The 446,277-nt window shown below is 40.3% G+C and overlaps 1 protein-coding gene and 4 pseudogenes across 14 annotated transcripts; 3 read left to right on the top strand and 2 right to left on the bottom strand.

Moving 5' to 3' along the window:
* Positions 1 to 143,375: 143,375 nt before the first annotated feature.
* Positions 143,376 to 146,555, bottom strand: LOC138844828 (forkhead box protein N3 pseudogene; annotated as a pseudogene).
* A 16,654-nt stretch (positions 146,556 to 163,209) lies between these two features.
* Positions 163,210 to 445,067, bottom strand: TTC6 (tetratricopeptide repeat domain 6). 14 transcript variants are annotated; one of them, XM_051822782.2, is made up of 32 exons: positions 444,922 to 445,067; positions 432,950 to 433,927; positions 380,646 to 380,756; positions 376,701 to 376,886; positions 368,961 to 369,091; positions 363,658 to 363,852; positions 346,186 to 346,327; positions 330,144 to 330,248; positions 321,265 to 321,354; positions 317,119 to 317,193; positions 314,528 to 314,901; positions 302,039 to 302,495; positions 301,613 to 301,742; positions 294,117 to 294,289; positions 291,672 to 291,808; positions 284,912 to 285,081; positions 283,891 to 284,011; positions 281,764 to 281,914; positions 278,357 to 278,439; positions 277,457 to 277,533; positions 276,891 to 277,051; positions 257,028 to 257,162; positions 255,695 to 255,844; positions 253,711 to 253,851; positions 247,531 to 247,644; positions 244,012 to 244,131; positions 239,483 to 239,556; positions 229,021 to 229,231; positions 226,449 to 226,601; positions 225,066 to 225,236; positions 210,564 to 210,789; positions 206,729 to 209,763 (listed from the first exon to the last, which is right to left on the bottom strand). In XM_051822782.2, exons 2-32 carry the CDS (start codon positions 433,910 to 433,912, stop codon positions 209,627 to 209,629), a joined length of 5,664 nt encoding a protein of 1,887 aa, XP_051678742.2. In that variant the 5' UTR covers positions 433,913 to 433,927; positions 444,922 to 445,067; the 3' UTR covers positions 206,729 to 209,626. The 14 variants fall into 14 exon arrangements, with proteins under 14 accessions (XP_051678746.2, XP_051678753.2, XP_051678754.2 ...); XM_051822781.2 differs by having other exon boundaries at positions 206,730 to 209,763; positions 376,677 to 376,886; XM_008269509.4 differs by having other exon boundaries at positions 206,731 to 209,763; positions 376,677 to 376,886; positions 432,968 to 433,927.
* Positions 348,354 to 350,039, top strand: LOC127483743 (aspartate--tRNA ligase, mitochondrial pseudogene; annotated as a pseudogene).
* On the top strand, positions 361,088 to 361,204 carry LOC127484072 (U2 spliceosomal RNA; annotated as a pseudogene).
* LOC127484069 (U2 spliceosomal RNA) lies at positions 415,871 to 415,998 on the top strand (annotated as a pseudogene).
* Positions 445,068 to 446,277: the final 1,210 nt, after the last annotated feature.

Raw genomic sequence — 446,277 nt, forward strand, 5'->3', positions numbered from 1 at the left:
ATATCAGACAAAATAGGCTTTTAACATAAAAACTGTTAAAAGAGATGAGGGTGCTATGTAATGATTAAGGGGATCAATTCACAGTAAGATGTGATAATAATAAAGACAAAATAATAACAGTGCACCTGGCTTTTTAAAAGAAATGTTAATGGACTTAAAGGGAAACATTCTCCAATACAATAGTAATAGGAGACTTCAACACCCCACTTTCATCAATGGACAGAACAACTAGACAGAAAATCAACAAAGAAACAACAGAGCTAATTGAAACTATGGACCAAATGGACCTAACATTTCTACAGAACTTTTCACCCCACAGTTGCAGAATACATATTCTTCTCATCAGTGCATGGAACTTTCTCTAGGATAGACCATATGCTAGGCCATAAAGCAATTCTCAGCAAATTCAAAAAATCGAAGTCATACTGTGTATCTTTCTGACAACAATGGACAGAAGCTGGAAATCAACAACTCAAGAATCTCTAGATCATATGCAAATACATGGAGACTGAAAAACATGCTCCTAAATAAACACTGGGTCATAGAAGAAATCTCAAGAAAAATCAAAAATTTTCTGGAAACAAATGAATTTGATAATACATCATATCAAAACTTATGGGACAGCAAAAGTATCATTAAGAGAGAAGTTTATAGCAATCAGTGCCTACATGAAGGAAATGGAAAGGTACCAAATAAATGAGTTATCAATGCATCTCAATGATCTAGAAAAACAACAACAAACCAAATCCCAAATTAGTAGGAAATAAATAATTAAAATAAGTTAGAGAAGAAATAAACAAAATTAAAGTCAAAAAATATAAAATTCAGTGAAATGGAGTTGTTTTTATGAAAAAATAAAATTGATACACTATTGGCCCAACTAACCAAAAAAAAAAAAAAGAAGAAAAGAGGGAGAAGACCCACATCAATAAAATCAGAGAAGAAAAAACAAATGTAACAGCTGATACCACAGAAATAAAAAGAGTCATCAGGATTTACTACAAAGCGCTGTATGCCAACAAGTTGGGAAAACTAGAAGAAATTGGATAGATGCCTAGACACATAAAAATCTACCAAAATTGAGCCATGAAGACATAGAAAACATAAAAAGAAAAAATAACCAAGAAGGAAATTGAATCACTAATAATAACCCTCTCAAAAGCCCAGATCCGGATGTCTTCATTGCTGAATTCTACCAGACTTTTTTTTTTTTTTTAACTTTTATTTAATGAATATACGTTTCCAAAGTACGAATAATGGATTACTATGGCTTCCCCCCCATACCGTCCCTCCCACCCACAACCCTCCCCTTTCCCACTCCCTCTCCCCTTCCATTCACATCAAGATTCATTTTCGATTATCTTAATATACAGAAGATCAGCTTAGTATACATTAAGTAAGGATTTCAACAGTTTGCTCCCACACAGAAACATAAAGTGAAAAATAATTTTAAAGAAAAACTAATTCCAATTCTTCTTAAGCTATTCAGAACAATTGAAAGGGAGAGAAGCCTCCCAAACTCCTTCTATAAAGCCTGCATAACCTTAACTCCTAAGCCAGAAAAAGAAACAACAGGGAGGGCCGGCGCCGCAGCTCACTAGGCTAATCCTCCGCCTTGCGGCGCTGGCACACCGGGTTCTAGGCCCGGTCGGGGCGCCAGATTCTGTCCCGGTTGCCCCTCTTCCAGGCCAGCTCTCTGCCTGTGGCCAGGGAGTGCAGTGGAGGATGGCCCAAGTCCTTGGGCCCTGCACCCCATGGGAGACCAGGATAAGTACCTGTCTCCTGCCATCGGATCAGCGCGGTGCGCCGGCCACAGTGGCCATTGGCAATGGCAAAGGAAGACCTTTCTCTCTGTCTCTCTCTCACTGTCCACTCCGCCTGTCAAAAATAATTAAAAATAAAAAGATACAACAGGGAAAGTAAACTATAGACCAATATCTCTGGTCAATATAGATGCAAAAATCCTCAACAAAATGTTAGCCAATCAAATCCAATAACATATCCAAATCATTTACCCAGACAAAGCAGGATTTATCCCTGGTATGCAAGGATGATTCAAAATTTGTAAATCAATAAATGAGATACATCACATTAAAAAAAAACCTGAAGGACAAAAACCAGATGGTTATCTCAATAGATGCAGAGAAAGTGTTTGATAAAATACAACTTTCATGATGAAAACTTTAGGTGTATTTTGTATAGAAAGAACATTTCTCAATACAATCAAGGCAATTTATGACAAACCCATGGCCAGCATCCTATTGAATGGGGAAAAACTGAAAGCATTTTCCCTAAGATACAGAACCAGACAAGTATGCCCCCTCTCACCATTGCTTTTTAATATAGTCCTGGAAGTTTTAGCTAAAGCCATTAGGCAAGAAAAAGAAATCAAAGGGAAACAAATTCAAAAGGAGGAAGTCAAACTACCCTTATTTGCAGATGACATGATTCTATATATAGGGAGGCCAAAGGATTCACCTGACAAACTATTGGAACTTACAAAAGACTTTATTATAGTGACAGGATATAAAATTAACACAGAAAAATCAACAGCCTTTGTATACACAGATAATGTGAAGGCTAAGAAAGAACTTTCAAGAACACTCCCATTCACAATAGCTCCATAAAAAATTAATACCTTGGAATGTTTTAACCAAGGATGTCAAAGATCTCTATGATGAAGATTAAAAAAACAAAAACAAAGAAAGAATTAGAAGAGATTAAAAATGTAAAAATCTTCCATGTTTATGGAGTGGAAGAATAAACATCATGAAAATGTCCGTACTACCAAAAGCAATGTACAGATTCAGTGTGATCCAAATCAAAATACCAATGACATTCTCCTCATATTTAGAGAAAATGATGAAAAAATTCATATGGAAACACAAGAGACCCCCCTAATAGCTAAAGCCATCTTATACAACAAACACAAACCCAGAGCCATAACAATACCTGATTTGAAAACATATTACAGGGCAGTTATAATCAAAACAGCCTGGTATTGGCAGAGAAACATATTTGTAGAACAATGGAACAGAATAGAAACTCTAGAAATCAATCCATGCATCTACAACCAACTTATTTTTGACAAAGGAGCTAAAATCAATCCCTGGATCTAGGACAGTCTCTTTAACAAATGTTACTGGAGAAATTGGATCTCCACGTGCAGAAGTATAAAACTAGACCCCTACCTTACACTCTACACAAAAACCCACTCAAAATGGATCAAAGACCTAAATCTATATCCTGGTACCTTCAGATTACTAGAGAACATTGGGGAAATTCTGTAAGACATTGGCATAGGCAAAGACTTCTTACAAAAGAATCCAGGAAGACAGACAAGGACAGCCAAAATTGACAAGTGAGGTTGCACTGCAAAAGAAATACTCAGCAAAGTGAAGAGGCAACCAACAGATTGGGAGAAATTATTTGCAAAGTACACAACTGATAAATGGTTAACATTCAGGATCTGTAAAGAGCTCAAAAACTTAAACAACAACAACAAAACCAACAATCCAGTTAAGAAATAGTCAAAGAACTTGAACAGGCACTGTTTAAAAAAGGAAATTCAAATGGCCAACAGACATTTGAGAAAATGCTCAGGATCACTAGCTATCATGGACACTCAAATCAAAGCCACAGTGAGGTTTCTCCTCACTCCGGTTATAATGACTAACATACAGAAATCAACGAATGACAAATGCTGGTGAGGATGTAGGGACAAATGTACCCTGGTATACTGTTGGTGGGAATGCAAACTGGTGCAACCACTGAGGAAGATAGTATGAAAATACCTCGGATATCTGAATATAGACCTATCACATGATCCAGCCATCCCACTCCTGGGAATTTACCCAACTAAAGAAATCAGCATATGAAAGAGTTATCTGTACCCCATGTTTATCGAAGAACAATTCACAATAGCTAAATTATGGAATCAACCTAGATATACATCAGCTGTTGACTAGACAAAGAAATTATGGTATATATACACTGTGGAGTACTATACTCAGTTGTAAAAAAAAAAAACGAAACCCTGTCTTGCAAGAAGATGGACGCAACTGGAAACCATCATAATTAGTGAAATAAGCCAGTCCCAAAAAGACAGATATCATATGTTTTCCCTGATATGAGGTAACTAATAGAGTACCTGAAACATAACATATTGGAGTGAAGTGGAAATTTTGAGATTCAATGATTATTTACAGCTCTTGTCTCTTGTGTTGAGGAAAGTGTTTTTTTGTTTGTTTGTTTTTTCACAATATTTATTGAACTCTTTTACCAGGTGTAGAGTTAACTATATGATCATCCAGTAAACTGAGAATAGATATTTGTAAAAACTAAGAGTAGGAATGTGAGAGGGAGGAGGAGCATGGGCAGGAGGGTGGGGGGAGTGTCACTATGTTCCTAAATCTGTATATATGAAATACATGAAACTTGTATAACAAATAAAATTTTAAAAATATGAATGGAGCCACTATATTTTCAGATGCTCAAGTAAAAATTGGAGCCATCATCAACTTTTCTGCAACCATTCAGTCATCAGAATCTAATGTTTTCAACCTCTAAAATATATCTTCACTTCACATCTACTTCTCTACACCTACTTATCTTCAGCTATTATTTTAGTTAGGGCTACAGTAACTCTGACTTTATTAACTTGGATCTAAATTGCTGTTCTTTATAAACTGCACTATTATATTTTGGATAATTGAGAAAGAAAATAAAAGCTTGCAGTTGATCCATGATATACCTCTAATGGGAAGATGATTCTAGACTTCAGAGATAATAAAATGTTGGGAAAATGTATGTCTTATAATTAAATAAATGCAATAGTTTTCAGCCTCCTAATTGCCATTGTTATATCTATTCCTGCCTTCCTCTAGCACATTTATATTTCATCAAAACTCGTCTTTCCTTAATAGTATCATCTTGCTGTCTTTCATGCTAAAGACATTTGCAGCTATTCTCCATTTGTTCTAGATAAATCCAACAGTATCTCAATATATGAGGCCTTACTTGCTTCTCTAGGTCTTGAAACTTTTCATCTCTTATTCTAATTGCAGACATGCATAGTTACTCACAAACTCTGAAAAGGAAAACTTCAGAAGTTTGGGCATCCTTTTTCCTACTTCAATGATCTCAACTCATCTAACCCCTACTCAATCTAAAGATTTGCTCCAGCAACCTCTGGGCCAACTCTAGCTGCTTCTCTGTGTTCCCATAGCACCCTATGCTGAAAATCATATCCTGCAAAAATTCTTTCTTTGTCTCTCCCTCAAGACCAAAGAATCCTTGTCATCATGTGCCTTTTACATTAGCAAGTGCCTCATGTTGTGCCTGATATCTTGATACGTGATTAAATTGACAATAATCAATGATAAAGCTTATCAGTCAAACAATTACATAAATCATAATTTTTTTTGGACAGGCAGAGTGGACAGTGAGAGAGACAGAGAGAAAGGTCTTCCTTTTGCTGTTGGTTCACCCTCCAGTGGCCGCCACAGCCGGCGCACCGCGCTGATCCGATGGCAGGAGCCAGGTACTTCTCCCATGGGATGCAGGGCCCAAGCACTTGGGCCATCCTCCACTGCACTCCTGGGCCACAGCAGAGAGCTGGCCTGGAAGAGGGGCAACCAGGACAGAATCCGGCACCCCGGGACTAGAACCCGGTGTGCCGGCACCGCAAGGCGGAGGATTAGCCTAGTGAGCCGCGGCGCCGGCCTAAGTCATAATATTTTTAAAAAATACTTCACAATTGCCTATTTACTGCCTACTTCAAATGCCAAATCTCTATCATTAGATTTTGGTAATAGATTAAATACATTTTAAATTATAATTTTGAGTTACAATTGTATGTACAGCTAAAGTTAGATACTGCTGTGTCCTTAAGGATGTCAGCTTGAAGTTAGAGAAATAAACTAGTATAATAGGGAGCAAATTGAAAACCAAATAATTAGATAAAAAGAAATACATATGAAGTCTAAAACTACCTATGTGTGGCAGACTATGTTCATAATTAGTGCTCATGGAAAACTTTCAGAAGAATTCATTGAGCATATTAAATTTGGGAAATCTCTTAAAGGAAGGGCAGAATTTAGATTTAGACTGGCCACATTTACTTATTTTTATTCATTTGAAAGGCACAGAGACAGAGATGGAGAGAGAGAGAGATTTCCCACCTGCGAGTACACATGTCACATGCTCACAACAGCTGGAGTTGGGCTAGGCTGAAACCAGGATCTGGGAACTGAATCCAGGTTTTCCACATGTGTGACAGGTACTCAAGTATTTGAGCCATCACCTGCTGCCTCCTATGTTGCATACTAACAGGAATGTATAGCAGAGATGGGACCCAAACCCAGGCACTCCATACAGGATATGGAAACCCCAAGTGGTGCCTGAACTGCTGTGCCAGACACTTACCTCTGGTCACCTTTATAAGGAACTGTGGGAACTGAAAAGAAGCTCCTCAGTCATTTTATTCAGTTTATACCATCTTGATGGATAAAAAATATTTTCTAGAGGCATTAAAATTCTTATCTTCGGTAAATTTTTTAAGAATAAATTTGGAATCCGTTCCTAACTTCTCAAGGAGATCATTCTGTTCCTTTATCCCATCATTGACTTCCTTATTTCTTCTGCTTCATTGTTATTTGGCTTAGGAAAAATTATACGCAAAACTTGGGTACATCTAAGCATACTTATTCTGAAAGTGGAAAATGTCTACAACACTCCACAGAGATGTACATGATGCCAGCATTTGCCAGCCAAAGTTAGCAACCCAGCGATTTCTCAGACAAAAAGTCACAGTGACCAGCAATTAAAGAGGAGTCATGGTGCACCACTTAGCCAAAATGACAAGCATATCCCTGGAGACAGAATGTTTGAATGGTTGGTCATGAGTTTGCTAGAGTGACAACCTATGGGTCTAAGTGGGACTGCAGTTGTCCCCACAGAGCTTTTAAAACTGCTTCTGTCTCTCTTCCCCATTTCTGGAAATATTTTTTATTTTAACAACTTCGTTTAAACTAATAATATAGAATTCTAATCGTATTATTTATCAAGTCCATCACTCAATGGAAGATAGTTAAAAGAACATCAAAATTAGAATGTAGTCCACCATTGATCTTAACCTAGAGACAGGAAATAGAAATCAGTTAAGAAAACATTGCCAGAAAGAAGTACTTGCAGAACTAATCAAGATGAAAAAGAATGTGGGGAACCTCTTTTCTGTTTTGATAGCTGACTTTGAATCTTTGTCATCATATTTTTCTCGGTTATATACTGTTACTACAAGCACACATTCAGGATTTCGCTCCAAGGTCCATGTCATGAATCTAATCATTATCAATAATTATAAATCCTTTAATATGCTTAATTTCATGCATTCTATTTCCTGACAACCCTATTTTTCCAAATCATTCCCACTAACACCTCAATTTCAACAATTCCATAATACCAACAAGACAACTAAGAAATTGATCCTTCCACCTATATCCTGCTCTTTTGACATCTTGTCTTCTTCCCTCACTCAACTTAAATTCCAAGATCAGTCATCACCATCTCGTCTTAGCACACACTGACTGAGAAATATTTTTACTCTTCTTTTCAAACAGGTCTGAAGTTGCCTTTAATTTTGCTTTCTCCACAAAAAAAGATCTCTTTGCTGGACAGAATTCTAGATTTTAATTTATGACTTTAAAGAAGCCATTTCAATGCCCTATGGCTTGTACTGATTTTGATGGTACATGTACAGTAATTGTCTGTAGTTAATGCACATCTTTTCTTAATCTTTATCATTTGATTTTGATATGCCTTAGTGTGGTTCTCTGTTTATTCTCCTTGTAGCTCATTGATGGTACTGGATCTTTCAGCTTTTAATTTTCACCAGATTGGGAAATTCTAAGCCTTTGCTTATTCAAATATCTTAAGTTCCTTCTCTTTCCCTTCCTCTGGGTCTCCATCGATGTATTTTAGCCTTTTTGAAATTGTCCCAAGGGTTAAGGAAGCTCTGTTCACTCTTTCCCTAGATTATCTGCCCTCTGTTCTTTGCTTTGAATAATATATGAAGATATTTCAAAAATTTAAAAGTAAGCTTATTTGGACTCAGAATGAGCTAACATCTATGCATAGTTCTTTTTCCCCAAAATATACATTTCCATGAATTTTTTGAAGGCCTCTCAAATGCATAAGTTTTGGGTTTTTTGCACTAAAATAAATTTATCTTTTTATATTTGAGAAGAATAGAGAAAGAGAAAGAGAAAGAGAGAGAGAGAGAGAGAGAGAGAGAGAGAGAGAGAGAGAAAGGGAGGGAAGGAGAGAAAGAGAGGAGAGAGACAGAGCATGCACCAGCACATTCCTGTCCACTAAATACACTCCTCAAATGCTCATAATGACCAATAATAAGCTGGACAGAAGCTAAAATTGTAAATGCAATCCAGGTCTCCCACATAGGTGACAGGGCTATCACCTAAGTGATCTCTGCTACATTCCAGGGTTTGCTTCAGCATGAAGCTTCAGTCAGGAACCAGAGTCAGTAACCCAGGTACTCTGATATGAGATCTGGCCACTTTAACTGGTGATTCAACCACTGATCTAAACACCTACCCCAATTAATGTTTAATTTTTAAAGATTTATTGATTTGTTTATTTGAAAGGCAAAAATGACAGAGAGAAAAGGGGCAGGGTGAGATCTTCCATCTGTTAGTTTACTTCCCGAATACCCACAGCAATTAAAGCAGGGCCAGACGGAGGCCAGGAGCCAGGAACTCCATTGCAGTCTCCCACATGGGCAGCAGGAACCCAAGTATATCACCTACAGCCATAGTCTCCCAGGTGCATTAAAAGGAAGGTGAATCGGAAGTGGAGGAGCTGGGTCTCAATCTCAGGCACTCTAATAGAGGATGTAGATGTCTCAAATGGCAGCCTAACCTGCTTAGCCAACATGCCCACCCCAATCAATTTATCTTTTAATTTCACTTTCCATGAACTTTTTGAAGTTCCCCATGTATTAATTGCTATGTCATCAACTTTCCTAATCTTTTTTTCTCCTAATTGTGTCCACCTACTTTCATCTTATCTGATGAAATTTTATGTCTCTTTGGGTCTTTTTCACTTTTATTACATTTATGTCTTCTTTCAGAATCTTGAGGCTATTTATCTTTAAAAGTCTTGGCATTCTAACTTCATATACCTGTTACTTCTGTGTCTGGTTGTAGTCACTGAGTTTTCTCCCATAATGGACCACATTTTCTTGTTCTGTGTACTTTATGATTATTTTTAATTATATGGTAGACATTTTTAGTTTTATGTTGTTGACTCCTAGGTTCTGTTTTCTCTCTTAAAATATTTTGAACATTCCAGTTGCTCCTCTTCCAGTCTAGCTCTCTGCTGTGGCCAGGGAGTGCAGTGGAGGATGGCCCAGGTCCTTGGGTAGTGCACCCGCATGGGAGCCCAGGAGAAGCACCTGGCTCCTGGCTTTGGATTGGCACAGCGTGCTGGCTGCAACGCACCTGCCGTGGCGGCCACTTCGGGGGTGAACCAACAGAAAAAGGAAGACTTTCTCTCTGAATCTCTCTGTCACTGTCTAATTCTGCCTGTCAAAAAAAATTTTTTAAATATTTTTAATATTTTTTTCTATCAGGTAGCTAAGTGACTGGCCGGTGACCTTGATAATTTTGAGATTGTCTTTCTGTTCTAGGGTGGGTCTAGTGGAGACCTACTCCTGTGACATGACCCTCCTTGGGTTTCTACTGAATGCCCCCAAATGTTCTCTGAGCACTCTGGCTAATTGGAACTCAAATGCCTCTGAGTCTGGCACAAGGTATGGGAATTGCTTCAGCTTAAAATTCCATTTTCTCCTTTTTAGGTCTCATTTATGGCTTAGTATTCAGCATCAGATTCAAAAAGAGCTCCTATGCGAATTTCTGGAGTTATTTCTCTACTGTTTGCCCTGCAAATTCCAGCCACCTCAGCCTTCCTCAACTCTAATCATTTTCTTTTCAACTTAAAGAGACCGTTGTATTCTAGTTGGGTTCCTCTCTGTTCTGTGATCCAGAAACAGCTCTGGACAGAAAGCTAAGGTCTCACCTCATTTTTTCCCCTTTTCTCAGGGATCACATTATCACACTGTCTGATGTTCAGATATTTCATATATTTGCTCCAATTTTCTAGTTGTTTAGGAAGGAAGTGGTTACTACATTAATATTGTCTTCCTTTGGTAAGTGTTAGTAGTGTGCTGTCAGGTTCCAAAATCCACACCTTACTCAAGTGTCAATTTTACTCTTTGGAAAGCCACTTTTTATATATCATTAACTTAATACAGCAAATATTGATTTTTTTATTCTGGAATGTGATTAAATGAATATATTTTTACAATGTTCCGTTCTAGGAAAGTTGCTGTATCTTCAAACGCTTCCCTGTCTGCTATTAAGGGAAATGTTTCAAAACACAGCCTTGAGGGATATTTAACTTTCAAATAGATGGAATTTTCTAAGAAAACAGCCCCCAGAACTTGATACAACCAGGCTGTGATGTGTGGTAATTATTCCCACATTACTGAGAAATATTATGCAAGGAACAGAAAGAACTTAGCTTGGCATAGAGCATCAATGCTATGACCCAGTAGTGCCATTCAATTGAATTATGGTTAAGTCGTCCATACAAAAACAAATATATTTAAAAACCAGTACACCAGTCCCACATGCATTTCAGTTATTATAGAAGCATCATTTGCTGCTGTATGAACCTGTGTCCTCTAAGAACCTCCACTACTGATTCCCATATGCACATACTCAACTATTAATTACCTGAGAGGAGATACTTAGGGATGAAGAAGGCTTAGTTCAGTTTACAGTTTTAGTAGTTCACAGTTCAAGATTGGGCACCCAGCTGTGCTTTTCAGGCATCTGGTGGGGAGGAGGGTAGTGAAGGACATGACCCCATGGTGGGCCAGGAGGCAGAGAGAGAAGATGATGGAGCTCAGCTTAAATAACTAGACATCGTGTAAGAACTACCTTCTGAGGGCACAACTGCAATGACGTAGAGCCCTCCCACTACATCTGCCTCTTACATACCATGATTAGATCAAGTCTCTACCCTTACTCCACCAACCATTAACATTGATCTGTTAACTGTTAGCATAACACTTTGGAGGTTGAATGTCTGCATGTGCTTAAGAAGCCAAATCCTGTTTAAACTGTAACACTGGACTTCTCTGTTCCCTATATTATTTCTACCATGGTAACGCTAGAATCCATCTTGATCAGTAATGGAGGTAACCAGCAGCCCTGGCAATAGCAGAAAAGCATTAAGGAATTCTGACATCTAGTGGAATAATCCAGTAACGGTTTTTTTTCAAAGTTCTGGGTCCAAATCCCAGATGGGATACTGATCCTGTTCAGGGAGATGCACTCAAAATATTATGTATTTCTTGTTCAAAATCATACTGTAAATTATCAAAATCATACTGTAGTAAACTATCTATTTCTTCTTGACTATTTCTCTCAGCTAAAAAAACTTACACCTGACTTGGGAGCAATCCACTCTAATTAATCTCTTCTTTATATATGCCCCCCCATCAAACTCCAATCTTTGACTTAGCAAACTGAACATTCAAATGTAGTTGAAGTAGCCTCAGAAACCAATACAAAACACTCATCTCCAGGACTCTGATACTCCTGGTTTTCTTCTTATACCCCTGTTTTACTATTTCTTTTTTCTTTTGTTCGGGTTTCTCTTGACTTCTTAATATTGAAGTATTCCATAGCTTATTGCTCTATCCTTTTTATACTATGCTTACTCTTTTGCTGATTCTATCTTCTTTCCTAAAAATAATTTATATGCTAACAGCTCATAAATGTATATCTCCACCACAGACATTCTCCTGAATGCCAAAACTGTATGTCCATCAGCCTATTTAACATACACATTTGGATGTCTAATTGATATCTGAAATTCAATATGCCCCAAAGTAAACTAACTATCCTTTTCGCACCTGCTACTCTTCCAAAGTTTGCTTATCTGTGTGAATAGAAATTATATTCTTCCATCTACTCAGGGCAAGAAAATTGGGGTATTCTTTGATTCTTCACATCGCACATCCATGATCAGTGCAGCCTATTGGTTCTGTCTTCAAAACGAAAGTGGAATCATGCTACCCCTGCATAATTGTTACCACCCTGAGATACACTGTCCTCTTCTTTACCCTAGATTGGTATCATAGCCTCCACAATGCACTCTGCTCCCACCCTGGCTCCTCTAGTGTATACACAGCACAGTTGCCAAACAAATCCTTTGTCAGTGTTCACCAAATCATGCAATGCTTCCGCTCAAATCCTATTGATTCTCATTTCACTTTTAATAAAAGCCAAAGTCCTTCCAATATGCTATATAATATGATCTTATCTCTTATTGCACTACCTCTCACTCATTCCATTCCAGCAAATCTGATATTTCAATTCCCATTTTAGGACTTCTTAACTATATCCATGTAGTTAATTTTCTTATCTTCAAACTTATGCTCAAAAGTAACTTTCTTTTAAAAAAAACGATTTATGTATTTATTTGAAAGTCAGATTACAGAGATGGTGAGACAGAGACAAAGGGAAAGAGAGAGATCTTCCATCTGCTGGTTCACTCTCCAGATTTGGGGCCAGGCTGAAGCCAGGAGCCAGCAGCTTCCTCCATGTCTCCCTCATAGGTGTATGGGCCCAAGGATGTGGGCTAGCTTCTGCTGCTTTCCCAGGCACATTAGCATGGAGTTGGATAGGAAGTGGAGTAGCTGGGACTTGAACTGTCTGCCCACATGGGATACCGGCATTGCAGGTGGCAGATTTACCCACTACGCCACAGTGTTGGCCCCTCAAGTGTCACTTTCTTAACAAAAGCTCTTCTGAGCATGCGTTTTTATTCTAACTCTCAGCTCTAGACATTGATAACCACTCCTTACCATGACCCCATTTTCATTTTGTTCCTGGCTCTTATACCCCTTCAATATACTCTCATTTACATATTGATTATGCTCTTTGTCATCTACTGTGTTCCCCTGCCAAGAATGTAGTTTGGCAAGATCAGGCATCCTTGTCCTGATGTATTTCAGGTATCTAGAAGAGTGTCAGGCAAAAAACTTTGCTCAAAATTTGTCTGTTGAATGTATGAATGAATGTATCTCTACAGCTATAAAAACCATGGAGTTTTCCAATATCATTTCAAACACAAAGGTGATTTTAAGCTTCCTGGCATGTCACTCCAATTAATTTACAAATTTCATGTTATTTCATATTAACAATTCTCCTTCAATCTTCATGGAGTTTTCAACTTATTTGCCACCATTGCAATTGGGTTCACATTTGACCTGTTTAAGCATTTTCTTAACTGCTTTGGCTAATAAAAAGTACAATCAACTTGCATATTTGTGAGTTTCATATCTGTGGCTTAACTAATTGTAGATAAAAATACAGTATTCAGGGGGAAAATCATCTATATTGAATATGTTCAGTATAGTTTTTTCTGGTCATGATTTGCTAAACAATATAATACATCTATTTATACAAAATCTATATTTTAGTAGGTATTATATGTAACCTGGTTTAAACTATATAAGGTGGTATACATCGTTTATGTGCAAATAGTATACTATTTTAAATAAGGAACTTGAGTAGATGTTGGTATCCCCAAGGGATCCTGAAACCAGCCAAGGGTATCAAGAAATGATTGTACTCCTTCTGTTTAGGAAAAGTAGAAATTAAATGACTAATTTATAATATTAGACATAATTTTATTGTTAGTTAAAAGAATACATGGATTATTTAAAAATTCCCAGTGCAATTGTTTTCATAGGCACTAGAGAGCCTCTTGTAAACTGCCCAGTGTGAAACCGAAATAAAAGTCCCATGACAGAGCTCCTTAATCTGAGTTCTCCACGATAGAATAGCAGACTTTTAGTGTAGCTCAGATAGCTCAGTACCCTGCTTTGACCATATATTCTTTTTTATCATGTTCCACTTTAGAATGCACATTGCTCAATATAGAGTGTGGTTTCCTTGTGGGCAGGGGGTGTTTGTTCATCCTTATGTCTTCAATCGCTAATACAGAATATAGCAAATGCAGTGGATATTCAGTGCTTGTTTGTAGGATGAAAGCTGAACCCAGTAAAAAGTGATTTGCTGAAGATCCTCTGAAATGATAGTCTCATTCAGAATACAGGAGGCTTGCAAAAAGGAAACCAAAAAACTAATGTGAAGTAATAAATCCTGTCTCCGGAGCATTAAAATTGTCCTACTCGGTCGTGCCCTACAGAACCCCAGGCGAGGGTCACACTTTTTAGACAGAAACATAAAATATCAGAGATAGGTTTTCTACTATGTAACCTCCTTGAATATGCTAAGAAAAAAAACCCACATTTGATATGTATAAGGAAGGAGGGGCAGAACAGAGAGGAGAGAGGATACGAACTCACAGCCAAAACGAATCTATTCAAGGGAAATAAATTCTCAGAGGTGGCTAACTCCCGGCATGCAAGCAGAGCCAGCACATTGTAGACAGCAAGAATTTACTAACTGACTGGATTTATACAGCACAAGCTGGGTAAGGGCCACAGGGGAATGTGTGTGTGTGTGTGTGTGTGTGTGTGTAGCTAGCTTTTCCCATGCTTTTCAGACTCAGTGTGCCTTCCTTTCTGCTGGCAGTTAATTGCAAAAGAGTGCAGAGGGTGGTGGGGAGAAAAATACAGGGCATGGGACCAAGCTGACCTAAGAATGCAGGGCCTATGTCCTTGCTCTATCAATATGTAAAATTAAGGAAAAGAGGGAAAAGATAAAATATCTAAGAGTGTATTTTACTTTTCCCTTTTTTCTCATCTAAAAGCATTCTCCCTAAACTTGTTAATCTGAACATTGTAAGTGCAAAAAAATCTAAACAAAATTGACAAACCCTTAGCTAGATAAGAAAAAAAAGGAAAAGATTAAATATGTAAAAATCAGACATGAAAGAGGAGGCATTACTATTGATAACTAAGAAATACCAAAGCTCATAGAGACTACTATGGATAAGACGAAAGATTGGACAACATGGAAAAATTGGATAAATCCTTAAAAGAATATAACCTGCCAAGGTTGAATTATGAAGAAACTGCAAACATGAATAGGCCAATAATGAGTAATAAAATTGAATCAATAATTAAATTCTAGTACCAAAGAAAAGCTCTATCCCAGATGGTTTCATGTCTGAATTCTACCCAACATTTAAAAAACTAATGTTAATCCTTTTTACACTCTTCCAAAAAATTGTAGAGAAAAGAAGCCTTTCAAAGTCATTTACAAAGCCACATAACCCTGACACCAAAGCTAGATAAAAACACTACCAGAAAACTACAAACCAATATTACTGATAAACATACATGCAAAAATCCAGTGAAATACTAGCAAACTGTATAAAAAAGTACATTTAAAAAAAAAGGATCATTCACCATGATCAAATGGGATTTGATTTTTATGGGAGGCAAGGTTATTTAACATATGCAAATTAATTCACCACATTCATAGCATGAAAGATAAAACCATATGATCATCTCAATGGATACAGAAAAAATATTTGACAAAATTCAATATCTTTTCATAACAAAAACTCTCAGCAAATTAGATATAGAAAGAATGTACCTCAATTCAATAAAGACCATGTATGATAAGCTTGCAACTAACATCAGACTCAACTACGAAAATTTGAGAGTTTTCCTCTAAGAACAGGAATTAGACAAGAATGCCCACTCTCACCACTTTTGTTTAGTATAGCACCAGAAGTCATAGTCATAGTGATTAGCAAGAGAAAGGAATAAAAGGCATACAAATAGGATACAGGGAAATGAAATTGTTTCTGTTTGCAGATGACATGATCTTACATACATAAAATCCTAAGGACTCCACCAAAAATCTGTTAAAAAGTGCTAACTGAACTAGTAAAGTTTCAAGATACAAAATCAATTTACAAAAACCAGTAGCACTTAAAAAATGATTCAGTTATTTGTTTGAAAGGCAGAGGCACAGAGAGAGAAGGAGAGAGAGAGAGAGGAAGAGAGAGAGAGAGAGAGATGGATCTTCCATCTGCTGGTTCACTCCCCAAATGGCTGCAATGGCCAGGGCTGGGTTAGGCCAAAGCTAGAAACCAGAAGTTCATTTGGGTCTACTACATTAATGTAGGGGTCCAAGTGCTTGGGCCATCTTCTTCTACTTTCCCAGGGGCATTAGGAGGGAGCTGGATTGAAACTGAGATGCCAGCACTGCAGGTGGTGGCTTAACCCACTGAGCCACAGCACCTGTCCCACCTGTAGCATTTTTATACACTAACTATGAACTGTAGGGAAATAAAATCAAGGAAATAATCTCATTTATAATATCATCAACAACATAAAAAACTTAGGAGTAATTTAAGAAAAAAGATAAAAAACAAGTCGATCCGGCGCCGCGGCTCAACTAGGCTAATCCTCCGCCTTGCGGCACTGGCACACCGGGTTCTAGTCCTGGTCAGGGCGCCAGATTCTGTCCCGGTTGCCCCTCTTCCAGGCCAGCTCTCTGCTGTGGCCCGGGAGTGCAGTGGAGGATGGCCCAAGTACTTGGGCCCTGCACCCCATGGGAGACCAGGAGAAGCACCTGGCTCCTGCCTTCAGATCAGCGTGGTGCACCACAGCGCACCAGCCGCAGCGGCCATTGGAGGGTGAACCAACGGCAAAGGAAGACCTTTCTCTCTGTCTCTCTCTCACTGTCCACTCTGCCTGTCCAAAAAAAAAAAAAAAAAAAAAAAAAAAAAAAAAAAAAACATGTTTAGTGAAAACTATATATATTTATTAAAGACTGAAGATTATGCAAATAAATGGAAAGTTAACTGATTAGAAGGGTTAATATTACTAAAATATCCATGATACCTACAGTGATTTACAGATTCAATGTAATCCTCTCAAAATCACAATGAAATGCTTCACAGAATAGAAAAAAAGTCCTAATATTTATACCAAATAAGACTTGAATGGCCAAAGCAACATTGATCAAAAAATCTGGAAGCGTATACACTATTGGAGTTTATAATATATTACAAAGCTATAGTAATTAACCACATAATACCAGAAAAAAAAAATTGGCAAATGGGATAGAACTGAGACCCTGAAATCTATATTCAGTTGATTTTTAACAAAGGTGCAAAGAACATACAATGGGAAAAAGAATAGTATCTTTAATAAATGGTTTTGGAGAAAACTGGATATTCACATACAGAAGAATTAAACCAGACACCTCACTCCTTACCAACTCCTTATCAACTCAAAATGGATTAAAGACTTAAATGTCAAACCTGAAACCATAGAACTACTAAAAGAAAACAAAGAGTATTATCTCCATGACATTGGTCTAAACAGAGAGATTTTGGTTATGACACCAAAAGAAAAGGTGAGGAAAGCAAAAATACACAAATAGGATTGTATCCAACAACAAGGCTTCTGAATGGCAAAGAAAACAATTAACAGAAAGAGGAGACAGTCGTGACCTGGGAGAAAATATTTGCGAACTCTACATCAGGTAAAGGGTTACTGTCCAGAACATACAAAGAACTCAGGCTACTGAATAACAACAAAACAAATAACTCTATCAGAAAATGTGCCAAAGAACTGATTGGACATTTCTCAAAAGAAGACTAAAAATAGCCAAGATACATATGATAGAAAATGGTCAACATTGCTAATCATCAGAGAAATAGAAATTAAAACCACAAAGAGATTATCACCTCACACCTGGCTTGATTGGCTATTATCAGAAAGATGAAAGATAACAGGGGTTGAAAGGATATGGGGAAAAGAAAGCCCTGACACCTCATTGCTGGTATTATAAATTAGTACAGCCATTTTTGAAACAGTGCGGAGGTTCTTTAAAAACAAAATATGGAATTCTCATATGAGCCAACAATGCCACTACTTAGTGTATATCCAAAGAAATGGAAATCAGTATGAAAAATAGAGGTCCTGATTACCACATTCATTGCAACATTATTCACAAAAGTCAAGGTATGGAAATAACCTGGGCATCCACTAATGGATGAATGCATTCTTAAAATATTCTATGTACTCATACATATGATGAAATACTATTCGGCCTTTACAGATAGGAAATTTTGTCATATGCAACAAATATATGAAACTAAAGGGCATTATGTTAAGTGAAATAAGCAGGGGCCAGCATTGTGGTGTAGAGGGTTAAGCACCTCCTGTGATGCCTGAATCCTATATGGATTCAGATTCAAGTCCCATCTGCTCCACTTCCAATCCAGCACCCTGCTAATCGGCCTGGGAAATCAGGGGAAGATGGCCCAAATACTTTGGCCCCTGCACCCATGTGGAAGACCCGGAAGAAGCTCCTGGCTCCAGGATTTTGATTGGCCAAGCTCCAGCCACTGTGGCCATTTGGGGAGTGAACCAGCAGATGCAAGATCTCTCTCTCTCTCTCTCTCTCTCTCTCTCTCTCTCTCTCCTTACTCTTCTTACTCTCTCTCACTGTAACTCTGACTTTCAAATGATAAATAAGTAAATCTTAAGAAAGAAAGAAAGAAAGAAAGAAAGAAAGAAAGAAAGAAAGAAAGAAAGAAAGAAGGAAGGAAGCCAAACACAGAAAAACAAATGTGCTTGAGGTCATTTATATGCTGAATCTGAAAATGTTGAGCTCATGGAGGCAGAGAACAGAATGGTGGGTACCAGAGGCTAGAGCAAGGGGATGGACTAGGGAAGTGGAGTCGTTGACAGTGGATACAAAGATATAGTTAGACAGGAGGATGAAATCTGGTGTTCTGTTGTCTAACAAGTTGACTACAGTTGATGAAATGTATTGTGTTTTTCAAAATAGCAAAAGAGGCTTTTAAATGCTCTTACCCCAAAATAATGATAAATATTTTAGTTATAGATATGCTAACTAGTCTGATTCAATCATTCTAAGTGAATACATTTATCAAAACATCATACTGCATCCCATATATATATATATATATGTATACGAATGATTTGTGGGTTAAAAATAAAACTAAAAACAGCAACAACACAGGTTGGTGGCAAGTGAGGTGCATACTGAGTGAGATACTATTTAATCACAGGCTAGGAAGTATTATTATGCCTTTATTCTGTTCTTTTCAAAGCAAATTGGCTTTTTAATATTTCATCTTTGTTTTTGTTCTTAATGGAAACTTGGAAGTGCAGAGTATAGAGGAAGAACTTTGGACCAGGATTCAGAAGTTTTGAATTTTAAGGCCAGATCTGCCTTTAAATAGCTATCTGATTTGAAGTAAGTCTTTCAACTACTATCTTTGGTTTCTTAGCTACAAAATGTGGATTACCAAATAATAACTGAATTTCTTTCAGGTACTATATTCAATGGCAGTCATTCTATAGGTCCACAATTTGCCACTTTAAGTTAAGTAACAAATAGAATTTTTAAAAAGAGTAAAATTTCAGGTGAAAATACCTTGATTCATTATGTCTTCAGGACTTCTGTTCCTTCTCCACATAATCGAACGTGAAAGCAGCCTGAGGGATATGGAAGGACAATGCATCATCATTATCACGATTAACGGAGCAAAACCCGGAGTTGGATTGTTGCTGTAGAAATCACAAATCAAAACTTTGTTGTGGCCATTCATATTCCATAGTCCTTTCCCATAGGATGTTCCTAGTGATTAATCATCTCACATCAAAAGAGACATGTCTACTTTAGTCAGTATTTGTTGTATCAGTCAGATCTTGGCTATAAGCAGGCAAGAAAGAAGTATACCAAGTTATGCAAAGCTGCTATAAATTATATTCAACTAGTTCCATGGTAGATATTGATATTAATTTCAAATTCTTAATTCAAATATGAACAAAGCACAAAACAATTATTTTAAAGCACATGACAGTGTGCGTGCGTGTATGTGTGCGTGTGTGAGAGAGAGATAGAGTGTGTGTGTATGTGTGTAATGAAGCATTATTTGATAATGAAGCATTATTTGGAGGTGTGGTAGTATTAACATTATATTTATTTAAGTAATGGTTACCATTTTTCTGCAGTAAAATTTATTTAGAAATCTGATTATAAGTTGAACCAGTTGTGGTGATTTTAACCCTAAGTAACAAAAATCTGACCAAAACGTGTATAAATCAGTTATGGAGTTTTTAGCCTCATAACGAGGAAGTCAGAGGCAGAAAGTTGTAAGTGGAGCAGTGTCAGCAAGGGTCCATCATTTTTCCATCCTTCCTAGCACATTGACATCCCATATGGGCACAGGTTCGAGTCCCAGTTGCTCCTCTTCCAGTTCAACTCTCTGCTGTGGCCCGGGAGTGCAGTGGAGGATGGCCCAATCCTTGGGCCCTGCCCCCGAATGGCAGACCAGGAAGAAGCACCTGGCTCCTGGCTTCAGATCGGCGCAGCGCCAGCCGTTGAGGCCATTCGGGGAGTGAACCACTGGAAGGAAGACCTTTCTCTCTGTCTCTCTCTCACTGTCTGTAACTCTACCTGTCAAATAAATAAATAAAAGTCTAAAAAAAAGTCACTATTTGATATCCATTTTTCTAAAATTAAGAAAAACCTCAAACGGTAGAGTTAGAAACATACCAGGGGATTCCAATTCAATCCCATCAAGGTGGCATGTACGAATGCCATCTCACTAGTCCCAGTGATCAATTTCTGTTCACAATTGATCATAATGATAGGACTAAAAACAAAAGGGATCACATAAACAAGAATAGTGTCTGCAAATACTAGCTGATAGAATCAAAAAGGGAGAGAATGATCCAACATGGGAAGTGAGATACACTGCAGACCCATAGAATGGCAGATGTCCTAAACAGCACTCTGGCCTCAGAATCAGCCCTTAAGGCATGCGGATCCAGCTGAAATGCCCATGAGAGTATTTTAGGCATGGAAAGCCAAGACACTGGGGAAAAAAAAAACCTAAATGAAAGATCTCCGTGAGTGAGATCCCAGTGGAAAGAACGAGTCATCAAAGAAGGAGGTACCTTTCTCTGAAGGGAGGAGAGAACTTCCACTTTGACCATGGCCTTGTCTAAAAATGATCAGAGTTGGTGAACTCAGGGGGCTTCCATAGCCTTGGCAGCTCATGACAAGAGTCTAGGGTGATTACTGATGCCATAAACAAGAGTGTCAATTTGTTAAGTCAACAACAGGAGTCACTGTGCACTTACTCCTCATGTAGGATCTTTGTCCTTAGTGTGCTGTACATTGAGATTTAATGCTGTAACTAGTACTGAAACAGTATTTTTCACTTTATGTTTCTGTGTGGGAGCAAACTTTTGAAATCTTTACTTAATGTATGCTAAACTGATCTTCTGTATATAAAGAGAATCGAAAATGAATCATGATGTGAATGGAAGGGGAGAGGGAACCATCACTTCTATCAAATGGCCATCTTTGTGTCACCTCCCTGTGCTTACACCAATCACCAGCAAGAGGAATAAAATGACCACAGCTGACATGGATAGAAAACCTGCACTCTGCCCGCTCCTTGAGCTGAGGGCAGAGCTCACGAAACGTACGGCCACCTAATAGCTGAGTGAACATGGGTAAGGAAAGGCTTGAAGCGGAGGCTCTAAAGGCAAACAATGGGAACACCAACAAACCTCAAGCTCCCTGAAGGAAAATTCATAACGCACACAAGGAAAAGCCCTTCATTGCTGGCTCTGGGCAAGTCATCAGGATGCCAAGGAATTAACTTCTCTCACTCTGCATTTCACAGTTGCAAAGTTATGTGAACATGACACTCCTGTAACCAAGCCACATGTGACTCAAGAGGAATAAGGGGAGCTTCCCAACAGCTATGGATTCAAGGGAGAGATGAAGTTGCTTGCTTTTCTCTAATCCACCCTTTCTCACTCTTCTTTTTCCCCACCTCATAAACACACAGTATAAGATGGACTCTAAAAGAGTGAAAATATCGTATTCCTTTGAAATAACAGCACTGCTTATGGGAAATATCTCGCTGAATATATATGCGTGTGTACATTTGCTCATGTGTACACATACATGCATGTGCATGTATGTATATACTTTCTTTACAAGTAAAGCAATTAGAAAACAGATACAGAGCAAAAGGAAGAATCTTAAAACCTCAAACCCTACAGTCAGAAATAATCACTGTTGGGGCCGGCACTGCGGTATGGGTTAACGGTCTGAAGCGCCGGCATCCCGTATGGGCTCTGGTTCTAGTCCCAGCTGCTCCTTTTCCGATCCCACTCTTTGCTATGGCCTGGGAAAGCAGTAGAAGATGGCCCAAGTCCTTTGGCCCCTGCACTCTTGTGGGAGACCCAGAAGAAGCTCCTAGCTCCTGGCTTTGGATCAGCGCAGCTCCAGCCATTGTGGCCTTCTGGGGGAGTGAACCAGCAGCTGGAAGACCTCTCTCTCTCTACCTTTCTCTGTAACTCTGTCTTTCAAGTAAAAAAATAAATCTTTTAAAAAAAAAGAAATAATCACTGTTGATGTAAGATTATATAATTTTATAGTTAAAAATTCTTTTCACAATAGCATTTGTTGATTCCACCAAACAAAATTGAGCACAAGAGAGGTTTTACATTGTCACAGACTCAATTTTCAATATCATTCTCAAAGTTCACACTATTAAAATGTTAAAAATGTCTTCTTTATGTAAACTTCTGGGCAAGAAAATCTCACCACACTGAAATGGAAGAAGTGAAGCCAATAAAATGCAACATGAATGAATCAGCTGTAAACAGCAGTCCTGGCACCGCTATCCTTGCACTGTGCTAGAGTTATTAAGAAAAACATGAAAAATAAGTTCTGACTCACCGACCTTTATCACCCAGTCTCCAAGGATAGGAACCTTCCCAAGAGCAGCTGCATCTCTAACCCACGTGTTCTGTTGGCATTCTTTCTCCTTTGGCCACTCTGGTATTGACTGGCACCTTTCCTGTATTCCATTTTAGTGCCAACCCACCATCAACCAAGCAACAAAGTAACATTAAACAGAAATGATACCCAACAGCATTCTTCAAAAATGGAAATGAGAGTCTTCATTAATTTAGAAAGTCCAGGACAGCATATTAACATTTTCTCTCCATGATTAAGTCAATGACTAAACAAGTACTCATAGCCACGTTACCCAGGCCATTTGCTCTGCTCATTTCCTCTGGTTAAAAGCAAGCATTTGATCCTTCAGTCTGAGGCTCTACAAGTTAAAGAGATGAGCTTATCTCAAGACAAATATCAGTTCACACTGAAATCTAGAAAAAGATAATTCCCTGTGGTTCTATTGTGGGGTCCTAAGTAGCACATGTGTGCTAACAGGGCTGTAGAGAGAAAAATAGAAAATGTTGCTGATGGCACAGTTACAAAATGAGAGCTTGTTCCATTGTATATGCTCTGTCACCTGTCCTCCTGCTCATGGACCACATCCTTGCCATGGCTATACTGCGAGGATATTTAAAGCAAGGACATGTAAACATGGCACCCTGAAGTCACTATATTTTGCCTTCATTTAAACACAACCTCTTGGGTCATTCTTTAACAAAAGATTGGGGGCAGATATAGAAGAGCCTTCTTCATTATGTGGCAAAAAGAGAAGTACCTTTAAAAATCCTCTCTGCTATAATCTACTGCCATAGTATTAAAATTAATAAGTGATGATAAAATCTCGTGTTGTTGGCTATAGAAGGAAGTTTTCAAAATAAAGAATTTGAATAATAATTATACACATATGTTTATACTGTTGGAAGCTGCTCTTAGTGTCAGGTTTGATTGGTGATGTTACAGGATTGTCTGTAATTCATGCTTCATGGAGAGACAGATCTTTTTATGTCAGAAGGTAAATGCAAGATTGCCTGTTCTTAAACATAAATGTGCCACTTAGCACTTGAATGTAAATTATGTATTACTGCTGCTGTGATTTGACAACCTGATTATTAGGGGGCATAAATTTAAGGTACAATGGCACCTGGGTATATTTAGAATGGCCTGTAGCTGAAGTGTAGCTGTCACAGAGAGAATTCTGGCATTTGCTTGGAGAAGACACAGCTTTCAAAGGGCATGGTATTAGCAATAGCAGGTCACTAAGAACTGCCTCAGGAAGTTACTGATTCCTGGAAACTATGACTGGTGCCTTGAAATCCTGGGAGGTTTCCAAGACTACGTGGCTAAAGCAGAGGTTAGCACAATTTATGCTTTGGTTCCTATGTATCTCCCTGCTGGTAGAGAAAGATGCAAGCAAGCAAGCATGGTAGGTTTGATTTGATTTTGTAGGGGATGCATTAACATTTTATTCATTTATTCAGTCATACAACAAATATTCATTGGAGATTTTCAGCATAGCCAGCATTGTAATGCTGGGCACCATCTGGGTTCCATCTCGGCTATCTCTTGAGGAAAGAGACAGGAACATCATGCCTGAATTCCTTGGAAGGCCAAGGATGCAGGAAACAGTCCTCTTGTGCCCCAGGTCATGGTAAGGCTCACCTTGGCCTTGGACATTATGTTCCAAGACACAGACAAGGGTCTGTTTATCACACAGGATGTTCCTCCTTCTCCTCCTCGTGAGAGATAGCTCGATGCATACTGACACATGGGCAAAATTGTTTGTACTGATGTGGACAAATATATACTTGGTGTTATCTGGAGGAAATAAAAGCTGCCAGGAGAGGCAAAGAAAGTTTCCTTCTCCACTAGCAGAGCGGTTCCCTCTGGCCTCTGCTTTTGCCTAATCTCTTGTGTTTGTTTTTATTCATTGAGAGCCATCCCCTCTTCACCCTGGAGAAGTTGCTGCCCAGGTCATGGCATTGTGTTAGATGCTAAACATATCATGGTGAGGGAGAACAAATAATCTCATTTCCTCAGGAAGTTTGAAGCTTAATGGGTAAGAATGACATTACTCAGATGATTATATAAATAAACGTAATAGTGCTACTGTGATCAATGTTGCCGATGAAAAGCCTACGGTACTGTCAGGGCATACCAGAGGGAAATGTGGTATAGTCAAGAGACAATTGAAATCAAGACTTAAAAATGAGTAAATATTATTATGTGAAGGGAAAAGGGAGACTAGTCCATTCACTTGAATATGCGCAAAGGCTCTGCTATGAGAATGTGCACATTTAGGAGATGGGTATGTCAGTATGGCTAAAGCAGAGAGGAAGTTCAGGCCATCATAAGATGAACCTGCAGAGGTAGAAGCGATCCACCAATAGGGCTTATATAACTTATTAAAAATAATAGTCTCAACAATGTAGACAAAATTGTAGCAAATGATTTTGAAGGGAAAATGGACGCTTATGCAAGAAATTAAAGTCAATGTGTGTTGATTTGCTAGTATTATATACAGTAAATCATACTAGGTTCTGAAGAAGATGCAAAAGAAGTATAACATCTATGTCCAAAATGCATAAGAAGGCCAACTAATAGACAGTGAAATATATCTCATGCTGTATAGAACATTTTTCTGTAATTTACTGGAGGAAAGTATGTAAGATGACAAGAAGGAATGGAATCTGGGGAAAACAAAGGAGAAAGATTAGATGAACAGTCACTAGAATTTCTACCAATAGAAATGGAAAGGGCGGCCTAGCTTCTATTGACAGGGGTATCAATGTGGGCAACTACCAAACACAGACCAAGTCCATTTGAGGAAAATGTTGGAAACTCCAGTCAGAGCTGTGACGGGGTAAAGGCTTAAAGATGGTATAGCACAGCAATATCTTACACTTATATAATGTTTATAATGCTTGTGTCTCCTTTTATTGAACTCTTTAACTTATAATATCAATAAATGTCCCAAATAATACCATGAGAGGTGAAGCAGTTTTAGTATTTATCCTCATTTAACTAAAACCCAAAGAGGATAAATAATTTGTCCAAAAACAGGCAGTTAGCAAATGATTGAGCTAGGATTAAAACACAGATTGAGGCAAGAGCTGTGGCAGAGCAGGTAAAGCCGCCGCCTGCAATGCTGACATCCTATATGTACACCAGTTTGAGTCCTGGTCACTCCTCTTCCAATCCAACTCCCTGATAATGCACCTGGGAAAGCAGAAGAAGATGGCCCAAGTCCCTGTGCCCCTGCACCCATGTGGGAGACCTGGAAGAAGCTCCTGGCTTCTGTCTGACCCAGCCCCTGTCATTGTGACCATTTGGGGAATGAACCAGCGGATAGAAGATCTCTGTGTCTCCTTCCTTCTCTGTAACTCTGCCTTTCAAATAGATAAATAAATCTTTTTTTAAAAAAAAAGACTTTTAAAATGAAGCAAAGCAATTCTAAATACTATTGCCTTTAACAGACTGAGACATGATTATTACATTAGCATTTCGACTTGCCCTTCATGCTGATTGAGTGTGCACTAAGTGTACTAGAACAGAAACCCCCCAGCACAGGGCCACAAGTTCTACAGGACACAGCCTCCAGCCTGGAGAAATGAGTGCCAGGGGTATAAGGGCAAAAACAACAGCATCTGCTAGATACAAACATTTGTAAACATGAACCTGAAAATGGATAAATTGTCATTCACTCAAAAGAATATTATGCAAAAACTCAAATGCCTGCTGTAAATATGTATTCACAAACATGAATAAATTTTTAGATAATGAGAAAAAATGGAATTTGTATAATAATAATTACCAGATGCAACATTTACATACAGTTTAAAAGAATACAAAACCCATAGCAAATGCAGGAATAGAAGGCACATTTAGAGAACAAAGAAAGAAAAAGGAGATCAAACAGAGGATCTCAGCTTTATTTCTAATGTTTTGTTTTCAAAAAAGAAAAGAAAACATGGAGCAGCCCATTTAGCCTAGCAATGAGGATACCTGTGTCCCACATCAGAGTACCTGGGTTCATTCCCAGACCAGCTCCTGATTCCAGATTCCTACCAATGCAGAAACTGGGAAGCAGCAGTGATGGCTCAAGAAATTGTGTTCTTTTAACCCAAATTTGAGGTCTGAGTTGTTTTCCCTGCTCCTGGCTTCCTTTCAAGTCCAGTATTGGCCATTGCAGTCATTTGGGGAGTGAACCAGAAGACGGAAATTCTACTTCTGCCTGTCTGTCTCTGTCTCTCTCTTTCTCTCTCCCTGCTTCTCAAACGAATAAATAATAAAAAGGAAAAAATGCAAAGTATGAAAAACTTGAGTATAGATAAATATGTATGCCTTATAATATTTTCCTATTTGCTTGAAATTTCATAACAAAAAGTCTTAAAGAAGTAAGCTAGTCCATCAGTCCGGGTTGTTCTTGTGAAAGAGTGAAGTGAAGGAGGTATACAGAAAAAATCAACAAATAAAACCTGGAGAACATTTCACGTGAAAGTTTTTGCTATCCAGTGCTGGTAGAAATATCATTGACTTTGGTGCAGAAGAATTACATGGATATAAAACATGTAAGTAATGTTTATAATAAGCAAACTGATGAAATCTTTACTTAATACATACTAAATCGATCTTCTGTATATAGATAACTGAAAATGAATCTTGATGTGAATGGCACGGGAGAGGGAGCGGGAGATGGGAGGGTTGCAGGTGAGAGGGAAGTTGGGGGGGGAGCCATTGTAATCCATAAACTGTACTTTGGAAATTTATATTTACTAAATAGAAGTTTTAAAAAAATAAGATAAGTAGAAGGATTAAAGAAAATAATTGGTAAAGAAACTTGAAAAGAGTAATGGTTACACAATGTAAACTAATACAGCTGTTACCAATGTGCAGTGGCATTTTGAAATGTTCAAACACTTGGTGTTAATTGTTGCATACTTATGGAAATTATTGCTGGTCTTTTGTCAAAACAAAACAGAATTATCTCTTTCTCCTTCTTCCTGCTCTGTCATGGTAGTAGGATTACAGCTTTGGATAAAATTTCATGCATGTTTTAATCATTTGGAATTATGGAAAGCTGAAACTTCAAAAAATATTGAATGTTTTGCTTTACACATAATTACAGCAAGTGTGACAATACAAATATACCTCACAAACACCAAATGGTTATGATATGTATGATATGCCAGCAGCAGAGTAAGTGCATTAGTTATAAAACCTTGTACAATATAACCCTTTCATACAAACCTGTTATATCATTTTAGTATTATTACTATTTCTCAACTAGGGCAAGTGAAACACAATTTAAGTGACTTGCCCAAGAATATAAATATAGGATATGGGTGGCCAAGCCTTGAGAGAGATTTAATTAATTACCTCATAAAAAGCCTTCATTTTAGTTACTCTGTAGTACAAAAAGAAAAAAAAATAAGTCAGATTCCATTGTACAAATTTGCTGATACTTCTCAAAGTAAGTTTGTCATTACTGGATTTTGTAAATATTTTGGGTCAAGCAAATCCATTATAGCATTTTATTGTGATAAAAATTTAACCTATTTGCCATAATTACTTTTACAGATCCAATTGTTCACTTGAAATGTTCACATTAAATTATAACATGCAAGTGAGATAAGGCGATCTAGGACGCTCCTGACAGGCATGCACTTGCTAGAACTTCAAACACAGAGATTCGCCGTAAGAAAACACTTCAGAATATATCAAGATGGAAGTCCAGCATCCCCTCCCTGAACAGAGAGTGCTGCCTTGGGCAGGGCATGTAATGCTTCAGCACCTGGCAGGTGTCTGACCTTGGCCTTTCCTTTGCAAACTCAGAAAGTGCTGGTCTCAGTGGGAGAACCTGTCTGTCACAGTATGTTCAGAGCAGGTGAATAGTTGTCAGGATGATTCAACACAATTCCTCAGGTTTTGTACACACTAGTCCTGAGCTGTGACTGCTTCCCTTGCCTCTCACGTGAGAAAATGACTCTGCAAGCTGTCTAGTTAATCTGCATAAGAACAAATGGCCAACTACATTGTGATACTAACAATCATAAACTTGTGCTTGTTTATAGTTTTTATTTCTTTTCCTGAGCACTACAGGTCAGTTGCAGTGATACATGTGAGTTGATCACCTAGGGTGATCAAGAACAGGTACGGTCTTACTTATGTTGTGCTAGGCCCACTGGGGTACCTCCATGTGTCTACTTATCCTGGGATCCAGACTGACAGAAGAGTCACTGCATGTGGCATACTTCAAATGCAGATAGAGACAAATCACGCATGCTCATTTAAAGCTTCCGCTCAGACACAACACACCTTCTAGTTACAATCTTTCCATTGACAACTGCACGTTGCACTACTGTGGATAAAGTTAATGGGACAGAAAATGTTGTCAGAACTCCATATCCACAGGTCTGCATCCATGAATTCAACTAACAGGAAGTCCAAAATATTTGAAGCAGATAAGGATTTGCCAGAGAAGCGCATGTCATGCCCAGCCATCCTGTTAATGAGCATGGCAGTAGCTCTCGACCCGGGCCTAAGCCTCTCCTGCAGCTGAATAGTAGCCAAGAAGAGGAGTTGAGGTGGTTTCCATCTGTGTTCTCCCTAGCTAAAGGGCATTGGGATGAACAGGAAAGGAAGGACATGGAATTTAGGGACTCAAAATGGGAACTAGAGATGAGGGAGCCTGTGGAGATAGCCAAGTCTGGGCAGTGCAGTGGGATTGAAATAATTGTTCTCAATAAAGCTATCACAGAACTTCCAGACCACGCTTGCCCACTGGAGGGCTTTTTGGACTTGAGATATGTGTAGGATTTTCCAGCCAAAATGTGCTTCAATCCCCTGATGACTTCTGGTCAAAACAAGATCCAGCAAACGAATTTTAATGCACCTCCCCATCTTTTCAGGAAAATTATGGCTTCCCCTCTTTTCAAACAGCTGAGGCAGAAGGGCAATGTCCAATCCATGCCCATCTGAAAGAATGATGAAATACAGGTTGTGTAAGGATGTTATAAAAACCAGCAAATTTTGGCAAAGTTGTCCAGGTTAACAGGAAGAAATGGCATCCACACTGAACAGGTGCATCCAGAAAAGGCAAATGGCACAACTGTCCCCATCGGCATTGGCATTCTCTCCAGCAAGGTGGTAATCATCAGGCTAAAGCCAAGGCAAAGATGGCAACCACAGAAAGACTGTGATAGGAAAGCTCTCTGAACGGAAAGCCACACCTAACCAAACAGGAAAGGAAATAGGATGAATACAAAGAAAAAACAGTTGAGAAGGCTCAGAAACAAAATAATCGTATATATTTATATAACAGATGTGTAATCTTATATACAACTGTCACATAAAACTGCTAAAATGAAAAGAAGAAAATATTTGCAAAATATTATCTATACTAAAAATGCACAGATTTTTTTCTTGTCATTATTCCCTAAGCAATACTCTATGACAACTATTTAAAAAAACGTTTACATAGTTTGGAATATTGCAAATGACTTAGAGCTGATTTAAAGTATATGGAGGGTATGTGCAAAGGTTGTGTGCAAATGCTACACCAAAATTTTATATGAGAATCTTGAGCTTCTGCAGAGTTTGATATCCTGTGGAATAAGGGAGTGGGGGAAGAGTGGGGGTCCTAGAACCAATCCCCAGCAGATCTCAAAAGACATCTGTAGACTCCACTTAAAGAGAAGAACTGTGATTTTTGTGTTAAACAAAGAACATGTAGAATCTTTTCATGAAAAAGAAATAATGCCTGGGAACAAAACAGTCCCATTTACTACAGGTAACAAACTATATCAAAGAAGGAATGGGAAATATATCCACATAATCCAAACATAAATGTGTGTGACAGCAATAAAGATTTAAGCTAGTTACAAAAATCACCTCATTTTAAAAATATAGGTGGGGCTGGCTCTGTGGCACAGAGGGTTAATGCCCTGGCCTGCAGTGCCAACATCCCATGTGGGCGCCGGTTCAAGTCCTGGCTGCTCCACTTCCCATCCAGCTCTCTGCTATGGCCTGGGAAAGCAGTGGAAGATGGCCCAAATCCTTAGGCCCCTGCACCCACATGGGAGACCTGGAGGAGACTCCTGGCTCCTGGCTCCTGGCTCCTGGCTCCTGGCACAGCTCCGACTGTTGCGGCCAATTGAGGAGTGATCCATCGGATGAAAGATCTCTCGGACAGCGCCATGGCTTACTTGGCTAATCCTCCGCCTGCGGTGCCGGCACCCCGGGTTCTAGTCCCTATTGGGGCACCAGATACTAGTCCTATCTAGCTCTCTGCTGTGGCCCAGGAGGGCAGTGGAGGATGGCCCAAGTGCTTCAGTTCCTGCACACACATGGGAGACATGGAAAAAGCACCTGGCTCCTGGCTTCAGATTGGCGCAGCACTGGCCATAGCAGCCATTAGGGGATTGAACCAATGGAAGGAAGACCTTTCTCTCTGTCTCTCTCTCTCAGTCTATAACCCTCTTTCTGTCTTTCTCTCTCTCACTGTTTAACTCTGCCTGTCAAAAAATTAAAAATAAAAAAAGATCTCTCTCTCTCTCTCTCTCTCTTCTCTCTGTAAATCTGACTTTCAAATAAATATATAAATCTTTAAAAACTATATAGGCAACAATGCTATAATAAACATAGGGAGACACTACTCCCTATGCTCCCAGTGGAGGGATTTCAACTTCTCTCGCTCACCTGCTTCACTCCTCTGAGGAAAGAAGAAGTGGTGAGTTTAGAAGCCTCTGGAGGCATGACTCGAGTCTCTGGTCTCTCTTTTGAAGCAGTCCTGTCTGGCAAGAGCGTGTTCTGGTATACCCTCTCTCATGAGATGTAAGTCCTGTCCCTCTCCAAGTGTGCAAGTGACTGTATTTTATGCAGGAGGAATCTTTAGAAATAAACATAGAAGCCTATTCCCAGATGGTTCCTCCTTAGATGTAGAAGAGGAGTGTTCTTTACCCGTTCCCCTTCAAACCCTACATAACAATTACAGCAACAACAGCAATTAATGTGTATTAAATACCTATAGCTTAAATATATGATCTCATTTAATTATCATAAGACTGAAAAATGCTGTTTGTTTTTCAATTGAAGACACTGAGCCCCAGAAGGGCTTTGTCATCCTCCCAAGATCACCCAGTGAATAGACTGGTGGGCCGAGGTTCAATGTCAGGTTCACTGGAAGTCAGAACATACAGTTCTATCTTGGCTCATACTGCCTCTGGGTGCAGTGGTGATGCTGAGGGTGGGAGTGTGCAGAGAAAGAAAGATAAGGCAGAGCGTCTGGGAGGCAAGTGTTTTTATTGTTTGGTTTCTGTATCTCTCAGCAAGTTGTATTGTTAATGATTTATGGTTTCACTATAGATATTTCTATATTTATGTTAATCACAATAGATATTAGTATATCTTTGATTTATCTCTGAATTACAATCTATCAGATTAGTAAAATATACTAACTTATTAGGAGATATATATATATATAGTTAGAGGGAAGTGATAAGACAGGGCTTATTCAAAGAAATTTTATTAGTGTAAATCTTACAAACATATCTCTAGTCTAATATAAATGTCTCCTGTGACCGAGTAGAATAATGACCTCTTCGGGGACTTACATCAAGGACAACCACCTGGGCCTTGTAGACTTTTGCACAATGCTTAAACCTTTCAGCCATTCATTATTTTTAAATAGTGACAATTGGAGGTGTGACCTCTATCTATATAATTATAAGGCTCTTGGATTTAGCTGGGGTTAAGATAAGAAAATTTTCATCAGTGACAGATGATGGGATTTTGGTTCTCTAGCTGATATTTCTGTATCTTTTTAGGCTTCCTTGTCTTAATTTTGATGCTTATATGATAACATGTCTCTCTTTCTTTGGACCCTAAGATTAATGAAATGTATTCCTGTAGACTTCTAATTCACATAGAGCTATTATCTCAAAATCTTGATATAAGGAAACACCACAAACCTCAATTCCTTCCTGCCCTTTTCTTCATGTTACTTGTCAAACTGTTATTGGAAATGAGCCTCTGACCTTTTTTCTACCACACAATTTCTAATAAAGATGCTGCCACACGGCCGTATCCTAGTAACTAGATTTTATGCTGAGAAAGACGATTAAGAGAGAGTCCAAGATAGGGCTGGTTTCGACCATTGGCAGAGGTAATTTGCTAGTCTTGCCCTCTTTCTCTATTTCCTTAATTTAGATGAATAACTGATCTAAGCTCAATGTTCTTTCAGATGAAAATACTGTCCTATAGGCCCTAATTAGCATATTTGCTTTTGATTACCTTGCAGAACTCTATTTGCTCTCTTTTCTTAAAAGCTTAATAATTCATATAGGCTCCAGAGGAATAAAATCACTGTGTGTGGCTGAAAAATCCCAGCTCCCCTGCTGAGGTTAAATGGCAGGCTTCAAAGAATTTTTAAAATAAATAATTGAGAGAGACATTCCATCTTGCCTCTTTGAACTGCTACATAAGCAGTTCCTTAGTCACCTCAATTTGCCAATGAAAAGTCAGTAGACACACGGGTAGGAACTAGAGACGTGGAAGTCCCCACATGCTAAATGCAGGGCACAGATTGGAACCGCTCTGCAGCAGGGCTCCTTGAGACTTTGGGGATCCTCCACGTTCAAGGCTGTGGGTCATCTTTGCCATCCAGAATCAAGGAAAACAATCTGGAAGAGGGACTAAAATGCATTTCTCTCACTGAGAACCCAACTTTGAGGAGCATAGAAGAGAAAATGTACAGGCACCCTGTAGAGGTACCCTCCACTCATAGAAAACTCTGTTGAGCAGGATAGGATAGACATGATAGACAGGTGAGATGGCCACCTGTGTTATGACATAGCAGTTTTGCCTTCCAATTTAGAATACCGGCACCAGTATCCCAACTCCTACTTTCCCTATGTGTCCTATATGGTCTTGAAAGCTACAGACAGGCAGACTTCCCGTAGCTTTAGCTTATTAACACAGTAGTGGGTACCCTGAAGCCACCTCTGTCTCCCATTTGCTGCCTTTACCTTCTTCCAACAGCTTTAATGATGGTGACTCGCTGGGCTGGCAGGTCTGTGGGAAGCAGATCAGACATGCAATTGGATTCACCCATCATTCTTTGATGTACCTAAAGTTAACTTCTCAGAAATACTACAAGTCTTTTCTAGAGGTGTACAGTGGCTGTCTATAGCTGCAGGATCTGCCTTGGCAGATTTAACCTACCTCAGATTAAAAATACATTTTACAGAATTTTGTCTATATTGAAAATGTACAGACTTCTTCTTTATTCCCTAAATAATATAATACAACAACTATTTACATAGCACTTGAACTGTAAGAGTGTGTGTTTTTTTTTTTTTTTTTTTTTTTTTAACAGGCAGAGTGGACAGTGAGAGAGAGAGAGAAAGAGAGAAAGGTCTTCCTTCTGTCGTTGGTTCACCCTCCAATGGCCGCCGCCGCCGGTGCACCGCGCTGATCCGAAGGCAGGAGCCAGGTGCTTATCCTGGTCTCCCATGCGGGTACAGGGCCCAAGCACTTGGGCCATCCTCCACTGCGCTCCCTGGCCACAGCAGAGAGCTGGCCTGGAAGAGGGGCAACCGGGACAGAATCTGGCACCCCAACCGGGACTAGAACCCCGTGTGCCGGCGCTACAAGGTGGAGGATTAGCCTAGTGAGCCACGGCGCCGGCAAGAGTGTTTTTGGTGATCTACAAATTACTTCAAGTATATTGGAGGTTATGTGCGGGTCCTATGCAATTACTACATCATTTTATACAATGAACTGAGAATCCACAAAGTTCAGTATCCAAGGAAAGGCAAAGAGGGGTGCCTGGAATCAATCCTCTAAGGAACTGAGGGACAGGTGCAGCTTTTGATCCCTTGGCAGCTGCTTTTCTTTTCCATTCAGTGAAGTCAGATGAATGTACTCTAACTTGGGGCTAGGCACCCTGCACTGGTCACTACTTCTGCAATACTGGGACTCCTTCCCTAAATGCTTCTTCAGGCATCTGCTACTTTTCTTTCATTCTCTGCTGCAAAAGGGCCCCATATGTCTTGTTTCATCACATTATGTTTGTAACCACAGCCGATTAAACAACATCAGTTAAGGACCATATGGTAAACTATGAAAACCCAAATCAAATTTATGTCTCCACATGTAATGTTTTGTGGACTTTTGACACTCACACAGCATCATCATGGGATTTGTCATATTTGCAGTCCGGCTGTAATGTTAGTTTTTTAATATTTTAAGCTGATTTACATTTTACTTCCATTAATTAATTTCAAAAGGAACTCCCATACATGTAGCATATCACTTGTCATAAACAAATAGTTAATAACGATAAATATGTCTTTTTTTTTTTTTTTTGGTCAGGCAGAGTTAGACAGTGAGAGAGAGAGACAGAGAGAAAGGTCTTCCTGTTCCGTTGGTTCACCCCCAAATTGCTGCTATAGCTGGTGCACTGCACCGATCCAAAGCCAGGAGCCAGGTGCTTCCTCCTGGTCTCCCATGCAGGTGCACTACCCAAGGACCTGGGCCATCCTCCACTGCCTTCCCGGGCCACAGCAGAGAGCTGGACTGGAAGAGGAGCAACCAGGACAGAATCTGGCGCCCAAACCAGGACTAGAACCTGGAGTGCCGCGCCGCAGGTGGAGGATTAGCCTAGTGAGCTGCGGCGCTGGCCAATAACAATAAATATACAATCATTAATATACAAAAATTTTCACCCCCTGTCATCTTTCAAAGTGGCACATACTATGATTTGAAAAAGAATCTTATGTAGATATTTTTAAATATTTCTTTAATATACATTATTTAATTTTCAAAAAAATTCTATGAAATTAGAAAAGCAAGTACAACCACTCAAATTTTAAAGAAAACAAACACTGAACCAAAAAAGATTTTTGGGGCTGCAGGATATGATTTCAGATGAGGCCCATTCTTTCTAATATTTTACAATTTTTATAGGATCAATTGTGGTCTAAGAGTATAAAATTCAGGACTTTAGATTTTCCAGAATAGTGCCTCTATTAATTAATTCTATACTTACTTACTAGCAAAAATGTTCCTTGTGACTATCCACATTTTGAATACATTAGGATTTGCTAATATAAATATATTTGAAAAACTGATAATGTATGAAACCTTGAAAAACTAAATACATCGAAATTTGGAGCCAGATGGCATTTTTCGTTCTAATTTTCAGATTATAAAAGCGAGAAATGGAGTGGGTGTAGTTGAAATGCCACTTGGATGCCTGCATCCCATAACACAGTGCGTGGGTTTGAGTCTGGTTCTGCACCTGATTCCAGCTTACTGCTAGAGCACATTGTGAGACGCAGCAGGTGATGGCTCAAAGACTGGGTCCCTACCACCCCTGAGGGAGACCTAGCTTGAATTCCTGCATCCTTACTTCAGGCTGACCCACGCCACCGCCAGCACCTTTGGACATTTGAGGAGTGAACCAGGGCGTGAATGGGAGTCTCTCTCTCTCGCTCTCTCGCTCTCTCTCTCTCTCTCTCTCTCCCTCTCAAAGAAAGAAAGAAAAAAAACAATAAAATATTTTTAAAGCCGGCGCCGTGGCTCAATAGGCTAATCCTCCACCTTGCGGCGCCGGCACACTGGGTTCTAGTCCCGGTTGGGGCGCCGGATTCTGTCCCGGTTGCCCCTCTTCCAGGCCAGCTCTCTGCTATGGCCAGGGAGTGCAGTGGAGGATGGCCCAGGTGCTTGGGCCCTGCACCCCATGGGAGACCAGGAAAAGCACCTGGATCCTGGCTCCTGCCATCGGATCAGCGCGGTGCGCCGGCTGCAGCGGCGGCCATTGGAGGGTGAACCAACGGCAAAGGAAGACCTTTCTCTCTGTCTCTCTCTCACTGTCCACTCTGCCTGTCAAAAATAAAAAAATAAAATAAAATAAAAAAAATAAATAAAATATTTTTAAAAATTATTCATTTGAAAGGCAGAGTTACAGAGAAAAAGAGGGAGAGAGAGAGGGAGGTCTTCCATCTGTTGGTTCACTCCACCAAGTGGCTGCAATGGCAGAAGCTACGCCGATCTGAACCCAGGAGCCAGGAGCTTCTTACAGGTCTCTCACGTGGGTGCCATGGCCCAAGCATGTGGGCCATCTGCTGCTGCTTTTCCAGGCCAGCAGCAGGGAGCTGAATCAGAAGTGGAGTAGCCAGGACTCGAACCAGTGCCCGTATGGAATGCTGGTGTCACAGATGATGGCTTTACCTGCTACGCCACAGTACTGGCCCCAAAATCAAGAAATATTCTTAAATATTTTTGATTTGTCCCAAATCAAACATGTTTCTATGAAATAAGAAGTAGCAAAAAAGTACAATTTAAATTGTAAAAGATGCCAGAGGTATTTACTGTAGTGTTTTATAAATATACAATAAATATATTTATATTGTATATTTATATACTATATAATTATATATTTATATATTATATAATATATCATATAACATACTGTATTGTATATAAATATACAATAAAAATAACATTATTATATGAAATTCCTCAATTTTTCAAATGCATAAACTGATTTATTGTGGTAACATGCTCTAATGATCTTGTTAGCTAAATTAATTAAGAGGTGAATTATAATTATCTAAAGCAAATACTGAAACTAAAGTTGCAAGCAGATATTTAAACATGAGAAAATGTCAATTTATTAGCCAAATAAATGAGATATTACATAAACATTCAATACAAAGGCAAGATAACTGCTATTATTATTATAATAGCATTGAACATTACATTAATTCCTGCTAATAAAAATGTTCTTAAATTTACATTTATCTATAGATATGTTGATATTCATTTGCCAATTTAATAAATGGTCATTTTTGAATTTTAAATGACTTAGAAAGATATCAAACAAATAGCCCTCCTTCCCTCCATTCATCTTTTTCCCATCTGATCTCTAAATCCTCTCCCCAGGAATAATCATTTGTAACACTTTCTTGTAGGTAGACTCTCCCAGATAAGTGTGATGTGCATGTATGTAGCTTGTTTTTAGGCCAATGGGATCCAAACATACTAATTTACATGTCACTTTGAATCACTTTTTCTTCATATTAGAAATATTTTAGTATAATCTTATATTGACCTATCACATTCTTTTAATGACAGGAGAGGGTTCATTTGAATGTATTGTTACCACTCGTATCACAGGCTAGCAAAATACTTCAGGTTTGTGACTCATGGGGTCTCTGTCACAACTACTCAGCTCTGCCATTGACGATACATAATTGATGGGAGTAAATACAACGCAGCACAGCCTGACAGAAACAGACTGTGGATTGGATTGTGCCCTCATGTTACAGTTTACTGACCCCTGAACTGTGTAGTCAGTCACCTGCTGGAGGAAAACTAGCATTTCCTGCATGTTGGCAATAACAATAACCAGCGCTGCTATGGAACATTGCTGTGTGTGTGTGTATGTGTGTGTGTGTGTGCATTGTGTATACACACGCACCTTTCTTTCCCCCTTTTACTACTGCTAAAAAAAAAAAAAAAAAAAAAAAAAACCTTGTATCCTTGATTCACCATCATCCCAGAAGATGTTCAGACTGAGGTTTTGAACAAATATCTTTATGCTTGAAATTTATTGAGTTTCTGAATGAATGCCTCACCTCGGGAGAGGAACACTCATCACCCAAATAGGAGTCCCAAACTAACAAAGGAGCTCTAAACCCATGACGAGTGACAGATATGGCAGTTAACAGTAACCTGGGTCGGCATTTGTCTTCACTGACATCCAGCCAGGCTCACTGGATTCTGGCTGTGTCACAGTGTACAGGGTGTGACTCTATCAGTGACTAGCTTATCCTGGCCAAAGGTAGCTGGCATATCCCACCTCAGAAAATAAGTTTTTTTTTTCTCTCACCATTCAAATTGTTCCATTTCTAGCCCCTCCCATTAACCCACAATTATCTTTCTTTTCTTGCTTGTGTCTCACTTGCTTCCCATCATAAATCTATGAAGCCCAAGATTGTTTATTCAGACTAAGAAGTTCAGTCCTTCCGGAGAAAGGTATCAGAAAATCCCACTTTGCTTCCAAAATTGCATCCTTCTTAATTATAATTGTTGCTCTTCCTGCCAAACACCAGAATCCAGCAATACTGTGATATCGCAGGCATGACCTACCACAGAAACCAGGGTTTGGGACAGCGCTTTCCCGTGAGGCAACAGAAAAAGGAGCTTCTCTTCCCAGGACTTCAACTACCTTTGGACTCCCTACCCACCCAAACTACAGGAATATAGGAAGCAAAGGCAACGTAGGAAACTCTCCTGAGGAAATTGACCCCTTTAAGCTACAACCTTGCAATGATTACCCAAGAGAAATCAAACAGATGTAGGGAAAAAATGAAATGTGTGAATCAAGTGAATTTACACAAGGAAAGGGAGTGGGCCCATGTGGATAGGCTGACACAGGATGCCCCACTGAGTTTGTACTCAAGACACTACTGGCAGGAGGGGCAGCTGAAAACGGGTACATTCTTCTTCAGAAAACCACAAAAGGGCTTTCTGATAAGTCACCTCACACCAACTCAGGACATCAGTTTGGGATATGAATTGGAAACGTCTGTTTTGACAAGGAGTCCCCCACTCTCTGCACATAACCTGTCATCTACTGTGTGTAACTTGGCTCTGCCCAGCTACCACTAAAGTTCGCTGAGCCTCACATCAACTGGAACTGGTTGCAGATGATGACACCCTCCCATCCAGTGCTGCCCACTCCACTGAGGAGAAGCCCGGCATCACCAGCATGCCAACCACCGCACGTCAGCATCAGGGCTAAGGGACACAGGAGCAACACCAGGGCTTGAAGGGACATAAAATGTGTGGCTGAGGTAACTCAATGTAAAAGCATGTCATTTTTGCCTTCCCCTAACACATATTTCCCCCTCCCTCCCTCCCTTCCTCCCCCCTTCTCTCTCTCTCTCTCTCTCTCTCTCTGTCTCTCTCTCTCTCTCTCACACACACACACACACACACAAACATATCCCAGACTTCTTTACAATAGCAGGAATGAATGCTGTGTTGGCCAATCCCTGTACCAAGAGCTAGTTCTCTGGACCTCTCTGTCAGCCTGGGTTAACAGTTTGGGAGTTCAGAACGTGACTTTCCTTCCAGTGAGTTCCACCTCAGGGCTGGTACAGGCATGGTGACCCCGGGCTGTCTAATCAAGTTTAATGGAAATTACCATACCCTCAGGGAGACTATTCAACTTCTTGACAAATTTGCCATCTATTTGCTTTTAAAATTCAGGAAAGGAAAAAAAATAAGATAAAATTCAAGAGAGGAACTAAAAGGTCTAGAACAGTCAAAGGCGGGATTCTCATATTTTACCTTGTTGCCAACAAGGGCTGCACAGTGGTCTTCACAGACAGAAGGACCCTCTCCAGAGTGTCCTGAATCCCTACCCTCCAGGAACCTTTAAGACGGCATTTTCCACTAATGCACGTACATGATTTTTAAGTTCAGAACACCCAGACATCTCATACTGTAGATTGCTTTTGTCTGTTTGAGCAAATATTTTATAACAGATAAAATAGTAGCCCAGAAGTCAGCATTTTTGCCACTCAGTTGGTTCATGGCTCATCTTAGTTCAACAACATTCAGCGAACAACTCTGATGTTTTTGTTTCAGGAATATTTAGAAGGTAAATTTGAGCTGTTTCAACAGAAACTTGAACTATGGATTTCTTAATTTTCTTTCAGTCAGTAACCTCAGAGGTCGCCTGATCGATAAGCCTCCCAGGCAGCTTCATCAAAATGGTGGTACCCACGATGGCTTCACTGACAAGGGATTGTTCAGTGAAAGCCAGCATCATGTTAAGCAGCCATGTTCAAACATGCTCCTAATTTTGAGCCCTCTTTGATTTCTATATTTATCCTTGTCCTCATTTCTAGGTTTATTCATAATTAGTCTAATCTCATTTTTATTTATTTATTTATTTATTTTTATTTATTTGACAGGCAGAGTTATAGACAGTGAGAAAGAGAGAGAGAAAGGTCTTCCTTCCATTGGTTCATTCCCCAAAGGGCAACCCGGCCTGGACTACGTTGATCCGAAGCCAGGAGCCAGGTGCTTCTCCCTGGTCTCCCATGCAGGTGCAAGGGCCCAAGCACTTGGGCCATCCTCCACTGCACTCCCGGGCCACAGCAGAGAGCTGGACTGGAAGAGGAGCAACCGGGACTAGAACCTGGCACCCATATGGGATGCCGGCACCACAGGTGGAGGATTAACCAAGTGAGCCATGGCACCGGCGTAATCTCATTTTTAGATCGTAGCTGTGGGGAGCAACTGGGAGCAACTCAGACTAGACTAAGTTACTGGAATTAAGACTTATTCTATGCATCTGCTCTCCCACAATATGGCACTGGGAGAGGAGCAAACAGCTTCTACGCAGCTGCCTCCAGTTCAACCAATAAGCAGCAGGACCTGCTCCTGATTGGAGGAGAGCAGCGTACTCGGCGTGTGGGTAGCAGAGTTGGGATTGGTGGAAGAGGACTATAAAGGAGGAGAGAGACAACATGCACCAGGAACATCTAAGAGGAACATCTATCTGAAGGAACACCTGTGCAGCCCCCGAGAGAGCCGGCCGGCGGTGTGCCGCTCCCCTGCGGAAGTGGGGAAAGTGGCCAGGGGGAACTGCCCTTCCACGGAGATGGAAGGGATGGCAGCCAACCCGGGAAGAACCAGCAGCAAACCCGGGGAGGGCCGAGCAGACGAAAGAACAGCGCAGGGTCCTGTGTCGTTCCTCCACGAAGAGGGGGAGCGACAGTAGCCATGTGAGTAGTGACAGAGAACTAACAGGTCTTCTTACTCCAGACTGAATATCCTTCATTATTTCAAGTGATCACCTATGGTATTGAGACAGGATAGAAGCAGGATTCACTAAATCAATAACCTGCCAAACAGACCACATATCCATTTCACAGTCCAAACATATATCCATCTCTAGCCACTGGTCTTTCCACTCAGCTCCAAGCAAATCAGGACAGGGAGCACCCGAATTCTAACTGCAAAAGACCCCATACTGCCCTGCTAGAGATGTCATAACCCACAATCATGCCCATAATAGCTCAATACCCTCAAGAGGTAACTTTCCTTGGGTGTTGGTAGTCAGTGTCACCACCATTTTCAATGTGCTGTGTGAAAAAGAAGCAACCACGTCTGTATAGAGCACCAGAATGGATGCAAACCAAAGTGCCGTTTGCTGAAATAGATGAGCCAGAAACCAAACGTAGGTGTTCATGCCTCTCCAACACAATAAAAACCCCTGCCAGTTTCTGTTGAGGAACCAGCCAGTGGAATCTCATCCCACTGCTGTCTCCTTTGTATTTAAGCATAAGCCTCCAGTACACCTTGTTTGCATTGAACCTTGACCACTTGTCAATGTCCATTACAAGTGATTCAGGAACCTCAAGTCTGTATCAGTAGAGTTTTAGTAACTGTACCATTCTTTTTTTTTTTTTTAACCAAGCATACTTCAAAGAGCACACACACTCTGAGTTTCAGGGACTATGCTTCTAAGGTGTCCATATAGTTGATCATAGTAATGTCAATGATAACTATAACAAACTAGTATTTAATGCCAACTGTATTCAAGGACTATTATGAGTTACTGACATACCATTATCTTTCTTTCTAAATAACCCTGATGTTGGATTCCCCAGAAGCAGATACTGGAACAGAGTTTGGAGGATGGGGGAGATAAGCTTTTTGGGGGAATGGGGAGAATCAAAACTGTAAAAAGAAGGAGATCTGTGAAAGGCAGTCCAGGTGCATAGAGGAAGAAACCAAATTGCTACATAGGCCTGATAAAGTCTCAGTTAATACGGAAAGGGTGTCAGAAGAAAATATTGCCTAACAAAGGCAGCCCCAATATGGGTTCAAAATGCTTGGTCCTTTATGCAGCTCAGGCACACATTGCTCAATCACTTATCAGACTGCCCTATCTCAGGTGATTTGACTCTTCACAGAGACAGACCCTGAAGCCTGACTGATGGGAGCTGTCTAAAGACTGTAGTCTTTGTGACTAGGCCACAAATCCTTCTTAGAACAGGACAGGCAGTACTTCTCCATGTATACCACAAACCTATAAGGCAGATGCTTTTATTCTTCCCATTTTAGACACATGGAAACTGAGGTATAGAGAATAAGAAACATGTGAGATAATACAGCTAGTAACTTAAAAAATTGATGAAAACCTTCATATTGTAACAAATATAAAATCAAATTGCAATTAATTTAAATGTACTGAAAATCAAAACTCTAGTTATTTCTCCTATACTGTGTCAGACAACATGCTAGATATTGGAGAAACTGTCAAGAATTGTAAGGTCTGAGATTCTCATGCTACTTGAAAGCCAACAAATTAGTCTTTCCCATTTCAAGGATGTTGGCAGAAGACATGAGACCCTGGTGTCAGACAGAAGGATTTGAATATTCACAGCACAGCAGGCAGTAGGAGTTTCATGTTCATAACAGTCTCTCTTCCCCATCACTTTCCCCCATCAAACTGAGTGCAACATAGAGACCTGCCAGATGGATACTGCACACACAGTGGGGCTGTGTCACAGCTGAGAAACATGGAGTTTAGGAAATCCTGTCTTTTGAAGATTACTTAGAAAACCTCCTCCACTTACATCCCAGGGGAGATATTTTTGTTATCCTAATCTGAAACAACAAATGAAAACGTATTTCCTTTTGCCCTATGATGAGACACTACATGTTCCAAGGCTCTTTGCCGTGCAAACATCCTTGGAAAGATAGTTCATTAAAAAAAGTTGAAACAAAAATGCATAAATGCCATGAAAAATCACCTCCCATATTATACAATGAAGTAAATGGTATAAACTCTGCCTTTTATCAATCTTAGAAAAACAAAGCCAAAACATGATCACGAAACAACAGAATTTCTATAAGATGGGTAAGGCCAGAAATCCATAGAAAGAGAGGAAGAAATCAACAATTTGTAAAGGTTTGGAAAGTCTTTGCTAACCAGGTGATATTTGTGTTGGGTATTGTTTACAAGTCTGTGGATTCACTGAGTGTGACGAACATAGGTCCTCATGATAAATCGCCAATGTTTAATAAGTTGTCTAGAACTTAACATGTTCCTATTAGGAAGCCAGGAAATTCACCAGCAGGCACAGGATATAAACTATTTTTACCATAAAATTTGAGTCCTAAAAATTTTAAACTTTGGGAGAATAAAGGCAATGGACATGTGCAAAACAGCCCTAAGAAGTCTAATGACCTTTCTTTCACGTTTTTTTCTTACTAGAAAATCACATTCTTCAGTAACTGGAACATGTATATATTATAGTTGATATTCAAATTAGCATATTTGAAAGGTTACTGTATTTCAGAATGATTTTAGATGAATAATTACAAATATATAGGATAAAGCATGATTTTTACCCAATCTGCTACTTTATGTAGCAGAAGGTCATTAAAAATCACATATAATTTTAGAAGCAAATGAAATACATTTGCTTCACACAACCATATTTCAAAGGATTCAAGTTAAATCTATGTTTTATCTTATTTTCTCTTATATTCTATTCTTCAGAACAAAGATGATACTGAGCGTAGTATCTCTGACTCACTGAGTTTCAGTCTTAGAAATCTTTTAAAAGTTTGGATAAAAGTACCGCTGTTAGACTAGGGAAGGACAAGATGTATTGATTTGTAGTGAAATATAAAAGCAATGGAAGAGACAGGAAAATTAAAGAAGAAAATCAGAGTTGGAATCCAAAAATCTCCTCTGCAAACTTTAAGAATCTCAGTAGACCTTGAAGAGTATGCCTGTAACCGAACTCCAAAGAATTCAGGTGCAGAGAATATAGCCTGCAAAGGCCTGTCTGCTACATCAGTAGTAATTCTTTTCCTTTAAACACTGAGTAATAAGCCATTCTCTCTCAATATTTCATATACTTTACTAGGTGTGAAAAAAAAAAAAACCTTAGTGCCTGTGCCTTGTCTTTTCTATGCTACTCAACACAAGTCCATAGCTTCACCCTATCCTCTATCCTGTGCTCTCCATTCTTTTCAATAGCCAAACCTTAGTTTCACCAAGAAAACAGGGAATTTGAGCATGAACTCACTTCAGTTGAACAAACATTTATTATATGCACACTACTTGCAGTGCTGTGATGCTTGTTAGCAATTCAAAGACAAATAGGAAAAAGAATTCAGAAAATTAATCATCAAATTACTTAGAAGCAACCAAAAGCAAATTAACAAACTAAGTAAAAAATTTTCCTATGAAATTGAAATATTAAAGAGAAATAAGGGGGCTGGTGCTGTGGCACAGCGGGTAAAACCACTGCCTGCAGTGCCAGCATCCCATATGGGCGCCGGTTCGAGCCTAGGCTGCTCTTCTTCGATCCAGCTCTCTGCTATGGCCTGGGAAAGCAGTAGAAGATGGCCCATGTGCTTGGGCCCCTGCATCCACTTGGGAGACCCAGAAGAAGCTCCTGGATCCTGGCTTCGGATCAGTACAACTCAGGCCATTGCAGCCATCTGGGGAGTGAACCAGTGGATAGAAGATCTCTCTCTCCTCTCTCTGTGTAAATCTGACTTTCAAGTAAATAAATAAATCTTCTTTAAAAAAGAGAAAGAGAAATAATAATTAAATACTAGAAATGAAGAACTCTATAAATCAAAGAAAAAAATGCAGTGCAAAGTCTTAGCAACAGAATACATGAGATGGAAGAAAGAATATCAGAACTAGAAGACAAATTTCTGGAAATTTTACAGCCAGACCACAAAAAATAAGAAATTAGAAAACTAAAAAAAACAGTGTTGGAGATCTACAAGGTACTATCAAACAGCACAACATATGGATGCTAGGAGTTCCTGAAGGTATGGAACAGAAAGGATTCTTTTTAATGAAATAATAACAAAAAATTTCCCCAGTTGGAAAAAGAAAGGGACATACAAGTACATGAAGCACACAGAACTCCCAAAAGACATGACCAAAAAAGATCTTCACAACACATTGTAGTAAAACCCTCCACAGTAAAGATTCTAAAACGTGCATGAGAGAAACGCCAGATCACATTCAGAGGAACCCCAATTAGACTCACAGCAGACCTTTCACCAGAAATCCTATAGGCTAGGAGAGAATGGCGAGATATATTCCATTTCCTTAGAGAAAAAAACTATCAACCCAGAATACTATACCCTGCAAAGCTCTCATTTTTGAATGAAGGTGAAATAAAGATCTTCCATAATAAACAGAAATTGAAAGAGTTTGTCACCACCCTCCCAGCCCTACAAAAGATACTCAAGAATGGGCTACACACAGAAACTGGAACATTGCTATGAAAGAAGGTGGAGGCAGAAAATTGCCCAGTAAAAGTACAAAGGAAACCCAAAGTAAAAAATAGAACTATTAATGAAAATATGGCATGGCAACGTCACTACTTAAGAATAGTTGCCCTGAATGTAAGTGGTCTCAGCTCGCCAGTTAAAAGACACAGACTGTCTGAATGGATTAAAAAAGAAAACCCATATATTTCCTGCCTACAAGAAACACATCTCACCAACAAAGATGCACACCAACTGAAAGTGAGAGGTTGGAAAAAGGAAAATGTATTCAAAAACATGTATCTAACAAATATTCACATATATGAAGAATTTTTGTAACTCAATAATAAAAATATTAAAAACCCAATAAATAATTGAGTCAAAGACTTGAACAGACATTTCACAAAGGGACATTTACAAATGACCATTTTTGAGTTTGAGAAACTACTCAACATCATAGTGATCTTGGAGTAAAATAAAACCTCAATAAGAGAGTATTGTACACCTGTTAGAATGACTAAAACAAAAGACTGACAGTACCAAATGCAAGGTGTGAAATACCCAGAGTTCATAGCTATTTCATTGGAAGTGTAAAGTAGTATAATTACTTCATAAAATTATTTGGAAGCATCTTTAAAAGTTAAACACATCTACCCTTTGACCCAGGAATTCACTTCTAGATATTTGCCCAAGAGAAATAAAAACATATTTTCCATATAAGACCTTTACATACAAATTTTCATAGCAGTTTTATTCATGGTGTGTCCAAACTGGAAACAACCCAAAATATCCATCAACAAGAGAAAAGATAATCAAATTGTGGTATATCCTTCTAATAGAATACTATCCAGCAAGAGAAATGAGTGAAGTAAGTATTGTTACAACAAAATGGATTAATGCCATGAATATTATTCTCAAAAAGCAACAGTGGGTTCAAAAGAGGGCATATTAAATAGCTCTATCTATTACAAAGTTTTGCTACATTCAAACTTAATCTTAAGTGAGAACTGGAAAGAGACTGTTTTGTCTGGAGGGAAGGGACACGAGGAACCTTCTGGGGAGATCGAAGTGACTTAGATCTTGCTGTGGCAGTGCTTCACAGCTATATATGAATTTGTCAATATTTATTGAATTGTTCACTTAGAGTGGGTATACTTTTTGTATCTAAGTCAGCCTTCAATAAAATCGATTTAGAGAAAGGGGCATATAGCTTAGCAAGAAATAGCACTCCTTGATATGAATTCATTCCATCCTTCCTGTACGACTTTTGGTTGCCATAAGAGGACCCAAGGCCTGGACATTTCAGTGGGCGTGAGAGCCAAAGGAAAGCATAGGGATATACATAGTTTGCTTACAACACCCTCCAACACTTGTAGTCTCTCTTTATTCTACCCTACCTCCCTGCTTTCTCTTTCAGATGATCATCGAGTGTCCCATTATTGCTCTCTGATAGCTGCAAATAAACACTGTGACCAGAAACATGGATGTGAGTCAGACCTCTACAGCTAGGATTCATGCACTTTCAAGATATACAAATTCTGTATTTTAAAAACTATTGAAAATATAATAGTGTAATAGAGGTAGGCTCACAGTTATAAGAGGGTAGAGACGCAGATGATATGGAATGATGGAACATGGACAATTGTTGAAGCTGGCTGATGGGGTCACACAGGTTAATTATGCTACTTGCTTATTTTGAATATATTTGAAATTTGCCATTTAAAATGTTTTTAAAAATAGATGTTCCAACCAGAGAACTACTGGGATACTATAGATCCCATTTATCTTACAGTGATTATGGTCCTATTTATTGTAAATAAAATTTTTCCACAGTTATACTACTTATGTATTGTGGTTGATGCTAATTCAGTCTAAAAAAACATTGTTGAGGCAGTAGGGTAGGCAAATACACACATATCTAATTACATTTACCTTTGTTTAAAATCCTCTGATGGTTCTGAAGAAAAAATTCAACCTGTTTAAAATAGCATTCTTTACATCTCATTACCTCTCACCTTATCTCACTTGTCTTCAGCTTTATTTCACTCAGTATTTGCTAATGTCATCCAAGATAAGTCTTTTTTTTTTTTTAAGATAGACACGTTTTGAACTGCTTGCACATCAAAGAATTTGCACTGAACTCTTAAACTCTCTTGACCTTATATATACTAATCTTTGCCTGGTCTTATCCCCCAGGCCTCTTGGGTAATTCCCATTCATCTTTATCACCACAGGGAAATACTACAGAATATGAGTTTTCTCACCAACCCTCACACTCTGTTGCATTTGTCTGCACTTGGACTCATTTATCTCCTCCACTAAACAGAGCCACCTGATGGCTGTGACTGTGTTTTGTTTACCTTTCTAGTCTCAGCCCAATGACTGCAACTCAGTAGGTTTTAATATTTTTTATTGCATTAATCAGTGAATTAATGTAGACATGATGCTAAAGATATAAATATATCATATAGGAATATAAAGATAAGATTTGATAAGGTCGAGAAACTCTAGACAAAGCTCTTGCAATAATTTACTTGATTTTTTTTAAAAAAGATCTATATAGCCTAATAAGACACAGATTAGGTAATTTAATGGTTATTGAAACAGAAAATGCAGCTGAGATCATACAGCTTACATTTTATGTAGGGTTGACAAACAACTAACAAATACAGAATTGTAGTGTCAAATAATAATGAATGTTCTTCAAAATTGGGGTTGGGGTTGCACATTTGTGGTTAAGAGGGCACTGGGAACACCCACATCCCATACTAGAGTGCTTGGTACTAGTCCTGGCTCTGCCTTTCAAATATAATGATTATATACATATATATGTGTGTGTGTGTGTGTGTGTGTGTATTTTTTAAATAAAAAAGGCAAGATGTGGGTTGATAGGACGTGATAAACTACATAAGGAGGTCAATAAAATCTTCACTTGGGAGGTGAGGTGTGAACAGAGATCTGACTGAGAAGAGAAGAGACAACTGATGATCAGGAAGAACAGCATCCCGAGCAGCAGGTGCCCAAAGGAAGAAATTTCAAGAGGGAAATTTGAGGGACTAGGATTCCTTTGGCAAAATATAAAAGGAAGATGTATTCACTGAGTTCTTAAATGCTTTTTCATTATCATTTTTCTATTAAAAAAAAAAAACTTCCTTTGGGGGCCAGCTCTGTAGCATAGTGGGTGAAGCTGCTGCCTGCAGTGCTGGCATCCCATATGGGCACCGGTTAGAGTCCCGGCTGCTCCACTTCTGATCCAGCTCTCTGCTATGGCCTGGGAGGGCAGTGGATGATGGCCCACGTCCTGGGGCCCCTGCACCCGTGTAGGAGACTCGGAGGAGGCTCCTGGCTCCTGGCTTTGGATTGGTGGAGCTCCAATCATTGCAGTCATCTGGGGAGTGAACCAGCGAATGGAAGACCTCTCTCTCTCTCTCTCTCTCTCTCTCTCTGCCTCTCCTTCTCTCTGTGTGTAACTCTGACTTTCAAGTAAATAAATAAATCTGTAAAAAAAAAAAAAACCAACCCTTTGGATCAGTGACATTTCATGTAAAGATTAATTAACCTGCAGAGAATGAAATAAGAATAGCAGGGAAAGTGAATTGCAGAACAGGGTCCTGAAAGGGATGACTAGAGGACACTAAGAAGGCTCAGGTCCCTGCTGCACCTATAGGGGTCCCAGATGGAGACAATGACAATTGAGATATCCTAAGATACCCTATGTAAAGGTGAAGTGGCAAAAAAGGTGGCATTACTGTGTGAACCCTTTATCTTCTACTCATTTTATCCAACAGTACCAGGGACAATAAAAAACAGAGATTGGTTAACTCTGAGATGCTATCAGTCACTGGAAAGAAAATAGAAGAATCAATTCTGTTTGACTTTGAGCGAATGACCCTGCTATGGTAAAATTGAAAAAATGTGGTCCTTGAGACTCCAAGTGGCTGTTGAGTTCATAGCAGTGACACCTCTTAACAATGGCAGTAACTAACAGGTTGGTCAATAATACGGGATCAGAAGGCCAAGATCACTGATCCTGTGAGAGGGAGAAAATGTGCTGCTCTTTCATGCTCTTGGAAAGTCAACAGAGCTGCAACAACCAGATAAAGAAGATGACCGTTCTACCCAAAAATAGGAATGCAAGGATGTAACCAGGAAAAAGCATCACAGAAGCGAAGTGGTTTACTGTGCTGCTGCAGGTGCAATGGTCAAATTTAGCTTCCTACTCAGTCTGTTATCAGACACTGAGGCTCAACATTTAAAATCTCTCTGATGCATCTGATAATGCCAAAAATGTGCACGGCCTTATTTCATTGCATCCTCCTGAGTGCTCACCTGTTTATCACTCAGTTTATAGATAAGGAAATTGAGATTCCAAGTCATTTTAACAAGTGGTACCAAAAAAAAAAAAAAAAAGCAGAAGCCTATGTCCTCTGGTTTCAAGTCTCAGGTAGCCTTCATCTGGGATATGATTCAACAGTGCAGGGAGCTGTTCACTCTCCTTCTTGGTTTTTCATGGTTTGCCTCTCTTCAAACCATCTCAGCCTCAGCCTGATTCCTTTCCTTCCCTTCTATTTTATAACCACACTAGTTTGGAGCTTTCATAATCTTAAGCAATTGAATCAGACTTCCTGGGTTTAAATCCTAGCTCCACAAATTACTAATTGTTTGACACGAGGCAAATTTTCCTTGCTGTGTTTCTGCCTCTTCTTTTGTAAAACCAGAATAATAAGTGTACCTTTTTTTCTTTTTTTAACTTTTATTTAATAAATATAAATTTCCAAAGTACAATTTATGAATTACAATGGCTTCCCCCCCATAAGCTCTTTTTTTTATTTAATAAATGTGAATTTACAAAGTGCAACTTTTGTATTGTTGTGGCTCCCCCCCCAACCTCCCTCCCTCCCACGGCCCTCCCCTCTCCCACTCCCTCTCCCATCCCGCCCTTCATCGAGTTTCATTTTCAATCACCTTCATATACAGAAGGTCAACTTAGTATACACTAAGCAAGGATTTCAACAGGCTGCATTCATAAGTGTACCTTGAAGCACTGAATAGCAGTGCCAGTCTCATAATGAGATCTCCCTGAAGTTTGCTGTTGTAATTGTAACCCTTTGCCAGCATGCCTCCCAAGACCTGGTTGACTAGCTCTTCTGCTTTGAAATCCTTCTTTTTTTCTAGTTAAATTCTGCCTCAACCACTTCCCCCAAATCTCCTCTCCCACTTTGCAACCTCTCAGCAACGACCTGCTATATTCTGTCTTTGCCTTCCTTCTTCATTCTGCCTGCCAAATGCACCTCTTTCCGCTGCCTCAGCTACTAGTGACAAGAACATGCTGAGCACTCCTTCCCTGCCCCTGCTACCTATAAGGCTAAGGGGGCCATTGCAGACCCTGACACTTCCTGAGGCTAGATAGATTTAAAAATCTTCCCTGTGAAACTGGCTCTGAGTAGAGCGTGGGAGGGCTTTGCTGTGTGATTGCAGAAGCCTGGAAACACAGAGATTTATAGCAGGTGCCATTTCCTTAGAGGCTGAGGACCATGGGATGCCTAAGGAATAATAATGAGCTCTCCCCCAAGTTTACATCCTCTCATTGTTACTTGATTGCTCGGATGCAGATGAAATCTAAGCCAGCTAGTGTTTCAGGCTGATTAAAAGTACATTCACCTGCCTTACTCATACACACTGCCGGTCCCTGGTCACCCTGGGAAGAAAAAACATAGTTTGCCTTTAAGTCAGGACCATCTCATCAGAATGGTTCTTCCTGCACACATTCACATCTGAGTGTCCACACTCAACACCTGCCTGTCCCAAGTCTGCAGCATTCTCAATAGAAGAATCAAGTTTTTGAATGACCCAAATTGTAGAAGGCTAAGTGCCAGTCCTGCCCAAATTGAATTTAAGAACGCTTATACTCAAATTACTCTAAGAAAAAAACTCAATAATTCTCTAAAAACACAAGCAACCTCACATATCTCATTCTGTGTGTGTGTAGATGTTGAGAGAAAGAAGAGGGATATATATATCCCATATATATATATATATATATATATATATATATATGAGAGAGAGATGAGGGCTTTTAAAGCACAAATCCTTGAAATTCAGTTGGTATCTTCTGCATCCTCTTGCATGGATTAGTGCAAAAATGAAGATGCAGACAAAATGATAGATCTAAGAAGAAGAAAAAGAGAAGCATGAGTGGCACACTGGTTCAGTATTCGTGTTACAGCAGCAAGTTCTTCCATTGACCAAGAGTGTTCTTTAACCCTATCCCTTGATGGGACAGGTTAGTACATATTACACTTTGAAAATGGAAAATATGTCTGCTTGTGACAGCAGCAGAAATGAATCTTGAGGGCTGGGATATTTGTAACTCACCACTTTTATTGTCCTTTCTTTGACAGCTCTAAAATACTAGCCATGGGTTTTGAATCCTAGTCATATAGATAAAAGAGCCTGGATGATGAGAGTCTGCACAGGGCTTTCAAACTCTAACGGTGAAGGAGACAGGATATAAAAAACACAAGCAAAATGGCCAGGTGAGAACTGTGGGTGGCAAGCTGGGATGCTCACACCCCTTCTCAAAGCATAGGGACTATTCTGTACTAGCTGATGGTTGCTGTATGAAAATACAAGCTTAAAGCATCAAGTACTCTGGTTTTTAAAAAAAAAAAAATTTTGGAGATACCTATAATTGTTGATAAGTGAGTCCACTTTTTGAACCCTTTCAGGCAGCTCAAACAAAACGTATCTGCAGGCTCCAAATTGCAACCTCAGCATAAAAGATGCCTGAGCTTAGTTTGATGCAGGATGAAATGACTTATTTCAGTACATCTATTTCTGCTTCTCTAAAATTGGGACAACAACAATGATTTTCTCCCAAGATTGTTTGGGATATTAAATATAACACTCCATGGTCAGCATTTGAGCTCATCATAAGCACTATCAGTATCATTCAAAATTATACCTTTTTTGTTTGTTTTGTTTTTTAAAGATTTTATTTATTTATTTGAGAGGTAGAGTTACAGAAAGTGAGAAGGAGAGAGAGAAAGGTCTTCCATCTGCTGGTTCACTCCCCAAATGGCTGCAATGGCCAGAGCTGAGCCGATCCAAAGCCAGGAGCCAGGAGCCAGGAGCTTCCTCTGGGTCTCCCACATGGGTGCATGGGCCCAAGCACTTGGGCCATCTTCCACTGCCCTCCCAGGCCACAGCAGAGAGCTGGACTGGAAGAGGAGCAGCCAGGACTAGAACTGGCACCCATATGGGAGACCGGCACTGCAGGTAGAAGATTAACCTGCACCATAGCACCAGGCTCAAAATTATAATTTTTACAAATTTTCCTAGATCCACCTGAATGTAATGTAACTATAATGAAATGTGCAGTGTGTAAGTCATAATTCCCATGATTGACTGTATAATCTCAATAGAGAACCTTACCATTGTCTCAAGCTATGTGGAAAAAAAGAGCTACCATCCTATATTCCCAGCATGTGATTGCAGAAACTGTGGCTGAAAGAAGTCAATTTGTTGTTTAGGTTCATAGTGTCATGGGCAGATACTGGAAGTGTCTCCTGGTTTCAGCCTCAGATGTACCACTAATTGGCATGGCCTCTGCCATTGACTTTCAAGGTCACTAAGTTTTCCTTGTGGTTCTCCATGCTTTCATCATGTCAGAGAGACATGTTTTGCAAAGGCAGTCAGCAGTTTAACCTGTAAGAAAGCTTTAGTTGTGGGTGGCCTCTGCATTTGTATTCAGTTTATTTTTGCAAGCTAATTTGCAGGGATTCAATAGACATCCTGCTCAGCATCACTTAAGGACACATTTTCAGATTGGATCTGGCAAAAGCAACCTTCCTTGAAAAATAGAAATCCACACTTCAGAGTCCTTTCTGAAGCATAGGCATGCAAGCAGAGTAGTCCTCATTTCTCGAAATGTGGTCCTTAGCCCACAGCACCAGCGCTACCTGGGAGCTTGTTAGAAATGCAGAATCTTGGGCCTCACACCACAACTACCAAATTAGAATCATCTCTCCCAGGTGATTTGTGTGTGCAGTAAAGTGTTAGAAACACCACTAGCCAATATATCCCTAAAATCTCCTGGAGTTAATGATCAGGGAAAGGAATAAGAAGAGGGTTTCTCTTTAGATATTCTATGGAAGACTTTTGCTATTGAAAACTCACTCAAGGGAAGAAAATATCCAAAGTCAGCCCTTGGCAACTTTCTATTATATACATCTATAGATCCCAAAAATTTCAAAGAAACATAGAAGTTTATCGTGGACTCAGGGCAGCTTGCTGACGGTGGCTCTAGAGTGAAGCTCTGTCCAGTATTGGGCCAGTCATCCTGGCTGCTGGGACCTCAGCCCGTTCTGCCAAAGAGAGTGAGAACATCACTGTAGCCGCAAAACCAGCACAAGGGACTAGGCTTAATCTTCCAGGAAATATCTTAACATTCAAGGCCATGTTGGTTCCTAAGTGCTGGCAGAAGTAGGTAGGTAAAACAAACTTTTGCAAAAATGAGGCAAGGAAAAAAAAGGAAGAGAGAAAGAAAATGGAGAGGAATTAAGGCAAGAAAGAAAGGAAAAATCATTATCAGGCTGTTTACTTGCACCTCCCATTTCTGTCTTCTCTTTTCCTGGCTACTGAAATCCAATGCTGTGAGCCACCCTGGGCTAGTTGCGAGGCAAGGGCAAGGCATCCTGTCAGTGAACCTCTTAGAAACCCATGAGGACAGACGTGGGCTTTATGATCTGGAGAGCCATTTCACATGCGGAAAAGTCCTGCCAGGCTTATTCCTCCACCTTCATTACACTGCAGGAAGCTCAACTGTTTCAGTTAGGGAGGCTGCCCTCTTCCAGCCCAGAGTTCAGCTGAGGAAAGCCCTGGAAAGAGTCTGTAGTGTGTCCCCCATTCCCTTACTCAGCCTGCGCTGTCCTATAGGCACAGCTGCCTGCTGCTGGACACACAGCATGCAGGACAGCCTGTGACCAGCCATCAGGGCAGGCCAGTGGCTCTCACTGTAAACAAAATGCTAAAACCCACCTTCTGGAAGACAGAGATCTATAAAACCAGCTCATCTGTTTTTCAAGTGGTCTTAAGTTTTTCACTCTAAATTCTCTGCTTTTAGAGATCTTCTCAAAACACAGTACGTGCGTGCACACGCTGCCTTTTACTGGAGCTCTTTCAGCCATGGTGTGTGCCTGGGCTACAGCCCATTGGTTTTGTTCTTCAAGTTTCTCAGGTGTCACAGCACTCAACAAGCGAATACTTGAAAATATTTTCTATGTGTCTAGCACCATGCTGGTTATCTTAAGTCTCATAACCTTCAAAAAAAAAAAAAAGAATAAGTCACTTCAATTCAATTTTATTATTATGTGGTTGGTACAGGAGTATTTGTATAATGCTACTTCAGAGTGGAACACATACAAACAACATTAAAAACTAAAAATATGCTCAAGCTGAGAGTAATTTTTCTTTTAATAATTGAACCTTCAGGAGCATTTCCACAGAAGGCATTGTCTCTGTACCATCAGTCATTTAAATTGAAGAAAAGCTTTTTGTCAGCTCAACAGGATCCCAAAATGCATTACTCCCTTGCAGGGAAACCAAGGCTCTCTCTGGGAGTGAGAGAGCGGAATGGCATGGTCTCTAGAGAACCTCACTGTGCACGAACCAGTGCTGGATCTATCACTTATAAGACAACCCCTTTAGATGGTGTCGTATCTGAGCGCTTGGGGGTGGCCTCATTCACAGACCCAGGAGAAGGAAGCACCAGGAACAAGGATGCATCTCTCACATCTCCCCTGCCAGCTGCTCCCTGTCTCAGCCCTCTTGGTTTCCCTTTTACAGATCACAAGGTGTAACCATTTCATTTATGTGCCATTGTGTTCACTCAGCGATAGCCACCTGCCTCTCCTTCCTACCAAACCCCCTCAGTGAACGCTGCAGGAAATCAGAAATCACACCCTTTGTTCTCTGTTTTATTTCCAATGCCTAGCACAGTGACCAGCCTGATATAGGAGGTCAATAGTTTTTGTTTGTTAAAAAAAACTAGGAATGAGGCTGGCGCTGTGGCTCACTAGGCTAATCCTCCACCTAGCAGCGCCAGCACACCAGGTTCTAGTCCCGGTCGGGGCGCCGGATTCTGTCCCAGTTGCCCCTCTTCCAGGCCAGCTCTCTGCTGTGGCCCGGGAGTGCAGTGGAGGATGGCCAAAGTACTTGGGCCCTGCACCCCATGGGAGACCAGGATAAGCACCTGGCTCCTGCCTTCGGATCAGCCCGGTGTGCCGGCCGCAGCACGCCAGCCGTGGCGGCCATTGGAGGGTGAACCAACAGCAAAGGAAGACCTTTCTCTCTGTCTCTCTCTCTCACTGTCCACTCTGCCTTTTGAAAAAAAAAAAAAAAAAAAAAAAAACTAGGAATGTTCTGCCAAAGCAAGAGAGTGTAGAGGGGAAGAAGGCGAGACTGTGCCAGCCTCATTCAGTCTAGTCTTGCCTCCTCTGCTGCCCAGTTAAATGAGTGTAAGGGTCATTGGTGAATGAGACAGATACCATCTCCACCATCTCATGAAAAGTCAACTTGAAATTTAGTTAATATCATCAGAGTTAAAACTGAGAAACCAATAAATTTCAGAGCGTAACAACCATGAAAAGGATAGTATTATCAAATGCATTAATAAACATTTCTAGTGAGTGGCACATCACTTACAATTTTGGAAGAGAGAGCCTAAAACAAGCAAGCTTTAGTTGTTATTCCAAAATATCACAGCATTTATTTTAAGATTTATTTGTTTATTTGGAAGGCAAAGTGACAGGGAGGGTGAGAGAGAGAGACAGAGATTTTCTATGTGCTGGCTCACTCCTCCAATGGCTGCAGCAGCCAGGTCTGGGCCATGCTGAATCCAAGAGCCAAGAATTCCATCTGGGTCTTAATGGCAAGGACCCAAATACTCAGGGCATCTTCTGTGCCTTCCCAGGCACTTTGCAGGGAGCTAGATTGGAAGCAGAGAAGCAGAGACTCTGACTTGCACTCAAATATGAATGCTGGCATTTCATTGCACTGCCACATAAGCCCCAGCTTTCTTTTTAAGTGGTTAGAGCTTCAATGTCAGACCATCAAGGTGAGCTCTAAAATGCTGAACTGGAAACAAGGAGCCCTGGGCCCTATTAACTCAGTAGCTTTAGAAGCCAGTTCAACACCAGCTGATAGTGTATGCTGGACAATGTGCCTGTTATTGAACACATCAGGAAGTGTTTTCCTAACTCCAAAATGTGTAAATAATTCTTAAGTGCCTAGAAATGAAAATAATGTGAGGGAAAAGTGTACTTCAATATATGCAACAAAAAACTTTTAAAATGTGAGATTTGTGGGAAGAAAAAATGGGTCAAAAATTTTGAAGACCACATCTAAAAAATAAATCCAAGGAATTAAAGACCTATAAGAATCAATTATATAAAGATGCTTCCCAAATCACAATAAGGCTATGTTCCCAATAAACTCATTATTAGTTGGAAACATCCTAGGTTAAAATGCATTATTTTACTGAACACCAAAGGTTAGCAACACAGTTTACTGCAGAGCATTGGTTGTTTACCCTTATAATCATGAAGCTGACTGGCAGCCCAGAAGTGCATGAGAATATTGTACTACATTTCACTAGCCTGGAAACAAATCAAACTTCAAACAGTGAAGCATGGTCTGTGTATTGCTGCTGAATACATAGCTCTCTTGCACCTTCATGAAGTTGAAAATTAACCAGCCTGTCTATATTGCAAAAATAAATGTGAATGTATGTGGTGTTATCACATACTTCCATGTAGTCCTGATTTTTCTTTTATTAACTGCCAAGAATTTCGATGTTGGACCAGAATTAGTGCATACCAACATGTAGTAAGCATTCAATAAGTATCTGCTGAAAAAAACTATTGAACGAATCTGGCAATAACTTATATTTGTATCCTATCTGGAAAAAATTTTTCTAAGTGTTTTGTATATTATATTATTTACTCATTTTACTGCCATAATCAATATTATGTTTGATTTTAACTGTTCTATTTTTATTTTTTAATCTACTATGAATAGAGGAGAAATTGACAGATATCTTAGGATCTTGACAAAGATATGCTCAACAGCAAGTAAGCATCTAAAAACTAGGAATTATGTTTTCCTATGGTGACTTCTTCTGAATATATCAAATTTCTGTCTATATCAAACTCAGGTGTAAGTGTATTGAATATTGAGAGAAACATGCTTTACCCTGTCTGAAATTAGGTCAAACAATATGCCAGTCTTTTGTATGACCAAAATGTGGAAAGAATCGAAACATTAATTTTCTCTCATACAATATATTTCTGCACTGTGGCTATCATCAAAATCGAGATTCTGTGATTATGCTAGACAGCTCAGAAAGTATATATAATTTCATATTTCTGTTGCTGAAAATAGGGTTTTACATCTGAAAGTAGGGCTATCACCTTATTATATAGATCAAATTTATGTCTAAAAAATGTACCATTTTTCAAAACCACTTGTGCTATGCTTTCATTGTATTGCTTCCTCATTCAAGTACATATCTGTGTATTTACCAGATCTCAGCATTTGCATTAGTTTAAATGGATAGTCTCAGGCTGAAATGTGTTGTTTACAAACATAGGCTGACTCTTCCATTTTTAGTTACCATAAAGGGGTTTACTGTTGTCAAAAGAGCAACTGTTATCATAATGCCTTCTCTCAGTGAGTATAAAGTGCATCCATTTTAGTAACCATGGTTATTTCCAAAATTGTTTCAATTTGAATTAGATGCATTTCTCTTTTGTAAAGGAAATGAATTGAGCAGCATTCATTCCCATATGCACATTTCATTTTTAGCTCAACAATGGCATTGATGTACTTTTCATCTTATAATCTGCCACTTGCTTTTCTCCCTAGAAGCCTAACAAAAAACAAATCAGTTCAAAACTCTATATTTTACCAAGGCAGAGTTAATGATGACACATACACACATACATGCATGTTCATATTACTTATGATGATCAACAGTAAAATTCAGGCCAGTTTTCTAAGTCAAAGATTATCTGGCTCATCTTTATCTAAGCTCAACTACTTCCTGAGAAGTAGAAAAGAGTAGCAGAAGACATTAATTTGTTCCTTTCCTTTGCACCCTGTCCCTCACTGCAAAAATCAATTTTTTACCAAATTGACTATAACATGTCAACAGCCCCATAAACTACTACAATAGAATACATGGTTAGGAGCCAACATATCAGTTTTGTTAGCCCATGCTACAGCCAACAATCACAACAAAGCAAAAACATAGGTGATGAACAAATTGTTTCCAATGAAACAATTAATAGACATTTTTTAATTTCTTGCTATACCAATTTCTACCTGACTCAAGTGGTATAATCCTTAGGATCTAAGTGAAATGTCCTAAATAGATATAATCCTGTACTGATTTTTTTAACATTTTGACAAACTTGGTCTTATTCGACCCTTGCAACAACCTTCAGTGGAAGTTTATGTGGGTGGTTGGTGCACTTTACAAATAAAGAAGCTAAAGGGCCAATATCAATTATTTTCCAAGATCAACTTTCTAATTCTCAAAAAAGTGCTTTTTCTGCTCTGCCAGCATTTTTCAATCTGAGTTCGGTGTTCAGTGATATTGTCCGTGAAAAGAGTGTTGTTAGGTCCCTAATATCCAATGTGAGACTATTAAGATGTAAGGTCTTCGGGGAAGTGATTAAGTCATGAATTCTCCATAGGACCCTTTTAAAAGGGGGTGAAGGAAATTGCCTTATGCCTTTCCCTGAATAAAGATGGGGTAGGTGAGAAGGCACCAGCCTGGAATCAGAGAGCAAGGTCTCACCAGAGATTGAGTCTGATGGTGACTTGCTTTTGGAATTTCAGCCTCAAGAACTTTGAGCTACACATTTATGTTCATAAATTACTCAATCTAAGGTATTTTCTTACAGCAGCCTGAAAAGACAAAGACAATGACTATATACAACCTATATTCACCTTCTAAAGCCTTGGCAAGCCCTGAAATAAAAGAAGCTCTTCAAATTGTTTAATTCCAATTCTCTAAAGTGACAAGCCACAAACTGGGAGAAAATATTGGCAAAAGACTCATTTGATTAAGAATTACTAACCAAAATAAACATAGAACTCGTAGAACTTAGCAATAGGAAAAAGAAACCATCCAATTTTAAATATGTAACCAAAACTTAAACACCTTGCCCGAGAAGATACACAGATAGCAAATAAACATTTGAATATGTTCGACATCATTTTTCATCAAGGAAATTCAAATGACAACATCGATGAGATCATTACATCCCTATTAGAACAGCCAAAATGCAGAACACTGACAACACCAAAGCTGGCAAGAATCTGGAGCCACAAGAACTTCCACTCACTGCAGGTGGAAGTGCAAAATGGAACAGACACTTTGGAAGGCAGTTTAGTGGGTTTTTATAAAACTAAACCTACTCTTACTATATGATCCAGTAATCCGGCTTTGTTGCTTACCTAAGGAGTTGAAAACTTATTTCCTCCCCAAAAGCTGCACAAGGAGGTGTAAGTGTATGGCAGTTTCATTCCTAATTCCAAAACTTGTAAGAAACTAAGATGTCCTAGAGTAGCTGAACGGATAAACTATGGTACATAAAGACAATGGACTGTTCAACACTAAAAAGAAATGAGCCATCAAGTCATGAAAAAAATGGTGGAAAATGAAATGCATTTCACTATGTGAAAGAAATCAAACTGGAAAGGCTACATACTGTGTGATTCCAACTACATGATATTCTGGAAAATTCAAAACTATAGTCATAGTAAAAAAGAAATATATCAGTAGTTTCCTGGGACTAGTGGAGAAGGAGGGATGAACAGGTATAAAACAGAGGATTTTGGGGGCAAATAAACTGTTTTGTATGATTGCATAATGGTGGTTACATGTTATTTTACAGTAGTCCAAACTTATGAAAGGTAAAACACCAATAATGAACCCTAATGTAAACTAGGTTCTTTGTAGGATAATGATATATCAATGTAGGTTCATGCCTTATAACAAACGTATAACTATGGCAGTGGATATTAATAATGGAGGAGACTACATATGCATGGGGGTAGTGGGTATATAAGAAATCTTTCTACCTTCCTGTTAGTTTCACTGTGATCCAAATATGCTCTAACAACAAAATCAGCATTTTTTTAAAAAGTTCCCTTACTGTATAAAATATATTTACTGCTTAAAACCTAAGGAATGCTTCTCGGGTCATATTTTAGAAATTTATGAATGCCTCAAGGGCAAGAAGTATATTTTAATCAGTTCTGCATTTATATGAATATTAAGAATTGCATTGTGCCCCCCAAAATACATACACTAGGGTCCTGACCCCTAGTATCTCAGAATATGATGTTACTTAGAATAGAAGTAATTGGTTACAGTGAAATTACACTAGACGGCTCCTATTCGAACATGACTGGTATCCTTATAACTGGGTTAATTTGGACACACACATACACACACACTTGTGGGGAAAATGTCATGTGAAGATGAAGGCAGAGACCAAGGTGATGCCCCAGAAGCCAGAGAATGCCAAACATCACCTACATCAGAAGCTAGAGGGAGGTGTGTATCAGGTTTCCCATTCACAGTTCTCAGAAAGAACCAACCCTTCCAACAACTTGATCTTGGACTTTCAGCCTTCAGAATTGTAAAGAAATATTTCCTGTTTCATAAATCACTTTGTTACAGCAGCCCTAGGAAACTAACACAGGTAACAAGTACTAAGCAAAGGCATTCAGTTCATACACTCAGCAAATATTTACCGAATGCCTCTATTCTGTGCAATGAGAGGGAGCAGGGTAAAGTTCCTGCAGACAGAAAATAAATAAGTGAAGACTTGGAGAGACCGTCCAAACTATAAATACGAGATATTGGCATACTAGAAGCACTGGACTTGAAATCAAGGAACTGAGGCTGAGAAACTATTTTGCTTCTAGGGCAGCCCTGGATATTAATTCATATGTGTATATCTGAGTCTCAATTTTCTTTTCCATAAAAGTATGATCATAAATAAATACGATTAGGATTGACTGATTTATTACACACCTTTTGTTGACTCAGTGAAAAGGTTCTAGACTTCTCTCACATGTATTTTAGGAGTCTTTTGTTTTGGGAGTCATTTTGTTTCTTTTATGGATGCCTAATATATCAATCAGGGACTCTGAGCTTAAAATCACATTTTGGGGGGGGGCAGTATTATAGAATAGTGGGTTAAGCAGCTGCCAACAGCACCAATGTCCTGTGTGGACCCAAATCCATTGGATTCCAGCTGCTTTGCTTCCAATCCAGCTCCGTGTTAGTGCACCTGGGAAAGCAGCAGAGCATGGCCCAAGTTCTTGAGCCTCTGTACCCATGTGGGAGACCCAGCGGAAGCTCCTGGCTCCTGGTTTTGGTCTGGTTCAAACCCATCTGTTGCGGGCATTTGAGGAGCAGCCAGGTGGAGGGTAAATCTCTCACTCTCTACATCTCCCTCTCTCTCTGTGTGACTCAGCCTTTCAAATAGATAAGATAGACCTTTAAAAAAATCACATTTTAATCAGGAAGTTGCAATTTTTTAAGTTCAGTAAAAAGTATACAAAATGTAGCAACTCTCTCTATGTTCCCCCTTCTTCCCCCACCACCCACTCTTGTAGATAACTAAGACTAACACCACTCTTCCCTGGATGATTACTCATGATGGAAATGACAGTGGGTTGGGGTTGTCTGAGCAATAAGGTTCTCCCACACACACATATACACCCAATACCATCTGCTTTTCCCAGCTGCTTCTGTTCCCAAATATAGCACGCATTAGCCACTCTTCTTCTCTCCCAGCAACCTCCCATGATACTCTCCACTTGGTAGCTCCTCCTGCTAACAGTAAGTCCTTCTGTGGGTCACAGAGATATTCCCATCAATGTATGCTGGTCCCAGTAACTGCTACCATACTGGTGGCAACTCTTGTATGTTGAGTCCATTAGGATCTCTTCTGAACCTGCCCACTTGAAAATTTGGTTGTATGTCTTATTTTTTCAACTTGTAAGAGTTCCTATTTAGTCTGAATAAAAGCCCTTTAATATAAAATTGGAAAATACCTTTTCTCATCATGTGACTTATCTTTTGAATTTCTTAATGATATCTTTTAAAGTACAAGAGGTTTTAATTTTAATGTAATCAAATCGATCAGTTTCTTTTATATCTCTTCCTTTTAATAAGAATTTGTTTTATCTGAGATCACAAAGTATCTTTATGTTTCCTTCTTGAAATCATTTGGTTTAACTTTTCATCTTGAGCTATGATATATTTTGAGTTACTTCTTGTGTAACATTTAGTTAATGTAAAGTATAGGTAAAATATTCTTGTTTGTTTTTGTTTTATTTGGTTTAGTTTTGTTGGGGTTTTTTCATATGAATATTCACTTGTTACAACACTATTTATTGAAATAGCTTCATGGTTTTTTTTCTAAATTCAATTGACTATAAGTGTAAGAATTTATGAACTTTAATTCTATTTCATTGATCACTATGTCTATATTTGTGGTAATACCCAGCTGTCTTGTTATCTGTCACTTTTCAATAAGCTTTATAATCAAGTTAAATACATTCTCCAGCTTAACTCTTCTTTTACAGGGTTATTTTGCTAGGTCTTTGCATTTGCATTTCCAAATAAATTTTCTTTTTCTTTTTCTTTTTTTTTTTTTTTTTGTTTGACAAGCAGAGTTAGACAGTGAGAGAGAGAGACAGAGAGAAAGGTCTTCCTTTCCCATTGGTTCATCCCCTAAGTGGTCGCTACCGCCGGCGCACTGTGCCAATCCGAAGTCAGGAGCCAGGTGCTTCCTCCTGGTCTCCCATGCGGGTGCAGGGCCCAAGCACTTGGGCCATCGTCCACTGCCTTCCCAGGACACAGCAGAGAGCTGGACTGGAAGAGGAGCAACCGGGACAGAATCCGGCGCTCCAACTGGGACTAGAACCCGGGGTACCAGTGCCACAGGTGGAGGATTAGCCTAGTGAACTGTGGCGCCAGCCATTCAAATAAATTTTATAAACATTGTTAATTTAGGTAAAAATCCTCTATTGGGATTTTGATAAGGAATGCATTAAGTGTATAGAACAAGTTAAGAAGTATTTTCATCTTAATTATAACTCTTCTAACAGAAATATGGAATATATCTTCTTTTATTTGGATATTTAATTTGTTCTAGCAATGGTTTGTATTTTTCAGTATATAAAACTTGTACTTCTTTTGTTAAACTTATTCCTAAGTATTTTATTCTATTGTATGTTATCATGAATCAAATTTTATTCTTAATTTTATTTCCAGAATATTTTTGGTTAGAGAGGTAAATACAATTGATTTTGTTAGTTCTAGTAGTATTCTTTGGCTTTATGAGGATTTTTTGTACATATAAGACTCCTTTATTTTCTCTTTTCCAATCTTAATGCTTTCAGTATTTCACTATTAACTGTGACAGAAGCTGTAGACTTCTGGTTAAGTGCCCTTTATCCTATAGTAAACGTCCTCTATTGCTAATTTGTTAAGAATTTTTATAATGAATAGGGGTTGGATTTTGTCAAATGCTTTTTCTGTGTCAGCTGAGATTATCATGTGCTTTCTCCTCTTTATTCCTGTAATACAGTACATTAAATTAAGTGATATTTTCATATCTTAAACCAACCTTGAATTCCTGGAATAAGTATCATTTGCTCTCTCTATATATTGTTAAATCCAGTTTTCCAATAATTTATTAAGAATATTTGTGTCGGCGCTGGCACTGTGGCATAATGGGTTAAGCAGCTGCCTGCAGTGCCAGCACCCCATATGGACTCTGGCTCAAGGCCCAGCTGCTCCACTTCCCCTCCAGCTTCCTGCTAATGCGCTTGGGAAAGCAGTGAAAGATGGCCCAACTGTTTGGGCCCCTGCACCCACATGGAGACCTGCATGAAGATCCTGGCTCCTGCTTCAGTCTGGCCTACCCATGGCCATTGTGGCCATCTGGGTAGTGAACCAGAAGATGGAAGTCTTCCTTCTGCCCCTTACTCTCCCTCTCTATACCTCTACCTTTCAAATAAATCAATAAGTCTTCCAAATTTTTTTTAAACAAGAATATTGTGTCTGCACTTATGAGGGATTCTGGTCTGTAATTTTCATTTATGATTTCTTTGTCTGGATTTGGTAATATGATTATACAGATGTTCATTAACTTACAATAGGATGGTGTCCCAATAAATTCATCATAAGCTTAAAATATTTTTAAGTCAAAAATGCATTCAGGATTTCCGGCAAGATGGCGGAATAGGAAGGGAGCACACTGATAGTCTGGGGAGAGATAGTTTAATAAAAGTGGAGATACTGCAGGTTCAAGGAAGAGTAGGGGAGGAAACAGCAGAAGAAACTCTTCCGGAACGCGTGACTCACAGCGGACCTGCGTGGAGAGCGTGGGAGCCCACAGTTCGGGACATCAGCGGCAGACTCAACACACCAGCGCTGGAACGCGAGGTGAGCCAAACCTCAATAGCCCGAGACACCGGCAGGCAAGCGGAGAGAGGAGACTAGAGGGAACGACCCCCGGGGGGGGGGGAGTTCACAAGGCTAACTGGAAGAGAGAGAGAGAGAGAAAAAAGGGTGACTAGTACGGACACGGGTTTCTCTCTCTCCGCTCACCTCTCAAGGGCGAGCAAGACAAAGAGCAGGCGCCATCTTGGACATACGTCATAAGCAGAGCGACCTCAGGTCTGCACCGGCCCTGAGCCTAGCAGAAAAACCTGACTCTGGGCGGGGAAAATTAACAGGAGATTAGGAGCTAGTAAATTTGTGGTGCTACTGAACTGAGACTGTGAAAAAAGAGACGGTGGGGGAGAGAACTCACGGAATTCACGTGAGCACTCTCCAGAGACGCTACAATTCCGTAACTTTGGCAACCCAGTGGGAGGCTGAAGGAGAATTTGAGCCCACTCTGAGGGCCGAACAGATTCCCTGTGGGGATCTTGGGAAAGAGCTTCCGATCTCTGGCTCCTGTGGGTATATCATTTGCCTGCTAACTACCTCCAACTTCATTCAGCTGTGCGGAATTACTTCCCTTTTGAATCAAAAAAAAAAGAGAGAGAGAGAGAGAGATTTACCATGCCTAACCTGGGAGTGTCACCTTTGGCACACCAAACAGAGCTCTCAGGCCACACCCATCTCAAGCCCTAAGGCTCCATCAAAAACAGATAGTCCACTTAATCTAGAGTCATAGTATAACAAGAAAAAGCACCACAGTGAAGAAACCAAATATCTCCAATATGCCAAATAACAAACGCAAAAACCGAGGTAATAAAAACAAGGAAGTCACCATGACGCCCTCCAATGAAAAAGACACCCCAATTCAAGATTATGAAGATGATGACATAGAAGAAATGCAAGAAGCAGATCTCAAAAAATTGATAAGAACATTAAGAAGTTCTCAAAAACAAATTCTGGAACTACAGAAATCCTTAATGGACAAGATAGAAAATCTCTCTCGTGAAAATGAAATATTAAGGAGGAATCAAAATGAAACGAAACAACTAGTACAACAGGAAACTGTGATAGTGACTGAAGTGAAGAATTCAATAGATCAAATGAAAAACACAATAGAGAGCCTTACAAACAGAATGGGTGAAGCAGAAGAGAGAATATCGGACTTAGAAGACAGAGAACAGGAAAGGATACAGTCAGACCAAAGAAAAGAAGAGGAAATTAGAAATCTGAAACATATTGTCGGGAATCTGCAGGATACTATTAAAAAACCCAACATTCGGGTTCTAGGAGTTCCTGAAGGCATGGAGAGGGAGAAAGGATTAGAAGGCCTTTTTAGTGAGATATTAGCAGAAAATTTCCCAGGTTTGGAGAAGGACAGAGAAATCCTAGTACAGGAAGCCCACAGAACCCCTAATAAACACGACCAAAAGAGATCCTCACCACGACACGTTGTAATTAAACTCTCCACAGTGAAACATAAAGAAAAGATCCTAAAATGTGCAAGAGAGAAACGTCAGATTACTCTCAGAGGATCTCCAATCAGACTCACAGCTGACTTCTCATCAGAAACTCTAAAAGCTAGGAGGGAATGGCGAGATATAGCCCAGGTACTAAGAGAGAACAACTGCCAGCCCAGAATATTATATCCTGCAAAGCTATCATTTGTGAATGAAGGTGAAATAAAGACTTTTCATTGCAAACAGAAATTGAAAGAATTTGTTGCCACTCGTCCAGCCCTGCAAAAGATGCTTAAAGATGTGTTACACACAGAAACACAGAAACACGGTCATCAATATGAAAGAAGGTAAAGGAAGGAAACCAAGGAAGGAAACCTCACAGCAAAAGATCACAGGGAATTCAAAGCATGTATTAGAACTTATCTTTGGCAAATGGCAGGGCAAAGTTACCACTTATCATTAGTCACTTTGAACGTGAATGGCCTGAACTGTCCAGTTAAAAGACACCGATTGGCTGATTGGGTTAAGGAACAAAACCCATCTATTTGCTGCTTACAAGAAACACATCTTTCCAACAAAGATCCATACAGACTGAAAGTGAAAGGCTGGAAAAAGATATACCATGCCAACAGAAATGAAAAAAGAGCGGGCGTAGCCATCTTAATATCGGACAACATAAACTTTACCACAAAAACTGTTAAGAGAGACAAAGAGGGACACTATATCATGATTAAGGGATCAATTCAACAGGAAGATATAACAATTATCAATGTATATGCACCTAACTACAGGGCACCAGTTTATCTAAAAGATTTATTAACGGACTTAAAGGGAGACTTAGACCCCAATACAGTAGTACTGGGCGACTTCAATACTCCACTCTCAGAAATAGACAGATCATCCGGTCAGAAGATCAACAAGGATACAGTAGATTTAAACGACACTATAGCCCAAATGGATCTAACAGATATATACAGAACTTTCAATCCTACAGCTAAAGATTTTACATTCTTCTCAGCAGTACATGGAAGCTTCTCTAGGATTGACCACATACTAGGCCATAAAGCGAGTCTCAGCAAATTCAAAAGAATTAGAATCATACCATGCAGCTTCTCAGACCATAAAGGAATGAAGTTGGAAATTACCAACTCAGGAATCCCTAGAGCATACGCAAACACATGGAGATTGAACAACATGCTCCTGAATCAACAATGGGTCATAGAAGAAATCAAAAGAGAAATCAAAAACTTTCTGGAAGTAAATGAGGATAACAGCACAACATACCAAAACTTATGGGACACAGCAAAAGCAGTGTTAAGAGGAAAGTTTATATCAATAGGTGCCTACATCAAGAAATTGGAAAGACACCAAATAGATGAGCTTTCAATTCACCTCAAGGATCTAGAAAACCTACAGCAAATCAGACCCAAATCTAGTAGGAGAAGAGAAATAATTAAAATCAGAGAAGAAATCAACATGATTGAATCAAGAAAAACATTACAAAAAATCAGCCAAACGAAGAGCTGGTTTTTTGAAAAAATAAACAAAATTGACACCCCATTGGCCCAACTAACTAAAAAAAGAAGAGAAAAGACCCAAATCAATAAAATCAGAGATGAAAAAGGAAATGTAACAACAGACACCACAGAAATAAAAAGAATCATCAGAAATTACTACAAGGACTTGTATGCCAGCAAACAGGGAAACCTATCAGAAATGGATAGATTCCTGGACACATGCAACCTGCCTAAATTGAACCAGGAAGACATCGAAAACCTAAACAGACCCATAACTGAGACAGAAATTGAAACAGTAGTAAAGGCCCTCCCAACAAAGAAAAGCCCAGGACCAGATGGATTCACTGCTGAATTCTACCAGACATTTAAAGAAGAACTAACTCCAATTCTTCTCAAACTATTCAGAACAATCGAAGAAGAGGGAGTCCTCCCAAATTCTTTCTATGAAGCCAGCATCACCTTAATTCCTAAGCCGGAAAAAGATGCAGCACTGAAAGAGAATTACAGACCAATATCCCTGATGAACATAGATGCAAAAATCCTCAATAAAATTCTCGCCAATAGAATGCAACAACACATCAGAAAGATCATCCACCCAGACCAAGTGGGATTCATCCCTGGTATGCAGGGATGGTTTAATGTGCGCAAGACAATCAGTGTGATACACCACATTAATAGACTGCAGAAGAAAAACCATATGATTATCTCAATAGATGCCGAGAAAGCATTTGATAAAATACAACACCCGTTCATGATGAAAACTCTAAGCAAACTGGGTTTGGAAGGAACATTCCTCAATACAATCAAAGCAATCTATGAAAAACCCACAGCCAACATCCTATTGAATGGGGAAAAGTTGGAAGCATTTCCACTGAGATCTGGAACCAGACAGGGATGCCCACTCTCACCACTGCTATTCAATATAGTTCTGGAGGTTCTAGCCAGAGCTATTAGGCAAGAAAAAGAAATTAAAGGGATACAAATTGGGAAGGAAGAACTCAAACTATCCCTCTTTGCAGATGACATGATTCTTTATTTAGAGGACCCAAAGAACTCTACTAAGAGACTATTGGAACTCATAGAAGAGTTTGGCAAAGTAGCAGGGTATAAAATCAATGCACAAAAATCAACAGCCTTTGTATACACAGACAATGCCATGGCTGAGGAAGAACTTCTAAGATCAATCCCATTCACAATAGCTACAAAAACAATCAAATACCTTGGAATAAACTTAACCAAAGATGTTAAAGATCTCTACGATGAAAATTACAAAACCTTAAAGAAAGAAATAGAAGAGGATACCAAGAAATGGAAAAATCTTCCATGCTCATGGATTGGAAGAATCAACATCATCAAAATGTCCATTCTCCCAAAAGCAATTTATAGATTCAATGCAATACCAATCAAGATACCGAAGACCTTCTTCTCAGATCTGGAAAAAATGGTGCTGAAATTTATATGGAGGCACAAGAGACCTCGAATAGCTAAAGCAATCTTGTACAACAAAAACAAAGCCGGAGGCATCACAATACCAGATTTCAGGACATACTACAGGGCAGTTGTAATTAAAACAGCATGGTACTGGTACAGAAACAGATGGATAGACCAATGGAACAGAATTGAAACACCAGAAATCAACCCAAACATCTACAGCCAACTTATATTTGATCAAGGATCTAAAACTAATTCCTGGAGCAAGGACAGTCTATTCAATAAATGGTGCTGGGAAAATTGGATTTCCACGTGCAGAATCATGAAGCAAGACCCCTACCTTACACCTTACACAAAAATCCACTCCACATGGATTAAAGACCTAAATCTACGACCTGACACCATCAAGTTACTAGAGAACATTGGAGAAACCCTTCAAGATATTGGCACAGGCAAAGAATTTCTGGAAAAGACCCGGGAGGCACAGGCAGTCAAAGCTAAAATCAACTATTGGGATTGCATCAAATTGAGAAGTTTCTGTACTGCAAAAGAAACAGTGAGGAGAGTGAAAAGACAACCGACAGAATGGGAAAAAATATTTGCAAACTATGCAACAGACAAAGGGTTGATAACCAGAATCTACAAAGAGATCAAGAAACTCCACAAAAACAAAACCAACAACCCACTTAAGAGATGGGCCAAGGACCTCAATAGACATTTTTCAAAAGAGGAAATCCAAATGGCCAACAGGCACATGAAAAAATGTTCAAGGTCATTAGCAATCAGGGAAATGCAAATCAAAACCACAATGAGGTTTCACCTCACCCCGGTTAGAATGGCTCACATGCAGAAATCTACCAACAACAGATGCTGGCGAGGATGTGGGGAAAAAGGGACACTAACCCACTGTTGGTGGGAATGCAAACTGGTCAAGCCACTATGGAAGTCAGTCTGGAGATTCCTCAGAAACCTGAAGATAACCCTACCGTTCGACCCAGCCATCCCACTCCTTGGAATTTACCCAAAGGAATTTAAATTGGCAAACAAAAAAGAGGTCTGCACCCTAATGTTTATTGCAGCTCAATTCACAATAGCTAAGACCTGGAACCAACCTAAATGCCCATCAACGATAGACTGGATAAAGAAATTATGGGATATGTACTCTTTAGAATACTATACCGCAGTAAGAAACAACGAAATCCAGTCATTTGCAACAAAATGGAGGAATCTGGAACACATCATGCTGAGTGAAATAAGCCAGTCCCAAAGGGACAAATACCATATGTTCTCCCTGATCGGTGACGACTGACTGAACACCAAGAGGGAAACCTGTTGGAGTGAGGTGGACACTATGGGAAATGGTGGCTTGATCAGCATAGCCCTGACTGTTAATGAACAACTAAATACATTATCCCTCTTAGTAGTTTTTTTTATCTGTTCTACTTAATATGACTGGTTTAGATCTGTAATTGATGCACAGTTATTCTTAAGTGTTGAAAATTAACTGAAATGTGATCCCTGTTGAACATGGTGGTGGGAATGGGAGAGGGAAGAGATGTATAATTTGGGACATGCTCAGGCTGACTTGCCCCAAGTGGTGGAGTTGGAAGCATACCAGGGGATTCCAATTCAATCCCATCGAGGTGGCATGTACCAATGCCATCTCACTGTTCCAGGTGATCAGTTTCAGTTCACAGTTGGTCATGGTGAAGGGACTGGGAGTCAAAGGGAGCACATAGACAAGTCTAGTACCTGCTAACGCTAACTGATGGAGTAAATAAAGGGGAGAGTGATCCAACATGGGAAGTGAGAATCTCAGCAGACTCATAGAATGGCAGATGTCCTAAATAGCACTCTGGCCTCAGAATCAGCCCTAAAGGCATTCGGAGCTGGCTGAAAAGCTCATGAGAGTATTTCAGGCATGGAAAGCCTAGACACTCTGGCAAAAGATCTCTGCGAGTGAGATCCCAGTGGAAAGAACAGGCCATCAAAGAAGGAGGTACCTTTCTCTGAAGGGAGGAGAGAACCTCCACTTTGACTATGACCTTGTCTAAACAAGATAAGAATCGGAGAACTCAGAGGGCTTCCATAGCCTTGGAAACTCATGACTGGAGCATAGGGAGATTACTGATGCCATAGACAGGAGTGTCAATTGGTAAAGTCAACAACAGGAGTCACTGTGCACTTACTCCTCATGTAGGATCTCTATCCTTAATGTGCTGTACATTGAGATTTAATGCTATAACGAGTACTCAAACAATATATTTCACTTTGTGTTTCTATGGGGGTGCAAACTGTTGAAATCCTTACTTAATGCATACTAAACTGATCCTCTGTAAAAAAAAAAAAAAAAAAGAAATTATCAATTCCCAACTTGACTCTCACTGGGGTTAAACATGACAATAGGTCTGCTCTGATTTCATCATCATTTTAAAAAATCATCTATTATTTTTCACTTTATGTTTCTGTGTGGGAGCAAACTGTTGAAATCCATACTTAATGTATACTAAGCTGATCTTCTGTATATTAAGATAATTGAAAATGAATCTTGATGTGAATGGAAGGGGAGGGGGAGTGGGAAAGGGGAGGGTTGTGGGTGGGAGGGACGGTATGGGGGGAAAGCCATTGTAATCCATAAGTCGTACTTTGGAAATTTATATGCATTAAATAAAAGTTTAAAAAAAAATGCATTCAGTACACTCAAGTTACCAAATCCCAGCTTAGCAACACAGTAAACTATACAGTATCAATTGTTTACTGTCATGTTCACATGGCTGGCTGGGAGTTATGTGACTCAGTGCCACTACCCAGCATCTGAGAGAGGAATGTACCACATATCACTAACCTGACAAAAAATAAGTAAAAATTCAAATAAAACTAAAAAAAATTCAATAAAACTGCAGTTCTTTTGAATACCTATCACTTTTGTACCATTGTAAAGTCAAATAATCATTAGTCAAGCTATTGTAAACCAATCTATTATAAGTTGGGGAGTATTTATCCTAATTTCATAGAGTGTTTTTGGAACTATTCCCTTTTCTCTATTTTATGAAAATGGGAGTAATGGTATTATTTTGTCAGAAATATTTTATTAAATTTAACAGGGAAGCCAATTGACCCTGAACTTTTTTTTGTGGAAAGATGTTTCATTACTAAATCAATTTCTTTACTTACTGTAGGACTATTTAGATTTCTTTCTTCTTCTTGAGTCAATATTCTTACATTTCAAGCCGGCGCCATGGCTCAATAGGCTAATCCTCCGCCTTGCGGCGCTGGCACACAGGGTTCTAGTCCCAGTCGGGGCGCCAGATTCTGTCCCGGTTGCCCCTCTTCCAGTCCAGCTCTCTGCTGTGGCCAGGAAGTGCAGTGGAGGATGGCCCAAGTGCTTGGGCCCTGCACCCCATGGGAGACCAGGATAAGTACCTGGCTCCTGCCATCGGATCAGCGTGGTGCGCCGGCCACAGCGCGCTGGCCGCGGCGGCCTTTGGAGGGTGAACCAACGGCAAAGGAAGACCTTTCTCTCTGTCTCTCTCTCTCACTGTCCACTCTGCCTGTCAAAAATAAATAAATAAATAAATAATTCTTACATTTCCTCTATTAATGACACTAAGTGCTTGTAGAGTGTAGGCTACTGTTTGAGATTACACAAGTGTAATACACTCCCATCAGTTAGAATATATGACCACCTGGAGTTAGTTGCAATGTTGACTCATAAGTATTTTTTTTCATTAAGTGTTATATATGCTTCTTGAATAGAAGTATAAAAAGAAAAATGTTTTTCATAGAAAAGCCTATGAAATACCTTGCAAAGTGTTGATAAAGGCAACTAGCTTTTAAAATAATTTAAAATTCAAAACACTGGGAGAGGAAATTGCAACAGTCCAGGGGAATCGTGAACTCAAATTGTCTCAAAAGCATTTTTGAATCCATATTCCAAAAGACTATCACAAAGAATGCATCATTGTTACAGTTAATGTATGGCAAAAAAAATACAGATAGATTTTCAGTTAAAATAATAAACTATATTTCCTTAGCATCGATTGATAGTTTGACAAAAGCCTGGAGAGATATTCAGAATCTGTGACTATCACTTAAAGACATTGTAGGGGTTGTGGTATTCATATATAGGAAAAATCTGATGAAAATTACAAATAGTTTCAAGCAGTAAATAAATCAGTTGGTCCAATCAGATGATGAGGAGACTTGAGTGGAGTTTGTGGACATGAACCAACTTTGAGAATGAGGCAACAGACACTAGCTCCCAACAGCAGTGGGGCCACAAGAGATATCTGCCTGTGTGTCCATGGTGGTGACTGGACATTCAGGGACATCTACCTGCACAGCCATACATTCACATACAGCCATATATGCATGTCTACCAATAGCCACATAAATGTGTCCATATCCATCCACAAACAGCCACATCTAACCACACCCTATCCCTCCCCCCAACCATTGCTTATGTGGTCTTATAGATAATTGTGGCCTGAAGCAAAAACCTTATATAACAGACTTGTGGGCAGCTAGCCAAGCAAGTGGACAAGTCAGTTACCGTGATACTGGCTACGATAGAAAAACAGAGATTTGGGAGCATAGGAATAAAGGGGTCAGGGCAAAAGGCATAGGAACTTGATAAACACCATCTTCTCAAGTTCATCTTCTCAACAAAGCCTCAAACAGCTGAGAAGATATCACAAATCTATTTGGAAGAAAATTCTAAATTCCTGAAGTGCTAAAATTATCTGTGGGAAATGTATCTTTAAATCTGAGGAAATTAGGAAATTTAGTATTAAGACTAGAGGTGCTGAAGTTAGTTATACCCACAGTTTGAGAATAATCTGTAAATAGCTCATGTATTGTATTTTATGATTAAGAATATTTGATATATTTTCTCTATATTGTAGATTCTAGTTTTGTAAAAACATTTTTAAGGTAAACAAATTTAATGCATTTCATATATACAAATGTAGGGATATAGTGATACTTCCCATCCCACCCACCCACAATCCCACCCTTTCTCCTCTTTCCCCTCTTATTCCCTCTCTGAATTTTTACAATGATCTACTTTCAGTTTATTTATTCTCAAGATTAACCCCACACTAAGTAAAGAGTTCAACAAATGTAAGAAGAGAAAAACTCTGCTCCTCAACAGTAGAGAAAAGGGCTGTAAACAATCATTGACTCTTATAATGTCAATTTCACTCCTACATATTACATTTTTTGGTACTCTATTAGTTACCACAGATCAGATAAAATATATGGTATTTGTCTTTTGGAGACTAGCTTATTTCACTAAATGTAATGGTTTCCAGTTACATCCATTTTGTTGCAAAAGACAGGATTTCATTCTTTTTGTGGCTGAGTAGCATCCATACTATATATATATACAACTATTTCTTTATTCAGTCATCAGTTGATGGACATCTGTGTTGATTCCATATCCTACCAATTGTGGCTGAGCTGTAATAGACACAAGGGTACGGATAATACTTTCATATGCTGATTTCATTTCCTTTGGGTAAATTCCCAGAAGTGTGGTGGCTGAGTCATATGGTAGGTCTATATTCAGATTTATGAGGTATCTGTATACTGTTTACCACAATGGCTATACTAGTTTAAATTCCTACCAACAGTGGATTAAGTTACCTTACTCCCAACATCCTCACCACCATTTACTGCTTGTTGATGTCTGGGGTGAGATGAAACCCCATTGTGGTTTTGATTTGCATTTCCCCGATGGCTAGTGAGCCTGAAAATTTTTCCATGTGTCTGTTGGCCATTTGAATTTCCTATTTTGAAAAAAATGCATATTAATTGGTCCATTTCTTTCTTTCTTTTTTTTTTTTTTTTTTTTTTTTGACAGCTAGAGTTAAGACAGTGAGAGAGACAGAGAGAAAAGTCTTCCTTCCGTTGATTCACTCCCCAAATGGCCGCAATGACCAGAGCTATGCCGATCTGAAGCCAGGAGCCAGGTGCTTCTTCCTGGTCTCCCATGTGGGTGCAGGGGCCCAAGCACTTGGGCCATCCTCCACTCCCCTCACGGGCCACAGCACAGTGGTCCATTTCTTAACTGGCTTTTTTTGTTGTTGAGTTTCTTGAGCTCTTTATAGATTCGGGTTATTAATCCATTATCAATTGCATAGTGTGCAATTATTTTCTCCCACCTTGTCCATTGCTGCTTTGTTTTGTTGAGTATTCCCTTTGCAGCACATAAGCTTCTCAGCTTTGATGTAATACCATTTGTTTATTTTGGCATTGATTGCCTGTGTTTCTGTAGTCAAGAAGTCTTTGACTACTCCAATGTCTTACAGTGTTTCCTCAATGTTCTCCCTATTAGTTGATGGTATAAGGTCATAGATTGAGACCCTTGTTAAATTTTGAGTTGATTTTTCTGAGCTGTAAGGTAAGAGTCTTGTTTCAAGCTTCTGCATGAGAAGATCCAATTTTCCCAGCACCATTTGTGGAAGAGACTGTCCTTTCTCTAGGGATTGTTTTTAGCTCCTTTGTCAAAGGTTAGTTGGTTGTAGATGCATGGATTGATTTCTGGAGTTTCTATTCTGTTCCATTTGTCTACATGTCTTTTTTTGTGCCAGTACCAGGCTGTTTTGATTATAACTGACATGTGGTATATTTTGAAATCTATTATTGTGATGCCTCTGGTTTTGTTTTTGTTGTAGAAGATTGCTGTAGCTATTTGGGGTCTCCTGTGTTTCCATATGAATTTTAGCATAGTTTTTTCTAGATCTGAGAAGAATGTCATTGGTATTTTGATTGGGATCACATTTAATCTGTAAACTGTTTTCAGTGGTATGGACATTTTGATGATATTAATTCTTCCAATCCATGTACATGGAACATTTTTCTATTTTTGGTTTCTTCTCCTATTTCTTTAATGTTGCCTAATTTTCGTCATAGAGATCTTTGACATTCTTGGTTAAATTTATTTCAAGGTATTTAATTTTTTTGTAGCTTTGTGAATGGGATTGATCTTAGAAGTTCTTTCTCAAGCATGACATTGTCTTTGTGTACAAAAGCTATTGATTTTTGTATGTTAATATTGTATCCTGCAACTTTATCAAACTGTTTAAGAGCCCAATAGCCTCTTATGGAGTTTTTGGTGCTGAAGTCAATTATGCTCATTGTTTGAGAATAATCTACATATAGTTCATATACTGTATTTTGTGATTAAGACAATATTTTCTACATATTGCAGATTCTACTTTTTAAAAGATATAAATTATGAATGTATGAAAAATTGTGTTTATAAGTACTACTAGAATATTGAGAGCACTTGAAATTTGCTATATTTGTACTTTACTAAACTATGGGAGTTATTTAAGTTCCTAAAGTGTTTTGTCAAAATTCTTAAAAGTGAACTTATTCATGATATTTTAAAATGTTTTGGAAATTTTTAATATACAAGTTGTAAAATAGGCTGTAAAGCCTCCTTTGAATTATTGGAATTTCCTAGATTTATATGTAGTCATAATATTTTAAATGAAATTGAAACATTTAAGGAAAAACAATATTACTGATAGTTATTAATTTAATAAGTCAAATATTAAATTTAAAATCCAATGTAACTGTAAATAATATTTATTATGCATAAAATCTACCCTCAATGACATGAAAAGAATCTGATTGAATGTATTTGTCATTTGTCATGATCCCTCAACATCCATGGATTTCTAAAATTGAGCTCCCAAGCAGCAAGTCTGATTACAGGAAGTGGGTTTTCTCCATGATGCAATTATTATGAGACATTGAGTCAGCCAAGACCAAAGTGGGAAACTGCTTGATTCATGTTCAGCTGCATGGATGTAGGAAATCAAAATGGACAGAAATTACAAGAAGTCTAGAATCAGATGGCCAGGGATTGAAATCTGTTCCATTTATACCTTCTGAGACTTCTAGCAAGTTTCTTAACCTCCCTGTGTTTAGTTTTGTCTTCTGTAAAACTGGTACCTACCTCTTAAGGTTGTTGTTAGGTCTGCATAATAAAACAGATTTAAAATGCTTAGCATAGCACCTAACACAAAATTAAGTATTCAATAAATATTGACTGTTGCTGTTATTATCATTATTATCAAAAAGAGATTTGTGAACATAAATTTCACTCAAAATGTTCTAAAGAAGGCTTAGGTAATTATTTGGCAAAATATGCCATCAAGTCCTATACTTGAGAGACTAAAACACTTGCCTCCATTTTGATGGCTATCACTTTCTACTAGCCCTAAGGCTGATGATTTAGCCTGAGGAAAAATACTGGTTTCTTAAAGTATTTGACATTAATCTCTGGCTTCACACTCAAACCCTAAGGCTGTGCTGAGTCTCTTGTTTCAACTATTTGGGAGATTAGCAGTTAACAGACTGAAGTAGTGATGTTTTTTGACATTTCTTTCAAGAGCAAAAACAGCTTTAAAGATTTTTCTGGAATTGAAGGTGATCCTTCATTTAACCATTGAACGTGAGGACTAATATGAAGAATGGGACATATTTCTGATAGTTTTGAACAGCAGAGTAGCAATTGCTTTTTTTAGCACTTAACTGTATGCCAGCCATGGTACTTCATATGTTAACTCTTCAAGCTGTTGTTCAGAGCTACCAATTTAAAGGTGATAACGTTAGGCCACGAAGGCTTGATTCACTCATTAGAATTTCTCCTCCTCAATAATTATTTCAAGTAGTTAAATATAGATGCTAAACACAACTCCACAAGGCATTTCTGTATATAGTATGATAAGACAGAGTGTAGGAAGCATTCAGCTGAATGATCACTTGAGATCCTTTATAGGCAGTTACAAGGCTAAAGCTAAAAAACAGACCTTGCTCTTATCACTGAATTGCATGATGTATAGGTGGTCACTGTGACTCAGGTCCAAGTTGTCTTAAGGAAGCTAAGATCAAACATTCTCTCTGTGTTCAGTGGAGCAGTTTCTCATTTATCCTTTCCTCTGCCCTCCACAAAGGGAAAGGACCTAAGGGAAATTTTGTGTCAGAAAATGAAAAATGCTCTGAATTTTCCCAAAGATTGAAGGCATTTGTTTAACTAACGCATAGTAAACTCATAGATCAAGCTGCTTTATGGAAAATGTGAGTGATCTCGACAAGTGCTGCAAAAAGAGCATAACTGTCCCAAGTTCAGTGCCCCCTGGTGGATTATAATAGGAAGCACTACCTTTCCTTTCTCCCCAAAAAAGCCTCTGAAGACCCAAGGATACACAGGTTGTATCTCCATTCTTCTGCCAGCTTCATCTTATCTTTTCCACTTTCTTCTTCAGGCAGTTTGTTTTGATCTTTTTATGTTTTCATTTATTTTATCATTTTGCATTTTTTTAGATAAACGAAATTCTTTCTGGACAAGCAATAAATTGTTAGTAAACAAGGCAGATGGTCACCCAGTGCAATGCAAGCTCAGATATCTAGCATGTTTTTATGTCCAGCATCCATTCTCCTTGTTCCAATCAGTCAGTCCCTGGTTCATTCCAGTGGATAAATATTTCTCCTGTTTTCCCTAAATCTAAGTACACATAGGTTTTTGTGTTTGCACATGGAGCTACCAGGCTTTTAAACTTCACTACTCCTTGGGGTTCTCAAAGACAGAAGAATGCAAAGGCAGTCACTCCAAAATTTCAACTACATATCATAGCTATATTTTAAAAAATATATCACATTCAGTACTCATTCTTAATGGCTCATAAGTAACCACTGTGACTTTAGGTGTTCAGTAATGGAAAAAACACCATTAAAAATTCATTGTCACCTCCAAAATCTCTATGGTCACTCAAAATCAGAGTTGCTCCAAAGAGGAAGGTTTTGTACCTGTGAGAATGACTGTAACTCCTAGTTACCTCAGACCCTGTCTCGTCCTGGATTTGTAGATATGACTTGCACATGTCTCTTTTATTTAAGTTTATTTGAAGTATAATTGATAAATTAAATTTGAAGTATAATTGATAAATTAAAATTATGCATACTGAAGGGATACAACTTGATGCGTTTATATACATACATTGTGAAATCATTTCCATGATCAAGCTATCTATCACCTCACATAATTACCTTAGTGTGTGTGTTTATGTGTGGTGAGAATACCTCTTAGTGTATTTTTAGTATACAATATATTGTTATTAATTATGGTTACCATACCATACACTAGGTCTATATAAATTCATTTTAAAACTTCAATTGTATGCTTCTTTTTTTAAACTTTTATTTAATAAATATAAATTTCCAAAGTGCAGCTGTTGGATTACAGTGGTTCCCCCCCCCATAACTTCCCTCCCACCGGCAACCCTCCCATCTCCCGCTCCCTCTCCCCTTCCATTCACATTGATTCATTTTCAATTATCTTTATATACAGAAGATCAATTTAGTATATATTAAGTAAAGATTTCAACAGTTTGCACCCACACAGAAACACAAAGTGTAAAGCACTGTTTGAGTACTAGTTATAGCATTAATTCACATTGTACAAGTGTATACTTCTTAATCAACATCTCCCCATTTCTCCAATACTCCAACCACTGGCAACCACATTTCTATTCTGTGTACATGAGTTTAATTTTTTTTAGATTCCACATATTGGTGAGATCATGCAGTATGTTTTTATTTTGTGTCTTTTTTCACTTAGCATAATGTCTTCCGTGTCCATCCACGGGATCACAAATGAAAGGATTTCCTTGTTGTTTAAGGATAAATAGTGCTCCATTCTGTATATTTACCACATTTTCTTTGAACATTCATCCAGTGCTGAGCACTTAGGTTGAATTCTTATCTGGCTTGTGTAAAAATGCTGCAGTGAACATGGAAGTGCTGATACCTCCTTAATATACTGAGTTCATTTGTTTGGATATATACCCATAAGTGGGATTGCTAGATTTTCTGGTAGTTCTATTTTTAATATTTTGAGGAGCCTCCAAACTGGTGCTCTTTGATGGCTATGCCCATTTACATTCCCATCAATAATGTATAGTGGTCCCCTTTTTAAATTCCTCACCAATACTTGCTATATTTTGGCTTTGGGATGATAGTCATCATCACAGGTGTGACAAAGGTATCTCAGTGTGGTTTTGATTTGCTGTTCCCTGGTATTTAGTGGTGTGGAGTCATCTTTTCATACACTTGTTGGCCTTTTCTATAAGGGTATGTCAAAAAGTTCATGGAAAATTGAAATAAAATATGTTTATTTTAGCACAAAAAAAACCACAAAATTCACACATAATTTTTTTTACTATATGCATTTTCCATAACTTTTTGAATATGTCTTCTATGCCTTCCTTAGGAAAATTCTATCCAGGTAATTTGCCTCATTTTAAAATCAGACTGTTTTACATTTAAGTTGTATGAACTCTTTATGTATTTTGGATTAACTCTCTTTAAATATGCTTTGCAAATATTTTCTACCTTCTCTTTTTGTTTATTATTTTCTTTGATGCTTTCACTTTATTATAGTTATATCACAATAAAATATTGTGGTATAAAATAAATATCCCCATAAATTGTCCAGTCAGCATTGATTTGCAGAAGGCAGAAGCTAATTGCAAAAGAAAAGAATTTTGAACAAGAGATTTGGGTGCTTCCAACATCTCTGGGAGAGATAAAGGGACAATCTTGTGTTTGGTTTTGAGGAACAACTCCCAGAAAACCTCCTCAGAACTGTCCTTCTAGGGGAGCTGCTTCCCTGGCCACAGTCAGGAAACAGAGCAATTAGGAAGCTGCCACTGGAAATGTAACTCCAGGAATAACACCCTAGTGATGCTCTAAGCCCTACCTCTTGATGGCTACAAAGCTAAGCAGAATTCCACTCAAGAGAAAATTTTGTGCCTCTCCAACTATGTTTGCCAGAAATAACAATAGAAAAAAAAGTATTGAAATGTGGCCTTTAATATCACACCAGTGCATTTGTTTGACCAAATCAAATCACAACTGGACCCTTAGATCAAGAGAAAGTCCAGAAAACAAAAACTTCAGCATTATGGTGCAGTCTACCAGGTAGGAAGGCCTCATAGAAATAAATTTTTTAAATTCTACATTGCAAGTTACTTGTGGATCATGAAATCAATTTATTTAATGGGCTATGAAATCAACTGATTTTTAATGGAACAGAATAGAATAAATCATTTTACTCTATGTGATAAAGGAAGATTGCTTTCAAAGCCTTTTCATTTTAGGGGTCTGTGTATGCATATGACTGGGTTATGATATAAAGTGATCATGTGAATATATCTCACTCTAGTATATCATTTGTCATAAACTCCATCATTTGATGCTATATCAAACTAGTGTCAAAAACTTTTGCTATTCACTGCACTAGATGGACTGTATAATGGATTTTGAACACAACTTCACCGATATCCAACATGAACTCTCAAAGGTGAATTCGTTTCTAAATGCAACTGTATCTATTTTCTATGGATGCTGTAACCAATTCACTACGCTGTGTCTGAAAACAATCTAGGTTTATTATGTTACAGTTCTGTACTTAAATACAGAGTATGCATCACTGAACTACAATTAAGATGTTCTGAGGGCTGCATTCCTTTCTGGAGGTTCTATGGAAGGATCTAGTCCCTTACCTCTTAATGGTTTTCTATAGACTGGCCCTCTTCCTTGACTGAAGACCCTCTTCCATCTTCAAGGCCTGCAACATTGGGCAAGTCTTTCTCAGGTTGCCTGTCTTCCCCTCTTAAGGAGGCTTGTGATCACATTGGCCCAATCTGGATGAGCCAGGATAGTCTCCCTATTTTAAATTCACCTGATTAGCAAACTTAAGTCCTGCTTTGTCATAAAATAGAATATATTCACAGGTCCCAGGGAATAGCAGGCATTTTTCCATGTACTACACCAAGCAAACCAAATGGCAGGAGAACATCTACGAGTCATGTAAGACAAGGGGGAAAGGAAATGCTGATCTTCCGTTGCAGATGTCTCTAGTCTCTATTGCTTCTAAAGCCAGGTTAGACAAGAAAAATGCATGATTTACCACAAAGAACTGCACTAAAGGGCATATAGATATATGCTATATTTTTGTCCATCTTACATAGCTATTACTGTCTCTGAAGTCTCATTATTTTGTTTTCAAATGTTTAATCTTCATATTATTCTCCTTTCAATCATCTGTTTTTTTCATATTATTATTCAGGGTTTATCTGCAATCCCTTTAGTCCTGAAACAGTCTTTTTTTATTCTTCTATGTCTGATTTCTTTTTCACTTTGATCTGTCCTCTTTTCAAATCTTCCTTTTGTCCAATCATTTTATCTCTGAGTTTTTCTAATTCTAATTAATACTATTCTTCCATTGTTCCTAAATATATTTTAATTTCATTCTGATCATTTTCAAAGGATTGGCTATTATTTATTCCAAAACAGGAAGAAATCACTTTTCTGAGTAATGAATCTGTTCAGGATGTGACTGAAGTCCTTTGTGGCTGCTCACTTTTAATGAGGCGAGTTTGCTAGGTCAGTGAGGGACTAGGATGATTTTCATATCTTTACAACTTTAGGGCTTCATTTTGTGCTACTAGTAAGAAATAGTAATGTGGTCCTATGCTTACCCATTCTCTGTCTCCTTCACTCACTTTTCCAGATTTCCTCTTTCCTCTGCTCTTCCTCAGTCCTGAGTCAACTCCCAGGAGTTGCTCTTCAGCAAAGATCTCTGTCCAGAAAAGATCTACTATTTCAAGAGTATTTAGGACTCACTCTGTAAGCCCTCACTTCTCGTTCTGACCCCGCCATTGCACAGGCCTTAGACTACACCTGGCCTCAGGTGAATCTAGACCTCATGGTTTTGAGAGGCATTCATATAATTCAAGGCCATCACTCTTCTACCCTCTTGCACAAGTTAGGTCCAATCTTCATCAAATGGTTCTTGATTTGTGCTGCAAAGTCCCCGGTCAAGATTCACCAGACCTACCAAGTACATTAACATCAAAAAAGAAGCAATAATGGGCTTTTAACAATATGATTTCCCAGAAAAGCAGAACATATTTCAGGCTGAAATGCTCATCTTTTTAAAATGCAGTAATGAAAATAATTTGATTTCCCAGAGATTTCATAATCTACTCTCTTGTGTTTAATACTGGTCTTTCTCTCTCTTCGTATTATTAATTAAAAAATAATAAAAATCCCATCCCCTGTGCTCAACTCCACATTACTTTGATTCAAAAAGCTTCTTTCCTAATTTTGCTTTATTTTCTTTAATTGTTTTTTTTTTCCTTTTCCATCATCTTTCCTTTAATCTCCACGCCATCTCCTGAGTACTAATGCTTCAATGTTATTGCACCCCACAGAGGACACCAGGGAATTATGCTTCTTGGCCTTTCCTTCCTGTTCTTGGCCTACTTGAGAAGATATACTTTGCTTTTTGACATGAGAAATGAAGAAACAGCATATGTCAAATAAATCAGGGAATTGTTCAAAATCACTGAGCAAGCAGAAGTTTCTAAACTCACTCGTAAATGCTCAATTTCTATTTAGTTTCCTTTCATCAGACAGCATTCTTGTGGGAGCTGACAATTCATGCTCAAATGTTCCACTCATCTTCCCATAATTCCCCATTATCAGAGATGTCTAATTACAAAACTTCACCCTCAATCACAACTCATTATCATCAGGCCTGATATTACTCATGATCCAATATTCACAATGATGGTTAAGACATTTCCATAAACATAGACTGATGGAACAAAGACATAACCCTCAGCCATTCTCACTCATTGCCCAAAAGATAGATAAAGACTGGAATGTATTCCTTGCCCTTGAATCTCAATTGGGTCTCACACCCTATTGCCTTCATTCCCCCACCCCCAAAATCTTTTCCAGGCTCCGGAGGCCCTGCTTGGCCACCTGAAAGACTAGTCCAGGAATTCACTGCCACCTGCTGCTCCTTCTCCTCACCCCCATCTCTAGCCCTCCTAATATATAAAAAGGCCTGGCTCCTGGGGTCAGGGCCTCCTGCCATGTATATGCTAGCAGTTGGTCACCCACCTCTAAGAATTTATTTTCTCTGAATAAATCTGTTTTGGCTATATATTTGTATACTGCCTCCTCTTTGTTCCATGCCTCTTCCTAACATAGACTTTATAAATTTTATTCTTTCCCCCTTGTAAAGACTGTAATTTTTGTTTATAATATTAACATTCTCCCAAATATCAATTCAAATTATCCTGAGAATTTGACGTGTGCATGTAGAATATGTACTGGAAACAGAAATGGAATGAAATCCTCACCTCCAGTAGGTTGCCAGCCCAACCAGGCAGAATGTCACAAACCAGAGGGTGAGCACCACGGTCCGGAAAGGGCCACATTGTGGTTACATTTCCTTCTCTGCGTCATTCAGCCTTTCACCCAGTGCTGCTACATTTTAACCCAATGTCAAAATATTCATCACTGACATCAGTCTCCTCCCCTACTTGAAGTCTTGAAATTGTTTCCCACGTTCTGCTGCATCAAATCAGTCCTGCATACAAACCATACTTCTGTGCTTTGTCTCACAGATTCATTCCTTCTCTTCAGAGAGCTGCCAGGTTATCACATCCATCCTGGGTGCTAGAGCATCCTTCTCTCATTGCCTCCACTTGCTCTAGTCCATCCAGGATGTCAGACTGAATTTCCTACAGCACTAAATTCACAAAGTCACCCCCATGTACAGGAATCTTCATTGGTATTGATCCCATTCATACTTGGGAACATTCTAAGAAGTTCCTAATCAAGGTCTACTCTAGCTCACCAAGCTCATCTGCCACTAATCACCAAAACTATGCTCAATAGTGAGATCCAGGGTTCATTTCCAAATATGTGCCTATAATTAACATCCTCACCCTGCCAGCTTTTCTTACTCTACTCAAATTCTGCATGGCCTTTAAGGACAAGCTCCAGGTCACCTTCAGTTGCTGATGACTGTGGCTAAATTTAACTGCTTTTTCTCTGAGTTGACTTGGAGCTATTCTATAGTCTCTATGTCATCCCAGATACAAGGAATTTGGTTGGATAGAATTCAGTGTTCATGGAACCCAAACTAAACAATATCCTTTTATCTTTTTTGTCATGTAAAATTTTCTAGAAAATTTTGGCTAAACAATTGAGTAAAATAAAAGAAGAAGAGAATAAGGAGGAGGAGGAGAAGAGGGAGGAGGAGGAGGAAGGGAGCAGAAGGAGGAGGATGTGGGCGAGGAAAAATAATTTCATCTTAAAGTGACAACCATATTGTTTAAGGTATTTGAGACAGTATCAGGTATCTCCAAGGTTAAAATAGAATCAAGAACATTCTAGCCCACCACTCCATCCCCCAGTAAAATATTATAAGAATAAGATCAACCTTCTATTCCCCAGACTTCTTTGTTTAGTCAGGTTGGTCTTTCTTTACTAGAACCTTTAAGATGTTATCTTTTCTTCCAGAGTTGGCTCTCATGAAAGGACCTCATGGGAAGACCGCAAGAGGAAAAGAACTCAGTAAGATTCCTAAGATCTGTGTTCTGGGGCCAGTTGTATAGAAGTCAACACTTGGAGAAGTCACTTCACCTTTATGCCTCATATTGTCTGAAAACTCAAGAAAATTGAACAAGGTCATTCTCTGAAAATACCTTCACTTCTACAATTTTTATATAGATGGCACTATGCACATAATGATTAACAATGTAGTGATTAATAAATGAGTCCTACTTTGTTACTTACTCTTGGAGTACTGTTATTTTAACAGACTTAGAATTTAAAGAAATCTAAGCTATTTTATTTAACTCTTCCAAAGGAAAAATCTAGGAGGGAAAAATCAATGCTTAACACTACAGATCGCTTCTTTCTTACAAGGGAATCTGACTGCCTGTGTTTATCAGGGGACAGTGATGACACGATCATCGAGTAAAAAAAGCCAAAGGTTAAGAGTTCAATCATATAAGGACAAGAATTCTAGCAAAATCTTCATTTCAAACCATCTCTTGGCCCACCTATACCTCAAAGAGTAATTTCTGAATACAATAGATTGCACGCTTCTTTGAACAGAGATATTTCTGTGATTCTTTTTCTTTCAGAACTATTTGAGAGCTTCCTGACATGTCATAGTGGTTGTAGGAGCTCACTAATTACTGGCCCAAGGACCAAGAGGTCAGGAAATTGAAAAGAACCCTGAATAGAAATGTCACAGCCACTTTGCTTTCCCCAAATATCAGCAAATGCCAATGGAAGCAGGTGTTCGGCTTCTGAACAACAGTGTCCAGAGAGATCATAAGGGTTGAGTAATCTCCCATGGAAAATTAAAGACTCAGTGACCTACACAGGAGAACTGAGATCCAACATCCTGGTCAGAAGGTAAAGAGCAAGGACACATCATATTTCATTGGAGTGACAGGTACAGCAACAGCTTAGAGAAGCCATATTCTTGAATCAGATCTCTCTGTCATTCCTTATGTTAGAGGGGTGTGATCACAAGAATAAAACAAAAGAAATTACGAGAAAATATTTTCAATCAAGAAGCACCCAGTGAAGCATGTAATTAAGTGGAAAACTGTCAGTGATTGCTCACTGTATCTGCACAGGACAGGACATTGGTTTAATGGCTTTATATAAATGAGAAAAGACAACTTGGTAATTGACTTAGTACAACAGTAGACAATGTAGAAAAGATTCTTCTGGAGGCAGCAGGGTATTGAGTACCATCTCAGGGTTGCTGAACATGGAAAGAAAATGTATAGAGTCCACCAGAAATTGTTCTTTAAAGAAATACATTTTAAAACAACGACAAGGATCTTTCAGAATTTATAAAATTGTCTGACCTGATTGCAAAACAACTAAGCTTATCTCTTCTGTTTCGAACAAGAACATACTTACTCTTCATTCTAGAAATAGTGTAGCAAGTTTCTCTGATCAACCTTGCAGAACCAGAACAGTGTATCAGAGACACAAATCAAGAAAGGTCTTAAAGCGAAAATAGGTATCCTCACTCCTTCTCTCTCTCTCTCTCTCTCTCTCTCTCTCTCTCTCATAAATGGCACTTGGCCAGACAAACCAAAGCTCATTACAACTCTAAAACACAGTGTCAATTTTTCAAGAAGTTCAGGAATTGTATTGCATCTGAGTCTACCTATAATAAATGTCATTGACAGCAGATGTTATGATGTAAAACATCCTGATATTATGATGATATTGGTCTACAACTTCTCATTCCAACCCAGGAAGCCACAAAAAAAAATTTATGAAGGAGGATTCTGGAAAATTAGTCATGGCAGAAAAAAATGAGCAAGGAGTGAAACTGTAGCATGGGGCTCCCTATCCTTTTTCCCTTTGTGTCCTTCAAGACTCTACCCTTTTTCTTTTACTGTATGCCAACATTAGCTAGTGTTAGTTATATTGGGAGTGGGTTTATATGGAATACTCACAAAGGGAACATTTTAGGACCCAATTCCTCACAACAGGAATCAATTTTTGTAGCACACATAGGCAGAGAACTAACCAATTCAAGAACAGAAAAGATCATGTAAAAGGGAATAATTGCTAAATCACTCTTTACCCTTTCGTTTAACCAACCCAGCCTTTCCAATATCTTCATACTACCAGGAAACAAGAGATACCCAATCAGCTCATATTTATTTATTGTTTGTGAGATGCCTTGGCCATTACAGAGATGAAATATAGTCTCCTCCAAGAGGATTTACACTTTAACAAAATTTAGACTCTGCATTCGGAAAGATTTTATTTTCTGGCTTCCATAACAGCCCTTCTAATTCTGTTTTCCTATTAAGCACAGCATTTGAGTGCCTTTCATTAACTTGTTCAAACTTCTGACATTGCCAGCTATTCTTGAGGGTACATCTTCTGATAGTTCAACCACCACTTTTTTTTTTTTTTGCAATTTACTCCCCAATTTAGAATACCAGACCCCAGATATTTATTAAATTCTAGGTTAATGTCCTAGTGTTTTCCCCTTAACACATTCCAAACAATTTTCAGTTGAATGTCTCAAAGGCATCCTATCCCCCAAAGTGTCTAAAACAGAAATTATTTTTCTACTCCTTCTGTTCTTTTTCTCTTCCCTGGTCTATAAGTTTCTTTTCTTGTAGGGGAAAGCGTGAGACAAGTATTCCAGTGCAAACAGTTTGTTTGGAAGGTCATCTAAGAGAGACTCCTAGGACATTGGAGCAGTGGGAACAAGAAGGTGGGACAGCCAAAAAGGCACAGTCTTTAAACAGTTTGCAACTTGGGAACCTAGAATTGAATACCAACCTGAGAGTAATATCATTGGGATGCAAAAGTGCTAATGTGTTTACTCACTAACTCCTTCCAAACAACGGTTGAGGGCTGTTGCCAGGGCACTAATTCCCAACATGTTCCATCTTCTTTGCCTCCGTGACCAGAGCCAGCCCTTAGGCTTTGGAGGTGCTCGTCACATGGAAGGCTGTGCGCTGTGCTAATAGATGGGACGCCGCCAGTAAGGCCTGCTCAACTCTGTGCCACGCTTCACAAATTCCTGGTGACCATAGCTACAAAACTTAGAATCATCCATAATTTTCCCTCTTTTTCACTACACACATTTGCCCAGACATCTAATCCTATTTTCTTTATGCGCATCATGGTGTTCACTCCGCTCCTCTCCATCCTTTTGCTGTTGCCATAGTTCAGAGCATCAGTGCTTCCCCCGCGATACTGCCATCGACAGATTGCTTACTTGCCTTTGGCTTTTCTCCCAGATCTCCCTTCAAGTTTCATGGAGAGTCTCCCATCTTTTCTTTTATACTACCCCAGAGGGAAAAGAGTAATAACAGCCCATGTATATGGAATACTCTCTCCTTCTGGGTCAGGCACTGGACCAAGGACACCCTCACAACAGATTTATTATACTGGTAATAGTTGTAGCCCCACTCTACTGATGCGATCACTGAGACTTAGGAAAATTAGTAAGGTCAGAGCTGATAAGATTAGAGAAATAATCCAAACCCAGAGGCTGTGGCCCCAGAGCTCTGGTACCTAAAAAGTCATAAGATATTGCCATTGCACTCAGTCATGTGTTTCAAATGCAAATCCAATTATGTCATTTTCCTGATTAAAAGTCCAATTTTATCAAAGTTTTCCCAACACCTTAACAATTCAAGTCTTAACGTCTAAGCATATGAGAACAATGTGTCATCTACTGACCTCAGATTCCCTTTTTAGCTTATCTGGCTCCACCTGGACTCACATACACATGTTAGTTCATAAGCTTGAGCCACAAGGAAAAGGAAGCAGTGTGATTGATTAAAATACGGGGTACTTTGAGGAGAGCCAAAGCAGATAAGCCTGTGTTCATGTCAGAGAGGCCTTTGAAAACTCACGACATCAAAGCAGCCGTACATCCCTCCAAGTGGCATCCACCTGCCTCGGTCGTCAACGTTTCTGGAAAAGCAGTCAGACTTTTAACCTCACACCAGCTCAGAGTGGCCTGAACCAGCTGGGAGGTGTACTGACCTACAAACCTGCTGACGGAATCTTTACGCTCCCCAGCAGGTGCTGTCTGGCTTCCTGTTGTTCCGTGGCTGTACAGCCCTCTGCTGACCCAAGCCCTACCCTTCCTCCCACATTCTTCCTCTGCCTTGTCTTTACTTGCTGACCATATTGCTCTTCTTCTGCTCTGAACTTGGAAAGAATTCAATGTCCATCAACTGACACTGCCTCATACTCTCATGAAGTCATTTCATTCTTTTCCTTGAAAGTACGGACTGAGTACAAATGGGGTTAAAAGGCATCTTATATTTCATGGGGTGCCCTTCAGCACAGGTGAAGGAATAAGATGACATATCAGGATTCTTTCCAGCCTATGAAATTTTAAATCCTAATGTTCTCACATCTTGAATATATATTACCATGTAGTAAATTACACATATCGTTGTTGAAAGAATATTAAATCCTGAAGGTCAACTCAAATGTAATTAATAATAAGCAATCGGCTATATTTCATATATGAAAGTGACCCACTATCAGCAAAGCAAACACAATAAAAGTTAAATATTCACAAGGCTGGCCTTTATCAGACTAAATGGTGTTATGCGTGGTTAATATTGCACAGGACAATTCTGTCATCCCTTTAACAGGACACTCATCACCTGCCACACCCCACTAGTTTCTCGACTCCACCCCTCTTTATTATTTTCAGGTTAGCACTGTGGATAGAGAGGTAGTGAGTGAGACCTATTTTCAGCAACAGTAAAATTTGTCAGTTGGTAAATTTAAAAAATTACCTTTCACAAAAAAATTCATTTCCCAAAGCATACTCAAATTGTTGCAGATTTATTACCTATTCTCACTGTTAGCACCTTCATTTCAGGCACTTAAAACCGTCTCCTTCCCAGAGGAAGACAAATGTATATGAAATTATAATTTCAATATGTAATCAATATTTTGTCATTGATGTGGCTGGGAGAATTATGTTATACTAGAAAGTATATGTTTCTGTTGTGAAATTTTATGCAGCACATATGGTAGAGCTGGGAGACAAGAGCAATAACCATTGTTAAAGTAATGATGCTGGGGCCAGTGCTGTGGTGTAGTAGGCTAAGCCACCGCCTGAGGCACCAGTATCCCATATATGCAGCCGTGTCCCAGCTGCTGCTCTTCCAGTCCAGCTCTCTGATGGTCTGGGAACACAGCAGAGAAGGGCCTGAGTGTTTGGGTCCCTGCACCCACGTGGGGGACTGGGAAGAATCTCCTGGCTCCTGGCTTCGGATTGGCACAGCCCCAGCTGTAAGAGACCATTTGGGGAGTGAACCTGTGGATAGAAGTCCGGCCTCTCTCTCTCTCTCTCTCTCTCTCTCTCTCTCTAACTTTGCCTCTCAAATAAATAAAATAAAAAATTTTTAAAACAACAACCATGATGCCAACCTAGGGCTGAAGGTGGAAGGTGACCTTTCTACCCAGTAGCGAGTTTATGGTGAATGAAATGAAAGAATCTCCTGGCGGACAACTTGCAGTGGAACACTGCAACATGATTCAGTCAGCTCCAAGCTTCTATGGCTCGACACCAGTTTTGGAGAAAATTCTCCTGGCATGTTGCTGCTACCACAAAATCAAACATCTAAGATACACTTAGTGAATGGTAACAGATGATTTTCTTTTAAATTATGTATCTATAAGGAGGCCACTTTATATTTTTGTATGCTATAAAGTAATACCCACATTGCATACTTTTGATCATAAAAATTCTGTGCCACAGTGGAACAGATCTGTTACATTTCACATAATAGGTAACTAAAGTAGAGGTTAATGTGGCTTGTCTAATGTGTATTGCCATACCATGATCTTTAATTTAGATAATCTAACTCCAAGTAGGAAATAAAAGAGAATTCCCTGGATTCTTCAATAAGCAGTGTGGAAGGGCTGTGGGAAACGCTTGTGTTTCTGTTCTCTTCCTCTCCCGCCACACTGTTCATCATCTCCCTCAGTGGTCTCTCCCTGGAATGCCGGTCTGTACACAGCTGACACAATCTGAAAGCATGGAAAGGGATGGTAAAATTTCCCTACCATAGACACAGAATCTGATTGGTTCTTAGAGAAAGGGTTATTTTTGTTTATTTATAGTAGTAATACCTTTTATTATTTCTGATTTATTCTAGCTACTGATTTAAAAACTCTTGATGGATTAACTACAAAGTTTCAAAAAACCTTCTAACAACAACAATCTTGGCCTTGAGCTCCGTATGATATTCATGAAGATGAAAAACTGAAGAGGTAGAGGGTGTGTGAAAAGGAATGTGTTAATTATTTTATAAATTTCTGTCAAATACAGACTGAAAAATTCTTCCAAAAATCATGATGATGCCAATTGTAAAATAATATTTACCTGTCAAATGACAAGATTGAAGAGTTGATAGCTTTCATAGAAATTCTTTTGGAAAAAATATTTTAAAATACTAAATATTAATATACTAAATAGTACATTAAGAAATAAAATATATGATCCAGAAGTTTTTATAGGAGCCTAAGATGAAAAATTTAAAAGAATTAAGAAAATAATTATCTTTTATAACACTTTTGTAAAGACACTCTAAGCTGATCATTATAGTTTGACAATTTCCTTTTTTTAAAAAAGATTTATTTATTTACTTGAAAGTCAGAGTTACACACAGAGAGAAGGAGAGGCAGAGAGAGAGAGAGAGAGAGAGAGAGAGAGGTCTTCCATCCGCTGGTTCATTCCCCAATTAGCCACAATGGCTGGCACTGTGCTGGGCCAAAGCAAGGAGACAGGAGGCTTCTTCGGGTCTCTCACACAGGTGCAGGGGCCCAGGGACTTGGACCATCTTCTACTGCTTTCCCAGGCTATAGCAGGGAGCTGGACTGGAAGTGGAGCAGCCAGGACCTGAACCAGCGCCCATATGGGATGCCGGCACTGCAAGTGGAAGCTTTACCTGCTATGCCACAGCGCTGGCCCCACAGTTTGGCAATTTCAAATGAAGCTGCACTGTGGCAACCCTTGTAATTGCAAGTTTATACATGTTTCTAAGATAGTATTAGTTATAAAATATATAAGAAAAGCAGAAAGAAGGGTACGAAATCTTTAGCAAATTTTGTGCTCTGACACTAACACTGAAAATTAAAAAAAAAATCACTGTTGCACAATAGTTGTTGGGAAAGATTTATCCACATGGCTATCATAGTCTTCATATTGGCACCATGGCAATGTACCTAGCAAAACTCCAACTATAGGAAATATAATTGGACCAAGTACCCATTGGTCGCTGCATTTTAAAAATTGTTATTGCATTTCCAGCAAGGCCACACATCTCAAGGCCTGCTCCCAGCTAATGACCCAGAAGACAAGACCCTAAGGCAGACCTGTTCCTGCTCAGATGTCCACAATGCTGTGATGGCCACTCCCACCTTCTAATAAAATCCATGTAGGTTTAAACCTGTCTTGGCATCTGTTCCTCAGGAGACCCATAAAATGTGTTTTGAAATCATAATTCGATTTTATTCTCTAATTTTAAATTAAATGCTTATAAAATATTACATTTTACCAGCCAGGATATGAGGCACTGGGCAGTTGGTGCAGTAGCTAAGTGTAGCTGCGTGGGATACCTGCAACCCGTATCAGAGTGCCTGGTTGGATCCCAGCTATTCTGCTTTTTTTTTGACCCAGGTTTCTGCTGATGTATACCGAGGGAGGCAGACGGTTCAAGGACTTGGACACTGGCCACTCTTATTGGAGACCTGATGGAGTTCTGGGCTCCTGGCTACAGCCTGATCCTAACTGTTGGGAAGTGTAACAGTGGATAGAAGACATCTCTTTATCTCTGTCTCTCTCTCTCTCTCTCTCTCTAGTGTTCTCTCTATCTCTGTGTGTGTGTGTGTGCCTTTCATATAAAATTTTAAAAAAATTTAAATAAAAAGCAAAATGCAGATTGTATCCCCCAAATGAGCTATATACTGTGGGCAAGCTACTGACACATTCATATGAAGCTATATAGGTAATAGAATGAATGAAAACATAGCAAAGTATTAAAAGTAGTTATCTGTGGGTAGTGATTTTAATAAGTGGTTTTAATTTTATTTTATATATTATCTTGAGTGTCCTAAGTTTCACAAAGTTAGAATATGCTATTTCATAATTTAAAATGATGTAAGCATCCTAAGAAAATACAATTTTTATAGAAAAATAGAGTAACTATAACTTGGGCATAAAAACATGGTGAAATTGAGATGCACGATGCATCCGAGAGATACTTCAGGATGTTTCAGTGATTGCTTTCTTTTAAATTAGAGCTTCAAAGAGAAATGCAGGCTTCTGATGAGTTTGAAGCCGTGGGTTGACATCACTGTCTTCTTCACAATGGCTATCTATGACTCTCATTTGGACAGCAAAGGTGAATTTTCCTTTGATCTCGAAAAAGCTGTTCTCGTTTTCTACCATAAAGCATGACCCCAGCCAGAAAGCCTTAATTCCATTTCTGGGATTCATCTTGAGGCCCAGCCCCTACTGTTCACAGATGACCCTGAGGCTTAGGCCCCCATATCGTGGATGAGTGAACACAATTGCTCGGAGATGCTGCAAACAACCCTGTTGGCCGGCTTGCCCTGCCTGTGGTAAAAGGTGTTCCTCGGGCTCCTTACCGCCTGCACTGGCACCCACACCCTGCTCTTCAGGAAGCCTTGCAAGCACAGAATGGTGCTCTTCAGAGCTTCTGACCACCAGAAAGAAGGCTGAGACCTCTCCTTTCCCTGGCAGACACGCAGCGCTCTGGGGAGAGGGTCTGTAGAAAATGGTCACTGAGAGAGAAGTGGGAACCCAGGGACTGGCCACTCTAAGGAAATGGACTCATCAAGGGGTTGGGGAAGATCGAGGACAAGTCCATGTAGGAATGCAAAGCAGATACTGGGATGCGCTGTCACGAGAGGCTGTGAAACACACCAAGGACTCCAGGAAATGGGGCAGGGGAGTCAGGGACTCACATTTGGCCCCATCTGGTCCTCACCACTCCTGCCTGTCTTGGATGCAGCGGCAGGTTGCTCACTGCTCACAGACCGGTTTCTTTCATAAGAAGGCTTGACTTCCTAAGACACTTCAGAAGGTGGCACACAAGTTCTGCCCCAGGGTCCATGCCACTGACTGGGTGCTGGGGGAGCCACGGGGGCAAGGAGACTGCAGCTGTGCACAGAGAAATGGTCCTGGGTACCCAACCCACACTCAGGCTGTATCCTCAGGTCAGGACTCTGTCCAGTTGAGAGCAGAGGTCAATCTGCACATGCCCGATAGATACTAGGATGAGGATTTGGGGAAAATGCTAACAAGGCTTGAATTTGTGACCAGGACTGGAGTCCATGGGTCATTCCAGGAGGATCAGAAATGCTCACCCTCTCCCCTGGCTTTCCATGCCACCTTCAACAAGGCCTCTGAAGTGGATCCCAGTTTATATGGCTCAGTTCTATTCTTCCTCTTTCTGAGGCAGCTTATGTAACATTTTGTTAAATAGTTCCTAGGCTACAGGAAATGAACCATTAGAGTTATTGAACTCTCCCCAGCCTTGCCTGTGCTTAAAGGCTCTGGTCAGGATTTTCTGGTGGTCATGCCTTCTCTACAATAGACTCCTGACTGAGTTCAGGATTTAGTGGGGGTTGAGCGAAGGGCAGTTATCATGATCCCACTGGGATGGACACAGGATACAGGGCGGGAAGGGGAGTATGGGGAGTGACCAGTGAGCCACGTCCACAGAACAGTGAAGCTGTGAGGGCTGAGGAATCAGGAGACCAGAGGGCTGCAAGATGGGGAAGGGAGAAGCAGAGGCAACATTTGAGTTGCAAGGACATGGGAGACTTGATTCAGGGGGCTATAGTCGTGCCAGGGGTATTGGGGAAGTGGTCCCACCTTGTCAGTTCCAAGATCCCTGTATGGAATGATTTGGGACAAAAGATTCCAGTAGTAATGCTCATTTGCATACAGCACTATTCTATCCTAAACAGCTGCCAGCAGAACTAACTTCACCACCTCTAGGGTACAGCTGAAGGCCACTGAGTTTGTGAAAAGAAAGGGACAAGAAGATGGACAGGAGTTCGTTCAGCGTGCTGCCGGACACTTGCCAGCGAGAGTCCAGCGTAGTAAAGACACGATCGCTGCTTACTCAGTTCTCATGGAACTTTATTCATCCAAATGCAAGGCGAAAGAAAAGCAGCCAAGTCCCCTCATCCCCCTACATAATACTATCCCCATTATATACCCTAGGTTCCCCTAGCAGGACGCTCCCAGCCAATGGCAAGTCTGTTCACATGCAGTCCATGCAGGCACAGTCCAATCAAGTTGAAGGGCACATAGTGCCTCAGGACGAAAGTTCATCTTGCTCCATCGGGGTTGTTTGTGTCTTCAGGACATCCTGTGGTTAGCACTTCCTTGACTTGTTTTTTCAGCAGCCAGCACTTCCTTAACTTGTTTTGCACAAGTTGTTAAAACAGGCCATGCAAACAGCAAAGTGAAGAAGTTCCCACAGGTGGCCAGCCTGCGGTTCCCGACACGTGGGCTCTCTGCTGGCAAGCCAGGGGAGCGTTATTGGCTCTGGCAGTTATGCTCTGCTGTCCTACTAACACTTCATGGCTCTATGGCAGCCATCTACCATTGTCCATCCACTCACTCCTTCAACCCTGGACCTCATCCAACCAGAGTCCTACAGAAGAGACTTTTTCTTCCTTGCAATCAAACAGAATCAGCCTCAACCTGTGCAATATTCTCAGCAAATGACTACATTCATTTCTCCATCACTTAGAGGTTGGACTTATCAAGTGGGGTCAAGGTCTTATTCCTACTACCTGGGGTCCCTTCCTTGCTGTGAAACTTTTGGCTCAGTCACCCCATAGAGATGATCAAGAAAAAACCTTGGTAGAGCTCCTGGACAGCCTATGACACAGGGCCTCAGACAGTGAATCACACAGTGTACATGTTACCTGGAAGATGGGGGAGCTGAAGTGACCAGGCTGTGGTCATGAGCATTCACCCCAAAAACCTCAGTTGTAATCCTAGCCTGTCCCTCCTGACTCTTGCTTTTTGGGTATAGCTCACTCTGACTCAGGCTTATAAGAAGAAACCAAAGACTGAAGACCCACACCTTAGTCCTAGAGAAAGGAGGGCCACAGACAGGCACTCCGCTTTCTCTTCTGTTTATTTGACATTGAAAATAAAAAGGAGAGTGGATTTTTGGCATAGTTATTGGCACATATATATCCTGTATCAGTGGGCCTGAGTTCAAGTGCCAACTCTGTTTCCAATTCCAACTTCCATCTACTGTGCACCTTGGGAGACAGCAGGTGGTGGCTCAAGTGGTTGAGTCCCTGGCACTCATATGGAAGACCAAGATTGTGTCCTGGATTCCTGGCTTTGGCATGGCTCAACCCTGTTCACTGTAGGCATTTGCAAAGTGAACCAGCAGATGCAGTTTCTCTCTCTCTTTCTCTCTCTCTCTCCCTCCCTCCCTCATCCCTCCCTTCCTCCCCGTCCATCTCTGTATTTAAAATAAAATGAAAATAATTTTTTCAAATGGTAGGTATACTAGTAGTAGTAGATAACAATTGATTATATGGAATGCTTTCCCTATATCAAGCTCTGTGGATTATGCGTTCAAACATCCCTAGATGAGCATTGTATACCTAGATTGATAGTTACACAGGGTTCCTCAAAAGTTCATAGAAATACCTACTATGAAAACACTTTGAATAGGTGAATAGGTTTCAAAAGGTTGTTTGTGGTGTTTTGTGGTTTTTTTTTTTGTTTTTGTTTTTGTTTGTTTGTTTTTACAGGCAAAGTTAGACAGTGAGAAAGAGAGAGAGACAGAGATAAAGGTCTTCCTTTTTCCATTGGTTCACCCCTCAAGTGGCCACTACAGCCAGTGCGTTGCGGCCCACGCGCGCTGTGCTAATCTGAAGCCAGGAGCCAGGTGCTTCCTCCTGGTCTCCCATGCAGGTGCAGGGCCCGAGGATCTGGGCCATCCTCCACTGCACTCCCGGGCCACAGCAGAGAGCTGGACTGGAAGAGAAACAACTGGGACAGAATCCGGCTCCCCGACTCGGACTAGAACCTGGAGTGCCGGCGCTGCAGGCGGAGGATTAGCCTAGTGAGCCACGGCACTGGCTGGTTTCAAAAGTTTTTACACCTATATTTTTCAATTCTACTTTCCACAAAAATTTTTTTAAATAGCCTCATTTTCAGACTTTACTGAAGCTTAAACCACTTGTTATGCATAGTTACTGTGGTTTACCCCAAGTATTGTTCCTTTATATCATGCCCCTCACTCTTATTCTAAAATATAGCAAAATATGGATTGAAGAAAGCCTTTCCAGTTACAAAGTCTCATTTTTAATAGAAAGAATTTCAAATGACACCATGTCAGCAAAGTCAAAGAAATATCCCTAAAAAGAATATGTCAATGAAGATGATTGATGGCCTTGATCATTCCTGGCTGAGGTAGGAAAATGCCTCTAACAAGAACCACCCACCTGGTTCACTGGTGCACCAGGCTTCAGCACTGCACCAGGACACGCCCTTCCACTGTGAACCACTGAATTTACTCCTGGCCATTACACTGGGTCAAGTTTAAGGTGTTGACACAAAGAATTTTTACGTAAGGTTTTGAGCACACATTAGCTCTGGCAAAAGACAGATGGCTCCATATAAAATATTCAATAAAATCAGTCTCCAGGGTCTGTTGAAGTTAAAAAAAAAAAATGTGAGAACTCATTATGGTGCCATTTGGCCCTAGAGGTTGTGAGTGTGTGAGCACTTCAGTTCCTAACTTCTGCATTTTTAGATTCTATTTAGGCAACACCAGTGTCCTACATCTTGGAAAGGAAAGCTCTATGAAGAAATTGTCTTTTCAAAAAAATAAAGTATTCATCTGGGCAGTCATGAAAAAGGTTTTGCTTTATATCTTCAATACAATTTAATGAACATCTTTTGAATTTCATTTTCTTCCTTTAAATTTGTGAATGTGTGATGGGGGTGCATATATTTTATACATTCATTTTAGTCAGAAAAATACATCATTAACTCTCTATTTGTCTCTAACAATCTGGTAAACACATTTTGAGACTCCTTCAGAAAGTGTCCATCACACCTGTGCTGAGTTGCTAGGATCTGAAATGAGATCTAAGCCAATGGTAAATGTACAAAACTGAGAATCAGGGATTCGATGTTCTGACCCTGCTAGTAACTGGCCCTGTGGTTTGAGGCAAGACTTGGATCAGTCTGACCATAAGGTATCCCAGCTAACTGTGGTCAGAACGATGCTATAGAAGCACACGTAGCCTACTGGCAATACTAAAAAATTCTTGGTTTCCATCCTCTACTAATCCTTTACCACTATTCAGTAATATTTTTGAAATAAAGAGGGAAACACTTAAGAGTTCAAATTATAAGAGAAAGGCAGGTTGATGTCATAGGAAAGCTTGATCAGAGAGATGGCATTCACTATTCTGATGCATGGAGCTCATAGCCTTCTGCCTTCAATTCTGAAGCCTATTGCATTTCTGGCAGGATAACTCAATCTGGGAGACCCCACAGGCATGTGTCAGGAGGCTGTGAATCATTGTATACAATTAGGCTCATCTAAGCTTTCCAGAGAAGGGGGCCCGTTGCTTCTTACTGCTTTCATAGAAGTTCACGATCATTACTTTTAGGTTCTGTGTAAAGGAAAATTAGATATATTATCCACACCAGCCTGGAGAATGGTTTGCCCATCTGTGGATTACAGTCTCATGCATGTTCTACACTTACCATATTTCAAACACTCAAGAAAGGTTTGCATGAACGAAAGAGTACATGAATGAATGAAAGAACGAATGCACACACCCCATTTGGTAGGAAGTTGCTGGGTACTGAGATGGCTTCAAATAGCACTGCTAACCAGAAGCCTCACTGCCTCAAGTGAGCCACCATGTCTGCTTTGCCCTCATCAATTTGAGAACATTCTCCTGCCTTTCTACTAGATATAGTGCTTATTACTATTGCCCATGGCCAATTAACTTCAATGGGAAAAGGAAATCCATCATAATATTCATTTTTCTAATGGAAAAGTTAGAAGCAATCTCCTCTGAAATAAAGATGCATGATAAAAGACTTACCGGAATCGAGTTGAAAAGGAGAACACTATTCCTGAAGCACCAGATCTGGGTTACAGAAGCTAATACCAAGCCAAAGACACTTGTCCCTCAGGCCACAAGCCAAGGCCTGTGGGTCTTGGGTCTGCCCAAGGTTTTGAGAGCCCATTAAATTATGACTACTTTGGCCCCCACTCAGAGTCGAGACTATAGCATCTTTGGTTTATTTATTGCAGGGACTATTCTCACTTTGGTCCCATTCCAACCAGCAGCTGTCTTTCAAGCTGCCCCATGCTGATGCTCTGCTATCCTGCCCCTGTTCCCAGCAAGCCTCACTGGTGGAGCTCCCAGAACTGTCTTTGACATGTAACTGCCTCTCTACCGTCTTCAAAGAGCCCTTGTGGGGCACAGGAAAGCCAGGCTGCTACGTCCATCTTCCTGCAAGGCTCCTGCTGCTCCTGGGAGGATGTCCTGAGACCTGTGCTGCAGGATGGCTGTGTGGAATCCAAAAGGCACTTCAACTTTTCTTCTCTTGCTTCTCCTATGTATACACTGTCTTAAAATATTAAAGTTCTATTTCCAGTGAAGGTGGCCTGAGAAATGGGCCTTGAACAGTAATGTTCCCTTATTGCAACTGACCTAAGACAGGCCTTTAGGATATAGGTCTCTGAGGACCTGGTACTGGTCAAGAATCCTAAGTCCTGCCCATGGGACTCACTGAAGAGACTGCTTCCTGGGAGAATCCCCATCCCTGTGATATGCAAGGACACTCACTGCCAACGTCACTTCACCCACATAAAGCACCTCTCTGCTGACCTCCACCTCACCCTGGTCTACCTTACCCCTGCCTGAGTCACTCAAAAAACCTAATAATGTTAGGTATTAGGAATAAAGGTCCTTGCTCCAATGTCTTTATATTGTTACAAGACAATGAGATAATTATGGCTTTAAAAAAAAAAGAGTTCTTTATGATAAAATATGTTCTATTTAGTTAATATGGTTCTAAAAAAATTTAACAGTGTTATTAAGTAAAGAAATAAATGAGGCAAAAAGGGAAAGGGAAAGGACAAAGCCAAGTTATCATTTGAAAATTACATGGTTTAGAACCATAAACCCAAGAAGAACACTGAAAACGTATTAGACACAGTGAAATGATCCTGTTTATATGTGATTACAAAGTTAATCTTCTAAAAGTGATTGTTTTCCTATTTGCAAATAACTACTGGTAAGAAAACAATCAAAAGATAAGAGTTAAACAAAATGTTTTTTGTCTATGTGTAGAAAACTTTAAAAATTCCACAAGCAATACAACATAAAATGAATACAAAGATATATCAGTTCCAGGAGAGGCAAATGAATATAATACAGATGTTAATTATCCTGAAAATATTCTACAAAATTAATATATTACTATAAAAATACACTTTTAGTAGTTTCTGAGCAGTGAAACCTGTCTGAAAAAATTGCTGTGGACATAGGACTAAAAACTGATTGATAAATGGAACAAATTTGAGAATTCAGAAGTAGATTAAATAAATTTTTGTTTAGTATAAAGAACATCACTTTTATCTATAGGGGAAAATATTGTTCAAAAACTGTCCCAATGGGGCCAGCACTATGGCACAGCTGGTTAAGTTGCTGCTTTTGACACTGGTGTCCCATATCAGAAGCCAGGTTCAAGTCAAGGCTGCTCCACTTCAGATCCACCTTCCTGCTCATGCACCTGGGGAGGCAGTAAGAAGAGAGTCCAAGTACCCAGGACCCTGCCCAGACCTGGCTGTTGTGGCCATTTAGAAGAGTGAACCAAAGAATGGAAGTCTCTCTCTTATTCTCTCTCTCTCTCTCTCTCTCTCTCTCTCTCATAAGCCAAAATTCTTTTAAAAGTGGACTTCTGGCTTTAGCTATAATATGTAAAGACCTTAAAATTCTCACCCCATTCTTACTATAACAAAAAGCTAAGCAAATTTAAAAGCAATGACTTCTCTGGGACCCACAAAGGAATTGAATTTGCAGGGCACTCATTAACCCAAATTTAAAGACTCAATCAAAATCTGCTTATCTGTAGCAGAAATCATTGGAATCATAAATTTGTAGTTTCTAAAAAAAACTGGTAATTTCTTTTTTTGTAAAGATTTTATTTATTCGAAAGGTAGAGTTACAGAGAGAGAGGCGGGGGGTCTTCCATCTGCTGGTTCACTCCCCATTTGGCCGAAATGGCTGGAGCTGAGCCAATCCGGAGCCAGGAGCTTCTGCCAGGTGCCCCATGCAGGTGCTTGGGCTCAAGCCCTTGGGCTGTACGCCACTGCTTTCCCAGGCCATAAGCAGAGAGCTGGATCTAAAGAGGAGCATCCAATACATGAACTGGTGCTCATATGGCAGGCGGAGGCTTTGTCTACTACGCCACAGCACTGTCCTGAAAATGGTAATTTCACAGAATTCAAAAGATCCACTGTGAATCTGCTAGAAGAGTAGGAAGATTAATCCTCCCTAGCTAAATGCCCGGAGCCTCCTTCTGTATAACAAATCCTGCTCTCCAGAGGAGAAGACTAACAGAGCTTGTTTCACGGTCCTGGGACTCCAGCTCCCACTGCTCCTGCCTCACCTAAGAAGTGTAGAAAAAGCTGTAGAGAGGAAACAGTTTGGAACATCTCAGGCCATAGAAGGTGCCCACTAAAAGACTAATAAAGTAGCAGATTATAGGCCGGCGCCGCGGCTCACTAGGCTAATCCTCCGCCTAGCGGTGCCGGCACACCGGGTTCTAGTCCCGGTTGGGGCGCCGGATTCTGTCCCAGTTGCCCCTCTTCCAGGCCAGCTCTCTGCTGTGGCCAGGGAGTGCAGTGGAGGATGGCCCAGGTGCTTGGGCCCTGCACCCCATGGGAGACCAGGAAAAGCACCTGGCTCCTGGCTCCTGCCATCGGATCAGCGCGGTGCGCCAGCTGCAGCGCGCCGGCCGCGGCGGCCATTGGAGGGTGAACCAACAGCAAAGGAAGACCTTTCTCTCTGTCTCTCTCTCTCTCACTGTCCACTCTGCCTGTCAAAAAAAATAAAATAAAATAAATAAATAAATAAAATAAAAAAAGTAGCAGATTATAGAATTCCTCCCTTTCCCCACTCATAATTACCACATCAGTAGGTCTAAAAGAACTGCAATTCACATACTCGTTCTGAGAAGTAATACTTTGAGAAGTCCCCAATCAAGGAGAAGACAAAAATAAGGGAACCAGAGAACTGGAAGGGACTGGCACAGCAAATGGAACCCAACTCCTGGCCACGTTATCAATCCTCACAATATTTATTATTTATCTCAGTTCCTATCACCCAATGCATGTATAGTTTGCAACAAGTAATTACAAGTCATACCAGAAGGGGAAAAAAGATTTAAAAAGCGCTCTGTACATATGAAATACATGAATTTTTTTTTAACCTTATATTAAAAAAAGAACCCAGAATAGACTCACAGGAATATAATCAAATGAACTTTGGTTAAACAGAGAAAGGATAGTCTTTTCAATAAAAGGTGCTAGAACAGTGGGGTGTCTCAAAGAGGAAAGAGGAGGAGAAGTATACAAAACTGCTGAAAGTAATTTATAATAGGAGAACCTAGGTTTGGAGTATAAGAGAAACCCTGCATAACTCTCTTGAGAATTCCGCTGTAAATCAAAAACTGCTCTAAAATAAAAATCCATTTAAAAGCAGCCATGAAAGGATACCTCTAAACACCCATTTGAACAGCTAAAATTAGAAAGATAAACCATAGCAAGTATTGTTAAGGAAATGGAGCAATTGGAACTCCATATCATCCTGATGAGAATGTAAAATGGTACAATCACTTTGAAAAACATTTGACCTTGGGGCCAGTGCTGTGGCGCAATGGGTGAACGCCCTGGCCCGAAGCATCGGCATCCTATATGGGCGCCAGTTCAAGACCAGGCTGCTCCACTTCCGATCCTGCTGTCTGCTATGGCCTGGGATAGCAGTAGAAGATGGCCCAAGTGCTTGGGCTCCTGCATCCGCAGAGGAGACCTGATAGAAGCTCCTGGCTCCTGGCTTCAGATCGGCACAGCTCTGCCCGTTGCGGCCAATTGGGGAGTGAACCAGCAGATGGAAGACCTCTCTCTCTCTCTCTCTCTCTCTCTCTGCCTCTCCTCTCTCTGTGTAACTCTGACTTTTGAATAAATAAATCTTAAAAAAAAAAAAAGAAAAACATTTGACCTAGCCATTCCACTTCTAGGTATTTATCCAAGATATTAAAAATCATGTGCCCACACAGGGCCTTATACACAAATTTTCATAAAGCTTTATGTATAACAGCTGAAAACTGGAAGCAACTCAAATGTCCATGAAAATGTGAGTAAGCTGTAGTAATGTCTGGGCAGTAGAAAAACCATTCAACTTTAGTAGGAAATGAGTTATTAATGAAAAGAACAATATAGATAAAGATGAACCTCAAAATTCTTATTGCTGAATGAAATAATAAGAATATATACTTGTTATTATAATTACATAAAACATTAAAAAATGAAAAGTAAGGGGCAATGACATTTGCCTGGGGCATGGTAGGGAGACAAGGAGGATTAGGAGGAAGGTTGGCAAAGGGTCATGGGTAAATTTGGATGTGGTCATGTAAATACATCCACTGTCTTGATGATTTTGTGGGTAATAAATATGTTACCCTTTATCAAATTGTACACTTTAAATATTTTCTGGTTATAGTAAATATATAGCATAGTATGATAATATACAGCTGCAAACTGGAAGGAGGTAAACATTCAGTTGAAACGAATAGAGTTTTTTAAGTTTGCTGAACGAGAGACATGGTCATCCACAACATAATGCTTCTCAGGATCTACTAGAATGATTAAAATTCATTTTTAAAGGCAACAGCTGGTTATGTTTTTCTCCAACATTATTTTTCTGCATGTCTTTGAAAAATACAAAATATCTGCACATTTGTAAATTTTTTTCAAATAAAGAAATAAAAAACACATAACATCTCCCCTTGCCCCTATATCTACTTACTACCTAATCACACCCACAGAACAGTTGCAAACACTAAAAGAAATCATCAACACCATGTGTCTGTTGATTTACTATTGAGTAGTGAGTTAAGAAGTCTTAAAAAAACTAATTTTGTCAAGCAAGAAGTATAATAAGTATAAATGTCTCCCTCTCTTAAAAAGAAAGCATTCATATTTTAATACTTCCTCTAATCATTCTTTTAATAAAAATAAACATTAGATTTCATGAGTTTCTCTGTATAAAAAATACATAATTTATAAGTATTTTATAAATTGAAAATCTTAATGGGATAAAATATTTATCATTATATATTTACCTTAGGAAAAGTAAAACTCCAAAAAGTTAGGAAACATGTATCATTGCTGTGCCTTTCCCTTTGTTAAGATGATTTTTTCTGGGGGTCTGCATGGTGTAGCAGGTAAAGCCTGCTACATTAGCATCCTGTATAGACACAAGTTCATGTCCTGGCTTCACCATTTCAAATATAGCTCCTGCTGCTGGCCCCAGAAAAGCAGCAGAAGATGACCTAAATGTCTGGCCTCTGTCACCCACGTGGGAGGCCCAGCTAAAGTTCCTTGATCCTCTTGTTCCTGGTTTCCACCTGGCATAGCCACCCTGACCACTGAGGCCATCTAGGGAGTAAATCAGATGAAATGGAAGACTCTCCCCCTCCCTCCCTCCCCTCTACCCCCTTCCCCCTCTCCCCCCCCTTTCTCCCCCCTCCCCCTCTCCCTCCTCTCTCAAATAAACAAATATATTTTTTAAAAAACAAAAAAAGATGAAATTTCCCCTGAGTTTTCTGGCTTCCTATGGACTGGCATACTATTTAGTGTTGAAACTATTACCCAGGTAGAATTTTCAGTGTATTCTGCCCCCTTTGTAGGGTGTGGATCTAACTGAGCCAGAGTGAAATCAAAACATAATGAAAAGAAAGATATTAAAAGACACTAAGGGCAATCTAACAAATTCATCTTTGCTATCCTGCAGCTTCTATCTTCAGAGAACTAGCCACTCCCATTTATATAGCCCACTACCCTCATAATAAAATGCAAAGCGTTCTCTTAGTTAAAAGTATAATAGGAACAACAATAATAATAATGGTTGGTGTAGCTGACATTTATTGAACATTTAGTACTTATACCAAGCAATACTGTAAACTTACAAGCTGATAAAAGTCCTGGAAAGTAGACCTTATCACTCTAATTCATAGCTTGGACATGAAGACACTGAGGATTAAGGTGACTGAGCTTCGGTCACACACCTACTGAGTGACAGCGCCACGATTTGAGCTCCGAAAGTCTGGCTCCAGAGCCCACTCCTTGACTCACCACAAACATAGGCTTACTAGACAGACATATCTGAACCTGGCTTCTCATTCTGTTCCTATTTATCTACACAGAGCTACAGTGGACTACCACCATCACCCCCCTCCAATTCTTATGGGAATTCAATGAGATCAGGTAAGTCTCTTGCCACAGATCCAACCACCAGAAGGCATTTCACTATGGTTAGGCATTGGAGAGGTGGAGTCAGGCCAGATAGGGCCCCCTCCTTGAGGGACTCACCTTTGGGAGGAGAAGGCCTGCTGTTTTCTTCCTACAACTGCAATTGCTTCAATGATGGCACACAACATTGTCCCTCCATCTCTTCCACAACTGTGTGCCTATTGGACACACCACTCCTAGAGACCACTGCTTTGTTTAGTTAGTATCTTATGAGGTTAGGATAAGTCTGGATCATTGACTTGCAGGCTTGTTCTGCCTCTTGCCAAATGCACAGGCAGGAATAGCTTCCTAATCTGGTAGAAATACATTTTTATTATGCAGGGCTTTAGAAAGCCAGATGATATTGAACATAAAGTACTTGGACACTAGAGCTCATCAGCTCCAGCTCTCAGGTTTAATATTCTTACACAGGAAACCTCAGGATGCCACACAACAGGCAATCCATTCCCAACAAGGACTCCCAGAAAAAAATTTATAATGTTCTGCTCAGAACTAGAAATCCCAACTCTCAAGTGTGATTGAGACAATGGACCCCTATAAAGGAACACAAATACAGAGTAGCCCAGATACAAAAGGGCGGAACACCATGAAAACAAGGATCAGTCTTTCCCAGAACATAGTGAAGCAGATAAAATGTTACATAAATTGCTTTTACAAAAGGCAGTAATTTACATTTTATATCCTACAGATTCTGTTTTCAGAGTGCTGCCCCTCCTTTTAGAGAAAGGCAGTACAGCAGTAGCAATAAGAATGCCTATTTTATCTATATTTATTGAGCACTTAGTATGTGCCAGGCAATATTGTGTACTTGATCATACTGATAACAGCCCTATGAAGTATTATTATCAACCTCATTTTAGGTTTTAGGAATGGAGACAGAGTGATCTAGTCTATAAGCTATATAAATTAAAACAGAGCCTTTAAGTGAAGTTTAAATAATTTGGTACAATTTTATAAGGAACTGCAAAGAGACTTTCAAAACAAAACACTCAGGGTAGGAGTTTTGGCATGGCAGGTTAAGCAGCCACTTGGGACTCATTGGAGTGCCTGGGATGGACTCCCGTCTATGCCTCTGATCCAGCTTCCTGCTGATACACCTTAGAGGAAGCAAATGATGGCCCAAGAACTTGGGTTCCTGACACCCATGTGGGAGACCCAGATGAAATTCCTGAATCCTAGATTTGGCCTGGCCCAGCTACGGCTGTGCAGGCATTTGGGAACTATAACAGTAAATGGAAGATATCTGTGTGTGTGTGTGTGTGTGTGTGTCTTCCTCTCTGTCAATCTGTCTTGAAGGAGGAAAGAGGGAAGGAAGGCAGGAAAGAAAAAGAAAGGAAAGAAGAAAAGAAAGAAGGAAGGGAGGGAGGGAAAGAGGAGAAGAGAGGGAAAGGAAAAGAAACAAAAAAGGAAGATGGAAAGAAAGGAGGGAAATGGAGGAGAGGAGAGGAGAGGAGAGGAGAGGAGAGGAGAGGAGGGGAGGGGAGGGGAGGGGAGGGGAGGGGAGGGGAGGGGAGAGGGGAGGAGAGGGGAGGGGAGAGGGGAGGAGAGGGGAGGGGAGGGGAGAAGGGGGAAATAAAGAAGGAAGGAAAGAAAGAGAGAAAGCGATTTAAAAGTCAAATTACTAATTTTTTTTGATTGAGCAGCACTCATCAAAAGAGAAAGGTATAATATTAAAGGACAGATCTCAGAGTAAGTAAAAATGCAGTGGTTTGCACAGTTGTGGAAAATGATGCAACAAAAATGAGATGACTGTAACCAATAGAATGCTATAGAGCCACTAAAATCATATTGCAGGAATATACTTAATCACATGGGTCTTGATAGGATCTTAAACGGAAACTAATTTTAAAATTTATGGCACCACACTGAGTCAACCAAGCAGTCAAAAATGGGAACTTTCATTCTATTACCACAATAAAATGTGTATGTCACAGTAGGCATTTGAGAATTGTCTTCCCAGTATCATTTTAGAAATCAAACATTCTTTACTCTAATTCTAAGCATTTTCTTCAATCCTTTAATACTTACTAATGAGCCTGATGTTGACCTCTACCCCTCTTCAGACTTCGGGGGATGAAGACAACACAGCTGTAATACTGTGTCCAACAGAGCTACTGCCAGAGCAATGCGTCTGCTAACTAGAGTAATTGCTAAAAGCAAGCACATGGCCCAAACCAGGATAGTCGGAATCTTCACTGACACTTGTGAGAGGCAATAGAAAAGAAAGTGCCTCTCTTCTTATCAAAAATGTCTCCCTGTTGAGCCAGTAGAAGTCTGTTTACAAAGGTTATATGCACAAATAACGCCTACTGCGCTCGGAGAGGCAGACAAAAAGGGGAAGAAACGAATAGTGTTTCCCAGTCCTCCTGCACTACTTTGAATCCTAACAAGCGAAGCGATGCTGAAGAAGCGCACTCTATCATAAATGGGGGCCAATCACCTCTGCCTGGGACCTGGGGTGGGGCGTGGAACACAGTGTCTGCCACAGTGAGAATTGTGGGGCATGCGATTCATTTTGGCAGCTCAAAGTGTCGCAGTTCTCAGAGAACCTGAAGTCAATCCTTTGGCATAGGGGTGGTGTCCTCAAGGAAGATGAACACAAAGTGGCTGAAGGACTGTCATCGGAGTTGTTTTGCAGCGTGAACTCGGGGTGCAATTCTTTGTCTACATGCCCAAAATAACATGGTGTGTGGTATTGAGGGAAGGTTTAGGCCCTCAGATTGGGCTAGAGGGAATACAAATCAAGTAGGTCTAAGATCGGCATTATCGCATTAATCGCACTATACCATTAGAATTGTGATGTCTAAAAATTTTTAGATATATATTTGGAAGTTAATGTAACAAAATGTTGATAATGGCTGCTTTGAGATGACAGAATTATATATGACTTGCTTTCTTACTTGACCTTTTCAAAAATTCTTTCAAATGTTCTATAATTAGGTTACATATTATAATGTGATCAGCAAACATACATTATATTAAAAAATATTCCTGGGTCTCCAAACATTGCCATTGAAATCGAAATGCATACAAGAGCTAGTAAAACTCAAGATGCAACTTCACAGCATCAACTTCAGAATAAAATGAAGAAAACCTAAGAATTTTGATACCAGAAATTGGACGACTCCTATTTCCAGGGAAATCTACCAAGTAATCTACTACAATCAGGTCAGGCCAAGAATAAAAACAAGGCAACCATGTTCCACAACTCTAGGGCACCATTCTCAACAACCCTGGGCAATGTCCTGTGGAAAATTTTACAAAGATGGGAGGGATGGAGGAAAGGAAAATCATCTATTCTTAGAATTGTATCTGCAAACCATACTGAATCTGTTAAAAATGAATTAAAAGTAAAATACAAAATAATAGGGGAAACTGGGGATGGGGTAAACGGGAATTCTTTGTACTTCTTTACAATTTTTATCTTGTAAATTTAAAATTGTTCTGAAATAAAAAGTTTATTAAGAAATAAATAAAGGATAGAACAAGATAAGAAACATCTTGTAATTTAACCCCTGGAGATACTATTTTCCACTTTTCCTATAGCTGACTGCTTGTTTTGCTTCTCATTATCCAATTCACCATTTTCTCTGCTCTTTAATAAGATTTCAGTCTGTTTCTGGCAAATCATTTGTGCTAATAATTTCCAGCTCAAGATCTCTCCTGTGAATGATGACTTGTTGCTTTGCTAAGAGCTCATTTGCTGGACTGTAATTTCAGTTCAAGAAGAATTAACATTTTGTAAAACAGATGGTGGATAATAATTCATCACACCTTGAAAGTTTCAATGCTGCTGCTGCTGCTGCTGGAATGAAAACCAGGTTCACTTGACAGGTGTTCCATTGCCACTTGCTATTGTTCGAGGTGATATAAACCTTCCTTTCCTGCATGCTTTGAATATTCTTTTGTTTACAAAATCAGCAGTGCTCAGCCTTCAGTGTGCTATACCATGTTCTTTTAGGAAAAGCCTATGTGAATAGAAAACAATTTAATTTCTGTACCTGTCCATCACATCTTTTGTTATATAGACAATTAAAATAATTTTTGCTAACTCTATCATACATTCCCTTTGCCAAATCAAATCCAAAGTTTAAAAGTAAATTTCTTTTTTTTTTTTTTTTTTTTTGACAGGCAGAGTGGACAGTGAGAGAGAGAGACAGAGAGAGAAAGGTCTTCCTTTGCCGCTGGTTCACCCTCCAATGGCCGCCGCTGCAGCCGGCGCACCGCGCTGATCCTGGCAGGAGCCAGGAGCCAGGTGCTTTTCCTGGTCTCCCATGGGGTGCAGGGCCCAAGCACCTGGGCCATCCTCCACTGCACTCCCTGGCCATAGCAGAGAGCTGGCCTGGAAGAGGGGCAACCGGGACAGAATCCGGCGCCCCAACCGGGACTAGAACCCGGTGTGCCGGCGCCGCAAGGTGGAGGATTAGCCTATTGAGCCACGGCGCCGGCTAAAAGTAAATTTCTAAGGCAGACATTCTGACCCAGCAATGAAGAATAAAACTGAAAATTTTGTTTCAAAAATCAGCTAAACAGGTTTGCATGCCTAAAAACCTTGTTTGCTAGTGCAAATCCTCTAAGAAGATACACTTTATTGCTTTAAGGAGATTCACAGGATGTGGAAAATGACCTTTGAAAATCTATTCTCCCAACTTTCTCCAGGAACCAGGCACAGGTATGGTGAGGACAAGAGCAGAACTGGGGCCTCTAACAGGGATGTGTATGAAGACAGATTCAGGTGGAAGGCTTGATAATGCACAGCGAGAAGCTAGAAGTCTACATTGTCATGGAAAGAAGCAAGAAAATTCAATCTGCTTTTATTCATGAAAAGTCTTTCCCATTATGAACTTGGAAATCAACTATGAAGATTGGGAGATAAACTTTGACAAAGGTTAAAAAAAATAAGCTCTAAAAATGCAAGTGATACATAGACAAGGACAGAATTTTTGGAGGAAAAACAGAGGAAACTACAATAAAAGGACTCTTACCCACTTCTTCTAGAGAGGCAAAGCTTCATGTTCATTTTCATTTAGAATTTCCCAGTGGGATTGAGTGCCCGTTGCCCACTGTGGTAAATGTATCAATATTGGGGCCTTTCTTAGCTCCATTTCCTTCTCTATCTAATGTCCTTACTCCCTTATCGGAACTTCCTTGGATCCTCTCCAAAGAAACTACTTGCCTTCAAATCCTTATCTCAGTCTCTGCACCTGAGGAATTCCAACCTGAGACAACCTGTGTACCCATGGGTTCCTCTCTGCTATAAGAATACGTTATTTCTGCATTTTCTTCAGTGAGAGTGATGAGTAAGGATCAGTATAAAACTCTGAGAACAGAAGAGAGCTGTAGACTTCCCAAGAAAGGGCTCCTACTACAGGTGGAGGCCAAGTCATACACGCTATGTGATGGATTCCCAGGGTTGCCATGACAAATAACCACAACTTTGGTGCCTTAAAGCAAGAGGAACTCACTCTCATACAGTTCAGGAGTCTAGATGTCCACAAGGAAGGTGTCAGCGGGTCCCGGCTTCCCCTTAGCCTCCTGGGGAAGCAAATCTCCTTGCTTCTTCCTAGCTGCTGGTGGTTACCTTTAATTCTTGGTGTTCCTTGGTTTGCAACTGCATCACTCCAGTCTGTCTTGGTCTCCTAGTATGCGCCTCTGTATCTTCACATGACCTTCTTATATGAATACCATTATTGGATTAGGGACACACACCACCATCCCCCCAATACACTTAGGTCCTCATCTTAAGTTGATTACATTTGCAAAAGCTTTATTCCTAAGTGTCACGTTCACAGGTACCAGGAGTGTGGACTTTAAATGTATTTTGGGGGGAACACAAGTCAAACCACAATATGCTGCATCCACCAGCTAGACAGAAAAATCAAGTCAAGTTGCTCACCCATGCACAACAAATACAATAACAATAATAATGATAGTGATGATGATAATTTTTAAAAACTACTCTAATCAGGAATAAGCTCTTAGCACAGTTAAGATACACGTAAAACTCATGGCCAGGGCTTTCTAGCTCCTACACACGACTGTTCTTTATTTGTCTTCCTAGACTATGGTCAGTAATATCTGCTCTGAGAATTCTGGGGCTGCCTGGGTTTGTTATTGCCCTCTCTCCTGAGCAGTGAGAGTAATTTGAACAAGACAAGCCCCTCCCCAAATGAAGTGAGGACCAAAAGCACCAGTTCATCGACCCCTCGCAGTCCCTGACCTTAGCAGAGTCCTGTTTCAGCTTGCTCTGAGACACACAAGCAGCCCAGAAGAAAACAGCCGCGTGACATTTTTCACCACTGGCCTCTTGTACCTGAGTGTGTCAGTTGCGAAAGGCAATCCCACTCTCATTTTTACAAGTACATTTGGTTTACAGATTAAATGCTCCCAGATTCTTTAGTAATTTAAAAACAAGTCATGATATTTGAGTCAAATAAATGTATATACATCTTCTTTGATGCAATTTCTCTTTTGATTTCTAAGGAGAAGGCATTGACAAAGAAAATGAAAGGTTATTGAACAACCAGAGCAAACCGTCCATCACTAATTATCTGAAAGCCCAAAGAGCCAGCATCCTGATTAGCACAAGCCTGGAAAAAGCACAGAGTAAAACTGGACATTTATTCTTCAATTAGACTGCAGAGTGATTACTGCCTTCCAGATGTACTGGGGAGCAACCCTTCAACTTCTTCACTCCTTGAGCACAAAACTAATTTAAAAGACAAAAGTGCGCCCACTCAGGGTCTGCAAACACGGCCTCAAAACACTCTAGCAGGGAAGGCACTCCTAAGCTTCTTCAGCTTTTAGCTCCTAATCAAATTAGTCTTTTGGTGATATAAAAACAAAAAGAGCAGCTTGCAAAATTATACAAGGGATTGTCAAAATGTTCATAAAAGTGCATATTATGAAAACATGATGCATGGATTCCATTTTTCATGTCAAAAGAAAAAAACCTCAACTTTAAATTCCATTTTTTTTTTCGACAGGCAGAGTGGACAGTGAGAGAGAGACAGAAAGAAAGGTCTTCCTTTTGCCGTTGGTTCACCTTCCAATGGCCGCCGCGGCTCGCACACTGCTGCTGGCACATTGCGCTGATCCGAAGGCAGGAGCCAGGTATTTATCCTGGTCTCCCATGTGGGTGCAGGACCCAAGCACTTGGGCCATCCTCCACTGCACTCTCAGGCCATAGCAGAGGGCTGGCCTGGAAGAGGGGCAACCAGGACAGAATCCAGCGCCCCAGCCAGGACTAGAACCCGGTGTGCCAGTGCCACAGGCAGAGAATTAGCCTAGTGAGCCGCAGCACCGGCCTAAATTCCATTTTCTACAAACTCTTTGAAGCCCCCTCTTATAGGTGGCCCTATCTCAACTACTTAAAAATGTACACAACAGCAATAAAGATAGAAGAAAATTCAATAAATTACTTTGAGAATGGGATTGTGTTTTAGTACCTTCTTTTCAATACTTGTATATTTTCTAAGATTTCTACAATGGGTATATGTTGATAATAATTTATCATTAATCGTTTGACAAGTGTTGGATGCTCATAATGCATCTGACACTCTGTCAAGAGAACTGCATATGTTGTGTCATTGAATTCTGAGCAAAAGAGACAAGAAAAGAATCCATGTAGCAGGGGCATTCATTTGGCACAGCAGTTAAGATGCTGCTTGGGGTTCTCATCCTATATTGGAATGCTTGAAGGTTGCTCCACTCTGCATTCTAGGTTCCTGATGTTGTCTATCCTTGGATGCAACAGATGATGGCTCAAATACTTGGGTCCCTGTGCCACACTGGAGAACTGCATTAATTCCCACCTCCTGACTTCCTGGCTGTTACAGGCATCCGGGGATTGAACCTTTGGATGGCAGATCTTTCTGTCTCTCTGCCTTTCCAATAAAATAAAAATAGCTATATATTTTAATGGTGGAAGTATTATCCCCTTTATGTAACTTACTTAAGAGTGATATATGGTATTCAGAATTTATGCCTAAATCCACATAATTTCATCATCTCTTATATACTGTTTTTTTTTTTAGAATTTGAGGGGAGAAAAGACCATTATAAAAATATTTTGATAGAAAAGTAATGGAATCAACTTTTGATAGAAAAACAATGGAATCAATAGTGAAACTCACTTCCTAAAATATGACGAAAAATAACTGATACATTTGGAGAAGATAAAAATTGGTCAGTATAGAAACTCACATTACCAGCCACAGTACCTTATCCAGTGCCTGAAAACCAGGGGTCATAAGAGGTAGATTCCACAGCTCTTGGAGGAGAGCCAGTAAAATGATCTGCATCTGAGTCAGCCTCACTACTCACAAAGTTTTATGACTTCAGTCCATTACTTGCTCTTTCTGAAATTCCATGTTTTCATTTGCTCATTCATCTGTGCATTATTTCAACAAACATTTCTTTTGTGCCTAATATATTGGGCATTATCCAGGCTTGGGGGGAGGTGTGTGAGTGTGAGTGTGGATCTCCAGGAAGCTCACTACCTCACCTATGAATAAAGACAGCAATTTCAGTTGAGGTCATTGCAAGAACTTCACGAAAGAATGCAAAGCACCTCACACAGCACTTGACAATCAGGCATTCAATACATTTTACCGCTAGTATCATTGCAGTTTTTACAGCTATACACTGGAATTTATATCCAGTTGACTGAATATGAAAATATTGGACTCTATAATCTTGTAATTACTCATCAGCACCAGCCCCGAAAACACCTTGGCTTTTACAAGAGAGCCATGAGGCTCCACTCAACATTGGATTTCACCGCAGCAGGCCTGGTACTGGGCCTGTCACAGAGGTCTGCACAAATTTCCCCTATCCCCTATGTGAGAAATACTTCTCTTCACCGGCTACTACTTGAAGCTGTCTGGAGAGGTGATGTGGGCAACTCCTGGTTCCTGTCTTCTTCAAAGCTCTCTTTTATGCAAAAATCAAGCACTGTGGTCTCTCACCTGGCTTCCCCGCCTCTTGTAAAGGTGGATTGATGCATGTATAGCTGTTTAAATTGGTGTCACTGTGGGGAGACGACTGGTGGAGGATCTTACTCAGCCGTCATCAACTTAGTCTTGTTTATAACACCCTCTCCATCTGCAGCAATGAGGGATTAATCATTTCCCAAAGCACTCATTCCTTCATATAAAACTCTAACAATTCAGAGCTCCTCCTAACACTGAGCTGAAATCTACTCTCTTCAAGCAGTACCCATTGGCTCTAACTTCATGCTTCAGTGGAATTTTGTACGCTCATTCTTCTTCCCCATGACCATTTTTTTTTTTTGACAGGCAGAGTGGACAGTGAGAGAGAGAGACAGAGAGAAAGGTCTTTCTTTGCTGTTGTTTCACCCTCCAATGGCTGCCGCGCCCGGCGCGCTGCGGCCAGCACACCGTGCTGATCCGATGGTAGGAGCCAGGTACTTATCCTGGTCTCCCATGGGGAGAAGGACCCAAGTTCTTGGGCCATCCTCCACTGCCTTCCCGGGCCACAGCAGAGAGCTGGTCTGGAAGAGGGGCAACCGGGACAGAACCCGGTGTGCCGGCGCCGCAGGGCGGAGGATTAGCCTAGTGAGCCGCGGCGCCGGCCCCCCATGACCATTCTTCAGATATTCAGAAACACCTTCCATTTTTCCTCTTCTCCCTCTTCACCAAGATTTCATTCTGGTAATACAAAGTAATCTCATTTTTCTAATTTGAATAACATTGTCTTGAATCCCTATTCTTTTCCTACTTGGTTCCAGTAATCAGTCTAGTTTGTTTACAACACTTTTAAAAGAACTACATACAATGCCACAGGTGTATTCTGAAGAGTCAGTGTTGAATTTCATCATTGCCATCCTTGTCCTAGATCTTATACTTCTGTTTATGTGGTTCAATAGCAAATTGGCTATTATATTCCAACTACTTCACGCTGCTGACTCACATGGTATTAGCTGTAATTGTGATTAAGGCCTTTACATCTTTTTTACAGGTGCCACTATGAATCCACATGTTCAACATCCTATTTCTGTGCCTCGTTTACGTAAGTTTTTTCCTTGTTAGACTAAGAGACAAGGCTTTTTAAATTCATTCTGTCATTTCAGTGTATTCTATTCTTGCACAGTCCCATTGTATCATCAAATGTCCTCTCAAGTTAATGAGTAAAAATAGATAACAAGCAGCGAAGAGAAAAGATCTGAAATTCTGCTCACCACACCTAGACTTGTTTCTTGGTTGCCATCAGTTCACACATTAGTGGTTTGTGGGCAGGGTCGATTCAACCTCTTGGGAATTCAATGAATGGAAATACTTTCCAGTCCAGGTGCTCCCCCCAGGATTCCTCCTCCCATATTCTCAGAGAGATCACAGCAGGTGCTTTGCAGACATCCAAATATTCCTTGACTGTTGTGCAGTCCAGATCACTAGCATGGGAACCTGGTGCCCCAGGCATCTTCTGTGAAAGGTAAGCAAAGCCCCTGGTTTCCTTATTGCTTTCTTTCCTTACCCTGAGAAAAATTTCTCTCACTAATGCTCCTCTTTGTGCTGCTAAAGTCAAGATTTACCGCTATCCATTCAGTGCCAGCTTCCTAGGCATATGGCTTATGTGCAGTCTACACTCACATGGGCCCACACTCAGCCGAATGCTCTGCTGTCACCATTTTGAAATTCTTCACACTTCTATTTATTCATACAATTTTTGATTTTTCTAAGTGTGGACTTATATCAAATAGTAAACATAAAACGCCATGACAGATTTAGATAAACACTATAGAAGAAAGGAAAAACTTTATATATTAATGTCTGTTTGGGGAAGCAAGAGAGAGACAGTAAACATGAGAGCAAACTCCAATATGCTTATAAACTCCCAAATGCTCACAACTTCAAGGAGGCTGGAAACTCAATCCAAGCCCCCCAGGTGAAAGGAATCCACCTCACTGAGACATCACCACTGTTTCTGAGTCCGCACTAGCAGGAATCTGGAGTCAGGAGACAGATCTGGAGTTGAACCAAGTACTCCAATGTGGGACACAGACATCCCAATCAGCATCTTAACCACTAGACTGAGCATCCACCCTGATTATTTTTAAATTTTTAATGGAAATTTTGCCCTGCTTTCTGAACAAGGAGAACTGTGTTGTCATTCTGCACTGGGACCACAAGTAGTACAGCTTCTCCTATTCCCACAGTGAATATTCAAGATGATTAACAAGTACAGCAAGGGCTCCTCTGGTGGAATAGATGTCTAACCACTCACTTGTGGCACCACCACAGGTGGGTGCCAAGTGGTATGCAGAACTGTGGCACACAGGCTGAATATTTTCTTTGCTGCTTTCTGCTCTGTTGTCATTGTTTCCTGTGAAAACTGCAATATTGCAAAGTCCTGTGACAGCACTGCACAACTTTAGACCTGTGCCACTCCAGTCATACTTGCCATGCTCCAAACTGCCACACTACATCAAACCATCTTTGCTCTTTCCTAGTTCTAGACTTGGAAAACAAAAATATGATATTTTCAAAGAAAATCTAAAGTGAAGATTCTATTTGAGACTTGTAAATGTTAAAGACATAATTAACGGATTTACCATTTTCCACAGAGACCATGCTAATAACAGAACAATTACATCTCCATTTTTTTTTTCATTTCATGCTTAGAAGAGTTTCTGGTTGAAGAAATGTGGTGTGCCATATCCTTTTCGAAAAGCAAGGGGAGGGTGATAAATTTGTGCATATGCCGATCCTCTAACGTAGTTCACAGAGCTTCCTTTCCAAAGACATTGGTTGCTATTGATGTTCTTGCTTTTGGGGACTTTTAACTGAAATGCAATCAAAACAAGAAAACTCTGATTCTTTTTCCTTCTGAAGTAAATGCAGACCATCACTGTCAGAGCTGCAGCCTGCAGAAGGTTAAGTGTAATCTCAGTCTCCATGTTGTTTCCTAATTTCCCGATTGGCTCAAACCTGCTGCTTAGTCCTAACTTTTCATCCTGGGCCTACCCAGATTTTAAACTACAATCACTAGAAAATCAGATTCTCTTCACTCTTTATGAATATCTTTATCTGTGACATTTCCTCCAACTATAATCCTCTTTAATATTTTAATTCAATGTCCATTGCTATGAAATTGTCATCCTTTTCACTAGAAAGTCTTCCACATTGTTGTTTTCAAACTTTCCTTTGTAAGAGATATATCTGTGGTAATCATATTGAATCTCTGCTTTATATGTATAGAAAATCCATAGTTTAAATACAGCAATGGCCAATTAGAAAAGTTCTATCCTTGTACCTCTAGAAAGGATTGAGATTGATTCAGCATGACGATAGTCAAAACAACAGTCAGAACGATAGTCCTGAGTTCAAATTCTGTTTTTTTCCTCTTCAAATACATGATTTTGAGAAATCCTGTTACCTTTGCAAACAAGCATGCTTACTTGTGAAATGACACTATTCACCCACTAGGTGTATTGTCAGTGTGAAATTCTTTATTATATGACAGTGAATGCTTGGCACAGAGTAAGCAGTCACTCGGTAATATTGGAAAGCCCTCCACCACTACTTGCTCGATTATTCACTGTATTAATTCAAGTCAGTGCTACCAATAGGAGGCACCATCTACTCCAAATAAAACTTGCAGAAGCATATAGAGATTTTTATGTCTAGGAAGGCTGTTGAATCTTAGTGAAACAGAGGATGTTAGTGAGAAGTGAAGTGAAAACAGCTGCTTAGTGTGTTAACCAGAGCCCAGGGTGTGCCAAGAATGACCTCATGGTTTCTCAGTCTATAGCACGAAAGAGAAAATTGTACATTTATTCTGAGTATCCCTTAAGGAATATCCTGACTTCCTCACTCCTGTTGGTTGGTCTTTCTAAATCCCTAGTGACCTGGAGCAGATTAAAAGTTACAGGACACAGATAAAATTTATATGACAGTCTCATGCATCGTTTCTCACCTCAATGACCTCAGTACCTAGAATGCTATTTTTTCTAACGTGAATCAACACCAGAGAATTTAACAGGTTGTCTTTATTTTGCTTATTTCTCCAAAAATCCTGCTGTTCAAACTTTTTGGCCTTTCAGCCAAAGAAATTATTTCTCAGGGATATATAAAAGTGTCAATGTTACCAGGCGGTCTGATGATGCATGGCATACTCTTGCTAGAGCAAAGGCAATGGAGAAGGTATTGCTTTGAATCAAACACTGACACAAAGCCAAAAATCACAGCATGTAATACATTCTCTAGTGGAATAGGTTACAGACGCATGAGGAATTGTGATAATGCATGTATGAGATACATTCCACACATCAGGAGAGCCAAACCAAGTTTTAAGATGAGAACTTGAAGGATCTCCTAGAATTGTCCTCATGTTCGCTAAGTTGCAATTTTGAACTCAAATATACCGCATGTATGTTTGAGGTGCTAAGTGGGAAAGACTAAAGAAACATGCTCATCCTTAGTTTGGCTAATTGCCATTTAATTTTTGGAGTTCAGCTCAGCAATTATTTTCTTCAAGAAGCCTTTGTGATCCTCATTGCAACCATCAACACCACCCTCCACCACCCACCACCTCACAACTGCCAACACCACCTTGGCCTCCTTCACCATCACCCTACCACCATCATTGCCTCTTGCACCACCACTGCCACCACACCACTACCATCACTGCAGATCACTGTAGTTAAGCAGTTTTCGCATGCCTCTTTCAAGGCAATAGTACTCTGTAGTTGTCACTTGCTAATCTCTCTCTAGATTTAGTTCTTGCAGTAAAGGACTTATTTATCTTGCTTCCCCAGTGCCTAATAAAGAGCCTACTGTATAAAAGGTACTCAACAGATGTTTGCTAGATGAATGAAAAAAGCTAAAAACAGAATTACTTTTCAGATATATTTGCAATATGAAGATGCCTTCTTTTTAACAAATGACAGCCATTCTCAATTTCATGCTTAGAGCACTACTAAAGGAGCAATTTTCTCAATAGCACCCTAGTGACCAGAAAGAGGTAAGGTAGCTAATTCCAAAAGTAATTTCCAGGCAGAGTTTACTCACAGGAAAGGTATGTCTAAATACTTCCTAGTATAGGATAGGGAGAAGCAAATTAACTCAGTAGGCCGTGTCTCTCCAGACTCTGCAAAACTGATATATTGTGGTTGTTATTTGTTGGAAGCCAGTTATGAAAATCTGTTGTAAAGAAATCTCATTCCCCCATTGCCTTACTTATGACTCAGATGGATTTCTATACATAGAAGTTCTATACATGGAAAATTTTGTTTGATTCTAACATAGATTATCAAACTGTTCACAAATGATCCTCGAACAATACAGAGGGAAAAATGGAGTTGTTTTGTTTTTTCCTAAAAGTTGTTTCTTTTCTTTGTGAGACTTGCATATATTTTGTTTATTTGTATCTACTTAGAAGGCAGAGAAAGATAGCTGAGCAGCTGGCAACCAGGAACTCAATCCAGGCCTCCCATGAGTGACAGGAACCTGAATCCTTGAGCCATACCTGTTGCCTCTCAGGCTCTACAATTGGCAGGAAGCTGGAGACAGGATCTAGAACTGGGAATCAAACCAAGGGGCTCCAAAGTGTGATGCAGGTGTCTTAACGACAAGGATAAATGCACTCTCTCACTTGCATTTTTTTTTTTATCTGACAGATAGAATTGACAGTGAGAGAGAGACAGAAAGAAAGGTCTTCCTTCCGTTGGTTCACCCCCAAAATGGCCGCCACGGCCAGCACGCACCGCGCCGATCCAAAGCCAGGAGCCAGGTGCTTCCTCCTGGTCTCCCATGCGGGTGCAGGGCCCAAGCACTTGGGCCATCCTCCACTGCTCTCCCGGGCCACAGCAGAGAGCTGGACTGGAAGAGGAGCAACTGGGACTAGAACCCGGTGCCCATATGGGATGCCGTCGCTGCATGCGGAGGATTAACCAAGTGAGCCACGGTGCCAGCCCCCTCACTTGCATACTTTTTAAAGACATTATAAAGAACAAGAAAAAGGGAAGAGGAAAATAGAAAGATATGAAGAGAGAAAATGACAAAAACTTTTAAAATACACATATATTCATATACCAAATACCACATCTATCTTATTTTCAAAAAGAAGTAATTTCTGAGTTTGTAACTTCCAGTAACTTGAAACTCACATGTTCTTTCTGGTACTAATTTTGCTACTAAAAATATGACATTAAAAATGTGACCTTGACTTTCTATTCTCTTTTCCATTAGCTTGGGGAGGTGATTTTTTTTACCCCAATATCCCTTTATATTCTGTAATTTTCTTAAAATTCTGCCAATCACTACCAAGTGTTACCTGTTTTCTCATCTGTCTCTCTCTCTCTCCCTCTGAAGACCAAAGTCCTTGGCAAGGAGAATGGATCTACAAATGAGCGTCTACCCAGGGATCTCAAGAATATTTTTTAAACTCACACAGTAAGAGAGAAGAAGCTTTCCTCTGCTGCCACACTCAGGGAGAGTTATAGGCACAATAACTACGTTTGAATTTTAAAACCTTTATCAGTCTCATTCCCCCAGGGTTTAATGTTAATCTCATTCCCATAATTCAACATCTTCCAACAAAAAGAAAGTAAGACAGACAGGCAGAGTTACACAGCTCTCCTGGCTATTGTTGTCACCTATTCCTTTAGCTTCTGTATTCCCAGAGGAAGGATAAGTCCTGCTAAAAATAACCCATGCGTTTACTTCCCATCCAGCAGCACTAAGCAGGGAGAATCTTATCAATTCCCACTGCAGCCCTTTCCTCACCTTGGAGCAATGAGAATGCAAGAAGAAGGTGAGGAGAGGGGAAATACAGGGAAAAAGGAAATAAAAGGTTGATTTGGCTTTTCAAATGTAGAATAACACACACTGGAGCACCAGGATTTTGCATTTTATTTACCATATTTCGCTTCCCTAGTTAATATTAATAAAAGGCTTCTTTTTTTTTTTAGTTTCTAACCAATTTCAACTGACAAAGCATCTCCCCACCCACTCTCTATCCCAAGAAAAATCAAAATCAGCAGAGAAAGTGGCCCAGGAAGCTGAGATAAAGACCTGTAGATCTGGGCAGAGAGGAAACTCAGACTCTTACCATGTGACGGAATGACGCATGTATTATTTCCTTCCCTCCTTAGTGCTCCTTTTATATTTGCTCCCTCAAAGCCAATGTTCTGCAATATATTGAGTAATGTGAAGCTCCTAAACACAGAACTTTGTATGTGAGCAGCTCACCGCATGTAAAAGTTTATCAACAGTACACAAAGTAATGGAATTGGGAAAATATTTATCAGAGATGTGATATTTAGCAAATTTTCTCTTTGGTAAGTGTATCATTCTGTAGAACTGTATTTTTTGCAATGGAAATATATAAATGCAACTCTGATAATTATGGCCTTTTAAAGTTTTCATTCATCTCAAAGGAAGAAATAGTTTCCATCTTTATGTAACAATATGAACAAAGGATCCCTTGAAGATCCCACATGGAATTAACCCAGCAAAATATAGTGGTATATATTCTCCAAATAAGAATCCCCCATTGTCCACTTCTATGCTGTAAGTATTCCTATTATGGCCAATCTCATGAAACCAATGGCTTAACCAGTGGCTTTAAAAATTGCTGATAGCAATTGCCTCTGCAAGACAGTATGAACAAATGCAAGCCAACTCCAGCACACCAGAATTATATAATTGAACAGCTGAAGAATTATTTTCAGGAAGTAAATACAGTTCATCATTTCTTCCTTCTAGGTTGTTAACCACTGGTTCCCTGAAAATGCCATCAGAATAACCTCTTGAAAAATCTGAGTGGAGATTATTGTTGATTGCAGTAAGAGAAAGCAATGCCTTGAATAATTAGTATTATCTTAGAGAAGGGAGACAAAAGATAGGCCATTTATAAGATTGAGGAGGTCTGAGTTAAGCAGTTTTTTATAAGGAAAGGAGTTTGGGGAAAGATAAGTTTCTGACACAATAGATTAGGAATGGTAAATACAGCAAACTAAGGGTTTCAACATGAATCTTGAGGAATTGTCATGTGATGCTATTTACTATCCTGAAAAAGACCTCTTTATTCTAATGAGGGTAAATTGAGGAGCCTAGAGTTCAGCTCAGAAGACTGTGGAAAAGTTCATGAAACAAACAATGAAGTTATTTACAACCTTATTCTCCTGGGCAAGTTCCCTGGAATATTAAAAATCATAAGTTCAAATAGGAAAATTATTTGAATGAACACAACCAAATTAATAATGTTCTCTGTTGTTGTGCCTGGTTTTGGTTCCCAGAAACAAAGGCTCATGAACCTACAGTCTTTTCTGCATGTGATGGATAATTTTCCTACAGGATTAGGAAAGGGCTATACACTGTTTTTCCCAATGCTTTGGGGATATTCATAGGTAATGAATATTTGAAGACATGTACAAGGCCTGAGAAGTATTCTGGAGTTCCAAAGTAGAGAAAAAAAATCATAAGGTACAGGTCAGTTGATACTTGTTTTAATCAGAGGATTTACAGATGGTCTATCCACAGAAATGATGCAAAATATGTGTGCCTCTGACTTTTCTCATCTTTGTGGCATATACTTGTCCCCATTAAAAGATTTTTCAGCACAGATTCCCACTAACATATAGTGCTGAAAATTTTGTGTGAAATAATTGTTATTTCATTTGTTGGTTCAGCCTACCAGTCATTCACCAACCAAATAAGTATAGAGTGCTTATTAATTTTCAGACTGATATGCATGCAGCCACCAAGATGGATTTTTCAGGAATATTCAAGATGTTGACTAAAAAAAGAGAAAACAAAGATGCAGAACATTCTAGCCATTGGTTACAGAATCTCCATTACTCATGAACTTTTTGTTTTAAAAGGTTTTTATTTATTTATATGGAAAAAGCAATATCTCAAGCTTCCCTGCTCTGAAATAGTGGTCATATGCTTTCATTTTAGTATAGAACAATGCATTTTTCATTTGCCTAAGGGTATTATTAGGTATTGTTAATTACAATAGAAATGAAAAGATGCACATATACAAATATCTGTGTGCACAGTATTTTTAACTGGAAAAGATGAGAAAACAGGCATTATATGCTAGAACTTTTACTCACTTCAACAAAAGCAAGGTTTCTGATTGAAAAGGAGAAACCATGCAACCTGTGAAAGAGTCCTATGATACAACAGTAAGTATAAAGAGAAAGGAAAAATTATTAACAGAATGTTGTGTCCATGGCAAGGTTGCAGGGTGGGGCATTATATAGTTAAGGGTGGGGCAATATATAGTGTCAATTCCAGGTGCCCTTAAATGTTTATTCATGGTTAGAGAAACAGATGTCAGTTTGAGAAAATTAGGTTGAACGCAGCAAAATTATTTGAATAAATTCTGCCCCACCAAAGTTTCTTAGATTCAAGGTCTCTTTAAATCTGAACAACACCAAGTGGATGACAAGGTTTCTGAGTGCAAACTGTGTAGTTAAAAGGAGTTTCCAAATATACTTTGTAGATGTGGTGGAGGTGAGGTGATTGGAGTGAGATGAGTGGATCTAGATGATTATAGTAGAATTAGGCTGTAATTAAAACTGATCACTCTAGAGTAAAAGACTCAAGAGGGAGATAAGTCTTGCTGACACTAAATGTTCTCTCTCATAGCTCTGTGGTCAATTGAAATCCCTCTGAATCACTCCACCTCCACTTAGAAATATACAGCCATAAGAATAAATTGCAGGGCCATACACATTCTTACCATGTGTTTCATTACTTACCAAGCTTGCCAAAGGCTGGCCCTAAGAATAAGCAAGTTGCTTATGGAATAGCTTGGAGAAGGAAGTATTATTTAAGTTTCATGCCTTCATATTTTTTACTTTAAAAATGAATTTTAATGATAGGTTATTAATTTGAAATGTCTTTGGAATACTAAAGAAGACTTTTGAAAGTTTCTGGGCAGGATTTCTGAATCCTGGTGTTAGCTTTGGAACCTGGTGTTAGCTTTTTAGTATCTCGGGAATAAATTACTGAATAAATTTAAAATTAAACTTTGACTATCTGACATATCATTAATAAAACATACCACATCCAGCCATACAATTTTAAAATTTTATTCACAAAACACACACACACATTCTTTCTATTTCAGGAGTCCTAATTTGCCTCCCATATTGTCTATTTCCAGACAGAACCATTTAATCTGATTTATCCTCCTTTCTGCCTTCATATTCCCTTATTTTAGTTTCTGATATGCTTGATTTCTTGTTTGGCTAGAGATTTTTGACAAGTGATTTTCTGAGAAGGAATACATAGTGGCTAATACAGGTGCCTTATTAAAAGCCAAATCTTGCTTCTTAATGGGGGAATTGTCATTCTCTATTCAATGAGATTTATTCTTAGATGTGACAATCCAGGTATGGGCTCTGTTGCACAATTATATTCTGATAGAAAAGAGATAGATTCTTTCTAAACCTATGCAAAATGGTTTTACTGCTGTTGAAGGCTGAATATTCACTAGAAGTATTTCTGAATTCTGAAGGGTCAATGAATGTCTGGGACCAACAAAATTTTATTACCATTTTAAAAAGCAAAGTCTACTAAATTGAGAGCTGGTGATAGATTACAAAAGAGAGAACAAGTTTTCACATACACACATTAAAAGTAACACCAATAATATTTCAAATTAATGACCCTAAAGTAATTTCGCTTAGTTCATGTATCCTACATATAGTCATGCACCACATAATGACATTTTGGTTGATGATGGGCCACACATACACAATGGTGGTCTCAGATCAGATCACCTAGTGCGGTGGTGGAGGTTCTAGTTTGAGTCTGCTGTTCGCACAATGATGAAATTGCCTACACAGGACGTGCATTACTCAGACTCTACCCCTATGAGTAAAAACGCATGATTGTAATTCATTCTTATTCTACTGGATCTTGGGCCAAACAGTCTGCCTTCTACCTTCCTCAAGTAAATCTGTCTCAGACTGAGAAGAGTCCTGTAATTCCTAACTCAGTCCGCCGACGAGATCTAGAAGTTTTCCAAACATGAGAACTCAGAAGTGTATGTCCAAATGCCTCTTCTTTGAAATATCAGCAGCCTCAAGTACCTAGGACAGTCCCAACCAAGAGGCTCTGAGACTGTCCTCCTCTGTTACAAATACACTACATGGGACTGGCACTGTGGCATAGTGGATAAAGCTGCCACCTGCAGTGCTGGCATCCCATAGGGGCACTGGTCCGAATCCGGCTGCTCCACTTCTGATCCAGCTCTCTGCTGTGGCCTGGGAAAGCAGTAGAAGATGGTCAAGTACTTGGGCCCCTGCACCCACATGGGAGACCTGGAAGAAGTTTCTGGCTCCTAGCTTTGGATTAGTACAGCTCTGGCTGTTGTGGCCATCTGGGAAGTGAACCAGCAGATGGAAGCCCTCTCTCTTTCTGTCTCTCTGCCTCTGCCTCTCTGTAACTCTGCCTTTCAAATAAACAAATAAATCTCTTAAAAAATACATTACATTGGCCTGCAGTTTATAGAAGAGCCTTCAGGCAAACCTCTAAGGGAAGGGAACCTTTTTTAATGATGAAAGTGATGGTAGTCAATTTATTAAGTGACCCAATAGTAACAGAATGAAAGAATATTCTCCATTGGGATACAGTACATAACTATTTTATAAGTGTTTAATCAGTGTTTTCTCTGGGGATAAAACTAATGAGAACATGGATAAATCTCAAAGGCCATCCCATAAAATGCACAGTTTTTGAAATATTTATTTTAATAACCTTTTACCTTTTAGCGAAACTTAACAAGGAAAGGCTAAGCATATCTTTTGATTTGATAATTCCTCTCATATAGCCCTTACCATAGCATCGAGCTAATTGCAAAATATGAAGCATACCAAACATTTATTTCCAACATTCCTCTCTATAAGGTAAAATAATAAATCCTTGTGACTTTTAGGGGAACTCACAAAGGTAGTTTTAGGTGTAAAGACAAACTTATTTTTTAAATAATTTTAGGGTTTGAATTTTGGTAACTAAAACTGAAAGTTATTATTGGAGGATATTTGGTTACTCGATTAAGGCAACAACATCAATGCTGAGAAATAACACTTGTTTATCTATTTAATCAAGTTACAGTAAGGTATTTTAAAATGTCAAATAACATAAAATGACTGTAAAGGATGGTAGCTCTTTCACAAGTAAGGAATCTTCTTTTTGTTTTATTGAAAAATAATCGAGGGGGGGGCCAGTGCTGTGGCCTAGCAGGTAAAGCTGCCACCTGCAGTGCCAACATCCCATATGGACACTGGGTAGAGACCTGGCTGCTCCACTTCCAATCCAGCTCTCTGTTATGGCCTAAGAAAGCAGTGGAAGATGGCCCAAATTCTTGGGCCCTTGCACCCACGTGGGAGACCTGGAAGAAGCACCTGGCTCCTGGCTTTGGATCAGCACAGCTCCGGCCATTGCAGCCAATTGGAAAGTGGACCAGCGGCTGGAAGATATTCTCATTCCCTCTCCTCCCCTCTCCTCCCCTCTCCTCCCCTCTCCCCCTCTCCCCCCTCTCCTCCCTCTCCCCCCTCCTCCCTCGCCCCCCTCTCCCTTCTCCCCCCTCCCCCCTCTCCTCTCTCCTCTCTCCTCTCTGTCCCTTCCTCCCTCCATTGCTCTGCTCTCTCTATGTGTAACTCTTTCAAATAAATAAATAAATCTTTAAAAAATAATTGAGGACATTATAAAAATCAACACAAAACAGAAAATTATTCTAATGAGATATGGAGTCTGCTTATCTGAATGGATTTCACAAAAGAATAACATTTCACATAACTTGTTAGAAGTTCCATGGTTAATTTATGATGTTAACAGAGAAAAAGCTAACTTCTAGTTTTTTACTAATGTATTTTGCAATAAAAGATTCAGAAGGTATTTTTTGTTCCTTAAATTATCTGGTGAGTAAACCCATCAAAGCCAAACAATCTTTGCCAAACATTTTTTTTTTATTTTATCTACTTGAAATGTAGAGTGATGGATGGATGGATGGATGGATGGGGAGAGAGAGAGAATCTGCCACTCATTGGTACACTACCCAAATGCCCACAAGCCCACAGCAACCAGGGCTGGGTCAGTAGTCAGCCAGGAGCAATGAAGTCCATTCCAGTGCCCCACATGAGTGGCGGGGGCACAAGCACTTGAGCCGTCATCTGTTGCCTCCCAGGATGCATCAGTAGGAAGCTCAATTGGCAGTAGCGTTGCTGGAACTTGAACCAGGACTCCCATATGAGATATCAGTGTTTCAAGCAGCACTTAATCCACTGGGCCACAATATCCACCCCTAATACACTCAGTGTCACAGCTTCTTTTCAGATTCAATTATAATTCAAAGGAAATAAAATATGCTTTCCTCAACCCACCTATAGCTTGCTATAGATACCCAAATTTCATCCTTCATTATGCTCCTTCATGTTCTGAAACAAATGGACACTTTAATATATAGCTAACCATTTTTTCTTGCGAATAAAAGCACATAGACACAGTTGTATTCCTTTCACAGAAACAGGGCATCAAAAAAGTTTAGCTAGTGTTGCTGCTTGGGATTGACTCTAGGGTGTGTTCACGGGGCTCCCTTCTCCACCCAAGCAACTTCTCCAGGGCAGTGCACCTGGGTCTCCAGTGGGTTATCTCCAAAAGTACCAGAAGAACCATTCTCCAAAAAGTAAACAAAAATTATGATTCTCATGCAAGGCAAAAATGAGCACTTAAAGATTTTCGATAATTCATTCAATAATGAGAGAATCAGTACACATTTTTTAAAAGGCTTAAAGGGGACTTGGGTAATTTAATAAGGGAATTTTTTCAGGATAAAATTGCATAGCTAGACACATAACTCTTTAATGTCTTAAGGGAGATGAGGTATATCCTTTGGGGTTATCTGTTTCACCAAAAAGAAATTATTTTCAACTTTACCAAACATAAGTCTACACAGTAACCTCAGCCACTACAGACTTGTAAAACAGCTTAGTCAGTAGAAAACTCAAGCCCAGCCCTGCACAGAGAAAGCACCTAACAATCTCCTCAACCTATTACCAACTTCTGGATTGTTTTTTGCTGAAAGAGCTTAAGAATGTTTACCATGCTCCAGTGTGTCTTTTTTGAAGGCACTCTGTTTAAAACCTATGAGCCCTTTCAGTGGGCGATGTGGATCTTTGGGGCTGCCTTCAAATCAGGGACACTCCCTGCTACTGTGCAGTGATTGCCTCTCCTTCCTTCTTCCGAAATTATTACAACAAATGTAGTGATGCCTATGGAGCCAAATTTATCTTTTCCTTAATGCTTTTTACCTCTTAGTATTTTTCCACAAATTTCTATCTCAAAAGTAACCTTTCTTCCCTCCTCATCAGCCACTTGAAAAAATAGTGATTTTTAAATACAGAAAAAATTATATCTACTATATGTAAAAGTTCTTAAATTTTGATTATTATTACTATTATTACTTTGCTTAAGCTATCTTCTTTCTCCTCTGGCAACTCAATTTTTACCAAGCTTGCGTTCTATTGGCACCGACTACTCATGTTTCTGCTTCTGGGACCTTCTGATAAATCATCGTTTTGTTGTTATGGAGCTCGTATCTGTCTCTCTCCAAAACTCCTGACTAGAAGGACTCAGTTCACCGTATGTAGCTGGTTCTTGGCCTGCCAGGGACTGGAAAGTTGAGGATGATACCTGTCTTTCCACTCTGCACAGTGTGATGGGCATCAATCTCACAGGCCAACCTCCTCCCCTGCATCTCTCCCTCCTGAGCTTCATCCAGGTACTGTAATATTGTTTCTCAAGTTCTTACACAGCCCACAAAGAGGAAAATCCCCACTGACTCTCCTCCCCAGAATTCCAAACTAGCCCAAGACCACATTTAGAAGCAGACACCTATAAGTTCCATGAACCAAATGCCTCGTGCTATAAATAGAGCTGGGAGTGGAGGCAGAGGAAGTTGCCATCTTGCAGAATTCTCTACCAGGTGTTATTTTAAATTCTTCTCCCTTCATCCATGTTACCTGAATTCCGTTAGTCCATCCATAACACTGTGTGCCTTAGAAGGGTAGAAGGGAGTGGGTCTGAGGTTAGAAGTTGTTCCTTAAGCAAGTGGGGGGTATGTGAAAGCTAAATTGTTTTGATGAGGATGCCTAAACTATGCATCATTTAGCTGGAAACATGCAAAGTGGTGATGTCAAGACATCCTGCACAGCCACAGGTCAGGGGCATTCACCCGGAGGTAGCCATGCCACCTGGTGTTTAGCATTCAATTAACAGTTGTTTGAGTTTTTAGATTTGTTGAATTCCTATCCTCCAGAAGACATATTTTTAAAAATGAATAATATCTAAAGTCATATTGAGCAGAATGGAGTCCTTGGTGAAGAGGGAAAAATTACAACTCTGGCTTCCACAGAATGCAGACATTGTTTTGGATTTACTCTCTTGGAAGCCTTTTGGGTTCTATTTGTCTTTCTTCTTACATTACAACTTTTGCTATAGAATGGACCTCAGGCTGCCTCCCAGGGGGTGGGTCCTGGGAAGGCCGGGGCATGGGTGCCTCAGACAGACCAGCACTTGTCCAGGCCTTAAGCAAACATTCTCCTGTGTGCCCTCAGTACAGTGTAACTGGCTGCCCTTCCCTTCCTGTTCACATCCACTGCATGGTGAAAAGGAATAACCCCAGACAAGTGTGCGGGCTTTGGGACAGGCATCAGAGTCTTCCTGGCTGTTTTGTAATGGTTGTTGTGGTTGTCGGTGTGCTGTTACTTAGTCTCAACCACCTAGGCCTGACTGCTCTAGATTAAAATCATTTTGGCTCACAAAGAGACTAAAATTAAGTGTGGAGCAAAATCTCTTGGCTTTTATAATCTATCTTTGCCTGCATCTCATACAGCTCAGCCTTGCAATCCAGTGCAGAGTTAGGAGAGCACTTACTAATGGCACTCAAGGTAATGGGCCCGACTTCTCTGACGTGGGGAATGATACAGGCTTTAGGGTTACTTGAGGCAACACTAATGGGCCTAAAAAGATTTTATGGCTTCATAAAGAAGAGAGAAACTTGAAGCATTGTCAATATTATTAGAAACACCAAATGCACCCATAGATCTTTCTGCTTTGTTCCTATTTAGTGTCTGATTATTCATAGATGCAATAAGAAAACAAGCCTAGCTGAGTGTTTGAACAGAAGCCTGATCCTGCATTTTTCCCTTTATGAACAGAAAGCATTACTTGCTTTTACTGTCATGGATTTGCATCTTTAATATCTTTTTCCTGTTTATAAAGTGCAAAACATGAAGGAGAAAACAAAAATCAAACGTGGTCTCAGGAACTAGAGATAACCTCTATTAGCATTTTGCTCAAGTGACTTCTCAGTCTTCCATACAAATATAAGTCCTGAATGCAGTGAATTCAGTTACATCTCTATATGTGTTTTATTCAGTGATTTGGACAGGGTGGATGTAGTTTGTAATTTAAAGAAACTAATTTTTTTCAAAATCATATTTGCATTAATATTTTTCTAACTATAAAGTCCAACAGGAGTATAAACATTAACATCCTTTTTAGTTCCCAGTCCTTGTAAGTACAACCTGATAAAAATCTTAAAATATAATTGGCCTATTTTTAATTGTTTTCTTTTTTCTCTTTTTATGCTGGAAATTAGATTTTTACTAGAATATTTCTAAGGCTCTTCATTTTAATCATTTTGTCTACAACATTTTTCTCAAGCTATAGCCTTGGGTAGTTTTTTTTCCAAATCTAACAACTCTATGTCTTTGATTATACACTTAATTATAGTTTCTACTCTATTCACTTAGTCTTATTCTCAAAGATGCCAATTATCCACAGCTTCCACTTCTGTCCCCCAAGTCTATCATTTTCTTTTCATATAATTTTTTCCTGCATAAAATAATCTGTACTAACAATCCCCAGTATGGATTTTAATTCTGCAATGGATTTTTAAATTCATGATATCTTTTCTTATCCTTTTTGATCTTTATCTACTGCCTTAAGTACTCTAAAGTTATCCTTTTTGTCTCTTAATCACTCAAGGTAGACACATTCTAAATTTTCTTATTTTGCAATGATGAACTTTCACACAGTACTTTGTGAAGAACTTCTAATAGTACTTGGTAGTTGACAGATTGGGAGAAATTATTTGCAAATGATGCAACTGATAAAGGATTAATAACTAGAATATATAAAGTGATCAAAAAACTTAACAACAACAAAACAAATAACCCAGTCAAGAAATGGGCAAAGGACTTAGACATTTCTCAAAAGAGAAAATCCAAATGGCCATCAGACACATGAAAAAATGTTCAGGATCATTAGCAGTCAGGGAAATGCAAATCAAAACCACAATGAGGTTTCACTTCACCCCAGTTAGAATGGCTTTCATACAGAAATCAACAAACAAATGACGGCAACCTAAATGTCTAATCCACTGTTGGTGAGAATGTAAACTGGTAAAGCCACTGTAGAAGACAGTTTGGAGATACCTCAGAAATCTAAATATAGTCCTACCATAACAACCCAGCCATCCCACTCCTGGGAATTTACCCAAGGGAAATGGAATCAGCAAATAAAAGAGTTATCTGAACCCCCATATTTATTGCAGCTCAATTCACAACAGCTAAGAACTGGATTCAACCTAAATGCCTATCAGTACTGGATAAAGAAATTATGGGATATGTACTCTGTGGGATGCTACACAGCAGTAAAATAATAATGAAATCTGGTCATTCGCAACAAAATGGATGAATCTGGAAAACAACATACTTAGTGAAATAAGCCAGTCCCAAAGGGACAAATATCATATGTTCTCCTTGATCTGTGATAACTAACAGAGCACCTAAAAGGAAACCTGTGAAATTGACACTTCGAGAAGCAATGACTTGCACAGCCCTTGTCTTGACTCTTGAGGGACAGTTTATTATTCTATTTCAACCTTTTTATTTTTTTCCTACTGAATACCATTGGTTGAACTCTTTACTTAACATAAAATTAATCATAGGTGTATAAAGTCAATTGAAAATAGATCCCAGTAAAAAATAAGAGTGGTAATAAGAGAGGGAGGAGCTGTACAGCTGTGCATACATTTCCACGGAATTATCCCTAAGGGTAAAGCTAAAAACTTGCCGTGCAACTCCAAATCACGTTAAGCTGGGTAACAGTAATGCCATCTTACAAGTTAAAGTGATCACATTAAGTGTTTAATTGATCATATAGATAGGATTATGTGTCAAAGGGGTCACATAAATAAGACCAAGTGTCTGGTAATGACATTAGATAGATTTAAAAAGGAGAGAATGTTCCAACATGAGAAGCAGTCCACACAGCAGACTCATAGAATGACAAACACCCTAAACAGCACTCGGACCTCAGAATCAGCCCTTATGGCATTCTGGATTGGCTGATAAGCATTTCAGGCATGAAAAGCCAAGACACAGTGGCAAAAAAAAGTCCTACATGAAGGATCTCTGTGAGACTCCAGTGGAAAGAAGGGCCATCAAAGAAGGATGTACTTTTCTCTGAAGGGAAGAGAGAACTTGGACTTTGCTTATGGCCCTGTCTAAATACTGACTGAATTTGTGGACTCAAAAGGCTTCCATAGCCTTGGCAGCTCATGGTAAGAGTGTCAGGTGATCACCGACATCATAAATAAGAATGTTAATTGTTAAATTAACAACAGGAGTCACTGTGCACTTACTCCCCATGTAGGACCTCTGTCCTTAATGAGTTGTACTATGAGAATTAACTGCAAAACTTCTGTGTGGATGGATGCAAATTATTGAAATCTTTAGTTAGTGTAGAGTTGGTCTTCTGTATATAAAGTTAATTAAAAATGAATCCTAGGGGCCGGTGCCGTGGTGCAGTAGGTTAATCATCCACCTACAGCACCGACATCCCATATGAACACCGGTTCTAGCCCCAGCTGCTCCTCTTCCCATCCAGTTCTCTGCTATGCCCTGGGAAAGCAGTAGAAGATGGCCCAAGTCCTTGGGCCCCTGCACCCATGTGGGAAACCTGGAAGCAGCTCCGGTCGTTGTGGCCATTTGGGGAGTGAATCAGTGGACGGAAGACCTTTCTCTGTCTCTCCCTCTCACTGTCGGTAACTCTACCTCTCAAATAAACAAATAAAATCTTAAAAAAAAAAATGAATCCTAATGAAGAATGAGATGGGAGAGGGAGTAGCAGGTGGGTGGAAGTAGGGTGCGAGGGCAGGTCTGGGGTGGAAGAGTCACTATATTACTAAAGTTGTACCCATGAAATTTGCATTCATTAAATAAAAGTTTTCTAAAAAATAGTACTTGGTAGCATTGGATTCCTTCTTCTATGTTATAGAAGGCTTTTAAAAAGATTCTGTTTGGTCTTTTTTAGAACAAGGGGAAAATTCAAACAGATTTCATGATTGACATATAGCATAGGCAATCTTCCCTTTGTTCCTAATTGATAGTCTCCAGCTCTGTAAGCATCCACCCTTAGAACTTAGAATGAATATTGGAGAGCACAGTTCCTCTAGGTGTTTATCTGGAAGACTCTACAGCACCCATTCCTAATGCCAAATCCTCTATCATAAACTGCATAAAATCCTGGAAAATCTGATTCTATACAGGCATTTTTCCCTTTATTTGAGAGGCAGAGAGATACACAGACAGAGAGACAGACACAGAGTGTGCACTCATCTGCTGGCTCATTCCCAAATGCCTGCCACAGCCATGGGATCAAAGCCAACAGCCAAGAACTCAGCATAGATCTCCCACATGGGTGTCAGGGACCCAATTACTTGAGCAATGACCACTGCATCCCAGGGTCTACATTAGCAGGAAGCTGGAGTTAGGAGCCGGAGCTGGGCGACAAACCCAAATACTCTGATATGTATTACAAAGGCGTCTTAATCAGTATCTTAACCACCAGGCTAAATGCCACCTTCACACATGTTTTTTTTTTTTTTTTTATGTGCACTTCATTTGCTTTCTTGATTTACATATTCTCTCTCTCTCTCTCTCTCTCTCTCTCTCTCACAAATCTTTAAGAGAAATCAATGGTTCCAGGTCTAGGGCAGGAAAAATATAAAAAAGATCCTGGAATATCTTGTGGCACCAAACGACCAAACGTAAATGAAGTGCTCAAGGAAAGACAAAGATACATCAAAGATCTAGACATGGAACCAGTTATTTCTCTGAAAGGCGCTAGCTATTTCCTTTTGTAATGGATAATGATATTTAGAAACCAAGATATGGGTTCTAGCTATGCTCACTACTACTGAGGTGTCATTGGTTCTAGGCCCTCTCTGCAGATGGAGTTGGAAAACAAAGTGTGTGTGTGTGTGTGTGTGTGTGTGTATATATATACACACACACACACATATATATATATACATACATCTATATATATTTCTACATCTATTTGACTGTGCATACATGTGCATGTTAAAATCAAATTCAAATGAATAACTCTGATATCTGGGTCCACAATTCCTGTAGCTTTCTCAAATAGGCATGTGATACGGTCCTCTCTGTCTTTCATCTGCAGGAAACACATTTCAAACTCCTGAGTGATCCCCTTAGAGTGCCCCATCTAGGTGAGGGGTCAGAAAGCAGCAACCTGATGCCTCCCTAGGCTTGAAGAAGAACGTATATCATCTCACCATGCAGCTCAGAAAAACATCTTTACCAGTCCCCTTGGAAAATACTTTGAGAAGTCTAGGAGGTGGGTGACAACTTAGGTCCATTTCCCCTGCACATCTGCTTCTGAGCAGGCTCCATTTCACACTCACAGCCACTGTCTGGCAAACTGGTTTTCAGACACAAACTGAGGCACGAGAAGCCCAGGCTGATGGCTTGCATACATCATATAGATTTCCTCAAGCATCTGACTGAGAACAAAGGACCAGTTTTAGCAACTGTTGTGGGGAGAGGGGGCTATTTGGTAAAGCAGTTAAAACAACTCTTGGGAAGCCCACATACCATGTCAGAGTGCTTGGATTCAAGTCTCAGCTCCACTCCCAGCTGCCTGCTAATGTGCAACTTGAGAAAGCAGGTACTTGGGCACTTGCCACTCATAAGGGAGACCAGAATTGAATTCCCAGCTCCTGGCTTTGCCTTAGACCAGCCCAGGCTGTTAAAGGGAGATCAACCAGTGGATGGAAAATCTCTTAACTTCTCTGTCTCTCTCTCTCTCTCTTTTCAAATAATTAAACTGAATAAATAAAAAATAAATAAAATTTTTTTTTCAAAGAAAGCAATTGTGCTACAATATGGGAAGGACTTGCCTGACTTCTGGTAGTTGGTTAAGGGCAAGGGGGCCATAAAGGAAATGGGTGGTTGCCTTTTCCTACTACTTTCTTTTTGCGGACACAGAGATCAAGGTTCATCCATGTGACAGTGAGAGGCCATTCCCCCAGATGCTACCAATCAGAAAATTATTTCCATGGCCTTTTCCATGTTCTGCTTCTGCCCGAATTCATGCATTCATGAACATCTCACCTGGGAAGGGAAAAGGTGATCCAGGTGTCACCTGTTGGTCATCATCACACATTAGAAATCTCTGCAGGTGATTTAGGCTTTTAAAGGTCATTTTAGGGGTTTTTGGAGGAATGTCTTTAAGATTAAGGAGTTTAAAGAATATGAAAATAATATTAAAAGGATGAGTAATTAGTTGTTTTATTTTACCCTGATGTATTAGACAGTTTTCATTACTTTAACTAAATACCCAGGAAGGGTTTCTTGGGAAAGAAAAAGTTCATTTTGACCCACAGTTTGGGATCCACAGTTCAGGCTCAGGCAGCCCAAGTAGCCCGGCATCTAGTGGAGCCTGGCGATGGCAAAGCAGGTGCAGAGGAATGATCACAGGGTGAGCCAGGAAGCAGAGAGAGAAGCCAGGCTGCACTTGCCTTAAATAACCAGCCCTCTTCTGAGGACGACCTTCCGAGGGCAAGCCCCCAATCACCTAAAGATCTCCCACCTGGCCCATATCGCCGACGCCTTAATTAGATCAAGTCTCCACTCTTAACCCATCAACTGTTAATGTAAAACCTCAGAGTTTAACCGTCTGATGGGAACTGAAGCCCTGTTCAATCCACAATATCTCAATATTTCATCAAACTAAATGTACAACTGCTCCAACTTATTTATATGGTTTCTTATAGCTTCATTTTTGAAAGGCAGAACAAGAAACAGAAAGAAGGAGAGACATCTCCCATCAGCTGTTTTAACCCTGAATGCTTTCTTCTTTTTTTTTTCTTTTTTTTTTTCTCTTCAGTTGATACAACCAGTAATTGTTATTACAACTGGAAGGCAATACATCACAGAAACTTTGTGTTAGGTCTGGAGGAAAGTATTATTTACAATAAGTAAGGAAATAGTTTGGCAATATGATTCCACATGAAGAATGCAAGGTGCAAGTATGGATGCCTCCAAAGCACCACCACCAAATCCCTAGGGTTCAGCTGATGATGTCTGTCTCCACATTGCTGCTTTAGGTTAACACAAATACAAATGAGCTTCATGTTCTTTCTCCTTTATGATTCTCCCTTTCTATTAATAGAAACTGGCAGTTTCATACAGGAAAAAATGGCCTTTGAAAAATTATTACTCCTGTAATTAATTTGGCCATATAGATCTATTGGCCAGAAAAGGTCAGATGACCCCAAGCATCAGCAGTAAACCTCTTGGTCTTCTGATTGCTTTACCATTGTGTTTTTTTTTTTTTCTGTAAAACAAAAACAAAACTCAAGAAATGTTGCAGAATCAGAGTATAAAAAATGTACAAGCATATTTGTTTCCCAGACACACAGATACTGTTATTCCTCCACATGTTCACCACGGCAGTGTAAATAGTGAGTGTTGTCGCTCCCCGTCTTCGTGGAGGAATGACACAGGACCCTGAGCTGTTCTTTTGTCTGCTCGGCCCTCCCCGGGTTTGCTGCTGGTTTTTCCCGGGTTGGCTACCGTCCCTTCCACCTCCGTGGAAGGGCGGTTCCCCCTACCACATTCCCCACTTCCGCGGGGGGAGCGGCACACCGCCGGCCGGCTCTCTCGGGGGCTGCACAGGTGTTCCCCTTAGATGTTCCTGGTGCATGCCGTCGCTCTCCTCCTTTATAGTCCTCTTCCACCAATCCCAACTCTGCTACCAACACGCCGAGTACGCTGCTCTCCTCCAATCAGGAGCAGGTCCCACAGTTTATTGGTTGAACTGGAGGCAGCTGTGTAGAAGCTGTTTCCCTTCTCAGTGCCATATTGTGGGAAAGCAGATGCATAGAATAAGTCTTAATTCCAGTAACTTAGTCTAGTCCGAGTTGCTCCCAGTTGCTCCCCACAAGTGTGATGACACAACATGAAACTGGTTACTGAACCGGCTATGAGCTTAGATGGTCTCAACAATACATACTCAAGAAACGGTGAATGCTCAAATAACTGAAAGGGTGCTAAGGTTCATCTACCAAGGGGGGAAGAGGCTGGGGAGCTCAGGTCACAGTCATCAGAGGATGGAACAGGGCTTCTAGGTTTGATACGTTCACCATATTGAAGTCTTTGAGAACCCATTATGGAATATCAATTATCTGCAAAAGGTGGAGTTGGCTGTTTCCTACTTTCACAAATGAAATACAGTAGAACAACACTGTTGTATAGATTCCAAACAAATAGAGTTCAATACTAACAGAAACACAGGAATGGTACTTGTGGGCATCTCACTGTAAGTCAGAAATGGGTCTGATTTCAGAGATCCCACAGCAAAAAGCAGCACCATAGACACATTGATTTCAGCCATTAAAATATGAACTGTTAAAAAAATGAAATTTTCCTTCCATAATTTTTTTTCCTTCCATAATTTTTGGTCAGTGAAGCTAGCACTTGTTTGCTGAACTGTGGAAGAATTTCAAGGTCACACACATTATTCATGATAAAGCAACTGAGCTGATGAGTCCATGCTTAATTCAAGAATAACCAGTGAGCAAGCAAGAGAGAGAGAGACTCAACTGTCAACACTGAGTTAAGTCACAATCAAGAGGGGACACAAAGTTCCGATGTTTTCTTTTGGTGGCAAAAATCCTGAAGAGGAAGGAAAAATACTCCTCTACAGAAATATAAAAATCAGTCACAACATCTGGGCAGCCATAATCTATCAGGAAAAAACAAGTCCCAAACTGAATAAAGTTGACAGGGAAAGAGAAGTCACATTGAATTTAATCCAGTCCCATACGGAAAACCCTCTCATCCAGATCACGTGTACATAACTATGGTTGCTGCAGAACGAGCCCTTCAGTGAGAGGCCAGAGACCTGCTCAGGTGGAGCAGAGTAATTCAACCTGGAGTCGGCAGCACGCGGCACTGAGAAATCCCGATCTTTTGTAGGACTCTGGGCTGGGCACAGGAGCCATCTGCACAGAGTTCACTCTACAGGGCCCACTTTCCAGAGCTGTCCCTCAGGCAGGGGCACTAGTCAATGCCATGGCCTCTTCCCAGAATGTCTCATGGCAGTAACTGCTGTGGCCAGCAGCACTGGACATAAGGAAAGTCCATTCTTGGGAAAGGCCTTCAAGCACATCCCTTCTTAAAAACTCACCCCCCCCCCCAAGGTGGAAGACTGCCACAATTGTCTTGGCCATGGCTTTCTCAAAACGCCATCCACGTGGGGGCTTGGTTCATTTTCCTTTCAAACACGCAGCTTTATCAATGACCTCTTGAGAGCATACTGATTGAGAAAGGGTAGGGAAATAGGAGCTTATGATATAAGGCTGGGAAAAACCTATGATGCCAATGCTTGCCACACAGTACTAGATAAAGAGAAAAGACAATCATAATAGGATAAAAATAAAATATCTATGTGTATGTCATTCAAGAAGAAAGAGTGCCAGAGTCTCTTTTTCTTACATGTGTCTGAGAGCCCAATAACAAGTAACTGTAGATGCCATGGTGCTGATGTGTTCATGGTTGTTTTTCCAAAGCATCTTTAAATATTGCTATAGTTCCCCACTGCCCCTCTGCCCACCCAGGTGAGTACGAGAGAAACAGGAATGACACAGGAACCACTACTTCTCCCAGCAGGAGAAATGCAGCCAGAACGGCCCACCCCTTAATGGTACTCGGGCGATCTGCTAGACTAATGGATACAATATGCTAGCCTGGAAGCTAAAAGAACACCGGACTCTTGGGAACAAATTCCAAGACTAAAGTGAATGACACTTAAACAAAATATTTGTTCATAAATATGCTTGTGCTTAAATTGTCTGCTGCTCTTGGAGGAGAGGATAAGAGAGGGTATCTCCTGCCCCTTGGCTTGTTAGGGACATGGACAACTTGTTCCACCATAAATTCACTAAAAACAGCCATATACACATGGATACTGCTTGTTTCTTCTCAACAATCAAAATACAAAGTTCAACACAACTGAGCCATTGTTTTGGTTATGCATAATGTGTATGCCTCCAAAAATAGAAGAAAAATAGAAAAAGTACCCTTCCTAAAGTTTCCCCAACACGTCTTCCAAGCACATCCCATGATGTCTCCCACGGGAGACTCAGGAAAATACTTAGAAAGCTGTTAATGAAGTATTTATGCAAAGGAAGTAGTTCTGGAGTTAGAAACACATTTTTATAAGATAATCATCTATTACTCAAAGACATCAGAAAACTAAATGACACACATTGCATTTTATTATTTTCTAAAAGAGGCCTTTGCCCCTTTAGAAAAATGAAACGTGGGGAGACAGCTCACTGTGGGGGTTTTCACTGGAAGAAGTCCCCTGCCAGAAACAGCCCTGAAAGTTTGCCTCTGCCTTCCAGGAGAGAGAAGCCTGCATTTCCTCATCATGGCGGGGATGGTGAAGGTGGGGGGTTGAGGCGGTGGTCTTTGGGCTTGGTCAGGTGGCGACAAGTGCTGCTCAGGTGCCATGGCTGTGGAACTGGATGGACTTCAGGGTGTCAGATGTTTGGCTAAAGGGAGAGAACAGAGCACTACCAAAGTGCATCTGGACTCCCTCCCACACCCTCAACAAAGATGCTGGAAGTCGTCAGGCTTAGGGAAACACCCTGACCTGCTGTACAGGTGCAGACTTTCCCACGGTCTCTCATCAGCAACCCAAAGGAAGATGAAGGTAGGCAATGCGCCAATGGATTCCCACTGTCCTGGCTGCTGGCTCGGCTTTGGCCCACATCTGCCCCACTGCGAGGATCGGGGATCTCCACAGCCTCCTTCCTCTCCCCCACTATCAGACCCCACCCTACTGGGTGTTTTTTCTTCAAAGTTGCCATCCATTTGGATGCAAGATCATATTATTTTACATGTTTCTCCTTGGATCTCTCTGCTCAATGCTTGATTTTTCAGGTAAAGATGACAGAGTTTCTGGCCTATGTGACACCATGTGGTTGTCTACATTCAGCTCTCAAAATCTCCATGGTCTTCATTCCTGGCTGGTTGATGTGCTTGGGCGGTAGACAGGCCAGCCATTCTTTCTTCCTGAGAAACAGCACCGTCACAACTCAGCCACCTTCCTCATACCCGGGTCTCATTTCCTCCACACACATACCCTATCTCCTACCCTCACTGCCTCCACACACGTACCCTATCTCTTACCCTCACTTCCTGCACACACGTACCCTATCTCCTACCCTCACTGCCTCCACACTAGTACCCTATCTCCTACCCTCACCCAGTAAGACCCATTAGCATGTTTCCCCTTCTCCTGAATATGCATACTGATTCACTGCCTTTTTTCCTAGAACAGAATCACAGCAATTATTTTCTCAAGTCAGCGTCCCATAATTCTCTTGATTCTATCATGCACACTCACAACTAAGTTTGCCCTCAAATTAATGTGTCATGTGAAACACATACAGACACAGAGAAAGGACACACTTTTCAACAGAGAACTGGAGGGGTTGGGGGCTGAGTGCAGACAAGGCCATAAAGAGTTCAACCATCCAAGCCCCTACCAGAGCACGAAGATATTTTACATTGCAGAGTAAGTTCCCCAACAGTCGGAATTTGTCCCTGAAGAAGGTTAAACCTTAAACACCTGCTTCAAAAAGCATAACAAAATAACCCAGAACAAAAGGAAAAAACAACAACAACAAAAAGTGAAAGAGAAAAAAGAAGAAAACCAAAGGAACCTCTGAGCCAAAGGGCTTAAAAATGAGAGGCACAGACTTTTCTCCATTTTCTATATGTTTATGAAAATGATTCATGTGTCATGCTAAATACATTATTTACAAGAACTTTGCAATTTTTTAATTACAGGTTTTTTTTGTGATTTTTTTCTTTTTTTTTTTTTTCTTCAAGGGAATCCATGCATTGTGGATCAGAAGTTTCTGCCAGCTACACTGGCTGAATGTGGAAACCACTGATTTTCACAAAGATGAACCTGACATTAATTTGCAAACTCCATTTTGAGGGCAGTATGGGACTTGCTTTATTTTTGCCACATTTTTTTTGTTTGTTTTCTCTGTCAATGTGCCTTCACTCTTTAAAAAAAAATACACCAGAGTATGGCAGGTTCTGGAGCTTTTTGTTTTGTTTCGCCCACTTGGATCAAATAATTTTGACAGGAAAAGAGCTCTACCATTATTTCCTTTCTTAGCAGCTACTGTGATTTTGTGACAGCGACTGCTCTTCCCTTGGGCACTTAAGGAGACACAGCTTGCTTTCTCCATCAGTTTTCTTCTCTCATTCTGATGCGTGTTGCATGTTGTGTGTTGTGTGTTGCGTGTTGTGTGCTGTGTGTGTGCACACAGGGCCAACCTTCAGGCCCATGGCTTTTGGAACATTTTCTTAATTGAGTGACTGTCGAGTAAAATTCAAGGATTAGCAACATCATCAGTACGGTTTCTTCTCTTAGTCAGTAACATCTGACATATCTGAACGGTTCTGTCAGTGTGCACCAAGCAAGCTGCCACCAGGCTTCAGGGTCACGACGGGCAGAGGACCAGAGGTCAAGGCCTGGCAATGCCAAGGCCCTCCTGGCACGATGGCATGTGCAGTGCCACGGATATGGGTCTGCTCCTAGGGAGAACAGTAGGCTCTTCCATCTTCCTAATGGCTTTCCTTCCCGCTACTCAGTGAGCCCAGCTGGGTGGGCGACCTCTTTAAACCTGAGGGTTGGGTCTGCACGTGGGTCACTTTGCACACACGTGCCTTCTGCATGCCACGTGTGTAAATCCTGCGGCATCACTGTTGACATCCCTGGGAATTGAGCCACATGTTTCTGACAAGCTGGAGAAAGCAATGGCAATTTGAGTTTTTCGCTTCTGTCTTCATATAATGAAAAGCTTTTGTAAAATGGCTGTCAACATGAGTTCTACGGCTTCAATCTCCTTTTAAAGATTTTTATTTATTTATTTGATAGAGTTACAGACAGTGAGAGAAAGAGACAGAAAGGTCTTCCTTTCATTGGTTCACCCTCCCACACCATGGCCGCTACAGCCGGTGCGCTGCGCAGATCAGAAGCCAGGAGCCAGGTGCTTCCTCCTGGTCTCCCAGGTGGGTGCAGGGCCCCAAGAACTTGAGCCATTCTCCACTGCCTTCCCAGGCCACAGCAGAGAGCTGGACTGGAAAAGGAGCAACCGGGACTGTAACCCGGCGACCATATGGGATGCCAGCGCCGCAGGCGGAGGATTAACCTAGTGAGCCTTGGCTCCAGCCCCTCAATCTCCTTTAAAAATAAAATTCTTAAGGGTCCAAAATAAAGGAGAGGAGGGCAAATAAAAAAAAAAAAACGAAATAAAAAGTTACTGATATTGCCACATATTATTATAAATCTCCTGACATGCTGAAACCAAATGGCCCTAAGTTCAAAACAAATCGGTGACTTGTTTTCAATTTTCGGTGGCTTCCTTTTGCTCTTTCTGCCCCTTTGCCGTTCGATTGGTGACGTTATTCAAACAGGACCTCATCCCCGGCAGGCGCAGGAGCGCCCGGCTGCCTCTTTCATTCCCTCGTCCATGTGTCGCGGGGACCTTCCTGGTGTTGACGACGTGCTGGCGCTTCTTGTGCTGGGATGCGCACCCGCTGACCCCAAGAGCATCCTTGACCTCCTGGCTGGGCTTCCCGCCGTCCCCTTCCGTGTCGCTGTGGCTTTCGTGGCTCTGGACGCCCCCCTGGCTGCATTCGCTGCCCTCCTGGTTCCCCTTAGTGGCAAACTCGTAGTGGTCGTGGTCGCCGGCCAAGGAGGAGGAGGAAGAAGAGGAAGGGGAGAAGGAGATGGGGTCACTGGCAGGCGAGGTGCTCCGGGCGTTGGAGGACTTGGCACTGCTGTAGTTGTGACCTTCCTTGGCGTCCCCGCTGCCCGCCGGGGAGCCGCACGAAGGCTGGCTCTCAGTCCACACCCAGCAGCTGACGCCATTCCTCTTGGCGGCTGACATTCCAATGGGAGTGACTGGCAGAGGCCGGACGCCAGGAAGCAGCCCTGGGCTGAGAACCGCGCTCCATTCTGTATCACTCCTGGGGGAACTTGTGGAAGGGCTCCGTTTCTCTTGGCCAGATAGGTGGACCTGATGTGCTTTGATATGCCTGGGAGGATCTGGGGCCTGCTGAGCCCCTGTGGGCGTGGGTGCTAAGACGTCTTTGTCAAAGGCTGAATTAGATTTTGTCTATACTCTGTGTCTAGGCACCACAACGATCCTTTCCCAATACTCTGACTTCGCTCCTCGTCCACTTTCTTAAAACACTTATTCAACAACAAATTACGTCTCACTGAGTTCTTCCACCCGGTAGGAGCACTTGAAAAATACGGGAAATGTTCCCCAAGATCCAGTTGTAGATATCCTTCATGGGCAGGCGCTTGGTCCGAGGGTCCGGAATGGCCATGAATACGAGGCAGCTGAAGGAGGAGGGCAGTTTGCAGCTGGGGTTCTGCCTGGCACCGTAGGGAAGGTCGGAGCGGGCAGGGGACAGGGGCGTGGCGTCGTCAGGGCCCTGGTCGGGGCTGACACTCCTCAGCAGCGGCTTCCCGAAGCTCCGCAGGCAACTCTTGGTCCCGTGCAGCCAACTCAGGTTGGTCAGCTCCTCATCTTCCATGGCCCCCTCCTCTTGTTTGATGTCGGGCAGGGAGAAGTTGAGGTCATTGTCTTTCTGAAGGGCCTTGGAGAAACCGCTGCCCTGGTAACATTGACTTAGCCCGCCGGGGTTACTAATTCCTGAGCTTTCTGGCTTCTTACTGGGAGGCATGACTGGACCCATTTACGTGAAGGCTCCTGACCAGAGCGGGCGCGGGGGCACAGCTGCCCTTCAGCGCCGCGGACAAACTTTCGCGAGAGCCCAGCTGACATCACCCGGGGTCCTGCGAGGGGCCGCGTGGGCGCTGTGTGTCGAGGCCATGGCATCCCTGAGTGCTTTCAACAGCTGGGGCTGGGCCAGACCAAAGCCAGGAGCCACAAACTCCCATCTGGGTCTCTCACACGGGTGACTGGTAGTCAAGTACTTGAACCATCATGGGGCTTCCCAAGCACATTAACAACAAATTGGATTGGAAAGCAGAGACAGGACTCATATTACAATATGGGATGTATGCATCCTGAGTGACAGCTTACACTACTGAGCCACAATACTCACCCCAATTGTAACTTTTTAAATTAAAACAATAGCCAGTTCATTCAATACAGGACAGTGACTTAGGGGACAAGTTTCAATGAGTATGGGCAGTTAGTTCCATAGTGTTTGGTGCTGACAGGATTCCTAGAATCTGTTTTTTGGGACAGCTTATCAACCTTTGGGCTGGACTTTTCTGTGTTATATAACTTAAATAGCCCCTTCTAAACAAGCAATGAGTAGGGTGACTAAAAAAAGGTACCATTGACAATCAGGCAGCCCATAGTAATAAGATAAATGAGTTTATCTTCATCTTTCTTTGATAGAATGAGTTGCTAAAGGAATAAGTTCAAACTTCTACCTCATTTATTTTTACCCTGGTAAATCCTTTCTAAGCATTGTCTGTCTTTTACTGGTTTCATCACCGATACACTGGACAAAGGGAAAACTTTTCCTGCATTGAATACAGACAGGATATACTGTATTTCTATCTATGTTCTTACGTATGCACAAGTGCATGACTAAAAAGCAAGAAGCTCTAAATAGAGATGCTAAGGCATCGATGATCTGTTTGCTGCCTCATGTCATCAATTATCATAGCCAAAAAATCAATTGTACTGATTGGCTCCCTACTGCACTATGTAGGATGCATTTCTTCAAACATCGATACACTGTCATTTATCATTACTCTTTAATTATCACTGTATGGCCAGTTTCTAGTGCCCAGTAAATTAGCAAAGCTTATGAAGTCAGCTAGAATCAAATCTTTCTATGTCAGTTTGTTCATATTGTTAATGAGTTCACTTAACTAACGTCACTAATATTTCCTAACCTTGATCCTAAGCACTGTTCTAGGATTTGTAGAGATGATAATACAGTCCTTGATTTCATGATCAAACCAGAATAAATGTTATTTGAGCTAGTGTGTACCAAATGCTGCACGAGAAGCCAAGTAAAACAGATTCAGAAGCAGGGATAGGAGGAAGGCTTCATAGAGGACTTAACGTTTGAGCTTGCTTCTGGGAGAATGTAGGTTCATAACAGATTAAATTGTGGGGTGAAAGAGGGACATTCCTAAGAATAGCATGGACTATGATATGAATAGCATGGGAATATTTATGAATACCCCAAAGCTTATAAGTAACACAACTTGACTGAGGTGAGGGGTACTTGAGTACAAATGGCAGAAGATATCACTTCTATAAATATAAATTTAAAAAAAGTCAGAAGCTCTGACTACTAGCCCAAAATTTTTTATTTCCCTTTTGCAATCTCCCCAACAAATGAAGTAAATTTGGAATTTTATTTATTAAAAAGAAATCTGTAGATTTCCTAGTTAATCTACCTGAATTTCTTATCTACAGGGGAAAAATGTTTTTCAAATCTACAGCTTAAAGCCCTACAACATCAGTTGAGTGACTTACATTTAAACTTTTTCATTTTCTTTGAGAACATTATGTGTTAGCGACACCTAATGGTAATGTGTTATCTTACAGCCAATTCTACAGGAGGAATACAGCCAAAAACAATGCTTGGTGTTAGGAGAGACACCCCAGCAGGGAGCCTGTCCCTGACTACAGAGGAGGGTGTGATAGATTTAATTAAGGGCTGGAAGGAAGAGATGGCAGGGAATTGGGAAAGCCACAATTCAATTCCCTGAAAGGGTTATTAAGTTCCAACACAGCACCAGTGTCAGTCAGTGTCTGGAAATCTCCAAGTTCGTGTTTTTTGCGTCTGTCAGATGACAAGTCTGAAATATTTCTAACAAAGGGCCAAATGAAAGTGAAAAATGTCCCCCTAAGATATGGCTCCTCCAGGGCTTGGATACTAATACATGTACACCGAAGGTTCAAATGTTTGTGTTAAACCATTTACGAAGTTAGGAAACTGGCAAGGATTGTCTTACACTCTATTACAGGTGTCTTTCTGAAAAAATGGCAGCATGGCAAAGTGTCATAAAAATGCCTTCAATCCCCTGCTGTCACTGTTCTGCCACATCCAGTTCAAAGGCTACAGCAGCATCCACTACAGGTGATGTGACCTTATACTGGGATATTTCTCTTCTGACTAGCTGAGAACAGAGTAGCTGATGATCAAAGCTGGGATAAACTCCCCAAAACACATTGGAAGGGCAAACTCATTCTATTAAAAAGAACAGAATCTCTCTCACTCTTGCACAAAACTACAGTAACATACTAAGCATATATTTTCTTACCCAAAATCTCATGTTGGAAGGTTCACATAGAAAATGTTAAGTTGTTTCAATGAACAAGAGCTTAGTTCTCACTTGCTGCTTGCCTGTATTTAGTATTAAGATGTGTCATCACTCTGACTGGGACTCCAGTGTGTTACCCAGTGTATTATGGCCTTGCAGAGAAAAAGAAAATGAATGAATAAACCAGATCATTTTAGATCCTCCATTCATCAACAATGCAGCCTTGCACTCACATTCTCAAGTATTACAAAAAAAGAAAAAACCTCATCTGTTTATATGGATGTAATTGGATCCACTTCATTGTTCTTTTCTTTTTCTTACACTGTAAACCTTGTAATTTTAGCTTGTATTTATAGATCAATCCACCCAACAACTTAGAATTATAGTTCTATCATGCATCACCTTTGCTGTGATGCCCTTTCCCAAATGACATGACTTTCATGTCGTGGACTGCGGATCTGAGGAGCACCTGTCACAGCACTGTGAAAAGGCTGACAGAAGTCATGTTTTTCTTTCAACATCAAGGCTGTGCCTCTCCTGTACATCTTCATCTCCAAAAAAAAAAAAAAAAAATGCTTCCATGCACATCAGACTTACTACAATCTCTTAGCCTGGCTTACATTAGATTTATATTATGAGTCTAATGGATAAAATATGCTTCTTTTCAATTTCTATTCTTGTCTATGTTGGAATCTACCAAGAACATGCGGAAGCTGCTCAAACACATACAGGTAGTATCCACAGACCTGCCTCCTAAACACTGACTAGCAATGCAAATTTGTTTACTGTTGGATCCAGAGGGACTGTAGACAGAGAGTAATCAGGGTATATGGGCCTCAACTGCCTTTTTCTGCTCTCAGAGGAAAGAAATGAGTCAGGGTGGAAAATCCTGATGCTCCCCAAGGCAACCTTGCTTGCTAATGGGCCAGTTCCTCTATGGGTCATAAAGACAAAAGCAGGCAGGAGCAGGGCTCCTGGGAAGCTGCCCACCAGCCAGCACCACCATAGCATCCCTTCCAGCTGTTGGGAAGCCGATCTCTTTGGCAAGACATGGCCTTAATGGAACTGATTCTACTTCCATCTCTCCTGTTCCTCCCCCTTCTACCAGAGTAGTATTTCCAATGAGAATCACACACAAAGGACAATGATGCCTTTTGTCCACAGGTTTCTTACTTTCCTTTAGCATGAACCCCAATTTACAGTCTCCTCGAAAACCACAACCAACCAACATCCCTCACAAAATTAGACAATAAATAGCAACACAAAGTCCATGAAACCTACATGAAGCTTTTCAACCTTTCTAGGCCACTTGGTAGTGTGGGAATTGCCTATAAACAACTTATAGTCAATGTTACACTCAATCTGCAGTACTCTGCCTATTGGTTAATTAATTTAGCCATTCACATCTTGTATCTTATTCCTTTCAGCTCATTTGGGGTTTTCCTTTCATTATCCTTTATTGTTGTTCCCTCTTCTCTATTTTCTTAGGTTTGCTGACTTGGTCACATTTTTTTTTCATTCCCTTGTTCTTGCTTTCGTCACCCCACTCCCTCAATCTCCACCTCCATTATTTGGGAAATTAAGCTACATTTGCTAATTTTGCTGACAATTGAATCTGTACTACTCTATTAATATGTCTAAATTAAAATGTAATTATGCTCTGCCACTCAAGTATTTTGCTTCATCAACCCCTCCTGGCAGGGCTCCCCACTTAGCCCAATGTACTGAGAATTTTCTTTCATGATGATTCAAGCTCAGCAAACCTCCACATCCCTAATCCTGGGGACACAAACCTGCCTCGGGCAGGATGCTCCCAGTAGACAACAGAAAAGTATCCTAGGACAGTACTGTTGGAGCTACCTTTTAAAATTTCCAATAATTTGCAGATAATTTTTAAAATACCGCATAAATAAATTACAGGAAAAACTGAGATAAAAAAGCCAAGACATACAAAACACAAGCCCAAATCTTTTGTTATTAGATTTAATAGAAGTAAAAGTAAATTCCAATACATACCATCAGAACAAACATAACATAGGAAAAATTTAGCAAAGCACAAAACCTCATACACTATTTATTTAAAGTGTGTGCACAGATTAACGCAGAATCCATGTTACTCTTGCTGCTTTTACTCATTCTACAATCAAAGCACAATGTATGAAATAGTGATCTCCATATTAAATGTTCCACATATACTTTGAACAAACATCACATATATCAATATTTAAAGTGTTTAATGTTTAAAAAGTAACTGATTTCTTCCTTACTAACTTATCTAAATCGTATTGAATTGGCCACAATGCTACTCACATAAACAGTTCTACTGACAGAAGCAAGTCCCATGGAAGTACACTGGCAGAAATGGAATCAGATCGTAAAGCTATTTTAGCCTATTCAGAATGTTTATTCTCAATTGTTATACAAAATTAAGCAAGTGATGCTACTTTTTCAGAATTCAACTTCTATTCTTATTCATCTTACACCCTATCTAGTAGAAGAATGTGTATCTTTCTATCCTTGTCAGTAGCAACTAGCAACAATTTACTCTGTAAAATTACAGTTAGATTTGAATTATTGTAGTGAAAACAGTGGATTTCAAATTTTACACATTTTTGAATGTGAAATAACCAAGTAATTTAAAATATTGCCCTACTGAACTTACTTCTACTGTACATGTTCTGTCTCATGTGTGGAATCTACCACATCAGTTCTGGCCCTTGAGTTAGTCTGGACACTACAATGAGACAAGTCCCTGGTATATGCTTAGATGTCATGGCAATATCAAATTTCTTCAAGTATCTAAATACCTGATCTCAATTTCTGTATATGGACTGGTCCATAAACCAGATTTTGAATAGCAATGGCTGAAGACATTCTGGAGGCTAGGGACTGAAGTGAGGCTGGAATGTTTGCCATCTGGGGAACTTTGGAGAAGATAACTTCCAAGATCCTTGCTTGTGTTTTCCCAGCTCGAAGCTGTTCACTCGTAGGTCTATTGATCCATGGCTGCTTCCATATACACATTCTAAAGCAGCACCATCCACTAGGACATTCTGTGATGATGCAAATATTCTATATCTGAGCAATCCAATTCTGTGGACGCTAGCCACAAATGGTGGTTGAGCATGTGAAATATGGCTAGTGCAACCAAGGAAAAAAAATTGTTTTATTTAAATCTAAATGACCACATGCGGCCAGTGGCTACCATATCGGACAATGAAGTCTAGAAGATTTTGTTGGCCTGGAAAGGAAGGTCTCCATTTGGGAAGCAGACCAGGACTCCAGAGTTGGCAGGACTGAGTCCAATCTGCTTTGTCAACAGCTCTAGAGCACAGGCAGTCACAGGTGGCTGAGAAGAGATGGGAGCTGCCTCCTCAAGTAGGCTCTGCATCCACTCTCCATGTGCCTTTCACTTCTCTGCAGACTCTTCAGCAAGAAGAGTCTTCTCTCCATGACTCCAAATGTTCCCAAGCTCTAAAGAGCCTTCTCGGATTTTAGAGGACCTATACCTGACACCCTGCTCAGATCATGAGAATCCAGTCGCATTTCAAGAGCAAATGTGAGTTCTTGCACTGGCTTTTGGCCTTAGACTAGCAACATGATTTTCAAATGCCAGAATTAAGCAGTTCATCAGGAAGTTAAAAGGACAGCTTCTTTTAAGGAGGATTCATAGACTTCCATGGGTTGTGCTCTGACAAGTCACCAAACTCTCATTTCACCCTGGGCTTTGAATAGAGCCAAACCCTCTGTATTTCTATCAGTTGGTTAGCTCTTTGCCAGCACTGCAGGGGTCTGGCAGCCTTGGAGGCTCTTCTAGGTTTCTTCTAGCAAGTTCCCTTAAGTAGACACAATGTTCAAGAAAAGAATGTACGAATGGATGTTGCAAAGCCTGTCACATTCCAAAAATCTCTAGTGAATTTTTGCCAGTGAATTTTCTGAGAAAGTATTGGATTGTTGCATCTACCCTCAACTCAATGCCAGAGGAACACTGGACGCTGGACCATTCTTAACATTCCAGCCTGGGTCAAGGTGTGCATTCATTTAAAGTTGGATGCAACTTGTCTAAAACTTAAGTCATTTTTTGTTTCTTTTTAATTTTTGCTAATTTTCATTTATTTGGGGGAGAGAGAGTGATTGATCTACCATCTTCAGTTCACTATTCAAATGCCTACAGAAACCAGGACTGGACCAAGATGAAGTCAGGAATACAGAATTACATCTGGGTCTCTCACTGGGATGGCAGGGACCTGAGTATTTGAGCCTTAACCTACTGACTCCAGGGCTATGCATTAACAGGATGCTGGAAGCAGAAACAGAACTGGGATGTAAACTCGAATAGTCTTATATGGGATGGAGGCATCTTAACCATTGCTTGCTCAGATCACCTGTCCTTTAATTCGTTTAACATCTGACTTAACCCAATCCTCCAACCTCTAATTATAGAACTACAGGGACCATACTGTGCCCTCTGTGACAGCTCCCTTGCTGCCCACCTATCTCATTCTACCTGTTTGGAATGTGCTCTGTTTATCAGTAACATTTTAGAACTGTAGGGAGCCTAACAGAGCATCTAGTCTAAGTCCCCTAATTTTGCTTGCAGGTAATGAAAAAAATCACAAAAAGATAAATTAAAGGTATCAACACTATCACTCTCCCATCCTATATCCATGCCAGAGAGTGCTACTCAACTGAAGAAATATTCTTTTACTGCACCTGGATGCGGTCTTCAAATCTTTCTTGACAGAATGACCCAGACAGCCTTTTCATGTTTAATGGTAAACCTGAATGGCATCACACATGAAGTCCACTTGTCAATCCAATGTTAAATCATGTCAAAGCAGTCTGTGGCACCCCAGGACCTGAACTCATGTCCTCCGTGTCTCAGGCCACTGACCTCTCCACATCTACTTCACAATATTCCGCTGTGTCTAAATGTCAACTTCATATTCTACGCAAATATTCCATTTCCTTCTCAGCTTTCTAGAAAAATCTAATTGTGCTTTTGTAGTTTAACTGTTTTACTGAATAAGTAATGCATTTACACAGTTCAAAATGAAAGCAATGTACAGGTATCCTCTGAAAAGTCGTGCTCCTGCCCTGGCCCATCCACTCCATTTCTTCACTTTTATTAGTTTCTTGTTTATCCTCCCAGGATTTCTTTGCGCAAATACAAGCAAATCAAATAAATATCTCACTTTCTGCCCTGATCATACACAAAAGGCAGCACTCTATATACAATTTTAGCACTTTCTAAAAAATGAATTTTCCTCATTTTTAGCAAGTACATAATTGTGTCTCTTTAGCCCATGCAAATAATTCTCAGTTTGCAAAATATATCCCAAATTTTGTTCTTTGAGGATTTGATGTCACTATTTGGGCAGTGAACACCTCAGTGGCATTGTTCACATAACTTTAAAGATCATCCATACTCTTCCCCAGAACACTGATATCATTGTCCTTTTTGTGCCACAAACACAGAGCACCACAGGGTAGGTAGTTGATAAACAATAGAAGTCGTGGTTCTGGGAAGTCCACGGTGGAAGGCCTTCGCCTGGTGAGGGCTTTCTTGCTGCATCATTCCATAGCAGAAGGCAAAAGAAGAGAATCAGGGAGAGGAGGAGGGGATACAATTCACCTGCATAACAAAGCTACTCTGTCAAAATTAACCCACTCCCTCAATAACAACGTTAATCCAATCATAAATTGAGTTCACATGACCTCAGACCACTTCAAGGTCTCAGCTCTCAACATGATTGCATTGGGGATTATGTTTCCTACATGTGAACTTTGGGGAACAGACTCAACTTACAGCAATACATGAAGATTTTAATCATCTAGCACATGCTATGGCACAACTTTTATTTTAAATAAACTTGATTAAAACTGCTACATAAGGTGTTAAGGCACACATAAAAAATATAATGGCATTGATAAGGTCGGTGTTTTGGAGTTGTCAGGTATAAATCTGGTGGCTTGATGATTAGCTTTAATGACCAGGCCTCCGTTATTAGCAGATAGGCGTTTGCTCCTGATTCTGCCGCCAACTTCATTGTCAGAAAGTCAGAGCCTGCTCTGGCTCTTGCAGCCTTGGTGGAGCTCCTTCAGCTCTGCAACTGCACCAGAAATGACTCACTGGACTGGGCAGTGATTAAATGGACCCCAACATGTTGGTCTGTGCTATTCTGTCAATTGCCTTGAGTGAGCTTTTCTGGGTTATCAAAGGAAATTCAGGGTCTTTGACCTGAGCGTGCGATTCTGACCTCTATTACTATAATGTAAACAAAAACCCCCTTTGCATTTTTCAGTTCCTTTCAATTCCATTGATTATTAAGTGATAACTTAGGCACATTAAAATGTTAAAGTTTTTATTTCATTTGAAGATGCAAAGAAATAAAGACACAGAGAGAGAAAGCTCACATTCTGCTTCATTCTCCAAATGCTTGGAATGGCCAGGATTGGTCCAGGCCAAAGCCCAGAGCCAAGAACTCAATCTAAGTCTTCTTTGTGGGAGGCAGGAACCCATTTACCGGAGCCATCACTGCTGCCTCCAAGGATCTGCATTAGCAGGAAGCTGAAGTCAGGAGCTGAAGCTGAGGATCCAACCTATGTATTCCAATATGGGACACGGGCATTTAATCAGGGTCTTAACTGCTAGGCTAAATGCCTGCCCCACACATTGAACTTTAGTGAACTTACCTGAGCATTCATACTTCATGAATTGGGCAGCACCAGATCACCAGTGGCTCATCACTCCACTGAGGGGATGAGAAGAAAAAAGTGTCTATAACATGTTTGCAGAAGCAAGACAAAGAACATATTTGGCCAGCCGCAGCGCGCCAGCCGCAGCGGCCATTGGGGGATGAACCAACGGAAAAGGAAGACTTTTCTCTCCGTATCTCTCTCTCACTGTCCACTCTGCCTGTCAAAAAAAAAAAAAAAAAAAGAGAGAGAGAGAAAATATTTGTCCGGTTAAAGTGGAAAGCTTTGGCTAACAGACAGTTGGCAATTTATGACTAAACTTAAGTTTTGTTTTATTATTTACACTGAGTCGAGTTTCAGTTTGCTTACAAAGAAACTCAAGCTGGAACTATCGCAGCCTAATGACCACTCAGTTAGGTAACAGTCTCTCTCCCTAAGTAAACCAGCATCCCTGTGAGAAAATAAATACTGGGGACATTATACAAAGCAAAAAGACAGGTTAAGGTTATAGATATCATTTTTCTCACAATGCTTTTTTGGATGACTAATTTCACTGAAATTGTTCAGCAAACCAATTTAGGAACTGTATGGATGGAGATAAAGAATAGTGAAAATTTGTAGCTTGGATTATTGGTGCCAGAGAGGTAGTAACACCATGTGGAGATTGTTTTTGCTTCTTTCCAACCACTGCTCCCTGGAGAGAGACAATCTGGGATCCCTGTGAAGATAGCACACCAGGCAATGCGGACATATTTGCATCTTGCCTGCATCCTAGAGAGTAAGAACTTAAAGATCAGTATAAATGATAGAAAAGAACATTAGCCTTTATGGCACAGATTAGCAATTTTTATTTATTTCTCATGTAGCTGAGCACTTAATGATGCAAATCTTGAAGGAATAGTTCACTGCTGGATGACCCAACTTGATTTTCGAAGTTGCTATTGTTTTTGCATTACCCTCAAATATCATCATTAGCTTTTAAGAAAAACCAATTTTCTGAATCTTCCCAACCTTTCTTTGTTGAACAATACCATCAACAGGCTGCACAAATTAGGCATCTGAGATTTCATTGAATTAGTAACACCTCAAAGATCATTTATGGCTTTAGCAATAAGCCTCCAATTTCATCTAATTAGAGAGCAAGATTATTTCCCTATATCCTCACTAATATTTCAGTTGACAAATATGGAACAATCCTGATAAGGAAAACAAATGCATTTCATAATGCCATTGTTTTTCCTCCCTCTTCAGCAAGCTGACCAAAGTGACCCATGTGCGAGATTCAGTGTCAAGAATAGAATATATAAATATCTATCACTAACAATGAACTCTCCTGAATCTTCAGAAGCAATTCAACTCTGGGGCCACCACCTGCAAGGAACATTGCCACTGTTTGTATGCTTAAACTCTTTTTTTTTTTTAAGATTTATTTATTTATTTGAAAGTCAGAGTTACAGAGAGAGAGGAGAGGCAGAGACAGAGAGAGAGAGAGAGAGAGAGAGAGAGAGAGAGAGAGGGAGAGAGAGGGAGGTCTTCCATCTGATGGTTCACTCCCCAGATGGTCCCAACAGCCGGAGCTGCACTGATCCGAAGCCAGGAGCCAGGAGCCAGGAGCCAGGAGCTTCCTCCGGGTATCCCACATGGGTGCAGGGGCCCAAGGACTTGGGCCATCCTCCACTGTTTTCCCAGGCCATAGCAGAGAGCTGGATTGGAAGAGGAGCAACCGGGACTAGAACCCAGCACCCAGGCCAGGGCGTTAACCCACTGCGCCACAGCGCCGGCCCCTGTATGCTTAAACTCTTAAACACTCAGAGACAGAGACAAATGCTGCCTGGTCCCTTTATCATGAGACTACTAAGTATTTGCTAAAGCTAATTTCTCCCAATAAATCCATTCCCCAAGGATGTTATTTCTCACAGATGCTAGGAAGCATTTTTTTCGATGTCAATAAGATTTCACAGGAAAAGGGCTGACTTAAGCCTGCTCTTTCTTGGTCTACAACACCTTTTTTCATCTGAGACAAAACATGTAGATATGTCTATTTTGAATGTACAAAATGATCTTAAAATAAATGTAAGATTGTGGTCACAGCGTTGGAGAATGTGTCATACAGGAACCTAGATGGGGAAAGCGTATGGGAAACGTATGTGCTAGGAGCTGGAGAATGTGAACAATAACTGAAGAGGAAAGAGGGGAAGTGCACAGAAAGACAGAGCTTAAAAGGGTGGGGGAAACCCTGAGTCCAGCTTGGACCATGGTGTGTGACCACTTACTACTCCATGGAAGTTTGAGGGGCCAGGACTTGGGGTGGTTGGCTAAGTGTCCTTTGAATATACCTGGCTTGTCCCCAAGGTTTTACTGTCACCTGCCCTGCTGCAGTTCATTCTGTACTTTAGCTTACTTGGCAACGTCATTCAGGAAGAAGATACTATATTGAGGAAGCAATAAGGAAAGTGATACCCAGAGGAATATTGGGAAATCGTGTGGTTCTCTCCTCTCAATAGAAGAACTTCAAGCAAAGTCCCTTAGCGTTTGTCCTCATCAAAATGCAATGCATGACCCACACCTGCCATGTACCAAGAGAGAGGAACAATGGACAGAGTTTGAAAGTTGTTTTATGGAACCTTAAAAATGTCTAGTCATTTACTTTAAAGTTATTACTCAGTTGAGATGTAAGAACATACATTTCTTAGAAATGTAGAGAACCCATAAATTCAATTTTCTGAGAACCAATAGCACAGTTTATTAAGGCAAATGTCAGCATATCAAACATGGCCTATCTATTGTGTTTCTTATTTTTACTTATGAATGCAAATAGCACCCTCGTGGGAGTCTGCAGACCTGTTTATTTTTTCAGCTAACAAAGGTAACAGCTCTTAAGTAGTGGAGCTGGCTCTAAACTACATTGTATCTGATTCCATTGAGTCTCTCACTTGCTCCCTGCCTTCTACACCACACATTGGTCAGCCATCTCCACTCTGATTAATGGCTGAACGGTTATTTTCCAACCTTCATAGATATTTGAGAAACATCAAGATGCTTCCACCGTGGTGTGAAACCGAAGACCTTTTTAATAGCTAACTCTTATTAAGCACTTAACTCTGAGCCCATAGTCTGAACTCTGCCTATAAATCAGCACATGTGTTACTCACAAGTGCTCTAAGCAGGGGTCATCCCTATTTCAAAGACAAGGAAACAAACGCATGGTTTCCAGTGGCTTTAGCCTCACCACAAGTATGTAGTGGGTGCCCAAATGCAAACTGGGCCTCCAAACCGTGCTGGCCTCCCTGGTCCCAAGCCACCATCCTCCGAATTCTCCCTCTTCATTCTGAAGCCTATGAATATTTTTCTTTAAGAACATATCTGTCAAATGCCGGGCTCAAAAAAACAATATTTTAAAATGTTTTATCATTGTCAACCACCATTCTTGTAATTTTTTTTCAAATGTTATTATGTCTTTCCAGTGTTTTATTGTACTTTTTTTTTGTAAAAAAATAATAATAATAATACCCCGGGTTGGTCATTTGGCACAGGGACTGACACACTTTGGGACACCCACATCCACTATCAGAGTGTTTGGGTTCCACTCTCAGCTCTGCTCCAAATTCCAGCTTCCTGCTGATGTGCATCCTGTGACGCAGCACAGCAGGTGATGGCTCATGTGGTTGGGTCCCTGCTACCTGTGTGGAAGAGCTGTTTTGACTTTGGTTTTGGCCTGGCCCAACCCCAGCTATGCGCTGTTATGGGCATTTGGAGAGTGAACCAGGGGATGGAAAATGTGTCTTCTGTCTCTTTCTCTCCACCCCTCTCCAACTTCTAAATAAATAAAAATAAATAATAATTTTAAATTACCTACATATTACTGCATTATTTCCCTCTTCCCAACCACTGCCTGTGCAGGCTTAACTTCCAAGACAACCAGAGTTAAGATTTGATGTGGGGGGAGGGAGTGAATGTGGGTATCTGTGCCTCCCTATACATTTATTATATCACATTGATGTATTACATGACAATACTTTAAGAAATTTGTTGAAAAATGGAATAAAAATGTAACTTTTGTTTTAGTGCAAAAAATTGAAATCCTTGCATAGTTTTTTATAATATTCATTTACATGAACTTTTTGAAAACCCAATGTATGCATGAATTTCAAAATGTACATATTTAAATACCCATGTGTGTACCTACTTTTTAAGCACAAAGGGCTCAAACTCAAGATATTTCTGCAACTTGCTATTGTCAATAAACAATGGATCTTGAAGTTCTTTCAATGCCTGTGCGTCTAGATATAAATCTTCCCCTATCAGATGCAAGTAGTTAAATATCACCTTATCCAAGACTGTCCCTGTCCATCCCACAGAAAATAACTACCTACCACCTCTGCCATTCTCATCCCTTATCTTGCTTTATTTGATTCTCAGCTTTTATCAATCCAGGAAATATTTGCATATTGTCCCCTTGCACCAAAAAGTAAAGCTTTTGAGAAGAGGATTTGGAGTTTGCTGTTATATCCCTAGGTAACAGTGCTGTTATCTAGGAGGCACTCAAAATGTGGTTTTGTCAGATTGCCCTTCAAAAAGGCTGTGAATTTGCACAATCACTAGAGTGTATGTGTGTCCACTGACCCGTACCTTTGCTGACTCTACACAGTATATTCCTTCACACTTTTCTGTTCATCTAATAGTTCATTGTCAGTTGTGAAAAACACTTGAATAAATCTCTTGTTCAGATACTTTAGTCCTTTGGCATTTGCCTTTGTTTTCTTCTTAGGGACATGTAGGAACCCTTTATGCATTCCTGGCATTGTCCTTTGTGTGTTGGTGCTGAGAATACTTCATCCTATTCTATCACAGTGTGTCACTGGTTAGGCATGGAACCTAGGCTGATCCTCAATGAGCCTTGCCCAAAGTCCAGAAGTTTTATGAAGTTAACATCCCCAGGGACTGTCATGTTTCCAATGAACTGGGTCTTCTAGAGCAGTTCACTGAAACCCACTCTGAAGAAGGAAGACTCAAAATTCTTGGATTGTGCTTCCTCCAAGGTCTTGCTAGAGAACTCACTGTGGAGTTAGATGCTATCTAGCCCTCGTCTGAGGTCCAGGTAAGACATTCAGGGAATATTGTTGGATGACACACTGCCCACCCAGTCCTTATGTATTCTACACAGCCTAACCCTCTGGTAGCTGAATTGTCAGCCTCTGCTCTCATGGAGTCAAACTAGCTGACCTCCACTTACCCAACTTGCTGTGGAACAGATGCTCTCTCTCTGAAAATAAACCAAAAATAGCCCATGGCTAGCTGAATGCTAGTGGTTAGCAAATGTGGGCATTTCTTCCTCACTAAGTATTTGTTTGCCAAGAATCAATTATACTTTTCCTCAAATAAATTTATGTTGGTTAATTTTGTTATTATAATTTTATAATTTAGTTAAGTATTACATAACACTAAAATTTGGGTAAAAAGATATGAGTTGTTTTGTGAAAATTTAGTTGATTGTTTTGGGTATACTCAGCCAATCAGGTAATAAAAATTGCTGTCACATTAGATATATGCTAGACAACTGAAAAAAAAACTGAGAAATTTTTAAAAATGTAGAAATTAAGAAGCATATTTCATGTATATTTCATGATAAAAAAAGACTCTAGTTCTACATCAAAAGATTTTTAAATTGCTGTGCCCTTAGTTACAATAAATATCATATGCATATCATATGCATCAATTTTTAATTATAGTGTTTTTAGTAAGTGACCCTTGCCACTCCAAGTGTGCTGTGCAAACCATCAGCAGTCTCATGGGAGCATCTTCATCCATTTGTGTTGCTGTAACAAAGTCCCCAAGATGGGGTCATTTATAAAGAAAAGAAAGGTATTGGCTCACAGTTCTGTGGCCTGGGGAATGTAAGGCCAAGGCACCAGCAGGTTGGTGCCTGGTGAGGCCATCCTCTGCTTCCAAGATGCAGGCTTGCACACTGCATCTTCCAGAGGGCAGGGAGGCTGCATCTTCACATGGCACAAGGCAGGAAGGACAAGAGGGGAAAGGGAGTCAAACGCATCTTTCTAGGGCATCCTCCTAGTCCTCTTTGCCTCCTCACCTCTTAGAGGACCCATGTCTCATTACAATTAGAATGGCAATTAAATTTCAACAGTTGTTTTAGAGGGGTCCAACATTCCAATGACAGCAGGGAGCTTGTCAGAAAGGCAGGATACGAGGCCCACCCCAGACGTACTGATTCAAGATCCCAGGTGCACACACTGCACCCAGAAAACACAAATCTACAGAGTATTCTCTCTGGTTTTATAAGAGGTCATTAAAATAAACCTGTGCAGTTAAGGTATCTTCTACACACTATTCCACCCTATGTCAGCGATTTTTTTTTTAAATTCATGTTAGGAAAAGCTTTGCTTCTCAGAATTGAACTTTCCTCCATATGAACAGTATAATTACAGCATCCATCTGACAGTATTAGTCTGTTTTCTGTTGCTATAACAAAACACCTAAAACTCATAACATACAAAGGAAAGAGGTTTATTTAGCTCACTGTTTTGGAGGCTGAAAGTCTGTGATCCAGAGGCCCTCATTGCTTGGCCTGTGGTGAAGGCCTCATAGCAGAGGGCATCGCGGGGGGAGCACAGGGAAGAGAGATCTCAATGGAGATGGAACTCCAGAGAGCCGCTCAGGGGCCAGGAGCACTCTTGTGTAACGCCTCACTCCTGTGGGGATGACTGAGGCCACCCATGATCTACTGCAATCGCTTCCTAGTGCAGCCCCCAGTGACCCAACCACTTCCACAAGGCCCTTCCTCTTATAGGTTCTATCACCCTGAGGACCAACCAGCCCTCCAGCACATGAACCCTGGGGACAAGCCACGCCCAAATCATTGCACTTCCTTCCCTCTGCGCCCTGGCACACAGAACATAATAGAGTTCTTCAGCCATGTCATCCCTTCTTTTCTTATCTGAATTTGTATTGTCCTTAGTGTGGTTTCTTTTCAAACTTTATTAATCTATTGTGTGATTCCTGAAATAGATGTACTTCCCCCGACCCAAAACCATTTAAGAAAAAAAGTAGGGAGGGAAGCAGACTTCTCAGTCAAGCATTGAAGATTTATCCTTAATTTGATCTCCTCCTACCTCAGTCAGCTCTCTCCTCCCATGTGTATATCTTTGTCCAACTGCGGACCCCTTGCTATTACAAAAACATTCTCTCTTTATTTAAAAACTAAAGCCCTCCCTTGATTCTTCAAAGCTCAGTCCAAATTATATCTCCTTTCTGAAGATTTTCCATGATCTTCCTGGAACAAAGATTCTGCCCCTTCTAAATTCCAAAAAAAATAATTCTGTTGCTACCTCCCAAACACAAGTTCACATTTAGCCTTATTGTGTCCCTCAGCATGTGTGACATGCAGAGCAGAGCAGAGCACTTTAAGAGAAGAGAGAATGTATTATTGGGCCACCTACAGTGTCTCTTATCTGGCTGATGTCATATTAAAAATGAATAAATAAAAATTATTACAATGAACTATACCTCTGAGGAGACTTGCATTTGGTTTAATTTAAGAAAAAAATAGATTACACAGTCAATCTGTTAAGTAAAATAACCTTTTATTTTTACCTGTTCTGCTTCACTCATCATTCCAAAGTACCCATAAGCCAAAATTTGGTTCCATGCCTGAGCAGCTTACTGACAACATGTAAGAAAACAAGAAGATATCATGTGACCTTTAAGTAAAGTGAAAGAGGTGTTAGGATGGGGAGGGGACAGGGTGGGCGAGATGTCTGTGTGTAGAAGATGTTCCTGTTTCCATCAGAACCACACTGATCACCACAGGACCTCTGGCACCATTTCTACAGACATACAGGCATTTAGCCAAGCCTTGTAGGGCCAGAAACTCCCCATGGACTGTCTTGCAAGAATCTGCAGGGGAACAATGTAACGTTGACTTTAAGTGGCTGAAAGACAGAGCCACACAGCAGTAGGCAGACAGCCTGGCACACAGCCAGCCAAGAAAGTGGGACATCTGTGTGAAAGCCAAACATCCCACTGACCCTGAGCTGACGGGATCAGCCATGGGCAGACCCCATTAAAAGTACCAGACTTCCTAAGCAGAGAACAAACTGTACCTACAAGTTTAGGGAGCGGCCCATAATACTTTCATCAGCTTGGGACGTGGCACTAATTAACAAAGTCAAGGACAATAAAATTCAATATGTCTCTTACCTTCTATTCAGACCAGTGCTGTCACAGAAATACAGTGCAGGCTACAAATGTAATTTTAAATTCCTGGGAAGGGCATTTGGCGCAGTGGTTAAGACACCACTGGAGATGCCCACATGCCATAGTCAAGGGTCTGGCTCAAGTCCAGGCTCCTTTGCTGCTCATCCATGTTACTACTTACGTGTACCCTGTGGAGGCAACAGATGATGGCACAAGTATTTGGGTCCCTGCCACTCACATGGGAGACCCAGATTGAGTTTTGCAATCCAACCTTCAGACTGGCCCAGCCTTGACTGTTGTGTTCATTTAGGGAACTAATCAGTAGATAAACGATCTCTCTGTGTGGGGCTGGAGTCATGGCATAGTGGGTTAAGCCACTGCCTGCGATGCCAGCATCCCATATGGGTGCTAATTCAAGTCCCAGATATTCCACTTCCATTCTAGCTCCCTGCTAATGGGCCTGGGATAGCAGCAAAAGATGGACCAAGTGTTTGAGACCCTAGCACCCATGTGGGAGACTGGAAAGATGCTCCTGGCTTTGGCCTGGCCCAGTCCTGGCCATTGCAGCCATCTAGGGAGTGAACCAGTGGAAAGAAGATTTCTCTCTCTCTCTCCCTCCCTCCCTCCCTCCATAACTCTGACTTTCAAATAAATAAGTAAATCTTAAAAAATAATCAAGTGACCTTAAATATAAGGGTTCATTTACAAAAAAAGATATCTGTCTGTTTGCCTCTTTGTTTCTCTCTCTGTTGCTCCACCTTTAAAATTTAAAAAAATGAAAATAAAATTTTTAAATAATAAATGTTCTAGCAGACATACACACAAAAAGTAAAAAGAAGTAGGTGAAGTCAGTTTTAAGAATATAGTTTGTTTAACCCAGAATACCTAAAATATTATCATTTCAACATTTAATAATATTTTAATATTATTATAAGGTATATTTCATCCATCTGACATACCAAGTCCTTAAAAATCTGCATCCCAATTTGATCACCAACCACCTGTCATGGGTGGCTACAATACTGAATAATGTAGGATTTAAATATAGAAACTACAAAAAATGGTAAATTATCTTTCAATAATGGGAAAGGCCCTGGCTTTCAATCAAGGCATCCAGTTTCTATTTCTAGTTTTTGGCTTTACCAGAATTGACACTAGAAACTCCACTTAAGTTCTCTGAGCCTTTTGTCATAAAGATGATGGTGACAAGAATCTCTGCCTTTGAATTTCATTGGATGAGTGCACGCAGAGCACTAGCACACAACCAGGCCTCTGGAGGACCTGCAAAAATGCCGGATCCTGATAACACACGCAGGTGGAAGGGCTCCGGCTCTAGCTGAAGGCGTGAGAAACTGCTCTGAAGAGAATTAGACCCTCTCAATTTTCCTGATTTAAAAATAAGAATCATAGAAGAGGGAAAGCACAGTTTCATTATAGCTTTTATAAATCTATCACATATTGTTGCATGAGGTTATAATCCTTGCATGAAAATGTATATACTAGAGAAATCTAAATGTTGTTTTATTTTATTAAATCAATGAACCCAAGCATTTTGAATGACTTGCTTTAGTTCTAGTATATAAAGAGCTTAGAAGTCTTCACTCTGTTTTCATCAGGAAAAACTAAAAAAATCAACTTTTTTTAAAAAAGAAATAAGGTCACAGGTAAACTGCATTTCACCAAATTAGGGAAACAGACGCAAGGATATAGAGAACCACAACTTACCAGAGGCAAAATCTCAACAGGAACCAGGATCAGAGTAGGAGAACCTGAACTATAATTGATGAATTGCTAGAGGCTCATTTTGGACAAGCCTGAGAGAGAAAATCTCCAGGGGGATCCAGTCCCTAGGGGCTCCCTTGTTTTTGTGAGTTTTATTTCCAGGAGCTTTGCCTGATCCTTACAATTAATCTCAGAGAAAAATCCCCTTACACTTCCAGCAGGGTGAGGGGGAAATGAGTTATTTGCAGTCTATCACAGCATTTTCCATTCTTCTTATCAAGGTCTGCCCTAAGGAGAAACTTCTTCACCAAAGCCTAATCTGCTGGGTTCTATCAGAGGCTAACCTACTAGGGAGAAAAGAAACACACAACTCCATCCCACTGTAGTCATCCTATCCCACCTAAGTAGGGAGCTGGAAGTAGGCTTTGAACTGAGAAACACTGGTTAACTTCAAAGTCCAGAAGCACAGACCCATCAAAAGACTAAGATCTAACCATAGGATAACAAAATGCTTCCCTCCTCACACACATCATCGCCCCATTACTAAAAGCCTTTATACTGCAGTTCCCTTTAAAAAGTACATCGTGTCTATCTTTGAATAAGAAACTACAAAGTATAGTGAGAGGTTTTTTAAATATTTATTTACTTATTTATTTGAGAGACAGAGTTATAGACAGAGAGAGGGAGAATCAGAGAGAAAGGTCTTCCATCCTCTGGCTCACTCCTCAAATGGCCATGACGGCCAGAAGTTGGCTGATCTGAAGCCAGGAGCCAGGAACTTCTTCAGTGTCTCCCATGTAGGTGCAGGGGCCCAAGCACTTGAGCCCTTTTCCACTGCCTTCCTAGGCCACCAGCAGGGAGCTGAATTAGACATGGAGCAACTAGGACTCAAACTGGCACCCATATGGGATGCCAGCACTGTAACCTACTATGCCACAGCACCAGCCCCTATTTAAAGGTTTTTGAACAACCCAGTTTGAAAAGACTGAACAAGCATCATTACCAGAATGAGATATGGCAAGGATGTTGGAGTATTCCAACCAAGATTTTTTTAAAACTATGGTTAATATGCTAAGGAATTTAATAGAAAAATAGACAACATGAAAGAATGTAGTAGAGACAGAAATTCTAAGAAAGAACAAAAAATACTAGAGGTCAAATATACTGTAACAGAAATGAAGAATGCATTGATAAGTTCATCAGTAGATTTAATATGGCTGAAGAAGGAATTTGAGATTGAAGATATTAACATTGAAACTTCCCAAAGTGAAAAGCAAAACCAAAAACAAAGGCTAAAAATAAAAAATAGAATATCAAAGAACTGTAGATACAACAGAGTGACATATACATAATGAGAATTCCAGAAACAGAAGGAAAAAATAGCTGAGAATTTCCCTCGAATTATTGTCAGACTCCAAACCACAGATCTAAGAAGCTCAGAGAACACCAAAAATGATAAAGACCCAAAAAACTACAGTTAGGCATATCACATTTAAACTTTAGAAACTCAAAGACAAATTAAGAATCTTGAAAGAAACAGAGGTGGATGAGTATAAAGGTATGAATTCCTCTGACTACTCCTCAGAAACAATGCAAGTGGAGTGAAATATTTAAAGTGTTGTGGAGAGAAAGAGACCACTAAGCTACAATTGTGAACCTGGCACAATTATCCTACAAAACTGAAAGAAAAACAAAGACCTTGTCAGATATACAAGAATTAATGGAATCTGTTGCCCATAAACCTAACTTGCAAGAAGTGTTAACAGAAGTGTTAAAGAGAAGGAAAATGATATATTTAAGAAACTCTTCCTTAGCATCATTGCCTATGGAAGTGACAGCCTTCCATTCAGCATCATGGCCACCATCAGACTCCTCATGAAGCCCAAAACTGTCACAAATAGGACCAAAAAGTTCATCCAGCACATGTCAAGACGGACATGTCAAGATGAAGCATAACTGGTGGAAGCCCAGAGGTGTTGATAACGGGGTATGGAAAAGATTCAGAGGCCAGGTCTTGATGCCCAACAGTGGTTATGGGAGCAAACAAAGAACACAAAGCACCTGTGGCCCAGTGGCTTCCAGAAGCTCCCAACCCACAAAGCACAGGAGCTGCAGGCGCTGCTTCAGTGCAGCCAGTCTTACCGTGCTGAGATTGCTCGAAATGCTTCCTCCAAGAACCACGAAGCCCTCTCGCAAACAGAATCCCCAAGCCGGGCTCACGGGCAAGAAAATGGAAAGACAGCTCCCGTGCACATTTTCTTTGTGTTTAAATGAAACCAGGAAAACTGCAATCTGGGGGTAAAAAGGAGACTCCCTTATACAGAAATGAAGGGCATTGGAGAATAAGAAGTGGTGGTAAAACAAAAGCTTTGATTTTCTTGATTTTACTTCATATAGCAGATAGCAGTTTAGTCAAGCTGCATTTGATTAGGTATGATTATATATATATATATATATAATACACACACACACACATATATGTTTGTGTACAAGTGAATGTCAGTGATGATACAAGAGACAGGAGTGAAGAAGAAGGTACTCACAATACACATGAAATGGTGTAGTGTTATCTGGAATTGAACTTGGTTAGTTGTAAATATATATTGAAATTTCTAGCAGGTCCACAATAAAAAACTAAGAGAAGGGGTAGTTGTTTGGCCTGGCAGTTAATCACATCCCATATCAAAATGCCTGAGTTCAATTCCTGGCTCTGGTTTCTAATTCTTTTTTTTTTTTTTTTTTTTTTTATAAAAAAAGTGACTTGTTTATAAGTCAGAGTTACAGAGAGAGGGACAGACAGTGAGAGAGAGACTCTTCCATCCACTGGTTCATTCCCCGGATTGTCACAAGGGCCAAAGGTGGACCAAGTCAAAACCAGGAACCTCATCTGGGACCCATCTTCCACTGCTTTTCCCAGGCCATTAGCAGGGAGCTGAATCAGAAGTGGAGCACCCAGGACATGAATTGGTGCCCACGGGGGATGGTGGCAATTTTACCTGCTATGCCACAACAGCAGCTCTGGCTTCTGATTCTAGCTTCCCATCAGTGCAGACCCTAGGAGGTGCAGATGATGGCTCAAGTAGTTGTCTCTCTGTCACTCACTTGAGAGACCTGGACTAAGTTCCCAGCACTCACCTCCATCTCCCGAGCCAATGCCCAAGCTGTTACAGGCATCTGAGAAATGAACCAGTAGATGGGAGCTCTCTCTGCATCTCTCTGTCTTCCTCTCAGTCTCTCTCTCTCTCTGCCTCTCAAATAAAAATAAAATGTAAGTAAGAGAAATATAATTGATATGCTAAAAAGAGAAAATAGAATAATATAAAATGCTCAATTAAAACCATAAAATGCAGAAAAAGCTTAGAAGACAAAAATGGAAACAAAGAATAAAAGAAACATTAGAAAAACATATGAAACATGACAGGTATTAATCTTACTATACTCATATCAATGATCTCCATAATATGTCATTGAAGAATTGCAAATAAAGATAAAAATGAGGAACCACTATGGTCCTATTAGAGTGGCCAAAAGACACAACACTGACAATTCCAAATACTGGTGAGGATACAGAGCTTTAGAATCTCTCTCATTCGTAGTGGGAACGCAAATATGTGTATTTATTTGAACGACAATTTTGAAGGGTCTTTCAAAACTAAGCATATTATAATCATGATTCAGCAATTGCCCTGCTTAGCAATTAACCAGATGAATTCAAATTTATAACCATACAAGTATGTGCATATGGATGCTTATAGCCACTTTATTCATAATTGCCAAAACTCAGAAGCAATCAAGACATCCTTCTGTAGGTGAATGTACAAATAAACTTTGATAGAGCCAGATAATGGGCTATTATTCAGAACTAAAAAGAAAGGCGCTATCAAGCCATGAAAAGACAAAGAGAAAACTTACATGCAGCTCACTAAGTAAAACAAAAAATCTAATCTAAAAAAGCTACATATTATGTGAATCTAATCATACGATATTCCAGAAAAGACGAAACTATGGAGACAGTAAAAAGATCCATGATTGCTAAGGGGTAGTGAAGAGGGAGAGAAGAGTAGGCAGGGCACAGATATTTAGGGCAGTAAATATATTCTCTACAGTGCTAAAGAGACAGATACAAGCCATTATACATCTATTCAAAACCCTTACAATGTCCCGCACCAGGGGTGGACCCTAATGTCAACTATGGTTTTTGGGTGATTATGATATGCCAATGTATGTTCAGTTGTAACAAATGTCCACACTCTTGAACAGGATGCTTATAATGGGGGCAGTTGTGAGTGTGTGGAGATAGGATGTTTATGGGAACACTCTCTGTTCAATCATGCTGTAGACCTAAAATGTTAATGATACTGAAAATACAGTTCATTGGTAAAAACTGCTTTGAATGTGCAAAAAAAAAATCTATGTGTTTTGAGAAATTGGAATATAAATACCTTTCACTAAGGATGTTTCATCTACTACTATCATTCACACAAAATGGTTTTATTGTCAAGAAATTTACATGGCTAATGTCAAGTAGTGAAACAAAAGAGTTAAAAATGTTCAGACTTTTGAGGGCCCAGATCATGAAAGACTTTAACACCTTGTGCCTTTCGTGTCCTCCACTCTTCCTTTGTTGGTATAGCTGGAGCATTGGGAATGTAGTATACATTTTTTTAGATAAAATAATGAATGCAGAGAGACAGAGAGAGAGAGAGAGCTTCTATCCACTAGTTCACTTGATTTAGATACTGGCATCTCAAGCAGCAGCTCAACACACTGACCTACAATGCCAGCCTCTCTAGTCCATATTTTTGCTGTATCAAATGTGATATGGGACCGGAGCCAATCTGGGAGATAGGATTAGATTGATTAGATTTATGAAGTGGAGACCACGCCCCCCACAGCCCTACCAGATCTCACCTGTATCCACCCACCTGCCAATCAGACTACATAAGCATTCCCCTTTTGGAAGTGGATAAGAGGTTGGAGAGTGTGCTGGGCCCGTCCTGCTCTCCCGCGTGCCTGTTAGGTGGTGAGCCATTTTGCCACTTCTCGGGCCTGCTTTCCTGCACAACTGCTAGCTGCCCTCCTGCCTGTGTGTGCTCTCGCTTGCAGTCTCTGGGCTGCTCCCTGGAAAAGCCTGGTATGGAACTCCTGGCTTACTCTCTCTGACTCCCCTCTCCCTTAATAAAGCTCTCACATTTCCTGTGCATTTCTCTCATTGCCTAAATAAATCATAAACCTTACCATGTTGCCTGTCTTATTTGTGCCTGATCTTAGAATGCTTCTCTAAGCTTCAGGCAAGAACCGGAAATGTTAAAAATTTGGCTAATGCTCCCGGATAACAAATGTAGTTATGGAAAATACCTCAGAATAAGGGGAAACAGGGGATGAAGTTGACATTCAGGAAGCAGAAATTTTTCTAGAGGCAGAGTTGCTCCACATAGATATTAATGGAAAAAAACAACAAACTGTTAAGACGATTTCCTGGTCTAGAGCAAAAGGAAAACAACATCAATTCTGCAGGTAGAAATGGGGCTTGGGGGATAGAGAAATTAACTGTCCTCCAGAAATGTTCAAGGTCAAAACAATTACTCAAGAACCAGGGAAAGAACATGTCATGGAACAACAACAAGTACATGAGTACAATTTCTCAAATCACTTTGCTGGAGGAAAGATGGGGTGATTTTCAGTGGACAAGCAGAGCAGAAAGATAAGAGTATGTCCCTGGAGGGAAGACATCACAATATCTTCCTGTAGGGCAGATTCAGTGGAAGATAACCTGTAGGAATCGAGTTCTAACTGGAGGGGTGCACCAGTAAAAAGCCGAGTCAAAGTCACTGCCGTCCTCTGAGAGGTTAGGTATGGTTCGCGCTGGACTGCTTCCAAATGGAGTGAGACAGAGGAACTTGAAAGGTACTGGGGGCTGAGGGGACAGAATGTTACCCTGCCTGGTGAAAAACAGGAAGGAATCTCATGCACGGAACATTTAGGGCAGGATTATTTTTGGATTGACATTGTTAATTAGTAATTATTAAATGTCTTTGACAGTCCCTCCAATTTCCCACCCTTCATCTTTGGTTTTTCCTTTTATGGATGCCATTGGCAACAAATCAAGAAGAATCAACTCTTGCTGCCTGAGAATGAGGAAATTCTACAGATCCAACATATCAAATGTTAGACTAGAAGATACTGCTGATGGGAGGAAAAGACGGTTTGGGGAAAATCACTTTCATTTAGCAAAATTCAAAATATTATTTCTATAATGATGAGCATTTCCCACATATTTGTTTATTTTCTTTAGGAAGTGGAACTAACACAAATTTTCCTAAAGATTTATAAAATCATTAGTCAGTTCTAGAACAAGTTTTCCTATATGGCTAAGGTCAAAAGCAATAAACAATGGCTCTTCCAAAGGAACACCTCTTCCCTCATACTGTTTAGCATACAGCAGCATTTTATGACTGTGCAGTCCCACGGGATAAAGACAAGATAAAACTCCTCTGGCAGTCTCAGTCCGCCATGGTTTAAAATCTGTAGTTATTAGGGTTGGCACTTGGCCTAGCAGTTGAGATGCTAACTGGAACATCTGTATCCCACATCAGAGTCCCTGGACTCAAGTTTAAGCTCCACTTTCAATTCCAACTTCCTGTTATGCACACCCTGGGAGGTGGCAGGCAATGGTTCAAGTATACTTGGGTCACTGACACTCCCTTGGGAGACCTGGATTTAGTTCCTACCTCCTGGCCACTGTGCATATGTATAAATCAAAATAAATAATAAAATCTACACTTACTGCAATGTCATGCATTTCCTGGTTTTGTTTAAAATTGTCCTGGTTTTGTTTAAAAGCTGTTATTTATAGATGTGGGATGCCCACAGCCCATATTGGAAGGCCTGGGTTCAAGGCCCTGCTCTGCTCCCTGTTCTAGCTTCCACCTATTGCATATCCTGAGAGGCAGCTGTGGTGCCTCAAGCAGTTGGATCCGTGCCACTCACATGGGCTGGGTTCCTGGCTCCTAACTTGTGCTCTGAACAATAGTGAGTGTTTGGGAAGTGAGCCAGCATATGGGAGTGCATCCATCTCTCTCGTCTTTCTCTCTCTTTCACTCTCTTCCTATCGCTCTCCTTCTTCCTCTCCCTGTCTGCCTTTCAAATACATAAAACAAATAGAAAAATATTTTGTAAAAGATGGATATAACTCCAAACCCTCTCCTTCCACTGGAACATGCTGGACTTCAAGCTGGTGCATGCTTAGTGTTCCTCCATTCATCCTGCTGGAGCCTCCTAGGCCCACACTGGCCCCCTCCCTGGAAGTGCTTTCCAGTCTCCACTTCCACCAACTCGCACCTGCCCTCTCCTGTTTCTGATCCCATTCAGACCCTGCTTCCTCCAAGAAACCATCCAGGTGACTCTGGCCCTTGCCCCACTCTCTTCCTTTAACTCTGGGAGGAAGTATACTTGGTGATTGGCGCTGTACCGGCAGAACCAGGCTGCCAGGATGGGATGCAAGTTCAATCACTTAAAGTCTGAAGGTGGTCCTAACCTTTGATGTTTCATTTCCACCTCTGAAAAACATAGATTGGAATTGCCCTACCTAATAGGATTACTGTCAGGTCAATGAGTTAAACACGTGGAGTGACAGGTACAGAAGTTAGTGCATAGTAGATGCTTAGTGAGTGTTTTTCAGCTGTACTCCATCAATTCATTATACCCTGTGCTGATCCGTCATTATTTTTTTTATTTGACAGATAGAGTTATAGACAGAGAGAGACAGAGACAAAGGTCTTCCCTCTGTTGGTTCACCCCCCAAATGGCCTCTACGGCTGGCGAGCTGCGCTGATCCGAAGCCAGGAGCCAGGTGCTTCTTCCTGGTCTCTCATGCGGGTACAGGGACCCAAGCACTTGGGCCATCCTCCACTGCCCTCCTGGGCCACAGCAGAGAGCTGGACTGGAAGAGGAGCAACTAGGACTAGAATCTGGTGCCCATATGGGATGCCGGCGCCGCAGGCAGAGGATAAACCTAGTGAGCCACGGTGCCAGCCCCTCTCCTTCATTATTTACTTGTTTCTCTGACTAGGATTTCAGCTCTTCATGGGCAAGGCTGAACCATATTTATAGCCATAGTTCAGAATTACACAATACCAGGCACGTCATACACATTTAACAAGCACCAGATATTGACATAACAAAACTGGTCATTGCCAGATGAAGACCAGGCAGCAAGGACCTGCTAGGCTTTATTTTTCTGATTTTGGGAAACTCATCAGCATGTTTTTTTTTAAGATTTATTTATTTATTTGAAAGGTCAAGTTATAACGAGCCAGAGCCAGAGGCAGAGGCAGAGGTAGAAAGAGAGGTCTTCTTGGGGCCAACACAGTGGTGTGGTGTCTTAAAGCCCCAGCCTGAAGTACCGGCATCCCATCTGGGCACCAGTTCTAGTCCCGGCTGCTCTTCTTCCCATCCAGCTCCCTGCTATGGCCTGGGAAAGCAGTGAAGATGGCTTAAGTCCTTGGGCCCCTGCAAGTCCTTGGACTCTGTGGGAGACCCAGAAAAAGCTCCTGGTTCCTGGCTTCAGATCAGCTCATCTTCGGTCATTGCAGACATCTGGGGAGTGAACCAATGGATGGAAGACCTCTCTCTCTCTCTCTCTCTCTCTCAAGATTTATTTTTATTTATTTAAAAGAGTTACACAGAGAGAGAGAAACATACAGAGAGAGAAGTCCTTCATCTTCTACTGCTTTCCCAGGCCATAGCAGAGAGTCGGATCAGAAGAAGAGCAGCAAGGACTCAAACTGGCACCGCAGGCCAGGGCTTTACCCACTATACCACAGCGCCGGCCCCAGCATGGTTTTTAAGTTCCACACACAGAAGAGCCCTTGGGGAGAAAGATGGTGCAGATGCTGCTCTGTGTTCTGCTTAGTGACTAAGCAGAGACAAATCTCATGGATTAGGTACTGAGACGGAATGTGCGAAAATTTACATTTCTTTATCTTTTCCTACACTGATATTCTTTTGACTCCCGTGCCTTTGCTTTCATACAAGTATACCCACTCTCTCACATGTGGAGATTTTATTTAAATGATTCTCGCCCTCACACTTCCCTTCTTGTCTTCTTCAAGGTAGTCCAAGTTCCTAAGTCCAAGGAGGGTGAGGCTGGAGTGAGAAATAGGTCATACACTCCAGAGGTTTTGTCAGCTCTGTGCTTTCAATGAGCCTGTAACCGCATTTCAGGGGTGATTTTGTCGAATGCACCTCTCAGAAAATAGGACACTTTAAACACACTCAGTGTGGCCTCTTTCTCTGTCCCTGGTTTTCTTTCTAACCTCAAGTAATTTTATTCATCTTACACAATACCTCCTCCAACAACAAGCATCCTCTCATAAGGAAGTTATAGTTCACAGCGAAGGCAAAGACCTCCAGGCTGACTTGCTTTGGCTACTGGTCATAATAGAAATGCCTTTCTGTCTTGCACACAACAATACAAAACAGCAGACACACCAAAAAGGCACAAAGAGAAATCTTGAGGAAAAAGCACTCAGAACATCTAAACAAAATCACTTATTTTACTGTACTTATTATCTTTCCTGAGTGAAAGTGTGAGAACCCTTAGACATCTGCTTTCAGGGAAAACATCTCTATTCCAGGAGATCTGTCCCACTGAGTCTGACGAATCCCAAACCTTGTCTACCCTCTGCAAGGTCCCTGCTAAATTCTGTTCATCTTTAGCATGTGCCCTCTGACCACCACATTCAATATTAGAAGGGGGTCTGGTTCAAGGAAGATTTGTAGGTAAAAAGGAAATGTGAAAAGATACGACAGCTTCCTGGGAAGCATCACTTTTTTTTTTTTTCTAGAAAATAACTTGCATAGGTTTTAGCTGAGAGATGAATCACCCTGAAACTGCATCTGCTGTATTGATGGCTCACAGAAAGTTCTAGAAGTGCGTAGACACTCACAGGTTGCCAGAATTCTGGAGTTATGATGTGACATTGTATGATTTCCCTCCTGAAATTCCAGCAAGTTATATGGCATTGCTTTTGTGGGCACAAATAGAAATATATAAATCAGTATATAATGATTCAGGTCTTACAGCATCTTTGAAATATTGGTAAAAGAGTAAAACTTCAAAATCAATGTTGGCTTCAACCCAAAATAATAGGTAGTGCTGTGGTCAGCATGGTGCCAAATGTGAGTTTGGAGAAACTTCGTTTAGGACCCACACTCATTTTGGTTTGCATTCTGACAGTGGTTCTTCTGGGAAATCATGGGACACCTCTGGGAACTGCATCTGCTACCCAGGTGCAAGGTCAGGTAGTCTGTTTGGCCCATTGCAGCCCAGGCACAGTGCCCATGGGGCTTATGAGAAAGACAGAAATTACCTGTTCTGTGTCAATAGCAACTATGTAACAGAAATAGTTACTATGTTAAGACAACTTAAATAATGCACTTCACTAAAAAAAATTCAGTAATAACAGAATATAGAAACAAAGAAAACAAAACTAGCTACAGAATAAAATCTTTGTGACTTAAACCAAATTTGTTTTGATTTATCTTTCTCACAGTCTCTTCATAATTGTTTTAAAGGTAAATTTCATTTCTAATGACAGGTTAATGTTACCTCTCTTCTACTCTGATGAAACCTATCGAAGCAGACATGCCTAACTCATTTTCAGAGTTTCTAAACAACTCACTGATTCCTGGGCTACTGCAAGTTCTTCCTTCTTTTTCTTTTTCTCTCCCTATTTGTCCTAATTTTTGAATTTTTTGACATTTTTTATTTTAATTTTAATTAGTTTTTAAGAGATTCAATGTGATTTTAAGATATGTTATCTCAAACTAAAAAAAGAAAGGGTGAAGGAGAGAAGGTGGGAAGAAAGGAGAGGAAGGGAGGGAGAGGGGAAGGAATTATCATTGTGTTCTTAGAATTGTATCTACAAGTTTTTCCTTCTGAAGCAAAACTTTATTGAGCAAAATCACATCTCGGAGATCCTTTTGTCAAACAAAACTCTTTGAGCTTCCTTATCAAGTAATTCTAGCCAGACATGATCTGACCCAGTCTCTGCTTTATGCCAAGAGAAACCCATCCTTAACCTTTTTACCCCAGAAGCTCATTTTTGAAAAAAGAACCTCATTTGACATGGAGTCCAAATATACTATTCATAAAAACTTCAGGCTATACGGAATCCATTCACTGACATTTTGGAGGAGGGGGCTTGCTGGGGGGATGGGATTAGGACATCTTTAAAGGAGGAAAGGGAATACAGGTAACATTGCCTGCCGTCCTGTGCTGTGCAGAAGGGGGAGGAGGAGAACAGGGACGTCTTTTCTGATATCACCAGGAGCAGAGGGGCACGGCTGTCCTAGAACCTGGGCACGAGTGATTTAGCTCCCTGGGAGAGGTTACTGCAATGAAGGGAAGGCAATAAGGAAAGAGAAATGAAGCATTCCCAGCGCCTGGAGCTTACATTCAACCCAGAGATTGGTTCTCCTCTTAAGGGTACCCTGGCCAAGGACTGAGGGTCAACTCAACCTACCGGAATAACAGCTTGCTGGATGAGAATTAAGAGATACAGCATGACATTCCCCTGCACTGGACTCTCCGTTGGATCTTGTTCTTGAAATAAATCTCTAACTAAGCTCTGGGTGCCACCAACTCCTGTACTGTTTGGCCATGACCCGCTCAAAGGCCCTCTTAATCTCTGTGCCCAGCCACACTCCTCCTGGCAGCTCCACTCAGCTGCTGCTCTCTCAGGGCCTTCTCTACCCAACGTCACTTTTTCATAGAACCTAAACAAAATTCCATCACTTTTCCTTTCAGTACTTTGTGCAACTGTCACTTGATCATGGTGTGTTTAATGGCTGTCCTCCACATAAGACTAGGGGAGCAGTGAAAGTTGGAGCCACATTAGCCTTGAATCCTTAGCACCTGACATTATGCTGGGCTGATGGTGATTGCCCAGGATACCTTTGCAGGATAAGTGCCTTAGAATGACTTAGGTTGTGCAGGAGAACATGGGACACTTTAGTGAGCTGTGGATTATGTTTCTAGAATTCTGAACCCCACTCTCGGACTGATGCTTCCAAATATTCAATGTAACTATCTATAAAGATTTTTATAAATTATAAGCAAAATAGATTTGTCGGAATTTTGTAGGATAATTTTGGTCTATCTTCAAAACAAAGACGAATTTCTCTTAACTGTGGAAGGGAAAGGGGGAAAGATCCAGAAGGAATGCCAAACAGCACAATGCATTTGCTTTTCCTCAATCTTTTAATCTGGAGGACTTTTAAAGTTTAGAAATCAGGGCTGGCATTCTGTTGTAGCAGGTAAAGCCTCTGCCTGAGAAATGGCACATCCTATATGGGCACTGGTTTGAGTCCTGGCTGCTCCAATTCTGATCCAGCTCCCTGCTAATGTGTTTGAGAAAGCAGTGGAAGATGGCCCAAGTGCTTGGGCCTCTACACCCTTGTGTGAGACTTGGAATAAGTTCTGAGCTTCTGGCTTCAGCCTGGCCCAGCCCTGGCCATTGGGGCCATCTGGGTAGTAAATCTGCAGATGGAGGATTTTTCTCTCTCTCTCTTCTCTCTCTCTCTCTCTCTCTCTCTCTCTCTCTCTAACTCTGTGTTTCAAATAAATAAATAAATCTTTTAAAAGAAATTTTAGAATTCCATGTATTCTATTTCTTGCTCCCTGTTAACAGAGAAAAGCATATGGGCCAGAATTTATCATTACCAGGTGACAAGAATGGGAACAGATGTTAGAATTACCAGAGGGTCTGGCGCTGCGGCATAGAAGTTAAAGCCACTGCCTGCAATCTCGGCATCCCATATGGGCACTGATTCGAGTCCCAGCTGCTCCACTTCCCGTCCAGCTCTCTGCTGTGGCCTGGGAAAGCAGTAGAAGATGGCCCAAGTTCCTGGGACCCTGCACCCATGTGGGAGACCCAGGAGAAGCTCCTGGCTCCTGGCTTCAGATTTGCCCAGCTCTGAGCATTGTGACCCTTGGGGAGTGAACCAGTGATGGAATCTCTCTTTCTCTCTCTCTCTCTCTGCCTCTCCATCTCTGTAATTCTGCCTCTCAAATAAATAAATAAATCTTAAAAAAAACAAAAAAAGAATGACCAGAGAAAATCACTGAGCAGGAAAGGTTGATCTCAGTTCCTTCCTGGAGCATAGTTGAGCTGGACCTAGAGCAGGCCTTCCCAAACGTTAATGTGCATGACTCACCCGGAATCCAGTTAGAATGCAGATTCGGATTCAAGAAATATACAACGGGGCCCACGGTCCTTCATTTCTAACAAGCTGTCATGTAATAGGCAGGACTTGGCAATGTGGATTGGCACAGGTTCTAGGCACAATCCTGATCTGCAGCAAAGGAAATTTTTTCACTGAGAGGTAGTGACAACAGTATGTCAGTCATTGGGCAGGAAAGGTGAACAACAGAGACCAGCCATGGCCAGCAGAGAGCAGCAGAGGTAAGGGTAAATTGCACTGGGCACTCAGCCTAGATACACTAACGGCAGCGCCCAGATAAGAGAATACTTAAAAAAGCATAATCTTTTTTTTTTTTTTTTTGACAGGCAGAGTGGACAGTGAGAGAGAGAGACAGAGAGAAAGGTTTTCCTTTACCGTTGGTTCACCCCCCAATGGCCACTGTGGCTGGCGCGCTGTGGCCGGCGCACCGCGCTGATCCGAAGCCAGGAGCCAGGTGCTCCTCCTGGTCTCCCATGTGGGCGCAGGGCCCAAGCACTTGGGCCATCCTCCACTGCACTCCCGGGCCACAGCAGAGAGCTGGACTGGAAGAGGAGCAGCTGGGACAGAACCCAGCGCCCCAACCAGGACTAGAACCTTGAACAAATCGGCTGCATGGGGGCTGGGAGCCAGTGTGTGCACGGACCAAATAAACTCACCAGAGGAAGCACTGTGTGGCAGTAGGAAACGCACCAGTCATAAGCGGGAGACCCACAGTCCAATTCAGACACTCAAAGAGCAGTGAACTTTGGGCCACTCACTCACCACCAGCCATGACGTCCTCCTCAATACAAGAGGAAGTGGGAAGGGTGAACTCCGCTGGGTGTTTTCCACTTTCACTGTGAGTCAGTTATTCTCGTCCAGGCTCTGAGAAAGCTAAAGAGTCCATCTCCTTTAGGCAAAGGGCAGGGAGTCCAAGGAAAGACAGAACCTACAGAGGGATGACTGGGTCACCAGCAAGGATAAGGCCCACCACGCTGTATGGATGGGGAGTAAATCCAGTTAGTCTGAAAGATCAGTGAAAGCCTTGGCTTTTTGTTTGTTTCAGATTTATTACCAAAGATTACATGCAAATTGGTTTATAAGTCAAATTAAGACTAAAAGGCTTCTCAGCAAAACATCCTTGTCCCCTTTCTCTTCCTCATCCTTTTTCTCCAGAAGCAACATCTTTGAATTCTTCTACTGTTGCTTCGCCGTGCATGTCTCCATATCATGAATAATCAGTGCAATACAATCCTATTGCTTGATTCATTAGCTGTTGACTTTTTACCATAGTGAACTTTGATAATAGTTCAATCACGTCATTTCTCCCCCTTCACTATTCTCCAGAAGTCATCCACCTTATTTTTTGGATCCTATCCACAATCACAGCTGTCATGTCATGACTATGTAAATATTACTCATTAATAAGTCAAGTTATATACTATGATTATATTTACTCATACAACTTTTTGTTTATCTTAGATTAATGTCCTTTTTCATTTGCATAGTTTGCATTGAACATCTCATTAAGTTTCCCACACCCTGCAACATCTCCATAAAATGCTTCTTTCAAAGACAGTTTTCTATGTAGAGGAATCTGTCAGACTGACAAGGTTTCACGCTTTGTTGCGGCGAATGTCGTGTTTCCTGGACCTCATGTGCCCGCCTCCTTGGTTTGTTTCCGCTTTTTAGTGGAAGACAGGCTCACCAACCCTTATGGCAATGCCTCTGCAGTCCCTGTGGCTGTCTGAGGCACCTTCCCTCATAGTTTGCTCAGAAGGAACTCACAGGAGCAGGACCTCTGAGGTTTTGACATGGTCCTGACAGCATGTCAACTCCTTCTTTTACTTTTTCTTTCCTTAAGCAGGTTAATTATGCTAATCCACTGTTTCTGGTGAACATGGCTTTTGAATGGTCTGGTGAAAATGTTGTTTTATTCCCCTAACACATGAACTATCATTTAGCCTGGATTCCCAAAGGAATTCTCTTCTCTCACTCTTTCAAGTCTAGTATGTTAAATAAAATATCTCAATGTAGAGCTTTTTTGGGTCAGTTTTTCCAAGTTGTTTCACTTTTAATATGAGGCTTGAAATAAACCTTTATTTCAGGAGAATTCCCTTGAGTTATGGATTTTAATACATATTGTGCTCTGGGCCCAGCATTGTGGTGCAGAAAGTAAAGCCACTGCCTGCGATGTTGGCATCTCAATGGGCACCAGTTCTCATCCCGGCTGCTCCACTTCCCGTCCAGCTCCCTCATGATGGCCTGGAAAAAGCCACGGAAAATGGCCTAAATACTTGGGTCCCTGACACCCATGTGGGAGATCTGGATGAAAATTCCTGGTACTTGGTTTTGGCCTGGCTCAGCCCTGGCCATTGCAGCCACTCAGGAAGTGACATAGTGGATGGATGATGTCTCTCTCTCTCTCTCTCTCCCTCTCTCTTTCTCTCTCTCTCTCTAACTCTGTATTTCAATAAATAAATTTACTTATTATGAAAATTATGTGTTGTTCTCCGTGCCTTTAGTTTTCTTCTTTGAGGACACACAAACATTGAATCTTCTTCGCTTATCCTTGAATCCACCACCTTCACTTATTTTTTCTCTCCTTAATTTCTTGTTGACTTCTAATTTTTTTTCATTTTCCTTCTTCTATTTGCCCTAAGCCATTATCTATTGTTATTTTTGCTTTTGTTTTCTTCCTAATTTTATCACTGCTATCATTTTTGGTTTAATAAGTCCTCTTGTCACTTACATGTTCCTTTTCCCCAATTACCCCATTTCTGAGTTTTGTGAATTCTGGTGTCTTGTTCTTTCACAGTTCCCATCAACTTCATTTCTTTCAGCTTTAGTATTGGGTTACAATTGTCAGGTGTTTCATGAGCCTGTTTTTCTGAAATCTTTCACTACTCGGTAGGGATACTATTCTTCTCCTTATTTTCTGAATGGCTTTGCATGTGACTCATCCACCATCCTTTCCTGTTACTCATGGTCTCAGGCAGATGAGTTTTACTCACTTTGGAATGAAGGGTGAGTCTGAAGGGCTTGTGTAGGTCCACAATGCTGGAACTCCCTTTTTGCTGTTTTTAAAGACATAAATACATGACCTGGGCTTTCTGAAATGTTCCTCTTCTACTGCCCCCTCCCAGTCTCACTGGGACTTCTCATTCCACTGCATTAGCATTCTTACTCTCAGTTTGGATTGTATTCCCAGCAGTTTCTCCTCCATGCTGGATTTTGCCTCTGAGGAAGCTTTGGACTTAGTTTTTTAAAAAAAGATTTATTTTATTTGAAAAGCAGAGTTCCAGAGAAAGATGGAGAGACTTAGATAGAGAGATCTTCCATCCATTGGTTCAATCCCCAAATGGTCACAATGGTCAGGGCTGGGCCAGGCCCAAGGCAGGAGCCAGATGCTTCTTCCAGGTCTCCCACACGCATCTTCCATTGCTTTTCCCAGGCCATTCGCAGGGAGCTGCATCAGCAGTGGAGCAGCCAGAACATGAACCAGCATCCATGTAGGATGTAGGTATCACAGCAGGTGGTAGTTTTGCTCACTGTCACAATGCTGGCCCCAAGCTTTGGGTTTTAAGTATTGGAGTTCCTTGGAAACTCATGACTGGAGCATAGGGAGATTACTGATGCCATAGACAGGAGTGTCAATTGGTAAAGTCAACAACAGGAGTCACTGTGCACTTACTCCTCATGTAGGATCTCTGTCCTTAATGTGCTGTGCATTGAGATTTAATGCTATAATGAGTACTCAAACAATATATTTCACTTTGTGTTTCTATGGGGGTGCAAACTGTTGAAATCTTTACTTAATGCATACTAAACTGATCCTCTGTAAAAAAAAAAAAAAAGAAGAAAAGAAAAGAAAAGAAAAGAAAAGAAACTATCAACTCCCAACTTGACTCTCACTGGGATTAAACATGACAATAGGTCTGATCTGATTTCATCATCATTAAAAAAAATCATCTATTATTTTTCACTTTATGTTTCTGTGTGGGAGCAAACTGTTGAAATCCTTACTTAATGTATACTAAGCTGATCTTCTGTATATTAAGATAATCGAAAATGAATCTTGATGTGAATGGAAGGGGAGAGGGAGTGGGAAAGGGGAGGGTTGTGGGTGGGACGGTATGGGGGGAAGCCATAGTAATCCATTATTCGTACTTTGGAAACGTATATTCATTAAATAAAAGTTAAAAAAAAAAATACAGATAAAAAAAAAAAAAGTATTGGAGTTCATGGAACCCAGACTACCCCAGAATCTCCCATATTAGTTGTAATCTACAGCTCAAGTAATAGACTCAACTCAGAGTAAGGCATGGAGACTCCAAACACTATGGAAACTGCGGATGCTTTGTCTTCTTTTTAACTGCATCTCACTACAAGCCAGAAACATGTTCTGATTTCATACCATTTGCATTACATCCCCCTCCCAAGGATTTCCCGAATATGTGTCACTTCAGGAAGCAAAGTCTTAAAGGGATTCATGGAGATGACAATAGCATGATTTATTAATCTCCTGGAATCCCCCTCCACATAAAAAATGCCAGACTAACTTCCAACCAAGATGTTTAGGTTTTACCAGTATTTCAAAAACATGCAACACATAGGATGCACGGCATGAAGTGTTGCTCTTCTAGTTGTTCTGTCAAAGCACCTGACTTGAAGTGAGTCTGGGACACTGGCCTAGCATACCCGACTCTGAGCCTTGGCTCTCCGATTGCCAATAAGACAGAAAATCATACGTTCTTCAGGGAGCTATTGAAATGATGAAATGAGATGATGTGTAAGTGGAAGAACACACAAATGCCTTAGTACTATAAAAATATGTAAACTGCAAAATGATACAAGATTGCTAGTTTTTTTCAAAATGGTTCATGAAGTGTGGGAAACCATGTGATTTTATGAGTGACTACAATGTTTTCATCTAATATGCTATTGTTTCTTTTTTCCACCAGGGTGTCAGTTTCATAGGAGCAGTGATACTTGCCTGTTTTTGTTAGGTTTGGTAGTCTCAATAGCCAGAACAGTGCCTGCCACAGTATAGACATTCAATAAATACTTGAAGGATGAATGGATTGTGTATGCCAACTTTGCCTTACAGCATATCATGCAATGGATTAAACAAATGGGAAAAGTTATTATTATGTAGCTGTTGTACAGCCCCATGTAATACGCTCTGCCAACACAGTCCTTTCCGCATTTCAGTTTGCTTTGCCTTCTTGCCTACAATTAACCCTGGCTCCTGGATGTGGGAAAGGGAGTCAGCAACATCCAAAATGCCAGAAACAGCTACCGCACAAATCGTGGCAGCATTGACCTCCAAGTCTCTGTCCTCCAGACCAAAATATGGAAATCTTGCAACAACGTGGCTAATGGCTGGATCAAGAACAAGGAGCAGCTCTTACTCTGCCTCTCTGGTGTTTCTGGAAGTCTGGAAATCTGTCCTTAAGTAAACAGATTTGCTCTAGTGGAAAAACACATCAAATAAGCTGGGCTCCTGAGAGGGGGGCAGAAGGGACGGCGGGGCTCCTACCCCCTCGGGAGCTGTTTATTTGAGGAAGATCACCAATGAGAGTGAGACAGAAGCCTGCTGTAATGATACTTGAAAGAAGAAAAATCACAACATGTGGCATAGGAGGGTCTCATCTTAACTCAAGGTGTAGATGGACTTTGTGTGTTTAAATAGTCAGCGGTTTCCACGTGCACGAGGGAGCAGGCCAATGTGGAGTCATTACCAGGAGGCTTGTGCTTACTGGGTTTTATAAAAGCAAGGTGATACAATGACCAGATTAATAAGCAAAAGTTCAGTCTCTACAGGTTTTCTCCCTCTTTCCTAATGGAGGAGCATCAAAATCACCCATTTGCTTCACTGCCACACTGTGTTTGATGAATGAGTAACATATTTACATCATGAGATAGATGGGGCGGGGTGCAGGGCCGGGGGCAGCACTTACCAAAGATTCACATGAAAACTCATATTTTGGACTTCACTCACAACATTCACAATGACACAATGAAAGGGCCAGGTGTAGTTTAACCCTTTTAGTTTGTGCCAGCACCTTGAATTCTTTGGAAAGAAGAAAGGGATTTAACACGAACTGCAAACGCTTTAATCAAGTGGCTTTCTTCACATACCATGAAAGCATTTTGAAACATTCAAGTAAAAAAAAATTCTTATTTTCTGAAAATATAACCACTTAAACACCAAAGACGCTGCCAGACCAAGTCCCATCAAGTAACAAGGCACAATAAGGAGCTTAAAATGGGTTAGGATTAAGTTACATTTGTATGAATAAGTTCCCTTTTGTTGTTCGGGTCTCAATCCTTAAATGATACTATCTCATGTATGGAAGGTGTCTCCTCATTAAATTATACAATAATATTCTCAACGTGGGTCTCCATGGGACTCAAAAATTTCCCCAGGGCTCACCAACTTTTAGAGACAAACAACTCCTTCAAGACAATGATTTGAACTGTGCTTGCCTGCTGTCACCACCACCTGCAAGGCCCATCCCTCACCCCAACCAGGGGTTTCTGAGACTCCTGGAAGTAACTTACATAGACAGATGAGAAGTCCTTGTCTGCTTACTTTTTATGAGCACAGGTGCTGCCCCAGATGCTATTCCCAAGCCCGTTCTTCCCTCTATGCTATCCTCAGGCTTCCAAATCTACAAAATGCACCAGGCACCAAAAGATGTGCATTGCTGTTGAGCCTCCTAGGGTCAGAGCCAACACTAATCTTATAAAAAAGGGGAAGACGTACTCTCATCTCAGTGCTGCATTGCACTGTCTCTTGAGCCCACATTTCACAAAGTCTCTGATAAAAGCATCTCCAGCTGCATTTTGTAGATCTAGACCTAACTAGAGAATGGAATAAGCACTATTCCTCCATCCTCCAGGCACGCACAGAAGTCCTCCCAGATTGAAGTATCCACTGAAGTAAACTCCACTGGGTTTTCCTTGCCATTTGACCAAACACAACAAGACAAACCTGAAACTCAATAGTACATAGTGCAGGGGCTGGCACTGTGGCACAGCGGGTTAAAGTCTTGGCCTAAAGAGCTGGCATCCCATAAGGGCGCCAGTTCTATTCCCGGCTGCTCCTCTTCTGACCCAGCTCTCTGCTGTGGCCTGGGAAAGCAGTAGAAGATGGCCCAAGTCCTTGTGCCCCTGCACCCATGTGGGAGACCCATAAGAAGCTCCTGGCTCCTGGCTTCAGATTGGCCCAGCTCCAGCCATTGAGGCCATCTGGGGAGTGAACCAGCGGATGGTTCTAGGAGGTCCTGGAAAACTTCCCCTTAGAAAGCTTGGCAAATGACTTATCCAAGTGATGATTCCAGGATTCAAGATACTTCCATCTCATGGCTTCACCAACCTTGATGTATGACTTCACTCCAAAAGAAAAGAAAACTGGAGAATCCCACATGAAAAGTTGTTATGGGCACATATCGGAGCTGTGTCATAGGACATCCAGTGGAGACCAGTGGAATGTCAAATAAGGTGAGGACACAGGTTTGGTGAACACCTGGTTACTCTGTGCCACCAGACCAAACACACAACTAGAATACATTTTCCAGAACATATTCCCAAATACAGCCTTCAAAAACAAGACTTTGTTTCATTCATGAAGTCCTTTTGGAACAATCTGTTTTTATGCTCTTACTCTCTAAACTCACATATAATCTGCTTTGACTCATTCGCTTCCTTTTTTCATTAAGTTACAGAAATGTTCCTCCAATCTTTACTTTCCAAGCTTTCTGAGACATTTAGATCTGAAGCACTTTCCTACACAGATGTCCCTGATTTCAGACCTTCATCATTCTTCTGTCTCCTATGAGCTCTGTTGTTGGCTCACTTCTTTCTTCCTTTGAATAATTTTGACAGTTCTCATCCACCCAAAATTGTCTTCCTTCTGATGCAACTGTAACATGTACATTGATACCTTCCCAAACTGAACTCTTTCTCAGTCATTCACCCCCTCCACATCTATTGTATCAGCTATTTGCAGGATTTGTGGAAGCTTGTTTCCAAAGATCCAAAGAAACCTCTCTCACACACACACACCCGCCACATACACAGTGACATTTTATCCATCTTCTACTCATCCTCTAAAAAAGTTTGATCTGTTTTAAAGGCAGAGAGAATGAGATCGTTGATTTATCTTCAAGTATACTCAGGGGTATTACTCAGTCATTCACCCTGACCCAGTGTGAACACAGGATATGGAATGTATGTGTCCTGGATGGTGCTGTGGGAGAGACACAGTTCTTGATGTATTGAGCTGGAGCCTCATCTGATCTTTGTTTACTGCATTGATTATGGCAAATTCACTTCACTGATAATGTTAAATCCACTGACAAGTAATAATCAGGACTGGACCAGGCCAAAGCCAGAGGCGGGAGTTCCATTTGGGTCTCCCACATAGGCAGCACGGACCCAAGTACTCTAGCCATCCTCTGCTACCTCCCAGGATGTGCACTAGTAAGAAGCCATATCAGAAGTGGAGAGGGGACTTGACCCCAGGCACTCAGGTATTGGATGCAGGCAACCTATCCTGCTGCATCACAATGTCTGGCCCCTTTTACTCTTTCAAATCTTACTACTTTGAATATTTAATTGATACTATTTTTATGCTACCGCTAATAAAACCCACCTTTTACCATGGATCATTAGCTCTAAACAAGTATAAATTCTGCTCTATTATATTACGCTTCATAACTAAATTGTTAATAGTGTATAACTCATTTTAGTATTCCAAAAGCTCTACTAAGAGACCATTGGGACTCATCAGCAAATTCAGCAAAGTCGCAGAAAATAAAATCAGTACACAAAAATCTTTAGCATTCTTATACATCAACAATACTCTGATCTAGAAAGACCTTATAAGGTCAGTCGCATTCACAATGCCTAAAAATTTAAATATCTTGGGATAAATTTAACCAGGGATGTGAAAGATCTCTATAAAGAAAATCACAAACATTAATGAAAGAAACAGAAGACACACCAAAAAAAGGAAAAATCTCTCATACTGTGCATTGAAAGAATCAATGTCATCAAACTGTCTACCCAAAGAAATTTATAGATTTAATGCAATCCCAATCAAAATAGCAAGGACATTCTCATACATCTAGAAAAAAAAAACAATCATAAAATTCATATGGAAACACAATAGACCCCAAATAGACAAAGCAATTTTAACAACAAAAACAAAGTCGGAGGCATTACAATACAAGATTCCAAGACATACTACAGGGCTGTAATAATCAAAACAGTTTGGTACTGGCACAAAAACAGACATGTAGACCAATGGAACAGAAAAGAAACCCCAGAACTTAATCCACACATCTACAACCAGCTAATCTTTGACAACAATCCAAAATCACTCACTGGAAAAAGAACAGTCTCTTCAACAAACGGTATTGGGAAAATTGGATTTCCACATGCAGAAGTTTGAAACAATTTCCACATGCAGAAGTTTGAAACAAAATACCTTACATGCTACACAAAAATCAACTTACAATGGATCAAGGATATAAACCTAATGCCTGAAACCATCAAATTATTAGAGGAAAACATACTGAAGACATTGGCCCAGGCACACACTTCTTCAATAACATGGTAATAAAAGCAAAAATGGATAAATGGGATTACATCAAGCTAAGAAGTTTCTACACAACAAAGGAAACATTCAACAAAGTGAAAAGGGAACCAAGAGAATGGGGGAAAACATTTGCAAACTATGCATCTAATAAAGGATTAATATCCAGAATATATAAGGAGCTCAAGAAACTCAACAATGCAAAACAAACAACCCAGTTAAGAAATGGGAAAAGGATATGAACAGGCATTTTTCAAGGGATGAAATATAAATCTCCAATAGACCCATGAAAAGATGCTGAGGTTCACTAGCCATAAGGGAAATGCAAATAAAGCCACAATCAGGTATCACCTCACCCCAGTTAGAATGGCTATCATCCAAAAATCAAAATAGCTAAGCTATGGATCAAACTTAGATATCCATCAACTGATGACTAGATAAAGAAAAGATGGTATATATGCACAATGAACTATTACTTGGTGGAAAAAAAAGTGTGAAATCTTGACATCTGCAACAAAATGGATGTTACTGGAGATCATTATGCTAAATGAAATAAGCCAGACCCAAAAAGAAAAAATCACATTTTCTCTTTAGTATATAGATATAAATGTTGTTTTGCTGAATCATACCATGCAAATGACAATATATCCATTTCACATTTTAAAACAAATTAGAAATGGAGAGTGGGGAGTAATGAGGACTCTTGGGTATCAGTGGTGCTTTGTTCTAAATTCAGGTGTTGGTTATGAGGGTGATTAGATGACAAAAAATCTCATTGATCTGTACATTTAGGTGCATTTTTTAGTACATATGCCATATTTTATTAAAATATTATTAAAAGAAAAATAAAGGAAATATATTTAATAGTAATTGTTCATAGAAGTTTAATATATAAAAAAGCTTCCGAAAATCCTTAAAACCCATCTGCAATGCAAAATAATCCCCTCTCTTCTATTCCATCCAAATGCTCCTCAGCTGCCTGGGTCTCATGGGATTATTTGGAAGTCCCTACTCTGAAATCTCTGGAGAAGCCCTGAAGGGTAGAGAGGCACTGCTCTCCCTCCGCTCCAAGTGCTCCAAGTGGCACAGTGGGGAAGGATGCTTGTTCTGCAGACAGCTGAGCTGGCTCAGCCCATCCTTTTGAACAGACTCAAACCTCACTTCTCGTTCCGCTGTTGACAGAACGGAACGGTGTACACTAAAGGCTCCTTCACATTTATCCATGCAGCTCCACTCCTGCCCTGCTGCTGTTCCCTAGCAGATGTGCAAGTGCCCAAAGACAATTAAATTATGATTCATCCTCCAGGACGCCTGCTAAGGCAGGCTGCCTGGCTGTGAGTGAAAACACATTTTAGCAGGAGCTGATCTGTTCCTTTGGTTGAAGACCAAGTCAGACTAGGTTTGGCTTTGAAGTTATTTCTGTCTCGGTGGATTAGAGGTATCAAAAGAAGCAGTTCCACAAACCTTTTAACAAATATTTACCATTCTGCACTAAACAACCTCCACTGCACCTTAACCTTTACTGTCTTGTGAAATGCTTGCCAACCTCCGTGCCAAACTTACGCACTTGCCAAAGTCAAAGGGAAGGCGGTAGCTCAAAGGAAATGAAGTGTGAAATGGCAAGGCATCCACTCTCTTCACTGTGGAGGAGAAGCAAGGTGTTTGTACTGACCTGACTGCAGAGTGGCATCCCCTTGCCCAGTCCCCCATCCCACCCTGTCCCCCAGGCAGGCACTCCTCTGCCCCTGAGTGAGGTTCACTTGCTTCACTGAGGTGTATCAGGAATTGGCTGCCCTGAAGCTGAAGTTTCCAGTGGGGCCCAAGAGTGGCTCCTACCCAGTGCAGGACACAACAGGCTCACACTACAAACGAGACTGATCGTGGGGACATTGATGCCTTCCTTGGTGAGAAGACACATGGCATGGTTTACTGCAAGCCTCCTCATTGGAGGTTCTTAAATGAAAATATTACAGAAGACTCTGTTTCTAAAATGCAGTAAGGGTTAAATGAATGATATTGACATCTTTTTTATTATTAAGACTCCTCACATGGAGAATAAAAGGATAAATGAAAAATTTAGGAAGGTAGGATACCCACATTGAGGGAGTAGAAAGGACCCTTGGTCTAGTCTCTCACTCTTCTCGGTCCTGTCCCGAGTGCCTGGGACCCTGGCCCAAGGGCTCAGTCAACAGGAGTCACAGGAGAGGTGAGCAGCAGGGAGGTCCCCCCAGGGACTTTAATCAGCAACACTTCCAGAACTGACTGTGAGAAGCTGAAGCCCCCTTCAGTGACAGAGGCCAGAGCCAAAGGTATGCGCTGAACTTTCACAAGGACTGCCCGCTGTTCCCTCTGTCTGAGGTAGCCCAGGAAACCCCAATGACACATAGATGAACTCAGAAATGTAGTGATGAGGGTCATGGTCAAGCATTTCATTCATTCCACAAACGTTTGTATTTCAAGGTTAAGTGTTTTGCAAAACAAAAATAAGCTAGACATAGGTTCTATCATTTAAAGCTGTCCCTAATAAGTATGAAAATACAGTACAGGTTATAAATAGGTAAGTGTCATCACATAGTCGCAAAGTCTATTGATTCAAGAGGGAAGAGAGATGTTCCCATATTGCAGGAATTAAGAACAGGGCTGAGGGAAAATCAGAGCATGCAACAGTGGTGCAAAAGGGATTCTCAAGGAGAAACAGCATGAACACTGGTAGTGAGGAGGGAAACAGTGGATATATTTTTTAAAAAAGAAAGAAAAGAAAGGAAGGGAGGGAGGGAGGTGGGAAGGGAGGGAGGGAGCGAGCAAGGGATGGTTCCATATATCCAGGCAATGGCATAAAGGAAATTGTGGTAAATACGGTCAAAGAAATGGGACAGCCAGGAAGTGGGGGGCCAGGTGTGCCAGGAGGAGTTTCATTGGAGGAGTCTCATTCTCAGAGGATAATGCAACAGAAAGTCATTAAGGATTCCTTAGAAGAAGGGTGATTTGATAACATGATTACTTCATGAAGTTTAATCTTAAAAAAAAAAAAAAAAGCCAAGAAAACGCTGATTGGCAGGGTTAAGTTCATGACAAAACTTCGTAGTACTTCCTATAAAAGGTAATATTCAGAAGTGTGAAGAAGCAACAAGCTAACAGCCCAGAACATTCTCGCAGGCAACTATGTTGTGTGCTCAGGGAGTATAACAACCTACGTCAGTCATTAGGAAGCTCTGCCTGCCGCAGGGTGGGGCAGGGCAGACCAAAATGCTTCTCACCCATTCTAACCTACAAGGGCTTGTCCTCCGGGACTTCCTCCTGACAGCTCACCTCGGATGGATTGGGGGGCGGGGGGATCTTCTTTCATACCCCAAGCTCAGGCATCTATTCTCAGTGCCTCAAATAATTACAGATCTTAACACGCAGCCTCCTTCCTCAAAAGGGCTAAAGTACATTTTTCTATACTGGCATTTTCCTTGTTAGTTATGTAAAAAAAAATAATAGCACAAAGATATTGTCTTTTTCTGAGGCATTAAACATATGATAAACCAAGTATGCTATATTTCTCATATTTTAAGGATATGAAATTGGAACAATGGTCATCACTATTAAACACCTGTTAATTGCACTGCAATGTAATAATCTCTGTTTAGATAAAATGCTTCTACATTTCCTGTACCAGTTCACAAATACTTGTTTTTAAATTCATAATGGATTTTTGGTTTAAAAGGAAAAAGATCTTAAAATTAAATGTATGGTTAGTCCTCTTTTCAAAAGGTGAAGAAAATCCATCTTCATTTTAGCAAAAGTACATAAACAACGTGAAAAAATATAAATCAATCCCACCATTCAAAGACAATAAAATTTTTAATAGAGAAATAACAATTTATTGTGTAAACATCCCATCGCTTCTTGGCCTTTTGGCTAAGATCAAGTGTATTATGTAAACATCCCAAGGTTCATTTCACCTGTATGCTTCATTACATTTAGATTGTTTCTGATTTTTTTTTAATTTTAAGAATAGAACATTGGTGGCATGTTGATGTCTAAATATGTGCTTAAATAATCATTTCTAGAAGCCTAATTTCTAGATCAGAGGGCAGGCATTTTTCAAGGTTCATTTTGATGAGTTTTGACACTTTTTCCAAGAACTCTAGCCACTTCAATATCCTTCCTACAATGAATGAAATTGGTCATTTCTTGCACACTATCACAATTTTCTTTACCAATGAAATATATGGTTTATCTGCTTGAATTGCTGATTTTAAAGATTTCATTATATATATTATTTATGTTCTTTTTTCTGTTAGGTCCTTTGCCAATAAATTTTGACTTTTTCATTCTTAACAACCCTTTTCACATATGCTGCCAGAATAATATTTTTAAACACATGCAAATATGTATGTTTAGTAGCTATTTTGCTACTTTTGTAGTGTTTTTAATATAGAAGAGTATTTCTGGATATGGTCAACCAATTCACCTCTTCTCATTTATGGGTTTGGAATTAAGTGTAAAAAATCTAGCATACCCAAGAATTCACATTCACCCAAATTTGTCATACTACCTGTACAGATGTGAGATTTAGATTTCTTTCATCCATTTTCAATTTGGGTATGTGGTGGTAATGTAGTGGCTTTTCTCTATGAAATGGCTATCTAGTTATCCCAACATTGCTTAGCAAAAATTCCAACCCTCCTCACAGCTTCCCCAATTTAATTACATACCAATTTTTTTTATAGTTTAAATGGATCAGATTGGGAATTTTTAAAAATTTTAATTCAGATTCTATTGTCAGCCAATAGTGAGCCCTTTATTTTAGCCTTATAACACTCGATTGTAACTGAGATGGTATGGTAAATTCTCATAATTTGTTTGTGATGCTCAACAGGAATTGTACTGTCATATGTATTTATCCTTTAACATTTTTCAACACATTATGAAAATTTTCAACCACATATGAAAAGGCACATGGAATAATACAATTAACACACATGAACCTACAACTTGGCTTAACGGCTTTTTAGCTTTAGCAATACAGTTGATGACTTTGTGTACCATTCCTCAACTAGCACCCGAGTGGCCACTGTCCTGTCACTGTCTTTGGAATTTATCATTATCTTAAGCTTAGTTATACCCTGATTATGTATGAATGTATTTCTTAATAATACAATTATTTAACATTTTTAAAAGTTTGTTATAAATAAGTGTAAATATTAAGGTTTCCTAATTTTTGCTTTTGAAAAATTTATGCTTGTGAAATTTATATGTAGCTCTAGTTATTTCATTAACATTGATTCACAATATTTCATTGTATGCATGGAATGCATCAGTTAAATTATGTATCTGTTGCCTTGCAAATTAGGTTTTATGTGGTTTCTTTTGCTGAGAACATTCGTGTTCCTGCTTTCATACACATATGCCTGGGTTTCCAAGGACAGGTACTCATGAGTAAAATTGCTAAATGGGAAGATATATGCATCTTCACTTTTACACTAAAGATTGTCTAGTCGCTCTCTGTAGTGGTTACTCAGTTAGCTTCCTGCAACAGAGTTTCCATCACTGAACATCCTCATCAGCTTTCAGTGTTTTTAAGACTTTAAACTTTTCCCAATCTGAACAATTCATTCTCCTTGATGAACTTTAGAACTCTATTGTTAAGTTCTAAAAGACGTAATTCATTTATAATTTTTAACTTCATATATTAATGTGAAAGAATTATTATCTACATAATAACTTTTCCCATCTCAGAATATGATTTTCCTTTCCAACACTTTTTGCCTCTTCATCAAGTTGTGCATGTTTTTCTCATCTTGAACATTTCTTAATTCATATGCACTGGCTATTTTGTTACTATTGTAAATAAACTTTAAAAATGTGATTTTTAAAGCCAAAAATTTACTTTATTCTTTTACTTATTTTAAGTAGATTAGTACCCCCCAAAAGATGGAAAATATGTTAAGAACAAATACCTGAGCACATCCATAGCATTATCTAAAATGTCATCTAAAAGGTTAGTACTTAAATTGAATTCAATACCATAATAAATACTGCTGGTCCACTTCATTCGCTCTCTCTGACTCTCCAGAAGCCCTATTTTTTTAAAGTCACTTTTCAGTGGTGCCCTGTACTAGCCTGGGGTCCATGAGATGATCTGTAATTCATAATGTGGAGCAGCAAAAAAAGCATAGGCCGCTGGGCTCTCTTTCCCAGGGCACTTGGTGCTACGATGCAGTCCCTTACCCAGTTTTCCTAGCAGTTGTGAGGACAGTACTCAAGCCTGAGCTTTAAAGATAAGCTCAAATCCAAGGTCACGGGAGAATGGGAGTTAAGAATGGGGATTCCTAGCTCAGCACACTCCCTTTCTGGCGAGCACCTACCTCTTAATCAATAGGGGTTAGCAAGCACCTTTGCTGGGTGCAGACCGGGTCCAGGGCAGGTCTTAGGCTGAACAGTCTAAGATTTGCTTCCTGCTCTCAGGGAGCACACGATCTCACCAAGGAGATGACAAATGAATATTCAGAATTAGAGAACAAAAAGAGTACTCATTTCTTCTAAGCTACTCTCAGCTACATCCAGTTTTAGGTAGATGTTATGAATGGCTAGCTAGACGGACAAAATGATATATGATGCTAAAGGTATATAAAATATTTGGGCCATTATAATTTCTCTGCCACTCTGTAAATTGGAACAATGGAAAATATTCTTTCACTGACACAGCTGGAAGGACCTGAGGGGGCTGTGTCTCAACAGTCACGGACCAGGACAAGGGATACTATTATTTCCCCCTGGGCTCTGAATGTGTCACCACTCACTATTGTTACTTTTGACATAGTTCCTTGACTGACAGTTGTTTCTCCCCAAATATACTAAGTTCTTAGCTCTAATTAAGCAATCTCTGGTGTTGAACAAACAGCTTCCCAGAACTCTGAAAGGAGTAGGAGCAGGGAAAAAATAATCCATAAACATATATCCCTATGAATCCTGTGCCCCTGATATTAATTTTACATTTTTCCTTCCCTCCCCCACCCCATGAAAAAAAAAAGTTCCTTCCACCAAGCCACTGCTTTAGGATGACAGAGTAACACTCAGTGAGAGATTAGTCTGTTCATTTATCTTGCATTATGGTACACAGCATTAAAGATTTAAACGCAGAAGATAGATGTAGAGTCTTAAAGATTAAAAGTAAATTGCAAGCTATTTTGATTCTTCACAGGGAATTAATAGTATCACATTCCTTCATCTTTTGTTAGAGGGTTTACAGAGAAGTTTCATATTAAATATGATCTGCTTTAATTCCCACCAAAACCTGGTTGGGTAGGCTAAGCAGGTAACATTATTCCCATCAAATCTGTAGATCTTCAGGCTAGACAGGACTTGAAGACCTATTCTGCAGATAAGAAAATAGGTGCAGAGAAGTTCCCTGAGGTCACGGGGCTGGTGGAGGTGGGACTAAAACACCTCGCTCTGGCACCCTGTTGCTTCCTCCCACACTGATGCCTCGTGTGTCTCAACAGAGAAAGTCCAAAGTGGTCACTAAGTCACAGATGACCACAGGCAAGGAGAGAAGGGGAGGTGCTCCAAGATTCCCACAGCGGATTGTGAGGTACGAAGAACCTTTAAACCTCCTGTGCTCTGTGTGTGGATGGTGTAACCGGCAGCGCAGTGAACAGCAGCAACCCCTTGCACAGCCTTCCAAACCAAGAGAAAATGAGTTCCTCGTCAATGTTCCCCACCTGCTCTTTCCCAGGGGATGCCTGGCTCTGGAATTCCAGAATCTCTGAGAAGGAGGGTCATATCTCAAGCTGACTGTCACAGGGCCCAAATTTAGTTTAAAAAAATATCTTAAAACTCCATTATAACAAATTCTACCTGAAACAGAACCAAGCTGACAACTGTCCCCAGAATCAAAGCCATGGAGAATTTCCAGAGCAAGAATAACCTTCCATCTTCTGTTTCCTCAGACCTACTTTTATGTGAGTCTACCAGATGGATGGATAAGGGTACAGACGAGGCAAAAATCAAGCCAGGAAGGGCATCAGGGCCCCCCCCCCTTTTGACAGGCAGAGTGGACAGTGAGAGAGAGAGACAGAGAGAAAGGTCTTCCTTTGCCGTTGGTTCACCCTCCAATGGCCGCCGCAGCCAGTGCACTGCGGCCGGCACACCGCGCTGATCTGAAGGCGGGAGCCAGGTACTTATCCTGGTCTCCCATGGGGTGCAGGGCCCAAGCACTTGGGCCATCCTCCACTGCACTCCCTGGCCACAGCAGAGAGCTGGCCTGGAAGAGGGGCAACCGGGACAGAATCCGGCGCCCCGACCGGGACTAGAACCCGGTGTGCCGGCGCCACGGCTCACTAGGCTAATCCTCCGCCTTGCACCAGCCCCCATTTATTTTATCAAGAGACCTCAGTGTGTACTTTCACATTGTAAGCAATGGACATGGGAAATGCAAAGGTGAGGCTGATTGCCCAAGGATTCTATCCCAACTTCCTTCCCCTGGCAAGGTAGGGTAATGTGTGGCCGCCTAACTAAGCTCTTTACTTGGCAAACCACCAGCCATCTGGGACAGACAACTGGGTCACCATGTCCCCATGACATCAACACTCTTCAGACACCAGAGCAAGTAAGACAGGAATTTGATCTAGAGATTGGCTTTGCAGAGCCACACTCAGACTGGAGGGCTGAACCCCTGAAAAAGATCTGTCTCGCCAGCTGGCCAAAATAAATACATGCAAAACTAAAAGAAAAGGGGAGAAAAGCAGATTATGAATAGTTTTTCCAGACATGCAATTCTAAACCTAAGTCCAGATATGCACTTTAGAAAAAAAAAAGTGCCCTAGTCTTTTGAACTATTTCATGTCTGAAAACAACTGTATTTTACTTTTTATTTAGTTTACTTCAGAAAACTAACATACAATGAAACAAGAAATTTATATAGAATTTTTTATTCTGAACATTAAAACACACAAATATAAGACTGGAATGAATGTAGATTCACTATTATTGATATAAAACATAACTCCCTTCTAAATCCTGGCTGTCAGTAATGATTTTTTGTTGCAAATAACTGAAATCCCTTGTCCACATCTTAAAATCTATTTATTTCTTGAAGGATCAAATTTCCCCTAAATACGAATTTCAACAAACATGCATCAAATGCCTACTGGGAGCGCAGCACTCAGCTACTGATTCAGGAATTCTTGGTGTTTAGGCTGAGGGCTGAAGAAAGGAAGAAGAGAAATAAGAATTCCCTGAGGGGGAATAAAGCTTGTAAGACACTTAGCTGTTTACAGTACTAATCTCCATGCAATTTAGGAAGGTGCATATCAAATTTAAAGAGGTTTTAATACATCCATTAAGAAGAGACAGGTATTGTTTTGTTTCTCCTATGAATATTATTTCATCATACTCTGAAATGGTAGCACGTATTGGCTGTTTTCAATCCCAGGCTCAAATAAAGACAACAGCAGTGAAACACAATTATTATATAGTATATTAATTATTGTGAACTAAAAGTTTAACAGCAATGACATAGCTAGTAAACAGACCATTTAAAAATGAAGTCAACAGTTAAGAAATAATTCATCCAAATACTATAATGTTACGTAACATGGAAAAAAGATATTCTTATAATTAACTGCTATATTCACTTGTTCTAATACTCTCAGGCCTAGGGGAGCAGAATGTTTGCAGCTAGTAATACCATCCATATCCTAAATAGCTTTTTAATGACACTGTTCTTCTTTGGTTAAATTATGTCACATAAAACCTCCAGAGAAATGAAAACGAACAAAGTAAAGAACAAGACATATAAAGTTCCCAAACGCCTCCAACAGCCTTGCCAATTTGCTCGGACCAGAGCTGCTCGCACTTTCAAGGCAGAGCCTCTGACCTTTACACGCATCTTAAAAGAATCACAACTGTCGGAGGAGAAGAGTTCTTATCAGCTGGGAAAGTTCGAATCACATGTAAACCTCACACAATAAATATTGCATGATCCGTTCACTAAGGGGCAGGAAGGACCAATATTCTAATTTCAGTAGTCTCAAATAAGCTTAAATGACATCTTTATAGTTGTATAATAATGAAATACTCTGAATTATGTCTTTATTATTACCCTAAATTATGAATAAACACCTCAATATGAAGCATAAAAAAACTTTCCCTTATTTTTGACAATTTATTTAAAACCATTAATTATGCCTTTGGTGCCTGTTCGATTTCTACATGAGTTATACCATAAAGGGAATCCACGGAAAATGCTCTCATTCGAGTAACACATTGCATAACTAACTGTCCATATTAAAGAATATTTATTGTTTTATTACAAATTGAGAGAGATTAGAAAAGTAACCAGTAATATAAATCTTATTATAACAGCCCAGGTTACTGTTTAATACCAAACTTCTGTAGTCAAATCATTAAAAATATCTTAAAGAAATATGATTTACAGAGGCTGAATCATAACACAAAATTTCAAAATCAAATCTGCTTGCATTGCACCGATTCTGCCTCTAGGTACTTTCTATGTTTACTTAAGTCTTAATATGTGCTTACCCACATCAATAATGTCTGGTTTTGTGGTAAAGCCTGGACTAATTACATTTCTTTTAGTAGTATCTGGCACAGTGTGATGCCCATTCAATAAGAACTTTTGATGATGTTCGCAGAACTCCCAGTTTCCACGGGAGTATCTTTTATAATATCTTTTCTTAAGCAAACATGTAATCACTAAATATTTCTAGCACTGACTTGCCACTAGTGTTAGGACTGTTTTCCAGTGGAAAAGATGCTCTCCTGCACGGGGCAGCACTTCTAAAATTTGGATGCACAAATAAGGCATCTGAGGAGGCCATTTCTAACATGCTCCCAGTGAGGCAGGTGCCACTAGCCAGGAAACACACTTTATTTTTTTTTATTTATTTTTTTTTTTTTGACAGGCAGAGTGGACAGTGAGAGAGAGAGACAGAGAGAAAGGTCTTCCTTTGCCGTTGGTTCACCCTCCAATGGCCGCCGCGGCCAGCGCGCTGCGGCCGGCACACCGCGCTGATCCGATGGCAGGAGCCAGGAGCCAGTGCTTTTCCTGGTCTCCCCATGGGGTGCAGGGCCCAAGCACCTGGGCCATCCTCCACTGCACTCCCTGGCCACAGCAGAGAGCTGGCCTGGAAGAGGAGCAACCGGGACAGAATCCGGCGCCCCGACCGGGACTAGAACCCGGTGTGCCGGCGCCGCTAGGCGGAGGATTAGCCTAGTGAGCCGCGGCGCCGGCCATGGAAACACACTTTATATAAACAAAGAGTAGAAAAAATAGGTCTACAAAATCAGAAAAAGACCTCAATTCCTTATTGGAGTGTTGGATTTTTTTTTTTTTTTTTGACAGGCAGAGTGGACAGTGAGAGAGAGAGAGACAGAGAGAAAGGTCTTCCTTTTGCCGTTGGTTCACTCTCCAATGGCCGCCGCGGCCGGCGCACCGCGCTGATCCAATGGCAGGAGCCAGGTACTTATCCTGGTCTCCCATGGGGTGCAGGGCCCAAGTACTTGGGCCATCCTCCAGTGCACTCCCTGGCCACAGCAGAGAGCTGGCCTGGAAGAGGGGCAACCGGGACAGAATCCGGCGCCCTGACCGGGACTAGAACCCGGTGTGCCGGCGCCGCTAGGCGGAGGATTAGCCTAGTGAGCCGCGGCGCCAGCCTGGAGTGTTGGATTTTAATAAACATTTCTATAAACAGGCTCATCCCAAAGACTACCTACCTCCTCAGCTAATTGAAAGATTGACTGTCGTTACTGTGAAGACACAGCCTCCATTGGAAGATATGCAGCCTCACTCATCTAGTGCTAGTTTAAAGAAATTAAATTCATCCTTCACCCACCGAAGCATTCATTCATTAAACATCTGTTGAGCCTTAGCAGAGTCCCTCCTTTCTACACTGCCAGACAAAACACAATTAAAAAGGCAAAAATTTTATGTTTGAGGCAGTTGCCACTGGGTAGAAAGATGAAGTATCTTCCCCCCAAGACAAATAACCACACACCCTTGCAGAGAGGAATCTCTCCTCGAAGAAGTGAAAAGCTGGGGTAGGAGAGGGAGGCTGAGGAGAGAGGAGACAGTTGCGTGAATCCTGAGTGGGGTGTGGCCACCATCTGAGGTTGAGCTGTGCTGAACCTGCAGAGGTGGAGTGAGAGGAATGACACACGCAGATTCACAGATAGAAATTCCGATGTTATTGTGATGTTTTTATTTCTGAAGCCAAAATGATTAACATTTAACATTTTGGGACGTGTTTTACCAAAACATTTTCTAAGGGGTGGGCATTGTGGGGTAGCAGGTAAAGCCACTGCTTGCAATGCTAGCATCCCATGTCAGGGTGTCCATTTGAACCCGGCTGCTCCACTTCTGATCCAGCTTTCTGCTAATGCTCCTGGAAGGCAGCAGGTGATGACTCAAGAACTTGGATCCCTGCCACCCACGTAGGAGACTATAATGGATTTCCGGTCTCCTCCTGGCTTCAGCCTGGCCCACTCCCAGCTGTTCCAAGCATTTGGGGAGTAAACCCGCTGATAAAGATGCTTTATTTCAACATCTTCCTCTCTCTCTCCTTCTCTTTCAAATACATAAATCTTTTCATAAAAAAGTTTTCCCAGAACTTTACAGATTAAAGTTTTTGATAGCTGCAGATTCCCCAAGTGAGGTTTCCAAGTCAGCAACAGCATTAGCATCTCTCTGGAACCTGACATAAGAAAATGCAGATTCTTGGTTCCTACTCAGGATCAACTGGAGCAGAAACTCTGATGGGGATGAGGAGGCTTCACGCTCTGTGTGGTAATAAGTCCCTTGCAAATAAATTTGAAAACCAGATCATCTCTGCTTCAGGATGGTGAGAATCTCCTTGGGAGCTTCCTGAAATGCAGATTCCTGGGCTGTACCTCAAAGAATCTGATTTGGTACAGTGGAGGTTAGGGCTGAAATGTGTATTTTTCGTAAGCATCCAAGCCTATTCTGACACTAATGGACTACAAAAAACCTAAAGTTACAGAATAGGAGATAAGAAAAGAAAAAGAAAGATAGGAGGAGAGTCGATAAAAACAAATAGGTACAGCAAAATAGCATCATGTTTATCAGTATGAAACCAGCCAGTAAGGAAAGGGTTTAATTCTGAATGATCTGGAATGGAAAACTAGATCCCTAAAGCTGATACCTAAGTAACTCACACATTTCATAAAGTTTGATGGACAGTTCCACAAGGATTTTTCAATAGCCATAAACAATTCCTCTTTTATCACAGAGGTCTCTGAGAATGACTCCTCTTGACATTACAAGTGTAGAGAAATTGCTTGAGTTCCCCACTTGATGCCCACAAATTCGATAAGCCATTGCCATTTTTAAAGACTGTCGTTTATTGCTTGTGGGTCACAGGAGAGCTTAATGGCAGAAATTACTCTTGAAGCCTTGTCCTGTTTGGAGCGCCAGGTCAGCATTAGCCACTTCCTCTCCGAGATTCCTTTCTTTTTCTTATAAACTTTCACGGATCAATCTCAGAGTGATTTCATATCAAGAAAAAAAAGTTCCACTCAGTAGTAGCTGTAAGCCGGCAACAGTGTGAGGTTAATTACTGGGTTTTAAGGGTGAGTTTTATCCTCCAATCTTCATCATAGTTAGAAAAAAAAGAAAAGAAATTAAACTGCTCGCTCCGTGTATAGGTTGTTCCAAAGACGGAGTGAAACATGAAGTTCCTGAGAGCCTCAAGGGGATGTGTAATTTCTGGAGTCCCAAGAAAGCATTTCTGCGACACAGCTCTCGAGGCTGGATTCTGTGGCAGGCAACTCCTCCGTGCAGAACTGGCGCCTCCGTCTCTCTCCAATGCAACTGAGGATCCTGTTAAAAATCCCAGACCTGTAGTCAAACTGCTCTAGGCCCCACTCCCTGTGCACGGGGCAAATTACTCAGCCCTTCTCTGCAGTTTTCCCTGTGGGGCGTTGGAGAAATAGAGGGAAAGAGACATGGAGAGACAGAGACAGAGAGAGAACTCCCATCTGCCAACTCACTCCCCAAACTCCCACCATCGCCAGCACTTGGTCAGGCCCAGAGTCAGGAGCACAGAAATCAGTCAGTCTCCTCCTATGTGGGCAGCAGGACCAACTACCTGAACCATCACCTTGTGTACCGTAAGATCTGCATTAGCAGGAATCTGGAGTCAGGAGCCCGAGGCAGGGGTTAAATCCAGTCCTCCAGTGTGGGATGCAGGTGTCCCAACCAGTGTCTTATCCATAAGGCTCAATGATTGCCCCAGGTGTCATTTTGATTTATATTTTCAAATTACAATGGGTTTATCAGGACGTAACCCCATCTTCAGAGAAGAACCATCTGTTATTTAAGAATACGTCAGATTAGAATCTAAGAAAACTGCAAGAGAAGACCTTCTGCTTTTTTACACTGCTTTATTGATATTTTCATCCCAAAACATTCCTGACATGGCATTTCTCAATTTTTCTAGGTTGCCTAGGTTTGTAATGTGGCTTCAGCCTTCAGTATCGGATCCCCATGAGCTGTATAATCTCTCTGGGCTCAGACTTCCCCTCCAAAATGGGTTGACAACTCACTGTGAGGGTTCAAGAGCCTTTACTGTGGAGCAAGCCCCATGGAACAGCTGTGGATGGTGCCATAGTTTCATAGTCGCAGCTAAAGACAGTGAACCTGTGGGTTGGTGTCACATCACAAATCAGCCACTATAAAAGGACAAAAAATGTCTCCCAAGTCTTGTGCTTTATCATTAAGATGTACATGAATATTTAAAGTTCTGTTCCCTGACACAGCTGTATCTTTTTATGTAAAAATATTTTTCAATTACTTAAATTCTCTCTCCTGTCTCCCCTCTCCCACCCCCCACACCAACCGTCCCTTTAACACACCTCAGTAAAATTGATATTCCTTGGCTATTAGTCAACTTACTGCCCTGATTGTGAATGCATCCCAGTGACGGAAACTCTAGGAAATTTCTATGCGAAAATCACATTTTCACAACCCAGCTACAGTGAGAGCTCTGATATATTAAGCTATGTCCTGGTTTGTCAAAGATTTTCAATGCTCAAATATTCTTCCCCTACCTTTCTACTACTTACCATCAAAGATCCAATATCGTAAACACAGAGCTTAAGAATTGAAAGCAGAAGATGCAATACTGGAGAAGTTGGTGTTCTGTGGAGACGGCACTGCAGAGCTATTACACAACTCATACATTATTCAGGCTAAATTGCACCCCAGAAGGCTGTGCTGAGAAGTCTTCCACATTTTAAAGTCAGAGTCCTACTAAAGAATTTGTAAATTTTCTAAATAGGCTCCCAAAATTTAATAAAATCATTGCTCTATCAATTCTAAAGCAAGAAGACTTCATCTCCAATTTCTGTGTAATAAAACATCTTAACTTAGACATTCAAATTATTATCTTGATCTTCAAATGAAAAAGAGAAATTTGTTCCTGGCTTATAAAGCAAACGTACTTAAATGATGGTCCTCTAGTCTAATAAACTCAGAATACTCTGATTTATAACAAGCTCTAAAAAATCTTACTATGTAACAGTCAAAATGCCATAAAATATTCAGTTAAATTCCCAATTACTTTTTCTTCTTGAAATATAAGTGAAGCCAAGTTGTTTTATAGGCTTACATAGGTCTTCTGGGTAAGAATATAGAAACAGAGAAATGTTTTATGTGAAATAATTAAGGATGTTTCCTTCAGAACTATATAAATAAAAAAACCTATATTTTAACATAGCATGTGACAAAATATGTATATAGATCATACTAATGAGTAGAATTGTCTAACTTATTAACCAACTGAAGTAAAATTAAGGATAAATGATGCTTTTTCTGCTTAATTATTACTTTTAAGTGAACATTATAATATTATGACTGTTCTCTGCATGAACCACTGGTCACTAAAGAGTCTTCTCTGTATATGGCATAAAGTTGGAGGCATGTTAATACAAGTTTACAGTGATTTTTTTTTCTTTTCATTGCAAGCTTTGGGGATCTTTATACTTTTAAAGAAGTAAGAATTTTACGGAAAGCAACATCGTCACATCTGTACACCCAAATAGTAAGTGACTCCCATGTTTAGGCAGAAAATTCCATAGTTTCTTTGAAAAGTTAGTTGAGTATGATTGTTTTAGAAAAAAAAAATAGATAACCATATTTTAGGGTGAAGTTTCTCTTAGCAGATAGTCATGTTGCAAAATCAACCTGAGGTGCTTGGTGGGCAGGGTCTGTCTGACCTAGGGGGGCCTCTGGAGGACCCTGCCTTGCCAGATGTAGCTCAGAATCCTCTGTAGGCACCGAGGGAAAAAGGCAATGTGGATACAGTCTTAAATGTTGCCTCAAACAAGATAATTACTTGGGGATGGAGGAAAGGAGGTAATTTTATATAAACCAAGATGTGTTTAATGATTTTAAAAATCAATAAACCAGAGAATACAGAAGCATCAAAGGAAAAAATTCAAACTGAGGTTCACGTACACCTCCATGGAACTTCTCCCAACAAATCCTATACTATCACTCCCATTGTCCACTGGACTTCACTGTTCAAGGCTGGTGTATGAAAATCAGTTAAGACTTCTGTGAAAATATGATAGAGAATGTTCAGCACCTGTATGATTTGACTTTACAATAGGCCAAGACCCTACTATACCATACATATTGCTTGCATATCCACATGGAAAACCAAATTCTCACTATAAGTTTTCTTGGATAGAATAGGATAGGAAAAAGAAGTCACTGGATCACCTTAATGGTTTAGTGGAATAAAACTATGGAAACAGTGTGTTTAATTTACTTCATGGGAGTCTGCCAACCAATAAGCAGTCAAAAGATCAAAATGCTGCTCCTGTCTGATGTTCAGAGCATCTGTTCAGCAGAGCCAGGAACATGCATATGAATGTTTGCACTCTGCCACTCCTTATCTCTCTTCTGGGATAAGAATAAAGATAAATGGTGGGGCTGGCACTGCGGCATAGCAAGTAAAGCTGCTGCCTGCAGTGCTGGCATCCCATATTGGCGCCAGTTGAAGTCCTTACTGCTCCACTTCCAATCCAGCTCTCTGGTATGTCCTGGGAAAGCAGTGGAAGATGGCCCAAGACCCTGGACCTCGGCATCTGCATAGGAGACTCAGAACAGCTCCTGGCCCCTGGCTTCGGATCGGCGCAGCTCTGCCCATTGCGGCCAGCTGGGGAGTGAACCAGCAGATGGAAGACCTCTATCTCTCTCTGCCTCTCCTTTCTCTGTATAACTCTGACTTTCAAATAAATAAATAAATCTTTATTTAAAAAAAAAAGATAAATGGTATACTATGTACCATTTAATGACACAAACTTTTAAAGGAAAGATGAGTAGTTAACAATTTGTTATGGTCTTGTATGCACTATTCTTGATTGCGTTACAACTGATGATAGCAGCATCTAATTATAAAGATTACAGTGATTAGCTTGAGGTGTTGATACATCATTATTTCAGTCATTACATCACCTTGATAGAATTCTATTTTCACCCACATCCATATTGACTAATCATGAGGGTAAATCATGTTTTTCAACAGGCTGATCTCATTCTTAATTCTTAATTTTTCTGAAATTCATTTTCTAAGGTTAATCCTATCTTGTAATCCTAAGGCTGCCATGTGTGTGTGTGTGTGTGTGTGTGTGTTGGACAGAGTGAAAGTTGTGTGCATGCTAGGGATGTCACTGCTCACAGGAAATTTTAAGTAAGAAAAGCACAATGGGGCCAGCACTGTTGTGCAACAGGTTAACGCCCTGGCCTAAAGCACCAGCATCCCATATAGGCACCGGTTCTAGACCCAGCTGTTCCACTTCCAATCCAGCTCTCTGATATGGCCTGGGAAAGCAGAGGATGGCTCAAGTCCTTGGGCCCCTGCACCCACGTGGAAGACCGGGAAGAAGCTCCTGGCTCCTGACTTCAGATAGGCGCAGCTCCGGCCATTGAGGCTAATTGGGGAGTGAACCATCGGATGGAAGACCTCTCTCTCTCTCTGCCTCTCCTCTCTCTGTATAACTCTGACTTTCAAATAAATAAATAAAATCTTTAAAAAATGTATCTTCCTAAAATTATATAATTTCAGAATAATTTTAGTATAAATTCAAGTTTGCTTTGAAAAGTTTGTGGAAAAAATTAATCAAATGATCAATTTATTTTGGTGCAAAAAAATTTTAAATCCATACATAGTTTTCATAAGATGCTTTTTCCATGAAACTCGATGAAGGGCGGGATGGAAGAGGGAGTGGGAGAGGGGAGGGCCACGGGAGGGAGGGAGGTTGGGGGGGGGCCACAACAATACAAAAGTTGCACTTTGTAAATTCACATTTATTAAATAAAAAAAAGAATGTATGGGGGGAAAGCCATTGTAATTCATAAACTGTACTTTGGAAATTTATATTTATTAAATAAAAGTCAAAAAAAGATGCTTTTTCCATGAACTCCTCATGTGTCCCATATAATAAGCAAGACTTACAAAATATTTCTTGTTAATCTAGGGCAGGCATTTGGCCTAGCAGTTATGAGACCAGTTAGGATGCCCATCTCCCACGGCAAAATGCTTGGCTTCAATTCCTGGCTCTGCTGTTGACTCTAACTTCCTGCTAATCCAGCTCCTTGGAGGCAGCACTGATGGCTCACATGACTGCTTCCTGCTACCCCAGGAGACCTGGGGTTCCCATTTAGGGCCATTGTGGGCATTTGAGGAGTGAACCAGCATATGGGAGCTCTCTGTCTGCCTGCCTCTCAAATTTTTTCTTGATTTGAAATTCAAATTTAATTGGGTATCCTCTGTTTAACTGGGAGTCTTGAATTATTCATAATTTATCTGAAATTCAAGTTTAATCAAGTATCCTATTTTTTTATGTGTTAAAAATTTGTTTTAAAAATTTGTTCTCTATTCTAGCACCATCTGAAATGTACTGATACAGCACCACTAGGAAGGGGATGCTTAATTCAACATCATGGGATTGCATCACATTGGCAGGGACTAATGTAAATGTACATTAGGAACTCTGGCTACAGGCTGCAAAGACACTTGGAAGACAGAACTTTTAGCTTTTTAGTCTCTGTGTTATGGAAGGCATCCAAGAAGTATGAAGGACCTATGACAAGCAAATAATCTCTCACAATGGCTGTACAGTAATATTGACCCACACCATTTATAATTTGAGACAAGGGTCTGAATGCAAATGGTTTTCTCGGGAGGAGTTCATAGCAAGTGTCTGCTGGGAGAGGAGGGAGGTGAAGCAGAGAGGAGGAAAGCCAACAAAGTGTTTGTACTGGAGGAAGCTTTTTGGTGAGTGACTGGGGCTAAGAGACAAGGAAAAAAAGTGTTTTACTACCAATCCCCATCTGCCATTATCTGAACGTTGCTCCTGGTATCATTAACTCCTCTGCAGTTCCCAGCTTGGTTGTATGTGGGCTGGGAGAAATGCCCCAAGAGGAAAACCCTACGTACTTGCAGTAGGATACTGGCAGTGCATATAGAAACTGTGACCCCAGGGAGACAGGAGTCAAGGGGTAAATATTTTGAGAAATTAGACATGATTAGCTCCATGCATTCTCATGACCCTTGGTTTATATCATTCCTCAATAGTTAATCACATCCTGCCTCACATTTTATCTGTGTGCAATTTGAAAATATTTATATTAAATTACGAATTGTCTTAGCTGGACTCCTTCAGAAAGCAGAACCTGAGGAAAATGCTTCTGTGCTATCAATAAGCACAATCCCAGGAAATCAAGAGTGGTGGGGAAAAGGCCTCAGAAGCAAAAGCACCAATAAAAGTGTGCTTTGAAGCTGGCCAACATCAAGTACAACTGATTTCCTAATCTCCCAGGAACATTCTCAAAGAAACTACAAAGACTGAGTGTCAGAACATTCCACCAAGAGATGGACGGGAAAATAAGCGTTCTACCGCTCCCTTTCTCTCATCATCAAAGGTTCACTGGACAGGGACTCAGGTCTTCACATCCACAGTACACACGGATGGGCAGTGAGAGACTCCCACAGCATTCAACACCTCAGTATTAACAGAGAAGCCAAGGTGCTTGGTAAGGGAGGCAAGGAGCTATCTGTGGGCTCATGAGATCTGTGTGAATCCCGTCTGCAGCTGGGCTGGGGCAGAGACCAGAACCAAGCGAGGGCAAGAGGATCTGACATGGAGTCTGACTCACCACTGAAATCATGTGTTAGGGATAACCCAGTCCTCATATGGACCCAACCCTCCTGCCACAGAGATGTTCCTGTAACCACAGATGCATCCCCACAGTGGCTTACCAATGAAAGCAACTTCCAACTGTGGAAATCCAGGGCTTCGAACTAAAAGCAAAGGAAGCTGAGTGGATAGAAGTATTCCTTCCCCCAAATGCCTGATCACAATGAAAACAGGTCTCTGAGGAGTTGGGAAAATAAAATCAAGAAAGAAAATAAGCCAAGTGGAACAAATATGAATGAACTCCAAGTCAGGAAGCCTTGTTTTAACCAGTGAGTCAGAGGGCAGGGGTCCTCTGGTTCACTCCAGGATCCCTCAGACCCATTCTATAAAGAACTGTTTGCTGTTTTAATTTATTTTATTGGTCAACTGCTATGAGGACTAATTATTAAGCGTGTAGTGTGTGTGTGTACATGTGTGTGTATGAAGCCTGCATTAAAGAGGCACAAGGGACTACCTCAAAGAAACAGGATGCTCCCAGTATCTTTATAGGCACTGTCCCAAAAGGCAGGCAATGCTTAAAGGAGAAGCACGCTTACCTGTTGGAAGAATATGGGTAGCAGTAAGAATACAAGTTAGCATATACCATTGTTTAAAAAAGGAGATAGGTATTGTACTTGATTTCAATTCCTTTATACTCATAAGCTCCATATTAATTTTGTAATCTTTCTACTGTTGAATACATTATGAGTCAGGATTGATGAAAAAGTTGATGACACACATTTTCTATAGTAATACAGTACCATTTCAAAGGAAATAATTCTGATTTCAAGAAAATGTTTTAAAAGTTAACATTCCTTAAGAAAACGTTCTCATTTAAATCCAACATCCTGTGAATAAATTTATTGAAGTATTCCAAACATGTAGAAAATGATCTGGAAGTTTCATAATCTATAACAGTTTACTAAAATGTTTTTAAGCACAGAAGGTCAACCACAATGAACACATTAATGAAGGTAGAGCAGACTTTTAAACAAAAAGTACATTCCATCTTCAGGAATAACAGTCGTGTATGTTACTACAGAAACCATGGTCTATGTAATCATTTAACTGAAGCATATTCTTCAAGATCAAGTGCACGGTTATAGTCACCCACAGCTTCATCAATCAGACCTATTTTACCACGAACTTCTGCTCTAAGATTATACACGAGAGCATCATTAGGCTTCAAAGACAGGGCTGCAAAAGAAAAAGAATTCAAGATATGCTTATGCTAGCACTCAAAAATAGCCTCTTTAAAAACATACATTTTTAATAGAATAACTTCAATATTACTTATTTGAAAATATTTTCTTCAAATGTAACTCTTAAATTTAATTAAGTTAAATTTAAAATTGCATATTTCTAAGAAAAGTAACTTGAAGAAGTACAGAACAATGTTTTTCTTTTTAAAGCAGGTATCATTTGTGTATGGTTTCCTAATAATTCTCTATATCTGAGCTTACCAATGCTTTAACTTATTACATAAAGACATCTATATTGCTAGGGCCAGTGCTGTGGCTCAGTAGGTTAGGTATCTGCCTGCAGCACTCTCATCCCATATGGGCTCCAGTTCAAGTCCTGGCTGCTCTACTTCTGATTCAGCTCCCTGCTGATGGCCTGGGAAAGCAGTAGAAGATGGCCCCACTACCTGGGTCCCTGCACCCACATGGGAGACTAGATAAAGCTCCTGGCTCCTGGCTTCAGATCAGCACATCTCCAGCCTTTGAAGCCATTTAAGGAGTGAACCAGCGAATGGAAGACCTCTCTCTCTCTGTCTCTCCCTCTCTCTGTCTGTAACCATACTTCTTAAGTAAATAAATAAATATTTTTTTAAAAGAGGAGAAATCTATATTGGTCGCTTGAGATGTATGATATCTAAACACACTCATACTTATGTAAGTTTATCTAGACAAATAGACCTGATCATTTTCATTTGTAGTCCAAAAACAAATTCATCAATGCTATAATCTTACCAAAATAATCACTAAAAAATATACCTTTACTGAGATCCACCTCAGCTAGTTCATATTGCTTTAAACAGCAGTGTAAATGTGCTCTATTAAAGTATGCTGCAGCCCACAAAGGACAGCTGTCAATTACACGTGCAAAATCTTCCTTTGCTTCTTCATATTTCTTTAATAACATATGTGCAACAGCTCGATTCATGCGAGCATATTCATTTTCTGGATCAAATTTTAAAGCCTTTGAAAAGTAGTCACTAGCCTAGAAAGTGTGAAGACATGATAATTTGAATATATTTTAATTAGCAGCTCTACAGGAATTTGAAACACTTTTATTATTTATTTAAAACTATGGCTTATGGACTATTGAGGGGCAGCAGAAGCTTTTCATCCCAGATACAGAGGTATGTTTGCTACAGAGAAGGTTTTAAAAAATGATAATGAAACCAACCAGAAGTTGGTCTTCTTTTTGTTATTAACATGTGTTGTCTATTTTAGACAAATGTCAATGATATATATATATATATAATACTCTTCCCTGCTGGAGGGAAATGTTTCCACTATCTACTAACTGAATACTATATCACTCTATAGTACTTAAAAAAAAAAAAAAAGACACAGTGGGTTAAGTCACCACCTGCAATGCCAGCATCCCCTGTCAGAAAGCCAGTTTTAGCCCCAGTTGCTCAGCTTCTGAATCACCCCCCTGCTAATATGCATGAGAATGCTCAAGAGATTTGGGACCCTGTCGTCTATATGGGAGATCCAGATGGCGCTCTGGCTCTTGGCTTCAGCTTGGTGTAGCCCTTACCAATGCGTCCATATGGAGAATTACTCAGAAGACAGAACTTTCTCTCTCTTTCTTCCTCTCTGGATATACCCTACTTTTTGTCATTCTACCTTTCAAATAAATACAATAAACCTTAAAAAAAAAAAAAAAAGAGGCAAGGGGCTACACTGCAGCATAGCTGAGGGAGCCGCTGCCTGCAGCATTGGTATCCCACATGGTTCGAGTCCCAGCTGCTCCATTTCTGATCCAGTTCTCTGCTGTGTCCTGGGAAAGCAGAAGTTGGCCCAAGTCCTTGGGCCCCTGCACCTGTGTGGGAGGTCCTTCACTACAAAGTTTGAGATGCTGATGAGACCGTTTCTCAAGTTATTAATCTGTTCTCTGATATCCTTAAGGAAGAAAATTTGGCTCTTACTTTAAAAACTTAACCTTGAAAGAGAAAACCACTTTTTACATCATAACTAGCTCTAATTATTTACCTTTCAATTTTTTCCCAACTCACCACAACCCAGCTTCTACCTACCTTCTTCTATTCCATGAATTCTGCCCTTGGTAAAAGTTGCAGATATTCTCAAGCCTAATGATAGTTTCTAGTTCGTTCTTCCATAGTATTTCTGAGATATGGCCAGTCTTGAACCCTCCCCTTTCTTGTTAAAACTCTCTTTGCCCTTTAGACAGGCTGTCTCCCTGGCATCTTTTCCTCCTCTGATTATTATCTCTCAGTCTACTTCAATTAACTAGTGTCTTCTTTAAGTTTGCCTTAAGTGAAATTTTAAATTAGGTTTTTTTCAAGGCCCTGACCTCAATTTCACCAGGGATTTTATGGATGGAGCATTAATTGTATGGTGGCTAGTAGCCCAGACCAAGGAGCCAGAATACTGGGTTCAAATCCTGCCTCTACCTTCGGTGAATTACTAAAGTTCCACAAATGGTCTTCAAAAAGTTCATGGAAATGAATATTAAAAATTTTGAATGGATTTTGAAATTTGTTTGCACCACATTAAACTTAGCTTTCAATTTCATTTTTCCATGTGTTTTTTGAAGTGCCTTAGGTTTTGTACCAATTTCCTCATCTGCAAAACAAACTTATCAAATAAAACTCCATTTCCAGTGTTGAGGATTAAATCAGCCAATATGTACAGTACTGATGATGATATGCAAATGTAGTAAGGATTTAACAAATTATTACATATATACTTTTTTCTTCTATAAATGGAGAGGCAACATGGACTTTAGGCAATACTATATAAACTTTGCTTCCTCTGACTTTGAGGGGTAATTAGTTCAAGACTAAGTAACCCATCTCATCCCTGAACAGCAGCTGTTCTAGGCTACAGTTAAGTGCAATTTAAGGATCCAATGAGATAGGAGCAGAATTGACATCCTTCTGTGAGGAGCTTAAAGAGAATTCATTCCTGAAGAGAAGGTTGCACTCACAGTCATAAAAAATGAGTCATAGGAATGACTCCATGCAGGATCAAGGCTTTCATCATATAGTAATTTGGACTTCCTTTTATTTTACCAATAAATGACCAGTAAAGGTAACATCATTACACATCACAAAAGCACAACTTTAATCATATGGGAAAAAATGGCTATCTTTGCTAGGAGAAAAGAGCTCAGTAAAAGATCAATACTGAACCCAGCTGTGAACAATGCAACTTTATATTATTGCTTGCAAAATATATTACCTAGAAAATGAAAATTTACAAATTTAATGAGGTTACTTGATATGTAGGAATATTAACTATAAAGCAATTAGAGGCTATAGCAATTAGAAGCTTGATTTTTACATTGGCCTAATGTCTTCATATCTGTAATAAATGTATTAATTAGAAAGCAGATCAAGGGTTTTTAAATCACCTGTAGTTCATAATACCTGTGAGTAGTTCATGCAAATGTGTTTTAAAATCACTGACTAAGAAGAAGCCAGAGCACACACATGTTTTAACACTCTAGAGATTACTGGATTTGTTGAGGGGACCCTTCCTCATCAACCTCCTTCCAGTATAGTTAAAAATAAGAGGGCAAAGGGAAGACAGGCAATAGAACCAGCAAAACTCAGAGCATGCTAGCATCACAAAATCGCTTATTCTCAAAGTCTTCTTGTCTTTGGAGAGTGTTTGCACAGTTATGCCCAACCATCTAGTCTATCAGAACAGAGTATGGAGTGCAGTTTAGATGAAGTATTTGCCCAGTTAATGTGTCTGCAATTTGGGTCACATAGAACCATACTCTTTATTTTTAAAAGTTTCAACTACATTTTATATCTAACTAAATAATTTTGTACATGATATCCACAGAGTTACTAAAGACAAATAGGTTTAAAAAGTGAATGTCTCCCTCCCAAGTAGATCTTAAGCATCTCAGCTAACAAGCAAAAATCACCCCAGGTATCTCATTTGTTCTAACCTCATTAACTAACTTTACAATGCAAATGAACCTTTTTAAGACCCACTCAGGCAGTGGTCTGACATTGATGATTTTTAGGGCAATTGACCTTGGATTATGACCTCCTACTTGTCCACTGAGATCTGAGCAAGGACAACCCCACCTATGCCATACAGAGTAAGACCTGAGATAACTCTGTCCTAAAATCCAGCTTACCAAGAGGTCAACCAGGCTAATCAATGGGGTCAGCAAGCTGCTGAGGGTCAGGCACTAACTTAGGAAAGAGTAAGGACCAACCCTAAAGCAATGGTAGTAGATACACAGCGGGGAGGGAGACATATTTAAAGAAACAATTAAGAGGCTAACCTGATGGGACTCTGTGGCTGCTTAGAAAAAACAAGAGAGGATGCCAAAGTTGTGTTTTGGTTCTGATCGTTTTCCTCAGGTGACTATGTTAGACAACATAAATTGAGAGTGGGCTTACACACAGAAAGCTGCCTAGGGATAGAGGACATAGAGATCCGCTCGGTCTAGGCTTTAATGCCCTGGTAAAATATCCAGTTTTAGCAGCTGGAGATAAATAGAGGTTAGGAGCTCAGAAAAATAAAAAAAAGTAGATATAGGCAGATAATTTAAGACATGGGAATAAATGAAGCTTCTATAAGGTAAGAAAATGTAAGGAGAAGAGGGCAAAGCATGATCCTGCCCCTTAAGGGTTGACAATCTAATTGGATGGAGGAAACAAGAGACCAACACAGAAACAAGCATAGAGTGATGCAAAGCAGTCTTAATCTGTGCAGGAAGAACTGTATACAAAGCAATAAAGAGTGAAGGTCTCATTTGAAATTCATAACCACAAACCTCAAATGAGGACACAATATTGTTACTACAATCTCATATGTCTACCCTATGTGGCTCTGGCACAATCACTTCACATTTTCTCTTTTCTCCTCAAAACTCCTAGTCCCCCCTTTCTTCAATGTTTCCTTCTACTCTGAACTGGTGAGTGATATATTTCCTGAAGAAGCTATCATCACTAATAGACAGAAATCCCTACCCCCCAGGTACCTATCTAGATTCAACTCTGTTCAAACCCTCTGTCATCCCTCTTGATAAATGGACGGTGTGCTACAGCTTCCAACATCAAAAAATGGAAGATTTTTTTATCCTGATTATCCCTGTCACTCTCCTACACCAACAGCTTCTAACTTTTTAGTAGGTACTTCTCTTTAACAAGGGAGAATGAATCAATGTCACTTATCTTTAAAGAAGAAAGAAAACATAAAATTTTTATCCTCAAAACACATTGTGGCTACCATTTTCATTTAGCTACTATGATTCACAGAAGAATTTTTTTTAAGATTTTATTTATTTGAGAGGTAGAGTTATAGACAGAGGGAGAGACAGAGAGAAAGGTCTTCCTTCCATTGGTTCACTCCCCAAATGGCTGCAATGGCCGGAGCTGCGCTGATCCGAAGCCAGAAGCCAGGTGCCTCCTCCCAGTCTCCCATGTGGGTGCAGGTGCCCAAGCACTTGGGCCATCTTCTACTGCTATCCCAGGCCACAGCAGAGAGTTGGATTGGAAGAGGAGCAGCTGGGACTAGAACCGGTGCCCATATGGGATGCCGGCGCCATAGGTGGAGGATTAACCTACTGTGCCATGGTGCCGGCCCCCACAGAAGAATTTTTTTAAAGGCTTATTTATTTATTTGACAGGCAGAGTGACAGACAGAGTGAGAGAGACAGAGATCTTCTGTCCTCCGGCTCACTCCCCAAGTGGCTACAACAGCCTGGGTTGGGTCAGGTTGAAGCCAGGAGCCAGAAATCCCATTTGGGTCTCTCACATGAGTGGCAGGGGCCCAAGTACTTGGCCATCTTCTGATAAGGTGTCTTATCAAAAAGCTGGATTGAAAGCAGAGCTGCTGGAACTTTGGTGCTCCAATGCAAGATGCCAACATTGCAAATGGTGGCTTAATCCACTGTGCCACAACACCGGCTCCCATAAAGAATTTCATAGACAAATTTTCTATGGTCACTGTCTGTCTCTAATTCTTTGCCTCACATTTTCTCCACAACCCCTTCATTCAAGTTCTGTCTCCACTGTTCCACCATCCTCCTTTTTTTTTTTTTGACTCTTTAGTGGCAGTTGATAGGGGGGCGCCTTTCTTTTTTAAAAGCACTTTATTCTCTAGGTGAAATTAAACCATCCTACTTCCTATCATCCAGACTTGGTGTTCCCTTCTCAGTCTGCTTTCCAACATGCTCTCTCTCTTCCACTGCTAAATTCTGGTATTATCCCGCAGGATTTACTCCTGAATGAACCTATGCACTCTATCCAGGCAACTGCACACAGCACCACCCATGTGCTAACACTGATTGGCTATTCCTTATATGGGACTGCACTAGGTATGTGTTACTCCTTAATAGTTTCTTATTTCTTTCCTATGTCTTTCTCTGGTAAAAGGAGAGCTACCTCAGAAAAGAAGCCTTTCCCATCTTGTCCATTTCTGTGTTCTCAGAGCCTTTGTACATCAGAAATACGTGGAGACTGAATGATTGGAGAGTGAAATGAAATCGGGAAAAGTAGGCTGCATTTGCCCAGAAAAAAAGATCAGAACCACAGTACACAAAAGTGCCTCAAAGATCATTTTACTAAGGGGTGTGGTGATGATAATGGGTGGCAGAGGACATTTCATAGATGACAGATCTCAAAAATGTCAACAGTAAGAACAACTTTTTTAAATGAATGCAGCGTCTTAGAAGGCAAAAGTTGTGTAAAGTTCTGAGAAAAACAGTGAAGCAACACTTACAAGACAAGGAAAGAAAGAAAGGAGTCAAGGGTATACACCATCTAGAGGTAGAAACCATACAGGCAAACAGCTAACAACATGAAAAGATTCAAGGAATCTTGCTGTCAGGAGCTCTTCCTTAGGATCCTACCACGGCCTAATTTCAGACAACCAAGAAAAGATTGGCAGGGAGGGGACTCTGACAAATACAAATATGTAACAAAAAGGCCAGTGATAAGGAATACACTGAACTGAAGAAATAAAACTAAAGTGTACAATAGCCAGGCAGCGCTGTGGTGAATGTGCTAGGCCTCCAACTGCAACACTGGCATCCCATATGGGCACCAGCTCGTGCCCAGGCTGCTCCTCTTCCAATCAAGCTCTCTGCTATGGCCTGGGGAAGCAGTGGAAGACGGCCCCTCACCTGTGTGGGAGACCCAGAGGAAGCTGGTGTCTCCTGGCTTTAGATGGGCCTGGCTCTGGCTGATTCGGACATTTGGGACATTTGGGGAGTGAACCAGCAGACCTTTCTCTTTGTCTCTCCCTGTCTCTGGCTCTGGCTCTCTCTCAAATAAACAAATAAAATTCTTTTAAAAATGAAGTGTGCAGGCCGGCACCATGGCTCACTAGGCTAATCCTCCGCCTGTGGCACCAGCACACCGGGTTCTAGTCCCAGTCCGGGTGCCGGATTCTGTCCCGGTTGCCCCTCTTCCAGACCAGCTCTCTGCTGTGGCCAGGGAGTGCAGTGGAGGATGGCCCACATCCTTGGGCCCTGCACCCACATGGGAGACCAGGAGAAGCACCTGGCTCCTGCCATCGGATCAGCGCAATGTGCCAGCTGCAGCACGCCGGCCACGGCAGCCATTGGAGGATGAACCAACGGCAAAGGAACACCTTTCTCTCTGTCTCTCTCTCTCACTGTCCACTCTGCCTGTCAAAAATAAATAAATAAATAATAAAAAATCAAAATAAAAAATGAAGTGTGCAATAATGGTACAAAAGTACATAAGTACTGAATTATCTGGCAGTGTAGGAATAATTAAACACAAAAACTATGAGAACAAAGACAATGGAAAGTAAGCTTGCATGAAAAGCTGGTGCATAAGCACAGACATGTTTAAAAAAAAACAAGGACAAGCATTTTTCTTTTTTTCTCCCAAAAAACCTTTTATTTAATGAATACAAATTTCGTAAGTACAACTTTAGGAATATAGTGATTCTTCCACCACATCCACCCTCCCAACCCCACTCCATCTCAATTGTTCATCCCTCTCCCACTCCCAGTCCCATTATCCATTAAGGGAAAAAAAAAAAAAGGGAACTGTACCTTGACAGTCAAGACAAGGGCTGTTCAAGTCATTGCTTCTCAAAGAGTCAATTTTACTTCTACAGATTTCCTTTAAGGTGCTCTGTTATCACAAATCAGGGAAAACATATGGTATTTGTCCCTTTGGGACAAGCTTATTTCACTAAGTATGACGTTTTCCAGATTCATCCATATTGTTGCAAATGACTGGATTTCATTTTTTTATTGATGCATAATATTCCATATGGCACATATCCCATAATTTCTTTATCCAGTCTTCAGTTGACGGGCATTTAGGTTGATTCCATGTCTTAGCTATTCTGAACTGAGCTGCAATAAACATGGAGGTGCAGATAACTTTTATTTGCTGATTTTATTTCCCTTGAGTAAATTCTGAGGAGTGGGATTGCTGCGTCACATGGTAGGTCTATATTCAGATTTCTGAAGTATCTCCAAACATGATTTCCACCAACAATAGATTAGGGTACCTTTTTCCCCACATCTTCGCCAGCATTTGTTGCTTGTTGATTTCTGTATGAAAGTCATTCTAATGGGGGTGAGGTGAAACCTCATTGTGGTTTTGATTTGCATTTCCCTGACAGTTATGATCCTGAGCATTTTTTCATGGTTCTGTTGGCCGTTTGGATTTCCTCTTTTGAAAGATGTCCATTTAAATCCTTGGCCCATTTCTTCACTGGGTTGTCTGTTTTGTTGTTGTGGACTTTCTTGATCTTTTTATATATTCTGGTTATTAATCCTTCATCAGTTGCATTGTTTGCAAATAATTTCTCCCATTCTGTTGACTATCTCCTCATTTTCCTGAGTGCTTCTTTTATAGAACAGAAGCTTCTCAATTTGATGTAATCCCTTTGTGAATTGTGGCTTTGATTGCCTGTGCCTCGGGTTTGCCTATGCAAACATATCACAAAGTTTCCTAAATGTTCTCTAATAATTTGATGATACAGGTCATAGATTTAGGCCTCTAATCCATTCTGAATGGACTTTTGTATAAAGTGTAAGATAGGGGTCTGCTTCATGCTTCTGCAGGTGGAAATCCAGTTTTCCCAGCACCATTTGTTGAAGAGACTGTCCTTGCTCTAGGGATTAATTTCAGCTCTTTGATCAAATATAAGTTGGTTGTAGATACATGGATTGATAGCAAGCATTTCTATTCTGTTCCATTGGTATATTCATCTGTTTTTATACTAGTACCAGGCTGTTTTGATTATAACTGCCTTGTAGTATGTCTTTTTTTTTTTTTTTTTTTTTTTTTGGACAAGCAGAGTGGACAGTGAGAGAGAGAGACAGAGGGAAAGGTCTTCCTTCACCGTTGGTTTACCTGCTAAGGGCCGCTGTGGCCGGCGCACTGAGGCTGGAGCACCATGCTGATCCAAAGCCAGGAGCCAGGTGCTTCTCCTGGTCTCCCATGCGGGTGCAGGGCCCAAAGAATTGAGCAATCCTCCACTGCACTACCGGACCAAAGCAGACAGCTGGACTGGAAGAGGAGCAACCGGGACAGAATCTGGTGCCCTGACTGGCACCAGAACCTGGTGTGCCGGCGCCACAGGCAGAGGATTAGCCTATTGAGCCGCGGCACCGGCCTGTAGTATGTCTTGAAATCTGGTATTGCAATACCTCTGGTTTTGTTTTGGTTGTATCAGATCGATTCAGCTATTCGAAGTCTAAATTTTTTTTAAATTTTTTTCTAAATCTGAGAAGAATGTCTTTGATATTTTGATTGGTATCACAATGAATCTGTAAATTGCTTTTGGAAGAGTGAACATTTTGATGATATTGATTCTTTCAATCCATGAACATGGATTTTTTTCATTTTTTTGTATCTTATGTGTCTTTCTTAAATGTTTTGTTAATTCTTATCATAGAGATCTTTGACATCCCTGGTTAAAATTTATTCCAAAGTATTTGATTTTTGGGGGGTAGCTATTGTGAATGGGATTGATCTTAGAGATTTTTTTCTCAGCTGTGGCATTGTCTCTGTATACAAAGGCTGTAGATTTTTGTGTATTGATTTTCTATCCTGCTACTTTACCAAACTCTTCTATGAGTTCTAATATTCTCTTCGTGGAATCTTTTGGATCCCCTATATACAGAATATGTCATCTGCAAATAGGGACAGTTTGACTTCCTCTTTCCCAATTTGAATCCCTTTGATTTCTTTTTCTTATCTAATGGCTCTGGCTAAAACTTCCAGGACTAAATTGAATAGCAATGGCAAGAGTAGACATCCTTGTCTAATTCCAGATCTCAGTGGGAATGCCTCCAACTTTTCCCCATTCAATAGGACGCTGGCCCTGGGTTAGTCATAAATTGCCTTGATTGTCTTGAGGAATGTTCCTTCTATACCCAATATGCTTAGAGTTTTCATCATGAAAGGTTGCTGTATTTTATCAAATGCTTTCTCTGCATCTATTGAGATAATCATATGGTTTTTGTTCTTCAGTTTGTTAATATGATGTTTCACATTTATTGATTTGCAAATGTTGAACCACCTTTACATACCAGGGATAAATGCTACTTGGTCCTGGTGAATGATCCTTCTGATGTGTTGTTGGATTTTGATTGGTTTGTATTTTGCTGAGGATTTTTGCATCTATGTTCATCAGGGAAATTGGTCTGTAGTTCTCTTCCTCTGTTGCATCTTTTCTGAGTCTGGGAATTAAGATGATGCTGGCTTCATAGAAAGAATTTGGGAGTATTCCCTCCCTTTCAATTGTTTTGAATAACTTGAGAAGTGGAGTTAGTTCTTCTTTAAATGTCCGGTAGAATTCAGCAATGAAGGTATCTAATCCTGGACTTGACTTTATTGGGAGGGTCTTTAATACTGATTCAATTTCCACCTTGGTTATGGGTATGTTTAGGTTTTCTATGTCTTCATGGCTTAATTTAGGTAGGTTGTATGCGCCCAGGAATCTATCCGTTTCTTCTAGGTTTCCTGATTTGTTGGCATACAATTCCGTGTAGTAACTGCTGATGATTCTTTTTATTTCTGTGGTGTCTATTGTTACATTTCCTTTTTCATCTCTACTATTATTGATTTGAGTCTTCTCTCTCCTTTTTTTTGGGGGGGGGTCTGGTTGATCATCATTGCTGAAAGTAGAGTATTGAAATCCCCCATTATGACTGTATTTGATTCTATATCTCCCTTTAAAACCCTTAACATTTCTTTTAAATAGCCATGTGCCCTGTATTTAGGTCATATACATTTATAATAGTCACATTTTCTTTTGAATTGATCCCTTGATCATTATATAGTGCCCTTGTTTGTCTCTTTTAACAGTTACTGTGTTAAAATCTTTTTGGTCTGGTATTAGGATGGCTATACCAACTCTTTTTTAGTTTCTGTTACCATGGAATATCTTTTTCTGTCCTTTTACTTTCAGTTTTTAATTCATCTTTGTTAGTAAGATGTGTTTCTTGTAGGCAGCAAATAGATGGGTTTTGTTTTTTAATCAGTCTGTGTCTTTAAACTGCAGAGTTAAGGTCATTTATATTCAAGGTGACTATTGGAAAAAAAAAAAAAAGGCCGGCGCCGCGGCTCACTAGAATCCAGTGTGCCGGTGCTGCAACGCAGAGGATTAGCCTCTTCCAGGTTGCCCCTCTTCCAGACCAGCTCTCTGCTGTGGCCAGGGAGTGCAGTGGAGGATGGTCCAAGTCCTTGGGCCCTGAACCCACATGGGAGACCAGGGTAAGTACCTGGCTCCTGCCATCGGATCAGCGCGGTGTGCCGGCCGTGGCGGCCATTGGAGTGTGAACCAACGGCAAAGGAAGACCTTTCTCTCTGTCTCTCTCTCTCACTGTCCACTCTGCCTGTCAAAAATAAAATAAAATTAAATAAATAAAAATAATAAACAAGGTGACTATTGATAAGTAACAACTTTGCCTTGCCATTTTTCCAAAATTTTCCTATTTTTTACTTTGGATTTCCTTTGCACTTTTCCTGAGATATTTCACTAAAAAGGCCTTCTAATCCTTTCTCTCTTTCCACACCTTCAGGAACTCCTAGTACCCATATGTGGGGTCATTTGATAATATCCTATAGATTACCAACAGTTTTTTTAAATTTTTTTAACTTCTTCTTGTGTTTGGTCTAACTGTAAAATTTTCAGGGATTTGTCTTCTAACCATGATATACTTTCTTCTGCTTCACCAATTCTGTTGTTAAGGCTTTCCATTGCATTTTTATTTGTTCTATTGAATTCTTCATTTCCAAGATTTCATTTTGCTTTCTCTTTAAGATCTCAATTTCATGGGAGAAATTTTCTTTCATGTCATATATGGATTTCATTAGTTTGTGCATTTGTTTCTGATTACTTCTAAGTAATCTTACGATCAATTTTTAGAATTCCATTTCTGGCATTTCCTCAATCTCATCATCTTTAATCAGGTATTGAACTGTTGTATTCTTTTGGGGATATCATGTTGTCTTCCTTATTCTTATCTCTTGAATTGGTGTGTTTGTTATTCAGCATTTGTGGAGATTCTCATTGGTTTCTTCTTTGTTTTTCACTGTGGCAGCTTTTATTTTTGGACTATGTCTGAGTAGATTAGTGGATTGTCTGCTTTCAGATAATACCTAGAGGTGTGGGCTTGGCCAGAGAGCTCTGTTCAGTGCTCCAGGATGGAGAGCATGTCTGAGGTGACACACCCAGGTTTGGCATGGTAAATCTTTTTTTTTTTTTTTTAAATCAGAGGTGAGGCTTCTTCTTGTCTGTTGGCATAGTCTCAGCTTAGCTCCTCTCCTTGAAGGAGACCAGTGCCTGGGCGCTAGCCCCAATGAGTATATTATTCATCTGATCTGCCAGAAGGACCACACAAAGGATCTGTCCAGTCCTCAGTGTAAGCTCAGATTCCCCAGCAATATCTCTTGCCAGGTAACCAGGGAGCCCTGATTGTGTGGAGCCTCCCACAGTGACTGTCCAATATCCCAGCCACACCCTGAGTCTTCCATGCAGCCTCAGTGTTTTCACAGTCCCAGCACACAAGCCTCCCACAGTCATGAGCACACAGTCTTCTGTCTGTTTTCCCCACCAGACTCAGGAGTCTCCACTAGGCTGGTTGCTGTGCACAGACACAAGCAGACTCAGCTGTTAAGTATGTCCAAAATGGTGCCTGCTCTCTGTCAGCTTGTTATAGGACACCTTTGCAAGATGATCGGGGAGAGAGAAAACCCCCTTTTGTTTTTTCTCCTCTAGTTTCACAGGTACACTATTCCCCATGAGGTGCCAAACCGGATTCCCTCTAGGTTCTTCCTATAGCTTTTTTGCCAGTGGTTTGGGATGTTGCAGTCTGTTCTTACCTCACTCTCCAACGCTGATGTGGAGGCTTTCGGTTGCTGGGGTCCACACCCTGCTGCATCCACACCCTCCATGTAGGTCCACAATGTTCATCCAATTTGTGTAGAGTCTCTTTTGCTGTTTTCTCCCTAATTCTTCCCTGAAACAGCACTCTTTCCACTTTTTTAAAACTGTCTTCTCCTAGACTTGAGTAGCAAGCTCCCTCCCTACTCCACCATCTTAATGGGGAGAAATCAGAATAAACATTTTTCTAAAAAAGACAACACTATTAACTCAAATTGAATAATGGGTGATAGGAAGAAGTAAGGGAGGAGGAACTCACAGGGTAATTTTATTGTTCACAGTAAAGAAACTTAAGAAATAAGGAACTACAGGTATTAAAGGTATTTTTATAAAAGTTATCACAACAGCAAAACTATGAGTCTTTCTAAACCTCAGAAAACTTCTGGGGAAAAATCAAATAAAACAGACCACACAGTAAAATACTTTAAAAAAAAAAAAAGACGTAAACACATTCTATACTACATAAAATAACAGAACCAAGAGTAAATACAGTGATCATGCCAAAAATGCAAATATGCTTAACTTACCTATTAAAAAATATTTTCAAGTTGGTTCTCAGAGCAAAATCAAACTCTATGTAGTATAAAAGAGACATACTGAAAACAAATGATTTTAAATTAAAGGAAAGGCAAAGTTAGACCAGGCAAAAGCAAACAGAAGTCACAATCTCCACACCAAAGCAAAATTCATTACAAAGAGCATTGGAAGAAACAAAGAATTATTGCAGTGCCATAATTCACAATGTATATATAGTTAGTATGGTTGTACATGAGATAATACAGTGGCAATTTTCATAAAGCAGACATTGCAAGAGAAGTAAGGAGAAACATACAGGAACACACTAATAACAAGATACTTGAATAAATATTTTTCAGTCCAAGATGAGCCAGGAAAAGACAATGTATGGGTAACCATTAGGGTATATTTCATAAGCACAGATTTAACTCTATGTTCTGATGGTAGAAACCCTTCTTGGGAAAGACTGAACTTTTTTTATTTTTATTGTTGTTTACTTATTTGAAAGGCAGAGTTATATGTATAAAGAGAGACAGAGGTCTTCCATCTGCTAGTTCATCCCTAGATGACTGCAACAGCCAGAACTGGGTTGATCCAAAGCGAGGAACCAGGAGCTTCTGGGTCTTCCACACAGGTGCAGGGGTCCAAGTACTTGGACCATCTCCTGCTGCTTGCCCAGCCACATAAGCAGGGGACTGGAATGAAAGTGGAATAGCTGGGACTTGAACAGGTATCCATATGGGATGCTAGCATCACAGGTGGTGGTTTATTCTCCACACCACAGCACCAGCCCCTGAAATTTTCTTTAGATGTTATACTAGACCATATTAAAGTTCAATAAATTCCAAAATATAGAAAACATAAAAGTCATTCCACCGATTTGAATGCCATATTAGGGATGAGTGTTAAGCCACAGCAGATTAAACCACCTCTTAGGTGCCCACGTCGCATATCAGAGTGCCTGGAATCAAATTCCTTTTCTCTTTTCCATCCAGCTTCCTGCTGTTAGGCGGGGGAGGCAACAGATGATGGATCAAGTACTTGGTTCCTTCACCCACCCAAAGTCTAAATGGGGAGCAAGTACAGAGGATTCTAGAGGGGAAGATGGCGACATGGAGCTATGAAGGCAGGTGCTGACACTCAGGAAGTACCGACAAATGTTTACGAGACAGGTAGTGAAGGGTTGATGACGAGGCAGAGAACAAATTCACAGAGGTATAAACACTTATGCATAATAACATTCCTAGGAAATGCTTTACAAAAGAACTAAAGATTTATTAGCTAAGGTGTAAGGACTGCATTTTGAAACTACACATAACAAAGAAAGCATTTAATGTCAAAAAGAAAATGTTAGAGGAAAACCCACATTACCTGGGAGAATTGCCTGTGGTGAAAGTAGATATTCCCTGCATTGAAGTAAGCCAGGGAGTATGCAGGGTTTAGAGAGATTGCTGCTTGGTAGTCTTTCATTGCATTCTGTTTTTGACCCATCAGCTCGTGAATCACACCTCGATTTGTTAAGTATTCTGCTGTAGTATTGATCTGCAATATAATAGTGTGAGTGTTTAGCACTTGGGTATGGTATTTACCTCTGATTTCATGTCTACAAAAGCGAATGTTATGGGAAGCTTGTAATTTTATAGGGCAGGTAAAATCCCATTAGAGCAAATATTTTGTAGGAAGGACTCAATATGAAGTAGGTTCAATGTCAATACTTTGTTGATTTGGTTGCAATAAAACAAATAACCTTAGTATTTTCCTCAGTTCCTTTCCTAGTCATAGACACAGGGGAGAAACACTTATCTGTTGAATTACGCTAAGAAAGAAATGAAATGAAATTGAATAGTTAACATGCTTCTTTGTTCTCTGTAATAGCAATTTTTAAAAATCTTAGCATCACATTTATTTTAACTTTGATTTTTTTAAAAGACTTATTTATTTATTTGAAAAGTAGAGATATAGACATAGAAGGGGAGAGAGACACAGAGAGATCTTCCATCTGCTGGCTCACTCCCCAAATAGTCACAGCTGCCAGAGCTGGGCCAGGCCAAAGTCAGGAGTCAAGAGTCTCTTCCAGGTTTCCCACATGGGTGCAGGGGCCAAAAGACCAGGGCCGTCCTTCGTTGCTTTCCCAGGCAGAGAGCTGGATGGGAAGTGGTGCAGCTGGGACATGAATAAGTGTCCATGTGGGGTGCCGGCAACTGCTGGTGGCAGCTTAACCTATGCCACAGCGCCGGCCCCTGTAGTAGCAATTATCTTTCAGTTCTTTCCTTTTGCTCATTTCAAATGTCACACCTATTCAAATCCACAGAAACAAAACCCGAAACTAGAAGAAGGATTTCCATCATTGTACTCAAAATATGAGACTTATTTGCCATCTTGCTAAGGGAAACAACTGGGATTTATACTTTTTATACTGTTCTTTCTGTAGTTTCTTAAAACCTATGAAGAGTATCACTTTATGTTGTATATACATTTTGTATTATAAAGCATGATCTCCCATGAAACTATATTCTGCATTTACTGAGAGGAATCAGTGTTTATCAGGAGTTTGCTTTTAAATTTTTAAATATATTTAATTACAAATTTGGCAAGCCATAATATCTTCTTATCTTAGGAATCACAAAGGAAAAAGACAAACATTATTTTCCCCATAAGTCACTTCAAAAAGTTTAAAAGGTAATTTTTGATCGAATCTATTCATGGGTGGGGTTAATCAATGCCAACAACAGTGTCTTCTAAGTGGATTTTTACCTTTATGGCAACATTAATATCCTGCATTGCAGCAAAATTATTACCCATCTGGAGACAGACCACAGCTCTTCCTTCATATGCTAGGTAGCTCTTTGGATCAACTTCTAGGGCAATGGTGAAGTGGTTCCAAGCTTTCTGGAATTTTCCTTGGGCCTAAAATAATTTTCTGATTACATAAGGTAGGAAATAGTTCATAACAGGACAAATGCTTATGATTCTACTTTCTTACTCAAATAAAACCTTTATTAAGTATATTATATTGTGCTGAATCTAAAGTTTTTTAAACAAGAAAGTACAGGTTGAGGTGAACTTTAATAAGTTCATGGGAAAATGGAATTAAAAGATAATGTCAATTTTCCATGAATTTTTTGAGACCTCCTTATAGATTATACAGTTAATATACCCAATTACCTAATTACTTCTGAATATTTATGATGCAGTTTTAGCTAATTAGGATAAATGTAACCACATGGTCATCTTGGATAACATAAAATCATGGTCAGCATGGGAAACACCAAACTATGTTTCTGACAATGGCCAAAAAATTTACAATGAGCTCCATACACACAGGCAGGGATTGCATTTATTTTTCTGGGCACTGAATCTCCAGTTACACATAACAAAATAAATATTGCTGAATAAATGAATGAATAAACTAATGATGTAAAATACATTCTGATAAATCACACCAGCAAGTGGAATTTTAGGATATATATGTGTATATATGTATGTGTGTGTGTGTGTATATATATATGAGTGTGTGTGTATATATATGTTTGTGTATATATATATATTCCATAGAAGACATAAATCTACCAAGTATCTGTATATACCAAACTTAGTACCAACTGGAAAAAGACAAAAGGTCAAGAGATGGGCACTGTTAATAGGAGAACGTCAGAGTATTTCCTAGAGACGATGAGCTGGAAGCCTAATACCTCACCCCAGGAAGACCATGATTTAATAAACTCAGCACAATTGAGGATCTGTCCTTTCTTCTTATGGGTTCAAACCCCAACTTCCACAAATCTCAGAAGCTTACTTGCTTTAATGAAGCACAGTTCAGTGACTCTCACACAAAACTAAAAAGAAATATCCCTATTTAGGGAATCAGATCCTGTTTCTTGACGAGCAAATCTTTTCTGTTTAGATAAACCATTTAAAAGTCCACGTTGTCATGATAAGTTCATTGAATAAACAAGGAAGCAGACAAACTGAGGTTATATTATCAGGCTATTAAATTGCAAACAGCCTCACAATAGGATTATATCTGTCATCTGTTCCTGCTTACATCTGTTGTACTCACTTCTATAACCAAAATGCTGGATAAATAGCAAGGGAATCTGTAAGCATTTATTGAACAAATTGTCACTTTCCCCTGGAGAGTATTTTGATGCCCCTACCTCTCCATTTTCAGGCCTTCCTCTACTGATTCAATCCTTTGTACTCATGTGATTTTCTAGCCTTTTTCAACTTACCATATACCCAGAAGATCTTCCTAAATGCAAGGTTGAAGTCATTTCTCTGATGAATGCTAATTTTTTAACTGGATCTCAAGACCTTCAACTCCAGCCATTGCTGACTTCACACCACTCTCCCCTTTTCCGTAAATTCCATCTACATGGGCACTCTTTCTTGAATAACTTTCTTTTTTTTTTTTTAATTTATTATTTTTTTTTTGACAGGCAGAGTGGACAGTGAGAGAGAGAGAGACAGAGAGAAAGGTCTTCCTTTACTGTGGGTCACCCTCCAATGGCCACTGCGGCCAGCACACTGCACTGATCCGAAGCCGGGAGCCAGGTGCTTCTCCTGGTCTCCCATGCGGGTGCAGGGCCCAAGGACTTGGGCCATCCTCCACTGCACTCCCAGGCCACAGCAGAGAGCTGGTCTGGAAGAGGGGCAACCGGGACAGAATCCGGCGCCCCAACTGGGACGAGAACCCGGTGTGCCGGCGCCACAAGGCAGAGGATTAGCCTATTGAGCCACGGCGCCAGCCATTGAATAACTTTCTAATGGACAATTCCTTCTGTTGAACACTTACTACATGTTAGCCCCAACTCTTAACACTGACTAATTACTGATCACTTTTAATCTCAATTTAAATGTTGACTTCTCAGAAAATTCTCTCTCACCCTTCAAACAAAGCTAAGTTTACTTGTAACAGTTGCATTAAAACTTATTTTTCCCTCTGTTGCACTTACCATGACTATAATCAAATTATTATTCATGTGATTAATTGTTTGATGTCTGTCTATCCAATCAATAGGTGATAAACTCCATGATAAGAAAAAAGTACAGTGATGCATCAATTTAGCAATGGGAATGCATTCTGGAAGATGTGTCATTAAATGATTTCATCATTGTGCGAGAATACTAGGTCCAATGCTCATCCAGGCTCCCTGTAACTATATGAACCGCTGTTTCCCCACTGCTGCCTTTGCTACTAAAACTAAGGGTAAAGGTAAATGCTCATAACCAAAGAAACAGCTCTCATTCCCCTGTCAGTAAAACAACAAATAAATTCTGTCCAAAACACACTTTCAGTGCTTGAGATGCTGTTGTATAAGATTACCTGTAAATTATAGCCCAAACTAATTCTGGCTTTTGTGTATGCTGGGTTAAAATGCAACGCTGTCGTAAAGTCCTTCTGGGCTTGCTTGTTGGGTTCCTCCTGACCATATTCCATGTAAGAACTTCCCCGTCCAAGGTAAGCATCTAGGAAACGTGGGTTAATTTTAAGAGCCTGGGTAAAGAAATTGACAGCTTCTTCAAACTCTTCAATTCTGAAAACAGATGAAAATACTGGTGAATTGACACTCTCTAGTGACATATACACACATATGACTTTTCCACATACTCTTATTTTTAAATTTTTCATTTTTATTATCCATTGACCTAAACAAGCGTGACAGGTTCTTGGAGATATTGATAAAAAGATATTGATAAAAATAAAGAGGAGAAATAAGAGACATCTTCAAAACAGAATGTGATGTGATATTATTCTTGGATTCTTTTTTCAAATTCTTTCCTAAAAGTCTGAGTGGTATTCCTAAACCTACTCATAACAACTATCAATTATCAATACAGATAAATAAATGCTATTATTGATGAAATATACTATTTAAATTAGATAAAAGATAAATTCATTCAGTCAGCCTTCTGTACCCATGAATTCCTCATCCATGGGTAGAAAATATCTGGGAAAAAAATATGTCTGTACTGAACATGCAGAGACTTTCTTCCTGTCATTATTCCCTAAACAAAATACAGCATCCATACTATATTAGGTATTATAACATAGCTAGAGATGATTTAAAGCACACAAGGGTATGAGCATAGGATATATGCACACTATAACATATATATAAGGAACTGGAGCATCTGCAGATTTTCATACGCATGAGGGTGGGGTGGCCCTGGAACCACAGACCGATGGCTCCTGAGGAACACCTATATTTAATATTTCCTTACACAACACAGGCAGAAGAATGACACTAGATCCCTGGCTTTCACAATATACAGAAGTCAATTCAGCATGGATCCAAGACCTGAGTGTTAGAAGCCTCTGCACAGCGAAGGAAATGATCAGTAGAATGAAGAGATAACCTGGGGCCTGGGAGAAAAAATCTGCCAACTGTTCCTCCAACAGAGGAGTGATATGCAGAATATATACACAAGTTCAACACCAAAACCACAAATAATCCAATTTAAAAATAGGCAAATGATCTGAGCAGATAATGCTCAAAATAAGACACACACATGGCCAAGAACTACATGAATAAATGTTCAATATCAATAACACCAAGAAAATGCAAATCAAAACCACAGCGAGATATAATCTCACCCCAGCTGGAATGGCTATTGTCAAAACAACAACCAAAAAAGCGACAAACGCTGGCAAGAATGTGGAGCACGGGGGACTCTTACACTATGTTCATGGATATAAACTAGTACAGTCCACAGAAAACAGCATGGAGCTTCCTCAGAAGCAAAATACAACTGCCATGTAATTCAACTTTCCCACTACCAGGCTAGTCAAAGGTAACTGAGTTATTATATCCAAGAGCTGCACTGCCATGTCTATTGCTGCCTTACAGTAGCAAAGATTTCACTGGTGCAGTGTATGTACACAATGGAATATCATTTGGTCTTAAGAAAGAATCAATTCTTCTCATTAGCGGCAACATAGACAGAACTGGAGGATGTCATGTTAAGTGAAATAAGCCAGTCACAGAAAGACAAATACTGCATGTTCTCACTCATTTGTGGAAGCTAAAAATATAAATCTCATAGAAAAGAGGGGCATACGAGGCCCGAGACACTAGGAATGGTATGAGGGAGAGGCACAGAGAGTGGTTGGATAATGAGTACCAACACATACTTAGCTCAGAGAAATGAGTTGTGGATTCTTACAGCAAAGTATTGTAGCTGTAGTCCACAAGAATGTATGATATACCTAAAAATAAATAGAAGACAAGAATCCAAATGGCCAACAAACACACGAAAAAATGTTCAGGATCACTAGCAATCAGGGAAATGCAAATCAAAACCACAATGAGGTTTCACCTCACCCCAGTTAGAATGGCTCACATTCAAGAGTCTGAAGATTTCTAACACAGAGAATTAATAAACAATTGGAACAATGAGATTGCAAATTACAATATTATATATTATCTACATGTATTGAATTATCATACTGTACCTCATAAATACATGAATAGATTATGTGACAACAAAATGAAAATAAGCAGAAAACCAAACCTCACAGATCATATACACAAAAATAAAATACAGATCCCCCAAAGAATTTGGGGCATTATATAGCAAGTTTCCCAAATGTGTCATACCAATACTAAAAAATTAAAATTATAAAAGGGAATCATTTTAAAAGAGAACAAAGAATTTTTAATGTATTTCCTTATACAATTAAAGAAACAAAATTCTCATCACATGAGAGTCTTTCCTTTAGATCTTCTATAAAAGCAGCCCAGTTCACTGTGGATATAAGGAATGGAAGGGAGAGAAAAAAACACATTTTAAAGTGTATTTATTTATTTGAAAGTCAGAGTTACAGAGAGAAAGAAGAGACACAGAGAGAGAGAGAGATTCCATCAGCTGGTTTACTCCTCAAATGACTACAATGGCCAGAGCTGAGCTGGTCAGAAGCCAGGAGCCAGGAGCTTTTTCTAGGTCACCCGTGTCGGTGCAGGGGCCCAATGATTTGGGCCATCTTCTACAGCTTTCCCAGCCATTAACAGGGAAATGAATTGGAAGCGGAGCAGCAAGGACTCAAACTGGCATACATATGTGATGCGGGCACTACAGACGGTGACTGAATTCACTGCACCAAGGTGCTGGCACCAAAGAAAATGCATTTTATATTAACTGTGGATGTATGTGGCTAAATAACTCTTCTCCCTAATTACTTTTTTGTGGTGAGGGTGAGATCCATTAAAGAAATCATATATTTGCTCCTTGGCATATGAAGTTATTTCTCATGTTCACATGCATATCTACGAACATAGAAAGACTCTAGGCTTTTGTAAAATATTTTTAGTAGAAGGAGGGAACTAACCTCCAGTAACTGCTTATTTATGAAGTACTCTGCTAAACGCTTTCATCCTTCCAACAACTGTAAGCTAATCATAATTATATTTTACAGATTAAAGAAAAATCACACCTCAAAAAGTCTGCACACAGGAAATGGCAAAGAAAACAGTGTGCTGATTTCGCACAAATACCTGAGATTCAAACTAAGGTAAGCCTTAATCTAATATATTCCTGCTCTACCAAAATCCATGCCTACCACACATTCAGCACCTGTATACACCTGTCGTTGGTGCAAAGGAGCCCCTGAGCTAACATTTCAACAGTGTAGTCAGGAGAAAGGCCTACACATGCAAATTAATACTACTTTAAAAAATATCAACTTTCAAGATTGTTTTGAGAGTGGTAAGATCATGTGAAGCGCACCTAGCACACAGATCCCCACCCAATAAAGACTATTACCTTCCTTTCATTGTTTTCATTACTTCCTAAGCATGTTTCAAAAACTAATAGACATATCACTATTTTTCCCATGTTGCTTCCTAGAATACATGGAAGCCAGAACAACTATCCTGGAATTGATCATCTCATAAATGTTACTCCAGAGTGTCTCTCTCTCTCTCTTTTTTTTAAATATTTTATTTATTCATTTGAGAGGTAGAGTTACAGGAGAGGGAGAGACAGAGAGAGAGGTCTTCCATCTGCTGGTTCACTCCCCAAATGACTGCAAAGGCCGGAGCTGAGCTGATCCGAAGCCGGGAGCCAGGAGCTTCTTTTGGTTCTCCCACACGAGTACATGAGCCCAAGCACTTGGGCCATCTTTCACTGCCTTCCCAGGCCATAGCAGAGAGTTGGATCAGAACAGGAGCAGCCAGGACATGAACCAGAGCCATAGATGGGGGCCTAGCCCACTATGCCATACCACTGGCCCCTCCAGAGTGTCTCCTCAAATACTTCCCTAGACTTCAGTCCTTCTCTCATGAAATAGCCCTATGTTCTACCTGCACTATCATCTACTGAATAGTTTCCTTCAGGTCAATTCATTTTTCATTTAACTAAGTTTATTTTAAGAGATAATTTCAAGGGCCGGTGCTGTGGCTCACTTGGCTAATCCTCCACCTGTGGTGCCCACATCCCATATAGGCACTGGGTTCTCATCCTGGTTGCTCCTCTTCCAGTCCAGTTCTCTGCTGTGGCCCTGGAAAGCAGTGGAGGATGGACAGGTGCTTGAGCCCCTGCACCCAAATGGGAGACCAAGAGGAAGCGCCTGGCACCCAGCTTAAGATCGGCGTAGCTCCGGCTGTAGCGGCCATTTGGGGGGTGAACCAATGGAAGGAAGACCTTTCTCTTTGTCTCTCTCTCTCACTGTCTATAACTCTACCTGAAATAAAATTTTTAAAAAAAGATAATTTCTTGTTTGTGTGCTCCCTTTGACTCTTAGTCCTTTCATTATGATCAATTGTGAACTGAAATTGATCACTTGGACTAGTGAGATGGCATTGGTACATGCCACCTTGATGGGATTGAATTGGAATCCCCTGGTATGTTTTTAACTCTACCATTTGGGGCAAGTCAGCTTGAGCATGTCCCAAATTATACATCTCTTCCCTCTCTTATTCCCACTCTTATGTTTAACAGGGATCACATTTCAGTTAATTTTTAACACTTAAGAATAACTGTGTATTAATTACAGAATTAAACCAGTCATATTAAGTAGAACAGACAAAAAAACTTCTAAGAGGGATAATGTATTACCTGCTAACACTAACCGATGGAATAAATAAAGGGGAGAGTGATCCAACATGCAGACTCATAGAATGGCAGATGTCCTAAATAGCACTCTGGCCTCAGAATCAGCCCTAAAGGCATTCGGATCTGGCTGAAAAGCCCATGAGCGTATTTCAGGCATGGAAAGCCAAGACACTCTGGCAAAAGATCTCTGCGAGTGAGATCCCAGTGGAAAGAACAGGTCTTCAAAGAAGGAGGTACCTTTCTCTGAAGGGAGGAGAGAACCTCCACTTTGACTATGACCTTGTCTAAACAAGATAAGAATCGGAGAACTCAGAGGGCTTCCATAGCCTTGGAAACTCATGACCGGAGCATAGGGAGACTACTGATGCCATAGACAGGAGTGTCAATTGGTAAAGTCAACAACAGGAGTCACTGTGCACTTACTCCTCATGTAGGATCTCTGTCCTTAATGTGCTGTGTATTGAGATTTAACGCTATAACGAGTACTCAAACAATATATTTCACTTTGTGTTTTTATGGGGGTGCAAACTGTTGAAATCTTTACTTAATGCATACTAAGCTGATCCTCTGTAAAAAAAAAAAAAAAAAAGAAAAGAAATTATTTATCAACTCCCAACTTGACTCTCACTGGGATTAAACATGACAATAGGTCTGATCTGATTTCATCATCATTTAAAAAAAAATCATCTATTATTTCTCACTTTATGTTTCTGTGTGGGAGCAAACTGTTGAAATCCTTACTTAATGTATACTAAGCTGATCTTCTGTATATTAAGATAATCGAAAATGAATCTTGATGTGAATGGAAGGGGAGAGGGAGTGGGAAAGGGGAGGGTAGTGGGTGGGAGGGACGGTATGTGGGGGAAGCCATTGTAATCCATAAATCGTACTTTGGAAATTTATATTCATTAAATAAAAGTTTAAAAAAAAGGCAATTAAAAAAAGATAATTTCAAATACAAGCCAAAAAAATCAATATTTCATATCAAAAATAGAAGATATCCCTATAAATAAACAACCAGAGCTGAATATTGTGGCCTACCAGAAACTAAACCCAAAATCTGCATCAGCTGTTACAAAGAGTTAGAAGTTGTTAAGGACTATCTCTCTCATGTGTTCAGGAGGATTAAGAAAAAGTTCATTTTGAAACTGAAAAGTGATCCAGTTTCTCACCGAATGATTCAGTAAGTTAAAAGAGAAAATCACAACACATCCAGTTGGTGCAGATCTTGATTGGCTTTATTCACGATTATAGAATAGGGCAGCAGTAGAAACCAAAAATGGTTCAGAATGCTTCACTGTATAACAGGTTACCTTTATAACCAGAGAAGTGACTTCCAGAAAATGGAAAAGAGGTAGAGCTAGCTCAATTAGTTATATCACACATCTCTTATCTGAATATGGTTTAAACACTTTGGTCAGTGATTGGCTGAACTCAGCTACTGGTTACAAGAGTAAGCTACAATCTACTTACATATCAAGTGAGTTTACAGTTTGCCACATACAGTGGAAATTTTGAGTTTGGTAAAAATTGAGAGGTTGATCAAAACTTTGGGTTTTGATATCCTCTCTGTCATGCTTGTAAAGACAGAATTAGTGTCACTGGGAAATAACAGAGGAGCAGGTTTTGTAAGGTAGAAACAAGGAAACAGAACAGAGAAAGCCCTTCTTGGTTAATGTCAGGTTACTTTAGGCAACTCTGAGGGTGAGAGGCAATCCAGAGGGGACTTCCTTGTTAGGTTGCTTCAGTTAGAATGGGAGCTCCTCTTTTTAGGGGATACAAACTGGTCTATTTACTGATCTGTCTGCTTCCTTCAAATTTCACTTTGATGATGTGGTATTTGGCATAAAGCAACTCCATTTTGGCTTGATCTGGTCTGTTGGGTTAGTGTGGGAACTCAGTCCAGAACAATGGCCTCATATAATTTTGTTGTAACAAGTATTAATAGGTGAAAAGTAACTGAACTATTCAGGATTCTTCTTGATGTTTTCACAAGTACATCCCAAGTTGTGCATCAAGCATTCTGCTAGAAGAGTAACACAAGATCAACAGTAAAGCACCAGAAAACCTTGGCTTCTGATGTTATAGACAAGCAAAGGTCAATAATCATGAACGTGATCCAGCTGGTATCACCTGAGCTTCCTCTGAATGGTTAGAAGACACAGGATCACTCCCCTTAAGATGTCTACAGTGAAACTAGGCTCTTTCTCAATAACCGACACCCACTTGAGAAGTCAGTCTGTTCAGCATAGGGTCACAATGTCTTTCCAAGTGCCTTCTAGCTGTATTAATGAGATAATTTTAAACATAGCAAAACAAATTCTTTATCAAGAATAATCAGACCACAATGATTTTGCATAAAATGAGCTTAGTGGATTGGTTTTGCTGTGCTCAGTATTTCTAGCTATGGGTAGTGAAGGTTTAGTTATGATGCATACTTTCATTGACTATGTAAACTGAAATTGCCAGGACAATTCATGTTTCCCCAGATTTTCCACATAAATCAGAGAAATGCTTCTGGTATACTGAGTTCTAACTTGCATCATACACACTGCTCCTATTAGAGGGAAATTAAAACACTTTTCTGAGTACATATTCTGTCTCATGGCTTATAAATATAAATTCTCACTTTGTACAGCCTAACCAACTACAAAAAAAAAAAAAATGAGGCAGTGAATGGAAGCACACCACCACCATGTAGTATAAACTATCAAAAGGCAGTGATTGAGAGGCTGGCACTGTGGCGCAGTAGGTTAATCCTCTGCCTGCAGCTCCTGTATCCTATATGGGCACCGGTTCTAGTCCTGGCTGTTCCTCTTCTGAACCAGCTCTCTGATGTGGCCTGGGAAAGCAGTAAAAGATGGTCCAAGCATTTGGGCCCTTGCAACCGTGTTGGAGACCTGAGGAAGATCCTGGTTCCTGGCTTTGGATTGACTCAGCTCCAGCTGTTGCAGCCATTTGGGGAGTGAACCAGTAGATGGAAGACCTTTGTCTCTCTCTCTCTCTCTCACTGTCTGTAACTCAACCTCTCAAATAAATAAATAAGAATCTTAAAAAAAAAAAGGCAGTGATTGAATTTATTTCCATTTACCGATCTATTAAATAGAACAGTACCATTTAATGAGCATCTAGACTGTTTGCTAAGCAAATAATTATTAAACTTAAAGCTGGAAGGGACCTTCGAAGCCACCTAGTACACTTCTTAATCCTGATAATGACTAAAATCAAGTCCAGAGGAGACAACAGTGCTGAAGATAGAAACTTCCCAGCTTTCTGCACCAATAGACAAGGAGAAAACAAAACAGATGCTGCTGTGGAAACATCTATTTCATTTTTCTGAACATGTGTCTACCATGATGTCCTATAGATTGATGCTCTTATGAAGTCAGGACATAACAGTTAGCTAGTGGGAAAATGGGGCTGAATATGTTAACAGCATTCAGATAGAAATGGTTAACACATCACTTGCCACAAATGAGGTTAAAAAAAATAAGACATGTCTGTATAAAGCTCAAGTGATGTGACCACTTGCTGAAGGTGCATGATTCTCTTACAGTACTACTTACAATGGGTCCTGTGCTGAGCTTGCCTGGTTGGCCACACACACAAAAGCCCACGGCATTCTCCACATTCATCACATATGTGGCCAGATGTGCCCTACTGAGTTGTACAAATAAATCACAAATACCTCCCCAAACTCAGCAATGTGGCTTGCAGAATTAAGTATTTTAAAAATATCTTATGCAAATATAAGAATAGTAAATGTGCTGAAGTGAAAAGTGGGTAGGACACATCCCTCTGTGATGTTATTTTTAAAAATATGAAGGTGGCTCTCTCAAGGAGACCTAAAAATTAACTCTACCATAACACTCCTGGTGACTAAATTGGGCAACAAGTAGAATATTCAGCCCAAGGAATGTTGTCTCCTAGCAACCACAGGAGTGAGAACCAGAGATACACAAAGACTACTTCAAAAGCCTGTAACCCCACGAGTTCAAAGATCAAAGCCCTAAAATTTAAAGATTTATTCCTTTTTAAAATTTTCCAAACAAGAACATTTACTTTCCTCATTAAAAGACAGCAAAAGTGAATCCCCACAACCACAAACCATGCTGCTGTGGCATAAATATGCTATAGCTCACCTTGGAAAACAAAGGCATTTTTTTCAGAAATAAATATAAGCAATCACTAACCATCCTTATTGTGAAATTCAGTAAAATGTTAAAACTAAAATGTGTGCAACACGGACTTTGAGTTTTCAGGGCTTTATTGTTGATTTAGACTCTACTTTTATTAAAGAACAATAGAGATCTGGTCGGGTGATGAAAGTTGGTTACTTGGAATTGCAAAGCAGTACCAGCTTAAGGAGGCTCTGCTGTATATACCCAGTGATTACATTTCATAAAAGAGATTGTGAACCGACACACAGAGAAATGTAGTTACTCTAATAGTCACTAAACATGGCAGGGAGGTTGAGAGAAATTTTGGAGTCTTTAGTGTTCACAGAACACAACAACCTCAGACATTTTTGGTCGGCAGTCACCCACCAAAACAAATGCATCAGTTGTTGTTGTTCTGTTTCTTCTTGGGAATGATAATTACTAAAAAAAGATGCACTGTACAAAAGTCGCTGGACCAAAACAGAAAATGGTGCAACTCTGTTTTGCTATCTGTATCAAATGAAAGGTTCAAGACCGGCATAGGCCTTTTAATACAAAGGCATCTTCAGAAGTTCCAGTTATTCTGGCACTTTGCTCATGAAATGAAAAACATCTAACTCTCAAAGGAAAATGTAGCTTACTATTTATATCTTTAAGGGGAAAAGAAGCATGCCAGTTTCCTGCATAATTCAAGCTATGTTCTGTTCTCTAAACTGGGTATTTACATAGTCTAGTCTACATAATCTATGAATTCTCCTAATTTCCTCCTCGAAATTAACTGCTATTGTTTCTTATAAAAAAAAAGATCAACTATTTCTCAAAAAGATGGTAGCCTGTGTTTAAAATGCTCACATGCTGAATCTCTAGCCTTTAAAAGCAAAATGACCAAAAAAAAATTTATAGATGTCAAATGTATTAAGGTTAGCAATATCTATAGACTATAATTTATCTAAGTGTAGTTTAAACTGGACATCTTCTGTACTTTAGCCTTCTGTAATTGTTCTCTCCTTCTATAACTTATTCTTATAGTAATCTCATAAACAGGTAATAATTGTTTCTATATTATATTTTATGTAGGCTGTATTGTATTTTGTAGATATTTGATTATATTGTTTTAGTCTTAAGATTTATAATTATGGTTTTTTAATGTAGAATTTTCTGGAAAATATACACCTCTCTTTCAGAAAATGGGCTTTATAAAAGCCTCATTTTATGAACAAAACAAATTGTCTTATGCTCAGATATTTCAAGCAATGCATAATTTTATTATATATATCACCAGGATCCCTTCCTAGTGTGTGGGCTTAAATCACAGGGATACTCCCAACACTAGGATGTAGGTATTTACTTACTAATTTGGCTAAAATAATTAATGAGAAGACAAAAGGATGAGGGCACAGGTGTGGTTCCCAATGGCTATACAGGAGATTTTCTTCATCTCTCCCCATTTTTGTAATCTGTCACCTCCCCGACCTTTCCCCCAGTTTCTTCTCTTCCTTCCTGGCTTGTTGATGGGACTATAATTAGACACTTGATGGCCCCACTGGCTTGTACTTTGTCAGCTGTACTCTGTACCTGTGGTGGCATACGGCAGCAGCTTGACAAAGACTCACATTATTCTGTGTCATCAGTACAGCTTGCTTAAAATCCTGAAATGACAGCAGAAGTTTGTTAATTTTGTAATATTACCTTATGTGCTTTCTTAAACTTCCTTCTAACAGTGATTTCACTACGAATGTTCATAACATAAGCACTAAAATATACATCTCCCTGACATTTCATTTTTCCCTTATCAGATCACATCTAGAGAAAACTGACAGAGCACAGTAACCCCAGGACTGTGAACTCACTCTAAGTTTCGTGCTACTGGTCTCCACTTGAAGAATAGGGACTTTTCCTGTGAGGCCCTGCTATGTGCCATGAAGTATCTTGTTTATTTTACATTTTTTTTAATTTTTATTCCCAATGAACACAACCAGAGACTTCTTGACTGAGAAGGAAATTCTCTCACAGAGAACCTTGGGAGTGACGTGACTACAGGACCAACAGGCACCCAGGCTAGGGAAAGAGCCTGACTCGATCTTTTGTATGGATTGCCTCAAGCAGCTCTACACTTCTGGAGGGAACGGCATCGTTTTGTACAGGGATCTGAGAGCCCACCTGGAAGGGAAGATTAGAAATTCTAACCCTAAGAGCTGAAGTTAGGGAAGTCAGCTGGGATGGATCTGAATGGCCCCAGGAAAGAAGCTTTTTAATTAAAAATGCCAAGTCAGAGGCCTGAGCTGTGGCTTAGTAGGCTGGACCTGGGCCTGCGATGACAGCTTCCCATGTGGGCACCCATTCGTGTCCCAGCTGCTCCTCTTCTGATCTAGTTCTCTGCTTAAGACCTGGGAAAGCAGCGGAAGATGCCCTAAACGCTTTGGCTCCTGCACACATGTGGGAGACCCAGAAGAAGCTCCTGGCTCCTGGTTTCAGATCAGCTTAGCTCCAGCCTTTGCAGTCATTTGGGGAGAGAACCAGTGGGTGGAAGACGTTTCTCTCTGTCTCTCCCTCTGTCTTCTATAACTCTGCCTCTCAAATAAATAAATACATCTTTAAAAAATTTAAAAAGTGCTAAGTCTGTAAGACATCCTACAACTAGGGTCCAGGATACTCCATTTTTTAGGTACCAGAGACCATGGCTGATGCTTACAAGAATTTTAAAGCCCTACAAAAATATCTGAGGCAAGAAGCAAAACAAGAATATCATGCAACTTAAAAAATATTTAAATAAATATCTACAAATCAAAATATCCTGCCAACTGCAATGCATTAGATGGATTTTAGTGTTTGCTATAAAGTGAGAAAACGCCTTCATAAAGCAACAGCCAAGAACTGATCAAGAAATAAAAATGGCCCTGCTTTTTCCCAGAGGACTGCTTCATCAGAAATCTCCATGGGCGGTTTTAGTTTAACCTCACTGAACCAAGCTAAGCGGGGGTTGGGGGGAATATGGCAAACTCCTGTGGAGCCACAAAAGAAATACTCTCCTGTCTCCCTTCCTAGAGGCAAATTACCTGGCACTCCCCAGTCCCAAAGAGAGGAGCCTATCATAATCACCAGACTCTCCCTCCCTCCCTCATCTTCCTCCTTCCACGACCCTCCCTGGTTGTATCAGAGGGCAGAGGCCGGTTACCCTTGCGGAGGCGCGGGGGGGGGGGGGTGTAGGATGAGTTTTCTGTTATTATTGGGGGTGTACAGGAGGAGTAGTCAGGTCAAGTTGAGCATTTAGGGAAAAATTCAGGAAAATTTTTAGTCTCACATCAATCTGTAAATGTGGACTTTCCACTTAGACTTATGAACTATATTTGGATACTAAATGGAACTAGTTGAAAGGCATTAAGAAAGGTATTGTCTAGACAAATACATGCCAATCCAACATGCTGCCCAGGGATCAGGATTTTTAGCTCACGTACAGGCAAACTTACAAATGCAAGAGAGGTGCATTTCAAACATTCCACTAATATGGAAGTTCTGAGGGATGACCATGCAGCTTAAAAAGCTGAAAATATCAGATTTAGTTTTGTGATCAGACAAACTTACCTTTGTTTTACAGTAACGTCATCATTATTATGCTACATGGTAATCAGCAATGGACATCAATGATGACTATTAGCATTGAAATAAAGTTAGACACTGCTGTTTGTGATTCTTCTCTTCTACATTAATTCTCTTTCTAATATGAGGACCACAGATACCAAAAAGCCACACAAAGTCACTTATGTACAATGAAAATTCCTTCCACTCCTACCCCTCTGTTGACAAGTATTAAAAAAAAAAGTTTTTACTTGTTTATTTATTTGAAAAGAAGAGAAGCTGAGAGACAGACACATGGACACAGAACGTCCATCTGTTGGTTCATTCCTTAAATGCTGGACACAGCAAGGGCAAGGCCAGGCCAAAGCTGGGCGCTCACAACTCAATCCAAGCCTCTCACACGGCGGAGTGGCAGGGACTCAACAACTTGAGTGTGTGTCCGACTGTTCACATTAACAGGAAGCTGGGGATAGGGAGCGCAGCTGAGACTTGAACCCAGGTACTTGAGCACGGGATACGGGAAGAACACGTGGCATCTTAACCGCTGTGCCAAATACCTGCCCCATGGTCCATTTATCTGTAGTGACTTCCACACATGCTTTCTTCCTTCCTGTGTCAGGGGTTGGGTTCTTGAACTCGTTCTTTTCCATCTCCTCAAGAAATCTGTTCAGTTGTGTCTGCACATACATGTCTGTGAGTGTGTGTGTGTGTAAAATTACACCTCAAGTGTGTTTCTTTTTTTAAAGATTTATTTATTTATCTGAAAGTCAGACTTACACAGAGAGACAGAAGGAGAGGCAGAGAGAGAGAGAGAGAGAGGTTTTCCATCCGCTGTTTCACTCCCCAATTAGCTGCAATGGCCAAAGCTACACGAATCTGAAGCCAGGAGCCAGGAGCTTCCTCTGGGTCTTCCCATGTGGGTGCAGTGGACCAAGGACCTGGGCCATCTTTCACTGTTTTCCAAGGCCACAGCAGAGAGCTGGATCAGAAGTGGAGCAGCCAGGTCTCAAACTGGCACCCACATGGGATGCTGGCACTGCAGGCAGCCGCTTTACCTGCTATGCCACAGTGCCAGCCCCTAAAGTGTGTTTCTTATAACCAGAATACGTTGGAGCTTGGAAGTTTTCTAAAATTCCAATGTGACAGTCACATTGTTTTGACTGGTATATTTTGAACATTTCTACCTAAAGTAAAGCTGCTGATATGGTTGGACTTACTAGGTCTGCTATTTTTTATTTTAATTTTATTTATTTTCTGGTGGTAGCCTCTGTTTCTCTCCATTTTCCCTTTCCAGATTATGTTGGATTCTTTTAAAACTTTTTAACATTCCCCTTCAATTTATCTACTTTGTTCATGACTGAGGCGGTCACATTCGAGTTTAAACCTAAAGGAAAGCAGGTCATGAGTCATACACAGATCAGCTGGGAAGAGCTTGTGTAAAGGCCCGGGAAGGGAGGGAGCTGGCATTTCCAAGGAGTAGCAGGAGACCAGAGTGGAGGAACTGGCGTAGAGAACAGAAGACTGTTTGGCCATGAGGTCCAAGCGGTGGGCAGCAAAGAGATCAGGCAGGATCTCGGCTGGTCACATTTTAGAGCTCAGAGTTTATTATAATTGTGATGAGAAGACAGAGGAGGGTTTTCAGCAGAAGAATATCTCAATCTGTTGCATCTTATCTACTGAAAACAGAGGTTCTTGAGCTCTTCCTGCCTCAAAGATAAAGAGATTTCCAGTCTACATAACTACCTAAAAGAACGTGAATGCTGAGATTATATTTCATCACAGTGTAAACTGCACCTACTTTCTCCCTACAAAAGAAGTGATTCTATTGGACAGACTCAAAAGGTGACCTCAGATACAGAAAAACAAGGGGAGTCATCCTTGGAGGTGAAAAGAACAGGAAACACTCCAATATAGAATGTTACTGTGTAGTTCCTCAGAAACAAAGACACAAAACTGCTACTATTTAACTATATTCCATAAACTTCTATTTAGTGTTTGCTTGTGTTTCTTAACCTTAATTCCAAAGTTACCAAAAAAGTTTAAAATGAGAATTATGAGTTGTGTTCCATTATTCTATAATGAAATGTTTCAAACTGTTTCTTTTCAATATATTAAATATACTTTCCTTCTACTACAATTGTTAATGCCTTTTCCCACAAACTGAAGAGCCCATGCTCCCAGTAGCCCATTCAAATTTATTTTGATATATTTTCATTGGGGAAAAAGCAACATTGCAAATGAAAAGGAAAAATTAGTAGTAGAGTAAGTGATGTATAAATCATTTTATTTGCCAAATAATTGAATGCCATGTGTACTCCCTTGGGGAAGGAGGATTGCTAGTCTTGATTAAGTCAAACATTGTGGTAAAGATTCTATTAGCCATTCCAACTATTTCAATACAATTCTTGCCAAAGCTATCACTCATTAATATTGCCATTGGGTAGCAATACAGGTTGGTTCACTAGTTTTCAGCAGTGAATGTGCAAAATCAAGCGCATTCATTTCTTATACATCCATAGGAGGCTTACCTCTACTGCAAAGCCATACTGCTCTAGTTCCGCATAGATGCGTCCACGATTAATGAAGGTATTTAACGTTATAGTTTCTCCAGGATCAAGAAGGAGGACAATTCCATAATCTGTCAATGCCTAAAAATAAAATAATCACTTACAACCTAGATGGACCTCTTCAGAGCCTTACTTCATTGGCCAGAGAGAAATGTGTTTATGCTCAAACTAGGACCTCAAAGGCAGTTCTTTAATTTGACTAATAATTTGGGGGCAAGATAATCATGTGTTAGATTTAAAAGGTCCCCTTGGTTAAATATTATGGACATTGCTACTTAAAAAATCTATTTGAGAGGCAGAAAGACAGAAAGAGAGATGAGATGGAGAGACAGACAGACATAGAGTAAGGGAGGCTCCCATCCACTGTTCACTCCCCAAATTCCTACAATATCCAGGAGTGGCCTGGCTGCACACAGGTGCCAGGAGCCCAGTCGAGGCCTCCCATGTGATGGTAGGAATCCAGTCACTTGAGCCATCACTGCTGTCTCCTAGAGTGTGCATTAGCATAAAACTGGACTCAGAGCTATAGGTGGGTACTGAATCCAGGTACTTCAATATGGAACTCTGGCATCTTAACCAACATCTTACCTGCTAGGCCAAACTTCCACCCCGGATATTGCTTACATTTCAGATGTTATTGATGAGCCACGGTGTGTGTATTTTACCTGTGTGTGTGCACGCATTGGAAGGGAAGGACCCAACACTCAACACTCTCCCTGCCTCCACCCCACACACAATGAATTTCAGAAAGTAATGGTTGATGTTAAAGCTATGTGGCTAGGGTGTGAGGATGGGAGCACAGAGGTTGATTTAGAGGATGAATCTAGGCCTTGACCTATCCTGGAATGCATCATGCCTCAACTATTAGTACTAGCTTCTCAATTTGGGAAAAGTTATGTAACATTAAAATTCAGCTTCCACATCTACAAAATAGGGATATTAAAAATTTAACATGTTTTTATAAGAGTTATAAGGGAAATAAATATTTGTATTGTAAAGTTCTTACCTAATGCTTGTCAGACAATAAACTAAATAAGTGGTAACTGTTACTGTTTTTATTAATAAGAGTGGTACAAGTAGAACACATCTTCACCTAGTTTTTATGAAACTGTATCTTGGGAGGATGCCTAAGTGTGTTTTCTGCAGAAAGATACTCAGTTTTTCTCAGCCTAGTAATGGCAAGAATGCTGAGAAACAGGCGGAGGTAGACAAAAAGGGAGGAGGTGACATGGTCGAATGATAACCACTGCACATGCTGAGGTCAGATGGTTTTACAAAGCCACATAAGGACTGTTAACCCCAAAGCCAACAAACCTGTGAACAGGGCACAAGTCCCTAGCTCCCAAGGTGACCTGCATGAGATTTCTGACTTCTCCCTTCTTCCTACTTCCAGTTCCTCATCTTTAAACTGAGTGAATTGGATAGAATGTTTTGGGGTCCTGGTAACCAATAAGTTATTATTCAAATTCCATATCCCTTTATTTAGGCACTTTTGTAGTTTCTTTATTAATAGAGTGCTGGCTCCTTCCTACAGCTGAGATAATAAATGAGGGCTTCTCCACTTAGCCCGTTGTATATGGCCTCAAGGTTACCTTGCTGGTGGGATTGTGGCAGGGGCAGTCATCAAAGACATCTGCTAAATAATCCTTTAATTAGCTCCTAAAAATCATAATGATGTCCTTGTTCCCTTGGTAAAAATTCATTTTTCCTTTGTCCACATTTCTGGAGGAAACTTGATGGTCTGGTTACCAGAGAGTTTGTATTCTCTTAGGTGAAAACAATGTTTATCATCTTCTTGCCTGGCCTTCCAGGGCTTGTAAATTTCCATGTTTTAAACAGATTTAACTGTCCAATTATCAAAGGGATCAGGACTGTTTCACTCAGAACAGTGGGATGGAAGGTCTTTTTTCAAGAAAATTCTTCATTTACTATGGAAGTGGGCAGAAATGAGGAGAGGGAGACAAGCAGATAACAGAGAAAGTGAGGCAAGAGACTGGGACTTGACCAAAGAGCTCACACATGAGCTGTTCTCCCATGAAAAATTCTCATGGACAAAGGTCCAAGCTGGCAAGGAGAGAGAAGAGAGGGGTAATATTAGAAAACACAGCTGTGAGTTTGTACTGAGAGGTGACACTATGTCAAGACAAAAAAACGGTTTTGCTGTAGCCAAAGTTAGGCCTTGAAATACACAGGAAAATCCTGGTCACTGGCTCTGCAGAAGTGGAAACCATCACAGTTTTGTTGGCAATCACTCTTAAAACTCTGCAGGTGGGGCCAGCACTGTGGTGTAGTGGGTTAAGACTCCTCCTGAGGTGCCAGCATCCTATGTGAGTATAGGCTCAAGTCCTAGTTGCTCCACTTCCAATCCAGCACCCTGCTAATAGCCTGGGAAAGCAGTAGAAGATGGCCCAAATGCTTGGGTTCCTGCACCCAAATTGGAGACTCGGAAGAAGCGCCTGGTTCCTGGCCTTAAATAAGCCCAGCTCTGGCCGTGGAGGCCATTTGGGGAGTGAACAGTGGATGGAAGACTTCTCTCTCTCTGTCTCTCCCTCTCTCTGTCTGTAATTATTCCTCTCAAACAAATAAGTCTTGAAAAAAAAAAAAAACCCTCTGCGGGCAACATATAAGTAGAACATTGACTCAAAGGATTAATCATGTAATATATTTTAAATATACATGGCTTTAAACGCTCACATAAGCATTGCAAAATTAATTTTCATTTGATCATTGCAGAAATGGCATAAGAAAATTTGGTGAGTACAAAGTGTGAAAATTCATTATACAAAATGGACTCATTCCTGTCACACCCCACTAAAACAGAATACAAAGTCATGGAAAAGAAAGGGAAATAAATATTCAGGTCATGGATGCCTGTTTCAATAACAATCTTACAGGATTACTCCAACGAAACAGCCTGTCAGAGTTTTAAGATTATTTTTATGTAGCAATTGAGGAAGAAACTGCCAACCAGGACCCTGCCACTAGCCTGTCTGTGCGTAGCCGCTGCTGCTAAAGACCTGAGCTCTCCAGCTCTCACAGGCACTGACAGTCCCAATGGACTTCTACTCAAAATAACTTGCAAAGATTTCGATTTTCTAAAAAAATTCCCCAACAATTTTTTCACTGGACATAGCAGAGGTCACCCCAACCTGTGCAGGGCCATCCAAGATTGCAATCCTTTTCTCTGTTCACTGATGTAAGAGTCATCTCTGTTTTTGTTTGCCTTTGATACAAATCAATTAAATATCCATATTCTTTGAAATAGTACTTTGGATTTTCATTGTGTGTGTGTGTTTCCATAGAAATTACAGTTCAAAATCATAGCAGAAATAAGAAAACATGTTAAACAACCTTTAAATGTATTTACAAACGCTTAACATGTTGTTTATCAAATACTATTTATTGACTGCTGAATTCAGCAAACTATTGAATGCATGTTGTTTAACAAATGACTTAAATGTGTTCTTCACTAAATCTTACCGTTTGATTTTCCCCTATCTTGGTATAACATAATGCTCTGTTATAAAATGATACATAATTTCTTTTGTCCATGTTGATAGCCGTAGTTAAATCTCTAATTGCTAGCTTATAACTCTACAAAGGAAAAAAAAAAATAACTGCATGAGAAGGATAACCATGACAGACTGAAATTTACTTGTCATATAAAATATTGATTCTATCAGAGTTTTCAGAATACTCTCACCATGCTTAATTTCATCATCTGTGAAATTAAGACAATCAAACTAATCTTTCAAAGTTAATTAAGAAGATCTCCTGATAAAAATTATTCTTATAACTTTTATCACCTGCGGATAAAATTAAATATATGAACAGCTGATACTGCTATAAGGGGGTAGAAAATTATACTTATTGATACTTATTGATAAGAGGGAGGCAACTCCTATTTATTCAGCAAACATTCACCAGAACTTGCTTACTTTTGTTATTCACACTGTCACTAATCACCCTCGTGTTTTCTGCCTTCATTCTCTTATGCTTCCTCTTTGATTCTTCTCTGATACCTCATATCATTGCTTTCTATAGTAATTATATCATTGCTTTCTATAGTAATTTTCTTGGAATTAAAACATAATGCAAGGTCTTATCTTTGCTGTAAGGTATTCATCACAAAATATTTCATGTGAAAAAGGAAAGCTCAGAAAAGAAAATGGGGAGAAACAAAATATTCCACACAGTGCCGGCTATAAGTGGTGCTGTTCCCACTGTTTAACCCAGTGAGGGCTGTTTAGGAACCAATCCCAAATGCAAGCAATGATTTGGCTCTCAGTATATATAACTGTATGACCTAAAATAATAAAAGAATAAAGAAATTTTAAATACTACAAATGTCTGTTAACTGGTTAAAAATAAAGGCAGAATATTATCCAATCATAAAAATATGTTATCTTCAAAGAAATTCTGTAAGTGATGTAAAATGGGATAATGCCCTGTTCCCTTATATATTTTCTAAATTGTCCAGGATGAATACATTCTATTTTCTTATTAAAAATGAATAATTAGTGTTATTTAAAATGTAGATCTCAAAAAATAAATATCACTATTTTATGAAAAAATATGAATTAAAATTCCTTTTGATGCATTGTAAGTAAAGTTTCCTATGTAGTTTGCCCTTCAGATCATAGCAATTGTGGTATCACGAAGGGTAAAGAAGAAAAGGAGCGTCCAGAGACTCTGCTTATTCCAAAATGTCAGTAGGAGGCGGAACCATGATGGCAACTGAATACGAAGCTCTGGTAGCCACCTCCCCACAGAAACAACAAGGTAAACAGCTACACATGCACCCAATCACCTTCAGAACTACAGAAACCAGGAAGAAACCACAGGACCTCGTCCTATTATAAGAAAACAAGGAGGAACGAGTTGCCTCTGTCATCCCTCCCCAGTTCCAAGAAGCAGCACAGGATGGAGAAGGAGAGCCAACTGAACCCGGCAGCAGGCCCACGGTGAAAAAATTTAACTGGGCTGAGCCCTCTGTCTCCAGTCCCATGCTCTTACCGTGGAGTGAATACTTGGAACTTCCATAACTAGAGGGCTTCCACCACCCCTCCTCTAACCACCAGCAGAAAGCAAAACTGCAGCCAAAGGGAAAGGCCTGGAGAGGGAGCTCAGGGCAGCAGCTTGGAGCTCAGAGCCTGGCCTACCAAGGAGACTTGGCCACCTGAATAAAAAACCCTAAGGCCTGTACCACCCAGCAAAGCTTTCAAACTGAGCTGCCAGATTTGCTTGCCATTAGGTAGACATCTGCTTGCAGGTGACTCAGGCTCATGTTTCCATAGGCATGGAGGGCACCACCAGGTGTGATCAATCTGGGACCAATCTTTCTTTTTCACCCTCTTCCAATCTTAAGCAGATAATAAGGGGTCAAAGGACAGTGTCTTAGAAATCAGTGGTGGGCTAGTAAAGCCCAATGCTAGGCAGATCCTACTAATTTCTTGAAACAAATGAAAATGGAAACAAAATACATCAAAACCTATGGATTACAGCAAAAGAAGTACTAAAAAGAAAGTTTATAGTGAGGCCAACACTGTGGCATAGAAGGTTAAGCCTCCACCTACAGTGCCGGAATCCCATTTGGGCACCAGTTCGAGTTCTGACTGCTCCACCTCCGATCCAGTTCCCTGCTAATGTGCCTGGAAAAGCAGCGGAAGATAGCCCAAATACTTGGGCACCTGTGCCCATGTGGGAAACCCATAAGAAGGTCCTGGCCCCATCCACCCCAGCTGTTGGGGAGTGAACCAGTGAATGGAAAATCAATCTCTCTCTCTCTCCCTCCCCCTCTCAGCCTTTCAAATAAATCAATCTTAAAAAAAGAAAGCTTACAGCAATCAATGCCTACATCAAGAAAAACAATATCTCAAACAACTTATGGCTGTACCTCAAAGAGCTAGAAAAAAAGGAACAAATCAAAATATTTGCAAAATAAAAGAAATATTAAAATTCTGAGCATAAATGCATGACATAAAGATGAAAACACACAAAAAACTAATGAAATGAAGAACTGATTCTTTGAAAAGATACAGAAAAGTGATAAACCCTTAAGACTAATCAAGAAAAATAGAGATGTTTTGAATACATCGAATTAGAGATGAAAATGGAGGCATTACCACTGATATCACAGGAATACAAAGGATTCTTAACTCTATGGCAACAAACTCAATGCAGCAGAAATGGACACTCTCTTGGACACATATGCTTTACCCACATTGAATCAAGAGGAAACAGAATACCTTCACAAATACCAAGTTATGAGATTGAATCAGTAATAATAAAAGAAAAAAAACATTCTCTAAGGATGCGATGGCTTCACTGCTATATTCTACCAAAACTTTTAAGGAGTAATTAATACCAAATTTTCTTAAATTATTAAAAAAAAAAGGAGAAAGAATTCCTCCAAATGAGACCAGCCTGACTAGCCTTATCTTGATATCAAAACCAGACAAGGACAGAACAAATACAGAAAGCTGTAGGCCACTATCCTTGATGAACACAAATGCAAAAATATTCTGCAAAACACTAGCAAACCAAATCCAACAGCACATTAAAAAAATCATTCACCATGATCAAGTAGGATTCATCCCAGGTATGCAATAGAATGAAGGCCAATACCACATGATCACCTCATAGAGATGGAACATGTGTTTGGTAAAACTCAACACCCCTTCATGATTTAAAAAAAAAAAAAAAAAAAAAAACTGACAAAATTAGAGGTAGAAGGAACATGCCACAGTGTAATGAAAGCTATGTGTAAAACCAGATATAAAACCAACAGCTAAAGTCATATTGAATGGGAAAAATGGAAAGATTTTAAGATCTGGCCCAAGACAAAGGTGTCCACTTTCACAACTTTTATTCAAAATTGCACTGGAGGTCCTAGCTAGAGCAATTAGACAAGAGAAAGAAATAAAGGGCATCCAAATTGGAAAAGAAGAACTCACTGTTTGCTAATGATATAATCACATATATAAAAGCTCTACTCCACCAGAAAGCTGTGAGAGTTATAAATAAATTCAGCAAAGTTGCAGAACTTATATCAGTGCACAAAAATTGGTAGCATTGTTACACACCAATAGTGAATAATCTAAAAAGAAGTCAACAAAGCAATCCCATCTCCAATAGCTAAAAACAAAACAAAAGAAAAAAACCTAGGAATAACTTTAAATTTCCTCTACAGGGAAAACAATTATAAAAATGGAAAGACATATTACGTTCATAGATCAGAGGAATCAATATCATTAAGATGTGCATACCACAGATTTAATGCAGTAACTAAAAGAATCCCAGTGATGTTTTTCACAGAACTAGAAAAACCTTACTAAAATATATATGGGTAGCCAAAGCGATCATGATCAAAAATAACAAAGTGGGAAGCATTCAACTACGGGATTTTAAAATGTATCACAAAACTACAGGAATTAGTAGAGCATAGTATTGGCATAAAAACAGATCTACAGACAATGTAATAGAATAGAGATGACAGAAGTGAAACCATGCTTCTAAAGCCTACTTGGAAAAAGGTTGGTTTGTTTACCAAAACAAGATGTATTTAAGCAGCCAGGAGTGGGGCTCCAAGAGAGGAAGACCCAAAAGTTTGAAAGTGGAATCTTTTAAGCACAATTTTTGGGGAAAAAAACAGAACAGCAGCTAACAATCAATCAAAGAATGGGGACAAAACCAATCAAAAGGCTGAAATCAAAAGGCCTAAATTGCTTAAAACAAAAAAGCCATCAGAAGGGTGTGACTGGTAACTTCTCCTTTCTATTCTCATGATAAATTAAAAACTCAGAAGGGTGTGATCACTACTTCCTTGCTATTCTATTCATGATAAAGCTGGAAATTCAGAGTGGGATTGGCATTTCTGTATTCTTAAAGGCAGCTTCTGGGAAGAAGCACACATTTTGTACCTATTAGTCTGTCTACCTCCTCACATTCCCTCCCCCTCTGAGAAGAATGGACCCTCACTGCTATTAGTGATATGGGGCAGTGGTATGCTCTGGTTGCTTCATGCTGAAAGGGGGTGTCACTGAGGGAGAGCAGAAGAGCATTTTTCTGAGGGTTGATCTAAGGGTCCCTGGTAGAATGCAACTGGAAACCATTATACTTAGTGAAATAAGCCAGTCCCAAAAAGACAGAGCTCATATGTTTTCCCTGATCTGAGGTAACTAATACAGTATCAGAAATGTAATATATTGGAGTGAAACAGACATTTTTGAGATTCGATGATTGTTTATAGCCCTTGTCTCTTCCGCTGAGCAACAGTGTGTTTTTTTTCTTTTCTTTTTTCTTCATATTATTTGTTGAAATCTTTTACTTAGTGTAGGGTTAACTATATGGTCATTCAGTAAATTGAAAATCTTTGTAAAAATTATGAGTGGGAAATGTGAGAGGGAGGAAGGGATTGGGTTGAAGTGTGGATAGAAGGGAGGGTAGGGGGAAAAATGTCATTATGTTCCTAAATCTGTATATACGAAATACGTGAAACTTGTATAACAAATAAAATTAAAAAAAAAAAACTAAGAACTATTGCACAGCAAAGAAAACAACAAATGAAGAGATAACCTTCAGAATGCAAGAAAATCTCTGCAAGCTATACATGTATCCAAGAGGAGTTAATACCCAGAAAATATAAAGAACTCAACTCAATAGTGAAAAAAACAATGGGCAATAGATCTAAACAGACATTTCTCGAAGGAAGACATACAAATGGCAAACAGATACATAAAAAAAAAATCCTCAACAAGGAAATGCAAATCAAAACCACAGTGTATTATCACCTCACTCCTCATAAAGATTTGCTACTATCAAAAAGGCCAAAGATAACAAGTTTTGGTGAAGATGTAGAGAAAGGGGAACCCTTTCACACTATTGATTGGAATGTAAATTAGTACACCATTGTGGAAAACAGTATAGCCTTTCCTCAAAAACTGAAAATAGAACTACCATACACAATCCAGCAATCTCCTTAAGGGTATATGTCCAAGGGAAATGAAAATCATCTGTCAAAAAGATATCTGCACTTCCATGTTTATTGCAGCACTATTCCTAATAGGCAGGAATAGAAACAACTAGTGCCCATTAACTGATAAATGCATAAAGAAAATGTGGTACATACACACAATGGAATACCACTCTATCATAAAAAGGATGAAATATTATCATTTGCCAAAACATGGATAAAACTGAGGTTATTATGTTAAGTGAAATCAGTTAAGCAGAGAAAGACAAATATCACATCATCTCACTCATAGGTGGAGTCTAAATAAGCAGGTGAACTCATAGAAGTTAAAAGTGTAATTGCGGTCCCCAGAGGCTGGGGAGAGAAGTAAGTGGGGAAGGAGTGGGAAAGTTTAGCTGATGGGTACTAGGTTATATCTAATTAGAAGTAAGATGTTCTGAGTTCTATTGAACAGTGGAGACAATGATAATTTACTGTTTATTTTTCTATAAAAAACTAGAAGATAGGATTTTTGTATGTTTTCACTATAAAGAAATGTTACATGCTTGAAAGGATAAATACATTTACCCTGAATGTATATTACATGCAAAAATCATATAGTATGCTATAAATATGTACAATTTTTACATGTCAAATTTCTTAATTAAAATTTAAAATTTCAGTAAACCAGCAGAAAATGCTCCTACCTTATTGTAGTATTTCAGAACTCCTCTGTAGAGATAGGCACGTACATTCTTCTGACAAACTTTGATAGCCTCATTACAGTTCAAGATTGCTTTGGAATACCTGCCTTTTAAACCATAGTAGGCCACTCTGCTTAAATATGCCTTTTCAGAGAAACAGAGTGGAAAACAGAAATAGATGCTTTAGTAAAAGCATCAAATAGACCAAAATATGTGGCACTTAGAAGGGACTTATGCCGAATAAAGTTAAATTAAAATACAGTCTTTTGGGGCTAGCACAGTGCATAGCAGGTTAAGGCACCACCTACAATGCTGGCATTCCATATGGAGTTCTTGTCCATTTTTGATACAGCTCCCTGCTAACACACCTGGGAAACCAGTAGAGGATGGTCCAAGTGTTTGGGACCCTGTACCCACATGAGAAACCTAGAAGAAGCTCTTGGCTTCTGGCTTCAGTCTGGCCCAGCCCTGATCATTGAGGTCATTTGGGGAGTGAACCAGTAGATAGAAGATCTCTGTATGTCTTTCCCTCTTTCTCTGTAACTCTGTCTTTCAAATAAAAATAATAATAATAAAGTCTTCTTCCCACTGTCTTTTATTAGAAGAAAAATCAGAGATATAGAAAAATTGAAAGAATAGTACATTGAAAACACACACATACACACACACAAAGATCACTGTATTTAATAATTTTTAATGAGGCTGGCATCATGGCATAACAGGTAAAGCAGCTGCCTGCAATGCCAGCTTCCCATATGGGTGCCAGTTTGAGTCCCAGCCACTCCACTTCTGATCCAGCTCCCTTCTAATGACCTGGGTAAAGCAGTGGAAGAGGGTCCAAGAGCTTGGGCCCCTGCTACCCTCATAGGAGACCTGGAAGAAGCTCCTGGCTCCTAGCTTCAGCCTGACCCAGCACTGGCAACTGCAACTATCTGCGGAGTGAACCAGCAGATGGAAGCTCTACCTCTCTGTCTTTCCCTCTCTCCAACTTTCAAATAAATAAATCCTTTTCAAAAAATATTTAATTGTTAATATTTTGCCTGACATAATTTTGTATCTAATATTTTGGAACTATTTGAAAATAATTTATAGATATCATATTTCACCCCAAGTACGCTGTCTTGTGGAAAAAGACATTCCCCTGCGGAACCACATTACCATTATACATCAGAGACTATTGGCTGGTGCCGTGGTTCACTTGGCTAATCCTCCACCTGTGGTGATGGCACCCTGGGTTCTAGTCCCGGTTGGGGCACCAGATTCTGTCCCGGTTGCTCCTCTTCCAGGCCAGCTCTCTGCTGTGGCCTGGGAAGGCAGGGGAGGATGGCCCAAGTGCTTGGGCCCTGCACCCACATGGGAGACCAGGAAGAAGCACCTGGCTCCTGGCTTCGGATAGGCGCATCGCGCTGGCCATGGTGGCCATTGGTGGGGTGAACCAACAGAAAGGAAGACCTTTCTCTCTGTCTCTCTCTCTCACTATCTAACTCTGCCTGTCAAAAAAATAAAATAAAATAAATAAATAAGACTATTAATACTAATTCCCCAAGTTCAGATTCTCAGAAACATAATCCAATCAATTTTTGCCTATTGAATCTATTAGAATATAGCAATCAATATGACAGCAAAAAACAAGAAGTAAATAAAAATAGCAATATGGTATATAAAATTTGTATTATTCATACCTAATTTACTATATTAACAGTATTTATATATGTCAAAGTTCATAGAGCATTTTATAATAGTTCATAAAGTTTTATAACAGTACATAAAGCATAACATTACTGATGGAAATAACCTTATAGTTCAAGGGAAAATATAGATATTTTGAATTATCAAAATATAGCTAGTTAAAAAGTAGATATAAGTTATCAACTATTGCTAAGTAATATTAACAACAATTTAATAGTCTTACCAAATTTAATAGTCTTTAATAGTCTTACCAAAATTAGTATACTCTCTAGGTCATTGATGTCATTTATTTATATACCTGGTAATGTTTTGGATTGAGGGTAATCGCACGATTAAAATCCAGAATTGAATTATCCTTGTGCAATTTTACTTTACAAAGCCCTCGTTGGTAAAAGCTTTCTGCAAAATCAGGATTTACTTTCACAGCTCTTGTAAAGTAATCAAAAGCCTAGAAGAATATATTGTTAAAACACAAACCACTTAGTGATGTAACATTAATTTTAAATGTTAATGTACTACAATGCATTATTGTTTTTGAAAACTTCACTCTATTTTTGATCAGTTTCAAAACATTTCTCACAATGAACCTTGTAATATTTAGGAACAAATCATGTTTATTTTTATAACTAAAGGCCCCTTTCCTTATTCTCAAATGTTTACATAATCCATGTTGTTATATTGTAACGCTTTTGAGACTATAATTTTAACAATTCATCTTTAGATTGCATTTATTCAAAGAAATCACAACCAGTATATTTATTTTCCATGAGTTTCTAAAACCCATGACAGAAACACAGTTATGAAATTTCAAAACAAGGAACTACCAAAACTTTTCCTAGCATAGTAAGATGAGTTTTCTCTGGTTGTCTAAAAGGACAAAAAAAACTTGAAGAAAATTTTAATTAATCTTGTACTAACTGGAGTTTCTTAATGGAACAACTAGTCAAGTGAAATTTTTTTCCTAGGCTATAGAAATCCAAATTTAAGATACTGTCCATCCCAGGAATATAATGATTTGAATGATATGCATGATTGAGGGGGGGGGGGGTTGGTATATAAAGATGGAGTTGTGGAATATCCAACATTAGCCATTGGATAATATAAATTATTTTACATAATTATCATATAAGTTACAATTTAAAGTGAAGAATTCTACTATATAGTAGAGACTAAATACATCTATAATAATCGAGTCAAGGATTTTCAGTGAATTTGCCCATCTTAATAACTAGTTTCAATCTAATCTGAATTATCCCATTGTCAATAAGAAGAGTCAAAGAGTATTCTAATCATTCTCCATTTATTCTACATTACACTGAAGCACTTGGTTTAGACTACTCAAAATTTAAGTAAATTCATATTAATGTGATGAAATTATTTTACTAGTTTCCTCCATTCAGACTTACTGTTTTGGCAGGAAACACACATTAGTTTTATAACACTGTTGATAAAAAGTATCAAATAAAATGCTTTGATTAAAACCAGTTATAAGTATTGCAGGGCACAGACTGAGTCTAAGAAATCAAGCTTTGTGAGAAATCACTCACTATATGGGCAGCCTTCAGAAATAGAATGAATGCAAGGAGTTTCTAAAACCATAATTAACCTATGTTTCTAAATATACAAAATACCATTTGGATGTTGCCTTCCTCTGTGTAACAGAGACCCAGATTATACAGACAGTCTGCTAAAAGAGAAACAGCGTTCGGTCCTTGATCAGAAAGAGAGAAAGCATCCACTGCCTCCTTAAACCTCCTCACAGCTTCCTAGAATGATAAAAAAGAAGAGAGAAGAGAGAGCGTTTCTTTGTAATGGTTATTTAACATTAAAGCTGTAAATGTTAAATGAAACGCAGAGCACAATGCTCCACACTCACTGCACATGGGGACACACCGACCTGGTAAGGCCACGTTTGTCCATACACCTTGAGAAGAGGACCTGGTGAGGGAGTCTGATCTCCCTGAATCCTGCCCAAGGGCTTATCCTACAAGCCAAGCTCACACATGTCAATGTTGGGAACTATAATTTCTAAATTCTAAAGACTATTTTGTTATAGACTTATGTTAGACAAATTTATGGACTAGTTTATTATCAATTTCCCAGTAATTTTCTTGAGAAGCTATGAGCTTGTAAAAGATCTTAATGGATATTATTGGATATAACTTTTTAAATTTATTGATTTGAGATGTCTAGACAGAGAGAGAAAAAGACAGACAAATAGCTCCCATCCACTGATTCACTCCCAAATACCCACAAGAGCTGGAGCTGGGCTGTGCCAAAAACAGGGGCTGGGAACACAGTCCAAGTCTCCCACATGGATAACAGGAACCCAATTACTTGACCAACACCACTGTGTCCCAGGTGCACTGGCAACAAGTTGGAGTCAGGAGCCAGGACTGAGACTGGAACCGATGCACCCCAATATGGGATGCAGGCATCTTAATTACTAGGTTAAATACCTACTCTCATGATGTAATTTTAATCAACCTTTATTATACACTTCTATGTTCTTCAGGGGGTTCTACTGGCACCAGAAAACAAACTACCATCAAAAATCACCCTCTTAAATTATTTAGCCAAAATACTTGAAATTCATTAATGAAAAAAATTCAGTTTTACAGCTAGAAATATCATCTAATGATTACTGCATATATCAATATAGAAATATTAATGTTATTCATCCCATTTTCTGAGACATATTAAATTGCTGAAGAAACAGTGAGATTTAACTTGGATGTGATAAGCGCCTAAGCAGGTAAATGTGATAAATATTTAGAAAGTAGAACCAAGGAAACATCACTAGAAGGGGGCAGGCAAACAATGATTCCCAGCTTCCAGCTGGAGCAATGGCAAGGGTTGGGGGGAAGAAGAGGATCAAAGCAAATATAAAGGGGTACAGCTGAAAGGTGGGGGAAGATCAATTTTCAAATGAGAATGAGAAGTAGACAACGACACATACTGAGAAATGACAAGGCTTTGCAACAAGGAAGTCACGTCATTAGCAACACTTCAAGCTCTGGAATTCAAGATGGCCGTCTAGAGGAAGTCCTATGTTTGCTTCCTCCTTCACTGAGGTACTCCAAATTAGCTACATCTAGAGGTCAGCTGCCTGACAAACAGCACCAGAGGCAGAGGGAGAGAAGGAGGAACACAGTGGGACAGCCATAACAGGCAGAGCAGTTCAGAGAGAGGAGAAAGAGCAGTAAGGCAGTATCTGAGGCATACTGGCAGATGGGGGAGAGGATGAACAGGAGTGCATAGGCAGAGCCCATGAGCTCCGACCTCTCACCAGGGTGATCCCCCTCAGAGAACTGTGCTGCCGCAGACGAACGGCTCAGTAAGCAGTACTCCCTCAAAGGCTTGGGGCTCTCGGACTCTAGAGGGGAATCTGCACAGTGCACTCCCCAACTCCTCGGGCAGGGATTGGGGGACAGGGAGGAGGGGTGCCATCCTGAGACGGGAGCTGCTCAGAAGTTCTTGCCTATCTTCTTTGCAGGGGCCTCAGAGACTTTCCTGCATTCTAGCAGGGAAAACAGCCCCCACAGGGCCAGCTGGGCCCAGCAGGGCAGTGGCAGCCCTAGAACCCGTGCCCATACCGCACTCTGCACTGTGGGGGACAGTGAGGGCAGGGCAGCTGTGGGAGCGCCTAGCACTGTGGAAATAAGAAGACATGGCCTCTTCTGAACTGAGAGCCATCCTCTCCAGCTGCCTGCCTCCACTTGAAAAACAGCAGGTTGTTACTAGGTTCCCAAGCACCCATGTAGTCAGACCAGAGATCCAGAGCTCCATGCACACTAGGGATGGATCTCACAATGGAATCGTGGAGCAGACTGTGGGGTGGTCAGTGCTCCGAATGCTGCCCACATCTGAGTGGGTGAAGTACATTGGCACCATGAGTTCACTCTAAGTTAGCAATCAGCTTGTTCACCTGGCACAGAGAAAAGCTGGGAGGGTGAACACACCAGCTGGCTCAAACTTTACCTCCCCTGACTGTAGCCAGAGGTGCTCCACCACACCCATCTTGGATATTGCTCTGGACACTTGCTCCACCAAAACTGTGGCCTAAGCTCCCTGACCTCAACTACCTCAACTAGCACACACCTCTGGAACTCAGGTGTTAGCAGTAGATGCCCCAGGCTGGAGTCCCAGAGGCACAACCCCAGGAATACAGCCTTCAGTCAAAAAAAAAAAAAAATCCTCCAGTGGCCAGTGCCGTGGCTCACTAGGCTAATCCTCCGCCTTGCGGCGCCAGCACACCGGGTTCTAATCCCGGTCAGGGCGCCGGATTCTGTCCCGGTTACCCCTCTTCCAGACCAGCTCTCTGCTGTGGCCAGGGAGTGCAGTGGAGGATGACCCAAGTCCTTTGGGCCCTGCACCCCATGGGAGACCAGGAGAAGCACCTGGTTCCTGCCTTCGGATCAGCGCAGTGCGCCGGCCACAGCCCGCCAGCCGTGGTGGCCACTGGAGGGTGAACCAACGGCAAAGGAAGACCTTTCTCTCTGTCTCTCTCTCTCTCACCGTCCACTCTGCCTGTCAAAAAATAAAAAAATCCTCTAGAAGTGATAGAAATAAAACATCCCCCAAATGTACAAAAATCAATGTAGGAAAACAAGAAACATAAAGAAGGGCAACGACTCCTCAAAAGGAACACAATACAATAATGCATTAATACTGAAATGTGAAAAAAGGGACATTGATGAAATGCCTGAAAAAGATTTCAAAAGAATGATTGTAAGGTTTCAAAAATACAGAGAAAGAGTTAAATGAAATTAGGAAATCAGTATATGGTATGGACAACAAATTCAGTGAAGGGAGAAACACTGAAAAACAACCAAATAGAAATATTAGAAATGAAACATTCAATAAGTAAACTAAAAAATACAGTGGGAAGCCTTAAAAATAGACTTAATGAGGCAGAAAAAAAGAATGTCCAGTGTAGAAGACAAGTTTTTGAAATATATCAGTCAGTGGAAAAAAAGGAAAGAAAGAAAAAAATTAGAACAAAAGCAGTGCAAGGTTTATGGGATATCATCAAATGACCAAATATACAGTTCTTAGGAGTTCCTGAAGGTATGGGGGTAAAAGAATGGTTTATTAAACCTACTCCATGAAATAATAGCAGAAAATTGCCCCAATTTGAAGAAAGATTTGGACATCCAAATTCAGGAAGCACATAGAAGAAACCCAAATAGGCATGATCAGAAATGATGTTACAGAGAGAGATAAAGACAGAGAGAGAGGTCTTCCATCCACTGGGTCACTCCCCAGATGGCTGCAACGGCCGGAGCTGTGCTGATCCAAAGCCAGGAGCCAGGCACTTCTTCTAGGTCTCCCACATGGCTGCAGGGGCCCAAGGACTTGAGCCATCTTCCACTGCTTTTCCAGGCCACAGCAGAGAGCTAGATCAGAAGAGGAGCAGCCAGGACTAGAAATAGCGCCCATATGGGATGCCAGCGCTTCAGTCAGGGCTTTAACCTGCTGCGCCACAGTGCTGGCCCCAATAATCAAACTTTGAAAAGTAAAACATAAAGAGAATATCCTGGCCGGTGCCGCGGCTCACTAGGCTAATTCTCCACCTAGCGGCACCGGCACACCGGGTTCTAGTCCTGGTCAGGGCGCCGGATTCTGTCCCGGTTGCCCCTCTTCCAGGCCAGATCTCTGCTATGGCCCGGGAGTGCAGTGGAGGATGGCCCAAGTGCTTGAGCCCTGCACCCGCATGGGAGACCAGGAGAAGCACCTGGCTCCTGGCTTCGGATCAGTGCAGTGCGCCGGCCGCAGCGCGCCGGCCATTGGAGGGTGAACCGACGGCAAAGGAAGACCTTTCTCTCTGTCTCTCTCTCTCACTGTCCACTCTGCCTGTCAAAAAATAAAAAAATAATAATAAATAAAAATAAAAAAGAGAATATCCTAAAATATGCAAGAGAGAAATGTCAGGTCACTTTTAAAGGAACTCCCATCAGATGATGGAAGACTTCCCAACAGAAACCCTACAGGACAGGAGAGAATGGAGAGACATAGCTCAAGTTCTAAAATAGAAAACTGACAACCCAGAACACTTTACCCAGAAAAGCTCTCATTCATAAAGATGAAATAAAGAACTTTCAAAACAAGCAAAAATTGCAAGAATGTGTTACCACCTGCCAGCCTTACGAATGATACTTAAGGATGCACTATATGCAGAAACAAAGAAATACAATCAGTATCATGAAAGAGTATGAAGGCAGAAAACCTTGCAAAGTAAAGGAGATTCAAAACAAAAAATAGGAACATTTGTGGAAAACTGGCAGAAACAAGTCATTACTTATCAATAATAACCTTCAATGTGAATGGATTAATTCCTCATTTAAAAGATACAGACTGGATGAATGGATTTTAAAGAAAATCTATATGCAGCCTACAAGAAACACACTTTACCAATAAAGATATACAAAGACTGAAAGAAAAAGGATGGAAAAAGTTATTCCTTGCAAGTGGAAATCAAAGGCAAGCAGGAGTAGTTATCCTCATATGAGACAAAATAGACTTTAAGACAAAACTGTTAAAAGACACACACAAGGTCACTGTGTAATGATTAAGGGATCAATTTAACAAGCTATGACTATAATAAATGTATATTCATCCAATGTCAGGGCACCTAGTTTTCTAAAACAAATATTAATGGATCTAAAAGGGAGACATAAGCTCCAATACAGTAATAGCAGATGACTTCAACATCCCACTTTCATTAATGGATACATCAACCAGATTAAAAAAAATCAGCAAACAACAGAGCTAATGTACATTATACCAAATGGACCTAATAAATATCTATAGAACATTTCATTCCACAACTGCAGAATACACATTCTTTTCATCACTGCACAGAAGATTCTTAAGGATAGATCATATAGTAGGTCATAAAATACATTCAAAATAATTCAAAAAACTGAAATATTATCATGTATCTTTTCTGAGTATAATGGAATGAAGCTGGAAACTAACAACAAAAAAACTTTAGAAAATATACCAACACAAGAAGACTAAACAACATGCTCCTGAATGAATCATGAGGAAATCAAAAAATTCCTTGAAATGCATAAAAATGCAAACACAACATATCAAAATTTACCAGACACAGCAAAAGCAGTGTTAAAAGAAAAATTTATAGCAATAAGTGCCTATATCAAAAACTGGAAAGTATCAAAAAATGATCTATGAGGCTGACATTGTGGCATAGCAAGTTAAGACTCCACCTGCAATGCTGACATCCCATATGGGCGTTGATTCAAGACCTTGCTGCCCTACTTCCAATCCAGCTCCCTGCTAATGTACCTGGGCAATCAGCAGAAGATGGCCCAAGTGCTTGGGCCCTTGCACTCATATGGGAGACGCAGAAGCTCCTGGCTCCTGGCTTCTGACTGACTCAGCTCCAGCCATTGTGGCCATTTGGGGAGTAAACTGGCAGATGAAAGACCTCTCTCTTTCTCCCTCCCTCTCTCTCTCTCTCTTCCTCTCTCTTTCTCTTTAATTCTACCTTTCAAATAAAAAAAAACTTAAAGAAATGTTCAGCAATGCATCTTATGGACCTAGGAAAATAAGAACAAACCAAACCCAAAATTAGTTAAAATGAATGAAATAATAAAAATTGGAGAAGAAATAAATGAAACAGCAATCAAAAATGATACTGAAAATCAGTGAAATAAAGAGCTGATTAAAAAAATAAACAAAATTGATAAACTATTTTCCCAACTAACCAAAAAAGAAAGAAAATCCAAATTAATAAAAATCAGAGGTGAAAAGGAGGTGTTAAAATTGATATGGCAGGAATGCATAGAATCATTAGGAATTATTATGAACATATATGTGTCAATAAATTGGAAAATCTAGAAGAAATGAATAGATTTCTGAACACATATAACTTAACAAAATCGAGGTGGAAGACACAGAATACCTGAGTAGACCAATAACCAAGGCTAGATTGATTCAGTGAGAGTCTCACAACAAAGAAAAGCCAGGACCACATGACTTCACTGCTGAATTCTTCAAACTTTCAAAAAAGAACTAGTCCAATTCTTAAACTATTCAAAAGAGGTGCAAGGGAGGGAATCATTCCAAACTCAGTTGATGAGGCCAGTGTTCCCTTAATTCCAAAATCGAAGATACAATCAAAAAAAGAGCACTGTAGACCAAAATCCCTAATAAACAGTCTCAAAAATCCTCAACTAAACACAAACCAAACAAATCCTCAGCAAGTCAAATCCACCGACACATCAAAAACATCACCTACTCTGACCAAGCAGGATTGATCCCAGGGATGCAGGGAACATGCACTAATCAATAAATGTGATACATCATATCAGCAAAATGAAGGCTAAAAATCAGGTGATTCTCTCAATAGATACAGATAAAGCATTTGATAAAACACAACATCTTTTCCTGATTTAAAAAAAAAAGCCTTTTAAAAATTGGGTATGAAAGGAGCATACCTCAACACAGTAAAGGCAACGTATGACAAACCCACAGCCAACATCATGTTAAGCGGAGAAAAGCTGGAAGCATTTCCACTAAGATCAGGAACCAGACAAGGATATCCACTCTCTCCACTATCATATGCAATATAATTCTGAAAGTTTTAGCTAGAGCCATTAGGAAAGATAAGGAAATCAAAAATATATAAATTGAAAATGAGGAAGTGAAACTATCCCCGTATAAGATGCAATGGTCCTTTACGCAGAGGAACTGAAACACACCACTAAGAGACTATTTGAACTCATGAGTATTTGGTAAAGTTGCAGGATATAAAATCAATATACAAAAATCAACAACATTCTTACACACCAACAATATTCTGAATGAGAAAGAACTTATAAAAAAAGTATAAGAATGAAACTGACATCTTATGATTTGATTATTGTTTATAGCCCTTGTCTATATTTCTGTAAAACAATGGTATTTCTACTTTTTACTTGTTGAATGCTATGGTTAGTGGTGCATTAAGACTGTTATAAATTAAACTGAAGTATGTTATTGCAAACATTAAAGGAAAAAGAAAAGCAAGGAAGGAAGGCAAGAGGATTGAGAGAGGGAAGATTGGAGGGAGGGAAGAATTATTATCTTCTTAGAATTGTATCTGTGATACCTGTTCTCTATATTAAATTTTAATAAGGAAATAACATGTCATGTTTTGGTAAAACAATTTGAACTGAGAAGATTATCAACTTCGTACTCATTCACAATGCACTGTAAAAATCTCAGGAATATGTAGATTCTAGATGGAATATTAAAAAAAGGAAATAAATTATTTCATTTTCTGATAGGAATAAAACATCCATACTACCCAAAGCAATTTATAGATTCAAGGTGATCATAATCAAAATTCTAAGAACATTCTTCACAGAACTAGAAAAAAAATCATTTGGAAACACAAAAGATCTCTAAAAGCCAAAGCAAGGTTGAATAATACAAACAAAGCCAGTGGTACTACAATACCAAATTGCAAGACATACTACACGGCCGGCGCCACAGTTCACTAGGCTAATCCTCCGCCTTGCGGCGCTGGCACACTGGGTTCTAGTCCCGGTCGGGGCGACGGATTCTGTCCCAGTTGCCCCTCTTCCAGGCCAGCTCTCTGCTGTGGCCAGGGAGTGCAGTGGAGGATGGCCCAAGTACTTGGGCCCTGTACCCCATGGGAGACCAGGATAAGTACCTGGCTCCTGCCATCGGATCAGCGCGGTACGCCGGCCGGCTGCAGCTGCAGCAGCCATTGGAGGGTGAACCAACAGCAAAGGAAGACTTTTCTCTCTGTCTCTCTCTCTCACTGTCCACTCTGCCTGCCAAAAAAAAATAAAAAGACGTACTACAGGGCTTTATAATCAAAACAGCATGGTATTGCCAAAAAAAAAAAAAAAAAAAAAAAAAAAAAAAAAAAAAAACATGTATAGACCAATGTAACAGAATACAAACTCCAGAAAATAACTCAAACATCTACAATCAACTAATCTTTGACAAATGAGCTAAAATAATTCCCTGAAGAAAGGACAATCTCTTCAACATACGGAATTGGGAATTTGGTTTCTAAATGCAGAAGTTTGAAACAAAAACCCTACCTTATACCTATACAAAATCAACTCACAACTTAAGACCTGAAACCATCAAATTACTAGAAGAAAGCAGAGGAAATACTTCAATCTAGGCACTGACTTCTTTGATAAAACCCAAGAAGCACAAGCAATAAACACAAAAATAGATACATGTGATTTTATCAAGTGTAGACTCCAGGGACCAAGGTTGTGGCATAGTGGGTAAAGCATCACCAGCAATGCTGGCATCCCATATAGGTGTTGGTTCATGTCCCAGATACTCCACTTCTGATCCAGCTCCCTGCTAATGGCCTGGGAAAAGCATCAGAAGATGGTCCAAGTGCTGAGACCTTGCACTGATGTAGGAGACCCAGATTCCTGGCTTTACCTGGCCTACCCCTGGCTGTTGCAACCACCTGGGGAGTGAGTCAGCAGTTGGAAGATCTCTCTTTCTCTCCATCTCTCCCTCTCTCTGTGTAACTCTTTCAAATAAATAAATATTAAAAAAAAGAAATTTCTGGACAGCAAAGAAAATAATTAACAAAGTAAAGAAGCAACCAACAGAGTAGGAGAAAATACAAATTATATATCTGGTAAATCATTAATATTCAGAATATATAAAAAGCTCAAGAAACTCAACAACAATAATACAATTCAGTTAAGAAATGGGCAAAGGATATGAACAAGCATTGTTCAAATGATGAAATACAAATGGCCAATAGATACATGAAAAAAATGCTCAGGAATGCTAGCCGTCAGGTAAATGAGGTGTCATCTCACTACAGTTAGCTTTTTACCCAAAAATCAAAAAATCACAAATGTTGGTGATGTTATAAACAAAATCTACCATATAGGGGCCATAATTTTGGTGTAACGGACAAAGCTGCCACCTGGGAAGCCAGCAACCCATATGGGTGCCGCTTCAAGATCTGGCTGCCTCAATTCTGATCCAGCTCCCTGCTAATAGTTTGGGAAAAGCAGAGGATGATGGCCCAAGTGCTTGAATCCCTGCCACTCATGTGGGAGACACGGATATAGCTCCTGCCTCCTGGTTTCAGCTGATCTAGCCCCTGTCATTGTGGCCATTTGGAGAGTGAGTCAGTGGAAGGAAAACATCTCTTTCTCGGTCTCTCCATCTCTCTCTGTGACTTTTTCAAATAAATAAATTTTAAAATGAAATTAAATGAAGGGAAGAAAAAATGAAAGAGAGAGAGAGAGAAACAGTGGGAGGGAGGAGAAAATCTACCACATTACCCAAGTATCCCACTCCTGGGAATACATTCAAAGGAAATTAAACCAGCATATGAAAAAGATACCTGCACTGCCTGTCAGGAGACAGGGCATAGCTCAGCTAAATGCTCTGCTCCGGGTCCCACAAGATTGCAATCAAGGCATCAACTGAACTGCACTGTCCTCTGGAAACAACCACAGAGAATCAGCTCCCAAGCTCATTTATGTTGCTGGCAGGGTTCATTGCATTGAGGCTGCAAGACTGAGGACCCCAGATTCTTGTCGGCTGTTAGCACTCTTCATGTCCTAAAGGCTGTTTGCACTTCTCTACTACTATGTCCCTCTCCTTAGGCAGATACAAGATGGTAATTTCCATCTTTCAGGTAAACAGAAGGTCTCTCTCCAGTCTACTAAGAACCTTACATAATGCAGTATAACCAAGGGAGTGATATCCTCTTAACTCTGTCATAGTCTGTTAGTTAAGAAGCAAGTCACAGGTCTCATCCATACTCAAAGAAGGGGAAGATTCCCTGAGGGTAACAAGGAGGTGTCTGCCACAGTACACTTTCTCACCCCTACAATCTAACATCTCTGCCACATACTTTCCTCTATCCTGTTTTTCTTCAATTACTGCGCTAACCTAATATCAATTTGTTTCATAATAACAAGGTTAATGTATCACTAGGTTACCTTCCTATAATTGTATCTATGAAATACATGGAATCTGTTCTCATTACTACATCACCTCACAGCCCAAAATCTCATCATTTAAATTAGGTTCAACTGCGAATGAAGCATTTGAGTATAATCCATTATGTACTACTCCTGGGGCACAATTCCTCTCCATTTGTGAAACTAAAGATAGAAATTACGTGTCCCTAAAACACCCAAAAATCAGTGGTGAGACAGGAACAGGACAACATCCACAGATATTCCAGTTCAAAGAGTAGGGAAATGGAACATCAAAACTGGTCCATGGAAGTTTTGAAGCCTATTTTGGCCAATGCTAGAGTCTACTGATTAGGTTTTAAGACACGAGAATCGGCCTGCGCCGCGGCTCACTAGGCTAATCCTCCGCCTTGCGGCGCCGGCACACCGGGTTCTAGTCCCGGTCGGGGCGCCAGATTCTGTCCCAGTTGCCCCTCTTCCAGGCCAGCTCTCTGCTGTGGCCAGGGAATACAGTGGAGGAGTACTTGGGCCCTGCACCCACATGGGAGACCAGGAGAAGCACCTGGCTCCTGCCATCGGATCAGCGTGGTGTGCCAGCCACAGCGTGCCGGCCACGGCGGCCATTGGAGGGTGAACCAACAGCAAAGGAAAACTTTTCTCTCTGTCTCTCTCTCTCACTGTCCACTTTGCCTGTCAAAAAAAAAAAAAAAGACATGAGAATCAATCTTTGTGATTCTCAGTCCTATCTGTCCTCTGGGCCAACCTTTTGCATGAAAGAGATCATGCTTGCTGCTGGGTTGTTTTATTAACCTTCCTGCCAGTATAATTTTGAGGTCTAACATCATCCTATCATTTTGTACTCTCTTGTCTTGTTTGGTTCAAACTGGTTTCTGAAGAAATAATTTTCTTAAGATCTTGGGAGATCTTTCATGGATTTCACAGGAAACTCACCCTGTTAGACAAAAGTCACATCCATTAATTATTTTTTCAAGAAAATAACTTTACTTTGCATCTTGCTGAGATGTCTGAGTGACAATGCCCTTAAACTTGTAGAGATCCTCCTGTTTGGGTAACAAGATTTTAAGGCATATTCTCAATTTCTTGAAAGGCATTAGCGTGACTGAGTACCCCAACGTTATGATCTTCCTGAGATCTTAGCAAAAAGTTTCCCAGTCACATCACATTCTTTTCTCTAGAAAATGCTTTCCTGACAGTGAATATTTTCATTTTATCATCTTTTGCCCTTTTGGAGAGGTTGATAATTCTCAACATCACCAAGTCCTAGTTTGTTTTAACAGTTCTTAATTTCTCTCTCTCCTCTCACATTTTACTCTGTGTAGCAAGAAGAGACCTGACAGCACTACGTTTGCTTAGAAACTATCTTCTCTATATAACCTGGCTCCACACTTATTAATTCTTCTTCCCACGGAACTTCAGGAGACAATTTTGCTCACTACATTAAAAGGATCCCCCTTCTACCAGTTTCCAATAATATGTTCATTATTAGCTTTCCAATATGTTCATTATTGGCTTGTGGGTCCTCTGCCCCAACATCTTTGAAGACCAGATATCTAGTAACAGTCTATATGAGGGAATTTAAGCTTTATCTGTTACACTCCTTCAAATTCTTAAAGCCTCTGCTTGGTTCCAAAGCTGCTCTAGTATTTTTAGGTATTTGTTATAGCACTGCCCTATTTTCAGTTACTAAAATCTGCATTAGTTTCCTATTTCTGTAAAAAAAAAAAAAAGTTACCACAAACTTAGTGCCTTAAAGCAATACACACTTATTATCTCACAAGTTTCCATGGGCTAGGAGTCTGGGCACAGGTTAACTTAGTTCTCCATTCTGGGTCCCGCAGGCTGCAGACAAGGCTTCAACCTGGTTTTGTTCTCATTTGGAGGCTCAACTAAGGAAGTGCCTTCTTCAAGTCCACGTCCTTGTGGATGTATTTCTGAGGGCGCAGACTTCTGTCTAGCTTTTGGCTGGAGGTTGCCCTGAGATTCAAGGGCCACCAAAGTTCACCATTGTGGGGTCCTCCCAAAGACAGTTCACCTATAGCTCTTTGCTTCATCAAAGGCAGAAGTGTTTCTCCAGTCTGCTAAGAGTCTTACATACTATAACATAACTATGACCACGACATAAAATTACATTTGCCTTATCCTATTGGCTAGAAGCAAGTCACAGGTTCCATCTACATTCAAGGTCATACCTGTTGTTGGTTATCTTACAATGTATTTGCCATAAGAGGACCAAAGCCAGATTATAGTGAGTAACCAAATGAGTGGAATGTGAAAAAAAGAAAATAATGATTGTAGAAAATTTTCTAAGATTTGGTTGTACCAGAGTCAGTAATTGGAGAGGTCAAGGGTCAAAAACATAGATTTTTTTTGTATATTAAATAGTTACTCATAATGAAATGCATGTGGAATGGAACCTATAAAAAGTCCAAAAAGGCCTAAGGAAGAAAAAAAATAGGAATAATGATGGCTATTGTTTATTAAGTATTTACTATGTTCCGGATACTAAAGACTTAAGTAGTTACTTGATTTTTCTCATTTAGTGCTTGCAAAAAATCTTACGTGTTCTCTAATCATCTCCATCTTAAGATGTGAGAACTGAAAAGAGGAGTGACTTTCTTGTTGGCTCATGGATGGCACATGGTAGACCTGGGATAAAAATCCAGGCAATTCATGTCCAGAATCCATCCTGTCAACCAAGAATTTTATTCCTGAGAATATGGGTGTGATGGCAATTTTAAAATGCTAGAATATTGTAAAAATGAAATGAGGCCAGATTGGCACAATGCCCTCATTCTATCTGATGCATATAGAGGGTTAATTGATGTGAACTGCCTTTCACTGTTAGTAGCAGCAGCAGTAGTAGTAGTAGTAGTAGCAGTAGTAGCAGCAGCAGTAGTAGTAGTAGCAGTAGTCTATACATGTTTTGCATTATTGAGTATACACCAAAAAATCCAGAAAATATCTAAAAGTCCTTTACATGAATAGGAAATCCACCTGACATTAACTAGACTCTGAAGTCTCCTAAATATCAATTCAAATCTCCAATCCTATGAAAAATTTCAATGTTCACTGGATTAGGTGTTAACTAAAATAGTGACAATATGTTTAAAAACTCCACTTCATCTATACTACTACTCATAATTTAACAATATAAGGCAATGCATAATAGTTTTAAATGTTGCCTGTTGTTAGAGTGCTGCAATTAATGTTTCTCAAGAAACTAAGATACACTCTCTGGGGAATGTCTTCAACAATCCTATTTACAGTACACATATACCCCAAAACCCAAGACTGGCATCGTAATACATGGTGAGCTGATGGGAGGCAAGGAGTCGCAGTAAGGTCAGATGTCTACAGCAGTCTCACAATATGGATTCCACACACTGAGTCAACATCAAGGAGGAGAATTTGAGTGTGGCATGCATTCATTGATTTAGAGTGCTCAGTGGTTATAATATCAGCTAAAGAACTAAATATTTTCGTATTTATCAAAGAAAGCAGAGCAGATGACTTTACAAGTTCCTTTTACTAATCATCAAAAGAAGAGGTCATTTCAATCTTTAGACAAATTCATTCACCAAATAGAAAGGGGGGAGGCATTTTGCCTAGTGGTTAAGATGCTTGTTAAATCACCTCTTCACCCATGGTGGAGTACCTGGGTTCGAGTCCCAGCTCCACTAATGTGCATCTTGAGAGGCAGCAGGTTATGGTTCAAGTAGTTAGATCCCTGTCACCAACACCCAGAGAGACCTGCATTGAGTCCCAGCTCTCAGCTTCATCCTGACACATTCCATTGTGGGCATCTGAAGAGTGAATCAGTGGGTTACAGTGCATTCTCACTCCTCTCTCAAATACAAGCTTTTTAAAAAGGAAAACAGGAATGTTCACCCAAGTCACCCCAGGGAACCAATACAGCCTTGATACTCAAATCCAGCAAGTCCTTTCCCACTCATGAATACAAACACAAAGATCCTCACCAGCAAACTAAATTTAGTAAGGTATAAAAACATAATATTCTCTGATCAACTTGGTTTAACTCAGGAATTCCTGGTTGGTCTAATATGAAATAATCTATGACATCTAATCTGCTACATTAACATATTAAAGGATAAAAATATAAAAATCATTTCAACACTTGATGTAAATAATTTAATAAAATTCAAAGTGGCAATAGAAAATTCTTGTTATAGATTTATTTATTTATTTGAAACAGAAAGAGTAGGATGGAGAGAGAGAGTTTCCATCAACTGGTTCACTCCCCAAATTGCTGTAATAGAAGGTCTGGTCCAGGTTGAAGCCTGGAGCCTGGAGCTCCACCCAAGTCTTTCACATGGCTGGCAGGGGCCCAAGTACTTGGACCATCACCTGTTTTCTTCCTACATACATTAGAAGGAAGATGGATAGGAACTGGTGCCACTGGTATTTGAACGTGCACTCAAGAAGAGGATCCCAGCATTTTAAGCAGCAGCTTAGCCCACTGTGCCAAAGCACCAGCCCCAGAAAGAAAATTCTTTAGCCTTATATTAGTTCAAGTAGTCTACAAAAATCAACCATAAATTTCATTCTTAGTAGCATAAATCTCTTTAAAATTTGGAAGAAGACAGGATGTCTCTGTCACCATTCTTTGTTTTGCTGTTAGATAAGAAAAAGAAATGGAGAACAAAGAAAAATAAAGGAAGATATAAACTACTCTTATTTATAAAGTATTTAAATTTCTACTTATGAACCCAAAATAATGATCTGAACTATTTTCAGAGACAATAGGAGAGAGCACAGCAAACTGGCTCATTACTATGCAAATTAAAAAATTTATTTTTATAAACCATCAGTAAACCAATTTTTTAGATACCACTTACAGGCCTGCCTGGTATTGCGGTGTAGCAGGTAAAGCTGCCACTTGCAACACTTGCATTCCACATGGGCACTGGTTAGAGTACCAGCTGCTCCACTACCAATGCAGTTCTCTGCTAATGTGCCCCTGGGAGAGCAGCAGCAGATGTCCCAAATGTTTGGGTATCTGCACCCACGTGGGAGATCCAGAAGCTTCTAGCTCCTGGCTTTGTCCTGGCCCAGACCTAGCCATTATGGCCATTTTGAGAGTGAATCAGCAGGTGGAAAATCCCCCTCTCTGCATCTCTCCTCTCTCTGTAACTCTGACTTTAAAATAGACAAATATAGCCGGCGCCGCGGCTCAATAGGCTAATAATCCGCCTTGTGGCACCAGCACACCGGGTTCTAGTCCCAGTTGGAGCACCGGAGTCTGTCCCGGTTGCCCCTCTTCCAGGCCAGCTCTCTGCTATGGCCAGGGAGTGCAGTGGGGGATGGCCCAAGTCCTTGGGCCCTGCACCCCACGGGAGACCAGGAGAAGCACCTGGCTCCTGCCATCGGATCAGCACGGTGCGCTGGCCACAGCGCGCCAGCCATGGTGGCCATTGGAGGGTGAACCAACGGCAAAGGAAGACCTTTCTCTCTGTCTCTCTCTCACTGTCCACTCTGCCTGTCAAAAAAAATAAAGAAAGAAAATAAAGAAAAGAATTAAAAAAATAGACAAATATTTTTTAAAAGATACTATGTATAATAGTGATGAAAATTATGAAAACATCTAGGAACACTTTCAACAAAAGATATATAAAATCTATTTGAAAGAAAATGTCAAATAAATGGGGAGGTATATTATCATAGCCATAAACTAAAAAATTCATTATCTTAAAGGTGTCAATTCTCCCTCAAATTTAGTATAATTTCAATCAAAAGTCCAAGAGTGTTTTTAATGGATATGGGTAGATGAATTTAAAATGTATGTAGCAGAGTAGTGTCTCTGGCAGGTATCAAAATTACAAGAAAGATTGTGGTAACAATAATTGAATTTTTGAACAGGAGTAAAATTGACCAAAACCATCCATGATCCAAACATATATGAAAATTTAAAATATGATAAATGTAGCACTGAAGATCTTTGTACTAAGGAGACTATTTCAATACACAATACTGAAACACTTGGATCTCCATATGGAGAATATTGAAATTCTTTCATTGTTTAACAACAAAAAAAAATTAACTTAAGGTAGAGTAAGTTGGTCTTAAATGGAAAAATCAAAGCAAACTTTTTAGTAAAAATGTAAGAGAATATCTTAGTAGCTTAGGTATGGAGAAGAATTTCTTATACAATATTGTGGGGAGCAACTGGGAGCAACTCGGACTAGACTAAGTTACTGGAATTAAGACTTATTCTATGCATCTGCTCTCCCACAATATGGCGCTGGGAGAGGAGGAAACAGCTTCTACCCAGCTGCCTCTCACCAACTTGACAAGCTGCAGGACCTGCTCCTGATTGGAGGAGAGCAGCGTACTCGGCGTGTGGGTAGCAGAGTTGGGATTGGTGGAAGAGGACTATAAAGGAGGAGAGAGACAACATGCACCAGGAACACCTGAGGAACATCTGAGCAGCCCCCGAGAGAGCCGGCTGGCAGTGTGCCGCTCCCCCGCGGAAGTGGGGAAAGTGGCAGGGGGAACCGCCCTTCCACGGAGGTGGAAGGGTCGGTAGCCAACTTGGGAAGAACCAGCAGCAAACCCAGGAAGGGCCGAGCGGACAAAAGAACAGCGCAGGGTCCTGTGTCGTTCCTCCGCGAAGAGGGGGAGCGACATAATGGTGCCGTGACTCGGATAGGAAGCCTAGGCAGGGTTTAGTGTCATTCCTCCATGAAGAGGGGGAGCAACATAATGGTGCCGTGACTCGGATAGGAAACCTAGGAGGGAAGAAACGGGAAGAAGTGGGAAAATACCGGAGAGAGAGACTAGCAAAGAGCCTAGGGAAAAGCCGGATGGAAAAGGTGCCGGAAGAAGCTATCGAAAGCCTAGGCATAGACTCGGATACGGACTACGGGGGGAAGCTGGGAGAAATCTCTTAGGTCGAAAGCGAAAGTGAAAGCTAGAACAAACAGACTCGGATACAGACTGTGGGGAGAAGCCAGGAGAAATGAGGGAGGAATATTGTTGGAAGAAAAGTTAGGAAACATACCGGGTAGAGAAAAATGTTAGGGAGGATGAAGCCGCGGGGGCAGGCCAAGGCGGAGACGTAAGCTAGCTTGGAATTCTTCAAGTCAGCCCGGGGAGCAAAAGGTGAAAATCTGGAACCAGAGGCAGAGACGTGGGCCGCCAGGTTGGAGTCCGTCAGATTAGCCCGGGGAGCAAAAGATGGGAAGCCAAACCGAAAGGCGGAGACGTGAGCCAGGTTGAATTCGCCAGGTTAGCCCAGGGAGCTTAGACTGAATACCGGTGGCGGAAACGTGAGCTAGGCTGTGTGATTCGCGGAAGCCGCCGCGTGCAGAGAGAGCACGGGGCGTGAATAGATAGGGAACGCGGGGCTGGCGCGAATGCTGTGGTGCGGTCACGAAGGGCATGGAGACCGCTGAGCGCGCGAAGCCGAGCCGCGCAGAGCCGGGAAGCCGCCGCGGGTGAGGTGCCGAGAAGCAGCCTCGGGGCGGGCGCCGGGAAACCGCGGGGATACGAGAAACAGAAGTTTAGAAGTAAAATGAGAGAAATAGGAATGCTGGTAGATAGAAGTAAAATAGGAGAAATAGGAATGCCCGGAGATAGAGAAATAGAGAAAAATAAGGCCTCCCCACAACATGGCAATGAGAGAGCTTGGATTCGGTCTGCCTGATTAGTAAGACGATAAGTACCTGTGGGCGGCTGCAGGTCACCGAAGACAGGCACATTATCAACACCAATAAGTCTCCCCACAAGACGGCAATGAGAGGGCTTGGATTCGGTCTGCCTGATTGGTAGGGCTTGTAAGCACCTGCAGGCAGTTCTAGCAGAGCAGAGCATGCGCTGCAGGGCACTGAACACAGGCACGCATCAGCGCCTAAAAACCTCCTCACAACATGGCAAAGAGAGGACCCGGATTCGGTTTGCCTGATTGATAGGGCTTGTAAGCACCTGTGGGCAACTCTAGTAAGCAGAGCAGAGTGTGTGCCACGGGGCACCGAAGACAGGCGCGTATCAACGCCAAAAATAAAAAGAAAGGGGGATCTGTGGGGAGCAACTGGGAGCAACTCGGACTTGACTAAGTTACTGGAATTAAGATTTATTCTATGCATCTGCTCTCCCACAATATGGCGCTGGGAGAGGAGGAAACAGCTTCTACCCAGCTGCCTCTCACCAACTTGACAAGCTGCAGGACCTGCTCCTGATTGGAGGAGAGCAGCATACTCGGCGTGTGGGTAGCAGAGTTGGGATTGGTGGAAGAGGACTATAAAGGAGGAGAGAGACAACATGCACAAGGAACATCTATCTGAAGGAACACCTGTGCAGCCCCCGAGAGAGCCGGCCGGCGGTGTGCCGCTCCCCCGCGGAAGTGGGGAAAGTGGCAGGGGAAACCGCCCTTCCACGGAGGTGGAAGGGACGGCAGCCAACCCGGGAAGAACCAGCAGCAAACCCGGGGAGGGCCGAGCAGACAAAAGAACAGCGCAGGGTCCTGTGTCGTTCCTCCACGAAGACGGGGAGCGACATAATGGTGCCGTGACTCGGATATGAAGCCTAGGCAGGGTTTAGTGTCGTTCCTCCATGAAGAGGGGGAGCGACATAATGGTGCCGTGACTCGGATAGGAAGCCTAGGCAGGGTTTAGTGTCATTCCTCCATGAAGAGGGGGAGCAACACAATATCTTTTAAAAAATAAGCCCTGAGAAATTTAAAATTGTTTTACACATTACAGTTAAGACACAAAAAGAAAATCCTAGATAAACCACAACTCTGAGAAGATATGTGGCACATAGTCAAAGATTAGAGTACAGAGTTCATTTTTAAATGCCCAAAATCACTAAGAACCAGACAAGCACAAAAATGGAAAAAGGAAATTGAGAGAACAGGAGTAACTGATAAACACCGATACTCAACCTGATGCTCAGACTCAGGAACAGCGATCCAGACAACAGTGAGACAAAAATTTTTATCCAAATTGGCAAAAGTTAAGTTAATATCACCACTTATGGTAGAGGACACAGATCAACAGGAACACTCATGCCACAGGTAGGATAATGAATTGGTACAATTCTGGGGCACAATGTATCATTTTCTTTTAAATGTTTTCTATTTATATAAGAACAAATTTCATGTATCATATATACAGATTTAACAGCATAATGACACTTTCCATCATGTCTTTCTTTCCTCCCTCACTTCCAACCTCCTCCTCCCTTTCTTATTTTTCTTTCAATTTTTACAATGTGTGTCACTTTCTTGAAAGCTGAACAGTCACTCTCTGGGAATATATTCTGGAAAACTATTCCACGTGTTAACAGAAGATTAAAAAAGAGAATATTTAGAGAAACTCTATTCCTCAGAGGGGAAAAAAATAACCTAAATATTAGTTAACAAAGAAAATACAAAAGAGTAGTATAATTTAGTTCTATAAAGTGATTTTAGTTTAGATTTATAATAGTTACATGTCAAACTAAGTACAATCTATACATTGCACCATGGATTTAGCAAGTGTTACTCAGAGGACTTCTCACCTTTGTTCTTTTGGCCTTCATATGTGCTTTTGCTATTAGAGCAAACGTGGCCATATCAGGTCTATTCCATGTGATTCCTTCTGAGACCTGAATGGCCTTGTCATGATTTTCACAAAATGAATAAATGAGTGCTTGCTGTATAGGAGTCAAATCAATGAGACCTAAAAGGAAAGGAAAGTTTATCAATACCTTTGCCAGGTATCAAGGATTTAAAATATAATCATTTTAATGAAATCAAGCAATATAATAAACTTTCTTTGAATTAACAACTCAATATTATACCCAAACTATTTACTACCAGAAAAAAATAAGAAATTCTAATTATACACTAAAAGGTACAATTGTAAGCCTTATATTTTCTGTGATAGCAGCTCTCCAAAAGTTCACTGAAATAATCATTTTAGTAATTGACTATGTACATGTGAACCTCAAGTTCTAAAACCTAACTTTGACTTTCAACTGATGCTATATGTATTATATATATATGATATACTCACACACATATAGCTATTTCAAGTAGTATAAAAGATTTAAACCAATTATAATTTTGCATCAACTGTACTTACCTCTGTTCATTTCTGATACTTGATAAATAGTGAACTTTGCAAGTTCATAGCATTTCATCATAAGAAGATACTGTCCTCTGAAAGAAATAGTAGCTTTATGATTCTAAGCAACCTAAAATAATTTTTCTAAAAATAAAGTTTCTTATAATCAGGTACTTAAAATTTTATAATTAGAATACATCCATGTATATTTACATACTTTTGCATAAAAATAAGGTGAAAATTATAGATATTCTTATCATCTAAATAGACAAACTAGCAGACTTGTGATAAGAAAAGAATTTAGAAAGTGATAATGAAAGAAAAATTTGTATTGTCCAGAAATATAAAGAGAGGGAAGTATTTGTATAAATTGCTAAAATGTGAATCAGGAGTCAAATGAAAAAGCAAGCCTATATCAGAAAACATTGTTCCATTTCATTTTTCCAGGTATATAAATCTTTAAAGACTATTATGTATTTCAGCAGTGACAACTCATAGCTTGCAAAGGACCCCTATACAGCAAGCTCCACTGTGTCTGGAATACAATATATCATTCTTTTTTTCACTGAATCGCCTAAGGTTTACGTTTGGTACCTCTGTGGATACAATCACAACTGCTCAAAATAAGTTACCTTACTTTCAGGAGGCAATTGATAAATATACAACTATTCACCTGCAAAACTTAACCAGTAGCAAGCATTTTGACGGAAGGGTACAGCAAAGGGAAAAAGCTGTTTATCTTATGTAATAAGTTACCTTCAAGTTTAGCAAAAATAACAACTACATCCAGCTTGCTGTTGGGAGATGGCCATTGCTCAGAAATTAAATGTAACAGGAGGAGACTCAAAGAATCATGAGAGAGCTAAAGAGCCCAACAACTGGAACAGGTGCAAAAGGATTCAATTTCTAGGCTCATACCTTATTATGTATAATTGGATTCCATCTGGCTGAAGGTGTATAGCCCGAGATAATTCATTGACTGCCTTTTTCAACTTATTCACCTGTTGAATGATAAACAGAAACTTACCTCCTAATAAAACCGATTGCTTTTTGTTTTTTATCCCTTCCCTCTTTACTATGGAAAGGTTGCAAGGATATATCCTAATGTATGAATGTCTTAACAGTCGTCAAAAACATAGGGTATTGAAAAGTTTTAGCATATGTTCATGAGGCAAAGTCTTTTGATTTTTAAAATCACTTAATTTTGAGAACTGATTATACATACCATGTACACATACATTTCCATATGTAAAACTATATTAAACATCTTATTTTGGGTGTGTGCTTTCTTTTTCATTCAACTTTTCAGTTTCTCTCCCTCAACCATAACATTTTTTCACCAAACTTCACCCACGCTAAAAAATGAAACTAAAATGCAAAGAGGGCTAAAATAAAAAGTCAATTCCATTTGAAAATAAGATATAAAAAGCAAGCTTGCCCGAAAATTAAGTAAATGAACAAAATCTAAAAATGATGCAAAAACAGAACCTTATAGCATCAATATATAATGACAAGGAAACATTCTTTCCTTAATATTAGTCACAGAAATATAATCTGAATTTTTATATATTCAGAGACAAAAATCAACTACCCTTGGAGATATTACCAAATATACAGTACACAGACACAACCAAAATTAACACAGGACAACCAACCACAGCCTCCTACTATAATGACATAATGATGCAAAGAACAGTATGTACAAAACTAATCTGTGGATGGAAGTAACCAGCACATGCAGGAATAGTACAGACTGGAGCAAAAAGTGGTTAGAGTCAAAAGTGGGAACTTAAAAGGAGGAAGTTTGAGATTTGTTTAAACAAATTTGAGGGATCTATTCTTAGCTGATTCTGCTTAGGTTGGCATAGGTAATAAACCTGTTCTATATTGCCGCACCTGTTCTTCCAACTGCCCGTATCATTGCATTGAGGAAACCTTGGTTTGGAACTACAGACAGAGGTTCACTCTCATCTTTCCAAGTTTCCCTGGGGTAGGACCTCTCCAGGAAGCCTTATATTAGATTCACTCTGGAGACTGGACTCACACAGGGGAAATATATAGTCTTCTATATAGGCAAGGGTTACTTTATAGTATAAATAAATATATATAATATATACTATATATATATAGTATAAATATATATATAAATATATAATTTACTATATAATTGTTTTAATCACTTGGAAGTTGTACATACTTTATACTCTCTTCTGAACCTTGCTTCTGTTACTCAAAAATATCTCATGGAAGGGCTGGCGCTGTGGCACAGTGGGTTAATGCCCTGGTCTGAAGTGCCGGCATCCCTTGTACGTGCCAGTTTTAGACCCGGCTGCTCCACTTCCGATCTAGCTCTCTGCTATGGCCTGGAAAGCAGTAGAAGATAGCCCAAGTCCTTGGGCCCCTGCACCCGTGTAGGAGACCTGGAGGAAGCTCCTGGCTCCTGGCTTTGGATGGGCGCAACTCTGGCCATTGTGGCCAACTGGGGAGTGAACCATCGGATGGAAAACCTCTCTGTCTCTGCCTCTCCTCTCTCTGTGTAACTCTCTCAAATAACTAAATAAATCTTTTAAAAAAAATCTCATGGAAATCCCTCCAAATCAGCAGGTATAGTTCATTTTTTTTTAATTGACTCCATAATATCCCATGGCGTAAAAACATCACCATTTCTTCAGCTATTGCCAGGTAAGGATTTTTGCTTCAAAAAATAGAGAGCTTTGAATAGGTGATCTTACACCCTTCTCTCATGCTGCTGCTCAGGATACATAACCTTCCCCAAAGGCCTGAGCTTCTTCAGCAAGGTTACTTTAAGCAAAAAAAAACCAAAAAACAAACAAACAAACAAAAAAAAACACATCATGGAATCATGTCCATGCCTTCCCCATCAGGGGTCAAGAGTAAATGTGGATCAGCCATGGGCTGTTAGCTCCACAGTTTTTTAGAATGCCAAAGATTTTGAATGGCACTCTAATCATACTGGTGCTGAGATGTAAACAGTGGAGAGCAGAACCCCAGGCAGCCCTCAGGGCACACATACGGTGCACAAGAAACAAGTCTTCGTGGTGTTCGTATGTAATTCTGAAGTTTCTTGGCTGTGGCATCACCCAGTCCATGCTGACTGGCCCATCCCTCAGAATGAAGTGCAGGACTTGCAGGGAAGCACAGGGGGCAATGAGGAGCCAGCTCCTGAAGGCACTGGTAGGCCTTTGGTTTTCAGAGAATTTGGCTGTTAGTTTAAGTGCAAAGGGAAGCTGTGGAAGGATTTTGAGCAAATAATCTGACGTGTTTTGGCAGGATTACTGTGGCTGTGGTGTTGAAAATCCAATGGAAAGAGTAAAAAACAGAAACAAGACTGGGGAGCTGCGGCAATAACCCTAGTGAGATCTGACAGTGTCTAGGAGATGGCAGTTTGTGGTGCAGTAGTGGAAAGACACATCTATTTTGAAGGGCAGAGACAAGAATTGACAGTGATTGTCTCTGGAAGGTCAAATTTGTTGCAGTTGGAGGACTTTTCCTACTTACTGAATCGTTCGGATTTGTTACACTAAGGATATATATAGATTTTTTTTTTTTACTGAAACATCTTGTAAAACTTTGAAAATATTTAAATGAATGTATATATGATTAGGATCCCATTCAATGAACTCATATACTCACCCATACACACACATATGCTAGACCAACAGACTCCAAAATATTTTCTTTAAAGATTTATTTATTTATTTGAAAGTCAGCATTACAGAGAGAGGGAGAGACAGAGAAAGAGATCTACCCACTGGTTCACTCCCCCCAGATGGCTGTGCCAGGAGCAAGAATTCTTCCAGGTCTTCCACACCACATGGGTTTCAGGGGCCCAAGCACTTGGACAATCTTCCTCTGCTTTTTCCAGTCCATTAGCAGTGGAGCAGCTGGGACATCAACCAGCACCCATATAAGATTCCAACATTTTAGGCAGCAGCTTTACCCACTATACCACAATGCCAGCCCTTAGACTCCAAAATGTTAATAGTAGTTACCTCTGGAGAATGAAATTATACTTATTAGTTTGCAACTATTTGAATATATTTATTACACTTAATAAATATATGATTTTATAATAAGAAAAGAGGAAATATTTAATAAAGACAATCATGTACATCTTAGAAGTAAACACTTTATAGGAAGGTAAGCATAGTTAACTATATTTGCTAAATTTTTGTTGCTTATGAATGCATTCACTCCTATAATATGCTGAAAAATAAATTAATATTATACAAAATTAAATTGAACATATACCCAGAAAATTAAAACCTTTTTTTAAAAAAAAATTATTGTCAAATTTTAAATACCTTATGAAAGGCTTCTGCTCGGCAAATATAGCTTTGAATATATAATGGATCAATTCTAATGGCCTCAGAAAACTGCCAAATGGCTTCAGTATAGTTATCCAGGTGTAGCAAATGTATGAGACCAATATTTATATAAGGTAAAATAATAGTTCTAAAAAATGAGAAAAATCTTGTTAGACATCTTCAATTATCCAAAATATTCTTCAATTATGAATTATTTAGACTTATTTTTGAATGTACATAATGAAATACATACATCAATCCACATCCACTGTATTCTAGTTAATGTTTCATGAAAGTCAGGTAAATTACCCTATAAAAAAGTATAAACACCTTTATAAAATCCTTCATAGAAAATTAACATTTGGAGTCCGTGCTCAGAACAGAATTCCTGAAATCTTCTAGGCTCTTAGAATAATTTATTGTTTGTTGACCTCAACTTGAATTATTTTGAATAATAAGCTTAGTTTTCTTCAACCTTAGGTCACAAGTAACAGTGAGAAATAGAAATATTCTAGGATTTGGCAGTTTAGGCTTAAAAATTTTCTCCACATAGGTATTAATGCAGCTACTTGTTTATATCAAATGAATTGTTTTTCCCCCTTAAAGATTTTTTTTTTTTTATTTGAAGGGTAGAGTTACAGAGAGAGTAGCGGGACAGAGAGAGAGAGAGAGAACTTCTATCTACTAGATCACTCCCTAAATGGCCACAATGGCCAAAGCTGGGTCAGTCTGAAGTCAGGAGCCAGGGGTTTCTTTCAGCTCCCCTACATAGGTGCAGGGACCCAAGCACTCAGGCCATCATCCACTTCTTTCCCAGGCACCCAGCTTAGCTGGGAGCTAGATTGGAACGGCTGGGGCTGGCGCTGTGGCTCACTTGGTTAATCCTCCTCCTGTGGCACTGGCATCCCATATGGGCACCGGGTTCTAGTCCCGGTTGCTTCTCTTCCAGTCCAGCTCTCTGCTGTGGCCCAGGAGTGCAGTGGAGGATGGCCCAAGTGCTTGGGCCCTGCACCTGCATGGGAGACCAGGAGGAAGCACCTGGCTCCTGGCTTCGGATCAGCGTAGCTCCGGCCATAGCAACCATTTGAAGGGTGAACCAACGGAAGGAAGATCTTTCTCTCTGTCTCTTTCTCTGTCTATAACTGTATCTGTAAAATAAAAAACAACAAAACAAAACAAAAAAAAGGAAAGTGGGACGGCGAGGACTTGAACTGACACCCATATGGGATGCTGGCATTGCAGGCAGAGGCTTAACCTGCTATGCTATAACACCATCTCCTGTTTTTCTCTCAGAATCAAACAATTTTCCATTGCAGAGACCACTTTAGAAATTACCTTGTTCAATGTCTCTACTTCAAGGTGAGGAAACTCTACATCCAATGCCCCAACCTCATCAAGCCTTGATCCTCTTCCAGGACACCAAACTTTTTATTGCCCACGTTGCACTTAACTCTTTCCTTTTCCTTCCTGGCTAAAACATCCCAAAGAAAACTACTGTAGTCATTAAGGGAACCACAACCCATGACTTTCCTAAGTCAAATTCAAAATTTATCTTGGATAAAGCTAATACATAGTTTGCTAGTTGGCATGGAATTGGCATGATTTGTGTTTTACCGCTTGATTTTCTGAAACAATGGTTGAAAATGGTATTGGTTTTTTTCTTTTACTGAACTAAGCAAAATGAAATCAGAAGTGAAAATCTAAATAAAAAGTGCTATTTAGTTATATATAATGGATAGCACAGCAGTGACATCTCAAGCAGAATACTTTATCATTATTTTAAAACTTGATAGCTTTCAATGAAGTTAATTTTAAAAAACTCTAGACTGGGTATTCCCAAGCTCCTCTTACTAACTTGTTAATTTATTATCAATGATTTAACTCCTCTCAAACCCATTCAGTCTCTAAAGTTTGCAAAAGCACCTGAAGCAAACAGATGTTGAGGCCAAGTCTTATTTCACCAGTTATCTTATTTTTAGTAGTATTCTAGTTTTAATATGAATTTATGATTTTCTCATTGTCTACTATGTTATCAATTAGGAGAGAAAATGTTTTCTTTCAACTTGTCTTTTTTATTAATTTTAAATAAAACTGACATCAGTTCACATGAAAAGGAAAACATACCTTTCTAGAGAAATAACTGTTTCGAAGTCACAAATTGCCAGCATCCAAAACTTTAGATTTGTATAGATTATGCCCCGATGTAGAAAAGAACTAAGATTCTCATAGCCATCATTTATCAGAACTTAAAAATAAAAGAACATATATATAGATAGATAGATAGATACACATTATTCAGACAACAAACATTTCTGAGTTACATTTTAGCCTATAGCCTTCCTATGGATTATTTTTTTAACTTTTTAATTTGAAAGTCAGAGAATCAGAAAAAGAGAAAGAGAGAGAGAGAGAGAGAGAGAGATACTATATATAGGTTCACTCCCCATCTGCCTGCAGCAGCTGGAGCTGGTCCACCAGCTCAAAGCCAGGAATTCAAAACTCAAACTAGGTCTCCAAAAAGGGTGGAGAGACCTGAGTACTTGAGCTATCACTGCCTCCCAGGACATGCACAAGCAGGAAGCTGGAATCAGAAGCAGACCTGGGATCTGAACCCAGGCACTCCAACATGGGTTGTCCAAAGCGACATTTTAAATGCTGCACCAAATGCCTGCCTCTATTTTTTTAACATTACATAAAATAAAATAAATGTTTGATTAATGTACTCATTTAGTAACATAATAGTATTATACATACAAAATGTATTTGTTTATTAGTAACAACATGGCTATTATGATTCACAGAGATTGAAAAGTATTAAAATTTCCAATAACTGCTAGATATTATTCTTAGCTAAGGAAATATCTTGAGGTTCCTTTTAGATTATGAATGATAAATTCCTGAGACTTATGTACCAAAAAAAGGGGGGGCTCTATTAGAAACACTTTTAGCTACATCATATGTACACGAATATATATATATATTATATGTATTATGGAATATATAGTAATAAATATACTTAAATGTACAACTATGCATAGTACACTATAAGTATACTATGTATAAAATATACATAGTACATTCGTGATCCCACATAAGTATTCCCCTCAGACCAGATGCCTGTGCATGTGTCGCTGAGGGAAAGTACCTGAAACGCTGTAATCCTGCAGCGCTCTCAAAGGGTTACTCCTTCTAAACAAGCAAGCTCGGTAATACAACGCTAACCAGTTATTAGGATCCAAGTGAATTGCAGCAGAAAGGTCTTGAGTTGCTTGTTTATAATAGCGCTGTTTAACATAGGCTCTCCCTCGATATGTCCTAGAAAAAGAAAAAAAATCATTTTTACATGTATTGCAAAATATTCACTTTCTCTTTTTGGTATATCTATACAACTAATTTTTATATTTGAATAACAATTGATGATTGCTTCTGCTTGCTTCTGGAGAGTTTGATTATCACCTTAATAGCAAAAAGCATATGAACGTTTTATAAATAACTTACACTTGATTATATCATTATATGTTTATTGATTGTATTTTGTATAAATTACATGGTTATAAATTTATTTCATTTATTATATTTATCAGAGATGTGTGTCACTGAAATAAATGTGGTATTCACTTATTTCTATTTTTACTGAATATCCAAATGTGTTAGTCACTGATTTATACAAAACTGCTTTCTAGAAAAATAAAATAAGCCATTTCTCAAGAATAAGAAAGTAGAAATTGTTATGGAGCAGGAGGCCTTTGGCAGTTGTTAAGACATCACTTGGTTCTCTGTTACCAAGTAAAAAATATTAATAAATAATATTACTATTGGTTTATCAAATCTAATTCCTCACATAATACATTTGAGAATCCTCATTAGTGTATTAATTAAGAAAACATTAATTTACCATTATGTATAGAAAATTAAAGGTGTAAAAGAACTGGCCATTGTTAAGTAAAATTTCATCTTTTATATTAGTTTTGATACCACAGCCAGATTTTTAGTGGACTACATTGTAACTAACTTGATCATTTAATAATACACACCTTGTATCTTCTACTTGCTGTGAGTTTGATTTTAAATTTTTCATATAATCATTTTTACTTGTAGATTAGCTTCCAGTTTATGTATTCCAGAGAAGCCAACAAACCTACACTCCTACTGGCCCCGTCACAGACTTATCCCTCCAAGTTAAATCATCAAGTCCCCCAAATAGTTACTTTCAGAAAAACAGTTTAGTATAATCTTCCCCAGAAAACCCCCTAAGATAATGAAATCTCATTTGCTAATCTTTTCTAAGCTACAACTTTTCATAACTTCAGATATTTTTTCTTGTATGTGTTCCTGCTAGGAAAAGGACTTCCCCATTTTTACAATTTCTCTTTACACCTTTGTCAATCATCTTTTATCCCCCCTATCATACAGATGTCAGTCAGTCTTCAAGAAGTAGTCTTCTTCAGCTGTTTGGTGATCAAAACAAGGACTATCAAGCTATCAGATTTTTAGAATCGCTTTCAATAAAAGGAAATTTAAAACTTAAGTACTATATGAGTATACTTCCCATAAATGTTACATTTTAAAACACTGTCATTTTTGTTATGAAATCTGATCCCTACAATGAAGACACACAGAATTCTTGGTTCATACCAAAAACTCTAACCAGATCACTGAGGCATCCTTACCAGAGGCTATCTACAAAGATATCTAAAAATGTTTTTTACAACTTAATGATTTCATTGTATTGAAATGGAATTCTGTCTGTAAAAGGGGTCTTCAGAAATTTCATGGAAAATGCAAATTATGAAAAGATTATGTATATACTTCAAAATAATTTCACACCAAAAGAAAACAAGACATCACTTGGGATGCCTGTGTGCCCATCTTCAGTCTGCTATCGATTGCATCTTCCTGCTAATGCACACCCTGGCAAGCAGCAGGCAGGCGATGGCTCAAGTAGTTGCATCCTGCCACTAATGTGAAAGATCTGGACTGAGTTCCCAGCTCCTTACTTTGACCTGATCCAGATCCAGTTTCTTGGGCATTTGGGGAGTGAACTAGTGGATAGGAAATCTGTCTGTCTCTCTCACATTTCCCCTCTGTCTCAAATGAATAAAATAAATAAAATGCTAAAATAGTGCTGTAAAAGAAGTTATAGGACTTTTCTCTGGCACTGAAGATACATCCAAATAAAAGAGAAATTGCTCTTTTATGAATGGAGGCTTATTCATCAGGTGTGAGAATGTGATTCTTTTCTCATGAACTTCTGACTACAATTTTGAAATTATCACTGACCTCCATCAACTCCTGAAAAACTTACTTCCAATTAGTTAATATTGTGAAGTACATCTGCTTTTTAAAATGAAATAAAAGATGGCAAGGAAAACAGGAGAAAGAAACTAAAATAAACCTTCTCTGAAAATCTAAAATAAACCCAGGAGGAGGATAAGCAGGTGTTCAAGAAGATTATATTATGAAACTAATAGCAAATTGGAGAAAAGCATGCAACCAGCATCCTGGCAGACTGAGAATGGAGGTCTTTCAAAAGCAGTAAGCATCTTGAGATTTTATCCTGGAAGAAGTTGTGGGGTTTTTTTGTTTGTTTGTTTTTTGGTTTTTGGTTTTTGGTTTTTGCTCTACCTTCAAGAAATGTATATATCTTCTAATATGTAAAAGTTATATATTTAATTATTACTCACTCAAGGAATATCAGTAATTATTTTTTGGCTTAAATGATTCTGAATCTAAAGTTTTACAGGATAAGTCTTTTGTACTAACTCTGTGGTGTGCCATTAAGTCATGTGAATCATGAAACACACTGACTTTTGCACCTCCTCTTTCTTTGATTTCTACTGTCTCAATACTTCAGACTTTCATAGGCTCACACTTGGGTCACTCGTATTAGTCTATTCATAGCTCTGGAGCAGTAAGACTTGCTTATAATCCAATAAAGATCTCTTTTCTCAAAAAAAAAAAAAGCTTCCTTTTTAGTGGCCCCCATTGCTAATGGGAAAAAGACAAATTCCTTAAAATGGCATCTGAGGTGCTTTAAGACAGTACTATCTTTTAATACCTTGAATTAACCTTCTTGTTATTCTCTAATCATTTCATTCCCTTCCTGTAAATATTGTTCTTTAATTCAAAAAGATGAGAACCAGAACAGACCAATAGCTAGGGAAGAATTTTTAAGGGTTTTAGTAAAGTTACTCTACCTGAAAATGGCTGAAAGCTGGGATAACTTTAGAAATGAGTTATTTTTAACTTTCACAGAACAAAAAGAAATTCCAATAATAATAGGCAAGTTTCTAAGAAAATATAGAAGTCTATTTACATTGAAATTTTAAAAGTCAAAAATTTAAAACAACTAGAGGAATCTTTAGGTAAATTATTAATCTGACCTAAAAATGGAGAATGACTTTCTAAAGCAAGGAGTAAATGAGGGAACGGATAGAAAAATTTGGCCATGTAAACTTTTACTATTTAATTTTTCTGTTTAAAAAAAAAACCATTCCCCACATCCTCACCGCCACTTACTCATCATTTTGACAATTATTCACTCTAACAGGTGTGAAGTGATGGCTCATGTGGTCTTGATTTTCATTCTCCTGATGATTACTGATGTTGAGCACTTCTTCATACATCTATTGGTCATTTGCATGTCTTCTGAGAAACATCTATTCAGATCATTTCTCTATGTTTTTAGTCACATTATTTGGTGTTTTTTGCTATTATCATAATTATTCCTATATTTTGGACATTAGTCCCTTAACAGATTCATGGTTTGTAAATGTTTTCTCCCACTCTGTAGCACACACACACACACAACGGAATACAATTCAGCACTTAAAAGAAGCAAATCACAATCATCAGCTGAGGTACATCCAGGTTGATTCCATATCTTAGCTATTGGATGAAGAAAAGGTGGTGTACATATATACACGATGGAATATTACTTAGTAACAAAAAAGACTGAAATACTGATGACATTTGCAACAAAATGAACGCAAATGGGGATCATTAAATCAGAGCCAAAAAGTCAAATATCACATGCTTTCTCTTATTTGTGGTAGTTAATTTATAGAGAGAACATAAAAATTGTGAGGATGTCAAATCATTTGGTATATAGTTACAAATATTGCTGCACTGAATCATACCGTGTAAATGGCAGTATACTCATTTTTCTCACATTAAAAAAAAGAAATGGGGTGAGGGATAGTGAGGACTCTTGGGGTACCACTAATGTTTAGTTCTTAACTTGGATGTGGGTTATGAGTTGGAGTAGGACACCAAAACCTCAATTATCTGTATACTTACGTGCACTTCTTGGTATGCATACTGTATTTCAGTAAAATGTCTTTTTTAAAAAGCAAAGGAGTAAACACCTTCATTTATTACAATTTAGATGAACCCAAAGGACATTATGCTAACTGAAATAAGCCAGGCACAAAAAGATAAATATCACATGATCTCATCTAGGCATTAAATCTAAAACAGGAAAACTCATGTCAGTAGAGAGTAGAATGGTGGTTACTAGAGACTTGAGTTGGGGGGGGACAGGGAAACAGGAGATCGGACATGAGTACAATGTTTCAGTTAGACCAGGGACTAAGCTTTAGTGACCGATTGCATAGCATGGTATAATATATATTGCAAAATTGCTAAAAGAGTAAATTTTCAATGTTCTCAACACAAAAAACAAGCATGTGATGTGATTAATGTTAATTAGCTTGACTTAATCATTACAAATTGTATACATAACTCATAATATACTGTATTCCAAGAATATATACCGGTATAATTTGCCAATTTAAAATAAATTAATGCTTTAAAAACTAATTTCATTTGCATTTCATAAATACTGATTACATCACAAAGCTTTTAAAGCATTGCTTACTATCTATATTATTCTTCCTGAATTCCTTTTCATATCTTTTGTGTTAATTATACAGAGAACTATTCATGTAGATTTCTTCATTATTTTAATGTAATGTGTATAGTAAACTTTGTTCTTCCATTTTTATATGCAGTTTTCACTTTGCTGTTTTTCTTTTCATCTCAGTTTCATTTTGAAGAGGTATAAAATGTGTGTATAGTCATACCTACTCATCCTTTCACTTGCAATTTTAAAACACTTTGAGTGAAATCACGCATCCACAAAGTATACAAAACAGAGACGTTCACCTTAGTGACTTTTCTCACTCTAAATGCCTGTGTAACTATCACCAGGTCAACATTAAATCATTTCAGGACTCTACAAACTCCCTTGCATCTTTGCCTCCCCTGGAAGGTAACAGCTATCCTGATTGTGTTTTAATCACTTCCTCACAGCTCTTCCTAGCTACATCATGTAAGTGTGTGACCCTAGGTAACATTAGTTGAGTTTGCCTGCTTTTTCAACTCCATATAAATAGAATCACATAATACTATTTCACATCTAGCTTCTTTTGATGAGTGTTATACAGTGTTGTATGCTTCTCTAGTTAACTTATTTATTATCTTGTGCAGTATTCAGCAGATGGATACACTATAATTTACTTAGCCACTACACTGTTGGTGGATGTTTGAGTGTTTCTAATTTTTCATGATTCTCAATATTGTTCCCTTGAATGCTCTTGTGCATATCTTTAGGTACACACAGGCCTGCATTTGTTGGATATAGGGTTTCTGGTTCACAGAGTCTGCAAGTGTATTTATAAAGCTTTAGGGTCCAACTGATTTTCCAAAGTGGTTGTGCTATCAGCAGTGTAGGTGAGTTCTACATTAGCACCGATTTTATTATATGACTTTCAAATGTCAGCCATCCACATGAATACAGTAACATCCTACTGGGTTTCATTTTTTTCATTTTCCTCATTACTAACATGACTTTATTTTTCACATACCTATCCATTACTAACATGACTGCATTTTTCACATACCTATTAACCATTTGGATTTCCCCCTTTGCTATTTATGTCTCTTAGGTTGTCTGTTTTTCTTAAATTTGTTTTGCTTTCTTGATATAAGCCTTTGTTGGGTACATTTATGGCAAATATTTTTCCCTTTCTTGATTGCCATTGTACTGCTTAAATACTATTTTTGATAAACAGTTCTTGAACGTAATATATTCCAGTTTATTGTCTTCTTATTTAAAGCTTATATTTTCTGTTATATGAGAATGTTTTTTCCTACCGTGATGCCATGTAGATATTCTATCTGATTTTCTAGAAGACTTCTTTTTTTTCTTTCAAATTTAAATTTATGATATATCTAAAATCAATTTTTGTATATGGTGTGAATTAGGGATCAGATTTTCTTTTTTCATGTGCATCCAATTTTTCCTGAAACATTAGTGGAAAGACTGTCCCTTATGACTGCTCCACAGTACTAGCTTTGCAGGAAATGAAGACTAGTTCTTTTTAAAGAAAGATTTATTTATTTGAATGGCAGAGTTTGAGAGAAAGAGAAAGTGATGGATTTTCTATCTCCTGTTTCACTTCCCAAACATCTGTAACATCTGTGGCTGGGGCTGGCCAAAGCCAGGAGCCTGGAACTCCATCCAGGTCTCTCACAAGAGAGGCAAGGGCCAAAGAGCTTGGACCATCTTCCATTGCTTTCCCGGGTGCATTACCAGGGAGTGATTGGAAGTGGAGCAGCCAGGACTCAAACTGGTGCTCATATGGGATGCAGCTATCACAGGCAGAGGATTTTAACCCACTGTACCAAAACACAGGCCCCATCACACAATTCATAATTGACATTTTCACTTGATAAGTTACCCACTGCCATAAAGATGTAGGTAGGTTAGGAACTTCATTCACTAGTGGCAGTGAAAATTAATCGTTTTTAAAGGATTGTCTGCTTGTATTTCAAGTGATTTGCTCTACTGAAAATATATTTCAAATAATAATTTCAAAATCTGCATCTAAAATAATTCTTACCTTGCTTTGGAATGTTGGTGATCTATATTTAACAAAGCTGTAAAATCCTGTGTGGCTAAAATCCAGTTTTCATTTTCATAGTAAAACATCCCACGTTTAAATAATGCATCTGTTCTTTGGGGATCATAAAAAATACACTACAGGGGTGGAAGGAGGTGCATAAACATATCACATAATGAAAAAGTACACTACCTATACAGTCACATAGCAAGGTCAGTGGACTACAGCCAGATTTTTAACTTCAGATTACATAAAGTAAGATAAATCTTTCCATCATCAAATTTTAGAGAATATTTTCTAAGAAAGAAAAAACACCAAGAACAAGAAGTAAATACTTTTTGCCACTGAAATTTTCACTGATAAAAATTCATAAGTGAAATGCTCAAGAGTGGAGTTAATATTGGATCCATCACAGCATTGTATCCTAAAGATGAGACACGGTAGACTATATCAAGGCTGATTCAATCAAATAAAATATGGATTAATGTGCTCTCTGAGGAAAAGAAGTAAATTGGTACAAGAATAATTCATTCATTTCACATTGACATACAAGGCAGTGGAGTAGACAGATTACATTATTATCTACTCTGTTATAAAACTCTTCCCCTAATGGTAGAAGAAAAGAATCAAGGCACAAGGGAAGTTACCAAGAATTTTTAAAACAAAACAAAAAACAGTATTTTGATGTTTACCTGACCTCAGGGTGCTGCTTTAATCTACTTGTGCCAGATAGAGGAAATTAACAGAATCAATAATCTAATAATTTCACTATATTCAGATTTTTTAGATTTGGGGTCATTTCCAGACCAGAAGTTACAGAACTCCAATATTTTACTCAAGCAGAAGAATGTTGAGTATATGCAGAAATCATCCTAAGTTAAACAGGCAACAGAGGAGGCTGGTGCTGTGGTGTAGTAAGCTAAGCCTCCATCTGCAGTGTCAGCATCCCATATGGGTGCCAGTTCAAGTCCCAGCTGCTCTACTTCCAATCTAGCTCCCTGCTAACTGCCTGAGAAAGCAGTGGAAGATGGCTCCTGCACCCACATGGGAGACCTGGAAGAAGTTCCTGGCTACTGATCAGTGCAGCTCTGCGCGTTGCCGTCATTTGTGGGGTGAACCAGCAGGTGGAAGACCTCTCTGTCTTTCCCTTGCTCTGTCTGTAATTCTGCCTCTCAAATAATCTTTTTAATGTGTTTTTTAAAGATATGTTTATTTATTTATTTATTTCGAAGGCAGAGTTACAGAGAGGCAGAAGCAGAGAGAGAGGTCTTCCATCCACTAGGTCACCCCCCAGTTGGCCACAATGGCTGGACGCTGGGTCAATCAGTAGTCAGGAGCCAGGAGCTTCCTCTTGGTCTCCCACATGGGTGCAGCAGCTCAAGTACTTGAGCCATCTTCTACTGCCTTCCCAGACCATAGCAGAGAGCTGTATCAGAAGTGGAGCAGCCAGGACTCAAACTGGCACCCATATGGGATGCCAGCACTGCAGGTGGCAGCCTTACCTACTATGCCACAGTGCTGGCCCCAATAAATAAATCTGAGAAAAAAAAGCTCACCATTTCAAAAAAGGGTTTATTTAAAAAAAAAAAGGCAACTGAGAACACAGAAAATTATCTAAACAATTTCTTCTAATGTCTCCAGTGTACTGAGCACTACAGATTTGGAATTAAAAGTCAGGAGATCAAGGTGACAATTTTGCTACACTCAAGATGACATTTTACCCTAAGTCTAGCCTCAAAATATGGTTGAACTAAAAGTACACTTCCTCAAGGACATTCCCTGAACTCCCCTAACTAAATGTAAATTACGTCACCTGTATTTCCTTCACAGCACAAACCATAATTTGTAATTGCTTATTTATGTATGTGTTTATACATCTCTGCATATCTGCCCTTTAAATGATAGCTTCTATGTAAGCAGCAGTGGTTCTTGCACTACCGTGTATGCACTACATTAGTCAGTGCCTTCGTCAGCGTTTGTGAGGGAGTGAATAAATGAATGAATGAACCTAAAAACACAGCTTCTTTGAAAGCAGGTGGGTTTCCTGCAGAAGAGAATCAGCTATTCAAGTGTTTAAAAAAATGGGGAAAATTTTTCTCATTATTTCAATGGAAAAAAACAGTTTTCAATGGTTTAAAAAGCTTCCTTATCACTGTTTCATGGTTTGAGAAGAGAGCTGGAAACAACGAGCCCTCCCTCAGAGTTCCTACAATTGCCCCACCCCAACTCCTTTGTTGTGAATCTATTCATCCCCCAGCAATAATTTAAAAATCACTAATGAAGTATTAATGCCAACATCAATAATGAAACCTTTAGCTTCTAACCTATAAGTTAATTTTATTACATAATATATATGAAAAGATTTTCAAAAACTTGTTATACTCCTAAAATGAGATTATCACTATCAGAAACATAGACGGCAGTGTTATTCGTGACAAGGCTTACTTTAGAAAAGTCATCAATGGCCAACGCTCTGTTTTGTTTTTCATACATCTCTCCCCTCCTGAAATAGATGTCCGCATCTGTGGGTCTGCACTTAATTGCCTGGCTATAGTTTAGAATTGCAAGAGCAGCATCTTTTTGTTTCCTAAAAATTTCTGCTTTCGACTGATACACCTCTAAAGAAGATTAAAAGGTAAAATTTACTGTTACAATCATTTCATTAACTATGAAAATTTTAAAAGATTAATCCCTCTCCCTCTGAAAATACAGTCTTAAAATAATTTTTTTCTCCATTAAACTTTCTTAAGTGCTTCATTTAAATTTTATTCTAACAACACCAAATTTTTTTTCAAAGGCTGGATAACCATTCATTTATTGCTTAAAATACGTACAATCTGAAGTGATAAAAATTACCTTTTACCTTTTTGTATGTCTAAAATGTTTCATAATCTTTTCATGATCAAAGTAAAAAAGTTTTTAAAACACAAAATTGTATAGACTTTTAGCAATCAGAAAGCAACACAACTCAAAAAAACATCTACTAAGCTCGTGTTAGATTCTCTGAGTATGTTTTGGGTACTGGGGATGCAAAGACGAGTATGATACTTTCATATTCCTGGGAAGCTCCATGTCTAGTGGTTTACATTGGTTACAGTACAATACTTGAGGGCAAAGGTACAGATTTCATCCAATCATTAAGTTCTAGGAACACTAAAGCTATAATGCAAAGATCGGTGGTCAAGAAAACATTTGCGAATAATTTTTTAAGTTTATTTAGTTATGTGAAAGTCAGAGTTAGAGAGAGAGGGAGAGACAGAGACCAGGGTTATCTTCCACCCACTACTGGTTCACTCCCCAGATGGCAGCAATTACCAGGACTCAACCAGGCCAAAGTCAGGAGCCAGGAGCTTCACCTGGATCTCCCATGGGGATGGAAGAGGCCAAAACACTTGGGCCATTTTCTGCTGCTTTTCCCAGGCCATTAGCAGGTAGCAGAATCAGAAGTAGAGCAGCTGGGACAGAAACCAGCAGCTCAGAATATTGGCATTGCAGGCAGTGCTGAACTGGCTATGCCACAACACCAGTCCCTGTGAATAAATTATATTTTTTCCACAGAAACATTTTAATTAAGGAATATAAATTTCAAACATTTCATAATAACAGCTTTAGGAACATGATGATTTTTCCGACCATACCCCCCCTTCCACCCACTCTCCCACTCCACTTCCTCATCCCTCTCCTATTCACATTTGCATTTTTTACTGAGATCTATGGTCAATTAACTTTATATATGTATTAGTAACTATATTAAGCAAAGAGTTCAACATAGAGTATGAAAAACAAAAATGTTCCTCAGCAGTTGAGAAAAGGGCTGTTCAAAGTCATTGCTTCTGATAGTGTCAATTTCACTCCCATATATTGCCTTTTAGGTGCTCTATTAGTTATCACAGGTCAGAGAGAACATAAAGTATTTGTCGTTTGGAACTGGCTTATTTCACTAGGTATAATGTTGTCCAGTTTCATCCATTTTGTTACAAATGACCAGATTCCATTTTTTTTACTGCTGTGTAAAATTCCATGTGTACACATCCCATAATTTCTTTATTCAGTCTTAAGTTGATGGGCATTTAGGTTGATTCCATATCTTAGCTACTGTGAATTGTGCTGCAATAAACATGAGGGTATAGATAATTCTTTCATATGCTGATTTCATTTCCCTTGGATAAATTCCAAGGAGTGGCTGGGTCATATGATAGGTCTATCTTCAGATTTCTGAGGTACAGTCTTCCACAGGGGCTGGATCACTTTACATTCCCACCAACAATAGACTAGGGTGCCTTTTTCCCCACATCCTCACCAGCATTTATTGTTTGTTGATTGCTGTATGAAAGCAATTCTAACAGGAGTGAGGTGAAACTTCATTGTGATTTTGATTTGCATTTCCCAGACAGCTGAGAATTTTTCATGTATCTGTTAGCAATTTGTATTTCCTCTTGAAAAATGCCTGTTTAAGTCCTTTGCTCATTTCTTAACTAGGTTGTTTATTTTGCTGTTGTTGAGTTTCTTGATCTCTATATATTCTGGTTGTTAATCATTTATCAGTTGCATAGTTTGCAAATCATTTCTCCCATTCTGCCTGTTGCCTCTTCATTTGCTGAGTATTTCTTTTGCAGTACAGAAGCTTCTCAATTTGATGTAATTCCATCTGTCAATTTTGGCTTTGACTGCTGTGCCTCTGGGGTCTTTTCCAAGAAGTCTTTGCCTATGCCAATGTCTTGCAGGGTTTACCCAATGTTCTCTAATAATTAGATGGTATCATGTCATAGATTTAGTTCTTTTATCCATTTTGAGTGGATTTTTGTGTAAAGTGTAAGGTATGAGTCTTGTTTCATACTTCTGCCATGTCCTTGCTCCAGGAATTGATTTTAGCTCGTTTGTCAAGGATAAGTTGGTTGAAGATGCATGGATTGATTTCTGGTGTTTCTATTCTGTTCCATTGGTCTATCCATCTGTTTTGTACCAGTACCAAGATGTTCTGACTATGACTGTCCTGTGGTATGTCTTGAAATCTGGTATTGTGATGCTTCCAGCTTTGTTTTTGTTGTATAAGATATCTTTAGCAACTCAATGTCTCCTGTGTTCCATGTGAACTTCAGCATAATTTTTTCTATATCTGACAAGAATGTCCTTGGTATTTGGATTGTTAACACATTGAATCTGTAAATTGATTTCAGTAGTATGGACATTGGATGATATTTATTCTTCCAACCCATTCATCTGTTTATCAGAGAAACTGGTCTGTAGCTCTCTTTCTCTGTTGTATCTTTTTTCAGATTTAGGAATTAAGGTGATGCTGGCTTCACGGGAGTTTGGGAGGATTCCCTCCCTTTCAATTGTTTTGAATAGCTTGAGAAGAATTGGAGCTGGTTCTTCTTTAAATGTCTGGTAGAATTCAGCAATGAAGCCATCTGGTCCTAGGCTTTTCATTGTTGGCAGCGTCTTTATTACTGATTCAATTTATGTCTTGGTTATGGGTATGTTTAGGTTTTCTGTGTCTTCATGGTTCAATTTAGGTAGGATGCATGTGTACATTTCTTCTAGGTTTCCCAGTTTGTTGGCATACAGCTCTTTGTAGTAATTACTGATAATTTGTTTTTATTTCTGTGGTGTCTGTTGTTATATTTCTTTTTTCATCTCTAATTTTACTGATTCGGGTGTTTTGTGGTTGTTGTTGTTGGTTTTTTTTTTTTTTTGGTTAGTTGGGCCAATGGTGTGTCAATTTTTTTTCAAAAAAAAAAAAAACTCTTCATTTTGCTGATTTTTTTGCTTCAATTTTGTTGATTTCTGCTCTAATTTTAATTATTTCTTTTCTCCTACTAGTTTTGGGTTTGGTTTGCTGTTGTTTTTCTAGGTCCTTGAAATGCATCCATAGCTCATTTCCAATTTCTTGATGTAGGCACCAATTACTATTCTTCTTAACGCTGCTTTTGCTGTATCCCATAAGTTTTTATATTTTGTATTGTCATCTTCATTTGTTTCCAGAAATCTTTTCTCTTCTGATTCATTCTTTTTTTTTAATGCTTTTTTTTTTTTTGACAGGCAGAGTGGACAGTAAGAGAGAGAGACAGAGAGAAAGGTCTTCCTTTGCCGTTGGTTCACCCTCCAATGGCTGCCGAGGCCAGCGCACCGCGCTGATCCGATGGCAGGAGCCAGGTACTTATCCTGGTCTCCCATGGGGTGCAGGGCTCTCTTCTGATTCATTCTATGACCCACTGTTCACTTAGGAACATGTTTTTCAGTCTCCATGTGTTTGCATATGTTCTAGAGATTCATAAGTTGTTGATTTCCAGCTTCATTCCATTGTGGTCAGAGAAGATGCCTGGCATGATTTCAATTTTTTTTTTTAATTTGCTGAGGCTTGATTTATTGGCCTAGCATCTGGTTAATCACAGAGAAAGTTCCATGAACTAGTGAGAAGAATGTATGTTCTGGGACTGTAGGATGAAATGTTCTGTAGATATCTGTTAGATCCATTTGGTCCATAATGTCAATTAACTCTGTTGTTTCCTTGCTGATTTTCTGTCTGGTTTATTTGTCCATTGTTGAAAGGGGTCATTGAAGTCCCCCATTACTATTGCATTGGAATCTATGTCTGCCCTAAGATCCATTAACATTTCTTTTAAATTGCCAGGCACCCTGTAATTAGGTGCAAATACAATTATGAAAGTCACACCTTCCTGTTGAATTAGTCCCTTAATCATTACATGGTGCCTTTCTTTGTCTCTTTTAGCAGTTTTTGTGTTAAAGTCTATTTTGTCTGATATTAGAATGGCTACACCAGCTCTTTTTTTCAATTCTGTTCACATGGAATATCTTTTTCCATCCTTTCACTTTCAGACTGCAGGTATCTTTTGGTAACGTGTTTCTTGCAAGCACCAAATAGATGGGTTTTCATTCATCCAGTCTGTATGTTTTAACTGGAAAGTTGAGGCCATTTACATTCAAGGTGGCTATTGATAAGTAACAACTTTGCCATGCCATTTTTCCATAAATATTTCTATCGTTTACTTTGGACCTCCTTTTTGCTTTTGCTGGGAGATTTTCTGCCTTCACCATCTTTCATAATGATGACCATGTTTCTGTGTATCTGTGTGTAGCACATCCTCAAGCGTCTTTTATAAAGCTGGATGGATGATCACAAATTCTTTCAATTTCTGTCTGTTAGGAAGGTTTTATTTCACCTTCATTCATAAATAAGAGATTTGCAGAGTACAATATCCTGACAGTTTTTTTCTCTTAAGACTTGGAATCTCGTCATTCTCTCCTAGCTTGTAGGGTTTCTGATGAGAAGTCAGCTGTGAGTCTAATTGGAGATCCTCTGAAAGTAATCTGGCATTTCTCTCCTGCACATTTTAGAATCTTTTCTTTATGTTTTACTGTGGAGAGTTTGACTACAATGTGTCATGGTGAAGATCTTTTCTGGCCATGTCTATCAGGAGTTCTATGTACTTCCTGTACTCAGACATCCCTTTTGTTCTCCAAATTAGGAATATTTTCCGTAATGATTTCACTAAAAAGGTCTTCTAATCCATTCTCTCTTTCCACACCTTCAAGAACTCCTAAAACTCAAATGTTCCATCATTTGATAATATCCATTAATCTCCCACACTGCTGTTTAGTTTTCTAATTTTTCTTTTTGGTCTGACTGTAAAATTTCCAGGGATTCTTCTAACTCAGATATTCTTTCTTATGCTTCACTAAGTCTGTTGTTAATGCTTTCCACTGCTTTTTTATTTGTTCTATTGAATTCTTCACTTCCAAGATTTCATGTTGATTTCTCTTTAAGATCTCAATTTCATGGGAGAAATTTTCTTTCATGTCATATATGGATTTCATTACTTCTGATTACTTTTAAGTAATCCTAAATCAATTTTTTTTGAATTCCATTTCTGGCATTTCTTCAATCTCTTTATCTTCATGTTTGAACATTGAGGTGTTATGTTCTTTTGGTGGGTTCATGTTGTCTTCCTTATTTTTGTTTCTTGAACTGCTGCATTCATTATTTGGCATTTGTAGAGATACTTGTTGGTTTCTTCTTTGTTTTGTTTTGTTTCTTCCCTGTGATGCATTTTATCTTTGGACTATGCCTTGGTGGCTTAGTGGAATGTCTGATTTTTCAGTTAGTACCCAACTTTGTGGTGGGTGTGGCCAGGGAGCTCTGTTCAGTGCTCAGGATGAAGGCAGTATCCAAGGCAACATGAGGTTGGGCATGGTAAATTTTTTTTTATCAGAGAGAAGGTTTGTTCTTCTCTGTTGGCATAGTCTCACGTTTACATCCTCTCCTAAAAGGTGACCCATGCCTGGGCACTAGAGCCTGTAGGTACAATATTCATTCATGCTGCCACAAGAACCACACAAGGATCTGCACCATCCTCAGTGTAAGTCCGAATCCATCAGCAATGACCTTCACCAGGGAATCAGGGAGCCTTGAGCCTGTGGAGCTGCCCACAGTGACTGCCCAAAGTCCCAACCACACTCTTGCCCTCTCACACAGCACAGTGTTTTCATAGTCCCAGTACACAAGCCTCACACAGTCATGAGCACCCAGACCCCTGTTAATTCTACCAGCCAGATTCCAGCATCTCTGCCTGGCTGATTACTGGGCACATGGACATGAGCTGGTGGAGCTGTTACGTATGTCCAAACTAGCACCCACCTGCTCTCAGATTGTTACAGGACACTGGTGCTGGTGGTAGGGGAGAATGAAATGTGCCTCTTCTTTTTCTCTTCTAGTTTGGCAGGTACACAGGGCTCCAAGCCAGACCAGCACCAGGTTCTTACCACAGCTTTATCACTACTGGCTTGGGCTGCTGTAGTCTGGTCTCACCTCATTCTCCAGAGCTGCTGCTGAGGCTCTTGACCTCACCCACGTTGTGTGTGTCCACAGCCTCCACATAGGTCCCCAGTGTCCTCTAATTTATGTGGAATTTCCTCTGCTGTTTTCTCCCTAACTCTTCCCTTTTTTAAAACTATCTTCCCCTAGGCTATAGCAGGAAGCTCCCTCCCTATTCCACCATCTTGGATCTCCCCTGTGAATAATTTTTTTAAAGCTTTATTTTATTTATTTGAAAGACAGGGTTACAGAGAGAGATAGAGACAGAGAGAGAGAGGTCTTCCATCTGATGGTTCACTCCCCAGATGGCCACAATGGCTGGAGCTGCGCTGATCTGAAGCAAGGAGCCAGAAGCTTCCTCCAGGTCTCTCGCATGGGTGCAGGGGCCCAAGGACTTGGGCCATCTTCAACTGCTTTCCCAGGTCATAGCAAAGAGCTGGATCAGAAGTGGAGCAGATGGGACTATAACTGGTGCCCATATGGGATGCTGGCATTTTAGACCAGGGCTTGATTTGAAAGGCAGAGTGACAAAGACAGGAGGAGAGAGTGAGAGCAAGAGCGAGAGCGAGAAAGAGAGGTCTTCCATCTGCTAGTTCACTTCCCAAATGACTGAAACAGCCAGGCTGCTCCTGGCCAAAGCCAGCAGACTGGAATTCCTAGAATCCCATTCCTCTTGGGCAGGGGCACAAATATACTTGTGCCATCTGCTGCTTTTCTTCAGGTACATTAGCAGGGAGCTGCATCAGAAGAAGCAGAGCAGCGGGGATACAAACCAGCACTCTGATATGCTGGCATTCCAGGTAGCAATTTAACACACTGCACCATACAGCAGCCCCTAAAACAAAAATTTTCAATTTCATGGTTTCTTGTAAGATGAGTAGTAAGGAACTAATTTCCTGCAATGAATATCAAGGACATGAACATATCGAATGATGAAGATTATTTTGAAAACAAATATAATAAAATAGGATTATTTGAGCTCTGAATTTACAACATCAAATAACAGCCATTTTCCCAGAACTTATATTTTTTATTTATGTATCCTTATAATACAAATAAATGAAAAAGACATAAAGTAATATAACTATTCCCAGAGAAAACCCACCTGCATTATTTTTATTATATTTGGATATATAATTCAAGTCATCCAATGCTTCATTAATTTTGTCTTGGAAAAGATAAATGAAATGCCGGTGCCAGTAGGCGTTGAGAAACAATGGTTCCAAGGTTATAACCTAGAAAATATATGTATACATTTAATTAAAATTGACATGTTAAAGGAAGATATCCTATCAAAACTTTCAAACACTATCAACCCCAGTGGCTTTGCATACATATTTATAAAATGTTTAAAATAATCTGACAAATAAAAATTTAATGTTTTAAATATTAATTACTAGAAAATGTCAATGATCATATTTTCACAATCCCATATGATATCGCACATTCATTGCCCAAAAATTCCAGTAAAGATTACTATACAATTAATTGTAATGTAATTAGTGAATATTATTTTTTAAAGAAAACTTACTTTCTGTAGATCATTCATGGCACTCTTTAACTTTCCCAGTTTTCTGTAAATAGCTCCACGCCTACAATATGCAAATACAGGAAATGTTTTCTTACTATTTATTTCTTCAGTCAGGATTTGCACTTCGGATTCATAATGTTCAATAACTCCTGGTGGAAGGTCACACTTCAGAGAATCACTTAATTCTAGCTTTTTTGATTCTTTCATTGTTTTGGGCAAGTCTTTCAGAACAGATGTTTCAACAACTTCTTTGGGTTCTTTCCAAAGTTCATACTTAAAGAACATATCAAGTGCCCATGTCCGAGGATCACTATTTTCTGGAATTCCTCCCATACTCTGGACAAAATTATCAAAATTTAAACATGAAGGCAAGCTGGGACTTCGTATTGGACGTTCATATAATGGAAGTCTGATAAAATATTTTTTCTGTCCAGGAAGTGTTCCATGAGATGCGGATCTATATTTAAAGAGGGGATCTTTTAAGTACTGAAATATAATTGTCTTTCTAAACCAACCAATAAACAGTGACACAGAAAATTACTACTTCTCTGTTATGAAAATAAAATTACATGCTAATTTCATGCCATCCAACTCCTCCTTTTCACTCATTAAAAATTTTCATGTGGCATGAAGAATCTCTGTAGAGTTTAAGAAAGCAAAGCCATAGCCTCCCTAGAGAACAGAAATCTGGAATAGCACCCCTTCAGGCTTAACTTCCACCTCCCACCTCACCCTCCGCCAGAGGGTGGAACAAACACATCCTCAAACATTGTAATCCTATCATTTCATAAACATTTACTGAGGGTGTACTACATGAAAGTGCCAAACACTAGGAAAATAAAAGAAACGTTGATGTCCTTCTCTATCATTACTTTCATGCACTCTCTACTCCCCTCCACATTCCAGTGGAAGCCCTCATCATCAACTCTGCCTACAGTACACAAACATCTCAGTTCCCTTTTCCAGTGATATGACACCGTAGAAAGTCCTTCTGTGCCACAGATGTTTGACCTTCACCTCCACACTCATCATCTCTGTCCTTCCTCACTTTGATCTTTGTGCTGGGGACTGATGAGTGTAGACTACAACCATAGGACCTCAACCTGTCTTCTCATCCTGTTTGTCCAATTAGGAACCCCCAAGGAGGGAAGGAGAATGGTAAAGTCGAGTTATTTATTCCTCTGGTTCCCTCATGAATGGTTGCCTCAAACTGGCCTATGGTCTTCAGCAAAGATCACTATTTCTTTCAAAGAAATCCTTTCTAATAAACTCCTTCCTTCAGTTCTAGCCATCAGCCCTTATTTTTGCCTCTCAAACTCAGGAGCAGATAACGGATTGACTATTTCTAGTTCCAGGATATTGCATTATTATTTGTGGTTGCCGTATACATTGACATCTTTATGAATTTCCCCTTTATCATTCCTTCTCATAATTATCCTAAGCTGAGAGTGCTGTTCACTACTGGGACCTTAATGATAAAGTAACTGCCCAGAGGCAGACTCAGGGAAAACACACACACACACACATGCACATTCTAGGAAAACCTCCTTGGCAGTGTGAAATAAAATACAGAAAATCTGTGATATGTGGTAGTATTAAAACTTCTCTGGATGTCACCAGTTTTAGCAGATTATGATGCTTAATTCAAGACATTGGGAAACTGAGCCACTTAGCCACCAGGACAACAATAATGCTTATAAAGACTACACAGTCAGGAGCAAGCCTTCAGCCTAGCAATTAAGACACCCATGTCACACATCAAGGTACCTGGGTTTGATTTCCAGCTTTGGCTCCTGACTTCAACTTCCTGCCAGTGCAGATCCCAGTTGGATCAAGGGATGGCTCAAGGAATTGGATTCCTGCCACCCACATGGAGGAATCAGATTGAGTTCCCAGCTCCTGGGGTTGGCCCATCCCAGCCCAGGCTATTGTAGCCACTGAGTGAATAAACCAGTGGATAAGAATGTGCACATACACACACTGTGTTGTCACTTAGCCACTCCTTTCAGATTAAAAGTGTACCTGCAGTTATCTATGAAATATCCAAACTCCATAATCCCTGTGCACCAAGGTAATGAGGCTACTAGGGAAGGAATAGGAATCTGAAATATGGAATGTTTACAGATGTGGATGAGAGTGAGAATTCTGAATCTCCAAACTCTGCTCATCCTCTCTTGACAAATGAAACTGGCTGAGGGACCCTCTCCCCACATTGGAGAGATTCAGCCCACTCCTGCATAAACTTCTTTCCAAGAACACTCACATACTGATGGGGCCTGATTGAAGCATTCCCCTCCCAGAATAATTCAGCTATGACTCCTGAACCCATTCATGAGGGACCATTAGAGACCCTCAGTCTCCTACATACTCTTCCCCCACAAAGGTGGTCTTGGACCAGCTCTAGCCAGTGTGGCCTTGCTGAAAACTACCTTGGCATACTCTAACTGAATGACCTCAAACTTTAACATGCATCAGAGTCACCTGGAATGTTTGATAAAACTCAGTCTCACCCTCAGAGTCTCTAATTCAACAGACCTGGAGTGGAGTTCAAGTGTTTGCACTTCTAACAACTTCCTAGGTAACACTGCCATGGGGACTTTACTTTGAGAACTACTGCTATAGAGGAATGGGTTCTAAGGTTCATGGATATGAGAACTGATCTGCAATATGGAGAATGCTTAGTCATGCCTTATCCCCTAGAAAAAGGGAGTGAGCACAATACCCTTGAAACAGTCTTGTGGGTGCTGACCCCAAAAACGGGAAAAAAAAAAAAACAATAGTGAAGCAGGAGTGAACGAGTTTGATTCAGTAATCACAGTGGGGACAACAGGATCCTGGAATGGTAAAATCCAGCTAACCCTGCTTTGCCATCATAGAGATGATGAGCACAATTACAGAAACATAACAGCTATAGCAATTTTAACTTGCAAGGATCTGTGGTAACAACCAAATGACTACAGGCCTCGGAGATGAAACACATGGGCAGACCGTTACAGTGTTCTTTGATTTACACAGATGAAAAGCTTCCACGTCTTCTAAGCATGAACCTAACCCACCGTGGTAAGGACTCACATCTTATTCAGCTCTGAGATCTTAACCAGTTCATGGTCCCAAATGCCTCTCACTTGATAGAAAGGCCAGGCCAGGACCTGCTGAGGAAGGATCCTGCCGGGTGCCCTAGGTATATATGTTGAATTTTCCCTGAGAGCTTCCAAAAGCATGAGAAAGGGTAAATACGCAAACCCGGGTGTTATTATATACTGGCTCTAAACTTATGCTGACACACAGGTGCCCAGTGTGGCTGCCACTGAAGACCATCCATCAAACTGGGGAATTATGAAGGTCAAGTGATAGAATCTTGGCCTGAGATCATCTAACAGTGGATCCGGTGAGGCAGGAACCTATTCCTAGTCCCAGAATGTTCAGTGGGAGTTACTAAATTGTTTAATGAATAAATGGTAACCTAAGGGAGACAATGATAGTAGGGGCCAAGTAGAAAGCTCTGCAACTTCCCCTACCCCATCCTATACACCATCCACCAAGAGGGCAAAATGAAAATTAATACTGCATCACTGGAGAAATTATACTTCAGTGGGACTATCAGAGCCCTGAAAGCTGCAGGTTCCTATATCAGATTTCCATTTTACTTTCCTGTTTGGCCAGCACAAAAATCAGACTGCTTGCAGAAAATGACTGTAAAAAGGGGCCAGCATTGTGGTGCAGCAGGTTAAGCTGCCATCCCATATGAGCACTTGTTTCAGCCTTACTTAATTTACTTCAGATCCAGCTCACTGCTAATGTGCCCGGGAAAGCAACAGAAGATGGTCCAAGGGCTTGGGCCCCTGCACCCATGTGGAAGATACAAATGGAGCCCCAGGCTTCTGGCTTTAGCCCGGCACAGTCCTGGCTTTTGCAGTCATTTGTGGAGTGAACCACTGGATGAAAGAGCTCTCTCCTTTCCTCTCTCCTTTCTCTTCCTCTCTCTATCTCTCTGTAACTGTCTTTCAAATAATAAATATTTAAAATAAAAATGACTATAGATTATCATGAATTTAATCATTATAATAATCATAGCTTTTTTTTAAAAAAAAGATTCATCTATTTATGTATTTGAAAGACAGAATGACAGACAAAAAGGGAGAAACAGATTCTCTTTCCTCTTTGGTTCACTCTCCAAATGGCCCCAGTAGGCAAATTTGGGCCAGGACAAAGCAAGGAGCCAGGAACTCCCTGCATGGCAGGGGTCCAAGTATTTGGGCTAGTTTCTTTTTCTTTTTTTTTTTTTTTTTTTTTTTTTTTGACAGGCAGAGTTAGACAGTGAGAGAGAGAGAGACAGAGAGAAAGGTCTTCCTTCTGTTGGTTCACCCCCTAAATGGCTGCTTCGGCTGGAGCACTGCGCCGATCCAAAGCCAGGAGCCAGGTGCTTCTCCTGGTCTCCCATGCAGGGGCAAGGCCCAATGACTTGGGCCATCCTCCACTGCACTCCTGGGCCACAGCAGAGAGCTGGACTGGAAGAGAAGCAACCGGGACAGAATCCTGCGCCCCAACTGGGACTAGAACCGGGGGTACCAGCGCCGCAGGCGGAGGATTAGCCAAGTGAGGCACGGCACCGGCCTAGGCTAGTTTCTAATACCTTCCCAGATGCATTAGCTAGAAGCCTGACAGGAAGCAGAGCAGCTAGGACTCAAACCAGCATACCAATACAGAATGCCAGCGTCACAAGTGGCAGTTTAACCTGCTGTGCCACTATGCTGGCCCTCTGACAATCACAGCGTTAGTTCCAGATGTGCTGGGTATATTTTCTAAAGCAATGAGTACACTTGTGGGCACCTGGTTTGTAGCTGTTAATTTTACACGCTTCCTTTTCCATTCCTGGACTTTGGGGAATTGGGTGAAGTTTATATGCACGTGACAGGGACAACCATATATATCTTTACTGCCCTGCTAGTGCTATGTCAACCTCCCTGCAGTCCAGTCATTTAAACTCTCATCTACACTATGCCACCAAAGCCATGTTATGAAAACTTGCTCCTTTCCTAGCAGAAAAAAAGAAAACAAAAAAGAGAAAGAAGACAAAAACCTGGATCAGGACCCCACAAAAGTCAATAAGAAAAATCCAAGTTAAAAATTTACCAAATCGCTAAAAGACATATATGAGATAGGAAGAAATTATAGGGCTTTAGCACAAGAGGCATAAAAGTATTACTACATATTTTCAGGTTTTTATCTTCCCAGGATTCACAAGTAAGGGGCAAGAAGGAAGCCCTGAGAAAAATCTCTCTTGTGGTGCAAGACTGAAGGAAGGGCATGGCAGCCACTGTGTGTAAGCCAAAAACCTATCCTGGAATCTCCCATTCTGAACAAAAGACTGGAAGCCCCTGAAAAGAGGTGACCGTCATCTCAGTAAACCTCAAAACTCTCCTAGAATCGGCCTTAATTCATTTCTTTCTCACATTTCACATCCAACCCATGAGCAAATCCTGTTGTTTCTACTCACCAGATCTGTTTAGATCCGGCCACTTTTTAATGCTCAATGGCTATCACCCCAGACAAGCAACCACATATCACTGGAATTATTTCAGCAGCCTTCAAACTGGTCTCTACAATCTATCCTTCACAGAGCAACTACAGTGAGCCTTCCAGAACATAAATGGGATAATATCAACTACTTAACTCCCAATGTCTCCTTTTATATTTAAGAATCCAAAGTCCCTTCCTTTGCCTATAAATATCACTATTTGTTTTCAAATTCACAATGATTTCCTCATACTCTTATGAGTAATTTCAAATTTATCACTTATCATGGTCTACAAAGCACTAAATGCTATTATCCCTGCCTACTTCCTCCTCAACCTCACTTCTTACCACTCTGTTCACTTGCTGTTTTCCAGACTCGCTGATTTCTAAGCTATCCCTCAAAAACAACAAGCACTCTCTAACTCAAGGCCTTTCCACTTGAAGATGCCTCTTTTCCAGCTATGTAAATATCTTCTTCCTTTATTCTATTAAGTTCTGTGCTCAAATATCACTACCACATAGAGGCTTCTGACTTCTCTGTCCACAACAGGAACCCCTGTTACACTGCTTTCTTTTCCTTCACAATGTTTACTACATACTGTATTACCCAGTTTGCATTGCAATAGTGAAAGATCTGAGACTGCAAACTTTATGAAGCAACAAATGTGTTGAGCTCACAGTTTTGGAGGTTCAAATCCAAGACTAGGTGGCCACATTGGTTTGGTCTCTGGTGGAGGTGGCAGATGACAGCACTCATAGACGGAGCATTTGTTGAACAAAAAAGTTACATCTCTAACCAGAGCAGAAAGAGAGTGGGTAGAGCCAAACTCAGGCTTGAGGAATTTGGCCACCACCACATGCCATGGATTACCTATTCCACCTTGGCAAGGAGATTTTCCTAGAATCTTGTGTGCATGTGTATTTCCTGAGTCCAGCTGTGGTCTGCCAACACTGGGCTCAGAGACCAGAGAAGAGGGAAACTCCTAGAGAAATGAGGAAGCTGCAAAGTTATTGTAGGCACATGGCATCCTTCCAGGAACTGGCTGAGGAGGGCAGCAGGGAAGCAACAGGGGTAACCTATAGCCAAGGGACTGAGGGAAAGGCATGGGTCTGGGTCTCTAATCAGGTCAAGTGGCCTTCTGCAGGAATTACTCTCAACATCAAGATTTAACCTGATACATAAAAACACATGGAGTCCGCCTCCTCACCATTAACAGATCCAGCCAAGAAAGACTGTGATTAAACATTAGATATAGGGGTGGGCACTGTAGTACAGCAGGTTAAAGCCCCGGCCTGCAGTGCTGGCATCCCATGTGGGCATCAGTTCATGTTCTGGCTGCTCCACTTCTGATCTGGCTCTCTGCTATGGCCTGGAAAAGCAGTGGAAGATGGCTCAAGTGCTTGGGCCCCTGCAACTGTGTGGGAGACCCGGAAGAAGCTCCTGGCTCCTGGCTTTGGATTGGCCCAGCTCCGGCTGTTGTGGCCATTTGGGAAGTGAACCACAGGATGGAAGACCTCCCTCTCTCTCTCTCCCTCTTCCTCTCTGTAACTCTTCCCTTCAAATAAATAAATAAATAAATCTTTTTTTTTTTAAAAAAAGGTATAAACTTGAGTTATTAAGTTTAGTAAAAATTATCTCAAAATATAGTAATAAAATCATCTTTAAAGTGGCTCCATTATTTCAGGCCTAGAAAGCCAATATTGTGGCAAAAAAAATGTCCTACATGAAGGATCTCCATGACTGAGACCCCAGTGGAAGGAAGTGGCCATCAAAGAAGGATGTACTTTTCTCTAAAGGGAGGCAAGAACTTCCACTTTGCCTGTCGCCTTGCCTAAATACTGACAGAGACTGTGGACTCAAAGGCTTCCATAGCCTTGGCAGTTGATGGTAAGAACCTCGAGTGATCACTGACATCAGACATAAGAGTGTTAATTGTTAAATTAGCAATAGGAGTCACTGTGCACCTCCTCCACATGCAGGACCCCTGTCCTAAATGAGTTGTACTATGAGATTTAACTGTAAAACTTGTTCTCAGTTTTTTATATTGTGTGTGTGGGTGTGTGTGTGTGCAAATAGTTGAAATCTTTACTTAGTATAGAGTTGGCTTTCTGTGTACAGTTAATTGAAGGCTGGCGCTGTGGCTCAATAGGCTAATCCTCCGCCTTGCGGCACCGGCACACTGGGTTCTAGTCCCGGTCGGGGCACCGGATTCTGTCCCGGTTGCCCCTCTTCCAGGCCAGCTCTCTGCTGTGGCCATGGAGTGCAGTGGAGGATGGCCCGGGTGCTTGGGCCCTGCACCCCATGGGAGACCAGGAGAAGCACCTGGCTCCTGCCTTTGGATTAGCGCGGTGTGCCAGCCGCAGCACGCTGGCTGCGGCGGCCATTGGAGGGTGAACCAATGGCAAAGGAAGACCTTTCTCTCTGTCTCTCTCTCTCACTCCACTCTGCCTGTCAAAAAAAAAAGTTAATTGAAAATGGATCTTAATGAAGGTGTTCCTTCAGCTAGATGTTCCCCTTAGATGTTCCTGGTGCATGCCGTCTCTCTCCTCCTTTATAGTCCTCCTCTGCCAATCCTAACTCGGCTGCCCACACGCCGAGTACGCTGCTCTCCTCCAATCAGGAGCAAGTCCTGTTTATTGGTTGAACTGGAGGCAGCTGTGCGGAAGCTGTTTACTTCTCTCCCAGCACCATATTGTGGTAGAGCAGATGCATAGAATAAGTCTTAATTCCAGTAACTCAGTCTAGTCCGGTTTGCTCCCCACAGATCCCCCTTTCTTTTTATTTTTGGCGTTGATACGCGCCTGTCTTCGGTGTCCCGCGGCACACACTCTGCTCTACTTGCTAGAGTTGCCACAGGTTCTTACAAGTCCTATCAATCAGGCAAACCGAATCCGGGTCCTCTCTTCGCCATGTTGTGAGGAGGTTTTTAGGCGCTGATACGTGCCTGTGTTCGGTGCCCTGCAGCGCATGCTCTGCTCTGCCTGCAGGGGCTTACAAGCCCTAACAATCAGGCAAACCGAATCCAAGCCTTCTTATTGCCGTATTGTGGGGGAGACTTATTAGTGTTGGTTCGTGCCTATCTTCAGTGACCTGCAGCTCATACTCTGGTCGAGTTGCCTGCTGGTGCTTACCGCCTTAATCAGGCAGACCGAATCCAAGCTCTCTCATTGCTGTGTTGTGGGGAGGCCTTATTGATGTTAATTCGTGCCTGTCTTCGGTGACCTGCGGCGCATAAGCTGCTAGCCGCCCGCAGGTGCTCATCACCTCACTTAATCAGGCAGACCGAATCCAAGCTCTCTCATTGCAGTATTGTAGGGAGGCCTTTCTATTTCTCTATTTCTCTATCTCCGGGCATTCCTATTTCTCCCATTTTACTTCTATCTTCCAGCATTCCTATTTCTCTCATTTCTGCTTCTAAACTTCTGTTTCTCTTATCCCTGCGGCTTCCCGGCGCCTCGCCCCGCCGGCGGGTTCCGCCCCGAGGCTGCTTCTCGGCGCCTCGCCGGCTCTGAGCCGCTTCAGCCCGCGCCTCTCTCATCTACGCAGCTCGGCTTTGCGCGCACACCCCGCGGTTTCGCACTTAACCCTTTCGCGTCTGAACCACGGCCTCGCGCCAGCCCCGCGTTCCCTATCTATTCACGCCCCATGCTCTCTCTGCACGCGGCGGCTTCCGCGAGTCACACAGCGTAGCTTACGTGTCCGCCACTAGCATTCAATCTAAGTTCCCCGGGCTAGCCTGGCGAATTCAACCCAGCTCACGTTTCCGCCCCATGGTTTGGCTTCCCGTCCTTTGCTCCCCGGGCTAATCAGACGGATCCCAACCAGGCTTACGTTTCAGCTTCTGGTTTCAACTTTTCGCCCCTTATTCCCAGGCTAACTTGAGAATCCCAAAGTGGCTTTCGTTTCCGCCTTGGCCTGCCCCCCGCGGCTTCAATTTCCCTAACATTTTTCTCTACCCGGTATGTTTCCCCAAGCTTTCCTCCAACAATACTCCTCCCTCATTTCTCCTGGCCTCTCCCCACAGTCCGCGTCCGAGTCTGTTTGTTCTAGCTTTCACTTTCGCTTTCGACCTTAGAGATTTCTCCCAGCTTCCCCCCGTAGTCCGTATCTGAGTCTATGCCTAGGCTTTCAATAGCTTCTTCCGGCACCTTTTTCGTCCGGCTTTTCCCTAGGCTGTTTGCTAGTCTCTCTCTCCGGTATTTTCCCTAGGCTGTTTGCTAGTCTCTCTCTCCGATATTTTCCCAGTTCTTCCCGTTTCTTCCCTCCTAAGTTTCCTAATCCGTCCTAGGTTTCCTATCCGAGTCACGGCACCATTATGTCACTCCCCCTCTTCGTGGAGGAGCAACACTGAACCCTGCCTAGGCTTCATATCCGAGTCACGGCACCATTATGTCGCTCCCCCTCTTCGTGGAGGAACGACACAGGACCCTGCGCTGTTCTTTCGTCTGCTCGGCCCTCCCCGGGTTTGCTGCTGGTTCTTCCCGGGTTGGCTACTATCCCTTCCACCTCCGTGGAAGGGCAGTTCCCCCTGGCCACATTCCCCACTTCCGCAGGGGAGCGGCACACCGCCGGCCGGCTTTCTCGGGGGCTGCACAGGTGTTCCTTCAGCTAGATGTTCCCTTTAGATGTTCCTGGTGCATGCCGTCTCTCTCCTCCTTTATAGTCCTCCTCTGCCAATCCTAACTCGGCTGCCCACACGCCGAGTACGCTGCTCTCCTCCAATCAGGAGCAAGTCCTACTGTTTATTGGTTGAACTGGAGGCAGCTGTGCGGAAGCTGTTTACTTCTCTCCCAGCGCCATATTGTGGGAGAGCAGATGCATAGAATAAGTCTTAATTCCAGTAACTCAGTCTAGTCCGGTTTGCTCCCCACACCTACCTGAAGTCTTCTAAAGTCAAGCTAACTAAAGAGCTTCCAGGTACTACACTTGTCATAGAGGATACATTAAGAGAAGGACATTACTCACTTTGCTTGGCCTCTGTTCCACCTTCTCACCCATGCTTACACAGCCTTATTCCCATGTTCTCAGAGATCAACACACCAAAAGATAATCAACCTTTTACAGAACCAGCAGGCTTTTAAACCATTTTTCATTCCTTTATCACCAAGAAAGTCCTTACATCTCAAAAGGGCATAAGCTTAATGAATTCTGTGTCATCTGCAGATATCTAAAGAGAAATAAACTCCACAGCTTTTTGGAAACTATTTTGTACACTATTTTGGTTATAAGGAAATTATATCCTCAAAGGCCAGCATTACAGCATAGCGAGTTAAGCTGTTACCTATGACACCAATATCCCCATGTGAGTGTTGGTTTGAGTCCCCATGTTGAGTGTTGGTTTGCTCCACTTCTGATCCAGCTCCCTGGTTGTGGGGAGCAGGGCCTGTCTCCCGCAACATGGCAAAGTAAGTACTGAGACTACCGAGATTAGATTAGACCACTGAGACTATTAAGACTAACTCTATGCATCTGATCTCCCATCATATGGTGCTGAGAGAGAGTAAACAAATCTTACACAGCTGCTTCATTAATTAGCTGATTCCTGACCCAACCCCTTAAAGGGGAGAGAGACAACATGCGCCGTCACCCCCTGAGAGAGTCGGTCGGAGAGCTCGCCGGTGCTGCTCCTCTGTGGAGGCGGGGGAGCGGCAGCAAATCCGGGAAGGGCCGGGGAAAGAAAACAGCATCCGGTATGGGTCCTCCGCGAGCCCGCGGAGGAGCAACACCTGGTAATGCACCTGGGAAATCAGTGAAAGATGGCCCAAGTGCTTGGGTCCCTGCATCCACGTGGGAGAGCTGGATGGAATTCCTGGCTCCTGGATTGGCTTGGCCCAGCCCGAGCCATTATGACTACTTGGGAAGTGAACCACCAGATAGAAGATTTCTCTCTCTCTCTCTCTCTCTCTCTCCCTCCCTCCCTCCCCCTATGTGTGTCTGTCTGTCTCTCTAACTGCCTTTCAATTAAATAAATAAATTTTTTAAAAAAATAAGGAAATTATATCCTGAACACTTAAACATAAACATTCCTGCAATTTCAGGTCCCTATGAATATTCACACATACTAGGTACTATTACCTCCAAGTAAGGAGAAAAATGAGCTATTTTTATGTGCTGACCCTGGATAAAAGCTCACACATCAAAGCAATCTTTTTCTGAAACTAGTGCTCAACGTAATAATTAAATTTTAAAACAGTTAAATGCTAGGAATGTACTCTGATTTTTTGAGTAAGTAGCATTTGTTTAGAGCAGTGGTTGTTTTCAGTGCTAAATCACTTCAAACAACATGCTAGGATTTTTTTTTTTCTTTCCACTGAAAAGTTTCTTTGAGAGATCAAACTGATTTAATCTTAATGCATTTTAATAAATTTAAATCAAGTCTCCCTTTTAATTATTCTTACAGGGGCCAATGCTGTGGTATATCAGGTTAAGCCACTGCCTGCCAGCATCCCATATGGGCACTGGTTTGAATCCTGGCTGTTCCACTTCCCATCAAGCTCCCTGCTAATGTGCCTGGGAAAATAGCAGAAGATGGCCCAAATGCTTGGGCTTCTGCCACCCACATGGGGGACCAAATGAAGCTCCAGCTCCTGGCTTCAGTCTGGCCCAGCTCCAGCCATTGTAGCTGTTAGGGAGTGAATCAAAGGATGGAAGATCTCGGTGTGTGTGTGTGTGTGTGTGTGTGTGTGTGTGTGTGTGTCTCACCCTCTCTCTGTAATTCTGCTTTTGAACTAAAATAAATAAATCTTTTTTTAAAAAATTGTACTTAGAACCATTCACATATTTATTCCATGAAATATCCATATATTTTAAAAATGAGGGACTGTCATTTAGCTAGAGTTCAGCATATTCTTAGTACTGAGTAAAATAATGGTGACTTCCCTGGGTGAAACTATCACATGTAGCCAAAACCACAGCACATTTCTTAAACCAAAGTAATAATAATAATAATGATAATACTGCTTAAACAAGACCTTTGTATTGTTTTCGGAGGCTTGGATAACTCTTCATACACGATTGTGAGTTTATCAGATCTCAATCTTTTCTTCAATTTCATCTTCGTTTTCCTGGGATAGACAATGTAACTGATGCCAGCTTTTCTAGATGCCTCAATGAGAGAGACAGAGAGATCTCTCACAGCATGTTTTTCCTGAATGTTGTCTAAGAGGACATCTATGCTTTCTTTTGCTGGCTTGGATTGCTCGGTTTTACTCTGCTTAGTGAGCAGAAACTCCCACTCTTTTGCTTTCTGGAACATCACCTCTTTTATATTGCTTTGCATGTCATCCTTGATTTCTAATGGAACTGCTGTCTCCTCCTTCCTCAATTCAACAGCAGATTTTACTCTCTTAAAAAGGAACCAAAGAGGTAGAAAATATATAAACTCAATTTAGTGCTATGTATTTAAAATCAATTTAGCTACAATTCTTATTAATGTAGGTTTGGTGTCTTCACTGCAATATTTTAAATCATGTACTCTTAAGATTATTCAAAAGTCAGCTTACAAAGTCAATACAGGATTAGTTAAAGCACAGGACAATTATTTGGTTGGATATGACCAAACAAATTTTGTTAGGTATATAAAAGCAACATTTTGACAACAACACACATAGATCGACATTTACATATAACATTATATATAAGCAACATTCTGATACTTTGTTAGAATTGTAAACAATACTATAAAGTGGATATGTATCAAGTATGATTTTATGTACTTTAAGTAAAAGATAATGTACTCTAGATATTCAAATAACGTATATGCCCTGCTCGGGCTGACTTGCCCCAATTGGTAGAGTTGGAAACATACCAGGGGATTCCAATTCAATCCCATCAAGGTGGCATGTGCCAATGCCATCTCACTACTCCAAGTGATCAATTTCAGTTCACAATTGATCATAATGAAAGGACTAAGAGTCAAAGGGAGCACATAAACAAGTCTAGTATCTGCTAACACCAACCGATAGAATAAATAAAGGGGAGAGTGATCCAACATGGGAAGTGAGATACTCAGCAGACTCATAGAATGGCGGATGTCCTAAATAGCACTCTGGCCTCAGAATCAGCCCTAAAGGCACTCGGATCTGGCTGAAAAGCCCATGAGAGTATTTCAGGCATGGAAAGCCAAGACACTCTGGCAAAAAGATCTCTGTGAGTGAGATCCCAGTGGAAAGAACAGGTCTTCAAAGAGGGAGGTGCCTTTCTCTGAAGGGAGGAGAGAACCTCCACTTTGACTATGACTGTCTAAACAAGATAAGAGTCGGAGAACTCAAGGGGCTTCCATAGCCTTGGAAACGCATAACTGGTGCATAGGGAGATTACTGATGCCATAAACAGGAGTGTCAATTGGTAAAGTCAACAACAGGAGTCACTGTGCACTTACTCCTCATGTAGGATCTCTGTCCTTAATGTGCTGTACACTGAGGCTTAATGCTATAACGAGTACTCAAACAGTATATTTCACTTTGTGTTTCTATGGGGGTGCAAACGACTGAAATCTTTACTTAATGTACACTAAACTGATCTTCTGTAAAAAAAAAAAAAAAGAAAGAAAGAAATTATCAATTCCCAACTTGACTCTCACTGGGATTAAACATGACAATAGGTCTGATCTGATTTCATCATCATTTAAAAAAAATCATCTATTACTTTTCACTTTATGTTTCTGTGTGGGAGCAAACTGTTGAAATACTTACTTAAGGTATACTAAGCTGATCTTCTGTATATTAAGATAATCGAAAATGAATCTTGATGTGAATGGAAGGGGAGAGGGAGTGGAAAAGGGGAGGGTTGTGGGTGGGAGGGACGGTATTGGGGGGGAAGCCATTGTAACACATGAGTCGTACTTTGGAAATTTATATTCATTAAATAAAAGATAAAAAAAAAAAATAACGTATATGCCCTACCTTCACTTTTAGCACAAAAGAATCAGTAGAGCAAAAACTACTAAAAAGCCTTGTCAACTTGTAAGTCTATTTTCAACAGTGAATTTCAATAACTTCCAACTCAATATTTATAAATTTTAATAATAGAACCTTAGTCTGTTATTTTGTCATTAGAGAATCAATTTGACTTTTAATAATAATATTTAATATTCTAACACTAATAATGTACAACAATAATGCATAATAATTAAAACTCCACTGTACTCATTACTAACAGAAAATTATTTCCAGTCCTTTGATACAGTATTCCTATCGATGAGCCATTGCCAACAACTTTGCTTTGTTTTGCCAATGAATTAACTTCATTTTGTTTTGTTAATAAACATTAATTTGTTATAGAAATTTCTTTCTTTAGAATGAATTTAGACCCAAATCCAAAACAAAACAATTTAATACAGGTTAACTACGTCCTTTAAAATGTACTAAAGTAAAATAGAAGCATCGACCCTCCATGACTAAGTATATTTCCCCATCTCAAGAAGCTAGATATAATTTAACATGTTATTAGAAAACAGAATAAAGAATACACATATACGCTTTTGAAAAAACCATAAAGTGATTACTACCCCCAAAACACAATCATTTCTCTTAGACACTAAAAACTGACAAAATTTTAATACCTTTAATTGTACAGATGGTACCCTGGAAGATTTTTTAATATCTCCAAAAGATGCAGATTTTTTTAGTGACAAAAACTGTGAAATTATCAAATGAAAAACATGCATTAACCACACATATTATTTGCTAAACTGAAATATCATATGACAATTGGATAATAATAATTCTTCAGGAAAACACTAGTGAAAATACAGTTCTTACTGATTCTGAAATCACTGATTCACAGAGGTGAGAACATAAAATTTATCAATTAATTTATAGTAGTACATTAGTAAAGGATATAGTAAAAACTACCTTATATTTAAAATTACAACTTGATATAGCTTCATATAGCAAATACCAAGGACCTGCTGTTTGGAAGATGCTACAGTGCAAAGCGTCCCAGCTGGCCTAGGTGCCCTCCAGATGTGTATGAATGTACCACAGAGATGTTGAACCATCAATGCTGTCAAACTTGAGGCTGTACAGAAGTCAGCTTGTGAAGAGCCCTGGCAGCTCTGCCAGCCAAGAGTTGGATCACTGGAAATGGAACTGCCCTGAAGTCGAAGGACGCCCAGGTCAGAGCCACAGACTTTGCTGGGTCCAAGCTGAAAAGCCCTTCACTCTGCCCAGCTTCCAAAGTAGCACCACTGCTGAGGGGATGGCCAAGTAGGGTCAGCAACATTGCAGGCAGAACTGTAAATTTCCTGTTAGAGATGCCACCTGCCTTTACCTGGCCAACTCTCCTCCCAGGCCAGCTAGGTGATGGAAGTCAACAGGGTGTCTTCCCCAAGGAGGTTCACACCTCCCTTATGATGCACCCCATGTGAAGAGATAGGTCGGGGCCTCATAATTGTCAAGGCCTTAATGCCCACCAGATTATTGTCAAGACCCTTCTGTCAGTTTCTATTTGCCTCTCGATCAGAAAACTTAGTCATGGCTTAGATAGCACCATTCTTAGGTCCTCTAGCAATGACTCTGTCCTTTGTTCTAGATCTTATCTAGCCCACTTGGGGCCTCATTCCTTTGTAATCATAGCCTCTACTCTAACATCAATGGCTCTACTCCCGACCTGTGTGTATTGATGGTGCTCTCTCACACTTAATGTTGTATGATTTTCAGAATGTCTCTACAGACAAACCCCTCTACCTGCAAAAGTTGACTGAACTTTCTCCCAGTCTTGGTTGGGATCAGCTTTAAACCATGTCCATCAAACAGTCCTCACAAGGGTCCAGAGACCCCCCTCATTTCCTCTCCTCTATGAAATCCTCTCATTACCTGGCTAATGCCACTCTTAGGATCATTGGTTGCTATTCTCATGCTGTCTTTCATACTACAGCGTCTGTTTAAGTGTTTACAGGAGTTGATAATGGAACAAACCAAGGCCTTCAGCAGCCAGGTGGTCAACCAAATGCAGCTGCAGAGACAAACTCGGCTCCCTACCCAGGAGACAAGTCTGAGACATCGTCCTTCATCGCCCATGTCGCAGGAAGTAGCTCTAGAAACAGATCATCGTCTCTCTACCCCTCCTGGACTTTTGGGACTCTTGTAATCACATACAACTCTTACTTTATAAAAAACAAAAGGGGAGAATGTTGGTAAAATGGCGCAGTCCCAACATCATCCCAGGCTCTAGCCCCCACCACCATTGCTGGAAGCCAGGTAGCCATACGGCCCAACCACCAGTGTCAGCCCCACCCCTATCCAAATGGGATTCACTGCTCCTACTACCCTGCCTGCCCCTGGCAAAGTTTTAAAAGGACCTGTTCCTGATCATGTGGCTCTTTCTCTTCCCTCCATCTCCTGACCTCTGTCTCTGTCTCTGTCTCTCTCTCTTACACTCTCCTTCTCTTTTTCCTTCTTCACCCCTTCACTCTGGTCTATCAGGTTTCCACCAATAAACTCTTTCCCTTAAAAAAAAAAAAAAAAACTTAAGGCTGTATTAATGGGGCCTGGGCAGCCACTGTCCCTTGGACAGTCATCTCTGATCATGAGCAACTTCAAACTCTTCCTTTAGGGAAACTACATATGTAGTACCACATACTATAATGACACCAAGAGTAGTGCTATTTTATTCAAAGACTTGCAAAGCATTACTACATCATGGTGGAAAGTACAAAGAAAATACGTTCCATGCCCTCAAATAGTATAATGGTGCAAACAACAATAAAGAAATATGCACAATCCACAGCAACTGTAGCAATGACTATTAAAATGGCACACATTGGGTCAAAGGGAATGCAGGAGAAGCAGCAGTCTCTTTTGAGAGGGGAACAACCTGGATGGACCAGTTGGAAGAGGTAGCATCAGAACTGTCATGTCAAAGGTAACAGAATTTCTATAGACTGAGAAGAGTTTGAGAGCATCTCAGGTCAATCGAATAGCCTCAATAATCACAGTACTGATTTTATTTGGTAGGTGAAATTATTAAATGTATCAAGATGTATAAGTGATAGAATCACACCTGTGTTTTAAGAAAGTAACAGGACAGAATGGAAGAAGTAGCTGCTGAAAATGGGAATATCTGATTCATAGGTATAAGCAGTACTATTACAATAGTCTAGGAAGTGCAGATGGCATTCCAAACTAGGAAAGTATTATTTGTTGAGTCAATTATTTTAAGTGACAGTCTCTGGTGCTAGGTGCTCTGGATAAAACAACAAAAACAAATGATCCCGGTTGCCCCTCTTCCAGGCCAGCTCTCTGCTATGGCCAGGGAGTACAGTGGAGGATGGCCCAAGTACTTGGGCCCTGCACCCCATTGGAGACCAGGATAAGTTCCTGGCTCCTGCCATCGGATCAGCGCGGTGCGCCGGCTGCAGCGCGCCGTCCTTGGCGGCCATTGGAGGGTGAACCAACGGCAAAGGAAGACCTTTCTCTCTGTCTCTCTCTCTCACTGTCCACTCTGCCTGTCAAAAAACAAACAAACAAAAAAACAAATGATACAACACCAAGCTGGTGAAGAATAAAAATATCAAATTTACATAAGGACAAATATTTCGTAAGTACTGTAAAGAAGTAATAAAGATGACCTGTATGAAAAGAATACCTGGCTGGCGCCGCGGTTCAATAGGCTAATCCTCTGCCTGCGGCACTGGCACACCGGGTTCTAGTCCTGGTCGGGGCGCCAGATTCTGTCCCAGTTACCCCTCTTCCAAGCCAGCTCTCTGCTGTGGCCCGGGAGTGCAGTGGAGGATGGCCCAAGTGCTTGGGCCCTGCACCCGCACGGGAGACCAGGAGAAGCACCTGGCTCCTGACTTCGGATCAGCGCAGTGCGCTGGCTGCAGCAGCCATTGAACGGTAAAGGAAGACCTTTCTCTCTGTCTCTCTCTCTCTCACTGTCCACTCTGCCAGGAAGGAAGGAAGGAAGGAAGGAAGGAAGGAAGGAAGGGAGGGAGGGAGGGAGGGAGGGAGGGAGGGAGGGAGGGAGGAAGGATACCACAGTGCCTTGCACCCCCACAAATTAAAGCGTCCCCTGCATATGGGGGTAAGAAAGGAGGAAACAATAGAGACATATGATAGGAGTTTTATTTGTCCCAGGGCACTAAGAATCTCTACTATGTGGCATTCAGCATCCCCAGATATCAACAAGGGTTAGGAGAGGGCTGAAGGCAGCAATGAGAAAATAACAAAAACTTTTTGTACCCTCATAAATATTGAGGCATTATTAAACCAGTTACGTAATTTTCAAACCTTTCTTCCTCTAATGATGATTTCTTGTATCTCTTTAGTTGTTTATTACTTGGTAGGCTTCCTTGGATACACTATAGTAACACTAAAGTCACATGTATGCATCTACTCACTCTGCAGAATAATCAATTCTACTCTGCTTTACACCAACAGTTACTCCATTTGGTCAAAAGACACGTAAACATGTTCCTCTGACTATTAAAGTTCTAGGCAACAATAAGTGGAAAAATGGAAAATTTTGGGAAAAACTCACAGCAAACAGCCTGCTGTTGATTGGTGAATAGCACCTTCTAAGTATCTTAAGGACAGAATATTTGAGAAAGGGATATGTGTCTTTAGCAATAATACCATTGAATGGGCTAAGCCATTTCCCAAAATGAGGAAGCACCAAGAAATAATTTCTGAAATTTACTACAGATTATTTCTGAAATGAAGACAGATAGTAGTAATCCACAATTTAAAACAAAAATTATACATACCCTACAAATGCTTTCGCTATGACCTACGATAATACTTTCTTTACTTTCCGATGAAAATTTCACAGTTAAAATTTGGCTTGCTTGAACGCTCTGTGATAAAAAAAAAGATAGCTATCTTAAATTATATTGTAGGATAATTTAAAATGTCTATGATCACTGTTACTGCATAGTACAACATTATTACCCAAAGAAAAACCATGTACCAGGGGTAGAATTCTCAAAGGTTAATCAAAATCCAGAGATGAATCAAAGTCCAGCTACAGCCTAAATATTTGGCCAAAACCCAAAATTTGGCTTTCATATTGGCCTTTAGCTAAATTGATGCTGCTAATTATTCCCAGCAAACTTAACATTAGGAGTGATCGATGATCTTGCTATCTCATAGGTTAACATGAATTTTTTTTAGGTTAGCATGAATTTATATACAATATGTGACTATTCATTTTTCAAATTTAAGCCCAAATTCTAGGTACAAACTAGAATGAAAACTGCCTTAAACAATTAAAACTTTTGAATCCCATCATCAATTAAGTCAGTATGTAACTCTTTATTGTTATATAAATGAACTGCTATAAGAATTGTGACTATTAAATGTGCTACTTATCTTGTAGTCAGTAATTTGAAGATCCAGAAACAACCAAAAGACTTACATTTGACAGCCTGGTGAATTCATGATGACTTATATCATGCTAGCACTTTGTTTACTGAAAGTCTTGGATTTCCAACAACTAACATTTAAATTGAAAAGGTATTTACTGAATAAAGATAAGCTTTCAAAGGAATTTTGTGAAGGTTTTCAAGATGGCAGCATAGGGAAGGAGCCTATGCTCTAATCTAGGAGAGGATAGTTTTCAAAAAGTGGGTAGAAGGCAATCTCAGGGAAGGGTTAGGGAGACAATGGCAGAGAAAACTCCATGCAAATCAGGGGAACACATGACAGGTGTGGACATGCACAGCTTTGGACCCCACAGTCAAGAGCCTCAGCACCAGCTTTGGAGTGAGGCAGAGCAGACTGCAGCAGCCCGACATTCACGATAAAATGTAGGGAACAGTCTGGCATGGGTCCAGCTGGGCCCACCTGGGGCCCTGTGGGGGACAGTGTACCTGCCAACCTAGAGAGAAAAAAGGGGAGCACATTTCTCTCTCCCCAACAACCTGGCACCAGTGTCTTGTAACTAGCCAAAAGAGAGAACGGGTGCCATTTTGGAATATAGCTCAGAGCTGCGCCAGCTTGTATCCACATGCCCACCAACCAGCCCAGAGGAGATGCCTGAGTCTGGCTGGGAGAAAAGACAGAGGGCTGGGAGCTCGTGAACATGGGAGCCTTGTGTGTAGGGACTGTGAAAACACTGTGGCTGCATGGGAGGGCACAGGGTATGGCTTGGACTTTGGGAAGTCACTGTGGGAGGCTCGACATGCTTGGGGCTCCCTGATTCCCTGGTAGGGTCACTGTGGCAGGATCTATGTTCATACTGAGGTCTGCACAGATCCTCTGTGCTGTTGTTGTGGCAGTGCAGATGAAAACTGTACCCACTGGGGCTAGCACCCAGGCATTGGTCTCCTTGGAGAAGAGGAGATGAGCATGAAAATATGCCAACAGAACAGAACAAACACCTCTGATTAAAAAAAAAAAAAAAAAAAGACTACCACAGCCAACTTGGGTGTCACCTTGGATACTCCCTTTGCCCTGGAACACTGAGGAGAGCCCCCTGATCGCACCCAGCACACCCCTCTGGGTATTCAATGAAAGAACAGGCACTCCACTAAGCCACAGAGGCACAGTCCAAAGATAAAAGCCATCACAGGGGGAAAAAAAACAAGTATCATCACAAATGCCTAATAATAAACACAGCAGTTAAAGAACCAAGAATAAAGAAGACACCATGATGCCCCGAAAAGAACAAAAGAACACTTCACTACTGGAATGTGAAGATGAAAGAGATTGACAAAATGCCAGAAACGGAATTCAAAACATTGATCACAGGATTACTTAGAAGTAATCAAAAACAAATTCAGAAACCAAAGAAATCTGCACATGATATAAAAGAAAATTTTTCCCTGAAATTGAGATTTTTAAAGAGACACAAAATAAAATATTGGAAATAAAGAATTCAATAGAAAATAAAAAATGTGGTGGAAAGTCTAAAGAACAGATTAATGAGGCAGAAGAAGGAATATCTGAGTTAGAAGAAAAATCCCTGGAAATTTTACAGTCAAGCCAAAAAAAAAAAAAGGAAGAAATTAGAAAACAGTGTTGGAGATTTATGGGATACCATCAAGTGACGCAACATACTAGTCTTAGGAATTCCTGAAGGGGTGGAAAAAGAAAATGGATTACAAGACCTTTTTAGGGAAATAATTATAGAAAATGTTCCTAATTAGGAGAAAGAAAGTGATGTCCAAGCACAGGAGGCACATAGAACTCCTAATAGACATGATCAGAAAAGATCTTCACCACAATACATTGTAGTCAAACTCTCCACAGTAAAACAGGAAGAAAAGACTCTAAAATGTCCGCAAGAGAAAAGCTAGATTACTTTCAGAAGATCTCCAAAAGACTCAGAGCTGACTTCTCATCAAAACCCTACAGGCTAGGAGAGAATGGAGAAATATATTCAAAGTCTTAAGAGAAAAAAACTTGACAACCCAGAAAACTATACCCTGCAAAGCTCTCATTTTTGAATAAAAGTGATAAAGACTTTCCATAACAAACAGGAACCAAAAGATTTATCATTTGTCCAGCTTTATAAAAGATGCTTAAGGATGTGCTACAAACAAAACACAGAAACATGGTCATCACTATGAAAGAAGATGAAGGCAGAAAATCTCCCAGTAAAAGTAAAAAGGAGGTCCAAAATAAACAATAGGAATATTTACGGGAAAATGGCAGGGTCAATTAGTTATTTATCAATAGTCACCTTGAATGTAAATGGCCTCAAGTCTACAGTTAAAAGACCTGGCTGAATGGATTAAAAAATAAAATCCATCTATTTGCTGCCAGCAAGAAACACATCTCACCAACGAAGAGACAAGCAGACAGAAAGTGAAAGGATGGAAAAAATATTCCATACTAACAAAAAGCAAAGAAGAGCTGGTGCAGCCATTCTAATCAGACAAAATAGACTTTAACAAAAAAAACTGTTAAAAGAGACAAAGAAAGACACGATGTAATGATTAAGGGACCAATTAAACAGGAAGATGTGACTATTACAAATGTATATGCACCTAATTACAGGATGCCTGGTTATTTAAAAGAAATGTTAATGATCTTAAGGGAGACATAGACTCTAATACAATAGTAATGGGGAACATCAATGCCCCATTTTCAGCAATGGACAGATCAACCAGACAGAAAATCAGCAAGAAAACAGAGTTAATCGACATTACAGATCAAATGGAGGTAACAGATATCTATGAAATTTCCATCCTACAGTTACAGAATACACATTCTTCTCATCAGGTGCATGGAATTTTCTCTATTATTGACCACATGCTAGGCCATAAAGCAAGTCTCAGCAAATTCAAAAAAATCAAAATCATACCATGCATCTTCTCTGCCACAATGGAATGAAGCTGGAAATCAACAAATCAGGAGCCTCTAGAACATACACAAACACATGGAGACTGAACAACATAACATGCTCCTGAATGAACAGTGGGTCAATTGAGAAATCAAAAACTTTCTGTAAACAAATGAAGATGGCAATGCAACATATAAAAACTTATGGGATACAGCAAGAGCAGTGTTAAGAGGAAAGTTTATAGCAATTGGTGCCTATGGCAAAAAGTTGGAAAAGCATCAATAATACATGAGCTATCAATACATTTCAAGGACATAGAAAAACAACAACAAATCAAACTCAAAACTAGTAGGAAAAAAGAAACAATTAAAATTAGAGAAGAAATCAACAAAATTGAAACCAAGAAAAAAAACATACAAAGATCAACAAAATGAAGAACAAGTTTTTTAAAAATAAAGTTGACACACCATTTACTCAACTAACCAGAAAAAGGAGGGAAAAGAACCAAATCAATAAAATGAGATGAAAAAGGAAATCTAACAACAGACACCACAGGAAAAAAAAAAAAGGAATTATCAGGAATGCCTGCAAAGATCTGTATGTCAAAAACCCAAAAACTGGGAAACCTAGAAGAAACATACAGATTCCTAGATCCATAAAACCTACCTAAATTGAACCCTGAAAACATACAAAACCTAAATAGACCAATTACCAACACACAAATTGAATCAGTAATAAAGACCCTCCCAGCAAAGAAAAGCCCAGGACCAGAAAGCCTCCTTGCTGAATTCTACCAGACATTTAAAAAACTAACTCCAATTCTTCTCAAGCTATTCAAAATATTTGAAAGAGAGTGAATCCTCCCACACTTCCTCTATGAAGCTGGCATCACCTTAATTCCTAAACCCAGAAAAGATGTAGCATAGAAAGAGAGCTACAGACCCTGATGAACCCAGATGCAAGAATCCTCAACAAAATTCTAGCCAACTGAATCCAACAACACATCAGATAGATCATTCACCCAAACAAAGTGGAATTTATCCCTGTATACAGAAATGATTCAACACTTACATCAATCAATGTGATTTATCACATTAATAAACTGAAGAGCAAAAACCATATGATTATCTCAATAGATCCAGGAACAGCATTTGATAAAATATAATACCTTTTCAAGATGGAAACTCTAAGCAAATCGGGTATAGAAGGAACATTCCTCAACACAATCAAGGCAATTTATGACAAACTCATGGCCAGCATCCTATTGAATAGAGAAGAGTTGAAAGCAATCTCACTAAGATCAGGAAACAGACAAGGAAGCCCACTCTCACGACTGCTATTAAATATAGTCCTGGAAGTTTTAGCCAAGACCATTACTCAAAAAAAAAAAAAAAAAAAAAAGAAAAGAAAAAAGAAACCAAATAGTCAAACTATTCTTATTTGCATATGACATGATTCTATACATAGGGAATCCAAAAGACTCTACTAAGATGATTGGAAGTCATAGAAGTGTTTTATAAATTAGCAGAATAAAAATCCACACACAAAAATCAATAGCCTTTCCATACACAGACAATGCCATGCCGAGAAAAATTTCTAAGATCAATCCCATTCACAATAGCTACAAAAAAAATTCAAATACCTTGAATAAATTTAACCAAAGCTGTGAAAGAACTCTAAGATGAGAATTACAAAACAATAAAGAAATAGAAGATGGAAAAAATCTTCCATGATCATGGATTAAAAGAATCAATATTATCAAAATGTCCATACTACTGAAAGCAATCTACAGATTCAATGCAATACCAGTCAAAATACCAAGGACATTCTTCTCAGACATAGAAAAAACTATGCTGAAATTCATATGGAAACACAGGAGACTCCAAATAGCTAAAACAATCTTATACAAAAAAAAAAAAAAGCTGGCTACATCACAATAACAGATTTCAAGACATAATACAGGGGTCAGTGCTGTGACATAGCAGGTAAAACTGTCGCCTGCAGTGCTGGCATCCCAAATGGGCACCGGTTTGAGTCCCAGTTGCTCTACTTCCAATCTAGTTCTCTGCTATGGCCTGGGAAAGCAGTGGAAGATGCACCTGTGTGGGAGACCCAGAAAAAACTCCAGGCTCCTGGCTTCGGATCACACAGCTCTGGCCTTTGCAGCCATTTGGGGAGTGAACCAGAAGATGGAAGATCTCTCTCTCTCTGCATCTGACTCTCTAACTCTACCTTTCACATAAATAAATAAATCTTTAAAAAAAAGACATACTACAGGGCAGTTATAATCAAAACAGTCTGGTACTGGCACAAATAGATAGACCAATGGAACAGAATAGAAATGCCAGAAATCTACCTATGCACACACAACCAACTTATCTTTGACAAAGGGACTAAAATAAACCCCTGGAGCAAGGACAGTCTCTTCAACAAATGGCACTGGGAAAATTGGATCTCCAAATGCAGAAGTATGAAGCAAGGCCCTTACACTTTACACTCAAAATGAATTAAAAACCTAAATCTATGACCCAATACCATAAAATTATTAGAGGACATTGTGGAAACCCTGCAAGACACTGGCATATGCAAAGACTTCTTGGAAAATACCCCAGAGGCACAGGCAATCAAAGCCAAAATTGACAGACGGGATTACATCAAATTGAGAAGCATCTGTACTGCAAAAGAAACACTCAGCCAATTAAAAGGGCAACAGACAGCATGGGAGAAATTATATGCAAACTATGCAATTGATAAAGCATTAATAACCAGAATATATAAAGAGATCAAGAAACTCAACAACAGCAAAACAACCCACTTAAGAAATGGGCAGGGGCCAGTGCCATAGCACACTAGGTTAATCCTCCACCTGCAGTGACAGCATCCCATGTGGGCACTGGGTTCTAGTCCCAGTTGCTCCTCTTCCAGTCCACCTCTCTCCTGTGGCCTGGGAAGGCAGTGGAGGATGGCCCAAGTGCTTGGGTCCCTGCACCTGAATGGGAGACCAGGAGGAAGCACATGGCTCCTGCCTTCGGATCGACACAGCTCCAGCCACTGCGGCCATTTGGGGAGTAAACCAACGGAAGGAAGACCTTTCTCTCTGTCTCTCTTTCTCACTGTCTGTAACTCTACCTGTCAAATAAATTTTTTTAAAAAGAAAGGAAATGGGCAAAGAACTTAAACAGGCATTTTTCCAAAGAGGAAATTCAAATGGCTAACAGACACATGAAAAAATGTTCAGGATCACTAGCCATCAAGGAAATGCAAATCAAAACCACAATGAGGTTTCACTTCACCCCAGTTAGAATGGCTTTCATACAGAAATCAATAAACAACAAATGCTGGCAAGGATGTGGAGAAAAAGGTGCCCTGCTCCAGTGTTGGTGGGAATGTAAACTAGCGCAGTCACTGGAAGACAGTATGGAAATACCTCAGAAATCTGAATATAGACCTACCATACGTCCCTGCCATTCCACTACTGGAAATTTACCCAAGGGAAATAAAATCAGTATATGAAAGAGTTTTCTGTACCCCCATGTTTAATGCAGCACAATTCAGAATATCTAAGATATGGAATCAACACAAATGTCCAACAACTGAAGACTGAATAAAGAAATTATGGGTTATGTACACCATGGAATACTACACAAAAGTTAAAAAAAAAAAAAGAAATCCTGTCATGGATGAAATCAAACACCATACTTAGTGAAATAAGCCAGTCCCGAAAGGACAAATACCATATGTTCTCCTTGATCTGTGATAGCAGAGTACCTAAAAGATAATCTATAGAAGTGAAGTTAACACTTCAAGATTCAATGACTTTCAATAGCCCTGGTCTTGTCTGTTGAGGAACTGTTCTTTTTTATTCATACAATCTGTGGAACTCTTTACTTATTATAGGGTTAATTGTATGTGTATAAATTTAATTAAAAATAGATCTTTGTGAAAAATAAGAATGGGAATAGGAGAAGAATGAAAATAAGGGGTGGAGGGCAGGAACAGTGGGAAGAATCACTATATTCCTAAAGTTGTATTTATGAAAAGAAAATAAATCATCATACATTCAAAAAATAAATGAAAAATAAAAGTATTATGTAATAATTACTAACAACGCAGAGTCTTACTGGTAATTTAGAAATTTTTGCTCACCTTTTTTGTTGTAGTTTTAGGAATGAATCTAAAACTAAATAAATTTAATTTAGAAATAACAAAAGAAGAAACATCTACAGCACAATGTAAGTTAACAGAAATAGTAGACATACCAGAAAGGTACTGAATCACTTTCATCATTCTTTTCCAAAGACAAATTACATGATGTGTAAGAGATTTCAGAACTATTTTCTCATATGCTTATAAAAGATACTTAAATACAAAGAAATAGCAGCTATTACATATTTTAAAGTATGTTTTCAAGAAAACAAGAACCAAAACCTTAATACCATATTTTATACATGTCAAAGCAGCAGCATTTACTATCAATAGCTGCTTACTTTAAAAGGAAAATATGGTTCATATATTAGAATCTTGGAATCTCTCAAAACACTGCTAAAACTAATCTGCTTTAAGTGAGTAATTACAGTTTTTGCTTATATAAATTGTCTTTTTAATGCATTCAGAGATCCCTTAGTCATTCAGTAGTATGTAGTTCTATTTCCATTAATGTTAAATTTTTTTATTTTTTTTCTTGTTGATCTCTAGTTTTATTTCTTTGTTGCTTGGGAAGTTACATGGTATGATTTCGATTTTATCTAATTTTCCGAGATATGATTTATAGTATAATATATAAGCTATCCTAGAAAATGTTCCATGTGCAGATGAGTAGAATGCATATTTTGTAGCTGTTGAATGAAATGTTATATAAATGTCTGTTAGGTCCCCTTGTCTATGGTGTGATTCAACTCTGACATATATTTTTGACTTTCTGTCTTTCTGTCTGAATGATCTACCCATTGATGACAGAAAAGTGTTGAAGTCCCCACTATTTTACTGGAATTTGTTTTTCCCTTTAGATCTAATATTTGCTTTGCACATTTGTTTAGTCTTGTGTTGGGTACATATACATTTATGATTGTTAAAAAGAAATATATGTAATATATAAAATTATAGCAATATATTATATGAATACATAAAATCATAATTTTAGTATATAGGTACATGTTTATACAAATATGTAATGATACATACTTAGAATTATTTAAACATATATGAGTAAAAATAATATCTGCAGGGCCATCTTGATTATAGCAGTAGTTGTCTGACAATTAATTGCCCAGTAAAATTTAATATCATAATCAATTATACAATTCAATTATTAAATAACAACAGCAATAATAGTAGTATAAAACGCATTCAATATGTTACCTCATATTTTGGATACAGGGTTTTCTTCATGACAGATTCTGGAACAGAGAATTTAGGAGCAGCTGGACTCCACAACAACTTTGAAATCCCTGGGTAAGCAGGCACCTTAGAAAACAACAGAAAAGGTTATTAGAAATGGCAAACAAATGACCTCTAAGGTAATTTAATTTTTATAACAATTTCAATTTATTTTATAATCAGAGGCTTAATGTGGCACTAACAATAATGTATAACAAGTAAAAAGCAAAGACCACTGTTCCTCAGCAGTACAGACAAGAGCTAAAAACAAAGCTATCAGAACTGATAAACCAATTCAGTAAAGTTGCAGGTTACAAAAACAGCAGCTGTTTTATATGTTAATGATGACTCACTGAAAAAGAAATTCCTGGGGCCCAACACTGTGGCATAGTGTGGAAAGCTGCTGCCTGTGGCACTGGCATCCTATATGGGAGCAGGTTCGAGTCCCGGCTGCACTTCTTCCAATCAGCTTTATGCTATAGCCTGGGCAAGCAGTAGAAGATGGCCCAAGCGCTTGGGTCCCTGAACCCATGTGGGAGACCTAGAAGAAGTTCCTGGTTTCGATCAGTCCAGCTTACGCTAAAAGAACATGTAGGGGGGCCGGCTCTGTGGCGCAGTAGGTTAATCTTCTACCTGCAGTGCCGGCATCCCATTTGGGAGCTGGTTCTAGTCCAGGCTACTCCTCTTCCAATCCAGGTCTCTGCTATGGCCTGGGAAAGCAGTAGAAGATGGCCCAAGTCCTTGGGCCCCTGCACCCACATGGGAGACCAGGAAGAAGCTCCTGGCTCCTGGCTCCTGGCTCCTGGCTTCGGATGAGCACAGCTCCAGCCGTTGCAGCCATCTGGGGAGTGAACCAATGGAAGGAAGATGTTTCTGTTTCTCCTCACTGTCTGTAACTTTACCTCTCAGATAAATAAATCCTAAAAAAAAAAAAAAAAAAAAAAAAAAACACGACGAAATCCCATTCACAATAGCCACACACACACACACACAAAATTTAGGGTTAGAACTTTGACATATCTTTTGAGAAACATTATCCAACCCATTATCATATGTTAATAATAAGGGAAACTGAGTATGGAATATATGGAAAAATCTTGTATTGGGTATATAAATTTTCTTTAAATATAAACTATTCCAAAAATTAAAGTTTATTATCAATAAAATAATAAAATAAGTGATAAAAAGAAAAATAATTTTGAAAAATAGTTTTAAGCAAAAAAGAATAATTTATTTAAGGCAAGAGCTTTAAGAAAGGGTGGTAAGATTTTAAAATAGCTGTTTTAGCCCGTGAAATTAATGGTAATTATGGATTTTTAATGTTTTTAATTGGCTTTCAACATTTACTTGTACCATCCATTTTTTTTCCCAAATGATTTGTCTGTCAGCAGCAAAACAAGCTCAAATGATTTTAAAGTATCACCTTGTAAGCATTATTGTAGGATAGTTATATGAACTCTTAACAGTGATATCTCTGGTGTTGCAGATATTACATAGACTTCCCAGAAGAATATATGAAGACCCAAACCCAGTAAATAAAAATTCTCAATTTTAAGGTTACAATGAATTTTCAGTACTCTTATTTCTAGTCAGAGGCACCTCAACTACCCCACACACTTGACCATGCGTTTCCTACCTACCAGCAGCCTATTTAGAGGAAGGTAGATTTTTCAGGTGCCTAATATAGGAATTCAAAATTGAGTTTTCAGTCTCTCCTGTCCTCAGTTTTGCTAGGTACACTGCATCACTCTTTGCTGCACAGACATAGCATCAGAGTCCTTGTTAATGAATAAACTCTTCCAGAATCAGATGAAAATTCTTCTTCCAGAGATCAACTAGAAATTAACAGCATTTCATGTAATCAAGTGACATGTCACATACAATACAGTGATCCCTTCTATGTAGTAGACATCGGCAGCTTAAGCAGTCAGAACAAAATTATTACCCTTGATGTAAGAAGGACACAGGCCTCAAAGTGGAAAGCAAGCAGGAAAGTATCACTAAACAACAGCACTTTGCTCTCAAAGAAAAGTGTAGATGCACCTTCAGTAGAGAATTTATCAAATCCAACTTGTAAAGAAATACTAATCATGATAAATTGGTTTATGCAGCAATGCTCAGAACACTGTAAGAGTGGCAGGACAATGATGAGAAAACCGCACGATCAGTGGCTGCTAGAACTAACACGTGGGCAGAGACTGTCTGCCCAGCTGAACTACTAACTAGAAAGCATGGGGGTTAATTCCCTGTTTAACAGCTCCTGTAGAGCCCCTAGGATTATGATGTGTATTACAACCCAATTTAATAACTCATGCTCACACCAACCACCACAGGTCAGAATTCTGTCCAACAAGGGAAAGAGACACGCAAATTAATTTCTAGGCTAAGCAAAACTTCATTAAAGGAAACATGAGGCAGAACACCAGTTTCTAAAATGTAGTGTACGACCCTAGAGAACACTACTAGCCTTTTTCACTACATTGACATTTGCACTGATGGTGCCTATATATATATACACACACACACACACATACATACATATATATATAAATCGACAGTCTTTTAGCATGAATCAAGGTAGTAACATCTTCAAAATGCACTTTAAAGGCAGGAAAAATGTTACCTATTAAATGTCAACTGTTAAGTATGCATATTTTAATATTCAATATGATTCAAACCACAAAATGCATCTGTGGTCACAGCAAGTACGATGGTGGTTCTGAGAAACAGCTCAGGCACTACTGTTTGAGTTGTGAACTGAAGTGGCCAACACTTAAATGTCAGAGGAGAAATATCAAACTATAGTTACTGAGGCTTGGATATGTGACAAGAATTTTCTTGACAAAGAATGACACAAATCTCTAACTTCAAATAAAACCCTTCAGAGTATTTGTGCCAATGAAAAAAATGGAGCTTTCGAGCAAAAGTTATAATTTTGGAAAATACATGTCCCTCACCATGACCTTCCACAGGGCCCAATGCTAAACCCTCTCTGATAATATTTTTTAAAACATTTATTTATTTATTTATTTGAGAAGGAGAGTTAGAGATAGTGAGAGGGAGAGACAGAGAGAAAGGTCTTCATTCCGCTGGTTCACTCCCCAGATAGCAGCAAAGGTTGCAGCTGTGCTGATCCAAAGCCAAGAGCTTCCTTTGGGTCTCCCACGTGGATGCAGGGGCCCAAGTACTTGAGCCATCTTCTACTGCTTCCCCAGGCCACAGCAGAGAGCTGGATTGGAAGTGAAGCAGCCGGGACTTGAACTGGCGCCCATATGGGATGCCAGCACCGCAGGCAGAGGATTAACCTACCAAGCCACAGAGCCGGCCCCTCTCTGATAATATTTAAAAACGTGTTTTTGATATTGTAAATAGAGCACAATATGTCAACATGGGAAGAGCTACATAACTCAATGATTGGTATTTTCCAATTGACTGCTGCATGAGATTTTAATATAACAACATGTGAAAAAGTCATTGATATGGTTTCAGATTCCAATTGCCATGAGCTTTACTGGGGTTCATGTAATACATTCTCTTTTTGATTTGCCCTTTTCTTTTAAATTTTTTTTCTAGTGGCCACAATTTGTATTAAGCTTTTTATTTTGAGATAACTATAAATGCACATGCAATTTTAAGAAAGAATACCCACCTACTCTTCACCCGATTTACCTCAAAGTTAATATCTTAAAACCCTCAGTACACTTTCATTTCTGGAAGGCTAATATTGATACAGTTAAGATATAAAATATTTCCACCAACACAGATCCCTCGTGATGTCCTTTGAAGCCACACTCACCCACTTCTGAAGCCCAGGAAATTATTTCCATAATTTTGTCATTAATCATAATAAAATCATGCAGTGTGTAATCTTTTAGCACTGTTTTTTTCTTTACAGCATAATTCTCTGAAGAGTTATCATTGTTGTGCATTAGCAATAGTTCACTTATTTTTATTGCTGAGTATTATTTTATTGCTGAGTATTATTTCTACAGTTTGCTTAACCCAATAAAGGATATGTAGGCCTTCCAGTTTGTATTTTATGAATAAAGCCGCTGTAAACATTCCTTGCATAAATTACAATGTGATTGGAGCTGGTGCTGTGGCATAGCAGGTAAAGCTGCAGTCTGCAGTATCAGCATCCCATATGGGCGCTGATTCGAGATCCGGCTGCTCCACTTCCAATCTAGCTCTCTGCTATGGCCTGGGAAAGCAGTAGAAGATGGCCCATGTCCTTGGGTCCCTGCATCCACATGGGAGACCTAGAAGAAGCACCAGGATCCGAGCTTCGGATTGGCCCAGCTCCAGCTGTTGCAGCCACTTGGGGAGTGACCCAGCGGATGGAATATTGCCTCTCTCTCTCTCTCTCTCTCTCTGCCTCTGCAACTCTGCTCTTCAAATAAAATAAAATAAAATCCTTTTTAAAAAGTTACAATGTGATTAAAAATTTCATTTCTCTAGGACAAATGCCCAGGCATGCAACTTCTGGGTCATTGGTAGTTTCAAGTATAGTTTTTCGGTGTGTGTCTGTGTGTCTGTGTGTCTGGGTGTGTGTTTACTGTCAAACTGTTTTCTAGAGGCCTATATCATTTTACAATCTCATCTACCCGAGTGTTCCAGTTTCTCCATATCCTCACTAGCACTTGATTTTGTCACATAGTTTTTAACTATTCTGTAGTGATATATCATTTTACTTTTAATATGCCTTTCTCTAATAGTTCACAATGTTGAACATAGTTTCATATGCTAATTTGCCACCTACATAACCTATTCAATGAAATGTCTATTAATGTTTTTTTCATGTTTTCCAGTTAGGATCTTTGTTTTTAGCTGTTGAGTTTTGAGAATACATTATCTAGTATGAATATTATTTCTTTGCTGGATATGTGGTTTTCCAAGTCTGTATCTTGTATTTAATCCTCTTTTAAAAAAAAAAAATATTGGGCTGGCCCCGTGGTGCAGGGGGTTAATGCCCTGGCCTGAAGCGCCAGCATCCCATAATGGGAGCAAGTTCGAGACCTGGCTGCTCCACTTCCTATCCAGCTCTCTGCTTTGGCCTGGGAAAGCAGTAGAAGATGGCCCAAGTCCTTGGGCCCCTGCACCTATGTGGGAGACCCAGAAGAAGCACCTGGCTCTTGGCTTTAGATCAGTGCAGCTCCGGCCATTGCGGCCAACTGGGGAGTGAAACATCAGATAGAAGATCTCCCTCTCTCTCTGCCTCTCCTCTCTGTGTAACTCTGACTTTCAAATAAATAAAATAAAAATAAATCTTTCAAAAAATTATTTATTTGAAAGTCAGAGTTACAGACTAAGAGGAAGAGACAGAGAGAGAAGAGAGAGGTGAGAGAGAAGAGAGGGAGGGCAGGTGGGCGGGAGGGAGGGTAAAGAGAGAGAGAGAGAGAGCTTCTTCAGGTCTCCCACATGTATGGCAGGGGCCCAAGACTTGGGCCATCCTCAGCTGCTTTCCCACGTGCATTAGCAAGGAGCTGGATGGGAACTGGAGCAGCCGGGACACAAACTTCTGCCCATACAGGATGTGGGGTAACAGGCAGCAGCTTCACCCACTTTGCCACAGCATGGGCCCCTTGTATTTAATCCTCTTAACAATCTTTTGCAGAACAAAAGTTTTTAATTCTAATGAAGTTCAATTTATCAATTTTTTCTCTTGTAGATAATGCTTTTGGTGTCAAGAATGCATTGCCTATCCCTAAATCCCAAAAATCAACTTCTACATTTTCCTACAAGTTTTATAGTTTTTGAAGATTTATTTACTATTTGAAAGACAGAATCACAAAAAGAGAGAAGGAAAGACAGAGGACAAAAAGGTCTTCCATCTGCTAGTTCACTACCCAAATGGCCACAACAGCCAGGGCTGGGCCAGGCCCGAGCCAGGAGCCAGAAACTCCATCCTGTCTCCTACATGGGGGCAGGGGCCAAGCAGTTGGGCCATCTTCCACTGCTTTCACAGGCACATTAGCAGGGAGCTGGATCAGAAGTGGAGCAGCCAGGACTCAAACTGATGCCCATATCAGATGCACTGCTTAACTCACTGCACCACAAGGCCAACACCTAGCTTTATAATTTCATACTTTATAAATGCAAAAATCTGTGAACCATTTTAAGTTCATTTTCTCATGGGCTGCAAGACTTAGGTCAAGACTTATTTTTTGTTTATCTTAAAAAATTTTTTGGCCATCACTGTCCAATTTCTCTAGTAGCAACTGTTGAAAAGGCTATCCTAACTACACTGAATTGCTTCAATTCATTTATGAAAAAATATTTGTGCATATCAGTGAGAGTTTATATGTGGGTTTTCTACTCTATTCCACTAATCCATGAATCTATATACTCACCAAGATTTGATTACTACAGCTAATATAATGAGTCTTAAATTCAGGTAAATTCATTCCCTTTCATTTTTCCTTTTCAAAATTGTTTTAACGATCCTAATTTCATTGCCTCTCCATATAATTTTATCTAAATCTGCAAAAAAAGTTTTTACTGGAAATTTGAAAGGAACTATTCTAAACCAGTGTGTCAATCAAGGGAGAAATGACATATATACTATGTTGATCCTTCCAATCTTTGAACATGGAATCTCTTTTATTTAAGTCACACTGATTTATTTCATCAGCATTTTGTAGTTTTCAGCATTGAAGGCTATACGTGTTGTGGTGGACTTACACCTAATTATTCCAGTTGTTGAGCAGTTATAAATGGTATTATAGTTTTAGTTTCAGTATCCACCTGCTCATTGAGAGAAATGTAAGAACAAGACAGTTCTTTCAGAGCCAGCCTGTGACATAACGGGTTAAGCCACCACCTGCAGTGCCGGCATCCTATATGGGTGCTGGTTCAAGTCCCGGCTGTTCCACTTCTGATCCAGCTCTCTGCTATGGCCTGCGAAAGTAGTAGAAGATGGCCCAAGTCCTTGGGCCCTTGCACCCACATGGGAGTCCTGGAAGAAGCTCCTGGCTCCTGGCTTTGTATCTGCCCAGCTCTGGCAGTTGCAGCCATTTGGGGAATTGAAACAGCAGATGGAAGACCTCTCTCTATCTCTCTGCCTCTGCCTCTGCCTCTCTGGAACTCTGCCTTTCAAATAAATTAATTAATTAAAAAAAAGATTGAGTTCTTTATGCTTATCTTACACCTTGTGAATTTAGTGAGCTCCATTATTAATTCTGTGACATTTTTCTTTTATAGATTCCTTGGAATTTTCAATGTTGACTAATACATCATCTGCAATAGAGGTGATTATATTGCTTTCTTCTGGTCTGTATGTTTTTATACTCTATTCTTACCTTATTGCATTGCCTAGAATTTCTAGCATATATGGAAGTTAAATAAGAGTGGTGAGGAGGTGGGGACAGCATTGTGGCATAGCAGGTTAAGCTGCAGTCTGTAATGCCAGCATCCCATACGGATGCTACTTTGTGTCCACTTCCCATCCTGGGAAGTACCTGGGAAAGCAGCAGAGGATGGCCAAAGTTCTTGGGACCCTGCACCCACATGGGAGACCTGGAAGAAGCTCCTGGCTCCTGGCTTCTACATGACCTTGCCCTGGCCATTGCAGCCATCTGGGGAGTAAAACAGCAGATAGATGACCTATCTCTCTCTCTCTCTCTCTTTCTCTCTCCCTTCCTCCTTCCCTCCCTCTCTTTCAAATAAATAAATAAATAAAACTTTAAAAGAGAGAGAGAGGTGAGGGAAAAACACAGGTTTTCACTATTACATATAATGTTAGCTGTGGATTTCTGTAAATTTTTATTACCAAGTTGTAAAAAGCTTCCCTCTATTCATATTCTTCAGAGAATTTTTATCATGAAAATGCATGTTAAATCTTGCCAAATGCTTTTTTTGCATTGATTAATATTACCATATGATTTTTTTTCTTCTTTATTCAATTAATAATATGGATTACACTGGTGAATTTCCAAATACTGAGGCAGCCCTAAGTCCCTGGAATAACTCCTTCAGGTCATGGAGTATAATCCCTTTTATTTATTTTTTCATTCTGTGCCCTACTGTTTGTTAAGCATTTTTTTTTTATTTATTTGACACGTAGAGTTATAGACAGTGAAAGAGAGAGAGACAGAGAGAAAGGTCTTCCCTCCATTAGTTCATTCCCCAAATGGCCGCTATGGCAAGTGCTGCGCCGATCCGAAGCCAGGAGCCACGTGCTTCCTCCCGGTCTCCCCTGCGGGTACAGGCGCCCAAGCACTTGGGCCATTCTCCACTGCTTTCCCAGGCCACAGCAGAGAGCTGAACCAGAAGAGGAGCAACCGAGACTAGAACCCAGAGCCCATATGGGATGCCGGCGCCACAGGTGGACGATCAACCAAGTGAGCCAAGGCACTGCCTGTTAAGCATTTTTACATCTATTATAACCAAGAGAGCATCTTAGTCTGCTTTGTGCTGCTAAAGCAGAATACCTGAAACTGGGTAATTTAACAGAAATTTATTCGTTCACAGTTCCGGAGGCTGAGAAGCACAAGACCAACGTGCTAGCATCTGCTGTTGAACTTCTTACTGTGCCTACATGCTGGGAGACAGAAGGGCAAAGTTGGGAAAAGTGGGCTGAACTTGTCCTATGATCATGGCATCAATTCTACCCACAAAAAGAAAGTCCCTGATGATTAATTACCTCTTAGGCGTTCCACCTCTTAATATTGTTACAATGGCAATTAGATTTCAACATGGCGGGGTGGGGAGGGGGACAAAGATTCTAACTGTACCAAGGACATTGGTCGTCTGTATTTTTCTTTTTGTGGTGTCTTTTTCTAATTTAGGGATCAAAAATGAATTGAGAACTGTTCCCTCTTATTTTCTGGAAGAGACTGTGTAGAATTGGTATGAATTCTTCCTTAAGTGTTTGATTGAACTGTTGCTAGCAAAAGCATCTGAGCCTGAAGATATTTGGGAGAAGGGAGGGCATTTTTTAGATCAGCTGTAGACCTATTCAAATTATGTTTTTTAACAGGATGAGTTGTGAAAGCTTATGGTTACTGAGAAATTGCTCCATTTCACACACTTGTCAGTCTGATGTATGCAGAGTTGTTCATAGTATGCTCATTTTATTCTTTTGATGTCTGCATGGTCTGAGTGATACTTCTTATTTCATTTCAGACATTGGTAACTCGTATCTCATCTCTTTTTTATCCTGTCAGTCTGGTTAAAGATCAGTTTTATTGATCTTCTCAAAAAACTAGCTTTCTGATTTTCTTTACTGTTTTTATGTTTTTTATTTCATTGATTTCACCTCTTTATTATTTATTTTGCCAGTTTGCTCTGGTCTTATTCTGCTCTACTCCTTCTTGGCTCTAGAAATGAAATGTTAAATTCTTGATTTGATACCTTCTTTTTTCTATTGTAAGCATCTGGTGCTATAGATTTTCTTCACAACACTCTTCTGTTTCTCAGAAGTTTTGATATACTACACTTTTTCACCCAGTTAAGCATATCTTTAAATCCCTTGAAATGTTCAACCCTTAGATAATTTATAACTATATTATTTAAATTCCAAACATTTGGAGATTTTTCTGCTATTTTCCTGTTATTGACTTTCTGTTATCTTCCTGTTATTGCTTTCTCTATACTGGTATATGTTTCACAGGAACTGAAAAGCATACCTATAATGCTTTCGTGGGGTAAAGGGTTCTATAAATCTCAATAATATCCCATTGGTCATGTTGAGTTCTTCTACATCCTTGCTGATTTTCTGTCTAGGGGTTCTTCTGTCAATAGTTGAGAGATTGATGTTGAAATCTCCAACTAGAACTGTGGAATGTCTATTTTTCCTTCCAGCTCTATTAGTGTTTGATTCATATATTTTGTAGTTCTGTTGCTTGGGGCATGCACTTTTCAAGATTGCTATATTTTCACAGTGTACTGACACTTTTATCATAAACTAATACTCTTCTCTCTCTCTGATAATTTCCTGAGTTTGGAAGTCTGCTTTATCCATTATTAATATGGCAATGCCCATTTTTCTTTAATTAATGCTTATATGATGTATGTTTTTATCCTTTTTCTATCAACCAAGCTATATTGTTATATTGTAAGCCTTTCTCTTACAGAAACCATATAGCTGGGTCCTGTTTCCCAATCCTCTCTGTCTCTCTATGTTATCTGATTGATGCCTTCAGACCATTTATATCTAAGTTGGGTTGTAAGTAGGCTTTTTTTGTTGTTGTTTTCTGTTTGTTCTCTCTGATTTGCTACTATGTTTTCTTCTTTCTTACCTTCCTGAGAGTTCAAGAACATATTTTTGAATTCCACTTTTACATATGATACTATTTTCAGAGTATCTCTTTGTATAGCTTATTAGTTATTACTTTAAATACTTCATCATATGTCATCATTTTATCAGCTCAATTGTCATCATTTTACCAGTTCATTACCTCCCTTTATGTCTATCTACCCTTCCCTACTTATAATATAATCATCTTAAGTACTTCCTCTATATGCATTTACAATTATATCAGGGTGCCTTTTACTTCAACTGAAAAATATAATTTAGAAAACTTGGGGCCAGAATTGTGGCATAGCAGGTAAAAGCCATAGCCTGCAATGCTGGTATCCCATATGGGCACCTGTTTGTGTCCCAGTTGCTCCAGTTCTGATCCAGTTCCCTGCTAATGGCCTGGAAAAAAGCGGCAGAAAATGGCCTGAGTGGATGGGCTCCTGCCACCCATGTAGGAGACCCAAAGGAAGCTCCTGCTCTTGGCTTCAGCCTGGCCCAGCCCCAGCCATTGCAGCCACCTGGGGAGTGAACCAGGAGGTAGAAGAGCTTGCTCGCTCTAACTCTTTCAAAATAAATAAATAAATCTTAAAAAAAAAAAAACTCAAAAGAAAGAAGCCCTATTGTATTTATTCATATTTTTTTTATTTGACAGGCAGAGTTAGACAGTGAGAGAGAGAGACAGAAAGGTCTTCCTTCCATTGATTCACCCCACAAATGGCCACTACGACTGGAGCTACACCGATCCGAAGCCAGGAGCAAGGTGCTTCCTCCTGGTCTCCCATGTGGGTGCAGGAGCCCAAGCACTTGGGCCATCCTCCACTGCCTTCCCGGGCCACAGCAGAGAGCTGGACTGGAAGAGGAGCAACCGGGACTAGAACCTGGCGCCCATATGGGATGCCGGTGCCACAGGCAGAGGATTAACCAAGTGAGCCACGGTGCCAGCCCCTATTCATATTTTTACCTTCAATGTTCTTTGTTCCTTTAAGATATTTCTCTTATTTATTATTTTTTCTATTTACTTTCCATACCCATTTTTAATGTTTTTATTTATCTATTTTCATTTTACTTGAAAATCAGAGAGAGAGAAAAAGAGAGATCTTCCATCTGCTGGTTCATTCCCCAAGTGCCTGTAACAGCCAGAATTGGGTTAGGCCAAAATCAGGAACCTGGAACTCAAGCCAGGTCTCCCGCAGAGATGGCAGAGAGGCAAGCACTTAAGCCATCTTCTGCTGTCTCCCAGAGTGTCCATTAGCAGGAAGCTGGAATTGGAAGTAGAATCCAGCTTCTCTCATATGGGATGTAGGCATCCCAAGTAACATCTCAGCTACTGTACCAAATGCCCATCCTAACCCTAGATGTTCTTTTAAAAAAAAAAGATTTTATTTATTTATTTGAGAGGTAGAGTTACAGACAGTAAGAGGGAGAGACAGAGAGAAAGGCCTTCCATCTGCTGGTTCACTCCCCAGATGGCCGCAACGACCAGTGCTGTACTGATCTGAAGCCATGAGCCAGGTGCTTCTTCCCGGCCTCCCACATGGGTGCAGGGGCCCAAGGACGTGGGCCATCTTATACTGCTTTCCTAGGCCACAGCAGAGAGCTGGACTGGAAGAGGAGCAGCTGGGACTAGAACCCGGCACCCATATGGGATGCCAGCGCTTCAGGCAGAGGATTAACCTACTGCGCCACGGAGCCAGCCCCCCCAGATGTTCTTTTAGCCTAAGTCTGCTGGCAACAAATTCTCTTAGTTCCCTTTCATCTGAGAATATCTTCGTTCCCCTTCATTCTCAAAGGATACTTCTCTTCATATAGGATTCTGGGTTCACAGCTCCTTTATATAACTTTAAAAATGAAAGTTCTACCACTTAATTCTGGTGTCCAGTTTCTGATGAGAAATTCCTTTCCATTTAAATTGTTTTTCACCTATAGGTTACATGTCACTTTTCTTTAGTTGCCTTTAAGCTTTCACCTTTAGTCTTCAGAAATTTGACTATTATATGGCTTGGTGAAGATTTCTTTGGATTTTTCCTGTTTAGGGTTTGCATAGATTCCTGAATCTGTAGGTTCGTATCTTTTCCTCAACTGGTGAACTGGTTAGCCATTATTTCCTTCAATATTTTTGCCTTTAGCCGGCGCCACGGCTCACTAGGCTAATCCTCCACCTTGCGGCGCCAGCACACCCAGTTCTAGTCCCGGTCGGGGCGCCAGATTCTGTCCCGGTTGCCCCTCTTCCAGGCCAGCCCTCTGCTGTGGCCAGGGAGTGCAGTGGAGGATGGCCCAAGTGCTTGGGCCCTGCACCCCATGGGAGACCGGGATAAGTACCTGGCTCCTGCCATCGGATCAGCGCCGTGCGCCGGCCGCAGCGCGCAGGCCGTGGTGGCCATTGGAGGGTGAACCAACAGCAAAGGAAGACCTTTCTCTCTGTCCCTCTCTCTTGTCCACTCTGTCAAAAAAAAAAAAAAATGTTTTTGCCTTCTTTTTCTTCTCCACCTGGAATTGTGGTAACCCAAATGTTAGATCTTTTGCCACGTTCCTGTAGATCCCAGAGGCTCTGTTAATATTCTGAAATTTTCAGTCTGTTTTCTCTTTGTTGTTCAGATTGGGTGAATTTTATTGTTCCATCTTCATCTCATTAATTCTTCCCTAATTGAGTTCACTAGTTCTTTCACTGATTCTACTTTTCAGTCCCTCCACTAATTTTTTTTATTTGAGTTAAAATTTCACACCTGAAATTTCCATGTGTCTTCTCTGTATCTTCTATTTCTTTGCTGCCATTTTTTCTACTTCCTTTCTGAACCATTTGTGAAATTTGTTTCAAGTTATTCACAATTATTCACTGAAACATTTTTATGATGGCAGATTTGAAATCATTGTCTGATAATTTTACTACGTATCATCTCACTGTTGTTACCAATTGACTGTTTCTCTAATTCAGTGTGATTTTTCCTAACTCTTGATAGAAGCAGTGATTTCCAATTGAAATCTAGGTATTTGGGGTATTCTATGAGAATCTGGATCTTATTTAAAAACTCTTGGGGCCAGCATCATGGCGTTGCATATTAAGCCACCACCTGTAAGACCAGCGTCCCATATGAGTTCAAGTCCCAGCTGCTCCACTTCCAATCCAGCTCCCTCCCAATGTGTCTAGGAAAGCAGCAGAATATGGCTTCATGTGTTTGGGCCCCTGCACTCATGTGGGAGACCTGGAAGATGCTCTTGGCTCCCAGTTTGGCCTGGCCCAGCTCTGGTTATTGCAGCCATTTGGGGAGTGAACCAGCACATGGAAGATGTATGTGTGTGTGTGTGTGTGTGTGTGTGTGTGTCTTCCCCTCTCTGTGAAACTCTCCTTTCAAATAAATAAAACCTAAAAATAAAATAAAACAAAATAAACTCCTGTTTACCTAACCCTCCACCAAACTACCTCTCCTCCAGTGAGAAGGGAAGAAGTGGCTCATTACTACTAGATGGGGGTGGAGGTGGAAACCCGCATCCCCATAGGTCTCAACTGACAGGTGGAGAAGCCTTATTACCATTCTATCAAGATCAAATTCCCAACTCCAGACTGCATCTTCTATGTCACTACCCTGGCAACAGTGTTGGAGTACCTTGTGATAATCCAGCAGGTGTGGTGGTCTAGCCCTCCCACTAGGCTTTTGTTGGTAGAGGCAGGGATGGAGCCACAGCTTTTTGCTGTGGTTGGATTTAGTTTTTTTCCCCTAGTGTTTGTCTAGAGTAGACAACTTATATTTGTCTTTTAAAATTCTGTTTTTCTTTGGCTAGAAACAGCAAGCTTTCTGCTGGGGCTTTTCTTCATTTTTTATTTTCTTTTTTTTTTTTTTTTTTTTTTTTTTGACAGGCAGAGTGGACAAGAGTGGACAGTGAGAGAGAGAGACAGAGAGAAAGGTCTTCCTTTGCCATTGGTTCACCCTCCAATGGCCGCCGCGGCCAGCGCACCGCGCTGATCCGATGGCAGGAGCCAGGAGCCAGGTGCTTTTCCTGGTCTCCCATGGGGTGCAGGGCCCAAGCACTTGGGCCATCCTCCACTGCACTCCCTGGCCACAGCAGAGGGCTGGCCTGGAAGAGGGGCAACCGGGACAGAATCCGGCGCCCCGACCGGGACTAGAACCCGGTGTGCCGGCGCCGCTAGGCGGAGGATTAGCCTAGTAAGCCGCGGTGCCAGTCTTCATTTTTTATTTTCTATTCATTTATTTATTGTCTTTACTTGTTGGTGTTTCTGTATTACCAGATTGTCTCTAAACAAGTCTAAGATACATGGAGCAAAATAGATAAACCAGGAAGTTTACTCACTACCATCTCATCTCATTCTTCCCAGCTAGAATGCCTCTTTCTCTTTACCTGTAGAGTGTTCACAAGTGTGTAATGTCCAGGGTTTTTAGTCACACTTTGTAGAAAGAATAAGGAAAAGTGATTTTCTATCAACGTTCTGAGAGTGGATGTCTTGCAATGAAATTTCAAGAAACTATCCCCATATTAAGTTTTGGTATATTGTCAAAGAATATCCATAATTGCTTAAGAAAGGCTATTGAAATATTTGCATTTTCCAATTACATGTTGGTTTGACAGAATTTTATTCATATACTGCACCCAAAAAAGTGACAAAACTGAATGCAGAAGCAGATATGAAAATATAGCTGCTTTCTATAAAGCCATACAATAAGGAAATTAAAAGAGAGAGAGAGAGAGAGAGAGAGAGAGACAGAGAAAGGAAAGAAGGAAGAGAAAGAGAGAAGGAGGAAGGGAGGAAAGAGGGAAAGAGAGAAGAAAGAAAAAGAAGAAAGCTTAGTTTTCTCACTACTATTTCTGCTTTCAAAATACAATTTTTTGTGAAAATATATTATTTATGTAAGCATATTGATTTTATTACTCCTAGTCAAAATAAATATTTTAGCATTTTCTCCATTTTCATTTCTAGTCAATAGATATAACTCACTTTAACAATTATTGAGGTCCTAAGTAAATTTTTAGGTACAAAAAAGTAAAAAGTATAAGAAACTGTGAGGAAAAGAAAAATAACATTAGAGAAAATTCATGACCAGTGCTGTGGCGCAGCAGGTAAAAGCCCTGGCCTGAAGCGCCAGCATCCCATATGGGCGCTGATTGGAGACCCAGCTGCTGCACTTCCAATCCAGCTCTCAGCTATGGCCTGGGAAAGCAGCAGAAGATGGCCCAAGTCCTTGGGCCCTGCACCCGCATGGGAGACCCGGAAGAAGCACCTGGCTCCTGGCTTCAGATCATCGAAGCTCCGGCTGTTGCAGCCAATTGGGGAGTGAAACATCAGATGGAAGACCTCTCTCTCTCTCTCTCTCTCTCTCTATCTCTCTATCTCTCTCTCTGCCTCTCCTTCTCTGTGTAACTCTTTCAAATAAATAAATAACTCTTTTAAAAAAAAAGAAAATTCAAAGTGTTAATGACCTGTGATTACTTTAAAATTTACTGTATATGGGTGAAGTGGTCATTTTTCCATTCAATTACTATTTATAGCCATTGTCTATATTCTTACTAAACTAGAGTCTTTTGCTTTTTATTTGTTAAACCTTTTATCCAATGAAGCATTAAGTCTTTTTACTGTAATGTAAATTTAAAATATTTTATCTTAAAAATTTTTTAAAAAATGTAGAGGAGGGAAGTGTTAGAGGGAGACGGGAAATGGGAGTAGGGGGGAAGGAAATATCATTATATTATAACTGTATACATAAACTATGTTGAATCTGTTAAAAACTAAATTTTTTAAAAAAAAACTATATTTCAGTTTAAAAAAAATCTTACTTCTTCTCCCAACACTTGCAGATAAGGTTTCTGAGCATGCTCTCCAGCTGTCTGTGGCAATTCAGGGAATATCCCTGGTGCTGTCGAAGGAATACTAGCATATTCTTGATTCTCACCCATAACAGGAATTCCATACAGTATTCTACAGGGTGGGAAAAAATCAGTTTTTACGTCATTGATAATATAGTTGTTTGCTTTAGTTTCATACCTCAGCTGAAATAAACACATTGATATTCGTCATCTGTACTAAACAATTTGTTTAGAAGTCAGATAATAAACAATGAGAAATCATCCAAAATAATTTATATTTTGTTCTAAATACATTATCCTTTGTGTGTATATTTTTATTTATTTGACAGAAAGAGAGAGATAGAGACAAAGAGAAAGCTCTCTTCAGCAGGTTCATCCCCCAAACGCTTGCAACAATCCCCAGTTGTGTGTAAACCAGGAGTCAGAACTCAATCCAGTTCTACATGAGCAGCAGAAACACAACTATGTGAGGCCATCACAACTGCCTGCCATGGTCTGAATTAGCAGGAAACTGGAGTCAGGAGCTGGAGCTGGGTTCCAGAGGTCTATCATAATCAGCATCTTAAACACTAGACGAAATGCCCACCCGTCATGATAGTTTTGCTTCATTACATTGGAATAATAAATTTACCTTAAGAAAGTCCAATTCAAAAAGAAGTAAAAAGATCTTTATCTTCTATCTCTCACCTGCACTCCATTCCATTTCATCTCGTGCACTATGGCAAAGCACCAGCTTAAGCAGCACTGGCTCCTCAAATTATAGTTTTCCTTTTTTGATTCACATCTTGCTAGCATGAACAGAAAATTGTTTGGGCATCAGGTGTTCCCTTCTAGTCTACAAGCTACTTATATAGAAGATTACATACGGGGGTCAGCATTGTGGCACCATCTGCAATGCCAGCATCCTATGAGTGCTGGTTTGAGTCCCAGCTGCTCCACTTCCAACCCAGCTCCCTGCTAACATGGCTGAGAAAACAGGAAAGATGACCCAAGTACTTGGGCCTCTGCCACCCACATGGGAGACTCAGATGGAGTTCCAGACTCCTGACTTTGGCCTGGCCCATCCTGGCCATTGTGGCCATTTGGAAAGTGAACCAGTAGATGAAAGACCTCTTTCTCTCTGTCTCTCACTGGATTCTTTGTAACTCTATCTTCCAAATAAATAAATAAACTTAAAAAAAGAATACATATGGAAATACAAAACTTAAAACCAAAAGCCTTAAATGGACTAGAGATGAGATAAATTAAAAAATATGAAGCCAAAATGTGTCACTAATGACTGAGCCATAGACTGCTGGAAAATACAAATGCAAGGGGGCTTGGCTTACAGTAGCCATCAGAGTGTAGACTCAGGCTCTAGGAGAGTTTTAGATTTGCTAGCCTTCTACTTCCAAAAGACCTGCTCAGATCTGAAAGATGAGACTACTTCTTGTTTCTGGTTCTGACCTGGGAGCCTTTAGGAATATATAGAAAGAAGAAAAGGACATGTGCCCCTAAATTGTGTCTGGCTCGTGCCTAGCACTTCTGTGTGAATTCATTCTCTTGTCACCTCTGGATGCATCATTGTTGAATAGAAATGGAAACTGATTCACCGAGATGGGGAAAAGATCTTTCCCCTATGCACACTCCCAGGGACCCAAAAGCCCTTGAAAATTTATCTGGTTTCTAGATGTGTCATCAAATGTTGTGAAGATGGGGCTTAAACACTGGAGAAGAGAGTGGGAACTCCTAAAATTTTGCCAATACTGTATACTTCCAAAGCTGACTTCTGACCACTGGCCAACACTGAAAGCGTGGGATTTGTGGTTATCTCTCACCATTCTGTAGCTCCAACATGTACTTCCTTTCTTGGTTACTCACCTCAGCTATACACAGGTTTATCCAGACCCAATGGAAGTACCACTCAGCCAATCTGGGGTTCTCCATCCAGAAGTCTGGTGCTCAGTTCACAGGGGCTAATTCTAGGTGAAAACAGCACAGACATGTCTCTGCCCAGCCCTTCTGTCTGTTGCCTAAAGCAGGAGTGCTTTTATTCAACTTTTTCCTCAGTCTTAACTGGATGGCCTATATGTGTAGGTTTTTTCTCTTGAGTTTTTTAAAAAAGGCTGCTAAAAGGATTCAGGAGCTTTGCAGTCTGAACCAGCTACGTGCAGAGAATTGTGTTCTCACTTGGGCCAAGAAGTCCTCTGTACGAATGCATTCAGTATCGAAGCAAAACATCTTTCTGGTCCTAAGAGATTTCCATGGGTTTGTACAAGTTGCCATTCCTCGGGATAAGTCAGAGACTTCTGTGAAGGTTTTATATGAAGTCCCTGTGGAATCTGTGGTACAAGTGTCATCAACAGTCATTTCTTGACCTTCAGGACAAGAGAATCCAAAAAAACACCAACAGATGTGATTTCAATCTAAGTTAAAATAGCTGAGCTTTTGAACTGCTACCAGGAACTGCCTTGTGAAATTAAGGACTTTGTGCAGAAAACAGAAGCTCTTCATTTGTAGCTGTACAGTTTCCAAATGCAGTATTAACTTGTGACTGAGGTCCAGCATGGTCATGAAAATGCACAGACATCTCTGTTGGAAACCCCAACGTGGCTCAAGAGAACTCCAGAGAGCTGAAGAGAGTTTTTAGGGCCACCCAGGGAATCTGGGAAGCTTCGATCTCCCATTCAGAGTCTTCAACAGTTGAAGCAGATGGTTGGACGCTTGGACAGATGTTTTCAGGCTATGCGATGCTATCAAGATGAAGACTCAAGACCAGACAGCCAGCCCAAGTCTACTCAGATTGCTGAGATGCTTTGTAGACCAGATGGGATCCAGAGTTTAACTGAAAGTTGCTTCAGTACTTCTGGCCCAGCAACAATCCTAGGGTGGTTATTCTTCTTTCTATGATTTTTGCTGAGGCACTCACCACATATGGAACTGACAAAACCAACAGTCACTTTGAGATGAAGAGCACAGATATCAGTAATGTGTTCACACACACATAGATTGTATTTCCTCAACATGAGCTTAGAAAGTCCCCAGGGAACTGTCAAAGCCCTATGTATCCCTGAAGGAGTAAAGTACTTAAAAAGCAAAGACATTGGGTCCACTAAAAATCTGAAACTGACTATTTTAATCAGGAGGTTTTATTTATATTCCTATAGACCAATAAAAATTGGAATGCTTGCATTGCTAAATTCATAATGAAGGAGTAAAGATTGGAATTAATCAGCTGAATGGAGAACCAAGAGGAAGGTGTGATTGTGCTTCCAGAGAGCACAAGAAAGCACGCACTTTGTTGAGAATGTTATAGCTGTGATATGTTGACCTGGAATTAAGGAGAGTCGTGCTCCATGATGCAGTTCTGTTCTTCCCTTTGTGTGGTGGACTTTCCAATCTTCTTCCTTCCCAAGGAGCAAAATCCCACAGAGTTGGAGTCAGCCCATTACTCACTTACTGCTCCCCAGCCTAGTGACTCTGACTCTGAGAAGGTCCATAGCCAACACTGTGACATGGCAGTGGGCCAAATTCACAATGCAGAGCTGTGGCTTTACATCCTGGAAACAATACTAGAGAGAAATGGGAAATTTCTGTCCCCTCTGCTCCAGGCTTTAGATTATTTGGCTCACCCTCATGGAGGAATTTCATTAGGGTTAAGACAATGAAGCTCCAGAGATGTCACAACCTGCCCCAAATCCTTCCAGGGACATGGTCTCATGAGCAACACCCCAGATCCTGTCCCTCTTGAAGGACTGATGCCTTATCCTATCTGGATTTCCTGACCAATAAACTCAGAGGCAGAAAAAATCTCATTGAATTACTCACATAAGTCAAAAAGTTGAGCTTTTGAGTTTTGGTCTTTGTTTCCTAAGGCTAAAATCAGATGCAGCATTCTGCCATAGACCTGACAAGCCTTTAGGTGGAAGTAATCTAGACAACATTCTTCATCACAGTGAAGAAACAGATTGAATATATTCAGTATTTGCTTGGTAACGTGCATCACTAGGACTATTTTGGAGGATGGGACTTTTCTGGAAGTTCCTGTTAACTTGGAGAGTTGTGAAAGCCGGCTCTTCGGTGAGTTGATGTTTTCTAATCATGTTTTCCATATCAAATGTAGATTATTCACTTTGGACAAAGGTAATCTGATCATGTGAGAAATGTAGGAAAATGTTTGCCCCTGTGAACTGGTCATTGATGGAGGGTTCAGGATACCCAGTCACATTAAAAGAATTATAAATTTAGCTAACAAATGCATTTCAACCATCATCATAATACAGTAGGAAGAAGCATAATGTAATTCAAAAACATCACTATTTGAAATAAGTGTCATAAAAGCTTATTCAGTGTTTCACCTTAAGTACGTTACATAAATTTAGCCTCCTTTCCTGCTCATGTGAAATGCAAACAAAACTTTCCCTAGCCACCTCACAGGGTTGTTGTTGCAAGAATCAGAGTAGATAATAAATGAAGAAGAAAATGTAAGTGAAAATGCTTTGAATAACTATGAAGCATTACACAAATGTAAACAAATACAGGTGTACCTACATGTATTTTATCGCTTAAGATCAAACAAAATTATTATCTGTCATAAAAGAAATACAGTAATTTTATGAATCAGTATATGTTTAAATTCCCTTTGTAAAGAAAATCATTAATCTCTTAATAATATTTTCTTTCAATTCTAAGTAATTTAACATACTAGTTGACTTCACAGCAACCTCAAATGTATAAAGAAGTGAACAGTAAGTTTACTTACTGTAAAAAATTCTTTACAAAATACTTCAAAAATACTTAAAAATAAAATCTTTAAAATACTTTAAAAATACTTTAAAAATTTCTTTAAAAATACTTAAAAATAAAAGCTATTATAAATTAATTTAAAATGAGGAAAATACATTCATTTTTATATTGTAGCACTTACTATAAAATAAATATAAAAGGATTGCAAAGTAGGCTTATACAGACTATATAATTTTCACACGAAAATATTTAGAGATATTGTTCCCTCTAACTTTATTCCCCCAAAAACCCTTTTAAGTAATACAAACTTCATGTATTTCATAAGTACAACTTTGAGAATACAGTCATTCTTCCCACTATACTGGCTCTCCCACCCACTGTCGTACTCCTCCTCCTCCTCCCTCTCCCTGTTTGCTCCTGTGAATAGGAGCAAAATGGATGATGGAGGGTTCAGGACACCCATCCCCAGTCCCATTCTCCACTAAGATCCATTTTTTTACATAAAAATATGTATGAATTTATTTATATAAAACACATTTCAAATATCAAATGCACAAAAATCAATTCTTACTCATTTTCTCTTCTCCTTAACTTTTTTTTAACTTTTATTTAATAAATACAAATTTCCAAAGTACAACTTTTGGATTATAGCAGCTTTTTCCCCCCATAACCACTCTCCCACCCACAACCATCCTATCTCCCACTCCCTCTCCCATCCCATTCTTCATCAAGATTCATTTTCAATTATCTTTATATACAGAAGATCAATTTAGTATATACTAAGTAAAGATTTCAACAGTTTGTACCCACACGGAAACACAAAGTATAAAGTACTGTTTGAGTACTAGTTATACTGTTAATTCACATAGTACAACACATTAAGGACAGAGATCCTACATGGGGAGTAAGTGCACAGCGACTCCTATTGTTGATTTAACAACCGATACTCTTATTTATGACGTCAGTAATCACCTGAGGCTCTTATGAGCAGCCAAGGCTATGGAAGCCTATTGAGTTCACAAACTCCAATCTTATTTAGACAAGGCCATAGTCAAAGTAAAGTTCTCTCCTCCCTTCAGAGAAAGGTACCTCCTTCTTTGATGGCCCATTAAGATCCATTTTTGATTAACATTACACATAGAAGATCAACTCTATACTAAATAAAGAGTTCAACAATTTGCACAAAAAAAAAAATTCTGTTCCTCCACTTGAGACAAGTGCTGTTCAAAGTTACTGTTTCTTGAAGTTAATTTCACTTTTTTTTTTTTAGAAACTTTATTAACTTTAAAGAAGTACCCAAGAATTATACATCTTTTGTGAGCACTTAAACATAATTATAATACAACTCTTTGAGGACAGAGGTCCTGCATGGGAAGTTAGTGCACAGTGACTCTTGTTGTTAATTTAATAATTAACACTCTTATGTATGACATCAGTGATCACCCAAGGGTCTTGACATAAGCTGCCTAGGTGATGGAAGCCCTTTGAATCCACAAACTCTGTCAGTATTTAGACAAGGCCATAAGCAAAGTGGAAGTTCTCTCCTCCCTTCAGAGAAAAGTACCTTCTTATTTGATGACCACTTCTTTCCCACTGGGGTTTCACCCACAGAGGACCTTCATGTAGTACATTTTTTGCCACAGTATCTTGCCTTTCCATGCCTGAAATGCTCTAGGGGGCTTTTCAGCCAGATCAGAATGCCTTAAGGGCTGATTCTGAGGTCAAAGTGCTATACAAAGTGATTGTCATTCTATGAGTCTGCTGTGTGGACTGCTTCCCATGTGGGAGCATTCATCCTTTTTTAATTCTATTATTATTACCAGATAACCCTATCCATATAATCACTTTAACACTTAAGATGGTATTATAACTACCCAGCTTAAGGGGATTTGGAGTCCCATGGCAAGTTTTTAAACTATATCCTTAGAAATAAGTACAGAGAAATATATGCAGAACTATACAGCTTTATAGTAACAAACATCATACACTTCATAATTACAACTTCCCACCATACCCACCCTTGCTCCCCTGCTCCCACCCTTCCTCCTCTGCCCTCTCATATTCCCATTTCTTTTTTTTTATGTTTTAAGATTTTTATTCAGTGGTAGAAATGCATAGGAGATTGAGGGCCCTATCTAAAAGAGAGATAAATCTGGATTCATACCAATTATCAGGAGCCTGCCACATAGAGGAGCAAGCGGGCCAGGAAGCATGGGGAGGGTGGCCCATAGGCCAAGCACCCTGGAGGCATAGGCCAGCAAGGGCCCACAATGGCAAAAGGCCAGAAAGAAGGAAGAGAGCTGGGCACAGCATGTTCCAGGCTTTTAATCCATTTCCAAAGGGGAGTGGATAATTAACCTGATTGATGGGTGGGCACAAGGTTCCACTCTTATTTTTTACTGAGTTCTATTTTCAATTGACTTTATTCCCCTTTGGAAAACATCACCATCTCAATGGTTCAAACTGAGCATCTCTTCCTCTCCAGCTTTTCTGTGGGCCCCACTGGCAATCACTCATCCTCTCTACTCTCTCCTTGCAGTATCCCTCCTGTCCATTGCACCTTCTCTCATCTGAGTCCTGTGATAACACCTTCGCTGATCCTTTTCCTCCAGACACTTACTCCTCCAATCCACGCTACACATCTCTGCCTGACTTGACATCAGTCATCCTCTCTCCAAAACACTTTAATGACCACACACACACACACACTCACTCAGTATAACCCAAGCTCCTGAGCCTGAATGTCAGGGTCCCCCACAGTCTGAGCCCCATCAGACTTGCCAACCCTACTTCCTAGCCCCGATCCTCTACCAAATCTACATTCCCTATGTAAAAGATGTCCAAGAAGCTGGGATTCCCAAGAGGCAATAGAGGAGACAGGAACACCAAATGTGTGAGCTATGGAAATGACAAAGGTGAGGCCTTCAGATCTCTTCCACGAGACCTCTACAAAACCCTCTCTGCTCAAAATTCATTTTTGCCTCCCTCATTTTCCTGCTGCATTTGATCTCTCTTTCATTATGGAATGCATGTCACTCCAATCTGTGTATCTTTTTCACAGTAATTTATAGGTTGGTTTGCAGAGGAAACCATGATACTTAGCTTGATTTCTGTCTCCCAATGATTTTATTGAAGTAGACACTGAATAGATATTGTTGAGTTTTGACTGAGTAAGAAAAATCTCAGACAAATCCAGCCCCAGACCCTGGGCTGGGGAACTGAGAATCATGGGTTGGTATGAGATCCAGCAGTGGTTCTCAATGTGTGTTCCCTAAACAGTAGTATAGGCATCACCTAAGAATTGTTAGAAATGCAAATTGTTGAGCCTACCACAGACTTAATGAATTAGAAGCTCAAGGGGTGTTTTAACCAGCCCTGCAGGTGATTCTGATACACACCGAGGTTCAAGAACCACTGGTGTGATGGGATCACTCTTCATACAGCCTGGTTGTAAGAATATCCTGGGGTGCTTGTCAAATCCATAGCTTCTCAGATTCCTTATCTACAGATTCTAATTCAGTAGGTGTGGAATAGAGTCTTGGAGTTATTATGCTTATCAAACTCCCCAGAAGGTCCTGATCCACAGGGAAGTCTAAATATCACTGACATAAGTAGAAAGAGTAAGTCTTTGGAATGAGGCTGAAAACCAAGATTTATCCCTTATTAGCCACTTGATATACTATGTCGTTGCTTTCTTTTGAATATGGTTTTGGTCCCATCAAAATGTAAATTTTCTTGGTCTGCAAGGTGGCAGCAGTGGCAGATGCAGCATGATGGCATGTGTTTGGGTCATGAATGGATTAATGCCTTTCTTATAGGAATGGGGCAGCCACTGCATGAGTTCAGCCCCCTTTTCTCTCAGAAGGCCACCTGCCCTTCTGCTTTCCACCATGAGCTGAAGCAACACAAGGTCCTCATCAGATGCAGTCACCTGATCTTAGACTTCTCAGTTTCCAGAACTACAAACCAAAATAACCCTTTTTTCCTTATACCCAGTCTTGGGTATTCTGTTATAGCAACAGAAAACATACAAAAATAGTTGGGTAGCCCACCTTTCCTTCCTAAGTCTCAGTTTTCTCATTTAAGAATGGCAACAGTAATTGGGCTTTTTCCAAGTCTAACACTTTGAAATTATATATATATATGTATGTATGTATATATATTATATATATGAAGATCTTTGCATACAGTACATTCTCTGTGAGTGGCTGATATTATAATCATAATTTTCAAGGAGGGGTTGAATGAAGGAGATAAACTGCTATGGTTTGAATGTAGTTGATCCCCTAAGATTGACATGTTGAAAGGTTGGTTCCCAGTGTGGGAATGTTAACAGGGGGTTGGACCTTTAAGAGGTGAAGTCTGATGGAGATTCTTAGGTCACAGGGGATGCCACCCTCAGAATGGAATAGGGTAGCTTTTGTGGGACCCTTAGTTAGCTCTTGTGAGAGGGCAGCTCTCAAAGGAGCAAGCCAGGCTCCTTCGTAGTCCACTGGCTTCATATCTGGTAAAGTGATCTCTCCTCCTTCTGCCTCTATGATGCCATTTGACTTGAAGGCGTTCACTGGGGTCAAGTGCATGCCTTAGACTCCAGAACTGTGAACTAAATAAGCCTCTTTGTGAACTCACCCAGCCTTGGGTATTTCATTATAGCAACAGAAAACAGACTAATACACAAGCCCACCTTTCTCAGGGTGAAACTTAAACCTCTTTCAGAGTCAACATCAGTCTCCCAAGGAGTCAGACATATAAACTATATTCCTTATTGGGGGTTTTGCCAAAGAAGTTTGGAAAACATTCGCTCTCAGCTATGAGTGCTCTTAAATTATCGCTGCATACATCTTCTGTGAGTTACATAAAAGCTACTGTTAGCCACATCCAACTTCGCATGGAGAAGAGATCTCCCCCTAGCTGCACCTTGTACCCCACCTTGGTACAAGTCCACCAGAGAGGCTTCCCTCTCACAGCTTCACTAGCGCTTCCTTAGAAACCATGTCTTTCAGACTGGCTTACAAAACCTTGAGGGGAACTTCATGGGATGGAGCCCACAGTCACTTCTAAGTAACTCTCAGACGTGTGCAGGGAAATTTTATGAATGCTCACGTACAAAAGTTTCACCAAAGTAATACATGCAATGGAGTGTCTCTACTAGACACCATTTTTTAAAAGTGCTCACAGCAAACTCACAAATTGATTTCATAACCCACTTACTGGGTTTCAATAAATCATTTGGAAAACATTAACTTGTAGGGGAATGCTGTTAAAAATGTGGACTCATAGGTCTAGATAAAAATTTATAAGAATTTATCTTCTTAAAAATGTTAATCTGCAGATAATCTTTAGCTGTATATCATTTTTTTTCATTAAAATCCACAGCACAAGTATATGAATATTTTATATGATTTTTAAAAATCAGGGAATATAGTCTTGACAAAATAATGAATCTATATATGAATAAGTACATAACTATACAAACGGGGTTTTTTTCTTTTTTACAAAATATGACTAGAGAGGGGGAATTGTTTTAAAATCATTGTAACATCATTGCTACAAGCAAACAGTGACATCTGGTGGAATGACATTGTTTTACTTTTCTAAAAAATCCAGCTTTCATATATTGGAGGTTATTGAAACACATATTTCCAAATAATGCTTTTTGTGGTATTTCCGTATAAAAACAAATGCACACTAGTCTAACAGTCAAACAGCGAATACTGAAATGACTTTTTATTGTCCCAATCTGTATTATTTAAAATATGTTTAAGGCATTCTGATGAGGCTATTTGTTCAAAATGGATACAATGAAATATAATTGAGGTACTAGTGATTCTGCTTCAAACTCTGCCAGCAACTGTGATTTGGGGTGCAAAACCTGCCTCAGGCTCCTCATCCGTAACATGAGATGTGTAGGCAAGCAGAATGCTCAGATCTCTTGCAGTTCTGATATATCTGCTTCTGAGTCACAGATTACCAGCTAGACCTCAAACAGGGATTAAGTCTAATGCTCCTGGGCATAGGTCATTACCTGGATTATTCAGCAAGAAAACAAGGCCAAGTAAGAGGGTGTGAGGGCAGTATTAGCCTGACCACTGAGGAATGGCAGAGTGTGAGGGAAGCAGGGGGCAGTAAGGGAAGGTCAATCCCAGATACTCATGTTGGAAGGAAATAACGAGAAGACAACAGTAACAGACCATAGGTGACGGCACACTGCAACTGGCATCAGGTGATGCAGCATTGGGTGATGGCACTTGCTCGGGGGGCAACCAGCAATGGGGAATACAGAACTGGGCAATACTCAGGCTCCAAAGCTTCCAGTACTTGCATAATTTCCACCACAGAAGTCTCTCACAGTTAACAAGTTCCCATTCATGACCTAGACCTACAAGAAGGATTTTCAGGTCCTAGGAGGAAACAAGCAACAGTACCACAGACTCTCCCCCAACACAGACAGAAGCCCTGTTTCCAAAACTGAGTCACAATGAATCAAATACAAATAACCAAGGATAAGTAAAATATACCTCTCCTTATGTAACTAGAACTCTTCAAGTTTCTTTCTGGCTTAGGTCAGGATTGGTCTTGAAAACAGGATAGAATGAGTATTAAAAATGAAGCACAGAGAGAAAAATGTGACTAATGTTCACAAATTCACAAAACAGTGGGAAATAATAGAAACCACATTTAGAACATGAGAGACCTGAGTTTATGTCCCAGCTTTTACCATCTGTATAAATACAGACTAGTTACTTAATCACTGCACTGCATTCTTTTCATTTGGGAAATGGGATGATTTTATCAACTTCATAAAGTTGTTGTTAATATAGAATTACATGACAGTGTAGATAATTTTCTGTTTTATTATCCAGCATCACTACCCTATTTGGAAGGTTTGGATACAATATTTCAAATAGAAACACACCTCATATGGTTGATTTGTAAGCTGATAGGTAGTAGTGGTAGGAAGTAAAAAAAATTATTCGTGGGAGACAGATAGGTTTACCCTGATTGGACAATACATAATATACACGTGGTACTCCACAATTATGTATAATTTTATATGTCAGTTAAAATTTTATAAAATGTTTTAAAAATACTCATGCACCTACATTTACATTTAATTATATATATAAGAATAGGAAAGGAATATAAGAAATATAAACTGTCAAAATAACATCTACAATGTTACTTTTGTAAATTTATACACAATTATATGTACTATATGAGTGTGCACAGGAAATAAGCTTATAACAATCTTTACCATATAAAAACTCAATAGGGAAATGGGGGGTTGGCCTTCCTAAGAAAGATACCAAGATTAGAACCCATAAAGAAAATAATCTCTGGCTTTTACTACATAAAAATCAAAATTTCTGCAGCCGGCATTGTGGCACAGTGGGTTAACGCCCTGGCCTGAAGAGCTGACATCCCATATGGGCACCAGTTCAAGACCCGGCTGCTCCACTTCCCATCCAGCTCTCAACTATGGCCTGGGAAAGCAGTAGAAGATGGCCCAAGTCCTTGGGCCCATGCACCCACGTTGGAGACCCAGAAGAAGCTCCTGGCTCCTGGCTTCAGATTGGCTCAGCTCCAGTCGTTGCACCATCTAGGTAGTGAACCATCAGATGGAAGACCTCTCTCTCTCTCTCTATGCCTCTCATCTCTCTGTGTAACTCTGACACTCAAATAAATCTTAAAAAAAAATCAAAATTTCTGTATAGTACAAAACACCATAAATAAAACTGAAAAAAACAACAAAAAAGTGAAAAAGTGTCTACAATATGTATGGCAAATTATTAAATCCTCAATACAAAAACACCACTTACAAATCAATAAAAAAATGAATGACAACACCATAAAACATGAGTTAGTAATTCTTAAAAAGCAGAAAAACAGGAGCCGGCGTGCAGTAGGTTAATCCTCTGCCTGCAGCACCAGCATCCCATATGGGTGCCAATTCTAGTCTCAGCTACTCCTCTTCCAGTCCAGCTCTCTGCTGTGGCCTGGGAAGGCAGTGGAAGATGGCCCAAAGTCCTTGGGCCCCTGTACCTGCGTAGGAGTCCCAGAAGAAGCGCTTGACTCCTGGCTTTGGATCAGCCAAGCTCTAGCTGTTGTCACCATTTGGGGAGTAAACCAACAGAAAGAAGACATTCTCTCTGTTTTTTCCTCTCACTGTCTGTAATTCTACCTTTCAAATAAATAAATTAAAAAAAATTTTTTAAAAAGTAGAAAAACAAGCCGGCGCCGTGGCTCAATAGGCTAATCCTCCACCTTGCGGCGCCGGCACACCGGGTTCTAGTCCCGGTTGGGGCGCCGGATTCTGTCCCGGCTGCCCCTCTTCCAGGCCAGCTCTCTGCTGTGGCCAGGGAGTGCAGTGGAGGATGGCCCAAGTGCTTGGGCCCTGCACCCCATGGGAGACCAGGAAAAGCACCTGGATCCTGGCTCCTGCCATCGGATCAGCGCGGTGCGCCGGCTGCAGCGGCGGCCATTGGAGGGTGAACCAACGGCAAAGGAAGACCTTTCTCTTTCTGTCTCTCTCTCTCTCACTGTCCACTCTGCCTGTCAAAAATAAAAAAAATAAAAAAAAGTAGAAAAACAAATTGTTAAAGATAAGTTCATCCACAATTTTTTTTATCTAGTCATTAGTAGATGAACATCTGGGTTGATCCCATATCTTAGCTACTGTGAGTTGAGCTGCTATTAACATGGGGGTAGTGATATATATGTGCATATATATATGGGGGTAGTGATATACACACACACATACACACACATACACAATGGAATGTTACTCAGCCATAAAAAAGAATGACATCCTTTCTCAACAAAATGTATGCAGAAAGACTGGCTTATTTGTGCTAACTAATACACAGAGTATAAAAAAGGTAATGTATCTGAGTGAAATTGATGTTTTGAGATTTGATTTTTGTTTATAACCCTTGTCTATACTCTTGAGGAACAGTGTTTTTTCTATTATTTGTTGAATTATTTATTTAGTGAATTATAAATTGAAAAGTATGTCATTGTAAAGATTTTTAAAAAATAAGAAAGGGGCCGGCGCCGCGGCTCAATAGGCTAATCCTCCGCCTTGCGGTGCCGGCACACCGGGTTCTAGTCCTGGTCGGGGCGCCGGATTCTGTCCCGGCTGCCCCTCTTCCAGGCCAGCTTTCTGCTGTGGCCAGGGAATGCAGTGGAGGATGGCCCAGGTGCTTGGGCCCTGCACCCCATGGGAGACCAGGAAAAGCACCTGGCTCCTGGCATCGGATCAGTGCGGTGCGCTGGCCGCGGCGGCCGTTGGAGAGTGAACCAACGGCAAAGGAAGACCTTTCTCTCTGTCTCTCTCTCTCTCTCTCTCACTGTCCACTCTGCCTGTCAAAAAAAAAAAAAAAAAAAGGAAGGAGAAGGGAGGGAGGGAGGGTGGGAGAGAGGGAGGGAGGAGGCTGAAGGGAAAGTATCATTATGCTCCTAAAACTGTAGATATGAAATACATGAAATATGTCCCATTTATATAAATTTTAAAATTTTTAATTAAAAAAAAGTTCAACCATACCAGAAGTGAATTTTTAAAATAAAAACATACTTCCGGGGCTGTCGCCATGGCGCAGTAGGTTAATCCTCCGCCTCCGGTGCCAGCATCCCATATGGGCGCCGGTTCTAGTCCCGGCTGCCCCTCTTCCAATCCAGCTGTGGCCTGTGAAAGCAGTAAAAGATGGCCCAAGTGCTTGGGCCCCTGCACCTACGTGGGAGACAGGGAAGAAGCACCTGGCTCCTGGCTTCGGATCGGCGCAGCTCCGGCCGTTGCGGCCATCTGGGGAGTAAGCCAACGGATAGAAGACCTTTCTCTCTGTCTCTTCCTCTCACTGTCTATAACCCTACCTCTCAACTAACTAAATAAATAAACTTAAAAAAAGTTTTTTAAAAAAAAAAATACGCTTCCTCATCAAGTTAGAAATAAATTTAAAAGACTGACAGTTTGGCAAGAGCATAAGGAAATGAACAGTGTTAAAAATTGCCAGAAACAATGTCACAGCAGCTTGGTTAAATTAGTGGATATCAGGAAATACCATAAACATTCATATATAACCTTGAGTGAAAAATTCATGCAACAAAATGTCATAGATGGTTTAAACATATTAATATACAAGAGATGCCCATCGCTCCTTGGCCTTTTGGCTAATATCAAGTGTAGTATCTGTTCTTATCAGTTTAATATACAAGAGATGCCTGGAAAGCTGTTCACTAAATGGTTAACATTAACCTAAGAATCTAAGCAATGATAGTAAAAATCTGAAATCTGAAATTCTACACTAGTAATACTAACTAAATGTCTAGAAACTTAAAAACATAAACATTATTTTCAAAGCAAAAATACAGTCCATAAAGAATATTTTTTTAAATTCTCATCAAAATTGCTACTTAGCAATATAAATATACATTGTGATATCAAATCAGCTTAAGTTTATAACCTTACTTCCCACTAAAATGTATTATATTTGCCAGAAACAATAATTACTATATACAGAACTAGTAAAGTATTCAAACTATATAACCACAAATTTACTATTCTTTGGAAGAAACTGTTCATTGCAAAAAAATACAAAAAGTCACAACATGAACAAGTATTCATTTTATGTTTACAATTACCTTTCTTGAGAACACTTATTAGTGCAGAAAAAATTATACATTTCTGTGAATTTGTAGGCTCAACAGACAGATATATTTTGAAAAGGTTAAGCTATGTTTAGCAAGGTAATCCTCAAGAGATGGATGCTAGAGAATTAAATATTCAGCACTTAAATTAACTTCTTATTTGGTACTTAGGAACAAATTGCCAAGAATTATCATCATCAAATAGAACTCTTATTGACTCTCTTACAAAAGGAAAGTGAGGTCTACTTGAAGAAAAATATTTTTAGAACTGGAAAGAAACCAACATTTTTAACAATTTGCATGAATAATAGAAGCTTTAAGTCCTCAAAATTAAGTGCTTGCCTTGCACAATGTGAATGGAAATGACTGGAAATAGAATAAGCCAGATAAAGAAGGACAAATCCATTATGCTTTTGCTCATATGTAAAATTTAATATATAAGAATATTTTAAAATGTGTGGATGTCATATTATTTGATATACAGGTAGTTATGAATGTTTTCTTCACTGCATTATACCCACCATATAACATGCCCTTCTTTCCTCACTTTATCTCTTGTCATGAATCCCGCTTTCAAGGAAAATAGCAGGAGCCGGCGCTGTGGCGTAGCAGGTAAAGCCACTGCCTGCAGTGCTGGCATCCCATATGGGAACCCATTTGTGTCCCGGCTGCTCCACTTCCAATCCAGCTCTCTGCTATGGCCTGGGAAAGCAGTAGAAGATGGCTCAAGTCTTGGGTCCCTGCACCCATGTGGAAGACCCAGAAGAAGCTCCTAGCTCCTGACTTCAGATCGGTGCAGCTCCAGACGTGGTAGCCATCTGGGGAGTGAACCAGTGAATGGAAGACCTTTCTCTCTCTACCTCTGCCTCTCTGTAACTATGCCTTTCAAATAAATAATCTTAAACACCGGCATCCCATATGGATGCTGGTTCAAGACCCTGCTGCTCCACTTCCAATCCAGCTCTCTGCTATGACCTGGGAAAGCAGTAGAAGATGGCCCAAGTCCTTGGGCCCCCGCACCCACATGGAAGACCTGGAAGAAGCTTCTGGCTCCTTGCTTCGGATCAGCACAGCTCCAGCCATGTGGCCAGTTGAGTAGTGGACCATTGGATGGAAGACCTCGCTCGCTCTCTCTGCCTCTCCTCTCTGTGTAACTCTGACTTTCAAATAAATAAATCTTTAAAAAAAAACTTAAAAAAAAAGAGCATATTGAAAAAAAAAGAAAAATAGCATATATGTGTATGTACATATATATGTGTATGTATATACATATTACATATGAAGTGAATTAAATGTATGTGTATCTGTACATCGTGTTACATATGAAGTGAATGTTAAAATCACTTTAAAAATTGTTTTTAATTTGAAAATTCCTCATATATATTTTTAAAAACTTGCAAAACTGACTTGATAAAAGACTACATGTGTATAAATCCTAAAAATGTGGTTTTGACTAAATAGAAAATAAACATGAGAATGACCTACTTCTGGGAATTCAAATGAAAACTCACTGTAACTACTAAACACTAGAGAACTAGGTGATTTTAAACCATGGAAGAATACAGAGATGTGCTCCAATTTTTACTAAAAGTCAAGTTTGAGAAAATGAGTTCAGAACAGATCATGAAAAGTATAGGTAAGTTACTAATAATCTTTTGATACCATAGCTCTTATATATATATATATATAGAACAATTATAACACTAAAAATGTTGCTAATAAACAATATTGTTAATGTTCTTAAAACATCTGGTATATTACTTTCAGGATTTCTACCACCTCTGCTAAAAGGCAGGAGACTTGACAGCATGGAGTCTCTCACGGAAGTGAAAACAGGTGCTTTGGACAAGGCAGGGCAGGATGATAAAAGTTCACTCTCTTTTTTTCCTTAATTGATTAGTGTATAAAATGGAGACCCCGACCTGGCTGTGTCTGCATTGGGGGAGCAACGGAAGTGTAACAACTGCTCCTCTCTGGTGTCCAAGAAAGAATCAACTCTTGAAAACCAAAACCTCAGATTTTCTTTGACAATTTAAATACAGTGCAAAACAAAATCACCAAGGGAATTCTTACCTATTTCTTTGTTCTTCTTCTGTAAAGTGATCATCTAAGAAAGGAAATCCAAATATTTCCCGTAGCATATCATGGCCTTTCTTGTCAGCGGTGTGATACAGCCGAGAAGCCAGGCGCAAGTCAACAGGCAGCTCCTGAGCTGGGATGGTGGTGCACAGATCATGAAGGTGGGGAGTGCAGTAGTCATGTGGAATTCTGCAACAGAGACATGAAAGGGAGCTTATTTAGTCCTTTTGCAATTGGCAATTTCATTAAGGTTCTAAAGGATATGTAAGTGTAGGAGGTTGTGTTTAAAACTATCATAATGATTTATAACCAATTTAATAACACAATCTCAGGCCATTATCCACAGCTACAAATACATATCCGGTTCCCTGCTAAATATCTCAACCTACATGTTCTACAGACATTCTAGAATCAACAGGGCTAAAAGCAAATCCGTTATCATCCCACCCCTAAACTGCCCTCTCTCCTGATTTCTATAACTAATTCCAGGGAGACCATAGTCATGCATCATGCATTACTCCTTTGCAACTCTGCTCAAGTGCTGCTGATGTCTCTGAAGAACAACACAAATAGTTATATGAGGCACATCATCAGTTAACCAGCTCCAGTGGAACCCTGGGCCTCTCTTAGTAAATGCACCATCTTCCTTCTCACTCTGCTGAAATTAGTCTCTTCTCTGTCTTCCCAAAGTACAGAGGAGGGCATGATGATCTATCTTCTTAATCACCCATGCCACCGGCCATCCACTCAATAAACACTTATTGAACAACTACTATGTGCCAGGCTTTGTGCTAGGTGCTTTACACACATTCTTAACTCCCACGATTTTAGGTATCATTGTCCTTATTTTGGGGTAGGCTCATTCTGGATCAGTTACCAAATCAGGAGTGACTATTGGGATTCAAACAAAACTTTGATGGCTATAAGCCAAATGTCTTTCCTATTAATGTCTATTGACTCCTGAATGGATACACTACTTCATCCCTACTAAAACATACTTTTACATTAAACAAATGACCTTCTTTTCATCAAATCAAATCAACTTTAGATCTTCAGGTCATATTCTCTTATGACATCCAAATCATAGCTTTAATAATGACGACTCTTGAAATCACTCTTTTTCCATGATACTTAAGCCTGCACAACTCTAGCTTTCCATCTACCTCTCACAAGCATCACAATTTGACTTAGTCATTGACTTTTCCTTCTCCAGTTTCTAAACCAGTGTAGCTTCTAGGGTTTGAACTTCTTGTTCAACAGTGCAAATATCAGGAGTTGGCATTTCGCTTTGTGGTCTAAGACACCTGTGTCCCACATCACACTACCTGCTTCCAATTCCCAGCTCTAGCTACTGATTCCAGCTTCCTGCTAATGCAGACCATTGGAGGCAACGGTGATGACTCTTGTAACTGGATTATTGTCACCCACATGGGAGATCTGGATTTTGTCTCAGCTCTTTGCTTCAGTGTCAACCTAACCCCAGCTGTTGTGGGCATTTGAGAAGTTCTCATTAATATTCATTCTCTTTCTCTCTCTAAAAATTTTATTTGTTTTTACAAAAAAAAAAAAAAAGGAAGTCCTGCTCACCAAGAGCTCCTGTAACTCATCTCAAGTATCACTAATTCTTCTGGACAGATTCCTCGTCTTCAAGATACAAAGCATCTTCGACTTTCTCTCCCTCACCTGTATATCCAATGAACAACACTCTGTCCCCTGCACAGGGCAGCTCAGCTGTACTCCTTCTCAGCAGACCCAAGTCAAGGTCCACTTCATCTCAGTCTACACAGGCAAGTGTTTGCCAGTGGGACTGAACACGGCACCCTCTGCATCTTTCCCTCTGCAAAATCCTAAAGGATGGATTTTCTTTAAGTACTCCTTTACCTAGCACAATGGCTCTTTGTTACTGCATCTCACTAATCCTTTCTCTAGGCTCATAGCATCTGGCTTTAATTCCAGAATAGTGGTTAAGACTATCGATTCTGGAGTGAGATACCCTGGATTCAAATCCTTGGTTACAAACAAGCCAATTCATTTCTCTATACCGTGGTAAGTTTTGAAACACAATATTAATGCATCCTGCACAAATTTGCTTTAGGAAAGAAGAGTGCGTGCATTTAGAAGAGTGTCTCTCACATGGCAGAGGTGCCTCCAACATCACATCCCAGGACAAATCACAAGGCTAGACCTGTTAGTTCCTATGGTTAAAGATACAAAGGATTCCACCCTGTAGTCTACAACTAAACATCCTTCAAAGAATAGCTCAAGGACAGACTTCACTATAATGTTTACCTTTTCTTTTTTTCCTTTTCCTTCCCCTTTTTGAGAAACGTCTCAGGCCGGCGCCATGGCTCACTAGGCTAATCCTCCGCCTAGCGGCGCCGGCACACCGGGTTCTAGTCCCGGTCGGGGCGCCGGATTCTGTCCCGGTTGCCCCTCTTCCAGTCCAGCCCTCTGCTGTGGCCAGGGAGTGCAGTGGAGGATGGCCCAGGTGCTTGGGCCCTGCACCCCATGGGAGACCAGGAAAAGCACTTGGCTCCTGGCTCCTGCCATCGGATCAGCGCGGTGCGCCGGCCGCGGCGGCCATTGGAGGGTGAACCAACGGCAAAGGAAGACCTTTCTCTCTGTCTCTCTCTCTCACTGTCCACTCTGCCTGTGGAAAAAAAAAAAGAAACGTCTCTTCATATATTGCCCTAGCCTTGTGCTACCCATTTTGACCTTTTGTCTAGTCAATGATGGTATGTCCATTGACTGTTCTGTGTGTTTGAGACTGCTTTGGAAATTAGCAAAGTGTAAAGAATATAGACTTTTGGGGCTGGCACAATAGTATAGTAGGCTAAACCTCTGCATGCAACACAGGCATCCCATATGGGCATCAGTTCATTTCCCGGCTGTTCTTCTTCTGATCCAGCTCTCTGCTATGGCCTGGGAAAGCAGTAGAAGATGGCCCAAGTACTTGGACCCCCACACTCATATAAGAGACCCAGAAGCTCCTGGCTCCTGGCTTCGGATCAGCCCAGCTCTGGCTGTTGCAGCCATTTGGGGAGTGAACCAGCGGATGGAAGACCTTTCTCTCTGTATCTCCCTCTCTCTGTAACTCTGTCTCTCAAATAAATAAATTCTTATTTAAAGAAAATAATATAGACTTTAGAGTTGGCTGGGCCTGGATCAGAATACTGGTTTGGACACTTATCTACGTTGTTAACTGGCTTTGCTGAAAGTCTTCAGAAAACTTAAAATAAAAATCCCTAATTCTTAACTTTCTCATAACTGATAAAAATAACAGATATATCATTCCCAGTCTATGGGAGTCTTTCAAGAAATGCTTGTTTTGCTTCTACTGCTATTATTAATTTGTACCACACAACAACTAATCCATTGCTAAACATAGATATATCATTGAATTAGTAATAGAAAATGGTTTATGGAATTTACAAAATAGCCTATGGTCCAGCATGAAAAGGACAACAGAATGTGTACATGTCCATGTGAGAAAAGAAAAGAAAATTTAAAGCATTTGGAAATATCTGAGACAAAGAGACCTAACTAAAGGAGTAAAAGGGTGTATCCAGGAACCCAGGGCAACAGGCACTCTGGGTTCCTAAAAAAGGTCTGAAAAATAAGAGGTGATAAAAAGTGAGCTCTGATGTCAAGCTCACCCACACCACCATTCTGCCCGGGACAGGCCCTGGCTAGTGGAATGTGCCTGAGATTACCTTACTGATTTTTTTTTTTTTCTGAAGAAAGCATCACGGCCAATCTGAATTCCTATGCTACCATTAGAGTCTTAACAACATAGATCAGCAAGTAAATCTCCCTGGGTTATTGAGATAAATAACATTATGCTGCAATACATGGATGAATTCCCAAGAAAACAGTTTAAGTTGAGTGTTAGTCACCAGTGAGAAGAGTTAGGTTAAAAAAAAAATGTTGAAAGAGGGAGAAGAAAAGCTTCAAGGAAAAGATTTCTAGAAACAGTTTTCCGGATTGTCTTTTATTAAATAAATTCTAAAATATCAAATTTTGATTCCTCTTATTTCTAATAGAAATTTCTAATTTTCAGTTAATGAATTAGAACATCACTATAAATATCAGTAAGATCTACAAATATTTTTGGCATGCTCAGGAAAGGCTGTGTGTTTTTATAGCACTCTCTTCTTAAACAGGACTATTTGTCATTCTTTGAAACACTAAGACATAAAAAAGAAAAGACTCAGGCTCTGTGTGTGGCCATGCTACTTTGCTTAATGCACTAAATGCAAGGTTTTTTGAAAAAAAAAATCAAGACGTTTCTGCTTCATTGATAATCTGACAGTAACTATTTATTGAAGGTAAAATACTTGTTGTCTGCTGTCACTATTTGTTTTAATACATAATCTCACTAACTAAATGAGCTTAAAGCAATGCAGATAAGCAATGGCATGTACAGGGTCACTTAAATGCCAATTTGACTGTTTCATAAACTTTGGAATTCTTTTCCCATGAGTCTATTCTCAGCTACTAAATTGTGAGTAATATCCATTTACAAAGTTTAGGCTGGCCATAAAAAAGGTTGTCTTCCATGTCCAGCACACCTTTCAGTGCCCTAAGCAACAACAAAAGCTAATAATTAAAGCTTCTTTAAACTCCTATAAAGAGTTAAACGAAGAATGATCTAGAATAAACCAACCCATAAAAACCTAGTGATGAAATGGGGAGAAAACTAGAATTTCAACAAGGCAAATAGTGAAAGGTAAACCATAATCTAAATTGCATTTACATGCTATCATTCAAAATGTGGTTGTATGTGTAATCCTGGGTAATAAGAAAACCCCATTAAAAATATGAGTTGGGAGGTGGTGAAAGATGAAACATTAGGGTAGAAAAATAGAGAGCCACCTAAATTATCAAATTGATTGACCTGTGGACATTTTGGTATCTTTTATCATAACAATATCTCCACAATATCATAACAAAATTAACCAATGTGATCGGTTAATCCAAATCAGGAATTGCAGTAACCAAAAATTTCATATTAATTTTCTTTAGCCTCAAAAAGAACTACTTTCATTCCATTTACTGGTACATCATTCAAGTAAGTGCACTGGTCAAAAAGGGAATAGAAGAAATCACAGAGAACAGCGTATACATCCAGACTATGAAACATGCCTCCAACTTTTCCTCCGAGCTGCTTTATCTTGGATCTCATATATGAATTTCTAAAACATTCAGTTTTCCTTTTAGAAAGCACATTTTCATGTACAAATGCTACCAAATAATTTCACTTCACATAGTAAAATTTGTAAGCTTAAGGAATTTACTTTTTAGGTAGGTTTTGAGCCCGAAGGAATTTTAAAGATTTTCCTGGTCTCAGTGGTGGAATTCCTAAATTACTTTTTCGCATTCGCTTAACTCCTTTCCCTGTGATATGCAATAATTTTGATGATTTCTCCTGCAAAAAAGATATATATAAAGTGTGCTGTTAAGGGAATCTATAACATTCGAGTTAGGTCTGTCTCATATTTAATAACCCATCTCATATTTAAACCCCTGATTTCTATATATGTAACAGCATAAATCCTAAAGACGAGTTCTTTCCCTCTAAATCCATTTCTATATTTTTGCATATAAACCTTCACAGCAATAAAAGTGCTAGCACCATACTTATTTATAATATTTTTCATTTATTACTTTGAAATATTGAAGAAGAAATAAGTCTTTCCCTCCATAAATCTATTTAGTTGATATTTTTAATAGAACATATGCTTAGTTTCCCAAAGTTTGATATGACTGGTGATTACAAGCACAAATTTAAAAGAACTTCAATGCTCTCTCTCTCTCTATATATATATATATAGGACTAATGTTCACCAATTTGTCCTTCTTACAGTCATACTGTTTTCTGTTGGTAGTTCTTGGAAAAAGTCACAAGTCAAACACATTTTGTTTCATAAAGCAGTGTCTCTTATTTACAGTACATATAGGGATACAGTTTTTAGATTTCCTAGAAATTTTGCAGAATTCCTGGTAATTATACCTATAAAGATATTTTTCTCTGTGAGTTACTCTGCATTGTTTTGAAACAGCTTGAAGAGAGCAGACCTTTCTTGAAGAAAGCAGGATATGGTTAAATAAGTAGGAAGCAACCAGATAAACAAAGTTCTTATAAATTATGTAGGGAGTATAGGCTTGATAGGGGAATAAAGAGAGCTATTGCAACTTCTTGAATAAAGAAGTAATGAAAAATAATGAAAGTCCAATGATTACAGAGCTTCCCATCTCGCCATCCAGTTAATCTTTGAATTTTCTCCACAGTACCTCCACCAAGCAGTCATTACCTGGCATGAACATGGTCAGAAACAGAGAACTTGGATACATCTAAAGATGGCCACTTTCTCTTTGAAGCTCTTCCAGTTGTTGGAATTTCTGTATGTTTCTTTTTTACAGAACCTAACAACTTTCATCCACAAGTTTTAATTCTAACTTTATGAACCAAACAGGTACAATTTAGATCTTTTCCATTTCACAGCCAACTATTTGAACAGAGTTTACTCCCCTGGGCCTGCCTTTCCTCCAGATAACCATACTTTTCCCAGTCTCCTCAACTCTCCTTCACATGACAAGGCTTTGCAGGATTGTGCTTCATCATCTCAAATGCTTTCTCCACTCCCTAATTTGAGTCCCTCCTGAGACTAGATACCCAGATTTGAGCATAGCATTTGAGGTGGGATATAATCAGTTTAGCCAATAGAAAAATGATCCTCTTTTATGGCATTTGTCAATCAATGCAAGCTATGATTGCATTTGTCTTCCTATCACAAAGCTACAGTATAGCCTAAATACTGAGTCCTTTTACATTATGTTAATTCATTACATTTCATGCCTTCACACTCTGTTTGTGGGCCCAAAGGCAGAACCATAAATACGTTTATCCCAATTAAATTTCATCTGAGAACTGGCTGACCAAATTTTCAATCACATTTTAAATGTCATCTTCAAATCCAATACATTAGTGTTCCATATTCTCATCCAAATTATTGGGAAATAAGTTGAATTGGACACAACTCTACATCACTAATTGTGCTTCCTTGCATAACTAATTACAAATCTATATAGCAGTTTACCTGATGACAATTTCATCTACAAAACTGCCATTGGGAAGATTTCATAATTGGATTGCTGAAATTCAGATGATACTATCACTTACTACTGACTGCTGAGTTTTCTGTGTGCCTGGTATCATTTTAAATGCTTTATAGTGAATCATCTATATGTAATCCTCATAACAGCAATTATGAGGTAGGCACTGTCATTATGCTCATTTTACAACATGGACACACAATCAAATCAGAAATTTGCCTGGGGCTGGTTTTGTGGCATAGGAGGTAAAGCTGCCACCTGCAGTGCCGACATCCCATATGGGTGCCAATTAGAGTCCCGACTGCTCCACTTCTGATCCAGCTCTCTGCTATGGCCTGGGAAAGCAGTAGAAGATGGCCCAACTCCTTCGGCCCCTGCACCCAGAAGGGAGACATGGAAGAAGCTCCTGGCTCCTGGCTTCGGATCAGCCCAGCTCCAGCCATTGCAGCCATCTGGGGAGTGGACCAATGGATGAAAGACTTCTCTCTCTCTCTGTAACTCTGCCTTTCAAATAAATAAATCTTTTTTAAAAAATGAAATTTTCCCAAGATCACATGGCTAGTAAAAGGTAGAGGACCCCATGCCTGGAAATCGTGGAACACTAGGTCCAACAATGATCTGATGTTCAGTCTAATAAAGACAAGAAAGGAAATGAAGTTGTTTTTCCATGGCTTGTCCTTAGGAAAACCATGTTCCATATGACCACTGCTTCCTTTTACAGGGGTTTGAAGAGCGATACATAAATTGAATAAATCACAACCGTTAATCTTAAAAGAAAAAAGATTTGCAGTGCCAGGTTTCTAGCTCCTCTCCCACTGGCTAGCTCCTCAAAGCTGCTGCTGACAGGGGCACAACAGGCAAAAACCCTCTGCACCTGAGCCAGCAGGCTCAGGTAGCTAAGCTAACTTTTAAAACCTTTTACAAATCTTGAGCTTCAAGTTCTTTAATCAATTCTTCTCTTCTTTCTAAAGATCATTCTCCTTGTCAGAGTACAAGTTTATCAGCTTCCTTTTCTCTTTGTTATATTTCTGTTTATTTAAAACCTCAAGCTTTTTCAAAAGGATAAATTAAGGCAGCTATGTCATCTGTTGTCATCACACTGTTCATCCATAATGACAGAGTTATCGTTCCTTATTCCTCTCTTTCCTCCAAAACTAACATGAAAAACACTTTTTTTTGTTCTTAGCATTATTCACAGGCCTCAACCCATTCTGGATCTCAGGGTTCTTGGTATAACTGCCATAGCCACATGTGACTTTTATGTTTACCTGTGAGTACATATTTCTTCTTTCATCTTCATATTGTTTTTACTTTGAAGGCAATAGATCATTCATAATTGCTTGTGAGAATCTGGGGAGTTTAAGTACATTCCACATCTCCTAAAATTTCTTCCATTTAGAATCCCAGGTTGTGTGATCAAATCTTTATTTTTTACAGACTTTTACTAACATTTTCTCTCATAAAATGTTCAACAATCCTATCACGGAATATTGTGTCAGTCATTTCTTCACAAGGTTGCTACAATTTCCTTCTCAGCTTTTTTTGTGGTTGGCCATAATTTAGACCTTTTCTTTATTAATGACCTTCTAAGAGAAGAAATGGTCAATGAAATGATGATGATTTACCAAATCCTATTCCTTTTTGCTGAATGGGACCTTCCAGAATATGTCTGAGCAGTTGAAGTCCTGAACTGCTCCTTTATGATACCTCTGTGCTAGTTCTACTTACTACTATCATTAAAAAGGTCTTCTCATTGCCTCAATTTAACTTGATACGGACTGTGTTATTCCTCATTATTGTGCCAGAGATACTAGAGACTAGCCTTATGGCCTTAAATGTCCCTATCAGGGACAAGTTCATGCATAAGAATTGATCTTGAGGTGTCAATACAAATAAATAGAAATAAGATTCTTGGTGAAATGAGTCACAGTAATACGAGTACTATTTTCTTTTTTCTTTGTTTTTTTTTTTTTTTTAATTTTACAGGTAGAGATATGGACAGTGAGAGAAAGAGACAGAGAGAAAGGTCTTCCTTCCATTGGTTCACCCCACAAATGGCCGCCAAGGCCTGCGCTGCGCCGATCCGAAGCCAGGAGCCAGGTGCTTCTCCTGGTCTCCTGTGCGGGTGCAGGCACCCAAGCACTTGGGCCATCCTCCACTGCACTCCTGGGCCACAGCAGAGAGCTGGACTGGAAGAGGAGCAACCGGGACTAGTACCTGGCACCCATATGGGATGCTGGCGCTGCAGGCAGAGGATTAACCAAGTGAGCCACGGCACCGGCCCCAAGTACTATTTTCTACAGCATCCCTGGTGTGTCCCACACTATTTTACAACATTAAACTATAATTGCACAATTTCTTATTGGCACTATCTTTTCCTCCTTTCAAAATATTTCTGGTTTCAGTTTAGAGTCCTCCTAGCCAATTTTCCAAGTCTTTTTTATTAAACCATTGTCATAATAGACACCATCCTTAGTCATTTTTGCAATGACAGTCTTTGTTCTTGCACTTAATCAAACATCTGTTACTTGTTGTTTTGAAAGGGCAGTCTTACAAAGCGGTGAAGAATGAAGATTCTAGAATTAGACAACCCCAAAGTACTGCCTTTACCATGTAACTACATAAGCTGGGGAAGTTACGTATCTTGAACAAATTACTTAACTTCTTTACTGCTCAGTTTTTTCAATTACAAAACAAGAGTAATAATAGAGACATTGGGCCAGAGTTAAGGTTCAGTGCCTAAACCCCATCTTAGTGCTGGTTTGAGACCCAGGTGCTCCACTTCCAATCCCAGCTCTCTGCTTACACATCTGGGAAAGCAAGAGAAGGTGGCCCAAGTACTTGAGCCCCTACCACCTTTGTAGGAGACTCGAATGGAGTTCTATGCTCCTGGCTTCAGCCTGGTCCAGCCCCAGCCATTGTGATCATTTAGGGAGTGGAACAGTAAACAGCAACTCTTTCTCTATTTCTCTCTCTCTCTGTTACTTTGCCTTTAAAATAACTAAATAAATAAGTTATTATGATACTATTATAGATGTAAATATAAACATACAGCAAAGTGGCTGGCACATGGTAAATACTCAACAAATTCTAGTTAGCTTAGAAAGTACTACTTCTTTTAGTCAAAAAAACAAATAATCTTGCATAATTTCTTAATAATATTTAATAATTAGGTAAACCACAACAAACCAAAAGAATTAACATTACAGGGCTTTTCTGAGGGATGTAAATTCTTGACAGGTCACAGTGGCTAAGCCACTGTCCAGAAAATCCATTTTTTTTTTTTTAAGATTTTATATATTTATTTGAGAGGTAGAGTTACAGGCAGTGGGAGGAGTAGACAGAGAGAAACATCTTCCATCTGTTGGTTCACTCCTCAAATGGCCACAATGGCTGGAGCTGCGCTGATCCAAAGCCAGGAGCCAAGAGCTTCCTCTGGGTCTCCCACGTAGGTGCAGGGGCCCAAAGACTTGGGCCATCTTCTACTACTTTCTCAGGCCACAGCAGAGAGCTGGATTGGAAGAGGAGTAACCGGGACTAGAACCAGTGCCCATATGGGATGCCAGCACTGCAGGTGGAGGATTAACCTACTGCGCCATGGCACCGGCCCCAGAAAATCCATTTCACTCAACACATTTAATGTGTAATTATTTAGAATTTTTTTTTTGACAGGCAGAGTGGACAGTGAGAGAGAGAGAGAGAGAAAGAGAGAGAAAGGTCTTCCTTTGCCGTTGGGTCACCCTCCAATGGCCACCGCGGCCAGCACACCGCGCTGATCCGATGGCAGGAGCCAGGTACTTATCCTGGTCTCCCATGGGGTGCAGCGCCCAAGCACTTGGGCCATCCTCCACTGCACTCCCTGGCCACAGCAGAGAGCTGGCCTGGAAGAGGGGCAACCGGGACAGAATCTGGCACCCCGACTGGGACTAGAACCCGGTGTGCCGGCGCCACAAGGCGGAGGATTAGCCTAGTGAGCCACGGCGCCTGCCCTAATTATTTAGAATTTATATCCACATGTTATTGCCAGTGTTCTAATGTTGAGATGGAAGGATAACTGAAACCTCTGTGCCCACCAGCCTAAAAATTTTTCATCAAGGAGCCATTGCCTTTAAAAATGCTTAGAAGCCTAACATACAGAATTCACCTGGGGTAGTTAACAATGAAAGGGTTCACCTGGCTTGGCATTAGCAGGCTTTACTTCATGCCCTAAGTCCATGCTGCAGAAAGAGTATGATGGGGTAGGTCACTAATCATAGAATAAGTCTTTTCTCCCCAAAAGCAGTGGTAGATGTTTCTCTGGCCAACTATTACTGGTGAATCTTATTACCTAATATTCCTGGAAAATCAATAGGCTGGTGTCAGATAGGATGAAACTAATGAAGTAGGGCTTTAGAAATTAAGAAAAACTAGGGGACAACATCACTGACCCGTAATACATAAGTTCTCCAGGACCTAGAATAGGATGGAAGTAACTGGACAAAAAAAAATATATATATATATATATATATAAGCAATAGGTTAGGGAAGAATCTGGACAATTAGAGACTGATTATACGTGAAAGGCAAGGGACAGGGTAGGGCACAGATAAATCTCAGTTTTAGCAATGGGCATCTAGTCTTGGACAAAAGTTGAAGAACAGGTAATGACCAGTTGGGTGAAGCACAGAAGAAACATAACTATCAGTGGGGAGAGAGGAAGCCTGAAAGTGGAGGATTGACCTTGAAGGCTGTTGACCCAAGGAGGGCTAGCCTCCTGAATCCGTCAGGGAGAGGATCCCTGGTGGTGATCAGGATAATATACTGTGGTTCAGGGAAAGGAGACTTTTTCAAGAATCCCAATAGTAACATAAATTTTAAAAATAAATGTATTTCTTTAAATCAAAAAGAGATTTGACTTCAAAGTATTAAAAGTAGAAGGGCTGACAGGCAAATATGGTAAAAATTATGAAAATGATTTAAAAATGATAAAATGAACCTAGGAAACATTCTCACAACAGGAAAAGACTCAAGCATTAGGATAAACATAAATGGAACTAAGTTAGAAAAACTATAAAGTTCCTTAGTCCTGGTCTCTGGACTACACTTCCTGACTCCCTCAAAACAGTAACTGGAAGACCCTTGGTCAATTTCAGAATAATCTGAGATTGTTCTTTCCTTAGTAAAAGGGCTTAGAACTTAAAAGAAAAAAAAGGAAGTTGAATATCATTAATGGTGACACATATATTAGTATAAGATGTTAATAGGTAAAAGGAGGTGAGAGGTAGACAAGAACTCTTTGTATTACTACCTCAGAACTTTTGTTTTGGAAAGTTAAAACCTTTCTAAAATATAATGTTTTTAAAAAGGGGGAAAAAAACTTTTTAAACATCAGCCTTGGGGCCAGCACTGTGGTGCAGCAGGTTAAAGCCCTGCCTGAAGTGCCGGCATCCCATATGGGCACTGGTTCTAGTCCTGGCTGCTCCTCTTCCGGTCCAGCTCTCTGCTATGGCCTGGGAAAGCAGTGGGAGATGGCTCAAGTCCTTGGGCCCCTGCACCCACGTGGGAGACCCGGAAGAAGCTCCTGGTTCCTGGCTTCAGATCGGCGCGGCTCCAGCCGTTGCGGCCATCTGGTGAGTGAACCAGCAGATGGAAGACCTCTCTCTCTGTCTCTACCTCTCTCTGTAACTCTTTCAAATAAATAAATAAATCTTTTTTTAAAAAAATCAGCCTTGTCTTCCAGAGTTGCAATGAGAAATGAGACTTTTTGAAAGCCCTCAAAAAATACATAGGTTCTATTTTCCTACATGGGCACTTTGTACTAGTAAGACCCCTTCTTCAGAGTGAACTCCCTGCCCCACACCTTGGTCCTTGCCTGGGCCATTTCTTTAACTCTGTTTCCAACATAAATCACTTTGTACCTTTAAAGACAGCTGTTTGCCTACTTTTGAATCTTTTGTGGGTTGCTCATCTTCTAGAGGTCTACTTGTTTTCTCAGCAACCTGGACCTCTGACATTTCCGGAGATTTAAATACGATGCTTTCTGCTTCTGAGTCTCCCCATTCTGACACATTGCCCTGCTCCATCTGGAAAATGCTTGACGTAGCTTCAGGAAGTTCCTTGAGCACACCCTGTTGGAGAAAGCAAACATACAAGAATTCACTTTTTATTGGCCCTTCCATTGTTTTCAGTTATGGAGCACTTACTGTCTGGCAGCAAATACATATTATATATAACATTTATTTATATATATTTATACATGTGTATACATGTATATAGATATACACACATATACATATACATACACATATATATGAAAATATGCTTGAAATTGAGCAAATGTATGGTTGAAATTGAAATTTCCATTGAAGACTTAGAAAGAAAAATTCAAACTGACCTAAGAAAAACATGAGCACTGGTAAACTGTTTTCCTTGTACCTTGTATCAGAAAATATAGCTACTCCAAAGTTGTTATACATAAACCAATGCAGTAAAAGGACCCCAATCTTCCGTGGATGCTGCCCCATGCTTACGCAGACATGCTGGTGCACAATGAATGAAAAATCACCTGCATGTTCTCACTTCCATTACCTCAGCTTGGCCCTTGGGTTAACTCTGGGTCCAGTGACACATCAAGGCTCTGCCCAGACCTAACGTTCTGTGCTCTGAGAAAAGGGATTCCTGCTGAGCCAGCTTCTCCTCCTAGGTCCTGACTTCACTTCCTTGGAGAGGAGCTGACCCAGAGGCCCACACACTTCAACTCCATCCCTGACCCAAATGAAAAATGTTCAAACATCATTACTAAACCTGTTTTCGCACTCCTTAAAAATATCCCATCAACTTTTATTTGTATCCTTACAAGTCTTAAGGAAATTATATTTACAGCCATATTGGGGCATTACCCAATTTTAATCCACAAAGATTATTTAGAATTTTGGAATACTGGCATTGAACAGCCCTAGCTTTTGTTCTTATTTATGTTTTTTGTTTCTAGGGTTTTTTCCTTGTTTTGATTTTTCTCTTTCTCTCTTTCTTTTTCTCCCTCATACAAAATGCTGAACTCTTTACCTAGAATATAGTTAATCTTCTGTGTATGAAGTTAAATGAAAATAGAGCTTAGTAAAAACAAGACCGGGAACAAAAGAGGGAAGGAGAAGGGAGGTAGGAGTGTGGGTGAAAGGGTGGGTATGGTGGGAAGAATTACTATGTTCCTAAAGTTGTATTTATGAAATGTATGCAAATAAAAATAAATAATAAATTAGGAAAAAAGAATATTCCATAAATAGTAGTGCACTGGTCTACTCTAAATAACTGTTTGCTCTATATTTGTTTCAACTACACCTAAAACATTGCCTGGTACATAACAGGAAAGGGAATGAAGGAATAAATTCCCTTTTTTTTTTGCACATGAGCACATGGGAAAATCAGTCACCGTGAAACTGTTCGGAAACGGTTATATTCAAAACAGTGGGTAGACAAAAGGAACAGATGAGCTCTGGCCTGGGATGCTGAGCTGCTCACTGGCAGCATGCCCAGCGAAGGGCAGCCCTCCCAGGACAGCGGTGATGCAGCACAGTGCTTCCAGGTAAGGTTCACCCAGGAGCTACCACGGGAAGGATGGATAGAGTTCTACTCTCTGGCACTGAGTAGGCACCCATAGAAACATGTCTGGAATAAAGGATACCATGGAGAAATGTGTGCACAATGACCAGGTACCAAGTTAAGAAATATTTTACTTCTAAAAGAGTGGAAAACCTCCTCATCAAAAGCCAGTGGCCAGGGAAAGGTTCTAAACATTAAAATTGAAGGAATTCCAGTAGAATTATAAATAAATGGGTATTTTTATGTAAATATTTATTTCAAGTAATGAAGGTGATCTAAACTAGGCTCCTTTTCAGAGTTTCCTTCAAAACAGTATCTTTCTCTACACTTTACATGAATGTCCTGAATGGTATTAAATCAAGTTCATTCTATTAACGAAGATTTCTACTTTGCTAAGACCACATGATCTTGTATTTTCATCTTATTCTACCTTTTAGTGACTTAGGAATCAGAGGTTTTGATATCTACCTGTAACTGGTGTCACCTTGAGGCAGCTATCTATGATAGCCATCTGAAGCCCTGAAGTGTATATGGTAAGGTCTGGCGATAATTGATCTACACACCATTGCCAAGTCGCTACTAGTGCTACCAAATGCTGCATCCTGAGGCGGGAGTAAGGACACAAAGCGGGGAAAGTCAGGGTCTCAACTATGTGCATCTCACGCTCTAGTAGTTCTGTCATTTGTGGCAGCTCTAATGTGGTTTTCACAAACAAAAAAGATCGCACATAATTTCTGAACATGATACTTGCATATTATCCTAAAAACAAAGTATAACCTAGAGTTTCATGTATGTGGGGTTACATTTTCAGGAACTAAAGAAGCTTGCTATTTAATGACATCATTCTATATGAATCTTTTGTAAAGAAATGTGTCAACAGAGCATAAATTTTTTTCTTATAAATATAGATCGCAATACCCAGGATGACACTTCCAATTCATGCAGAACATGTCCCAGATTTCTTTGGATCCCACAATTATTTTGCCAATGATGAATAAAAAAGATTTATTTCTTTTTTTTAAGAGTTATTTATTTATTTGAAGGCAAAGTTACAAAGAGGCAGAGAGAGAGAGAGAAAGAGAGAGAGAGAGATCTTCCATCTGCTGGTTCACTTCCCAAATGGCTGCAATGGCTGGAGCTCGGTCAATCCGAAGCCAGGAGCCAGGAGCTTCTTCCAGGTCTCCCACGTGGGTGCAGGGACCCAAGCACTTGGGCCATCTTCTGTTGTTTCCCACACCATAGTTGAGAGCTGAATCAGAAGAGGAACAGCCGGGTCTCGAACCAGCGTCCATATGGGATGCTGGCACTGCAGATGATGGCTTTATCTGCTATGCAACAGCACCAGCTCCAAAAAGATTTATTTCTAAAACAAACTTCTGTCACCAATTGTCTGTATTTTTCCAAAAAATTTTCCCCTTGATGCTTTTAACAACTGCTCTAAGTACAGATTAAAGTGATGCTTTCTTAAAAGCTAGTAACTTATTTATCCAACAGCCTTCTAGATCTGAATGTCTCTCAACCAAAAGAGCTGTTAGAATGTCACCCTTCTGAAAAGGGTTTTGGGCCTTGGCTCAGGAGGTCTATGGTAGACAGTAGCGATGCACCAAAATAGCCAGGCCTCCTAAAGTGGTGTTGGAGTAAATGTGCTAAAACAGACAACAGGAAATATTTTTGGGAGCCAGTGCTGGTGGCATAGCAGGCAAAGCTGCCACCTACAGTGCCAACATCGCAATATGAAGATGATGCTCAAATGGGATAAAGGCCCTAACTTTATGTCCTCTTTTAATCTTGATCACTTCTTTAGAGGCCTTATCTCCGAAACAGCTTTAGGGGTTTAGAGCTTTGACAGAAGAATTTGGAGGCAGGGGCCAGCACTGGGGCATAGTAGGCTAAAACTCCACCTCCCCACGCCAGCATCCCATATAGGCTAGTTCATGTCCAGCTGCTACTATTCCAATCCAGCTCTCTGCTATGGCCTGGGAAAGCAGTGGAAGATGGCCCAAGACCTTGGGCCCCTGTATCCACATGGGAGACCCAGAAGAAGCTTCTGGCTCCTGGCTTCAGATCAGCACAGTTGTGGTTGTTGCAGCCATTTGGGGAGTGAACTGGCATAGAAGACCTCTCTCTGTCTCTCTCTGCCTCTGCCTCTCTGTAATTCTGCCCTTCAAATAAATAAATAAATCTTTTTTTAAAAAAGAAATATTTTTGAAATTCCTATATAAACATTCAAGCAACAAGAAGCAAATTATTACAATATAGGCAAACAGGATTCTTATTAAAGACTTTACCATTTGAGATTCCTCAACAACTCTCTCTAATCCTTGCTCTGCTTGCGTGTGAAGTATTTCTGCTTGCATCTGAGGTGTTTTGAGATGTGCTTTTCCCATTAAAGTCATATCCTTGAAGGGGGAAAAGGAAACAAATGAAGTAAGTTCGACTGTAAAAATCATTGAAGTACACTATTCAATATACCAAAATACTATTCAATTAAATCAATAAATGAGAAATATACGAGAGATAAGAGCTAGTCAAAAACATGCAGTAAATGGGAAGTAAACAAAAAGACATAAAATATTTTTGTCTATTCTTTCAATTCCATGGCATCTTAAATTATTGATCTTGATATTATATTTAATAAGACAATTAGATGATAATAAATAAGATATTGAATAACATGACACAATAAAGATAAAATCAAAACTAAAATTTAATCTAGGGCAATTGTTGGGTACAATGGATACAAGACCATTTGAGATGCCCACATCTTATATTGAACACAGTGAAGAGACAACCAACAGAATGAGAAAAAATATTTGCAAACTACCTGTCCAACACTACCACATTTATTACAGCACTATTCACAATAGCAAAGATATGGAATCAGCTAAGATGTCCATCATCAGATGAATGGATAAAGAAACTCTGGTTTATATACACAATGGAATACTTTTTGACCATAAAAAAAGAATAAAACCCTGTCGTTTGCAACCAAATGGATGGAACTGGAAGACATCATGTTAAATGAAATCAGCCAGATAAATAAAGACAAATACTTCATGTTCTCCCTCATACACAGAGCTAAAACAAAACAAATAAAACAAAGCCCTCTATCTGAACACAGAATGGTGATTACAAGAGGCATAAAGGGTTGGAGCAGATAGGAGTTGGAATAATGAGAAGTCAAAGTTAGATCAAAGGAATGAGTTCCCAGTGTTACACTGCATAGTGGGGTGACTGTAGTTCACAATGACTTACTATGTACTGTCTGAACAAATAGAAGAAAGAAGCTCCAAGCCTCCAATCATAAAGTAATGTCAAAGAAGGGGAAATGTTGATTACACTGCATTCATCAATACACACTGTATACATGTATTGCTATATCACAAATAGCCTATAAATGTATTTAATTATATGCATAATTACTGCTAATAAAAAGTTTTTTTAAAGATTTAATTTTTATTTACTTGAAAGGCAGAGCTACAGAGAGAGAGAGAGAGATCTTCCATCTGCTGGTTCACTGCTGAAATGTCCTCAACGGCCAGTGCTATGCCAGGCTGAAGCCAGGAGCCTGGAGCTTCTTCCAGGACTCCCATGTGGGTGCAAGGGCCCAAGTACTTGGACCATCTTCCACTGCTTTCCCAGGTGCATTATCAGGGAGCTGGATTGGAAGTGGATTATCTGTGACTCGAACTGGTGCCAATATGAGATGCCAGCATGGCAGGCAGCAACTTAACCTGCTACACCACAGTGCTAGCCTCAATAAAAATTTTTTCCATGATAAATGTAAAGAAAAGAAATGACATCAAAAGCATAAGGAACAAAAGAAAACCTAGATAAGTTAGATCTTAATTTAAAATAAACAAAATTTGAGGGCTGGTATTGTGGCATAACAGCATAAGCAGCAATGTCAGCATCCCATATGAGTGTCGGTTCAAGTCCCAGCTGCTCCACTTCTGATCCAGTTCCCCGCTAATGTGCCTGGGAAAGCAGTGGAGGATGGCCTGAGTATTTGGACCTCTGCACCCATGTGGGAGATCCAGAAGCTCCTGGCTCCTGGCTTTGGCCTGGCCCAGACTTGGCGTTGTAGCCATTTGTGGAATGAACCAGTGGGTGGAAGATCTCAATGTCTGTCTCTGTCTCTGTCTCTGCCTTTCTTTCTGTAACTCTTCCAAATAAATAAATAAATCTAAAATAAATAAAAATTTAAATGTCAGTGCACCAAAGGGCACAATCTAAAAACAGGGTAGGTAAATGGCACTCAAAATGCCAGGTAAAATGTCCAGCTCCCAGTTTGGAGTGGTTGGACTTGATTCCTGATTCTAGTTTCCATTTAATGTGGATCCTAGGAGGCAGTAGGTGAGGGTTCAAGCAGCTGGGTTCCTGCCACTTATGTGGGAGACCCGGACTGAGCACCTGGCTTTGGCCCCCCACATACTGCAGGCATTAGGGAGTGCACCAAAAAATGGCAGTCAGCCTCTCTCTCTCCCTCTCCCTCTCCTCCCTCCTCCCTCCCTCCATCCCCCATATTTTCTAACTGCCCTTCTCCTTCTCCCTTCTTCCCTGAAACTCAAATTACAAAGAAAAATAAGTAAAAATGCATCCTACAGAATGGGAAAAAGTAGTGGCAAATCATTTACCACATATACGTAAGACTATATTGTTAAAACTCTTAGAACTTGGACGGCGCCGCGGCTCACTAGGCTAATCCTCCGCCTGTGGCACCAGCACCCAGGGTTCTAGTCCTGGTCGGGGCACCGGATTCTGTCCTGGTTGCTCCTCTTCCAGTCCAGCTCTCTGCTGTGGCCCAGGAAGGCAGTGGAGGATGGCCCAGGTGCTTGGGCCCTGCACCCCATGGGAGACCAGGAGGAAGCACCTGGCTCCTGGCTTCTGATCTGCGCAGCGCGCTGGCTGTGGCAGCCACTTTGGGGGTGAACCAACGGAAAGGAAGACCATTCTCTCTCTCTCTCTCTCTCTCTCTCTCTCACTGTCTAACTCTGCCTGTCAAAAATAAAAATAAAGATTAAAAAAACTCTTAGAACTCAGCACAAATACAAATTAAAAATATGCAAAAGAACCCTGGCTTTGAAGTTAATGATACTTGGCAATAACACTAATTTTTAAGGTTGGAAAAGAGGAAGGATGGTTCAAAGAAGTGGCTTGATTATTCAGTTTAAGAATCTCCCTCAGTCTGTTAGCTTGCAGTTACCACATGACCCAGCAATTGCACCTTAAGGGATATTGCATGCCCAAAAGAACTGAAAGCAGGTATTCAGATAATTGAATATCAATGTCTATAGCAACATTACTCACAATGGACAAAAGGTGAATGTAACACAAATGTTCATTAATTGATGAAAAACAAAAATGGTATACCCCTTTAATGGATTATACCAGTTAACAACCACCAAAAAGTGAAACACTGATACATACTACAGTATGGATGAATCTTGAAAACATCTACTGCTATCCCAGGCCATAGCAGAGAGCTGGATTGGAAGAGGAGGAGCAGCTGGGACTAGAACCGCCGGCCACATGGGATGCGGGCGCTTCAGGCTAGGGCTTTAACCTGCTGCGCCACAGTGCCGGCCCCTCATGCCCTACTTTTGATTTCAAATTTTGACTCAGTCGCTGTAATGTTGAGTAAATTACTTAATCACTCTGTGTCTCAGTTTTCTAAAATATGGATAATAATAGCACAGACCATATGTTTATTATGAGAATCAAATATAAAACATATAATCCCAGTTGTTATTCACATTAAAATAAAAAGCAAAATAAAGATGCCTATTGTGACCATCATAATTTGAGATGATACTGGAAATTCTTTATGTGAAATAAACAAACATAAGAGGGTACTTTAACAAGTTCCTAGAAAATAGAATTAAAAGATAAATTCAGGGACAGGTGTTTGGTGAGTGGTTACGACACGGCTTAGCACACCTGCATCCCTTATCGGAGTGCTTGGTTTCAGTCCTGACTCTTTCACTTCTGATCCGGCTTCCTGCTAAAGTGGACCTTGAGAGGAGCAGTGATGACTCAGGTGTTTGGATCTCTGAGACCCATGTGGATGACCTTAATTGAGTTCCAGCCTCCTGGCTTTGGCCTGATCCAGTCCCAGCCATTGCAGCCATTGGGGAATGAATTAGCAGAAGATTCTGACTCGCTCTCGCTCGCTCGCTCTCTCTCTCTCTCTCTCCCTCTCTCTCATTCTCTCTCTCTCCCTCTCTGAAAAGGTAAGTTTATTTGGTACAAAAGAATTTTGAAATCTATGTTCTGTTTTTTCAGAAAACTCGTAAGAAATGAATTAACCACATCTCTGTTATTTGAAGAAATTGTGACTATACGCTTAGAAACCCTCACAATAAGTTATGGAAAAACTACTACAAAATCAGGTTAGGCAGAAATTCAAGTCCCAAAAGACAATTTTTTTAATATTTTACTTACTTATCTGAAAATAGAGTTACAGACAGAGAGAGGGAGACAGAGAGAGAAAGGTCTTCCATCTGCTGGTTCACTCCCCAAATATCCCCAACGACAGGAGATGGGTCAGTCCAAAGCCAAGAGCAAGGAGCTTCTTCTAGCTCTCCCATGCAGGTACAGGGGCCCAAGCACTTGGGCCATCCTCCACTGTTTTCCCAGGCCATAGCAGAGAGCTGGATTGGAAGAGGAGCAGCCAGGACACAAACCGGAGCCCACACGGGATGCTGGCGCCGCAAGAAGGGGATGAACCTACTGCACCACAGTTATGGCCCCAACGAATTTTGAAATTTGAAAATGAAAAAGGTAATAAAATTACAAAAAGCAACAAAAAATATAAACTAACAAAACAGTGCCTTAATAAATATGAGGGGAAAGCAGACAAATTTTAGTCTAGCAGTTAGGATTCCTACATTCCATGTCAGAGTACCTGGGTTCAATTTTCAGCTTCAGCCCCTGTCTCCAGCTTCCTGCTAAGGCAGACCTTCCTGCTGGGGGGTGGGGGGGGCCTCTTGTAGTTGAGTCCCTGCCACTCACATGGGAAATCTGAAGTGAGTTCTTGGCTCCTGGCTTTGGCCCCAGACCAGCCCTGGCCATTCCAGGTATTTGGTGAGTGAACCAGCAGATGGGAGTGCTCTCCCTCACCCTGCTCTGTGTGTGTGTGTGTGTGTGTGTGCATGTGTGTATGTGTGTCTTCTGAAGTCTGCCTCTCAAAGCAAATAATTTTTAAATGTGATAAAAAAATTTATAAAATCACTGAGACACATATTAGAAATCTTGGATTTGGGACAAAGAAAATAGAAAATTTTTATAAGAAAAACAGAGTTCATATTTTGTCCAATGTGCATTAACTCCATGCTATCTCCCTAAGTCACAGAAAATAACTAGTAATGCAATGTTTCATCTTACAAAGTGTGGAACAATTTTTTTTAAACTCCACAGATAATTTAAAAGTATAAAGCTGTGAACAGTTCACCTTCAAAACCCTGGGTACACTTTTCATGTGTTTCACAGTTTCCAGCTGTGGCATCTAACTTAGCCAAAAATGTCAGAGCTGAAAGGCACTTGAAAAACCTGTAAAATATGAAGGAAACCCAAATTTCACAGACACTGAAACCAGAGCTGTGAGCCCCAACAGGTACTGTGTCGTATTCAAAACAAACAGAGTACATGGCTTTCTGCTTCGAGCAGATGGACCAGCAACAGAAGCACCAGTATTCTTCTGGCCTGGTAGGCAGGTCCAGTATTTTTTCAATCATCATTAAAGGAAAGGATGGGGAGAACAACTCCTTCCTACCCCTCACTACGCAATCCAGGTTCTGGACCCCCAGTGACCCAGGCCACAATGACATGGGCCAACAGTGCATTCCTAACATATACCTTGGAATGGTATCAGCACTCGTTAAAGCTGCACCACCTTCAAGAATCTTCCTAAGAAATTCAAGTTTCACAGAGAAGGAAAGAAAATACATTTATGGCTCTAGACAAATACTTGTTCACACAGGTTACTTTCTTGAGAAAATGCCCCAATTTGCATTGACTTTCTCTTGCTTCCTGCAGGCAAAACCTGATGGCATTGGCCTGTGGAATCCTAACAGGCACAAGAATGTGTCAGGGCTGCTTTGCATTAACACTTAACACCTTTAGCTTTTTTTTTCATTATTAAACACTGTATATGATTGTTCTCAATAGCCAGATCCTGTATTCAGTAGAACTGTCGGTTTTGAAAAATACAATTTGAAAGAAAACAGAATTTGAATGGCTGCTATATAAATTTAAATACTGAAATTGCCACAGGCACTATCTAGAGCTACATGCATATGGCATCTTTTCCACAAAGTCCTAACAGAATACAATCCATTTCTTGGATTGCTCAAAAAAACACAACAGCATGTCAAAAAAAAAAAATACAATATTTCCAGAAACACAGAATCACCGCATTTCAAGTAAGATTTCCACTTTCTGTACTATCACTTATCTATGCCATAAAAGTAGTCAGTGCTGGCTGGCGCCGCAGCTCACTTGGCTAATCCTCCGCCTGCAGTGCCGGCACCCCAGGTTCTAGTCCCGGTTGGGGTGCCAGATTCTGTCCCGGTTGCTCCTCTTCCAGTCCAGCTCTCTGCTGTGGCCCAGGAAGGCAGTGGAGGATGACCCAAGTGCTTGGGCCCTGCACCCGCATGGGAGACCAGGAGGAAGCACCTGGTTCCTGGCTTCGGATTGGCACAGTGCTGGCCATAGTGGCCATTTGGGAAGTGAACCGACGAAAGGAAGACCTTTCTCTCTGTCTCTCTCTCTCTCTCTCACTAACTCTGCCTGTCTAAAAAAAAAAAAAAAAAAAAAAAAAAAAGTAGTCAGTGCTTCTATTAGTTCATTTTTTGTTACTATACCAAACACCTGCAAAGAGCTACTTAGGAAGGAAGAAGGCTTAATTCAACTCATAGTTTTAGAGCTTCACACTCCAGGGTCAGACAACACCATTAGTCTGCCTTCTGATGAGAGTGAAGGCTGGCAATAACAGAGGGTGTGCAGAGTAAAGATCACAAGATGCCGGAAACAGAGAGACACAGGGAGCACACTCTATCCTTAGAAAGCCGCCATGATTCAATTATGGGGATCTCACTGTGGTAAGCCAATACAATACATTCACTTCCCAAAGACCTCACCCTAAGATACGACAACTGGATCAAGTCTCTACTCCATAAGCACCATTAAACCATGACTATGTGACTTAAATATTTGCATGAAGTGGGGAGCCAAATCTTATCTAAACTACAACATTCACCCACTGGCTCCTCAAAACCCATGTGTTGGGGCCAGCACCATGGCATAGTAGACTAAGCTTCCGTCTACAGTGCCAGCATCCCATATCGACACTGGTTCAAGTCCCAGCTACTCTTCTTCTAATCCAGCTCCCTGCTTATGGCCTGAGAAAGCAGTTGAGGATGGTCCAAGTGATTGGGTCCCTGCACCCACATGGGAGACACCGAAGAAGCTCTTGGTTCCTGGTTTTGGATCAAGCTCAGCTCCGGCCATTGGGGCCATTGGAGAGTGAACCAGTAGACAGAAGATCTCTCTCTCTGTCTCTCCCTCTCTCTGTAACTCTACCTGTCAAATAAACAAATAAAAATCTTAAAAAAAAAAACAAAAAAAACACCTCATGTCTTTCTCACACACAACACATAATTGGTGCTTTGGGGCAGGAAGCACGGAGGCATTCATGAAAAAGCTTGAATAAACCAGGTTGCCTGAAACAGAGACGATCAGAAAACCATTTCCAGAGCATGATCAAGCCGACAGTTGGGCAATTCACCATTCTTTACTCATTGCCATTCATGCTGCATAAGACAAAACAAAATCCAGGCTTTTTCTTTCAGAAGCCTACAGAGAACCTTGAGTTAATATGCCTGCTTCCACATTATAGCATATGCTATGTCAGGTATGACATTCCTTTGAATTAAGTACCAACTATTAGATGAGTTAACACACGTGAGTGAGTGGCACGGTGCTGTGCTACAACACTTCAGGGCTAGGAATCCAAAAGAAATACAAATCAAGACTGTTTCCTTTAAGAAGTTTACAATCTAATTAGAGAGATGAAAATAACAGACAATAATGTTTTTCAAAATACAAAGCAGCATACTTAAGCATAATTATTATGAACAGCTTCCAAGTCCAACAGCTATCTAATTTATACAAAGAGAATGAAAATATAAATATCATAAAATGTACCAGTTCCAATGAAACCATTAAAAATAAATTTAGGAAGAGTTGGGTTGTTGGAGCATAGGTATTTACTTATTTATTTGAAAAACAGACTGACACAGAGGGAAGGAGGGAGGGAGAAAAGGAGAGAGGGAGTGAGAAAGAAAAAGAAAAAGGAGAGATCTTCTATGCTCTGGTTCATTCTCCAAATGCCTGCAACAGCCAAAGCCAGAAGCTGGTCTCCTACATGGGTGGCAGGGACCCAAACACTTATGCTATCTTCTGCTTTCCCAGGTGCATTAGCAATATGTCAAATTGGAAGCAAAGTAGCTGGGACTCTAACCAGCACTCCAAAATGGGATAATGGTGTCACAAGTAGTGACTTAACTGGCTGCACACAATACTGGCTCATTCATATCTTAATATAAGACTACCTGAGGGGCTGGTATGGTAGCACTGCATCATCCCTTATGGGCATCAGTTCCAATCTTGGTTGCTCTACTTCCAATCCAGCTCTACTAATTTGCCTGAGAAAGCAGTGGAGGATGGCCCAAGCGTTTGGGACTTTGCATCCATGTGGGAGACCCGAAAGAAGCCCCTGGTTCCTGGCTCCTGGCTTCGGCCTGGCCTGGCCCTGGTCATTGCAGCCATTTGTGACTGAACTAGCAGAAAGAAGATGGCTCGCTCACTCCCTCACTCTCTCTTTGTAACTCTTTCAAATAAATAGTTTACAAAAAAGAGAGATACTACCTGAAAATAACTGTGTGTCTGTATCAACGAATTTCCTAAGTTTATATACTTTTTCATTCATTTAGTCAACAGTATTCTGATACTAAAATTTTCAATTTTATGAAGCATGAAAACATTTCTTATGTTTCCTCAAATAATGCTAAATCTGAAAATTCTTAATTTTTCCTTTTCCTGGATCAAACAATAAATTTAACTAATTTTCTTAATGGTTTTTTTGTTTTGTTTCGTTTTTGTTTTTGACAGGCAGAGTGGATAGTGAGAGAGAGAGACAGAGAGAAAGTTCTTCCTTTTGCCGTTGGTTCACCCTCCAGTGGCCGCCACGGCTGGCGCGCTGCGGCCGGTGCACCACGCTGATCCGAAGGCAGGAGCCAGGTACTTATCCTGGTCTCCCATGGGGTGCAGGGCCCAAGCACTTGGGCCATCCTCCACTGCACTCCCTGGCCACAGCAGAGAGCTGGCTGGAAGAGGGGCAACCGAGACAGAATCCGGTGCCCCGACCGGGACTAGAACCCGGTGTGCCAGTGCCGCAAGGTGGAGGATTAGCCTATTGAGCCGTGGCGCCGGCCCTTAATGTTGTCTATAGTAAAACCATCCAAAAATGTCAATAAAAACTTAACAAGACACAGCTTTCAGATCCTTATGTTCAATTTAAAACTTTGTAGTATCATTTGCAGTTCTTATTACAAAGAATCTCTAGTAGCCATGGTCCAACATGGTCCCTGATGATTCCTATCTCCTGAGCAGTCACCTCGCATAACCAATAACACAGACCAGAAATGACAGTGCATGGCTACATCATAAAACATGCACCGACTTCTACCTTGCTCTCTCTCGTTTCATTCCCTCAGAGGGAAGCTGTGTGCCATGTCATGAGGACACTCAGGCAGTCCAATGGAGAGCCCACATGGTGAGGAACGGGAAGTTTCCTGCCAACAGCCAGTATTAAATTGCCGGTCTTGTGATGGACACTTCCTGGAAGCAGATTCTACAGCTACCATCAAATCTTCAAATAACAGCAGTCCTAGGCACAATTCTGACCACAACTCCATGAGAAATCTCAAGCCAGAATCATACAGCTAGTTCTGTGGGATTCTTGAACCACAGAAGCTGGGTGAACTAAAATTTCATTGTTTGGGGGTTATTTTCTGCACACAAATAAATGACTAAAAACAACTCTAAAAGTAAAATTCTAGTCATTCAGATATTTCATAGCATTTCCTAGAGAACATAAGATCTCAAAAATCACGTAAAAATTTCATTTTTAGATAGTTATGTTCTTTTCTTCCTTATTACTTATTACTGCATATTTTTCCCAGCTTTTCTAAATTATATATATTATTTTAGAAAACTGATTAAAAAGTGAGGTATTGGGGCAGGCATTTGGTATAACGGTTAAGGATCCACTTAAGATGCCTGCATTCCTTATTAAAGTGCCTAGGTTCAAGTTCCAACTATGCACCAAACTCCAGCTTCCTGATAATGTACACCCTGGGAGACAGCAAGTGATGGCTCAAGTAGTTGGATACCTGTCACTTTTGTGGGAGATGCAGCTTCAGTTCCCAGTTCCTGAGCATTTGAGGAATGAACCAGAAGACAGGAGTTCTCCTTCCCTGTCTCTCTGTCTCTCCCACACTCCATCTCTCTGCTTCACAAATAAATAAAATAAATATTTTTTAGGGTTCAATATTGACTGATTGATTTGAAACGCAAAGCAAAAGGAAGGGAGAGAGACAGAGACACAGGCTGACCTTGTATCTATTAGTAGTCTCCTCAAATGGCTACAATAGCTAGGTCTGAGTCCAACCAAAGCAAGGAACCAGTAACTCCATCATGGTTTCCCACATGAGTGTCAGGAACCCAAGCACTTAAGCTGTCTTACATTGCCTTCTCAGGCACATTAGCAGAGAGCAGGATTGGAAGTACAGCAGCAGGACTCAAACCAGCACTTTGATGTGGGGTGCCAGTGTCCAAAGTAACAGTTTAACCTGCTGTGCCATAATGCCAACCACTTTTTTTTATAATTTTAAAAAAGGAAATCATCATAAGAAGCCAGGCTAGGAATGTTTTAAAGTGAAGTACTTTATGCTAGATTCTTAAGCAAAACAAAAAAATATGTATTAGCAATATATACTTGGTGTATATTGATATTTAATATATCCTCCTTTGTCCCACATACTTATCTCCCATACACCACGAAATATTATGATCTAAAATTTCACTGAATTTTTCAGCAATTTTAAACATCACATCCCATGCACAATCACTATAGTATTTGTTGAAACTACAGAATCACAGAGAAGTAAAGAGCTTACTAGAAGCAGAAGATATCATAAACCCACACCAAGAACATGGTTCTTCGGCCTATTACTTAATAAATCCAATGAAGGAAAATCTTTAAGTTCCCTCAGAAACACAAATTTATATATAATATTATCTAGTCTATACTTATATTTTAGGCAATATATACCCATTCCTTAGGTAAGAGGAATAAAAATTAATAAATATCATCCATAAAACAGCATTAATAATCAGCCATCAGTTATCTTTTCTCTTTATTAAATTCTATCTTCTTCAGAGTTTTATCATATAAATGTGGGAAAATAAATAATAAATTTTCTGAAGAATCCATGAGGATATTTTCTTGGGCCTCCTAATCTCACACATGACTTAATAACCAAAATAAATGCTTCAGTAATAAAACTCAGAGCATCAAGAGTAAGCATATTTCTATTTGCATCATTCAACAAAAATACTTCTTTGTAGAGTGACCACCACATTCAAGGAATTATACAAGGTGATTTGCAAGATAAAAAAGCATAAGATAATCTTGTCTCCAGATTCCAGATTGTATACCATTTTATAAAACATACTCAGCACTCATTTGATCCATCCTAACAACAGACAGATGAGTAAGACTTGATTTTGATCAGTTAAAAAGTCACAGCCTAAGTGACTAAATATGTCAGCAGGTAGACAAATAAAAATAATTCATATTGTCAGACACAAAGTAAACTTATACTTAGGAGTTTGGGCAAAGAGAGATCAAGTTAAACAGATTTAGAATAAAAGGCAGCACTGCCTTAAAAATGGTTAAGAGAAAGTAGGAACTAAATGTGTCCAGTGGTTTCAAAGAGCATTCCAAGTGGAAAAAGACTCCTTAGACAAATTTTCAGATCTTTTCTCTTCTCCTGGAGCTGCCACACACCTCCCACTTACTACACTCCATCAGGCTTAGGATGGAAGATATCTTCACATTTGTCCCCTCACTCCCTGTCCATATCTCTTCTTCCCAGGGATAGTGATGAAACTTCTTCTTGTGTGTACTTACCTGGTTCAGATGGTAAGATGGTATCACTGGCAACCAGAAGCTAACTTAGAAGGAAAATCATAGTATTCGTTTTGTTTATATGGAAGCTATTGAACCTTTTATCACATCACCTACATCCATAATTTCCACTCCACACCTTGCTAATTCTGAAGCAAGAAAGCTAGCCTCTGGGCAGTTTATCCAGCTTGTAAAGGGATTCAGTCAATGTTCTCAGGAGCATGAGGAAACGATGACTGCCACGTGGGAGGCACTGAAAGATGGTCAGGACTCACAGGATCATTAGGATAAGAACAAAATCAGCACAGGGCCAAGAAGCAGGGAACATCACAATAGTCTCAGCAAAAACAGACTTGCCAGGCCCCTTCGTGATACAAGGCTACAGAAGGAACCTGTACCATCCCTTTCATAAGCTGGCACGGTGTTTGAAGTCCAACAGATGCCTAGTGAGGCAAACTGCATTAAAGGCCTCAATTTTTCACCTCTCACTCTAGCTACTCCTCTTGCCCCATGACTTTGAGGTTTCCCATCAAAAGCCAAAGTTTATTTTCCTGCCTCCTGTCTCTGGATTCACCCATGTGAACTGCTTTACCTAACGAAATGATGTGGGAGTAATGATGTGCCAATTCCAACTCTAGTACACAAGAGGTCTGGCGTGTTGCTCTCTTGAAGTTCATTATGAGAAACACATGCTTGGTCAAACCACTGGCTCCAGGGGAGAAACATGCCTGGATAACACCTGGTCTAGATGTTGATCCCAGAGAGGAGATGCACTGTATGAAACTGACCAGGCTGAATTCTCCAGCCCAAACATAGTCCTCACCTCATCCATCGATAGACAAACAAGCCACCTGATCCAGACACATGAGCAAACACAGCCTAGATTCACTGACAGCAGCCAATCCACAGATGTGACAGCTATAAAAATAATTTTTCAAGCTACTGACTTCGGGAACTGTTTTGTTATGCAGCATTACTGATTGATACAACTGGTTAAAAGCTTTGGGTAGGAAAAGAAAAAAGTGAGGATAGTGAGGTCAAATTATAAAGGGCCCTCTGTGTGTGGTTTGGAGATGGGCTCTATCCTGCAGTCCGTGGAGCAGCCAGTCAAACTTTTGGTGAGGAACTAAATTAAGATGAGTATCTGGAGAATAAACTTCAGCAGGGGTAAGAACTGGATGTCAGTTCTGAAGACATAAGGATCCAAGTGAAAACTGATGAGGGCCTAACTAAAGGTAAAGACAGGGGAAATGAGGACAAGGTTTATGAATACTCCTTATTAATTCTTCTTCTCCAATCGTAAGCGTATTCTTATGGATCAAGGTCAATGGCAAACTAACATTAACTAATCAGTCATGGCAATTCTCTGATTTTCAGAGACAGCCAAAAGTGGCACAAATGCCCTTGCTTACTCAAACTGCTGTCTATGTTAGTATCCTAGACATCATGTCTGAAGTAATTGGCATAACTAATAAAGTTACAGAGCTTTAATTTGACAGTATGGGTAGATGCATTAGAGATTTAGGTGAACACTTCAAGTGAACCTAAAAATCTTAAAAATTTATAATCACAAATAATATTTCAAAGAAAAATAAATCTAATAGTGCAATAAAATGATTACTATTTTGTGAGACTCAAACCCAAAGTTTAGAGTGGAAATATATACCTATTCTCAAAAAGGTCATTCAGTTTCTATAGTCATTTCATTTTATCTGTATTTCAATGGTGATGGGGAAATAAAGACTTTGTTGTACTTTTCCCTTATCCAGGGCTTTTCTAAAAACAGAAAATCAAAAGACCAGACAAACTCCAAATTCCCCATCACACCTCCCACCTCCCACAGACTTTCAAGTAACAAGCGAAAACAGTCCTCATGCTCTCTCCTTTGTCCAAAAGAGGAAGGTAAGATCGCATGAAATGACTGACAAGACTCTTTCACAATATAAACAAGCAGGTGCTAGTGGCGGAACCCACGGCCCAAACCTGGGCATCCACCTTCTTTGTTTAGCCTATGAGTTAATGTCTTTTATATTTTTAATGTATTTTTTTTCAATGAGAAGAGTAACAGTTCATGACAAGTGAAAATTACATGAAATTCAGATTTCAGTATCCACTAACAACATTTTGAATTTCATCAAAAAAAAAGTATGGAAATCTGTTTTTTTCTCTTATTATATAAATATCCATATACTATCTTTGATTTTTGCCTTCTGCTCCATAAAACTTAAACTATTTATTATCTAGCCCTTTTTTAAAAAGATTTATTATTTTGTTTATTTGAGAGGCAGAGTTACGGAGAAAGAGAGAAAAGTCTTTTTTTAAAGATTTATTTATTTATTTGAAAGTCAGAGTTACACAGAGAGAGGAGAGGCAGAGAGAGCAAGGTCTTCAATCTATTGTTTCACTCTCCAATTGGCAGCAATGGCTGGAGCTACACCAATCTGAAGCCAGGAGCCAGGGGCCCAAGGACTTGGGTCATCTTTTACTGCTTTCCTAGGCCATAGCAGGGAGCTGAATTGGAAGAGGAGCAACCGAGACTAGAACCGGTGCCCATACAGGATGCCGGCGCTTCAGGTCAGGACTTTAACCTGCTGTGCCACAGCGCCGGCCCCAAGCAGCAGCTTATTCTGCTGTGCCACAGCACCCACCCTTATTTTACCTTAACCATTTGCATTTTAAGCTGTTCCCAGCAATCTTAAAATACAAACTCATGTTTTAGTTTCTGTGTTGCTACCTTCCTACCATGCTGTGAATAGGAGTCATTATATCTTGAATTTTGAGGGGATGCACTTTCAGTCTTCTCAGAACTACCTCTGTGTAAACTGAAGTAACTTTCCTTTCTCCTGAACTTTCTGCCATATCTCTAGTGAAGGCATGTGATATCCCTGTTCTAAATTTCCTAACAGCTCCTCCCAGCCTTATTCAACGTGACTCAGCAGCGTGAAAGGGCCCCAGATACTCTGAACAGGGACCAACAGAGGATGATGAAATAAGACTGTAGATTCTCAAGAAATACAAAGGTGTTCAGAAACATTAACCTGACACTACCACCACCCAGTATTTCATTCATGGACACTAATAAGGGATTTTACTACAAAAATCTCTCCTCTTTGTAGTCTACAATCGAAGGCGGTACATCTTCAGAATCTTAACTACCTCTCTCAACTTCACGTTGTTTTCTTTTTAAGTCTGTAAAGTCGGAATAACAACAGCAACCACCATGTGGATTTGTTGCGAGCACTAAATAATGTTTATAAAGCGTTCGCCAGTAGCTAGTGCACCTAAGTACTCAGTGATTGTCAGCTCTAATAGCACATGGTACATGGTTTTGCTGCTCTGTTGTTAAGTATCTAGCCTTTGGGGTAAGTTGGATTTTTTTTTTTTTTTTTTTGGAAACAACTAAATGCCACTTAGTTCATTGTTTTGGGAATATAATGATCAGATGTGTGAATATTTTGATTGCAGTGATTCCACCCTGGGTCAAAAATTCAGGTTTAGCAATGAAGGAAGGCATATTTTCTTTTGTGGATATCAAGCTGTCTCTGAAGGCAGCTCCTGAAGATATTAAGAAAATGCAGAAGAAAGCATGGAACTTCCAAAATGGGCTCCTTTAAAGTAGTTGGCAATCTTGAGGGTACACGAAGAAGTTGCCCTATGCTAATTGCTTGAGATACAGCTTGATTTGAGACTATTACCCTGACTATGGTGTGAGGAATGGATGACTGCAGTGGGAGGTAGCTGTGGGGGTTCCAGAGATATTTATGTTTTGGTTACAGATTTAAGGGTTTGGTGATGAACTGAATCAGGGAGGTATGGAAGGGACACACGTCAAAGGTTGCCCTTCCTTTCTGGCACTTACAGCTGCCTCCTTGAGATTCCAGAGGCAAACCAGCTTCTTGGAATCTGTAATGAACTAGGAGTGACTGATCTCAAAGGCATATCTAATAGTGTAAATTCATGAGGCATCTATGCTCATTAAGTGTACAAGGGATGTGCTGGGGGAATGATTAATTCCGAGTGAAGTGCATTTTAATTAAAAATGTTTTTCAAGAGATTTGGAAGCTTTGAAAACTTTCTTCTAGAGATGTACAATTTGGGACATGCTCAATAGGACTTGCCCCAAAAGGCAGAGTTAGAAACATACCAGGGGATTCCAATTCAATCCCATCAAGGTGGCATGTACCAATGCCATCTCACTAGTCCAAGTGATCAATTTCTGTTCACAATTGATCATAATGATAGGACTAAGAGTCAAAGGGATCACATAAACAAGACTAGTGTCTGAAAATACTAACCAATAGAATTAAAAAAAGGGAGAGAATGATCCAACACGGGAAGTGGGATACACAGCAGACTCATAGAACGGCAGATGTCCTAAACAGCACTCTGGCCTCAGAATCAGCCCTTAAGGCATTCAGATCCTGCTGAAAAGCCCATGAGAATATTTCAGGCATGGAAAGCCAAGACACTCTGGCAAAAAAAAAAAAAAAAAAAAAAAAAAAAAGACCTAAATGAAAGATCTCTGTGAGTGAGATCCCAGTGAAAGAACAGGTCATCAACTAAGGAGGTACCTTTCTCTGAAGGGAGGAGAGAACTTTCACTTTGACTATGACCTTGTCTAAATATGATAAGAGTCAGCGAACTCAAAAGGCTTCCATAGCCTTGGCAACTCATGACAAGAGCCTAGGGTGATTACTGATGCCATAAACAAGAATGTCAATTTGTTAAGTCAACAACAGGAGTCACTGTGCACTTACTCCTCATGTAGGATCTCTGTCCTTAATGTGCTGTACATTGTGATTTAACGCTATAACTAGTACTCAAACAGTATTTTGCACTTTGTGTTTCTGTGTGGGTGCAAACTGTTGAAAGCTTTACTTAATATATGCTAAATTGATCTTCTGTACATAAAGATAATTGAAAATGAATCTTGATGTGAATGGAAGGGGAAAGGGAGCGGGAGAGGGGAGGGTTGCGGGTGGGAGGGAAGTTGTGGGGTGGGGGGAAGCCATTGTAATCCATAAGCTGTACTTTGGAAATTTATATTCATTAAATAAAAGTTAAAAAAAAAAAAAGAAAACTTCCTTCTAAAAAGAAAAGGCAACTCCCTCCTCAAAAAAAAAAAAAAAAAAAAAAAAAAAAAAAAAGTACTTATCTGCTCATGCTACCAGAAGAGTATTTGGGAAGAAAATCGAGAGACAAGCTTAAACAGGAACATTAAGTTAAGAAAGGTCCCAGTGTCTTTGGAAGACCAAATATTCCAACAAGTATGAACATCTATAAAGAAAAATAACAATTTTTTTAAAATCTTAAAAAAAAAAAAAAAAAGCTGCTGCTTGAGACATATGCATCCCACATCAGAGCGCTGGGCCTAAGGCCTGGCTTCTCCACACTTGCAATTCAGCTTCCTGTTAAAATACCTGGGAGATGACAGCAGACGCTGGCCCAAGTACATGGGTTCCTGTCACTCACGGGGGAGGCCTGGAGAGAGTTCCAAGCTCCCAGCTTGGCCCAGCCCGGCCTCTGTGGCTATTTGGAACCAGCAGATGCAAAATCTCTCTTTTTCTCTCTCTCCCTCTCTCTGGGTAACTATGGTTTTCAAAAACAATAAATATCTTTTAATTATTAAAAAAATTTTTCAATGACTCAAGTTTTTGACTTGCCTATGATTCTGGGAATGTTATTCTAATTAACTTTTTTTTTCATTTTTTAAAGGTTTATTTTATTTATTTGAAAGGCAGAGGTACAGAGAGAGAGAGAGAGAGAGAGATCTTCCATGCACTGGTTCACTCCCCAAATGGCCACAATGGCCAGAGCTGGGCCAATTCAAAGTCAGGAGCCAGGAGCTTCTTCTGGGTCTCTCACATCGCACAGGGGGCCAAGCACTTGGGCCATCTTCCACTGCTTTCACAGGCACATTAGCAGGAAGCTGGATCTAAGGGGAGCAGCTGGGACTCAAAATGATGCCCACATGGGATGCCAGCACAGCAGGCTGGGGCTTTAACCCGCTGTACCACAGCACTGGCCCCTCTAATTTACTTTTGTCTGGACAACAGCAATATGTTTTCTCTTAAATTTATGAGAGCAAATTTAAAAGGAGAAAAATTATTTAACCCCAAGCCACTTTAGCATCTGAGCAACAATTCTGCCAAATCCAACTTCTATTTTCTTGGAGCTATCTTTAATGTTGTCTCAACTGGGGCTGGCACTGTGGCATAGTGGATAAAGTCTCCGCCTACATCACTGGCATCCCAAATGGGTGCCAGTTTGACTCCTAGCTATTCCACTTCCTATCCAGCTCCACCTTAATGTATCTAGGAAAGCAGTGGAAGATGCCCCAAGTCTTTGGGCCCCTGAAACCATGTGAGAGACCCAGAAGAAGCTCCAGCTCCTGGCTTTGGATTCACCCAGCTCCAGCTGTTGAGGCCATTTGGGGAATGAATCAGTGGATATCAGATCTCTCTCTCTCCCTCTCTCTATATATATAACTTTGTCTTTCAAATAAATAAATAACTCTTAAGAAGTCTCAATAAAAGGAGTGTTTCTAAAAAGTATCAATAGAAACAATTATCTTGGACAGCTTTGAGTACAAGAAGACATTGCTTTAAATAAATACTCTTCTAATTGGGAACAAATATATTAAAGGAAGTTTACTTTGGACAGGACAGTAAGAACCTCAAAATGTATTCTACAAGACAGGTATTCTGATTTACCAGTGTAATGCCTGTTTTAAGCAGACAATGTATAAATACATAAATAAGGCACACATAACAACAATAATAAACATGTATAAGCTAAAAAGAGAACGGTAAATGTTTTCTGATAAAAATTTTATCAACAACTGTCTATGAAAGGTGACCATATTTTGGCAAAATGAAAACCCCAAAGCAAAAAAACAAAGTTATTCTACAGAACCTCTGAAAGCTTTAGGGACTGGAGACATCAAACTCCAAAAGAGTGCAAGTGGGACTGAAAACAACCTCCTCAATTTCCCCTCCATGTAGCCAGTCTCTCCCACACCACTTAAGAAGACACCCAGTGTTAAAACTACGCTAACAGGAATGAATACTTCAACACAAAGGAAGAAGCTACACCTGAGAAAATCCTCCACGAAAAAAAGAGGAGACAATGAAGAGTAAAACAGGAGAAAACTGTAAGGTGTCCGGCGTGTAACAAATCTTCTCAGGCAGATGAATCAATTAATTCACAGGCTTTTACTGGGGTTCCGCTCCTGGGCGAGGTTCCACGTCCCAACAGAGCCGGGCCGGGGAAGTCGCATGTCAGAGATTGGGAGGGCTCCTTTTATACATTCAGGGCATGGGGGTTAAAGGTTGAGGCAGGTCTGATCCTCATTGGTTGACCTTTAGGCACCCGCAGGGACCTTGACAAGGACTTTCTTCCCCAGAAGTAGGCCTCTCCATTCCCGGAAGTGTAGGCCTTCCCTCCTTGCGATCCCAAAGCTACCAAGAACTACACAAAAGTAAGAGACTTACTCCAGATGCCCAACCTCCACATAGTATCTGTGCTAGAAAACGAGAACGAAGGAAGCAGAGGGAAAGGAATCTTAAAGAATCCGTGGAAATTTCCCAGCACTGAAGGGTAGGAGTCACTGGGATGAAAGGGCCACTGAGGGTCCGGCACGAATAAATGAAAAAGGAAACACAGCAAGCGATGTCATTGTGAAATTTCAGAAAACTTGGGGTAAAGAAAGTTTCTAAGCAAAGAGGGGGAAAGTAACTAAAAGAGGAACGGAAGTGAGAACAGTACTGGACTTCCTCATCTGCAACCACCGATGTCAGAAGACAGAACAACACTTCCAAAATTCCAAACTGAGAAAAATGACTTCCAACATGGAGGTCTACTACCAGCAGATTATTATTTTGGAAGGGAGTAAAATCATAGAATTTTCAGATTTGCAAGATAAAAAAAATGTACTTCCCATGTCTCACTTATTTTGTTGATAGCAAATCGAGAAAGAGGAAGATATGGGATCCAGTTGACAGATGGAGGCCAAGGTCAGGGCCACAGCTGAACAGCAGGCCCAGAGAGCAATCAGCTCTGATCAAAAGCTCCAGGAGGAATGGCTCAATGACAACAACGAAAATAAAGAATATATTAACTGGCCGGCGCCGCGGCTCAGTAGGCTAATCCTCCGCCTAGCGGCGCCGGCACACCGGGTTCTAGTCCCGGTCAGGGCCCCGGATTCTGTCCCGATTGCCCCTCTTTCAGGCCAGCTCTCTGCTGTGGCCAGGGAGTGCAGTGGAGGATGGCCCAAGTGCTTGGGCCCTGCACCCCATGGGAGACCAGGAAAAAGCACCTGGCTCCTGGCTCCTGCCACCGGATCAGCGCGGTGCGCCGGCCGCAGCGTGCCTCCGCGGCGGCCATTGGAGGGTGAACCAACGGCAAAGGAAGACCTTTCTCTCTGTCTCTCTCTCTCACTGTCCACTCTGCCTGTCAAAAAAAAAAAAAAAAAAAAAAAGAATATATTAACTGATGTGACATTTATACTTGTATGAAGTATCTACAAACAAATTAATGATATATACACTTAGAAAACTAAGGAATTGGTGAGGTATAGGGGAAACCATTTGCAATCATTAACTTTAGACAAAAGCAGTTACTTGAGAACGGAAATGTTACCTCTGATACCTACCCTAAACAGAGCGCTGTGAATTATCAAGAGTATGATTATACTGAAAAGACAGGAAAGTATATGTGCTTTGTTGTAGGTGGTAGTAAAAACTGTCACAGCCCATAATAGAAAATCAATAGGCTGTCTAACACGTGGAGATCAGAACCTAGCAGAATTAAAAGACAATTTAGAAATATAAAAGCAAGGCTGGTGCCGCGGCGGCTCACTAGGCTAATCCTCCACCTTGCGGCGCCAGCACCCTGGGTTATAGTCCCAGTTGGGGCACCAGATTCTGTCCCGGTAGCTCCTCTTCCAGTCCAGCTCTCTGTTGTGGCCCGGGAGTGCAGTGGAGGATGGCCCAAGTGCTTGGGCCCTGCACCAGCATGGGAGACCAGGAGAGGCACCTGGCTGCTGGCTTCGGATCAGTGCGATGCGCCAGCCGCAGCGCACCGGCCGCAGCAGCCATTGGAGGGTGAACCAACAGGAAAAAGGAAGACCTTTCTCTCTGTCTCTCTCTCTCACTGTCCACTCTGTAAAAAAAAAAAAAAAAAAAAAAAAAAAAAACTGTTCCTCAACAGTTTTTTTATTTCTCTTTTGATTTCTTCTATGACCCAGTGTTCATTCAAGAGCATATTGTGGCTGGCGCCGCAGCTCACTAGGCTAATCCTCCGCCTAGCAGCACCAGCACACTGGGTTCTAGTCCCGGTCGGGGCGCCGGATTCTGTCCCAGTTGCCCCTCTTCCAGGCCAGCTCTCTGCTGTGGCCAGGGAGTGCAGTGGAGGATGGCCCAAGTCCTTGGGCCCTGCACCCCATGGGAGACCAGGAAAAGCACCTGGCTCCTGCCTTTGGATCAGCACGGTGCGCCGGCCGCAGCGCGCTGGCTGCGGCGGCCACTGGAGGGTGAACCAATGGCAAAGGAAGACCTTTCTCTCTGTCTGTCTCTCTCACTGCCCACTCTGCCTGTCAAAAAAAAAAAAAAGAGTATATTCAGTCTCCATGTGTTTGCATATGTTCTAAAGATTCTTAAGTTGTTGATTTCCAGCTTCATTCCACTGTGGTCAGAGAAGATGCATGGCACGATTTCAATTTTTTTTTCAATTTGCTGAGACTTGCTTTATGGCCTAGCATGTGGTCTATCTTATAGAAAGTTCCATACACTGTTGAGAAGAATGTGTATTCTGCAACTGTAGGATGAAAAGTTATATAGATATTCAAGGGTCAATTGCACGTTTCATGTGGCAACTGCGCATGGTTCAAGGAATGGCTCGCTGTCACAATCCCCATGAAATTCTGAATCCATCACCTGAAAATCTCTTACCATCTGTTTAAGTTGTGCTCTGCCCTCCAGCCACACTGTCCCTGCCTTACTTTACACAGGCTTCATTTCTTTCTGTATTAAGTCTTCAGCTCCCAACTCTTGCCTTCCACCAATCCATGCTGGCACTATCTCCTGAATGGTCTTTCTAAAGCATCAATTGTATCATGTCACTTTCCTGCTGAAAACCCTTTCAATTGCATCCCAATGCCATCAGAATCCAATCAAAATCCTTTCCATGGCAACACACCGTCCACTGCCAGCATGTCCAGCTTCTTCTCCCTCTACTCCATGCACTCACCTTGACTCAAACTCAGTCTTGCACTCTGTATTTGAGTCCTACCCAGACAACTTAAACACAAAAAATGTTACTTTTATTATATTAAAATATACATATAAGAAATTAAATGTCCCTAATATTTGGCACCTTGAAGGGAAAATTCATAAATAACCCAAAAATGAATGACAGATGAAAAATTAGATAGACAGATTCAATGTCTTCTAAGAACCAAATGAAAACTGAAAATGTGGACTAGGAAGAAAAGGGGGTGGAGAGAAGGAGAGAGAAGAGGAAAGAAGAAGGAGAAGGAGTGGGGGGGGAGGAAGGAAGGAAGGAAGAAGAGAGGGAAGGAAGGGAGGGAGGGGTGGGAGGAAGGGACGAAAGAGAGAGAGAGAGAGAAAGAAAAAAGAAAGAAAGAAAGAAAGAAAGAAAGAAAGAAAGAAAGAAAGAAAGAAAGAGAGAGAGAGAGAGAGAGAGAGAAAGAAAGAAAGAAAGAAAGAAAGAAAGAAAGAAAGAAAGAAAGAAAGAAGGAAGGAAGGAAGGAAGGAAGGAAGGAAGGAAGGAAGGAAGGAAGGAAGGAAGGAAGGAAGGAGCAAGGGGGGGAGGGAGGGAAGAAAGGCTATGTTTACTTAAGAATTCAGATGGGGGCTGAAATTGCAGTGCAGTGGGTTAAGCTGCTACTTGAAACACCTACATCCCAAATCATAGCACCAGTTTGAGTCCCAGCTACTCCACACTTCTTCTTATTATTATTTTTTAATTTATTTATTTGAAAGCCAGAGTTACAGGGAGGGAGGAGAGAGAGAGAGAGAGAGAGAGAGAGAGAGAGATCTTCCACCCACTGATTCACTCCACAGATGGCTTCAATGGCCAGGGCTGGGTCAGGCTGAAACCAGGAGCCAAGAGCTTCTTCTGGGTCACCCATGTGGGTGTCGGGGCCCATGCATGGACTTGGACCATCTTCTGCTGTTTCCCAAGCCATCATCAGGGAGCAGCCGGGACATGAACAGGTGCCCATAGAGGATGCCAGCATCACAGGCAGCAGTGTTACCCACTATGCCACAATACCAATCCCTATTCCACATTTCTGATCCAGTTTCCTAGTAATGCCCACGGGAGGTAGAAAAGGATGAGCCAAGTATTCGGGTTCCTGCCACTCGCACGGAGACCCAGATGGAGCCTCTGACCCCTGACACAGGCCTGGCCTGGCCTTGGCTGTAGTGGGCTTTTTGGGAATGAACCAATGGATGGAAAATCTCTCTCTCTCTCTCTCTCTCTCTCTCTCTGCCTTTCAAAACAAATGGATGAATCTTTTAAAAAAAAATCAAATAGATAGTGACAGGAAACTAAGAATATCTGACAAACTGTCCTGACAGTATAGAGGGAAAGTAAGAGAAGAGGAAAGCAAACAAAGAAAAGAAAGGAGAAGCAGAGAATGGATGGGAGGGGATGGGTGGGGCCTGGGAAAAACCACTTCACCTCAATTTTATTATGTAACAACTAAGTGAAAAATTCACAGACATTAAAATTAATCTGTGTTCAGTCAGCTGTTCTCCATTTTCCAAAAACTGATAAGATTAAGACCTTCTATTTAGCCTTACAGAACATTTGTACTAAGTATTAATATTTCTATTTGTTTTCTGGGGCAGAATTGCATCATGAAGTTTTTAAAGCTGCCCAACCAGTTCCCAAACTAGTATCCTATCCAACAGAAGTTTAATTAGGTTTGGAGTTTTGTTTAAACTGACAGCTGTGGTCCAAAAAGCCCCCAAGGTCAGCACTGAAGTTTGCATCTTAAACACTCAGATTGCCTAAAGGTATTCTGTGGTTCTGTGGTTGTTATTTTTTATTCTGATTTGCAAGGGATCTAGTTAATAACTCTAGGCTAAGTTATTCAAATGCAAAAAAAATGTTTATCATTTCTCTGGATCAATGAAAAAATGAAAAGAAAAAAAGTTATTCCTCACCTATTCACAGTGCGGACATCTAAGCACCTCATGGACCTAGCAAGGACTGAAAGCAAAAAAGGCCTTAGAGCCGGCAAAGGAGAGGTCAGCAAAGCCCTGCGCCAAGGAAGCTCACACACTTTCCCATAAGAAAGCTTCTCGGGCCTTCCCTCCCAGGCTATTTACTCACACTTTACAAACAATATCACCAGGCTTATTCATCTAGGTTCTAAGCCTACAGCAGAATAGAAATAAGATGAAGAAGAGAGCTGTGGGAGAGGGGCTGCTTCCAGCACACTGAAACACTGATTGCAAAGCAGAGATAGCTGTCAACCCAATGGGAAGGAGGAAACACACACATTTAAAGAGAGAGAGAAACAAAAGAACTCAAAGTACAGCTGACTACAGGGTGTGGGGCAACACTTCTCTCACCCAATAAGACCTTGGGGCATCACCATGTCATAGAGCAATGTGAAGAATCAACACGCCAAATTGTATCCCTTTTTGTCCCCAAGAAAAAAATTAACTTGGCACCTCTGCAAGACAACTGCCCATGGTACGTAATGGGAATGCAAACATGAAACAATATAACAGATTTTAGAAATGTTTCTACTGAAAGAGTAAGTATAGTGGAAGGCATATGTGTATGTCCTTGAAGAAAGAACTTGATAAAAAAAAAAAAAAAAAAAAAAAAAAAAAAAAAAAAAAAAAAAAAAACACACCTCTGGGTGAGGTATTTGGCACGGCATTTAAGTCACACATGGGACATCCATAACCCAAACCAGAATGCCTGGGATTGAGCCCCCCACCACCACCTCTGCTTCTGATACAGCTTCCTGCTAATGTGCCTTGGAGGCAGCAGATGATGGCTCAAGTTCTTGGGCCCCTGCCATCCATGTGGGAGACCCGGATGTAGTTCTGGGCTCCCAGCTTTGGCTTGGCACAGGCCTTACTATTGTGAGCACTTAGGGAGTGAAACAGTGGATGGAAGACTTCTCTCAGCTTTTAAATTAAAATGAACAAAATTTTTAAACACAAAAAGAAAATTCAGCATCTAAAATGATTTATTCATTAACAGATTCTCATCATGGCCATTATAGTGTACTTTAAAATCTAGTTGAAATACATACATACATACATATATATACTGAGTTGTAGAATCTAAATGCCATAAGGGGTGGAAATGACTATTCAACAGCATATGACATCAAAAAATACAAGACCAGCAGTTAGGATACCTGATAGAAGAATGCCAACACTAAGACTACAACTAAGTTGAGACCTAGAGAAACAAATGTAGTCCTCAGAAACTGAGATTCATACCCACCACATACTGAGAGAACCTCCACAGCTATAAAATCAGAAGACCAAGCCACAGAATAGAAGGAAATAATCTATTATTAATTTCTGGCATGGGCGCCAGGTTCTAGTCCCAGTTGCTCCTCTTCCAGTCCAGCTCTCTGCTGTGGCCCGGGAGGGCAGTGGAGGATGGCCCAAGTGCTTGGGCCCCTGCACCCACATGGGAGACCAGGAGGAAACACCTGGCTCCTGGCTCCAGATTGGTACGGCACTGGCCATAGCGGCCATTTGGGGGGTGAACCAACAGAAGGAAGACCTTTCCCTCTGTCTCTCTCTCTCACTGTCTATAACTCTACCTCTCAAATAAAAAAAAAAATAATTTCTGGCAAAAAATACAGAAAAATTTGGATTAAAAAAATTGCTAGACATTCAAGAGTCACAAAATTGACCTGGTTAGGGGATGAAGTGAATTGAAACCTGGATTAATTAATTAATTATCATTAATGAAACTAGGGGATAATTTTTAAATAGCTCTCCTTACCCACTTCTAGACACAAAATTACAAGTGAAAATTACAAAACTTTCAAGGATCAGATAATACAAAGTACAGACAGGCTCTCTCACAGACAAAGGCAAAGACCCTAATAGAAATCAGCAGTATACAAAAACAGTACAACATAACCAAGGGCATGTTTCCCAGAATGCAAGGATATTTCAGATCAACTAATATATCACAACAACAGATGAAAGAAAAAAGTACTCAACAAAATTCATGATGAAAATTGTTAGAAAAGTATCTACCAAAAAGCCATAGTAAACAGCATACTTAGTGGTGAAAAATCTAGACGCCTTTAAAGTCATCAAAGAATGTTCCTTATCACTACTTCCATTAAACAACAATTTTATTAAACAAAAAATTCTACAGGTAATTTATTGAAACAAATAAAGGAGGTCAGAGATGTCATCAGATATATAATCAACATACTAAAACCAATTTGGTAACAAATCATTTTAAATACAAAAGACATCCCAGTCACAAGAGCCATAAAATTTGTAAGACAGGTAGGTGTATTTCTGTGTGTGTGCACACATGCCCGTGCATGTAGATATTTAAAAATTGTAACGCTGTGGTAAAACCTTCCAGTCTTGATCTTCCTTGACTTAGCAGTACTTGACACAGTTACTCCATGCTTCTTGAAATACTTTCAACTTGGTTTCCAAGACGTCACACACATTCTCCTGATTTTCCTCCTATACTAGGCTCTCCTCCATCTCTCTTGTTCACCCCACCTCTTCTCTTTGCCTCTAATCAACAACCTACCTGTGGACTCCTAGTCCCCAGTTCTCCTCTCATCACCTTGGTCATCTCTTCTAGTTTCATGAATTCAAATACTGTCTAATCACCTGATGATTCCCAATCTTTCTAGTCCTACCCTCCCACATTAACCCTATTGTATAACTGTCTACTCAACATCTCCATTTGGAAGCAAATTAGGCAATCCAACCTTAACATCCAAAATCAACCCCCAAACTGGCCCACCCTAAGCAACCTTCAAAGAATATGCTGAACCAGACCATTTCTCATATCCATCTCTGTCACCATCACCATAGTCAACCCACACCACCATCAGCTTCCCCTGGTTTTTGCAGTGGGTACCTAACAGGTCTTCCTCCTTTTACCACTTCCTATGTATGATGTGTTGTCACATAGCAGTCAGATGATCCTTTCAAAATGAGATCAGCTCACATCATTCCCTTCACAAAACCCTCCACTGTTTTCCCATACCACTCAAGAGTGAAACCCGAAGATCTTACCAAGACACATACATCAGGGATTCTTGGCAGGAACAGTGTTACTCCCTAGAGATGATTTAGAACTGTAGGATGGGGTAAGGAGCAGCACTTTTTGTTTGCTGCGATGGGAAACTACTATTGACTTTCAGTGGACAAGGAAAGGCCAGGGATGGATACAGTATACATCTTTAGTTCACAGGACAGTCTTACACAGAACAAAGAAATGCCCACATTCTGCATAATTTTCAAATGTCCTGAAAGACTTTTATGTGGGTAAAAAAAAAAAAGCATCTTATCAATATGTGAAAAGTCTTAGTCCATCTTGTGTGGCTATAACAAAATAGGTGATTCTAGATAATGTTTGAGTATAGAAAAGAGAGGTTTACTTGGCTCATGATTCTGGTGGCTGGAGAGTCCACACAGCACTGCACCAGTGTCTCAGTGAGAGTCCTTAGGCTGTGTCACAGTATGGCAGAGTCTGGATGCACGCAGAAGAGGCTGAGTTCATGGGGTACCTTCACTTTATAACAACCTGCTCTCATAACCAACTCAGTCACATGACACCTGGTCTGCTCCCTGGAAATATCATTAATCCATTTGTAAGGGCAAAGCTCCCATGGCCAAATTACCTTCCACTGGGTCCCACCTCTTAAAAGTTCCATCACCTCAATACCATACACTGAGGACTAAGCTTCCAGCACATGAACTTTTGACAGACCATATCCAAACCACAGAATGGGTCCAGAATCTAATTCTGCTTTCTATATTTAAATACAAACGTTTCTCTGAGGGCAGGTGTTTAGCACAGCAGTTAAGACAACACTTGGGACACCTGCACTCGATATCAAAGTGCCTGAGTTTCCGTTCCAGCTCTGCTCCTGATTCCAGCGTCTATGACTCTGCACCCTGGAAGGCAGCATGGAATGGTTGAAAAATCTGAATCCCTGCTACACACATGGGAGGCCTGGATTACGTCCTGGGTTCCTGAACTGAACTTGGCTCAGCCCCAGCTTTTGTAGGCATTTGGGAATGAACCAGCAGATAGAAGATCAATCTGTCTCTTTTTCTACCTCCCTCTCTCTCTGAAATAAAAAAGTGAAAATAAGTTACATTTTCAAAAATCATTTCCCTCATTTAAGGCATATTATAATTTTCAAAAATGTAATTACTGCATAAATTACAATAATTCTGCTTGTATTTTCACTTTTCAAGGGTATCAGTTACATAATAAGAGGCACAGAATATATATGAAGCTCATTTTCTACACTTAGAACAAAAATATTTTAAAAGTTTAAAAGCAGGATTTATCCAAGTCAGAGACCTCCAGCCAGAGTGGCATGAACGGGGGCAGCAAGAGAGGCAAAACCCAAAGGGCCGGAGGTTCTGGGGTTTTTAAGCACAATTTTGGGGAAGAAAAAAACAACATTCAGTTACAAGGCAGGGACAAAACCAATCAAAAGACCTGATTTGCAATCTTTTACCCTATCTGGACTGCACGTGATAAAACAAAGAGCCATCAGAAGGGTGGGACTGGTAACCTGTTTACAGTAAACTGTGAATTCAGGAGGATAGCATCACCACTCCCTTGCTATTCTGATGGTAAAATTGGAATCTTGCAAGGAGTGGGTGGGCAGGCAGTTTTGATCTTGCTAAAGACAACCTTGGGGGAAAGCAAGCACCCTGCACCCCAATTTCCACTGACTGCCTATTAACCCATCTGACTCCTCACCTTCCCCCCCAAGAAGAATGGACCCTAACTTCTGTTATGGGAACTGGGCAGTGATTGCTTTGGCTGCTTCATAGAACCAAAAATATTAGAATTACTAGAGATACATGGAACACAGGAATAATGACTTTCATTCATTAATAAAGGAATTTTTAGGGGGTTGGCGCCAAGGCTCACTTGGCTAATCCTCCACCTGTGGCGCCGGCATCCCATATGGGCGCCGGGTTTCTAGTCCCGGTTGCTCCTCTTCCAGTCAGCTCTCTGCTGTGGCCTGGGAAGGCAATGGAGGATGGTCCAAGTGCTTGGGCCCCTGCACCCACATGAGTGACCAGGAAGAAGCACCTGGCTCCTGGCTTCAGATCAGCGCAGCGCCAGCCATAGCGGCCGTTTGCGGGGTGAACCAACGGAAGGAAGACCTTTCTCTCTGTCTCTCTCTCTCTCACTGTCTATAACTCTGTCAAATTAAAAAAAAAAAAAGAATGCAGAGAGATGAATTTGTTACCCAAGGGCTTACAACACATGCAAATAACATATGATTCAATGAGGAATGCAAACCTTTAGGATAGTAAAGAATGAAATTAAAAGAAAATAAAAAATATTTAAATACATATATTGCTAGTCTACATAGTTTTTAAAGATATTGAGCAAAATTGTAACAAAGTTATGTTGTAAAAATCAAATGCTGAAATTATTCATTTTGAATTCCTGCTGGTTTTTGTTTTACTCTGGAACTGTCTACAGAGATCTTTTGCTCCATGTACTATATTGCTCTTTTTTCCAATCCATCCTATTATACTCTCATGATCTGTTAAGAGACAAGATTTTTATGGTCTTTTTAAGTACCAGAGACTGAGTGTGCCCTAACAGACTGAAATTTAAAGTTGGTTATATATTTTATTTGACAGGCAGAGTTAGACAGTAAGAGACAGGGAGAAGAGACAAAGATCTTCCATTAGTTCACCCCCCAAATGGCCGCTATGGCTGGCGCTGCGCCAATCCGAAGCCAGGAGCCAGGTGCTTCCTCCTGGTCTTCCATGCAGGTGCAGGGCCCAAGCACTTAGGCCATCCTCCACTGCCCTCCCAGGCCACAGCAGAGAGCTGGACTGGAAGAGGAGCAACCGGGACAGAATCTGGCGCCCCAACTGGGACTAGAACCCGGGGTGCCAGCGCCACAGGTGGAGGATTAGCCAAGTGAGCTGCAGCGCCGGCCCCAGGAGATATATTTTATTTGGGTTATTTTTGATACGTTATCACTTTGTCCCATGTCACAAGGATTGATTTTGACATCTGACACAAAGGCCTAGCTAATTTTCTCCATTTCAAATGTCTTTAATTGATCTTAGAATACACCAATATCTCATCTAAGCTCATTTCCTATTTTTTCATCATATGCATGTATGTCTATTCTGTCATTATTTATCCTAACATGTAACTGCCTCTAGAAAGTGCCATTTTCTTGTACATCTTGGCTACTTTCAGATCTACCTAAAACATATCCATTATCAGTAGATAAAAGCAGCTAACACTTCGTTCTGTCTCCAAGTAGTGTCATTTATAATTATAATTTCATTATAAATTAAACATTTCTTCCTACATGTTACAAATAAGGCATTACATTAGTTTTTAGTATTAGATGGGTAGGTCAGTGATAATTATCTATGAATTTTATATCAGGATAGTAAAAGGGGTAAAGTATTGCCAGTAAGAGTGGAATATTGGATCTGACAGTATTGAGAACTCCTCTGGCTGATCTGTCTCTTGGCTACCTTTATGCCATCATCTTCTACTATATTCCCCATCCAAAGCCACAACTACCTCTGCTCAAATACCACAGGAACATTTCTGTCATAGAGCCTTGCACAGTTGCTTTCCTCTGTCCAGAATGATCCTCCCCACACATGAACTGTATAGCTTATGCCCTTACCTACTTCAGGCCTCTGTTCACATGTCATGTTTTCTTCTGGTCCTTTCCTGAAAACCTTATTTTAATGTCTCTCCAGCCCCATTACTCTATCTTATCCTGCATTATTCTTCCTTATGTCATTTTTTGTCCTTTGAGACATTACTGCTTTGTTTACTCTTTGCCTCCTCCCTCTAGATTGTAAACCCCAAGAGAACAGGGACGTCATGTGTTCACTATTAATTCCCAGGGTCTGGAATGACATCAGACATAAGAGATTCCCCCATAACACTGCATGTATTAACAAATGTCTTAAAGGCAAAAGAGTGTTCTGTAGGAGTCTGAAGTGCACAGGCAGACTTCAAGCAGTGCATTCCATTCCCAATTGAGACACTACAGACATTGTGTTAAATGACCATGACATTGAGCTTTCACTGGATATTTCACTTGAAAGATTTCTACAGCTAAGAAATACTGCAAAGTCATTGGCCTTTAAAATTAACAAATACTAAAAAGCACAGTAATGCACAAAGCTGGTAAGGATGTAGGGAAATAGACTGGTGGGAATAAGTTGGTTCAACTTCACTGTGATGCAATGTGCCAGTATCTTCTAAAACCCTTTTTAAAAATGTATGTTTAACATATATTATCTTCTTTAAGATGATCTTATTCTCACAGTAGTGTATTATTAACTCTGTTGCACAGATAAGAAGACCAAGGCACCAATGATATAAATAAATTGAAATAAATTCACATAAATAATTTGCAAACCAAGGATTCCAACTTAGGACATCTAATTCTCAGTCAGGGCTTTTGCCACTATTTTCCATTGTCTGCTAATTCCCTTAAAGCCAAAAATTGTGTCACATACAAAATCTTTCCATTCTTAGAACCTAGTATTAGACATTACAGGTGTGCAATAAACTTTTGCTAGAAGAGTGACTGACTCTTTGATCTTGAGGGTCTCTACAGAAAGTGTGTTATACATAGGGACTATGACAGAGACTGCTCCAGTGTCTCTTCTACCTTCTTCCATGATAGAATGTGAGCCTTGGGTTGGGTGGGCTTTGGTGCAGTGGTTAAGACATCACTTGGGATGCCTGCACCTGATACCAAAGTGCCTGAGTTTGAGTCCTGGCTCTGTTCCTCTTTCCAGCTTCCTGCTGATAGTGCACTCTTTGTGGCAGCCTGGAGGCCCAGCCTAGCTGTTCTGGGCATCTGAGAAGGGAACCAGCAGATAAAACATGTTTTTCAATGAATAAAATAATTTTAAGGAGAAAATTATCTTTAAAAAAAAGGAGGAGGAGGAAGATGAGGAAGAAGAAGAAGAAAAAGAATTATGAACCCTGGGGGCCAGCGCCACAGCACAGTGTGTTAAGACTCTGCCTGCAGCAATCTAGCTGGGCACCGGTTCTAGTCCCAGCTGCTCCACTTCTGATCCATCTCCCTGCTAATGCACCTAGGAATGCAGTGGAAGATGGCCTAAGTGTTCGGGCTCCTGAACCCACGTGGGAGATCCAGAAGAACATCCTGGCTCCTGGCTTTGGATTGGCCCAGCTCTAAACACTACAGCCATATAGGGAGTGAACCAGAAGATGGAAGATATTTCTCTTTCTCTTTCTCTTTATTTTTCTCTTTCTCTTTCTCCTTCTCTCCCTCTCCTTCTCCCTCTCTCCCTCCCTCCCTCTCTCTCTTTCTCCAATTTTGCCTTTCAAATAAATAAATATTTTAAAAAAAGAATATGAACCTTGGTATATCGTTGTCCCAAATACTGATTTTGTTTTTCATCCTCTGTTGCAGTTAAATGTGGTCATGTAGCTAAGTTCTAGCTAATTAAGTACAAGTTTAAGTAGTGGGCAACCTCAAGGATAAGGATAAGGCTTTCTTATTAATGCCTTCTTGCTGGCTGGAGTGCAAATGTGATGGTTGGTACAGTCATACTGGACTTTGGGAATGAAGACCAGAGTCAGCAGAGCTATCAGATGGTAAGACAAAGTAGCCTGGGTCCCTGACCCAAAGGAATACCATATCAGTGTTAAAGTATCTTTTCATATGACCTTTTCTGATAAAAGAGAAATAAACTTCCATCATGTCTAAGCCAGTGTTATTTTGGTTTTCTGACTATCTGAACCCATTAACTATCCAAAACTACTTATATGAGGACTGTCATTTACTCCCTATTTCCTTGTAACTTGATATTTGGTTAAACTGATTTGGCTTTGTACTAGTGGCAGCCTATATGAATTATGCATTCCTCTTAGATTCCATTGTAAGTGGATATTTAACAAGCCTTTTCACTTAACCCTAAAGAGCAACAGAACAGTCATGCATAAAAAGCTATAATTCAGCAAACTGTTTAATAATCACTCTCCAGAGTAATAATTGATTGTCAAAGACTGTACAACTAGACAGGTCTCGACAGCATAATGAAATCAGAACAATGAAAAGTGTCCCAGCTGTCTCAATCTTTCATTTCTTCAAAACCATATTTCCAATGATTAAGAGATGAAGAACTTGAGACTAGATATGTTTTGAGGAGAAAGCTGGCTGAAATGATGGGATCTGGTTTTAATATAACGTCTTCCTATGTGCCTAATAAACTTGAGTAAGCCAACCAAAGTAAGGAATTTTATTTATTGTATTATCCATGAAGACTAAAGAAAGAATAGACTACCTTTTGAAAGGTTAGGGAAGGACTAGGGGGTGAAGGCTTTCACTGACTGCCAAGACTACAAAAGTAATGACCAGTGGGCTGATTAACAATCAACCATGTGATCGTGATCAAGCCCATAGCCCTATGTAAATAATATCCAAGGCACTGGCTCTTCATTCTGGCTTTTGAGAATTCTTAGTAGGGTCATTTGATAAACCACAATCTCTCAAGTTGAAGATTCTCAGCAAGGCCCTCAACTTACCACAGATAATAAGATTGGAAGTATGCCAAAATAGCTTTTCTTTCAAAACAAAAAAAGAAAATGGCTTGAAATCTCTACCCATTGAGTCAAATGTGGAAGTACCTGGTATTCACATTGAAAATAGTTCAAAGATTTCAAATGAATAAATAAAGCAGAAATATGTTATCTCAAAAACTAAAAAAGAGGGGCTGGTGCTGTGACATAGCAAGTAAAAGCTACCACCTGCAGTGCCAGCATCCCATATAGGCGCCGGTTAGAGTCCTGTCTGCTCCACTTCAGATCCAGCTCCCTGCTATGACCTGAGAAAGCAGTAGAAGATGGCCCAAGTCCTTGGGCCCCTGCACCTGTGTGCGGGACCTGGAGGGAGCTCCTGGCATCTGGCTTCTGATTGGTTCAGCTCTGGCCATTGTGGCCAATTGGAGAGTAAACCAGTGGATGGAAGATCTCTCTCTCTCTCTCTGCCTCTGTGTAACTCTTTCAAATAAATAAATAAATCTTTAAAAAAAAATAAAAAAGAGAAAGGGAGTGGAAAGGAATATCATTGTAGTCTTAGAATTGTGTCTATGAACTATACTGAATCTTTTCTTTGTATTAATATCACATTAATGTGAAAAAAGAAAGTATCAGAGAGTAACAAAAGAGTAAGTGAAAATGGGTCAGTCTGTTATTCTGCTTTGACATGAAAAATGACAGGCAGAGGATATTTTATCTTCTAGTCATATTAACAACAACCTAAGTTAGTAGAATCAGTGGTTTTTGATGGCATATTACTAGTTAGTGATCATAAAACCAATTACTAACGTCACCACTGCCTGTAATTCCTCCCACCTGTATCCTTTCACTTTGATAACAAAAGGTACCCAGCCTGAGTCCTATGCCATACTCATCATCTCTATAAATACTAAAGGGATCTGTGAGCAAATCCTTGGTTCTTGCTGAGTTCCACACGTGCTGGGCTCGGAAGCTCATAGCAAGAGGCTATAGGCCCATATCACCAGACGAGAGTACAAGGGTCCTCCCACTAAAGCAGACATCTAAAAGAGAAGAAGTCAAGGTGAGAAATAATTCTGGATACCTGGGCTCTGGGTATTAGGGAGTGAGAAAAAATAGGAAGGAAAGATGGAGGAAAAGGGAGAAAAGAAAGTGCTATCAGGATGAAACAGAATGAATAAAACTATATCGGACTGGCTGTCAGAAAAACTAAACAGTCCTATTCCCATATGCCACTTATCTGTATGGCCTCGTAAAAGCCACTTTTTCTCACGGATTCTCAGTTTAGTTATCTATAACTAAAATTAAAATCATTACCTTCAAGCTCTAGACATTATTTTAGTGAAAAGTGAAGATTAAAAAAACACTTCGGTGAAATTTATCACCAGGACTCTAAAAATTCTTTTCCAAATAACAACACAAAGTAAAATATGACTGAAAAAGTTAATAAATGAAAATATAATTGTTTCTCAGCCTTTTGGCTAAGATCAAGTGTAGTATCTATTCTTATCAGTTTAATAAATGAAAATATATATTTCTAATTTAATGAAATAGATTAAAAATTTAACCTTTTTCCTACCATACCCCCCAAAACTCATAAAAATAATACATACAGAAAATATAGTGAAGCTTTTCCTCTTTCCTACAAGATTCAGCACATTTAGCAATGGACTAAGAAAACCACATACTTACAAAAGAATATTCTGCCTAAAATTAAGCATTTATCTGACATAATGATAAAATATGCTGTGTAGTCTATTAGACTGTTTTCATTTGGGATAAGAGATGCTTAAATATGATTGTGGTTGGCTACTTCACAAGATTTTCATTTTACTGTCAAAACTATTTATCTATCCATCCTTAAAACCCACATGTTTACCTATTCTGCTATAAAACAAACACTGAAAAGAATACAGCTGCCTAGCTTCAGGCTGTTTACAGCTACAGAACAGCTGATTTCAATTGCAACCAAATACTGCACTTTTCAGTAATAAAAAATAAACAGTTTCCCATGTACAGTAAGTTAATGAGTAACCAACTGAGATATTTATTTGGTACAAATTGCTGTCAAGGTAGCCATATTATTATAAGCTCTGATAGCAACTTTACATACCAAAAAATTGTTTTAAGTTGTTTAAGATCTGTCCTCTAGTTTTTTTCATTCCCTAATTATAAACAAAATAAATGAAAATCATGGGTTGCAGGTATCACAAACATACACTTAAAAGCAGTTAACACTCATAAATGCAACTCCCTAACTAATGTCCAATCTCACCTACCACTCAAGGAGATTCTAAGGCCTTGGACCAGTCCTTAACATTCAAAAGCATTCAGAAGGTCTGTTATAAAAACAAGACTGGAAATAAATTATGTATTAAAATAACAATCCAGGAGATGGAGTGTGTTTTTATCCTAAATATCCAGATAACTGTATCTGAAATAGCCAAAAGATGCAAATATTTTTAATAACTTTTTTAAATCTTCATTTTATCTCATAGGTCCAGCCTGCTTAAACCCTGGTATGTATGAAATGGATCACTCTGGAGATTCAAATGCACCTGGCCTTTAAATGAAGGAATTTAATAATACAAGAAAAAGGAGAAAAGTCATTGCTAGGTAGCATCTATACTAAAAAGCAAGGGGGAAAAAAAAATCTGAATTCTGCACTAAATCACCTTTCATTGTTCAAGTATTCCAACCTTTCAAGCAAATTCTCATGGAAATTAAACTGCATTTGTATCCAACAAAGAACAAGTTCATTTTGAAACAACAACTTTTAGCTTGGTTCAAAATCACTGGAACAATCAAACCAGCTGACCAAACAGGAATTTTCCTTCAAAAACTAAATATTGTCCATTTAAAAAAATTGAAAATTTAACATATAAGTATTATGTATTAACCAAAAGCATCCAAATCTGAGAGATTTTAAAGCTTCACAGAAAAAGACTGTGACCTGATTTGGGAATAATTAGAAAGCTTCTTGATGATAACATCTTAGAGAATAAAGCACACACAAAGTGAAACAAATTCATCTGTCATTTTGAATAGAAAAGCTTTGCTCAAACAAGTCCCTCTCAATTGTACTAGTATCAAAACAATACAGATTGCTTTTCTCTGCCCAGACTCTAGTAGGTTCTCTGATTTTATACCTCTAGTGTGCAAAAAATTTGCTCTTAATATAGGAAAAGATGAAATCTGAAAAATAAAAAACCAGGGCAGTGCTGTGGTACTGTGGTACAGCAAGTTAAACCACTGTCTACATATAGTGCCAGCGTCCCATATGAGCGCCAATTCTAGTCCCAGTTGCTCCAATTCTGATCCAGCTCCCTGCTAATGTGCCTGGGAAAACAGCAGAAGGTGGTCCAAGAGTTTGGGTCCTTGCACCCACGTGGGAGACCCAAATGAAGCTCCTGGCTTCTGACTTTGGCCTGACCCAGCCCTGGTTGTTGCAGACATTTGAGGAGTGAACCAGCACATGGAGGATCTCTCCCTCCCCACCCCCATTTCTCTCTCTACCTCTCTGTAACTCTGCCTTTCAAATAATAAATCATTTTTTTAAAAAAGAAATAGATCCACACAAATATGCTTAACTGGTTTGATAAAGGTTCAAAAGGAATTCAATGGAGGAATGATAATTTTGTCAACAAATAGTGCTGCACCAGCAAGTGGATCTACACAGGCAAAAAAAATGAACTTCCACCAAAGTCTTCCCTAATATGAAAACTAAATCAACTAGATCATGGACTTAAGTATGAAACTACAACACTGTCATGAAAAATAGGAAAAATTGTTCTGAATCTAAGATCAGGCAAAGAGTGCAGAGGTTCAATACTAAAAGTGTGATTCTTATTCTGCCATCTTGGAATCCCTAAAAGAATGATTTTTTTTTTTTTTTTTTTGACAGGCAGAGTGGACAGTGAGAGAGAGAGACAGAGAAAAAAGTCTTCCTTTGCTGTTGGTTCACCCTCCAATGGCCGCCACAGCCAGTGCACTGCGCTGATCCGAAGGCAGGAGCCAGGTACTTATCCTGGTCTCCCATGGAGTGCTGGGCCCAAGCACTTGGGCCATCCTCCACTGCACTCCCTGGCCACAGCAGAGAGCTGGCCTGGAAGAGGGGCAACCGGGACAGAATCCGGTGCCCCGACCGGGACTAGAACCCAGTGTGCCGGCGCCGCAAGGTGGAGGATTAGCCTAGTGAGCCACGGCGCTGGCCTAAAAGAATGATTCTTTAAGGCAAAATTGACAAATTGGACTTTTTCCAGATTAAAATCTGTTGCGGGGCCGGCGCCGTGGCTCACTAGGCTAATCCTCCACCTTGCAGCGCCAGCACACCGGGTTCTAGTCCCTGTCAGGGCACCAGATTCTGTCCCGGTTGCCCCTCTTCCAGGCCAGCTCTCTGCTGTGGCCAGGGAGTGCAGTGGAGGATGGCCCAAGTCCTTGGGCCCTGCACCCCATGGGAGACCAGGATAAGCACCTGGCTCCTGCCATCGGATCAGCGTGGTGCGCCGGCCACAGCGCGCTGGCCGCGGCAGCCACTGGAGGGTGAACCAACGGCAAAAAGGAACACCTTTCTCTCTGTCTCTCTCTCTCTCACTGTCCACTCTGTCTGTAAAAAAAAAAAAAAAAAAAAAAAAAAAATTCTGTTGCGTGGGAGTTCCAGGATGGCAGAATAGGGAGGGAGCACACCAATGGTCCGGGAAGGGAAGGTTCAAAGAGGGGTGAGAATTTGTAGTTTCGGGGAAAGGGAAGCTCTTCCAAAATGGGGGAGACAGGGTGGACCTGCAAGGAGGACACAGATGCCTGAGGAGCAGGACACCAGCAGGAGTGTGTACGCACCAGCACTGGAAGCAGAGGTGAGACAGGGCACTCGCCCAGCACCGCTGTAGCAGCCGCCGCCCCTCCCCCAATCCACCCTGGGACGGACACTGAGACACGCACAACTGAGTTGGGGAGGAAATAGAAAACGGAACAGAGTGAGTGGCGCCTGCGGAAACAGTGAGCGATTCAGGGGGTCTGATTGAGGGACTGAACAATCCAGGATCCCTCCCCCAAGTTGGAGCTGCAGCAGGCGGGAAGCAGCCATCTTGTTTGTTTACATTCAGGCTTAAAGGAGAACTACCTCTGCCTCAGCACTAACCTTCGAAGGCGGAGCCCAAAGGTGGAGTGGAGCGACAGGACACTCCTTGCACAGGGGCGGGCAGTGAGGGAGGGCAGCTCAAAGCCCTGACACCAGTCTAATCAAGTTACCAGAAAAAAAAAAATTGAATAGCGCCTGTGGGAAAAGGGCAGAATCCAGGGGGACAAACTGAGGGATCAATAACGCCAGGATCATTAGGACCGCCCAACCCACAATCAGAGCTGCAGTGGGCAGAGTGCAGCCATCTTGTTTGTTTACATTCGGGCTTAAAGGAGGCTGGCCTCTGCTCCAAAAGAGGAAGCAGCAGGGGTGGAGTCCAAAGGTGGACTGGAGCTACTTGACACTCTTCACGCAGGAGGTGCAGTGAAAGAGAGTGGCTGACCAACGAACCCGAGGCACAGACACGTAAGGGCGAACATAGGAACAAGGAAACTGGCCCCTCAAGGGGCGGAGATTGGCACCTCAAAGCCCTGACACCAGCCCACTCAAGTTACAATAAATAAATAAATAAGTAAGTAAAAAATAAACAAACAAACTCTAGAAGGCAGAGCAGCCTGCTTCCACTGGATATTGGTACAGACTCACAGCAGCCCACAGCAGAGGGAAATCAACCTGAAAAACCACCCAGACGGAATGCCAAAAAAAAAAAAAAAAAAAAAAAAAAAAAAAAAAAAACCACGAAAACCCACAATAAGAATATAGAAGAACATATAAATTCGCCAATGGAGCAGGCTAAACCAACCATAACAGAGGCTGAAGAAGAAGAATTTGAAACTATGCCAGAAAAAGAATTCAGAAAATTAATAATCAGAATACTTAGAAATAATGAGAAACAGTGTCGAGAGCTGAATGAAAAATAAGCCCAAGGATTAGAGATCCTAAAGAGAAGCCAGAATGAAATACTGGAAATGAAAAACTCAATTGACCATATAAAAAACACCGTGGAATCCCTCGGAAATCGAACAGATGAAATAGAAGACCGAATATCAGAATTCGAAGACAAACTTCCAGAAATAATACAGTCAGTTCAAACGCAGGAAGAAGAAATTTAAAAATATGGTCGGAGACCTACAAGATTCAATCAAACAGTGTAATGTTCGGATAATAGGAGTCCCTGAGGGGGTGGAAAGAGAGAATGGATTGGAAGGTGTTTTCAATGAAATAATATCAGAAAACTTCAAACAAAGGCAGCTGGATAACAACAGGCAAATTCTTTTTTTTTTTTTTTTTTTTTTTTTTTTTTTTTGGCAGGCAGAGTGGACAGAGAGAGAGAGACAGACAGAGAGAAAGGTCCTCCTTTTGCCGTTGGTTCACCCTCCAATGGCCGCCATGGCCAGTGTGCTGCAACCGGCGCACCACACTGATCCGATGGCAGGAGCCAGGTACTTCTCCTGGTCTCCCATGGGGTGTAGGGCGCAAGCACTTGGGCCATCCTCCACTGCACTCCCTGGCCACAGCAGAGAGCTGGCCTGGAAGAGGGGCAACTGGGAAAGAATCTGGTGCCCCGACCGGGATTAGAACCCGGTGTGCCGGCGCCGCAAGGTGGAGGATTAGCCTAGTGAGCCACGGCGCCGGCCCAACAGGCAAATTCAACAGATATCCAGGACTCTGAACAGGGTAGACCAGAAGAGAAATTCACTGCTACACATTGTGGCAACACTCAGCTCAGTGATACACAAAGAACAAATCCTAAAATGTGCCAGAGAAAAACGACAAATTACATTCAGGGGTAAGTTAATCAGACTCACCCCAGACTTCTCATCGCAAACACTGCAGGCAAGGACACAATGGCATGATATATTTCAAGTTTTAAAAGACAAACAATGCCAACCTAGAATACTATACCCTGCAAAGCTATCATTTATGAATGAAGGGGAAATAAAGATCTTCCAAGACAAACAGAAACTGAAAGAATCTGTATCCACGTGTCCAACCCTACAACACTTGCTCAAAGACGTGCTGCACACAGAAATACAAAAACAAGAACTTCACTGCAAAAAAAAGCGAATGTAGAGTAACCTACAAACAAAGTTCAAAATACATAAACAGCTCGTTTCAGGAAACATGAATGGGAAAAGACAGTACTTAACAGTAATCACATTGACTGTGAATGGTCTTAATTCTACTACCAAAAGACATAGACTAGCTGATTGGATCAAGAAAGAGAATCCATCTATATGTTGCCTTCAGGAGACATACCTTATCAGCAAAGATGCACGCAGACTGAAAGTGAAAGGATGGAAAAAGATACTCCAAGCTAACAGAAATCAAAAAAGAGCTGGTGTGGCCATCCTGATATCAGACAAAATAGACTTTAACATAAAAACTATTAAAAGAGACAGAGAAGGGCACTATATAATGATTAAAGGATCTATCCAGCAGGAAGACATTACTATTATAAATGTATACGCACCTAATTACAGGGCGCCTGGCTACCTGAAAGAATTACTAAAGGATTTAAAGAGAGATATAGATTCAAATACAATAGTAACAGGGGACTTCAACATCCCACTCTCACCAATGGACAGATCAACCAGTCAGAAATTCAACAAGGAAACAACAGAGTTAACTGACGCTACAGACCAAATAGACCTAATAGATATCTTCAGAACCTTCCACCCCACAGCCAAAGAGTTCACGTATTTCTCCCCAGTACATGGAACGTTCTCTAGGATTGACCATATGCTAGGCCATAAAGGGAGCCTTCAACAAATTCAAAAAAATTGAAACTATACCATGTAGCTTCTCAGACCATAGCGCAGTGAAACTCGAAATCAACAACCCAAGAATCTCCACACCATATGTAAATATACGAAGAATGGACAACATGATCCTAAATGAACAGTGGGTCATCGAAGAAATTAAAAGAGAAATCAAAAGATTTCTAGAAACAAATGAAAATGATAACACAACCTATCAAAACCTGTGGGACACAGCAAAAGCAGTGCTAAGAGGAAAGTTTATAGCAATTGGTGCCTACATCAAGAAGCTGGAAAGGAACCAAACAAATGAACTCTCCATGCACCTCAAGGATTTAGAAAAACAGCAGCAAATCAAGCCCAAATCCAGAAGGAGGAAAGAAATACTAAAGATCAGAGAAGAAATAAACAGAATTGAAACAAACAAACAACAACAACAACAAAAAAAAACAATACAAAAGATCAACAAAACCAGGAGCCGGTTCTTTGAAAAAATAAACAAAATCGACACACCATTGACCCAACTAACCAAAAAAAGGAAAGAGAAGACCCAAATCTGTAAAATCAAAGGTAGTAATGGAAATGTAGCAACAGACACAACAGAAATAAAAAGAATCATAAGAAACCACTACAAAGAGATGTATGCTAACAAATTGGGGAACCTGGAACAAATGGATACATTCCTGGACACATACAACCTTCCTAAACTGAGCCGTGAAGATATAGAAAATCTAAACAGACCCGTAACCATGGAAGAAATTGAATCAGTAATAAACGCACTACCGAAAAAGAAGAGTCAAATTTTACCAGACATTTAGAGAACAACTAACCCCCATTCTTCTCAAGTTATTCAAAACAATTGGAAGGGAGGGAATCCTCCCAAATTCTTTCTACGAAGCCAATATCACCTTAATTCCTAAGCCCGGAAAAGACACAACAGAGAAAGAAAACTACAGACCTATCTCCCTGACGAACATAGATGCAAAAATACTCAACAAAATTCTGGCAAACTGAATCCAACTGCACATCAGAAAGATCATCCACGCAGATTTATCCCTGGTATGCAGGGATGGTTCAATATTCGAAAGTCAATCAATGTAATACATCACATTAATAAATTGAGAAACAAAAATCATATGATTATTTCAATAGATGCACAGAAAGCATTTGACAAAATACAACACCCTTTCATGATGAAAACCCTAAGCAAATTGGGGTTAGAAGGAACATTCCTCAACACAATTAAGGCAGTCTATGATAAACCAATGGCCAGCATCATATTGAATGGGGAAAAGTTGGAGGCATTTCCATTGAAAACTGGCACCAGACAGGGATGCCCACTCTCACCATTGCTATTCAATATAGTCCTAGAAGTGTTAGCTAGGGCCATCAGGCAAGAAAAAGAAATTAAAGGGATACAAATGGGAAAGGAGGAAGTTAAACTATCCCTATTTGCAGATGACATGATGCTATACATAGGGGACCCGATAAACTCCTATAATAGACTATTGGAACTCATAGAAAAGTTTGGTAAAGTAGCAGGATACAAAGTCAACGCTCAGAAATCAAAAGCCTTTGTATACACAGATAATGCCAGGGCCAAGGAAGAACTTCTAAGATCAATTCCATTCACAATAGCCACAAAAACAATAAAGTACCTTGGAATAAATTTAACCAAGGAGGTCAAAGACCTCTATGGTGAAAATTACAAAACACTAAAGAAAGAAATAGAAGACGACACAAAAAAAAAACGGAAAAACCTGCCATGCTCATGGATTGGAAGAATCAATATTATCAAAATGTCCATTCTCCCAAGAGCAATTTACAAGTTCAATGCAATACCAATCAAAATACCAAAGTCATTCTTCAAAGACCTAGAAAAAACAGGAGACCGAGAATAGCTAAAGCAATCCTTTACAATAAAATCAAGGCCGGAGGCATCACAATTCCAAACTTCAAGACATACTACAGGGCAGTTATAATCAAAACAGCCTGGTACTGGTACAAAAATAGATGGATAGACCAATGGAACAGAATAGAAACACCAGAGATCAATCCAAACATCTATAACCAACTCATATTCAACAAAGGACCTAAAACTAACCCCTGGAACAAGGAAGCCTCTTCAACAAATGGTGCTGGGAAAACTGGATGCCCACATGTCGAAGTATGAAGCAAGACCCCTACCTTAGACCTTATACAAAAATCCACTCAACATGGATCAAAGAACTAGAGATGCGCCACGACACCATGAAACTAATTGAGAGCATAGGAGAAACCCTTCAAGATACTGGAACAGGTGAAGAATTCCTGGAGAAGGCCGCAGAGGCACGGGTAATCAAAGATAAAATAAACAAATGGGATTACCTCAAATTGAAGAGTTTCTTTACAACAAAGGAAACAGTCAGAAAAGTGAAGAGGCAACCAACAGAATGGGAGACGTTATTCGCAAACTACACGACAGATAAAGGATTAACAACTAGAATCTATAAAATGATCAAAAAACACCACAGAATCAAAACAAACAACCCAATAAAAAAATGGGCCAAGGACCTTAACAGACATTTTTCAAAAGAGGAAATCCAAATGGCCAACAGACACATGAAAAAATGCTCAGGATCCCTAGCCATCAGGGAAATGCAGATCAAAACCACAATGAGGTTTCACCTCACTCCAGTTAGACTGGCTTACATACAGAAATCAACCAACAACAGATGCTGGCGAGGATGTGGGGAAAAAGGGACACTAATCCACTGTTGGTGGGAATGCAAACTGGTAAAGCCACTATGAAATACAGTTTGGAGAGTCCTCAGAAACCTGAATATAGCACTACCACAGGACCCAGCCATCCCACTCCTTGGAATTTACCCAAATGGAATTAAAGGGGAGAAAAAAAGAGCCATTTGCACGTCAATATTTGTTGCAGCTCAATTCACAATAGCTAAGGCATGGAATCAACCTAAATGTCCATCAAGGGATGACTGGATAAAGAAACTATGGGATATGTACTCTGGAACACTATACAGCAGTAAAAAAAAAAATGAAATCTGGGCATTTACAACAAAATGGAGGAAGCTGGAAAACATCATGCTGAGTGAAATAAGCCAGTCCAAAAGGGACAAATATCATATGTTCTCCCTGATCTATGGCAACTAAACGAGCATCTAAAATGATACCCATTGAAGTGAAATGGACACTATGAGAGACAATGACATGATCAGCACTTGTCTAGACTGTTGAGAAACAACTTACTATTTTATTCCTTTAGTATTTTTGTTGTTGCTGTTGTTGTTGCTGTTTGTTCTACATAAGACCACTGGTTAAACTCTGTAATCAATGCACAATCATTCTTGGGCGTTTAAAATTAACAGAAAAGTGATCTCTGTTAAACATAGGAGTGTGAATAAGAGATGGAGGAGATATACAGATTGGCACATGCTCACTCGGACTTACCTCCAATGGTGGAACTAGAAACGTGCCAGGGGATTTTAGCTCAATCTTACCAAGGAGGCAGGTACCAATGCCAGCGCACTTGGTAAAGTGATAAGTATAAATACACAACCGATCAAAAAGATAGGGTATGTGTCGACGAGATTTCACAAATAAGACCAGTATAAGCAATTAATGAAGGATAGAATTAAAAGCGAGAGAATGATCCTGCGGGGGAAACAGGACACACAGCAGACTCATAGAATGGCAGTACTCCTGCCTCAGAATCAACCCTTGGGACATTCGGATCTGGCCAAAATGTCCATGAGAGTCTCACAGGCATGGAAAGCCATGACACGGTGGCAAAAAACAATCTAAATGAAAGATCCTGGTGAACAAGACCCCAGCAGAAGGAACAGGCCATCAAGGAGAGAGGCGCCTTTCTCTGAAGGGAGGAAGGAACCTCGACTGTGATACGGCCTTGACTAAACAAGTTCAGAGTCGGTGAACTCAAGAGGCTTCCATAGCCTAGACAGCTCATAGCAAGAGTCTCGGGTGATGGCTGACGTCATAAATAAGAGTGCCAATTGTTAAATCAACAATGAGAGTCACTGGGTACATGCTCCCCACATAGGATTTCTGTCCTTAAGGTGTTCTACTATGAAACTTAAAAAACAACACTACTAGTCAAACAATACCCTATACCTTGTACGGTTGTGTGAGTGCAGCCTGTTGAAATCCTTGCTTAGTATATACTAAGTTGATCTTCAGTATATGAAGGTAATTGAAAATGAAACTCGATGAAGGGCGGGATGGGAGAGGGAGTGGGAGAGGGGAGGGCCATGGGAGGGAGGGAGGTTGGGGGAGGGGAAGTCACAACAATAAAAAAGTTGCACTTTGTAAATTCACATTTATTAAATAAAAAAAACTATATAACAAACAAAAAAAAAAGAAAAAGAAAAAAAGAACTTAATGCTTTATCCTTTTAGTATTTTTTATGTTCTACTTAAAACTATTGGTTGAACTCTGTGATTAAGGCACACCGGGTTCTAGTCCCGGTCGGGGCGCCGGATTCTATCCCGGTTGCCCCTCTTCCAGGCCAGCTCTCTGCTATGGCCAGGGAGTGCAGTGGAGGATGGCCCAGGTGCTTGGGCCCTGCACCCCATGGGAGACCAGGAAAAGCACCTGGATCCTGGCTCCTGCCATCGGATCAGTGCGGTGCGCCGGCTGCAGCGGCGGCCATTGGAGGGTGAACCAACGGCAAAGGAAGACCTTTCTCTCTCTGTCTCTCTCTCACTGTCCACTCTGCCTGTCAAAAATAAAAATAAAAAAAAAAATTAAAAAAAATACACAATTACTCTTAGGTGTTTAATTAATGCTATAACTAGTACTCAAATAGTATTTTACACTTTGTGTTTCTGTGTGGGTGCAAATTGTTGAAATCTTTACCGAGACTTTCTGTTCCTCTGTTAGGACTTTCTGCATATTAGTTTTCAGTGTGCTAATAAATGCTCACTGGGACATTTTTTGAGAACTACTTTAAAGTCTTTGTCAGGCAAGTCTAACATCTGTCATTTCAATGTTGACATCTATTGATTGTCCCCCTTTTTTCCTTTCAGGTTGAGAAGTTCCCAGTTTTTTGCATGACAAGAGATTTTCTATTGAAAGATGCCTAGGTATTATGAGAGTCTGGGTCTGTTTTAAATGACTTTCTCCTCAATACTCTAATAGGGACACTTGGAGGAAGGTAGGCACTGCCTCATTATTTGTTGGTACTAATAGATGCTCAGGTTCCCTGTCCAGCCTTCACTGGGAATAGGTGTGAATATCCTTTTTACTGCTGGGTGGGAGTACAGTGCTAGCTCCCAACTAGGTTTCTGTTGACATCATCCTGGTTGAAAGGAATAAGGGTGTCTCATTACTTCCCCCATCCCCAGAAGCAGGGGGCAGGGAGCCTCTTTACTGCTGGACAGTGTTGAAAATCTGGACTTTCCACTGACATTACCACTGTGGGAAGAGGCTGGGACAACATGCTATGGCCTGGTGAGAATGAAAGTCTATGCTCCCAACTTGGGCTTGGCTGGTGAAGTGGGAGTAAGGATACTGGTTTCCCCATGATTGGCTACAGTAGCATGGTTATTGTTTGAAAGTTCTCTTTCTGGGGCCAGCGCTGTGGCGTAGCAGGTAAAGCCTCCACCTGCAGTGCCAGCATCCCATATGGATGCCAGTTCAAGTCCCAGCTGCTCCACTTCTGATCCAGCTCTCTGCTATGGCCTGGGAAAGCAGTAGAAGATGGCCAAAGGGCACCCACACCCGCATGGGAGACCCAGAGGAAGCTCCTGGATCCTGGCTCCTGACTGGCATAGCTCTGGCCATTGTGGTCAGTTGGGAAGTGAACCAGCGGATGAAAAGCCTCTCTCTCTCTCTCTCTCTCTCTCTCTCTGCCTCTCCTCTGGGTACCTCTGACTTTCAAATAAATAAATCTTTACAAAAAAAGAAAGAAAGTAAGTTCTCTTTCTTTCCAGGCTGCCCCCTTTCTGTTCCTTTGACTAAAGAGGGGATTTTTTTGTTGTTATTGATCTGTATGTACCCTCTGGCATCCCAAGTTACCAGACTCCTTAGCTACAGGTCTGAGAGTTATTAGGCAAAAGGAAAACCCAGTAAAATCATCACTGCATCATTCTTTGTGTCCTAAAGTCCTTACTCAATCTGTCTTCTGATATTTACCTTTTAGAGTCTTGTCATGTTTATTTTAAATATAATGTGCAGTGCTTGTACTTAGCAAGAATGGGGAAAAGTTTATTTATTTCATCTTCCCTGAAGTAAAAGTAGGCATAAGTTCTATGATGTAACATTTGCCTGTGGACTATGCATTATTGCTTGTAAGACACCTCTGAACATGAATTCTGTCTTACCTAGGTCATGTGAAGCCAATTTTCATTTGAGCTATAGGACCAAAAACCACCATACACAAGGAAGCAAGGATGCCCTGGTTCCTTTATCCTCAGTTGGCATCTGTTAAGTGATCTCTGAATGCCAGCCTTATATAATTAGAATGCAGTTGAGGATGAATGATAAGATTAAACTCTCAGTAAAAGAAGCATAGGACTTTACAGTATTCCTGTCTCCCCTGCCATGGTGTATGCAGACTTTAAGTCAGCAGTTCTTTCCTGAGTGGAGGGGAATGAGGCAATTTTGCCCTTTCCCCAGCAACTCACTTGACAACACACAGAGCGTTTTTGTTTTGTTTTGTTTTTGTTTTTGAGAGGCAGAGAGACAGGGAAAGCTCTCTCACCCATATGTCTACAATAGCTAGTACTGGGCTAAGCCAGAACAAAGTCAAGATCTCAATCCAGGTCTTCCAGGATTGAAAGGAATCCAACTAATTAAGCCATCATCACTGCAGCCCAGGATCCAAATTAGAAAGAAACAGGTTCAGGAGCCAGAGTTGTGATTAAACGCGAGTACTCCAATAGGAGATTTGACCATCGTAACAGGCAAGTTAACTGCTAAGCCAAATGCCTACCTCAAGAGACATTTTTTGTCATCAAACACTTGGGAGGTGCTACTGGTATCTAGTGGGCGGGGCCAAGGATGCTTTCAATTATCCTACAATTCATAAGACAGTTACCCACAATGAAGAATTATTTAGTACAAAATTTCAAAAACGCCAACATTGAGAAACCCTGGTTTAGATGTCAAACCTACATTTGACTGCTAAGTTAACAGATTTATTTTTTGAAAGACAGAGTTACAGAGAGAGGTAGAGACAGAGGTCTTCCATGCACTGCTTCACTCCCCAAATGGCTGCAATGACTAGAGCTGAGCCAATCTGAAGCCAGGAGCCAGGAACTTCTTCTGGGTCTCCCACGTTGGGGCAGGTGCCCAAGCACTTGGGCCATCCTCTGCTGCCTTCCTACGTGCATTAGCAGGGAGCTAGATCAGAAGTGGGGCAGCCGGGACTTGAATTGGAGCTGTATGGGATGCCAGCGCTGGAGGCCAGGGTTTCAACACGCTGTGTCACAGCACCAGTCCTGACTGCTAAGTTTAGTCTTCAAGTATTTGTATACCCCCAGACCCATGTAACTGTGTATGAACTCTGAATGTTGGGTCTATACTGGCCTTGTCCAAGCTCTAATGGATACAGTTCAGCCATTGGCTTATTCTTTGACTTTCTCTCCGGGATTGCTGAGTGGTTCCAATTTAAGATTTCTATAGTAAGGAGCCATGTTTGCTTTCCCTTGGCATTTATATATGCCTTCAAATTTTTTTTTTAATTTTCTTTTTTTCCTTTTTTTTTTTTTATTTGACAGGTAGAGTTACAGACAGTGAGAGAGAGAGAGAGAGAGAGAGAGAGAGAGAAAGGTCTTCCTTCCTTTGGTTCACTCCCCAAATGGCCACTACGGCTGGTGATGCGCTGATCCGAAGCTAGGAGCCAGGTGCTTCCTCCGGGTCTCCCATGTGGGTGCAGGGGCCCAAGCACTTGGGCCATCTTCCACTGTCCTCCTGGGCCACAGCAGAGAGCTGGACTGGAAGAGGAGCAACCGGGACTAGAACCTGGTGCCCATATGGGATGCCAGCACCGCAGGTGGAGGATTAACCAAGTGAGCCACAGTGCCAGCCCCTATGCCCTCAAATTTTAAAAACAAATAATAATATTCCCATGTTAAGAATTATAAAATTGGCCCGACACTGTGGCACAGCTGGTTAAAGCCCCGACCTGCAGCACTGGCATCCCATACAGGCACCGGTTCCACTTCCTATCCAGCTCCCTGCTAATGCACCTGGGAAAACAGCAGAGGATGGCCCAAGTCCTTAGGCCCCTGTACCCATGTAGGACACCAGAAAAGGTTCCTGGCTACTGGTTTCAGACTGGCTCAGCTCCAGCCATTGCAGCCATTTAAGGAATGAACCAGCAAATGGAAGACTTGTATCTCTCTCTGTAACTCTTTCAAATAAATAATCTTTAAAAAAAAGAATTTTAAAATCATAATTCAGATACTACTTTTACATTTATCACTCTCATATACCCACCCACTGCTCCTTTCTCACTCTAATAAAATTTCTGAAACTATTTTTACTCAAAATAATACAAGCTCAGTTTTCAGGGAATTGTTGGGAGTCGAGGAGAAGCAAAATTTTAAAAAGCACAAATAAAATCCAAACTGTAGTAAAAAAAAAAAAAAATCAAGGCAATGGAAGGCCGGATTGGGATTAAGACATTTGATACTGCCCAAGCCATGCAGCACACAGCTAGGGCTCCTGGCTCCTGATCCTAACACTCCATGATCCACACCACTCTCCTATATACAGTAATTCAGGTAACAGAAGCACCAGAGAAATGGCATCCACAAGAGAAATGAGTATTATTGGTAGAAAAACAGAAATCACTGTTCTAATGTACACCAGTCATTTGATACTCTCCATTCATTTATTCCCCAATTCCACTTGAGCCCTTTAAAATGTACTCCTTCTTACAGGTTGACATACTACATTCCTCAACTATTCAAGACCTCTTATCCAGTTCCTAATATTGGCTCCTCTTCACTTCCAAGTATCTTAACTATGTCATAATGTATGGGGTCCATCCCAGGGCACTTAAACCCTTCTCCTCTTTGGTAAGGCTCTTCAGTGGGCATCCCTGATGACTCTGTCTCGTAGTTTCACAGAAGTTGAAAACACCCATTTTGGAACGGCTTGAGCAGTCACACCAATCTTGCTCAGCAACCAGGGAGAGAAGGGTGGGTCTTAACTCAGAGCATTTGTAAGACTCTGCCCATAAACATCAGGTCAAACAACAGTGGGGACTCTTGTTCATACGTGTTTTTGTTTCCCATTATGATCACATTCCTTAGATCACAGCCAAGACTGTGTTCTGCAGCTGAAACTATTTTAAAGACATAATGTGGCAGCAGTCTTCTGTGTACTAACAAGAGAGTTGGAGTTGCAGCCAAGAAAGTAATAGAATCTCCTTCCCTCCTACTGTCATTCTCCTAGAACACTGGATGTCTCCTTTCTTTCTTTGAGTGTGGGGCTCAAGTTGCCCTGCTTGTATTTTTATTTGAAATGTACATGCCAGAAAGCCAAGACACTGTGGTAAAAAAAAAATGTCCTACAAGAAGGATCTCGGTGGGTGAGACCCCAGTGGAAAGAAGTGGCCAAGAAAGAAGGATGTACTTTTCTCTGAAGGGAGGAGAGAACTTCCATTTTGTTTAGGGCCCTGTCTAAATACTGATAGAGATTGTGGATTCAGAAGGCTTCCATAGCAATAGCAGCTCATGTCAAAAGCCCCGGATGATTACTGACTTCATGCAGAAGAGTGCTAATTGTTAAATTAACAGGAGTCATTGGCACTTACTCCCCATGCAGGACCTCTGTCATCAAAGAGTTGCATTATGAGAATTAACTGTACAACTTGTTCTCAAACAGATTGTGTGTGTGTGTGTGTGCAAATTGTTGAAATCTGGGCATGATTCCAGAGCAGTCTCTGGGATTAGACTACCTGGGGTGGAATCCCAAATCTACCATGCATCTAATGTGGTGCACTCTGCAAATCCTTTAGCACCACTAAAGCAAGAAGGCCTGCTATGTAAAATAGGATTCTACTGGTATCTACTTACATCGTGTGGTTGTTGTTGGGACAAAAAGGCACTTAAAGGCTTTACAGTGCTAGAAGCATTTATAAGTCTCTAGGGAAAAAAAATACTTTTAAACATTTCAAAAAAATGGTTTTCACTGAAAATATTTCAGAATTGTTGTAAATTAAATTTGTTAATAGTATGACACTATTCTTGGAATATACATTCACTTTTACTGTAATTCACTACTAACAATGATGACTGTAACTGAAAAGGATTGAATTTTTATAATGCCTATTCTGTTATTTCAAGATTAAATCACCACAAAGCCTTTGAAAGAGAAAGATACTAAGGATGTATAAGAGGTCTTCAAGAAGTTCATAGAATGTATATTCTGAAAAAAAAAAAAAAAAAAAACTACCTATGGACTTCAAATGTCCTGTACCAAAATAAACTTCTTTCAATACTTGCTTTTCTGCAAACTAGTTCATGTCCTTGAAACCAAGGAGTTTCTTTACTTTGAAAGCAGGAGACACTCCCTTGTTGTTGGAAAAGTCAAAAATTCTAAAGAATGCAAGGAAGCTGAACACCAGCCACAGTGCTGTGTGTTAAAACGCCTCGTGTGCGCTGAAACATTACGCAGAAGGAACTCTATACGATCCTAACAGGACGTACATTTACCCAGGAGAAACATTACCGGCACTAGTTCACCTACTTCCATTTTAAAGTCGTAGTTCGGGCCAAGGATGCTCTGGATGAGCTCTTTGATGATCTGGTCGGAAGCCTGCTGGGCCTCGGACTGCAGCGAGGTGAGGACCTCCTTGAAGGACTTGGGGGGCGCTCGCCGGGGCGGCAGGGACAGCCAGGCGGCGTCCTGCGCCTCGCTGGATAGGCGGCTCGGGCGCTGGGCTCTGAGCACGGACCCAGCCGCTTCCCCAGCCTCGCCAACCGACAGCCGGCGCACGAAGTGGGTGGTGACCATCAACTGCTTCCACCGGCCGCCGGGGCCCAGGTCGCTGTCCTCGCTGGAAAGGGAGCTGGTCTTCCTGGCTTTGGCCCTGCGCGTCTCTGCGGGCCGAGCTACCTCCTCGGTGACCTCGTGGGCCCGCGCCAGCTCGAGGCCCTGCCTGGACCCAGAGGGCCGCGGGCTCCCCGCCTCCGGGAGCGCTCTCGGCCTCACCGGCGGCGCGGGCGGCGGCAGCAGCACCAAGGGCTTGGAGGTGCCCACCCTGGCGGCGATAACCGGTGGCTTCTGGAGAGGGTAGCGGCGGAACGCCGAGCTCCGCAAGTAGAATTCCCGGGGGCGAAACGCTCGGGGCTTCGGCCGAGCGGCTGCGTGGCCCAGGCCCCAGGGGCGCGCCGTGCAGGCGTGCGTCTCCGGCTCGAGGGCCGCCTCGGAGGCCCCGGGGCCCCTGGGCGAAGGGGAAGCTTGCAACCCTCCGGGTCGAGGGGAGGAATCGCGCTTCTTGTCCGCCGGACGGCCCCAGCCCGGAGCCTGGAGGAGGCGAATGGGGCCTTCATCTAAAATCGGCTTGGATTCCAACTTCTGCCTGGATCGGAGAAAATCCTTTTTAGTCTCTTGGCGAAGCTTCTCAAGCTCTTTAAACATGTACGATTCTTCTCTGGTTTTCAGTCCAAAGTGCTTCGGGATCATGGACATCTTGAAAGATTTGACCTATAAAATATAGGACTTTTATTGGTGTCTGTCCAATTCACGTGGTGCTTGTTGGGATAAAAATGCAAATCAAGTGTGACTCAGAGTGCCACCCGCCTTCCCCCTCAACCCTCCATTTGCAGTTTCTCTGAGAAAAAAGGGAAAATTAAAGCCTCTGGTAATGCAAGGGCCAAATCCCAGCTCCTGGCTGGGCAGCTGTGTGACCCTCTCTTTCCCCCGGGAGTCCCAGGCACCTCCCAGCCCTGCCCAGCTCAGGAGAGAGGAGGGAGAGAGCGAGATGGCAGCCTCCAGAGGAGAGGCCTTAAATGCCAGGTGTTCCTACTTCTTCCTGTGATCTACCAGAAAATACACAAATTTTGTAGCTCAGAGAAGCTCGATGGGGTTGTAATACTGAGTGGAAGAAAGAACTACGGTGGGAGCCTCTAGCTTGAGTTGCGGGGCCACGGAGAGAGTTTTTAAAAGAAATAAAGTAAAACGGGTAAGGGCTGGACCACTGATTAGGAATAAATTGGAACAATTAAGGATAACTCATAAAACAGGGACTCTAAATCACCTGATGAAGTCTTGGTCCTAACCAAAGGCATCGTAAAACATGTCATTTACTGTTCACTTCAGAATGGTTAAGAAGGTAAATTTGAGTATTTAACTACAATAATAATAATAATAAAACTTTTGTTATTTAGCACAGCCAGATACTTGGATAACAGGTAGATTTTGAGGTCTCAAAAACTCTAGAGATCATTACCCAAAGCCAGGCTAACAGGAACCGTGGAGAGGGGGCCAATGACAGATTGTTGGCTCACTTGTAGGAGGGGAAGGCCCTAAACAACTGAAGTCGGGTAGATGAACAGTATAGATATTCTCAGAAACCAAGAACAGGAGCATTGCAAAGAATGTGGGTACAACAATGAAAATAAAAACTGGAAATAATAAATTAGAACATTTAGAAAAGCCATAACCAAGGTTCTTTGAAAAAAATAAAATAATAAAGCAGAAACACCTCTGGAATATCACTATCATTTGTAGATTTGGTTATCAACCTAGAAAACTCAGAACATACATACATATATGTGAGCCAATAAATTGCTTTATACCATGATGGCCCAATAAAAAATAAAATTTGAAATTTCATTTATGATTTTTAAGACTATCTAAGCATAAATATAATAAGAAATATACTAAATTATATGAATATTTGTTAAATTTTACTGAAGGACATAAAAGAAAGACTGAACTAAATACTTAATGTTTTGTGCTGGGAAGTCTGAGTATTTTAATTACATAAGGTATTCTTAACATACTATGTTGGGTTAGTGCCAATGCAAAAATCTAAACAAGATATTTTGAACTTTGGAAAGTAATTCTCAACTCATTAAAATAACAAGCAGGATAGATTAGACAAAAACTTGAAATGAGGGAGCATGAGTGCCTCAAAAGAGAAATAATCAGATAATTAAAATTTACTCGGATATAAGAATCAGAGCAAAAAATACTGCTGCTAGAGTCAATAGGTAGACTGAGAGAAAATAAAATGAGTTATAATGACAGCATTGAAGTGGAGATAAAGGAAAGGATTGTTCAAAAAGTGTGCTGAGGCACTTGGCTGAAAATTATACCTCATTTTATGGCACATGCCAAAAATAAATACACATAGATTTAAAACTTAGATGTGGAAAATGTTTCTTATTTTTGCATTTTTTTATTTATCACATCCACATGTCTTGATTGAACTCATCAATTCATTGAAGAGTCATCTTTACAATTAGGATTCTTCATGTATCCTGTAGTTTGGATAATATGAACTAAATATCCTATTATTTCTCCAAATTCTGATTTTAATTTCTAAGATGTGAACTGCCAATTCCCAAAAAGAAGACCATGCTACAAGATGTAGCTCTCATCTGGAAGTAGCTTTCTTTCCTTACTCAGCACTACCACTAAACTGGACCTTGGAAAATTCAACTCTATCCATACTAAGAGTTCATATTAAAAAATAAAAATCATAACTGGCTTACTGTTATCCAGGTTATTGTATATGAATATTAGAAATTATTTCTGGGGCCAGCACTGTGGCACAGCGGGTTAATGTCCTGGCCTGAAGTGCTGGTTCTAGTCCCAGCTGCCTCACTTCCCATCCAGCTCTCTGCTATGGCCTGGGAAAGCAGTGGAAGATGGCCCAAGTCCTTGCGCCCCTGCACCCACGTGGGAGACCTGCAAGAAGCTCCTGGCTTCAGAATGACATAGCTCCGGCCGTTGCAGCCATCTGGGGAGTGAACCATTGGATGGAAGATCTCTTTCTTTCTCTCTCTGCCTCTCCTCCCTCTGTGTAACTCTGACTTTCAGATAAATAAATAAATCTTTAAAAAAGAGAATTATTTCTAAATTGCTCAAGGAAGCTTCCTTATTTTAAAAATGTTATATAATGCTCCTCCTAGTATTTTAGCTGTTGTTATTTGCACAGGTTAAAGGCCCAGCCCATTAAAGCATGTCATTTTTCTATCCACCCCATCAACACTACCAAATACTATGCTTCTTAAACATTCAATTTTATAGGAAAGTAACATGCTCTCTTTTCCATGGGGACAATTTACTAAGAAAGACTCATTCTAGTTTGGAGATATTCTAGGGAAGATAGTGTAGTCCCCCCCCCACACACACACACAAAAGTAGTGGTCTACATGACGTATTAAATTTACTGCTCACAATCCAAGTTGATTACCCTACATTTTAAAATGGAATAGAATGTGCTTAAAATATCAGCAACCCAAACATTAACTTCACTATCTTCTTCTTTCTGAATTATTGCAGCTTTGTGCCCTTTCCTTCCTAGTCTACCAAAAGGTTCAAGGCCTACCATTGAAAGGCACAGTGAGAGAAAGAGCCAGGAGCCAGTCGTTTCTCCCCCTTACAGGGTGACATCAGCCGTTGGGAGCAAGTTTCCCAGCGAGGGTTTCCTATCCTAGACTCTGGTACAGATTGCTACCTGGTTCGTGCCGTTGTGGCTGCTATTCCTATAGGAATAGAAAATCCACAACTCCCTTCTAGATTCTAACTAATGTAGAATGAATAAAGCAGACAATAAATGACTTATTTTCAAGCTACATGAACTCACATGACACAGGCAAAGGAGTCCTGCTTATGTTAGTCCTAGCACATCACAATGTTACATTAAGAATGGGACCAACACGCTAGCGGGTAATGTGCATTTCCTGGTCTTAATCTTTTCCTGCATAGAGTCAGGACATGTCAGTGGGAAAGGTGACACATTAAGAATACGATTTGGGGTCTCTTAGATCCATAACCAAATACCTCAAATTACTTCCTAAATTTCATAGCAAAGTTAATTTTCATTGCATAGCACTAACATTCCAAGAGAAACTTTTAAGATCAGGGACTGTCTGTCTCAAATAGTAAAATCTACAGCATTGCAAAGAAAGTAAAAATATTCTGAAAACAATATATACTTTGGAAATATCAGTGGTAGAAATGAGATCTGTTTGTATACAAAATAATTTACCCAAAAAAAGCCTAAGGGGAAATATATTTACATAATAATAACTTCGCTAAAAGAATGGGGTAATAGAAACTTTTCTGCTTTTCCACACTTTCCATGAATACTTATCTTGCATCCTTCAAATCCCAATATTAATATTTCAATAGTGGGCTGGCGCCGCAGCTCAATAGGCTAATCCTCCAACTGGCGGCGCCGGCACACCAGGTTCTAGTCCTGGTCAGGGCGCCGGATTCTGTCTCGGTTGCCCCTCTTCCAGGCCAGCTCTCTGCTGTGGCCAGGGAGTGCAGTGGAGGATGGCCCAAGTGCTTGGGCCCTGCACCCGCACGGGAGACCAGGAGAAGCACCTGGCTCCTGCCTTCGGATCAGCGCGGTGCGCCGGCCGCAGCGCGCCAGCCGTGGCGGCCATTGGAGGGTGAACCAACGGCAAAAGGAAGACCTTTCTCTCTGTCTCTCTCTCTCACTATCCACTCTGCCTGTCAAAAAAAATTTTTTTTCAATAGTGGTAACTACCACTTGCATGTGCTCATTGAAAAGGATACATAAAACAGAGGATGAGGTAGGAGTTGTAGCACAGCATGCTAAGCTATTGCTTGGGAAGCCCACATCCCAGATCAGAGTACCAGCTCAAGTCCTGGTTATTCTCTACTTCCAGTCCAGCTTCCTGCTCATGGGTCTGGAAGGCAGTGGCAGATGATCCAAGTACCTGGGCTCCTGCTGCCCACAGCAGAGACCTGGGTGGAGTTCCTGCCTCCTGGCTTCAGTCTCGCCTACCCCTGGCTGCTGTGGGCATTTGGGGAGTGTACTAGCAGATAGAAGATATTATCACCTCTGCTCCCATAATTCTACCTTTCAAATCAATCTTGAGAGAGAGAGAGAGAAAGAAAGAGAGGGAGGGAGAGAGAGAGAAAGAAGGAGGAGGGGGAGGAGGAGAGGGGGAGAAGGAGAAGAAGAAAGGAAGGGAGGGAGGGAGGGAAGGAGGGAAGAAAGGAAAAGGAGAATGGGCATTTAGTCTGGTGGTTAAGACACCATCTGTGACACCTACATTTCTCACCAGAGTTCCTGGATTTTACCCTTGGCTTCTGACTCCAGCTTCCTGTCAATGAAGATCCTGGAAAGTACTAGTGATAATTCAAGTAATTGAGTTCCTGCTACCCACATGGGAGATCTAAACTGAGTTCCTGCCTACCTGCCAGTCCCAACCACAGCTTTGTGGACATTTGAGGAATGAACTGGCAAATGAGTGCAGGTTGGTTTTTGCTCTCTTTCTCCCTCTCCCCAACCCCCATCTATCTAATAAATATTTTAAGGGGGGGGAGTGTGCATAGTGTTAAAACACCACTTAGGATACTCATATCCCATACTAGAGTGCCTAGGTTCAAGTCCTGACTCCATTTCCATTTTCAACTTCCTGTTAATATGTACCCAGGGAAGTAGCAATTCATGGCTCAAGTAGTGGGGTACTTAATATGCACACAGGAGACCAGGATTGAGTTCCAGGATCCTGGTTTCAGCAAGGCCTAGCCCCAACTATTGCATACATTTAGAAAGTGAAACAACAGATACCTGCCCCCATATGTACACACACACACACACACACACACAGCAGATAGGAGATTTCTCTTTCTCTCTCTGTGTGTGTGTGTGTGTATGTGTCTGTTTCTTTGTGTCTGCCTCTCAAATAAATTAAATAGAAAGAAAATAGAGAAAAAAAGACCTGACAAGCTCAGAAGAAGCTTTTCTCTAAATTATTCATAAACCCACAAAAATTTCAATGACTACAAAAACAACTAATTCAACTGTTTACAACCAGCATGGAAAATATGCCCATATCCTTGTGAATATACATATACATGTGTATATATGTAACACACAAACACATGAATACATAACAGATAATGGAATAAAGTACTCTCCCTGCCTTTTTCTTCTCCCCATTTTCTATCCTTCCTTGTTGCACTTCCTTCATCTAATTGCCTAAATAGCCAAAGAGGAAAATGAAAGCTTGGATCGGAAGAGGAGCAGCCAGGTCTTGAACCGGTGCCCATATGGGATGCTGGTGTTTCAGGCCAGGGCATTACCCACTGCACCACAGCACCGGCCCCATCATGCTCTCAATTCCAAAACCAGCTACCTCTTACAGTCCAATCTCTAACTAAACAATATGTACGCCCTGGACAAAGTATTAAAAAAAAAAAAAAAACTACTCAAGGAATCTGAGGAATAAACCAAAGCACACAGATTGTGGCAGAGTCAAAACCTGTTGAAACACTGGCCTGGCAGTGAATTCCAAAGTTTGTTGTGGCTTTTCCTTAATGCAAATAAGAATTGCATAGTGCTGGTGACAAAAGCCTTGATAGAATCATAATTCCAACCAGAAGAATCAGGGAGAAGAACCCAGGCAATGATTGTCACTGAGAAGCGAGAGAAATCCCAGGGGAAAGAGAGCCAGAGAACATAATCCCCCAATTCTGTGTTTCAACTCCCACACAAGTCTCAGACTGACCTCTGAACCATTTGTACCTGGGTCAAACTCATCACAGCATAGCAAAGGCTTAATAAGCTCAACTGAGACTTAGTGGAACTGAACTGCCAACTCCAGAGAATGAGGTGGAACTTGCCATGAGTCCAATCCACTGAGTTCCTTACTAAAAGAAAAACACCGACATTCTTCAGAATGGATACAGCACAACTCATAGTCTACGTGGCAAAACATTAATGATGTCCAGGATTTGACCCAAAAATACTTTGCATAAAAAGACCCATTCTTAAAGGCAGGGATAATCAACAGATATCTATCCAGAAATGATCAGATGTTGGAGTCATTAAACAAGAACTATAAAGCAACTATTATAATTATGCTCAGTGAAGTAAAGGTAAAAATACTAGAAATGAGTAAAATATAAAAAGTTTTAGCAGAGAAATAAAAAAAATTTAAATAGGAGTTTTATATCTGAAAATTTATATTTTCTTTCTTTCTTTCTTTTTTTTTTTTTTTTTTTTTTTTGACAGGCAGAGTTAGACAGTGAGAGAGAGAGACAGAGAGAAAGGTCTTCCTTTTCCGTTGGTTTACCCCCCAGATGGCCAATGCAGCAGGCGCACTGCGCGGACCCAAAGCCAGGAGCCAGGTGCTTCCTCCTGGTCTCCCATGCGGGTGCAGCGCCCAAGGACCTGGGCCATCCTCCACTGCACTCCCGGGCCTCAGCAAAGAGCTGGACTGGAAGAGGAGCAACTAGGACAGAATTCAGCGCCCCAACCGGGACTAGAACCTGGGATGCCAGCGCCACAAGAGGAGGATTAGCCAAGTGAGCTGCGGCACCGGCCAAAATTTATATTTTCAATAAAAAATTTGACTAGCAAAATAGAAATGTCAGAGAAAATAATAAGTGAGCTGGAAGAAAAATCAATAGAAACCATCCAATATAAGTAGACAGAAAAAAAAGTTAATATATACAGAGCTTGAAAAATGTGTAGATGTCATACTACTTGATATAGTTATAAAAGTTGTTTTCACTGAGTTATATAATCTATTTAATAATATACTTTTCTCTATCATCATTGCAGTGAATTCTATGTTTTTTTAAAAATCTATTTATTTATTTATTTGAAAGGCAGAGTTAGAGAGAGACAGAGAGGGAGAGAGAATATCTTCGATCCTCTGTTTCACCCCCCAAATGGTCCCAACGGCTGGAGCTGGGCTGATCTAAAGCCAGGACCAGGAGCTTTTTCCAGGTCTCCTACGTGGGTGCAACGGACCAAGAACTTGAGTCATCTTCCACTGATTTCCCAGGCAAGATTGCAAGGAACTGGATCAGAAGTGGAGCAGCTAGGACTCAAACCAGTGTCCATATGGGATGCTGGTGCTGCAGGTGGCAGCTTTATGGACTACACCACAGCGCTGGCCCCAAATCCCATATTATGTGATATTAATTTTAGCTTTCAAGAAAAATGGTATGTATGTGTATGAATATAATATCCTCATATAATGTAAATGTGGAAAATATTGAGCATTGTTCAATTATTTAAATATAAATACAATTTTCAAAATAATAAGAAGAAAAGATTTTAGGAAAAATAAACAGAGTATCACAGCCCTCTGGGAACAATACCAAAAAGCTCTAATTAAATAATCGGGGGCTGGCATTGTCAGATTAATCCACCACTTGAGATGCCAGCTTCCCATATCAGAGTGCCAGTTGGAGGTCCTACTGCTCCACATCTGATTGACCTCCCCACTAATGTGGCTGGGAAGGCAGTAGAAGATGGCCTAAGTACTTGGGCCCCTGCCACTATGAAGGAGACCAAAATGGAGTTCCTCGATCCTGGCTTCAGCCTGGCCCAGCTCCAGCCATTGTGGCTGGCCATTTGGGGAGTGAACCAGCTGATGGAAGATCTCTCTCGGGCCCCCCCTTTCTGTAACTCTGCCTTCCAAATGAATGAAACAAATCCTTTTTTTAATAAAAAGCTGATTTTTTTTTCAAAAATAACAAAATAGAACTGACCTAGACTACTTAAAAATGAGAGAACAAAAACCAACAATATCAGAAATAAAGGAGGGTTTTTCACTACAGAACTTAAAGACAGTAAAATATAATAAGAAAATATGATAATTCTATGCCTACAAATCTAACAATTTAGATAAAATGAGAAAGTCTCTGAAAAATGTAACAACAAAATTAGTGAAGAAACAAAATCTGAATAACCTTTTATTTAAAAAATTTTCTAAAAGCTCATGAGAAAAACTTTCCAGGTCTATACAGTTCTCTCAAATATTCAAGAAAGATATAACATCAATCTTGCCCAAATGTTTCAGAAAATAGAGAAGAAAGGAACATTCATATTATTATACATACATCATCCAAATACCAAAACTGACAAAGGCATTTAGGAAAAGAAAATTATATACCAATATTTCTCATGGACATTGAGGCAAAAATAATTAATATAACCAAATACAAAAATATAATTTTTAAAAGATAATATTGGCCAAGTAGAGTTTAATCCTAGAGTTAAAAATCTGACTTAACTATATTGATTGGAAAAATTAAAATAATTCAAATATTAACAGAATGTGAGAGAAAAATATAGGATCACTTCAATACATAGTGGGAAAGCATTTTACAAAATTCAACACCTAATCATGATAAAAATAAATAAATAGAGCTGGCATTGTGGTGCAGTGGGTTAGGCCACCACTTGCAATGCCAGCATCCCATATCAGAGTGGCAGTCTGATTCCTGGCTACTCTGCTTCCAGTTCAGCTTACTAAGAATGCACCTGGGAAAACAGCAGAAGACGGGCCAAATACTCAGGTCCCTGCCACCCACATGGGAGACCTGGATGGAGTTCCTGTCTCCTGGCTTTGTCCTGGTCCTCCTTGGGCTATTTTGGCCATTTGGAGAGTGAACCAGTAGGTGAAAGATATTTCTCTGTCTATTCCCTCTCTGTCACTCTGCCTCTCCAATAAATAAATACATAAATAAATAGCCCCAGACAAACCATGAGTCATAAGGAAGAAATATCCTTAATATGATTAAGAGAATCTACCAAAAAAAAAAAAAAAAGAAAGAAAACCTTGCTGCTAACATTACATTTATGATTTCCCTCCAAGTTGGAAAGAAGGCATGTCTTTTAAATATTTTACTGGAGGCCATAGCTATTGCAATATGGCAAGACAAAGAAATAAAAGGAATAAAGATTGAAAAGGAAAAATCCCTAATTTGTAAATGGCTAAAATCCTAAGGAAACTACCAAACAACTTCTAGTACTAATGGCTGAATATATCAAAATAGCACAAGATTTATATGAAAAATCAATTGTATTTTTATATCCTAGCAGTAAATAATTGCAAAATAGTTTTAACTCCACTTACAAAAAATAGTTTTAACTTCCCCCCAAAAAAATCATAAAATACTAAGGAATAAATCTAATAAATGGTATCAAAAATTCTACACTGAAAATTACAAAATATTGTTAACAGAATTAGTAAATGGAGATAAATTATGTCATACACTAGAAGAGTCGCCAACATTAAAATGGCAATTCTTTGCAAATAATAGGTTTATAGATTCAATACAATCCCAGGGGAAATTCCAACAGGATTTTTTTAATAGAAATTACACAGAAATTAAAATGACTTTAAAAAAAAAACACAAAGGGGGGGGGACTTATTCTACCCAATTACACAACGTACAACAACTAAGCTACAGAAAATCAAGGCAAAGGTCCTGGCAAAGGAAAAGGAGCCAGCCACAAAACAGTACATATTCATGTTTTATGCGCCCTTTTCTATAAAAATCTAAAAAAGACAACATATTTTATAGTGTTACTCAGCAGATCTATGGTTGGTTGGAGGTTGAGTTATTAGAGAAAGTGAACATTAGTAAAGGGGACAGAGAAAAGGAAGTGTTACATTGATTGCAGTAATTGTTTCAAAGGGTCCAGCATTGTGGCACAGTGGGTTAAGCTGACACTTCTAATGCCAGCTGCCCATAGGGGAGTGCTGGCCCCAGTCCCAGCTACCCCACTTGTGATTCAGCTCCCTGCTAATGCACCTGGGAAAGCAGCAGATAATGGCCCAAGCCCCTGCCACCAGCATGAGAGATCCAGATAGAGTTCCTGGCTTCCAACTTTGCCATGCCCCAGACCTGGCCACTGGGGCCATATGGGAAGTGAGCCAGCAGATGGATTCTCTCTCTCTCTTCTCTCTCTCTCTTTCCCCTCTCCCCCCCCCCACCGCCTCGCTCTCTGCCTTTCAAATAAATTATTTTTAAGAACTCTTATTATACATCTGTACATTGTACAAATTGTATTGAATATAAATTACACCTCCATAAAGTTATAAACTGGAGAAGAATGATTTTCTAAACGTTCATATTCCCATGTTTTAAATGCCCCCTTGGTTCTCCTTTAAACGCCTACAACGGTAGTCAGCAGTGATTTCTTTGCGGGTTTGTGAGTGTGCCACTGCTCACCAGAGAGCTCAATCTGGAGACAGTCTCAGAAAATAGCTCTCTCTTCTCAAATTAGCCCATTGGCCCCAGTGGGAGCATCACCTAACGGCGGGTAAGGTTTGCCTCAAAACAAGCTAGCTGCCTGTAAAAAGACGCAGAGGGAAACGGCATCCCCTTTGCTGTGACCTTCACCCTCCCCACAGCCTCTCTTTTGCCTTCCCGACCCCACAGCCTGCTCCACAGCTGCCTCTCCATTCCACAAGGTGTTCACGCGTGTCAGCGCTCCTCAGCCCAAGCTCATCTCTGGAGTGAAGTCACCCCTAAACCCGAGCCTCAAAACCCACAGCAGCTCAGACCCTCCTCCGGCTCCAAACCCTTCTCGCCCCCGGCCCCGCCTCCCGCCCGGATTTTGGCGGGGCCTGGAACTGCCGGGACAGACTAATCAGGCGGGAGAGAGGACCCCAAATACCCCCGTCCTGTCCTTCCCACAGGCGAAGTCACCCTCGCCCGAGACCGCGTCTTCCTCTCACCCAGCTTGGGGGACGCGTCTGCTCTCACTCAGGTGGTGGCGAGGGTGGGCCCCCGCGCGGCCGGATACCCAACCGGCCGTTGGAGGGTGGCGAGGCCGGGTGCGATCTGCGCGCTCTAGGAGAGAAAGGACGCGCTCCGTCGCCCAGCAACAAGCCGCGCGCCCTCTCCGCGCAGCTCCCGCACCCGCTCCGCGCGCCCGGGCCTCCAGGAGCCCGCGGCGGAGCCGCCTCCAACTCCAGGCACCGGCCGGTTCTGAGAGGCCTCGCTCCTCCCGCGGTGAAGAGGATGGTCCCAAAGCGCCTCCCGGACTGAAGCCTCCTGGATTGGTCGCCCAGTTGAACTAACAGCTTACTTAGCACGCCCAGTTCTATTTTTGAACGAATAATGCTGGACTGCAAGACCTGCGGGCTTTTGTTTGGTGTTAGGGTCTTAGAGAAATACGTCTGCGCTGCATGCCAGAGAATGGTATATTTCAGGGGGTGTGGTTCCTGGAAGTCCACTTGGATTCTCATAAAGTGAATCTTGAAATCAAGGCCATGAGTTTCAGACTTCTGGAAAACTCTTACCATAATCTCGGATTCAACTATATTCAGAGTTTGTGATGTATCCAAGATAATTGACATTATCTATTAAAATTAAATATATGGGCAGGCATTTGGCACAATGGTTAAGACCACTTGGGATATCAGCATCCCATATGGAAGTATCTGGGCTGGAGTCCTGGCTCCACACCCAATTCCAGCTTCCTGCTAATGTACACCCTGGGAAGCGGCAGGAGAGATGGCTCAAGGGAGCCACCCACAAGGGCGGCCTGGATTGAGTTCTGAGCTCCTTCCTGGCTAGGGCCTGGTCCAGTTCCTGCTGTTGCAGGCATTTGGGGAGTGAGCCAGCAGATAGAAGATCCCCCTCTGTATGTCTTTGTCTTTCAAATGAATAAATACATAAATTTTCCAAAAATTTCCTTTAAAAAGCTGAATATGTATATACTCCATGACCCAACAATTACACTCCCAGCAGATATGCAATCGCATGTGCACCAAGAATCATGCATATACTCATAGCAACTCAAAGTCCATCAAAAGTAAGATTCATAAATTAATTGAGGCATATTCATAAAATGCATACTATAGATTAAGGAAATGAACAAACTTTAGCTTTGGGGAACAACATAAATGAATTTTTCACAAATGTGCCATTGAGCAAGAAACCACACATGCAAGGGAACATTCTCTTCACTCTTCCATCACATAAAGTTCAAAAATCAGGCCAGCATAAACTATAATGCATATGGGTGCATGCTCAGCTGATATGTTACAAAGAAACACACGAAGCTATTAACCATGAAAGTCCAGAGA

The sequence above is a fragment of the Oryctolagus cuniculus genome, chromosome 12 (assembly GCF_964237555.1).
Source record: "Oryctolagus cuniculus chromosome 12, mOryCun1.1, whole genome shotgun sequence".
Taxonomy (NCBI): Eukaryota; Metazoa; Chordata; class Mammalia; order Lagomorpha; family Leporidae; genus Oryctolagus; species Oryctolagus cuniculus.

Excerpts from the sequence above, each read along its gene's own strand:
- TTC6 (XM_051822781.2), bottom strand. The coding sequence starts at position 433,912 with ATGTCCATGATCCCGAAGCACTTTGGACTGAAAACCAGAGAAGAATCG. Across the intron at positions 363,853-368,960 it reads GCTCAAAACCTACCTAAAAA|AATTCCACATGACTACTGCA; the intron begins GTAAATTCCTTA and ends TCTCTGTTGCAG. Across the intron at positions 284,012-284,911 it reads GCAGGATTACAGCGTTTCAG|TTCTGATAAATGATGGCTAT; the intron begins GTACTTTCCCTC and ends TTTATTTTTAAG.